This window comes from Kogia breviceps, chromosome 8 (assembly GCF_026419965.1).
Source record: "Kogia breviceps isolate mKogBre1 chromosome 8, mKogBre1 haplotype 1, whole genome shotgun sequence".
Lineage (NCBI taxonomy): Eukaryota > Metazoa > Chordata > Mammalia > Artiodactyla > Physeteridae > Kogia > Kogia breviceps.
In genome coordinates, this window is record NC_081317.1 from 47,299,647 (window position 1) to 47,794,130 (window position 494,484).

At 41.2% G+C, this 494,484-nt stretch overlaps 5 protein-coding genes across 14 annotated transcripts; 2 read left to right on the plus strand and 3 right to left on the minus strand.

The window, feature by feature from the left end:
- Positions 1-27,819: 27,819 nt before the first annotated feature.
- On the plus strand, positions 27,820-52,105 carry C9orf72 (C9orf72-SMCR8 complex subunit). 3 transcript variants are annotated; one of them, XM_067041385.1, is made up of 12 exons: positions 27,828-27,901; positions 29,746-29,845; positions 32,785-33,272; positions 34,399-34,458; positions 38,156-38,251; positions 38,973-39,037; positions 41,182-41,254; positions 42,992-43,108; positions 46,004-46,239; positions 48,601-48,658; positions 50,080-50,189; positions 50,296-52,105. In XM_067041385.1, the coding sequence occupies exons 3-12, from the start codon at positions 32,829-32,831 to the stop codon at positions 50,480-50,482; spliced, it is 1,446 nt and encodes a 481-aa protein (XP_066897486.1). In that variant the 5' UTR covers positions 27,828-27,901; positions 29,746-29,845; positions 32,785-32,828; the 3' UTR covers positions 50,483-52,105. The 3 variants fall into 3 exon arrangements, with proteins under 3 accessions (XP_058927159.1, XP_066897486.1, XP_066897485.1); XM_067041384.1 differs by having other exon boundaries at positions 27,852-27,901; positions 29,746-29,947; XM_059071176.2 differs by lacking the exon at positions 29,746-29,845 and having other exon boundaries at positions 27,820-27,901.
- An 18,490-nt stretch (positions 52,106-70,595) lies between these two features.
- On the minus strand, positions 70,596-72,747 carry LOC136794740 (translation initiation factor IF-2). Its single transcript, XM_067041067.1, has 3 exons — positions 72,744-72,747; positions 71,849-72,184; positions 70,596-71,061 (listed from the first exon to the last, which is right to left on the minus strand). Exons 1-3 carry the CDS (start codon positions 72,745-72,747, stop codon positions 70,679-70,681), a joined length of 723 nt encoding a protein of 240 aa, XP_066897168.1. The 3' UTR covers positions 70,596-70,678.
- MOB3B (MOB kinase activator 3B) lies at positions 70,796-361,997 on the plus strand. Of its 7 annotated transcripts, XM_067041387.1 has the most exons (13): positions 70,865-71,081; positions 151,453-152,069; positions 249,137-249,339; positions 325,540-325,747; positions 326,220-326,338; positions 327,748-327,900; positions 336,234-336,330; positions 342,398-342,498; positions 345,546-345,653; positions 347,351-347,466; positions 350,580-350,718; positions 353,375-353,495; positions 355,083-355,691. In XM_067041387.1, exons 2-13 carry the CDS (start codon positions 151,652-151,654, stop codon positions 355,163-355,165), a joined length of 1,866 nt encoding a protein of 621 aa, XP_066897488.1. In that variant the 5' UTR covers positions 70,865-71,081; positions 151,453-151,651; the 3' UTR covers positions 355,166-355,691. The 7 variants fall into 7 exon arrangements, 6 of the variants coding, with proteins under 6 accessions (XP_058927165.1, XP_066897491.1, XP_066897488.1 ...); XM_067041390.1 differs by lacking the exons at positions 325,540-325,747; positions 326,220-326,338; positions 327,748-327,900 and adding exons at positions 338,875-338,937; positions 345,293-345,366 and having other exon boundaries at positions 70,826-71,081; positions 342,398-342,511; XM_067041388.1 differs by lacking the exon at positions 327,748-327,900.
- On the minus strand, positions 75,903-76,529 carry IFNK (interferon kappa). The gene has a single exon (XM_059071187.1). The coding sequence runs from the start codon at positions 76,527-76,529 to the stop codon at positions 75,903-75,905; it is 627 nt and encodes a 208-aa protein (XP_058927170.1).
- TEK (TEK receptor tyrosine kinase) lies at positions 357,438-462,248 on the minus strand. Of its 2 annotated transcripts, XM_059072961.2 has the most exons (23): positions 461,799-462,248; positions 418,902-419,213; positions 412,568-412,678; positions 411,314-411,466; positions 407,916-408,047; positions 407,300-407,440; positions 403,383-403,511; positions 399,919-400,070; positions 397,813-397,957; positions 392,714-392,875; positions 390,736-390,870; positions 386,694-386,981; positions 384,657-384,956; positions 376,426-376,580; positions 374,687-374,897; positions 371,990-372,100; positions 369,274-369,464; positions 368,609-368,722; positions 363,912-363,982; positions 362,929-362,969; positions 360,909-361,005; positions 359,314-359,413; positions 357,438-358,465 (listed from the first exon to the last, which is right to left on the minus strand). In XM_059072961.2, exons 1-23 carry the CDS (start codon positions 461,848-461,850, stop codon positions 358,391-358,393), a joined length of 3,378 nt encoding a protein of 1,125 aa, XP_058928944.1. In that variant the 5' UTR covers positions 461,851-462,248; the 3' UTR covers positions 357,438-358,390. The 2 variants fall into 2 exon arrangements, with proteins under 2 accessions (XP_058928944.1, XP_066897487.1); XM_067041386.1 differs by lacking the exons at positions 390,736-390,870; positions 392,714-392,875 and having other exon boundaries at positions 357,447-358,465; positions 461,799-462,037.
- Positions 462,249-494,484: the final 32,236 nt, after the last annotated feature.

The following is a 494,484-nucleotide window of genomic DNA, read 5'->3' on the forward strand; positions in this document are numbered from 1 at the left end:
GATCAAGTGGGGTTTATCCCAGGAATGCAAGGATTCTTCAATATAAGCAAATCAATCAACGTGATACACCATATCAACAAACTGAAGGAGAAAAACCATATGATCATCTCAAAAGATGCAGAGAGAGCTTTTGACAAAATTCAACACTCATTTATGATAAAAACCCTGAAGAAAGTAGGCATAGAGGGAACTTTCCTCAACATAATAAAGGCCATATATGACAAACCCACAGCTAGCATCGTTCTCAATTGTGAAAAACTGAAACCATTTCCACTAAGATCAGGAACAAGACAAGGTTGCCCACTCTCACCACTCTTATTCAACATAGTTTTGGAAGTTCTAGCCACAGCAATCAGAGAAGAAAAAGAAATAAAAGGAATCCAAATCGGAAAAGAAGAAGTAAAGCTGTCACTGTTTGCAGATGACATGATACTATACATAGAGAATACTAAGGATGCTACCAGAAAACTACTAGAGCTAATCAATGAATTTGGTAAAGTTGCAGGATACAAAATTAATGCACAGAAATCTCTGGTATTCTTATACACTGATGATGAAAAATCTGAGAGTGAACTTAAGAAAACACTCCCATTTACCATTGCAACAAAAAGAATAAAATATCTAGGAATAAACCTACCTAAGGAGGTACCTACCTACCTAAAGACTTGTATGCAGAAAACTATAAGACACTGATGAAAGAAATTAAAGATGATACAAATAGGTGGAGAAATATACCATGTTCTTGGATTGGAAGAATCAACATTGTGAAAATGACTCTACTACCCAAAGCAATCTACAGATTCAATGCTATCCCTATCAAATTACCACTGGCATTTTTTACAGAACTAGAACAAAAAATTTCACAATTTGTATGGAAACACCAAAGACCCCGAATAGCCAAAGCAATCTTGAGAATGAAAAATGGAGCTGGAGGAATCAGGCTCCCCGACTTCAGACTATACTACAAGGCTACAGTAATCAAGACAGTATGGTACTGGCACAAAAACAGAAATATAGATCAATGGAACAGGATAGAAAGCCCAGAGATAAACCCACACACACATATGGTCACCTTATCTTTGATAACGGAGGGAAGGATATACAGTGGAGAAAAGACAGCCTCTTCAATAAGTGGTGCTGGGAAAACTGGACAGCTACATGTAAAAGTATGAAATTAGAACACTCCCTAACACCACACACAAAAATAAACTCAAAAATGGGTTAAAGACCTAAATGTAAGGCCAGACACTATCAAACTCTTAGAGGAAAACATAGGCAGAACACTCTATGACATAAATCACAGCAAGATTCTTTTTGACCAATCTCCTAGAGAAATGGTAATAAAATCAAAAATAAACAAATGGGACCTAATGAAACTTAAAAGCTTTTGCACAGCAAAGGATACCATAAACAAGACCAAAAGACAACCTCAGAATGGGAGAAAATATTTGCAAATGAAGCAGCTGACAAAGGATTAATCTCCAAAATTTATAAGCAACTCATGCAGCTCAATAACAAAAAAACAAACAACCCAATCCAAAAATGGGCAGAAGAACTAAATAGACATTTCTCCAAAGAAGATATACAGATTGCTAACAAACACATGAAAGAATGCTCAACATCGTTAATCATTAGAGAAATGCAAATCAAAACTACAATGAGATATCATCTCACACCGGTCAGAATGGCCATCATCAAAAAATCTACAAACAATAAATGCTGGAGAGGGTGTGGAGAAAAGGGAACCCTCTTGCACTGCTGGTGGGAATGTGAATTGGTACAGCCACTATGGAGAACAGTATGGAGGTTCCTTAAAAAACTACAAATAGAACTACCATACGACCCAGCAATCCCACTACTGGGCATATACCCTGAGAAAAACATAATTCAAAAAGAGTCATGTACCAAAATGTTCATTGCAGCTCTATTTACGATAGCCAGGACATGGAAGCAACCTAAGTGTCCATCAACAGATGAATGGATAAAGAAGATGTGGCACATATATACAATGGAATATTACTCAGCCATAAAAAGAAACTAAATTGAGTTATTTGTAGTGAGGTGGATGGACCTAGAGTCTGTCATACAGAGTGACGTCAGAAAGAGAAAGACAAATACCGTATGCTAACACATATATATGGAATCTAGGGGAAAAAATGTCATGAAGAACCTAGGGGTAAGATGGGAATAAAGACACAGACCTACTAGAGAATGGACTTGAGGATATGGGGAGGGAGAAGGGTAAGCTGTGACAAAGTGAGAGAGTGGCATGGACATATATACACTACCAAACGTAAAATAGATAGCTAGTGGGAAGCAGCCGCATAGCACAGGGAGATCAGCTTGGTGATTTGTGACCACCTAGAGGGGTGGGATAGGGAGGGTGGGAGGGAGGGAGACACAAGAGGGAAGAGATATGTGAACATATGTATATGTATAACTGATTCACTTTGTTATAAAGCAAAAACTAACACACCATTGTAAAGCAATTATACTCCAATAAAGATGTTAAAATAAATAAATAAATAAAAATATATAAAATATATAGGAAAGTAAAGAGACTAAAACAACCAATTTAAACCCAGATTTAAAGCTCCACTCCCACGCTCTGCATTCCTTCCCCTCCATCTCCCAGTGGGTATGTGCCTCAGTCATGCATTATTCTTTTACTTTGTTTCTCTCTACCCCAAAACAATATGTCTTATCCTGACATATCTCAAAAGCATCTTGAGATGGGAAAAAAGCAAACTGTAAAAGAATGCTATTAATTTAAATTTTAAAGGTATACAATCTCACCGCAGCTTCAAGCATAAGGGACTGTGTCCACACTTATAGACTAGACTCTGCTAAAGCATGCTGTTCTCAGATTTAACTTGCGAAAACATTGGAAATAAGCTGCCTGCTTTTTGGTGAGCAGTGTCTTATACCTCATTCAAAGTCCTATATTTGTTCTCACTGGATGCCCCTCCCATTCAACCTGGCTAAGACCTCAGTCCCCCTCCTAATTCTGGCGTCACCTCCTGGCCTGAGCAACACAGTCATAGACACCTTATCACAGATTCACAGATTCAATACCTAGCCCCATGATGCTCCTGCTTGTCCGTTCACGGCGGCAACTGTCCCAATTCCTGACCTACCACAGCCTAACAGGTGCGCCCCAGAGACTTTGGGGATTAACAGATAATTTTGAAAATATGCAGTTTTATTTTAGGCTTATGCTAAAACATAGCTTTCTGCATCATGGAAATACATAAACAATTCAACTATGAAAGAAAGAATCAAAACACTGAAACTGAGACTTCCCTGGTGGCACAGTGGTTAAGAATCCGCCTGCCAGGGCTTCCCTGGTGGCTCAGTGGTTGAGAGTCCGCCTGCCGATGCAGGGGACACTGCTTTGTGCCCCGGTCCGGGAAGATCCCACTTGCCGCGGAGCAGCTGGGCCCACGAGCCATGGCTGCTGAGCCTGCGCGTCTGGAGCCTGTGCTCCACAACGGGAGAAGCCACAACAGTGAGAGGCGCGCGTACAGCCAAAAAAAAAAAAAAAAAAAAAACGAATCCGCCTGCCAATGCAGGGGACACAGGTCAGGCCCTAGTCCGAGAAGATCCCACATGCCACGGAGCAACTAAGCCTGTGAGCCATAACTACTGAGCCTGCATGCCACAACTACTGGAGCCTGCATGCCTAGAGCCCATACTCCACAACAAGAGAAGCCACTGCAATGAGAAGCCTGCGCACTGCAATGAAGAATATCTAGAGAAAGCCCACACAGCAGCAAAGGCCCAACGCAGCCAAAAATAAATACATTAATTTAAAAAATAAAATAAAACATACACAAATATAGAAGTTAAAAAAAGAGAGATAACTATCAATAGTGTAGAATAGAGTTAAATAAATACTGAAGGAAAATTACTTCTAGATCAGAAGAGAAAAAAGTCCCATTGCTGAACTCATCCAGAGAATAAGTAATGTTTTTGTTGTTGTTACTGGGTTCTAAATAAACCTTTGTCACTTTTGCATTTAAAATAATTGGTTAGGTAACAATGTTTAGATTAACTGCAAAATAGGACATTACAGCATACTATATTAAATGTACCATTTAATCATCTAGTTGATCAAATTCACTTGAAAAGTAACATTTTTCAGTAGTGCATCTTAAAAATGTAAAATGATAAGTAGAATGCTAATTGTCTTCTAAGCATGCACTCTGAAGTACCTGAGTAGCTCCCATCATTGTAGGACCCAGGTGCTCAAAGAAACAATATTCAGTAGTGATAATCAGGAGACGAGCCTACTTACCTTCCACCATCGTTATGGCCACATAGAAATAAGGTGTATGAATGCTTTTCCTGGAGAATAAGAATTATTTTGAATAAAGTGCTGTCACCTAAGTTAGTAATACCCCAAGCAAGTTTTATGGCTCTGTAAGGAAAGAATTAGCCTACTCATTTGGGAATTTAGTGGTGTTTGGAATGCAGAAAGTGACAATGAAGTTGGAGATGAGTTGGCTTTGGGGCTTTATAAATAATAATGAATCTTTTCCAACATGAAGTAATGAAAAAAAAATCTGTCCCTAGAGTATAAAATTACCTCATAACCCAATTTACATTTCTCCACTCTAAGCACATTTTCTGTGAGTTCCACTTAGAGAGTGAAAGCTGCTGTATGATAATTAATTTAACAAGCACTTGGCAGACTGAGCTGGCCCATATACAAGCTGCCCTAGACCAACTATGAATTTGAACTGCACTTTTTATGATTTTTTTTCACAATGACATTATTTAGGCCTTTAAAATCATACGGACTACAACTTTACTTTTGTTCTTTTTTTTTTAATTTGGATTTTTTTCTTGTAATTCTACTTGAATACACAAGCAGTTTGTAAAAACTGTTAAGAAATGTGGGAGATAATTGGATCTTGTTATAGCAAAACCAGAAGGGTATTAGGTATTTGCTATTCATCAAAGGGGTCACTTGTTTTTATTTTCTTTTTCCCCTGTGTTCAGAAAAGAAATGTGCATATCACCTGACTTATAATGTACAGTTCATTAGTGGAAAAAGTGCTTTAGAATTAGATCCTTATGCCATTTATCATACAGCATTTTCATTCTTAAAGCACTATTTGTAAAAGCAGGTGATAGTCAAGAGATGCAATGAGCAATGTTTGAGCACTATTTCTCTTTTATACCCCTGCACATGGAATATGGGCAAGCAAATAATGTCACTTTTGAGCAGGAAAATAAATTTGGAGAGAATTAATACTCTGATTTCATAGTAATAACTTATCTCTCATCTATCCATCTAGTTTATTGTTCTATACTAAATGATTTATGCATGTCTGTATGTTTATAATTTATATGAAAATTTGCAAAATCTTAATTATGGTAAAATAAAAGACACTGTAATTTCCCAGGCAAGCTACTAAAAAGATGAATATCTCTCTACATATTTTAAGATGAAAAACAATGACATGATAACTCATTCCTTTTTGTTTTTGAAAACAGACTTACTGCCTGTGACTCAGTTATTTGCTCTCACAAAGACTCCTAATTAACCTTCATAATAACTCATCAAATTCCATTACTTCTGTAAAGGCAATACTTTCTCATCTTTCATAATCAAATTTTAAACTGGTGATTAATGCCATGGGTACAATTACCAGTTAAAAATGACATGTCTGAATTTCTCATCCTTTTCACTTAGCAGTATATGAAATGTTTATCTAGAAATCTTGATGCAGGTGGCCTGTTTGTGTCACCTAAAAATGCAGTAACATTCAAGTTAAGCTCTTCCTTATTAAGATCACCTGATAATGTGCTATATTTGGAGCTTAGCAAAATTCTTCAAAGTCAAATCTATGCACTGATTAAAGGAATTTTCTTAATTTATTCTTGTTCCTGATGGGAATTTTCTTAGGTTAAATTGTATTCACCATTTACTGAGAATATAACATGAGCAAGGCATGTGCTTGGAGGCAAGGGGCAGACAAAGGTGAAACAGAGAAGCTCCCTGCCCTGAGGAAGCTTAGTCTAGTGAGGAGATAAACTTATGTTCACCTTATGTTGATCAAGCAGAAAGAGCCCACACCTAGTTGTTAGCACACAAAAGTGTTAGTTACAGATCTGCCCTAAACGAAAGGTATGACCTTGAGAAGGTCTCTTTTTGGCCCTCTCAATATCTTCATCTGTAAACTAGGAATTGGGAATAGATTTATTCAACAAATGCCAATTGAGTATCTACCATATGATCATAGTGGCCAACCTGAATGAGCAATTACCATGTGGCAGGTATCAGGGTAAACATTTTACAGAGATCATCTCCTTTAATCCTCAAAGCAATACCATATTCAAGAGGAAAAAACAGACATTCAAAGATGTTAAGTAGTTCTAACAGTTTTTTGATGGAGTCTTTAGGGTTTTCTACATATAATATATCATCTGCAAATAGTGATAGTTTTACTTCTTCCTTTCCAATTTGGATGCCTTTTATTTCTTTTTCTTGCCTAACTTCTCTGGCTAGGACTTCTGATACTATGTTGAGTAAAAGTGGTGAGGCATCCTTGTCTTGTTCCTGATCTTAGAGGAAATGCTTTCAGCTTTTTACCATTGAATATGATGTTGGCTGTGAGCTTGTCATATATGGTCTTTATTATGTTGAGGTATGTTCTCTTTATATCCACTTTGTTGAGAGTTTTTATCATAAATGGATATTGAATTTTGTCAAATGATTTTTCTGCATATATTGAGATTATCATATGATTTTTATCCATTTTACTAATGTGGTGTATCACATTGACTGATTTGAGTTGTTGAACCATCCATGCATCACTGAAATAAATCCCACTAGATCATGATATATGATCCTTTGAATGTATTGTTGAATTTGGTTTGCTAATATTTTTTTGAGGATTTTTGCATCTATGTTCATTGGTGATATTGGCCTTTCTTTTTGCAGCAACCCTGTCTAGGTTTGGTATCAGGGCAATGTTGGCCTTATGAAATGAGGTGGAAGAGTTCCCTCCTCTTCCATTTTTTGGGGAAGAGTTTGAAGAATTGGTATATTAATTCTTCTTTAAATGTTTGGCAAAATTCACCTGTGAAGCCATCTGGTCCTGGACTTTTGCTTGTTGGGAGGTTTTTGATTACTGATTCAATCGCCTTACTAGTAATCGATCTGTTCCAATTTTCTATTTCTTCATGATTCAGTCTTCTAGATTGTCCAGTTTGTTGGCATATAATTGTTCATAGCAATCTCTTATGACCTTTTGTATTTCTGTGATATCAGTTGTAACATCTCCTCTTTCATTTCTGATTTTATTTATTTGAGTCCTCTCTCTTTTATTCTTGGTGAGTCTAGCTAAAGATTTGTCAATTTTGTTTATCTTTTCAAAGAACCAGCTCCTAGTTTCATTAATCTTCTCTAGTGTCTCTTTAGTCTCTATTTCATTTATTTCTGCTCTAATATTTGTTATTTCCTTCCCTGCATTAACTTTGGGTTTCATTTGTTCTTCTTTTTCTAGTTCCTTGGGGTATCAAGTTAGGTTGTTTATTTGAGTCTCTTTTTTATTATGTATTTTTAGAATTTATTTATTTATTTATTTTTGGCTGCATTGGGTCTTCGTTGCTGCACATGGGCTTTCTCTAGTTGCGGTGAGTAAGGGCTACTCTTTGTTGCGGTGCATGGGCTTCTCACTGTGGTGGCCTCTCTTGTTGTGCAGCACGGTCTCTAGGCATGTGGGCTTCAGTAGTTGTGGCACGTGGGTTCAGTAGTTGTGGCTTGCAGGCTCTAGAGTGCAGGCTCAGTAGTTGTGGCACACGGGCTGAATTGCTCCATGGCATGTGGGATCTTCCCGGACCAGGGTTCGTATCTGTGCCCCCTGCATTGGCAGGCAGATTCTTTTTTTTTTTTGGGGGGGGGGGTGTTAGTTTACAACAATCTATTTATTTTTATTTTTTTAATTTAGTTTTTTATTGAAGTATGGTTGATTTACAATGTCATGCCCATCTCTGCTGTACAGCAAAGTGACTCAGTTATACACAGGTAGACATTCTTTTTCTTCATATTCTTTTCCATTACGGTTTCTCACAGGATATTGAATAGAGTTCCATGTGCTATACAGTAGGACTGTGTCATTTATCCATCCTATATATAATAGTTTACCGCTGCTAATCCCAAACTCCGAGTCCTCTCCTCCCCTACCTTCCACCCCCTTGGCAACTACAAGTCTGCTCTCTATGTCTGTGAGTCTGTTTCTGTTTTGTAGATAGGTTCATCTGTGCCATATTTTAAATTCCACATATAAATGATATCATATGATACTTGTCTTTGTCAGATTTACTTCACTTAGTATGATAATCTCTAGGTGCATCCATGTTGCTGCAAATGGCATTGCTTCATTCTTTTTTATGGCTGTGTAGTATTCCATTGTGTACATGTACCACAACTTCCTTACCCATTCATCTGTCGATGGACATTTAGGTTGTTTCCATGTCTTGGCTATTGTGAATAGTGCTGCAATGAACACAGGGGTGCATGTATCTTTTTAAATTAGAGTTTCGTCCGGGTATAGGCCCAGGAGTGGGATTGCTGGATCATATGGGAGTTCTATTTTTAGTTTTCTGAGGAACCTCCATACTGCTTTCCATAGTAGCTGCACCAACTTACATTCCCACCAACAGTGTAAGAGGGTTCCGGCAGGCAGATTCTTAACCACTGAGCCACCAGGTAAGCCCTATTTGAGTTTTTTCTTGTTTCTTGAGGGAGGCACTTATCACTATGAACTTCCCTTTTAGAACTGCTTTTGCTGCATCCCACAAATTTTGATGTATTTCTATCATTGTTTGTTTCAAGGTATTTTTTTACATTTCTCTTTTGATTTCTTCTTTGACCCATTGGTTTTTCAGCAGCATGTTATATAATCTCCATATACTTGTGGATTTTCCAGTTTTCTTTGTATAATTAATTTCTAGTTTCATACCATTGTGGGCAGAAAAGATTTTTGACATAATTTCAACCCTCTTAAATTTATTAAGCCTTTTTGTGGCCTAACATATGATATAGCCTGGAAAATGTTCTATGCACACTTGAAAAGAATGTGTATTCTGTTGCTTTTGAATGGAATGTCCTATATAGGTTTGTTCAAACATGTCATTTAAGACTGATGTTTCCGTATAGATTTTCTGCGTGAATGATCTATCTATTGATATAAATGGGATATTATAATCTCCTGCTATTATTGCATTGCTATCCATTTCTCCCTTTAAGTCTGTTAATATTTGCTTTAAATATTTAGGTGCTCCAATATTAGGTGCATAAAAATTTACAAATATTACATTCTCTTGTTGGATTGACCCCTTTATCATCAGGTAATGCCATCTTTGTCTCATTATTATTTATTATAACTAATAAATTCAATAAAGTTGCAGGATACAAAATTAATACACAAAATCTGCTGAATTTCTATACACCAGTTACAAACTATCATAAAGAGAAATAAAGAGGGCTTCCTTGGTGGTGCAATGGTTAAGAATCTGCCTGCTAATGCAAGGGACATGGGTTCAAGCCCTGGCCCGGGAAGATCCCACATACCGTGGAGCAACTAAGCCTGTGCACCACAACTACTGAGACTGAGCTCTAGAGCCCACGAGCCACATGCCACAACTACTGAAGCCTGCGCGCCTAGAGTACATGCTCCGCAACAAGAGAAGCCACGATGAGAAGCCCATGCACTGCAACGAAGAGTAGCCCCCGCTCACCGCAACTAGAGAAAGCCCACGCACAGCAACAAAGACCCAACACAGCCAAAAATAAATAAATTAATTTATTTTTTTAAAAAGAGAAATAGGAGACAGCTTAAAGATGGCGGAAGAGTAAGACGTGGAGATCTCCCTCCTCCTCACAGAGAATCAGAAATACATCTACACGTGGAACTTCTCCTATAGAACACCCACCGAACGCTGGCAGAAGATCTCAGACCTCCCAAAAGGCAAGAAACTCCCCACATACCTGGGTAGGGCAAAAGAAAAAAGAACAAACAGAACAACAGAAAAAAGGGCAAAAGAAAAAAGAACAGAGACAAAGAATAGGGATGGGACCTACACCAATGGGAGGGAGCCGTGAAGGAGGAAAGACTCTCACATACTAGAAGCCCCTTCGCGGGTGGAGACTGCGGGTGGCAGAGGGGGAAGCTCCAGAGCCGCGGAGGAGAGCGCAGCAACAGGGTGCGGAAGGCAAAGAGGAGAGATTCCCGCAGAGGATCGGTGCCGACCAGCACTCACCAGCCCGAGAGGCTTGTCTTCTCCCCTGCCGGAGCGGGTGGGGGCCGGGAGCTGAGGCTCGGGCTTCAGTCGGATCCCAGGGAAAGGTCTGGAGTTGGCAGAGTGAAAACAGCCTGAAGGTGTTAGTGGGCCACGGCTGACTGGGAGGGAGTCCGGTTGAAGTCTGGAGCTGCCGAAGAGGCAAGAGACCTTTTCTTCCCTCTTTGCTTCCTGGGCATGAGGAGAGGGGATTAAGCGCGCTGCTTAAAGGAGCCCCAGAAACGGGCGCGGAGCTGCCGAAGAGACAAGAGACTTTTTCTTGCCTCTTTGCTTCCTCGGGCGCGAGGAGAGGGGATTAAGAGCACCGCGTAAAGGAGCTCCAGAAACGGGAGCAAGCCGCAGCTGTCGGCACGGACAGTGGAGACGGGTGTGGGACGCTAGGGTTGCTGCTGCCACCACCAAGAGGCCTGTGTGTGAGCGTGGGTCACTCTCCACATTGGCCCTCCCAGGAGCCCGGGCAGCCCGCCACTGCCGGGGTCCCGGGATTCAGGGACAGCCTCCCCGGGAGAACGGGGAAGGCGCCGCACGCACGCCTTGGACCTCTGCGGCGTCACGTCGGCCTCTGCCGCCTTGGACTCACCCCGCACCCGTGCCACTCCCTCCCCCCAGCCTGAGTGAGCCGGAGCCCCCGAATCAACTGCTCCTTTAACCCCGTCCTGTCTGAGCGAAGGGCAGACGCCCTCGGACGACCTACACACAGAGGCGGGGCCATGTCCAAAGCTGAACCCCAGGAGCTGTGCGAACAAAGAGGAGAGGGAGAGGTCTCTCCCAGCAGCCTCAGAAGCGGTGGATTAAAACTCCACAATCAACTTGAAGTGCCCTGCAGCTGTGGAAAACCTGAATAGACAATGAATCATCCCAAGTTGAGGAGGTGGACTTTGGGAGCAAGATATACTATTATTTTCCCCTTTTTTGCTTTTTGGGAGTGTGTATGTGTGTGCTGCTGTGAGATTTTGTCTGTATGGCTTTGCTTTCACCATTTGTCCTAGGGTTAGACCAACCAGTTTTTCTGTTTTTTTTTAATAGAAATTTTTCTTCTTAATAATTATTTTTTATTTTAATAACTATACTTTATCCTACCTTATTGTCTTCTCCCTTTCTTTCTTCCTTTCTTCCTTCCTTTCTTCCCTCCTTCCCTCCTTTCTTCCTTCCTCCCTCCCTTCTTTCCTCCCTTCCTCTCTTCCTTCCTCCCTTTCTTCCTCTCCACCTTCCTTCCTTCCTTTCTTGCTTTCTTCCTTCCTTCATTTCTTCCTTCCTTTCTTCCTTCTTCCCTCCCTCCTTCCGTCCTTCCTGCTTTCCCTCCTTCCTTTTCTTTCCTTTCTATTTTTTCTCCCTTTTATTTTGAGCCGTGTGGATTAAAGCCTCTTGGCGCCCCAGCCAGGCACCAGGGCTGTGTCTCTGAGGCGGGAGAACCAACCTCAAGACACTAGTCCACAAGAGACCTCCTAGCTCCACGCAGTATCAAATGGCGAAAATCTCCCAGAGATCTCCATCTCAACACCAAGACCCAGCTTCACTCAAGGACCAGCAATGAACAGTGCTGGACACCCTATCCCCAACAAAGAGCAAGACAGGTCTACAGCCCCATCCATTAGCAGAGAGGCTTCCTAAAATCATAATAAGGCTACCAACATCCCCAAACACACCACCAGACATGGACCTGCCCACCAGAAAGACAAGATCCAGCCTCATCCACCAGATCAGAGGCACTAGTCCCCCCAACCAGGGAACCTACTTAACCCACTGAACCAACCTTAGCCACTGGGGACAGCCACCAAAAACAACGGGAACTACGAACCTGCAGCCTGCAAAAAGGAGACCCCAAACACAGTAAGATAAGCAAAATGAGAAGACAGAAAACCACACAGCAGATGAAGGAACAAGATAAAAACACACCAGACCTAACAAATGAAGAGGAAATAGGCAGTCTACCTGAAAAAGAATTCAGAATAATGATAGTAAAGATGATTCAAAATCTTGGAAATAGAATAGACAAATTGCAAGAAACAGTTAACAAGGACCTAGAAGAAATAAAGAGGAAGCAAGCAATGATGAGCAACACAATAAATGAAATGAAAAATACTCTAGATGGGATCAATAGCAGAATAACTGAGGCAGAAGGACGGATAAGTGACCTGGAAGATAAAATAGTGGAAATAACTACTGCAGAGCAGAATAAAGAAAAAAGAATGAAAAGGACTGAGGACAGTCTCAGAGACCTCTGGGACAACATTAAACGCACCAACATTCGAATTATAGGGGTCCCAGAAGAAGAAGAGAAAAAGAAAGGGACTGAGAAAATATTTGAAGAGATTATAGTTGAAAACTTCCCTAATATAGGAAAGGAAATAGTCAATCAACTCCAGGAAGCACAGAGAGTCCCATACAGGATAAACCCAAGGAGAAACACACCAAGACACATAATAATCAAACTGTCAAAAATTAAATACAAAGAAAACATATTAAAAGCAGCAAGGGAAAAACAACAAATAACACACAAGGGAATCCCCATAAGGTTAACATCTGATCTTTCAGCAGAAACTCTACAAGCCAGAAGGGAGTGGCAGGACATATTTAAACTGATGAAGGAAAAAAACCTAAAACCAAGATAACTCTACCCAGCAAGGATCTCATTCAGATTTGATGGAGAAATTAAAACCTTTACAGACAAGCAAAAGCTGAGAGAGTTCAGCACCACCAAACCAGCTTACAACAAATGCTAAAGGAACTTCCCTAGGCAAGAAACACAAGAGAAGGAAAAGACCTAGAAGAACAACCTGAAACAATTAAGTAAATGGTAATAGGAACGCACATATCGATAATTACCTTAAATGTAAATGGATTAAATGCTCTCACCAAAAGACACAGACTGGCTGAATGGATACAATTACAAGACCCATATATATGCTGGCTACAAGAGACCCACTTCAAACCTAGGGACACATACAGACTGAAAGTAAGGGGATGGAAAAAGATATTCCATGCAAATGGAAATCAGAAGAAAGCTGGAGTAGCAATTCTCATATCAGACAAAATAGACTTTAAAATAAAAACTATTACAAGACACAAAGAAGGACACTACATAATGATCAAAGGATCGATCCATGAAGAAGATATAACAATTGTAAATATTTATGCACCCAACATAGGAGCACCTCAATACATAAGGCAAATACTAAAAGCCTTAAAAGGGGAAATCGACAGTAACACGATTATAGTAGGGGACTTTAACACCCCCCTGTCACCAATGGACAGATCATCCAAAATGAAAATAAATAAGGAAACACAAGCTTTAAATGATACATTACAGAAGATGGACTTAATTGATATTTATAGGACATTTCATCCAAAAACAACAGAATACACATTTTTCTCAAGTGCTCATGGAACATTCTCCAGGATCGATCATATATTGGGTCACAAATCTAGCCTTGGCAAATTTAAGAAAATTGAAATCGTATCAAGTATCTTTTCCGACCACACGCTATGAGACTAGATATCAATTACAGGAAAAGATCTGTAAATATACAAACACATGGAGGCTAAACAATACACTACTTAATAATGAAGTGATCACTGAAGAAATCAAAAAATACTGAGAAACAAATGACAATGGAAACACGACGACCCAAAACCTATGGGATACAGCAAAAGCAGTTCTAAGAGGCAAGTTTATACCAATACAATCATAACTTAAGAAACAGGAAACATCTCGAATAAACAACCTACCTTTGCACTTAAAGCAATTAGAGAAAGAAGAACCAAAAAAAAAAACCAAATTTAGCAGAAGGAGAGAAATCATAAAGATCAGATCAGAAATAAATGAAAAAGAAATGAAGGAAACAATAGCAAAGATCAGTAAAAGTAAAAGCTGGTTCTTTGAGAAGATAAATAAAATTGATAAACCATTAGCCAGTCTCATCAAGAATAAAAGGGAGAAGACTCAAATCAATAGAATTAGAAATGAAAAAAGAGATGTAACAACTGACACTGCAGAAATACAAAAGATTATTAGAGGGCTTCCCTGGTGGCGCAGTGGTTGAGAATCCGCCTGCCGCTGCAGGGGACACGGGTTCGTGCCCCGGTCCGGGAGGATCCCACATGCCGCGGAGCAGCTGGGCCCGTGAGCCATGGCCGCTGAGCCTATGCGTCCGGAGCCTGTGCTTCGCAACGGGAGAGGCCACAACAGTGAGAGGCCCGCATATCACGAAAAAAAATTAAAAAAATTAAATTAAATTTAAAAAAAAGATTATTAGAGATTACTAGAAGCAACTGTATGCCAATAGAATGGACAACCTGGAAGAAATGGACAAATTCTTAGAAATGCACAACCTGCCGAGTCTGAACCACGAAGAAATAGAAAATATAAACAGACCAATCACAAGCACTGAAATTGAAACTGTGATTAAAAATCTTCCAACAAACAAAAGCCCAGGACCAGATGGCTTCACAGGCGAATTCTATCAAACATTTAGAGAAGAGCTAACACCTATCCTTCTCAAACTCTTCCAAAAGATAGCAGAGGGAGGAACACTCCCAAACTCATTCTATGAGGCCACCATCACCCTGATACCAAAACCAGACAAAGACGTCACAAAGAAAGAAAACTACAGGCCAATATCACTGATGAACATAGATGCAAAAATCCTCAACAAAATATTAGCAAACAGAATCCAACAGCACATTAAAAGGATCATACACCATGATCAAGTGGGGTTTATCCCAGGAATGCAAGGATTCTTCAATATACGCAAATCAATCAACGTGATACACCATATCAACAAACTGAAGGAGAAAAACCATATGATCATCTCAATAGATGCAGAGAGAGCTTTTGACAAAATTCAACACTCATTTATGATAAAAACCCTGAAGAAAGTAGGCATAGAGGGGACTTTCCTCAACATAATAAAGGCCATATATGACAAACCCACAGCTAGCATCGTTCTCAATGGTGAAAAACTGAAACCATTTCCACTAAGATCAGGAAAAAGACAAGGTTTCCCACTCTCACCACTCTTATTCAACATAGTTTTGGAAGTTCTAGCCACAGCAATCAGAGAAGAAAAAGAAATAAAAGGAATCCAAATAGGAAAAGAAGATGTAAAGCTGTCACTGTTTGCAGATGACATGATACTATACATAGAGAATACTAAGGATGCTACCAGAAAACTACTAGAGCTAATCAATGAATTTGGTAAAGTTGCAGGATACAAAATTAATGCACAGAAATCTCTGGTATTCTTATACACTGATGATGAAAAATCTGAGAGTGAACTTAAGAAAACACTCCCATTTACCATTGCAACAAAAAGAATAAAATATCTAGGAATAAACCTACCTAAGGAGGTACCTACCTACCTAAAGACTTGTATGCAGAAAACTATAAGACACTGATGAAAGAAATTAAAGATGATACAAATAGGTGAAGAACTATACCATGTTCTTGGATTGGAAGAATCAACATTGTGAAAATGACTCTACTACCCAAAGCAATCTACAGATTCAATACTATCCCTATCAAATTACCACTGGCATTTTTTACAGAACTAGAACAAAAAATTTCACAATTTGTATGGAAACACCAAAGACCCCGAATAGCCAAAGCAATCTTGAGAATGAAAAATGGAGCTGGAGGAATCAGGCTCCCCGACTTCAGACTATACTACAAGGCTACAGTAATCAAGACAGTATGGTACTGGCACAAAAACAGAAATATAGATCAATGGAACAGGATAGAAAGCCCAGAGATAAACCCACACACACATATGGTCACCCTATCTTTGATAAACGAGGGAAGGATATACAGTGGAGAAAAGACAGCCTCTTCAATAAGTGGTGCTGGGAAAACTGGACAGCTACATGTAAAAGTATGAAATTAGAACACTCCCTAACACCACACACAAAAATAAACTCAAAATGGGTTAAAGACCTAAATGTAAGGCCAGACACTTTCAAACTCTTAGAGGAAAACATAGGCAGAATACTCTATGACATAAATCACAGCAAGATCCTTTTTGACCCATCTCCTAGAGAAATTGAAATAAAATCAAAAATAAACAAATGGGACCTAATGAAACTTAAAATCTTTTGCACAGCAAAGGATACCATAAAGAAGACCAAAAGACAACCCTCAGAATGGGAGAAAATATTTGCAAATGAAGCAACTGACAAAGGATTAATATCCAAAATTTATATGCAACTCATGCAGCTCAATAACAAAAAACCAAACAACCCAATCCAAAAATGGGCAGAAGAACTAAATAGACATTTCTCCAAAGAAGATATACAGATTGCTAACAAACACATGAAAGAATGCTCAACATCATTAATCATTAGAGAAATGCAAATCAAAACTACAATGAGGGCTTCCCTGGTGGCGCAGTGGTTGAGAGTCCGCCTGCCGATGCAGGAGACACGGGTTCGTGCCCCGGTCCGGGAGGATCCCACATGCCGCGGAGCGACTGAGCCCGTGAGCCATGGCCGCTGGGCCTGCGCGTCTGGGGCCTGTGCTCCGCAGCGGGAGAGGCCGCAACAGTGTGAGGCCCACATACCGCAAAAAAAAAAAAAAAAAACTACAATGAGATATCATTTCACACTGGTCAGATTTGCCATCATCAAAAACTCTAGAAACAATAAATGCTGGAGAGGGTGTGGAGAAAAGGGAACCCTCTTGCACTGCTGGTGGGTATGTTAAATGATACAGCCACTATGGAGAACAGTATGGAGGTTCCTTAAAAATCTACAAATAGAACTACCATACGACCCAGCAATCCCACTACTGGGCATATACCCTGAGAAAAACATAATTCAAAAAGAGTCATGTACCAAAATGTTCATTGCAGCTCTATTTACGATAGCCAGGACATGGAAGCAACCTAAGTGTCCATCAACAGATGAATGGATAAAGAAGATGTGGCAAATATATACAATGGAATATTTCTCAGTCATAAAAAGAAATGGGGCTTCCCTGGTGGCGCAGTGGTTGAGAGTCCACCTGCCGATGCAGGGGACGCGGGTTCGTGCCCCGGTCCGGGAAGATCCCACGTGCCGTGGAGCAGCTGGGCCCGTGAGCCATGGCCTCTGAGCCTGCGCGTCCGGAGCCTGTGCTCCGCAACGGGAGAGGCCACAACAGCGAGAGGCCCGCCTACCGCAAAAAAAAAAAAAAAAAGGAAAACAAAAAAAAAAGAAATGAAACTGAGTTATTTATAATGAGCTGGATGGACCTGGAGTCTGTCATACAGAGTGAGGTAAGTCAGAAGGAGAAAAACAAATACCGTATGCTAACACATATATATGGACTCTAAGAAAAAAAAAATGTGATGAAGAGATTAGTGGTAGGACGGGAATAAAACAGACTTACTAGAGCATGGACTTGAGGATATGGGGAGGGGGAAGGGTAAGCTGTGACGAAGTGAGAGAGTGGGAGGGACATATATACACTATCAAATGTAAATTAGATAGCTAGTGGGAAGCTGCCGCATAGCACAGGGAGATCACCTCTGTGCTTTGTGACCACCTAGAGGGGTGGAATAGGGAGGGTGGGAGAAGGGTGATGCAAGAGGGAAGAGATATGGGAACATATGTATATGTATAACTGATTCACTTTGTTGTAAAGGAAAAACTAACACACTATTGTAAAACAGTTATATTCCAATAAAGATGTTAAAAATAAATAAATAAATAAAATAAAAAAATAAAATAAAATGTATGCTCCAAAAAAAAAAAAAAAAAAGAATAAACCTCGCAAGAGGGAAGAGATATGGGAACATATGTATATGTACAACTGATTCACTTTGTTGTAAAGCAGAAACTAACACATCATTGTAAAGCAATTATACACCAATAAAGATGTTAAAAAATTTTTTAAAAAAGAGAAATAAAGAAAACAATCCCATTTATAATTGCATTAAGAAGAATAAAATACCTAAGAATAAATTTAACCAAAGTGGTGAACAACTTGTATACTGAAAATTATAAGACATTAATGAAGGAAATTCAAGAAGACACAAATGGAAAGATATTTTGTGCTCATTAATTAGAAGAATCAATATTGTTAAAATGTCCACACTATCCAAAGCAAGCTACAGACTGAATGCAATCCTTATCAAAACTCTAATGGCTTTTTTCAAAGAAACAGAACAAATAATCCTAAAATTTGTATGGAACTACAAAAACCCCTGAATAGCCAAAGCAATCTGGATAAAGAAGAACAAAGCTGGAGGTATCATGCTCTCTGATTTCAGACTATTACAAAGCTATAGTAATTAAAACGGTATGATATTGACATAAAAACAGATACACACATCAATGGAACAGAATATAGAGACCAAAAATAAACCCACACATATATGGTCATTTAATTTACAACAAAGGAGCCAGGAATATACAATGGGGAAAGACAGTCTCTCCAATAAATGGTACTGGGAAACCTGGACAGCCACATGAAAAAGAAAGAAACTTGACCACTATCTTATACCATACACAAAAATTAACTCAAAATGGATTAAAGACTTGATCATAAGACCTGAAATCATAAAACTCCTACAAGGAAACACAAGTGGTAAGCTCCTTGACAAAGGTCTTGGCAATGATTTTTTGAATCGGACAGCAAAAGCAAAAGCAACAAAAGCAAAACTAAGTATGTGGAACTACATCATACTAACAAGCTTCTGCACAGCAAAGGAAATCATAAACAAAATGAAAAGGCAATCTAGTGAACAGAAGAAAATATTTGCAAATAATATATCTTATAAGGGGTTAAGATACATATAAATATGTGTATATATTCAAAATATATAAAGAACTCATACAACTCAATAGCAAAAAAATCAATCTGATTTTTAAAATGGTCAGAAGATCTGAATAGACATTTTTCCAAAGAAGACACACAAATGGCCAACAGGTAGATGAAAAAATGCTCAACGTCATTAATCATCAGGAAATGCAAATCAAAACTACAATGAGATATCACCTCACAGCTGTTTAGAATGGCTATTATCAAAAAGACAAGAAATAAGTGTTGACGGGGATATGGAGAAAAAGGCACCCTCCTGTGCTGTTGGTGGGAAAGTAAATTGATGCAGCCACTGAGGAAAACAGTATGGAGGTTCCTCAAAAAATCAAAAATAGAACTATCACATAATCCAATAATTCCACTTCTGGGTATTCATCCAAAGAAAATGAAAACACTATCTCAAAAGGACATCTGCACCCCCATGTTCACTGCAGTATTATTTACAATAGCCAAGATATGGAAACAACCTAAGTGTCCATCAATGGATGAATGGATAAAGAAATTGTGGATATATACAATGGAATATTATTTAGCCATAAAAAAGAGGCAATCTTGCCATTTGGAACAACATGGATGGAATTTGAGGGCCTTATACTAAATGAAATAAGATGAACAAATACTGTATTATCTCTCATATGTGGAATCTTGGAAAAAACAAACAAACAAGCTCATATAGATGCAAAGAAAAGATTATGTGGGTGCCAGAGGTGGTGAGCAGGGGAGAGTGGGAGAAATGGGCAAAGTGGGTCAAAGGATTAAATAAACCCAGTGCATTATTAAGAAACATAAGAAAATAGTGTACTATTGACTAGTAAATTGTGACCATCATCTGTAACAGATAAATAAATAAACATATTTGTGTGTGTTGCTGTATAAACTGAGGTCTGTAAAAAGAATAATGTCATTAACCTTGGTGTCCTATCATCAAGAAGTTCTAATTTTATACTTCAATCTACTCTCCTCCAAACGCAAAAAAAGTCACCATCACTTAAAATAGATGTACTTTAACAATGAAAATGTTTGCATCTTTGTCAAACTAAATATTATGTTGAGCTATTTCACACATTTCCATAGAGGGGGATAAAAAGAATGACATTAAATTTACTTCCTTCTTTGTGGTATAGTCAGTGCTTACATTAAGATTGGATGACATACCATTTCTTTTGCAGATAGACTGAAAAAGAAATGGTAATTTTTTTTTGAAAAGATTGTTGGAAAAACTTATACCGGTTGACAAATACATCATTTAGTAATTAATTTAATCAGATTTAGTAAATATAAAGGAAATTTTTCTTAAGTCTTTCTGGATCTCAAGAATTCTAATCATTTCAATGGCTCTTTGCTTTGTTTTGGTTTGCTGGTATTTACTAGCATTCTGATTTATATTTATTTGGAAGCAGTGCCCATTATCTCAAAATAACTCTGTCTCTATCTCCATCTCATTCTCTCTCCCCCTCTCTCTCTCTCTCTCTTTCTCTCTCTCTCTCTCTCTCTCTCTCACACACACACACACACACACACACACACACCTATACTCAGAAACAGTCTATTTTGCAGGAACATAAGTGGATTCCATCTTCCTCATTCTTCTTTGAAGGAGTAATGCTGTTATGAGTTGATCAAGATGGGAAGATGGCCTTAACGTTTCCATCAGCTTGACTAAACTTCAAACTGGCTTCTCTCTAACTCTAGGCCCCAATCTCCATTTTCTTAGAGTCTTTACATTAGAAAACTTGTCAATTCTTTATCTTCCCTTCTGAGATGTACATTTTTAAAAGCCTCTTGCAAGTTTTACAACACGGAATGTCATTCTGGGATCATACCTTTGAAATATATTCTTCAAGGAAGATAGCAGCCCCTCTCCCAGTCTCTGTAGGAGGGTAAGAGCCCACCTTCAGTAGGCGGGCAGCCTTGCCCCAGGTTGTAAAACTACCTCCTGTCATAAAGATAAGGGAATGATTGCTTTCCCTTTTGCCAATTAACAAATATAGGTAACCTAAGATTACCCTTCAGGTCTTAAAGACCTCAGCTCTTAAAAACTTTCCCAACTTTTTTTTTTCTACAAGTACCATGTCAGTTTGTGTTTTTAAAATATTTTATTTATTTATTTATTTGTTTGTTTATTTGGTTGGTTGGTTGGTTGCCCCAGGTCTTAGTTGTGGCAGGCGGGCTCCTTAGTTGCAGCTTGCCAGCTTCTTAGTGGTGGCACGTGTGCTCCTTGGTTGCAGCCCACAGGCTCCTTAGTTGCGGCACATGTGCTCCTTAGTTGTGGTTTGCCGGCTCCTTAGTTCCCAACTTTTGTTTCAGTGGAGTTTTCTGTCTCTCTTCCCTATTGCAGTAGCCTGCACAAAGTCCTCTTCACCGGTTTAACTTTGGTCAGTTTGATGTTTTCTGTGACAGAGTCAAATTCATGATGTCAGGAAACAATGCATTTTTGTGATGTGGGATGATATTGCAATCTCTTCTTCTAATTCTTAGTCTATAACCTATTTCTGAAACCCTTTTTCAAAAAACAAAAGCAAAAAAAGATGTTACATAACTCACCCAAGGTTACAAAGTGGTTGGGCCAGGATTCAAGCTTTGGTTGATTCAAGCCTAAAAGCTGATACCTTTAAACCCTACATTGTGTTGCTGTAACCATCTCCAAAAGTTTCTAACTTCAATATTATATGACCATTATTTGCCCTAAAAATGTAAAGTATAAATTCAAGGTGTTTAGTTTTTATATTAATAGTGGAAGTTAAGGGTGCACAAGACACATCTTTTCCTTCCTGAAGGAGGCAACATGTGGCTGCAATTAACAAGATTTCCTCACACAGAATTGGAAGGATAAGGGTATTCCAGGCTGAGAGAACTGAGTGGTTACAGAGCAGTGAACACTCGTGCATCAGAAAGCAATGAGGGGAAAGGGCAGTAAGAATGAAATCTTGAAAAGTCAGCTGGAAGCAGATTGGGGAGAGCCTTGAGAGCCAAACTAAGAACCCTGGACACTATAAAAAATATGGGCAGCTATTGAAAGTTAAAGAACATGAAAGTGAAATGATTAGTACCTTTTTGTTTGAGGCTTACTGCTTTGTTTTGTTGTTTCTAATTATCATTTACAACCAATAAGAACATTTAAAAAGGTTGCCAAAAACAAGATGAACATACAAAGCTACTGAACACTAGCAACAAATAATTTAAAATGTCATTTTTAGAAGAAACAATTTTCAATAGCAACACAGTTAAAACATAACTCGGAAAAATCTCACAAAAGATGTAAAGTGTCTTTTCTGAGAAAAGTATAAAACCTAATTAACGAATACAAGAGAAGTTGTAAGTAGAGAGATAGACCATGCTCATAACTGGAAAGACAAGAAACTGATCTATAAATTCTATGCAACAACAATAAAAAAAACCTCACATTATTTGTGTAAGTTTATAGGCCAATCGGTCCTCACATTCACAGAAGAAAAATGACCAAGTTGGTCCAGATGATTTTTTTTTTTTTTTTTTTTTTTTTTTTGTGGTACGCGGGCCTCTCACTGTTGTGGCCTCTCCCGTTGCCGAGCACAGGCTCCGGACGCGCAGGCTCAGCGGCCATGGCTCACGGGCCCAGACGCTCCGCGGCATGTGGGATCTTCCCGGACCGGGGCACGAACCCGTGTCCCCTGCATCGGCAGGTGGATTCTCAACCACTGCGCCACCAGGGAAGCCCGGTCCAGATGATTTTGAAGAAGAAAAAGAATAAATGTCAAAACTGCCCAGGTGTTAAAACATTTTAAAACTAAGTGACCTGACAGAGGCAGATATACAGAACAAACTAATGGTTACCAGTGGGGAGAGGGAAGCGGGGAGAGGCAAGATAGTGGTAGGGGATTATGGGGTACAAACTATTATGTATAAAATAAGCTATAAGAATGTATGGTACAACATGGGGAATACAGCCAATATTTTATAATAACTGTAAATGGAGTATAACCTGTAAAAATTGTGAATCACTCTATTGTACACCTGTAACTTATTAAAAAAAAAAACTTAGTGACCTGTGATTCTGGCTCAGAGACATTAGTTGTGGTTTTATATTTCTTTGTTGGGTTAAAGAAATAGTGTGGAGAAGGGAGATAGGAAAAATGACACAGATGACAAAAAAGAAATGGTCTCCATCACAGCTCCTCATCCACTTTAATTCAGAGTGACCCTGATCCTTAAATAGAACGACCCTGACTCTTAAATAAAGACAAAAGCTAGTTTCAAAAGAAGCACTTACACCACAGGAGCCTGGCCTAAGGATAATAACAGCTGGAGTGAAGTTTCAATCAGCCACCTGGCATTTGCCCATCATCTGATATGAGCTAAAAACAAAGGAGTTGGAACATGAAACTGTAAGCACACTGCCCTGGGTCTGAAATAGCCTGGGACAAAACTGAGAGGCAGAAGTCACACATGAAATAAGGAACCTACTTACAAAGCAACATCCTAGTAAGTACAATAAAGTACAGGTATAAACACAAAAAAATGCTGAGAGGTGCAAGCAGAGGGGTAACCATAGGCAGATGTGCTCCGGGGCATATTCTGAGGTGGGTCTGGGAAGCTTATGGCTAGTGAGGGAGTCACTGCCGTTGAAAGCGCTTTCGCTCATCTGCTCCTGGTCCACTGCAGCTCAGGCCTCCAGTAGGGCAGCACCAACACCATCACCGTGCACTGTTGATTCCACCCAAATTCCATAAACATATGATAAACTCATCAAGCTAAAACTTCATAATCTGTCTTCTATAATAAATTAGCTAATGAGCTTGTCTTAAGATTATAGAAAATGGTCAGCTTGTCTTCTTACTTCTTGTTGTCTTTCTTGTTGTGTGTTACATGTGGCTGCAGTGAACTAGGAATTTCTTCCCCTGGAGACTCTTTATCTGAGGCCTCACAACTGTTGCTTGCAGATCACCAGTATGGAAGGAACAGAGGTTAATACCTGGCCAAGAATGTGATTCCTCCCATTGAGAGGCTTACTGACTTGTTTATAGAATGGTGAGTCCCAGAAGGACCCAAAAAGAAATACATATTGGATCGTAATGATGTTCTCTTGCAGGGGCACTACCTACACTGAGCATTATTAGAACTGTAGAATGTTAGCTCCAATCATGGACCACCTACAGCTTTCTAAACCATTTATATCACACTAGCTCACTAACTTGATATATCCAGGAACCAAGATTCCAACTGGAAGTCCCTCAGTTGTGTGTTGGCTCATTCATATTCCAACCAAAAGGTAATATAAACTGCATATTGATAAGTCTGAAATGATTAAGGCAACCACATAAAATCTTATTACTTAAACGAAATTAAACTCACTGTGGTTTATTCAGCAATATTCCTCATCCATGTCCAAAGTTAGATTGTTCAAGTGCCAGTCACAGTTAAATCTAATTTGCTGTAATCTTGGTAAATAGGAGGTAATCAACAAGTCCTCAGCTCCAGCTCCGAAGCAACACATAACACATTTCTGAAATACATTAATAAAAAGAGGATGGTGAAAAGGCTTTCTGACCATAACTGACATTTGTGATGGAGCAAGAAGGTTCTCTGAGTTCTGACATTCTATTTATTGGAGTTATAAATACGTACATTGCTTACGTGGTTTGTAATTTGTTATTGCTTCTGTTACCCCTGCATAGTTACTGAGATTAGAGCCCCAATTTCTTGACTGTTTTAAATTCTTAGCTTGCTTGATCTCAGGTCAGCCTCACAAGAACCCTTCGGGAAATTATTCTGCTTGCCATTTTGCAGCTAAGGAAACTGAGGCACAGAGAAGTTAAGTATTGCCCAAAGTCTCATAACTAATCAAAGGCAGAGACAATACTTACAGCAACTCTGATGCCAGAGCCCAAGTTCTTAAACATGTGCTCCACGGCTCCCCTAGGGTAAAGCCTTTTTGTATAATTGCTCATTAATTTTATGTGGATTGGTGGCTAGCTCAAACATTTCTAAATAGGGTCTCAGGGATATCATCCTGGTTGGAAATGGGGAACTAGGGCTCTTGCTTGAAGATATATTTCAATAGCAAAACCTATTTTCACTTAAACAGTATAGTTATTTGGGGTGGTTTATTTAGACTGATTAACAGAATTTGGAGGGGTTAAGGGTTAAAGTCCTCCCAAGCCATCCTTTGGTGCTGCTAGTATGGATCACATTACTACATACTTAACATCTTTTTTTTTTTTTTGGTTTCCTGAAGAAGCAATGTGTGCTAGGATACCTGTCTTCCTATTTTACACCTTTGAGCATGAAAATACTATGAACCACAGTACAAAGTCACAACTACTTTTTCCCTCCGACTGGATTTTTCCTGCTCTGATCCATTGAAAGACATACAAGCTACTGCTACACAATGCCTAAACAATTGTTCAATTAGATGTGAGGGGGAAAATGCACATTCACTAACTACAAAGCATTATGCATACAGGTCCACTTTCAATAGGTATCTTATTCTCATGGTCATGCAGAATTTAGGCCTTGGTGTTTAATTCTCTCTTACGAAGCATAGTTGTTCTAGGGTTGATATTGCACAAAACCAGAATTGGAGACAAGGGAAATTTTGTCCCTAGGCAGAATTTTGAAGTAGGAAAAACTGTTCTTGGCACGGTATTCCTCTCTCAGGCACTTAATCTGAGTCCCAATCATACTCTGAACTGGAGATGTTGGTATTGTCCCCCACAGGTATTCTGAGAAAGGCTATCTGTCATCCACTCAGTACCAGCCTTGTGTCCTCAGGACTCAGTGCGCTCTGGAATTGCACAAAACTGGCCTGAATCAGCTAGCTAAGTGGCTTTGGGTAAATAATCTCTCTGAACCTTGGTCATATCCTCTGTAAAACAGGGATGATAATATCTATATCCTAAATGTGTTAGGAGGATTGAGCGTAATTTTTTATTAAATTTATTTTATTTATTTATTTTTGGCTGTGTTGGGTCTTCGTTGCTGTGCACGGGCTTTCTCTAGTTGTGGAGAGTGAGGGCTACTCTTTGTTGTGGTGCGTGGACTTCTCATTGCAGTGGCTTCTCTTGTTGCGGAGCACAGGCTCTAGGCAGGCGGGCTTCAGCAGTTGTAGCACGTGGGCTCAGTAGTTGTGGCTTGTGGGCTCTAGAGTGCAGGCTCACTAGTTGTGGCACATGGGCTTAGTTGCTCCGCGGCATGTGGGATCTTCCCGAACCCGGGATCAAACCCCATGTCTCCTGCGTTGGCAGGCGGATTCTTAACCACTGTACCACCAGGGAAGCCCCGAGTGTAATTCTTTAGGTAGGCTGAGAATACCAACAGAATACCAATACCAATACCAAAGGCACAGTAGGAACTAGATAAATGGTAGATTTTTTTGGTGTTTGATATAAGCATAAAGCATAGGTAAAGGGTCTATTTCTGCAAAGGGTATAGGTTTGAGGGAGTCATTTTGTGTATTTCTTCCTCTGAATGATAAAGATGTCCTACGCGATTTTTAAAGACGAAAAATGTTAAGTGCCACTCATCTGTAACGAATAACCTGAAAATACACACTTGTAGACCAAAAGGCTGACTTAACTGGAGATTAAAAAAAAAAAATCTTACAGCACGTCACAAAACAATAAAGTACATTTTCAAAGGTGAAAAAAAAAAAACCACCCAACTCATCCACATTGTGCAACTAGCTAATAGGATGTTTAAATACACGAAAATCATCCTTGAGAAAATGCTTACATGTATAGAAGACAAAATTGTTGTGACTATATATTGTGAGAAAGAAAATTACCTAACGAGGCTTGGGATGAAGTTATAGTGTACTGAATTGTGTCATTAAAAAAATTCCAAATCCATTCGTTCATCAAATATTTGTTGAGGGGCTTCCCTGGTGGTGCAGTGGTTGAGAATCTGTCTGCCAATGAAGCGGACACGGGTTCGAGCCCTGGTCTGGTAAGATCCCACATGCCGCGGAGCAACTGGGCCCGTGAGCCACAATTACTGAGCCTGCGCGTCTGGAGCCTGTGCTCCCCAACAAGAGGCCGCGATAGTGAAAGGGCCGCGCACCGCGATGAAGAGTGGACCCCCGCTTGCCACAACTAGAGAAAACCCTCGCACAGAAACGAAGACCCAACACAGACATTAATTAATTAATTAATTTTTTAAAAATTGTTGAGCGCCTGCTACCTGCCAAGCACAAGCAAAACCATTCACAACCACCAACTCTTCTTTGCTTTCTTGGGGCCCAGGAGTCTTTCCCGTTAAGAATGGAACTATCTTGGTTATCAGCTTACGCTAAATTTACCGAGCGCGCCATTGAGCAAAAGGACAGAGCAAGTACGCCCCGACCCCTGCCTTGCGCAGACCTCGTGCGTTTATGTGTAATCGCATCTCGAAAACACCAAGGTGTACCTACGGTGTCCCACGAGGAAACGGTAGAGCAGCAACAGCGACTTGTTCCGCCCGCGTAAAAGATGGCGCTTGACGCGTCAGCCATCCCTGCTGCCCGGTTTCTTCCTTAAGGGGGAGGGGCCTAGAGAGCAGGGGGTGTGTTTAGGAGGTGTGTGGCTTTGTTTTTCCCGCCCTTTCTCTCCTCCCCTAGCTCTCACAATATTCGCTAAGGGTGAATGAGGAAAGATCTGATAAAATTTACCAGAAAAAGAGCACAAGGCGGGAAACGGCCACGGCGTGAAGCGGGTTCGCAGACGCAAAGCGCGTGGGGGCGGGGCCAGGGCCGCGGGGGCGGGACTGCGGTTGCGGTCCTATGCCCGCGGCGGCGGCGGCGGCGGCGGCGGCGGAGACGCAGGCGGTGGCGAGTAGGTGAGTGAGAAGCCGGCGTGTAGGTGGCTGTTTGGGCTCCGGGTGCCGGGACTGCGCGGGGGCGGCGGCGGAGGCTCTCGCCAGGGCTCTGCTCGGCTGGTCCTCTCTTTTGCCGCTCTCTTCCCTGATCGAAAGCCAGCATCGGGAATTTCAGCCCGGCGACCAGTGGAGTTGCCTTCATCCGGGCTTTCTGGCAGTGGCGGCGCAGAGGCAGGGGGATAGGGATCGGTCCGCTTTTCCACCCACAGTCCCCGAGCTGGCTCCTTCTCGGGGTCCCGGCGTGACATTCAGAGGGACCCGTCGGACCCCCTGTGCCGCGGGCTCAAGGGAAAGGAGCCTCGGGCACCGAGAGGCCTGGCCCGGGGAAAACCAGAGGGCGGGCGGCGCGCGGCTGCTCAGTACCAAGTCGGGGTCCGAGAGGAGTTAAAGCGGTGTGGCGTGGGGTAATACTACTGGTCTACAGAAGTTGAAGTTTCTAAGGATTGCTGATGTCTTGTAAATTTGGGCAGCAATTCTAGACTGTCTTTTGCTCCCGTTCTGTGGTTCATGACCTGCTTCCTTCACTTCTCCGAGGATACACACTTACTTAAAGGAAGTGACCATTATGATTTGGGCATCACTTGATTGATGGTATCGGTTGCAAAAAGAAGTGCACTGATTACACGTCTGATGTAACCACTCAGGGTCTGACTGGCCCCGGTGAACTCCACCAGACTTCTGTATTCAGGAGACCGGGAGGTCATGCACTTGCCCGAGAGAGATCGCCCTTTCAGAAACAATGGAGATTGTTAGGCTCTAGTCTGGTTGTGGCCAGTGGATACATTTCAAACTGTTCTCATCTCTCTTGTGATGCAAAGCAAGGAGACACAATACGTCTGGCACTTTAATTTGTACAAAGAGATTGGAAAATACTGTTAGATACGATCTTAGACTTTGGAAAACTTTTAACATAAAGGGAACTTCACAGAAGCAAGAATACAATATATGGGAAATGTCAGAATACTTGAAGTATGATGGTGTTATGTGACCCAGACACTGTTGCCAGCACCTTGGCAGTCTAGGAAAGCCCTGAATCAGTTGGAAACTACCTCATGATGCCTGTTCTCTTTACACATATGAAACAAAAACAAGAGAAGTGATAGACCACATTGCAGATTGTGCACTATGCCAGGACTAACCTGCTCCAAGGAAACAGTTACGTAGGGGCTAAAGTGTTTTTTCCCCACCTTATACAATTGATAAAACAGTGTCCTTCTTTGGCCCTGTTAGCAGTTCAGAATTTACTTTCAGAGAGAGAAAACCAGAGGAGACTCCTATCTTTCAAGCCTGCCCTTGGGCTGTATTTTAATTAAGTAATTCTAAGGAGTAGTAGGTTAGCCTGCCTATTTGAGAAACTAGAGCTGTGAGAGATGGTCTGATAGTGATATGATGAACTTAACCTCTGAGTCTTGAAAAGTGTTGCAGACTATCTGGTGTTACAAGCAGATCACTGTCAATAGTTGGTCTGGGCAGCTCCTGTTTTGGAAGGTGGGCTGGTTTAGGATCCTGCTTCTCTTAGAGCTGGGAGAAAATAAACAGAAAACATGGTTACAAGAAGTGTGGGCCTTATTATGGTTGAATTCTGATTTGCAACAGCAGTGGACCAACCAACTTTCTAAATATCAATCAGAGAAGAGATGGCTGATTTTTAGCAAAGGTTTAAGAAAAAGCAAAACTTCAAAACTACCCCTGTTCTAACAGTTTTAACAGATGATAATTAATATAATCTTTACATCTGCATATGTTGGATGATTTTCAGGAAGTATATTGGGTACATCCTCACGAACCCTGTTTTTTGTTTACAGGAGTGTGGCAAGCCACTGTGTGACCCAATTTGAATCCTGGCTTCCCTCAAAGGCTCTACGGCTTTTGTTTGATAACTCTCTGGTGTAGCCAGCACTACATGTAAATAAGATATATAGATAAAAGACTCTTGGTTTTGAACTGATTTTTTTGAGCCATGTCTGTATGTATGGATTTTCTTTACCGAAGATGATGACTTTAAGTGTTAGTAGACTCATTTTACTACTCTCCTAACTGTACTCCTCTGTGTGACTTTTGGCAGGATTTAAAGCTAAACAATTCAACATACTCTTTGTCCCTTATTCTCTTTCTAATGATACTAGCAATGAGATTGAATGTAATTAGTGGTCTATAATAGTTGAGTTTTCACAATCAGGTAAAAAGTTGTCCCATAATCTAACCGTATTTGCTCCAGGGCTCAATTCCATTTAAGGAAGTGTTTTTATTTTCAACATAATGATGAAATGTTTTGAGTTGCAGTATTGCCTTTATGATTATTCACCTGTTTTATCCAAAAAGGAAGAACAAAAGAAGAATATGTTATCATATAACTGTATAGCTCTGTGTTTACTTAATTCGTCTCCTTGGCCTCCAGTTTGCTGTTGTTAATTATCATAGCATCATTACAGTTTCAATTCAGATTATATTCCTATATTCTGTCATTATAAACTGACTGTTTAAATTGTATCCATAACAGTGGATATTTTAAACAAACTATACAACTTATACCCAGTGTAGTCTCTTAAGTCTATTAAATTGATATAACACATTAAAAAAGTGAATATTTCCTAAATGAATTTCTAAAATAAAAAATACACAAGAACTGTTCTTGTGTTAAACCATTTCTGCACATATCTACTGTAAAGCATTTTGCCAAGCACTGTATAACTATTCTTGACATCGTGATAAAAGTGCTCTTACAGTACTCTAAAATTAGAGTAGTTTTTTGTTGGTTTTTTTTTTTTTTTTTTTTTTTTTTTGCTTTTCATCAATCTCTGAACTCTCCTGACAAGATGTAGATCAAATTCTTTATTTTAAGTAAAATGGTTTACTTTGACATGAATTTAGTTACAGATAAAATGTTAATTCCCAAAGCAATCATACAGGCAAAGATAGATATATCATAGTTCACCTATTATTAACTACTATCCTTTACCATTATATGATGAATAGATTCCACAGTTTTAGACTTGTTTAAATGAAATTGGTATTGAATATGCATAGGTATTCAATTTTAATATTAGGCAGGAATGATTCATTTTACATTAACATCACATTGAATGTACACTTTCAGAGTGATACAATGGGGTGGGTTAAGATATACTAGAGACCTGGATTCCAGCCTGGCTTGGTGACCATGGGCAGTTCCTCTTTGTTTTCTCAGTAGATTGAAAGGTTGACTGGGCCCATCCAATCATTTAGTTCTCTACATGTTTTAAATAACTAAAGCTTTTTTACCCGTTTAGTATAACTCTATTTGCAATGATAAAAGGCTAGGCTGCTTTCTTGAATAGCATATTAAATGTATTTATCTATCATTTTAAACACCAGTATTGGGCTTTAGCATCCTGTTACCCAAAGAGAATCTTTGAGTGCATTGAGGACTTTTTGCTTATTTTCTCTTATGGTTCTAGATTGTTGTATTCTTGCAAGCTTTTGCCTTTTTTTTTTCTTTTCTTAGCAGCTTTTAAGGTTTTCTACTGTTAGGTGTGGACTGCTATAACAGAGTACCACAAACTGGGTGATGTAAAAATGAGAAAAATGTATTCTCTCTCTGTTCTGAAAGCTAGAAGTCTGAAATAAGGTGTTCGCAGGGGCATGCTCTTCTAAAGCCTCCACGGAAGAATCGTTCTTTGCGTCTTCTTAGCTTCTGATAGTTACCAGCAATCCTTCACATTCCTTGGCTTGTTGCTGCATCACTCCAGTTTCTGCCTTCATCTTCGCATGGCCCTGTTTTCCCTGTCTGTGTGTCGCCAAATCTTTCTCTCCTTGTAAGGACACCAGCTATTGGATTAGTACCCCATCTTAACTTGATTACACCAATTTCCAAATAAGTTCACATTCACAGATACAGGGGGTTAGGACTTGAACATATTTTGTGGGGGACATAGTTCAGCCCACAAGAAGTGTTATGGTCTCTAGCTGAGCCCTCCCTTTCTCAATTTGTTTCCCTTTAGTTCCTATGGTTTAGGAACCAAATATTCAATCATATTAGAATTGCATATAGGCTGGATATTTAGAAACAGTGAGGATCTAGTCTATGAGCTTTAGTGTATAATATTTTATATTAATGTTCGGAGGCTTTTTTTAAGGCCATTATTATTTTGGATTTCTAAGTGTATGCCCTGAATATAAGTGGCATGTTACTATGTATGGTAGTACATTATCATCTTATCACAAACACTTAATATGCACCTGCCATGCTAGTTTAATGTCTCTTTCATGTAGGAGACATGCTTCCAAATCTTTTTGACTGAAGAGGAGAAAACCACATATACGTAAATTATTTGAGGGTTTTGGGTTGGGTTTTTTTGACCTTAGAATGCCCTTTATTTCTTTTTTTTTTTTTTTTTTTTTGTGGTATGCGGGCTTCACTGTTGTGGCCTCTCCCGTTGCGGGGCACAGGCTCCGGACGCACAGGCTCAGCGGCCATGGCTCACGGGCCCAGCCACTCCGCGGCACGTGGGATCTTCCCAGACCGAGGCACGAACCCGTGTCCCCTGCATCGGCAGGCGGATTCTCAACCACTGCGCCACCAGGGAAGCCCCTTTATTTCTTTTTTAAAATTGATTTACAATGTTGTGTTTCTGCTGTACAGCGAAGTGAACCAGTTATACATATACATATATCCACTCTTATTTAGATTCTTTTCCCATATAGGTCATTACAGAGTATTGAGTAGAGGTCCCTGTGCTATAGGTCCTTATTAGTTATCTATTTTATATATAGTAGTGTATATATGTCAGTCCCAAAATTTGCGTTTTTGATGGATGACTTAAAATTGTTGAACCTAATCACTGGTTTTGTATGTCATTGTTTAGATAACCTTGGAACTTTTGGATAATGTGACAGCTGGGATGCAGTGATGTCGACTCTTTGTCCACCACCTTCTCCAGCTGTTGCCAAGACAGAGATTGCTTTAAGTGGTGAATCCCCTTTATTAGCAGCAACCTTTGCTTACTGGGACAATATTCTTGGTCCTAGAGTAAGGCACATTTGGGCCCCAAAGACAGAACAGTTACTTCTAAGCGATGGAGAAATAACTTTTCTTGCCAACCATACCCTCAATGGAGAAATCCTTCGAAATGCAGAGAGTGGGGCGATAGACGTAAAGTTTTTTGTCTTGTCTGAAAAAGGAGTAATTATTGTGTCATTAATCTTCGATGGAAACTGGAATGGGGATAGGAGCACCTATGGACTATCAATTATACTTCCCCAGACGGAACTGAGTTTCTATCTCCCACTTCACAGAGTGTGTGTGGATAGATTAACACACATTATCCGGAAGGGAAGGATATGGATGCACAAGGTGAGTGGGTTTGGAAGCTTATTAAGCATGGCAACCTAGCCACTGAAAGTTTACCTTCTGATACATTTTTTTTAATCCAATTTTTAGAAATTATATACAATTAACTTCAAACAGGAGCTGTTATTTGTTTCTACCCTATTAGGTACAGATAGATCTAGGCTGATGTCTGTGGTCTTCTAACCCTGGAAAGTAGGAGATGATAGCTTCACATTGTAAATAGAAAGCCAAAGCTTAGAGAAATAAGGAAACAAGTTTTAGAGTCTGGATTTGTCTTGGGAGCCTTTGACTCTAAAAGCTTTTTGTTTCTGCACTGCATGACCCTGTCTTTCACTTACCACTGTGTGGGTGTAAGCAGTTCAGAACAATAGTTTTGTAAGCCTTTGCCCAAATAACCTTTGGTCCCTTTAATTTCTTTGCCAAGTTCTCAAATTTGTAAAATGAAGAAGTTGGACCAAATGGTTTTCAGGAGATATTCCTTTTAATTTTGTAGATTGAGCTAGAGGAAATCATTGTTGTCCCCTAATCTTATAGTGTAATATATAGTGATAATTATATTTCCATGTACTGTAATTTTGGCAGATGAGAAGAACAAATTTAATTCTCCTTTCTGCTTTGCGGTTTGATACTGACCTGGAAGTCCACTAAAGCCTTATTGATTTTATAAGGATTTTACCAAATAGTAAGGAAAAATAGTATCTTTTAAAAGAAGAGTTTTTTATTGTGTTTGCAGGCTTGCCTCCTTATTTCTCACATGCTTATGAAAATCATTTAAAATCGGGAAGCTATATAGTCACTAGATTCATCTGGATCTTATCTAATTTGAAAAGTACAAATCATTAGTTTCCTTTGTGAAACTATACAGATGTTACATTGACTCTTTCTGTCACATTATCTGTTGTTAACTGCAGACAAAAAGGGTGTTTTTATTTTATTTCGTATTGTCTATGAAAGCATGGATTTGTTGGGTTAATTCCCCCCCCATTTGTTTTGCCCTAAAGTGGAACATGTTTTTCCCATGAACTAAATTACCCAAGAATCTGTCTGCCATTTAACTGTATTGTGAAAACTAAACAAGTATCAAAATGTTGTGTTTTTTTTTTATTTTAATGAATTTTCTCTCGCTCAGGAAAGGCAAGAAAATGTCCAGAAGATCATCTTGGAAGGCACAGAGAGAATGGAAGATCAGGTAAGGTGCAGATTGCATATTACCAGACACTGCCAAACCCACTACATATGTCTGTATAAAGCTAAGGGCTGCTGCTGTTACAGCCTTGAAGACATACTAGTTTGACAGAGTGAGCCTGAGCACGAACAGAATCTTTATGGAGATAAATGGAATAAACTGGATGAAAACTTCCATATCTTAGACCTGAAGAGTTAAATAAGGGAAGGATAATAATAATTGAATCCACAAATTAATATTTTGCTTCCCTTTTTTTCTGTTTGCATGGGATAAGTTTTGGATAACTTGTTCATAGTAAAACTTTAAAATTCTATTAGAGTTTTATTTTTTTTTTAAGGTATTGCTTTTCAAACATTTCCACAGAAGTAGTTGTTACAGGAGAGTGAGTGCCCCTAAAGTATCTGGGGGTACAGACACAGCTCTAAGCATAATATTTCTTTGAAGTCTCGTGTTGTATCTTTAAAACTCATGCAATTTACATTTTATTCCGTGATATATCTTTTTGTTTTAATATTACAGTTTGCGGGTGATATTCCTCACCTTCTTACCACTCGGGCTTCCACTGGTATCAAGTCTGCAGGAAAACATGCTGTGTTTATCCCATGGTTTTGAACATCCTTAGGGAGCAGGCACCAGGGTTTGAGAAGCATGATTGCAAGGATATGGCTTCCCTTATGGAAATTAATTGCAAAACATTTCAGCCTAGGTCAAAGATGTTCAGAATGGGAATCCCGAAGGAGAAAGTGATCTTTGCTTTTACTCTCTTTGCTTCTGGCCACCCTCCTTGCTCCTCTGTTAAAACTCCAGTCTAAACAAGCCTTCTCCCTGGTTCTCTTTAGCTTGCCTGAGACAAATGATTTTTTTATTAATTTTTTTTTTTTTTTTTTTTTTTGCGGTACGCGGGCCTCTCACTGCTGTGGCCTCTCCCATTGCGGAGCACAGGCTCCAGACGCACAGGCTCAGCGGCCATGGCTCATGGGCCCAGCCACGGATGTGGGATCTTCCCGGACCGGGGCACGAACCTGTGTCTCCTGCATCAGCAGGCGGATTCTCAACCACTGCGCCACCAGGGAAGCCCCAATGATATTTTAAACAATAACTTTTTCTAAAAGTTTGTCAAAATACAGGAACATGAACAGGGGAAATACAAAACCCTATAAAATGATCTTCTTTACAAAATTGTTATGTTTATACTTTTGTAAATAACTTTTACAAAAGTCAGAAGGAGGTAATTATGGGGAAAGTTCTAAGACTTACAAGGAAATGTTTCACTTTACTCAGAGAAGCCCAGCCTTTGTTTGCTGGTCAGTAAGCAGCTGCCAAGGAATGGGATGACTTTCACCAATTTCTAGATGTAACTGCTAGTTAGAGAGTAACTGGTTGAGTTATCTCAAAATAAGGAAATTTAAGACTCAGTAAAATTCTACTTTTTCTGGGATTTTTTTTCAAACCAGAAACCTGTACTTATAAAGTTGACCACTATTAACATTTAGGTTTATTTCTCGTTTAAGGGCTTTTCTTGAAAATGTTATCCTATCCCTTCTATGTCAGGAGGAAAGTATACTTGGACAAACTGGAGGTTTTTAAAGGGGAAACATTCAAGTTAGAGAAGTCCAAGGAGGAAATAACTGGAAGCATTTTCTTTTAGAGCCTCTTCTGTGTTCAGCCGTCTAGGATTTGTCATTGTTGTTAAGCTTCAATGAGCATATCCATTTACTTATGATGATAAATGTCTGAGATGCTGTGTATGATATACTATATATGCCTAACCTAAGGGAAGGTATTTTCCCATAACTATCCTTTCTGAAAAGGAAGAGTCACCTGATAATCGAGTTCTTGCAAATCTCGTATCATGTGCTTGCAGTGACTTTATTTTGAACAATAAATACTGTTTGAGGATGATACCTAGTCTAAAACAACTTTAATCAGTACTAGTTTTAGATGCTTATAGCTGTCATCTGATAAAATCGTTTTACAAGGAAGCAAATTTAATGCAGCTTCAGTTATTAATCTTGAATTGCATGTGTTGATTGTTGTAATTGTAAGCAGACATTTAAAAAATTACTTTGAAAAGCAAAAACAATGAATGGTTTTATGTTTGTAAGCTACTACAGGATGGATTTTTTTTTTTTTTTTTTAATAATAAAACCTCCTGTGTGATGCAAGGGGGCCTATTAGGATGAAATATCCGGAGACAGCATCACATTTTTAAATTCTGAAGCAACTTATATGATAAGGGGCTCTGAAGACTAGGTTTGGTCACTCAAAAGAAGGATTGACTGTAAGGATGAGAGAGGTTCTAATTTGAATATGCATGTAAAGAGTTTGAATATAATCATTTCATAAAACGTGAATGAGGGGAGAAGCTTTATTGTCAGATCTTAAATAGTAGGTGATTTTAAAACATGCGTAGCTAAAAATTAATAGACATGACAATTTCATCTGCCTCTAAAAGTTTACATATTCAGGATGGGCAAAACATTTTAGGGGAGTGGTGGTGGCAGTGAATAAATGAGGGAGCACCCGTATTTGAGACACTTTATGTGTGTGGTGTTCTGTATTGAATTTTCAATTTCATTCTAGAAACTACATATTTTAAAATTACATCTTTTGAGATGTAATAAGTAGTAGCATTACCTTGAAAGAACACTGAAGGAAATTTGTCTGCTTTACTGATTCTTACAAATATATGTTATGACTTTGATTTGCATTTGGGTAGATTATACCTTATTATGAAGGTAGAGATTGAGGGGGTTTTTTAGATTTTTTTTTTTGATGTGGGCCAGTTTTAAAGTCTTTATTGAATTTGTTACAACACTGCTTCTGTTTTATGTTTTGGTTTTTTTGGCCACGAGGCATATGGGATCCTAGCTCCATGACCAGCGATCAAACCTACACCTACTGCATTGGAAGGTGAAGTCCCAACCACTGGACCACCAGGGAAGTCCTGAGATTGAGTATTGATTCACACTTTACTACTGAGTTATCTGCTGACGATTTCAAAGCCTTTTTATGCTTGGCTTTCCTCATTTTTCATATAAAATGCATCAGTGACCTTTGATTAACAAAAGTTCTTATATCTCAAATAAAATTTCAAAGGAGAACCTTTTTAAATTTGGTGTGGTGATTTAATTATTTTGTGTAAATGATAAACCAATGATTCTATTCTGACTAAAGACAATTATTCCTGGGACTTCCCTGGTGATTCAGTGGTTAAGACTCGGTGCTTCCACAACATTGTAAAACAACTGTAGTCCCCCCCCCCCCCAAAACAAACAAAACTGTATACTTTTAATGAGTAACATATTCTAGGCATACTATGGGATATGGGAAACTTTCCCATAATAAAGGTATTTAATTAACAACAACAAAAAAGTCTTCATGCTCCCAATGCAGGGGGTACGGGTTTGATCCCTGGTTGGGGAACTAAGATCCTGCATGCCGTATGGTGCAGCCAAAAAAAAGAGAAAAAAAGAAAATTATTCCTGTAAGAATGAAAAGGAGTTTTAAACAGCATGTAAATCCTTTAGAAATAGAAATATTTTGGAGTAGTAGACTTGTTCGGGGCTGTGTTTGAACAAGTTATCAAGTATTTCTATCAAAGGGTGTTATTCTTTGCTTTCAGTTTTTGATTTTTTTATTGCCCACTTTATCCTATATGGTGTGATTTTTCTTCACCTCGTTTTACTTTTTTATGCAGGGTCAGAGTATTATTCCAATGCTTACTGGAGAAGTAATTCCTGTAATGGAACTGCTTTCATCTATGAAATCCCACAGTGTCCCTGAAGAAATAGATGTAAGTTCTCACTTGTAATGTTAAACAGGATATTACTATATTGTATATTAGTAATATTCTAATTTTAGTAATATACATTTTTTTGTCATATATACTGTTCATATGAATTATTAGCCACTTTAACAAACACACTTAAAATCCTGAATTTTATGGCCAGAGGCTTTTTGATCAGTAATGGTAATATGATAAAATTAAATTTATTAAGTTACTTTCTCCACTTTTGTATCTCCTAAGTGGGAGAATTTCAGACCTTAGATAATCAATCAGTATTTAATGCAGTACTTTTTGTAACAAAGCAGTGTACAAATCACTGGCAGTTAATGGAAGTTCACTTACCTTCACTAATCTGATTTCCTTAATCATTCATTTGAGGACATTAGGAATTACACACTATGCATGAATAGAGAAACCTTTAGGAAACTATTTTTGTTGCTCCCTGACTTTATAATTAAGATGTGTCTCCTGATTGTGACGGCTCAGAAGAGGAAATTGTTCTTGTAAACGTTGTTATTACTTAAGCTGTCTGACCAGCTTTCACATCATTTGTTCTGTAGGTTTATAGTGATGCACAGATTGTTTATGGCAATTTGTGATGCTCAGAAATGAGGGCAGTGTGTTATATTGAGCCTAGACTTCAGAAAACTTGTGTATTAAAAGTGTTATTTCAGTGTTTTGTTACAGCCAGAATAATTTTTTTTTTTTTTTTTTTGGTGCATTTTAGATAGCTGATACAGTTCTCAATGATGATGATATTGGTGACAGTTGTCATGAAGGCTTTCTTCTCAAGTAAGAATTTTGTTTCTTTTTGTAAAAGCTGGATGAAGCAGATGCAAATCTTACGCTCACCTTTGACAAGATTGGGAAGGAAGAAAATAATAACAGAATGCCTACCTTCATATTCTAGGGTCAAAAATGCATATTTGAACTATTGCTTAGTTTTGTGTTACTTCTTTACTTATCACATGCCTATGATATATTTGATGTTACTCTATTTAATATATATATATATATATATATTTTTTTTTTTTTTTTTTTGCGGTACGCGGCCGTCTCACCATTGCTGCCTCTCCTGTTGCGGAGCACAAGCTCCGGACACGCAGGCTCAACGGCCATGTCTCATGGGCCCAGCTGCTCCACAGCATGTGGGATCTTCCTGCACCGGGGCACGAACCCACGGCCCCTGCATCAGCAGGCGGACTCTCAACCACTGCGCCACCAGGGAAGCCCTATTTAATATTTTAAAAAGCTGAATTTCCGTAGTTCCCAGATAAGAATTCCTGGACCGTTGTTTGGTTCAGGTTTCTTGTTTTTCTTCTCATTAAAGCTGAAACTAAGAATCCTTTCAAATTAAGTTGCATTGTGGATAGACTTATTTCGGCCTAGAAAAGAAAATTATTCATATTTGTACTGATCCTTGCCATTTTACAATATATTTTAGTGCTTAAAAGTGTGAGCTCTAAAACCAGACTTCCTGGCTTACTTCTGTGTAACCCTGGGCAAGCCACCTGAACTCTCTGTGACTCTATTACCTCATTTATAAAATGGGAATATTAGTAGTACCTACTTCATAGGATTGTTGTAAGCCTTGAGTGAGATAAATCTTATTAAGCATTTAAAACAGTGCATGGCACATATAAGCACATAATAATAGCTAATAGCTTATATTTTCTATTTATATTTCTTATAAGAAAATGATAATAACAATAATAATAGCCAGTATTTATTGAGTGCCTATGTGCTAAGTCCCTTAACTAAGTACTGCGTCTACGTGTATAATCTCATCTCCTACTTGAGTGTTTCTTTACAATTACAGATTATCACAAAATTTTATTTTAAAAAATAAGGAGTGGGACTTCCCTGGTGGCGCAGTGGTTGAGAGTCCGCCTGCCGATGCAGGGGACGCGGGTTCTTGCCCCGGTCCGCGAAGATCCCACATGCTGTGGAGCGGCTGGGCCCGTGAGCCATGGCCGCTGAGCCTGCGCGTCCGGCGCCTGTGCTCCGCAACGGGAGAGGCCACAACAGTGAGAGGCCCGCGTACCGCAAAAAAAAAAGAACATACATATCAGTGTTCTCCAGGGTTGATCATATGCTGGCCACAAAGTGAGCCTCAGTAAATTTAAGAAAATTGAAATTATATCAAGCATCCTTTCTGACCAAAATACTATGATATTAGAAAACAACTACAAGGAAAAAACTGTAAATAAAAACCCCACAAGCACATGGAGGCTAAACAATATGCTACTAAACAACCAATGGATCTGAAAAAATTGAAGAAATCAAGGAGTAAATTAAAAAATACTTAGAGACAAATGAAAATGAGAGCACAACAATCCAAAATCTATGGGGTGCAGCAAAAGCAGTTCTAAGAGGGAAGTGTATAGAAATACAATCTTACCTCAGGAAACAAGAAAAATCTCAAACAACCTAACTTTACACCTAAAGCATCTAGAGAAAGAAGAAAAAAAAAAAAGGAGTGAAAGGATAAAGTATTTGCTTTTATGTCTACAGTCTTCTCCTTTAGGTTGGAGTCTTAGAGGCGTGAGTTTGTTTCATCTCCAGGCCTTACACGGCTTGAATCAGGAGCTCTTTAGTCCAGATTCTGCTCAGTGTCAGCCATTCATGTTATTTTTAATCCCATTTGACTTTAACTTAACCACTTAACCTCTCAACACCTCAGTTTCTTTCTTCCACGATAAAATGGTAATATTTTACTAACTGCATTGTTTTAAGATTCAAATAGGATCTGTGAGAGGCAGGTGGTGGAAAATGCAAAGTACTATACAAATAAAAGATGACATTATAATCAGAGCTTTGGTGTTCATCATGTAAAGCTATTCAGTTACTTGAAGCTCACTTCTCTTTATTACTTTTGTTTTTAGTTTGTGAAATTGTTTTAGTCAGTGTTTTTAATCTTTTTTTTCAATTTATAGTGCCATCAGCTCCCACTTGCAGACGTGTGGCTGTTCTGTTGTAGTAGGTAGCAGTGCTGAGAAAGTAAATAAGGTAATTTATTTTATAATCCAGCAAACGCTCTGACTTTTTAAAACTGCTAACATATTATGGATTGTAATTTAAAGGTTAGATTGCCGTCAAGATGATCTAATAGTATAAGGAGGCAATATAATCTGACTAAATTACTGTGACACCCTGTGGCAAAAATGAGTTTAAACTGTTTGAATAGGAAGTCATTTATTAGTTTCATTGTGATAATTCATAAGTACTAGTCTCAGTACTGTATAAATGGTTTTGAGAATATTTTAAAATCAGATGTTTTTAAAAATATTTGTCTTCTATTTCCTAATGTTATCTTTAATAAATGTGAAGATAGCCATGTACTTTTGGTTCTGATTACAAAGAAATGGTATCTGATCATTCATCTTGATTTCACTATCTTGCTTTTCCCCCTAAATCTATTCCTTTTAGGGACCTATTGCTATTAAGTGATTGATGGAGGTTATATCTTATTCAGTAACATTTTTGACCATTTCTTTTAGTGCTATATGAGTTAATAAATAATTAATGAACAGTTACCTTTCCAAGCATTAGGTAATAAACTAAGGGATTTTGTACTTTTCTTCACTGATCATTAATTAGAGAGAAAAAAGTACACATATCTATCAATTTAAGCAAACCTAATTTTTCTAAGTTTCACACAGGAAATATATTAGGAATGATTATTTGCTTGACAAATATATGCATAATTTTTTTTCTGTAATATAATAAGCTACCCTGTATAATTACTTGACCCTTGATTTACCAAAATTATATTTCTGGTACAACCATTTATGACAGGTTAGCTTACCTCTGTTATTATATTGTATCCAGTGACTTATTATTATTTCTGTTACCCAAGGAAGGTGGCTTTCAATTTGTGTCCTCCAAAGCCTTCAGGTTCCACAGGGCCTTTCCAGTTGCTTCTTGGAGGGAGAAAGCCTCCATGGTCGGGGCTCTGCTTTTCAAACATTTTTCTCATCCCATATTCTCTTCTAGCTTAATAGCTTCTCTTTTATCTTTTCTCGTTTTAATTTAAGAAAAGGTTGCCATCACTAGTTTGAAAACCACTGCTTTAATATAAAAACTCTGAATATAGTCTGAATTCCAAGGTAGTTAGTTAGATGGCTTTTTATTTTTCCTAATAGAACTATGATCAAATCCTGTTAGAATGTTAGGTTTCTAATCCCCAACCAATGGCTTGCTTATTTTAAATTAAATTTGAAAGAATTAACACTTAGATATTCATTGTAATGGGATTTTACATGTAGAACTATTAACAGAAGCCATAATTCTACTTGATTTAACTGCATTTAGTTTTCTCATCCAAACTGTTTACTTGTTTGAAACACACTTGTTGCTGGGTGGAGATACAATCAATAATTATATTAGGTCATTATTTCATAATATAAGATTAGGAATAAGGGTTCCATGGTCAAGTAAGTTTGAGAAAGTCTGCATATTGTTTCAGTCACCTGGAGAGTCACAATATGTATTCAAATGCTAAAGGTTTTGAGATACCATACAGTAAATTTACTAACATTTCCCAAACTTACTTGACCACAGAATACCTATTTTAAGCAACAAGTGTGATATCCCATAGACTATTCCAGGTGACTATGGAATACTTATTTCTCAGAATAGATTTTATTGACAATAACAATTGAAATTTCTATTCAGATCTCTTTCATAAGCAAACCAGTGACCTTTTTACTTCATATTTTAATGCTAAAATATTTTCACTTACAGATAGTAAGAACATTATGCCTTTTTCTGACTCCAGCAGAGAGAAAATGTTCCAGATTATGTGAAGCAGAATCATCATTTAAATACGAGTCAGGGCTCTTTGTACAAGGCCTACTAAAGGTATAGTTTCCATTTATCACAGGTGAACCCAATTTTTTAAAAACATTTTTGAGAATCTTTATACATATATTTTGAACATTAGCATTTAATGTGTCTCATGTTTGTATGCCAAGGAGCCGACTTCCTTTACACAGGTCTGAACATGGAGTATATGTTGTATGAATTTATAGTTCGTATCAGTGAAACATCACAGAATAGCTTTCTTTGTGTTTCTTTCTGGTTTCCTGTAGCTGCCTGTCTGGCCTCAGGATTTTTTTTTTTTTTTTTAATATGTGCTTGAATCAGGTTCCATAACTAAATGGGAACATTTCTTTTTTTACTGAATGGATTTGAATTTTTGTGTTACCATTTTATGTTTAAAGTACCATATTCATTTATTGAAAAAATGTTAAGCTGCTTCCTATCTTGAAACAGTGTACAGGACTCGAGCAATTTCTGGATGTATGTATGTGTGTGTGTGTTTACACACACACATATATACAAAAGAAAAAAATATTTTATATTTTTCCTTTATTTACTTGAGTCTGCTTTTTAAGGAGCAAAACAGATAAATATAAATTAGCAATTATTTTCAATAATTTTAGGGAATTGTTTTTTACTTTAATGAATCTATTATTGATGTTTCAATTATAGTCAAAGGTGTGAAGAAGTAGATTTCCTAATGGCTATGTGAGTCTCTCAGAGTGAATGCTTTCTTGAGGATATAGGCATAGTAAAATGAAAGAAAAAAATACTAAAGATTGTTGCAAATAAAAATTATTTTCAGCTTTTACATTTTCAATAATGTGTGTGCTCTAAGCTGAGAATAATAGTGTTGTTTAAATACAGAAACTACTTAAGGGGAACTCATTTTTGATTTGAATTGTACAAATCTGAAAATTAGAACTTCTCCTATCAAAGGCATAATAAAGTACTTAGTACTTTTATTTCCTCAGCATCATCTCATTTATTGTATAATTTTATCCCTAAAAGGGACCTATACCAAATGCATAGTGGAAAACTTGAAGCTATAATTTAATGAAAAAATATTTAAGAGTTTTCCATGCAAGTTTAAATTGTATAGCTTTCCAGAGAATACTTTGACTTAATACAGTAGGTACTTGTTACATGGCAGCTGGCTACCCAACTGACTGTACCTGGAAAGAAGTACATTTTTTACTTACTGTAAAAATACATATTCATTGAGACTTAATAGAATATATGAATAATCAAGAAGAATATAAAAAGTCACTTGTAATCTCATAATCCAATGAATAACCCCTGTTAATATTTGGCATATATCATTCTGGTCTTTTTTTCTGTTAGTGTTTTTTTCATATCTTCCCCTCCCCCCCAAAAAAATTAGATTATACTCTGCATGTTGTTTTTTTGGTTTTGTTTTTTGCGGTACGTGGGCCTCTCACTGTTGTGGCCTCTCCTGTTGCGGAGCACAGGCTCCGGACGTGCAGGCTCAGCGGCCATGGCTCTCGGGCCCAGCTGCTCCGCGGCATGTGGGATCTTCCTGGACCGGGGCACAAACCCATGTCCCCTGCATCGGCAGGTGGCCTCTCAACCACTGCACCACCAGGGAAGCCCTACTCAGCATGTTTTAACTTCCTTCTTCACACTGTATTGTGAACATCTTTCAATATGAGCACATAAACATTGGCAACTTAATTTTTAGCAGCTAAACAATAAAACATTTTTATTTATTTATTTAATCATTTCTCTTTTTGGATACTTAGGTTGTTTCTGGCGTTTTACTGTCTAACCTAGTGCTGTAACACACACATCACTGGAATTTGGCACACAATCATGATTCATTTTCCAGGATAAATTTCTAGAGCTGGATTTGCTAAGTTAAAGCCAGTTTTTTTTTTTTAAATTAAAAGATAGTTAGTTATTCATACCTTTTGGCGTAAAAGACAGTAAATTTTCTTTTTCTGGAGTTTTATCTTGTTCCTTCTTCTGGTACATAGCCTTCTGCCTTTTCATCTTGTCTGTCTTTCTGTGAATGTGGTTTTTGTTCCACAGGCTGCAGGATTGTCGTTCTTGCTTCTGCTGTCTGCCCTCTGGTGGATGAGGCTATCTAAGAGCCTTGATGGGAGGGACTGGTGGTGGGTAGAGCTGACTGTTGCTATGGTGGGCAGAGCTCAGAAAAACTTTAATCCACTTGACTGTTGATAGGTGGGGCTGGGTTCCCTCCCTGTTGGTTGTTTGGCCTGAGGCAACCCAACACTGGAGCCTACCTGGGCTCTTTGGTGGGGCTAATGGCAGACTCTGGGAGGGATCACACTAAGGAGTACTTCCCATAACTTCTGCTGCCAGTGTCCTTGTTCCCCGGGTGAGCCACAGCCCCCACCCCCGCCTCTGCAGGAGACCCTCCAACACTAGCAGGTAGGTCTGGTTCAGTCTCCCCTGGGGTCACTGCTCCTTCCCCTGGGACCCGACGCGCACACTACTTTGTGTGTGCCCTCCAAGAGTGGGGTCTCTGTTTCCCCAAGTCCTGTCGAAATCCTGCAGTCAAATCCCACTAGCCTTCAAAGTCTGATTCTCTAGGAATTCCTCCTCCCATTGCCAGACCCCCAGGTTGGGAAGCCTGATGTGGGGCTCAGAACCTTCACTCCAGTGGGTGGACTTCTGCGGTATAAGTGTTCTCCAGTCTGTGAGTCACCCACCCAGCAGTTACGGGATTTGATTTTACTGTGATTGCGTCCCTCCTACTGTCTCATTGTGGCTTCTCCTTTGTCTTTGGATGTGGGGTATCTTTTTTGGTGAGTTCCAGTGTCTTCCTGTCGATGATTGTTCAGTAGTTAGTTGTGATTCCGGTGTTCTCGCAAGAGGGAGTGAGAGCATGTCCTTCTACTCCGCCATCTTGGTTCCTCTCTCAGTAAATTTTCTTTTCGTTTATAACAGGATTCAACTGGAAGCTTCGTGCTTCCCTTCCGGCAAGTCATGTACGCGCCCTATCCCACCACACACATAGATGTGGACGTCAACACCGTCAAGCAGATGCCACCCTGTCACGAACATATTTATAATCAGCGTAGATACATGAGATCAGAGCTGGCAGCATTCTGGAGAGCCACTTCAGAAGAAGACATGGCTCAGGATACCATCATCTACACGGACGAAAGCTTCACTCCTGATTTGTATGTTGTGCCTGCTTTTTGATATTGTCATTAAGCAATATTAGGAAACTGTATCTTTTATGAGTAGAAAGAAAACAAACAATTTGGTCTTTAAAAGGAAAGAAATATTACTAGGAGAATTATACTGGAAGAAGTATTTGTTTAATCAAGCATTTTTTGTTAAATGTCAGCTTTTCTTAATATAATTGTGTTTCCCATAAGATAGGTTAGATTAGTCCTTAACAATAAGTATTTAGTATTTATTTAACAAATGTATATTGAGCCCCTAGGCACAGTACTTGGTGCTAAGGTTAATAGTGGCCAACCAGACAGCCCCACCTCCTTACATTGCTTATAGACTAGTGTGTAAGAGTCATAAAAGGCTTATTAATTACTAACTAAACCTTATTAACTAAAGAGGTAATTCTAAGTCTGTTTTTCCTTGATATATAAATATAAAATATGGTAAAACTGTCAAAATATATTAATAGAGCATTCTTTTACTTTGCATTTTATATTGTGTTATTCATTTCTTACCATAAAGTCTGACCAGTAAATTAACAAGAAAAAAAGTAATGATAGTAACATGTTGAATGTGGACTCAACTAGAAAAAAAAAAGATGATAAATCTGAATTATAAAACACTTAAATGATGTTCTGAAATCAGGGAAAGAAATTGTAGTATACTATCATGGCTCTCTTTAATCAGTTTAAAATGCCTGGCACATAGAATGTGCTCAGTAAATGTTAACTAGTATAATCCAGGGTTGAGTGTATAAGGCAGCAGTAAAATTGGAGCAAGCAACCCTGTCCTGTGTCTTGAAGGAAAATTTTGAGCTGAGGCAACAGACATGTGAAGCACCAATAGTCAGACAGAAGGTGTTGCCCAAAAGCATAGCAAGGAAACACCATGTCCAAGGGATCCCCAGCCTCATGTGTCTCTAGGTGCAGAAAGATGGCTTCATTAGGACCCAGCTTTTCCCAGCTCTCTGGTGTTCTTATTGGGTCCTTTGAAAGATTTCGGGGAATTGGTTTAGAAAACAAATTGGTCAAAATAAGATTTCAGGTCCCTAAGGTTTTACATATAGGTAATTTTGGCACACTTGTCAAAATTAATCTGATCCTTCAAGCATTTTCTTCTTTCCTAAAGTGTTTGGGTTTTTTTTTTCTACTTTTTGGTGGGTTCCTGGAGAGCGCTTTTGGGGGAATTTTTTAACACTTTGCTTCACCTAATTCTCATATGACCAATACAGTCAATTTATGAAACAGATATATTCGGAACACTAGACTTAAATAGCTGAATTCTCTCTCCAAAGCCAGAGAAAGGTTGTTGTCAGTGCCCACACTGGCCACCAGTTGGACAGCCAGTAATTGTGAAATGTTGATTTTTTTTCCCCCTTCTGAGTTTCCTTCTTCTGTAGTAGGGAACACCCATCTGCTAAAACTAGGAAATTTTAGGTACTTTCCTATTACCTCTGTGCACACACCTCCTTCCCTGCTACTCCTGTCAGTTATATGATGATCCCTACTATTTTCATTCTTTCTTTTCAGTTAAAAATTGCTTACCTTAGTAAATGTTATATTACCCTCTGACTTGAGTATAGCCTAGCATCCCAGTAAATTCCTTAGGGAAGTAGAAGGCAAGGAAAGGGAAGGAAGAAGAGAAAAGATCAAAGGAGGTTGGGAAAGCGACAGTCTTTTTTAAGAACCTACTATGTCCTAGGTTGTGTGGTAGATAAACATTATCTCAAGTGTGAATTACAACTTAACTTCTTACTCTGCTCATTGCCAATGTAGCTAACATTTTCTTAGGTAGCTGATTCACATTACTTGCCAGATGATAGGCTTGTGATACAAACCCAGTGGTCAAGACGTTGCAGATAACCATCCTGTGTGTGTTCCTTAGTCCCATTTGATTGTTTCCCAGCATTCATCCTCTTACTTTTTTTTCTTCCTAAACTGCTTATTAGAAGTTATTAGTATGTGAAGTTAACCTTTTATTTTGTTTTGGGTTTTGGTGGTAGTGGTATGTGTTTATTCTTGTTGCTGTTCTATATTTTTGAGATGGTGGGAATTGGTAATTATATTTATTAATTGCCTAAGGCTCTCGGTATTTTTTTATAATGTGTATGATAGATACATACCTACCCTTCCTGGGACTGCTTATACTATTTAAGAGAATATAATTACTTTGTGGCCTGACAAACTCCAGTAATAGACAAATTTATTCTTGAGTTTAAATGAGTATGTATTTTATATTTTCAAACATATATATCTAATTCTTATAAATATGTTTATAATCCCACTTGTAAGAATTTAATTTATTGCCTGGTGTGAGAGGTTGTGGAAATCATTTCAACATTTGGCCTGTTTTTTTCATAGGAATATTTTTCAAGATGTCTTACACAGAGACACTCTAGTAAAAGCCTTCCTGGATCAGGTAAATGTTAAACCTGAGATTGTCAGAGTGAATGGTATGACATGTTTTCTTTTTCAATATATCCCACGCTGCCTATACTATATATATAATTTAGAATTAAGTCCTTTTGTAGAGTCTCTGATCTTTCTACAGTGTTAAAATTATTTTTCTTCTGAATTGTTAGAGGGGAGTAGCCTGTATATTAACAATTAAAGATGCAGCATCCCCCAGTTCAAATAATAAATGTTTTAATTCTAAGCACTAACTTATAACCCAAGGGTGTTTTCTTTTGGTAAGGGGGATATTGTACAAATGTTTATTTGCCTTAATTGAGCAAAAAATGTCTTTAAAACTTATTTACATGATAGCATCTTTATTGTCTCATTCCTTTGAAAAAAATCTAGATTTTGAAGAAAATTTTAGATTATATGGGTCTTATTTCTTAAGATAACAGAGATTTGTCATAATTATCTTTCGGGGGATCAGGCCAAGAAACAGTGTCATAGATGTAGCTTTGAAATAACATAATCGTTAGGTTGACTAGGAATTTTGGATCCAGGTCTTTGTGGTCTGTGACATATTGCAAATTTCAAGGATAATTCCAAGTCATGTAATTCCATGCTTCCCAAGCAGAAATAAAATCCTTCTACCACTACACATGTACCCCCACCCCCAAAAAACAGAAAAATATGAATATCTCAAAACCATAGTCTAGGACTTCCCTGGTGGCGCAGTGGTAGAGAATCCACCTGCCAACACAGGGGACACGGGTTCGAGCCCTGGTCCGGGAAGATCCCACATGCTGTGGAGCAACTAAGCCCGTGCACCACAACTACTGAGCCTGCTCTCTAGAGCCCCCATGTCACAACTAATGAGCCCGTGAGCCACAATTACTGAAGCCCGTACGCCTAGAGCCTGTGTTCCGCAACAAGGGAAACCACGTGATGAGAAGCCCGAGCACTGCAATGAAGAGTAGCCCCTGCTCACTGCAACTAGAGAAAGCCCGCGCGCAGCAACAAAGACCCAACACAGCCGAAAATAAATAAATAAATTTATTTATTTATTTAAAAAAAAAAACAAACCATAGTCTAAGCATGGCTCACCTCTCTGGTAGCTCCAATTTTATTTGAAGATGTGGGCAAAGTTAAGTACACAGCTAGAAGTAACTTATATCATGATTTTTAATAATAAATAAAATGAACACAGATATAGTCTAAGGCAGAAGGAAAAATTTGAGTCAATTCTTAAATATAAACAGAACTGTTAGATCACTCCCAGACCCATACCTCCACCTCCTCCTGTGTGTCAGGGCACATCTATGGAAGTGGTTAGCTGCTCTAATGTGAGTTATCTGCCAGGCACTGTCAGCGCTGAGACAGAAACATGCTGTGTATAAGTAGAACGGGGCAAATTATTTATAAAAACGCTTCATTATCCTTCAGGTCTTTCATTTGAAACCCGGTCTATCTCTCAGGAGTACTTTCCTTGCACAGTTTCTGCTCGTCCTTCACAGAAAAGCCTTGACACTAATAAAATATATAGAAGATGATACGTAAGTCAGACTCCTAAATGGAAGAAAAACCTTCATACGTTGCTTTTTTTCTGGTTCCCTTTGGACATTTTCTGTATTATAATTTCTTTTTTATTATTATTTGTAGGCAGAAGGGGAAAAAGCCCTTTAAATCGCTTCGGAACCTGAAGATAGACCTTGATTTAACAGCAGAGGGCGATCTTAACATAATAATGGCTCTAGCTGAGAAAATTAAACCAGGCCTCCATTCCTTTATCTTTGGAAGACCTTTCTATACTAGTGTCCAAGAACGAGATGTTCTGATGACTTTTTAAATGTGTAACTTGTTAATATTGCACCACGATCATAATTGCTGGTAAAGTAGCTCGGTGGTATTGGGAAACATGATTCCCTCGGGTTATGCCCTCGAGTCCTACTCAGCAATGGTAGTTACACTGCAGTTGTCGCAGAAAGCCTGTAAGGGGATGTTAGGTGCACTTACAATAAATACACCTTTTCCTAGATGTGCTCTCTTGGGAGACAGACGTATGTTTACAATTATAATAAATATTATTGCTATCTTTTAAAGATATAGGATATAAACTTGACCACAACTACTGTTTTTTGAAACTTATGATTCATGGTTTACAAGTATCCAAGTGAAATCTGAGTTAGCTTTCACAGATATAATACTAGTTGACTTTCCATCTCTTGGTGTTCCTTGGTATGTGGGATTACTGTAATACTTCTGCAATCAGCTAAAACTTAGAGCGTTTAAATCGTTTCAGTTCCACAAAAGGAAGTTAGCTTGAACATAGGTTAAGTTTTAGAAAGAAAATATTGATCATGCAGATGTTTTATTGAAATCAACTGTTCCATCCTACTTTGCAGACTTAGTCCTTGGGATTCAGTCTGTGTAGAAACGTCAGGTAGTATGTATAGTCCCAATTATGGTGAACCACAATCAGGGTGTTTTTCTGTTTGTTTGTTGAGCTCTGTCACAGAAAATGTAGAGAATTTGATTTTATGTTTCAGTAGTTATTGCCAACTTTTTCAGTTAATTTTCATTATTTTTGAGCCAAATTGAAATGTATACCTCCTGTGCCTTTTTTTTTTCTTGGAAAATGTAATCTCTTGGAAGAAGTTCAGATTTCACTAGTCACTCATATTTATCTTGTTTTCCTCTTGTATAGTCTTCCTCTGATTTAGCAATCATTATAACTCTGAGATTATTAAATGCAATAGAGAAATACTAACTAGTAAGATTTTTTTTCAGGAACAGGAATAGTATCTTCTTCCTTCAATATCTGCCCATGTTTTTGAAGTTGTTACCACGTCTCTTTGCCTGCACCATAAGAGGATGTTACTGACATGCTATTTTACTAGGTGCTACTTTGGCAGAACTAAGTGGTCAATCTCTTTTGTTTCCTTAATGTGTTTGGACCATTTTGCTAGCTATAAAATAACCAATTAACATAATTCTGTGCTAGAACAGTATTGACAAAATAGTATACACAAGCATAAAATATATTTTTATTTAAAACTGTGGAAGTAACATAAAAGGGAAAAAGTATTTATAAGAAAGGGATAAAAGTGATAGAGCCCCTCTGCCCTTGCCCACCAAATTTAACCAGAACCAACATAGGTCCTAATAGCCTTTCACATCACTAATAAGAAAGCTGTAGACATCTCAATTTTTAGACACATACTCAACTAGATTGACAGATGCTCTGGCTCAGTCATGAAAAAATGTACAGATTCCACCTTGTTGAACCCCGTATTCAGTGCTATTTACATGATAGATTATTTAAGTGCTAATTATTTTCTTTTGTTGATTTATTGTACCATTGTATGGGATGCAAGTTGTACAGTGAAATAAGTTATTAAAGCATGTGTGCACATTGTTATATATCTTGAATAAAATATTCAATTCAATTTTGAATAAAATATCTTTGAAATTTTGTGTCTTTCAGTTATTTGCTTGAAAAAGCAGTGCAATGATATTGAAAGACTGATTGGCTTCCTGCTCTGCTGACAGTCGTTGTATCTAAACAATTTTTTTTAATTTTCTCTTTTGAAAGAAAATATATTTAAAGGTTCTATGTGTTGCTGGAATCATATGTGGTTTGATTGTTTTGTTTTTTATTTTTTTGTCTGCTTAACTCCCAGGACTGCATTTTTATTTTTAAATTTCTATATTAATATATCAGATATAAGATAATGCTTGTGTAAATTTTTTTTAATTATTATAATAATATTGATACAACCTAAGTTGAAGTTATTCCTTCCAGGTCCCCAGTATAGGTGTCCAGTATGAAAGTGAAAGTGTAAGGAATCTAAACCCCTTAATATGGAAAACAAATAAGATTGACACTTTTACTCCATGAAAACAAAATTAATTCATAAATTTAATAGTTGAGTTGAAAGGTTTCTCTAGAAGAAGACTGATTGATTGCATTGCCAAGATTCTCAAAGAAGAAACCCAAACTTCATATAATGCTGGAAATTAAAAATGAGACCTCTATGGTCTATTTCTGTAATGCTACAGGTCAAAAAGGAAGACAGTGAATGTTACTCTTCTCTAATACTATTTTGGTTTTTACATGGAATTGTACAAATTGATATTTCTTGTGTGAATTGCAGGGTGCAGGTTAAAGTACCAAAAGCAGTTCACCACACCCACGTGACACACAGTATCCACTGGACTTTCTGAATCTATCATCGCAACAACACTATGAGGCAGGTATGCTTAATTCCATTTTACAAATGAGGAGACTAGAGCTTAAGGAAGTATAATACACAGCCTGTGGTTACTCAGTTGGTTAAGCTGGATTTCATCCCAAACAGTTATCAGAGTTGTCCTGTGGCACAGCTCCTGGGACAGTTCCTCCATGTAGCAGGTACTCAATGCTGTTGAATTGGAGGGAGGGGAAGGAGGCAAGTATTACATACAGGCTTACTAGCACTCTGCAGTGCCCAAGTATGATTCCCTGCTTTGCTACTTGGAGAAGTTACTTAACCTCTCTGAGGCTCATTTGTTAAATATTTGAAATGAGGACATGATGATAACCTCTTGATTGTTAAGAGGACCTAAATGAGGGCTTCCCTGGTGGTGCAGTGGTTGGGAATCCACTGCCAATGCAGGGGACACAGGTTTGAGCCCTAGTCTGGGAGGATCCCACGTGCCACAGAGCAACTAAGCCCATACACCACAACTACCGAGCCTGCGCTTTAGAGCCCGTGAGCCACAACTGCTGAGCCCGTATGCCACAACTACTGAAGCCCACGTGCCTAGAGCCTGTGCTCCGCAACAAGAGAAGCCACCACAGTGAGAAGCCTGTGCACTGCAACGAAGAGTAGCCCCCTCTCACTGCAACTTGAGAAAGCCCATGCACAGCAACGAAGACCCAACACACCCAAAAATAAATAAAAATAAATTTAAAAAAAAAAAAGAGGACTTAATGAGACTATGTAAGGTACTTGGCTCAGTACCTGATGAGTGTTTCATATGCTCTTTTACCTAGTCTGACAATCATTACCATTTAATCAGGGTGTTTAGAACATTTATATTTAATGTAATTATTGATATGGTTAGATTCAATCCATCATCTTGCTATTTGTTTTCTATTTGTACCATTTGTTCTTTGTTCTTTTTTTCTTTTCTACTTTATTTTAGATTGAGTATTTTTTTTCATGATTCCCTTTTATCGCTTTTGTTGGCTTATTAGTTGTAACTCTTTTATTTCAGTGATTGCTTTAGGGTTATAGTATATACATCTTTAACATACTCATCTACATTCAAGTGATATACCACATGACGTACAGTTTAAGAACCTTACAATGAAAAACTTCTATTTCTCTCTTCTTGCCTTTGTGCTGTTGGGGCCTCACATTCTACATCTACATATGCTATAAGCTTCACACTTACTATTTTTGCTTAAACAGTCAATTATCTTTTCAAGAGATTTAAAGATAAATATTCTAAATACACCAATTAAAAGGCAAAACTTGTCAGATTGGATAAAAAAAACAAGTTCCAACTATATGCTACCAACAAAAACCACATGTTGAAAATAAAGGACAGATTAAAAGTAAAAGGGTAGAAAAAGATACCATATTGACACCAATCAAAAGAAACAGGAGTTGGCTATATTAATAGCAGGCAAAATGGTACAGATGAACTGGTTTGCAAGGCAGAAATAGAGACACAGATGTAGAGAACAAATGTATGGACACCAAGGGGGGAAAGCAACAGGGGAGGGAGATGAATTGGGAGATTGGGAGATTGACATATATACACTAATATGTATAAAATAGATAACTAATATGAACCTGCTGTATAGCACAGGGAACTCCACTTCGCTGTACAGTAGAAACAACACTGTAAGACAACTATACCCCAATAAAAAAAAATTAAGAAAATCAGGCAAAGTAGATTTCAGAGCAATCCCTTTATCAGGGATAAAGATGATTTCATAATGCTAAAGGAGACAATTCAACACGAGGACACAAAAATCCTAAATGCTTGTTCACCTAATAACAGTTTCAAAATACTTGAAGTAAAAACTGATAAAACTGTAAGGAGAAATTGACAAATCCACAATTATAGTTGGAGATTTGAAAACCTCTTTCAATGTTTGATAAAATAAGACAGACTTTAGAGCTAGATTATGCATAGGCTCAATTTTAATGAAAGACTTAACAGGAAAAAAAAAAATCTTAGTAAGGATATAGAAGACTTGAACAAGACTCTCAACCAACTTGATGAAAATGACATTTATAGAACATAGCCATACCCAACAACAGTAGATTACACATTCTTTTCAAGAACACATGGAATGTGTACCAGGATAGACCACATTCTGAGCCATGAAACAAGTCTCCATAACATAAAAGGATTCAAGTCATGCAAAGTATGTTCTCTTGACCACAGTGGAAATAAATTAGAAATCAATAACAGATATCTGGGAAAACCTCAAATAGTTGGAAACTAAATAGCACTTTTAAAAGATTAGATAATTTCTAAATCATGTGTCTGGGGGATAAGAGGAAATGGATTGGAGAACAGAAAGGGATGTATCAGAATGTAGTGGAGTGATTTTTATGAAGACTGGAACTCATCCTGCCTTTGATGTCTCCCCTCTGCAACCCATTCTTCATATTGATAACAGCATGATCCTTCTAAAATTAAATCTGATGATCACTTCTGTTTATTGGCTGTACATCACTCACAAATTTAAGTCCAGAATCTTTGCAACAGTTTCTGTTCATCCCTCTAATCTCACTTTTCACTGTCTTAACTTCTAACTTCTTAGTACATTCTTTTGTTGCGTCTATTATACCATTTCTTTGCTTCTCTTTCTCTACCACTAGGCTAGACAACAAGATACATGTCTTCATTTTTGTATCTCAGTGTCTAGCATGGTATTGGGCACAGGGCGTGCTTCTAAAAAAGTTACTTCAATGAATATAATGAGTTTATTAAATATTATTTTCTTTGTCCTCTCCAAAAAAATTAGTTCTTGCAAAATAAGGAAATTGCTTTCTTTTTGTAATCAGAAGCTTGTTTCCCCCAGAGAGTCCATTAAAACTCAGCCTATGCACAACCCAGCTCTAAAATTTCAAAGATCTTAAGGCGGTGATTTTCAATCCCTTCAAAGTAGTAAGACCCTGTCATTTTCTGTTTCTGCATTTGTGTCTCACTATCTCATCTCTTGCTGAAATGTTCTTTTTAAATTCATAGCTTGATAAATTACTAAGCAGTTTTCATCAGACCCATTAGGACAGTTGTAAGTATCCATTTGTGGAACGTGGACATTCAAGAAATCTGATCCAGTATTTAGAAAATCATTCCTGAGCTCAGATTTGGCTCATACTGGCACCTTCTGGCATTTGCTTGTGGGTGGGGAATGTGGAATGCTTTGAAAGCTGAATGGATTTGTCAAGTTTTAAAACTCCCTTGTGGCTAAAGGAAAACAGCATTCATTGTTTAAAAACACCATTGTTTGTTTTTTCTGCTTTTCTGTTCTTTGGAACCTGAATCTGCAAAAACGTTCACACCCAGCATTTTACTTCATGTACCTCTTCTACTACATTTCTAGAGGACATAAGTGGCATGGAAACCTTTTTTTGTGATTACAGTGTTCAGAGCAAATTGAAAAACTCCGTTTTAATGCTCATACTGAATTTTATGGGAAAAGACACTAGCTGTCATTATAGGCAGAGAGTAGAGTTGATAGGAGCATGAGTCCTGGAACCAGACCTCAAGGCTCAAATCCCTGTTTTTCCACTTCTTGGCTGTGTGACCTTGGGCAAGGTATTGAATGTCTCTGTGCTACCTCAATATTCTCCTCTATTCCATAGAAATAAAAGAACCTACATCATAGGATTGTTTGAAAAAATAAGTGGGTTGATACATGCAGAATGCCTGAAAGGGTAACGGGCACAGAGCAAGTGAACAATAAAATCTAGTTGCAGCTGTTGTCAATGGTATCGGTGTCATTATCAGCATCATTAAGCAACTGAATATAAAGTTCCCATATCTGATCCTTAAACCACAACAATTCTTCAGCTGTGATTCTAGGTGATACCACCTTAGTAGCCAGATTATTTTATTTGTGTGAACCCATCACTGCCTGATCGCACAGAGCAGTGTCGCCCACGGAAAAGGTCATTATAGGCCATGAAAGGTACTATCCGGACGCTTCACCCCGTGTTTCAAATCTCTCCGCTCTCGTTCCACTGCCGTTATTTCTCATCCACATTAAATCAACAGCTCCCCACTTCTGATCTTTTCACCCATTAACCGCCCTCCTTTCCATGCCCTTCCCCCGCCCCAATCCGTTTTCTCCACAGAAGGCAAAGAGATCTTTCTAATATCATCTCCTCTTTGACCTCACTCGCTTGCTTTCATAAACCCTCCGTGACAAGCTTTGACACAATATAAGGCCTGCCATCCTGGGGTGAAGCACAAGGGCCTTTGGGATCTGACAGCAGCAAACCTCTCCACCTTTCTCTGTCACCACGCATCCCCTCACTCTGGGGCCCTGATGAAGTCTGCACTTCCCCATCCACCCACCTTACTCTCATCACTGCTCTCACTGCCTGGAATACTCACGCCCTTCACCTGGATGAACTTACTTGTCCATCAGAATTTACCTGTGGCTGGTGTCCTGTTCTTCCAGTCCCTTCCCTCAAGTCTGGATTTAGAGCCTCCAGACTTTAAGCTCCTTGAGGCAAGGACCATGTCTGTGCACTAGGTTACACCGAATTGCCTGGCACTTAATACGTTTATTAACTATATGTTGAATTAGTTACCCTCCGTTCAGGGCTCTTGTAGGTCTCTATGCCTATAGGCCTAGCATAACACTTAACTCATTATTATCACCATTATCATGGGTTTGTTTGTCTCCATTAGACTGTGAGCTTCACACACGAGGTTGGGTCCTTGTCTTATACATCACTGTGTCCCCAGCTTCCAGCATAGTGCCTGCCATGAAACAGGAACTCAGCCAGTTCTGAAAGAATGAATGGTATCCACGTACCATTAATCTCAGTTTTGAAGTTTCTCCAAATTCTGAAGCAATGGGATTTATGGACCCCTCTTGGCAGTTCTTGGGTGTTATCCCAATGATACCACTGACATTTTAAGCAAAAGGTTGTACATATGTATATTTTTCTGGGTGGTGGGGTCATAGCCTTCATCAGATTCTCAGAGGGGTTTCTGATTCCCCTCAAAGGTAGGAATCTGTGTCCTAAAGAGTTATATGTAAAAACCAGTTGTGAAATAAAATGTTTGCAAGGAATCAAAACTACAATGTGTGTACTACCTCACACCGGTCAGAATAGCCATCTTTTTCTTTTCTTCTTTTAATTTATTATTTAGGCTCTGCCGGGTCTTAGTTGCGGTATGCATGTGGGATCTAGTTCCCCGACCAGGGAATGAACCTAGGCCCCCTGCACTGGGAGCACAGAGTCTTACCCACTAGACCACCAGGGAAGTCCCCAGAATGGCCATCTTTAAAAAGTCTACAAATAACAAATTCTGGAAAGAGTGTGGAGGAAAATGGAACTCTCCTACACTGTTGGTGGGAATGTAAATTGGTGCAGCCACTATGGAAAAAGGTATGGAGGTTCCTCAAAAAACTAAAAATAGAGTTGCCATATGATCCAGCAATTCATCTCCTGGCCATATATCTGGACAATACTACAACTCAAAAAGATACATGCACCCATATGTTCATAGCAGCACTATTCACAATAGCCCCAAGACATGGAAACAACTTAACCATCCATCAAAAGATGAATGGATAAAGAAGATGTGGTGTATATATATATATATGTTAAGATATATGTTAACATATATACACACACACACACACACACACACACACACATGAATATTACTCAGCCATAAGTAAGAATGAAAATACCATTTGCAGCAACATGGACAGACCTAGAGGTTACCATATTAAGTGAAGTAAGTCAGAAAGAGACAAATACCATATGATATCACTTATATGTGGAATCTAAAATATGACACAAATGAACTGATCTATGAAAGAGAAACAGACTCACAGATACAGAGAACAGACTTGTGGTTGCCAAGGGGGAGGGATGGATTGGGAGTTTGGTGTTAGCAGATGCAAACTCTTATATACAGGATGGGTAAACAACGAGGTCCTACTGTATAGCACGGGGAACTATCTTCAATATCCTGTGATAAACCATAATGAAAAAATATGAAAAAGCATGTGCATATTTATATGTAACTGAATCACTTTGCTGTACAGCAGAAATTAACACAATATTGTACATCAACTATACTCGAATACATTTTTTTTAAAAAAAGGAAAGAAAGAAAGAAAAAGCATGCACACACAAAAGATGTTTCCAAGGTAGTCTGATGAATAAGCCCATGTGGCCAGAGGAGGTAGAGGGCTTGTGTCTCTATGCCCCACCGCCTCAAGCAGTCTGTACTGCTGCTGTACGGTGGTGGCTCCACCTGGCTGCAGCGGCTGTTTCTTTTTTTTTTTTTTTTTTTTTTTTTTTTTTTTTTTAGCGGCTGTTTCTTGCCACGTGGATATCCACCTGAAAGCCCCCTCCCACACACCTGTAGGAGCAGTTTGGGACTCATTTGCAGGACCTTCTCGGTTCTGGAAGCATCAGGGATTTCCCAGGTGCTGGCCCCGGGACCAGCACCACTCAGTGTTTCAACTCAGCATTCAGAGAGGAGAGGCTTTTCTGTTCAAAGCTGAGAACCTCCCTTGATCCACTTTGGCTAGACATTTTCTCAGGCTTCCATCAATAGACTCGGCATTTTTTTTCTGACCTAGACCCACACAAACAAGAGATTAGAGCTTCTCTAATAAGCTAAGGAAAAAGCACATTTTACAAATAACTTGAGCAAATGAATTCATTCTGGTTAAAACAACCCAGCTACATAACATAAACTAGGGTTTCGCAACAGCAGGTCCTAAAAACGTAAACAACCCCAGAGTCCATGTGAGCCAAGCCATTTGCTGAACAGAAAGAGTCCCTGGCCCAAATTCATCCAGAATAAAAAATACCTTATAAAAGTAGGAGTCGATGGCCATGATGTGAAAAAAAAAGCGGAGGGGGTGGGAGGGGTGGGAAAATGAGAAAGTCTCATGACTAGATACTCAAAATGCCAGCTTTCCAAACCAAAAGCTAGAGTGATGAGGGATTGCGGGGGCGGGGGGTGAGTACAGCCTGTGCCTCAGGCCCTTGCTTAGACCCTACCAGGACCCTGCCTTCCCTAGGGAAAGTCAGAGGCTACTCACTCCCATGAAGACAGAGGAAGACCCTGCAGGTTTTACCATGTGTTCTGTTGACAAGATAATGGCTCCACTGAAACTGTAATAACATACTGGCCAAAGAAGCCCATACTTTTTTTTTTTTTTTAGCCCATCCTTTTATAGTAACTTGATTCCTAGCCCGAGTTTTTCGAGCATTATAAGAATGTTCTTTCTCATGAGACCCATACTGTTCTAATGAACTTATGCAGAGTTTCATCTCTGTTCTAGAACAATATTTGCTATAAATAGTAAATACAGTGATCATCATTTTATATTTGAATAGCTCCCCTTCCAAAAAGAAAAAAAAAGTACTTTCTCATTTCTCAGTAGTAGTGAGGTCCTTTCTACGCTGGGAGCACTGTGCTAGAATCCACACATCTTAGAACAGACAGAACTTGGAGAAATTCAAAGAAAGGGCACAGGAATCATTTTTAAAGACTAGAAAATGCAATTTATGGAAAAGGGTTAAAGATCTTGCTATTATTTGCAGTAAAATTTAATACTATATTTCAGGTATACAAAGGATCATGGTCAAATAAGCCACATTTTTTGAGTAATGGCTACGTGCCAATTTCTCAGTGAACCCTCACAACGACCTTGGAGATAGAGTATGCCCAAGGTCCACCACAAGGACACTGAAACTTAGGTTAAATGATTGTCCAAATGTGATAGACATTTCTCACAAGTATTCTGCTTTTTTTTTTCCCTCTCTCTTTTTTCTCACCGAGGAGTTGGACAGTACTTTCCCCTTCCGTGGAACTCAGACATGACTACCCGAATGGCCAATGAAATTTGAGCCAGAGACGTGTGTCGATTTCAGATGGAAGGTAAGAAAACCGCTGTGAGCTTTGCCTTCTTTTCGCTCTGCCGCAGTGACCATTAACGTTCTGGAAAGTGGCTGCTCCACAGCCTCGGTCCTGCAGTAGGAGCCATGGGAGCAGAGTCCCCCACCCACTCCCATCCACCCAACATGAGCATGGCGCAAGAGCAAGACATTCACCTTACAGTTTTAATCCACTGACTTTGGAAGATTGTTTCTGCAGCAAAACCTGTTAGTCACCCAGCTGACTAGAACTTGACCTGCCTCTGTTGCCCACAACTTATTTTAACTAAAATGCTGTGCTACCTTCCAGGTAGAGAATGATGGTTGTGTCTTCTACCTGGTGTAAGGAGCAGGAAAAAAAGGTCATTATCTCCAGTGATGGGAATTGAGATTCCCCAGGGTGCAGTCAAGACTGACAGATAAAGAGAAGTGAGGATAATCAGGGGAACTTCTAGTGATGATTTACTCAGAAGAGAAAAACAGTTAATGTTTTGATGTATTGTCTCCCAGGCATGTTGAATGAACGCTTTGCCTAGATTTTCACAAAGAAAGCTCTACGTAAGGGAAATTTTTGTAATAGAATTTCTGGCTTGGAATTGTTTACTCTGCTTCACAGTCTCTCTCTGGTTTAGCCTATTTTCTTACAGACCTCACAATGATAACCTTGTCCCTTACTAATCAGCCCACAAGATGGTCTTCATTTCCAGTCTACCAGGAACCCAAGGATCTTGGTTGGATCTCCCCCAAATAAGAGCCTGAGACAAGGACTCGAGGACAGTCAGTTTATTTGGGAGGTGATTGCAAGAAGCAGGAGTGAGAGAACAGGCTGACTGAAAGAAGAAAGAGGAAAAGACAATATAAAGCTGACTCATACCTACCATCCAAGGTCATTGTGAGGATAAGAAGAGCTAATATAATTGAAAATGCCCAACACAGCTCCTAGCACATAATAGGCACTCAATAAATGTGAATCCGCTGCCCTCAATCTCCTGTGAAAGTTCTGGAGCTGTGCTAGACGCTGAGCCAAACCAACTCTAAGGTCCTTCCAACTCTTCACTTGTGCTTTCCTTTGGCTTTCTGGTGAGGACTCTACCCCCAATTTGAGTAGCAGTGAGGAACCACTTTAAGTGAAAACCTGATTTAGCATCTGCTGAGATAAACAGAAAAGAACGCAGGAAAGCCAAAAGCCAAGGAAAGGGAATGAAAGTGTAATTCAATTTTATAAAAAAGGAGATTTGTTCTTCTGGAACGTTGGGTGGAAATCTTGCTGAGTGACCTAGCTGTCATAAATCCTCTCTGGAACAAAGTAACAAAGGAAGGAAGGGGATAAGGGGGAGGGAAGAAGGAAAAAATAAATAAAAGAAAGAAGGAAGGAAATTATCCAGCAGGGACTCTGCTGAGGACTAGACCGTAAGACTCAGGGAACGTTTAAAATGAAACTTTCCTGAAAACCTTTCAGAGAGATGTGTTTCCTCAGAAGAGCATCATCAGGGCTGTTCAATGCCCAGGGCGAGTTTCTTTCATATAATTGGACATGAAACACTATCACATTTGAGGTTGGCTGGAGGCCATTCAGAAATTAAATCATTATTCAACCCAAGGGGCTTTCCAAATGATGATGTAGCTTCTTAGGAGGAAATTAATATTGAAGAGTGTATCATATCTAATTGGAATCTTGAGGAAATAGGGTCCTGAGTAGGTAAAACATCTGGGGGCTAACGTAGGGCAGAATGAGTGACGCCCTCACTTTTGTGTTTTGCCTTAATTATGATGTGAAAAGGAAAATCTTGTTTATTTTTTATGCCAGGAGGGCAGGGGTTGGTTGGGAAAGGCTCCTCCATGCACCTTCAGTTTGACAGTAGAAAGTTTGCTTCTTTCATTTCTTTGCACAGATATGCAAGGAGAGCTGAATAGTCACAAAGGGCTTCTTGGTTTGCCTTACAAGGCAGTTGGGAGTTAATGACTGACTTATCAGCCATGGTAATGGGTAGGCACTGAACACAAAGGTACTGTAGTGATTTCCCCCCTTCAAGAGAAAGTCTGTTTGAGACCCTTGCTATGTTCCTGTTTGGAAGAGGGAAGGCGGGGTGTGATCAAGTTTGAAGCATCCATGACACAGCAGCCTCTTCTCTATCTTCCTATACCCTTTTGTATGAATTACTGTGAGGGCGCAACTTCCCAAATCCACTGAGCACACAAAGGTCTGATTTTCTCACTTGAGAAAGGTACTCAAATCTTACTCTTAAATTGACTTTGGGGGTCCAGACTATGTGCGGTGTCTTCAGATAAGACCACATTAGATGCTGGTGCTCCTGGCAACTCTCCCTCCTTGGATCATATCTAAGCTGACCTGTTTAATGGTGATACAGTTCCTCTCAATTACTCAAAGTGCTGAGGCCAACCACAAGTGTACCACACCTGGCTTGTGTCAGACCACAGCAGAAACGTCAAGCTTATCTCCTGAGAAGAAGAGTCCCTCACTCAAGATTCAAATGATTTAAAAAACCCCAAACCCACAGTCTATTAGGAAGATCTAAAAGAGCATTGGGTCACTGTGAAAAGTACAAACAGATCTTAAAAACAGAAAGAGAGATCACAGTCTCCTTTCAATAAAATTGATCTTAAAACGACTTAGGAAAGAATACGCACTCTATTCGTATAGAATTGCAGGTAGTTGTCCATTTTGATTCCAAACTGCATCATTGTTTCAGCTGCACTGATATAACTCTGAACAGTATCATAGGTTCTTCCCAGTCCTCAAACTATGACCTTTCTATACCTCAGTCCCACTTCTATAAAATGGGATTGGTCTAATGTGGATTTCACAGAAAATGACTATAGACATCCAGTGTCATTATAAAGATAACATGTGTAACGTGAATTCTTGTCATGGTTTGAAATTGCTTGAAATATTGGGTTGGTCAAAAATACTCGTTTGGGTTTGTCCATAAGATATTACGGAAAAATCGGAATGAACTTTTTTGGCCAACCCAAGATATACATTGTTTGAATTACCATTATTTCAGTGCTTAGGAGGAGCCATGCACACTTATTTCCAGGACCCAAAGTTTATTAACATAAATGCTAGTATTACAGATCCCACCAAGTTTTGAGGCAATTCCTCCAACCTTGTGACTAGTCAGAATTTTGAAAACAAAATCAAAGTAGGTAAGCTGGAAGTGCTCCTTACTTTTGATTTGTTACGTAGACACTTAGCTTAGCAAACTGTCATTGCTTGGGATGAAAGGAAAGACTGAGAACATCTACTGTTGGTTAGTAAGCCGCCTGTAATAATTGCAGTTAGCGGCACAATGACACTGAGTAATCAGACTCAGCCAAAATGAATAGAATTTTCACAAAATTTTACCTCTCACCAGATCTAACTGGAGTAGCCCTTGAACTCTGAGTACTGCTCTCCAGAGCAACATGATTATGGGTCTAAGTTCATCAATGACTAGGCAAACATGTTTTCTCCATTTTTACTCTATTGCAATCTGACTGTTATGATGTTGCTATGGTGACACCTTACCGATATCCCTTTGCTGTTTCGGTACCCTCTCAGAGGAAGCTGTGACGAAGTGGTTTGGCAACAGAGTCTTTCTGGGACTTTGCTCACACGTGATTGAAGACCAGCAGGGCTTTCCTCTTACCAGGAACGTATAGAGTGGGAACTGAAAATGATGAAAAATAAGTTGCACTGACTTGAGCAACGAAAGTGAATGTTATTCACCCTGTATCAACCTAACCAGAAATATTCTCTTTTTGTTCCCAATTCCAGGAGATGTCATCCCAAGGGACAGTGAGTCTTTTGGATTCAGTGTGGAATATAACACATGCTGGGTGCTGGGATCTCTTACCCTCAAGGCGGAGGGGCTACATGAGGGTGGTGTGAGAACGACATGCTGGAAAGAAAAGAAGGTAGTGTTTTTGAGCACTTATCTGTCAGCACTTACAGTGACAGGCACTCTGCCAAGCACCTTACATGCAACCCTTCACTGAGTCCATACGATTACTTATATTACTTACCCCGTTTTACAAAATGAAGTAGCTGACTCAGAGAGATTAGACACAGCTAATATGGATCTTTCAGACTCTGAAGACTATTCTCTTAATTACGATGCACCTTGTCTCTCTATAATTCATCCTTCAGATGATCCTGGCTTCTCTCTTTTCCCAAGAAAAGCTTGGAAGTGAGATTCATGAGTGGTCCCATCCAAATTCCTCAGTTTTGTCCCATAGGAACCTGGAGAGGATTATCTGAAACAGCCGAAAAGCTGACAACGTCATCTGGGACAAATGCACCCTTGTGGCCTTTTCCACTTAGGTATCAGGACACATAGAACACTAATGGTCATGAGACACAGAATCAATGTCCCAATTTTACTAGTTGTGTAATCTTGGGTGAGTCACTTAATCCTTCCAACATTAGTTCCTTTATCTGTGAAATGGAAGTGGTGAAAGCCATATGGCCAGTTGCTCTCATTATCCATTTTTGCCCTCTTTTAGAACCTTTTGAGTCTGAGATATTTGAGGCTGTGCCCTGGACTAAGATTTATAGGTCTATGATTGTCCTTTTATAAGGCAGCAAACAGAGTTAACAGTCTAATTAAAACATTATCCTCAACAACAAGTTCATTTTTCTCTTCTACTTGTTACCTTTTGAGTTACAGCTTCAGACTTTACTTTGGAAGCTTCTTGAGGTAATTTGTATCCATTAAGAACTGTTAACAAAAATCATTAAATCCCTGTGCTCTCTAGCCTAGCTTTCGGGGTCCCAGCCCTTATCCTCTAACTGCATGAAAACTAGATGAATCTTGGTTTCCAGAGCACACCTAGCATTTTCTCCCTTCTTGTGTCCTTACTGCTGTGGTTCCCTCTCTCTGAAACAGCCTTTCCATCTGACTGAAGCAAGGTCCACCCTCTTAAGTGCAGCTCAAATGGCACGTCCTCCCTGAAGCTCCCTACCATCAGCTCCACCCAGAATAAATCGATCCCATCTCTATGCTCCACAAAATCGTGTTGGCTTGTTCTACATTACCCCCCCCCCATAGTCTTTCTTTAGCGCTATTGCAATTTGTGTTTCTCTTATCACTTTCACTAGATTGTAAGCATCTCAAGGGCAAGAGCCAAGGTTGCCAATTGCCATGTGATAGTGGCAAGAAAGTGTGAGGGTTACGGCCATGGGCTTCAATCACACTGCACAGTCTAAAACCTGCCTACATGATGTACTAGCTGCATGACCTTGGGCAAGTTAATTCAAACTTTTCTAGTCTATAATTTCCTCACCTGTACCTACTACATAGGGATCTTCTGAGTATTAAATGAGATATTCCATGTAAAGTGTTTAGCAAGTACCTGGCATATTGTAGGTGCTTAATAGATATATATATATTTTTTGCGGTACACGGGCCTCTCACTGTTGTGGCCTCTCCCGTTGCGGAGCACAGGGTCCGGACGCGCAGGCTCAGCGGCCATGGCTCACGGGCCCAGCCGCTCCGCGGCATGTGGGATCTTGCCAGACCAGAGCATGAACTCATGTCGCCTGCATGGGCAGGCGGACTCTCAACCACTGTGCCACCAGGGAAGCCCTGTAGGTGCTTAATAGATATTAAGTATTTGCAATGCCTACAGTGAGGTCTTTTCATTAATTATTTCAACATGTATTTATTGAGTGCTGTATTAGTCTGTTCAGGCTCTCGCAACAAAATACCATACCACTGAATGACTTAAACAATAGACGTTTACTTCTCACAGTCCTGTAGGCTGAGGAGTCAAAGATCACAGTGCCAGACAATTTGATTCCTGGTGAGGAATCTCTTCTTGTCTTGCAGTTGGCCCCTACTCACTGTTGTCCTCACATGGCAGAGAGACAGCAATCTCGGTCTTTTCTTTTTTCTTCACATAAGCCACTAATCTCTCTCTGAGGGCTCATCTAACACTAATTATCTCCCAAAGACCACATCTTCAAATACTATCACATTGAGGATTAGGCCTTCAACATATGAATTGGGCTGTAGGTGGGGGGAGAGAAGGGCACAGAGCGGGTGACAACAATTCAGTCCATAGCAAGTATCCATATATTTTCTATACTTTTATTGAGCTGGTCTAGGGATAGAGCAATAAACCAAACAGAATAAAAATCTTTGTCTCATGGAGTTTATTTTCTACTGGAAAGAGTAAGGCAGTGTGTAGAGGGAATAATTGCTGTCATAGATGTCCATGTCCTTATCTCTCTAACCTGTGAATACCTGACGCTACAAAGGGGAATTAGGTTGCAGGTGGAATTAACATTGCTAATTAGCTGACTTTAACATAAGAAGATAATCCTGGATTATCTGGATGGGTTCAGTGTCATTTCCCCATAGGTAGAAGAAAGGAAGCAGAAAGACAAGAGTGATACAATCTGAGAAGGATTTGACCTTCCCATGCTGGTTTGGAAGATGGAGAAGACCTATGAGCCAAGGAATGCGGGTGGCCTCTAGAAGCTAGTAAACAAGGAAACTGATTTCCCCTATAGATTTAAAAGAGGATTGCAGCCCTGCTGACACCTTGATTTTAGCCCAATGAGACCTAAGTTTGGACTTCTAAGTTCCAGAACTGTAAGATAAATTTGTATGATTTTAAGCCACCAAGTTTGTGGTAATTAGTTACAGCAGCCATAGAAAATGAAAATAGGCAGTGTATATATTGTATATCACATGGCAATAAATTCTATGGAGAAAATTGGAGTGGGGAATGTGGAGAGGGTGTGTTGGGGGTGGCGGTTGATTATAATTTTAAACAGAGCAGAAAGGGGGGCCCTCTGGTGACTTCTGACCAAGACCTGAAGGAAGTGAGGTAGTAAGCCGTGAAGTATCTGAGCAAAGAGTGTTCCTGGCAGAAGGCACAGCAGATATAAAGGTAGGAGCGCTTACCTGGCATGTGTGGGAATCAAAGAGGGCAGTGTGGATAGAGCGGAATTTGTGATGGGGCAGGTAATGGGAGACAAAGTCAGAGATAAAGGAGTGCTTCTTTGTGCCGCTTTTACTCTGAGTAAGAAAGGAAGGCCCAGGAGGATTTGGATTAGCAGAGTGACGAAATGCAACATACATTTTAAGGGAGTTACACTGGCGGCTGTATTGAGAATAAAACAAACACAGGGCAAGGAGGAAGCACGGGGACCAGGTAGGAAGCTATTGCAGTATTCCAGGCTGCAGGTATTTGTGGCTGGACCAGGATGGTAACTGTGGAGGTGGTGGACGGAGGTCTGCTTCTGGATATCTTTTTCTTTTAAAAAAGTATTTATTTATTTTTGGCTGTGCTGGGTCTTAGTTGCTGCGCGTGGCGAGCGCAGCAACTAAGAGTAGGGGCTACTCTAGTTGCGGCGAGTAGGGTCTACTCTTCGTTGCGGTGCGCAGGCTTCTCAATTGCGGTGGCTTCTCTTGTTGCAGAGCACGGGCTCTAGGCGCGTGGGCTTCAGTAGTTGTGGCTCGCGGGCTCTAGAGCGCAGGCTCGGTAGTTGTGGTGCACCTGCTTAGCTGCTCCGCTGCATGTGGCATCTTCCCGGACCAGGGCTTGAATACATGCCCCCTGCATTGGCAGGCGGATTCTTAATCACTGTGCCACCAGGGAAGCCCCTGGATATCTTTTGAAGATAACACCAATGAGTTTTTCTGATAGATTAGAGGTGGAATAGAAAAGGAGAAAAGTCAAAGAAGATTCCACGGGGCCTTAAGCAACTGAAAGGTTGGACTGGCCCTTCCCTGAGTTGGGGGAAGACAGCAGTGTGAGCAAGTCTGACAGAGAGGATCCATTCAGTGTGGGTGAACTTTTGATATCTGAATCCTCCCCCTCCCCCATCCTTTTCCTTCAGAGTACTTTTCCCAACAAGCAAAGACACATACATATAAGGGATAATAGCCAGTGGGAAACAATATCTACTTCAAATCATGATGGGGCCAGTTTGCTGTACAATACAGGGCTCTGATAAAAGCCAGATTGGAGAAGAGATGTAGCCCAAGATGCTATAGATTGAATGTTTGTGTCCCCCCAAACACAATTCGTGTGTTGAATTCTAACCCCCAAGGTGATGCTATTGGGAGGTGGGGCCTTTGGGAGGTGATCAGGTCACAAGGGCAGAGCCCTTATGAATGGGATTAGTGCCCTTATAAAAGAGGCCTGGGAAAGCTTCCTTGTCCCTTTCTGCCATGTGAAGACACAGAGGAAAGATGTCTATGAGGAAACGGCCCATCATCAAACGCTGAATCTGCCAGTGCCCTGATCTTGGACTTCCTAGCCTCCAGAACTGTGAGAAGTAATTTCCATTTATAAGCCACCCGGCCTATGGCATTTTGTTTCAGTAGCCTGAATAGACTAAGAAACAGGACCAAAGAAGGCTTGAGTTTAAAATGCTGGCCCTTCAGAGCAGATTCTGAAGGTTGAGCCATCTTCTTCCAGCCACCAGGTCACAAGCAGGGAAGCTAGATCAAGGGTGGGTGAGAGATAGGATGTGATTCATTATATTGATCCCACTCACTGGTGAACGTTATCGAGGAAATAACAAAGGCTACCAGGTTCACCATTTCTCCCCAGTGAAGGGGCCACTAAGGGGATGAAGTGGGATGAAAGTTCTCTTTTCCCTACAGGCAAGGCTGAAACCCAAAGAGAGAGGCAGAGACCCTTCCATTAATGCTTATTGATTAGAATCCAATGCCTTCTTTGCCCTGCACATGCCCTGCTCATCTGCGCACTGGAGGTTGAACCCTATTTTCGAGGAAAGAAGTTGGATCTCAATGTTCTTTAATTTCCGAGACAGGAAGCCTTATTTTTCCTCTCTTCTTGACAGAACAGAAAAGACCACGTAATGAGAATTCTTGGGTAGGCAACAGCCTCTTCCCAATTAGGAACAAGTAAGAGAGAAGGACTATTAAAGGTAAACTAGAGTAATTAAGAGACACTTCTACCCTAATTGTCATGGATGATGAAGAGCTGTCTGACTGCCAGGGAGCCCAGGAACAAAAGGAACGTGAAAGCAGTGAAGTTTGAGTTTGAGCAATTTGGAAACGAGATTGCATGACTCAACAATGAACAGAAACATTGCTTAGTGGCTGGGTTTTTGTATCTGACCATTTTTTCTTCTCTTGTTTGAGTTTTATATTCACAATATTCATTATCTTTGCATTGCCAAGTGACACAGAATTAAATCATTTAATCCAGGGTTGATATCATTAGACCATGACTATTTATTAAATATTTCTTATAATATCAGAATTGACTTGATATTGCAAAGGATGAGTGATTTTAGAGGGTCTCACTTGGTAGTTGTGGAAACAACTTTTGCAGGAGGGGTGTTTTCTCTGTGTATTCTAGTTTCTACTCAATATATTTCCATACTTCTTTAAAGTGTGTAGTAAGAACTGTAAAATGCAATACCTAGTCATTTGGTACTTCTCACTCAACGTGCACTAAGATGCTATCATACAGGGAATTAAAAGATGTGGAAGACTCATTATTTTCCTCAGGAAGCTTATATTTCATGACTCCTACTATGAACTAGGAATACTTTCTATGTTTACTTTACACTTTACTACCACACTGCAAGGTAGATACTACAAGGTAGAGGTCATAGACCAAGATCACACAAATAGAAAGTGTCAGGCTGTGGGTTGGGCTTCAAAGTCCATGCTCTTTCCATTACTCCCAGCTTGCTCTAGCAAATTTGCTAGAATCTCAAAGTATTTTCCAATGATTAATGCTCTCCTCAGTGGGCAGTCCACAGCATTTTTCAACAAGTCAGAAAATCCTGGAGAAGGTAAGCAATTTCCCCCTCTCTAGGTGCCTTGGATGTGGCCTGGTGAACCCAGAACGCACCCTCTCTGATCTGATATCTACTCCCCGCCCTGTCCACAGAGTCAATGTCTTTTCCGCAAGGCTGGGTAGGAGCCCTGCTCAGACGGTTCATTCCCCACCTCTTTCCGGAGGGAAGATGACCCAAAGGCGACCTGACGTCTCTTTCCGACGGAGCTGCCATTCCTCGGGCGGCCGCCAGGGGGTCCCCGCACGCGCCTCCGCATGGTAGCCGCGCGCCGGGTGCCGGTGGGGGCTGCTTTGGAGCGGCGGCGTCTGCAGCTGGAGTCCCGCGCTCGCTCGCCCGCGCGCTCGTTGAGACCGCGCGCGCTGGCCCGGGAGCCCCTCGCTGGATCCGCGAGCGTCGCCCCTCCTGCCCCGAGCTCATCCTCTTCCTCTCGCGCCGCCTGTAGCTGCCTCGGCGCGGGGAGCCGACAGGGCCCCGGGGCTGAAGGTAAAAACCCCACGGTGAGTGAGAGCTCGCTTCAAGCGAGGGGAGGTGGCGCAGCCCGCGGCCGCTCGCGCCGGGTCGCGCTCAGGAGGGTAGAGGTGCGGGGCGCACCTGGGGGCGGGTGCAACAGGAGGGCGGGAGGCGGCGGACCCCGTTTCCCCGCCCGCCCTTCGCTGGCTTCCGGGGCTGGAATTCGCGTCAGACCCCTGCCCGCGTCTTGGTTTTCTGGCCGGCTCCTCCCGCGCCCTTCCCGGGTGTGAACGAGAGTCCACCCCGGGCTCCGGGGCCTTGATTTTAAAAGATCTGTTCAAAATATCTATCTTCTTCTTCTGTCCCCGAATCCATCCCGGGTTGCAGATAACAACTGCAGGGTGCGTGCGGGGCAGTGGGTGGCGGGAAGACAAACTTTTACAAAAGTGCGCCTGGGCAGGGGACCACGTTTCGGGCGTCTTGGTATTGAAGGAGGAGGCTCGGCTCGGGGCTGCGAAGGGGGACTCCGCTCCATCGGCGAGGTCGTCCCGGGGACTGTGGATGCTTCTTGGAGGGAGAGGGTGTGAAAAGGACGTACAAATCCTGCCGAACCCCTGGGCCAACAACTGTCAAATATCTGGAATCCCAGCCCCTCCCTTTCCCTGTACTGAGGAAGAAGGTGGAAACCCTTCAACTTTCCTTTAATTGCCCCTCCCTGCCTTTGGACCCCTCTGGAAGGGTAAAGGGCCGACTCCCGGCGCCTGGCAAGTAAGTACCAGAGACCCCAAACTCCTCAAGATCCCCCTTCACCCACCTTCCTGACCCCTCCCAGACGTCCTCTCCGCAGGGACCACGCGACAGAGCCGATTGAGATCGTGGCGAATAGCCTTTTGTTTCTCCGCGTTTCCCCTATTGTTTGCCTTTCTCACATCTGGCGGTGCTCGGGAGACAAGGAAACCCCTCGGGTCCTCCTCTCCCGCCTCCACACCAGCCACCCGGCCAGCTCGCGCCTGGGAGCCCGCCTGGGGAAGGAGAGGAGCCTGACCCCAGCGGGGCCGCCCCACCCGGGCCTTGCGGTTAGAGGGCGGAGGGAAAGTTTTTCCTTCCCCGCCTCCTCGGGTGCCTGTGTCCCCGGGCGCATTTCTCAGGTCTTATCCCCAGCGCGCCGAAGAGCGCTGGTCGAGATGGGTGTCTCTTTCGGCAGAGAGTGGAAGCAAGGTTCCGCCCCAATCCGGGTGTCCTTTGGTGGGTTCCAGTGGATTCCGAACTCCGCCTAAAGGCGTGCGGCCGGCCCGCTGCCAGGCGGCGGGACGGGATCAGGACACGTCTGGTAGGCAGACAGCTTTAAGGCTCTGAGGTCTGCGAGTTTCCAAGGGTCGAAGGGCAGGCGAGTCGCCTTAAAGAGAATGGAGATATGCAAATAACCTAGGAAGCCTCGAGACTTTGTCGAGAAACAGAAGTGAAGTGGTTCCCTCCAGAGTGAACCTGGAGTTCTGTCTTCGCATAGGGCTTCAAGTGTAAAGTCCCGGTCCCCTCTCTGCATTTAGGAAAAGCGGACCCGGAGCACCCAGCGCAGACGCTGCCAGGGCCGAGTTCACGATACCCAGGCCTTGTGAATCGGTGTCTGGGGACAGAGCTCCCCTGTGAGTGCGCCTGTGAGATTATAGTGGCCCTGTTTCTCTGCCTTTCCTATCAAGTTGTTTGCTTACACATGGTGCTTATTCTTAATGACTGTGGATTATTAAAGAACTAGGACTTACCACCTGAAACTAATATAATATTGTAAATCAACTATACCTCGGGGGCGGGGTGGGGGTGGGGTGCGGGGGAAGAACTAGGGCCAAAGCACAGTAGCCACTCTGAGAGGGCAGGGCCCCCAGCTGGTGCCCCTAGAGTCCCTTAGACTGTGAGAGGAGACTGTCTGTACACCTGTTGGAATCTATACCTGCACATAGTCTTACATATACTGGTGTTGTCAGCTTTTTCTGTCTAACTGACACCCAATCAGTCCCCTTCCAAGGAGACTCAACTACACCCTTTTTAAATCCTCCACCATTTGATCCCTGCCCCAAGACAGGGGAGGGAAGAAGCTTCCATCTGAACACTCGTGACAGATGTGCCCACTCAAGCATTTTAAGTACAAACTGCACCCTGGCCTCTGCCCAGTTCCAGAAGTTTTCCCTTTACTGGACTTAGAACTTTTGAGCTTCCATTTAATAAAGAAGAACAAAGGAGACTAAGTCAAGAGAGTGGACACATAGAGCACTTTCTCCAGTGATTTCTGAATATTACCAGTGGGACCAACAAAAGAAAGAAAGCAAAATCTTTGAAGCCCCAGAAGGCACTTTACAAAGATTTCATTATGAAAATGATCCCCAAGGAAGGATTCCTTTGAAATTAGCAGCAGCAGCAGGAGAAAAACAAGAAGGACCTGAGTTGCTCAAGAAGTGTCTAAAGTCATTATTAGCAAAGTGAAAGGGCAGTGTCTGTCCCAGTCTACTCTAGTAAGGAAAACAGGGTAATTGCAGTGAAAGATAAGCTTGTACAGTTTCTTTAATTTTAGAATTAAAAGAAAACCCTCCCCAGCATTGTAGAAAAAAAACAGAAAATACAGACAGGTGAAAATTAAAACAGAGGAAGGAGGGATATTATAAACAAGGCTCCATTAAACAATCTTATCCAGGTATTTCCTTGGAATAAATTTCTGGAGATAGGATAGCCAGGTCTAAGGAGTTAACCTCTCCCCATCAATACACAGGAATTTTTTTCCCCTATACTCTATACCCCACTGATAGTTTATATTATCACTCTTCTTTATCTCTGCCAGACTGGTGGGAGGGGGGTATCTTATTGTCTTCTTTTGAATTTCTTTAATCATAAATGGGATTAAACATTTTTTCATATTGCCTGTTAGTATTTCTTCGTGATGGTGCCAGTTTGTGTCCTTACCTATTTTTCAGTGAGAGTGTTCTCCTTTTTCTGACTAGTGGTGCTCTTAATAAAAGCATCCTGTTCTGACTTCTGCCCCTGCCAGTACAATCAGACAATCTTTATTGACTTGAAGTGCTAATTCTCTTCCTTCTTGCATTGCAAACATTTAGCAAGACTGCAACCATAACTTGCTGAAGTAACTGACACGGTCCCAGTAGAGTTACAAGGGAGACCATGCAAAGGCATTATTAGAGAAAGTCCTGGAAAATATTAAGTGTATACCTTCTGCTCAGTAGCTTGCATGCCCTAACTCCTTTATAGCTTGTAATGCTTTTTTAAAATTTAGAACTACTGGGCTTCCCTGGTGGCACAGTTGTTGGGAGTCCGCCTGCTGATGCAGGGGACGTGGGTTCGTGCCCCGGTCCGGGAAGATCCCACATGCCATGGAGCGGCTGGGCCCGTGAGCCGTGGCCACTGAGCCTGCGTGTCCAGAGCCTGTGCTCCGCAACGGGAGAGGCATCAACAGTGAGACGCCCACGTACTGCAAAAAAAAAAAAAAAAATTTAGAACTACTACTGATGAGTTGTTTTTTTCTAAATGGATTATACTAACTCATTGTCTGATCCTTCCACTGATAACCAGTATACCATGATCCACAACTAGTTCTTGTGCTTTTAAACATTTCTTCTAACTTTTGGACTGAATTTGCCTCAATTTTATCATAAGACTTTTTCAGTTTGACTACATTGTTGGAGCCCTGTACTTGGATGAATCTTGAATCTAAACAATTTAGCAGTGTGCTGTTAAAGTAATAGCAGGAGAAGCCTTCCAAGAGCTGAACCGGGTACATTTCACCCTCTTTGATGCATTTGGGTAGCCACAATCTCTGTTAATTCTTGCTTGAAGGTAGATGGTTCTGAAATGGGGTAGAGGAGAGAGAGGAAGAGAAGATTCATTTCAGCTAGAAGGTGAATTAATACAGATGAAGAACCACACAAGAGAATTTAAGTAAATAATCTGGGTAATCTAGGTACAAAATAACTTTCAAAAAGATAAAGTCTATTAAAGTGTCATGTATTATTAAATTTATTTAACAAATAGAAAGTGGCTTTCTAATTGGGAAAATCCAATCTGAAATTCTTCCATAGTCTGACTGTAGGCATTTCATTTCAGGCACAAAACAAACAAACAAAAAACAATGAAAGGCAGATATTAAACTTTTCTGCAGCATTTTCCATGCCTTTAGATGTAAAAAAATCACACAGCATGCATTAAGAATGAACAATGCTCTCTGCATTAAATCATAGGCATCTAATTCAACCATCCAATATCACCATGGATCTTCACTCTCTTAAAATAGTAAAATACCAAGCCACAAACTTTGTATCATTTTAACCAAACCAAGTTGAGAAGCAAATGGGCCAGAAATTTCAATTTTTTTTTTTTTTTTACAGTAGGGAGACAGGAAGGGTTTTAACTCTATGGGAGCGTGTGCTGAACTTTCCTAGAATAAACAACCTTGGCAGCAAGAGGATTAAGTCCTTGAGGTGTTACATTTTGCAATATTCTCTGATCCGTGTCCTCTAGCCATTGTTTTGGTGGAGTTCAAAGGTGAGAGATAGAGCAAAGCAAGTATGAAAGAGCAAAAGGAAAGAGGAACAGAGAGTAGAAGGTGGAGGGGGAATCCTCCTTTAAAACTGTCTTCAGGATTTCCTAACAAGACTCTTGGTCACCCAGGAGGTGGTTGGCATCACTTTCTTTAGAGACGTGAATGTGGCTGCCATACTTCAGAAACAGTGAACATTACCTAAACCACCACCAATCCAACAGAGGGGAGCCTTGGCATAGCACAGTAATCCTTAAACAGAAGATGAAGGAGGAAGAGAAGGAAAAGGAGATTTTGGAGAGAAATGGAATTTGAATTCTAAGAATATACCTTATTTCCTCCTGAGTAGTGCTGTGAATTTATGAAAGAAGTAGAAGCATCTTCTGATTTCCACTCGGACGATCTCCCAGGCACAGTGACTGTATTTCTTATCTTTGAGGAACCTGTCTATCCTGTTGAAATACCTCCTCAGCTCTAGGTTGCTCAGCTGGGGGACCGGAGCTCCTGACTGTGTCCACTCATCCTCTGCCATCTCTCTCATGTCTTCGTTTTCCTCCTCCTCTTCTTCCAAGCATTGTTCCAGGTATTGCAGCTGTTGATCAAGTCCGATTTGGACTTGTCTCAGGTGTTTCTCTTCCCAAGTGGATTTGAAGGTGTCTTGAATGAAGATGTGGAAAGCCTGTCTGGACATTTCATAGAAGGCCTCCTTGATGTCCCTCGTCAGAGGCTGGGTGTGTGAGAGGATCTCTTGGGGCAACTCAAAAGCTTTGATTTCTCTTAGACACTCTATAGGAAATGACTTGCTCATCCTGCTCAGAAGGCTCAGATTGTGCCAGGTGACTCTCCTCAGGTGAACATTCAGCAAGTTACAGTCCAGAGAGAGGATGCCAGTGACGAACAGACCCATGAGACACACTGGCCACATACACTTTCTAATCACATCAGGATCGGCACTCATTTTTTTTCCTCGCCCCCTTAGCTGAAAAATCCACAAGACTCAAGGTTGATAGTGAGTGAGGTTTTAGGTCTTAAGTATTACTTTGTGTGCCTTTTATACACCTGGGTATCTTCCGTGGGGAGGAGTTTTCTCATTCGTCATTTTATGGTACTCAGGGTTTCGGCCCCTTTGCCTCTGAGGCTTTTTTGACTTTGGGTGACTACATTGACTTTGGAAATGCAATCTTGGTTTTTTTTGTTTTTTTTTTTTTCAGAGAAGTGAGCAAAGCATTACCATTGTGTTATCTTAGGTGCCTGGATGATCCATCCCAGTACTGTAGAATCATCAGAACAAGCCTGATGCAGACTGTTTCAGAAAGAACTGAAAACTGGGACTCTATACACTTGCTCACCTAACACTATTACAGAAGAGAGAGCAATCCTCCAAGGAATATTTTTACCTGACCCTGTAGCCAAACATCTCTCTTTGAGTTAATCGTAGACATTGACAAAATAACTATGATTATTTGATTGCAAGACCACTAGAACATAACATAGGTTAGGTTGTTTCCAATCTTGATAAATTAAGCTTTTTAAAAAATAATTCATTCATTCATTTTAATTTTTGGCCACGTTGGATCTTCGTTGCAGTGCCTGGGCTTCTCCTTGCGGTGGCTTCTCTTGTAGCGGAGCATGGGCTCTCGGTGCGCAAGCTTCAGTAGTTGTGGCACGTGGGCTCAGTAGTTGTGTCTCGTGGGCTCTAGAGCACAGGCTCAGTAGTTGTGGCTCACAGGCTTAGCTGCTCCGCAGCATGTGGGATCTTCCTCGACCAGGGCCCGAACCCCTGTCCCCTGCATTGGCAGGTGGATTCTTATCCCCTGCTCTACCAGGGAAGTCCTTAAATTAAGCTTCTATGTTTGGATATTTTCTCTTTTTATTTGATTTTTCTGAGCCTCAAAAGAGATGAAAAACAGAGTGGGTCGTTGAGCATGGCACTTATCACAGAACAGACTAGGCCAGCTTAGTTTTCTGTTGCCATTAGGAAATGTTGAAACTCTCCAGCTATCCTTTCCTTTAGTTAAACCTGAACCAGTGCTTAGCACCCCCTCATAGCATTTTGTATGATCTGATCTCTTTCTTAGAAGTCCTCCAGAGGGTTGTATATCAGGGAATATTTTTCTGCCTCATTAACTTCTCTCTTGTAGAATCATGAATTTTTTTTTAACTTTTAGATATGGTCTAGACAGTATTTTAAAACTTTAACTTAGCTGTCTTTCCTTCTTGTTTAGAGGTTCTGTATGCTGTAAAGATTTTTTTGTTTGTTCCTGTTTGTTTTTGAGGAGGTATATGAGTAGGTGATCACCCATTTTAGCCAAGCTAATTCCCACCTAGATCAGTATCACTGTGGTAATAATGGCTGTCCACCACTTATGGTTTTCACCCTATTTGACCAGATAACCTTCTTCTGGTTATGGTCAAAGAAAATTTATTTCTCCAGGAATGTGAAATGGGATGTCATTAAATAAGGCTAGCTTTAATTACCACCTTAAAAAAAGAAATGCATTAATTTTCAATAAAATCATTTTAGAATGGTAAGTAACCACCGTTCCATAAATATGGCAGACTTGGACTTCAAAATTGCTTAAGGGGCTTCCCTGGTGGCGCAGTGGTTGAGAATCCGCCTGCCGATGCAGGGGACACGGGTTCGTGCCCCGGTCCGGGAAGATCCCACATGCTGCGGAGCGGCTGGGCTCGTGAGCCATGGCCGCTGAGCCTGCACGTCCAGAGCCTGTGCTCCGCAACGGGAGAGGCCACAACAGTGAGAGGCCCGCGTACCGGGAAAAAAAAAAATTGCTTAAAATGTTTGTGTCTAAATTAACTGGCTACACCAAAGGCTAATTGTAGACAAGTGAGACTTCTTAAAATCCTGGCTTTTTGGACTGGTTTACTATGGGAAGAAAACCTACTACATAATGTTACTCTTTGTGCTCTCTCTGTATAAATTCTGATTTCACAGAGATATTTTGTGGGATGACTAACTTAGAAAAATAATTAGGAAAATGGACCCTTTTACACAGGAATATAAATAGACACAAACTTCCTGGAAAGCAAGGTGGTGCTATGTATCAAAAGCCTTAAAAATGTACATAATCTTTGACTCAGCAATTCTCCCTCTAGGAGTTTATCTCCAAGAAATAATGATGGATGTCTTTTAAGGACTTAGCTGTCAGGAAGTTCATCACAGCAAAAAACTGAAAACAATTTAAATGTTCAGCAGTACGTACTTGGTTAAGTAAACCATCCATAGAAGACGTCTGTGCAAGCGTTAAAAATTATGTTGTGGTAATATATTTGGTTACTTGGATGGATACACTTTGTAGCTTAAAAACAAGCTTACGTGGTAGTATATAGAGTCTGATTTGTTAAATATAAACATATGCATATATGTACAGAAGAAATCTAGTAGTATATATGCTACAAATATTGAGTCATTATCTCTGACTAGAAAAATTATGGGTGATTTTTAGTTTTGTATTTTTATTTACCTAGATTTTTAAAGTTTTCTATAGGCAGCAAGTATTTCTTATTTAATAAGGCAAACTCTTTTTCAAACAAAATATATTGTAAAAAAGATATTATACTGCAGATATACATCTGCAGTAGGATCAATACTACTTTATTTATGTAAACATTTCCGTTAAACATAAGTCAAACATTTCCGTTAAAAAGGAGATGAGAATTTTCTCTGAGATTCAGTTCTAATTCAGTTGATATGAATAATATAGACTATGTGGGAGTTCCGTGTAGTATTGTTACAACTTTGCATATAAAAATATAGATTTATGTATATATATATAATACATATATTTATTATTGCACATACATACACACACAGAATTTATAAAATGCAAATCTCTTCTGAGGGCCAGACCTTCTTACATACCTCACTTAACTTCTTATACCTAAAGCTTTTTGAATTGTCGCAGTCAGAACTGCTTGTTCCTCTTTGGGCTTCTACAGTGCTTTGTCCTCCTTAATTCTGGCTTTGTAAAGTAAATAATTGTGTAAGTGTTGATCTCCCAATTTTGTGTGCCCCCCACCTCTACCCACCCAGGGTGCTTAGAATAGTTCGTGTTTGAGACACTACAAATGTACTAACCAAGCTAAGAGATTGTTCAGTTGACTTTCTGTGCTAAGAGGTTCTGCCCGTGGGTGATGGAGGTGGCTGGAGATTTGGCCATTGTCAACCATCTTGAAGGTCCCTGTATTTTCTGCCATGTCCGGTTTGGCATCTTATCCTCCTCACCCCATATTCCCTCCCTCTATTGGCATTCCATATTGTATCCTCATTTCTTCAAAACTGTATTTTTAGCATCTACCTCATGCCAATCCCTGGGCTAGGTCTTGAAGAAGGAGAGATAAGGTATAGTCCATGACCTCAAGGAGTCTGCTGTTGAAGAAGTAGATATGTTCTGAGTGTCTTAGGTACAGGAGTAATTCATAGGTCCTCCCTATAGCGTGTACCTCATTCCTCATGTACAATATTCATGACAAAAAAGGGAAGATGATGGACATGGCTGTTGTCCCCTCTTCCACCATTAGCATTGCTTGATTTAGCAAACAACAATATGAAAGACTCATGCAATATTTAGAATGCACCTATACTAAAAATCATTAATTTTTTAATCTAAAATTCCAATGTAATGGGGCGTCCCGTATTTTATCTGGCAACCCTATCCACCATGCCAGCTCCCATTGACCTCTTAGAGCAAAACTCAGACATGAAGGCCTCTGCAGGAAACTTTTCCTCTGCTAGCCGTCCACCTTATGCAGAGGAGCATTCGATTGTGTTTCTCTGTGCTGGTTTTACCTGTGCACACATCCCTAACAACTGTGCACAGTCCGAAGAGGGTACCTGCCACACTGAGACAGAGTAGCACCCACACGTACTCTCTCACATAATTGTTGTGATCAGAAGCATTATTGCATGATCAGTATTGGTCATGCCTCTGTTCTGTAAAAGCCATGCCATCTGACTCTAACTCAAAATATAATTAGAAAGGTGAAAAGAATGGCAGTGTAAGGGATCGTTTTTATTCCAGAATTTGTCTGTCACACCTGCCCAGTCTGAAACTGTGGGCTATGTTTTCACATGCTAACATTGTTGCATGGTACCTGCTCTCATTTCTCTCGATCATTTCTCTGTGGTCAGACTTTCCTCAGGGGGAAAGCTGATTAGCAGGGGCTGCCCTGTTGTCAGTGGAACTGTGTGAATTTGACATGTGGATGGCATGGTTAACAGTAATGGGCAAGACACAACTTGTTTGACAAAATGGAGATGAGACATTTCAGTCTAGACAAGATAGCTGTGACTCAGCTCACAGGCATTTGGCATCGTATGGTTAAGATTGATAGCTGTCCGGGAAAAGGCAAGTTTTGAACCAGGGTGAGAGTAACATGTAGATCATCCATGTGACTCAGTGCATGAAAGTCAGTCATTCTGTTTGTGGCGTCGGAAGATGACTGAGCCCGGTAAGGAGCTCAGAGATGGGAAGCCTTGTGTCCATACCTGTCAGTGCTTTCCATATGGCGCGCAGACTGCGGTCTCCACAAAGTCATGTGCAGCTCTGTTAGCCCAGACCAACCCTGAAGCTCTAATAACTGTGTGTTTCACTTATTCCCACTAACTCCCATATTGGGGTCCCCTCTCCCCTGGTCCTCTAGTCCCTTTCTGGGTTGTTCTTCTCTTAATGACGTACCTGATACAGAAATGTATAGTGACTACACAAGTAACACGTGGATATGTGTCCATATAGATAAAATTTAAACATTTCAGATAAAGTGAAAGTTTTGTTTGCCAGCTCTACCTCCCGTCATGCCTTTCTCCTCCCCTGCGGTAACTACAGTTATCAGTTTGCTATGTCCTTACTTGATATCTGTCTCCCCACTAAACACTAAGATCCATGAGCGCATGTCTAACAACTGGCTTGTTCGCTGCTCGTTCTTCAATGCCCACAGGGCTCACAGAGATGCAGAGACACCTGGGCCACTTCCATGGGTGATACGTGGCATGGGAGTAGAGGGGCTTGTATGTATTTTTTAAAAATTGCCAAAACAGGATTATAAAAATTGTGATATGCTTTGAAGTTCAAGCCTGGAAATGTATTCCTGTGACTGTATATATGATATCATTTGGTTATCATTTTAAAAATCTATGTTAGAAACCCTTTGTGAATGTGAAGCCCAGTATAAATGGCTCATCAGACCTGGATCAGACAGGTCCAGGTGCCTTTCACAGCACCCTACACATAGTAGGTGCTCAATAATTATTTGTTGGATGATCAAGGGAAGATAATGAAGCCATGTCTCAGTGACAGGGAAGTTATTTGGTGGTTTAGTTCTTCTGGTGTAGAGGTACGGGAAGGACAAATTCAGGTGCTGGGGAGACTTGAGAAGTTCACAGAATGGTAGATGGCAGCTCAAGCATTTCTTCAGTGTCCCCTCCTACTTCCATTGCTTTTGTCTTTGGGATTCCCCGAGGCTGGTTAGGTCATGAGCACCATCGTACCTCTGGTGGTATCACATAGTTCTAGTTGTTTTTTTAAAAAATATTTATTTATTTATTTATTTAGACTGTGCTCCGTCTTAGTTGCGGCACGTGAGATCTTTGCTGCGGCATGTTTAGTTGCGGCATGCGGACTTCTTGGTTATGGCATGCGAGTGGGATATAGTTCTCCGACCAGGGATTGAACCTGTGCCCCCTGCACTGGGAGCGTGTCTTACCCACTGGACCTCCAAGGAAGTCCCAGTTCTGTGTTGTTTGGTTAACTCATACATCCTCCCCTCCAGATAAGAAGTGTGTCTTACTCAGTTTTGTATGCTTGGCACCTCTTACATAAAGTCATCGAATGTTTGTTGAATAAAGATGGCCATGTGATTTTTTTTATGGTTCTCAAATTTGGGTATTAACCTGTGCTGCAAAAACTGAGAGCTTCCAAAATCATCCCTTCCCCCGCTCCTCTGAATATTGCCACTTCTCTGTATTAATTGCTCCTGGTAACTGTCATTTTATATCACCCTTTTGAAGGCTCAGTGGACAGACTTACCCCTGGTTCGCTTTTATAGTCCAGCTTCAGATTATGCACATAGTAACTTCCTACACAGGAACAATTTTAACTTTTAGAAAATGACCCCAGATAAAAAGAGACTTAACGTGGTGGAAAAGGTATGTAAGTAAATAAACATGCACCATCAATAAAACCTACCCTCAGTTTGGGGTTTATCAGGACAGCTTCCACCTGAATCCTGTCCCACTGTTGTTTCTCTTGGTCCATTTGAACCTTAATGGGGCTTTCACTTCTGAGATGGTGGTAAGCATTTCAGATGAGAGAGGTCACCTACCAGAATAAGCCCCCCTTTTACCCACTAAGTAGATTTCTTCCCAGACCATATCTGAGTGTGCCTGTAGTCTGGAAAAACAACAAGAGTGGAGTGAGTGATGGACAGAGATGTCCTCTTGTCTTGGATAAATACTTTAAAAGGAATTGCCATGGCAGAGATGAGGACAATGGCTTCTTTTAATAACTATCAGTTTGAATGTGGTCATAAGGTTTCCTGACATTTATGAAGAACAAAGAAAGGTATTATTATGGAAAAATTTAAGTGGGCTTTTCTTTTTCTTTTTAAAATTTTTATTATTTATTTGGTTGCGCCGGGGCTTAGTTGAGGCAGGTGGGCTCCTTAGTTGCAGCTCACCAGCTCCTTAGCTGCAGCATGTGGGTTCCTTAGTTGCGGCATGCATGTGGGATCTAGTTCCCTGAACAGGGATCGGACCCAGGCCGTGCACTGGGAGTGCGGAGTCTTATCCACTGCTCCACCAGGGAAGTCCCTAGTGGGCTTCTCTTTGACTGACAGAAGATTCACATGCCCCAAATTTTAGGGTCTTTTTTTTTGGTCTGAGCAATTTCTGGGTTTGAGGATAGTGTCTGGAATAATCTACTAGAGCTCTGGGCAATGGGAGGGGCCTCTTTTCTTCCTGACAACACCCTTGCCCCTAGGTAGCCTGTGAAGTGCAGACTCTATATCATAGAATGTAGGGTTGGAAGGACACCGAGAGATAGACTCTTGAGGTCAGAGGGGTAAAGTGACTTGCCCAAGGTCAGAGTGATACCTGGGGGCAAAGTCAGGCTGAGACCCAGGTCCTCTGGCCTCAAGGCCATCACTGCAAGTCTTTCATCAGTAAGCAGAGAGCTCCCTTCGCTCTGCTTCCACCGAGAGATGCCCGCTGGCAGCCATAAGAAAGGGGATTCTGGAGGCTTTCTCTGCTTTGAAGTCAGACAAGGATGCTATAACTCAAGCTCTTTCTGGTACTTCACAAGGGCTTTTTGGCTCTGTGAGGGAGGCATTAGTTAGCAAAGGAGGAAACCCTGAGTTGTCTGACACCCCTAATATTTCTACAAAGTTACTTAGAATTCTACAAATAAAGACTGTTAGGCTTCCCAGATTCCTAGGTCAGTTTCGGACTAAAGTGGTTGCCCTAGAGAAACCTGGAATGGGTTTCCTGAGAGGTTTCCCCCATGTCTGAAATTTATTTCTGGACTCATTTACTTATTTTCTTTGTTTTCCATCATATCTCCAGTGCTTCGCACATAGCATATGCTTAATAAATATTTATTGAACAATTAAGTTTGTGTGTCACTATTTTATCTTATGAGTATACTGTATGAGATCGGTTCAATAACTCTACCTCTTGGTAGAACTGTGTAGTAACTTTGAGCAAGTCATTTAAACTTCCTGAACTTCATATGTAAATAGGGATAATAAGGGTACCTACCCCAAGGGTGGTTGTGGAGATGTAAATTGCTAATAACAGTGCCTGGTACATAGTAAGCGGTCAATATGAGAGTTAGCATCGTTATCATCATCATCATTATCATTATCTGTTGCCTAGAGTGTAAAGACAATGCTAAATTCCGGGAGTACAGGAGTAGAAAAGACATATATAGTCCCTGTCCTTGCAGAGATTCCTGGAGGCAGTGATATCTGAGCTGAGTCTTTTTTAAAACTTATTTTATTGAACTATAGTTGATTTACAATGTTGTGTTAATTTCTACTGTACAGCAAAGTGCTTCAGTTATACATGTATATATATATAGGCATTCTTTTTCATATTCTTTTCCATTATGGTTTATAATAGGATATTGAATATAGTTCCCTGTGCTATACAGTAGGACCTTGTTGTTCTGAGCTGAGTCTTGAAGGGCAAAAGCTGGTGGGAGTTTGAATTAGCATGGTGATATTTGGTATGGAGAAGAAGAGAATTATCTAGGAGGTAAGATTGGCAGGTCTCGGTGATTGATTTGGAGTGGGAGGGTGAGAAAGAGGAAATAGACCAAGGTGAAGCCCCATTTTTTAAGCTAGGTATACAGTGGTACCACCAACTAAGAGCTAGCATTTGGGAGAAAGAGCAGGCTTGGGGAAGAACAACTGGTGGGTTCTGTTATAGATGGGTTACTTTGAGTTGTCTATGGGATAGCCAAGTGGAGATGTCCATTTGGCAGTTGGATATATGGGTCTGGATGAGGGCTGGAGACTGATCCAGGTGGGAGAGAGAGATTTGAAAGTATCACTAGAAGCTGTGGGTGATAATTAAGACCATAAGAATCAATGGGTCTGTCTGTCTAAAGAGGACATGTAGAGTGCAAAAAGAAATGTGAGCCAATTTCAGAACCCTAAGAATAGCCTCCATTAATTAATTAATTAATTCATTAATTTATTAACATCTTTATTAGTAGCCTGCATTTAAAGTGTGGGCAGTGGAAGGAGAAACTGAAGAGGATGGTCACATAGGCATGAGGAGAATGAGGATGGAGTATTTTGACTCTTTATCTGCCTCTCTGCCTCAACACAGCTCTCTAAGACAGCCATTCTCAACTCAACTCTATTTGCCATCATTAATCTAGACCTAACCCCATTTTATAGATGAGATACTTGAAGCTCAGAGAGGGGAATTAATTCATTTAAGCCTAAAATCAAAGCCTCTCCCTCCCCCTTTCCCTCCTTTGTTCTTTTCTAGCATATGCCCCCATGGAACATGCCAGGTGTGTATCTGTAAGTTCTTGGCAGATGTCAATTGGATTGAAAGTTGGCTTGCTTATTTCACTTCTGCCATTTGGGGCTACAGGAGTTGGCGAATGTATTAGTTTCCTAGGACTGCTGTAGTAAATTTCCAGGAACAACGTGGCTTAGATTTCCCTGGCAGTCCAGTGGTTAAGACCCTGCACTTCCACTGCAAGGGGCACAGGTTGGATCCCTGGTTGGGGAGCTAAGATCCCACGTGCTGTGTGGCACGTGCTGTGTGGCGTGGCCAAAAAAAACCCCCAAACAAACAAACAAACAAAAACAGCAACTTGCCTTAAAACAACAGAAATTTATTCTCTAATAATTCTGGAGTCTAGAAGTCCAAGATCAAAGTGTCATCTGGGCCGGGTTCCCTCAAAACATTCTAGGGACAAATCTTTCCCTGCTTCTTCTAGCTTCTGGTATTGCTGGAAATCCTTGGTGTTCCATGTCTTGGAGAAGCATCACTCCAATCTCTGCCTCCATAGTCCCATGACATTCGCCATGTTTTTGTCTGTCCCTGTGTCTTCCAGACGTTGCCTTTAGGTATTCTTTGGTAACAGTCTGCATAGTTATTAATAATAATAAAGGAAACTATTTATGTAGCAGTTACTAAGTACCAACTCTTTATATAAATTATCTTTAATTCTCATAGCCACTACACAATGTAGGTGTTATTACCCTTATTTTAAAGAGGAGGAAATGGAAGCTTGGCAGTATTAGATGACTTGCTTGAGATCACATATCTAGAAATCCACAGAATTAGGTTTCAAACCCAGATCTGTCTGAGGCCACATTGTGTTTTTACAAGGTCTAGGGTTGTAAGAGTTTTGGTGTAAAATCCACTGACTGTATGTATTTCATTCCCATAAGGATTTGAAGCAGCTTATAAATATATACAATACAAGAGAATAAAAGTGGTTAAAGAAATTAGAGTTGAGAGGAAACAAGAGCAAGAAAACAAGATGAAGTCAGGGGTACAGTCTGAACATAAGCATGCTTCTCTAGTGTCATTATGGCAGAGAGTTGCAAATCTGTCCCTGGGCTTTGTAGAAGCAAAGGGGAAAGAAGACCTGTAAAAGTAACCACAGTATCCAAAAGATAAAACAAACTAGCAACAAAGCTAAATCCTCAGTAGAAGCAAAGCTTTTCTTGGTACTGAGTCCTGGGGGGAAGATGTCCTGCAGGCCTTCTAGAAGAGAGTGCTGTGGGACATCCTGGGCAAAGAGCCCAGCAACTTCCTTACAGGAGTGACCATCACCACCATCACCACCACATGTATTGCAGGGCTGAGTCTTGTAGCCTCCCTCCGTGAAGGCAGATGTCACATTGCCAGGGCACAGCTCTTGCAGGCTTTCTGCAGGGGCTTGTTGAGTTTTCTCATGTTGAGCTACAGAAGGAGTTCATTAGTTCTGGATTGGGACAGTGTTTCTTCATCAGGGCTCAAAGGGCGGAAAAGCGTAGTCACGCATGTTGGCATTCTCAGGGCATTCAGTGTGGAGAGACTGCCCTGACATTTCCAGAGTCCCTGCCCAGATCCAATCCTGCTTTTCCTATTATATGTACAGCAGAACTTTGGGGAAAACTATTTGCAGGCCTCCCTCTCCTCCATTTAGTCAGAACTGGGAAAACAACTATTTTGTCAGATTGAACCAGTGCCATAAACAAAAGTGAAGTGTGCGCTGGACTTCCACACGGTCGTGGGCTTGATTTGCTGTACTCCTCTAAGGGCGGTCGTCCTGGATATGGGAATCCAAGCAAGCAGCCTGTGGTTTTACTCTGCATTGCGGGGACTTTTTTCTCTCCTTGAAAGAGCCTCTTCGTAAGTTGGACAGCTTAAGATTCAAAGTGAAGACAGACTTGTGTCCCCAAATATTATATATAATTAAATGTTAAGACATCCTCTTGGGACTATTAATCTTGCAAACTCAAGCATTTTTTATTTAAGAAAGGAACTCACATATGGGTGGCCTTAGAGCTAAAACTTTATATTTCCAGAAGTGATGCAGTTAAGAGAGCAGAAATTGGCATTGCCTTACCCCATTGGGAGAGTGCAGTAACACTCATTGCCAAATGTGATAAAACAGTTTCTCATGAATGGTCCATGGGACAAAGAATGCTGTAATTATCTATTGCCTATAATTTCATCCATCCATCCATTCATTCACCCATCCATCTATTCATCTCTGAGGATGTGATACCTGAAACAAGATAGTAAAAAAGAAAAAGGGGTGAAGCGGTTCATGTCCTCATAGAGTGTCCAGATTTTCAGACAATACAGAATAAAATTTCAGGGTGTTATAAGTGTTACGAAGAAAATAAACAGGGCAGGAGGGTAACTAGGGAGGTGATGACTGACTTGAGACTTGAAGGGTGAGGAAAAATTAGCAATGTAAAGAGCTGGAGGGGAGAGCATTTCAGGCAATGAGAACAGGAGGTTCAAAAGCTCTCATGGGAAGGAGCTTGGGATATTCAAGGAACACAAAGGAGACTGGTTGTGTTGGAGTGAAGGGAGTGGGGAGGTTGGTCCTAGGATATGTTGGGATTGGGTAGGACATGGCAGGCTATGATGGAGTTCCAATTTTATTCTAAGACTAGTGAAGACACATGAAAGAATTTTAAGCAAGAGAGTGGTGTCATATGACTTGTGCTTTAAAGAGATTAGTTTGGGGCCTCCTTGTGGGGAGCAGTTTGGAGAAGGGGCAAGAATAGAAGCAGGGAACCCAGGTGGAGAGTGGATATTTTAGCAGGCTGGGTGAGAGGTGTGGTGGCCTAATGAAGGTAGAAGCAGTGGAGACGGAGAGAAAAGATGATTTGAGAGAAGCTGCTTATGATGTATTTGGGTCCAGGCTAACATCTGTGATCACCAAAGGCCATTTTCCAGAAACGCCATTATAAGGTCTTTACTGAAATAACACCGGTAGTTTTTTGTTAACCAGTAAGTAATCTCATTTGGCATTACATCTTTAATTGGATGGCCTTAAACTAGGGTAAGTCCCTTATACTTCAGACAACAAAATAAATAATTTACTTAATTAGACCTGGGTTGGGATTGAAGCTTGAATTTCGCAGGTTTAGCTTGAGGCTTAAGTTTCTGAGTGTCCCTTGATACACAAAACAAATACATATCCTTGTACGTTTTAACATTTTTAGATAAAGTTATGTGTTTCATGATTAATTTAAATCACAGATTACTATTATAGTCAAATCATAATGGAATATAATCAATATAATCATACAATTCTGAAGTTAAGAAAGAGATTCTAATCTGTTATTTACTAAATATAGGTGAAAGCCTGTAGCTAATAACTCCAATTCTCTCCAATTTGGTTTTTCTAAAAAGACTCAGAGATGTCTAATTGTCAGAAATGCCAGTCCATACTAATGCTCTGACACAGACTATACTCCTGTGAAACACAGGTGTTTGATAGGCTGGTTCAAGATGTTCTCATCACTAAAGTCAAGCAATGACAGATTTTTCTTGTGTCACAGAAACATTTTTTTAAAAAGATTTATTATTTATTTATTTTTGGCTGCATTGGGTCTTAGTTGTGGCAGGCAGGGTCTTCATTGCGGCACGCGGGATCTTCATTGCGGCATGAAGGATCTTTTGTTGTGGTGCTTGGGCTTCTCTCTAGTTGTGGCGTGCGGGTTTTCTCTTCTCTAGTTGAGGCACACAGGCTCCATGGCACGTGGGCTCTGTAGTTTGCCGCACGCTGGCTCTAGTTGAGGCGTGCAGGCTCAGTAGTTGTGGCGCAAGGGCTTAGTTGCCATGTGGCATGCGGGATCTTAGTTCCCTGACCAGGGATCGAATCTGTGTCCCCTGCATTGTAAGGAGGATTCTTTACCACTGGACCACCAGGGAAGTCCCTTTCAAGGTTTTCAACAACATTTTTCTTAAACTTTTGACACCTCTGATGGTTAACCTGGAGTAGAAGCTAGGCTACAATGTTATCTTAGTTCTAGATTATTTAGTTATTTTATGAGCTAGCATCCGATTTGGCACATAAGGATTAGATTCATTGTTTTACAAATAATTTATCAGTATTTCATAATTTTGCAAAAAATCCTAGGACTTCCAGATGCTCCAGAGACCAGTTACTGTAATAAACACATTCAAAAACATAGAACGGTTCAAACATGGTAGGAGTATTTCTCACTCATGTAAAGTTTGGAACAGAGATACTTGAGCTGTGGTTGGCTTTTTTCCAAGTAGTGATCAGGCACCAGACACCATCCATCTTGTGGATCTGCCGTCTTCCATGTGGCTTCTAAGGTTTCAGAGCTTATCTTCATCAAGCTGGAGCAAAATGGCAAGAGCTGAAGGGATATGCATGGGAGTGTTGTAGGGGTTAGGCTTGGAGAGGCATACATCACTTCCATTCACATCCCATTGGCAGGGACTTAGTCACAGCTAAGTGCAAGGGATACTGGGAAATTCAGTCTAGGCATGTGCCCAGGAAGAAGAGGGACTTCTTTGATGAACAGCTGGCCCGTCTCTGCCATGGTCCTGATCCATTTGGAGACAGTCTAGCAATCAGAATGTGTTGGTACTGGTATGAGTTGGCTTGGGGATTGGGCTGGCATGACGGGACACATTGCCGAGACGCAGTAAAGATTTTTTTAAAATCCATTTGAAGAGAATTGGAGCTGTCAGCCACAGGCAGCTTTCTAGTGAGGCTATTTATTTATTTTCTGAAGAGTAGAAGAAGAAGTACTGTTGAAATAGAAGATTTTCATTTTTTCCCCCTAAGGCTTATACAAAGAAGAAGAAAAATGATTAATTTGTGTCTTTACAAAAAGCATGGGGCTTCCCTGGTGGCGCAGTGGTTGAGAATCCGCCTGCCGATGCAGGGGACACGGGTTCGTGCCCCAGTCTGCGAAGATCCCACATGCCGCGGAGCGGCTGGACCCGTGAGCCATGGCCGCTGAGTCTGCGCGTCCGGAGCCTGTGCTCCGCAACGGGAGAGGCCACAACAGTGAGAGGTCCGCGTACCACCAAAAAAAAAAAAAAAAAAAAAAAAAAAAGCATGCTTTCCTTACAAGAAATCTATTTTGGTAGAAAGATACTGTCATTTGCTTTTTTTTTTTTAAAAAAAGCAGGGCTTCTGTGACAGTGGTTAAGAATCCACCTACCAATGCAGGGGATACGGGTTCAAGCCCTGGTCCAGGAAGATCCTACATGCCACGGAGCAACTAAGCCTGTGTGCCACAACTACCGAGCCTGCACACCTAGAGCCCGTGCTCTGCAACAAGAGAAGCCACTGCAATGAGAAGCCCATGCACCACAACGAAGAGTAGCCCCCGCTTGCCTCAACTAGAGAAAGCAGGCACGTGGCAACGAAGACCCAAAGCAGCCAAAAATAAAAAATAAAATTTTTAAAAAAGCACATGGAGCTTATTTCCCATGGGGGCCAACACGTAGAAGGCAATCCTTCAGTACTATCCACAGCTAACACTACACCGGGCATTAACCATTCATCAAGCATAGTATTACCGAGTTTGCTTACATTATTTCATTTTAACGCCAAAAGAATCCAGCAGGATCCCATTTTATAGTTTTGAGGAACCCAGGCTGCAAAAAGTTACATAATTGGCAAAGGCCACACAAAACTAAGGTCTGCCTGATTTTCTGTTAGACTGTATTTAAGTGAAAATAAGTGTCTTGAGTATATCATGTTTTTCTTTCTTCCCTTTTTTAAATAGAGAAGAAAATTTGTCATAGCCTTAACGTCTCAAAAGCTTCTTTGAGAAAAGACTTTTGCAAGGCTCCTGACAAAATAAGTCGAACACACTCAGGTCCCTTTTCCTGCCTGAGGAGTGGAAGACATTTTCCCTCTCCATGTGGTCAGTTTAGGTTCTGGTTGCTGTTCATGAGTCCCTGCAGCTTGACTGGATGTAGGAGACCGGGCAAGTATGATTCTGGGCTGTGGCTGGAATGCGCTTCTGGCTTCTGTGGCAGAGGGAGGGAAAAGCACTGCTGGCCCTGTGAGAAGGGGCGAGAGCTGGGGCCCGCCAGGGTCTCCGCAGAGAAGCAGACTATGAGCCGCATCCTGGGGCTGCACCAAGCAAGCTTGGCTCCTAGCTCAAATCAGCTAGAGGGATCCTGATGCAGAGCATCGGCCCAGAGCATCCTGCTGTTCGAAGAGGGGCTAGAGCAATTTCAACACAGCATCTTCAGGTGCAGAAAGTACTCAGATCTGTTTTCCCAAAGTTGGTTCCATGAAACACTAATTTCGCAAGAAGTTCTGTGAAAGAAGCTTTTTGTGGTTCAAGAAATCTAGGAAACTTTGTATGTTCAATGTAGACTCACAGTGTACATTAGCATATTAAAAGTCTCTACAGTCTTACAGCAAGACACCTGTTAAGCTTGTTTAACCCATGGTATAACAAACTTATTTGACCACGTACTTTAAAAAAAAAAAATCACATTTATTAATATCCTGAGGAGCCAGTGTTTAGGGGAAAGTACTTTGCGATCTAAATTGGGCATAAAAAGAAGATGATACTAGAAAACACATAAATCTAATGCCCAAATTCCAGTGGAACATTGTATCTGTGGAGGATTATAAGATTACTCTTTTATTAGGCAACATAGGCAGTGACAATGATCGCATCGTAACCCCAGTGGTTTGTTTGGTTTTAAACAGGAGTATGAAAAACTCATATCTTTTATTTATTTTTTATTTTTTTCTGTAGTACGCGGGCCTCTCACTGTTGTGGCCTCTCCCGTTGCGGAGCACAGGCTCCGGACGCGCAGGCTCAGCGGCCATGGCTCACGGGCCCAGCCGCTCAGCGGCATGTGGGATCTTCCCGGACCGGGGCACGAACCCGTGTCCCCTGCATCGGCAGGCGGACTCTCAACCACTTCGCCACCAGGGAAGCCCTAGGAGTATGAAAAACTCATATCTTTTATATTGTAAAATGCCTTTTGCCCCCCTTTTTTTTGTTTTCTTCTCCCTTTTCTTTTTCTATTACTACATAAACTTCTAGCTGTCATCAAGTAAGTCACTTGAAATTGTCATGTTTATTCTTTTCAGAAGACGTGTTAAAATCCCATTGAAGGGAGAATAAAGGTTTTAATAAAGTATATATTGTCACTAAAAGGTGTTTCATAAATTTATTGGGCTGATAATTTTATTTGATGTTTCTTTAAATTAGGGTAACTGGAAATATATCCTTGCTTCCTTCCTTCCTTCCTTCCTTCCTGCCTGTCTGTAGCAAATTTATACTGATATGTTGGCATTAGAACTACAAAACTCAGTATCTCTTAATGTGCGTGTATATGTATTTTTAATTAGATGAATAAATGTATCTTTTATGTGAATAATGAACATTAAGAAAACTAAAGGGCTTCCCTGGTGGTGCAGTGGTTGGGAATCTGCCTGCCAATGCAGGGGACACGGGTTCGAGCCCTGGTCCAGGTTGATCCCACATGTCATGGAGCAACTAAGCCCATGAGCCACAACTACTGAGCCTGTGCTCTAGAGCCTGCGAGCCACAACTACTGAGCCCACGTGTCACAACTACTGAAGCCTACGCACCTAGAGCCCATGCTCCACAACAAGAGAAGCCACTGCAATAAGAAGCCCGTGCACCACAATGAAGAGTAGCCCCCACTCACTGCAACCAGAGAAAAGCCTGCACGCAGCAAAGAAGACCCAACACAGCCAAAAATAAAATAAATAAAAATTAAAAAAAAAAGAAAACTAAAGACATTTGTATTAGTCACTCGACAGTTTTGATTGTGTAGACTTAGATTTTTTTTTAAATTTTTAAATTTTATTTAATTAATTTTTTTATACAGCAGTTCTTATTAGTTATCCATTTAATACATATTAGTGTATATATGTCAATCCCAATCTCCCAATTCATCCCACCACCACCACCGCCCCCGCCACTTTCCCCCCACTTGCTGTCCATATGTTTGTTCTGTGTAGATTTAGATTGTGTGACATGGTATACTGGAGAGATGCAGATAAGTAGCATATGTACCACCACTCTTGTCATGATGCCATGGCAGACATCACTAACAGATCACAGCACTCATTCTTGCTAAGTCCAGACCTGACTTTCTTCATGTAACAGAGAGGCAGGCACTACAGAGCAACTGGGACTGGAGCTGTTTGCTTTCCTTGGAGTGGTGGATGGGTTAGAGTTTTAGGAGACCTTGGTTCTGTTCTAATGAGTTGTTTGACCTTGAGAAACAGTCTTGGTGGGCCCCATTTTCAATTTCCTCATATATTTAGACCAGGTGGTTTACTATATGGGTTTTTAAAAGTTTTTAAAATATATGTGTATGTGTTTTTATTTATTTATTTATTTATTTTTTATGGCTGTGTTGGGTCTTTGTTGCTGTGCATTGGCTTTCTCTAGTTGTGGCGAGCAGGGGCTACTCTTCGTTGCGGTGCGCAGGCTTCTCATTGTGGTAGCTTCTCTTGTTGCGGAGCATGGGCTCTAGGCATGCGGGCTTCAGTAGTTGCAGCACGCCAGCTCAGTAGTTGTGGCTTGTGGACTCTAGTGCACAGACTCAGTAGTTGTGGTGCATGGGCTTAGTTGCTCCGCGGCATGTGGGATCTTCCCAGACCAGGGCTCGAAACTGTGTCCCCTGCATTGGCAGGTGGATTCTTAACCACTGCGCCATACTGTATGGTTTTAAGATTTATATTAGTATTATTCTTCTGCCTACAAAGAGCTATCCTGGTAGCAAATTCAATTTAAATTCAGCACAGTTTTCTGCCTGCTCATCTGAGATTCCATTTGATATCTTCTATGCATTTGTTAGGAGTATCTAATGCCTTATCTGTCTATTGTTTTCTGTATGTGTCAATAGTTTAATATATCTTTATTATTTATTAATTTTTAGAAAAATGGCCTTCAAGATGAAATAATAAAAGTTTTGATTTCCTGCACTTAGTGATGCAGGCCCCCTCTATGAGTTTACTTTTCTAGACGTGTCTAGGCCATATTCCCAGGGAACGTACCCCTTTAGTCTCCCCCACAGTCCTGCTAAGGCTTCTTGGTCAATCCCTACACTTGGATTCCTTAGCTTAATAGCTGAAAAGGCTCAGTTTTTTTACCTGTAAAAGAGGAACCATAACTTCTATTCCTAGATGCGATAATAAAAATGTAAAGTGCTTGGCATTTCAGTGTCTGAAATATGGAGAACACTCAGTAAATAATATCAGTAAATACAGACACCCAGTAGATAGTTGGGTGTGTTTGTTTGTCTACAGAGTAGCAATATTACATCATAGGACGGTGGTCAAGATGCAGTAGGATGACCCAGCACAGTGTGTACCATGCTGTAGGCGTGCAGTAAATGTCTCCTGTTATTATTATGGAAAATGTGATAGATGAGAGAAGGCATCTCAGGCACATGGAGGAGGCACATAGCCTGGTCTGGGCTGGGCGAGTTACTCAGTCCTCTTGGACAGAAGATTTGTTCAGGTGAGTAGCGGCTGAAAGGTAGATGCTGGTTGTAAAATGCGTGACATTTAAAGGAAGAGTCTCTTAATTAGATCTATTAAAGGAAGATTCCAGGATTCTGGGAGAAAATCAAATGGGTGATGGCCACGTTTCCTTCTGACTCTCCTTCTGTGGTTCCCCCAAAAGTTCCAGTGATTCCTGAGACAGACCGCAGTGACTCAGACAGCCCAGGCAGTAGAGCTCCAGAGCTACAGCCTGGAGCACACCAATAACAAGGCAATGACTGCGCTTTTGTCAGCTTTGATGATAACAACCCATCTGCCAAAAGGAGAAAACATTGTAATTTTCACGTGGCAATCTGCCCAAGTCTTTGATTTGACAGGTAACAGAGGGAAGCAAAGCTCATGCGTGTATTTGGTGACACGTTATTTCCTGGTCATTTTTCTTCCCTTCAGTTTTGAGAGCCAAGTCAAGGAGAGGGAAAAGAGAGGAAGGGAAAAAAACCCACAACAACTCAGCTCTCCAGGAAATGAGTCTTCAGGCAGAACTGAGACACCTGAAGAATGTGTCCCTTCACAAACTTTGTACATGTGAGTCAGTAGACAGGTCCTGGGTTTGCCAACAGGCACCTGAGGGCTGGTGCAAGGGAAGAGCCTTTCCCTTGCAGCTGGAGGGTTTCAGCTTTAGGTTCCTAAGAGAAGCTGGAGGGATGTGCAGACTCCCTGCAGAGCTGTTTCCCTGGCATTGACCTGGGCTGGAGGACAATCTAGTGCGTCATTCCCAAAGTGTTCGTGCAGTGCTATGTGAAAAGCAAATTGATTGGTCTTTTTTTTTACTGTCGTGCTTCTCAAGACCTTTGATAATGCCAGTGTGAATTGTGAGCATCCAAGGAGGGAGAATATAAATGCAGTACTTACCAAACTCCCTGGAAAGTGTCACCTTTTACTGAATTATAGGTATGGACAACGACATGCCTGAGTCTCAGAAACACTGTGCCCAGTCACAGCAGTGAGACACAAAGAAATACATACTATGTGAATCCATTTATATGAAATTCTGGAACAGGCAAAAGCAGTCTGTGTTTATAGAAAGTAGATCGGTGGTTGTCTGGGGCTTGGCATGGGATTAACAAAGGAATTTTTTTGGATGGTGGAAATGTTCTGTACCTTTTTTGTTGTTTGTTCTTCTACAACTTGTTTTTTTATTCAACATTGTGCTTTCTAACCCCTTTCCATATTGATGTGAGTGGATCTAGATCTTTATTTTAACTCTGGTTTAGAATTCCATTGTATGAGATGTACCGTAGTTTATTTATCCATTTCTCTATCCTTAAACATTTTTGTTGTTTCTAATTTTTCTTTAATATCAACAATACTCCAGTATTCATCTATGCACCTAGAAGTAGAATTGCCCATTCATATAATTCACCTTTTTTGTGTTTTAAAAAAATTTTATTTTTTATACTTATTTGAGGGAGTTATTTAAATTTCTTAAGACAGTCTGGTTTTCTTTTTTCTTAATTGATATTGTAGTATAGTTGCTTTACAATGTTGTGTTAGTTTCTGCTGTACAGCAATGTGAATCAGCTATGCATATACATATACATATATCCCCTCTTTTTTAGATTCCCTTCCCATATACATCACCACAGAGCACTGAGTAGAGTTCCCTGTGCTATACAGTAAGTTCTCATTAGTTATCTATTTTATATATAGTAGTGTATATATGTCAATTCCAATCTCCCAATCCATCCTACCCACCCCCCTTCTCCCCCTGGTAACCATAAGTTTGTTTTCTACATCTGTGACTATTTCTGCTTTGCAAATAAGTTCATCTGTACCATTTTTCTAGATTCCACATATAAGTGATATTATATGATATTTGTCTTTCTCTTTCTGACTTACTTCACTCTGTATGACAGTGTCTAGGTCCATCCATGTTGCTGCAAATGGCATTATTTCATCCCTTTTTACAGCTAAGTAATATTCCACTGTATATATGTACCACATCTTCTTTATCCATTCCTCTGTTGATGGACATTTTGGTTGCTTTCATGTCCTGGCTATTGTAAATAGTGCTGCAGTGAATATCAGGGTGCATGCATCCTTTCGAATTATGGTTTTCTCTGGATATATTCCCAGGAGTGGGATTGTTGGATCATATAGTAGCTCTGTTTTTAGTTTTTTAAGGAACCTCCATACTGTTCTCCATAGTGGCTCCACCAATTTACATTCCCACCAACAGTGTAGGAGGGTTCCCTTTTCTCCACACCTTCTCTAGCATTTATTATTTGTAGATTTTTTTGATAATGGCCATTCTGACCAGTGTGAAGTGATACCTCATTGTAGTTTTGATTTGCATTGCTCTAATAATTAGTGATGTTGAGCATCTTTTCATGTATTTTTTGGCCATCTGTATGTCTTCTTTGGAGAAATGTCTATCTAGATCTTCTGCCCATTTTTTGATTGGGTTGTTTGTTATTTTGATATTGAGCTGCATGAGCTGTTTGTATATTTTGGAGATTAGCCCTTGTTGGTTGCTTCTTTTAGAAATATTTTCTCCCATTCTGAGGGTTGTCTTTTTGTTTTGTTTATGGTTTTCTTTACTGTGCAAAAGTTTAATTAGGTCCCACTTGTTTATTTTTGTTTTTATTTTCATTACTCTAGGTGGTGGATCAAAAAAGATCTTGCTGTGATTTATATCAAAGAGTGTTCTGCCTATGTTTTCCTCAGAGAGTTTTATAGTGTCCAGCTTTACATTTAGGTCTTTAAAACATTTTGAGTTTATTTTTGTATATGGTGTTAGGGAGTGTTCTAATTTCATTCTTTTACATGAAGCTGTCCAGTTTTACCAGCACCACTTATTGAAGAGATTGTCTTTTCTCCATTGTATATTCTTGCCTCCTTTGTCATAGATTAGGTGGCCATAAATGCATGGGTTTATCTCTGGGTTTTCTATCCTGTTCCATTGAGCTATATTTCTGTTTTTGTGCCAGTACCATACTGTTTGGATTACTGTAGCTTTGTAGTATAGTCTGAAGTCAGGGAGCCCTGATTCCTCCAGCTCTATTCTTCTTTCTCAAGATTGTTTTGGCTATTTGGGGTATTTTGTGTTTCCATACAAATTATAAAATGAAATGTTCTATATCTTGATGTGGAATGACTACATGGTGTATATAATTGTCCAAATACCCTTAACTATGCATTCTGAATGAATATATTTTAAATTAATTATACCTCAGGAAAAAAAAAGGGGAACCTTTTGATGTAGAAGGTATCTAGGGACAAGTGGCTTGAGCAGGTCTTTGAGCAAAGCTGATTCAGGACCAAAATACCAGGTTAAATCATTTCTTTGTTCTTGCCCTCTCCCAGGGGGTCCAGCTCCAGACACAGATGTTTGCAGGCAGCTTTGCCTTTCCAGGAGCCAAATGGGGTTCACTGTTCATGAGAGTACCCATCATTTGGAAAAGCCTGATGGGGTGTGGTAGGCCACATAATGGCCCCCTGATGTCTTTCACATTCTAATCCCTAGAACTGGTGAATATGTTACCTTATGTGTCAGAAGGGACTTTGCATGTGTGGTTAAATGAAAGATATTGAGAAAGACCATTATCCTGGATTTATCAGGATGGGCCCAAGGTAGTTACAGGAGGCTTTATAAGAGGGATGCAGGTGGGTGAGAGTCTGAGGAGATTCAAGGACAGAATCAGAGGTCAGGGTGATGTGGGGCAGTGAGTCAGGGAATGTGGGCAGTCTCTAGAAACCGGAAAAGACAAGGAAATGGATTCTCCCCTGGAGCCTCCGGAGGGAACACAGCCTTGCCAACCATTTTAGATTTCTGACCTCCAAATTATAATATAATAAATGTGTGTTGTCTTAAGCAACTAGGTTTGTGGAAATTTTTTATAGCAACAATAGGAAGCTAATACTTGGGATTTGATATTGGTCCCACCCTTCCTGTGCTTGAAGGTGGATGGATTAACATACTGCATTACCCTTCTCAGACCTTCAGGACACTAACACTCAAGGGAGAGACCTGTAAGTAGCCACCATCTGGCCAGGGGGCCCCGCTTTCTTGCTGTCCTTCCTCCACCTCCCCAACCCCCTGAGGCCAAACATCACTCCCGCTCTTGCTTGTCCTGCTTAGATGTCCAGTGACCAATCACCGACAAGCTTTGGATGAAGTGATGTGATTGCTCACTGGTCATGATGTGTACCTGTTATTTACATTGTGATTTGTGAATGGAAAAGCAAGCAGCCCTCTCTGTCCTTAATGCAATTACTGCTATAAGATACTGTGGTAACTGAAATCTGAACTGGGTTATTGTGGGACTGGTATTATTTAACCAAACCATAGTCATGGAAATGCATGCATATCAGGACTATGCAAAAATGAGGACTGCATTTGTTGCGATTATGGCACAAATTCTGCAGTGTAGTTGTTACAGCTGGACTGGCGGGCAGCCTGGCCGTGCCTTCATTCATCCGCTGAATGTGGCTGATACAGGGTTAGGGCTGTCAGTAAACAACGTATGCATTTAAATTGCAGCAGACGCTAGTGAGGTACTTTTTGTACCTCATTTCTGATGACCACAGGTCAGTTCTCCAATAAACAGATTCTGAGACCTGCGATTTGCATGTAGGGGATTTATGGGGAACTGCTTATGACAACAACGCCTGGCAGAGAAGTGAGAACAGCAGAACTGGGCACAGGGAGAGGTTGACTGTGATGCACGGGGGCTCTGGAACTGGGATGCACTATGGCAGGGGGCCAGGCCTTCTGTCCCTCCATCAGCTAGGCACTGGATGTGCTCTGCTCAGACCCGAGCCAGCAACTCCCTCCAGCAAGGTGGCTCTAATTCCTGTGGAGGCTGAGAGCTGGCAGCCTCCAACACTCCCTGCAACTGTGGGAATAAATGCTCCCGCCCTAAAGGCATCTGGGCAGCACATTATAGGGTCCACTAAATGATTAGCCTACGATTCTGGTGCCACCAGACAGGCAAACTCTAGAGGGGTCTGATCACTATTGTTAGCAATGCTCAAGTCGGAATCTGGGGCAAAGTAATCAGGAAGAAGAGATCGAAGCATGGGAGAGCTCTCAGGCTGCTGAGCCAGGGTCGGGACTGCTAGAGGGAGCAGGCCGGGCCCCTTCTGAGCCAGGACCCCCCTTTTCCCAGAGTGAAGGGCAGCAGCCTGTTGGGCCCAGTTTGCCTCCACTTGCGTTTTCATTTCTGGTAACTTGCCAATTTGAGAGAAGTTGAAGTCTTGTTCTAGTCTTGTTTTGGCCTTTTAGGACACTTGGACTCTGAATTGGAGCAGATGGAGAAAATGACAAAAACATGAAATAAAAAGTTGCTAGGTCTGACATTTTGTGGTCAGTTTTCCCTCTAGTAAAATGTAGGTACCTTGTAAAGAAAAGTGAAATTTGGTCAACTCCCTGCTCCTCCCCTACCCTCCTTTTTCCTTTTGATTCTTAGGCGGCACACATACATCGGGTTCTCTCTCCAGTGTAGTCACCCCTAGCTGTTTATTTATAAACCATTAGATGCCTGGAGTCTGGTTCCCACTTCCCTGAATTGGGAAACAGTGGGGTCAGCACCTCTCATTCTCTTGAAATAACTGATCAGCTCACACTTAGGGGCTTGGAGACGCCCCACCCCCTCCAAAAAAAAAAAAAAAAAGGTCGTCAGATCTCTCAGGGAGATTGCTAAGAAATCAGCAGAGAGATGAACAGGATAATAGAGGACTTTGTCACAAAGGGCTGTCAGCATGTTTTATAGTTGCTGATCTCAATGCTTAGGCTTAAATGCTAGATTAAAAAAAGAAAAAGGGGGCTTCCCTGGTGGCGCAGTGGTTGAGAGTCCGCCTGCCGATGCAGGGGATACGGGTTCGTGCCCCGGTCCGGGAGGATCCCACATGCCGCGGAGCGGCTGGGCCCGTGGGCCATGGCCGTTGGGCCTGCGCGTCCGGAGCCTGTGCCCCGCAACGGGAGAGGCCACAACAGTGAGAGGCCCGCATACCACAAAAAAAAAAAAAAAAAAAAAAAAAAAAAAAAAAGAAAAAGGGACTTCCCTGGTGGTGCACTGGTTAAGAATCTGCCTGCCAATGCAGGGGACACGGGTTTGATTCCTGGTCTGGGAAGATTCCGCGTGCTGCGGAACAACTAACTCCGTGAGCCACAACTACTGAGCCTGTGCTCTAGAGCCCGCGCACCTAGAGCCCGTGCTCTGCAACAAAAGAAGCCACCACAATGAGAAGTCTGCACACCGTGTCAAAGAGTAGCCCCCACTCACCTCAACTAGAGAAAAGCCCAAGTGCAGCAACAAAGACCCAGTGCAGCCAAAAATAAAATAAATAAAATAAATTTTTAAAAAACCAACACCATTCACTTTTTAAAAAAGAGAGAAAAAAAAGAAAAAGATCTGTGCTTACTTCCTTGTGATGTTCTCCTTAAAAGACTGAAAATGTTCCTGACTGTAATAAGGATTTAGTTTTTGCATCCTGGTGGACTGAGGGTTTGGAGGCCACCTGACAAAGACTTTTCATCCAGAGAACCAAGTCTGACCCATCAGGAGCAGTGGCCTGGAGATGCTGAGTTAGGGAAGATTCTGAAAGAGCCTCTGTCTGATTGGCTGAAGGCTGCCCTGGCTGTGCACGGTGGTGGGGGTGGGGGTGGGGTTGTTTGGCCATCTCTGGACTACAGTTTCCACCAACAGCCCTCAGTTGGCTGAAGGGTGGTTTTTGTTTGTTTGTTTGTTTTTGTTTTTAGAAGATATTCAACAGCTACCTTTAATCCAGTGGGATGTACTGAGTTATTCAGAGGTGAAATGCTGACTGTAGCTTGGTAAGGTAAAGAGGTAATTACTTCAGGAAGAAAATGAAGGACAGTTAAATCTCCAAACAAGCATATTCTTGAATGGGTAAGAGACGGTGGAATTAGAATGTGTAAATATTCTTTGGTTTTGATATTGTATAGAAGACACAGACCAGTAACTTCACCAAGGTAGGTCTAGGTCCTATATGGCTAGACCTGCTGATATAAAGGTTGTTTTGGGTTTGAAGTGGAGACTTCTCTCATTACCTCATTTGACCTGATGGCAGGCAGTGAAGTATGAAAGAAGAGCTTACAACAAAATGCTTAGCAAATGATGATTGGAAACCAGAGATCTACTGACTTGGTAGGGGAGGGATGGTGTGTGTTTGGAAGAAACAAGAGAGCTGAACTGGTGGCAGAAGAGTAGAAGACAAACAGGGTTAGATTCCAGTCTTTGTCCTTTTGGTTGAGGGTGTGCATTTCCTGAAAGAGGCTTGGTTGCTAGAGGTAAAACTTGAACTGCAATTTTACAATTTCCTTTTGTCTAGCAGCATCTCTTTTTATAAAGCAAAAAATGAAAGGCTGCCCTAAAACAATCAATTCTCTGACACTTTCCCTTGCTGGAAGTACATTACTTTGCTCAATGTGGAGTCCTCATCTCATAAATAGTGCCCTTTTTAAAAAAAAAAATAAATTTATTTACTTATTTATTTTTGGCTGCATTGGGTCTTTGTTGCTACATGCGGGCTTTCTCTAGTTGCGGCGAGCAGGGGCTACTCTTTGTTGCAGTGCGCGGGCTTCTCATTGTGGTGGCTTCTCTTGTTGCGGAGCAGGGGCTCTAGGCGCATGAGTTTCAGTAGTTGTGGCATGTGGGCTCAGTAGTTGTGGCTCGCGGGCTCTATAGTGCAGGCTCAGTAGCTGTGGGGCAGGGGCTTAGTTGCTCCGCAGCATGTGGGATCTTCCCATACCAGGGCTTGAACCTGTGTCCCCTGCACTGGCAGGTGGATTCTTAACCACTGTGCCACCAGGGAAGTCCCAATAGTGCCTTTTTAATAAAAAGGTCCTATTACTGTAATTGGAGTTTTAAATGAGGACTCTTTCCATGTATTCAGTAAGACACCTGTTTGTGCTTTCTGTTATTTGGATTGCATAATAAGGCAGCTTTGCAAAGAACTTGGCATTCCTCGCAAGATACCTTATAGGTAAAAAGTCACAGTTTTGTTGCCAGTACAGAGAATTTGAGACACAGAAAGGAAGAAACTAAAGAAGGTGAACCAGACTCAGTTAAAGGGAATTGGCAACTCAGTTCTGGATGTCTGGTTTCTGGTATACTCCCTTTAATGGTGATTTTTCAATCATTGGAAGTTCTCCACAATCCTGAGGTCAAGTCAAGTATGCCACAGCATTTCAGAACAAGATGAAGTTAAGTTAGAAAACAGAAATCTAACATGAGACTGTCTTAAAAGCTTGATTTTCGATGAAAAATTCATCAACATTCAGTGATAGCTGTATGTTATGAATCACTTCAATGTCAAACTTAAGGGAAAAATTCTGTCCAATATAAGATGGTTCTGAAAGTTGCAAACAATATTTAGAAAAAAATGACGCCCCAATGTTGAGATTGTTCAGTATTAGAATACATGGTTTTCCTGTACTGACACCAACACACACACACAAAGCCAATCGTTTCCTGCTTTGACTTGTCCCCCAGAAGGTGGGATAGTGGCCCAGTATGACTCATTTCCCTCACAGACCGGACGTCGCCTTTCTAATGAGAAATGGCATGAGTGGAAAGCAAATTTGTAAATAATAACGTGTCTGTCCTAGGAAACTGAGAATGTTTATTAAATTGGACAGTGTTTGAGTTACTCATCTTAATATGCACTTTGGATTAGATGTGATTAATATTCCAGTTATTAAAGACAGATAAAAATGCCTTAACCTGACACATTTCCTTTCCATGTGTTTTAAGTAAGGACCTGAGTTTGTCTTGCCAAGACAATTAGAATAGTACTTGGTTGACGTTGACGACTTGCTTCATGAACCTAGAGGGTTAATAGGCTTGCTTTCTTACTCATCCCTTTAGAGAAGGTTTTTTTTTTTTTTTTTTAATTTTACTTTCTTTTAAAATTTATTTTATTTATTTATTTTTGTCTGCGTTGGGTCTTCTTTGCCGTGCACGGGCTTTCTCTAGTTGTGGCAAGCGGGGGCTACCCTTGGTTACGGTGCGCAGGCTTCTCATTTCAGTGGCTCCTCTTGTTGCGGAGCACGGGCTCTAGGTGCGTGGGCTTCAGTAGTTGTGGCACGTGAGCTCAGTAGTTGTGGCTCACGGGCTCTAGAGTGCAGACTCAGTAGTTGTGGCACATTGGCTTAATTGCTCCACAGCATGTGGGATCTTCCTGGACCAGGGCTCGAACCCGTGTCCCCTGCATTGGCAGGCGGACTCTTAACCACTGCGCCACCAGGGAAGCCCTAGGGAAGGTTCTTAATTGTTGAATTGTGAGGAGACAGAACTCCAGTCTCATCCCTTGGTTTCTATGCAATTTTCCTTTTTTCCTCCATTAAAAAAATTTTTTAAATACCCAAAAGAAATGTCATTAGTAGCTCCGAGGTGTAAAAATAAATACATTTGCTCTTGTAAGTTCTCAGGTAAAATATTTAAATTGTAAAACCTTAGTACGTTACTCCTATTTTAATAAAAGGAGAAAAAACACACACCAGAGGAATTTAGGAACTTGATTAGGCTAAGTTGGTCAGGCAGTTTAGAATTTAAGTTCATGATTTTTATTTTATTTTATTTTATTTTTTTGGCCGCACTGCGCAGCATGTGGGATCTTAGTTCCCGACCAGGGATCAAACCTGTGTCCCCTGCGTTGGAAGCACAGTCTTAACACTTGGACCACCAGCGAAGTTCCCTCATGATTCTTTTCTAGTCTGTTCATTGGATGGTCATTTATACATATACAGAGAAATTTAGTAATATGCACTTTAAAAATCCTATGTTAGGATTTTGTTCTTTGGAATCAGAAATTGCAAACTGGCAGTCCACAGGCCTATTTTAGTCCTCAGAGATGTTTTGTCTGTGCTTAGAAAGCATTGATTTTTCTTTTTAGTTGTCAACCTGTAAAAATACACAGATTTTCCATAAACATTTGAATTTCCAGTTACTCTTGGAAAATCAGAAGATCCAGCTATTCTAGGTCTTTATCCCCACATTAGCAACTGCTGCTGTTACTGAGTCCCTGACCCCTTTTAAGTGGCACATGAGCCCTGGCACTATTTGTCCTTTATCTACCTGACAGCTAAATGCATTTGAGTATGAGACCCTGCTCCTACAAATCACAGTTTTCTCTGTTGGCTTAGATGAGACAATTCTGGCATTGAAAATAAATAATTTAAGCATTATCAAGTGGTATTTGTATTCAAAGAGATTGGGTACCAGAATAAAAATTTAGGGTACTGCTGCCTTCAACAATTTTTAGTAAGAAAGGAATTCTCCTAACTTCCTACTTTCCCTTAAGTTTGTCCAAAGTTGCATTTGCAAATGGTTTCCCAAGACCGTGGCCTAACTAGCCCTCTCCTCCCCAACACACACATCACACACTTATCCCTACAACTCCTCTAATTAATGGTCTAGCACAGCTCGTAAGATTCCCGAAGCTAATTAAACAGGGCTCACCCTTGTACCTCCCAGTAGGTTGGGGAGTAGCTTGGCAAATGCTGTGATTGATATGAAGAGTAGCAGGGTATTCTTAAGCGCTTTTAGCACTGTTGTTGCTCTCTGAAGCACAAGCTTTCAACACTGTGGTCTTTTATCCTCTGTGCTTTTGGCGTGTGAGACCGCCACAAAGGCTACAAGCACCGCAGCGTACTTACCGGCTGAGAATCAAGGCTGGGAGGAGAGGGTGGGCAGCAGGGGAGTGACAGGAGGGGAGAGGAAGCTGGCAGCTGTCATCTGAATAGCATTTCCCTCCTCCCATTATCCTGTTGTCAGAAAGCTCCGTCCATTCATATTCATGGTTTCCACCCCTCTCCCGTTCTGCCAAGACCAGCTTCCTTTGCACATTTTATTTCCTTGACTGTCTTGGATTTACGAAGAATCCTTGAACTGCTTCAGAAAAAGGATGAACTGTTAGAAATTGGAGCGAGTTTTGGTAGAGAATCTACAGGGAGAAATTTATTTAAATATAAGAAGTGGTACATGTCTCTTTTTGAATTATGGTTTTCTCAGGGTATATGCCCAATAGTGGGATTGCTGGGTCGTATGGTAGTTCTATTTGTAGTTTTTTAAGGAACCTCCATACTGTTCTCCACAGTGGCTGTATCAATTCACATTCCCACCAACAGTGCAGGAGGCTTCCCTTTTCCCAACATCCTCTCCAGCATTTATTGTTTGTAGATTTTTTGATGATGGCCACTTCTGACTGGTGTGAGGTGATACCTCATTATAGTTTTGATTTGCATTTCTCTAATGATTAGTGTTGTTGAGCATCCTTTCATGTGTTTGTTGGCAATGTGGCACTATTTACAATCGCCAGGACATGGAAGCAACCTAAGTGTCCATCAGCAGATTAATGGATAAAGAAGATGTGGCACATATATACAATGGAATATTACTCAGCCATGAAAAGAAATGAAATTAAATTATTTGTAGTGAGGTGGATGGATCTAGAGTCTGTCATACAGAGTGAAGTAAGTCAGAAGGAGAAAAACAAATACCATATGCTAACACATATATATGGAATCTAAAAAAAAAAAAGTTCTGAAGAACCTAGGGGCAGGACAGGAATAAAGACACAGATGTAGAGAATGGACTTGAGGACATGGGGAGGGGGAAGGGTAAGCTGGGACAAAGTGAGAGAATGGCATGGACATATATACACTGTAAAATCGATAGCTGGTGGGAAGCAGCCACATAGCACAGGGAGATCAGCTCGGTGCTTTGTGACCACCTAGAGGGGTGGGATAGGGAGGGTGGGAGGCAGACACAAGAGGATGGGGATATGGGGATATATGTATATGTATAGCTGATTCACTTTGTTATAAAGCAGAAACTAACACACCATTGTAAAGCAATTATACTCCAATAAAGATGTTAAAAAAAAAATAAATATAAGAAGCGAATGCCAAATCTATATAGTACATTAACTTCTTTTCACTGACTTTTATTTATTTCCGTTTATTTCCTACTAATCTAGTGATTAATTTATTTCATATGTATGAAGGCTATAGTCATGCTGCTAAGAGAACAAAATGAGGAAAACATTTTATATTTTAATTACAAAAGTATTATACAATAATACATATTTAGTGTAAATGTTAAACTACAAAATTTCATGAAAATACAAAGAAATTTAAAATCACCCGACCTTACTGTTTAATTATTGTTAACTTTTGCATTTATTTCTTTTCAATCATATACATATGTATATTTTTTTAGGAAATTGAGATAATTCTAGATATGCTACTTCATTATCTACTTGTTTATGTGTAATACTAAATCATACATATTTTCATATCATATATTACATTAAAGCTTTCTAAAAGTCTTTATAGAATTACACTGCATGGATACCCTATTACTGATCTATTTTTGGAAAGATAGGTTTTTCCAAATTTGAGTGATAAACAGTGTTGTGATATAGACATTCATAAGCTTTCACATCCAAGCTCTCTGCACATCTATGAGTTTTTCTGTGCAAAAATACCCAAAAGTGACTTGTGAGTCAAAGGGTATAGCTGGGCTTATGGTGACTTCCAGAAAGGTTGTAGGAATTTAATCTCCCAATGGCATTTTATGGGAGCCCTAAATAGGGAGCTTTTCTAAGGATGTCTTATGGGGAGGCTGCTCTGAATATTCTTTGACAACTTTTACCTAGATATTTCTACCCCATGAAGAAGAATAACCACTTAGGTTTCTCAGCTTTCAGGAAAAGGAAAGTGGAATGCTGCCAACTATGAAAATGTTTGGAAAAAGTCTGGACCCTCTTAACCATCATGCTATTTAGCATTTGTTTTATATTGTGCATGGGAAACCAACTCTTCTGTAAGAAAACATAAATGTCTGCTGGGGAGCATGTATTTGCTTTCAGAACTCTTGGGACCAAGAAAATCAAATGCTTAATAACAACAGCATAATGAGGTCACAGGGGTGCTGAAAGCATTAATTAAAGAATGACTTAAAAGTTCTCCAGTAAGCTTAGGAAGAGTGTGTGCTGTAGGCTCCCCAGGAGAAAGATTCAGTTTAGAATAGGTGGATTCCTGTACTGACAAAAACTAGTACGTCTGACAACCTGGCATGAGTTGATTACATCAGAGCTCAATTTTAAAGATGCACATAATTACAGTTTTCCCTATTGTAAATGTAATGTACCGTATTTATAGAAATCCTATTATTCTATTGAGAAGATGAGTCACAGCTTACCACATCCAATTTTTTGAACATTTTGGCTGTAGAACTAAAATTTTAAACATATCTGGAGATGCTTAGAAGTAGATATTGTACCGACTGTACGTACACACACACACACACACACACTCACACACACACACACACACACACACACACACACACACACACACACACTCCCCATTTCCAACAAAAGAGCCATAAGAAGACAGGCCTGAGCTGACCAATTGAATTAGAACTTGAGGCTCTGATCAAAAAAACCCAAAATCAGTTATATAAATACATCAAATTTGGACAAGTGCTTCCTAGTGTTGTCTAATGAAACTTAAATTTTTAGTGGTCCTTCTGGTTTAATGAGGTTTCTAACTCCTAGCATGAAAACCAGATTTTGCTACAATAGTTTCCTTGGCAAACCTAATCTCCAGTTATCTGTGCGGTAAGATAAACCATGTAAAGACTACATGACGGGGCTTCCCTGGTGGCGCAGTGGTTGAGAGTCTGCTTGCCGATGCAGGGGACGCAGGTTCGTGCCCCGGTCCGGGAAGATCCCACATGCTGCAGAGCGGCTGGGCCCGTGAGCCATGGCCGCTGAGCCTGCGCGTCCGGAGCCTGTGCTCCGCAACAGGAGAGGCCACAACAGTAAGAGGCCCGCGTACCGCAAAAAAAGAGAAAAAAAAAAAAAAGACTACATGACTTGATTGTACAAGCTGATACTGATGTGAAGCCTCAGTTGGAAAACTTGTATTTTGTAATAAAAGCAATGCAGGTTTTTTGTTTGTTTTTAGTGATCCTTAATTACTTAGAAAACCTATAACCTAGAGTAGTAGAGGTATAAAGCTATTACATGCCTTAAAAGAGCATCTGGGGTCATTATAATATAATGTGTTACCAGCATGATGGTTTTGTAAGAGATGTTGTCCCATTGAGGTACTCGGAATTGTAGTTACAGTTCCCGGAGGACAGGAGGCTTCCCTTAGGGGAGTTCTGGCTTTTCTTTTCTACCATAAAGGGAACTCTCTAAACTTTATATTTCTAGGGTGAATGCACAGGATTAATCTTTCCTGGTGGTTCTTTTGCCTGACTATCCAACTAGATAAAGTACTTAATCCCAACAATATTAATTTGAAGTGAAGTTAGCCCAGCAGTTAAGAAGTATGATGTTCAGACTCATATAGACTTTTATATATTAACCAACAGCAATTTCCTTGAATTTCATTCATTCTCCACATTCATGGATCCATTCACTTATTGATGCATGCCTGGATTGAATATCTGAATTGAGTGCAGCAACACTTGAGGCCGTAAGGATGGGTGCTCTCGACCCATAGAGCAGACAGGAGAATTCCAATAATGTGCTCCGTGCTACAGTGGAAGTGTGCTCAATGTGTACAGGCACATGGATAGAGTAGCTAATACTGCCTCACAGTCTATCCCATCTCCCTCAGCTTAATTTATTTTAGTTTCGTTTATAACTGCTTTACCCTAGAGCCTTGCTACTCCAATTGTGATACCCAGACCAGCAGCATTCACAGCCCTAGCAGTTTGTTAGAAATGCAGCATCTCAGACCCATCCAGACCTATTGAATAGTACTGGGTTGGCCAAAAAGTTCATCTGGGTTTTTCCATAAGATGTTATGGAAACACATGACATCTTATGGAAATGTTCCATAACATCTTATGGAAAAACCCCGATGAACTTTTTGGCCAACCCAATATTTTGCGTTTTAACAAGATCTCCAGGATCCAAATTTTGTCACATGATTTAAACTCGTATGTGAATGGGGAAGGGGAACCATTCTTAAAAGTCTGAGCAGAGAGAGCCCACACTAGATCAGTGAGTGATGGAATAATTTAGTAATATAGCTCCCTTTCTTTTGTGTCTATGGCTTGCCAGTGTGACTGTTAAGTGACTTAAGTATACGATCTTACTTCTCTCTACAACCCACAAGGAAGGAATACTTATCCCTGTTTTGCACATTAGAAACAGAATCTCATGAGGTCAAGGGATGTGTCCAAGGCCACGCAGCAAGTAGTAACTGAGCGAGAATGCAAACCAAGGACTGCTTGGTTCCAAAGGCTTGCTCCTTCCCTGGCAGGACCCACACAGACTCCCCAGTACTGTAGACACCTCCCTGAAAGCTTGTGTTACACTTAGTTTTTTTAATCTGTCAGTTCAGTTTCATAATAGAAATTTGGTACCCTTAATCCAAACAGTCTAAAACTGGAGTTAATACTCTTCCACTCCAAATACAATTAATAATTACTCTAAACTTGCAGTTCCCAAATGCAGTTTGGGTCAGTGGTTGAACCCCACTGGTCTGCTTACTTACGGGGCTAGATAGTAGATGAACTATTGCTCTGAAAATCTTCTGGTGGGCTCCACCTTGGGGGTCATTTGGGTGGTATTTCGCTGGCAGATTACCTGTCAAATACCTGGGCCTTAAGAGACTATTTGTTTGCTATGGGATACATTTTACTCAGGGAATGCTTATTGAATCAACTTTTTAAAGACTTTAAAAAAAATCCATGGGCTCTATTTTTCTTTCTGGTTTTTTTTCTATTCATTTAAAAGAAAAGTATGACATTTTATGACCATTGTAACAAGTGTGAACATTAAGAGGATACAAGAAGAAAAGTTAATAATCTCTCCCCTAATTTTCTTTCCCACTTCCTTCCTCCCATTTCCTCCATGGACTGGCCTGAATTGTTCCACACCTTTCTCCTTCCTCATGCAAACATACACAAACAGATATGTGCACATGCAGAGTTTTCAGTTTTACAAAAAAATACTCTGCAATTTGCCTTTGACAGGTCATCGGCTTCCCTTCCTCCACTCTCAAATCTCATTTGCAAAGTTCTTTTTTCTTCGCTGCAAGGATTCTCAATTTGAGTCGGGGTGGTGAGGGGCAGGGAGATGAGAAGACTATATGCGGTTTAGGTATCTCAGACGGGAGTTTAAGGAGGTATGCCTATAAAAGTGATGATGTGAAATAAAAGGTACTTATAAAATATAAAAATGCTTATATTGATCTTTAAGGAATTACCTTTCTAATCTGGCATATAGAAAAAGAATGGTTGATCCTGATACATGTTTCTTCCCGCACTCTCCAAAACTAAGCAGGCTGACGGACAGTGACTATTTTTAGAAAGAAAATATGTCTTACTCTGACAAAATTATCGTGGGACCTAAAATGTCCTAAAAAGATGCTGCAGTTATTTTTCTGAGCCTGTTGCTGTGCTCTCTTGCACAACTTCATCATTTGAGAGGAAAACATTCTTTTCCTTAATAAACAGCATAAATACACTTCTATTTTCTGTTTTCCTAAGCTTCTGGTTTACTTGGAGTTGGTGCCAAATCTCTCAGCATAAAGGCATCCGTTTTATATTTTCACAGCAGTGACAGCCTCAAATGAACAGTTATAAATAATATATCGAATATATCTTCTTTTTATATGGACCACATATTAATTTTGTTCATACTATATAATGAGCTTATTCTTGTGATGAAATAATATAGGTAAAAGAGGATTTTAAAAGTGTAAAGTACAAGGAATATTTGTTGCAATTATTATCATTATTATTATCATCTTCCTCTGCCCAGGTATTCTTAATTTTCTAAATTTAAAAAAATGGCTATGTGATGTGCTATCTGGGGCTTCGATAAATAATCTTTTTGTTCTGGTTGTTGTCATTGTTGTTATAATCCTCCTCCTATTTCACTTTCTGTGCTTCCATCTGGCCTCCCCTTGAGCTTCCCATTGTGCCCACAGCGTCTGCTGGTATTTATTAAATATGATCATAGTTTCAGATGGCTACATTTCATTGGCAGTAAAGGCCTCGAGGTCCAGTGAAAAGACCCCTAGAAGGAGAGTCAAGAAACCAGGTTAGGTGGGCCTTGGAGCTATTCTACTATGAAACCTTAGGGCCATAATGTAATCTCCCTAAACCTCCTCTCCCACTCCTTTCTGCCATCCGGTAAGTCCACTAGCTTCTCCCCCAGCAGATCAAGTGCTTTCACACTGTGTCTTTGTATATATGCTTTTCCTTCTGCTCTGAATGCCCTTTCTTGTCTCCTACCAAACTCCTACTCATCTTTAAATGACCAAGTGCAAATCTCATCTCCTTTGGGAAGCTTTTCTTGAGTCCTCTTAAATACTCTTAGTTGCTTCTTCCTCTTTGAGCAAACTCATAATTCTGCCAACACACAAGATAATACTTTCAGTATGTCATTGTGACTGTGATTGTGCACGTGTGTGTATGTGTTTGTGTTTAAACCACCCTCACTAAGCCATGAGCATCTTCAGGGCAGGGATTGTGTGCCTCATTCATCCTATCTCCCCCAGGCCTAGAACTTCTCCTGACACATAGTAGGTCTTCTTTACCTGTTTATTCACTAAGACATGGGCCTCAGTTTCATCATCTGCAGTAGGGGGATTGGACCAGATGCTGTCAAAGCAATGCCATGGAATTCTATGTTGGTCAGAGATCTTAAATAAGAGGACCCAGGTCTTCAGAGGCCCAGCCAGGTGATACTTTTTATGTACAGCACAGAGGGAAAGTGTGTCAGTGGCATGAGTTTGGCTGCATTGCTGTTTCATAATGGTGAGCACAAGAGACACATTCCCTCTTTTGAGCTTTAGCTGTGCTGTTGGTCCTGATGTCTTGTTACATTACCGTAAAGAATTAATAGAGTAATCACTGGGAGGTTATTATTATAATAAATTTGTAAAATGTTATCTTATTCTTTGCCCCAATGTCTACAAGTTTTGAATAGCCTTTGCTTTGACTAATCCTGTGATAGCTCTTAATCTGGCTTGCTAGATTTGATTAACTAAAACGTGATCATTTTAAGAAATCAAAAAATGGTTGAAAGATTTTCACTAAGATTTTTATGTTTGTCAGAAAATGAACCGATTATTGGGCCCTTTGACACTGGGTTGGAAGTGACTAGGAAGGCTAATTCGTCCCATTTCTAGATCCATTCATTCATCCAGTCACTCATGCACTCTCCCACTCACCAACAAATATTTACGGACGATTCCTGGGTGCCAGGCATTACGCCATGTGTGAGGCATACAGAGGACAGTAGAATACAGTCCCTGTTGACGTGGAGCTCTCTCTCTGGTGGGAAAAGAGACTGCCAGGCAGTTGGTTTCCATTGTGATAAGAGTTATGATTTGGGAAGTACAGAATAAAGTTACCTAATTCAGATTTGGCGAGGCAGGGATAGCTTCCCAGAAGTGGGTCTATTTGAGAACTGAAGAGTGGGTGGGAGGGAGCCAAGGACAGGTGTCAGGGAGTGCCAAAGGAGAACAGTGCTCAAGGCAGACAGAGGATGCTGCATGCTCAAACGCCCAGGAATCAGAGAATGGTGCTCTGGGGGCACCTGAGAAGTATATTCTTTTTTTTTTTTTTTTTTTTTTTTGAGGTTGGCAAACATTTTCATTCCTTTTTCTTTTTAAGTTTTTTTTTAAAAAATAAATTTATTTATTTTGTTTATTTATTTTTGGCTGCTTTGGGTCTTCGTTGCTGCTCTTGTGAGCTTTCTCTAGTTGCAGCACACAGGCTTGGTAGTTGTGGTGCACTGGCTCTGTTGCTCCATGGCATGTGGGATCTTCCTGGACTAGGGATCGAACCTGTGTCCCCTGCATTTGCAGGCAGATTCTCAACCACTGCACCACCAGGGAATCCCGAGAAGTATATTCTGACTGGGATATTGAGTTCAAAGGAATGGATATGGTGGCATTGAGTTCAAGGAGGGGTGAGCAGGGTCCAGATCAGAAGAGGTCCTCTAGGCCATGGCGACATGCTTTGGAAGGCAATAGAGAGCCCTGGAGGACGCTGAGCATGGGGTCCTGATCAGATTTGGGCTTGAGAAAGAGCACTCTGGATACTCTGTGTGCAGGATGGCTCAGACCATTCCTAAATAATTTTTTAAAAATAGATCTTTACTGGAGTATAATTGCTTCACAATACTGTGTTAGTTTCTGTTGTACAACAATGTGAATCAGCCATATGCATACATATGTCCCCATGTCCCCTCCCTCTTGAGCTTCCCTCCCATTCTCCCTATCCCACACCTCTAGGTCATCGCAAAACACTGAGCTGATCTCCCTGTGCTATGCTGCTGCTTCCCACTAGCTATCTATTTTACATTTGGTAGTGTATATAGGTGGATGCTACTCTCTTTTTGCCCCAACTTCCCCCTCCCACTCCATGTCCTCAAGTCCATTTTCTATGTCTACATCTTTATTCCTGCCCTGCAACTAGGTTCATCAGTACCATTTCTTTTCTTTATTTTTTTAGATTCCATATATATGCCTTAGCATACGGTATTTGTTTTTCTCTTTCTGACTTACTTCACTCCGTATGACAGACTCTAGTTTGTTTGTTTTTATGGCTGAGTAATATTCCATTGTATATATGTGCCACATCTTCTTTATCCATTCATCTGTCGATGGACATTTAGGTTGCTTCCATGTCCTGGCTATTGTAAATAGTGCTGCAGTGAACATTGTGGTACATGTCTCTTTTTGAATTATGGTTTTCTGAGGGTATATGCCCAGTAGTGGGATTGCTGGATCATATGGTAGTTCTCTTTTTACTTTTTTAAGGAACCTCAATACTGTTCTCCATAGTGGTTGTATCAATTTACATTCTTACCAACAGTGCAGGAGGGTTCCTTCTTCACCACACCCTTTCCAGCATTTATTGTTTCTAGATTTTTTGATAATGGCCATTCTGACCCATGTGAGGTGATACCTCATTGTAATTTTGATTTGCATTTCTCTAATAATTAGTGATGTTGAGCATCTTCTCATGTGCCTATTGGCCATCTGTATGTCTTCCTTGGTGAAATGTCTATTTAGGTCTTCTGCCCATTTTTTAATTGGGTTGTTTGTTTTTTTGATATTGAGCTCCATAAAATAGACTTTAAAATAAAGCCTGTTACAAGAGATAAGTAGAGACACTACATAGTGATCAAAGGATCAATCCAAGAAGAAGATATAACAATTATAAATGTTTATCACCCAACATAGGAGCACCTCAATACATAAGGCAAATACTAACATCCATAAAAGGGGAAATTGACAGTAACACCACCATAGTAGGGGACTTTAACACCCCACTTTCACCAACGGGCAGATCATCCAGACAGAAAATTAATAAGGAAACACAGGCTTTAAATGACACAATAGACCAGATAGATTTAATTGATATTTATAGGACATTCCATCCAAAAACAGCAGATTACACTTTCTTCTCAAGTGCACATGGAACATCTCCAGGATAGAACACATCTTGGGTCACAAATCAAACCTCGGTAAATTTAAGAAAATTGAAATTGTATCAAGCATCTTTTCTGACCATAATGCTATGAGATTGGAAATCAATTACAGGAAAAAAACTGTGAAAAACACAAATACATGGAGGCTAAACAGTGTGCTACTAAATAACCAAGAGATCACTGAAGAAATCAAAGAAGTAAAAAAAATACATAGAAACAAATGACAATGAAAACAGGACAACCCAAAACCTATGGGACGCAGCAAAAGCAGTTCTAAGAGGGAAGTTTATAGCAATTCAATCTCACCTCAAGAAACGAGAAAAATTTCAAATAAACAATCTAACCCTACACTTAAAACAGCTAGAGAAAGAAGAACAAAGAAAACCCGAAGTCAGTAGAAGGAAAGAAGTCATAAAAATCAGAGCAGAAATAAATGAAATAGAAATGAAGAAAACAATAGCAAAGATCAATAAAACTAAAAGCTGGTTCTTTGAGAAGATAAACAAAATTGGTAAACACTTAGACTCATCAAGAAAAGATGGGAGAGGACGCAAATAAATAAAATTAGAAATGAAAAAGGAGAAATCACAACTGACTCTGCAGAAACACAAAGGATTATAAGAGACTGCTACAAACAACTATATGCCAATAAATGGACAACCACGAAGAAATGGACAAATTCTTGGAAAGGTACAATTTTCTAAGACTGAACCAGGAAGAATTATAAAATATAAACAGACCTATCAAGTAATGAAATTGAAACCATAATTAAAAATCTTCCAATAGACAAAAGTCCATGACCAGATGGCTTCACAGGCGAATTCTATCAAATATTTAGAGAATAGCTAACACCAATCCCTCTCAGACTCTTCCAAAAAATTGCAGAGGGAGAAACACTCCCAAATTCATTCTGTGAAGCCACCATCACCCTGATACCAAAACCTAAAAAAGATGTCACAAAAAAAGAAAATTATAGACCCGTATCACCAATGAACATAGATGCAAAAATCCTCAACAAAATATTAGCAAACAGAATCCAACAGCACATTAAAATGATCATACACCATGATCAAGTGGGATTTATACCAAGTATGCAAGGATTTTTCAATATATGCAAATCAGTCAATGTGATACACCACATTAATAAATTAAGGAGGGCTTCCCTGGTGGCGCAGTGGTTGAGAATCCGCCTGCGGATGCAGGAGACACGGGTTCGTGCCCTGGTCCGGGAAGATCCCACATGCCGCGGAGCAACTAAGCCCGTGAGCCATGGCCGCGGAGCCTGTGCGTCCGGAGCCTGTGCTCTGCAACGGGAGAGGCCACAACAGTGAGAGGCCCGCATACCGCAAAAAAAATAAATAAATAAAAAAAATAAATAAATTAAGGAATCAAAATCATGTGATCATCTCAATAGAGGCAGAAAAAGCTTTTGACAAAATTCAACACCCATTTATGATAAAAACGCTCCATTTGTTTATTTTCATTTTTATTTCCGTTACTCTAGGAGGTGGGTCAAAAAAGATCTTGCTGTGATTTATATCAAAGAGTGTTTTTCCTATATTTTCCTCTAAGATTTTTATAGTATCTGGTCTTACATTTAAGTCTTTAATCCATCTGGAGTTTATTTTTGTGTATGGTGTTAAGTAGTGTTCTAATTTCATTCGTCTACATATAGCTGTCCAGTTTTCCCAGCACCACTATTGAAGAGGCTGTCTTTTCTCCATTGTATGTTTTTGCCTCTTTTGTCATAAATTACATGACCATATGTGCATGAATTTATCTCCTGGCATTCTATCCTGTACCATCGATCTATATTTCTGTTTTTGTTCCAGTACCATACTGTCTTGATTACTGTAGCTTTGTGGTATAGTTTGAAGTCAGGGAGCCTGATTCCTCCAACTTTGTTTTTCTTTCTCAAGATTGCTTTGGCTATTCAGGTTCTTTTGTGTATCCATATGAATTGTAACATTTTTTGTTCTAATTCTGTGAAGAATGCCCTTGGTAGTTTGATAGGGATTGCATTGAATCTGTGGATCCTAAATAATTTTTGAAACAGATGTGTTCCTATTTCTGTCTTTTGTTCTCTATTACATTTCAGTGAATGTGTTTTCATAACTTTCTCTATCAATCTCATCTTCCAGGGCTTAACAGGAGGTGTGTAATTTGGGGAATGCCACTGTAAAATCCCCGTTTCTCATATTTTAATTATTTATGTCATGAAGTATTTTAAACAAACAGAAATATACAGAAAATAATATGGTATACACCTAAATGCACACGGCCTACATCTACAGACATAAACAGTTTGCTGCAAAAGCTTAGATCTCTCTTTTTATTAAAGAAATGAACTATTACAGATGCATCTAAAGCTGCACCCCCATTCTTTATTACTCCTCTCCAGAGTAGCAAGTCTTACACTTGGTAAGCATCTATCCCCTGCATTTTTTTTTTGTTTTTTACTTTTACTGTATATATGAATGAGTCCATAAACAATATAAAATCAAGTTTTATATATATTTTTTAATTTTCATGATTGTTTTGGAGATACATCTGTGTTGATACTATAGAGAATATAGTTTGTGTATTCTTTTACAGGTGGACATTACTCTTATGATATTGAGCCTTAATGCCTTCATGGACAAAGAGGAAATAGATTCTCATCTGGTGTGGTGTTGTTCCCTCTCCAGGGCCTGTTCCCAGCTAGGGAAATGTGTGCTTTTACCTGCAGCTCTGGCACCCTGCAAAGAACCCTCCAACTCCCACCCCACCCACACGTGCAGTTTGCATTTATCTGCTGATTAGGGAAATCCATGCCACCTCCAACGTAAGCAGTGTTCTGTACCAGCAGCATAGACTTTCTCTCCTCCCGTGGTGAGAGAAATGAGCTTAGTGTTTTTGGAAAATTTCGAGGCAAGAGTGGCTTGAGTTCAAGATGAGACCATTAACCTCCAGCACACTTGGTTTTGACGGAAGTCCATTTTACTGCTTTTAAAAAAGAGTGAGAGCCCAGGATTAGCAGCTGCTGAGTATAGGTCTAAGGTCCAACCGAAGCCTCTGCAGGGGCACCTGTTGCTTTCAGAACTGCCTGGGAGGGAGGAAATCCCCCCACACAAAAGGCTTCTGTTGGGTTTCTGTGTGTAGTGGAGAAAGCTTAAATGACAAGGGAAGAAAATCACAAGTGAAGGAGGAGGACAGACCAGGAGGAGTAAAAGGGAATACTGTTGACAAAAGGCTGTGCTAGGGCAAAAAGATACATGTGAGTATGAAACAGCAGAGAAAAACTGAAAAACAAGCCCAAGATGGCTGGAAAGAAAACCTGGTGGCAGCCTCTAAATTTTCCAACATGAAGATGGGAATCAAAATTATCTAAAATCCCCACCAGACGTTTGAAACATCATGGCTCGCCCCTTTAGTCTGTGCAAGTTACCAATCTTTCCAGAATAAGTAGGAATGATTTTGAGCCCCTGCCATAGGATGGCTACAACCCTAGGCCAGTCCTTCTCCTAACCCTGGCGCGCCGGCCCAGGCAGCCTTGAAATGTACATTCTGTAAGCTGGGCTTCCCCTGGTGTGCCCACCACGATGTCGTGCAGTTCTGTTGGGTATGCAAAAGAACGCCCTGTGTGATTAAGTCAGTGCCACTCAGTGGGTGTATTATGAACTCTCTGTAGATGTGACACCAATCTTGAATCCCTGTGTAAAAAATCATGTTTGCACGGTACCCTGATAACTGCTGGGCTGAATGTTGAGCCGAGTTAGGTGGGATGGTTAGATTTCTGAATCACCCTACTCTTTGCTGCTGTTACAACAGCTGCCACCCTGTCAGAGCTAAATTCAGAAAGATTTTTGTCTTTATTCTACCTGATGCTCTCCCTCCTCTCCTCCCATGTTTACAACATAATAGGAAACCAGTTGGTAAGGGACTTTGGGAAAGTCATTTGCAGACTTCCAGCCCCGGGGGCGATACAGAGCAGAGTAAAGGAGGGCAGTTGTGAGGCTGAAAGACAACAGATAAATAATCATCACCTGACTCAAGGGGAGCCAGTTTGCATATTAACAGACCTATGGACTGGTCTGGCTTGAAAATCTCTGTCCCATCAGAGACAGGTTGGCGCAATAGGTTATTTTCCTCAGAAATTTGATATTGGAAATGAAGATTATCAGACAGCAGTGAAAGCTGAAAGGATGCACCTAAAAGGCCATAAGCAAACCAAATTAGAGAAGACAGAAACCGTGATTTGGCAGAAACCGTGTTATAAGGCAGAGAAAAGATACACAGCATCGAGGTGAGAAAGATGTACATGGAGAACCTGTGGAAATAGGTTCCCCTCTAGAGAGGGGAGCTACTAGATCACCAGCATCTAGGTAGTTTACGACTTGTGGTCCCTCAGGCAGTGTGAACTTCCTGTTCACATGAGTTCTCCTTGCCCCTCAAGTCCCATGGGGGTGATGCGGATGTGGGCCCAGGTGGGTGCTGTGCACACAGGGGCCTGTTCCCCAGCTCAGCAGCACTGAACTTAGGAAACCCCCAATTTTATAGGGGGACCCACCCATCCTCCCCTCCAGAGACAGTGCCATTATCTTTATTACCCTGGCGTGTAGACAGATCTTCTCTGGGCTGGGGTTGTTTCCTGTCTTTTCTCTGCTGATCAGGAAACAAATGTGCCCTCTGATCTGGTGGGGGACACTGTCTCTAGCTTCCTAGGTTGTTTGCTAAGGGGAACATTACAGAAGAGATAGTCTGGGGATCAGACTTGCAGAAAAAACATGGAGAATTGTCTCCCTACACTGAGGACTCTCAAGCTGCCTTGGCTCTCATTCCAATTCAAACAGACCAAGTCCTGCGTTTTACTTATTGCTGTTATATTCTTAAAAGCACCACTCTCCTCTTCCACTAGCCCAGCTGGCTTTCTGGTCCTTTCCTTTAGAACTGCAGAACTGGCACAAAACTGGAAAACTAGGTTGTAGTCAGAATGTGGGACCTTGAATGCCAGGTGAAAGGTATTATCAAACATGAAACCCTGATGCTTGGATGCCATGGGACTAGCATCAATTATGCTTGATCCAGTTATGCTTCTTCATTTGGGATGTGACTGCCCATGATACAGGAAATTATTTCTCTTCCTTGTTTCCAGGATGCTTAGTGGCACATTGACTTGGAAACCAGAGTTCTGGGCCCAGCATCTAAACTAGCCCTTGCCCCACTGTACTTTCTTGTAACACTTGCTCTGTCATTCTTAGCACACAGTACAAGTTGTAATTATATATCGTGTGTGTGTGTGTGTTTAATGGCTTTTCCCTCACCAGATTATAAGCTCCATTAAGGTAAGAATTATGTTTGTTTTGTTCACCCCAGCAAACCCAGCCTGACATAGCAGGTGCTCAAGAAATACTGATTGGACAGATTAAATGTAGGTTTTGGACGCTTTTATTGTAAAGAGGCTTGAATAACAGCTCAGGGAGTTTGTACTTTTATGGTTAACAATAGTTAATAATATAGGGGCTTCCCTGGTGGCGCAGTGGTTGAGAGTCCGCCTGCCGATGCAGGGGACACGGGTTCGTGCCCCTGTCCGGGAGGATCCCACATGCCGCGGAGCGGCTGGGCCCATGAGCCATGGCCGCTGAGCCTGAGCGTCCGGAGCCTGTGCTCCGCAACGGGAGAGGCCACAACAGTGAGAGGCCCGCGTACTGCCAAAAAAAAAAAAAAAAAAAAGTTAATAATATAGAGTAAGTGATCTATAGGAGTATTGACTATGATCCTTATTGTTATTGACATGTTATCAACATGTGGACTGGATGCCAACGAGATATCCCGCTGAAACTGTCCACCTAGCAATGGAAAATGCCAGTCTAGAGCTTGGATGAGTGGTCTGTTCCAAAACAGCAGCAAGGCTGACTTTCCAGGGTGGTTCATGTGTTGTTAAAGACTGAGTCAAGTTTTCATGGACTGAGCTGTATGGTCACTGTCACTGTATGTCTGAGTCCCAGGCTAGCCCTTCCAAGGTGGGTACCTGGACCTGGCTGTGTGGATGTATTGATAAGTTTACTGGCTGGTCCCCTTGTGAGCCCAATACCTGGATATGAGGGCCTGCAGACAAAGCCCCAGGATGCATGGGATCCTGAGTTCTGAGAGAGCAAGAGAAGAAATGTATGGAGGGGGCACAGGAATTGATTTGTGCAGGCATTGAGCCCACAGGGCAGGTACAGGGTTCAGGAGGTGGGCAAGCCTGAAATGCAGCAGGAACAACCTCTGGACCAAACAAAAGGGAATCCTCCTGGGACTGCTGCAGGGGAGCCTTTAGTGTGGCCCTTTAAAGTGGATGGGTTAGAGTGACTTCGAAGGAGACTAACAGCAAATAGTTTCCAAGTTCTTTATGTTTTTTATTTAAAGTAAAAATAAGCTCACAATAATGGACTTTAGTCTACTCTGTTTTCTGCTTCCCACCCATCAGCTTTGCACAGGGAGAAACATGCACTTCCTATGGTTTCCTGCCCCACCCAGGTTTTTTGTTCCACTTTGGTTTTAATATTGGTCCATTCTAACTGGAAACATGAAGGCCACCTCCTCAGCCCGCACCTGGTAGGCAGCAGGCCTCCGTGGAAGCCCTGGGAGACCTTGTTGGATCAAGGGCTTCTGTGCTGTCTAGCCCCTCCCCCTTCTCTCTTCATTAGCTTGACTCTCTGAAGGTGAGCCCTTATGAAGGACGCCTGATCACTTTTTTTTTTTTTTTTTTTGCGGTATACGGGCATCTCACTGCTGTGGCCTCTTCAGCACAGGCTTCGGACGTGCACGCTCAGCGGCCATGGCTCACAGGCCCAGCCGCTCCGCGGCACGTGGGATCCCCCCGGACCAGGGCACGAACCCGTGTCTCCTGCATCGGCAGGCGGACTCTCAACCACTGCGCCACCAGGGAAGCCCACCTGATCACTTTTATTTCCAATCTGTCTTTAGCACCAGACAATCCTGACTGGTGGCGCTATTTCAGAAGAGCATCCGTCATGAAATGCAGGTAACATGTCTCATTGGAGCACTCCTGCCCTTCAAAGGCTTAGGGAGAACTTGGCCTGAACCCCAGTTCCTGGTGCTGTGAGTTCAACATGGCCCTTCACCCCAGCTCTGGCCCCCCTTTTCCTTCTCTGCCCCCCTCACCCCTGCTCTGGTCTCCCTTTTTCTTCTCTGCCCCTGCTGCTGAATCATGCAGCTTCCTCACTTTTACTCAGAATCCGACCTGAATTCTGAGCCTTATCCTTGATCCATTTCTGCAAGAAATCCAATGGAAATCAGCATTTTCCTGGGCTTGTAGTTTTATTAATGATTTCATGAGAGTTGGTGGGCAGAGGAGGGGCCCACCTCAGCCATGACCAGCCCTCTGCCATGCCTCCTGCACTGCTTCACGTCCCATCAGCCCTCTGCGTCCCCTCCAGCTGTGCACAGGACCAGGTCTTCATGGCCTTCTTTCTGAGGCCCTGGGTCCTATTCTGCCCACACACATGCTGAACATTTCAACGTTTGCCCACAGCCCACGTTAAATGTAGTTTCTGCTGCAAGAAATGAAAAGCATTCTTATAATTTGGCTTTTGAAACTGACTATAATTAACTCATTCAATTCATGATTGCTCTGATTTCTCAGGAGTTACGCATTCAGGTGTTTTTAAAAAGTGAGACAATGTGATTTACCATATAGAATAAAGTATCTTTGAATATTAGATTTAGAAATTAACAAGTAAGCATCATATATTTATAGACATTTACTTAAGCATTTGTTAATTTGTATGCTTTTCTCTTTGTATTCTCTTTTTTTAAAATTTAGGTCTTGGTGAATTTCTATCTATCTATTTATTTACTTTTGGCTGCGTTGGGTCTTCATTGCAGCGTGTGGGCTTTCTCTAGTTGCAGCGAGTGGGGGCTACTCTTCGTTGCAGTGCGCAGGCTCAGTAGTTGTGGTGCACGGGCTCAGTTGCTCTGTGGCATGTGGGATCTTCCCGGACCAGGGATAGAACCTGTGTCCCCTGCATTGGCAGGCGGATTCTTAACCACTGTTCCACGAGGGAAGTCCTGTATTCTCTTTTAAGCCTTAGAATATTTAGGTACAGTCCATAGAGATTAGACCATAGGCACTGTAGGTCTACTTTCCAGTTGGTGAGACAGCTTCAGCAGGGGGCCTGTCCACTGGTGAGAACCTCGAGGAAGAGTCCAGTCCCAACCATAGCGGCATCCCTTGCTGGGAGCAGCCCCATCAGGCCAATCCATTTACCCTCAGGCCTTCTGGAATTAAGATGAACACAATTGTCTTGTTACACATATTTTTGCAGAGCCCGACTAAGTTTAAAAATAACCATGAGATGTATTCCTCATACAGGGATGTCATCAGGCACCTTAAGCAACCTTTAGAGAATGCTTCACTTGGGAGTGGGTTTGGTCTGAAGTGTGGACGGGGAGACTACAGGAATCCTGGCAGGGGCAGCAGCCTGGATAGAGGTGTGGAGACAGGGGCTGCAATAAGCCAGGTCTGAAAGGCCTTGGAAGCCACGCTGAACATTTGGGACCTTACCTCACAGGCCATGGGGAAGAACTGACATCCTAGGAACTGGCTCAAATAACAGGCTCAGAGTCACATAAGGTGAACATCCTTGATCCTTCTTTTCCCTTCTCTGTTTCCTCCTCCATCCTTTCAGGTATCTTTTAACATCACTATTTTTATTAACAGGTAGATAAGCCCAGGTATCCAGTAAACCCCAGAGGAGACTTGGTGTAAGCAGAACTGATGGAATAAACATCCAGACATTATTTGGAGTTTTCAGTCACCACTGGTGCTCCGTGTACTTTATGTTTGGATTATTCAGTGTTTTTCCCATCCTTTAATGTTAGGTCTCTTCAGCCAAATGATAAGGTTGAACAGGGTGGAAATTACAGGGTGTGGATCACAGTGGGTGTTTAGTAGAAGCCATCACTTCCATTTGTGCTGCAAAGGCTTCCAGAGGTGGCTTTTTTTTTCTTTTGTTTTATGTCTTTGTTTCTTCATTTTATTTATTGTGCTTTTTCTTTGCCTGGTTGCTTTTTTCATTTTATTTCCTTTTCTGCCATTCACTGAATTAATAGGATATTCTTTTTTTTTTTTCAAGGATTTGCTTTGTTAAAAAAGTAATAGCCTATGTTTAAAAATCAGATTTCCCATAAAACTCAGAATTTCCAGCTTTGTTTGAAAGTTGACATACATAGCACTGGGCTGTATTCCCATATGGCAGCAATCCGTGAGAACAGCCTTCTTCAGACAGATATTCTCTCACCAGTTTACCCCAGGCCCCACTATACTCTGTTGTCTCCCCTGCCCTGAGGAAGTATCAGTTACCCTTTCATTTGAGCTGTCATTTTCCTGTACCTGCTGTTTACTCATTTATGTGACTTTGCCTTCCCCAGGAGTTGTTCAAATTTACCATGTTTTTAACTGGAAAATGTAATGGCCTTGCATTTGTCACCGTTACTGATATATTTTAATTCATGTCTTCCAGAGTCTTTTGTGCTTTCTATTTGTCCCCCAAGTTCTATGTTTCTTTTCTCTTTTCTTGTCTTCTTTTGGGTTGACTGAGTTTGTTGTCTCACTCCACTTTTTTTTTTCTGTACCACTCTGAAAATTATACCATCTGTTTTTTATCCTTTTAGTGGTTAACCTAGTAATTATAGCTTGTATCTTTTACTTACCAAAATCTAAAGTGATCAATATCTTTACTTTACTCTGAACAACACCTTTCCCAGTTCTGCCCCCTCGTATGCTAGTTGTTTTGTATATTTTAAGTCTATATATTTCTTTTCTTTTAAAAATCTCACAAGGTATTGCTTCTTTTATTCTTCTATAGAGTCAATGCTTGTTTCGATTTGCCTATATATTTACCACTTTCTGTCCTCTTAACTTTCTTATAGCTTGGGATCTTATATCTTGTATCTTCTTGTATCTGCTCAGTTCCTTCTTCTAGCTTCTTTTATATGTCTTTCATCTGTGATCAATTTCCTTGGCTTGAACTACAGTCTTTAAATATTGTTTAATGAGGATCTGCCCATGGCAAATTCTTTCTGATTTTATTTATCTGTACACATCTCATATGAGTGTTCTTTTTTTCCCTTTTCCTCCCCACTTTTACTTTGGAAGTTATACATTACATTTCTTCTTCCCCATCCCCACTCTCATTTCCCCTAAAATTATAATATGCATGCTTAGCTTTAAAAACTTTTATTCTTCAAAATTGCTATTCTTCTACCAAACAACACAAGGACCTTAAATACTTTAAAGGTAATCATACTTTAAGGTAATCATACTTCCATATTATTGCTATCTAATATTTTAGTTCCAAGTTGTTTATAACTTCTCCCCTCCATTAATCTTAACAAAATTTAAATAGTATAGGTGTTTAAAAATTGATTATTATTTTTATTATCTTCTTTGCTCATTGTTTATCTTACTTTGTTCTTAGTTTAATCTACTTTAAATTGAAATGTACTATTATTATTTAATATTTTCTTTCAGGGAGCCTCTGTGAATTGGATATTCTTTTCTTTGTATAGATATGTCTTTATTTCACCCCCATTTTTGAGCAGGAATTTAGTTATATAATATTAGTTTGGCATTTATTTTCATTTACCACTTTGAGTATGTTATTCCAGTATCTTCTTGCTTCTGTGTCATTGACGAAAACTCTTGTGCTAATCTAATTGCCACTATTAGGTTGGTAACCTCTTCTTCCATCTGGTTGCTTTCATGACTTTCTCTTTGGTTCTGAGGTGTGTGTGTGTGTGTGTGTGTGTGTGTTTCTTTTGAATCCTACCGGGGACTTGTGATAGTTCCAATGAACATCACAGGTATTACTTTAATTCTGTTAAATTATCAGCCATTATCTTTTTAATATTGCCTATCCTACTGCTTCCTCCTGGAACTCCAATTAAAAGGATATTTTATTTTCTCAAATAAAATACTCTCCATGTCTTATACTCCCCATGTCTTATTACCCCTCTTTCACATTTTTCTATTTCTTTTTTTTCTGTCTCGACTACATTATGAGTACTTTCCTCAGACCCATCTTCCATGATACTGGTTCTCTTTTTAGCTGTAACTAATATTCAACCTAGCACTGTATTTTTCATTTAAAAAATTCTATTTAGTTCTTTTTTTTTTTCCCAAAGCTGTCCTTTCTTTTTTCATAGAGGCTGGTTCTTTCATTATAGTTCCTTCCTAGTAAAAGTTCCTTCTTTTACTTTAAAAATACCTTTAAACATATTTAGTTTATAGTTCCATCAGATTATTCTATTACCATCAGTTCTTGAGGTGCTAATCATTCTGCTTGTTATGTATGTGGCCTCTCCCTCTGACTAGTTTGTTTCTTTGTCTGGTTTGTTCAGCAGGACTTGTTTATTCTGAAGGAATCTTATGAGTCCTGAGTTATGAAAACATTTCTACAGGGCAATTTGAGTTTGCTTCTGCAAAGGTTTCTCTGGTCCTGGGAACATTTTTATCGTAATTTATCAGCTCAGGATTCTTACACAATTTAAACAGTGTATATTTGAGTATCACACTTGTACATGGCACATGCCTGATGTTTTGTTTCTTCATGAGATACGTTTTTTTCACCTTGAGACTAGGGCAGAATACACACTTACTGGCCTCTTTCCTGAGTTACTAGGGAGTGGTGGTAATTTTTCTGGTCCTACTTTCATGTAGAGGCAGGTTTTCAAGAATTCTGACTGTATGCAGTTATGTCGGTTCCAGTCCCCTACCTTGCTTGGGCCCAGGCCACATTACCTGTCCTCACCTGAGCATTAAAATTCCAGCCCCAGGCCCCTATGCAGCTGTATCCAGATTCAGCCCCCCTCTGGGTGAGTGCAGCATTTGCTCTCATGCCTCCTGCTTTGGCTTTGGATTCTCTCTTCATTTATGGTCTGTGTTTTAAAAAAGTTATATTTTATAGGTCTGTGAAGTACATTCTCAAGATGGTCACACTAGGTTATATTTTATATATGTTTGGAACTGAAAGAAGATCTAGGTGATTTTTATATGATTTTTAAAATATATTAATTTATCACAAACTATTTTTGGCTACCTATTATGGGCCTGGCTTTGTTATGGGTGCTGGGGTACAACACTAAACAAAACAAGTCTTTGTGTGGTTTACATTCTCAAGGGGAAGACAAAACAAACAATAAATAAAAAGATACAGTAAAATCAGAGGGAGCTATGAAGAAAATAAAAGCAGGATAATGAGAGAGAAGGAGAGACTGGGTTGGGTGGAGTGTGCTATATTTAGGACAGCAAAGGAAGCCTCTTTGAGGAGATGACATTTGAGCAGAGGCTTACATGAAGTCGTAAAGAGTCATGCTGATATCTGGGGTGTCAGTATGGGTCCTCCAAGAAGTAGACACTAACGCAGGATTAGCCGTGCAAGAGATTTATTAAAGCAACCCCTATGAACAAGACCGGTGTCCAGTACAAAGTGCAAATGTGGGTCTCCTTTTTCAAAAAATAACTTATTAAGGATTTCAAGTCAGGTACAGAAAAGCATTCAGTCAAGTTCAGGGCTTTTTTGAGTGCTCTGTTCAGACTAGGAGGGAAAATGGGGAGAGACCTCGTGAGAACCTGGGAGCGCTGTCAGATTATGATGCAAGTCTGAGACCAGGTGAAGAGGAGAAGGGAGGACAGAAAGTTGAGGGGAAGCCTCCTAGAGTTCTATGCTGTTCTGAGGGAGTTTGGCAAGGCTAGGGGAGAGCCCTTGAGCCAAAGTCCCCTATTAGGTGAATTTTTCATCTCCCAGGAATAGGCTTGCCTTGGCAATCTTGCCCTGCCCAGTCACTGACCAGGAGTAGCTTGTGGACAGTATGACTTTATCACAAATGCAGAGATGGATTTCAGAGCACAGTAGCCATGACTCCTGGTCAGTTATGCTCCTCGTCAGTTGGATAGCTGTGAAGCATGTCCTCATGGCAACCACGCTGGGTAAAGAGCTTTCCAGGCAAAGGGAACAGCCGTTGCAAAGGCTCTTTGTTATGGGTTGAATTATATGCCCCCAAAACTCATATGTAGAAGGTCTAAGCCCCAGCACCTCAGAATGTGACCTACTTTGGAAATAAAGTTATTGCTGATATAGTTAGTTAAGATGAGGTCATACTGGACTAGGATGGGCCCCTACTTCATTAAGACTGGTGTCCTCATAAAGAGAGGAAATTTGGAGACATGCCCATGACAAGAACACCATGTGAAGGTGAAGGCAGAGATCGGAGTGATGATGTCTGCAAGCCATGGACTACCAAAGATTGCCAGCAAACCACAGAAGAAAGGGGAGAGGCATAGATGAGATCCTTCCCCAGGGCCTTCCAAAGGAGCATGACCCTGCCAATGTCTGGATTTCAGACTTCTAGCCTCCAAACCCATGAGACAATACATTTCTGTTATTTAAGCCATCCAGCTTGTGGTACTCTGTTATGGCAGCCCTAGCAAACTAATACAGCCCTGAAATGATAATGAACTTGGTGTGTTGTAGAAACATCAAGGATGCCAGTGTGGACACAGCAGATAAGTGAGAGGGAGACTTGTAGAGGAAGAAGAAATATCCAGGGCCCAGATCTGTAGATCATGACTTTGTGAACCAACATAGCAACTCTGGTTTTTATTTTGACTGTGTTAGGGAACTTTACAGGCTTCAGAGAGGTGAGTGGTCTAATGTCATTCATATTTTTTAAGTATCACTCTGGCTATTGTCTGGAAATAGACTGCAGAAGAGCAAGGGCAACGAGTCAGGTCCATTGCAGCTGCCCGAGAAAGAGAGGATGGTGGCTTGGATGGGAGAAGTCACTGTGGAGGTGGTGAGAAGTGTGGGAGGGGTGGAAATTTGAAGGTAAACTGTGTAATTTACTGATGGATTAGATGAGCAGTTAGAGGGAAAGAGAATAGTCAAGAATGATCTCTCCTTTCTTTTTTGCTTTTGTTTGTTTGCCTATAGCGACTAGATAACTACAGTTGTTATTTTCTGAGATGGGAACACTGCATGAGGAGCTTGTCTGGAGATTACAGGAATCAAACTCTAGATCTCTGCTATGTTTTAGAAGTCCCACGTTGTTTTGCAACTTGCTTTTTCCTTTTCGCGGACTTCTTTCCATTTCAATACAGATATATTGCCTCATTACATTTTGAGGGCTGCCCAGTATTTCTTGTATGGATGTTTCATTCTTGATTGAACTAGCTCCCTCAGAATGGACTTTTGGGTTGTTTCCCTTTTTTGTGTGTGATTGTAAACAATGATGCTTAAAAGTCATATTATTTATCTCTTGCCGCGTAACGACACCCCGTAACTTGGTGGCTTAAAAACAACTACGTATATTATCTCCCAGTATCTCTGGGTCAGGAGTCAGAGCACAGCTTAGCTGAGCTCTCCAGTTCAAGATCTCTCTCAAGGCTGTAAGCAAGGTGTAGGCTGGGGCTAGTCATCTCAAGGATACACTGAGGAACCATCTGCTTCTGAGCTGACTCAGTGGTTGTGGGGAGGATTCAGTTTCTGATGGAATGTTGGCCTGAGGGCCTTCATTCCTCACTGGCTATTGACTGGAAGCCACCCTCAGTTCCTTGCCATGTGGTCCTCTCCAAAGGAGAGCTCACAGCATGGCAGCTGACTTCATCAAGGTAAGCAGGCAGAAGAGAGTGGAAGAATTTGCAAGCAAGATGGAAGTCACAATCTTTTTTTTTTTTTAAATAAATTTTTTTTAAAAATTTATTTTTGGCTGTGTTGGGTCTTTGTTGCTGTGCACGGGCTTTCTCTAGTTGTGGCGAGCAGGGGCTACTCTTGGTTGCAGTGCGTGGGCTTCTCATTGCAGTGGCTTCTCTTGTTGTGGAGCATAGTCTCTAGGCACGTGGGCTTCAGTAGTTATGGTGCATGAGCTCAGTAGTTGTGGCTCGTGGGCTTAGTTGCTCCGCAGCATGTGGGATCTTCCCAGACCAGGGCTCGAACCCATGTCCCCTGTACTGGCAGGCGGACTCTTAACCACTGAGCCACCAGGGAAGCCCGGAAGTCACAGTCTTTTATAACCTAATTCCCCTTCCCTTTTGCTGTATTCTATTCACAAGAAGTAAGTCAGTAGGTCCCTCACTCAGGCAAAGAGGATTATTCAAGTGCCATGGATACCAGGAGGCTTACTTAGATCATTGAGGGCCATCTTAGAAGTCTGCCTACCTGCAACAGCCCCCATATTTGTCTTTCGAAAGATTGTTAAAGGTGGGTTTGCTGAATGAAGAAGTATGCATATTTTAAAATTCCAAGTATAGGGAGTTCCCTGGTGACTTAGTGGTTAGGATTCCAGGCTTCCACTGCCGTGGCCGGGGTCGATCCCTGGTCAGGTAATGAGATTCCTGCAAGCCGCATGGCGTGGCTAAAAAGAATAATAAAATAAAATAAAATTCCAAGTATAATACTATAAGATTTCTTTTCAAAAGTGTTACTCCAGATTTCAAAGTTCATTTTGATGGGACTATTTGCTATTGCCTGAGAGGGACAGGTTGTAAATCCTCAAAGAACCTTTGCCAGATTTTGTCAGGAGTCTCTCTTCCCTTCCTGTCTTCCTTTTTCTTGCCCCTCCAAAATTTCCCACAACAGGAAATAGCTGTGTGTCTTGTCACAGAAATGATAGGAAGGTTCTAACCAGCAGGTACATGCCATTCTCATCATCATGGCAACTAGTCTAGGGTATGCTGACCTGGGTATGCTGCCATTGAAAAACGTCATTGCCTTCACTTGTTTGCTGGCTTGAGTGAGGTTTTTTCAGCCAGCCTTGGTGAGAGAGATGAAAAAGTGATAGACAAGGGGAGGGTAGATGGGGCCAATGAGGACTACAGAAACTCCACTTGAATCATTTCTTCTAAATCCTCTGTCCTCAGGAGTTTCTGGTAGGCCATGGAATGATGAGGTATACATTTATTTCTTCATTACTCTGAGAGCACCTTTACTTAAAAGGACCCTCTTATATTTACTTGGATAGGTTGGAGGGAAAGCTGATATCAGGAGAATTGCTTTATCTCCTTCCCACATAATTTTAGGTGGCTTTATAAAATTAAGTACATTCTAAACTGAGACTATGATAAAGACCAAACAAAGGTGTTCCAAGTGTGCATGGCTGCCATCAGGGCGGGTGTCCCCGTGGAAAGCTTAGGCTCTCTTGGCAGCTTCCCAAATGCATGCGGAGGTGCCTTCCTCCTGTGAGCAAGGTGGGCTGGGGTGCAGAGTTGAGGGGAGTACCAGACCTCTGATGGTGTTAGAGAACATCTTGATGGGGCCATCATTGACCTTCCCTGTTTGTGGCTAGCCCCTTGGCTGGAGAAGGGACTGGAATTCCCCATGCTCCGGCCTGACTTTCCACTTTCAGGTCCCCACAAGCCATGAGGCTCTCTTTGGATGTAGAACAGTTTAGGGACCTAGCTCTCAGGGCAGCAACTTCATCTCTGCTTGTGCTGCCGACTTGGAAAGCTTCTCATACTGGACAAATTGAGAGTCAAGGCCCTGCCTCCTTCCTGTCTGGGCCCTCCAGTGAGCCCGGTGCTGCATGAGCAAAGCTTAACAAACTTGGAGTGATTCTGGGTACTGGGGCAACACTGCCCAGCCCCTCTGCCCTCCCCCCGGGCGCCTGCTTAGGATGTGATCACATTTCACAAGATCACTCCGCTAGATGAGAAAAACGTGTGGTTGACTTGGTACAGCGATCCCAGTCCTGTGGATTGCACTCCCTGCAGAAACGAGAACCCGAGTGGAGCGGCCTTTCAATCTGAAGTAAATCAGGGCTCCTTGGCCATCCTTGCCCTGCTCTGTCAGGTTTTGTCTTTTTCTAGAAACCCCGCTGGGTTCAGGCAAATTAGGGGAGAGGAAATTAAGCCCGGCTCATTGCATAATCACTCTCAATTTCTAGGGTCTGGGACCAGCCATCTTGTGATTTAAAATATAAATACTTGCAAACGGTTTCTATCTTGATCAGTTATGTAAAAATCTGCGTTTAAGATGTGCTGAAGTGGCTATCAGATGTGTTTCCTTTTTTAATGTGACAGTCTTCTTTTTGTGGAACTCTGTTTTTCAGTCTTTGACTATATTGAGACTTTTATATATATATATATTTAACATCTTTATTAGAGTATAATTGCTTTACAATGGTGTGTTAGTTTCTGCTTTATAACAAAGTGAATCAGCTATACATATACATATATCCCCATATCTCCTTCCTCTTGTGTCTCCCTCCCACCCTCCCTATCCCACCCCTCTAGGTGGTCACAGAGCGCCGAACTGACCTCCCTGTGCTATGCAGCCGCTTTCCACTAGCTATCTGTTTTACATTTGGTAGTGTATATATGTCAGTGTTACTCTCTCACTTCATCCCAGCTTACCCTTCCCCCTCCCAGTGTCCTCAAGTCCATTCTCTATGTTTGTGTCTTTATTCCTGTCCTGCCCCTAGGTTCATCAGAACCTTTTTTTTTTTTTTTTAGATTCCAGATATATGTGTTAGCATACGGTATTTGTTTTTCTCTTTCTGACTTAACTTCACTCTGTATGACAGACTCTAGGTCCACCCACCTCACTACAAATAACTCAATTTTGTTTCTTTTTATGGCTGAGTAATATTCCATTATATATATGTGCCACATCTTCTTTATCCATTCATCTGTGGATGGGCACTTAGGTTGCCTCCATGTCCTGGCTATTGTAAATAGAGCTACAATGAATATTGTGGTACATGTCTCTTTTTAAATTATGGTTTTCTCAGGGTATATGCCCAGTAGTGGGATTGCTGGGTTATATGGTAATTCTATTTTTAGTTTTTTGAGGAACCTCCATACTGTTCTCCATAGTACCTGTATCAATTTACATTCCTACCAACAGTGCAAGAGGGTTCCCTTTTCTGCACACCCTCTCCAGCATTTATTGTTTGTAGAGTTTTTGATGATGGCCATTCTGACTGGTGTGAGATGATATCTCATTGTAGTTTTGATTTGCATTTCTCTAATGATTAATGATGTTGAGCATTCTTTCATGTGGTTGTTGGCAATCTATATATCTTCTTTGGAGAAATGTCTATTTAGGTCTTCTGTCCATTTTTGGATTGGGTTGTTTGTTTTTTTGGTATTGAGCTGCATGAGCTGCTTGTAAATGTTGGAGGTTAATCCTTTGTCAGTTGCTTTATTTGCAAATATTTTCTCCCATTCTGAGGGTTATCTTTTCATCTTGTTTATGGTTTCCTTTGCTGTGCAAAAGCCTTTAAGTTTCATTAGGTCCCATTTGTTTATTTTTTAAATTATTATTATTATTTTTTGTGGTACGTGGGCCTCTCACTGTTGTGGCCTCTCCCGTTGTGGAGCACAGGCTCCGGACGTGCAGGCTCAGCAGCCATGGCTCACGGGCCCAGCCGCTCCGTGGCATGTGGGATCTTCCCAGACCGGGGCATGAACCCATGTCCCCTGCATCGGCAGGCGGACTGTCAACCACTGCGCCACCAGAGAAGCCCTCATTTGTTTATTTTTGTTTTTATTTCCATTTCTCTAGGAGAGAAAAGGATCTTGGGTCCAAAAGGATCTTGCTGTGATTTATGTCATAGGGTGTTCTGTCTATGTTTTCCTCTAAGAGTTTTATAGTGTCTGACTTTACATTTAGGTCTTTAATCCATTTTGAGTTTATTTTTGTGTATGGTGTTAGGGAGTGTTCTAATTTCATTGTTTTATATGTAGCTGTCCAGTTTTCCCAGCACCACTTATTGAAGAGGCTTCAAGACTTACCATATATTTTTTAATTGACTAAAATTGGTGGGAGAAATGTTTGTGGTTATGCTTATCAGGGTTTTTATAGATTGCTACATCACCTTCTTCCAAAAGGAATTTGAGTCATTTAGCCCTTATGTAAAATCAAAAACTGTTTAAACTCAGGGAGTTGCTTTTGGCTGTTTTTCTTTTTTTTTCCTTAAGTATAAAACGCAGTTTAAAGAAAATAAAATGCAGTCTAAGGCAGTAGTATCAAACACCTGTTTTGGTCTCTTGCTGGGTGGTAGGCGGGTGCTGTTTTTCTAGGAGTGGTGGCTGTGTTTCTGTTTTTCCTCTTCTTTCTTTGAACAAATAGAGGAAATCTCTAATGGAGGGTTTCTCAACGAGACATACTGGTGAATGTAGAATCTTAAATGAAAAAGGAGTCAGTGGATGTGGCTTCTTGGCCTCTGTGCTTGGATCAGAAGTAAAGCAAGTCCTCACCGCAGGCATTTGGCTCCAGGCCTTTGTTTTCCGCTGTTGGCCTGAGCAGCACACGTCTCTGAGCAAAAGTCCCCCATGCCTTTGGAGGTTTTTAAGGGCTTTTTTTTTTTTTTTTTAAACCTGTGCTTTCATTGTTTTTAAGAAGAGTGGTGTCACCCTCACTTGTCATTAAAGAATAGTGTGGGAAAAATAAATAAACCTACCCAAAAAATAAAACAGGAAGAACAAAAACCACTCCCCTAAGTGAATGAAAAAATTTATACCCGTCACCCTTTTGTGGAGCAACTGTTTCCATGCAAGTTGGTTTAGAAACTTCAAGAAGATTTTTTTCTTTTGATTTTTTTTGGGGTTGTCTTCTATTTTTATATTGTTGGCAAGTCTACACATTGTGGTTACATAAGAAAGTCAGAATTAAGATATTTGGTATTGAAACAGCACCCCTGGACTCAGGATGAGTTTTCCTGGTACTGCCCTGAGAGAGTTCGAATTCCTATCATAATAGGCATAAATGTCCCATCAACACAGGCTTTCTGGCCGCCTGGAGAAGCCTCCTAAACAGGGCTCCTGCCCTCCTGAAAGGCTCCTGTACCTAGTGACTGGAAGGAGGTGTCAGAGCATCAGATCTGAGGAGAAAGTTCCTGCTGTTCTTCGCTTCCAGAACTGGTCAAGGTGGGTCAGCCTTTTCAGTAGCCACTGCCATTACTGAGTGCCTACGGTGTGCTAGACCCACTGCAGACATCTTTTCACCTCCTGTCTTATTCCATTACCACCACGATCCTTTGAGGTGTAATCTAGTGTGTTTATAAGAGAAGGAAGGTGGAAAGCCTATGAAGTTTGCTCTCCAGAAGTGGGGACACATGTCTATAAGAATAAGGTCAAGAAAGCATTACGTTAATGATAAGAATTAAAAGCTAGTGCTTATTACAAACTTACCTTGTGCCTGGTGCTGGGTCAAATGCTTTCTTTGGATAATGTCGTTTAGCTCTCATAACAACACTAAGAGATAGATAATTTTATGAAACTAAAGTTTAGCAGTGTTATCTAATAAGCTCAAGAGCCCAAAGCTCTGAAAATGATAGCCCTGGGAGTCAAACCTAGCAGCCTGATCTCAGACTCACTTGACTTCACTACCAGTCTGTACCATACAGGGGCCCACAGACGCAGAACACAGGAGGTGGTGAATCTAACCAGGCTCGCCATCAGTGGTGTAGCTTGTGGACCAGTCAGGGGGAGAGCCGCACTCTCCATGCTCAGTGTGATTTCAGCTAGCCCTCCTTTCCCCTAAGGACTTTTTCTGTCATTCTTATTGCTGGACCTTCAGTGCTTCAGGTGACCACATTTCTATCCTACCCATTCTCCTCAATAAATGGCTGTTGACCCATGTGGACTCCATGGTAAGCCAGGCCTAGTGTGTGAAACTCCCCAGCTCAGGGAGTTCTCAAACACTGAAGTGTATCAGTCAGTATATGCCAAGTGAGGGGTGGGACCTGAGGGTCTGCATGTTAAACAAGCACCCAGGGTTATCTTGGTCTTCCTGTTCATTTCTGAGGGTGCCCAGGAGGCCCAGGGAGAACTGAATAGTCAGTGGACAGATGGTTCTGGGCACGTAGGGGTCGTATTTTCTTCTTCAGCAGTCACCCACCACTACCAGAGTCCCCAGGGCTCAAGAGGGGAAAAATGAAAGCGGAAAAAGAACAAATGGGAAGCAGTGCAGGGGAACAGTGGAGAAGGCCCTTCAAATCCATAAACATTGGTTGAGAATCAAGTGCTCAAAATGAGTGCAATAAAGGGGGAGGGGCAATATAGGGGGAGGGGAGTAAGAGGTACAAGCTATTAGGTATAAAATAAGCTATAAGGATATATTGTACCACATGGGGAATATAGCCAATATTTTATAATAACTATAAATGGAGTATAACCCTTAAAAATTGTGAATCACTATATTATACACCTGTAACTTATGTAATATTGTACAGCAACTGTACTTCAATAAAAAATAAATGCATAAATAAAGGGAAATAAATTCCCACAGCAAAAAAAAAAAGGATGAGCAGAAAGAAACAAAAGTCAGATCTGGGAAGGGTCAGGAGAGGAGGCAAAGGGGTGGGCTGAGCCTTCCCCGGCATGGCAGCTTGGGTTTGAAACTTGTCTTGATGAACCTGCAGGGGCTGCCAGATGGGTGGGTGGGCCCTCATGGTAGATGGGCGGGGAGGTGGGGGTGAGGTGTGAGAATAACAAATGGTCCAGACTATTTGGCGCAGAGGAACAGTTACACATTCAAAGCTTTGGGAGCAAAGGAGTAACAAGAGTCAGTTATAACAGCGTAGTCAGGAGAGGCTGCTTGGAAGGGTGACAGATGTCCGGGCCTTGCAGGCTGAAGACTGACCGCAGGTAGGCAAGCCTAGGAGAGGACTGGGGCAGAAATTTAGTCCCTGACAAGTGCGGTGGGCATTAGGGGTCAGGTGAGTCATCTGATTCATAGAGCCACACCTGAAGGTCCTTCAGGGCCTGTTGAGGGTGGGTTGACTAAGAGTGAGGGCCCTTTTCCCTGCTTCAACTGTAGGAGAGAGAATTCTCTATTTTTATATAATTGCATCCTGCATAAGACTTCATGTGGGGAAAATGTCTATGTTGCTAAAAAAAAAAAAAAAAGACTTAATAACTACCAGGGAAATTTTAAAAACTATATATATAATATATACATACACATGTATATATTATATATACACACATGTATATATACTATCTATACATAAAAACATATATACATGTGTGTGTATATATGTATATGTGTGTGTGTGTGTGTGTGTGTATATATATATGTATGGTTTGTGTTGAAGTGTTGAAAAAGATAGTTATTGTGAACTTGGGGGTAGTTTTGAAGGTCAGCTAGGTGTCAGGTCTACATAAACACTTAAGAGATTCCTGCCTTAGTGGAAAGAACACTGGCACCGAAGTTGAGGCTTTGTTTCAGTTCCAGTCTGTCCTAGGTGTGGGCCTCTCCTCACTTTTCTGGGCATTAGGTGTGTTTGTTTCTGTTTTTGTGTTTAATCCATTAAGAGGTTGAATTGAATTAAGTGATTTTCGAGGCCTCATCCCGCTATGAAACCTCCCAGCAGTGATCTCGCTCGCAGGCCTCCCCAGCATATGCATGGGGTGGGTGGCTTGAGGATCATGGCTTGAGGAGCGTGAGTTTAAGATATTGTGCAGGATTATCTAAGGAGACAGTTTCGGGGCCAGGATGCCTGCTGCCACGTCCCGCTGTGAAGGGCAGCAAAGGGTAGATGCAGCAGAGGCGGAAGCTTGAGGATGGTCACCAAAGTCACAGAAGTAGAGTTGGCACTAAAGGAGGTGATGTGATACGTTTTCTTCTTATATTAAAAAAAAAGGGCTTCCCTGGTGACGCAGTGGTTGAGAGTCCGCCTGCTGATGCAGGGAACACGGGTTCGTGCCCCGGTCCGGGAAGATCCCACATGCTGCCGAGCAGCTGGGCCCGTGAGCCATGGCCGCTGAGCCTGCGCGTCCGGAGCCTGTGCTCCGCAACGGGAGAGGCCACAACAGTGAGAGGCCTGCGTACCGCAAAAAAAAAAAAAAAAAAAAAAAAAAAAAAAAATTCCCCAAGCTGCTTGCCCTCCTCCTTTCCTTTGAGGTATATTTTTTAAACTTAGTTTTTAAACAAAGCACACAGGTAAAGGCCTTTGCAGCACCATGCGAAGATGGTTACAGAGATCTACAGTGAGTTTCGAAACATTCTTTTAAGGCTGGGCATCCTTCCAAAGGAGCTGACTTTTCGGTGGATGCTGGAAAATGAAAACGTGGCCACAGTTTAGATTGCCCTGGGGAACCGCACATCTAGTAGCTGCTATTGATCTTTGAATGAAGTATCTGTTTTCGGAAAAGGTTTCTCTTGTCGATCATCCTCTCATCACGATTCTGGGAGCGTGGCCGTCTCACCTGGAGAAGGAACTGTTGTATCTGTGCACCATTTGATTAGCAATAATTTAGACACACAGTTCAACCACACAACTTCCTGAGTTTCTGTTTGTGCCCTTGTGCTGCGATGAAGTCTAGGGTGGGATCCTAGCCCTCTCAGACCAATGGAGGGGCCAGATGTATGAGCACAGGGGTGCAGTGTAGTGTGAGGTTACCGTGTGAGTGTGAGAGAGAGGTGGGTACAAGATGCAGAAGTCACAGGACAGAGATGGTGAGCCATCCCTTTCTTCCTTCCTCTCTACCTCTTTCCCTTTACTATACCAGAGGTTGAAGTTAATCCAGAGAGAAGCTTGAGGCCATGAGGCTGGGCAAGGGAGAAGCCTTATCTGAGTGGAGGTGTTTAGATTCCCCATGGAGAAGGCTGGGCATATACTGTTCCTGGATGGTAGCCACCTTCTGACCTGGGGCTGTCACGCCCGGTACTCACTGACTGTTGTGGAATGTTTAGAAACACCTCACAGATGAGGTTCCTTTGTTAGCATTCTCACTGTCCGTGGCTGTGGCTGCACAGTATGTGGGAGAGATGCTCCCTGTGATGGCTGGTCTCTCTTGTCGGAGTCAACCCTTGAGGGGACTATGCATGCCTGGTGTGCGGACACAGACCTTCTGCAGATAAATAAGTTATGTCTTAAACAGGGCCGTCCTTGAATTGATGTCATAGTGCAGCTCTACTAAGAAACAGCTACGTTTGCATAGGCAAGCCTGTGGGCACAACATGACACTGGGATCTCCATAAGGGCCCCCGAAACAAATAATACCAGTCTACTCTAAATGGCTTCTGCAGAAATTGATTGAAGCAACAACAGATCAGCCTTACTGCTTATAGGACGTAGCTGTAGGTCTGTTAGTGAAATTTGTTTGCTTACACTGAAACCCTGGATTTTCCCATGCAGCACTGGAGACAAGGGGGCTTTGGGGAAGCAGCAAATAGCACACTCCCTGAGGGCAGGCATCTCTCAGGAGGGAAGGCTGAGCCAGCTGAGCATGTGCCCAGTTGATTCTTCTCAAATTCACCAGTTACACGAGTTAGTACCGCTACTTCCCCTGGGGTAACATTAGTATGACAGAGAAAGGCCAGTTGTATCCTTAGGGGAAATTCTTCCTGATAAAAACCAGAAATGGGGAAATGGATCTCTCCTTCAAACTATCCAAGATTTTGTACAGTTTTGAGGATCACATCTTATGGAGAAGATGTCAAAGAACAGCCCAGGTTATGCTTGGGACCCCTATTGATCATGAAGCCACTTGAAATCCAATACTATGAGAAATCTGGGTTAATAAATGTAACTTTTGAAATTTGTCTATCTTTACTCACACTGTCTCACTTATCCCCCAAACACGCTGTGCTATTGCGTTAGTACCCTCCTTTAACCAAAGAAGAAATTGAAGCACAAAGAGGGAGAGTTTAGCCCAGGAGAGTAACTCGTTAAGGGGCAGAGTCTGGACTCAAGCCCACGTCTTTCTGACTGTAAAGGTAGGGCTCTGTGCAGTCCTCCAGGTGGCCACATCGTTTACAATTACTTGTTTAATTCAGTTTTATTTCAAGCCTCTTTTTTAGTTGTGGATGTGTTCAAGAACGTAGAGAGGATAGCATCATTAATTATTTGTCTCAGTTTTATCGCAGCATTATCCTCCTGTCCATCTGTTTCCCCTCTCAAGTTGAAAAACTCTCAGGTAGATGTTTGTCTTTTCTCTCTTGAGAGTTTCTGGGGATGCAGCCTAAATCCTCCAGCCGGATCACTGTTTGATAACAGGAGTAATGTTCTAATCAGTTGAGAAAGTTATTCTGTTACCAACACACAGAGATCATAGCTGGGTTAAAACCAAACGTATTGTATTAAATGCAAAGCATTTAAAAATTTTAAATGAGGAACTCTTGTATTCCATTCAAAACAAGTGTTTGAGAGATTAATGGGAGGGCATGCAGCATGTAATTTGCCCTGGTAGATCAAAATTCATGAAATAATATTGCACTAGATTTTATTACATGCAGAAATACTGGAACTTCTTCACAATATTAAGCTAAGTGTGTTATAAGTATTAGGGAATCTTTTTTTAAATGTTTTGTTTGTTTTATTTTTGGCTGCATTGGGTCTTCGTAGCTGTGCGCGGGCTTGCTTCTAGTTGCGGCGAGCGGGCGCTACTCTTCATTGCAGTGCGCAGGCTTCTCATTGCAGTAGCTTTTCTTGTTGCAGAGCACGAGCTCTAGGTGCGTGGACTTCCATAGTTGTGGCTTGGACTCTCTAGAGCACAGGCTCAGTAGTTGTGGTGCATGGGCTTAGTTGCTCCGTGGCATGCGGGATCTTCCCGGACCAGGGCTGGAACCTGAGATCCCTGCACTGGCAGATTTTTAACCACTGTGCCACCAGGGAAGCGCAATATTGAGAAATCTTGACTCATTATCAAATCACTTAGATTAATATTATTTCCTTTTTCCTGAGAATTAGAAGTCCATCCAAATGAAGCAGGAAGGAAGCATTTGATTTCTTTCATCATATGCAGGGCTCCCATTTTGCCACCCCTTCCCCTTACTCATAAACACACATTTGCATCGAACTGAATCATTTTCCACTACTCATATCATTTCTTGGTGTTACGTCAAAAGTCACCATGTCAGTAACGATATAATGGTTTTCTATTGATGAAGTGCTTCCACGGGAGATATCTCTTAATTCTCACAGTAACCTTGAGAGGTAAGCACCAGGTGCTTACCTTTTTTTTAAAAAATTTATTTATTTACTTTTGGCTGTGTTGGGTCTTTGTTGCTGCGCGCCGGCTTTCTTTAGTTGCCACGAGTGGGGGGCTACTCTTTGTTGCGGTGCGCGGGCTTCTCATTGCGGTGGCTTCTCTCGTTGTGGAGAACGGGCGCTAGGCGTGCGGGCTTCAGTAGTTGCAGCATGTGGGCTCAGTGGTTGTGGCTTGAGGGCTCTAGTGCGCAGGATCAGTAGTTGTGGTGCACGGGCTTAGTTGCTCTGTGGCATGTGGGATCTTCCTAGACCAGGGCTCGAACTCGTTCTCTGTATTAACAGGCGAATTCTTAACCACTGCACCACCAGGGAAGCCCTTACCTTTATTTTTAAAGAAAACAAAACTGAGGCTCATAAAGGGTGTCTTGTCCAAAGATGTAGCCAGTCAGAGTCATTGCCAGGACCTGACTCCAGACCACAAAAGTTCAAGAAATATGTATCATTGGGCTGTGGCACATGACCGTGTACATAGGGCTACGTCTGTGTTTCTCCCATGCTCTTCCCTAACCCCCTTAGATGTGCCGTAGAAGTTCCTCTGGTCTTTTTTGTGAGCTACCTGTTTAGAGAGGCAGTCTAAATTAGGGTTGAGAGTTTGGGAGTCAGCTTGGCTACTTACTGTTTCTATGACCTGGGACAAGTTTTACTCTCACTGTATCTCAAGTTTCCCTGAGTATAAAATAGGGGCAATAATACCTAACTCATAATTTTCTATTTAAATAAATTGCAAAATAAATAAATGTTAGTTCTTGTTACTAGTATGTAATTCGGTTGAGTAGAATTTTAACCATTCTAACATTCTAATTGGCTGTTTGCTATCTCAAGAATCTGACTCTCTGTTAAAACTTGAGTCATAATATGATTCATAGGATGATGACGATGATAGCAGCAACCACGTTACTCAGTGCCTGCTGTGTTCCAAACATTTAACCAGTATGCCCTCTGGAATTGCTACAGCAACCCTGCAGATGCTATGTTCTTAGCTACTAGGCTATATTGCCTCCAAATTTTTGCCTGCAGTTGGTGTTAGTTTTACCCATCCCACCAAGCTTAAAGTAGTATTCTTTTGAAAATTAGAAATGTATTTTCCAATTTCCAGTCTTCTAGCGCATTTTGTGTTCTCTAACCCCCTTCAAAGATCTCTTGCAGTGGTTCCAGATGTCATACATAAATTTCCATAGTGCCAGGGATAAAAATTTTCCAGACCCTGAGACTCAAATTCACTTAGAGTGCCTAAAAGTGAATAAGTCTGTTGATAGTTATAGGAACCAACTTCCTTGAATTTGAATGTTTTTCCTTTAAAGCAAGACTTTTCCAAGAAAGAATTGGCATATCCTGTCTCAAAGAGAAAGAAGGAAATGGTAATTGACAATGATCTTTATCCCAGTATCTGATGGAGGTTCTGAGTGACCTCACACCAGCTGGTACACACCTTTGCTTTAAAAAGTAAAAATACATTTTTTATCTGCCTTATTTTTTTATTTCAGCAATTAAATTAGCTCTATCTGTAGTTACCTCCTCATCCTCCATTTCTCTACTGCCACCTGCCTAAGTATTATGGTCTCAAATCATAAAATTTTTTTATAACCACAAAAATATTCTCTAGCTAGGCGAAAGATTTGGAAATAATAGCAAGTGGTTACTAACTTGGAGAAATTTTTTTCTTTTAAAAATTATTAAAATAATTAGGATACCTTTCATGAATATTAAATGGGTCAACTGAGCATTTATTTTGCAATAATTTTGCTTTCACTATTTATTTTTAAAACTATGGTAAGATTGAATCAACCCTATGCAAGGTAGAACCAAAGATTTGCCGTCTCCCTCATTACTGGGAATCTAAGCCAGTCTCTACTGGGCTCAGAAAGGACTTTATTTAAGAGACCTTTATTCTCTTTAAGAAAATATATTTTTAAAAGTCTGTCTTTTCTTCAGCACAGTGTAGGTATATGGTAAATTTAACCACACCAAGTAAATCCCACCCTTTTCTTCTCTTTCTTTTTTTTTTTTTTTAAAAAAACTGTGAACTAAGCAAATAGATCTTTTTAAGAAATTTATTTATTTATTTATTTATTTTTGGCTGTGTTGGGTCTTCATTGCTGTGCACAGGCTTTCTCTAGTTGCAGCGAGCGGCGACTACTCTTTGTTGCAGTGCCCGGGCTTCTCATTGCGGTGGTTTCTCCTGTTGCAGAGCACGGGCTCTAGGCGCTCCGGCTTCAGTAGTTGTGGCTCGCAGGCTCAGTAGTTGTGGCTCGCAGACTCTAGAGAGCAGGCTGAGTAGTTGTGGCCCATGGGCTTAGTTGCTCCTCAGTATGTGGGATCTTCCTGGACCAGGGCTCGAGCCCATGTCCCCTGCATTGGCAGGCAAATTCTTAACCACTGTGCCGCCGGGGAAGTCCCTAAATCCCACCCTTTTCTATCCTTCCACTCTTTTTACTCTTTCTTACCACCAAGTGTCCTCTTCTGAATGGTGATGTTTCTGAGTCTGTGAAATGAAGAATCCTTGTGGGTCTCTGCTGTAAACACCTGTGCATTGATCAATCACTGCTGTTGCTGCCACTGCAGTATACCAGCTTGCATGCAATATTTTCATCTTTGGAATATTTACTCCTATTTTTTTTTTTTTTTTTGAACTTTTTGTTTTTTTTTTTTTTTTTTTTTTTTGCGGTACGCGGGCCTCTCACTGTTGTGGCCCCTCCCGTTGCGGAGCACAGGCTCCGGACGCGCAGGCTCAGCGGCCACGGCTCACGGGCCCAGCCGCTCCGCGGCACGTGGGATCCTCCCGGACCGGGGCACGAACCCGCGTCCCCTGCATCGGCAGGCGGACTCTCAACCACTGCGCCACCAGGGAAGCCCTACTCCTATTTTTAATGCTAGACTGTCCACACTGGTGACTAAAATATGCAAATGAAACAATGAGAATGCAACTTGAATGGATATTGAAGAGCTAGAAATTGATGGGGAGTGATGGTTATGCAACAGATTTCTGTAAGGCTGCACCTGTTTGTACTGATTTCATCTGTGTTCAGAAATAACCTGGGCATTTTAAAGCTCTGAAATCATACATGCCTTTGAAGATTAAAATGAGGCAGCACTGTCTCTCCCAACTAGTCTAAAATGCAACAGTACAGCAGCTCAAAGTTGAGGAAGTAGATTAGTTGGACCAAAAAAACGAAAAAGGCAAGATGGCTTCTCAGGCAGGAATCTCTCCAATTTTTGGATTGTTTTGTGAGCAAAGACAGTACCTAATGACTAGGCAGGAGTAAAACACTACATAAAGGTTGATAGAGTCACATTTTTAGGCACAATCCTTTTACTGGAGCCTGAGAAGGTTAGATGATGTTGAATTTATTCACACACACACACACACACACACACACACACACACACACTCCTCTAAAATAAAAAGCTAATCTATTTTATTCAATATTAGTAGTGTGAGAGGAGGGTTCCATGGACTATTCTAGCCATAAAGAGAAAAAAATAGTGGGAAGATAATAAATCAGGTGAGAGTTATTCTTTAATTCTGAAGAGCTGGAATTTTAGGTAACACATGGGAAAGAACAGCCCATTTGAGAGAGAAGTTGGACAGATGTCTTGACTTTTCAGGACAGCCCAGCAGTTGGTAATATCTGACCTCAGTGCGTAGGCAGTGAATTTACAATTTGAGGTAGAGTCCCCAAATAATGAAAGGGAGGAGGTCCAATTTGGTTTCACTTTTGTCGTTTCACTTTGATGCAAAGGGTTCTTCATTCACTGTCATTTATTCATTCATTCAGCAAACATTCAGTGAAGTCAGCTCTGTTCCAGGCACCATCCTAGCTCCTGGGCCCCAGCAATGAAGATGGCATGGACTCCCTCATGTGGGGTCCTTCTGGGGCCCCCATTTTCCTCATGGCCTTCCTGTAGTGAATTGCCCTGCCAGCTGGTCCTGCCAGGAGGAGTGCTTCATCCCACAGAGAAGACATTAAACCCCCTTTTCGCGACTAATATCTCTCTGGTCCCTCTATTTTCTGTCCTGCCTGCCCTTCTGTACCTCCAACATCTCTAGAGGTGGTCACAGCTAAAGAGGACGCATCTCTCAGGAGTAGATGGGAGAGCTGTTTCATTTCTTCCTTATCCTTGGTGAGGAGTCTTTGATTTTTCAACTAATAAGTCAGAAGACATCAGTAGGAAAAGAAAAATAAGAACTTTTCTTGCCAGTGTTGCTTAGTTACCTTGTCAACATTCCCTTGCAGCCCAGCTGAATGCTCTCTGCATATTTTTATAGTGCACATGTTTTATTGCTATAATTGATCTATTTAGCAGAAAATATGGAGAACACATGGAGCGCCTGTCAATTTTATGCTGTTTATTTGAATAAATTTATGCTGTTTATTTGAAATTTAAGAGAATTTTTCTCTTCACTGTCTTTTTCATTCCTAACCTGAATAATACCGTGAAGGAATCGCATCATGATCCATGTTGGGGCATTTAATTTTGTAGCTAAAAAAGCAAAAGCCAGGGCTTCCCTGGTGGCGCAGTGGTTGAGAATCCGCCTGCCGATGCAGGGGACACGGGTTCGTGCCCGGGTCCGGGAAGATCCCACGTGCCGCGGAGCGGCTGGGCCCGTGAGCCATGGCCGCTGAGCCTGCGCGTCCGGAGCCTGTGCTCCGCAAAGGGAGAGGCCACAACAGTGAGAGGCCCGTGTACCACAAAAAAAAGCAAAAGCCAATGAACTGACCTCAAAACTAGACAGCAAGTTGTGGCCTTTTCAAAGGCAGGGCCCAAGTTTTAATAAACTTTGTGTCCTTGGTGCCTAGCCCTTTAGTGAAGGTTTATTGGTTGAATGAGCAGTTAGCTTCAAGCATTTCTTAAGAACCAGCATTGTAGTGGGTGTTATTCATAACATAGAATTTGCTATAGTTTTTAGCCACGGGGCAAAGCTGGTGACTTGTTCTTTTCTTTCCGGAGACTGGACAGAGAGAGAATAACGACAGTGTCGTTGCTAGTCCCACATTTTATTTCGCCAAAGCAGCTTTTGTGCCTGAGGCTGCCATGGCAGTAGCAGCAGCCATAGTGCATCTGCATTTATGACAAGGTCCTCGCTGGGAGCCTCCTGGGTTCTGGGGCTGTGCTATCCAAATCAATCCAAATCAAGAGACCTGGTCATTGTCACTATCTGTCAAGGCAATTGTATTCAAAACACTGAGTCTCTCATTCTTTTTCTCACATACACACACGCACACTCAGCTGATAACTAGGTTTATGAAGCAAACTGTTGACAAAACAACAAAGGAAGTTTATTTAGTCATCCCCTTTCCTAGCCAGTAGGGCAGCCCATTAACCCAGTACTCCTCAAAGCATATACTTCTGAGATTTTGTTGAAATTCAGGCTCAGATTTACTACGGCTGGGGAGAGGCCTGAGAGTCTGCATTTCTAGCAAGCTCTCTTAGTTAGATCTGGCCTTGATACTTAAAGTGTCGTCCGTGGGCCAATAGATGTGGCATCACTTGGGAACTTGCTAGACCTGCAGACTCTTAGGCACCACCCCAGACCTACTGGACCAGAACTTGCATTTTAACAAGATCCCATGTTCACATTTGAGAAGCACTGCTCTAACCATGGAATAAGCCTACAGTGTCAATTATGGGCAAGGGTCCTGCCGGGGCTCTGGGTTGAAAGTAAGGTTAGATGGATTTCTTTTTTTAAACATCTTTATTGGAGTGTAATTGCTTTACAATGTTGTGTTAGTTTCTGCTGTATGACAAAGTGAATCAGCTATACGTATACATATATCCCCATATAGATGGATTTCTTGTTGCCTTTTTACTTCAAAACTCTTTTGGGTACCTGCCTCAGTAGAGCATCTGACACTCAGATAAAGACACGGACAGATGCCTCTTTGTTCAGTCATTCAGTGGTGTGATGAATTTGTTTTCACCCATCCTGGAGTGCCATTGTCTTTAAACGCAGGGGCCCACTGACCAACCTATCCCTACTCCAGAAAACTTTATTCCAGACAGAAAAGTTTGACCAGGAGAGACATGTCTGAGCATGTTAGAATGATGAACACATTTGGAACAGCATTAGGAGATGGGAGTTTCTGTTTCCTCGTCTGTAAAATGCAGGTAATAATACCACCTGTTCTAGCTTCCTTTATTGGCTTGTGAGGAGCTTTGACATCTACCTATGAAGGGGCTTTGAAAACATAATGATGTTTATGAGATTTTAAAGCAACTTTAGTGAGAAAAAAATCATATATATTTCAGTACTGGAGAGGTCTGGATTCAAAACGTAGCCTTACCATCTACTAATTTTGTGATTTCTGCAAAATTATTTCGTATGATTGCGCCTCAATTTCTTTTTATTTAAAATGGTCACAAAATCATCCATCATGCAAGGTTGTAGTGAGGATTAAAATGTTAATAATATATGTAAAAATCTGGTGCACAGTAGAGTTTAATAAATGGTAGCCAAGAGCAGCACATTAAGGGACTTGGTTGAGAAATAATCTTACAAAGATGACTTTTCCCTCAGGTAAGCCTGTTACGCTGGAGCAAAAAGGAAGAGTGACTTTAAAGCTGGTTAAAAGTTTGAATAAACACCCATCCATTTCAAGAGATTGATATCTGGAAGTTTGTGTTCCAAGTATCTCTGGAAGAAAAATTCCCAAACCTCAAACAAGGGTTTTTTAAAATTTAAATATGAGTGAGTACCAGCCACTGGCGGGTTTTGTGATTAGGAGGATTTGCTATGATTATCTGTCTCATTGACATGCTCTCAACAGAGTTGCCAGAGGGACTTGGTAGTGTCCACGAGAGCCTGGCACTGGTATGGAGGAAGGTGTCCACATTGGTGTCCGTGCACCCTGACACACCAGGCCCTGGGGAAACGGCAGAATTAGTGATAACGAGGGTCATGTAAGGTGATGAGATTGCTCTGAGGACCGTGGGAATTGATGGTACCCTCATTATCAGAATAAAAGAACAACAAGTCTTACTTACTGGAGACATGAGGGGGCGGCTGTTGGGTTGTTGCTGCTTTACTGTCAGGAATTAAACATTTGCAATACAGAGGGACTTGTCTATTTTAAGAGAAAATAAACGTCCTCGTCCTCCTTTCCCTATCTTCCCAACCTCTAGCTCATATTCTTATTTTGGAAATGCTCTTTGAAGGCCCTCGGCTTTCTTAAGTCTCTTTTCAGGCAGGCTAAGCCTTTGGGATGGTATTCTTTTAAAGAAGACATTGCCCCCTTTCTCTCCCTACAGTGTGCAGAGTTTGTGTGGTGATAACCTTCCCGGTGATCTTCTGAAGTACCGCGCGAATGTGATTTCACAGACAGCCAAAGGCTCGGTGTCACATGGTCCACTTTTCCACACGGATCTCTTTGAGAGGGTGTGTACACTCGAGGCCAGGTGAGGAGGGACAAGAACACCTCACTGATAATATGGCCTTGCAGTGAAAACCTAATAGGAAGAGGGTGGGGTTAAGAGGGAGGAAGTGAGCCGGCCAAGGCTGCAGGGAGTGGCCAGAAGAGGCATTCAGCTGTTCTGAGTGAAGTGCAGAGCCTGTGAGAGGCAATCGGAATGTCTTAGATGGTTTTTGTTTTTGTTTTGCCGGAATAACTTAAGGTTGAATGCATCACTGAGCCGTGTTTGAGTGTGGCATAGCAGAGGAGTGGATCAGTGGATCCTGCTTCAAGTCCATTTTAACTGATGCCATGGACTCTTCTGACTCTGGCCACAGCTGTTGGCTCATTTTTCTAGGGTATGACCCATGAATGGATCGGTGATCTCCTCTCTGTTTCCAGGCCACAGGACATCGTCTTCACTTCCAGCCAGTCGATACTTGTGGTCTTTGGGGGAATACGTGGATGGAAGCTCTAGGTAAAAGGGCTTCATGAACCAGCAGGAGGGACAGGTTGAAGAGTATCACTTTTTAGAATGTAAGGCTACGTGGAAAGAGCATTTGCTAGCAATCAAAAACTGAATTTCTGTCCTAGCCATGTCCCTGCTCACTATGGGACCTTGTTCAGCAAGTAATTTTATCTCTTGGAGACCTAGGGATAATGATATCTACTACAAATCTACTACACCTATTCTAAATCTGCTATAAATCACACCAGAATTTTAAAAGGGTCAAATGAGGTGATGGAGAAGAGAGCACTGAAGACTTCAAAGCTGCCCTGTCCAGTGTGGTAGCCATTAGCTACATGTGGCTTTTGGGATTATTAATTAATTAATTAAGTCAATCAATTATTTAATTAATTAGAATGAAATAAAATGAAAAATTCCGTTTCTCAGTCACACTAGCCACCTTTTAAGTGCTCAGTAGCCACATGTGGCTAGTGGGTACCATACTGGACAAAAAAGATACAGAACATTTGCGTTATCACAGAAAGTTTTATTGGATAGTGCCTCAAAGCACTATTTAGGATGTAAAGGATAGCATGTTGTAAGGGTGATAAATGCTGTCATAGTTAGGGGTTCTTAGAAAGAAACAACCCACTCAAGTTAGCTGGAGTAAAGTGAGATATTTGACTAATTCAAGAAAAATGTATGTGTCCCATGGGTTGGAAACACAACTAGGCTTCAAGAGGAAATGGAACCAGTTCCTAGAAGACTATCAAGAACAAAAGAAGCTACTCTCTCCCCACTGTCTCTCTTTCTTTTGTCTTCCTCTCCCTGTGGTCACCTGTGCCCTTGTGTCTCTGTTTCTCTGTCGGTGCATGGCTTCTTTCTTTCTCTCCTCTTCCTCCTTCACTTCTTCCTCCTCTTCTTCTCAACCCCTTTCCCTTTCCTCCCTCCCCTCTCTGCAGACCAGCTTTCTCAACTGTACTACACATGGTCCAGATAGGGCTCAAGCAGACCCAATTTTTAAAAAAATTTGTTTAAGTATCATTGATTTACAATGTTGTATTCGTTTCTGGTATACAGCAAAGTGATTCAGTTATGCATATATAATAGTTTGCATTTGTTAATCCCAAACTCCCAATCCCATTCCTTCTCCCCCTTGGCAACCACAAGTCTCCTGTCTATGTCAGTGAGTCTGTTTCTATTTTGTAAATAAGTTCATTTGTGTCATATTTTAGATTCCACATATAAGTGATATCATATGGTATTTGTCTTTCTCTGTTTGTCTTATTTGTCTTTACTTTAGTTGGTGCAATAAACTCCAGGTCCATCCATGTTGCTGCAGATGGCATTATTTCATTCTTTTTTATGGCTGAGTAGTATTCCATTGTATATGTATATATGTGTGTGTGTGTGTGTGTGTGTGTGTGTGTATGTATATATATATATATATATATATCTCACATTTTCTTTATCCATTCATCTGTTGATAGACATTTAGGTTGTTTCCATGTCTCCATGTCTTGGCTATTGCAAATAGCATCAAGTAGACCCAATTTTCATCACTTCTCAGGGATAATGCCTAACAAAGGCTGGATACTGATTCCAAATTCCTGGGGAAGCCCCCTGGGTGTGATAGCCACCCTTGCTGCAATCAGCTGTATCCAGGAGGATGGGGGTAGTGTCCTTATGCTTACTCAGTAGGGGCAAGTGGGGGTGGGGTGGGGCAGATGCTCTAAAAAGGAGCATATGGAGATGTGTCATTGACTAACATGCTCATCCTTAACACCTTGGAGCAGTCCATTGAAACTATGATCACACAGGGAAAAGTTCCAGAGATTTGATCAAGGCCATGAAGAAAAAGGGTGTGATACTTTTCCTCCTTTGGCTATTTGGTTATATGATTTGATGACCAATCCAGATTCTCAGGGGTTTGGCTTAACTTCCACGTTCTTATACCTAGATGGAAGCGGGCACAGCCAGAAGTGAGATGGAAGTCAGGTCTAAGCCTTTGTCATTTCTTAAAGGCAAACAGGACACTAATGAGACCCTTTTCTCTCCTGCCTTTAGGAAGAAACATGAGGTTCCCCTGGAAATCATTCAAGAGGAAGATGGAAGGGGCTGTCTAAAAAGAGATTGAAAGCTGCAGACCGCAAGACTGGGGCCAGAGGGCTGGCAGTGGAAAACCCTGCTGGGTTGTGATCTCTCATTGAAAAGTCCCAGTTGTCTGTTTGCTTCCTGCAGGAGGAAGGAAGAGAAGGAGAAGACCATGTCCATAGCCTTGAAGCAGGTGTTCAACAAAGACAAGACCTTCCGGCCGAAGAGGAAATTTGAACCTGGCACGCAGAGGTTCGAACTCCACAAACGGGCTCAGGCATCCCTCAACTCAGGCGTGGACCTGAGGGCAGCTGTGCAGCTGCCCAGCGGGGAGGACCAGAACGACTGGGTGGCGGTGCACGTGGTGGACTTCTTCAATCGGATCAACCTCATCTACGGTACCATCTGTGAGTTCTGCACTGAGCGGACCTGCCCTGTGATGTCAGGGGGCCCCAAATACGAGTATCGGTGGCAGGATGACCTCAAGTACAAGAAGCCGACTGCACTGCCAGCCCCCCAGTACATGAACCTTCTCATGGATTGGATTGAAGTCCAGATCAACAATGAGGACATATTTCCAACGTGTGTGGGTAAGTCCATGCCCAGCTTCCTGGTTATTTTGTCACTTCCCACCCAAGCTTGGAAAGTTTGCAGAGGCTTCTTCTGGGACTGCCTTTGAATGCTGGATAGCACCTATATCAGTGTTTCCCTAAATTCCATCGCTCACGTATCAGCAGTTTCTTTTTCCAGATCTAAGGACCTTAGTGAAAAAAAATCATTTGTAGACCACTTAGAATTATTTTGTAGACCTAAATAGTGAGAAACACTGGCTTGATGAAAAGTTGGATTTGATCTCATTGGCTTCCTTACAATTAGACTCCAAACCCACCCAGAGCTCCTGGTAAAATTTTTAATTTGGAGCTAATTAACTAGTTAGTTACAGTAACTCTGGTGCAATTATTGGTACTCGTCTCTCAGGGTAAGAAATCCCAGTGTGAGAATCCGTGGATTTGTTTGGGAATCAAGTCAACAGGCAGTTGGCATTTTGGAGAAATAAGATCCTGGCATTCTCTTCTTCCCTCTCCTGATCAAAGGTATTAATTTCAGTGTGTGCTATTAACTCTGGACCCTTGTGTAGCTGCTAGACCAACCTGGACACCTGAAATGCAAATGCTTTTGTTTGCTTTGTGCCCTGAGCCATAAAACTCTTCAAGGGGAGAGACCAGACCTTTCCTATCTCTTATATTTCTTTATGCTGCTGATCATTGAATCTGCATGCCTGGCAGGTTGAATTCAGAATTCAGTTTTTAGGGCCTTAGGTTCAATAAGGATGCGCATTCTCTTCTTTGCACTGCTGTACCTGTGATACCATGATGCCCTGGAACCTTTTAGGCACTCAGGAACTACTTGTGGAATGGTTGAAAAAATACTTATGCTGCTGGAAAATATTATTGAAAAGCTCTGAGATAGTTGGGGTATTAAAAAAAGAAATTTGAAACACATTGCTGAAATCACCTTTAGATGGGGCATGTGTGTCCCCATGTGGCATATGGAAAGTTGAAGTGGAGTGTATGGAAGTAATTATGTTTATACCAGAAAAAAAAAGTATATAAATTGATTAGGGCGGTATGTACATCTTGAAATATTCAGCACACAAACCAATCTGCTCAGAATCCTCCTGTTGCCTTGACTTGTCCAGTTTCCTCACATACTTTCTCTCTGCTGTCCCTTGTTAGGGCAGGAAGTGGGGTGTATGGCAGCACAGCCCCCCTTGGTTGGCTCACCAGCATAGGAGGAAGAAGGCAGGTTTCAGAAACTCCCCTGGCTGTATAATTGGCGCCTTGGAGGAGTAGCATCTTTTTGCACTTTCATTGACTGTCAGAGGCTTCTTTTGGAGCTGGGAGGAATTTGTCTTTTCCAAAAGCATTACAAGCAACTGCTCTGTGCAGAACATATGACAGCAGTAAAGGTAAATAAATGTGGGCAAGGATCCCTCCTTGCTGCCCTTCCCTTTCTGTTTCTTTGATGCTTTGAACTCTGGGTGCTTCTGTTCTCTCTGGCAGTTGTGGTTACCACATAGAGTTGCTGACCAGAAATAACATCACAGAGCCTGGTGTGTTACTTAAGAGTGAGGAAGCTTCTGGCTGTCTCCCTGGAAAATAGAACATCATAGGTGATTTTAGACTTTGCTTGGAGGAAATCACTGGATGCCGCCAGATCCCCCAGAGCAATTGACTTTGCTTTCTTTTTCTACATGGTTTCCTTAGCCATTCAGTGTGCTTGCGGAACACTCACCTGATCAGAATCCTCTATTTCAGCTCTTCCCAATCTGTGCCGCACAGTACAAAAGTGTTTTGGGAGCTCTTAATAGGTGCACTGTGAGTTTTTTTTTTCTCCCATGGAAAAATAAGTTTGGGAAATGCGGAGTGAAATTGATTTCTTTACTGCAGGACTTTAAATATACTAAGGTGCATTATACATCTCCAAGAAAATAATACGTCAGTAAGTAGTGTGTCCCAATTTGAACCTGGTACCTTTTTTTTTTTTTTTAATGGAACACTATTAGCATCTTTTCGGAAATGTTCATCTATATAGAGTTGTCAAACTTTTCTTTGTATCAGAATTACTTGGACCTTCTTCTCAAAATGCAGATTCCTTGGTCCTCCCCCTCAGCAATTAAATCAGAATCTCTTAGGTGAGGCCTAAGAATCTGTACTTTTGGTAAGCTCCTCCCACCCCTCTTGTTTATTGTAACCGCCCAGAATGCTTTTCATCCTCCCCAGGAACAGTTTGTTTCCTACCTCTCTGGTTTTATCCATGTCATTCTCTCCTTTGGAATCGCCTTCTAGTGAATTCTTATGCATCCTTTATACCATCTCAGACTTCCCTGGTGGTCCAGTGGTTAAGACTCCTCCGTGCTTCCAATGCAGGAGGCGCAAGTTCGATCCCTGGTTGGGGAACTAAGATCCCACATGCTGTGTGGCGTGACCAAAAAAAATTTTTTTTTTTTTAATGAACTTTATACCATCTCCTCTGTGAAGACTGTCATCTTTTAGAATATAAGCCCCTTTAAGTTATAGAATATGTCTTATGCATTTGAGTATCCCAGCACTAAGTCCAGTCCTGGTGCCTTATAAGTTGTTGGATGGATGGATGGATGATGGATGGATGGATGGAAAAATAATCTTTATAAAGTTCCAGCATGTGTATGGTGCTGGTGATCAAAGTGAAGTTAAACAAATGTCTCTGAATCTCTTTATCACCATTCCTGGGTATTTCCCATACACAGGGTTTAATTTTGTCTGTTTAACTTTTCCAAGGTTAAAATGTTAGGGGTCAGTAAAAACTACCACCATCCACCATCACCCTGAGGGTCTTCATTAGTATCCTGCTCACCTCTGCTATTTGTCCTCAGACAATACTGTTGCTGTTTTTGCAAGAACTTGTCTTTTAGGAGCCGCTTTCTCTATGAGAATTCATTTCCTCCTCTTCTTCCTCCCCCTGATTCCAGCCTACTTTCCTTCTTTTTGATCTTGGTGCTGCCATGAGTCATTATCATGGAAATGATCAAGATGTCTGTCAGGATAGAAAAAGAGGAATTCCCAGCCAACAGCAGACCCTGGGTGGATGAGAAATTTGGGAGTTCTGCTTAACATTAAGGCTTTGAATCCTGGGCATATTTCTGTCTTCTTGCCTGGGAATTGGGAGGGTTTGAAACTTCCCCTCCTCCCCACTGTGATCCGAGGAACTAGAACCGGAAAATACAGACAGATGTGAAGGCTTCACCCTTAGTTAGGTATTAAAGGATATAAACAGCTGTTGATCTCTACCATTGAAACATGGAGGAAAGAAAAGCTTTCATCTGTTTCTGGATTCTGGTTTAACTCAGATACCCGGGCTATTTCAGAAGTCGAGCCTTCTCAGTTGGGAGAATACCAAACAGATGTGGCTCCCTCGTGAACCAGAGTCTCCTCCAGTCTCCCTTGATCCTTCCCAGCTTCCTTTGTTAAAAAGCCAACAGATGTTCCTGCAAAAGCTCCCAAGACAGCAGTAACTTCAGAAGCAAGGGCCACCTCCTCTTTGATTGTATCTCTTTAGCCACTTTTGGAGGTAACGTTTGTAAAATAGAAAGCACAGCCACCCACTTTAAAAATTCCATTGCCTGTCTAATTACAATAATTTTTATGTTCTAGCCCCCAGTTTCCCTGTTTTTCTGTTATATAATAGGACTTAAATCTCAGATCTGACACTCAGAAAAAAAGGAGTGGAAAACTTAACACTCCTCCAACTCATGTTTTTAAAAAGTCTTTGAGCAGGAGGAATTTAAAAAATAATGACATGATCTCACCTACCTCTATGGTTTTAGAATAAATGGGTGTCAGGGAAGGGGAGAGCAAGGAAAGGAAGCAAAAGAAGGGAGAGAAGCCAGGAGGGAACTCACATGTATTGAGTTTGCCAAGTGCCAGGCACTATACTTGCTACTGTTAATCTTTCTTAATTCCTATAATAACTGAATGAATTAACTATGCCATTTTACCAGTTAGGAAGCTGACATTTAAACAAGCAAAGGGTTTCCCAAGGTTGTACAGCTAATCAGTCATTTAGAAGTCAGGGTTTGAGCTCAAGAGTGGCCAAAAATCTATGCCCTTGTCACCCACTACCATTTACAGCATGAATTGTTATTCTGCAAATTTCCTTCACATGGTGAAAGACTTCTCAATCATGGTTTTAGGAGGTTGTCTAGGGTGGGAAACAATTCAGAAAAGCTGATTTTTGGTATAAATTTTAAAGAAATGATTCTTTTCTTTGTTTCTGTTTGTCCCTATTTTATTATTTTTTAAAAAATAAGACTCTTTTTAAAAATAAATTTATTTATTTATTTTTGGCTGTGTTGGGTCTTCGTTGCTGTACGCAGGCTTTCTCTAGTTGCTGTGAGCGGGGGCTACTCTTCGTTGCGGTTCGCACGCTTCTCATTGCGGTGGCTTCTCTTGTTGCGGAGCACGGGCTCTAGGGGCGTGGGCTTCAGTAGTTGTGGCTCGCGGGCTCTAGAGTGCAGTCTCAGTAGTTGTGGAGAATGGGCTTAGTTGCTCTGCAGCATGTGGGATCTTCCTGGACCAGGGCTTGAACCCTTGTCCCCTGCACTGGCAGGCAGATTCTTTTTTTTTTCTTTTTTTTGTGGTACGCGTGCCTCTCACTGTTGTGGCCTCTCCCGTTGCGGAGCACAGGCTCCGGACACGCAGGCTCAGTGGCCATGGCTCACGGGCCTAGCTACTCCACGACATGTGGGATCTTCCCAGACCGGGGCACGAACCCGTGTCCCCTGCATCGGCAGCCGGACTCTCAACCACTGCGACACCAGGGAAGCCTGGCAGGCGGATTCTTAACCACTGCGCCACCAGGGAAACCCGGCAGGCGGATTCTTAACCACTGCGCCACCAGGGAAGCCCTGCCCCTATTTTTAAAAATCACCCCTGAAATGCCTGAGGTGTGTGTCCATGAGACTACAGCTGAGTTTCATCCTCTCTCAAAATATTGTGGCAGGAACACATAAGGCTATAAAAATGTCCATAGGGATGAGCTTTTCAGACATGGGATGTTGGGGAACTGAGTTTATAATTAGCCTTTAAATTTTGACTTTTTATTTTCTATTGTCTCCCTGCTGTTTTTTTTAATTTTTATATAAATCTATGTAACACTGGTAAGACAGCATGCATGTCAACAAAATATATTTACAGTGTGGTAGGACTAGCACTGGGCTTGTAGACAGAGACTGGCTCTGCTATTACAAGATGCTGTGTGACACTGGTAAACACGTAACCTCTGGGCTTGCGTTTCTCTGTGTAAAGATTCTGATCTCACAGGACTGTTGTAAAGATTAAATGAGGCAGTGGGAGTAAAAACACCCAGCCCAGAGCCATAAGCCCCTATAAGAGGTGCTAAAAAACAAATGTGTGTCAGCTGCCTCTCTCTCTGCATACGTTTCTACTTAACTGTCAACCAAAACTAAAACTCTTCGAGCCCGCTAGATGATTTCTGAATGGTATCCCCAGAAAAAAGCAAGACACATTGTAAGAGAATCAACATGGTTTTTAAAAAATCGTTGCTGAATTGCTCTATGATGGGGGTCATAAATACCTTCCAAGATTTGGGGAAATTTCAGTGTTTCTCTAGGAGCTAGACCAACTTCTGGTGTCAGGGATGAGCACTTAACTCTTTAGACAGAAAGCTACTAGGAAGGATCGTTTTGCTTGGTTTTCAGAAGACTGAGTACTGAATGTGCCCAAGTCCAGTGTCAGTCCGGCAAACCTCAGCAGAGACTGAGTTCAGGTTAGCTGGGGAAGAGGGGAGATAGCTTACTAGTCACAACTGGCACAAGCCATTCATTAAAATCAGTGCTGGGTGAGCTGCCCTGGATTTGACCTCTCAAGAGGATGGGGAAAGAGTTCTCAGTGCCCAGGAATGAAGCCTCCAAGATTGCCTTTTGAACTGGCAAGTTTTTCTAAGACTCTGGAAACATGTTTTGCCTTTGGGATCTGATAAACTGGCTCCCTAAGAATTTACTCATTGGGAAGCCATCATAATAAAGCTACAATTTTCTGAATACATACTACCCTCCACACTTTAGCTGCATCATACCGTTTAATCTGTAAAATAACCCTGTAAGGCGGGTTATTATGACGTCCATTTCGCAGATGAAAAAGCTGAAGTAACTTGCCCAGGGTCACACAGGCAGAGCTAGGGTTCAGACCCAAAGTAGCCCAACTCTACAGGCTGTGCTCTCAGCCACTCCAACATCTCGTGTCTGTGATGTTCTTAGCCCAGAATCAACATTACCCTTGATTTACCCCTACCTGTTGCATCACATGTTAAATCCTCTTTAGGAAATGTCCTACAATAAACCCAGCATTCACAGGGAAGGATGTGAAAACAGACAGGGAGGTGCATCCGATGCAAATTGTACTGGGTCCTTACTGATGGGAACTCTTAAAGTTCTGCTCGTGGTAAGAACTTGCCTTCTCTAGATTCTGATGCTACCCTAGTTTATTTAGTTGTCTATTCATGGAAACCATGCAGAAACAGCTGACTCCACTCTTCCTCACCCCCGCTGGCTGCCAGCGAATTGATGGTTTTGTGGAGGGACACAGTTCCCTACTTCCACCTTGTTAACCCAATACGGCAGTGACTTGGTGGCTGAGTTAATAAGAACAGTGGTAAATAACCACCCCACTCAACAAATCCCAAGAGATACCTCTGGAAAATGGGGAGGGCCACCAGTGTGCTAAGAAGCAGCAGGGAAACGGAGTGAAGAGGGGAACCCAGAGGGCCTAGAGACTGCCCTGTAAGTTAAGGCTAGTTACCTGCTGTCCCCACCTGCACTGAGGTCTCCATTACTCGTGCTGTGTAATTTTAATGAGCCATATCTCAAATGACAAGTCGTTACATCTCAGCATCAGCTGGGAAGGGAACTGGGCTATATGATACTCAGTGGAAAACAGAGATGAAAAATAAAGGCTGTAATGGGGGTTGGGGGGTATAGGCTGCTTTCTCTCGGCTGGTGCTTGTGGACATGGTGCCCTACCTTAGTCAACGAAGGCTGCCTTGTGGAGGTCAGTGCTGCATGGGTAGGCAAGCCAGCTCAGCACTAAGCCTTAGGGGATGTGGAAATGCATCCGGAAATGCAGTGGGATAGAGAAAAATGAGTTAACCAGAACTCTTGCCCTGAACAGGCATGGAGTTGGAAGGAACAGTTGCATAAGCCACTGGAAGTGAGGATGAGATCCCCGAGAGTACACTGGATTATCACTGACGTGCCAGCTGACTTTTAAAGAGCTCAAGTTTTCGTTTAACTGAGTAGGGTGTATCAGCAGGGCCCTAACACCAGAGGCCTTCTCTCTCTGCCATCCCCACCAGTCTCTGCCTCCCCTCTAGATAGAGAAGGTACCCTTAAGCAGTGCCATTTTGAAGAGTGGTTGAGTTTTTGTCCTGCCCTAGATCTCCATGTGTGGAGAGTGAGTCTCAAACTTTTCTTTTAAAAGACCTTTGTAGGTTTCAGGACATGTAGTATCTGTTAAGGCCTCTGCATCTAAGAACTTTTTGGTGTTTCATCTTAAAAAAAACTCATGCTAAATTCATATTCTAAATGATAATTCTATCCATGTTTTCCTTCATGTAATCATGTCTTTCTCTTAAGTCTTCTGGTGAAATGGACGCTGTGGGAAGATGAGCCAGTTTGGGAAGGTGGGGTGTTGGTAAAAAGGAACAAAAGCATTAGTCTCTGTTAGACCTGAGTTTGAATCCCAGTTATCAACTTTTAGTAGGAAATTTTCACTCTCTGGGCCTGTTTCCTCATCTGTAAAATGCATATAAAAGGATCTACTTCATAGGACTGTTGAGATAATTAAATAACATGCTACATTTAAAATACTTAGCACAGTGTTGAGACATAGACTAGGTATGCTTTCGATGTTATCCCCTCAATATCACATGGTATCAGTGTGATGAATTAGACTTGGCAGGTGAATTAAGGTAAGAAAGGAAAGAAGGTAGGATGAAAATCCATACTTCTTTCAAGTATTTTTGGCTGTGGAGTCGATCGACTTCACATCATCTTCTGCTATATCTTATGGAACCTTTAGAAGAAATAGTAAACATCCATGGGATATTTAGCTTGGCCTTGACGGCTGGAACCAGGTGGGTCCCCAATGGAACTTGAGAAGATGTTCACATGAATAGCATATGAGGCCTGCACAAAGCCAATCCCACCTTCTTGTTTCTGCTACAGGGTGCAGCACCCTGCATGATGTGCTGCATCAAGTAGACACATGGTGAAGTAATTACTACTATGTAAGTGTAAATTGATTGACTCATGCTGTATAGTTCATATTACAGAACAGAAAATTCCTGAAAATTGTGAGGCAGTTGAATTTTTGTCATTTGGCTGATATTTTCATTTCTCAGAGAGAATTTTAAAGAAAGCTTGGCAAAGAATCCTTTTAGTGTGTGAATACCTCCTTAGTGATATGTCTAATTGATCTTTAGAGCAGGCCTTTGGAAGTTAAAATGTTTGTCTTCATGGAGAGACAAACTGGAGTTGTGAGTTCTCTCTCAGGGAAAGGAAACATTCTTCAAATTAAGCAATAGGTTTTCAGTGTTTCTATATTGTCTGGCCCGGGATCCTAGGACTGGAGAGCAGTGATGAATTAAGGGAGAATCTCCAGCTGATAGTCAAGCTTTCAATCTGCTGTCACCCCTGGGATTCTGCCAGCAATAGCTGGCTCCTGCCTGGCTTCTGGGCCAGCTGAAGTGAGGGAGCCCTAATGCCTGGTGTGGCAGTACAATGGAACCTCAACATCTTAGGACCACCAAGAATTACTTGTGGGTGACTTCCTTCAACATTTCTTGGTTGCCTGGCCCAGCCAGGGAATCCTACCATGGCCTCCAGGAACAGAGGGAAGAAAGTTGCTGAACATTGGAGATTTACCTGTTTCAGCCTTCAGATAAACCATTCATATTTCACCATCCCAAAGTGTGTGTGGGGGGGAAGCCTACAGCTGAGGGCTTCTGTCTTTCTGTGTCTTTGAAGAGAAATGTGAGCAAATATGTTAATGATATGTACCAAATTCCCTGTGAGCAATAACTGTCATAGCACATGGATTGTGTTATGATGGCTTTATCTTGTTTTCTAAAAATAGTATACAGGTAAGGTTTCATCATCAGCCTGGGTTCAGATCTGTTCCTCTCATGGCTTTGGGACCTTGGGAAACCCTGACCCTCTCTGAGCCTGTCTCCTCCTGTGGAAAGTAGGGGTATTAATAATTATACCCAGTTTGCAAGGTTATGAGAATTAAGTGTCATAATGCACACAAGGCTCTTAGTGAGTTCCTGGTAAAGAATTAAGTGCTGAATACATTTGGGCTTTATTACTTTTCATGGTGATATAAAAAAGGGAAGACCACTGATTTATTGCAGGTGGTAATGCTTAATGACATAGGAGAATTTCTCCTGCAGTATTCCCTGTAAATTTATTTTCCAACTGGAATAAAAATTGAGAAAAGCTATTGATCATGTCATAATTACAGTAGTTATCTTGGAAAAAGAATAATCTCTCACATCCATTAGAATGCCAGTTAATAATCAAGACGAATACCTCACTGAAATCAATAGATTCCATATTTTATGTCAGGCAGTAATTCCAAAGTTTAAAGTACAGTAATAATAGTAACATTAGCTAACATTTATTACCTATTGTGGGCCCAACAACATGCGAGGTCCTTTATGTGTGTGTGGGGGTTTTTTTTTGTTTTTTTTTTTTGGCTGCACTGTGCAGCTTGAGGGATCTTAGTTCCCTGACCAGGGACTGAACCTGTGCCCCGGAAGTGAAAGCACAGATTCCTAACCACTGGACTTTGAGGGAATTCCCTGTGTGTATTTTATTTCTAGTCCTCAAGGCAGCCCCAGTCAACATTATCATTTTCCCTATTTTCAAATGAAGAAACTGAGGTATGTTTCTTTCCCCAAAGTGTGGGGAGAGCTGAAATGTCAAAGTGGGATGGTAAGGCACCAGTGTCATCACAAGAGCTGCAAGTTCCTCCTCCCTAGGATTGGACAGACCAAGGAAGGGGAGGGGATGACTAGCACCGGGGAGCTGGGGCTGTGCAGCAGGAGCTGGGAGCACGACCTGTTCAGCAGAACTGGAACCAAGGAGAAGATGCAGCACCGCTGGAGGCCAAGGAGGACCATGGGCGAAATGCCTGGGTGTCTGCTTCCCTCCTTTGGTCTCCTGCCGGGGTAAAGGGGCCTGGAAGGGCTTCTCTGGTGGCGCAGTGGTTGAGAGTCCGCCTGCCGATGCAGGGGACATGGGTTCATGCCCCGGTCCAGGAAGATCCCACATGCCACGGAGCGGCTGGGCCCGTGAGCCATGGCCGCTGAGCCTGCGTGTCCGGAGCCCGTGCTCTGCAATGGGAGAGGCCACAGCAGTGAGAGGCCTGAGTACTGCAAAAAAATAAATAAATAAATAAAAGGGGCCTGGGATGGATCTGAGAGCAAGTAAGTGAATGGCTGGCATATGGAGAAAACAGATGAATAACAAATAAATGTATGAAATAATTTTAGGTAGTGATGAGTTCTGTAAAGACAGCATTGGGAAAGGGAATTGGGACGCTATATGATTTAAGTAAGATAGATGTAGGATAGTGGCCTCAAATATTTTTGGTCCTTGAACTCCTTCATACTCTTAAAAATTATTGAAAATCCTAAAGATCTTTTGTTTTATGTGGGTTATAGCTATTAATTGTTATATTAGAAATTAAAACCAGGGAAGTTTAAAAATATTTATTTATTAATTCATTAAAAAATAAATGTACCACATATTAACATAAATAACATTTTAATGAGAAATAATTGTTTCCCAAAACAAACAAAAAAATGAGTAAGAAGAGTGGCATTGTTTTACTTCTTGCAAATCTCTTTATTTATTTATTTATTTTTAAAATTAATTAATTTTTCTTTTTTTTTTGGCTGCGTTGGGTCTTCGTTGCTGCGTGCGGGCTTTCTCTAGTTGCGGTGAGCGGGGACTGCTCTTCATTGCGGTGCATGAGCTTCTTGTCATGGTGGCTTCTCTTGTTGTGGAGCACAGGCTCTAGGCACGTGGGCTTCAGTAGTTGTGGCACGTGAGCTCAGTGGTTGTGGCATATGGGCTTAGTTGCTCTTCATCATGTGGGATCTTCCCAGACCAGGGCTCGAACCCGTGTCCCCTGCACTGGCATGCGGATTCTTTACCACTGCGCCACCAGGGAAGTCCCTGCAAATCTCTTTAATGTCTGAGTTCACAGAAAACAATTGGACTCTCTTATCTGCTTCTGCATTTCAATCTATGGTTCAAGTCCAGCTTTGCACAGATACGTAGTTGGGAAGGGGAGGACTTTGTGTACCTGTGAAAGGACCCCCAGGGATCCGTACAATCCTTTGAGAACCACTGTTGTAGATGAAGCAATGAGGAGGCCAGTCCTTTGCATCTAGTAGGCATTTGATGATTTTGGTTGAATGAACACAAATTAAGATTGCATTGAGGGTTTCACAGTGTCTCTTGTAATAAGTGGTATCATTGGTGACATTGTGATAGTATAAGACAGTTAGACAAGGTGGTTCTTAGGGCACATTGATCAGTAGGACACATGCTTTGTGGCATTTACCCAGCAGTACTGATGGCTTTTCACCTTAGTGTTCAGAGTCATGCAGGCGCCCAGTCACAGACTTCTGTAGGACCACCAAAAGAAAGATGGTAATTAGTCTCTGAAAAAAACACACCCTCTGATTTCCTTAACACTGTGTTCACACTAACCTAATGAGCTAGTTCAGACTAGACTAGATTTAACTGGTGGTCCTTGATGTGTACATAGGAAGTATTTTAAAATTTGAGTGGAATTGCTGTGATATAATTATTGTGCTATACAATACAAGGTGGTAGACTACCACGAGTTACCTTGAAAATTTTATGCAGTACTATTTAAGTTAAGGAGAGCTTGTTATCTGGGTGAGAGAGGTTATGAGTTTCTTTTCACCATCACCTGATACATATTCTTATAGAATGCTGACATTAGCCAAGATCTAAGTAATAATGTAAAATAGCTGTTATGAAAAAGAAAGCAAATGAATGATTTAGACAGAAGTTGCTCTTTTGGATTATCTGTGATCCTGCTCTTTCCATCAGCATGAATAATTGAATTCAGCATTAACTGAACTCCATGACAAGGGACACTGATGGAGATGACCACCCATCAGCTTTAGATGCACATGGCCACATTGCTTCAACCCCCAATGGACAGATATAATTACCCTCTGTGGACAGACTAGTTTTTGAATGGGGTTTATACAACATCTTAGACCAAATGAAATGTGTTTTTATTGCTGATTGTCAGAGGCAAATCTCATACCTGCCTTTCTGAGCAAATTATATCGTATCTTGCTTTGATATTATGCAGTTGTTGTAATAATGATGTCTACCATTTACTGAGTATCTATAATATGTTAGGTGCATTACAACCACTTTAGAAAGGTGTTTTTTTACCTCTTTTCCAAATGAGGAAACTGAGTCTCAGAGAGGCCCAGGTCATATAGCTTATGAAGACTTGTAGCAAGTCTTTCTGACTCCAGTGTGTTTTTTCCCTACACCAGGGACCTCTGAGATATCACATTCTAGGCATGTACATGCATGTCTTTGCATAAACACAAAGACAGAAATATATTCAAAGACTGAGTGAGAGAGGAGAAAAATGAAAGGATAAATTGGAAGAAGGAAATAGTTTGACTTCTGTATGACACCAATGTATGAGACCTTTGCAGAAGAAATCCTGCCTAAATGAAATAAGATATTTCAAGTCATGGCTTTGTTCCTTTCTCATTGTGCCTTAAATATGTGGATTTGACTCATGGTCTGCTGAAACTAGGGAGACTGCCACTGGGACGAACACTTCCATTAATAAGGTGAGACAGGGGCTTCCCTGGTGGTGCACTGGTTAAGAATCTGCCTGCCAATGCAGGGGACATGGGTTTGAGCCCTGGTCCGGGAAGATCCCACATGCCCTGGAGTAACTAAGCCCATGCGCCACAACTACTGAGCCCGTACACTAGAGCCCACAAGCCACAGCTACTGTGCCTGCATGCCACAACTACTGAAGCCCATGCGCCTAGGGCCTGTGCTTCACAACAAGAGAAGCCACCGCAATGAGAAGCCCGTGCACTGTAACGAAGAGTAGCCCCTGCTAGCCACAATTAGAGAAAGCCCATGTGTAGCCAAAAAAAAAATGAAATAAGGTGAGACAGATAAGATGGTTCAATAATTTTCATGTGTGTAGTGAGGACTGATTTTGTATGTGTGTGTGTGTGTCCAAGGTGAAAATCTCGCTGGTTAGGAAGAAAAGAAGGAAAAAGTAAAAGAATATGAGGGTATGCCTGGGCCATACCATATAGGTAGCATTATAGGGCTACCTATAATGCCCTATGGTTCCACATTGAGGAAATGAACAGAGCAATATAATTGTCTTCAACTTGTACCTTTTGACCCTTTTCACTGCCTTCCCTTTCCACTCCTTGGTCTGTTAACCCTATTTCTCTCCTGTAACACCACAAGACCTAGGTCATAAGGTTGCTGTCAGGACTTAATAATACATGGGGCTCGGCATGTCGAAAATGTTTGATAAATATCAGCTAACATGATTACTAACAATATTGTCAATACTGTATTTCTGCATAGTAGTTACTATGTTTTTCTCCCATATGAGAAGCTGTACATACCAGTAAGTGATTGAGGCTCCCAGAAATTAGGACCCTGGAGGCCCTGAGCCCTCGACAGGCAGGGTCAGAGGCAGGTTTCTGGACTTGCTGCAGGGGTGGACTTTTCAGCCATGGTTTCTCGGCCATCCCTCAGACAGTTGACACTTTGGGGCCCATGAAATTTTTTTAGCTGTAAAACATGTTGACTCTTAAAATAGTCATGGAATCTGGCTGCCCTTATCAGTCTGTGATGACTCACGGGGTTGACTGAGCTCAATGTTGTTTCAGGTGCCACAGGTGTACATTTCACCTCTTCCCCGCCGTGTTCCCCAGCAGCTGGCCTTTGAGGAAGGCCCATGGGGCACTGTCGGCTCACGAGAAATACGGCCAAATGTGAGGCTCAAGTTTTTCAGATAAAACAGTGTCACCTTTTCCAGGACAGTTTGAAAAGGGGATATTATCAAAGTGAACCTTTTAAATGACCCAATAAATAGATCCATAAGGATGAGTTTCTTGAAAAAGCTACGTTTCAGAACTAAGTTCGGGGTTATAATTCAATAACTATTTATTAAGCATCTGCCTATTCCAACTACTGTATTAAGGGGTGGGATACAAAGACTGGTCTGCCTGGTCCTTGTGCCTCCACACCCCTCAGAGGGCGCTGTTCCCACAGCTGGAGCATTTAACCCCGTCCACAGGCTCGGACCCACCAGAGGCTCTGACCTTCTTCGTAGGTTTTAGTGGCAAGATGGACTCTCCCAGTATTATTTATTGGGCCAACCCCATACCCCAAATTCCAAGACTGGGAAGTGGATTCTTGCCTAGGGCTCTACCTGGTATCCCAATCTTTGTAAACTGGTGTCCCACCTTGCCGCCCAGTTGTGCCATATTAGAGTCTTACTTCTGGTGTGCAGACCAGGAACGGGGTCCCCACTGTTTGATCCTAGCCCCTTCCACGCAGGCCATTTGCCAGCCCCTAATTCCTCTTCCAGTCGCCCTCTTGCCCCAGCACCCTGCCGTCTGCCAGGGCTCCCTGGGTTACCTCCTCCTGAGTTTGCCTCAAACACCTGCTTCGTCTCCGTGGGTCTATCAGTGGTCCTCAACCTCCTGCTGCTGAAGAGGGCCTCCTCCCACCAACTCAGCAGCAGAAGTTCTGCAGCTGCAACCTCCGGCTGGGAGGCTTTTAGCAGGGAGCAAGTGAGGGCTCCCAGACTCCAGCAGGAACAGGGCTTTGAATCACATTCCCTTCTAGGCGCTAATGCCCTGAACTTACTGCTTAGGTGTTTTCTAAGGTTAATGGTCTGCTCCTTTGCCCAAGCTGAAGCGGCGTCAAAAGGCTGAGGTGCTAAGAGTTGGTGCAGCGCCTTCCTTAAAAGAATTTTCAGTGCTCTTGGCTATGTATACGGTTACTGCTAACTGCTGTCTATGGATGTGGCTTCTAAAAGGTAAACTGACTTGCATCACAATGTCTTAATGGTGTTGCAACTAAATAAGAAAAGGAGAATGCATCTGGCATATCTTTCATCTTATCAAGAGGCCCCTATTCATCTGGTCCAGCAGGCCATCTCCTTAATTTAAGAAATAGCCCGTGACTTCTGTTCTTCCATAGCTTCTTGATGTGTTTTTATTTCCAGTAGGATTTAGCAAAGTCATTATCCCACGCTTTAAGAAGGCTCCAGACTAAAAATACCTCGATACATTTTTTATTAATGACATAAGAAAACAGAAGTCGTCTTTTTTCCTTGGAGAGAAGCAGTTTCAAATGTAAGACTGGCAGATGTGTCCCTAAGGATGACTCTCACTTCTGTTGCATAGATCACTGTTCATAAATAATGAGTGTGACAAATGTCAGATACATCGGTGAATTTCAGAAAGAAGGCTCTGGTGACAATGTACATACTTTGTAGCCCCTGAAGGGAGATGTTTATCAGAAATGAGCCTACTGGTTTTTTTTCTTTTTAAGTGTCCATCAAACAGATCATATTCATCAATGATTAGTAAATAAATAGATCTCATGTTAATAAATAAACAGACTTGATAAGAGTTATGACCCCTTAACTGCCTTAACTGGCTAATGTCCAGTAAAATGAGAGACTTGTCCCCTTGGTGGAGGTGAGGACTTGAAACTCACCAAAAAGGACTAAGGTCAACATATACCATTTTAATTATGTATTAACCCCAAATGAAGTCAGATTTTTTTTTTTTTTTTTGGTACACGGGCCTCTCACTGTTGTGGCCTCTCCTGCTGCGGAGCACAGGCTCCGGACGCGCAGGCTCAGCGGCCATGGCTCACGGGGCCAGCTGGTCCGCAGCATGTGGGATCTTCCCGGACCGGGGCACGAACCCGCGTCCCCTGCATCGGCAGGCGGACTCTCAACCACTGCGCCACCAGGGAAGCCCTGAAGTCAGATTTTTGAACAGCAAAACAATTTTATTTTTTCCTATAGTGGTCTTTGGTCTTCTAAGAGGTCTTAATGCCAAGAGGGCCCAAACTATTTGGCCTATTTTTCACATAGCAGAGGGTCATTTTCTTAAAAACCATAAATCAGATCATGTTTATTGTCTGCTTTAAAAACCCCGATATCTCCCCACTGAAATCACAAAAAAGTCCTAAATCATTGCCTTGCCCAGCTGCCCGCTTTGTGAGCAGGCTTCTGGCCCCCTCCTCTTACACCATTTACCCTGCCCACTGGACTCCAGCCATCCTAGCTTTTCTTAACATTATTTTCATTCTGAAATAATTTGTCTTATTCATTTGTTCATTTATGTTGGTTAACAGGAATAAGAGAGCCAATAATTCCGTACTAAAAATCAAATGATACAATGAAAACCATCATGATAAATCTGAAATATTACCTTTTTCTGTGGACATGATTGCTTGAATGAACTTGTCTAATTCAACATGTATTTGTTTACTATGTGCTCAGTAGTATCTTCAGTAAGCCAATCAGACAGTTGGCTAATGTTTACTGAATATTCACCTGACAGTGTGCTAGTGTGCTAAACACTGGAATATAGCGTCCAGCAAAACGAGCATGACCTTCTCCTCGAGGAACTAAAAATCACATAGTGGAGGGAAGTATTACAAAGGATGGAAGCTCCCTGAGTGCAGGAATCTCTCGCATTCGATGCTGCAGCCGCAGTGCCTACAACAGTGCCTGGCACAAGCTGGGACTCTGTGTAAGTTGATGAATGAACAAGTGAAATTAATCATTACAAGTGTGAAAGTTTGGCAGAGGGAAATGCAGTGTGCTCAATGTACGAAATACAAAGGCATGCAAATACTCTCAAACACACATTCAACATCCCTAACGGGGGGAGCTGTTAGAGGGAGGGGGCATTTAAGATGGGACTGGAAGGGTGAGTGGGACTCAGCAAGGTGGAGAGGGCAGGTAGGGAGGTGGTGTCGACAGAAAGAGAGAGCATCACGTGCAAAGGCTCTGAGGTGAGAAAAGCCTGGCATCTCTGAAGAACTGAAAGAAGGAAAATGTGAGGGCTGTCCAGTGAGTGAGGCAGGAGTGACACGTGATGAGTTCACATAGGTAGTGGGGCCTTGGAGACCATGCAAGAAATCATGGAGGCCCTGAGAAGAACTCTGGACTTCACTTTACTGATGTAGGAAGCCTCTGAAGTCAGCTGCATGACGTGGTAAGACTCAAAAGTTCAAAGTAGTGAACGAGGGAGGGGCAGAGGGATGTAGAGAAAGCGCCCAGAGCTCATTGCAGTGGTCCAGATAAGAGACCGTGAGAGCTTAAACGCAAGTGTGAGGTTATATGGATTTGAGAGGTTTAGGAGGGAGAATAGGTGATGGAAGATATGGAGGCAAAGCAGGCAACAGGAGCAATAGAGGGTAACTCCTAGGTTTCTGGCTTGAACAACTAAGTAGAGCCATTTTCTGAGTTGAGAATGTTGGACGAGGAGTTTGGAGGGGCTGGGAAGTTTGGCTGAGTTGATTCTGAGGTGCCTCTGAGACATCCAAGTAGGAATATGGACCGGGCAAGTTGGATGTACAGGTCTGGAACTTAGGAAAGAGGTGAAGCAGGTAAAGGGCACTGTAGCTGTAGGTGTGGCTGAGATCACTTAGGGCGGGGAGTCTAAAGTCTAAAGAGCAAAGGTCTAGGACAGTGCCCTGAGGGACATCACACTCAGTGGTGGGACATGTTGATAAAGGAGTTTGGGGAGAAGTCAGCGTTAGGAGGGAAATCCGGAGAGAGTGGTGTCACAGAAGCAGAGGGCAGAGTGCTGCAGAGAGTAGGGCGTTGAAAGGCTAAATGAGTCGAGCACTTCGTAGATCAACGTAGTGAGAGGCGCAGGCCACAGTCCAGGGGAGTCAGAAACACTTGTAAGGCAGCATTGTCCTCCCACAGACATTCTGATCTACGTCCGGGCTCACGGAGCCCAGCCAGCTCCCATGATTCCTAGTTCCCAAAGCAGAGAAGGTCGGTGTCCACAAAAATTTAATCAGTCGATCTAAGGAAGAAATAGAAAATTGTATTGGAGCCCAATTGGGGATTATAACCCAGGAACAGCTTCTCAGAAAGCCCTGAGAACTGTTCTGCCTCTTAGAGGTCAAAGCACAGTTAGCTATATAGGTTTTTGAGACAGAGGGCCGTCCATTAAATGACACAGATACTTTGCACAATCCAGATCTATGTATACAAAGAGAGTAGTGAGTCTTGGGTCATCGTGGCTCCTTACTAGATTATGAAAGGTTACCTCCTAAGGAGTTATCTTGGTGGTGCTAGGAGAATGTTGTTCTTTATGGCTGAGCAGGTATTTCTGCCAGTGGGGAGGTCTGGTCGATGCATACTGCAGATACACATGGCACAGTAGAGGGGAGAGAGGAGGCCAAAGGGCAGAGAAAAATGTTTATGTTTACATTTTCCTTGACTTGCCTTAGAATAGGAATTTTTATTTCATCATCCATCTACAGAAGGAGAAGGAGCAAGCAGACGGGAAGCTACCATGCATCTTCAGAGAGGGTGGATCAATCCTATGGGCCTTGGGCTTCCCTGGTGGCGTGGTGGTTAAGAATCCGCCTGCCAAAAAATAAAATAAAAAATAAAAAAAAAAGAAAATAAGAAAAAAAAAAAGAGAAAAAGAGAAAAAGAAAAGAATCCGCCTGCCAATGCAGGGGATACGGATTCGAGCCTGGGTCTGGGAAGATCCCACATGCCGCGGAGCAGCTATGACCATGCGCCACAACTACTGAGCCTGCTCTCTAGAGCCCGTGAGCCACAACTACTGAGCCCACGTGCTGCAACTACTGAAGCCCGCGCGCCTAGAGCCCATGCTCTGCAAAAAGAGAAGCCACCGCAATGAGAAGCTGGCGCACCTCAACGAAGAGTAGCTCCCGCTGCGTGCAACTAGAGGAGAGCCCGCGCGTGGCAACAAAGACCCAACGCAGCCAAAAGTAAATAAATAAATTTATTTAAAAAAAGAAAGGACACTATGGGCCTTGACTTGCCAGTTCCATTGCCGTTCCCTTGTGATGCTGGGTGACATTTCCTGCCCTTGTTTCCTTCCATCAAATTGCCTGCATTAGTTTATGCTCATTCAAGTGGTTTTCTTTTATGTTCAACAAAAAGAACCTTGGGAAGCTAAGATCTCTTTGACTCGCAGAGAAAAGACTGCTTGACCTCTGGAGGCTCCATTAAAGGTCACCTTTGGCAGTGATTCAGTAGCGTAGTAGGTTTACTGCTGTAGTACAGCCTGCAACTCCTAAACCATAAATTAAGAATCCCGTGCACCTTCAACATGCACAGAACGGCTTCATTCTCCCCTGTAAATCACAGGAATTCTAAAGCCCTTGACAATTCATAGTGCAACCTCCCTTAGTTGTTCTGCTTCCAGGAATTTTTTCAGACTTGATTAACTGGAAGGGTGGAGATGGGGCTTTGCAGGCTTTTTTTGGTATCCTTGGCTGTATGATGAAGTGAGAGGAATGATTCTCTTTTTTTAAGGCAGAAGGCATAAGGTTGGTTTTTCTGAGAGACTTTTCGCATCTCTGATTTCTGTGACAGTCAGTGAGCTTTGCACCCCCATTCCCACTGAACAGCTGACAGAGATTTCACCGCTATGTGTCCAGATGTGTGGCTGCCTCTCAGATTAAAATCATCTTGCCGCTCAAGACAGGTGACGGGCACAGCGATGGGATAGATGTGGGTGGAAAATGCATTTAGAGCTAGAAAAGAGGGGAGGGAGGGACTGGAACCATTTCTGATTTAAAATTTTGGAGAAGCCTGGTTGAAAAATCAGCAAATCTGATTTTTTTAAAACTTTATCTATTTTTTTATTGAAGTGTAGTTGATTTACAATGCTGTGTTAGTTTCAGGTGTACAGCAAAGTGATTCAGTTATACATATATATTTTTTTTCAGATTCTTTTCCCTTATAGGTTAATATAAAATATTCAGTGTAGTTCCCTGTGCTATACAGTAGGTCCTTATTGTTTATCTATTTTATGTATAGTAGTTTATGTATGTTAATCCCAAACCCTTTGGTAACCATCACTTTGTTTTCTATGTCTGTAGAGCAAATGTGACTTAGAAAAACAATTCTGAAAGGAATGGAAAGTGTTGATTTTTCTTAAAGGAAAGATAATATTCTCAGAGAAGAGAAAGGGATGTCCCTGGTCCTGTTCCCTGGCATAATTCTCTGTCTCCCAGATGAATTGAGCATTCGGTATAATGGGGAATTTTTTTTGCGTTTTGGGCACAGGTTGGAAACTAGCTTCCTTTTTCATCTTCCTCCCTCATCTCCTTGAAGCCTTAATTGGAGATACCCCCTTTTCCTGCACAAAAGAGTATAAAGTTGAGAGGGCGGAGGAAGGTTATCCTCCAGGGACAACAGTTAATGCATAGCTTAGAATTGAATCCCACCCTTATTTAGAAGTTGGGAACTCTGCATTTTTCTCAATGTTGTTAGGTAGAAATGGATAAAACTGGACAATTTCCAGGGTCCTCTCAAGTGCTGACATTAGATTATGGAAAAGGATTGCCAATGACAATGCCTGCTCTGAGGTCATGACAAGGGTCAGGGGTGTGCAACCCTGGCTGGGATTCAGTTCATTTCAAAAGAGGCATTGAATGCCTACCATGGGCCGGGCCCGGGTGAGGCATTGCAGGGCACAGACAGAACTGCCCCAAGTTCTCCCTGCCCTTGAACTTAACCACCTCAAAGTGAAAATTAAAAAGAAAAGCCTTACCAATACGACAACACTCTATAGAACTCTTCGGTGTACAGATTATTCTAGTACATCATGAGGCAACAATCCTGTTATGCAATTATTACTCCCTCTGCTTTATTAGGGGAAGAAATTCAGTTCACAGAAAGAAAGAAATCTTATAGAATTGCAAAAGAAGGAGAGCTCCTATCTGGCTGGTTGATCAAAGTAAGTTTTACAGAAATGACTGGGAGTAAAAGCTTGGTTCCACTGCTTTCTTCTGGGACCAGTTTTTATGAATAGACTGTCTTCCTCCCTTAATTAATTTCTCTTAGCTGTGCAAGTCCCAGCATTATTTTTCTGAAACTGGCAGCTGATTGCCTGATGTCTTTTGCTTTTGTGAAGCACGTTACCTAAAGGATGTTGGACTGTTCCTAATGTTACCTTTTCTTTCCAGTCTAGGGCTCATTTATAACAGTCCTAAAAAAATTGATTTAGCTCAGTTTTAAACTGCCCTGCCCTGTGATGCCCAAAGACTCAACTCATCTATTCTGTGTGTGTGACACATAAGCCTGATACCCTAGAGAATTTGGGGGAATTTTGTGCATGTTTTGGGTCTCTTGGTACATGGAACTGTGTTTCTCTCTCATGTTGATCGGTTGTGTACAGTTTTTAATGGGAAAAGCCTGACTTTACTGACCTTTTCTGAGCAAATAAATTGACTTCAGGCTGCTTGGTGTCATTTGGAAAAGAATGTTCTTTCTCTTCCTCTGGGGCTGCCTCAAGAGTTTTGCATTTCAAAATCACTACATTCCCAGCTTCACACCTCCCCCAGTCACCACCACCAATGTCACCACTTTAAAAACCGACTAGAAGGGGACCTGAGAGAAGAGGGCAGGGAGGAGAGGCCCAGGGGCTGTGTGGCCATCAGTCATTGGTGTTGCACTTTGGTGTGCAAGGAAGATTTACATCACTAGCCCTCTTGTTCTCCCCACATAGTAGTGAGCTCCTGTTGCCACTTGAGGTCAAGCTTTCCTTCCCAAGGGAAGTTTTGTCTTTCTAGAAAGTACTGTCCTCTTTACGGGGTTGGACTCTCTCTGAATTCTGTGAAGCCTGGGGAAGGAGCAGCCAGGAGGATTAATCTGTCCCCTTCCCTGTCTTCATGTTCTTTCTGGGATCTCTCTTCAAATATGAGGATTAAATCACTTATATCTCTAAGGAGATCAGGAGTTCAATTTCACAATAAAATAAAACCACAGATCTCTAGTTAAGTGAGGAAAATAATGTTGTTTGTTTAACTTTTGATTCTTTGGATGTGATTCCTGGCATTTGTTTGTTTATTTTCTCATTGTTGGGTGATCCAGCATCTCCTCCTTTGGGAATATAGAGAATGTCCTTTCTGGGGTGGAAAAATCATCTTAAAAAATGAAAATTTCTCTCTTTAACAACAACAACAAAAAAGTTGAATTTTCCCCTTATCCCAGAAGTCAGTTTTGCTAGCCATGCACAAAATCCTAGCCATTTTCAAGTGGAGGAACCTGTTGAAGAAATGGCTGCTGAATTAGCAGGGGCCAAATTCTTGGGGCCTAAGAGTCTCAGGTGAAATCTGATCTTTGACTGGGAATTTTTTTTTTTTTTCTGGCAGGCAGGACAGCAGCTTAAAAAACTGTGGGACAGAACCCATGTGGTTACTGTTCTGAAGTGGGGAGGCCTTCAGAAAGTTAACATTATCATGGCAGGAACCAGGAGTCATTGTGCCTATTTTCAGACAAAATACTTAAGAACAGCTACCAGAAAACCCCTCACTTAATAGGCAAAATCATTGGCCCAATGAGCTTTTGTATTTAGTGATGACCTCTTGTAGAAATTTTCCATCTCCTTTGAATTCCACCTTGGACCCACTTTGCTTTTGTCTTGGCTTCAAACTACAGAAAATATGGTGTGATATTATTGATACAGACACACCGTTTTCTTGGTTTCAAGCCTTTTTATATTTTTCAAATCAACCAACCAACCAACCAACAAAAGGCCTTGAACCTTAAATAAGATGAGTAAAATTGGATCTGCATTGGCTGCCATGGTGGGTGAAAGGCTCAGAGTCTCACCCCCACTCCTCCAAGATGAAGTAGCTTCTTTCACTCATGAAGTGGAACCTTAAATCTTCAAGAAACACAGTTTGCAATGCTCTGTAAACACTTGCCGCCTATAATTTCCCCTAGGGCCTGCTTTCCTTCTTGTTGTTTGGGAGTCAGGAAGGAGTCACAGACCAAGAGAGGCTGCTTGAGAAGGAAAGAAGAGGCCGGGGGGCTCAGATCCAGCCCTTCATGGTCTGTGGTCTCAGCACGTCCTCCAAGCTTCGCCATCTACCCTGAGAAGGTGTTCCTGGCTGAAGATGAGGATGGTGAGCGTACCTAGTCAGGGAGTAAGTAGGGATGTCTTCCTACATCCAGAAACGTTGATCAGGTAGGGTAGTTTAAGGAACAGCTCTGCAGAGCTCCTACAAGGGAAGTGGCACTCTTGGGGCCCCGCAGGGAATTCTGTTGCAGCAAAGGGGTTTTCGAGAGCTTTGTTGCCATCACTTCTAAGCTGCAAGCACTGATCTTGCTGGCTCAGCGGCTATCATAGATCTTCTAAGCCTCAACACACCCTGCTCCTGCCTGATAACCTGGTTTGACAGTAACCATTAGAAACCTCGTCCATGCTTTTTACCTGGAGATGGTGCTTCTTCCTCCAATGGTTACCTTATGACTCATGACCTTGAATAGGGACCTTGAAACTGGGTAACCTTCCACCAGCACCACTGGTGAGCTGGCTTAAGTTTGAATCCATGAAACAGACACCACATCCATCTGAGTACTACTTTTCCCAGAGTCCTAACTCTCCAGAGCCAGCCCTCTCCTGCCCTTAACAAACTGCCATGGCAAACTGAGAAAATGAATCATGTTCTGGCTCCCAAGAGTATTTTTTCTGTTTATTTTCATTGTTTTAAGATATATTGTTCTCTTAACTGTTTCCCATTCTGAATTGCTCCGAGTGAGCTTAGAATATTACAGAAGAGTTCTCCCTCCTTATTTGCCTCTCCCTCCTATGACTTCAGAGACCATGTTTCAGCTGATGTCTGCAGTGACCAGAATGACTGCTGGTCATTCTGCGTATACCACCTCCTCCCTTGGGGGTATTTTCAAAGATCTCACATCTCACTGAGGGCCTATGCAGTTCATTGGTGTGTTGACCTCTGTGTCGAGCTGGGCTTTCCAAGTGGTTCATTTTAGAACATTGTTCCGAAGTTGTAAACTCAACCAAGACCTGTTAGTTGAAGGGAGTGTAGCAGAGGTGTTCGTAGGGCTGGTAAGAAGCACTCAAGAGTGTTACTCTGGGCCTTTCCCTTTGTGCCTTGGCATCCATAGTGTGAACCTAAAGCCAGAGTGTCTCCTAACGGCTTATGGTGTCACCTACAGATTAAACCATTTTGAATTCCTTAAACTTCTGAAGTGTGTGTGAATCACCAACACAAACGTGAGTGTGAATGGAGTATCCATGGAATGTCATGTTTATTTTCCTTAATTTAATTATATCTGAGTACAGTCCCTGTTCTACCAGGTGGTGGGAAACCTAGCTGCAGACATTCTTGAGACTTTCTATCCTTCCTCAGAGCTTGGCAAAGCTTGCAGGATTCGACTCAGGGCCAAAGTCAGCCCAGCCAGTCCTTTATCTACCCTGCTATGCCCATTGTCCCAGCACACATGGTGCCCTTAAGTATGCTGCCTATGTGGCAATATTGGAGCACTGGAATCTTTGGCAGGGCCGGGAGCCCTGGAGCCTACGATCCAGTCATTTTAGACACATGCCCCGAAGCCATCACCTTTGACAGATTGCATCTCCCCTGGCAATAAGTCATATCGATAAATCATCTTGAAACACTTCCTTCTGTTCAGCCTTTGGGACTGTAGTGAATGGAAACTGAACATTTTTACTTTATCTTTTGCCTCTTCTACCCCTCATTTCCCCACACAGACCAAACCCATCTATTTTGGGCCAACTCCTATTCACCCTCTGAGTCTCAGCTGCAATATCACTGACCAAGTTAGAGGTATCCATGTGGGCACCCCCTCTGCCTGCCCATTCACTTTCCTGTTACCTTGTATTCCAAGTATGCTTTGCTTTGGGATCACGTGGGAAATTGTTAAAAATGCAGAGTCTCAGTCCCCATCCCATATCAGATTGCTAGAGCAGAATCTTCATTTTCACAGTATCTCCAGGTGGCTCCTGTGCACATCAAAGGGTGAGAGGCACAGACCTACTGGACCATGAGCTCCTTGATCCCAAGGTCACTGTTTTTCCATCACCATGTCTCCTTTCACAGTGCCTACTCTATGGCCCCCTCAATAAATAGCTGCTGAATGCATAGATAGCTCTTAAGAAGGATAGAGACCAAACATTCAGTTTGCAGTGGCTGCTATTAAAGGATGGATTTTACCTAAAGTGTGACATGGAGCTACTAAACTGGAGGTTGGGGTACGACTCTGTGGAGCCAGAAATGGTGGGCTGGGCTAAGGCTAGGTGGCCATGCCCACTGATGTAATAACCAACTTATTAGGCCCCATGGGGCCAGGTGAGCTAGGTTGGAAAGCCCACTGCAGAGCCTGACCCCCAGAGGGAGGGCAAAGACTGAACCAACGAAGCAGAAGAGTGGGTAGGGCAACCTCTGTGAATGTTCCTGAAAGGCATGACGGGAAATAAATTTGCACAGGTAGATTGAAATTCCAGTAGCATTCATTTCCCACCCAGTGTTGGAACACAGATTCCCAACTAGATCAAAGACAAGGCAAAAAATATGAACAGAATCTTTATTGTTCTCTGCATTCCTTTTATGCATTTGAACTTGAGGGTAGAGGGATAAGAGCCAACAAATGGATTAAATTCATCTCTCAAGTTAGTTAGAAAACCTGAGATTTTTATTAGCGACTTTTGTTTTGGCTGCGTTGGGTCTTCGTTGCTGCACACGGCCTTTCTCTAGTTGTGGCTAGTGAGGGCTACTCTTTGTTGTGTTATGCAGGCTTCTCATTGCGGTGGCTTCTCGTGGTGGAGCATGGGCTCCTGCCTTGTGAAGTGCAGGCTTCAATAGTTGCAGCACGTGGGCTCCGTAGTTGTGGCCTGAGGGCTCTAGAGCACAGGCTCGGTAGTTGCGGCGCAGGGGCTTAGTTGCTCTGCAGCATGTGGGATCTTCCCGGACGAGGGCTCAAACCCGTGTCCCCTGCATTGGCAGGCGGACTCTTAACCACTGCGCCACCAGGGAAGTCCCTATTAGCGACTTTTACACACCTAATTATGGAAGACATGACTCCTAGACTGACATTAAGGCACCATTTGAGGAGCTGGGGCAGAAAGGCAGCTGCCTGTGAAAAGGTCATGCTTGTCTGTGTAGACATCTCTCTTCAAATCAGTCACTCTGAGGGAATGTCTGACGTTAGCCACCTAGGAATTGTCTGGCAGGGGAGGTGTTCACTCTTACTGGCGTTTTTGTTTACCTAGGAGATAACCAGGTGCTCTTTTGTGATGCTGGTACATTGGTGCCTTATCAGTTACTGAAGTTTCTTCTTTTGTGGAACATGAATTCTGTGGATTGTACCAAAGAAGCTTAGCTTTGGATCTAGGAAAAAAAGAAGTAGCAATGTCTCTGGGCTGCATCAAGTGACCTTGAACTCCACCACTCCTTGCCCTACCCACTCTTCCAGACGGGCAAGAAGTCAAACCTTGGAGGCTTTCTGATCTCCTTGCCCTGGAATGCCCAGATGTGCTTGTAGGTGAGCATGTAGCACTCACCCTTCCCTTGCTTGTGGCAAACTTGGATGCTCCTCTGCTGAAATAGGCACCTAGGATAATCCAGTGTGTGCTTGCAAATTCTGTCTTGCCTACACAGGCATGGGATTCTGCAAGAAAAATCAAGTGTCCCTGCCCGTTCCCCTCCGCCTCTCTGAGCTTGTAATGAACTTGGAGAGCTTGTTTCCAAAGCACTCTTGGGGGAAGGGAGACTATTCTGATTGAAGCCAGGCCTCCCTTCTAGGTGTAGGAGGCTGCAGAAAAGGAAATAGTGCATGCTGGGAAATGAATCTTAGGGATCCTGGAGCAGCTCATTTTCCCCTTGAATTCTGAGTTGGGAGTGGAAAGTGTCATGTATTATTCTGAGATCGGAATTCAGCTGAGCCTGGATTTCTTTTGAAGAAGCAGCAGCTGTTGCCTAGACATGAACTAGAGGTCCGTGATGGGCAATAGCATTGGTGTTCTCAAGTCAGCTTCACAAACCCCCCAGGAGTGGAATTATGTGCCCAAATGAGAGATTCATTTCACAGCATCCTGGTCACCTGCCTGGATCTCTGTGCACAAGTGCTGCCAGTATATGTGGTATCTCAACCAATGAGGGTTTGAAAAATTATTTCTCCATGAGATTCCTCCCCACCTATGAACACACACACACACACACACACACACACACACACACACACACACACCCCTTCCTGTCCTGTTCATACCAAGCAAAAATGAAAACAAAAACAACAACAACAAAGCATATGACCCTTTCCTCCCTAAGTGATGCTTGTAACTGAGGAAACTGGATTTGAGTACCACTCAGTGTAGATGACTTTAGTTACACAACATTAAACACATGATGAGTGTGGGATCTGGTGTCCACACAGTCTAGGTTAGAATCCCAGTTCTACCACTTACATACAGGTAAGTTATTTAACCTTACTAAGTCACTGTGTCCTCACAGATCACATGGGGTAATAATAACACCTACCCCCTAAAATTTAATGAACGGATGAAGTGAGACTTTATATTTAAGGGCTTAACATGGTCCTTTGCTACGGTAAGCACTGAGTAAATATCAGACTTTTAGAAAATGTTCATAAAGAAACAGGTCAGCCTCTTCCTCCTGCTGGATGCATCAGTGCTCTGCTGTCTAATGGACAAGTCAGTTTCCCATCAGTCTTCCTTACTTATTCTGTGCCTTTTCTAGTCCCACATTTTGAGCTGCAGTTTGATGGATGAACAGATGGTAAGTTGTATGCTTGAAATCCATCAAGTTTGGGAATACCTTGTGGGGAGGATGCTGAGGAAAGAGAAATGAAGTGAGGAGAGGGCTGATGAAAAAGCCCACAGGCTTTCTGATAGACACACAGAACCCTGTCTTCCACTCCACCCTGACCAATTCCAGGTTTGTAAAGCCCACTGTATTGGACTTCGGGTTATAAATATGGGTCTACAACCCATTATCAGCCATTCTGGAATCCAGAAAAGGTCTGAAAAGCACAAATGATTTTATCTGGCATGAGGCTCCTTATATTCTTTCTTTATTTAACTTAGTATGAACATTCTTATGTTTCACTGTGAAGATATTAACGTGTTTGATTCCAAGATGCTGTCCCTGGGCCTGCCGGGGGTGTTATGTAACAGGCAGTATATGTACCATGTTACCATTCTAAATTCTGAAAAATTTTGACTTCTAGAACCAAATCTGTCCCCAGTGACTTTGAATAGGGATTTGATTTTTTTTTTTTTGTAACAAGAAACACTAATCTGAAGCAGTTTAAGCCAACAAACAATAAATTGGAAGTGGTGGGGGAGAACTTTATTTCAAGGCTGGTGAGCAGAACCTTGGGGCAGAAATGCAGCTGTAGTGAGAAGCGCAGCTGGAAGTAGGCCTGGGGAGCCTAGGAGACCCTCTCTAGAATTCTGGTTCTTATGGGCATGAACATGGATGGCTGCCATGGATATACCAGTTATAACCCTGGAGGCCCAATCTGTGGCAAGTGGTAGGAACTTAACCTGTACGTATCAATTCACAGATTGGCTTTCCAGTCTGATATATGCCTTGCTTTGTGGCCATCCCAGATTGCACGTTCTTACTAAGCCCATAATCAGAATTTGACTTTTGTAGGTTTCCATATGATGATCTTCCAAGACTCTGCTGTGCTCCCAGTCTTCTGAGCTGCAGTCCTGGGTCCCAAAGCAGTTTGTGACCAATCCCTGGTGGTTCCTTCTATGGGTTTGGCAATGGCAGAAATCACTCGGAGTTCATCTTCCTAGAGTTGTGGGGTTTGATTCACATAAGAATCTATGAGAAATGAAGCAGAATGGGAGAAAGATGGCAAAAAGCAATGTGAAAGAAGGACTCACTCAGGACTTAACATGTTCCTCAGCATTTTTTTTGGACCTTCAGTTTAAGCTCACCCCACATTAACTGTCTTTCCCTGGCCATCATGCCCGGGGACCTGGCTTTACATGGTCATGACTGTTTGGGATGAAGCCCTAAATCAGCCTAATCATTTTCCTTTAGTCTTAGCATCTTTGATAAGCCACAAAAATGTTTCTAAATGTTTTTTTCCCATTTTCCTTTTATTATCTAAGAGGCCATTCATACATAGACACAGGGAATGTCAAGAGGCTAAATCAATGTGGGTGATGATCAGCTGTCAGGAAGCTGGAGCTTTGAGACACATACACAGGCAGTGTCCACAGACATTCACCCTGTATCAGTGTAGTGATTAAAGCATACAGATTCTGGAACCAGTCTTCTAGATTTGTGTCCTAGTTCTACCACTTACTAGCTATAGGACATTAGGAAAGTTACTTAACCTCTCTGGGTCCTCACTTCTTCCCCTGTAAAGTGGCCATCCTGGCACCTACTTCATATATTTGTTGTAAGGATTAAATGAGTTAATATATACAGAAACACTTAGAAAGTAGGTGGCATGTAGTAAGTACTAGATTAATGTTTGATACTTTCCTTTTATAAGCACAGAGTCTGAGTTCGATTCTTATTCATTCGTTAAACAAATATTTATTGTGTGTATTTTGTGTCTACCCTGTGAAGGCCCTGTGTTTGAGCTGGTGAACAATTCATGTATCTTCTAGTTTCAGGGTGAAGACAGACATTAAACAAGATATTACACATGTGATGAGTATTATGACCCAAGCATTATGCTTTCTAAAAAGAAGAACAGAAATCAGTAATAATAAATCCAACTTTATTATCGTTTCTCTTTAAATGTTGCATACTAAGTACTTCATATATTCTCCAAAGATCAGGGCATAAGTAGAGGTGTGAGTGTCTTCAAGCAATAGTCAGATCAATTGTTGCCTGCTTGGAACACGAAGTGATTTAAATCTATGATAAACTAAAAAAAAAAAAGAAAAGAAAAAAAATTACTGTCCTTACTATCTTATGTGTGAGAGCCAAAGATATCTACAGGTGAAATTGTTGTATTTACTTGCAATCATAAAAATAACAACAGCCAGAAGATTTGTCATGCTTAGCAGTTCGTTCTTCACCCTTGATTCTCATCACTAAGACGGAAAGTCAGTAGAGCAGGATTTACACTCAGTTTACAGATGAGGAAACTGCCCAAAGCAGTAAGATGACTGACCCCAAGTCACAGGCAGTGTCAGTGCCTGACACGTGATTAGCTCCGGTAATATTTGTTGGACTGAATGGCATCCAGGCATTCTGACTCCCTATGTCGTCTCCCTGGTTCTATGCAGAACACAAGCAAGACCTCAACTCTGTAGTATTTTCAGATTTCATGCTTATTTAGTAGTATTAGGATTATTTATACTACTTCTTTGCAGATGGTAATTGCACAGCCCTGTTTTCTTGACCCTGTCAACACCCAGCAGCAGTTTACCTCCATCTTTTTTCTATCTAGAGATTCAAGACATAGAAAACTAATTTTCAAGGTATATCTTTAAAAATTTTATAAGTACATTTAATGATTTTTTTTTTTTTTTTTTTTTTTTTTTTTTTCAGTATGCGGGCCTCTCACTGTTGTGGCCTCTCCCGTTGCGGAGCACAGGCTCCGGACGCACAGGCCCAGCGGCCAGGGCTCACGGGCTCAGTCGCTCCGCGGCATGTGGGATCTTCCCGGACCAGGGCACGAACCCGTGTCTCCTGCATCGGCAGGCGGATTCTCAACCACTGCGCCACCAGGGAAGCCCCCATTTAATGATTTTTTAAAAAATCATGTACAGTGTTTCTTGACAAATTGTTTCTGTAACTGCAATTTATGGGCAAAGTAGAATTAGTGGTATACAAAGTAGAATTAGTGAAGTCCTCGGTTGAATCCTAGGACTTCAACCAGTCCTAGGATTATCTCTTCTAGATCCAATCTTTTCAAAGCTATTAATATTCATCAGAGGCTGATCTCACAAGGATTGTCATACAAAAAGCTTAAGAAGTGCATCACTCCCCTTGAATTTTTTGGCAAAATATAAAACTACATATTGCAAAAGCATGAAAACAAAAAGATAAAATCTGTCTTCAGCTGTCTTGATTAAATATGATGCCTTGGTTCGATTCCACCAATATCTTTAACTTCTCAGGGTGCCCAGTTTTAACCAAGGTCAGACTACATCAATAGAATTAGAGAAATGACACCAAGATAAGTGTGCAGCATATTTCACATTCACCAAATACCTCTGTTGTAAAAGTCTCTATAAGTAAGTAGTAGAGTTGGACTGAATTTAATTTATGTGTGAAATGGCGGGCACTTGATTTATTTTAATGCAGAAAAGATTAAATGAATGAACTCAGGAAATGTTGGGAAATGAAAGCTAAGTGTAAATCGCTCAGCCAGCCGTCTATTTGGAGAGCAGGCTCGGGTTTAGGTTTTTTAAGCTGAATTGAATATTCAGTCCCACCATTTTCCATTTGTAACTTACTGCCCTGAGGAGAGGTAGCATTCATTCACTGATTTATGCATTTATTCATTCAATCACTCAGCAGATATTGATTGAGCCCCTGTCAGGTTCCAGGCACTTTTTTGACTTTTACTGGGGATGTTACCGACCTGGGTTCTTGGACTCTTTAATCAATAGAAATTGATAAAAGGCCAAATGAAAAATTCAGGCAAGGCTTTATTGGGACTCATGCTGCAGCAGGAGGGAGTGAAAACAAGTAACAGGTTCCCTTGCTTGCTCCCTGAGCTGGTGCCTTAAATGGGGTCGGGAGGGGGCGCAGATCGATGGGTAAGACTGGAGGGATGGCTTAGCGGTCTGCTCACCCCCCTGGTGGTGCTGTGTGCAGGGATCGTGCGTGGTACCCGGCTTTTGCTCCTGGCACCTCAGAAGTGGCAGTTGGGCTTTGGCCTTTTTGTACCTTGTTCATAATTTGGCCCAACTGTGCATGCGTGCAGTTATTTCTATGCCCTTAGAGTTTCTTTGTATTCTGTTGCTCGAGGGGACATTTGTCCAGGTGCAAGCACTGCAGTAAAGGGTCCCATGAGATTTCCCTGGTGGTCCGGTGGTTAAGACTCCGTGCTTCCCAATGCAAGAGGCCTGGGTTCTATCCCCGGTCAGAAAACTAGATCTTGCATGTGACAACGAAGATCCCTCGTGCTGTAACTAAGACCTGGCGCAGCCGCATAAATAAATAAATAAATAAATAAATAAATAAATAAATAAATAAATAAATATTCAGAGAATAATAAAGACTAAGTTCTCACTCTCCTTGAGCTTATAGCTGAGTGGAAGAGAGAGGCACACTGTAATCACATTTATAATATGTCAGCTGGTGATCAATGCTGTGAAGAAAAGTAACTAGAGAGTGACAGAATGCTGCTTTATCATGGCAGAAGGGCCACTCCGAGAACGTGATATTGGAACGACCTCTGAATGGCATGAGAGACAGAGTCCTTGGACATTGGGGAAAGCACGCGGGGAAGAGCAAGTGCCCAGGCCCTGAGGTGGGACCATGCTTGGAAAGTTTAAGGAACAGCAAGAAGGTGTGGCTAGAGTGAGGAGTTGGGGAGCTTTGAAAGAAGTCAGATTATCTACGGCCTCAGTAAGGTTTTCAAATTTTATTCTAAGGGCGATGGGGAGTCAGTGAAGGGTTTTAAGCAGAGATGTGAAGTAATCTCCCTTGATTTTTTTTTTTTTTTTGTGGTATGCGGGCCTCTCACTGCCGTGGCCTCTCCCATTGCGGAGCGCAGGCTCCGGACACGCAGGCTCAGTGGCCATGGGTCACGGGCCCAGCCGCTCCGCGGCATGTGGGATCTTCCCGGATCGGGGCACAAACCCGTGTCCCCTGCATCGGCAGGCGGACGCTCAACCACTGCACCACCAGGGAGGCCCGCCCTTGAATTTTAAAAGAACGACTCCAGCTGCTGCGTGGGGAGCAAGCATGTTGTGAGCGGAGCGGCGGGTGTGAGCGAAAAGATTGGCGTGATTTCTGCTGCTCTCAGCTAGCTCTTTGACTGCAATCTCAACTCCTCACCTGTAAAACGGAGCTGAGAATGCCTCTAGTTCGTGCGAGGGGAAGATGGGTGAAAGGTTACCCCTCATGTATGGTAAAGGCCTCCCAGAAGAGACAAAACTATTATTGTCGTCAAGCTCTGGGTCAGTGATGTATGTTGTTGACCTTCCTGTTTTCTCTCCTCAAAGGGTCTGTGTAAGGATCACAGGAGATCATATATGCGAAGTGCCTGGCTGGAGCTCAGTACACATGGCTCCCTTCACCATCTCTTTAATAGTAAAGAGAGTCCAAAGTACTGGCTTCTTCCTTCTCACTGGGCACTCTGAGCAAGAGTTTAGAGGCTTAGAGGGTGTTTTGTAAATTCCCAGGGAAAAGAGCTATTGGGTCCTGGAGCCTGGGGTAGAAGGCTTTGAGCAGAGGAGATCACTGCAACCTAACTTTATCATTTCATTTCAAAGAGGGTCTCTCGGGCTTCCCTGGTGGCGCAGTGGTTGGGAGTCCGCCTGCCGATGCGGGAGACGCGGGTTCGTGCCCTGGTCCGGGAGGATCCCACGTGCCGCGGAGCGGCTGGGCCCGTGAGCCATGGCCGCTGGGCCTGCGCGTCCGGAGCCTGTGCTCCGCAGCGGGAGAGGCCACGGCAGTGAGAGGCCCGCATACCGCAAAAAAAAAAAAAAAAAAAAAAAAAGAGGGTCTCTCTCTCTCTCTCTCTCTCTCTCTCTCTCTCCCTCCCTCCCTCCCTCCAACCTCCACCCACCCCTCCTTCCCTGCTTCACTCCTTCATTTCCTGCTTTTGTGTTTCAAAAGTAATATGTCCTGGTACTAAGAATTTAACCAATACCAGTGTCTAAAGTTCCAGTAAAATTAAGTTTCTTTCTTTCTCTCCAACCCACCCCAATCCTGAACTCCAGATGTAACTAAAGATAACAATTTAGTGTATATCTTTCTTTAGTTTTCCCTTGCCTATTCAGTCATAAACACATTTACAAATTTATGGTGGTGCTTGTCTTTTGTTTTGTTTTGCAAAAATAAAGAAAACAAATACTCCATGGCTTCCACAGACCCCTCCAAATTATATTCAAAGTGTTTAAGAATGCATTTTCTAGGTAGAATATCTATAGCTTTATCAGATTGTCAAAGAAGTCTAGTAACCTACTGCAGCCCCAAATTTTCAGCATCAGTCATTTAAATTTCCTAAAATCCCCAAACATGGAGATTAGATCAAATGTTCTCTGAGGTCCCTCTCTTATTGCCGTTTCACCAAACTGGCTTGTATTCAAGTCCAAGAAAAGCTTTTTTCTCTGATAATGCCACTTCCTGTATTTCTCTTATTAACTGATTCTTAAGCATACCTAGAATAAGTCTTGAGGTCCTTCAGGATCATGAAGGGAAATCTTCATGCTTAATAGAAATCTTTGATTTTTTTTTCTGTGAGTACAGTTTAGTAAATTTAATTATTCAGAATCCAATAATATTTGTATATGCTACATAATAGTTTTATCTATCAGAATAGTGTATTAACACAAAATACATTTTTGTCATATAATTAGAGGATAAAAACATATTGCAAGTCCAAATATCAACCAAGTTTAAATATAGATAACTCAGTGGTGACAGCATATGAAAAGTAAATATGATCCTATATTTGCATCATGAATTAGATAAATAAAGAAGTGCATAGAATGGAGGATTAAAATCTATATGAGTGATAGAATCCACTCATCTTGCAATTTAGAACCAGATGTGATGAAATTTTTCTCAGCAAGGCAGCACTTCAGCAAAGCAGACACACATCTGTTTGGTTTTCTCCAGAGGATGCAGTGGTTTTCAGATCTAAAGCCAAATCCATTTGAATCAGCCAGGACCTTTTCCATCTGAAAGTGAAAAATGAGGCTCTTTCTTACACAGTTAGCTGATGGTGCTCTGCTGGCATGTTGGGTCAATTATTGCAAACTTTAGACTGACATAAAATGTATGTGCCCACCTCATTTATTTTTTCATGATCCCATCCAAAGGTGATCATATATAAATATATATTTATCAATGGGTTAGAACACCTTTCGAGTAAGAAGTCATAGGTAGGAAAATTCAGAGACTACAGAACCAAGTTCTAATTTTTAAAATTTTATTTTCTAATTTGCAATTACTTTAGACTTACAGATAAGTTGCAAAAATAGTACACAGTTTCCATATACCATTCACCCAGCTTCTCCTAATGTTGACATATTCATAACCTTAGAGCAATTTTCAAACCAAGGAAATTGACATTAATGAAGTCATAATTTTAAATAATTTTTATGAAAGCAAATGGTAAAATTTCACTTTTTGCCTAGGTTTGAGAAAAAACTGGTATTTTGTCTTTACAGATTGTACATACACATAAAGCAGTCTTATAAAAATTCCTTCATTCTAAAGGACTTAAAAACCATACTTAGAGCACTGTTCAGCCAAGCTCTCTTGCAGGGTTTTTTTTTTGGTTTTTTTCCTCTCATTTTGGTTAAGAATTTTGGAGATCTGAACAGCAATTCCTACAAACAGCTGCTTGGAAGGCCTACATGCATTTGACTTATTGAGGAGGAAAAAAACTTGTGACTAGGTCATCTCATGTTTATGTTGCTGATTTAGTAGTGAGGCAGCACTTTGAAAATCACACCATGTGTAACTGGTTCTTTATCACCAAATCCAAGGCCATAGGGAGTATAACCTCAGTAGCAGGAGCCAAGAAAAACTGCCCTTCATTCAAGACTGCCGTTTTAAACCTAATCCCCATGTTAGCTTTGCTGAGGCTAGAGGTGGGTCTTGCCTCATGTGGGGAATCTTCAGGGTCATCCTACTACTCAGTCCTAGATGAATGGAGGCCATGAGTGTTGGACTGGGCTCTCAGCAGCTGCAAACATCTGTAACAATGTGGTGTTAAGATGAATGAGCCCCACGGGTTCCCAGCTGCTTGCATCCACCGAGACCTTGTAGCTTTAGACAAATGTTTCTGCCCTGAACACTGGGAAATAAATGTACAGTTTCTCTGCCTGTTGCCAGGGATGATGGTTATTCCCAGTCATGCTCTGAGGTCCTCTGAAGCCATTAAATGGTACCTGTAGATGTTGGCCTCTGTTGACAAGCGTAAGCCAACATTTGATGCTTTGAAAAGCGAGGCCTTCCCTTGGGAAGCAGCAGTGAGAGAGATCATATGTATTTCTCCATCAGAACCCAGCCCAGATTTATAGAGCAAGGCAGGGTGCAGAGATGTCACAGCATACTTTGTGGCTCCCAAGCTACATGAAAGCTTGACTCTAGCCAAGACATATGTCAGTTTTAAAAATACATCTCAGGTTCCAGCATTGGCCTTCTGTTCATTGAGACACCTCAAAGAAACCAAAGCTCTTTGGAAGACTGTTCTAAAATAGCCTCAGCAAATTGCTAAAGTTTGGATTTATTAGGGGGCCCCCCCTCTCCTTCCTTTGCCAAACCTGCTTCTCCTGCAGGGTTCTCCAGCTCACAGTTCGGCCAAGATCTTCTCCCCAGTTGCTCAGAAACCTAGACAAATCCTTGATGCCTCCCTCTCCCTTGCCCCCACTTTGAATCTATCCTCCAGCCCTACTGCTTGTACCTTCCGATGTGTGTCGGGTTTCTTTCTCTCTCTTTATTGACATTTCTGTAATCATGTCTCAACCAGAATACTACAGTGCCCTCCAATTTTAAGTCTCCCAACTTCACTCTTGCCCCCTCTCTAATCCATTCTCTTCAAAATAGCCAAGAGTAAGTTTTTCTAAAACAAACCAAAGCCATGTACATAACTGGTTCTCTAGTGGGTATAACTCATGTTGTAACCCAAATGTGACTTTATTCTTTTTCACCTTTGAAAAAAATATATTCAGTATGGTGGTCTTCCCATTGTTCCTGGATAAAATTCTTACAGGCCATGGCTTCTCTAGTCTCTCTCAGGTGATAAGAATCTTACATCAGTTTAGATCACACACAAAAAAGTCCCAATTCAGTAATGAGAATGAGTCCACTCCAAGGTAATCATAACATTCAAAGATAAGACTCCTGCCCCTAGCTTTACCCCCACCTCTCTGCTGTGCTAAGATAGTTGCAATTGAGCTGTTTGCCTCAGGGGAGTGGATCAATAGGAATAAGGCAGGATTCCACTCCTGTTCCAGCATTTCCTTCTTCTCCCACTACTGACTGCTATTTGGGACCCTGCCAGAGTCAAAGCACAGGGAGGGAATAGGACACAGAAGATAGTATTGTTATCACTTAGTTAGAAGGCCAATAGGCTCTTGCTATTTGTCCCTACAAATGGATAAACCTAACTCTTCAGAGTGACCCTTTCATAGGAGAAACCATCTGAATGGATGGTCCATCTTGGTCCACTTATGGTTGTCGAAAGCAAAACACACAGTATAAGAGTTGTGAGTTTCAGTTGTATTCAGAGTCCTTGCTGAGGACTATAGTCCAGGAAACAGCCTTTCAGTAGCTTCTGAGAGAATTGCTCCGAAGAGGTAGGATGAGAAGCTAGTATATATACGATTTTTGGCCACAGAATACTTGGAGTCAAGCACGCATTTCAACAACAGATTACTGCTAGTCACAAGGAACAGATATCCCAATTAATGATTTTAGTCCTTTCTATGTATGGGAAGATGTGAGGATCTTGGTTCATTAAAATTCTTCCTGGGACTTCCCTGGTGGCACAGTGGTTAAGAATCTGCCTGCCCGAAAATCTCCCAGAGATCTCCATCTCAAGTCCAAGACCCAGCTCCACTCAATGACCAGGAAGCTACTGTGGTGGACACCCTATGCCAAACAACTAGCAAGACAGAAACACAACCCCACCCATTAGCAGAGAGGCTGCCTAAAATCATAATAAGGTCACAGAAACCCCAAAACACTCCACCAGATGTGGACCTGCCCACCAGAAAGGCAAGATCCAATCTCATCCACCAGAACACAGGCACTAGTCCCCTCCACCAGGAAGCCTACACAATCCACTGAATCAACCTTAACCACTAAGGGCAGACACCAAAAACAACAGGAACTATGAACCTGCAGCCTGCGAAAAGGAGACCCCTAACACAGTAAGTTAAGCAAACTGAGAAGACAGAGAAACACACAGCAGATGAAAGAGCAAGGTAAAAACTCACCAGACCTAACAAATGAAGAGGAAATAGGCAGTCTACCTGAAAAAGAATTCAGAGTAATGATAGTAAAGATGATCCAAAATCTTGGAAATAGAAAGAAGAAAATACAAGAACTGTTTAACAAGAACCGAGAAGAACTAAAGAGCAAACAAACAGTGTTGAACAGCATGCTAAATGAAATTTAAAATTCTCTAGAAGAGATCAATAGCAGAATAACTGAGGCAGAAAATGGATAAGTGACCAGGAAGATAAAATAGTGGAAATAACTATTACAGAGCAGAATAAAGAAAAAAGAATGAAAAGAATTGCGGACAGTCTCAGAGACCTCTGGGACAACATTAAATGCACCAACAATCGAATTATAGGTGTCCCAGAAGAAGAAGAGAAAAAGAAAGGGACTGAGAAAATACTTGAAGAGATTATAGTTGAAAACCTCTCTAATATGGGAAAGGAAATAGATAATCAAGTCCAGGAAGCACAGAGTCCCATACAGGATAAATCCAAGGAGAAATACTCCAAGACACATATTAATCAAACTATCAAAAATTAAATACAAAGAAAACATATTAAAAGCAGCAAGGGAAAAACAACAAATAATATACAAGGGAATCCCCATAAGGTTAACAGCTGATCTTTCAGCAGAAACTCTGCAAGTCAGAAGGGAGTAACAGGACATATTTAAAGTGATGAAAGGGAAAAACCTAAAACCAAGATTACTCTCTACCCAGCAAGGATCTCATTCAGATTTGATGGAGAAATTAAAACCTTTACAGACAAGCAAAAGCTAAGAGAATTCAGCACCACCAAACCAGCTTTACAGCAAATGCTAAAGGAACTTCTCTAGGCAAGAAACACAAGAGAAGTAAAAGACCTACAAGAACAAATGCAAAACAATTAAGAAAATGGGAATAGGAACATACATATCGATAATTAACTTAAATGTAAATGGATTAAATGCTCCCACCAAAAGACACAGACTGGCTGAATGGATACAAAAACAAGACCCTTATATATGCCGTCTACAAGAGGCCCACTTCAGACCTAGGGACACATACAAACTGAAAGTGAGTGGATGGAAAAAGATATTCCATGCAAATGGAAATCAGAAGAAAGCTGGAATAGCAATTCACATATCAGACAAAATAGACTTTAAAATAAAGACTATTACAGGAGACAAAGAAGGACACTACATAATGATCAAGGGATTGATCCAAGAAGAAAATATAACAATTGTAAATATTTATGCACCCAACATAGGAGCACCTCACTACATAAGGCAAATACTAACATCCATAAAAGGGGAAATCGACAGTAACACCACCATAGTAGGGGACTTTAACACCCCACTTTCACCAATGGACAGATCATCCAAACTGAAAATAAATAAGGAAACACAAGCTTTAAATGATACATTAAACAAGATGGACTTAATTGATATTTATAGTACATTCCAGCCCAAAATAACAATACACTTTCTTCTCAAGTGCTCATGGAACATTGTCCAGGATAGATCATATCTTGGGTCACAAATCAAGCCTTGGTAAATTCAAGAAAATTGAAATCATATCAAGTATCTTTTCTGACCAGAATGCTATGAGACTAGATATCAATTACAGGAAAAAGTCTGTAAAAAATACAAACACATGGAGGCTAAACAATACACTACTTAATAACCAAGAGATCACTGAAGAAATCAAAGAGGAAATCAGAAAATACCTAGAAACAAGTGACAGTGAAAACACAACAACCCAAAACCTATGGTATGCAGCAAAAACAGTTCTAAGAGGGAAGTTTATAGCAATACAATCATACCTTAAGAAACAAGAAACGTCTCAAATAAACAACTTAACCTTACACCTAAAGCAATTAGAGAAAGAAGAACAAAGAAACTCGAAAGTTAGCAGAAGGAAAGAAATCATAAAGATCAGATCAGAAATAAATGAAAAAGAAATTAAGGAGACGATAGCAGAGATCAATAAAACTAAAAGCTCGTTCTTTGAAAAGATAAACAAAATTGATAAACCATTCACCAGAATCATCAAGAAAAAGAGGGAGAAGACTCAAATCAATAAAATTAGAAATGAAAAGTAACCACTGACACTGCAGAAATACAAAGGATCATGAGAGATTACTGCAAGCAACTATATGCCAATAAAATGGACAACCTGGAAGAAATGGACAAATTCTTAGAAATGCAAAACCTTCTGAGACCGAACCAGGAAGAAACAAAATATAAACAGACTGATCACAAGCACTGAAATTGAAACTGTGATTAAAAGTCTTCTAAGAAACAAAAGCCCTGGACCAGATGGCTTCACAGGCGAATTCTATCAAACATTTAGAGAAGAGTTAACACCTATCCTTCTCAAACTCCTCCAAAATATAGCAGAGGGAAGAACACTTCCAAACTCATTCTACGAGGCCATCATCACCCTGATAACAAAAGCAGACAAAGATGTCACAAAGAAAGAAAACTACAGGCTGATTTCACTGACGAACATACATGCAAAAATCCTCAACAAAATACTAGCAAACAGAATCCAACAGCACAGTAAAAGGATCATACACCATGATCAAATGGGGTTTATCCCAGGAATGCAAGGATTCTTCAATATATGCAAATCAATCAATGTGATACACCATATTAACAAACTGAAGGAGAAAAACCATATGATCATCTCAATAGATGCAGAGAAAGCTTTTGACAAAATTCAACACCCATTTATGATAAAAACCCTCCAGCAAGTAGGCATAGAGGGAACTTACCTCAACATAATAAAGGCCATATATGACAAACCCACAGTAAACATCGTCCTCAATGGTGAAAACCTGAAACCATTTCCACTAAGATCAGGAACAAGACAAGGTTGCCCACTCTCACCACTATTATTCAGCATAGTTTTGGAAGTTTTAGCCACAGCAATCAGAGAAGAAAAAGAATTAAAAGGAATCCAAATCAGAAAAGAAGAAGTAAAGCTGTCACTGTTTGCAGATGACATGATACTATACATAGAGAACCCTAAAGATGCTACCAGAAAACTACTGGAGCTAATCAATGAATTTGGTAAAGTAGCAGGATACGAAATTAATGCACAGAAATCTCTTGCATTCATATGCACTAATGATGAAAAATCTGAGAGTGAAATTAAGACAACACTCCCATTTACCATTGCAGCAAAAAGAATAAAATACCTAGGAATAAACCTACTTAAGGAGACAAAAGACCCGTACGCAGAAAATTATGACACTGATGAAAGAAATTAAAGATGATACAAATAGATGGAGAGCTATACCATGTTCTTGGATTGGAAGAATCAACACTGTGAAAATGACTCTACTACCCAAAGCAATCTACAGATTCAATGCTATCCTTATCAAACTACTACTGGTATTTTTCACAGAGCTAGAACAAAAAATTGCACAATTTGTCTGGAAACACAAAAGACCCGGAATAGCCAAAACAATCTTGAGAAAGAAAAACAAGCTGGAGGAATCAGGCTCCCTGACTTCATACTCTACTACAAGGCTACAGTAATCAACACAGTATGGTACTGGCACTAAAACAGAAATATAGGTCAATGGAACAGGATAGAAAGCCCAGAGATAAACCCATGCACATATAGTCAATTTATCTTTGATAAAGGAGGCAAGTATATACAGTGGAGAAAAGACAGCCTCTTGGTGCTGGGAAAACTGGACAGCTACATGTAAAAGAATGAAATTAGAACACTCCCTAACACCATACACAAAAATAAACTCAAAATGGATTAAAGACCTAAATGTAACGCCAGACACTATCAAACTCTTAGAGAAAAACATAAACAGAACACTCTATGACATAAATCACAGCAAGATCCTTTTTGACCCACCTCCTAGAGAAATGGAAATAAAAATAAAAATAAACAAATGGGACCTAATGAAACTTAAAAGCTTTTGCACAGCAAAGGATACCATAAACAAGACCAAAAGACAACCCTCAGAATGGGAGAAAATATTTGCAAATGAAGCAACTGACAAAGGATTAATCTCCAAAATTTACAAGCAGCTCATGCAGCTCAATATGAAAAAAACAATCCAATCCAAAATGTGCAGAAGACCTAAATAGACATTTCTCCAAAGAAGATATACAGATTGCCAACAAACACATGAAAGGATGCTCAATATCATTATTCATTAGAGAAATGCAAATCAGAACTACACTGAGATATCATCTCACACCGGTCAGAATGGCCATCATCAAAAAATCTACAAACAATAAATGCTGGAGAGGGTGTGGAGAAAAGGTAACCCTCTAGCACTGTTGGTGGGAATGTAAATTGATACAGCCACTATGGAGAACAGTATGGAGGTTTCCTCAAAAAACTACAAATAGAACTACCATACGACCCAGCAATCCCACTACTGGGCATATAGCCTGAGAAAACCATAATTCAAAAAGAGTCATGTACCAAAATGTTCATTGCATCTCTATTTACGATAGCCAGGACATGGAAGCAACCTAAGTGTCCATGGACAGATGAATGGATAAAGAAGATGTGGCACATATATACAATGGAATATTACTCAACCATAATAAGAAACGAAATTGAGTTATTTGCAGTGAGGTGGGTGGACCTAGAGTCTGTCATACAGAGTGAAGTAAGTCAGAAAGAGAGGAACAAATACCATATGCTAACACATATATATATGGAATCTAAAAAAAATATATATGGTCTTAAAGAACCTAGGGGCAAGATGGTAATAAAGATGCAGACCTACTAGAGAATGGACTTGAGGACATGGGGAGGGGGAAGGGTAAGGTGGGAGAAAGTGAGAGAGTGGCATGGACATACATACACTACCAAATATAAAATAGATAGCTAGTGGGAAGCAGCCACATAGCACAGGGAGATCAGCTCAGAGGTCTAGGTGACCACCTAGAAGGGTGGGATAGGGTGGGAGGGAGGGAGACGCAAGAGGGAAGAGATATGGGGATATATGTATATGTATAGCTGATTCACTTTGTTATAAAGCAGAAACTAACACACCATTGTAAAGCAATTATACTCCAATAAAGATGTTAAATAAAAATTAAAAATAAACAATAAAAAAGAATCTGCCTGCCAGCAGGGAACACGGGTTCGAGCCCTGGACTGGGAAGATCCCACACGCCGTGGAACAACTAAGCTTGTGCACCACAACTACTGAGCCTGTGCTCTAGAGCCCTCGGGCCACAACTACTGAAGCCCGTGCCCCGCAACAAGAGAAGCCACCGCAGTGAGAATCCTGCATGCCACAACGAAGAGTAGCCCCTGCTCGCCGCAACTAGAGAAAGCCCCCGCATAGCAACAAAGACCCAACACAGCCAACAATAAATAAATAAAATAAATTTATTTAAAAAAAATTCTTCCTGAGATATACATGTACCTATCTAAGGGGTCTATTTTTCCAAAGCACAGAGTACCTCATCCTGAATTCTTTTTAGGGTGCACTGTCGGTTAGTGACTGCAGTGGCTAATGACTTAATGAACTGGGTTGTGAGCAACATTCTTTGTTGTACGTGGTTCAGTCAACTGTAGCCATAGAGGGGTGATTTCCCAAAAAGTAGGGCTGCCATAGAGTATATATACCAATGGGCTGTATGTGGGTCCTCTGAATCTAACTAAGGAATAGACAGCTGCAGGCTAATGACTTAGTGTCTGGCTGTAATAAGCTAAGGTAACCTTCTAGGGTTACTGGTTCTGTTTAAAGCAGCATTGTTGTAACCCTCACTTTTATCCTGAGGTGATGCTGCATTAGCCCTCAGGACCGATTGTCCTCATTTTCTTCCTGTGACAGAAATATAAACTTTGCCTTCCTTTTTGATTAAATGGCTGTAAATCCATAAGACTTGCTCTGGGGAAAGTGGAAGTTGGTACTTTAACTCAGAGGAAAGGAAAGAAGGAAAGGAAAGGAAACAGAGGAAAGGAAAAGAAAGAAGCCCTAAAAGCTGTCGAAACAAAAAGAAAATTGATTCCGGTGCTGAACGTTTCCTCATGGCACTGAAGTATAGAAAAAGAATACATGTCAAGAAGGAGTTGTTGTGTGGTGATAATGCTTTTGAATCTGGGAAGATGGGGGTTTCACCAGGAACCCGTCCCCTCACTTATTAGACGTTAACTAGGAGTTTTTAAGATGTTGCTTTGGAAAAGGTGAGGAAAGGAACCTGGCCAAGCAGCCTGTCTCTGCTCCCTGGGATTCTGAGTTACTAGACATGGATAAGGGCTCTGCTCCTCCTTGGTTTTATTTTATTGTTTTTATTTATTTTTAATCAAAAGGGAAGATTTCAAGGCAAAGCTGACTTTTTTTCATAACCTTTACTCCATAGTATCCTGCCACATACTATATGAGTTGTTTCATTTTACTTTGTTAGATTGCATAAAACACCACGAATAATAAATTACTTGGGGCTAACAGGCAGCCTTTTCCCCCCTTAATTATTAACACTTTATTTTTTAGAGCAGTTTTAGGCTCGCAGATAATATGGGCCATTCTGGTCTGACCCTTTCCCGCCTCACAATTTCTCGCATTGTTAATATCCGGATTAGTGTGCTACATTTGTTGCAACTGGTGAACTAAAATTGATTTGTTATTGTTAATTAAAGTCCATAGTTTACATTGGGGTTCACTATGTTATAGTTCTGTGGTTTTTGATAAATGCATAGTGCTGTGTATCTACCATTACAGTAGCAAACAGAATAGTTTCACTGCCCTGAAACTCCCCTGTACTCTGCCTTTTCATCCTTCTCCTTTACTTACTTACTGACATATTTGTCACACATCAAGTGTGAGCAAGGCCTCTCCTGTGGGTTCATTTAATACAACTGGCAAAGTTTCAAACTTTCAAAAGACTCTGCCAAATCCTGAGGGCAATCAGCAAGGAAGTATACACAGACATTTAAAAAATATAAAAATAAGGACTTCCCTGGTGGCACCGTGGTTAAGAATCTGCCTGCCAATGCAGGGGACATGGGTTCAATCCCTGGTCCGGGAAGATCCCACATGCCACGGAGCAACAAAGCCTGTGTGCCACAACTATTGAGCCCACGTGCCACAACTATCGAAGCCCACGTGCCTAGAACCCGTGCTCCACAACAAGAGAAGCCACCGCAATGAGAAGCCTGTGCCCCACAACGAAGAGTAGCCCCCCCACACAGCAACAAAGACCCAACACAGCCAAAAATAATAAATAAATAATATTTTTTTAAAGTCTAAAAATAGGTACAGTGTGTACTCTCATGATGACTGTCCCGCTCCTCCAGGCTCCCTTGCCCATTCAAGGCCTCACACTGGCTTCTGATCTCCACACTTTAATCCTAAAAGTTTAGTTCAAATCTGCAAGCACTTTGCTAGAAAAATTAGAGGGTGCTGATTTCACCACTTAAATGCTCCTTTCTAGAAATTTAGAACCTTCTTTGGGACCAAGATAGAGCTGGATTTCTCCACTGCAGTAGTATCCCTCCCTCCAAGACAGTAGGCTTTCTTTTAAAATGAAGCTATGGGCTTCCCTGGTGGCGCAGTGGTTGAGAATCCGCCTGCCGATGCAGGAGACACGGGTTCATGCCCCGGTCCGGGAAGATCCCACATGCCACGGAGCAACTAAGCCCGTGAGCCACGGCCGCTAGCCCTGCGCATCTGGAGCCTGTGCTCCGCAACGGGAGAAGCCACAACAGTGAGAGGCCCGCATACCGCAAAAATAAATAAATAAATAAAAATAATAAAATGAAGCTATTATTCTTTTTTTCCTGTTTACAAATTAGTGATGCTCACCTTAGAAAATTTGGAAGATTTGGAAACATCTGTGTGTTATTTCTAGATGTGCCTGGCCCAGAGACCAATCAGGCAACAATGGAGGTGCAAAGCTGGGGTCAGAGTGTTAACCCCTGAGTAGTCAGCTTGCCTGTACTTATTTCCAGAAAGATGCAAAATATGCGTTTATCACAAGAGCAAAGGTGCTCTTAAAAAAGAAAGAATTTCCAGAAATTCAAAAATCCTCTTTTCTAAGCAGTTGCCTAGCCAGGTGCCTCTAAAAACTCTTTTGAACTGGATGACTCGAATTTGCCAGTTTGCAGTATTCCCTTGCTATCATCTTCATCAAACTGTATTTATTACATTTGCCCTATACTGCCTGTACGTTTAGGGATAAATGGCCCCCACTGGATAAAGGATGAAGTGAGTGAGGCCTTGCGGGAAGCTGGCATCTTTTCTTTCCTACACGTCTTGGGGTAGGAATGTCTGTTGACTTTGAAATCAAATGACAAAATGAATAGGCATGTGCTCCAGACCCTGAGAACCCCCAATAATTGGCTGATGTCTTCTCGTTCTTAGGCTGATTTCTTTTATGATCAAAATTTTAGAAAAAATCTATTGATACTTCTTTTACTGTGGCAAAATACACATAACATAAAAATTACCATTTTCACTATTTTTAAGTGTACAAATCAGTGCATTCACTATGTCGTGCATTCACAGTGTGGTTCAACCATCACCACTATCCACTTCCAGAACTTTTTATCACCCCAAACATAAACTCTGTACCCATTAAACACATTAACTCCCCATTCCTCCCTCCCCTCAGACCCTGGTAATTTCTATTCTACTTTCTGTCTCTATGAATTGGCCAATTTTAGGTACCTCATATAAGTGGAATTATCTAATATTTGTTCCTTTGCATCTGGTATATTTCACTTAGCCTAATGTTTTCAAGCTTCTTCCATGTTGTAGCATGTATCAGAATTTCATTCCTTTTTTAGGCTGAATAATATTCCATTGCATGTCAATACCACATTTTGTTTATCCATTCATCTGTTGCTGGACATTTGGGTTATTTCCACCTTTGAGTTACTGCAAATAATGCTACTATGAACATTTGTATACAGGTATCTGGTGTGCAGGTGTCTGTCCAAGTACCTGTTTTCAATTCTTTGAGGTGTATACCTAGAAGTGGAATTGCTGGACCATGTGATAATTCTGTCTAACTTTTTGAGGGACTGCTAAACTCTTTTCCACAATGGCTGCACCATTTTACATTTCCACCAACAGTGCACAAGTGTTCCAATTTACCTACATCCTTGCCTACACGTTATTTTCCATTTTTTTGATAATAGCCATCCTAATGGGTGTGAAGTGTTATCTCATTGTAGTTATGATCAAACCTTTTAAAGCAACTCTTTCTGTGTGGTTGTGACCACCTCTGTACTAGTGTCAGTAACCCTAGCTTGACCCCAGCTCTGGGATCAAACAGCTTTGAGCTTAAACCCCAGCAGGAAATCAGCTCCATGAGGACTGGAATTTTAGGCTGTTTTGTTCCATAATATATCCCCGGTCCCTACAACGGTGACTGGCACATAATAAGAGCTTAATATTATCTGACGATTGGATGAATTCTACCTCCATCACTTACTAGCTATGTGACCTGACTGAAGTTAATAACCTAAGTCTCTGTTTCCTCAACCATAATATGGGAAGATCTGATAGTGCCCTCTGCCAGGGTTATGTGAGGATTAAATGCAGCAATGCCTAGATAGCACTTGCACACTGCCTGGCACATAGTAGGCACTCCATACATGGTAGTAAGATGCTTGTTATGACTGAGCAGGGGGCTTCATACATAGGCCAGTGCTGAGCACTGTCTGCAGCATGGTGATGAGTTTCAAGAGGCAGGTAGGGTGCCATGTCTTCAGGGATCTGGGCAGATTTGGTGCTAAGCCAAAGCTTTGTAGCAGGAAGGAAGGAGAAGTGCTGCAAAAATCCATTAAGCCCAGAGCTCCCCAGAGCAAACGCGCACCCCGGCAATGATGCTGGGGGGCCAGACAGAGGAAGAAGAACCGGGAGGCATCCTCTCAATGGGCCCATCCAGCAGGACCTTAAGCCAGAACAGGCACAGAGAGTTTACAGCAGGAGGAACACTCAGTGGAGATTCATGACCCGTGATTGACAGTGGGTCTTGTAGCTAGAGCTACCACATTCTTTCATGATGCATAATAACACATTGGGAAAATGCAGCTTCATGTAACCAAATGCTAATAGAATCCTAACATCCCAGGCCCAAGAGTAAGTAGACTGAAGGAGGGGAAAGCTGGGCATTTCCCCCCTTTGCTCAGGTGTTGATAGAAAAATGCATCTCCATCTGGGGGAAGAAATGTTGATTTCTGGGAATTCAGGCAGACTGAAGTCTACATCCTGTTTGTTCTGTTACATGTCTAGTGAATGGATGCTGGCTAGTGTCAAGCAGATTTCTCTTAGGAGGAGGAGAACTTTTGCTTTCCCCCTGGCGTGGTTTGTCTCTCTTATCAACTTGGAGCCTGCTGGGATGTTTCAGAAGTAGTGCATGCATTATTCCAGCGGCTGAGTCACCTCTGTATTGATCTGTACAGCTGTCATGGGGTAGAAGGTTAACAAGTCCTACTCTGTGCTTACCACATTCTTTCAGAGGCTCAGACTCAAGCCTGCTGTGTGAACCCTGACCAGAGATCACCTGGACGCCCTGGGGCACTGGTCAGCTGTTGGCATTCCAGGCACCATGCTCAATGCCCAGAAACAGCCTCTGGAGATGGGGAGGCCTGTGAGCACTCAGCGAGGGTACCAACTAGGGCTGGCAGGAGCACGGCTTGGGGCCCTGGAGCCAGAAGTAGGTATGACAGGTTGTCAAAGAATATAGAGCTTGCGTTTCAGGATCAGAGTCAAGAATGGGAGAAAAGACAAGGAAAGAAGTTGAGAGGAAACAATATTGGGAGCAAATAAGCATCCCCAGGGCCCCAGTGTCTTGCCAGAGATAGTCCCTGAGGCCTTTCTCCACATTCCTCTTGCCAAGTCAGTCCCCATTCTATGCATCTGAGCACTTCCGGTTTCATGCTCTGCTGGAGAGGTGAAAGTGACCAGTGCTCCTGGAGCTGAAGGAAGTCTGCCAGGGTGGGAGAGCAGCGAGCGGAGCGTAAGACTTCCTTGCCTTCCCCACCCCCAGCGCTTTTCCAAGCAGAGGGAAAGGCAGGGTGGAACACTGGCCCTCCTGCCCTCCCGGAGCTCAAGGCTCTCCAGGCCTGCAGGGCCCCGCGTTGGCCTGCATCCATGGACCACTGGAATTCCAGTGAGCTGGGAGCCCGAGTCACTCCACACCTCTCAGGGAGTTGTTTCCTCTTCCTCTGATGGACGACTCAGACCCTCTTTATCACCAAACAGAACCCATCATTATCATCCTGTGCTAACGCTTCTGTTAACAGTAGCTTGAGCTGAAAAGACCGGCTCCCGAATCGTGAGAAACAGCAACAATCCTTAACCTCATCTGGGCAGGGTTCCCTGATGTTCTGCTCTAGGTTTTCTTCTCATCTCAGATGTGAAATGCCAGGCACTTCTGTCTTCCTCAGACCTGCCAGATGACACAAAGTGCGGGCCAGGCAGTAAGCGTGTTGGAGAACCTTCGCGATAACTTTGGTGTATTTGTCTTTGTGGACCTTGGCTATTCTTTTCTTCTTGCCTTCTCCCCACGCTTGTGTATTTGTGGTTTCCTGAAGTTTAAATAATTGAAAGTGACTGATTTTCTTCCAAATGTAACTACATTCTGCCTTTCATATGTTGTTCCTCCTTTATTTGTTGTCAAAACCAGGAAGAACATTCCTCTCTTCTAAAAGTGACTTCATTCTAAAATCCAGAGATATAACCTGACATTTTAAACGTGGATGTATGGCTGGGTGAAGTCTTCTGTTTTCCCTGTAACTAGTTTTCTTTCTTCTTTTCTTCTCTCTTCTTTTCCTTTTCCTTTCCTTCCCTTTTTCCCTTTCCTTCTTTTTCTTTTCTTTTCCTTTTCCTCCCTCCCTTACTTCCTTCCTTTCTTCTCAATCAATCCAGGCTCTTTCTTGCTCTCCTTGTTGTCACTAGGGCCACATACCGGTTCTTTTCTTTTGTTTTTCTTCCTTGGACGTTTCTCCCTTCTAATCTGTTTTCCTCTAGAGAAGATTAAATGTTTGATGAGACGTACAGGGAATCAACTAAGCATGTTCTTCGGACAAAAAACTGCCTTAAGTAGCATGAGCCACACAGAGTGCCTGGGCGGAGGGGCTGGGGGTCTTCCCTCTGTCTACAAAGGCTTATTGCACAACTGCGAGCTGTTGGCTGTCCCTGGGCAGACTAAAGCCAGCAGGCTTCTGGAAGCTGCACATGACAGTCCTAAACTTTCCTGGCTTGTCAGGCTTCAGCTCAGCACTTTGCCTCTCTCACTGCCTGGAGGCCCAGGGGGCCAAGTGAATGCTGATGGTGTCTACACAGCACCAAAGAGCCTGCTGGAAAGGTGGAAAGGAAGGCAAGGCACTTGGTATTTTGTGACGGCCACGACCAGCACCCTGCTTCATAGCAGTTTTACTTGATTGATAGTCTTTTTGGACTTTCTATATTTAGGCTTGAAATTCATTTGCTTGTTTGCCCATTAATTCCTTTAATAAACATTTATTGTGTCCCTACTGTTTGCCAGGCAATGGGATAAAGAACTATATTGTCCCAGATAGAGGCAGTCTAGAAGAGGTATCTTCAGCATTGCCATCCTTAAAATCCTCATCAATATTCATTCATTAGAAAGATAGAGATGAAACACCTACTGTCTGGCAAGTGCTTATGTGGGAAGTGAGATGGGCAGAGTCTATGCTCTCAAAGAGCTCGTAGTTTAACATTGGAAACATACCATTACACAATAATTATGAAAAATGACAAGTCCTCTGAGAGAGGAAGCATATAATATCAGTTTGATCTACCAAAATGTCAACTTCATATGATTCACCATAATACTGTTTATTGATTATTCCCTATATACCAAGCATAGGAAGATGTACTTTGTAAATATCAACATTAATATTCAAAAGAACCCTACAAAGTAGGTTTTATTATATCCATTTAGTAGATTGGGATACTGACATAAAGAGGTTAGGTGATTTTCTCTTGGTCACAGGGAAGTGGCAGAATTCAGTCTGTCTGACTCTAGTTTTTGTGCTGTATTCTCTATGGTATAGAAATACTGTACATTGTGTGCCAGGCCATTGGAGGGGGGCGGTAGAGCATAATGCCCACCTGTTACGTGGAGAACAGATGGAATAAAGTTTAGCCCCCAGAATCATTGTGGTTGCCATGTTTCAAAATCTGCTATCAGATAGGAGATAGATTGCTAAATTCACCATGCATTTTTAACTTTTGGCTTACCAGTATGTTTTTCTTTTGCTTTCCTTGCTTTGATGTTCCTTTAATGGTTTTAATTCCTCATTATTGTACTAAGAGGATTTAACTTTGGGCACCTAACTGTGCTCTGTCTGGCACTGTGGATGCTAGTAGACAGCAGGCTGGCAGAGGTATCGAGGATGAGGGGTGAAACAGAAAGGTGTAGGGCAAGAGGGGGGCTGGGGATGTATACCTTTGTAGATGGCTATAATGCCTGTGACCCTTCTCAGATCATCCATCCCTGCTCACAGCCCCAGATGAGAGGGCATCTGCACATGTGACTCCCATCCCTCCTTGACACAGATGATTGGACCAGGATGGACACCTGACCTGAGCCAGGCCCACCAATAGGTTGGCCTGTGCCGTGTGACTTGTGTGCCACCCAAAAGGAGAGCCGGGCCAACTAGAGCCCCACTCTCACGACTTCATGCTGTTAAAAGGTAAACTGAGGTATACTAAAAAATCATAAGAGTTTATTTGACCAAAAATCGATTCCATGTCAGGGAGGGCAAAACTGAAAGTGGCTAAAAGCACTCCATCAACAGGAGACCCGGGAAAGAGGAGACAGAAGCAAAGCAAGGTAATTATTTGATTGGCTATAGCTTAAGTGATTGCCTTATTTGGGAAACCTCAGTGGCTGTTTGTGACTGGTTGTCCTTAGGTTTTGATTCCTTAACCCTGAGGCATTTCAGGATTAGGTTTTGGTTTGCTTATGTAGGCTACCGAGGCATTAACGCCACCTCAGTCTAATGGCCTCTTGTTTAATTAATTTTAATAGCCCTGAAGCTCAGAGGAAAGGTGTTAGAGCCCTTGAGTTGAAAACTCTTGCGGGGGGCCAGCCTAAGACTGCCGTTTGGGGCTCATGTGCATGTCAAATGAAGAAGGAGTCAAGTGTCACAGGGGACTAGAAAGAAAATGACTCCAGGGACTAGAGGGAGGCAGAGAAGTGAGGTCACATGGCCTGTGAGGTAAGAAGAGCACCCAGTCCCCACCCTTCAGTTCCCTGGCGCAGTTCCAACCCTGTGCTTTATCACCTGTTCTTGGGCTCCGTGTTATACCACAGTAAGTCCCTCATTTACTTAAGTAGCTTGAATAGGTTTCTGTTCCTTGTAATGGACAGATCAAAACACAAGTTCTCAAAGCAGGTAATTTGTATCACAGCTAAAGGGAACAGAGGAACTCCATGAAGTCCTATTTCTAGGCCTCAGATACATCTGCCCTCTCTACAGAAGGCTAAGCTAGATATTTCATGTTATTCTATCCTTAAAGAAACACTGAAGGAGGGAATAGGAAGCATACAAGAAGAGCTGCCCCCTTTAAGTAATTGACTTTCTACAGTTAATGTACCACTAGAACCATCATTATGCTCAAGCCCCTGGCCATCCCTTTCACCCACCATGACATGGACCTTCTCAGACTCAGGCTCCGTGCCAGATCCTGGGTAGATGAAGATAAGCAGCACAGCACCTGTTCCTGGGGTGTTCACTGTACCGTGGAGAGAACAGCAAACCAATACATCACCGTAAAATGTGGGAGTTACTATAGCAGAGACATGAAAGTGTTCCTCTGAAAAGGGAATGACTAATTTCACCTGTGGATTTTGGAGAAGGTTTCACCTCGGAGGTGATATTTGAGCTGAGTCTTGAAAGGTGAGTAACTATTTGCCCAGCATTTCAGGAAGAAAGGGGAGAGGGAGGCAGGCACTCCAGGCTGAGGGAACAGAATGTGCAAAGTCACGGCGTTAAAAACTGGTCTGTTGAGTTCATGGAACTAGAAGTCAGTACAGTTGGGTAAGTGACTGTTTTGGGTGAGCAGCAGTAATAAGATTAGGTTGGGGCCAGATTTTGAATATCTGTGTCTACAATTAACAATGTAATTGATAATTACTATAAGTATTATTCATTATTCTCTACCAGAGACAAAGTCAGTCATCTCTATGTATTATTCTCATTTAATTAAAAGCTAAGGAAACAGGAATTCCCTGGAGGTCCAGCAGTTAGGACTCTGCAATTCCACTGCAGGGGGCATGGGTTCGACCCCTGGAACCAAGATCCTACATGCCGTGTGGAGCGGCCAAAAACAAGAAAACAAAGCCAAGGAAACGTGTTGTGGACAACGTCCAACCAATGTGAAGTTTTTAAGGCTCATTTTTGGGGACGAGGACTCGAGGCAGTTTGCAGCAGAGGCTGGTGTGAGGGAAGATGGAGAGCAGGGAGGGCAGGCAGGAGGCAGCCGCAGTTGTCCAGGTGAGCCATAAGTACCTGATGCAGGGTGGTGGCTATGGAAGCCAGAGGAGCGGCTGAGCCTAAGCCATGCTTGGGAGCAAAATTATTTAAATGTGTGGAGAGAATGAAAAAGAACCTGGAGCTCGATTTGAAAGTTTTCCTCTTTAGAGGTGGAGTTAGTAGTGATAGCACTGATCAAGATAGATGATACAGGAGCAGGAATGGGCAGGAGGGCATGATTTCACCTAGGGGCATATTCAATTGCAGATCCTGATACAAGATCAAGGTGAAGATCTGCGGGCAGTCAGGTAAGGGAGTGAGGCTTGGAAAAGGGATTAGGATGGAATATACAGGTTTGAATTTCTATCACTCTGTCCTTCTGACTGGTAGAAGAGTTCAGAGAGCTGTACAAGACAGTTCTCAAGGTTTGTATTACTGGAAGGGTCTCCAGACCACATCAGTCATGGTACTGTCGACATATGCAGTATTCTCAAACAACCATCCGGTGACTTGCCTCCTTCAGCCAACTCCCTGGACCTCTAATCCTACTTTCCAGCACTTTCTACTCCTTAGTGGGAAGCCAGGTAGGGGTGAGCTGGAGAATGGGATACTCACTAATCCCAAACCCATAATGGTCTGAACGGCATTTCTGCCTGCCGTTTTGTGCCACGTGACCTCTTCCCTGTCCTGCCCTAGGATGGCATACATATGCCATATCTTTTTTTAAAAATTAATTTATTTAATTTTGGCTGCGTTCGATCTTCGTTGCAGTGTGCGGGCTTCTCACTGCAGTGGCCTCTCCCGCTGCGGAGCACGGGCCCCATCAGTTGTGGCACGTGGGCTCAGCAGCTGTGGCTCGCAGGCTCCAGAGCGCAGGCCCAGCAGCCGTGGTGCACGGGCTCAGTTGCTCCGCGGCATGTGGGATCCCCCCGGACCAGGTCTCGAACCCGTGTGTCTTGCATCGGCAGGCGGACTCTCAACCACTGCGCCACCAGGGAAGTCCCCCATCTCTTTTATGTCATAGCCTGGTATTAGTTTCAGGTGAGTTCTCCCTTCTTCCTCTGATTAATTCAGAGCCCTGCTGGGATTTGGGATCAAGCACCTGCCTCTTTTATGGGAGGGTGTTTTGAAAGCTCTGTAAATTAGCCTCTTGGGTTTATGAAAGAAAGCTGAAGAATAGAATGTTCACCCGTAATAATAGTACACCTCACGTGGGTTTGGCTTCTTTGGAATTTTCCAGACGTAACCAAGAATGAGTTCTTTGACCTCCACTTGAGAACCTAACATTTTAGGTATTTGAAATAGTCTGTTCCCCCGCTCCACAAGTTTAGACTGATCCCTAAGAAAGTGCCATTTGGCAGATAAAAAATAGTCGAATATCAGCAATTTCCATGCGGTTCAACCTACTGGCGTCAGGGATGGGGGGGGTGGCGAGGTGAAAATAAGAGGAATTTTATGTGCGATGTCTCTTTCCCTTAATTCAGATTGTACATGACTTTAAAAAGTCGGAGCATTTAGTGACACACAATTATTTATTTGTAGAAAGACTTGGCAGTGTTACACAGTGAGTATTTCTGCTTCAAAGATGTCTTCTGCTTCTCAGACATGTTGAGCCTCCCCAGTTCATCCAAATCCGTGGAGGGGGGCACATGTGCCCTTGCACCCGGCTCTTGTGGTCTCCATCGTGGCTTCCAAAATGGGACCATGTGGTGGCATTGGTTTGAGGTTCTTCATGAGTAGGGAATGAAAGACCTAGCTTTTGTTATGCACACCTATATACTAGATTCTGTGATAAATGCTTTATGTAACTATTTTCTTCCATTCTGAGCAACAGCCTTGAGAACTAGGAATTACTATCTTCGGTTTTTTGTGGGGTTTTTTGGCGGTACGCGGGCCTCTCACTGTTGTGGCCTCTCCCGTTGCGGAGCACAGGCTCCGGACCCGCAGGCTCAGCGGCCATGGCTCACGGGCCCAGCCGCTCCGCGGCATGTGGGATCCTCCCGGACCGGGGCACGAACCCGCGTCCCCTGCATCGGCAGGCGGACTCCCAACCACTGCGCCACCAGGGAAGCCCACTATCTTCGTTTTTATGAACAGGAAAACTGAGGCTCTCAGAGCTGAGATAGATAACTTGCCCCAGATTACCTAGGACTTGATTGCTGTTGTTAGTTCTTGCTCTGAACTATTAAATCCTCCAGTGCAAATTTTGCCTCCCCCAGGAAAGAAGGCAATAGATGAGGTGATGATCTCTCTGCCCATACTGGGAGGGAGGATGGGAAGGGAATACATTTCAGGATACACCTCATGTCCCTGTCTCACTGTATGACTTTGGATTCTATTTCTCAACAATGAATTGAAGATAACACATGAACTCCTCCCAGGAATGCTGTGTGATTGAATGTAAAATTGCTTTGCTTTGTACTCAGATAATCCAGAAGGGTAATCTTTTGAATAGGGAGGAGGTATGCCATCAAATTTATCTTTAGATCATCTGTCAACAAACGGGAGAGGTGGGCTTCCCTGGTGGCACAGTGGTTGAGAATCTGCCTGCCGATGCAGGGGACACGGGTTCGTGACCCGGTCCGGGAAGATCCCACATGCCGTGGAGCAGCTGGGCCCGTGAGCCATGGCCGCTGGGCCTGCGCGTCCGGAGCCTGTGCTCCGCAACGGGAGAGGCCACAACAGGGAGAGGCCCGCGTGCCGCAAAAAATAAAAACAAAGCGGGAGAGGTTAGTAAGAGATAGATGAATACCGTAAAGCAGGAGTTCTCAACTGGGAGTGATTCTGCACCCCAGGGGATAGTTAGCAATGTCTAGAGACATTTTTTGGTTGTCACATCTGGGAGGCTGCTCTGGCATTTAGTGAGTAGATTCTGCCAAATGGTCCACACAATGCACAGGACAGCCTCTCGCTACAGTTATCCAGCCCCAAATGTGAATGGTGCTGAGTTTGAGAAACTCTGGTATAAAGTACACTTGCTGGGAAAACATTTAAACTGCTCTAAAAGAACAAGTTAATTTCATGAAATATCAAGTATTTTGGAAGCCCTTACGTGCACATAAAGAATTACTGTAGGGCTTCCCTGGTGGCGCAGTGGTTGAGAGTCCGCCTGCCGATGCAGGGGACACGGGTTCGTGCCCAGGTCCGCGAAGATCCCACATGTCGTGGAGCGGCTGGGCCCGTGAGCCATGGCCGCTGGGCCTGCGCGTCCGGAGCCTGTGCTCCGCAACGGGGAGAGGCCACGGCGATGAGAGGCCCGCGTACCGCAAAAAAAAAAAAGAATTACTGTAAATTATAAATTACAAAATATCTGGTCATAAAAGCAATTCTCAGCAGGAGGCTTCTATTATTATTATTATTATTTTCTTCTGAGAGTTCTATAAACTTTTTAAAAAGTGTATTTTAACAAGAAAAGGTATGTCAAATTTTACACACATACTCATCATAGCAAGGAGAGGAGGTAATCACTCAGAATTAGTGAAAATTCAAAATATTGAAGCATTATTGGTTTATTCCCTTGTAATGTATTGCTTTACATAATAATCAGTGGAGACCCTATTGATTTTCATTTATTTGGTTATTGCTTTCTAATGCATATATTAGCTCTAAATGTGCTGTGGCTCAATGCAAGAAAAGCCTTGAATTAAATGAGATTGTTAAGATATCAATCTTTACCTTTTGGGGTGGAGGAGGCTGAGTAATCCTATAAGACTCATAATCATAGTGTCTCATCCTAGACCTGCCATGTGGGTTTTATTTTGGGGAGGATATGAAATTGGAGAGGTCAGGGACTATGTCTTGAACAGAGGAAAAGAAATCCATTTCTGAGCTAGAAAATGTAAAAGAAGATTACTCTCTCTTACTTGAAGATGTTTTTACTTCAGTTGTAGAGGTGGGGTTGGGTGAGATGTTATGGGAAGTGCTAGGGCAGATAATTGAAGTTTTTGGGGAGCCTCAGAGCCCAGCTGTGTATTCTTGAGAATCAGAGGAAATGAATGGCCCAGGCATTCTGCACATTTTTAGAGCCATTTGTAACTGATGCGTGTGGTTCTTCATTATAAATTTAGTAAGTTCATAATTAATGAACTTACTAAATAACAGAACTATGGAAATTCCAGCTACTGAATAAGCAGGCATGCGTACCAGGGTAGTTTAATAGAGAAATGGTAAGTGAGATTCTTTGTGTTTCCCTGTTGGCTATGGCTGTTTGTTCTACTGTGTTGATAAGATACTGGGACTCTGGCTTAAGTGGAAATGAGCACTGCGGTCAGTTGGTGATGTCTGCTTTGGAAGTGTGGTGGGAGCCTGGTGACATGTAAGCCATGTCTTTGACAGCCAGCCTGGTTTATGTGTTTAACAGTTAACCACAATCTCTCAAAGCCCTGAATTTAAAAGTTCTCTGAGTTAGGTCCTATAACAAAAAAAATTCAGAAAGCTGTATCTGCCCTATCTTTTGTCAATTACAATTGCCTTGTACAGACATTTAATTTTGTGGTTGAAGTCCAAGTGTACAGATCTAATTTCATTCATTTTTACACTAATTAATACACTAGATGCTATGATGGCCAACACTTCTGTCTAGAAAATATTTGCAACAGAACAGATTTTTAGATCATAGAAATTTAAAGACACATATCATTTCCATGTGCCTTCAGTGATCACACTTGGGGATAATGACATTTCTATAGTGTTATCCAACAAAAAATTTAGGGAACTATGCATGTGTTATGCAGAGCATTTCTAAAGCCTGTGTATATCCCTTCCCATTTCCTTCACTTGATCATTCAGGGAGTTTTAAGAGACTATGATTTTTCGTTCCTTGGGGATAAAAGAAAATTAAATATTTTTCATATATGAATTTAAAATAAAGAACTCTTTTATTGGTTCATTGCTTTGGGTCAATTATCCAATGCTTACTTTTGTGTGTGCAGAGAACCCTCAAATTTAAAACAGCTCACTGCACATAAAAGTTCACTATGTGTTGGCTGGCAGACAACTTGGAGTGATTCCGTTTTGGAGGATCCTGCATCTCCCTGTAGAAGAAATAATATCAGGCATTTTTCCTTAACACCCCTCTCCCTTCTTCCTGCATTCCTTTCTTCCCTAACTGCCATTTCTTTTGAACCATTCTTAAATGTCTTTATTATGAGACTGGTTTGTAGATGTTATTGTCCTGTGACAAAGGCCTTTTCTACTTCACAAAGAAAATTTATTTGGATTGGGTCCAAAATAGTATTTCCTTATAAGTTGCCCAATAAGATGACGACAGCACCTTACCAAGTATCAGGAGACTGCATTCTAATCTGTCCTCTCTCTGGCAGTTTGGCTTTGGACAAGTCATTAAAAGGCTCTCCTCCTTTTCTGCCACTATAAAATGAATAGAGCAGATGGCAGCTACTTCTCCTGGTGCATTACCATTTTAAGATGATAATAGTTAAGTCTTAGGGTGCTTAGGATGCCAACATTAACATCTTGTGCAGCAAAAAATCAGGTTTGCTTGAGGGTAACTGAATTTCATGGAGCCACTGTGCTAGTTAAGAGGAAGGCTGAACTTATTAGAAGAGGGGTGATGTCATCCTTATCACAGAATGGATTAAATGCTGCCATGTTCAGCACGGAAGGAGATTAAGTTTGTTGGTAAATGGTCAAGGAGACATATGGGAAACCATCCATGAAGTACAAAGGAAACCTGAGCAGAAAGGAAGGAACAACAAGATAGCTATCAGTTAGGGCCCTTTAGTTACAAGCCACAGAAACTGACTCTGATGAACCAGAGTAGGAAAAAGGATGTATTAGGAAACAGGTAATCTTAGTGCCAAATGATGATTCTGTGCATATGTCAATTGGGGTGGGTAGCCATGGGGTTGGGGGATCGCAGATTGACAGACTCACCAGAACCCTGGTAACTGAGGGGAGAGCAGTTCTCCCTGGGAGGAAAGCTATGAAAAGAGGAAGAGAGAAAGGAATGCTGCTTCTCAAAAATAATATAAGAAAGATACATACTTCTAGAATAAGTAAAAAAATAAAAGAATTGGACAGCCTCAACTAGCTGTCAACAATACAGCTGCTTGAATCAAGGGAAAATGTGATTTACTATTTTGGAAAAGAAAAAAAAAATAGGAAGACTCTACCAGGAAATGAAAGTGAACTAAATCAAACCAAATTAACTCCTGCTTGAGCCTAAGTCCCTCACCTCCCATGCCCACCTTGGTGCCACTAAGAGAAGCAGGAGAACCAGCCTAGAGTTAGGGAGCAGGTAGGGCAGAGCCAGAGTCAGCTCTGCTCAATTTGGCTACAGGGCCTGGAGTCCTGTTCCTGGTCTATCTTACCTGTCTTAGCAAATAAAAGAGAAGAAAGAAAACAGAGTAAGACAAATGGGAAGGATTAGCTCAGCCCTTTGGTATCTCCGGTTATTGACTAGTTCACTGAGCTGTTGTAATGTTTAGGAAATTGACTCCCGTTCACTCCCTATTGAAACCTGTCGTAAAATATTAAGGACAGCCACCTACCGAGAGCAGGCTGGCCGCCACTCCAAAGCAGGACAGAACCTGCCCCTCACTCTGGGGCGACTAGCAAATCAGCGGGCTTTTTGTGCTGAGCTTCTACAAGATGACATCCTGACTTACTGACTCCATGGATGACCTTTTTCCCCCAAACCAAGTTCAGATTTCAAGTCTGAAATTTCCTAAGCCAGGATAAAAATATTATTGTCTCTTCTGGGCCTGGCCCTGTTCATCAGCAGTAAATGGAATGCTTGATGATGGTTAATATTTCTAGACTAGGAGAACCACTGACTCTTGGTTATCCCAAATGTCAAAGCATGGCTCCCAAAACATAAAATGTGAAACTTTTAACATGACATGATTATTTCTCCTTTTAAATTTTTTTTAGTATTTTCATTTAAAAGTATGTTTACTTTTATAATAGAAAAAAAGCATTTATTAAGAAAAATGCCTGATATGCTAGGGTTAATCTAAAATCCATCGCTTTTCTGTCACTTACACCATTACTTATAAAGGAGTCTATTGTAGGTGCCGGAAATGTAAGTAAATGTGACTGTTAGCTGCCCCACGCACTGAATCTAAATGACCAAGAAAAGGAAAGCCCCCTCTTGCGAGATCAATCCTGGGATGTCATGCTTTCCTTCCTTGTCGTTATCCCCACCACCCTTTGCTGGCTTTGGAACCTTTTCATCAAGACACCTTCTGGGCAGAGTTTATTCAATGGCCGATGTAGCGTGGAGTTGTCGGCCTTTACGGTCCATTTGGGGCCACTTCTTTCGGTAGTTCTGTCTTTTGGAACTCTACGCCTGCGCCTCTGTTTTCTTTTCCTTTCAAAAGTCATTGAAGTCCAGAGTGTCGGCAGTGACCTTTGGAAATGTTTTTACAGCTTACAGAGACTTCCTGACATGTTTTATTAGCTCTTGGTGGTAGCTCATAAAGTGAGTCTTAGCAAAGCTGCATACCGTGACAGATTAGAGCCACTTCCACAAGGACCACGCACCAGTGTTGCCCTGGAGGGTGCTGGATGACAGGATATTTGGCTACTGCCCTCTGTCCAGTTCAGCAGGGCAGGAGTGATTACTTCTTGAAGAAAGAGAGGTCATCCCTTTAGGAAGTACAGTGACTAACTTATTCTGAGAGAGCCTCAAGTACAAAAGACCCCTGCACGGAAAACAGAGACATCATTGCTGTGGAGATTGAGGAACGAGCTATTCCCAAAAGCTTTTGTTAGAATGATAATACCAGATGTAGACAAGAGCACAGAAAAATGAGTGCACTGTTGTCGGAAATATAAATTGGTACACTCTGTTATAATTATAGCTGACATGTGTTAAATGCTCACTAATTACCTTAAAAAAAAAAAAAAAACAACCAAAAACCTTTTGCTTTCTGTATTCATGGAGGTAAACCATAAGCCAAAGCTGGCCAACTGCTTTTATTTATTTATTTATTTATTTATTTATTTATGTATTTATTTATTTCTGGCTGCGTTGGGTCTTCGTTGCTGTGCACGGGCTTTCTCTAGATGCAGTGAGTGGGTGCTACTCTTCATTGCGGTGCGCGGGCTTCTCATTTAGGTGGCTTCTCTTGTTGTGGAGCACGGGCTCTAGGCGCGTGGGCTTCTGTAGTTGTGGCATGCGGGCTCAGTAGTTGTGGCTTGTGGGCTCTAGAGCACAGGCTCAGTAGTTGTGGCACACGGGCTTAGTTGCTCTGCGGCATGTGGAATCTTTCCAGCCCAGGGCTCAAACCTGCGTCCCCTGCATTGGCAGGCGGATTCTTAACCACTGCGCCACCAGGGAAGCCCTGGCCAATTGCTTTTTAACAGGAAGGAAAGAAGAGAAAACAACCCTCCTTTCAGATTTATAAGTTTTAAACAAGATCTCTGTTCTCTGTTTTCTCCTGCTTGGAGGGGTGGTTTAGCAAACTGGTATGGAGTTTAAGCTCTGGATTTCCAGACATGGACTCCATTTCTTCCTCTGCCATTGACCAGCTAACTGGGTGATCATAGGCAGGAGACCACTTAAGACTTGGTCTCCTCACAGAGAAAGTAGGGATCATAATCATAGGGTTATCGTGAGGGATAAAATGTGATAGTGCAGGTCAAGTGTTTAGCACAATGCTTTGGTACAAAAGCACTCAAAAAGTGTTAGCTATGAAACTATTTTACTAAATTCTTTGGAGGGCTGTGTTTGAGCTGTTGGTGGAATAATATTTATCTGTGTGTGTCCCCCTGCCTGGGTCCATCATTTTGTACAGCCTCTTGGGACATGATTGACAATGGGACATCATGTATATAGGATACAGTGTGACTGGGGTCCTGGTGTCATGCAGCACATCAGCCCTCCTTCTCACCCTCCACTTGTCTCGCTCTCTCTCTCTCTCAGACATACACACACATACACACACACACACCTCTGCACACTTTACAAATAGACACATAGATTGTATTTGCTTTGGAGAAATAATTTACTTATAAATAGGCTTAACAAAAAGAAAGCAAAAAAAAACATTTCAAAGATGTTTGGCAGGGATTTACTTGCACCCCTTGCATTTTGTGACAAACCAAGCAGAGAACTGCAGTTTCAGATTGTTGGTAACAGTCAAGTAACAGAGCATCTGTCTAATGTGAAATTCCATCATAATCGAAAGCAAGAGAAGCTAAAAAAGAAAAAAGGGACATAAAAGCTGGGAACAATTAATGAAGCAGCCCTTTTTCCTCCTTTTTATCTCAAGCAAGTCTTTATCTCAAGTCTTTTTATCTCACATCCAACAAGATTCTTGGTATATTGCAAAGCCATAGGAAGAGAAAACCAAGGAAGGAGGGCAGCTTTGAGTCCCTTCCATCCCTTCCATGGGACAGCTGATTAATCCATGTTAGGTCAGTAATGGTCACAATGATGTTTATCCTTGTTTTATAGATTAACAAACAAAGACAAATTGGTCATGCACGTGATGCCCAGATCACACAGTTAGCAAGGGGCAGAGCTTAGAACTGATATTTGTCTTTATGAAACCCTGGTCTCTCCGCTACCTGAGAGCTTCCCAAATGTCAGTGCCAGAGTCAGTGTTCTTTGTGACAAAATGAGAATGACGAAAATAAGGACATCGTATCAAATGCCTCATACCTACTCCTAAATTTATTCTAGGTAAAGGACTGTCCTTTATTCTGAGATTACGTCTTTCCTGCTTATTTCTTTTTTGGTGTTAAAAACTCCTTTTCTTTTATGAAATTATAGAGTTGGTGGGGCTTTTCAAATTGCTCTTGTTGATAAAATAAAGGAGACAATTTATGTTGATTTCCCCTTGCCCAGTTTTTTAAATTTTGCTGGATTTTGACCCCCAGAAGTTTAGCTATGCCGTTTTGCTTCCCTTAAAGTAAAACATGCAAATATTTTAGATGCCCCTGTTTGCACCCTGTCATACTCCTCATAGGCTATGGGCCATTAGGCCATATGTGATTATGGCCTATATTTCTCATCAGGCTGTAATGATGCTCCCATTACGTGCTCCCAGATATGATAAAGGAATATTTCCTGTTTCTTTGTTCAGATTCCACCAGAAATGGTTTCTATTAAGAATTCTTTGGGAAACATTAAAATTGCGGATTCCAGAGCCCTGCCCCGAAAGATTGACTCAGTAGTGCTGGATAGGACCCAAATTTGAGTTTTAGCAGCCTTTGAGGGGATGCTGATTCTGCTTATCTGGGAATGATACTTTCAGGAACTCTCATATAAAGGCACTGGATCATATGAAATTATCTCTTCTCTGCACTGAGAATTCTTTGTTCTTTCCATAGAGACATGGCATCATGTCAAGCTCAATTTTTGTGAATTATATGAGATTTCTACATCCATTTCTGATTACAGTGTTGGAAAAGAACCACCTGATTTGCTTCAAGCACTTCCTTCCAAAATCAATTTAAGTAAAATTAATCTTAAAAAAAAAAGTCTCATTTCCTAAATTTGAAATCACTTTTATGCTTAACTAAACATATGATACGTCTAAGCTGAATCCTGGGCCCATCGGGGAAGTCTCCATCCTGTATGTGACATCAGTCAGTTACCATGGAACTAAAAGGCTGTGCTATAAATTCTACTTCTATGCAGGTTTCCCTTCAGTGCAAATCAGCTGAGAAACTCTCTCTCTCTCTCTTTCTTTTTTTTTTTGATCACACTCAGATAGGATATTTAGTATAAACTTACTTTTCTTAAAATACTTTAATAATTTATGGTTTCTAAACGTTTTCTTGCCATCCCATTTTTCATCTGAACAGCATACTTAACAATAACCTAGCTCATTACATGAAGGGATTACTGACCCAGGAGAGATGAATCAGATTAGCTGGGGCTCGAGTGTAGCTAAAAAATCCCTGCCTCCTTCCCCAGGAGAATTTATAAGCACTGCCCACCGCACTCCAGTATGCATGTGTACAAATAAACTTTCCAGAGAGCACATATCCTGTCAATAGTCAAAACAGATTATTGTTGAAGAACTGGCTGAGATGAGAGAGGATAGCAGCAGCAGCTCTGAATAGAACATGCTCAGCCAGACGTCTTCTTGTGATCTGAGCACATTTCACCAGAGCCCTTCTCTTCCCAGCTCAGACTTCTTCTAGGAAAAGAGTAAGTGTGAGTACAGGGTGCGTCTTTGCTTCCCTGCTTCTTTGTTTTCCACAGCTTTGACTCACTCATGCCTCAGAAGTCCCCCTGGACTCCCTTTGACACCTTTACCTTAACCTGGGTGCAGTGCTTGCCCTCAGTCCTGTATGGTATATCATGCCCTGTACCATCTATTATACTCATTGTAGGGAAAGGATTCAGCAATGAGTTCAGGTGTCACAATCAGACCGTCCTGTGTTTAAAGTCTCTCTTTACCACTTACTGTGGGAACTTGGGCACGTGACGTTATCTTAAACTCAGTTTTCTCATCTGTAAGTGGGAATAATAATTATTCTATATAGTGTTCATGTGACAAGATAGTGCTTGTGAAATGTTAGTGCAGTGTCTGGTACATAAATAATACTAGTAATTAAATTATTTTTAGTATTGTTTAGAGATTTGATATACTTGTCTCTTCCACTTCTATTGAAAGTAACAACTTTGATTTTTTTTTTTCTTAGTGGATGCTTAGGCTTAGAGTAAAGTGTCATAAAAAATTCTGAGGCCATATCCAGGTGTAAGAGGGAAAGACTCTGGAGACCAAATAGCCATGTCTGCCTCATTCAGATGGTGGAGTGAGGACAGATGCCACGTATTTTCTTTTCCTGTACTCTACTGGAAGGACCTTAAGGGTGATAATGCGTGAATTCAAGCCCTTAATGTATCGATCATCTACTATGTACCAAGCACTGTAGTATCCATTGTGTATACATTAACAAACAAAACAGACATGCCCTGTCCTCATGGTGGTTACAACTAGTGGAGGAGCCAAATAAAAACAAGTAAAGCAGGGACTTCCCTGGCGGTCCAATGGTAAGGACTCCACGCTTCCATTGCAGGGGACACAGGTTCAATCCCTGGTTGGGGAACTAAGATCCCACATGCCATGGGGTGCAGCCAAAAACAAAAAACAACCAAAAAACAAAAACAAGTAAACCAGAAAATAAAAATAGGAATCAGCTAGTGATAGGGAGTACTGGGAAGAAAACCATTAGATCCGAGCCACAGAGAATTAAAGGTGGAAACAGAAGTCTGCATTAGAAAGAGTGGTCAGAAGAAGTACCTGAGAAGGAGATATGAAAAGAGGGATGGGAAATGTGTTCCAGGCAGCAAGAGCAGGCTATGGAAGGACCTGAAGTAGAAAAGACCCTGGCACGGTCAAGGAATTGACAAGATGCCCATTTGACAGAGTGTAATCAGGAAGGAGGAAAGTGAACGAGATGAGGTGGGAGAGGTAGGCAGGAGCAGGATCACATAGAGCAGTGATTCTCAAACTCCAGCACGCATCCCAATCCCCCAGAGAGCTTGTTAAAACCCTGACTGCTGGGCCCCACCCCCAGAGGTTCTGATCCAGTTGGTCTGGGGTGGCACCTGGGAATGTGCATTTCCGAACAAGTTCCAGATGCCCATACTGCTGGTCTGGGGACCACTCTTTGAGAACCCCTCCTATAAGACTTTTTCAGGCCATGGTCAGGGGTTTGAATTTTATTTGAAGCATTAGTGGTAAGCTATCAAAGGATGTCAAGAGTCATAGCCCTTAATTATTATTTTTAAAATGATTACTCAGGCCATTGTATGGAGGATTAATTAGAAATTGTCAAGGATGAAAATAGGGAGACCATGTAGGGAGTTATTCACAGTGGTCAGGCAAGGGCGGTGGCAGTCAAGAGGCGAGGAAGCATTCAAGATCTGTATCAAGGAGGCAGCAGTGGGGTCTGCCTGAAGATTGAATGGATAGGTGAGGGAAAGAGAAGTGAAGGATGTTGTTTGAGTTTCTGTTTTGAGAGGCAGGGAAGGTGGTCAAGGCATTTACGACAATGGGGAAGATTGGGGCAGGAGTGTGGGGGGGAGGGAGAGAAAAGGAATTAATTGGACATGCTTCAGACATGTTAAATTTGAAGAAGAACCATCTCTGAAGGCTCAGAACCTAGTACGTGCAGACGCTTCAGTGCTTGAACGAATATTATTGAAGGCCACAGCCTCCTGGTCGGTGCTGAAATGAAAACTCTCTGGGTGCTTGGGAATGCAGCCCACTCCTCACTCTTCTCTCTCCGGGAACTGGGAGTGCTCGGTAATAAATTACTCCTGCACGACAGGAGCAGCATCCCCTGTAAATCATTTTAAAGTAGGTCAGGTGCCTTTGGAAACTAGATTTGCTCTTGGGTAGCTGGAGGTTAACGGTATATCCAACCAAAATGGAAGCTTCTGGGGGGGGGGCCGAGGTGCTTTTTTCGATCCAAGATCTACCAAATTTTAGGGTTTTTAAACTTTGGCACTATTGACATTCGGGTCGGATAACTTTTTGCTGGTGCTACGGGGTTGTCCTGAGCACTGTAGAGAGTTAAGCAGCATCTCTGGCCTCCCCCTCCCAATTGTGACAACCCAAAATACCTCCAGACATTGCCAGATGTCCCCCAGGGTGTAAAATCATCCCCAGTTGAGAAGCACTCCCCTAAGAAGACCCTCCTTCAGCATATTAACCACTTTGTGGTTCCTCTTGCCACCGGACAAACTGTATTCCTAATTGAATATGACTTTTTCTATCCCAGCCTCTCAGAGCTCCCTGTCTTTCCAAGTGACTTTCAATCAATCTGAAATGTTAATACAGGTCATTGGTTAAGGAGCTGCTGTAATGATCTTCCGGAGAGGACATCTCTGGCCTGAAAATGTTCCTGTACATGTTGCTGATGTAGGGAACTTTAGGGCAGCCTGTAGGAGGAAGGATGGGAGAATCTGATGGAAATTATGATAATGATAAATATAATGGTAATAGCAGCTGCTAACTTATATACAGAAATGTGCCCTACACACAGATCTATATATTTTTAAAATATTAACTCACTTAATCCTCACAGCAACACTGTGACTTTGGCAGTATTATTACCATCCCCATTTTATAGATGAGGAAACTGAGGTGTAAAGATTTAGGCAAGATCACACAGATAGTTAAGTAACAGCTGGGTTCAGACCCAAGAACTCTAACCCCCACCCAAGTCCATCCTCATAACTTTACAGTTTTTCCAAAGGAATGGGGAGCAGGGGGGATCTGATGGGAGAGAACACGGGGTCAGGTGGGTGTAAAATGATCTGCCTGCTAAGATGCATCACCTTTAATCTTTATTATTAATTATACTTCTAAATTTACAAAGTCTCTTTGGTAGAACATTCCCATAGTTAAAAGTATTTGAGAAATTATAATTTCCACCGATGATAAATATATCAAGTAAACAATCATTCATTTATTCATCCATTTACCCCCTTTCATTCTGTTTAAAGGATGCATCTAACTTCAATTTTCTTAGCAAACACACTTTTAAGACACAGATTTCATTAAGTCACAGGGATTCATTTTCACAGGCTTGTAACTTAATTTTTGGTACCCAGAAGTAACTCCTCCACTTTTTGCTGCTGTTTCCAAACTGCATGGCGAGGCCAACACAAACATCTCCGTCACTGTAGCAACTGCAGGCAGCTGTGAAATTGCAGGTGTGCTGACTTTTTGTGATGTAGTAGGGGTGAATGCTCACACTTTTTCCCAAAACTCCTCCAGGAGCACGTCAATAACAGAGGGAGATGCACTTAGATGAAGGATGTAACACGAGTCATGAGCTGATTCTTTCACTGCTGCCTTGGTCCCTGGAAAGATAAGCTCATGACATTTCCCTTCAAAACATGTTCTGAAATGCAGTTCCTGTAGCTAATAAAACATCAGTGAAACTCGGGCTGACTGGGCCTTCAGGGCCATCAAGAATGTGATGACAGTTCATACAGGGTTAACACCTGACCCCGTTTGTGCTACATTGATAGATTCTGAAATTCCTTGGGAAAGAACTTCCATCTGGTGAATTTCTCCAAGGAGAGAAGTTTCTTGCCTTTATGCATCTTATGATCAGAAAAAAAAAAAAAAAAATCTTCATGCTGTTCTTGAGAAGACAGAGAATTGCCATCAACACAGCAGTTGCTTTCAATCTGCTTTCGTTTTCATTTTGACAAGCCTTGCTTCCAGATCCTGTCCATCAAATGGGCTATGGCTGCGAAGGGACATTTCCTTGGGCTTTGTTGAGCTGTTCCTCTCAGATGTGTCAATAATAATAATGATAATAATACTAAAAATGTCCAAGATGTATCGGGTACTTAGCCACTGTTATCACTTTACATGGATAATCTAACACCTAGATCCCATGAGATGGGAACAATCCCTGCCCCCTGATTTACGGTTGAGAAAGTACAGGTTTAAAGAGAGAAGTCACCTGCCCCAGATCACAAGTGAGGCACTAGCAGGGCCAGGACTTGAACTTCACACACTTTGTTGGGCACCTAACGCCTGCTACGTGCTGTCTTCCGCCCATGACCATCACGTGCCTAAGGAAACGCAGCGGCAGGATGGACTGTCCTTGTACTTACTTCTTGTGCTTGTCTGTACGGCAGTTAGGTGTCTGGAGCTTGCAAGGTTGAAAACCTTACTAGGCCTGAGGCACCCTTCATCAAATGGTTGACACCAGGAAGCACCCAAACCTCAAGACGCCCTGGGGCTTATCCCAACAGCTGCCACAGCAGACTGTCTAGGGAAGCAAGTAGGTGCTTAAGGCCGTGCTGGGCCTGGCCAGCCAGCGCTTGAACTTGCTCCTAGCTCCCAGCAAACCATGAACCATAAGTGTGTTTCCTCTGACAGAAACCCCTTAGGGCAATCAAGATTGGCATCTGTCTTTGCATGCTTAATAAGAGTCGGATCCCGGACTGGTCCTGCAGGAAGGAACTTCACATATTCCCAAGGGCTTGTAAACATCAGGAAATGAAGTCTCCCAACAGCTCCCTGCAAAGAAACAGAGAGAACAGATCAAAGTAGAGCTACCTAATTTGGTGGGGAGAGGATGAATGAGGCAGAGGGGCGGGTGAGCCCGAGAGGACCCTGCTTTTTAGCATCTTACCACCCCACACCCCATTGCGGCCCCTCAGGCATCTTTGTAACACTTGCAGAATACAGTTTCAAAACGACATCAGTCCTGTCCTACCTTCTTTATCTTACTGTCACTGTCTCACGGTCCTTAACGCAGAGCCTGACACTCTGGAAGTGGTGAGTACATTTTTTATTGAGTTAACATGAACTGGGAAAAAAATAGTCACTGTCCTTCTGTATGTCCTAGTTTGCTTAAAAAAAAAGTTATGTGAGGAACTTCCCTGGCGGTCCAGTGGTTAAGACTCCACGCCTCCAATGCAGGGGCATGGGTTCGTTCCCTGGTCAGGGGACTAAGATCCCACGTGCCAAGTGGCATGGCCAAAAAATTTTTTTTTTAAAGTAAAAAATGTAATGTGAATGTAAGAATTCAGAGGAGTGTGATAAACCGCATGGAGGAAACTCAGCTAGAAAACACCTTCAGGGAAACATATTCTACAGACTCTCCCTTTTCTCCCTTCTCCTCCCCTTCATGTCCTGCTTCCTGCCCTGTGGCAGGTCTGTGCAGCAGAAATTAAACGGTCTTGGCTTGATGCTAATTTCTAGGGCAAGATGCCTATCTCCATCCCTTAGCGGTCCACAGATGCTCATCCTGCTTGCTCTTGACAGGGGCTGCCTGATCAACCTTCGTATCTTGTGAGACATCATCTGGCAGAGGGGCTGGAGTCTGGGGGCTGCTGGCTGAGAACCAGGCTCAGCTACCCTCCTTCACCAAAGCTCCCCTTCCTGGGCACAGGCTGTGCAGTGTGGCCAGAAGGACTCACCTCTGTTTCAGATGTTACTTCTGGGCAGAACTCTGGAGGGCTCTGCTAGGAGGAACTTGGCAGGCCTGGGGGAGGCTTCTGTCCCATGCTCAGCTGTGCCAGGGAAATGCTGGAGGGAGGTGTTGATGGAGAGAGCGTTGCTGTGGGGGAGTTCCAGTGCTAAAGCACGTTGGCTTCCACTGTTTTTTCCTATGGAAGAAGGCAGAACAATCGTTTTAATGAGGATGATTTTATTACCCAATGACCAGATTTTTTTTCATCAGTCCAGTGTGAGCAGCTGATTGCCAAGAAGAATGGACTGAGATCATCTGGGCTGTTGAACTCTGAAAGGACTGGATCACCCAGTTCCATTCCTGGAACTAACCCTGAATGCCAGCATGTCAGCTGCTTGTCCATGTCTTAGCTCAGGCAGGGGTGCACTCAAACCATTCATGTCAATTGATGGTAGCTTGTTTCTATGTTTACAGATTTTTTAAAAGTTTGCAAATGTAGGCGTAGTCCCTTTTCTACTCCTAACCAGCTCTGTGGTTTTGGCCAAGTCACTTATTTCTAACATTTAGTTTTACCTATAGACTTAAAAAATGAAAAGCAAAAGACATAATGTCTGGGATGGTGGCTTTTCCAGTGTGGTGTTTTGGAAATGTGAGTGTTCTTATTTTGGAGGCAAAGACTTGGGCTTCTGTCGGTGGCTCTGCCAGCCACTGGATGGGTTTCTGTTTTCTTACCTGGAAAGTGGGAATAATTATCCCCTGCTTGCAGGGAAGTCAAAATTCAGTTCAGCAATTTCAGTATTCCCCAAAGCTTCTATTATCTAGGAAAGGGTTCTGTGGCCAAGTAGGTTTAGGAAACCCTGCATTAAAAAGAGCAGGTTTCTTTAGTGTTGAATTTCTCAGAGCCTTTATGGTGCTTATATACACCGGAAAATTTCCTGGAAAGGGATAGAATACACAGCATTACCTTTAACTTTGGTGTCCTTTAAATCAGCGGTCCCCAACCTTTTTGGCACCAGGGACCGCTTTCGTGGAAGGCAGTCTTTCCACGGAGCCGCAGGGGTGACGGTGGAGGAATGGTTCACGCAGTAATGTGAGTGATGGGCAGCGATGGGGAGCAGCTGTAAATACAGATGAAGCTTTGCTCGCCCACCTGCCACTCACCCCCTGCTGTACGGCCCGGGTCCTAACAGGCCACGGACAGGTACCGGTCCTCGGCCCGGGGGTTGGGGACCCCTGCTTTTCGTTATTTTTTTAAGGAGCACCTAACCACATGAGGACAAACTTTAAGGAATGTTGGGCAATACATGTAAATTTAAGCTCAGGCCAGCATAAGGTAACAAATATGGGTAATCATAACTATTTACTAGATGCCCACCATGTTTTGGGTAGAGTACAGTATAAATATTGGATTGGCCGAAAAGTTCCATTACGGAAAAACCCGAACGAACTTTTTGACCAACCCAGTGACAAATCAAGAATGCAGTCTGCCAGCACCTGAGCAAGAGAGGTATCTAGGTACCTATTTCCCAGATACTCTTGAAAGGTACCAGCTTACTAGGTTTACAGAGGTGCTCTGTCCTGATTAAAAAGGAAAATAATCTGCTTCCACAGTTAGGGGGTCCTTCTACACCCACACCACATATAAATGACCTGCTTGCCTTTCTGGACTTGACTCTGGAGCTTCCACGGCCCGTTGTGTCCACCCCTTTGACAGGCTGTCTCGCTTCTCTCACAAAACCTTCATCAATCACTGTTGTTTGTCTAAGTGACTTGGAATCGTTGGAGCCCGAGTTTGAATTCGCAAAACTCCATTTACTGCCCCTGTGACCCTAGATACATTATTTGTGTTCCAGTTTGTCCAACTGTAAAATTTGGACTCCGCCTACCTCATGAAGATCAAAATGAGATGGAGAGATGAAACAAGAAAGCTTACCCGCCAGGCTCTGTAGTGAGAGTGCCAGCATATATGAATTTGTTTCATCCTCATGAAGTCCTGTGGAAGAGGTTCTTTTATTACCTCTGAAGCACCGAGAGGTCACATAACTCGTCCAGGTGACCATGTGCTGGGATGTGAATGCGGGCAGGCTGGGTCCCAGATCCACACTCTTACTGCTTCACCTTCCCACCTTTCCTGTAAAGCAGGGGTCCCCGACCCAGGCCACGGACTGATACCAGTCCCACAGCCTGTTAGGAACCAGCCTCACAGCAGGAGGTGAGTGGCAGGCAAGTGAGCAAAGCTTCATCTGTATTTACAGCCGCTCCCCTTCACTCGCGTTACCGCCTGAGCTCCGCCTCCTGTCAGATCAGCGGCGGCATTAGATTCTCATAGGAGCGCAAACCCTACCGTGAACCGTGCACGCGAGGGATCTAGTTTACGCGCTCCTTATGAGAATCGAATGCCTGATGATCTGAGGTGGAGCTGAGGAGTGATGCTAGCGCTGGGGAGCGGCTGCAAATACAGATTATCATCAGCAGAGAGGTTTGACTGCACAGACACCATAATAAATCAGTTGCTTGCAGACTCATATCAAAACCCCTTCAGTGAGCGGCAAGTGAAAACAAGCCCAGGGCTCCCACTGATTCTGCATCATGGTGAGTTGTATAATTATTTTATTATATATTACAGTGTAATAATAAGACATAAAGTGCACCATACATGTGATGCCCATGAATCTTCCCGAAACCAACCCTCCCCTCCCCCACCCCACCCCCCTTCCGTGGAAAAATTGTCTTCCACGAAACTGGTCCCTGGTACCAGAAAGGTTGAGGATTGCTGCTGTAAAGGACCCGAATGGTTCCTGGCACGTGGTAGGTGAAATCGATGGACGTTTTCTTCTCCCTCCACATCTGTTCCATCTGCTCAACTGTTCTCTTATCATCTTATTCATCAATGTGTTCTCTCCTCCCCCAGTACCTACCTTAATAAAGTTTTACTTGTTTAATTGTATGTTTAACACATAAAGACCACACAGCACCAAGTCCTAGAAGTCTATGATATTGTTTGGGGGCTTTGAATAGGATTGGGGGGCGATAGGGTCACTGGTCACGTCAGGTCTCTGGAGAACTGCAGGAAGCACCCTTCTTTCTGCCAGTTCTGCTCTGTAGTGAGTAACATTATAAATGGTCCCTTCATGTCTCATGGCACACTGGAGAACCACAGATCACTACAAGCTCTCACGTGTCAGGTTTTTATCACGTCCTGGGAGGGCAAGGTCCAGGGAATTCTCAGTCTTGTCTTTTCTCTGCCCAGGTAGGAACCAAGGAGCTATGTGTGTGAATCAGCTTGAAGGAACTCATAACGGGCCTTGATTTATTAGGCGGTTGTCTCACCCGAAGCCACAGGAGTGAGGGTGGGGATTTGGGGGATGGTTGGCCTTGATCTTCTGAACAATACACACGCTTTCCAGCTTCTGGGTGCAAAGAGTGAATCAGGCCCCTGGGAATAGCTAGAAACATTTGAATCTGTGCCATGTGTTATGGGGAGCCTGGGACTTCAGGCAGAGAAGCCCACATAGAAAGAGAATTGATTTGATACCTTAAGCAATGGGTATCCATCCACACAGCTGGGTAACTTTGAGCCCCTTAATTCGGGGGCTTATTTTATTATTCATCACATTTTAAGGCAGCCCAGGCATTGACCTGGTGAGAACATTTATAGTGCCAGACACTATGCCAAACTGTCTCATTGTCCAATTGACCTATGCAAAAGCTGAGGTTCAGAAAGATGAAATCGTGTGCTCAAGGCCACAGAGCTGGAATGAGGGTCATCAGAATTATGAACTCAGAGCTTTCTGACTCCAAGGCTTCAGACTAGACAACATCCACTCTTATCAGGTTATGCCCAACCCTCACCCATTTCACGTGACCTTCTCATGGGCTTGGAACATTCGGGGGCCATAGCTGAAATTTTGGAAAACGTCTTTAATTCCATCACAAATCAGCCAGTGCCCTGAGGGGCCCGGCCTGGGGTATGTTGCTTGAAGTGACTGTTCCACCCAGGCCCCAGCTTTCTGCATCTGGCTTGGTTTTCATAGGCACTTGGCAGAATTCCAGGGACTTTGAGGGTCCCGTGTGATGCCAGGATGTGCAGAAAATGAGGCATCTTCCTAGTCACTTGGCAGGGACAGACTTGTACCCCCAGGACTCCAGGGAAGAGGTGTCCACCCTTTAGCAGTCCTCAGATCAGCATGGGCTGGGGAGACAGCTGTCTATTTCAGTGGGAAGTAGAGTCTCAGAATGATAGAATGTTAGGTCTGGAACGGACCTTAAAAGTCACCCAATTTTGTCAAGTGAAATCCTACATAGAACTTGAACATCGACGTGGATGGATAGGTGGGAGAAGAGATCCCTTATTCCTTCCGCTAGCTCGGCAGCACCTCAGCGCCTGCGGTGAAGAGTTTGAGACACACTGATCTCCGCCACACCTCGTGGATGTCAGCTGAGGAGCCTGAAACCTACCGAGGTTCATCAGGCCTCTCCAAAGGTCACCCCGATTGATCAGGAGCCTGGTGAGAGGTTGTGACCTGGTTTCCCAGGTGATTTCTGGGTCTAAAAAGGTGACCTTGGCTCTGCCTCTTCCCAGCCCCAGGTTAAATTGAACTTCCTTAGGCAGAGGGGAAAGTCTCAGACGTCTCTGACTGGTTGACTCCGTTCAAGCTCTTGCAACTCTTTCCAGTGAGTTTTAACCTTTCTCACAAAGCGTTAGGAACTTTGAGAGAGAGGATCATTAAAAAGCAAGAATAGCTTAAGGACCTCAGGCTGGAAGCAAGAACAAGGGTAATTAACCATGCTTCGGGGAGGGGAGCGGCAGTAAGAAGACCACCTCTGTTCCTCCCAAAGTTTTGCCCAGAGTCAACTTTAATGAGAGGGTTAGTTTAATAGGGCATGTAACCTGGAAAGTCCCCTGTGAGTTCAGCACTCAGAGTATAGACATCACATCTCCTTTTTTTGCCCTTGACTCTCCTAAGACTGAGATGACCCTGAGGGAGGAGGAAATAGAACATATTTGGTTGAGAAAGTCTCTGCACTAAAGTTGCACTCCTGGTGCTAAAGCTGGCCTCCAGGCCATGTGGTGGGTGAGGATTTGGCCAGGGTACAGCAGGTGACCCAGCTTTTCCCAGAAAGGCTTGGGCAGGCTCTGTTGAATTAGCACATCAGGAGTTTCACTAGGGTTAATGTTTTAACCGTGTCAATATACTTCATGTCATTGTGTTTGAGCATTCCAGTACCCAATAAAACCATTTTTAAGGAGCACGTTTTGTTTTTGAGTTGAAGGAATAGCAGTAAGAATTACTGGGGTGCACTCCTGCTGTGTTGAAAAGTTTAAATTTTAAAAGTCGAATACAACACCCAAAACCAAAGAAATGCCTATAATTTATACCTTGAGAGTTTTGCAACACTTTCAGTTGTTATAGTCATTTCATAGTCGAGATGTCTATTTCACTCTCTTGGTCATTTCTGTGCTGTGGAATTTTTTGTGATTTGGGAGATTAGCTGCCGGTGGGTTTTATTCAGAACCTGCCTTGGACTGGATGGCTTTGGATCAGGTCACATTTGGTGCCTTCTCCTCCTCTGATTAAGAGGAGAAGATCTAGAGCCAACCTGCCTGAACTCACAGCCCAGCTCCTCCACCCCCTTGTGGTGTGACCTTGGGCAGGAAACTTAATCTTCCTGATCTGTGAAATGGGCATGACTGTGGTGCCTGCCTCGTGGGGTAGTTGTGAGTACTTAATGAAGTAATGCACCAGCCCTGGACCAGAGTAAACACTCAACACTCAGCTAGTATAGTTGTCGCTGTTAACAACAGCACTGACACCCCACAGCCGGCCCTCTCTTAGACCACGGTCACTATGGTCATAGCATCTCAGAGTTGAAGGAGACCCCAATAATCCAAAAACTACATTCGAATCCCCAAAGGTCCTTTTAAAAATTACCTATAACTGAGCTGCACCTGAGATCCAGGGAACTAGGAGGGGGACTGGGAATCTGGCCTATTAACAAACACAGGTGATTGTCATATGCAACCAGTAGTGGAAACCACCTCCTCTTACCTGGATCCCCTCTCTAACAACACTAGCAAGTGGCCTCTACTTGAACATCTCCCTGAGTGGGGAACTCACCACCACCCCAGGCAATGAATCCCACTTTTGGACACCTCTGGTAATACAACAGTGTGTCTTCCCGTTGACCTTAAGAAGGAAGGGAAGAAGAAAGGGACTGCCTTCAGCCATACAAAGAAACAGAATAGAGTAGTGGAAAGAGAACAGACTTTGAAGTCAGAAAGAAATGGGCTTGAATTCCTCTCCCGCATTTGTTAGCTTTGTGGCCCTGGGTGAGTGGCTTGCTGTTTTCTTCTCCCATTCATTTTCCAAATGACAGCCTTTCAGTGTTTGAACCTGATCTTTCCAGTTTTCTTCTGGCCTCCCGACATGATAAGACCTCAGTTTCCCCTATCACTTTATGACCAGGCTCCGTCCCTGCCCGATCATATAATCCCCAGAGATGCACATGGTTCCCCAGGTGTGGTTCTGGGTCAGAGAGTGAATCAGGACTGGCAGGGGCTGGAAGAGTGGATCAGAAAACCAGAGAGTGAGCCAGCAGGGTGAGAGGGGAAGAGACTCTGGCATACCAGATCCCCAGCCCTCATCCCCCTAGTCATTCACCTAAGCTGACCTGTGGTTCTGATGCTCCTGGAACTAAACCCTGGCAGTGTCCCTTTGGAGGTGGGACTGGGGATGGATGTTATCATCCTAGCCACATCCTTGAGGGTAGTGTGTGAGGAACTGGATGGGGTCAAGGCCACCTCTTCCTCCTGTTCAGTTTTCCAGAGGCTGCGACCAGAGCTTGCTGGGGGGCAGGTGAGCAGGAATCTAGGCTGTGTACCCTTTACCCACGTCCTGATGGTGAGTCCATTCCCATGACCTCAGCCCCACCCCAGCTCAGATCCAAACAATGCCTGGTTCGTTCCCAACCGGGCACGTGGTTTTCAGCCTACAAGCAAGGACTCTTCTACCCACTGTGTGGGTCAGAAAGAGAAAAGCAAAGGTTCTTAGATCTGAGTTCTGAAAATCCTTCGTACTGTATGTGTTCAGAACATTTAACCTCTCTCTCTCTTTTTTTAAAAAAATTTATTTATTTTATTTATTTTTGGCTGCATTGGGTCTTCGTTGCTGTGTGCGGGCTTTCTCTAGTTGCAGTGAGTGGGGGCTACTCTTCGTTGTGGTGCCTGGGCTTCTCATTGCGGTGGCTTCTCTTGTTGTGGAGCACGGGCTCTAGGTGCTCAGGCTTCAGTAGTTGCAGCATGCGGTCTCAGTAGTTGTGGCTCACGGGCTCTAGAGCACAGGTTCAGTAGTTGTGGCTCACAGGCTTAGTTGCTCCGTGACATGTGGGATCTTCCCGGACCAGGGCTCGAACCTGTGTCCCCTGCATTGGCAGGTGGATTCTTAACCACTGTGCCACTGGAGAAGTCCAACATTTAACTTCTCTTGAGCTTCAGTTCCTCATCTGTAAAATTGAGATACAAATAATACCTACATCACAGGATTGGAGAAAGGACTAGATGACATGTGCATACAAACACTTAGTATATACTAAGTGATTAATATGTGTCGGCTTCTTGGGAGGAGGAGGTACAACTGAATGATTGATTTTTCACCCTACCACTGCTTATGAGAGCGGACCAAAGGCTGTGGCTGCCCATGCATCCACCTCTCCAATCCCCGTGAAGGACCTAGGGTTCAAACGAAAACGTGGCCATCAGCATGTCTGTCAAGTTGGCCAAGGAAAATCTAAATAGTACGTCAGGGGAGTTTAAATTTTACAGAGGAAATGTGAAAGTCTTGGAGAACATTTCTTCCTTTCTTAAACTTTTATAGGGCACAGTTCAGTGTTGCCTTTCACTTCCGTTAGGTTTCAATTTAGCCGTGAAGGTGTGGTCCAACCAGCTGCATGACCATCACCTGGAAACTTATTAGAAGCACGAAACCTCAGACTCCACTCCAAACATGCTGAAACTCTGGGGTGCAGCCCAGCAATCTGTGTTTTAACAAGCCCTTCCGATGCTTTTATGGCTCCCGTTTGAAAACATTGCTTAGGTGTTGGCAGGGTCCCCTTCCTATGCCCCTCCTCCCACCCTGGCAGTTTTCAGGTCCACAAGCCCATGTCTCTAGTCATATGTTTTCAGCACTTCCACAGTTTGAAGACATCTCCTGGGAGAATGATTTATTGTCTCATCTTGGGAGACTCATCTGTTCACACCAACAGCTGGTGTAATCTAAATCCAAGTCTGTACTAGAGAAAAGTCGGGGAATAAACATCTGTTTTGGATGGTCAACCTCCAGATCATTTGGCTTCCTCTACCTCCAAAGCTGCCTTCCTGACCTCCTGAAAACTATCATGGTCTTTCTGATGGGTAATGATCATAGCAAATATTTATCAAGCTCTACCTATGTTGGAAAACACCTTTTTTTTCCCCCCTGATTTAATCCTCACAACAACCTAATGAAGTAAGTACTGTTAATATTACCCTCATGGCCTGCATGGTGAAACTGAGCCTCTGAGAGGCTAATTCACTTGCCCCAAATCACATAGCTAGCAAGTGGCAGGCAAGAGACTTAGACTCCAGTCTGAAACCAGATTCTGTGAATCTTCAGCGAGCCTCTCTGTTTTGTTACGCAGGCTGTGCATCCTTGAGCCAGGAATATGCACAAAGGAATATTCTAGGCTAGTGTTCTTTAAACATCGGCATGGATCAGGATTACCTGGATGGCATCTTAAAACACAGATGGCTGGGCCCTACTCCCAAAGATTCAGATTTAGTGTCTCTAACTTGGGGTCTGGGAATGTGCATTTCTAACAAGTTCCCAGTTACTGCTGGTGCTGCCGGTCCAGGGACCACAATTTAAGAATCATAATCTAAGCCACTGTTTCTCAAGTAGGGCTGAACATGAGAATCATCTGGAAATTTTCAGATTGAATTGCTCTAGTGGGAAATAACAGCCCTTCTTCTTCTTTTTTTTAAATATGCTCCCCAGATAATTCTAATGTGCAGGAAGGGTTGAGAACCACTGCTGTACTCAAAGGAAGACTGCTAATTGCTGTTTACAGCTTTAGTTCTTAAGTCCTATGTCAGTGCTTCTCCAACGAAGGCATTCACACTGCCAAGGAAGTCAGTGCAGTGCCAGGGAATACCAACACTGCAGGATAAATAGAGCCCATTAATTTTATTTCAAGCTTTGGGAACATGTTCATATTCTGGAAGCAAACAAATTTCGTGTGGACTAAAGTACAAACAAAATGTGCATGAACGATTAATATAAACTATGGGGTTAAACCCACTTTTCAGAATCTATGCAAGGAAAATTGTCAGAGACCAACTGCCAAAGATAGGTTCAAGGAAAGTCATTCAAGCATTATTTTGCCTTGATAATTGTTAAATCTGTATCATGGCTATATGATAATTCATTGTGCAAAAATATGTAATACTCATGATATTATGTTAAGTGCAAAGAGGAGGATACAAACAATGTATAATTTGATTCTAATCTTACTTTTTAAAAACTATATAGTATATATATGCAAAGAGACAAGAATGGAAGGTTACATACCAAATATTACCAGTGGTTATTTCTTGGGATTATGGGTGATAATGGTATCTTTACTTGACAGCATTTTCTAAATTTTCTTAAACATTACTCATATGATTAGAGCAGAAGAAATGTGGCAGTCACCTACTTTTATAAATTTATGTTCCCAAATACCTGTCTGAAACACAAACCAGAGGTTTATAAGTTAGGAGTTTTTTTTCAGAGAACTTGAAAACATATAAGAATTGCTAATTACAGTCCCAAAGAGTGCTAATGCCTTTGGGGCCAGGACATGTGAGAACCTTCCTAGGAATCGGGGAGAGGTGCCCTTGGACAAGGGGACACTTGCTCTGTGAGGTTGTCATGGGGATGGGCAGCGGTGGTCGGGTTGTGGGGGCTTCTAGGATCCTCTTAGGATGCATGGGGTGGAGCTTTTGTTCTCTCCTCCAATGACAGCTGGCTGACAGTGTTTCCGTGTGACATCACTAAGGCATCACAGTAGGTAGTAAATGTAGAATAGACCAAATGCGCCATGCCAAGGGGGTTTAGCGGTGTCCATGTATTGTGTAAATATGCAGGCAGTAAGAAAGTCAAGCCTATATAACTTGAGGACCACCTAGGAAGGTTACCAAAGAAAAGATGTAGGGTTGCAAAACACCAAACGCGTTTGCTTCCATCACCACCAGGAGTCTATCTATCCATGTGCCCAGTGGGGTTGCCTTCAGAAAAAAAGCAAATGATACCTTCTGCACATTTGTGTCAAATGGAGCACTTTAGAAAGAGGACAATCCCACTGCAGGGCTCAGAGGGGCCTGGAAGGAAGATGGAATCTGAAAGTATTACGTACTCAGGCACGGTGTTCCTAGGGTAATGGTTTTCTAGTATAGCCAATAGATATTTTCTATGCAACCAAGCCTCACCTGGCCTCACAAAACAAAACAATACAAAAAAGTGTATTAACTACCTGCTTCCACACAGAGAAACACAATGTGTTATTTAAAGGGTCTTGGCTGGCAAAGTAAATGAATGGGGCTGCCCAGGTAAGTACAGCATCTCCAGTTTATAGGGAGCAGACATCACTTAGTTATTGCCGTGTGGGAATTTCAGTCCACTAGTGCCAGGTCTTTTGAGTTTTTCCAAGAGAAGCCAGACTTCTTAATATTTGTATCGTAGTTCCCAATTTCTAAATGTTGGCAGCATTTCAAAAATACTATGTAGTCCAAAGAAAACATGCCTTCTGGCTGAGGTTGGCCTGCAGCCGACAGTTTCTCACCTCTGCTTCAGAATCTCAAGTCCAAGAGAGGCAATTGCTTTAGTCACCTGCATCCTCTTCCCATCCACCTCTACCAAATTCCAAAAGACAGATGTCCTGAACTCTCAGACTTTTCTTCTCAAAAGTCATGTTTTATTAAGGAACTTGAAATTGGCTAACGGCCTTACAGTAATTTATTTCAGTTGAGGATTTGTAAAACTAACTATTCAGAGGTACGTTCTTGAAGGTGAGGTTAATTTTTAAAATAATTTTAAAGGGATTATGAAGGTAGAGGGTGTATTAGTTGTATTATTTGAGGGTGTGTTATATGCTTTGCCGTGGGATGGATCTGGGTTGAGATTCCAGCTCCATCACCTAGTACCGGTGTCACTTGGGCACAGGTGATTCCCATTTTCTCATCTGCAAAGTGGGGGAAACAACTCCTGAGTTTGTCGGCTCGTTTGATCGGTAATGAATGATATTAACATATGTTAATATCTGGTGCCATTAGGTGCTCAGGAAATTAAGTTTCTCTCAGGAGCCAATGTAATTGAAACTTTTAACTGCAAATGTTATAAAATAACCTCATGAAGCTTTTCCACATTTTTATGATTTAAAAAATTCACTTTCTTCAGAAGTCCCATTATAGTAAATAGTGTTGCAGTTGAAACAGGAGAAAAGGAGAAATTAGAGAGAGTGAGGGGAAGAACCTCAAGGTTGTCGGATCAGTGCCAGGGTTCACTTACATTATAAGGGGACCTTATAATTTATCAGTCTAATTTAGCTCTTCTGATTATTGCTGAATTTCTAATATCTAGCACATCCCCAAATATATGTGTTTGTTAATTTTTAAAATTAGTTAATGGACAAATAAAGAGTGTGTGCTGGGAGTTTTATCTGGCAAGGATAACTACTAGCTGAATAGCTCTGTTTGGACTATACTGTGTATCAGAAACGGTTGGCTTCCCAGACATGGAACCTGTATGGTCACACAGGACCTGCCCTCAGAAGAGCCCCATGCTTGGTTTAATATTTGCTGTCACCATCTTGAAATTCTTTATAATTTTTGAAAAAGGGCCTCCGCAAATTATGTAGCCAGTTCTAATCAGAGTGTCATCAGGAAACATAGAATTGTCAGTGCATAAACCAAAGGGTACAAACTCATGGCCCCTGGACCCTATTGAATATTTTTGGCCCACAGAATGTTTTTTTTCAAAATATAAATAAACTTTTTATTTAGAAGAGTTTTATATTTGCAGAAAAATTGCAAAGATAAGACAGAGAGTTCCACATATAACTCATCCAGTTTCCCATGTTGGGAACATCTTATGTTACATTTATAAGACATTTGTCACAAATGAGGAACTCACATCAGTACATTTTCATTAACTAAACTCCACACAGTATTCAGATTTTAGAAGTTTTTCCCTAATGCCCTTTTCCTGTTCCTGGATTCCATCCAAGGTACCACATTACATTTAGTTGTCAGGTCTCCTTACACACTTCTGAACTGACGTTTTCTCAGACTTTACTTGTTTTTGATAACTTCAGCAATTTAAAGGAGTGCTGGTAAATGTTTTGTAGAATGTCCCTGAATTGGGGTTTGTCTAATATTTTTCTCATGGTTCCATTGGGGTTATGGGTTTTGGGTCAGAAGTCCACAGAGCCGAAGTGACATTTTCCTCACATCATATCAAAGGTATATGCCAAGAACATGACTAATGAGTGATGGCATTGACCTTAGTTACCTGGCCAACGTTGTGTCTGCCAGGTTTCTCCATTTTAAAGTTACTCTTCCCACATCCCTTTCCAAACTGCACTCTTTGGAAGCAAGTCACCTGGCATACCCCACAGTCAAGGCTACGGAAAGGAGTTCCACCTTCTTCAGGGGAAAGTAACTAAGTAAATTATTTGGAATTCTGCTGCAATTTGTCTGTTCCCCACTTATTTATTCAATCATTTATTTCTATCTGTCTAGATTCATGGGTATTTATTTTATACTTTCGGTTATAATCTAATACTACTCCATTTATTTTCTTGCTCAAATTCCAGCTTCCTCCTTGCAGGAGCTCTTTCAGGTTGCCTCCAGGGTCCCTTGGACACACCTCCATTGTTGTGTTTTTATCGAGGACTTTCTGGCGCTACAAAGTGTTCTATTTCCTGCCCCAGCCCTAGAATCAGCTATTTCTCCAAGGAGCCCTGATTCCCCTTTTTGAAGAATGGTATTAGACACTAAGATCTGGATGTTGCAGGTGCTCATTGCTACCAAGGTATTTTTTAATTTAAAAAATTTTAAAATTTAGAAAAATTTTAATGTAAATTTAAAATGTAGGGCTTCCCTGGTGACGCAGTGGTTGAGAGTCTGCCTGCCGATGAAGGGGACGCAGGTTCGTGCCCCGGTCCGGGAAGATCCCACATGCCGCGGAGCGGCTGGGCCCGTGAGCCATGGCCGCTGGGCCTGTGCATCCGTAGCCTGTGCTCCGCAACGGGAGAGGCCACAACAATGAGAGGCCTGCGTACCAAAAAAAAAAAAAAAAAAAGTAATGTAAATCTTTTAACGTAAAATTTAAAAATTAAGCTGTCATAGAGAGTTAACTTTTCCAGGCTGAGTTAACTAAGTAAACATAAATTACATTAAAAATAAAATGTTTTTAAAATTTTTTTATGTTTTTAAACTACCAACATTTAACTATGAAGAAATTCATTAGAATCTAGACTTCCAATTCTCTTGAAAGACCAGAAGTTCTGGCAATCCTGGACCCATATTCCTGCTCAACACAGTTGGCTAAGGCTGAGACAATTTTTCTTCGCTGCATAAAGCACTCTCCAAGTTGTCACAGTCTGTACCATTCCCTCTTGAATTACAACCAGCCTACTTGACGCTTTTATGTCCCTTTCTGACCCTTGAAGGCATTTGAATAAGTGATTTCTGGTTAAGACCATATTCAAGTAAGTCCTTTACAGATATACAGTTTAGTCCATGAATTTAGCTCTACTTTGACCCAGTGATCAGATTTTAAAGCTAAATTTCTGGTTTCATCCCTAATCCACTAACGTACCTTCATTGGGTCTTACATGCAAATGCAGTGACTCACCGATTTTTCTCAGTTCCTGCCAGAACCCTTCCAGCTCAGATGCAAAGAGTCATCTGCATCTACTTGCATCCCCTTCAGCCTTATGCAGGGTGGGTCTTTGCATGCAGAGTCTGCTCTGAACTTCTTTGTCAAGTTTTCCTTTCTTAGACCCTTTCTGTCTGGAGAAGATCCCCCAACAGTTACACCCCTGCCTCAGATCAATTTCTTCCTGTTCCCTTTTGGCTCTGCAAAGAACCCCTCAAGCTGGGATGCATTCATTGTTCTTTCTGGATCCCCGTTTCTCAAAAGGATGGATTACTTTTGCTGTATTTTCCCTCTCCCCTGCCTTCCCCAATCATGTATCCCAGGATTATTTGTTTCTCAATCAATCCTGGCTTATTTCAAACTTTAGTAACTCTGGAAAATGACCTGATAGTTTTCTATTTATATGAAAATAGGTGCTTCGATATAAATATAAAATACAATTTGATGAGGTGTTCTTTCCCAGTATGGGTGAAAAGTTAATAGAAGGATGCATCTGAGATCTGCTAGGTGTGAAGAGTTAAATGGGTATAATTTTCACTGCAGCCTTATGGCCTTGGACTTGACAAGGTTAAACGTGGGCCAATAGCAGTTCCCTGGGGGATCTTTCCATAGCACAATGGTTTTCAGACTGTGACTCAAAGGCCACTGCCTGGGGGCAGGAGAAGAAGGGGAACCCAAGCAGGCGAAGCTCTTCACCATCCCCACATTATATGGTCATTTGTTCACTTATTCACTCCACAAATACTTACTGAGAACCCCCGTATTCTGGTACACGTCCGATGCCAGGGATATAACTGTGAACAGGAAGTGACATTCCTCGACACTTCAAAATTTTTATTCTAATGGAGACCAAAAAAAAAAAAAAAAAAGACAATGACAAAACAATGGTAAGTGTGATCATGGGAGAAGTACAGGGTATTATGCTACACCTAACTAGACTAGGGGTGAGGTGGGCAAGGAGGACAACCCAGAGGAAGTGATAACTTAGTTGAGGCTCGAATAACAAATGGGAGTTAGCCACACAAAAAGGGGAAGCTGAAGAAGAGAGTTTCCAGCTACCAGCTCTATAATATGCGGCAACACCCAGAAGTGAGCTAAATGGATCTTAGCTCCGGAGGGCTGGGGTATTATATGCAAGTTGGGAGGATCCAGAGGTAATAATGGAGATATGCACGCATGTGAAACCAGAAAGGGTCTTGCCTGCTGTGTTAAATAGCTCTGATTTTACCTCAAAGCAGTAGGAAGCTGCTTTAGAGTTTTGCACAGAAAGAAGACATCCTGGTTAGAGCTGCATTTCAGGAAGATCCTCCATCTGCCTGGTAGATATTGAAGAAATCCAAGAGTAAAGAAAGGAAGCTCCACTAAGGGGGAGCCACAGCCAACCAGGCAGGAGGTGATGGTGGCTTGAGCTAGGGAGTGGCAGTGGGGCTGGAGAGAAGTTTATAGATTAGAAACTATTCGGACAAGACTTGGTATTTTGTGTGTGTGTGTGTGTGTGTGTGTGTGTGTGTGTGTGTGTGTGTGTGTGTGTGTATTTTTTCCGTGTATTTTTCTGCATTGAAAAAAAATTTAACTATAGTTGATTTACAATATTGTGTTAGTTTCAAGTGTACAGCTTCAGATTCTTTTCCATTATAGGTTATTAGAAGATATTGAATATAGTTCCCTGTGCTATATTCAATATAAATAAATAAATCCTTGTTGTAAATCCTTGTTGTTTGTCTATTATGTATATAGTGGTGTGTATCTGTTAATCCCATACTCCTAATTTATCCCTCCCCTGCTTTCCCCTTTAGTAACCATAAGTTTATTTCCTATGTCTGAGTCTATTTCTATTTTGTAAGTAAGTTGATTTGTATTATTTTTTAGATTCCACATATAAGTGATATCATATGATATTTGTCTTTGTCTGACTTACTTCACTTAGGATGATAATCTCTAGGTCCATCCATGTTGCTGCAAATGGCATTATTTCATTCTTTTTTTTTTTTTTGCCGTACGCGGGCCTCTCACTGTTGTGGCCTCTCCCGTTGTGGAACACAGGCTCTGCACGCGCAGGCTCAGCGGCCATGGCTCACGGGCCCAGCCGCTCCGCGGCATGTGGGATCTTCCCGGACCGGGGCATAAACCCGCGTCCCCAGCATTGGCAGGCGGACTCTCAACCACTGCGCCACCAGGGAAGCCCTATTTCATTCTTTTTTATGGCTGAGTACTAGTCCATTGTGTATATGTATACATATATACATATACACCACATCTCAGGCAAGACTGTGTTTTCATTGCCCTGCACATAATGGAAGAAAGATTCTGCTGGTGAATAAAGAAAAGTTTTATTTGTGAAAATACAACAGATCATCCACGACCAGGAGGCTGAGTCATTTTCAAATTCTGACTGGGGCTCATGATCAAAGTGCTGGTGCTTCTGTCTGACTTTCCAGTTCTAATGAGGTTCATTAACACCATGTTCTCAGCTCACTCTGTCTCAAATGGGCCATTTGATTTTCAGCAAACTCGGCAGGTCTGAACTAGCTAGAGTTCATCTTTAATGGCTTTTCTTGCCAATCCATAGTGAATGAATGCCTTTCTCAGGTCTTCTTGGGTCTCTCTTGATGTACTTCCACCTCCACGCCAGGACAGAGCGAGGGAAGGCAGCCAGCCAACCTGGAGATGGGGATGCGGAAGTAAGTCAGTAAGTCCAACCACACTCAAAAAGTGGAACAGGGAAGTACTACATAAATTATTTGGAATTCTTCTGTTAGGAAGGTTTATCTCTTCTCCCCTATTTACTTTTCTATTCAATCATTTATGTATATAACTATAAATGTATATTTTATATTTCATATTATAATCCTATATTATGAACAACAAAAAAAAGGAGGAGCATCCAGCAGCAGAGAAGTGGTGCTGGGTACAGGGAGGGGCAGGTGACAGGGAGGCTCCTTTGGCTGGCTGAAACAGCACTTCCTCTGCCTCGCAAATGGCACGCCAGAGAGAATTAACAGTCTGTTTAGAACGTATCATCACTTGCTATTGTGTTTTCCCTTCTTTTGGTCCAACCATTGTGATAATGGGTCCGAGGGTAACTCGGGGTTGGGGAGAGGGGCAGCTGGGACTGGGGAAGAGAGTAGTAGCCAGTTTATTTCTAACCATTTGCAGCTGTCAGCTTGTTTGGGGACTTTTTTTTTTTTTCAGGCAGAGGAACAAAGTCTTGCTACACAGGATTGTTTTCCTTGGCATGGTGTACAGACACTTTCTTGAGGAATGCACTGAGATAACACAAAACATCTGCTTAGAAGAATCGGTCCTCCAAAGCTGAATTTTCATCAGCAAGCATATGAGGCTTCTTTAGATAAATATCTATATACGTTTTGCAGGAGGCAGGAGAATGTGGATGGAATGGGCAAGAGAATAAACTACTAGGAGAGGATTTTTAAGAAACAGGTCTATGTTGTTAAGGTTTCTTTTCTTTCTTTCTTTTTTCTTCATTGTGATCCAGTTGTGTTTTGTTTTGCAAGTATTTTGGAAATGGTATGTTCTCAGCCACGCTGCCGGAGGAGGCCTGTTTTCTTTTCCCACGTGTGTGGGATGTTGTTTTTATTCATGAGCTATTGAGAATGAGTGGTTTTTATGACTTGTAGAGGGATTTTCACATGCACACTCCTGGTACTGGCCTCCAAAGACCAAAAGGACAGCACAAATGCTCTCAGACAGGAGTGACAGCATGAAGGAGTGAGATGGGCATCTCTGGTTGTTGTTACTGACATGCCATTGGGGTCCCCAAGGGATTGGATTAGCCAGGGCATTAGGCTTCATCTCGTGTCACGGGGAAGCTCCTCGACAGCTCAAACGGTGTTCCCATGTATCACCTTGGGTCCAAATCTGCTTTCCAGGAAGAGTTCGTCCTTTAGAGAAAAGGCAACTCTATGTGTGCCGTTTCATTTGCCCTCCCCCACCCTGGACTCTGATGAGGAAGAGTCACCTTTTAGAGCAGTAATGACATCAGCGGCCTTTTGCCGAATGCCTCTGAAAGCCTCTTGGCCCTGGGCTCTGTGTTTAATCCTCCCCATCTCACCAAATACCAGGTATAATTATCCTCATTCCTCAGATAAGGAAACCGAGCCTTTTAGAAGGTAGCAAACTCACTCCTGGGCAAGTATCAGGGAAGTTCCACAGCTGGAATCTGAAACCAGTGATTGACACCAGAACCAGACGCTTAACCAGTGTCCACGAATGACACATGCCTTTGGGGAAGTAAGAGCCAATATGCCCTTTTCCACCTTCGTCTTTTAACAAATTTGGCTTCTCCAATTCTGCCCATTGGATTGGCAAGAGATGAAACGAGCCGTAAGAGTCCCATCCAGTTTCCTGGCAGAGTGGAAAGAGCATAGGCTCTGGAATCAGACAGACTCGAATTCAGACCCCTTTTCATCACAAACCAGCTCTAAACCCTGGGCCAGTCAGTCCCTGCAGCTTTCTGAGCTTTGATTTTGGTGTACCTCCACTCTGGGCACTAAGCATCCTTCTGGGAGGAGCATGGCTGCACTCACTGCCCTCAGGGGGCGTACAGTCTGGAGGGGGTGGCAGACCTGAGCAATTGCACACATCAGTGTGCAATTGCCGTCTGGGATCTGTGCTCAGGAGAGTTACAGGAGCAGATGGCACATGCCAGGCAACCTGAGTCTGGGGAAGATGGGAGGCTTTCAGCTGAGCTCTACAGAAGGAAGAGGCATTAGCTAGGTGAACGACAGGCTGGAATGTCTGCCAGATGCTTGTGGAACCTGGGATGTTCTGGGGCCAGTTCTCTGGTGTCCCTGTAGACAGCCTTTGAGCCCGTACTCTCCAGAGCTCCACAACCCAGGTTCAACCCAGTGCCGTCAGAGACCAGGTTCTCAGCCCTTAAGTGTCTGGCTTTCTCTCCAGAAGAAAAGAGAGAAAAAACCATGAAAACAAGAATGGGTAGCAGCTAGCTTGGAAACTGCCGCCTGGGTCTTGTTTGACTTTGGGACCTCCATCTCCCATCTGTGGCCCTGTCATAGCATCTCTGCATTCTCTGAGGGACTCTCTCCTTTTGCAGCTTCCATAACAGGATAAAAGAAAAAAACACAAGCCATTTAGACAACTTCTTGTTTTTTTTTTCCAGAGGTGCCTGAAAAGGAAGGATTGAATGGGGCATTTGGGGGTTAAGTGAAAGGGAGGGGAGGGGAGGGGATGAGGAAGAAAGAAAATGAATTGAAGCTCAGAAATTACTGGAATTTTTATTCAGTTCTGTTTGGGAGAAAGGATAGTTACTGAGTCAGAGATGAAAGGCAAATCCACATGGGGCCCCAGAGAAATTATTATATTCCATGCTCAATTTAGCTCTCATACTCAATGTGGCTTGGAGATCAGAAAGTTTTTGATTAAACACATTCGTAAACTCAGCAGGGCTCTGTCAGATGCTGGTTCCCGGCTGAGTACCAGGTCCTCACCAGCAGCAGAAACAGAGCCGTGAAGTTGCCTGGTCGGGCCTTCAAGAGGGGCTCCAAGCCCCACAGGCTCACTGCACCCTCCACCTTCACCCCATCTCTCTGGCTGGCCTCCTCCTTGGCACGATCACTTAGCAAACTCTAGTCTTGCTTTGAGTCTAATTGTTGAGCAAATTCCTGCTGGAACCACATGCGAATGATTGGTTTGGGATTCTGACCTCTGCCCAGGCATCTTGCCTGGGCTCATTCTGGAATCTGAGTTCAGCCTGGTCCCGTTTTAGGCTCACTGATCCCATTTTCAGAGATCAAGCCACACAGCCTGCCCTGAGCCATCCAGATCTATCCTTGAGCACCTAGATGTCTATCACCTCTTTGTGAAGCTCATCTGAACCTGTCTTCTCATTTCGAGCTAGCTTCTTGGAGTCTGAAATTTCCCAGCTTGAATCTGAGAGTCAGGGGCTGTGGTTCAGGGTAGGGTAGAGGAAGGGGAGGCTCTGAGATCAATTGTGCTTGCAAATCATGTAGAGACCTTCTGTTCACAAGTTGTTTTCTATAGGGATTTCCCTGGCCGTCCAGTAGTTAAGTAAGACTCCGCGCTTCCATGGAGGGGGCACGGGTTTGATCCCTAGTCTGGCAAGTTCTGCATGTTGCATGGCATGGCCAAAAAAAAAAAAAGCCTCTCTAACCTATTCCAAAGGTTGTTTTCTGTATGATCAATACATATCTGTCTGAGATTATTGTCAGAAGGTTTGTCTGGGTTATTATAAGACTAGTCAAAGTTTAACTCCAAATACTTCAGATATGCAATCTATTTCAGTTATGACTGCTGGTTAATATTGTCTGGCATTAACTTTCTAATTGAGTACAGTGACTGAAAATTAACTATCACCCCCCCGAAAAACTATATTGAAAGGTAAAAATGGGAGGGTTTTTGTGTGTGTGGTACGCGGGCCTCTCACTGTTGTGGCCTCTCCCGTTGCGGAGCACAGGCTCTGGACACGCAGGCTCAGCGGCCATGGCTCACGGGCCTAGCCGCTCCGCGGCACGCGGGATCCTCCCGGACCGGGGCATGAACCCGCGTCCCCTGCATTGGCAGGCGGACTCTCAACCACTGCGCCACCAGGGAAACCCTAAAATGGGAGTTTTTAATGATAAAGAAAGGAGTTTCAGATTCTTTCTTCCCACCCCCTAGGCTAGATGAAAATGTTCTTCACCTCAGAGCTCTGCTCCATAGAAGAGCATTGTGTAGCCTTGTATGCCAGGACCATATCAAGACTCTGGCAAAAAGCTATCATTTCTGCTGTAGGCTTTTTTCCTCCCCCAAATAGGCGATGATCGATTCACATCTTAACTAAATAAGATCACTGCTCTCTTATGATTCAACTTTGAATGATGAGTGTTCCCTACGTAGCCCTGTGCCAGGTGCTTTTAAAGATAGAATCAAAGTATAAAACAGTCCCTTTGTGCAGGGAACTTACAGTAATACAAGACATAAATATGAGAAATTTGTAGAAAATAATGCAAAGCCAAATATCATCCAGGGCTTAATTGAGTACCTACCACTCTAAATTCTTTGCAAGTTCAGGATTGATGGATTAATACCAAGACTGCCCTCCTGAAAATAAATATGCAGGAGGAATTTAATCCCAAAGTATGTTACAAAGAACATTTGGTCCATGAGATACTAAAACTAATAGTGCATGAGAGTGCTTCCTATCTGCAAAGTATTAGCAAAGCCTTTTACGTGTGTGTATTTAATCCTCACAACAACCCCCTGAGCTACAGATAACATAAATATCCCTATTTCTTTCCAGTTGGGGAAACTGCAGCTTAGAGATACTAAGCTGTTTGCATATGGTTACCTTGTTAATAGGTAGTAGAGCCAGAAATGAAACCTGGGAAGTCTGATTACACTCTTTTAAAGCAATAGCTATTACAGGAAAAAGGAGGTTCCAGAGTTAAATAGGACTTTTGGCTACAGGAATTCTCAGATCCTTTACTATGCTTAGGTATATTGCAAACATTTATAAAAGCAGCATTTTGATAAGTATACTTGACCTCGTGATCCTCTTTTTATAGCCAAGGATCTCCCAGAATTAGTCATTTTTAACACAGACCTTGGGAAGTACAAAAGTGGAGGGTCCCCAGTGTCTTATGTATTCAAAGAAGCAGAAGGGACAAAAGGACGGGGTTGGATACAGTCCTGAGCTGGGTCATTGGTGCCCCTTGGAACACAGGCTACCCTCTGCCTGGAGCCTTTCACGTTCTCCTTAGGTTCAGGCTGCCATGATAACAAGTCCAGTGTCCATTTGAGATGGCTCATTAGCCTTTCATTCTTCCTACTGTTAGCCTGTATTTATTGAAAACAAACAAACGTTTTTTTGAGCTTCTTCTGCAAGCCAGGTACTGAACTCAGTGGAGGTCAAAAAATGGTCATCTTAACAGTGAGGTTCGCTGTGCCATGGAGCTGTAACTGCAGGACGCCAAAGAAAGGGCCTGAGTTGTCAGAGCCAAATCTCTACTCTACATCCTTTTATCTGTGGGGACAGGCAAACACTTTAGCTGAACTAAGCCACAGTTACAGTAAAAAAAAAAAAAAAAAAAATACTGAAATAATAGTATCACTGCTCAGGATTTCACTGGGTATAAATGACATCACACATACACATATCAGGCCTCTCTCAGGGTTCATTTTTCTGTGGCTATTTAATGGAGATTAGATACTTCTTACCGGCACCATGAAGACAAGAAACCCTCAGATAATTTAATTTTCATGAACTGGTCCCTTTGGAGCCTGTTGGGGAAAGGAGGAGATCAGCACTGAGTCTTACCCTGTCTTGCTGCTGTGAGGCCAGTTACACAGGATGAGAGTTCCAGGGTCCACCAAAGTGGTGGACATCCAGAGGGGTGATCTCTTCCATTTCCCACCTTCTGACGGTTTATTTAAAGTTTTCACACACACACACACACACAAATCTGAACACTTGGAAGGCAGAAGAGAAAGGGAGAAAAGGGTTAAGATAGTATACAAACTGTAGAATTGGACCCTGAACCATCAATAATATTGAATGAATTTCCCAAATGCCATATAGCTTTCTTATTCTTAACCCCACACTTTATGAGCTGGGATTTTATCTCTGGCTTAGCAGAGAACCCATCAGGGTTCTTAGGCTCCCTACGAATGCAGCCTAGGACTTCTCAGCTTCCCAAGTTGGCCTGGGGGTGACTATGGTGCATGCTGAGCATGTCTTTACTTGAACCATTTGCAGTGTTCACTTTTGAAGAATGAATTACATGTAAGGAAGGGGATGGTGGAAGAGTCAGGGCCAACTTAGCAGACAGAGCCAAGAGATTTGAGGCTGGGGTCCTACTTACCCAAGGAGTTCAAGTGGGAAATAACAAAAGTAGGACTGCATCTCAAAGTTCCCACCACGTGCCAGGCACATTACAGATACTATTATAAGAACCCTAGAAAGTAAATGTTTTTCTCCATTTTGTAACGAAGTAGAGTGATGAAGTCACTTGCCTATACAGCTAGTAAGTTACAGGGCTAGGATTTTAATCTTGGTCTTCCAGACTTTAAAACCAGCTCTTCTCTATACTGTGAAGATCATTCCCAGCCATAGCCCAAATGCAAGAGGCAAGAGCAAACCAAGTTCGGGCTTCCCTGGTGGCGCAGAGGTTGGGAGTCCGCCTGCTGATGCGGGGGACATGGGTTCATGCCCCAGTCCGGGAAGATCCCACATGCCGCAGAGCGGCTGGGCCCGTGAGCCATGGCCGCTGAGCCTGCGCGTCCGGAGCCTGTGCTCCGCAACGGGAGAGGCCACAACAGTGAGAGGTCCACGTACCACAACAACAACAAAAAAGAGCAAACCAAGTTCAAGGCCAAAGGCAAGTCCAGAGACCAGGTGTGGAATGGAGGGCAGAGCCAAGAGCTCAAAGCTGATCAGACGTTGGGACTTGGGGGGTGTGGGGGGATGCAGACTGGGGACACTCTAGAGGGACCCAACAAGTGCCATGAACATCCTTGGTGTGTCCAAGATCTTGCCTTACCTTCAGTCAGTGTGTGGGGTGTGGGCACCGGCTTTAAAGGTCAAGGAGACGAACTGGCACAGCTGAAACCCCCCATCCCTGTGTCCCCTAGCAGCTGGTGACGTGAAAGGTGAGCGCCCCTGGGGGGATTCAGGCCACCCAGGAAGGAAGGGCTTGGGAGCTGGAAGTATGTGCAGAGTCCCAGAGCAACATCTCCAGATTTCAGGGTAGTGGGTACTCATGGGCTTTGGAGTTAGACAATCCTGGGTCCAAACCCCTCCACTATTTGCCAGCTGCGTAACCCGGGTAAGCTACTTAATTTTCTGAGTCTGTTTCCTCATTTATGAGATGGAAACAATAATAGTACCTAGACTTGTTACGTGCTCCATAAATGTTGGCTTTTACTCTTAGTCCCATGTCCGTGGTCTAAGGCACCAGCAGAGAAAACACATCTCTCCTTGGGGCCTCAGAGTATTAGCTGACCTCTTAGTACCTCGGATCTGTGGCTCCCAAGGGTGTGGACTTTTTTTACCCTTCTCTCCTCACCCCTTTCCTTTTTAAAAATTGTATTTCTGTGCCACCAAAGAGTAATATTTAGATGCCTCGTTGCATTTAGCAATTAAGCTGTGCTTTTATCCTTGGCAGAGAGAGTCACACTCCAAACATAACCAGATCTGTTAGATTTTAGAATCAGGCTGACTTGGTCCAAATCCCAGCCCTGCCACTGTTTACCTAAGTGGCCTGGAGCACGTTAATCTGTGCTTGGTGTTAATTCATCTGTGATACAGGACTAGTAAAACCTGTATCACAGACAGGTTGCGAAAGTAACACATGTCAACCTCTGCTGTCGTGTCCGTGTGGTTCCAGGACTCCCCTTCTGATGGGAACATAATCAACACTTGAACATGGAGAATGGGGGAATTCCATCACCTCTGGATCTCAGGCTACTTTGAAGCCTCTAGACCTTCTCCCAGCCTGGCAGCAGTGGTTTTCACTGGCCCCCCCTTCAGCAGAGAAAACCACCTATCCGCTCTGGGTGGGGGAGCTGCCCTCCACCTTTGGCCAGCTTTACATCACCCCACCCCCAAACCCCAGCATCTGTTGCCCAGACAGTCAGCTGCCAAGCTGTGCCCGAGTCTCTCCCTGGGTTCATTTGATATGTTGCCACTTTGTTTTGGAAGAAAAGCCAATATCAGTGCCGGACCCTGGGGAGGCAGATTCCTGCCTCTGCCAGCTGCCAGCTGTGTTCCATCGCTCATCCTGCCCTCGGTGTCCCAGGTGATCCCGTTACAGAGTGTCTCTCAGCAGACAGCTGCCACTGGGACCCTGTGGAGGCATGGACAGCAAAACTCCAGGCTTGCTGGGGACCAGGGACATGCCCTGAGCGCAAGCTCTGCAATTCTGCTGAAAGGCTGGTGGTCATGTCTGCCTTTTCCTGATAAGGGTAATTACTTGCCTTATAACAACAGCTAGATGCTCCAGATCTACAAAGCAGAGAGCAGGGCGGGGAGGTGTCATTCCCTTTAGCAAGTGCTTACTCTGTCCTGGAGGCTTTGGGAGGGTTTTAGTCATGCTGACACTCCTGGCCATGCAAAGAAGGCCTTGTTTTGACTCTTCCTTAACTGACAAAAAAACAAAAGTCACAGGGGTGACACTTCTAATCCTCAGGACGATTGGCAATTTCACGTGCATCCTACATATGGAGAAACTGAAGCTCAGAGAGGTTAAATAACTTGTCTGTGGTCCTATGGCTGGAAAAGGAGTGGAATAGGAATTCAAAGGCTATTTAACTTTGTAATCCATGACGTCACTACTTAAGAACAGTGTAAATACCAAGAGTTTAAGCAGTGTCTGAGAGGCGGCGGAAAGGAAGTGGGCTTGGGATTCTGCTATTTGTTGCTCTGACCAAGCTGGGAGTAGTGGTCATCAGACAGGAAATCTGGGTGATTCCTCTGCCCCCTCACCCAGTCTGTGTTATGAAAAACAACCCCTAACTCTTACCTTCCCTCAAGGAGATGAGGTGACAATAAGTATAATGCGAAGCTTCCATGAAGTTTTGTTGCATTTGCCCACCTCAGAAACAGTGTATCTCAGAAAAAGTTTGGATCAGAATTTGCAAACTGGTAGTCTGCAGGCCAAGTTATCCTTGGAAGATGTTTTGTTTTGACCTGAGGTATTTTTTCTTTTCTTTCTTTCTTTTTTTTTTTGGTGGCACGCGGGCCTCTCACTGTTGTGGCCTCTCCCGTTGCGGAGCACAGGCTCTGGACGCGCAGGCTCAGCGGCCATGGCTCACGGGCCCAGCCGCTCCGCGGCATGTGAGATCTTCCCGGACCTGGGCACGAACCCGTGTCCCCTGCATCGGCAGGTGGACTCTCAACCACTGCGCCACCAGGGAAGCCCTTCTTCTTTTTTAAATGTCAGGTTAATTGCTATCATTTTAAAAATAGAACTCCAGATAGTTCATATAGAACCCCAGATTTCTGAATCATCTTGCAAAACCAGATCTCGCAGCCCTGGGCCTCTGTCACCATCTGGCCACCACTGACTGAGTTGTGCAGCGGCTGCTTCCTTTGATGAGGAAGGGCTTTCTAATTTGCTGCAGTCCTCACTGCTCCCTATTACTCTGTGACAAGGAGTGCCAGTCTCCCTGGATCATTGCCCTCCTTCCACCAGTTTTCTTATATTAGAGATAAGAGGAAAAGGAACTTTCTTGGGCTCTAAAAAGTGAGAAAAGTAAAAAAGCAAGAAGGGAGAGTGCCTGTTTCTATCTAAAAATAAATATTTCTGTGCGTTTATCTGCACCAAAAAAGATATAACCAAAGAAATAAACCTGGCCCTCCTTGTTCATATTTTTGGTCTTTTCGTGGTTGTTGGTGTTTGAATTTAACACCATTTTAGCCACTTTTTTGGACAATGTCCAATGCAGCTGCCCACACAGAGCCAGGCGTCTGCAGGTTGGCCCAGAAGCCCGGGTCCAGGACTGTTCTCCAGCCTCACTCATGTGCTCGGGGCCTGCCAGAGCTTCCCCATCATGGTTTTGTTCACTTTTTCCCTTTCTCCCTTTCTCTAGGTGTTCCCTTCCCAAAGAATTTCCTGCAGATCTGCAAGAAGATCCTGTGTCGCCTCTTCCGGGTCTTCGTCCACGTCTACATCCACCACTTCGACCGGGTCATTGTGATGGGCGCAGAGGCCCACGTCAACACCTGCTACAAACATTTCTATTACTTCGTCACTGAGATGAACCTCATAGACCGCAAGGAGCTGGAGCCCTTGGTAAGTGTCATTGTGCGGTGGTGGCACCAAGGTCACCCCAGGAGCTCAGCCACTTGTCACAGAACACTGCCTCGCCCGTGCAAACCGATGGCCAGCTCCTAATCAGAGGATTGCAGAATTGGGCAGGAGTTAGAGGTCAGCTAAAGGGCAGGAGATGCCAAGATGTGCGCGGCCATCAAACAGAGGTCTTACATTTCTCCCTGGGATTGTCATGGTTTGGGCCAGAGGAAGTAGCTTTAATTCTCAGCTCCAAAACCAGTCACCTATTCACTTAACCCCTTAAATGGGCATCTTTGAGCTCTATGTCATCTCTTACACTGTTTTCCAAAGAAGGTAAGAAACATTTCTTCAGTCAGTGAATAGATATTCAGCACCTACTGGGTGGCACCTGCTAGATACACAAAGTCAAGTTAAACTATTTTTGAGTAGCTTTTACTCCAGAGATATAGAGAGAGGTGAGCCCAAGATGAGAATACAGTATCATGGGGACTTTGCTTTTCATATTGAATCTCCTGCAATGCAGTTTTAATGGAATATATGAGAATCCAGAACACTTGGTTAAAAAATCTTTACTATTATTGTTTAAGTGAGTGGGCAGTCCTTTCATTTTCTTTATAGTCTGTCTTTACAGTAGGACTCAAACTGTGCTTTGGAAGCCAAGGGCCCCTAAAAACCCTACATCTTTTGTGACATATATCATACTATGGTACCCTCATCACAGCTACCCCTAGCAACTCTATCTAGTACCGTCTTATCCAGTATAATCAGTGCTTTATTGTAAAATCATGCTTTTTTCCTAAAACAGTTAAAAGTGGCAGTTTTGCTAAATATAACTGACAGAGCAACTTAATTTCATCCAACTCCATTTGAACAATGGCCTGAGCACAGGGGCCAGACCTGTCTTTTGCTAGCCTGTCTTCCTTTCTCTTGATGTACATGTTTTTAAAATATAGGTTTTCTAAATTATTTATGTATGGTGAGGCCAACAGATCAAGAGATGACTGCCAAAGCAGCTCTACTCCAATAAAAACTAATTAAAAAAAAAAAAAGAGAGAGATGACTGCCATTGAAAAGACAGTTTGTTTTACTCACAGATCCCAAGAGAAGGGGGTATACCACGGCATGAGGACCACCTGGGAAAGGATGCAGACTGGTCAGGGAAAATACGGGCAGGAGCCTTTCTTGTGGTTTGCCTGGGAAGGAATGGGCGAGGCAGGGTAAGAAGGCTAAACACGGACTAATGTGAGTAATTCCAGCAGGTTCTGGGGCAGGGGGGCTGCCCCTAGCTGGTCACCTGCTGGTATGGTGATTAGGCCAAAGGGATTTTAGCCCTAAGAGGCCATAGTGGAGGTGGTTGGGAAAGTGGGCTCTGGATTGGTTGGTTTGTGTTGATTGGTGAGTAAACAGCTCGAGGATGAGTTGTCTACTATCTCTAGAAATTGGTTAGCCCTGGAAAGGGCAATCCCTCCCTTTTCAGCAAGGCCCCAGATATTCAAGAATCAAAACACAAAAACCAAAAGACATGTTTAATACAGTAGAGTGCCTGTATCTGGCAAAGAAGATGTTGGGGAATTTTATATATCACCTTTAGAGTTTCTCAACTTGAAATCTATAATTACACTTTGAGAATACACGGCAAAAAAAACCATTTTTTCTGTGTGTCACTCAAGAGTTGTGGAACAAAGCAAGACTCACTGGGTACAAGTGAGATATATCATTGGCTAAAGCATTTATTTTCTTCATTTTCTTTCACAACCACTTTCTAGAAAGCTCTTGGCAAGAACTAAGGTGTCTCTGAATTCAGTTGGACGAATAGTGAGGAAAGAAACTAAAACATAATCATGGTGAGGTTTTGCTCATTTGTCTTGTATAAAGTCTGTTGTGGGTAAACAGAAAAGGTTGTGCAAACAGCAAAAGGAAGTTAAAGGCCTGAAATGAGTTGATAAAGCTAATTTCAGAAAACGTTAAGGACAGAGTGGATAGGGGCAGGTGAATGAAGAGCGTGGAGCAAGTACTCTGATCTCCGGGAGAACATGGGTCTTCTTCTGGGGAGTCTGGTTCAGTTGCTTTCAGATGACATGTTCAGGTAGAGGGGAAACACCTTCCCTAAAGGTCCACTGGAAGGAAGAGGCTCTCCCCAGCACTCAAGTTTGGGTTTCTCTGAGTTAAAGGAGCAGAAACATGTGATGGAGAGAGCTGAATGTTAATTTCTTCTCTACGTACAGAAGCATGAAGGCCATTGTAGAACAAAGCCGAGTGTAAGTTAACAAGTAGATAAAGCCTTCCTTTGCCATCAGAGCACTCTGAGTTACAGCGGACCCTTGAACAACATGGGTTTGAACTGCACAGGTCCACTTATACGCTATATAGTGCATTACTGCACCATCCAAGTTTGGTTGAATCTGTGGATGCAGACCCAGAGATAAGGAGGAAACTCAGTCATGGAGGGCCCAACTATAAATTATACTCGGATTGTCAATGGCATGGAGGGTTGGGGCCCCTTACCCCCACGTTGTTCAAGGGTCAACTGTACTTTCTACAACTGAAGAAGGGCCCCAGGGATTCTAACACCTAGCAGTGCCAGGAACTGACTTGAAGTCTGAGTCACAGAAAGGGCTGGAACAACCCAGTTATTCTATCAATAGATAAGAGCCTATTTCGGGCGATGGGGAACAAACTATGATTGGATTAACCAGGAATTATTAACAGTATGTGTGAGCAAGAAGGGATATCATTTTTTTCCCCAGAAGCTTATAGTTCTTTAAATTTTGCTTGAAACAGCCTACCTTTATGTTTTGTTAATTTTAATTGCAGGGAGATTAATTTCAATGCTTGTACATATTAATAACAAGTGCTTTTAATGCTTAACTGTCTGAAATTGTGTATTCATTTTACACAAATCAAAACCTATAAAGTAACAGAAAAAGATATTGAGAATGTTTCTGAAGACAGTCATTATCTTAGCACAGTTCAATGTCCACTAAGAATATTGCACTTGTGGATTGTTATTACTGAAACAAGCACTTTCAATATTGAAAGTGCTGGAATACCTAACTTCCAAGTCTACTATTACAATGCTGTAGTATTAAAATCAGTCATATTACATCAAATCAATACATATGTATTTGATTTGCATATATCAAGTACCCTATATATGCAAGGCAAGTTGCTCAGATGTTCCAATTATATAAGAAAGATAAGCTTTTGAGAATTGACAAATGCAGTCTAAAAAAACATAAAATAATGACTGTCACTCATCTTTGGTCCTTGAAGGATGATGAAGAAGTCAGGCATTTGGCTTCCTGTTCTAGTACCTTCTTTAGAATCTAATGCAACTAGGGGCCAGAAGGGCAGCACTTGTCAGGCCAGTTTCCTTTTGAACATCAGCAGCTCCAGAGTCGCCACACCTCCAGTGAGACATTCCCGATGTCATGCCTCGGGATTCCACAGTGTAGGATGCAGAAGCCCCCACCTCATGTTTCCCTCCGCCATGTCCCCACCACGCACAGCCATGCTCCTCAGCCGGCCCTGTTACTTTTGTCTGATGTTGGCTGAGTGCCCAACACACTGGTTGTGTTGAGGGTACAGCACCCCACCAGGGTAGGAGATTCAGTCTCAGACAGTGCTTAATGCAAGGCTCAGACTCTCTGGGTTCAAACCCTGGACCCTTCATTCACTAACTCGCAATTTCGAGCAATGTTTTTCAAAGCCTCATTTTACTCATTTGTAGAATAGGTATAATAATAGAATTGTAAAAACTAAATGGGTTAGTCACACGATAGGTGCTTAAGAAATGTTGGCTGTTAAATGAGATAACGAATGTACAGTGGCTATCATATAGTAAGCAGAGGTACCCTAATTCGCCCTTCCCCAGCTCCCATGGCCTTTTGCCATCTTGGGGATCCCCTAGGTAGCCTTGTAGCAGATATAGTTCATTGTATTTGTATTAGTGTCTCCCACAGGATTGTCAACTCTTTGAGGGCTGGGAGTAAACGGGACATACGCTTGTATTGCCTATGTTGCCAAGTACCTAATAAATGCTTAGTGTGTTTTTGAATCCAGAAGAGTACTTTGAGGATGCTCCCCTTTCAAAGGGATTACACACTAGTCATTCCTTCTTTGGTGCCACCCTCATCTCAGAACATGCCTGCAGACCCCCACTATCCACAGCTGGAAGTAAAGCTTCATGCTATCAGATTAGCAGTAGAGATTAAAAGCAAAATAAGATGCAGAGCAGTAAAGGGGTGCACCCTCAGCCTCAGGCCTGACAGAGAAAGCTGGGACCCCAGCTCCGTCAGTTCCCTGATCCATAGTCCAACTATATCACCTAGGAGGATGTCGAACGCTCTCACACTGTCTGTGTGTCCTGGTGGGCCTGGTGTACAGTGACCAAGCCTCCCAGATTTAGCACAAAAGAATCCCATGTCTTGGGAAAACTCCGTCCCTGGCAAACGGGGACACTTGGTCACTCTATCAGGCCTCTGAGGGGGAATACAGCTTGGAATTCTGAAGCTGGGAAGAGGTCACCCTGGCAGCCCAGTGAGGAAGGCCAGCACATCCATCTGTCCACAGGGTTTGCCTCATGGCTCTCATTGGGACCTGCTGGTCAGCAGCAGCCTGGGAACCCAGAGAAATACATGATTTCATTTGGTCTCCAACAGCGAGGGGGAGGCTGGAGCATTGACAGACACAGACGTGACAAATGATCTATTTTTCATATAAATGCAACAGCTGAAGATGACTTGAACTCGAGCAAGTTCACAGTTGGAGAAAATGAGCCCAAATGATAATTAGCAAATGGATCAGGCCCTGATTGAATAAGCAGGCTGCTGTTGGTCCTGGGCAGCCTGGGAGTCAGCTGACAGAATGGAGCTAATCAGGATTATCATTAGCAAGCACAGAGAGCAGCAGTATTTTGTTAGCCTTTCACTAAAAACAAAAGCAGATTCAGAGGGCTGTTAGCAATACAGGAGCTGGCGAATTAAGAGCAGATGAGGGAGGAGGAGGAGGAGAGAGGTTGGTGGGGGTGGGGGGAGGAAAGACAGGAGAGTCCTTGTTCACCCTAAGGCACCTGCTGACCCCTGGGTGACCTTGGTCCAGCAGTTTCACCTTCTCTCTCCCGGGATCCATTTCTTTATTTCTAACAATGAAAGTGATTATACCATCACCTAGCTTGTAGAGGTGCTGCCATAAAACCAAATGTTAGCACAGGACTGTTCGGTTACCTTATAGCAGGGCACTTGGGCCATAGGAGCTTTCTAATTAAGTCAGTGTTTCTCATTAGGGGTCCACAAACTCGCAGCATCAGAATGTCCTGGAAGTAGTATTTTTATATGTGCGTACCTGGGCCTCACCCTGGATACACCAAATCAGAATTATTGAGGTTAGTGCCTAGTACCAAGCACCCTCGGTCTGCATCTCAAACTTCAGTGTTCATATGAATCACTTTGGCATCTCGCCAAACTGCAGATTCTGATTCAGTACCCCTGATGGCAGCGCAGTTCATTTTGCTCCCAGGTGATGTCAATGTTGCTGGTTCCCAGACCAGTCTCTGAGGGGCACGACTATAGATGACAGTTACTCTCAAATTCGAAAATTACTATTGTTAGCACATCATCCCTTCTTCTTCTCTAGGATGGGGGGTCAGCTCAGTGAGGTGGGAAAGTAAAGCAAAGAAGAAAAATCTAAGGATTAGCACCAGCCAAGAGTATTCCTCAAAATGTCAGTCCCGAGTAATAATCAGTGAAAACAGTTGTTCTTTTCCTGATCAAATGAGTTTTCGAAATGCTACATCATCTCCACCCCTGAAGACTCACGATGGACAATCATAGATCAAAGGCCTTGCGAAGTCATCCAGTGAAGAAACTGGTTCGGTTTTGTGTAGCGCCCCCTGCCCCCCATTTAGCTGCATTTGGCTGCTGAAATCTTTTTTCTTTCGTCATCACTCATTGACATCTTATGGAGATTGTGATCTGTGGAACAAAGCGGGGACAACACTGTTCAGCTCTGTGATGTGTTTCTGGATTTTGAGTTTTCCCTCCGTGCCTCCACCCTGGCCCCAGCCGTACACTCACCACTGCTGCATGGGGTGAGGAAGAAAGAAGCCTTGGAGAGGGAGATGGGAAGGAAGTGAGACTCCTCGCATGGGAGGGCTTCACAGAAAGAAAAGTAACTCAGCCTCATTCATCTTCACTCCTCAACCCTCCCACTTCCCTGTATGACACCCCATCACTGAGTTTTTACCATGTGGCTGGCATGCACACATTTTCACGAAATAAACGATAGCTCCGTTTCTTGAGTTCCAAGTGTTCCCTTACATTCTCCATGTAAATTGTTTCCTCTGTTCCCCACGCTTATTACCTTTACTTCAAACAGGTGTGGTGGGCAGTTTCTCAACCTCCCTCGTTATTCTCGTTACTGCCATCTTATCATGACCAAGCTTCCCCTCCTCCCCCAGTCTGTAGGCAGTGCCTGCTGGGTAATGATTGAGGTTTATGCACCAAATGATCTTAGGCTTCAGCACCAAAACCACTGCTTCAAAAACGGGTACTTTAGGGCCAGATGGAAGAACAACAGTTTGCAGACCAAAGACTTGGAAAGCCTTGTCTCATAAAGACCCAGCACAGCCCATCTAAGCCCAGGCATATGATGACCTTGCATTCCCGTATGAGGCGGCCAGGTCATGCCCACGCTTCCCTTGGGGACGCTTGGGTGAGTGCAGTAGCCAGGATTGGCCAGATCAGGTCAGGACTGTGAAAAGAAGCAGAGCCTGTCACATGAGCCAGAGCTGCTCCCCCAAATAGCCAGCAATGAAGAGCCATTGTAGGGCTTTTGAAAGGATCTTTTCTTTTGAAACACCATCTGTGCAAAGGCCTCTGGGCTGCTTCTTGTCAGGCGGGTTCTTTCACTTTCAGCCAAATGGTTCCAACATGGACACAGGCACTGAAGAAGAAAGAGCTTCAGCCTGTGAGTCTGAAGCCTGGCAGTTTGGCCTTTACAAGGATGCTTCCACTATTATGTTACCACATTCGTTGTCTGATGCTGAGCAAGGCATTTAATATCTCTGGACCTCAGTCTTCCATATATGAATGAGATCATATCAAGAGTCCCCCCAGCTTGACTTACTGAGACTATGATCTTTGACATGGTGTGTCAACAGCCTTATTGTCTTTGGTCCAAGGTGACTTTCCTTTTTGCTTAGTGAGGCCTTCATGAATTAAAGCCCACCACGCCAGCCGAGTGGGTATACCTGGCACAGAGGGTTGCTGGAGTTGAGTTTGCATTCGTGGGACTTTGTCAAGTTAGGTGGTGTGTGTGTGTGTGTGTGTGTGTGTGTGTGTGTGTGTGTGTGTGTGTGTGTGTGTGTGTGTGTCTCCAGCATGGCATCAGCTGTGGGTGGTTGTTCAGGGCAACTGAAACACCCAGAGCTGAATAGGAGAGCCTGCCAGAGACCATTTTAGGAGCTTTGGCAGACATATTTTAAAGTGTCAATTTGAAAAATAGCAAAGGAATGTGGGATTATTTTCAATGAACTGCATTGTGCTGCGTTAGCAGGAATGGAGCAAAATCAGCTGCATGTCTTTGTGAGTTCTACTTATTCATCTTTTGCTGATGTCCAGCGAGCTTTTGCTTCTGGTTTGTACGATGGGAGATGGTTGGTTTTTGGTTTTTGGTTTTTGGTTTTGGGTTTTGTTTTGTTTTTTAACTGGGTCAGGGGTGAGATGTGGTCTGCTTTATTTCAGGGCCTAAAATACAATCAATTAGAGTTGAATACGATGCCCATGGGAAAATCACAACACATAATATTAAGTAATAAAAACAAGATTCAAAACCATATTGGAAAATCACTCTAATCATATGTCTGTCTACTAGTATGTCTACTAGAATCATCTAATCATAGATGAGAAAGGAAATATGGCAAAAAGAGTAAAGAGTAGTTCCCTCTTGGGTGATACTTTTGTATATGTGTCTACTTGGGCTTTTCAAGTTTTCTGTAACAAACATGCATCATTTTATAATAATCAGAAAAATCAAACCTTATGCTTTAAAAGGACTTACCAACAAGGACCAAAGCTAAACATGACAAGTGGCCTGTGTGCCCAGGACCAAGGGTTTTGAGTGAGCTCTTCCCTGTCTCTGGCCATGCCCTCTCCTCCTCCTTCTCAGAGCTGTGGTGACAGAGATGCTTAGAGGAGCAAGGTGGTCTGCAGGTGACAGAGATGCTCCAAGGAACAGGCTAGCGTTGATGCATCCCTTTTGTGAATGTAGTTGGAGGCAGATGTGCACAATCACATGGGCTAAACAATTAAGCTTTCGCTGGATATGGGGTGATCGCTCCTGGAGTGGGGAGTTCAGCATCTTTGTAAACACTGAGGTGATGTTATCTTTATAATAGGTACACGTTCTTCATTTTGAAGCCTCTGTTTTAAGTGGGCAGATCTAAAGCACATGACGAAGTCTGTGGATCACTCACACGGAACGCATCCAGCCCTTCAGGGACAGGCTTTGTCTGGGCACCTCACTGCAGAGGGTACCATGATCTTGACTGACGGTTTTGGTTGGCATTTCTCCCATCTAGATTCCTTTACCTAACTAGATCTGAAGAGATTCTTGTTTTTTTCTAACTTCAAGTTTCAAAAGAGAATAGGAAGGACTTATTGAAAAGAGATTAACCCATACCATAGAATGGTCTATATACAGTGGTTTTTGTTTTTTGTTTCTTTTTTAAATATTTATTTATTTATTTATTTTTGACTGCGTTTGGTCTTCGTTGCTGCGCGCAGGCTTTCTCTACTTGCAGCGAGCAGGGGCTACTCTTCGTTGCAGTGCCCTGGATTCTCATTGTGGTGGCTTCTCTTGTTGCGGAGCGCAGGCTGTAGGCACGCAAGCTTCAGTAGTTGTGGCACGTGGGCTCAGTAGTTGTGGCTCACAGGCTGTAGAGCTCAGGGTCAGTAGCTATGGCACACGGGCTTAGTTGCTCCGCGGCATGTGGGATCTTCCGGACCACGGTTTGAACCCGTGTCCCCTGCATTGGCAGGCGGATTCTTAACCACTGAGCCACCAGGGAAGCCCTATATATAATTTATTAAACTTAAGCGTAAGTGTATGTACAATAACTACAAATAATTTTTGGCTGAAACTATGGTGTGGATCTAGAGTTAATTCCAATCCCTTCTTACTAAGGCACTAGCAAAACTAAAGACCGGAAGTGACTAAGGAAAATGTTTCTGTCCTGGTCTCAGTCAGGTTCTTGTTTTATCATTTTTCTTCTCAGAGAGGACCATTGACGTTTCCTATCCCCAGGGACCCATGCTTCATCCTCGTTTACACCACCTGTATCTCTCGATTGGTCATTCCTTTGTATGGGGGTTGATGTCCTAATCACAACGAATTCTCAGTGTTTAGCTGCTTGGTTTAAATTTTTAAAGTACACGATCTTAAAATATTAGTATATTTCAAAAACTCTTATTATTTCTGTTCCAATTTGCTATTACATGCCGCCAATTCATACATGTCAGATTATCTTCTAGTTCGGCAGGTACCCAATACAGCAGCCTGAGAATACCTAGATTTGCCAGCCACACTCTGCCTTCTTTCTTTACCTTTGCTGAGTGGGAATGGTTTGTAGACTGCTTCTGATTTTGATTGGAAGTGAGACATTTCTAGACCATTCAATAAATATTTATTATCTGCTGACCATGTGCTAGAAATCAGGGTCCCTACTTTTCACGGAATTCATTGGAAGTCTTCCTCTTACCCTGTCATTATTTCAGCATCCTCCAAAGTATTTTTCCCGGAATCTACTAGTTCTAGGGGATGTCAAAGGTATTACGTGAAAAAGGGGTTCCATGGTCAAATGACTAGGGGAAACAGTGAGTTAATACAGCTATTCCAGTTTCTTTAGTACCCTGTCATGCATCCGAATCCCCCAAGCAAGATATAGAACACACAGATATATTTGATCAGGGAGTTCTTTCTTTCCAGAGCATTTTGTGGGTCTAAGGCTTTGAAATACCCTTTGGGAAATACTGACTAAACAGTCTTAAACAATCTATGTTCCGTATTATAAAGGCAGCCCTCTTCTAGCTACTGAGGCTCTGTTAATAAGCATTTATTGAAAACCTATATGTCAGACATGTGCTGAGCGCCAGTGTAAGATAAATCTCCATTCTTCAAGAAGCTCATGGTTTTAAAGAACCCGTGAAACCACATTGATTAGAGCTGCACTGTCCAATACAGTAGTCACTGGTCACCTGTGGCTATTTACATTTAAATTAATTAAAATTAAATAAGAACTAAAATTAGTTTCTTAATCTTACTAGTCACATTTCAAATGCTCAAAAGCCACGTATGTCTAGTGGGTATTGTATTGGATAGTGAGCCTCTCCATCATCATGGAGTGTTCTGTCGGACACCACTGACTAAGAGGTTCCAGCCTCAAGTGTTACCTCCTACAACACTCTGTTAATACCCTGTCCCACCAATGGCTGCCAGATGTGTTCAGAATTGTCCTCCTGCTGCCTCCACGAGGCATTGCCATTTAGCTCTTTAAGCATCGATTATGGTCTGCTTCTCTTTGCTAGACCACTTCTCTCCCAGTTTACAGATAAAGAACAGATAAAACTCAAAACTGTATGTTCAGTGTTTCTCCCTAGGTCTCATGTCAGAATCTCCATCTCAGGGGCTGCTCAGCGCCTCAGGAATGCTCGTAAATTACAAATCAATTACAAATTGTAATTACACTTTACTGTGTCTGCATTTTTGGAAATTGCTGCAGAATGTCAGTCACAGCAGGAATTAATTTATCTTCGTGAGCATTTGAATAAACGTGTGAACAGTCAGTATGGCTTGATGCCCATATATAAGCCTGCCAAATTTTGTCTGCTATGTGTGGTCTAGACTAGTTCAAATTTCCCGGCAGACAAGAGTAGATTCTTTGTCAAATGAGTATTAGCTTGGGATTTGAATGCAGGAAGGTTTTACTTACTGAAATATAACAGTATATCTTCTCTCACCACTCACCAGTCTTACCACAATAAAAGCATGAGGATAAGGTTATAGGCAGTCCTTATCCTAAGGACTTGTGTAGTCACTGTGTGGGCTTCAGGACACCTCTTACCATGAGATAAGTTTGTGCATAAAGGTTAGCTATCCAAGCCACCAACAAGGCTAGTTAGGCCATAATGTCATACTAGAACACGGTACCAATCAGTATGAGTTTCATGAGGTTAGTGCTGATAGATTCGTACTGTGTTGTGAATCTGAGTAGAACTGGACCACTAATTTAGAATAAATGCATACAGGTAGATCTGGATGAGGGAGATGCAGATGACTTCAAAAGGGAGCTTCCTCGAGTTCCCTGAAAGAGCCATGTCCCTTCACCTCCAGGCTATAAGTACATGCCAGTCCCTCGGCCTCCACACCTCCTAAGTCCTGCTCGTCCTGCAAACCTCCTCTCCCTCAGAGATGATGTCCCTTCACTATTCACCACGTTAGGTCCCTGCCGGCTGCTCCCAGAGCTCCCTGGCCCCAAAGAGGGCAACCACGATGGAAGCTACAGAATCTCTAAGGCTTAGTGTCAGAAGTGACAAACCACCCTTCCACCACTTGCCATATCAGAAGTGAGTCACTAAGTCCAGCCTACACTGAAAGGGGAAGAAAATTAAGTTTTCTCTCTCTTGAAAAGAGGAATATCTAAGAATTTGTGGGACTTCCCTGGTGGCACAGTGGTTAAGAATCTGCCTGCCAATGCAAGGAACATGGGTTCCAGCCCTGGTCCAGGAAGATCCCACATGCCGCGGAGCAACTAAGCCTGTGCGCCACAACTACTGAGCCTGCGCTCTAGAGCCCGCGAGCCACAACTACTGAGCCTGCGCACCTAGAGTGCATGCTCTGCAACACAAGAAGCCACCGCAATGAGAAGTCCATGCACCGCAAAAAAGAGTATCCCCTGCTTGGCACAACTAGAGAAAGCTTGTGTGCAGCAACGAAGACCCAATGCAGCCAAGAAATAAATAAATAAATTTATTTATGTATTTAAAAAAGAAAAGTTGTGGGCATACTACTATGTATAAAATAGATTACCAATGAGAACCTACTGTACAGCACAGGGAACTCTACTCAATGCTCTATGGTGACCTAAATGGGAAGGAAATCTAAAAAACAGGGAATATATGAATATATATATATATATGTATATATATATATATATATATATACATATATATATATATAGCTGATTCACTTTGCTGTGCAGCAGAAACTAACACAACAGTGTAAAGCAACTATACTCCAATAAAAATTTTTTTTAAATGGACATATTTTTAAACCACCACAGAGACCAACATTTTTTTAAACTGGTGATGTTTGTCTTTGACCCTGAGTTTATTTCCCTTTCTTCTCTTATTTCCCGCATCCTGCAACTCAGGTCTGCCACCTCCCTGACATGCTCCTTCCTCCAGAAATCACCTGCCTAGGTGAAAATTCCCCTTACCTCAGTGTGATCACTTCCTCCTCGCCTTCCTGTCCAAGCTCCTTGAAGAAGGCGATCTAGCCAATGATCTTTACTTTCATTTATCTTTGGCTGCATTGGGTCTTCGTTGCTGCTGGCGGGCTTCCTCTAGTTGCGGCGAGTGGGGGCTACTCTTTGTTGCGGTGCACAGGCTTCTCATTACAGTGGCTTCTCTTGTTGCGGAGCACGGGCTCTAGGTGCGTGGGCTTCAGTAGTTGTGGCATGCGGGCTCAGTAGTTGTGGCTTGCGGGCTTTAGAGCACAGGCTCAGTAGTTGTGGCACACAGGCTTAGTTGCTCCGCGGCATGTGGGATCTTCCCGGACCAGGGGTTGAATCCGTGTCCCTGGCATCGGCAGGCGGATTCTTAACCACTGCGCCACCAGGGAAGCCCATAGTCTTTACTTTCTCACTTCCCTTTCAATTTTTTCCGGAAACCTGCTCTTTCTCCGGAAGTAGTACCTGGAAGCCCTATGCACTTATTTCTGAAACAGAGAAGAAACAATGAACAATATAATTCACTAATAATTCATGTTATGGATGAATCTTAAAAACATTGTGCTGAGCAAAAGAAACCAGGCATAAAGTACATACTGTTTGATGCCATTTATATCAAATTCTAGAACAGTCTAAACTAATCCAGTGTTAGAAAGCAGATCAGTGGTTGCCTGGGCCAAGGGTGGGGTTGGGGGATTGACCGCAAAGGAGTAAAGAGGGAATTTTCTCGGAGGTGATAGAAATATTACGTACCTTAATTGAGGTGGTACCTGGAAGCATATATCCATCAAAACTCATCAAACTGTGCATTTAAATAAAGCATTTTATTAAAAACCAAATATACCTTGATAAACTTTAAAGTATGCTTGGTAAATGCATCCCCAACATATTTTAAAAGCAACTTCAGTATTTGCGAGAGCAATGTTTTGACAGGTCTTTGCTGAAAACTTTTGTCTTCCGGCTGCCTGGGTAGTTAAAGAGACAAACCGAAGGGAAAAGTAGCAACTTATCTCTAAGGGCCAATTAGAATATCGGCAATTTTCAGTTGGTTGTAATAACAGAAGTGATTCATATCACAGAGACAGGAGGCTCTCCCTGCCCCCTGGCAATCAGTTGTGAATGATTAGAAACCACTCTGCTCTACAACCCTGGGGCGGGGTGGGGGGAAGGTGGATTTCAGAAAGCACCTCAATTCTCAGGCCCCACCTCAGACCTATTAAATCACAATCTCCAAGGGTAGGGCCCAAGCAAAGTAAAGCTCTCCCGATGGCTCTCTGTGACACTGTGAGTGAGCCCCAGTGAGATGGAGTACGGTGCTTCTCAAAAAATTTTTTTTTTGCCCAAGAACATCTGGGAAGCTCGTGGAGGATGTAAATGCATGGATTCTACTACTGGAAATTCTGTTTGAGTAATTCTTCTTAGGGGTCATGAATTTGCATTTTTAATAAGCTTCCAGGTAGTTCTGATGCAAGTGGTCCAGGCATCACACTTTGAAACTAACATTATCTGTTCCCCTGGGCAGAATTGGAGTTCAACGATGCCTTGGCTGAAAAGTGGCTCCTTCATCTTGGGTTTTTTAGATGGCGTCTAGCCCTACTACTTTTGTTTACTTAAGTCAGGCTTACTTATCCACACCCCCATTCCTTCCCGCAGAATCAACCCCACACCCAGTACCCTGTCTAAACCATAATGGCATTTTTGTCACCCCGTACTGGCAGCTATCATCACCATACCCTAGAAGCCTATCCCTCCAGACTTCACCTCTTCAGCCTGGCACCTCACCTGTGTTAGAGCCCCCATCACACAAGCCTCAGTACTACTAGGGTCCTGTGCTCCAGGTACATGGCTACGTGCTGGGGATACAGTCACAGGTCAGTCTTGGTCTTTGACATAAATCTTCTTATCTAGGTAGAGATATGTTGTTGTTGTTTTTTTGTTTTTTTGGGGGGGTATGTGAGCCTCTCACTGTTGTGGCCTCTCCCGTTACGGAGCACAGGCTCCGGACGCACAGACTCAGCGGCCACGGCTCACGGGCCCAGCCGCTCCGCGGCATGTGGGATCTTCCCAGACCGGGCCACGAACCTGTGTTCCCTGCATCAGCAGGCAGACTCTCAACCACTGCGCCACCAGGGAAGCCCTAGGTAGAGATATGAATGGTCTTAATTTTCCACTGGTCAAATGAGAGGGCTTAGCCAAGGTCCGTGGTCCTTAGCAACAGGTTCTGAGGACATGCTGGGTGAAGCCAGAGCCCAGTTCTGGGGCCTCACCTCCTCTTCAGCCAAAGCTGCCACACTGCTCTCATTAATGGCTTCGGCGTAAGACTGCATTCGAAGAAATGGTTTCTGCTGCTAAAATAAGTTGTAAATCCACTGGATTAGGGAAGGCTTAGCTTTCCTTCCAGTTCTGGCACATTGTGGATCCAGAATGACATAGATTGTCACTGCCTTTCCCTTTACTTCATTTATTTCTAATAGTACAATTATTTTAAAACAGAGATTTATGGTAGTGATTTATATCTATGTCTTATGAAAGTATTTCAGCATAGAAGAATGCTGTAAATGGTCTGTAATAACTATATACTTTAAAAATTTGGTCTGTTCAGCTTCTGAAGGTATAATAATAGGGAAATATTTTGGGTAAAGCTATGATCCAGGTGCTATAGGAGATATGTTTATATATTACCTCATTTAATCTGCACACAGTCCTATGAGATAAATACTGTTTTTATCTCCACTCAAGAGAGAAGGAACATCAGGCAAGGAGGTGAAGCAATTTGTCCAATGTCACAGAGGTCTGGGGAGGCAGGGGTTGAACACATGCTGTCTGACTTCGAATCCCAGACACAGCCTCTGCTGAGGAAATCCATTCGAGGTGGATTTTTGCTTAAGGAGGACTCACTAACTCAGATGGGTTCTGATGATCTGCAGCAGCTGGATGATTCCCAAGCTTCTGTCCATCTTGCAACAGCATCCAGCTGTGAGACCAACGTCAGGATACCTCAGTTCTCTGAGCCCGAAGAACGCACTTTGCTGAATGACTCAAATGAGATGACAGTGCATGAAGAGCTGGTGCTGTGTGTTGGCACAGCTCAAAAGACACCACCCTTGCCTCAGGAAGTTTAATATCTCTAGATAACCCAAACCCAAAGCCTTCAGAGGCCAGACAGGTAGCAAAGATGAGTTAACAAGCAGATAGTGAGAAAAAGCAAGTTGTGGGAGGAGCCGCCATGCAATGCCAGCTAATGGTTTCCCTGGAGGGTACAGGGTGTGTGGAAGGTAAAAAGCCAGTGTTTCCAAATCAAAAGAACCTGGTGAACTCGCCAGGATTTTATTTATTTATTTATTTATTTATTTATTTATTTATTTATTTCTGGCTGCGTTGGGTCTTCGCGTTGCTGCGCGTGGGCTTTCTCTAGTTGAGGCGAGCGGGGGCTACTCTTCATTGAGGTGCGCAGGCTTCTCAATGCGGTGGCTTCTCTTGTTGCGGAGCACGGGCTCTAAGCACGCGGGCTTCAGTAGTTGTGACTCACGGGCTCAGTAGTTGTGGCTCGCGGGCTCTAGAGTGCAGGCTCAGTAGTTGCTGCACGTGGGCTTAGTTGCTCCGTGGCATGTGGGATCTTCCCGTACCAGGGCTCCAACCCGTGTCCCCCGCACTGGCAGGCAGATTCTTAACCATTGCGCCATCAGGGAAGTCCCTCGCCAGGATTTTAAACGGTGGCAACTGATTCAGACAGTTATTTTATTTCTTTTTATATCTACAGACCTAACAAGCTCTTTCTAGGAGTGCCATTTGCCTAGGCGCCATCGTTTTGCGTTCCTGCCTTATATAGATTCTGCAGTGGGCAGGAGGGGTCTGGCCCATTACAACCTGGCCACACATCGGCAATATCTGCACTTACAGAGTTATTTTTATGTTTTTTTTTTTTTTTTTTTTTGCGGTACGCGGGCCTCTGACTGCCGTGGCCTCTCCCGTTGAGGAGCACAGGCTCCGGACGCGCAGGCTCAGCGGCCACGGCTCACGGGCCCAGCCGCTCCGCGACACGTGGGATCTTCCCGGACGGGGGCACGAACCCGCGTCCCCCGCATCGGCAGGCGGACTCTCAACCACTGCGCCACCAGGGAAGCCCTAGAGTTATTTTTAGAGTTTTCCCTTATCTTCAAAGCCCAGCACTTCCAAACATAGGAAGTGAAACATCAGTGTGTGCGTGTGTGTGCATGCGTGTGTGTGTGTGTGTGTGTGTGTGTGTGTGTGTGTGTGTGTGTGTGTTGAGGGGTGTACAGGGTTTGTCTGAAGCAGATGAGACAGTGGGCATTTGACTGAGTTGGTGTCAGTGTCACACCATGCTGCTCCGAGCTCCATCACCATGGCTGGTCTGCAGCAACTGCACTGCAGCAGGCACCAAGGACACAGAGCACATCTGTCCCTTTGTCGCTGGCTTCACTTGACGTGACCAGTGTCATCTCCAGTTGGCATTTAGCTCATTGACTCCATCGCTGCCAGGCCCTGGCCATAAGCAGCAATTGTTATTGTATGTGCTTACTCCAAACAGTAGAGCCTTCAGAAACTCTGCCATACACCACCTCAGCTCGGGGAACTGGCAGAAAGTCCCACAGTACTCACAGCACACAGTCAAAGGATTTTATCTTATTAATCTTTGAAAAACATTGGCAAATGCACAGGAGTCAAATACAAAGTTTGCCCACATCTAACATAGGCTGGTTTTAGTTTTATGACCTACTGATTGAAGAGGAAGACTTTTTTATAAAGGTTGGCACTCCTGCTCAGATCTCAATTCCATTTTTAGGATAAGGTTTCTGTTGTGGTTTGCTGTTTTTTTGGAGCTCACTCTCTCCCTGGCGGATACAGCAGCCTTTGTATATACCCGACAGGGGAATCTTAATAGGTGTTCACTGGGTGTGGTTTCTTTCTTTTGGTGTCACTGGTGAAAGATGTTAGAGCTCTAAGAGGTTCCCAGACATAGTTACTCCTTATTTTGATTTCTGTTTCTGGTGCAAGGGTGCTTGGTATTTTGCATTAATAGATTGAGATTATTCTACATAGAAGGACTCTTGAAAACATTTTTATTTCCAATATTGATAGCAATAACAGGGAATATAATTAATTGGACATAAATGGGTTTTTTAGTTTATTTTTTATTGAAGTATAGTTGATTTTCAATGTTGTGTTAGTTTCTGGTGTACAGCAAAGTGATTCAGTTTTATATATATATAAAATATATGTATATTATATATATTGATATATTCTTTTTCATTATGGTTTATTACAGGATATTAAATATAGTTCCCTGTACTATACAGTAGGACCTTGTTGTTTATCTATTTTATATATAGTGGTTTGCATCTGCTAATCCCAAACTCCTAATTTATACCCCTTCCCCCCTTTCCCCTTGGGTAACCATAAATTTGTTTTCTATATCTGTGTGTCTGTTTCTGTTTCGTAAATAAGTTCATTTGTGTCATATTTTAGGCCCCACATATAAGTGATATCATATGGTATTTGTCTTTCTCTGTCCGGCTTACTTCACATAGTATAATAATCTCTAGGTCCATCCATGTTGCTGCAAATGGCATTATTTCATTCTTTTTTATGGCTGAGTAATATTCCTCTGTGTGTGTGTGTGTGTGTGTGTGTGTGTGTGTGTGTACCACATCTTCTTTATTCAGTGATCTGTTGATGAACACTTAGGTTGCTTCCACATCTTGGCTATCATAAGTAGTGCTGTTATTAATACTGGGGTGCATGTATCCTTTCAAATTGTAGTTTTCTCCACATATATGCCCAAGAGTTGGGTTGCTGGATATGGCAACTCTATTTTTAGTTTTTTGAGAAACCGTCATACTGTTTTCCATAGTGGCTGCACCAATTTATATTCCTACCAACAGTGTAGGAGGGTTCCCTTTTCTCCACACCCTCTGCAACACTTGTTATTTGTGGACTTTTTAATGATGGCCAATCTGACTGGTGTGAAGTGGCACCTCATTGTAGTTTTGCTTTGCATTTCTCTAATAACTAATGATGTTGAGCATCTTTTGACATGAATGTTTTCTGGAAGGCACACACACACATGCATAAGTGTGCAATCACACACACAAACACACACTAATGCTCATTTTTTCCTGAAAAAGCTTCAAATCTTTCAAAACCCCTTCCCTGGGGATTTTTTATTTTCCATTTTCTTAATGGAATTGTCTATAAAAATCTTCCTTGAAGCTTTTGAAACTGTTTTTTTTTCTAAAACTGATATCTGTGGGGTCCTTTTTGTTGTTGTTTGGTTGGTTTTACTTTAAATTATGGTAAAATACACATAATATAAAGTTTACCGTCGTAACTGTCTTCGAGTGTATAGTTCATAGTCATTAAGTAACCCACTTTGTTGCACGACCCTCACCACGGTCCATCTCCAGAAATCTTAATCTTGATAGGTATGGTTTTTAATTTTTGTTTTATTTTGTTTTCACGTATAAGCCAGGTCTTTTTTTTTTTTTTTTTTTTTTTTTTTTTTTTTGCGGTATGCGGGCCCCTCACTGTTGTGGCCTCTCCCGTTGCGGAGCACAGGCTCCGGGCGCACAGGCTCAGCGGCCATGGCTCACGGGCCCAGCTGCTCCGCGGCATGTGGGATCCTCACGGACCAGGGCACGAACCCGTGTCCCCTGCATCGGCAGGCGGACTCCCAACCACTGCGCCACCAGGGAAGCCCTAAGCCAGGTCTTTAGGATGTGCAGTAGAGGCCAGAAAGGGGAACAAAAAGTATGCAAAGGAAGAAGATATCTGCTTTCATTTCTTCTCAGCTGACGCAGTGCTACTACCTACCACCTTTCAATACATTGGGCGACTTCCTCTTCTACTGAGAGCAAAACACATTGTGAGAACAATAGCACATCATGACCTCTGTTGCTAAAATGTCTAAATTTGCAGCTTCATAATCATATATCAAGACCAAGTGAGGAAGGAGCCCCTAACAAGTAAAAATTACTTTATTCCTATAAAGCACATTCCCTTTATGTAAAATTCATGTTGTTTTCATGGTTCATTAATTGGGAATCTGAGAATAAGAAAAAAGCCCTTTTCCTCCTCTCGTATGCTGAAAACCATCGAAATTTAGTTATCAGGGAGGCAGGCACGTGCAGAGTTTACTCTTATTTACTCTTATTTCACATGTGTTTTCTTTTTTAAAAAATTTTTATTGGAGTATAACTGATTTACAATGTTGTGTTACTTTCTACTGTACAGCAAAGTGAATCAGTTATGCATATACATATATACACTCTTTTTTAGATTCTTTTCCCATATAGGTCATTATGGAGTATTGAGAAGAGTTCCCTGTGTTATACGGTAGGTCCTTATTAGTTATCTATTTTATATATAGTCTTACTGATGTAGCATGGCTGCTGTCCGAGGATAGGAGAGATATTGGACTATTTATGGCCAGATCTATTTTGGAAAGGCAGCTGAAGGACCGTTTATAACCACATGGGCTTTAAAACGATAGAGTCCCACTGCTTGAGGTACCCATGGGATGCAGACCAGTGCTAGCAAACTTTTGCTGAAAAGATCCAGATATTGAGTGTTTTGGCTTGTGGACCACATCTACTCAGCTCTGCCATTGACATGGGAAAGCAGCCCTAGACAACACATAAACAGAGGGTGTCACTGGGTTCCAACTTCACCTTTATTGATGGGGATTGAAATTTAAATGTCATGGAATGTTCATGCGTCAGGAAGTATTACTCTTCTTTTGATTTTTTTTTCAACTGTTTAAAAGTGTAAAAGTCATTCTTAGCTTATGGACCATACATAACAGGTGTGGATTGGATTGGGGCCAAGGACTGTAATTTCCAGGTCCCTGAAGTAGAGGAAAAACAGGATTCCAAGGCCCGTGGACAAGATGCCAATGACAGATACTGGTTGAAGTTCTTGCTCTGCCAGGTATTAACCATGTAACCCTCACACATCACTAACCTCTCCAAGTTTCAGTTTCTCCATAGGGGAAGTACAATGACCACCCCATAGAGATGAAAGTTACAAAGTGGGGCACAAAATGGTGATCAGGCCCTTAAAGGTCTGGAGAGGCTACATTTCTCTCTTTGGGAGCTTGAGAACATGTTTCAGTTGGTGGTAGTCAAACTCCTAGCAATAGGTCTTATTTTATTAAAATGAAAATTAAGTTTGTTTCATGTTTATTTACCCCATCAACATAATACTCTGTTTCTACCAAAAGAATGAGATTGCTAAGAAACTACAAATTTCCTAAATTACAGGCTGACTGAGGAAGAAAAATCTCCGTATGTTTTCATCAGACACACAGTAGAGGTCTTATTAAGTGATGGCAAGCTCTGTCCTGTGGTGAATTCAGCCAGGCTGACCCTCTTCTATGGAATCCTTTGTTTTCCCCAGGGGAGGTAAATTCTTCCTCCAGGGACTTATGCCCTTGAACTTCAGGTTACACCCGAAATAACAAATGATGCTTCGTCAGGGTGTTTCGAATGTCATCGAAAGCTGGACCCATTAAGCTTCTCTCAGGATAGCTAAAAGTCTCGGCCTGCAGCCTAACCTAGACTGGGAATGCTTTCCCAGCCTGTGCTCTTCCCTCCCCACCCCTCCCCCCCATGAAAAGGCCAAGTGACAGAGCAAATGGGGGAGAGTTCCTTACCTGCCTTCCCACAAACAGTCCTCAAGAAGCCAGGCAACCCGAGAGGAGGGCACTGGGCCATGCTGAAATCTGTTCCATCCCTCCAAGGGCGTGCGTGCACTGAGTTACCCATGCCTCATCCCAAAACAAGGGGCTTAAGGAGCATCTACCAGAAACCAGTCCAGCTGTGCTGACAAATGCAGGGTATGGGAGGCAGGGAGTCAGACGCCTTATGGCTGTGTGGACCCCAAGCCAGGCTGTGGAGCAGGTGGGTAGGCAGAGATGGAAAGGAGGAGGGAGAAGCAACGGACCAGCAGAGAGGGCCAGTACTGTGCCTTGTTGGGTTATGGGTAGCATCGCTTTGAGCAGAAATCAGGCTGGATCCATGCACTGTCATTGTCAAAGTGCTACCTAACACTGCACCAGCGAGAGACATGGTTGGTAGATCTGCAGAGAAATCAGGGTATTAAAAAGCATGGAGTGGCAGATCGGGGGCTGGCAGCAGTCTGCTGAGTAGTTCTTGAGAAATGCAGTGATGACGAAATGTTTTCAATTCATTCTCTTGCTTTCATGATACGCCATGAGGCAGCCCGCCGTGCGTCCGTATCCCATCTCCCGTGGTTAAAGGAGAGAACTTCAAAAATGTGCAGCTCTGCCCTTGTAAGAACAAGTGTAAATCAAGAGACTGAATGTGTTTACATAATGTGACTTATTTTTAATGTTTGCAGGATTTGGGAAAAGAAGAGCAGTTTGATTCTTGCATGAGTATGAATAAATATTCTCTGTGGGTGGCAGGTTTTGTGTTTATCCATACATGTGTATACATGTACTTGGGGGCGTGCATATATGTACACACACACACACACACGCACCCCCACGTGGGGACCGCCCTCTGTGGCAGTGATGTGGGCTGCTGTTTAGGAAGAGAATTAATCAAATAAATATTTTTCTTTCCTGTGTAGGGTGGTCTGGCCCGCCATGTTTCTATTTTTATTTCTTTTGGCTTATTTGCCACCCACATTCGTAAGAGAATGCAGAAAGAACATTTTTAATTTCTGTGTGATGGTTGGATCACGTGTATACTTAAATTTGGGAGAATTTTTTTAAATGTTTGTAGTCTGGCTGCCCTGCCTGCCTTAAAGGACTTCAGACTTGGGGATGCCAGCAAGGAAAGTCAGCAGCCCTGGCTGTTGGCCTCCCATGGATGGCTCCAACGGTCATGGCCCCGTCTGGTCCACACTGCCCTCCCCCATCCCGGTGGCCAGGGCTGGCTTTGTATGGCTGCCAACTCAAAGACTCAGCTGAAAGCACATGCAGATATGAGTGAAGATCTGTTCAGAGCAATGCCTTGGGTTATAGTAGACTGGTTAGGAAGACAGGTTTTCAAGTTTCAACCTTGGCTACCCTAATGAACTATGTGACTTTGACCAGCGTACTTAACCCCAGTTCTGTCGTCTGTAAAATGAGGTGTACCACTCACCCCATAAGACTGCTGTAAGGACCGAATGAAGTCACGAGTATAAGGCATTGAGCACAGTTTGGCATATAGAAAGAAGGGCCGGAAGTGTAGCTACTGCTCTGTTAGCAGCACAATACACTTTTGTTGATTCATTAAGGCTGGGATACTTATGCTCCATCGTGCTCACTGCATCTTTTGTGACCTGGCACTGCTTCATTTATTCATTCATCAAGTTATTAATACGTATAAAGCCTTGTTCCAAAAATCATTTAAGGTGGCTGGTGTCAGTCTCCCCCTGGAATTCTTTCTCCGTCTAACAGACACAACGACATTAAGAAAAAAAGTTTTAAAAAACTGTTCAGGCCAGGTGCGCGATTCTCGCCCAAGGCACCTGCTCTTTACTCCGTGGTCTGTCTGTTCTTTGGAACAGGAAGCTTCGGGGCCCAGAAGCCTGGTCCACAGCATGACGGAGAGCAGCATCCTCCTCAGGGCTTCGAGGCCCTGAGGGCGGAAGGAAGTGCTCTGCACCCAGGGGGCGGGACCACAGAGACTCCTGGGCAGCTCACGAGTGAAGACGCTCAGCGATCCCGATCTCTGGAACCAGCTCTGAACGGTCCAGTTCACCCAAGGAGATTGAACTGGGCTCGCGTTTTGGGGGAGTGTATTGGGTGGCCCTGCTGTAGGCGAAGGCCGAATCATCCTCACTGGTTCTGCCCTGCACTGTGGGCGGAACCGAGGGCTCCTCACAAAGTCCTGCCCTGGGAGGCCCCACCCATGGAATTACCTGCTCTCCCCCCGCCCACCTGCAATTGTCAAGGCACTTGGGAAAAGGTCAATGTCATAGGTGCAGCTTTGTGGATTCTAGAAAGCGAGAGGAGAAACACTGCAGCAGGGGAGAGCTGGCCTCCTCTGGGTGGGTGAGATGCATGGCCCCCCTGCGCCCGAGGGTGTGGCAGGAGCTGCCGCCCTGTTTCTACCTTCTGAAGACTAGCTGTCCCACAGGGACTGGGCAGGAGAGTGGCTGGGCATGTTTTGTACTTGCTTGTTTGCTTTTCTTTTCTCCTCCTCTCTCTTGTTCCAGGGATTTCCCTGCAGCAAACAGCCTGATATTTTACTGGGCTCCCCCTTGAAGTGAAATACTGCCCTTCAGAGCTAAGGGACACGCTGTCTGAGGGAGAACTAACTGCCAGGCTACGTTTTTAGCACCCAGCCCTGGGGCCCTCCGGGATCGTCTTTCTCTCTTTCCTTTTCCCCTGAGGCCTGCTCCCTTTCTCTGAGTGCCCTGTCTCCCATCCGGAGACACTTACACAGGGCATGAAAGGATGAACAGGTATGTTCTGGGCAGGCTAAGGAAACGGGGCTCTTGTGCAGAAACAAACAGAAGCAAGGTGTTTGCAAGGCTGGAGGAGGGCAGGTCCCAGAGTCCTGCAGTCACTTAACTTGCTGAGACTTTTTCTGGTAGGAGATGGAGGGAAGTGGAAACGAGTTTTGTGCGGTTTTGGATCTTCAGCAGCAGCTTTCCAGCCTGCGCTGCTGATGATACCAGCAGAGATTAGAGAGCGTAGGCCTTTGGCCTTGTCTACACGTTGGAATCACAAGGCAGCGTGGTATCATGGGAAATTCTGAGTCCTCCAAACTGGATGATTCGAAGACAACAACTGATTTGGATCCTTGTAATCAAACACCTTGCACAACACCACTTCCTCCCCAAAGCCACCCATGCCGCTTCCTCGAGTCCTTCTGATCACAGTGTCACGATGCTAGAAGAGTCCTCGTTGAACCCTTGTCCCTCCCTGCACTCAGGAATCACCCCACGTTGCCCCATGCGGCTCAGCTGACCATCATAGCGTCCTTGCTGATGCCAGCTCGCCGTTCTTTTGGTTCTCATCCTCCTGGCTCCTCCAGGAAAACTGCCGTTTCCAAAGGGACTTGCTTTGCTACCCGTGGGTTAGATCCCGAGATGAGGAAATAGCAAAATATCTGCTTGACCTCTGGTTTAGAAAGATGGCCACAGGGGAATGGGTATTGTCAGGAGCTGAGGACCCCAGCTCAGGGTCTCGTGGGTTAGGGGTAGTTGGGATACTATGGGCACAAATGGTCAAGGGTCTCGAAAGATGCTGGAGTTGGGAGAAAGGTGTTTTGGGAAGAAAGGAGCAAAGGAAAGCATATATAGGGGCATTGCTCTGGGCTAAACAGTAGAGAAGGAGAGTTGGGGAGTGACGGCCAAGTGGTTGAGGAGTCCACACCAATGCTAGACGCTAGAGTTGGGACTTAGTTTGAAAGCTGTAGAGAGCCATTTAGGTTTTAGGTTTACGTGGAGGAGAGCCAGTAATGCAAGAGGGATTTTCCTGAAGCACACTGAGGTGACTCTTAAGAAATCCTTGTGTACACAAGTTGCCTCTCTGAAATCAACATGGAGTGCAGAGTCCACCTGTCAGGAGTCCTGGCACTGACATTTATCAGTGGTCCCACCTTCGGCAAGTCACTTCCTCCCTCACAGCTGGGTCTTCACATCTCTGGAATGAAGGTGTTGGACTAGATCACATCCAGATGTCCTCCCAGCTTGAACAGTAGTCTGTGATCCTGTGATTTTGTCACTCCTTTTTGGAGCTCCTTTTATAATTCCTACTGTTAACTTATTCATATGGTTATGCTAGCATGATGACTGACACCTAGCAGAGATCACATTTCTTTCTTTATTCCATGTGAAAATTCGATTACTGGAATGTGTGATGGTATGGTGTAGTAAGCTAAGTCAGCTGGTTTCTTTGGAGTCTTGGTCGGGTCAGAAATTATTTGCGTGACCTGCAATAAATCATTTTACTTCTCTGGACAGTTTATTCCCTCCGTGGCCAGTTCCCAAATGGCTACACTGAGAGATAAGAGTAAGATTTGACTCATAGAATTCATACAAGTTTGTTCCATGTATATTAAAACAAACAAACAAAACTTTCAAATGCTAGCAAAGATCTCTATTTTAATTTTAAATGTTTTCGATCAGAAGTGTGTGAGTATCTTAGACAGAAGATATGCTGATTTCATCCACCACCACCATTCCCCACAAAGACCAGGCAAAATCATTTTAACTTTAGTTTCAAAACCAACTATGATTTCAATGTGAAGATTTGGTCTACTTCTCTTTTTGTTTTTTAAATGACTGAAGCTTATTTTTTAGGAAAAATTACACATATATTAAAAATATCTAAAAAGCTAGAGAATATGTAAAAGGCAAATATCAGAAATAGAAAACATATATTATTCCATTCACCCAGAGGTAAACTTATCATGCTGGACTCATACTTTATATTTTTTCCTAATATAATTGGATCAAACCATACATACTGTTTTGTGACTTGACCAAAATATCCCTCATCATATGTATTACTATATAACAAAGTTTTAAGGGTCTGTTCAGATTCAGGCAAGATGAAATGGTGAGTTCCAGTGCTGGCAGAAAGCAGTGTGATGCAGGTGTGTGCAAAGTGATGGGGGAACCCAGGAAGGGATCTAATTAACCCTTTCTGATCTTGAAGGATATCAAAGTTTGCCAGGCATACAAGGGCTAGTATGATGACTGACACCTAGCAGACATCACATTTCTTTCTTTATTCCATGTGAAAATTCGATTAAGCATTTGCCAGATAGAAGAAACAGCCGATGAGAAGCTACTAGAAACGTTACAGACCAGGGCTGTTGGAGAACGGGGAGGAGTCTAGTTTGCCTGATGGGTGTGGGGAGTGGGCTGGGCTTCAACAGGAGGTGAGCAGGGTGGGTGGATCCAGTTAAGAACAGCTTTGTTTTCCAGGCTGCAGAGTGTGGACTCTGTTCTGCTGAGAGTCGGGAATCTGGGACTTTGCAGAATCAAGTTCTGACTTATATTAAAGCAATGGTACCGTCTGAGTGCAACCAAAACCTGACTTTACTTAAGAATGGATTTTTTTTTTTAAGAATGGATTTTTAAAAATCTGGGTGCTTGAAAAGTCTTCATGTACAAGCCAAATACAGCCTTTAGGAACATTTCTCAGAAAATTCACACTACCTCTGCAGAAACCTCTTAATCACCTGTTGGAGTTCTTTAGTGGACTTAATAAATGGTGGGTTCAGATGACTCCTGCAATGGCAAATTCATCCCTAGAGAGCAAACTGCATAGGAATTGTTTAAGCCACTCTCCCCGATAGGAAGGAACGTGTTTGGCCCTGCTGGATGCCTGCAGGAGGGCTCTGATGAAGAGGAAAGCCATGGAGCCCAATATTGTCTGTGGTTTTTTTTTTTTTCTTTTTGGTTTGGTGTTTTTTTTTTTTCCTCAGAACCAGTTGTTTTTTAGCCAGCCCATTGGCGCCACCCAGTGGGAAATCCCTAGAATACAGCTGTGAAGACTTGTAGGCTTTTGCAGGGCGGATCCAACTGAGACGTCCTTCCTCAAGATTCAGATCTATTTCAACCATTCATTCCCTGTAAGAATGTTTAAGGGGCCTCATCGTAAACAGTTTTTCTCCTGCATTTGAGGCTGCACGCTGTGGTGAGGAAAGCACTGGTCCTGGCTTTTCACAGATTAACTCAGTGGCTTTGCTTAATTAAGTCCCATATCCTCTCTCAAACTTTTCCCTCTTCTGCTTTCCTTAAAAAAAAAAAAAAGTCTTCCATATTTCTAGTGTCTATAGTCTTTTAGTGGCATAATTGTTTTAGTATTTACCGATTGCACTTGTAACTCAAAATGGCATCAGTCTGGATAAAGAAATATCTCTTTGGCATTTTGAAAATTCAGGAATGATTGCAATTAATTGTTAATTAATATAAGTCAGTATCACTCAAATGCATATTCATAAGAATGTCTCAGAGGCTTTAAACCATGGTCATGTGGTGTAGTGGAAAGAGCTGGCCTTTGCATCCAGATAGACCTGAGTTTAAGTCTCTACTTCTGCCACTTTCTGTGTGACTTTGATAAGCTATTCTCTGTCTCTGTGCCTGTTTCCTCATCAGACCAATGGGGATGGCAAAGCTTACTTCACAGGATCAGGGTAAGGGTTGCATGAAGTGATATCTGTAGAGCCGTGAGGGACACCGAGACTAAACAACAGCAAACCTTTGTTTGATGGAAGCAACAGTGACCATTTAAGCTCGGCAGCTTACTGTTCACCATACCTGTTCACCTTGAGCACATCACTTCTGCTCTAAGGCCTGGATTCCTCTTCTGTCAAAGTTTTACAGAGGCAATGATATTAATATAACCACCCAAAACACCTGCAACTCATAGGGGGCTTAGCAAATGCTAGTTCCTTTCTTTCTGTAATCCTGACCCATTGCAAATAATTATGAGAATTAGTTAGAAAGGCAAAGTTGTCTTCATCCCATGATCTCTCCTTCACTCTCTTTTTTTTTTCTTTTTTTTCTTCTTCTTTTTTTTCCAGTACGTGGGCCTCTCACTGTTGTGGCCTCTCCCATTGCGGAGCACAGGCTCCGGACGCGCAGGCTCAGTGGCCATGGCTCACGGGCCCAGCTGCTCCGCGGCATGTAGGATCTTCCCGGACCGGGGCACGAACCCGTGTCCCCTGCATCGGCAGGTGGACTCTCAACCACTGCGCCACCAGGGAAGCCCTCCTTCACTCTCTTGCTCTCACTCTTTCAAACACACCCGTCCACCCCCCCACACACACAAACACACTTTGTATTCCCACCTAATTCCCACCTAACTTTTCCCATCTCTGTCACAAAAAGTTAACCAAAAACACCAGAACCTTTGGATGCTTAACAGAGGAACAGCAAATTCCTTTTCAGGTTCTCATCATGTATTTCCATCCCCCCACACCAGGTGCCTGGGTCCTTATTCAAATAGTTGTGTGCTTACCTGCCTCCCCACCCCTGCGTCCCCATCCAGCCACAGCAGCATCAGATTCCTGGAGGACTCCACCTCGACTGTGCTCCCCTCCAGCCACAGCCCCTATTCTCCAGTCCGCCTACTCCCACCGTCACCTGTCAGACCCCTCCTCCTCTAGGTTGTGGAGTCCATCTCAGTGGGTACGTTATCAGAGAAGTCCTCTCGAGACTCTGCCTTCCCAGCACAAAGTGGCTGCTGCCATGTTTGTGCTTCTGGAGAGATCAGGAAAAGGGAATGAATGCATACTCTGTCCATGAATACTTTTTAACCTTCCTACTCACCTCAAGTAGGCATCACTGGTCTGTTTCACAGATGAGGACACTGGGAGCCCATTCATTGCTGGGTTACACAAACATTTTATCCACCATCACTTGCCGGGCACTGGGGACACAGCACAGACCGCAGACACAGCCCTTTTCTCCGTGGGTCTTGCAGGATCTTAGAAGGGATGAATCCAGGAGGCAGGAATGAAACAGAAAGACTATCCTGGTTGTGAAGAAGGGCACTATGAAAGAGCAGAAGAGGAGGTGATGCCCTTTCCTGGAGGTTCGGAAGGGTATCCCTAGAAAGGGGCCACTTAGCTAAGACCCAAAGGCTCAGGGAGGTCACACAGGGTGGTAGTGAGGGCAGAGTGGGATGGGTGGATTGGGTTCTACCATGCCTCATCTCCTCCTCTAAATATTAACATTTATGTCATTGTATTTTATATCATTTTCTCCCTGATAGACTGTAGCTCCTTGAGAACAGTGACCTCATCTCCCAGGCACCTGGTCCATAGCACAAGTACTGAGCATAAGTAAATGGTCACTTAATTTGTCAACATATGTATCTCTACATAATTTGCCTTGCTTAATATTATAAGGGTGCAAAAGTACCTAGATTCTGTTCTGTATATTTGGTTATTTTTTTAACCAGCACATTGGTATGGTTTTCTAATAGAGTCTCTGAGCAGCTGGCATGCCTATTTGCAAGCTCCTCTTACTCGGATGTTTCCTATTTGATGGGGGGTGCTGGAGGGTCAGCTGGGGTCAGCGTGCAAGAGAGGTATCAGCTGGCGTCAGTTCTGCAGCAGGTGGACCTCAGAAGCAGCTCATGCACCTAACTAAAATATATGAAACGTGTCCTCCTAAATGCCACAAGGCACAAGTCTCCTTCCCAGCCTGCGATCCAGGACATTCTTGGGGAAGAAAGAGGAGCTGCTGCCCTGTGCCAGGCACTGTGCTAGTGAGGGTTTCTTCAGTGAGAGTTTCTTCTTCCTGACACCTTGGAGCTCACAAGTAGAGCTAACCCACATGCCCGTTGCTCATGTGTGCGTGCGCGCACACACACACACACACACATACACAGGTGTACAAACTGGCTCCTTGCACGCAGGCCTCCAGGTGGGCACAGGTGGAGGGCGTGGCTGATCCACAGTGGGAGGGGCGGGAGTGCCTGAAGGCCTCCCAGGCAGATCAGAGTCATCTTGCTGGAGATGGGAAAATGAATGGCAATTAGCCAAGTAAAGAGAGCAGGGTGTGGTAGGAGCAGGCCACGGGCAAGGGTCTCGCCTGTGCAGAGACCCAGAGAAGGAGAACAGATGGCACATTTGGGATCTATAAATGCCCACAAGAGCATTTATAGAAAGGCCAGCTGGTTGTGGTTGACTGTCAGACACATTGGGAGAGTCTTCATTTCTATTAAAAAATGTCCTTCCTCCCACTTTTCTTGACTTGAACCTATCCTTCATTTTTCCATCTTTGATTGAAACTTAGGTAAAGAGAAATGGTGCTCTACTCTAAGAAAAACAGCCGTCTAAATCCGATTATCGTATCAATCAGTAAGTGATACTTGACTCCTGATGGGGAGACAGCTGGGAGTGGTGGAGACTGGGGCAAACTGGAGAGTGTATTCTGCATCTGAAGAAGACAGCAATTCTCAACTCAGCTGCCCAGTGGCTCCAGATCTTGCAATTTTTCCAAAACACAGAGCAACCTGGATTTTTGGCAAGTTAGCTGAGGTTTTTAAACATTGCTTTGTTTTTTAAAAAAGAAAAAAAAAAAGCCTGCAGCCAGTGGAACACACCTGTATGCTGAGCCTTATTCCTGGGCCATGCTTGCAACCTCTTGTTTAAAGGCTCCAGAGGTTGCCAGGGTATTTTCAGAATCCTTCAACAAGTCATTGCTCTGCTTATAGTTACTCCTAACCATCCTTCTCCCCCTGCTTTCCAGAAAGAGATGACGAGCAGGATGTGTCACTAACGCCCCATCTTACCCTACGGAAGAAAGAGGAAAAGCTGTTTCCTCTTGGAGTCCCGGGCCGGCAGGAGGGAGACCTCCCTGGCTGAAAAGGCGTACCTACTTCCAGGAGCAGGCAAGCTGGAGACCAGCAGTGACTCCTGAGAGATGTTCCCCGCTCACTTCGTGTGCTCTTAACCCTCTGAGTGCTGCTAGCCGTGACCTGTGGACCTGGCCAGGAGAGAAGGACGGCCCCTCACCCATCCTGGAGGAAAGGAAGCCTCTGCACTTACATGTGTGTCACAGTTCTGCCTGAGACCTGCCACCTAAGCTTTACTGGAATTCAGGTTTTGAGACTGAGATACTTACTTGTACTTTTCCACTTACCTGTCTCGTCAGCCGGCTGCCTTTTCTGTAACATGTTTTCTAAGTACCCAGTGAATTTTGGAACTCTGGATGCACAGCCAGTTTTTGTCTAACAAGCCTTCCTGTGCGGTCCCTGCAGGCTCTGGCCCTGATGCCGTGGTCTTGGCGGGGAGGTCTGAGGCCCGTCCCACAGCATCAGTGCAATTTCCCCCATAAGCAGTTTTACCAGGGACCACTCCACGGGGCGGCTTGTCTTGCCCCAGATGGGGTCTGCACACTGTCATTGCAGGGAAGAGACTGGTCTCTAGCCTAAGGCTAACTAGTTACCAGTTCACCCTCAACAGAATGTGTTTTTTATATAACCACACCATTCCTTGTCTCTTCCGTTCAAGATATTTTTTTTCCCCTGTTTCCCCGAAGAGAGAAATAAAAGGAAGTTATAAATGACCAAGAATGATCAGCAGATGCCCTGAGCCAAATTAGTGCAGTGTTTGTTCATTATTAAAGGGTGTGGTGGCTGTCTTCACACAATACTGAAATTTCAGTGAAAAAAAAAAAACCCAACAAAAGTACAATGCGTAATTTGGTGCCTGTAGCTCAAATGCCCCGCCCATTGATTCGTAATCTTCCCAGCCGGCCCTCTGAGCTTCTAGATCCAGCCGATGTCTTCTTCCTCTTCCTCCGCGCTCTCCCTTCCTCTGCCCTCTGATATTATGGCACAAAGTTAATTTCTACCCGGAAGATGCTTGTGCCACAGTTGCCAAGGTAACAGTGGAGCTGGAGCCAACTTCCTTCTCCCATCCTTCCCTGTGTTTCTATCCCAGTAGACAGAATCATTCTGTGCTACATCCTGCCTTTTGAAAGCTAAGTGACTTTTAGCTGAAGCAATGTTGCCTTCTCTGATTCATTCGCAAAACCGTGGTGGTCCTGAGAGCCTATGACTAGGGGGGTGATGATACTTCCAGTGAGCATTTGAATTCGACAAAATAGCAGTTGGTGGAGGGATGTAGATAAGAATGTATTAGGGCATTTCAATGTAATACTGATTAAAGAATAACTCAACAGCTCTGATTTTGTTTCATTGCATGTAATGTGTTAAAGCCATTTGGAGCTGCTGTGAGAGCCTAGAAAGGCATGAAGTCTTTCTTGGTCCAAACTGAGAAAGGGTCAACTGTCTGGGCACCGTGGAATTCTGTGTTGACCTAACCCGGCAAACCACCATTGCTCTGTATCTCGTCAAAGTTGTCTCATGGAATCCAAGTGCTGCTACCTCTCTCCATATTGTTGTGCTCTGATCAACCAGAAACACACCTTTTCTGTTTTTTGTTTGTTTGTTTGTTTCCTAAGTAACTGTGAGAGGACAAGATAGGCAAAGATTTTTCTCGGCATCATTTTTGGCTGAAAGGATACCTGACTGTCCTAAGGACCCGGAGATCAGACAAATGAGCCCGTCTTCCCGACCTATGCACGATGCAGTTAGTGCCACATGGGAGTGTTGAGCGGTGAGACAGAGAAATGACAGCATGGAGCCCAGGCCCCGAGAGGAACTCTGAAGCTCTGCACAATGGAAAACACAGGAGTTTTGCATTAAAAAGTTGACTAAGTTCCTATATTTCAATAATGCCTGATCAGGTACGATGCTGGACTCTGAAGACTTCTGTGATGAAGTCTTTTGAAGGTTATTTTCTGTTAACTGTTCGTGCATATGCAATTTCCACTCAATTAAAAAAAAAAAATCCAGGGCTTCCCTGGTGGCGCAGTGGTTGAGAGTCCACCTGCCGATTCAGGGGACACGGGTTCGTGCCCCGGTCTGGGAAGATCCCACACGCCGCGGAGCGGCTGGGCCCGTGAGCCATGGCCACTGAGCCTGCGAGTCCGGGCTCCTCAACGGGAGAGGCCAAAACAGTGAGAGGTCCGCGTAACCGCAAAAAAAAAAAAAAAAAAAAAAAAAAAAAAAAATCCAGATTTGTTTTAAACTTCTTGGAACAATTTCCTCCTGGTTATGTTTCTCGCTGCACTCATCAGCACTTCTAGGGTAAGTGCTGGCAAACCACTCTTACGTTTTAATTACAGACTGTTCCTATTCCTGCAGAACTTTGTTTGGCAAATTCTGAAGAAAATCATTACAGACGATCTTTTATCTCTTTGGCCTGACTACATCCTAAGTACCTCTCCTGGCAAGTGGAGATCTGAGCTCCTGGCAGCCCTTCAGGCATCTCCTACTCTCTGGGTCTGAGATTGACATCTTGCTTCTTCCTCCTAACCTGGCTCGCTCTCTCTCGTTTCCCACTATTTTTTTTTTTTTTTAGTTGAGTAGTTCATGTATCCATGATTTTCTTTTTTTATTGAGAAATGTCAAAGTGGAAATTTCAAGAAGGAAAAATTACAATGACGTCTATATACCCTTAGTTGTCATTCTCTTTAGTTAATGGATTAGAGTCCTTTTATGTATGTGTGAGGTGTGTGTGTGTGTGTGTGTGTGTGTGTGTGTGTGCACGCGCGCATGTGTATGTGGGTCTTTCTGACATTACTGACGTTAGTAAAGAGTTCTGGCTGGTTTGTTTGTAGAATGTTCCACAATCTGGAATTTTTTTCTGATTGTTTCCTCATTATTAGATTCAGGTTAAACATTTTTTAGCAAGAATACTATGTAAGTGATGTTGTTTCTTTCCTTTTGCATCATATCAGGAAACATATAATGTCTAGTTGTCTCTTTTTATGATAAATATTAAGCTTGATCAGTGGGTAGAGGTGGTATCTGCCTGATCCATTCATTATAAAGTTCCATAATTCATGATAAAGATCTGAAATTCCGTATGCATACATTTTATAGAGTGTGAGACTGTACACATGTGCTTTCCTTTCCTAATTTTCACAAAGAGGTCCAGGATCTCCAAAAGATTACAGCCATTGCAGTTAGATGATATAGCAGTGACAGTGAATTCATCTTTTCCCATTTAACAAAAAGAAGAGGACACAAAATGTTTCCCTCTGCAGGTAAATCTTGAGTATGCTGACTAATGAGAATTTGTGTAGTCCCTGAAGCCAGAGTTAAAATATATATAACTTTTTTTTCTCCCATCCTCAGTGACCTCCCATTTAGACCGATGGTTTATTTTAGAGAGCATGCATTTTCATTGATGGTGATTGCCCAAGGGTGCAAAAATTGATTTGGGTGGGGAGGAAATCTTATATATTACATTGGGTCATGGCCTGACCATAGTACATATACAGATATGAAGTATATATGTAGTATTAAATTTCCATAGGGATAGGGAGATGATTAGGAATAAAATGTCTAAAAAGGCTCTTTAGGAGGATGATAATTTTAAAAAATTGAAAAATACCTATCTGGAGTCAGTTTCTACTTCTGAGATTTCTCATTTTCTCTTCCTGGGGTGTTTGCTCATTTCTGAGGGCCAGGATGAATGGAAGCAACTTCGAGAGATTTCTTAAGCGATTCCTTCTACCCTCCCAAACCACGTCAGTAATACTCCAGGTGAAAAACCAATTCTCCTCTCAATGATCTTCAGGCACAGAAATTCTGCAGCATCCTCTGGTATAACCCACAGACCAGATTCCATCTGAAATCCTTCCATTCAACTTGAGCTAAACTATTATCTTTGCGTTTCAGCTCACCTTTTCTAGTATCCCACATTAAGATCCAAAGACTGTAAAAGTAAAAACATACTAAGTGAGAGCTTTATTCGCATGTCCGCTAAATATTTGAAGACTGTTACCCGTTGTCTTTCAGCCTTCCTCCATTTATCATCTCCCAATGGCGGAATTCTCTTGGAAGTCTTGTTGCCCCACTGCTAACATTTCTATACTTCAGTCTGAAACCTTCCCAAAGCTCTCCATGTCACTGTGCATTATGGATGTAACTAGCAGTGAACATTAAGAAATTACTGCATGATTTCTCCAAACTATGTTGAGTCTTTGCTAACTCTTGACTTGATTTTATACACTTATAAATTTCCTTTTCTATTGTATTTGCCCACACTAAATCCTTATCTATATTCTGTTCTGCTGTTTTGCTTTATCTTCTTGAGCTTCCTTCCTTCCTACCTTTAGCATTTCCTGTAAGATCAAACTGAGTTATTTTGTTTTAATCCCCTCTTTAATTGGTAAAGCATTAGGGGACGTGGATAGAATTTCTCTTATCTTTTTGTGGTGATTATGTCATTCTGGTCATTAATGGAAGCACATGACTTCCTAGGGTCTCTAACCTTACACCGCTTCCACACCCTATGGGTATCACACTGTGAGAAAAAGAAATATCATAGGAAAAGTACAGCCGCCAAGGAATGTGTACAAAGGCAAAATCACTAAAAGGAGTCTGATGTGTCACTTGGTTAATACTGTTGTCCTTTGTGCTTTGATCATTTTAGTTCTTAATTAAATAGGTGATTCTCTCCTAGAATTAGCGAAACAAAGCATGTTTTGGAACTAATGTGTTTTTTTTCCCTGCTTTTAAAAATATATCAAGAAAAAAACTTATAAGAGGTTGTTTCCCTCTGGGCAGTTATTAATTCTTGGTAAGCAGTTTTCAATGAATAAATAAGGATTTTTGTAACTTTTAGAGGGAAGAGTCCATTTCTAATCTGACAGTTAAGCTGTTTTACTAGCTTTTAATGTTCTAATTTCAGAGTTTTTCAGTATCTTTTCTAATTGCATCAGAAAAAAGATTTAGCATATTTTTAGTTCCATTTGTGATTAAATTAAGGGTTTGGTTATAAGAACAGACTAACAATGAAAAACAATTAAAATGCAAGATGAAACTAAAGGATATTTATGAAATCAGTTTTATGTGAGCTTAGGAATTCAAATGTTACAAATAAAAGACACATAACCATCTTCTATTTTGTCTTTTTGATGTGTTTGTTTCTTTAACAAGTATATTCTTCATCCTGCAATGATCCTGGAACAAATAAATGAAAAGTTAACTCTACAAAAAACTAATTCAAAATTTATTTTAGAACACATGCACATATTTGTATTTTAGCAGAAGTTGCTTTATTCTATTACAAACTTTCCCGGGAGGGTGTCATGCATATTGTGTAGCTTCTCAACAGATTAATGTTGTACATCATTTTTCTTGCAGTGGGATTCAGTATTAAGTTTGGTAACAGTCTGGCATATAAAGGTAATAAGTCTAGATTATAGAAAAAGCTCATCAACCAGAGTAAACAAACCTGAGGTTTAATCTCAGGTTTGCCACTACCTTATTTGTATGACCTTAGGTAGTATATTTAATTGTTCTGTGCCTCAGATTTCTGAACTGCAGCTGGGGTCCTAGATTTGTTCCTATGTAGCTTATAATTATTTTGGGACACTGATGTAAGAATAAAATATTAACATATTTGGAAAAGCAGAAATATGTAAATTCTATATACTTATATATTATTGATATTAGTACATTTACAGTCACTATGTAATAATTGTAAATGACTCCAAAAGTAGCCCCGGTTCCTAATAGCAGCAGTAGAATACTATGTCTGACAAAAGCTGTTTGTGACAAGGTGATTTCTAGACACAGGGCGGTGAGGAACGAGACTTCTGGAACTCAGTCACACATATAAGTGCTTCTCTGTTTCTCAGTTCCACTGTCTGAAATGTATACCAAGAAGTGACAAAGAGGCAGGCTATGGACTGAATTTGTCCTGCAGGCATGTTTTGTTGGACCTATGTAGATTGTAGTTGTTGTCGTTGTTTAACTAGTACCAACATTTAAAAATCGGAAAATTTGACACATGAAAATTGGAATTTCTGACTTCTCTTACAAAAATCAGAAGATCTGGCCACACGAGGCTTTTGTTCTCAGGAACTGGCTGAGAAGTGGCTGACCCATTTTGATGGAGTTGGCTCTCTAATGTACCACTGTCCTCACCACTCCCTGTTGCTGCACAGACACGTGGCTGGTTGTCAGTTACCACTGTCCTCTTACACTGGGATGCTTCACTCATGTACATTTCTTGCCACTCCCCTAAGGCATTTCAGGTCACAGCCCCTGCTTTACCATGTCTAGAGAGGCCCCTGAGGAAACCACTATTTTAATTTTCAAATGTATCCCCATACACATTGAATACCTGGTGTATTATTATATACTCCCTAGTAACCTACATTGTATTAATGATAATAAATGGAAAACTGTCTTAGAAGACAATGAATTCAAACCAGATGCCTTCAGTCCTTCCACCCAACAACAGCAAAAATTGATACTCCCATAAGAAGCTTGCTTCCCGTGGAAGCTAAGCCAATCATTAAATCTATGCAATCTTTCAATATCCTAAATTCTTAAATTTCAACTTTGCTTCCAAGCAGACTTCATTGCTACATTGACCAAAATGATAAAGAACTGTCATTGGGAAGCAATCGTAGTGTCATTTATAACAATTACATATTTTATCTGATTTTTCTATTTCATTGTGAAGTAGATTTTAACAGAACACGTTATTTTAACAGAAACTTCTTGTTTTAATGCAACATTCATCATCTAACTGAGTTTTAATGAAGACAAAAAAACACACAAAAATTCCCAGTACTTAATAAATTAAAACCCAAATGGGGACATCCAATTCAATCTAATTAAACTTTGATTGAGCTTATAAATATTACTGCATACTAGATTAAGTTGAATAACTGCTCCAGAGGAAATCATATCATATAACTGAGATGTGACCTCACCTATAACCAAATCAGCAAAGGATAAGAGTGTAAGCATTTTCAAGAAATATATAGAACATAGAGGCACAAAGGTATCAACAGAATCCTATGTTTATTAACCCAGAAACAATATTTTGGATAACTGTTTCTCCATAACTGTGCATATAATGTCTCTACAATGATGTATTTAGTATTGCTAAAAACTACATGCTGACATCCATCCATAAGAGGCAGCAGCATTTAGAAAAATCAGACATTGTGACTTGTTTATTTATCTAAAGGTTAATTATTTCACTTAGGGCAAAGATGCTGAGGTCTTTAGGACAGGATGAAGTTTGGTGGGAGAAGTTAACACTGGCTGGACATGAGGAACTGGGCTGCCCACCCCTGCCCGGTCTGTGGATGAGAATATAGTCCCTTCTTTGCTCAAAACCTCGGATTAAAAGCCTCAATTCCCCTCTCTCCCTCCACTCCTTGCTGGCGTCACACATGCTGGTCACATTCACACTTACAGCCTCTGCACTGGCCATTCCCCTGCCTGGATGCTGTGCCCCCAAATACCCTCATGTTTAATTCCTTCTCCCCTCCAGTCTTTGTTTGAATGTCACCTTCTCACTGGGGCCTCTGCTGGTCACACCTGCCCACCAAGACTCACAGTCCCCCTTTCTCCGGTCAAAGTTTCTTTTTCTCACAGCATCTATGTTGTGTAATTTATTTACTAGGTTTATTGTGTATTGTCTGTCTCCCCAAACTAGAATATAAAGTCCATGTCATCAGGGATCTCTATTTTGTTGATTGATGTATACCTAGCACCTAGAAGAGAGTATCTGGCACATAGTAGATGCTCAATAGACCTTTGATGAATGAGTGAATGAATGAATGAATGAATTCACATGGCAGAGAAGTGCCTAATTAAGATCTGCTATCAGAGAGATTAATTAACAGCAATGTATAATAATGATAATATTAGATGCTACTAACACCAAAAGCATACATTTGAGTGCATACTCTTAACACACGCTAAGCGTTTTACTTGGATAATCTCATTTAATGGTCATGATGACCCCATGAGGTGGGTTATCTATGTTTATCCCTATTTTAAAGTCAGAGTTACCTAAGTAATTTTCCTGAGGTCACAAGCAAGAAAGTGATGTCACACAGGGGTGCTCCAGGGTCCACACTCTGCACTAAAGGAGTCACCCCCACCACCACCATGAGGCATCGGGCTCTTCTCACATTGTCTTCCTCTCTATAGATACCGGGGCCATGTCATATAGCAGTTCAGCCTTCAGTTTCTTTGCTGGCCATTTGTTACTGTGATTGCAGCAGTGCTTCTGTGACCAGTCCAGCTGTGGTCAGAAAACATTTCTATTCACAAGATGTTCATTCACAAATACAGAGTGGAGCCTTAGTCAGAGATTAGGTGGGACAGCAGATCTAATGGGGACACCAAGAAGGTCAGAATAACTGGTCCACAGAGTGTTGAGTGGTGTGAGGCCAAGAGCAGAGGCCACGATGAGGTCCCTGAGTGGGCAGGGGACACAAGTCCAGGAGGAATCACCCAGGTTGGGAACAGGGTGTTTCTATGATCAACTGAAATGGTACATAAGAAACTTCAAGGTCTTGCTCCCTGCTGTGAAATGGGAAGAATAAAAGCATGCATTTCACTCATCCTTAGAGGAAAACAAAAAGACTTTTAAGAGTTAATAAACAGGACTTCCCTGGTGGCGCAGTGGTTGGGAATTCGCCTGCTAGTGCAGGGGATGCCGGTTCGAGCCCTGGTCCAGGAAGATCCCACGTGCCACAGGGCAACTGGGCCGGTGCGCCACAACTACTGAAGTCCGCGCGCCTAGAGCCCGTGCTCCGCAACAAGAGAAGCCACCACAATGAGAAGCCCGCGCACTGCACTGAAGAGTAGCCCCTGCTCGCCGCAACTAGAGAAAGGCTGCACGCAGCAACAAAGACCCAACACAGCCATAAATAAATAAATATTAAAAAAGAATTAATCAACAGAAACACCCAAAACAGAAGATTAGCTTTGACAATAAGAAATTTGAGAAACTATCACAGTTAATTTTTGCTTATTTCCCTTCTCTATGAAAAAAATTAATGCATTAATTCTTCAGCCATAATGTAAAATCTGTGGTTACATGAACTATTAGAAATATACAGGCGAGAGACTAGAGCCACGAGCGTCTGAGGAATTTATTTATGCATGTATTCCATGGGCTAATTTAGAAATGAGTAGGAAACACACTGAATTTGAAAAGCAGCCTCCATTCCATCCACCTGACTTATGCAGCTTCCTTTGAGGTCACCAGGAGTCGTGCAGAGCATAAATGTTTACAAGTTCCTGGTTCCACCGGGAGATCTTTAATATGTCAGGACATAATGCTGGCCTATGTTTTAAGGCTGGATGAAATTAGTATGCTGCAATGAGATGAATGACTTTTACCTTCCAGTTCCTAGGGCTCCGTGGATATTATCTGTGAAATGATTCAACCTCCAAACATAGAGGCAGCATTTGTCAAAAGAGGAGTAGTGAGAGTATTTTTTTAATAGTAAATCATTAGATTCAGCAACTATTGAACCAAGGAAGTTAAAGAAAATTCATTCAAATGGTGAACCCCATTTCACACTCCCAGAAAGAATTTTTAACACATTCCCAACCTTAGCATGGGCTTCCTGAGGTTGTGCAGATAACACCAGGTGTAGCTTTGGTATTAAGTACTAACAGGGCATTATCTAGACATTGAATTCAGTAAAACCCTGTGAGCATATGGATTTGAAATAAAAGAAATAAACAATTGCAAGTCCAGAAAGTTCCTAAGAGCTGTAAGCTGTAAGTCATTGCCATGTTAGCATTCAGGAAAAAAGATTGTGCTGCCCTTGGGCTCATGGCATTGCGTTGAAGTTTGCGTTCTCTCTCCTAAGTGACTGAAAAAGGACTTCTGTGCGACTCGAATAGAGAAACATGAAAGGAAGGTACCCAAGCCCCTCACCCGCTGCTAAGAGGAAGAGAAAATAAACGAGGGAATTTTTACATGCACATTCTCTGGTGCTCATAGATTCCTGTTACCATGTGGGAAAGGACTAGAAACAGAACACATGGGCGTGCTGAGTGCTTTCAAGGGAGTTAGGAGGACATTTCTGGGGGAAGAAGGGTTAGGAATTAATTTACTGAGAATCTACTTTGTGCCAAGCACTGTGTTTGGTACTTGACATATCTCCTCCCATCCCCTTCTCACAACTGTTCCCTGAGGGAAGTATTGGTGACAACACCCATCCGTAATCTGTTGCAGATGTGGTGACCAAGTGCAGTGGCTGGGGAGTTGGGATGAGCTCACCCAGGGACAGGCCTTGCTCTCATCCAGTGCTAGGCATCGTGCCAAGCATTTTACTCTGATTATCTGAATTAATCCTCACTCCCGTCCTTGGGGTAGATACTATTGTTATTATTCCCATTTTACAGATGAGGAAACTGAGGTTGAGGAGCAAGAATCTTTTTCAAGGTCATGCAGCTGGTTAGTGGTGGAGCTGGGATTGGAACCCAGGCAGTCTGTCTCCAGAGCCCCTGCTCTTCATCACTGGGTTACATCGCTCCAACACACACACTTCAGCTATTACAAAGTCATTCCTCCTTTTACCTTGTTCACTTGCTACCCCGGTGACAAAGCTTCTTTCACCATGAGGGTCAGAAAACTAGTCGCCCCTGAAAAGTCCAAAGGAATCTGGGGAAGCAGCGATGAGGAAGTTACACAGGTGAGATGAATGCCCCCTGCACAGAACAGAAAGGGTGAATCTGATGAAAATGCCCCTGAAAGTTAAGATCGTCAAACTGATGGGTCAAAGGGAGGAAACAAGTGGGCTTAATGCCCAAGCGGCTGACGATGCTCAGCCAGCTGCTGCCTGGGGAAGAAAACCTGGCTTCGGAAGCCCAGTCTCTGCCAGCTTCAGAAGAGCAGCCAGGGGTACAATCGCCCCTCTGATTCAGAGGGGTTCACACCTTCCAATTGTCCCCCAAACAGTTTCCTTTCTGATCAGACTTAGTGTTGGAGGGAAGACTAGTACATACCAAGGAACAGGCAAGACTGGAAAATAGGGAAATTCAGCCCAAGTCATCAGGCGAGTACCTCCCTGCTAGTGCTGAGCTCTCTCAAGGGCTCTTCGTTAACATAGTAACGGACTCACAGATGCTGTCATTTTGCAGATTTCACTGGGGCAGGAGAATGGAAGCCTCAGCTCCTTCACTTTGGGCTGGGTGCCCTCATCTGTTTTTGCTTTTTCCCATCCCTGGGTTCAGAAGCCCTTAGAGAAGAAATAATTTTCCCCATTTATGTGCAGTTCTTCAGCATCCATCCTTGTACCAATCATGTCTGATAACTACTAAGATGTGATTTGCCTTGAGGCTTGCTGGGGGAGATCTATGGACATGAAGGAGACATTTGATAACTACTAGAGTTCAAATACAGCCTATCCGTGAATACAGAGTGGAGAAAGAAGCTATTTCCAAAGGAAAGCTTGCCAAAACAGACTTTGTAATCTGGCTAGCAGAAAAGGAAAGTTTTTATTCAGAAAAACTGGAAAACAGACTGTTTCCTTTCCTCTACCACTCTTAGATTGAAGAGTGGTAGATTGAAGGGGAGATTTATTTCAATGAGATTATGGAAAGACAAAATCACAGATAAGATTCAGCAACTTAGGGGAAAGATTTGACCAAACTCTTATTAGAAAATTAGGGACTTCCCTGGCTGTCCAGTAGTTGAGAATCCGTGCTTCCACTGCAAGGGGGCGCGGGTTTGATCACTGGTCAGGGAACTAAGATCTCACGTGCCGCGCAGCAGAGCCTAAATTAATTAATTAATTAATTAATTAAGTTAAAAAAAGAAAATTAGCCTCAGAGTCACAGAGGCCCCTCTTCCTCCTCTGGCACGGCCTCTGCCTGTCCCTAGGCTCCCCTTCCTTGTGCCAAACTCTAAAAAAGCCACGAGACTCTCTCCTTGCCTCCAAATCCCCTCCCCGTTTCCACTCTTCACAAACTGAAGCCACGCTGCTCTTTCTAAATCCCAGACCTGTGCCCCTTCCCCCCACTCCTCAGTGCTCTTTCCTGGCCACCCACAGCCACCAGCAGGAACCAGACTCTTTGGCGAGGCCCGGAGGCAGGCTTCTCACAGGTTAGAAAGAATGGCCAACAGCCCTTGCACTCATCCTCCGTTTTTTGGATTTCATGGCCTAGAAAGTTTAAAATGCAACAGAGTGATTTAGGGATGCTCTCCTCACCATCTCTCCTCACCCGTATTTCATAGAAGAAGGGACATTTCAACACCAAAAGAGGAGAAAGAGTAGATCTCGGAATAAAAGCTCATCCTTCAGGGCTTCCCTGGTGGCGCAGTGGTTGAGAGTCCGCCTGCCGATGCAGGGGACACGGGTTCGTGCCCTGGTCTGGGAAGATCCCTCATGCTGCGGAGCAGCTAGGCCCGTGAGCCATGGCCGCTGGGCCTGCGCATCTGGAGCTTGTGCTCCGCAACGGGAGGGGCCACAACAGTGAGAGGCCCACATACCGTGAAAAATAAAAATAAAGTGATGAAAGGGAAGAACCTACAACTAAGATTACTCTACCCGGCAAGGGTCTCATTCAGATTTGATGGAAAAATAAAAAGCTTTACAGATAAGCAAAAGCTAAGAGAATTCAGCACCACCAAACCAGCTCTACAACAAATGCTAAAGGAACTTCTCTAAGTGGGAAACACAAGAGAAGAAAAGGACCTACAAAAACCCAAAGCAATTAAGAAAATGGTAATAGGAACATACATACTGATAATTACCTTAAATGTGAATGGATTAAATGCTCCAACCAAAAGACACAGGCTCACTGAATGGATACAAAAACAAGACCCATATATTTGCTGTCTACATGAGACCCACTTCAGACCTAGGGACACATACAGACTGAAAGTGAGGAGATGGAAAAAGATATTCCATGAAAATGGAAATCAAAAGAAAGTTGAAGTAGCAATACTCATAGCAGATAAAATAGACTTTAAAATAAAGAATGTTACAAGAGACAAGGAAGGACTCTACATAATGATCAAGGAATCAATCCAAGAAGAAGATATAACAATCATAAATATATACGCACCCAACATAGGAGCACCTCAATACATAAGGCAAATACTAACATCCATAAAAGGGGAAATCGACAGTAACACCACCATAGTAGGGGACTTTAACACCCCACTTTCACCAACGGGCAGATCATCCAGACAGAAAATTAATAAGGAAACACAAGCTTTAAATGATACAAGAGACCAGTTAGATTTAATTGATATTTATAGGACATTCTGTCTGAAAACAGCAGATTACACTTCTTCTCAAGTGCACATGGAACATTCTCCAGGATAGATCACATCTTGGGTCACAAATCAAACCTTGGTAAATTTAAGAAAATTGAAATTGTATCAAGCATCTTTTCTGACCCCAATGCTATGAGATTGGAAATCAATTACAGGAAAAAAAATGTAAAAAGCACAAATACATGGAGGCTAAACAGTGCACTACTAAATAACCAAGAGATCACTGAAGAAATTAAAGAAGAAGTAAAAAAACAAACAAACATAGAAACAAATGACAATGAAAGCATGATGACCCAAAATCTATGGGACGCAGCAAAAGCAGTTCTAAGAGGGAAGTTTATAGCAATACAATCCTACCTCAAGAAACAAGAAAAATCTCAAATAAACAACCTAACCTTAAATCTAAAGAAACTAGAGAAAGAGGAAGAACAACAACAACAAAAACCCAAAGTTAGTAGAAGGAAAGAAATCATAAAGATCAGAGCAGAAATAAATGAAATAGAAACAAAGAAAGCAATAGCAAAGATCAATAAAACTAAAAGCTGGTTCTTTGAGAAGATAAACATAAATGGTAAACCTTTAGCCAGATTCATCAAGAAAAAGAGGGAGAGGACTCAAATCAATAAAATTAGAAATGAAAAACGAGAAGTTACAATGGACACCGCAGAAATACAAAGCATCATAAGAGACTACTACAAGCAATTCTATGCCAATAAAATGGACAACCTGGAAGAAATGGCCAAATTCTTAGAAAGGTGTAACCTTCTGAGACTGAACCAGGAAGAAATAGAAAATATGAACAGACCAGTCACAAGGAATGAAATTGAAACTGTGATTAAAAATCTTCCAAGAAACAAAAGCTCAGGGACAGATGGCTTCACAGGTGAATTCTATCAAACATTTAGAGAAGAGCTAACACCCATCCTTCTCAAACTCTTCCAAAAAATTGCAGAGGAACACTCCTAAACTCATTCTATGAGGCCACCATCACCCTGATACCCAAACCAGGCAAAGATACTACAAAAAAAGAAAGTTACAGAACAATATCACTGATGAATATAGGTGCAAAAATCCTCAGCAAAATACTGGCAAACAGAATCCAACAATACATTAAAAGGATCATACACTGTGATCAAGTGGGATTTATCCCAGGGATGCAAGGATCCTTCAATATACACCAATCAATCAATGTGATACACCATATTAACAAGTTGAAGAATAAAAACCATATGATCATCTCAATAGATGCAGAAAAAGATTTTGACAAAATTCAACACCCATCTATGATAAAAACTCTCTAGAAAGTGGGCAATAGAGCGAACCTACCTCAACATAATAAAGGCCATATATGACAAATCCACAGCCAACATCATTCTCAATGCTGAAAAACTGAAAGCATTTCCTCTAAGATCAGGAGCAATACAAGGATGTCCACTCTAGCTACTATTTTTCAACCTAGTTCTGGAAGTCCTAGCCATGGCAATCAGAGAAGAAAAATAAAAAAAAGGAATCCAAATTGGAAAAGAAGAAGTAAAACTGTCACTATTTGCAAATGACATGATACTATACATAGAGAATCCTAAATATGCCACCATAAAACTACTAGAGCTAATCAGTGAATTTGGTAAAGTTGCAGGATACAAAATTAATGCACAGAAATCTCTTGCATTCCTATACACTAACAATGAAAGATCAGAAAGAGAAATTAAGTAAACAATCCCATTCACCACTGCAACAAAAAGAATAAAATGCCTAGGAATAAACCTACCTATGGAGGTAAAAGACCTGTACTCAGAAAACTATATGACACTGATGAAAATCAAAGATGACACAAACAGATGGAGAGATATACCATGTTCTTGGATGGGAAGAATCAATATTGTCAAAATGACTATACTACCCAAAGCAATCTCCAAATTCAATGCAATCTTGATCAAATTACCAATGGCAATTTTACAGAACTAGAACAAAAAGTCTTAAAATTTGTATGGTGACACAAAAGACCCCGAATAGCCAAAACAATCTTGAGAAAGAAAAGTGGAGCTGGAGGAATCAGGCTCCCTGACTTCAGACTATACTACAAAGCTACAGTAAACAAGACAGTATGGTACTGGCACAAAAACAGAAATTAGATCAATGGAACAGGATAGAAACCCCAGAAATAAACCCACATACATATGGTCACCTTATCTTTGATAAAGGAGGCAAGGATATACAATGGAGAAAAGACAGTCTCTTCAATAAGTGATGCTGGGAAAACTGGACAGCTACATGTAAAAGAATGAAATTAGAACACTCCCTAACACCATACACAAAAATAAACTCAAAATAGATTAAAGACCTTAATGTAAGACCAGACACTACAAAACTCTTAGAGGAAAATATAGGAAGAACACTCTTTGACATAAATCACAACAAGATCTTTTTTGACCCACCTCCTCAAGTAATGGAAATAAAAACAAAAATAAGCAAATGGGACCTAATGAAACTTAAAAGCTTTTGCACAGCAAAGGAAACTATAAACAAGACAAAAAGACAACCCTCAGAATGGGAGAAATTATTTTCAAACGAATCAATGGACAAAAGCTTATCTGGAGCCAGCCAAGCAAACAGAAGGAAAAGAGCCCTCCAAGCAAAAGGGCCAGATGGAATAATACCCTCGGGAAGGAACAGGTTCTTTGAAGCACTGAAGGAACACTAGGGTGCCTGGGGCCCCAGGAGGGAGGTGGTGGGTGGCACAGACACAGCCGGAGAGGTAAGCAGGGACCAGATCACACAGAAAATGAACCTGTCTGATTCCAACACCAAGAATAGGGGTCCACTCTCTGAGAAATAGTTTCTTATTTCTCTCAACACCATGGGTCGTATAATTGACAAGATTCTTTTTTGTATTATCTCTTTCTATGAAGGATAGACCCAACTCTATGCCAACCTTGAACATGGTCATGGGACTTTACAGTTGCCTTTTAAAGCTGATTCCTGCTTAACTGAGTCCCTGAACTTGCTTTTCTGTCTCCCCCACCCCATATTTTATTTTTATGTTATTTTCCATGCCTCTTATAAACTTCCTAAAATCCTTTCTGGGATAAGATGCACTAAAGTTCACATAAAATAAGTGTAAATATCATGGTAGCTTGTTCATTGAGTCAGGCTTGGTCACTGCTCAAATTCTCATTGCATTTGAAGGTGAACTTCACATTCTCATGTTTGCGGAGGGCAAATCATTTAACTTCAGTGTATGTTTAGAGGCCTCCAAATTTTCCTTCATTCTGGTGTCTTTATTTATTTATTTTTGGCTGTGTTGGGTCTTCGTTGAGGTGCGCGGGCTTCTCATTGTGGTGGTTTCTCTTGTTGTGGAGCACGGGCTCTAGACACACGACTTCCATAGTTGTGGCTCACGGGCTTCGGTAGTTGTGGCTCATGGGCTCTAGAGATCAGGCTCAGTAGTTGTGGCACATGGGCTTAGTTGCTCCGTGGCATGTGGGATCTTCCTGGACAAGGGCTCGAACCCGTGTTCCCCGCATTGGCAGGCGGGTTCTCAACCACTGCGCCACTAGGGAAACCCTATTCTGGTGTCTTTAATCTTTTTACTGTGTAAATTTCCCTTTAGAAGATGTGAACATGGATCGTCACTTCAAGTTGAATGAGAAGATATAAGATCGGAGCGAAAGGAATTAGAGCAGGATTTGGGGCAAGGGTGACCATTGAGAAGAAAGAAAATGACAACAGTGTTCAGAAGTTCTGAATGTTTCTGAGTCAACTAAATTTGAAAGTAGCTACATTGTCACTTCCCCCTTCATCTTCCTGAAAATTCCTACCCCAAAGCCTTAGGTAGGTCACTCACAGTAGGATATGTGCTAACGTGGGGTGGAGGGAGCCATGTGGCCCAGAATGGGGTGTCAGAGCTCAAGCAGGATGAGAAGGGCATCTGAGTAGGAGGAGGGATGCTCGGTATGGAATATTGGAACAGAATCAGGATCAGAAGGGAATCCATGCAGGGGTGAAGTGGGAGAGGGGTAGCCTGGCATGGTGTATTGGAGCCCAGGTGAAATGAGGCGGGCATCTATGTAGGAGAGCTGCCTACCATGAGGTGGCAGAGGCCAGTGGGGTGAGGAGGTCATCTCTCTGGGAGAGCAGCCTGGCAGAGTGTGTCAGAGCCTGAGTAGGTTGTGAAGGGCATCTAGGCAGCAGGAGGGAGGTAGCAGCAATGGAAGGTTGATTCTATACCACGGGGAGGAGGGAGAAGTTAATCAAACGAATAAATATACTCCATTAAGTATAATGGAAGCCAGGTTTCTCACCATCAAAGAAGGGGGTTATAAATATGTAAACAGATGTTCGTCTGAAATTAAAGGTAACTGTTTGAACCCATGTTTTTGTTATAGATAGATACAGAAATAAATATAGATGTAAATATATGTATGTATATATATGCATATATTATATACACATATACATTTGTACATATACTGTATTCCTGTGTCTGTCAACTGAGAGGACCTGACCACAGTGGTGTTCTGACTCAATGAACACATCTAGTGTCCAGATCTTGGCATGTGGATACTATTGTCCCCTGAAAGGAACCAGGAATTCTTAGAGATGACAGTTGTTTCCACAGCTGGGGCTGGAAAAATCCATGATGAGTGTGGAACAGTGAGTATCAAGATCCTGGAAATGTTCATATGCTTTAAGGTAGAAATTCCTCATTTAGGAAACTATCTAAATGAAATCATTATAAATGCTGAAAAAATTTTAGCCATAAGTATGCTTATTACTTTACTGTGTGTAATAAGGAAAATTGGAAACAACCTAAACAACAATAAGGTAAATGATCCAAAAAAGTAATAAATATTCACTGAATTGGATGTTATACAGATATTAAAATTAAGTGTGTCAGAGTGCTTATATTATAACGTTAAATTGTAAATACAACATCTAGATTCAGTATGAGTACAACTTCTCACCGAGATCTGGCTCTTCCCTGGAGCCTTCTAGAAGCCCTTCTCCTATATCTCATGTACCCCAGTGTATATCAGTGCCTTGAGGTGTGGTTGGCATTCTTTCTCTCCAATATCTTGACTTTTGTGCTCTCAAAAACCACCTATCCTCCCAGGTTTATGCCATTTAACAATACCACTCTCTACCACCCTACCCACCACCATCAACTTGTGTCATTCTCTACACCAGCCTCATTCACGGAAGACCAAGGTACCACTTTCCCACAGTTCCTCTCATTTCCAAGTCTTACACATCCTAGGGAGCTTCCTTGGCCCCAGACAACACATCATGGTCTCTCATTTTACTTAATGTACAGCCCAATGCCAATGTTCTTCTTCCCTTCTAATCTAATTTAGCAATCTGAAGCCAGGCCCTTTGGACCTCGTTATTACACAGCACTGTTCAGCTTTGAAGGGTTAAACTTCCAGACCCCACAGTAAATCAGTTTTTCCACTCTTTACTTAGCAGCCTCAATGTTCTTGTCTCTCTGTCCTAACGCATCCACCCTGTTATCCTGAATCTTTGGATAGCTATTAATTAGCAACCTCCTTAAGACTTAGGTTAAGTGGCAGTTTTTAAATAGCAACCTAATTAAACAACTTCAACCTGGCCAGATTCCATGCAGTCTCCCCTTGCCTCTTCTATTAAGTTGTGAATGAAAGATCTGGTTTTAAACCCAACATTTTAATATCAACATATATTTCTCTTTTACTACATGACAGATTTGGTTTTAAATCCAACATTTTAATATCAACAGATATTTCTCTTTTACTACATGAGTCACCATGTTAGTAAAATACCCTTACTTCAATATTTCTATTTATCTAGAAGCTAAAAAAAGCTTTACCTTAATAAAAAAATATATAAATAAAAAGGATCTGGACCTGGGGAAAAAAAGCTCAGATACTCAAAATGATACACAAAAGTACACATTGATAATCAAGGTTCTCACTTAACCCAGAGGGCACTATAAATTCTTGACAGTCCCACAAAGAGAGAAAAGAGATTACATTCTGTTCAAAAGAACTTTCTTATATTTTATTGAAAGATTTTAGTTCTTTAAAAATTAACAATCCTGAATGAAATGGTAACTTCTGTTTAGTTTGAGAGAGTCTGTTAAAGAGAACCTCAGTTCCCTAACCATTCCGACGAAGCAGAGTTCATTGTTCTTGGTTTTACAAAATTACAATGATATAACCAATCATTTATTTTATTTTATGTCGTGTGTAAACTTACTATTTAGATTTAAGGAAAGTAATATTCAAATTAATATTTTAAGCAAGGTTTGAGGCTTACGTTCATGGATTGCAACAACTAATGTACACTTTGTGGAACAATCTGCGTTTAATGGAGTCTCTCGAAGATTAGGGTGACTCAACTGACAGTCTTTAAAATACGTTTGGGGTCATTTTACAGCATGGTCTCATTTCTTAATGTTTGTGCATCTTCTACTACATCACTTTTTCTACTTATATTTACTTTCCTACTAGGGTACTGGTGTGTTATGCCTCTTAAAAAGCTGTGTATATGAAAATCTCACCAGCGCTAATCCTTTTAGGCATGAAAAAAATTATCTGTATAGAAAGTAAATAAATTCTTTATGAATTTTATGAAGTAAATAAGTTCTTTATGAAGTAAATAAATTCAGGAAATAAATTCAACCCAGTAAATGCCTCGAATATCTACTTGGTATGATATCTAATTTACTTATTTTCCAGATAAGGAAGTTCAGGGTTAGAGAGATGATTTGCTCATGAGCACATAGGTGGTAAGTGATGGAGCTAAGACCCAAATATATTCCTTCTTACTCCTGGCCCAGTGCTCTTGTTGGAGAAGACACTGAAACGGAAGGGGCTTATAATCCAGACGTGGTCAAGAAACAAGAAATAAAATAAAATCATAGATTAGAAAGTATAGACATCCTTGGCATTAGCAATGGATCCTTCTTAAGGCATTCTTCAAAGACATAAAATATAGTTTAATATATAGAAAGTAAATATACACTTTTTTTAAAGATAAGTTGTTATTCTATTGAGTAATAGAATATTTACATTCATGGAAATGATAACTACAGTCTAAACTGATGGTATACAGTGAGGACACATTCAATTTTACTTTCCATAATCTCTTCCCAAGAACCCACAGAGTTTATCTAGTGTTTGTTTGCTAGGGCTGCCATAATGAAGTACCACCAACTGAGTGGCTTAAACAACAGAAATTTGCTCACTCACAGTTCTGCAGTCTAGACCTCTGAAACCAAGGTGTTAGTAGGGTTGGTTCCTTCTGAGGGCTGTAAGGGAGAATCTGTCCTGTGCCTCTCTTCTAGCTTTTGGTAGTTTCTTGGCAGTCTTCAGGGTTCCTTGATTTTTGCTGCACCATCCCCATCTCTGCCTTCACCTTCACATGGCATTCTCCCTGTGTGTGTGTGTGTGTGTGTGTGTGTGTGTGTGTGTGTGTGTGTGTGTGTGTCTGTCTGTCTGTCTGTCTGACCGTCTGTCTATGTTCAACTTTCCCCTTTTTATAAGAATAGCAGTCATGTTGTATTAGGGGCCCACCCTACTTTAGTATGACTTCATCTTAACTAATTACATCTTCAGTGACCCCATCTCAAACAGGGTCACGTTCTGAGGTACTGGAGGACTTCAACCTATGAACTTGGGCGGGGGGGACACACAGTTCAACCCATAACACTAGTGATATACTCTAGAAAGAGCACTGGTCATGGGACAAAGGAAAATTAGAATCAATTTTTAAACAAACTTAGTTTCATAAAATCGAATGTTTTAAAAAAAAATCTACCAATTCACTCTACCAGTTCCATTACATGTAGAGAGGGTTTGTTACATCTGAAAATAAGCATAACTATTCTAGGAATATAAGAGGATTCTGCAGAGAGAACAACTGGTAATTCCACTGGCTGCCACCTCCTCCCCAACCCTGGAACTTCTGTCTTCTGCTAAGTTTCATCATGACTGAGCTCCATCAGCCAAAGCTGTGCAGTGGTTCAGGGCAACCAGGGATATGCTTGCTCCAAGTACCTCCCCTTTTCTATGTTGCACCCCGTTAGGGAGATGCCAAAGTAAAGGGCTCCAGAAGCCTGCTAGCTCTTTACTCACATCTCTTCTCCACTTCCCAGCACCCACAGAAGAATGGGCTGGAGGGCCTAAAAGACAGACAGTACTACACACTGGACCACCTCCCTTTGGTTGACTGAGGCTGCGATCCTAACCATCTTTTCCTTTAGGATAAATCCTCTCTGCTTCCTCTCACCCTCTTAAGCAATTAGACTCCTGCCGAGTTTACTCTTTAGTACCTCAGGTATGCCCAGTCAGTGCCACACTGGCTGGACTTCATTTGTGAACCTTCATTTTACTGAAAAAACATTCAAGTCTTTTGAAACTTGTGTGCTTTTTCTCCTGATGCTTGTGTCATTTTAATTATGAATATTGTCTAGAGCTGAGAGACTCCATCAATAATAATTACAATTGAGGGAGGGGATGTTAGGTGATCCTTTAATATGAAGAGCAATATTGGTGATATTGTCCATTTGATTTCTTACCTTTATTGCTTATTATATAAGTTATTATATGAAAAATGTATGGATAATATTATCCAGGCCTAAGTCCTCTTCTGACTGTTAGATAATTTTCTCAATCTGTATCATGTGAGGTAAAAGATGGGTTTCACTGATAAAATGTTTTTAGCAAAACAAATGTTTTATATTCTATAAAGAATATAGGTCTTAAACACCCCCAAGAGGATGTTTCAAAAAACTTTCCCCTAAAGAATTACAGTTAAGATAGCCCATGAACCAGAATTTACAGGGCATTTGGATTGAATTTTGCTATCTGATTAGTTTTGTAGGAGATATTTTGTGGTTAGCCAAAAGAACATACGGTATTGTAAATGCTTTGAAAACCAAAAAGGTCTGTTCTCATCTTTCTATCAGCAATATTAATTGTTCTTTAAAATCTAGGAACCAAAAATTTACATTACCTCATGAAAACATACCTCTTAATTTTCAAAGAAAATCTTATAGTGGTTTATTTAAAAAAAAAAAAAAACACCTAAAAACTATTGTAGGACCAAAGATAAAGACATCAGACTGAGTCACAAAGCTTTTGGAAATTCCTCCCCAGCATTCTGATCTCCATTTGGCAGTGACATCATAATGTCCCTCCTAGTTATAGGACCTGCTGGGCAACAGAAAGGAAACTCTGAGACACAGTAGATCACTGGATAAATCACATCATTTTCCCAATGAATTTTATATTGTTTATTCTTTTATGTGGGGTTTTTCACCCAGAGATTAGTGGTACGGGTCCCACCGATGAAGGTGAGCATTTAAAACTTGCATCAAAATAGCAGATAAGAAACATGATCCATTATCCTAGAAAATTGCTCCGTAGCAATTTTTTTTAAAACTATTGAAGTATAGTTGATTTACAATGTGGTGTTAATTTCTGCTGTACAGCAAAGTGACTCAGTTATACACATATATATTCTTTTTCATATTCTTTTCCATTATGGTTTATCATAGGATATTGAATATAGTTCCCTGTGCTATACAGTAGGACCTTGTTGTTTATCCATCCTATATACAATAGTTTGCATCTGCTAATCCCAAACTCCCAATCCTTCCCTCCCCACCCCCTTGACAACCACAGTCTGTTCTCTATGTCTGTGAGTCTGTTTCTGTTTCATAGATATGTTCATTAGTGGCATATTTTAGATTCCACATGTAAGTGATATCATATGGTACTTGTCTTTCTTTGTCTGACTTACTTCAGTTAGTATGATAATCTCTAGGTCCATCCATGTTGCTGCAAATGGCATTATTTTATGCTTTTTTATGGCTGAGTAATATTCTATTGTATATATATACCACATCTTCTTTATCTATTCATATGTCAGTGGACATTTAGGTTGTTTCCATGTCTTGGCTATTGTAAATAGTGCTGCTGTGAACATAGGGGTGCATTCATCTTTTTGAATTATAGTTTTGTCTGGGTATATGCCCAGGAGTGGGATTGCTGGATCATATGGCAACTCTATTTTTAGTTTTTTGAGGAACCTCCATACTGTTCTCCATAGTGGTTTCACCAATTTACATTCCCACCAACAGTGTAGGAGGGTTCCCTTTTCTCCACACCCTCTCCAACAATCTGTGGCAATTTCCTGTAATGATATAAAGTTTATTGTTGGAAATATGGTATAACTTAGATTTTAAATCTCTGACTCAAATCCTTTGTGAAAAAATGCAGTTAGAAAAAGAAAGTAGTCAAAGAAATCAACGTATTTCTGATCTCTGGTCATACTTTTTTTTTTTTCGGTACACGGGCCTCTCACTGTTGTGGCCTCTCCCTTTGTGGAGCGCAGGCTCCGGACGCGCAGGCTCAGCGGCCGCGGCTCACGGGCCCAGACGCTCCGCGGCACGTGGGATCTTCCCGGACCGGGGCACGAACCCGTGTCCCCTGCATCGGCAGGCGGATTCTCAACCACTACGCCACCAGGGAAGCCCTGGTCATACTTTTTTTCAGGGCCTGAGATGACGCCCTTACCTGAGCAGCCTGTGGCTGAACAACCATATTAAGTGGAAACAGAAAATAAGGAGAATACTCCTGCTAATGAGAAAACTGGCAATTATTATAAAGATATAAAACAATGTAAGCTTTTCAAGTTAAAAGCAATACATATACAAAAGCTGATTAGACTGGTTTGATTTATTTTAACTCTAAAACTCCTATAATCATTTTATTTCCTACTTAAAATTTAACTTACCTTATAGACGTTTCAGCATATGAGATGAAATCCTTATTTCCTACAACTTTTTTCATGAGGTGTTATGAAGTTTAATAAGATCCTCTTGGTAATTGTCTATAATTAACATAGGGTTTATCATTAGCAATATGGTTATTTATTCACATTAGAAACAACTGACCTAACTTTATGGTGAGTTAACCAAAATTTATCTGGAGGTGTGTGTCAGCTTTCTAGGGCTTCTTGAAACAAAGCACCACAAACTGGGGCTCAAAGCAAAAGAAATTTATTCTCTCACAGTTATCACAGAAGCCAGAAATGCAAAATCAAAGTTTTGGCCATGCCAGCCTCTCTCCAAAGCCTCTAGGAGACTATCATCCCTTGCACCTTCCAGCTTCTGGTAGCCCCAGGAGTTCCTTGGCTTGTAGCAGCAGAACTCCAATCGCTGCATCTGTCTTCACAAGTTCTTTCTGTGTTTCCATGTCCAAATTTCCCTCTTCTCAATAAGGACACCGTTTTGGATGAGGAGCCCACCTACTCGCATGTGTCTTAACTAATTAAATCTTCAATGACTTAACTTCCAAATTAGGTCACATTCTGAGGTACTGAAGGTTAAGACTTTAACATAGCTTTTTGAGGCAAACAAAATTCAACCCATAACAAGATGACTTTGAGATGTTTAGAAGGTCCACTGAACTTCAATTTATTCACCATTCATCGTATGGCCTTTCTTTCCATGTCCTTACAAGGTCCACCATTCTAAAATGTGAAAAATTCATAAGAAACTCTTGTTAAAAATTAAATATAATTGAGATTAAATCTAATTATCCTGGAATCTTTAATAATATTAATAAAAGAAAAAATAGAAATACAATTAATATATACACATATACATAACACTCAAGTACTTTGAGAACTATAATATGTAAGTTATATTTCTGTATGTTCTTTGATGAATCAGTGTCCTCTTTTGTAGGTTAAAAAATTCCCTGATGGGGTTTCCCTGGTGGTGCAGTGGTTGAGAATCTGCCTGCCGATGCAGGGGACACGGGTTCATGCCCCGGTCCAGGAAGATCCCACATGCTGCAGAGCGGCTGGGCCTGTGAGCCACGGCCACTGAGCCTGTGCGTCCGGAGCCTGTGGTCTGCAATGGGAGAGGCCACAACAGTGAGAGGCCCACGTACCACCAAAAAAAAAAAAAAAAATCCCTGATGCTGAGAGAGGTCAATTGCCAGGTTTCATAGCTACGAAGAAGCAGAGTCAGGAGTGGTGTCCAGTCTGTTCACCACAGGCTGCCTCTACTGTATTCAAAATGATGCAGTTATTTCCTTTTCAGGATGTACCTCTATTTTAAATGACCACAGGGTAAATAAATCAAGAGCCTGATGATTACTTTGATTAAAGAAAAAAAATCTTTCTTACACACACACACATATATATAAAACATAAATGGGATTATATTAAAGGATTGTATTATGACTTGCTTTTTTCATGTAATAACTCCAGAGCTCTTTTCACATCTACCTCATTATTTTTAATGGATATATGCTATTCCATAAAATGATATGTTCTATAATTTATCCACTATCTTATTAAAGAATTAGATTATGTGCAGTTTTTTCCCTTGTACATTCTTCTCATGTACACTTGGGTGTATCTCTCTTTGGATAGATACCTAATACTGGAATTTTTGAATCAAGGATAAATCTTTAAAAATATTGATAGATACCACAAATTGTACTCTGAAACTTATCTACCAATTTACATCCCCCAAGAATGCACCACAATATCACATCACATACAATGAATATTGTTAATCATATATTGTGAATAAGTGAGAATTTTTCATTACTGTTTTTTTTTGTTTTTGCGGTCCGCGGGCCTCTCACTGTTGTGGCCTCTCCCATTGTGGAGCACAGGCTCCGGACACGCAGGCTCAGTGGCCATGGCTCACGGGCTTAGCCGCTCCACGGCATGTGGGATCCTCCCAGACTGGGGCACGAACCCAAGTCCCCTGAATCGGCAGGTGGACTCTCAACCACTGTGCCACCAGGGAAGCCCTCGTTACTGTTTTAATTTGCACTCTGATTACTTGTGAAGCTGAGAATTTTTCTCTGTATTTATTGGGCATTTTTATTTCTACTTTTGTGATTTACCTGTTCATATCCTTGGCCCATTTTTCTATTAGGTTGTATTTTCATTTGTTTGTAGGGGCTCTTTTTATATTTAGTATATTAATCTTTTCTCTACAGTAAAAGTAACAAGTATTTTCTCCCAAGTTGTTGCTTATCTTTAAACTTATTTAGGTATCTTAATCACAGAGAAAATTTAAAATTTTATGAGATCAATTCTTGATTAATTTCTTCTTCATTTTGTGTCTTATTTAGGTAGGCCTTATCCAATCCAAGATATTAAATTATTTTCCAATTTTTGGATAATTTTATATTTTTGTTAAAATTCTTAGGTCTTAAATCCAATTATTTTTGTATATGGCATAAAATATGCATAAAACTTTACATTTTTCAAGGAGGATTGCCAGTTGTTTAACAGTAGTTCCCTACTGATATGAAACTCACATTTAATATAATCTAAATTCCATTTGAAATTGGTCAGTTGCTACATTTTTATTGTTTCTTTGATCTGTCTTTCCCTACAAAAATACCACAGCATTTTAATTTTTATACTTTCATAACTCATAACATGAATATTGAGCTGTGATTTCCTTTTATTTCTCCATAGATCTAGCCCAGAAATTCTTCAAAATTAATGGCAGTGTGTGTGTGTGTGTGTGTGTGTGTGTGTGTGTGTGTGTGTGTGTTTTGGGGAAATGAATATATATATTTATATACTAAACACACATATACATTCACGTGTGTAAAATTTTCTGTCATTTTTTGAGATTTTGGAAAGAGGAGACATGCATATGAATGTTCAGTCTGGCATCTTGATCCAATTTACTTTGACTCTGGTTAGGTGGGTATGTCCATTAGTTTTGAATTACAACCAGTAATTCTGACAACTCTTAAGAGCAGGATTCTTTATGTGCATATGTAAATGTGAATGTATTGGGGAGATCTTGTTTGTTATTGAAGTATGTGCTTTTTAAGCTGAACTATTGCAGTCTAACAGAAGGTTCAAGGGCAAGTGAATGCTTCTTACTTGGCTAAAATTTGACAATGTTAATATAAACAGTGATAATATTACACATCTACAAATCCTTTGGCACCTATTATGCACCTATATATGTTTTTTTTGTAATTTCCTTAATAATTTCTTTTCAGAAAGAGTCAGTTAGCATAAGGATACTAGTTTGGAATTTTTCCCCATGAATTTTATTTTTGACCCTTGCCCCAATTGTTATTTTGTAGCTGATGAATGTCTCAAATACTTTATTATTCTTTTCTTGGAATTAGTTAGTGCATATGTTTTAAGAAAAAAAAATCTGGTTGGGAAAAATGTAAAAGGAACAAGAAGTGACTTAGCTAGCTGCTGAAAAATTTTGATCTTATGTTTTTAGATGTGTTTACAACACAAAATCCAAATGGCACACAGTCTGAAATATCTGTGAGAGCAACAACTGGCCTGAATTTTTCTCTAAGAAACTGGAAGTACCGAAAGACACCATTGCAAATATGAAGAACCCTTAAAGCAAGATTTCAAAATAGCACTACAGATTATTGGGTAGGAAAAGGTCTTAGTGGAGCTAATGTCATCAGGGAGTCTTAGTTCCTAAAATAGGGAGACTCTACCATAGCCATTGCACTGATAAATTCAGAAGGCAAGGACGTTCTTATATTTCTTAGCCTCATATTTTTGGTTGTGTGGAAAGAAAAATGAAATAACTAAATTTAGGACTCTAGAAAATTGTTTTTTCTTAAACCCACATTTTTACTTCTTTCTGATTTGCACTTTCAGCTTCAAATGTTATTTCTTTTTTGCATCTTTCCACCAAGTGTAACTATTGATAGATAAAACTGTTGCCAGCATGTGACTCTGGAGGCCATTAAAAGTCTCTAAAGTACGTATACCACATCTTTCACCTTGAAGTGTCAATAGCTCATATCTATGAAAAGCAAGAAGACAAGGAAAGGGGGATGAAAATAAATAAGGCAAGATAGCATATTTCTGGCTATGACAATATTCAATATTGGGAAAAGCGAGACTCAGCAAGGCCTAATTATTAATAAAGCTACTTGACAATAATGAAATATTTTGAGCAATTCTGAAATTTGGGGCACAAATGGATAGGGACATTTCAAGGGCATACATTAATTAGACAAACCTCTCATGGGAATTTTGCTTGCACACAGCAGACAACATCTTGAGCTTTTTGGGATAAGACACACAGAGCCAATTCTTAAACAGACCAGGTACCTCAAATTCCCTTAGGAAATGGATTATTGAAGACCACAGGACCCATGGAAGAGATTCCAAAACCCTAACTTCTCTTCCTACAATTCAGGTCCCCAAAGGATTGTCAAAGTTGTATTGAGATAAGAAATTTTTGCCATTTTAAAAGGGGCCCTAACAGAGGGAGACATGTTGACATGGCGGGGACGTTCTGGAGGAGCAAGCTCCCCAAGGAGATGGAAATCTCCAGAAAAATTTTGACTAACAATTCTTTTAGTCTCTAAAACAATGAGAGCAAGGCAGTAGTGAGACAATCCAGACATTTTTCTCCAAAATCAAGTCTGAGGGTGGCATAGCAGAGTTAAAGGATTGCTTACCAATTGTTCCAGCCCTGCCTGGAGCTGTGTCAACTCTGGTAATGGATTCTTTTTTCCATCCTTCCTTGCCAACAAGATACCTGTGCTGTTTGTAGGCTCAGTAGAAATCTTCCTAGAAGTGGGGTTGCCTGTACTTCATATGGAACTTTATTGACTCCTGTATGAAGCAATTTAACTGAAATTACCAACTTCGTGGAGAGAACAATGGTCCTTCAGTCACAATTGTTCCCAAATACACTCTTGCTGACATACCTCCAGATGGACACATTGTAGACTGAGATATATACTAAATCAGGCCTGAAAATCCTTGATTTGTAGCCCCAAATCTTTAGGGCCAAAACTCTGTTTTGAGTAGTTAACATGCATGTGTTTCCAGTTTGCAAGGACACTGATGTTACAACTCTTTCATGTCACCACCCTGACCAGCAACCAACTTGTCCTGAAGTGACAGTATCACTTCAAGGCCTGTTCAGGGAGCCATGTGAAGCCAACGTCCCTCATCCAATAGATCTTCTGTACTGTCAAAGGAAGCCTGTGGCCCCACGCTTCCAGTTTTTCCTCACTCTTTCAAATTATAGGCATATTAATCCCACCTCAGGCAACCCATTATCACACAAACATCATTCTTCAAAGCCTCCTTTAAGGTATCTCAGGAAAATGTCAACATCTTTCTCTTTGTTTTTTTTTTTTTTGTTTTGATATTTTTTTGTCTCCTTTTCTTCTATTTTTTTAGCTTAAAAAATGCCTAATCACAAATGTTGAGTCAATATTTTTATATGCTGATAATCCATCATGCCTTTTCGTAGATAAACTCGTCAGTGAAACGAGGACATTATCACCTCCTGAAACAGTCAGCAATGAAGAAGAAAGTAAAGAACCTATTGAAAAAACTATTCACAGTATTAAAGTTACAACACTGTAGTCAGACCTGGAGCATATCATTATATGACTTAAAAATATAACTTTCATTAATCTGAGTATTTTGTAAAGTAATAACATGCTTAAAGAATTTGTACTACTACAATTTAAAGTCACTCTAAAATCTTTTAAATGGTAAAAAAAATCTAAGACTCAATTTTCAGATTTACTTGACAAGTGATAGGAAGTGAGTTCTTTTTAAAATACAACTTTATTTTAGTAAAATGTATTACATTTATATTTATATTAAATATATATTTATCTAAAATATCATGTGTATAAATATATATTTATATAAATATATTTAATACATTTTAATATAATTTTAAAATAATGATGTAACAATCACATGCTTGAGAAATAAACTTGCTTCTGCTTAGACTCAATAGTTTGTGTTTCCTAAGATTATTAATGGGGGAAGGTTCAGAGTGAGAGTTTACAAAATCAAAATTATCATTTTACTTTTTCTGACAAGAATATTGTTCCTTATAAAATACTTGTGAAAATATAACAACCCAGGATGGCTCTCCTCTAAGGTCTTGAAAGAGGAGTGGTCTAATTGAAGGCAGTGGCCTGTTACTACATGAAACCCTATGTTCTCCAGTTCATGCAATCCAAGTATGTTTCTCATATGATTACTCTAATATTATTCACTTTCTTGATATATTTAAATATAGAAATCTTATCATCCTGGTTGGCCCCTTCTTAAATACCTTCAGTAATTTTCTACTAGGTTTGGGGTCATATTCTAAGTTCTTAACCAGGCATTCAAGTCTGAAATGATCTGACCATTGAAGAACTTGCCAGTCTCATCTCTGGTAACATTCCTCACCCACATTCTCCACTCCAGGCTACCTGAAGCTCTCAGAGCTTACCGAACCTGCTTATGACACCTGGGTTTGCTCACAGTGGAATGACCTCTCTCTTACATAGTTTGTCTGGCAAACAATCTCTAGTCCACTGAGCCTATACAGGAGCCACTTTGAGAGGCTCCCTCTCAAAGTGTTTCTGGCTTTTGGATGTTGAATTAGATCCCTCTGTGCATACCACCTGTGCATTGCTATGAAAGCCCTCATTACCCTGCAACATAATTAACAGTGATTCTTGTCTGCCTCCCAAATTGAGAATGTGTTCCTTGAGCATAAGACCTTGACCATTTCTGTAACTTTAATGCCAACCACAGGGTCTGGCACATGATAGGAACTCAAGGTATAACTTTTAGATGACTAAAGTAACAAACAAATGAATGTTCTATCAAAAATTTACTGAAGCCTAATTACCTTATTTTGTTATCATGTTCTATTTTGCTTTTTAAACAGAACCAACCAAGACTCCAAATGAGCCTGCATTTTGGACAATGTTAGCTAAAGGTAAACTCATAGTATTTAGGTAGCTGGGAAAATGTTTTGGTCTTTTAAAGTCTTCTGTAAGAAAGCCAAGATCAATGTAAATTGTTCTAATACTAAGAATTAATAAGTCAACATTTTGCTGCCATCATCACATGCAAATGCAAAACAAACCCAGAAAGCTGATCAGTGTCACACATTTTCTGATCCTCTCCCCCAAACTCTTATTTTCCTACAAATGTTGCAATCTAGTCATTTAATTTATGATTAAAAATGTTAAATAAGTCTCTTGCTCAATATAATCCCTCTTTGTATTTGGAGCAGTATGTACATGGAGAGGCATGAATGGATGCAAAGTATATATCAAAATATAGGCATGCATAAAGGTAATATATAAATCATAAATGTACAATCATGCATGTATAAATATAACATGCATAACATTTGTATGTATGCAAGTATAAATGTAACATGCATATCATCTATATATGCATACATGTATAAATATAATTCACGTATCACACACATATATGCATGTGTTATAAATGTAAAATACATACCATATTCAATGGATCCTAACTTGCAGATTCTGTATTTGTGAATTTACCTGTATCTAAAATTTATTTGGAACCCTCCACTTGCAGAACTTTCACAGTCATTTGTGGACACACACAGAGTAGCAAAAAAAAATTTAATTGCCTGATGCTCTTGTTCCCAGCTGGAGTAGAACAAAGGACTTCTTTTATCAGCTCTCATGCTTTAAGCAAGTTTCTTTTTTGCTGGTCTATTTAGTGCTAGATGTTTCGCATTTTTGTGCTTTCTGTTGGCGATTTTGCTATTTTAAATGCCCCCCAGGTATAGTAGTACAATGCTGTTTAATGTTCCTAAACACAAGAAGGCTGTGATGTACCTTAGGAGAAAAATGTGTGTATTATATAAGCTTCATGTAGGTGTGAGTTACAGTGCTGTTGATTGTGAGCTCAATGTTAATGAATCAGCAGTATATACTAAATAAAGTGTCTCTAAACAGAAACACACACACAAAACAAGGTTAGATATTGATTGGTTGATGAAAATGTAGTGACCAGAGGCTCACAGGAACCTAACCCTGTATTTTTCCCTTAGGAACAATGATGGTTCAGTATTCACTAATTCAGTGCTCACATAGCTTAACTACCATGACTACCATGAACAATGAGAATAAGCTGTATACACACACACATATACACACACACAATAATTTTAGTAAGTGAATTTTGTTTACCATAACACCAATTTATTGTTTTAACAGCTATAAATGTAACCGCCAATGAGGACAACCAACAAGATCAGTTTTTTCACCCAATTCCAAGTAAGAACAAAATACTTCAATTAAAGGGAAACACAAATACTTTCACACATTTTAGTGTCTACACGGTGATACTGTTTTCCTCAGTAAGGTATAGAATATGTAAGAAGGTAGCATGGTGGCTGACATCATACCAGAGAGGACATTTACAGTTTTAGGAAAGTTATGGTTCCTAAACAGTGTTCTTCAATGACCACATTGCAGATGACTATTTCCATCTTCCTGTTTTCTAACTTATATTCCTGAAACAGTAAACCAAATGGAGGAGTAGGCAAGTGAACAATATTTAGGATGCAGTTGTTTTAAATTGACAGACTTTTTTGAGCAGTTTTAGGCTTATAGAAAAATTGAGTAGAAAGTACAGAGTTCTCATATATTCCTCCTGCTCAGTTTCCTGTTATTAATATCTTCCATTGGTGTGGTGCATTTTTTTTTACAACTTATGAGCCAATATTGATACATTGCTATTAACTAAACTTCATAGTTTACATTAGAGTCCACTCTTTGTGTTGTACAATTCTACAGGATTTTGACAAATGCATAGTGTCTTGTGTCCACCATTACAATCATACCGAGTAGCTTCATTGACCTAAGAATCCCCTATGATCTACCTAGCCATCCCTCCCTTCCCCAACCCTTGGCAACTACTGATCTTTTCACTGTCTCTATAGTTTTGCCTTTTCCAGAAGCTCAAATCATTGGAAACATACAGTATGTATCCTTTTCAGATTGGCTTTTTTGCTTAGTAATATGCATTTAAGATTCCTCCATGTCTTTTTGTGCCTTGATGGTTCACTTCTTTTCATCACTGAATAATATTCCATTGTATAGATGTACCAGTTTATTTATCCATTCACCTATTGAAGGACATCTTGACTGTTTCCAAATTTTCGCAATAATGAATAAAGCTGCTAGAAACATTCACGTGTAGGTTTTTGTGTAGTCATAAGTTTTCAACTCATTCGGGTAAATACTAAGGATAGTGATTGCTGAATCATGTGGTAAGACTATGTTTAGATTTATAAGAAACTACCAAACTGTCTTCCAAAGTGGCTGTACCACATTGTATTCCCACCAGCAAGGAATGAAAGAATTCCTGCTACTGAATGTAGTTTTCATTAATGGATTAATTTTATTTATATGAGTAAAAGGACTCCTGACTTGATGGAAAATTTCATAACGAGGCAATATATTAATTTCCCCCAAACCTCTTTCCTACAAAAAGACATTGAAAAAGAAATAGCATCTGATAATACATCTAAGCCCTGTCACCTCAATTCTGTACTGGATTATTTGACAAGTACAGCCACTTTCCTTTCAGTGCATCAAGAAAACAGAGTCAGTCTTCTTTGTTTAGAAAAGTGATATACAGTAATGACAAATGCTTTAGAAATATTTTGTCTTTTCAAGTAATTAAAATGAGCATCACTGATTTTCTATTACATATTGAGCACATACTACACTATACATACATTATTATGTCAGCCCTCACAGCAACTCCATGAAAGTTGGTATTATCTCCATTTTACAGATGAGGAAACTGAGGCTTAGAGAAAAAAAAAAAAGCTGTCCAAACTTGTAATTAGGTTTTCTATAATTTCCAGTGGTTAGGAATTTCAAACCCTTCTCTAGTTTTGACCACCACCTTGATAAACAAAATGTACTATAAGCACACCTATTTACAAACACCTTTTTAAGGAGTAGCAAAGCAATTCAGTAGCACAGTCCATTTAAACATAATTTGTTTATTCCCCAAATAATCTGCCTCAAAGTCAAGATCTCAGTCATTGACAACTGTACACATTTCACTCCCCTTGGCCTAGAATTGCACTTGGACAATTACAAGTTTTTTAAATATCAGAGAGTTAGACATGGGAGCTTGTCATTGATTATTACCAAAATATCATTACCTAGAAAATCATGAAATCCCTTGGAACTTTTGGGTGGGAGGAGGTTGGGGGAAAGGGGAGAAATAGCAACATGGTTATTTAAAGTCACCATTAAATGCCTATTAAGTCAAATATATATTCAGGAAGATATAAAATTTGGCAGTAAAGATATATTTTCATTACTTCAGTAAAAAGACTTTTGATGTTTCTGGATCCAGACATGATTTTTATTATATAATGTATTTTAGAAAGTTAACTAAATTTCCATTTCTTTAACATCAAGTACTCTAGATTGGATCAGAGTAATAAAATGGCAAATTCAGTTCTTTTTTAAAAAATAAATTTATTTTATTTATTTTTGGCTGTGTTGGGTCTTCGTTGTTGCATGTGGGCTTTCTCTAGTTGCAGTGAGTGGGGGCTACTCTTCATTGTGGTGCGTGGGCTTCTCATTGCGGTGGCTTCTGTTGTGGAGCACGGACGGGCTCTAGGCACATGGGCTTCAGTAGCTGTGGCATGTGGGCTCAGTAGTTGTGGCTCGCGGACTCTAGAGCTCAGGCTCAGTAGTTGTGGTGCACGGGTTTAGTTGCTCCATGGCATGTGGGATCTTCCGGGACCAGGGCTCGAACCCATGTCCCCTGCATTGGCAGGCAGATTCTTAACCACTGCACCACCAGGGAAGCCCGCAAATTCAGTTCTTAAGCCTTGTGGAGAAAGCATTGTAGTACATCGTCCTTTTAGCTTAAAAGAAAGTCAATGCATGTCCCAACAGTAGAATTGCATCTTTCTCTCTTGAAGGACTAATCCCTTGTGTGTAATTTCATCACATTTTTAATAGTTATCTCTTCAGAGTCTTGATTGTTTTTTTAATTATTATTCAGGGAGGAAGTCTGATACATATTTTAACATCTGGTAACCTGGGTTTGATACCAAATTTTGCCACTTACTAACTATGTACCAAGGGCAAATCCATAAACTTCTGTGATCCTGGAAAATAGAGCAAAGGACAGCTCCCCCAAGATTGCTGTCAAGGGGAAAGGTAAAAAAAGTTAAGAGTACTTGGCCATAGGGAGTGGCCTATAGCCTTCTCCTTTGCATTGCATGAGGTTAGCAGGGAGAACTCAGTGAAGGCTCCGGGTGGTGAAGGCTTCTCTTCAGTTGCTTTGCGATCCTTATTCCTCCAGGAAAACGTGCTGAACAGAGTTACTCTTTCCCACTGCATTTTCTTTCTTTCCTCTCAGACTCTGATGTGAATGCTACAGATAAAGACAACCTGGCAGAACTACAGGAAGCCAAATTAAAGTTAATGCTGGGCATCTCGTTGATGACCCTCTTCCTTTTTGTCATCCTCTTGGCAATCTGTGGTGCCGTGCTGTACAAAATGACGACAACGAAGTAAGTCTACAGACCTCTGGAGTCTTTAAGACACATGAGAGGAAACACCCACCCTCCTCTCTTTAGTAGAGTGCTAGGCAAATGTGACTCCCAAGTTTATAAGGTATTCATTTTGGCTCCATTTCCCCTATTTGGAAAGGAGCATGGGGCTGTCTCTCAGGGAATATCCCACTTGGACTTTTCCCCAATATTTTAAATAGTCATCTAGAGATAGAAACAACCCTAGTCAATTGGAAAGCATATAGAGAATCTAGAAATGCATTCTTTTTTAATAGCCTTGAAACAAAAGGGTATGAACTCTGTCCTAAATAGCACATCTGTGTAAGGTCTAACATTTTTCATTCATTTATATAGTGTTATAATAAATAGCTAATACATTGGACAGAATTCATATATCACTTTAAGATGCTTTTCTAAGCCAAGCTGCAAATGTACACAATTAAAAACAATTTTTGATGTATGTTTTTCTTTTCAGATATGAAAAAATTTGTCAGAGTGGTGTATACTCTGTTAACCCAGAGCTGGCAACTCTTTCTTACTTTCATCCATCAGAAGGCGTATCAGACACATCTTTTTCTAAGATTGCTGAGAGTAGCACATTTTGGGGCACCACTTCTTCAAAATTAAGGAAATCAGACACAAGGTCAAAATCTAGGACAACGGACATGGTTTCCACAGGCTCAGATGAGACAGGCATGAATGATGAGTAGACTTAATTCAGACTGATGAACGGAGAGAGGAACCCACTGATGAATAGACAACTTTAATTTTTTGGTCATAAAAAATATCTTGGTGACACTCATGTTATGATTTGGAAACTCTGCTAAGACCTTCAAATTTTCTGGTGTTTTAAAAGGAGGGCATATTCAATAAAAAATCTCTCAGCTATAAAAACTATTTAATGGAAAAAAACAGAAGGAAATAACTTAAGGTGTGGAAAACTTCATCAAGTAAAAATGATCCTGGAAAGTGACTTAAGGAAAATATTCATTCTAGGCTGGTTCTTTTAAAAATGAGAACATTTAGATTTTTACCTTACTTGGGGGCATTTTGAGGACTTTCAGGGTAATCACTACTAACTACTCCCCTCCCCACCACCAAAGCCAAAAAACCACACCTGTTCATGTTTTATTGGCAAAACAGGTGTGCTGTATCAAGAGACAAAAAACTAGCACTAGAGACTCCTAGCATTCTTCAATTGTTTCCAAGTCATCGGGGTCCTCTCATAGGACAGTAAGATTTAGAACCTTCTAAAGTATCTATAACCATTTGAGATAACATTGTTTTTCAGAAAAAAAGGAAGGAAGGAGGGATCCCAGCATGTCATTTCCTAGAGGGGGATCCATGGGTCCTGAATCTTTTAGAGCTGGAGGTCCCTTCCTTCTCTCTTCCCCCAAGCACCCAGGCTCAGTATGTGCTATTGGAAGAAAAGCAAACATCTCGAAGACTAATTGAAGTTATCAGTGACTTATGAACCTATCTATCCTAGGAGTATTTCAGTTTACAAAGAACAACAATGGAATAGGGAACTGTTTCCCTTTTAGGAATCAGTTTCAGCTGGAAGGATTTTAGGGCCACGTACCAGGTCCTTGGTGGATATGTGTTGATGATGGGAAGGAGAAACTTGTCCTCCTAAATTCTCACCTATTTTATGCTATAGGCACTTTAGTACATTACAGCACACTGAATTCTACTACCCTATGAAAGGCAAGTTTATTTTACAGATCAAGAAAGGAGAACTAGGGTAAGTCAGATACCTTGCCTAAGATCACCTGCTAAAGAGAGGCAAAGTTTAGATGTGCTTCACAGCTGAGGTTCTCTCCATGATCCATGAAGGTTAATAGCCAAACTTATTATAAGTCAAAAGATGTTGTTTAGGAGCAAGGTAGGCATCCACAAGGTAGGAGATTCCTTAATCCAAGGGCCCTTTCAGCTCTTGGGAAATTGTTTTCCCTACCTGTAGGTTAGGTCTTTATGAACCTTCTTCCCCATGGAGGACAGACACACACTACACCCACCTGACGCGGCCCTACCATCTGTTCTCTGGGTCCTTCCCTCCCTCGTTATTTTCTCCCCTGACGCCAGCCCCAACCTCCCCATTGGCTGGGAAAGCTACGAAGCTCCGCCTTCGAGTAGCAACGGACTATATAAGGCGGTACCCTGGCTGGAGGAGTAGTAGTGGGGTGTGTGTGTTGAGCTTTGCCTGCTTTTGCTAACAGTGCACACAATTTTCGGAGGCAGAGGAGGTGGCCTTGAGCAGTAGCCCATGCTGCCCTCCACGGGTTACTTTTGCCATTTTTCATGCCCTTTTGACAGCCCCGGGGGTCGGTGCCAGCGTTTGTGCTGCCAGTTCAGGCACCAGGAAATGCGGTGGGAACTGAGTGAGGCAGCTTGTTGCAGCAGCTTGGAGGTGCTCGGAGGGCAGCGGAGCCATGTTGAATCCATGGGTGAGAAAAGACTTGTGGGGTGGGCTTGGGGAGGGGTTGGCTACCAACCATTCCCACCTTTTTACTCCACCCACCCTTGGAAGGGACCACGAATTTTCTTGATTGGAAAGAGGTGTAAGGGTTGCTTTTGTCTCCAGTACTAACGTACTGTACCTTGAGAAAGTTACTCAATATGGCTTTACTATGCCTAAAATGGCCAAAAGAGATGTTAACTATATATAGTTTTTAAATTGGTTTCTCATCCTCAGTTGGCGTAACTTGCAGATACCACTGTAGGTAGCATTGTAAAGTGTAGTCATGGTATTGGGGGCGGGGCATGAAGAATGTCAGGTAGTCCTCACTGAAGTTCACTTTCTTCTACCCCCTCCCCTAGTCTGGAAGTGAGGAGAGGGTCATACAGCCCAGGCTGGTGTGTACGTGTGTTGGGAGGGGGAGTGTCTTTTCATTTGTCCCTAGCTGACCCTCCATGCCATTACTAAACCTGGATTTCCTAAACAGGTTGTCTGCACCTCTGATTGTGTTTGTTTCCTCTTAAAGGACAAAATAAAACCAGTTCCTTTTTAACTTGTTTCCCCGTATTCCGAAACACCCTTGCATTTCCTTTCTCTGATGCCCATAATCTGTCTCTTCCCCAGTCCTCAAAAAGGGCTGTTTACTCCCACCTACCTACTTAAGGGCAATTGCTATAGAGTGGCTATTATGGGCAAGAGGAAAACATGCACTTGCCTTCGAATGAGGAACCAAGTTGTTAAGAGTTCCCAAGAGTAAATCTTCCCAGCATCGCACACCCAGATTCAGGAGCCTTAAGGGATAATCCTTAGTCCCTCTTACTTCGCCCCTCCCACGTCAGGTGTGTTCGACATATACCGAGCAGTGAAGGTGCTATGCAAGATCCTGTTTGAGGACGTTCTTCGAGAGCTTTTGGGTGGTCACAGTTCCTGAAACCGTGGAGGGGGGCGTCCCAGGGACATTCGGGAAGATGGTTGGCTTAGGCTGGTCTTCCGCAGAGAATCTCCGCCCCAGTAACAGAGAGCTCAGCTTCCAGGCCCGGCTCTACGTGGGTGGCCACCCCGCCCCCAAGGCTTGGGAGTGGGAGAGCGGGGCGGGGCCAAAGTCACGTGGCCAGGGAGGCAGGGCGTGGAGCGTGCTGTGGACCTGCGTGTGCGGACCGGTGATGCCAGCTCCTGGGAACGCAGGATTCTAGAAAGGCATGCGCAGTAAGATGCATGTGCGTGGTCTTGTGTGGTTTTATCCTCGCTTCCTGTCACCCATCCCCGGTATGGAATTACTCTAAGGAGCTTCCTGTGCTCTGGGGAAAGGTGATGGGTGGGGTGGGACCCCGGTTGTGGCGAAGAGGATTTACAAATCAGAAGGAGCTGTTTCCAATCACCTGTAGCCTGAGCAAAGGTTATAAGTGTGCCTCAGACTTCAAAATTTGCCCTCCAAATCTAGCTTCTGATGGAGCAAAAAAATTTTAAACTTCTGACATGGAGGGAAAGTACAGTTTTTTGTTTCTTTTGTTTTTTCAATACCATCCCAACGCACTGCTTAAATAGACTTTCCTGAATCATGGCAACCAGATAAAACCCAGCTTATGCCAAAATGCAGTTCTAGCTGGTTACCCAGAGTTTACTCCCCTTTCCAAGTTTATTTAAAAAGAAATTAGATCCATTTGTTTATGTTTGGAACCTATGATAGTTCTCATTCTTGTGCCTGCTCTTCTCCTTTTTCCTTCTCCATCAAAATGTCCTACACCTTTGTTACACACGTTGTTTTGTATTTCAATAGAGTTGATTTCTTAATAGAAAACAAATGATAAATTGAAAAGCTAGTGAGCCAGGAGAAAGCTCATTGTGTAAAGAGGAAGCACATGTGTGTTATCAAAACATGTAGGTTATCTAAAATAAATTCAGAGTTTTAACGAGTATAATTTGGATGACATCTCATATCTGAAGTTTCTTGTTTGGGAGAAGAGAGAAGTATGTAAATTATCCCATAATTGCCATAGGAAAGTGTATCTTGGAAAGAGGGACGAGGTGGGGCTTTCCTTAGTAAAAAGGAAGGAGCTGCCAGGTATTGTGAAGAGCCAAGACTAGCAGCCTGATCTCTTGTCGCTGTCCTGGGTTTCCTCAGGAGTGTGGATCCAACTGGTCTGGAATTTTTTTTTTGATTTTTTTTTAAGTTTTTTTTAATGGTTGGTTGGTTATGGAAGGGTGTGTTTTGCTTAATTTGGTGTTTGAGGCATTCTGTACAATATCAGGGTCCTTAGTGAGAATGTTAGGAACCACTAAATTAAGAAAAAACTAATGTTTTAAAAAAACTTTCTTGTGACAGAGGAGATGTATTGGTGTGTGAGACTATGTACAGTTCTGTGTAAGAGGCATTCGACTATTTGAACTATTACCAAATTGTCACTGCTTGGTAAATAATAAGTTGAATAGAGTATACCCAAACCGTGTCATGTTTGACACAGTTTAATATGTATACACGTGGCCTATCCCACAGATGTATAGTTACTCTAGTAATAAGACACGAATGTACTTTAATCAGTCATGGGAATGAGCTAGACATTTGAAAGACTTAATCAGTGAGAGCCATTGACATTCTCATTCCAGGAACTGACGACCTGTTAGTCAACAATTCCCTTCATTTAAGGCTGGGTTTGGAAAAATTAATGTCCTTGTGATAGGAAACTCATTGTCCAGGATATACTGGAGTCCACATTTTCATCTTAAGTGATGTTTAAAGATAAACTCATCTTCCATTAACAACACTAGGCACAACTATGGAAGAACTGGAAAGAATCAACAAAGAAATCGAGTCAGTCAAGGCTGAGGTTGCAGAAAAGCGGAAGAGGCTCTCCAGGTTTACTTTAGCGCTTGAAGAGTTACCGCAAAGCCCCATGGCCTCCTTGAGTGACACAAATGTGAGACAAGGTTTTCCTGAAAATAGCCTGGTCCCAAAAGAACAGTGGAATGAACTGTCAAAGAGCAAAGAGAGTCAGCCTAGAAGGTACGTGGTGGACCACAGATGTCCAGCAACTGACCTTGAATATGATCCCTTGCTCAATTATTCTGCAGGGCTGCTTGGGGCATCTAAAGCAAAGCAGGGTGAGACTGACAGGCAGCACTTCTGGAAAAAATCTGTGGGTGGAAATTGCCACAAGTCCCTGGAGAGCCAAAGACCTTATGTTTCACCAATACGAATTAAAATAAATCTTCAAGATTCTGATGAAGATGACCTTGTAATGGATGTACCTCCAATCATTCCCACGTCTAAGAAATCTAAACAATTTAGAGGCTTTAAATATCAGAATATGGATGAAAAGATACAAGTATTGCCCCTGGAGGAGAGAAATCTTCAGATCAGTGGTATAGAAGAGGAAAAGATAGATGAAACCCAACTAACCACACAAACAGATGATGACAGTAACAAGTTAGAACCACCAAAATCACACATGAAAACCTCACCAGATACTAAAACTAACATAAACTTGTGTGGTGTTAAAAACCACATTTCTAAGGTGGAAAGCTTCGATGGTGAGGAAAAGCATGTCTGTATTTCAGGAGAAAGTATAACTTGTGCACCTCTCAGTGACAAAGAAATACAGAAGGAAAGTCATAATGAAAGTTATCCAAAGAGCAGAAGACATGTAAAAACAATTGATGATACTCAAAAAGAAGAAACTGAATGGCGATATTCACCAAGCCAACTCCAGTTCTCTTATTCAGACGATCATGTGAAAGACAAAGTTCTGAGAGTACAAGACGACAGTCAAGACTTCACTACTTTTGAAGACAACAGATTAGTTGAATTTGATTTTGATAAGGAATGTACTGAAGATGACACTCCCTCTGATTCTGATAACAATGTGAAGGAATGTCTTCGAATTTTCAATAAGTTCACACGAAGCAAAGCTCATAAGGGAGAGACTGCTAAGCAGGTTGGTCCTTTTTAAAAAATCCTTTTCCTAAATCTAAAGGGGTTTCGCTTAAATATATATTGTCTATATTCTAAACTCTATAGAATATATATAACCTCTATTATATATATTTCTAATATTTATGATTAATAATGTATTAAAATAAGGCAAGGGCTTCCCTGGTGGCGCAGTGGTTGAGAGTCCACCTGCTGATGCAGGGGACGCGGGTTCGTGCCCCGGTCCGGGAAGATCCCACATAACGCGGAGCGGCTGGGCCCATGAGCCATGGCCGCTGAGCCTGCGCGCGTCTGGAGCCTGTGCTCCGCAACGGGAGAGGCCACAGCGGTGAGAGGCCCGCGTACCGCACAAAAAAAAAAAAAAAAAAAAAAAAGGCAAAACCTTGGTAACTGGCCAGCCATCATGTCTTGCAGACTTGACATTTTCCAGAGACCCTGGTATTATGTACAGTAACTTATAGTTGATTTTCCAAATTAGCGGTATCTTTTATAGGAATCTATGCATGTCAGAGTATCCAAATTAAATTATTTTTTCTGAATTATTTTTTAATAATTTGCCTACTATTTTGTAGCTTGGATTCCTGTGGCTCTTCAGGAAACATAACTTTGCTTTTACTACACTGAAATTGGATAAGTCTTATCTTTTTCCCATTAGCCTTCAGGAAAGCAAATGGAATTAGCTACACAATATTACCAAAACATTTCTGGACCGAAAAGGAGAATTGCACACACTGCCCAGTTTGATGTGAGTCATTTTGTTTCTCTTTCTCACCCACTTCCCGCTGTCCCTGTCTCTCTCAGCAGTTTATGAAATACCTACCATGTCATTTCAAGCTTTAAGTATATTCCAGTACTTGTTATCCTATTATCCACTAGGGGGCACAGGTGGGCAGTCAGTAAATTCATTGCCTACTTGTAAGCATTTTCTGAAACCTTCATTTTTCTCCCCCGTTATCTAACGTTTCCGTTAAATGAAGGTATGTTGTTTTTGTATAACCTTTTAACTATAAATTAATATGGTCAATCCTTATTATTTTCAGATTCTGTATTTGCAAATTTGCCTCTTCAGTAAAATTAATTTGTAACTTTAAAATCAAGACTCATGCTTTTGTGATACTCTGTACACAGGCACAGTGGCCAAAAAAAAAAAAAAAAAAAAAATGAATGGAATCGCCTGACATGCATTTTCCCAACTAAGGTTGAACAAGGCAACACTGCCTTCTTGTTCAGCTGTCATACTGTTAACCAAGGTCCTTACCTGAGTCTGTCTGGTGCCATGTTTTCTGCATTTTTGTGTGTTTTGTTGGTGATTTTGTTATTTAAAATAGTCCCCAAGTATAGTGCTGTCTAGTGTTCCTTGGCGCAGGAAGGCTGTGCTGTGCCTTACAGAGAAAATGTGTGTTAAACAACTTTGTTCAGGAACGAGTTATTAGTGCTGCTGACCACAAATTTAGTGTTGTTGAATCAGCAGTATATACTAAATGAAGTATCTTTAAACAGAAACACGCATATAACAAGGTTATGTATTCATTGGTTGATGGAACTGCTGTGACCAGATACTCACCTGCACCTAGGAGCAATGGTTCATTATTTGCTAATTCATTGTTTGTGGGACTCTATAGAACTTAACTAGCATGGGTAAGGGGAATTGACTGTAGTTTTTCAAAGCGGTTTGAACCTCTTGTAAATTTATATTATAAATGCTGAAGTTCTTTTATGGCATGTAAAGAAACTGTACAAACACTGCAGCAAGTATTATTCCTTTAACACTTTTGTGTTAAAAAGTGCTATTTAGGGCTTCCCTGGTGGCGCAGTGGTTGAGAGTCCGCCTGCCGATGCAGGGGACGCGGGTTCGTGCCCCGGTCAGGTTAGATCCCACATGCCGCGGAGCAGCTGGGCCCGTGAGCCATGGCCGCTGAGCCTGCGCGTCCGGAGCCTGTGCTCCGCAGCGGGAGAGGCCACGACAGTGAGAGGCCTGTGTACCGCCAGAAAAAAAAAGAAAAAAAGGGCTATTTAACACAAACTTTATTTCTCTGCTCCAGTCTCTGTATTTTTGTGTGTGTGTGTGGTATGCGGGCTTCTCGCTGTTGTGGCCTCTGCCGTTGCGGAGCACAGGCTCCGGACGCGCAGGCTCAGCGGCCATGGCTCACGGGCCCAGCCGCTCCGTGGCATGTGGGATCCTCGCAGACCGGGGCACGAACCCGCATCCCCTAGCATCGGCAGGCGGACTCTCAACCACTGAGCCACCAGGGAAGCCCCTCTCTGTATTATTTTTACTTGGTACATACTGACAGCAGAATCTTCTGCAAGGCATAAAAAGACTTTATGCTTCCAAGTCGCAAATAAGACCCTGAATTCCAGTTCTTAACAGAATAGTTGAACGTCTTTGAGCAAATTATTTAATTTCTCTGTTTCATTTTCCATATCCGTGAAATGGAGATAGTGAATACCTGCGCATCCCGGGGTCAGATATTATAGGTATTTACTAAACTAGTTTCTCTCCCCTTCTCTCTTATGAAAAAAGTTTTTATGAGGCTAACCTTGTTTCTCTTTAATTGCAAGTGATGTGGTGGTTAGTTTTCACATTACTGTGCTGTATAACTTCTGCCCAAATTCTTATATTTAAATGATTGTCGGTTTCATCAGCAATTAAAAAAAAAATACATTCTCACAAATAGAAGTAACTGGACAAAAGAAGATAAAGATTTTTATGATTTTAAAAATATGTTACCATATTGCCTTCTAGAAGGGTTGTGACAATTTACAGTCCTACACAGTGTTCCAGGGTTCCCTTCCCACAAACCTTACAAAAAAATGGGTATTATCATTTTTTAAACCTGTAAGTCTGAGTGAAATTTTTATTTCCTTATTTTATATTACATTTCTTTGGTTACTAGTGAAGCTGAACATTTTTTCATATGTTCCCTTCTTTCTCATAATGAACGTTGCTGTGGAGAAGTCTCAGGCTAGCCTGCTATTTCTCCCTGTATGGGTCACCTGATACGTCTGCCAGGTTACCTAATGGATTCTTTTCTTAACTTTGAATTTCAATAACTTCAGTAGGATATGTCTTATTACCACTTCTACCTGCATACAAAGTGTCATTTTCTTATAAGATTTAATTTTCTCTCATTTCAAGAAAAATGTCTTAAATTATATGCTTAAATTGTTCAGTTTTATTTCAGTTTATTTCTGGGAATATTCCAATTATGTGTGTATTGGACTACATGTAGTATTGTGAATGTAGTCAATTCCAAAGAGCTTTTGTGCAAAAGGAAAGTGAAATTATCCATCTTATCCATTTTTTAAATCAGGATTTTTTTGTTTTATGTTGATGCTCTATAGGTTCCAACCAGTAAAGAGATCACTAGCCCATCCAGGGGACCAGTCCCACCATTAATTAGTGACACTGGAATCCTTCAGGCCCAGCAACAGACAGTGCAGATAATGGCTGCCATTAAGGGTGGGCAGGCTTTTGTTGCTACCACTTCAGAACAGAAAAAAAATACATTTGCATGTCCAGCCTCTCAGACCCAAAGGAAAGCCTCAGGAGGTATGAGAAAATCTTCTTTTTTAAAAGTCAGTTATTTAATAAATGGGGTTTTACCTTATTTTAAAAATGTTTCTTATGAAGTCTATATATTCCCAATTATAGTTAAGTCAATCACCTAGAGCTTTACATGAAATAATACGATTAGCATGATAGCTAAATCATTTATATTGTTTATCTCTATATGCTAGGCAATAAATGGTAGTATTTTGCATGCATTCTTACATGGAGCAAGTTGCTTTATAAATTATTTAAATTTGTTCTAGGTTATACTGGAGTTGGTTATTGGGACGCTTTTGTGTTTGCATTTTGTTTTCTTCAAGAAAAAAATATATGTGTATATATATATAGATCAAGCCTATAAATGAAGCATTGTGAAATTTTGAGTTGATGATTGAAATAAACTCATCATCTGAGACTAATGACATTAAAATTTACCTTTTCCTTTTTCTCTCATTCATTTTAAACTTCTTAGAAAATTCATGTACATCAGACAGCCTTCATGTGGATGTAGTTCTCTCAAAGGAAAATCCAACTGCAAAGCCAAACAGATCACACATTCCTGTGAAAAGTATTGCTTCTTTTCCTGTAAAGGTACTATAAACTAAGTCTGAAGATAAGAATTTTATTTCTAATTACCATCATATCCTACCCATACATAGAGCCCCTTGGAGAGTGGGTATATTCTTCTCTCTGAAAACCCCTAATTCAGATAAATGCCAAACCTATTGAAGAGAAATTTCAACCTTTTTTGGTTACCCTTAGATATAGTTATTTTCATATTATCATGAGATGTGTGCTTGTGTGTCACTTTTGGTTAATTTGGTTTTCCTATCCTTAGAAACATTGGGCATTTTTTCAGACCTAAAATATCTGTAGCTATGATTAATTTAAGCTGCCTCAGAGTTTTTCAGAGAAAAGTTTTACATTGGAATATGTCTTTCAAGCCACATCCAGTGAGGGGTGTTTAAGTGTATATATGTGAGAGAGACGGAGACAGAGAGACAGACCTTTAGAAAATAATGCCCACTAGTAATATGATAGTACAACCTTTCCTCTTTAGTCAATTTTCCCCTACTTGTGGCAAGGATTTTTTTTTTCTTTTTACCAAATATTCTTTAGCAGAAAACTACTGGTCAGTTTTAAGGCTTTGTCCCTCCTTAAAAGTGAGGTAGATTAACTCATCCTAGAATTCTTAGTCTTTTTAAGTCCGTCAAAAGGAATGCTCACCTTGTTTCTAGCTGGGATCGTTTTAATATTGAATATGCAAAGATTGTCATACATTTAAGTCCAAACATTTTTCTTAATGAAAAGGTAACTGAAAGGCATTGGGACATATATTTGTTTTAAGAATAGTAAACTGGGACTTCCCTGGTGGTGCAGTGGTTAAGAATCCACCTGCCAATGCAGGGGACACGGGTTCGAGCCCTAGTCCAGGACGATCCCACATGCTGCGGAGCAACTAGACCTGTGCGCCACAACTACTGAGCCCGCGTGCTAAGAGCCCGTGCTCTACAACAAGAGAAGCCACTGCAATCAGAAGCCCACGCACCACAACAAAGAGTAGCCCCCACTCACCGCAACTAGAGGAAGCCCTTGCGCAGCAATGAAGACCCAATGCAGCCCAAAATAAATAAATAAATAAATAAAATTTTTTTAAAAAGAATAGTAAACTACACACCTTCCTATATGCTGATCAGAGGACCAAACCATGGTTCTAAGAATCTGGATGTGGAAACAGCAAAGGGATTAGATGAGTAATCAGATCAGCCTTAATAATGGTAGACATACAGGCAGCTGTCTCACTTCTCCCTTTTGTGAGTGTAGATAATTTATGCCTTGCATTTATTCTACTTCTGATGAATTTAAAACTTGAAATTATTTTTAAATTTAATTTTGGATATAAAACTTACCTAAGATAGTTCTACTTTCATACACATAGTAGGAATGTTAGACAGAACACACATGTATTCTTTTCTCTAATCAATTTTGTATTTAACAAGATGTTGAAACTTAAAGTGGCTCATCGGAAGAGGGCTGTAGAAGCGTCAGAATCCTCATCCAAAGTACCTGATGAAGTAAGACAACGCTATGTCAACCTCTTTTTTGAGAAGTATTTGAGAGTTTATAAAACAGAGGATGAGGCTTTTAACAAGGTCAGTACTAAATAATGTAATTTATCTGAAAACACACATACACACACACACACACACTCTTAGTAACTATTACTTTGAGTAAAGAACTCATGGGGCACAACTAGCAAACAATTTTATTCAGTTTCTCTCCACTACTTTTTTGAAGCCAGGCTTTGGACCTAGTTTCTTCCTCCCTCTTGAATAACTTTTCTGGTCTTGGTAATTTCTAAAAAGTACTCTGGTTATTATTTTTTTTAGATAATTAAATCAAACTCTTTATGTTGGAGATTCATCAATTTTTAAAAAAAATTAATTTGTCATTTATTTTTGGTTGCATTGGATCTTTGTTGCTGTGCACAGGCTTTCTCTAGTTGCAGCGAGCGGGGGCTACTCTTTGTTGCGGTGCGTGGACTTCTCATTGTGGTGGCTTCTCTTGTGGAGCACGGGCTCTAGGTGCACAGGCTTCAGTAGTTGTGGCACATGGGCTCAGTAGTTGTGGCTCGTGGACTCTAGAGCACAGGCTCAGTAGTTGTGGCGCACAGGCTTAGTTGCTCTGCAGCATGTGGGATCTTCCCAGCCCAGGGATTGAACCCATGTCCCGTGCATTGGCAGGTGGATTCTTAACCACTGTGCCACCAGGGAAGCCCCTGGTTACTTTTAGTGGTAAAACTGTCTTAGTCAGTCCTGCGATTTCATATCAAAGCAAGTAGTTTATTAATCTGAGTTGTGTCTCCCCCTTTATGTACTGTCTCATGAGCCACAGTCCCCACCACTCCTTATTAGACAAACCTGCTACACTCATTTATAAGCCATGCCTGGTTTCTTGGCAGCACCTGTATTTGCAATTCCTACTTAAAACCTTTTTCCCAAATTGAAACCTTTCAAATCAGTGGCAATAGCTGTAGCTCTCACCCATGCATATTTTCAAAATCCAATGTGGAGTGGTGAGGATGGTGGCTTACTAGATAGAATAAGTTCCATCTAAAGGTGGGCAGATACCTCTCGGCTCCGTTTGATTATTGCAGTTTGGAAATTCAAGTTCAAAATGTACAGATTTCTAATCTTCCAATAATTTTAATCTTAAAATCTCTACTTAAAACACTGTTAGACAAACACATGTCTGAGCACTAGATCTGGGCTTTGTGCTGCCCTTCCTCTGATTGAGGTGAATTCAGATGGCTCTGGAGGTTATTTTAAAAGGCCATGGGTGGATGAAACAAGAGGCAGATTTCAGATCAACATGAAAAAGACCTTTGTAACTGATAGGCTGTTTATAAAACAGATTCACAAAGCAGTGAGCTTCCAGTTGCTAAAAGTGTTTGGGATATAAACTAAATTGTCATCACAACCAGAGATTCATGCATTAGGAGTGACGAAGGATCAATTTAAGAATTCTTTTTATTAACAGCTTTGAGATATGATTCACATACCCTACAATTCATCCATTTAACATATATAGTTCAATAACTTTAGTATATTCAGAGGGTTTTGCGATCACTGCCACAATTAATTTAAATACATTTCCATTGCCCCCAAAAGACACCCTTTACCCTTCATTTGCCATTCCCCAACTCCTCCATATCTCCCAGCCCTAGGAAACTACTAATTTACTCTCTATTGCTATTGATTTGCCTATTCTAGACATTTCATGAAAATGGAATCATATAATATGTGGTTCTTTTGTGACTGGCGTAATGTTTTCCCTTAGCATAATGTTGTCAAGGGTCATCACGTTATAGCATGTGTCATTGCTGAGTAATATTCTGTTTTATGGATATACACATTTTATTTCTCCATTCGTTAGTTGATGGACATTTGGATTATTTCCATTTGGGGCTATTATGAATAACAAACATTTGTACAGAATGTTTATTTGTATTTGTGTACAAGTTTTTGTGTGGATAAATAGTTACATTACCCTTAAGCATATTTCTAGGAGTAAATTTACTAGGTTATATGCTAGTTCTACATTTAGCTTTTTGTGGAACTAACAAACTGTTTTCCAAAGTGACTATACCACTACATTCCCACCAACAACATACAGGGGTTCTAGTTTCTCCACATCCTTGTCAACACTTGTTATTGTCTGTCTTCTTTCTAGCCATCCTAGTGGGTATGAAGTGGTAGCTCATTTGTAGTTTTGATTTGCATTTCTCTGCCAACTAACGATGTTGAACATACTTACATGTACCCGTTGGCCATTTGTATATCTTCTTGAAGAAATGTCTGTTCAAATCCTTTGCCCATATTTTGGGTTATTTGTCTTCTTACTGTTGAGTTATAAGAGTTGTTTATGTATTCTGGATACAAGTCTCTTAGATAAAACACTGGCAAATATTTTTTCTTTTCTGTGGGTTGTCTTCTCACTTGATGGTATCAGTTGCAGCACAAAGTTCTTCACTGTGATGTATTCCAATTTATTTTTCTCCTGTTGCTTGTGCTTTTGGTATCATATGTAAGAAAACTAGGTCACAAAGAGTTATTTCTTTGTTTTTCCTAAGAGATTGAAAGTTTTAGTTTTTACAGTTAGGTGTATGATGTGTTTTGAGTTGAGTTTTGCATAATGTGTGAGGTAGGGGGTCCAACTTCATTCTTTTGAATGTGGATATCCAGTTATACCACCCTTTGTTGAAAAAACTATTTTTCCTTATTTAATTTTTGTGTCACTTTTGTCAGAAATCAGTTGTAAATATAAGAGTAACTGACCATAAATTCTGAGCTCTGATTCTCTTGCTTTGATCTCTATTTCTGTCTTCATGCCAGTACTACACAGTCTTAATTACTGTAGCTTTGTAGTAAGTATTGAAATTAGAAGTGTGAGTTCTTAAAATTTGTTGTTCTTTTTCAAGAACGTTTTGGTCCCTGGCATATCCATATAACTTTTATGATTGGCTTGTATTTTCTGCAAAAATATCGAGTTAGGATTTTGATAGAGATTGTTCTGAATCAGTAGATCAATTTGTGGAGTATTACCATTTAACAATATTAAGTCTTGTGAGCCAGGAACATGGGATGTCTTTACATTTATTTAGATCTTTAAATCCTTTCAACAGTTTTTGTAGTTTTTCAGAGTACAAGTCTTGAACTGCTTTTGTTAAACTTATTCCTAGGTATTTTAATCTTTTTAATGTTATTGTAAATGGAATTGTTTTTATAATTTTATTTTCAAATTATTCATTACAAGTGTGTAAAAATACAATTGATTTCTGATCTTGTATCTTGCAACTTTGCTGTACTTGTTTATTAGTTCTAATCATTTTTATTGAGCTCCTTGGAAGTTTCTTTATAAAAGATTATATCTTCTATAAATAGAGTTTTTTTTTTCCTTTCCAGTGTGGGTACTTTTATTTCATTTTCTTGCCTAATTTCTCTAGGCATAAACTCCAGTATGATACTGAATAGCAGCGATAAAAGGGGCCATGCATATCTCTTTCCTCATTCTAGGAGAAAAACTTTCAGTCTTTCTTCATTAAGTACAATAGTAACTGGGTTTGTTGTACGTGTCCCTTCTGTTTCATCTAAATTTTCTAATTTACTGGCATATAGTTGTTCATAGTATTCCTTTATACTTTTTATTTCTGCAAGTTCTATAATGGTGTCTTCTTTCATTATTGATTTTATTATTTATTTATTTATTTATGGCTGCATTGGGTCTTCGTTGCTGTGTGTGGGCTTTCTCTAGTTGCAGTGAGCAGGGGCTACTTTTCGTTGTGGTGCACAGGCTTCTCATTGTGGTGACATCTCTTGTTGCAGAACACCGGCTCTAGGGCATGCGGGCTTCAGTAGTTGTGGCACATGGGCTTAGTTGCTCTGCGGCATGTTTGATCTTCCCAGAGCAGGGCTCGAACCCATGTCTCCTGCATTGGCGGATGGATTCTTAACCACTGCGCCACCAGGAAAGCCCTCAATTATTTTAATAATTCGAGCCTTCTCTCTTTTTTCTTGGTCAATCTAGCTAAAGTTTTATCTATTTGGTTGATCTTTTCAAAGAATGAACTTTTAGTTTTTATGATTATCTCATTTTTAATTCTTTATTTTACTTATTTCCACTCTAATCTTTATTATTTGATTCCTTTTGCATTTTGGGGGTTTAGTTTCCCATTAAAATTCTAGCTGCTTAAGGTGGAAGGCAAATTTACTGATTTGAGATCTTTTTAATATAGCCATTTATAATATTAATTTTACACTAAGCACTATTTTAGGTGCATCCTCTATGTTTCATTATGTTGTGTTTCCATTTTCATTCATCTCAAAGAACTTTTAAGTTTCCCTTTTACTTTTTTATACATCTTTATTGGAGTATAATTGCTTCACAATGTTGTATCACTTTCTGCCGTACAACAAAGTGAATCAGCTATATGCACACATATATTCCCATATCCCCCTCCCACCCACCCTCCCTATCCCACCCCTCTAGGTGGTCACAAAGCACGGAGGTGATCTCCCTGTGCTATGCAGCAGCTTCCAACCAGCCATCCATTTTACATTTCATAGTGTATTTATGTCAGTGATACTCTCTCACTACATCCCAGCCTTCCATTCCCCCACTGCTCTGGTATAAGATGCATATTTGTTTATAGTCATTATGTCTTTCTCATAGATTAACACTCTTATCATTATAAAATGTCTCTCTTTGTCTCTAGTGACAACTTCTGTTTTAAAGATTATACCGTCTGACGTTAGTGCAGCCACTCCAACTATCTTTAATTAGTGCTTACGAAGTATCTCTTTTTTCTTCCTTTTGCTTTCAACCTATTTGGTCTTTGAATTTAGTGTGTGTCTTGTAGACGGCATACAGTTGACCCATATTTTCCCCCATTCTTCCAAATGTAATTGAGTGTTTAATCCATTTACATTTAATGTAGTGACTCATAACTAATAAAGTAGGATTTATTGATACATCATCCATTTTGCAATGTGATTTTTATGTCTTGTGTCTTTTTATTTCCTCTACAATTATTGCTTTGTTTTGGGTTAAATATTTTCTAGTATACCATTTAAATGCCCATGTCATTTCTTTGACTTTATCTTTTGAATTATTTTCTTAATGTTTATAGTAAGGATTACAATTACCATCTTAATTTGTGACAATCTGATTCAAACTAAAACTAACTTAATTTCAATAGTATTCAAAAATTTGCTCCAGTATATTTCTTTCTACCCCTCCTTTATACCATTGCTGTCATACAAATTACATTGTTATATATTATAAAACCTGTAATTCAATTTTATAATTCTTTATGTTATTGTCTCTTAAAATAGATGAAGAAGAAATAGATTACAAATACATATTTATTTTCTTATATATTTTCCTGTGAAGTTACATTTACCGGTGTTCTTTATTTCTTCATGTGGATTCAAATTACCATCTAGTATCCTTCTCAGACTGAAGGAATCCCTTTAGTAGTTCTTGCAGGATAGATCTGCTAATGACAAATTCCCTCAGAGTTTATCTGGGAATGTCTTCATTTCTCCTCCATTGTAAGGAAGAGTTTAGTTGAGTATAGAATTCTTGGTTAACAGTCTTTTTCTTTCAACACTTTGAGATGTAATTCCACTGTTTCCATGGTTTCTGATGATAAATCAGCTTTTAACCTTATTAAAGATCCTTTGTACATAATGTCATTTTTCTCTTACTATTGATATTTTCAAGATTTTCTTTTTGTCTTTGACTTTCATCAGTTTGACTGTGACATGTCTAAGTGTGGCTCTCTGTGAATAAGTTCTACTTGGAGTTTGTTGAGCTTCATGGATGTATGGGTTAGTATTTTACATAATATTTGGGAAGTTTTTGGCAATTATTTCTTCAATATTTTTTCTGCTCCTTTCTCTTTCTCCTTTTCCTGTGGAACTCACATTATGTGAATGTAGGTATGTGTGATGCTGTCCCACAGGCGTCTGAGGCTTTGTTCATTTTATCTTGTTCTTTTTTTCTTCTCCTGAAGCTGAATAATCTCTATTGATCTATCTTTAGGTTCACTGATTATTTCTTCTGCTAGCTCATATCTGTGGTTGAGCCCCTACGGTGAATTGTTCATGTAATTTTTGTACTTTTTCACGCCAGAACTTCAATTTTTTTTTCTATTTTTATTTCTCTTTATTGGTACTATCTATTTGATGAAACATCATTTTCACACCTTCCTTTAATTCTCTAGACAGCATTCCATTAATTTTTTAAACATATTTACAATAGCTGATTTAAAGTCTGTGTCTACTAAGTCCCAAATCTGGGCTTTCTCAGGAGCATTTTCTCTTGGCTGCTTTTTTTCTTCCTGTTAGTGGCATACTTTCCTGTTTCTTTACATGTCTCATGACTTTTTGTAGAAAACTCTACAGTTACATAATGTATCATAATAACTCTAGGGTCAGATAGGTATTTATTTTGTTGCTAGGTTTTTGTAATTGTTTTTCTTGTTGCTACTTACTTGCTTACTGACTTTTCTGAACTAATTCTGTAAATTCTATATTGCTTCCAGTGTATGGACACTTAAGTCCTCTGGTGGCATTTTTTTTTAAGTTCTTTTATTATTTATTTTAGGAGTCATCCTGTGTCAGTACAATTTAGTGGTCAGCCAATGACTGGTTAGAAAAGTTTCTTAAATGCCTTGTCTTATATGTCTTCCACCCTTTTTATCCCTTCCCGTGAGAGGATCTATGTGAGAAGGCATGCCTTCAAACTTGTTGCAGTTTATAAGACAGCCTTAGCTTTTACTTCCTGTTTGTGCAGGGTTTCAAGGTCAGCCACTAGTGAGTTATTGGGAGCTTCTCTTTTCCCAGGTCTTTCTTGGGTCACCTTTTATACCCTAAGAATATGTCTGAGCTTTTCAAAGTTTCAAAATCTAGTTCTCCAAGATTTCCTTTTAAATTCCTAGTCAGGTTCTTGTTTACCCACCTGAAATCATAGCCTTAGGTAGCTGCCATATTGCCACCCATTCACTATTGTTTTGATAGTACTCTGGGGATAGGTTTGTTTTTTTTTTCCCTCCCATGAGGTGAACTCTGAGTCCAATCAAATACCCGTGGCACTCTGGGAATAGAGATTTTTCCAGGAAGCTGCTTGTTTGGGCAAAATACTGACTGTGCTCTGGGGATGATGCCTTTAATGTAGCTCTAAAAGAGTTCTGTCCTTTCTGTTGGCTATCAGGCTGCCAATTTTTTGCAGCTATGGTGCCACTAAGCTGGGGAGAAAGGCAGGTGGGAATAGCCTCAAGCTAAAATGTTAGAGAACCAAGGTTCAGTAGTTTCTCTTAGGCAACTTTCAGTTTTTTTCTGTGGCTTTGGTTAATTTTCTGAGTTTTGAAATGGTTGGTTTTAGTTGTTTTGCCAGTATTTGTATTGTTTTTGTGGGACAGTTTGTGAAGGTTCTTGTCCTACCATTCCGGAAGTCTGTCTCCTCTAGGATTCTGTATAAGTTAAAGAATAATGGCAAAGCAAAGAAACAAAAAAAGGAGCCTCTTAAAGAAAAATGTTACCCTTTTTCTTCCAGCTTTGTTTTTTTCTGTATCCCTGTCTTGTCTTCTGTACTGTCTTCCAGCCTCCCTATGGCGTTCTGTCTGTGATGGTTTAGTGTAGTGAGGAGAGTCTTGGCTTTGGAACTTGGGCACACCTGGATTCCATTTCTAGCTCTGCAACAGTAAGCAAGATACTGACTTTCCTTCAGTCTCAGTTTCCTCATATAAATTGGTGATCCTCATAGAATCATAATAAAGATTAAATGAGAAAACATTTAATGAGCTTATTCCAGACCTGTACATACTAGGTGCACAATAAATTATTAATATGATATATAATTATTCTTTATTTGGTTCTCTCATTTCATCCCTTTTTACTGACCTATCTTAATGAGTTTTGGTGTAAAAATAGTAATTAATGGGTTTAGGAAAGTAACTTATAGAAGAAAGATAATGAAAAGAGAATCAAGTCTTTCCTTTGCTGTGTGATCTTAAGCAAATTGTTTAGCCACTTTAAGCCTTAGCGTCCTCACCTTTTAAATGAGAATACTAGTATGTGCCTCTGATATGTTAGGGGCTTGCTTTGAGAATCAAATGAGTTCATGACACTGTAGGCTTTGTACCATGCACTGTCTGCAAACGTACAGTGGTCTCTATTTTGTGAAGATAAGTGTCTGGTTCTTGGATTAGATTCATGGGATTAAGTTTGCTTTTTTTTTTCTTCTCAAAAAACACAAACATAGAATGTAAAATAAGTTGCTTATTATTTGTGGCACCATTTCCCCCCATCTTTTGAGTTAGATAAGTATTTTGCCATATTTATCCATTATGTAGCAAATGACATTTATTGTTCATAGACTTTGGATTTAATATTTTCATTTAATTATTCACTTTGTGATTTAGGCTAAAATAGAAGAAAAGGCCATTTATGAATGCTGTAGCAGTCGAAATATGTATGTGAACATAGCAAGAAATACTCTGAAGAAACTGAGAGACCAAGGTAATGTCTTTTCAATTAAGTGATAAGATGAGAAGTTGTGATTAACACCTGACACTGAATGTGTTTTCTTCGTTAGCAGGGTTGTTTTTAGATATTCAATGAAATGTATGTTTTAAATATTCTGTTGAGTCCAACGTGCAGCTGGCATTTTTTTGTTGAAAGTAACAAGTTAGACTTGAACTTAGACGTAAATATAACCTTACTGAAAGAGGTTATCACTGATATATTTAAATTTGATTTCTGGTTATAAAAATAATTCACCTCCATGTGGAATAGTATCAGTACTTCTCAACTTTTTAAAAATCAGTATTGTCCCCCTAATAAACCTATTTTTTCTACCTCCTTCACCTCCAGTAAAATGAAGTACTGAGGGATAATATTTTATCAGTTAAATTGGGTTTTGTAGAGCCACATACTATTGTAATATCTAAGATTTTTTTCATTCCTCAAGAGCCAATTTTACTCTTCTGTAGGCAGTACCACCCCAGTTGAGAATACGTGTCATGAGTTCAAATAATACAGAAAGATGTTTATCTTTAAAAAAACAGTCAAAGAAAACTGTCTTCCAGATCTCTTATATAGACCCTCCTTTACATGACTACAGAGATGTATATAATATTCATGAATACAATCATTTTATATACAGTGTGTCTAACTTTTTTTACTCAGTAAGGTATCATAGAAGTCTTTGGTCAGTTAACCTGGAATCCATGTTCATATCTAGATCTGTATCATACTTTTTAAAGACTGCCTGAAGCTCTATTGTATAGAACCTATACTATAAATATTCCATTATATGGAATCTATAATATAGATGAACTAAACGCCTTTGGGTATTTAGATTGCTTACATTTTTTTGAGTATAAATTCTGTGATAAATATGTGTGAACATGTTAACACATTAACATTTACTTAAACCCGAGCATATGTATCTTTAGCATAAATTCCTGTACACAGAGAAGCTAGCAGAAATTATCTGCATGTTTAAAATTGGTAAATATATATATATATTTTTAAAATTTTATTTATTTATTTATTTTTGGCTGCGTTGGGTTTTCATTGCTGCGTGAGAGCTTTTCTCTAGTTGTGGCAAGCAGGGTCTACTCTTCGTTGCAGTGCATGGCCTTCTTATCACGGTGGCTTCTCTTGTTGCACAGCACAGGCCCTAGGTGCATGGGCTTCTGTAGTTGTGGCACGCGGGCTCAGTAGTTGTGGCTCATGGGCTCTAGAGCACAGGCTCAGTAGTTGTGGTGCACAGGCTTAGTTGCTCCGTGGCATGTGGGATCTTCCTGGACCAAGGGTCGAACCCATGTCCCCTGCATCGGCAGGCAGATTCTTAACCACTGCGCCACCAGGGAAGCCCTGGTAAATATTGTTAACTACTCCAGAAAGGGTTTGTCCATTTACATTGCCCACTAATGGTGGAGTATGTGGTTTTCCTCACACCCTGCCAAGCTTTCTTATTTATCCTATTTCAGAGTGTGAAGGTATATTAAAAAAGAAAGTTATTTTAATATCTTTTATTACTATGAAGTTGAAGATGTTTATTTCTCTCTCTTTTTAAATTTGCTCTTTGTATCCTTCTGCCTCCCCTTTATACATTGTCCTATTCATTTGGGACAGCCTTTTACATATTCTCTTTTTTTTTTGTGGTATGCGGGCCTCTCACTTCTGTGACCTCTCTCGTTGTGGAGCACAGGCTCCGGACACGCAGGCTCAGCAGCCATGGCTCACAGGCCCAGCCGCTCCGCGGCATGTGGAATCTTCCTGGACCGGGGCACGAACCCGTGTCCCCTGCATCGGCAGGAGGACTTTCAACCACCAGGGAAGCCCTACATATTCTCTTTTAATATACTGCAGATATTTTCTTCAGTTTGTCACTTGTGCATCAGCCTTATTTATACTTTTTTAAAAAATAATATAGAGGTTATTTTCAAAGTGTAATCAATCTCTTTTTGATTGGTTTCTGGGTTTTGTGTCATGCTTTGAGAGTCTGTTCCATTCTCAAGAATATAAAAACTGTTCATCTGTGATTCCTTTATGGCATTTTTTAAATGTACAGCACTTTAAGTAGACTTAAATACATGTATTAAAATATATGAGATCTCTTAGATTGGTATTTTCATGGCATTCTAGCTCCCCCCCCTTTTCTCATATTAAATATAGCACATAGAAATAGAACATGCAGGTGTAAGTACGTATTTTAAATATTCCCAATGAAAATAGAAATGGTTTGCAAGCTGTTACAGTTGTGCTAAATGATGGTATAAAACTCAGTGACTCAAATTTAGACACACTCTATCCAGTAGTCAAAATGTATTAGTTTTAGCAAATGTGAAATCCTGATCTTTTTAGTAGTTGAGTAGATGTAACTTTTTCCCAGTTTGGAATTGGTTATGAAGATGTTTGCCCTCACAGGTTGGGTGGATGTTTTAAAATAAAAAGAAATATTTTATTATACTGTAGACCTTTTTATGTTCTGTATGTTTTTATGAAGTAGATAAAAATAGTTCATCTCAGGAGAAAAGTTCTTATATGTTTTAGATGTGTCTGGAAGCAGTAACAACAATAAGACAACTGGATTGAAAAAGAATGAAATGAAAAACGGTAAGCTTACTGTGATAATGATAGGCCCTTGCAGTTGTGACCTTAAAGGGGAAGTAAATTTGGTAGACTGCAGCTGTTAAACTGTTGTGTTTGTGAAGGATCAGCTGCATACTTTGCACATGGGCTGTCCTTTTTAAAAACTTGTATAAATTGGAGATGAAAAAATGGACTTTGATTTAAGTAATATTTGGATAGAATTCTCAACTTTTTTTTTCTTTTGGTAGTTAACGTATGTCTAGTCAGCAAGAGTAGTGCAGCTCAAATTTTCAAACTCTACCTGCGTTGGAATTACCTGCAAATCTTGTTAAAAATGCAGATTCTGATTCAGTAGGTCTGGGTACAGCCTCAAAGTCTGAATTGTTATAACAAGGAAGAAGGTAGAGAAAAGAATTTGGTTGTATTTTGAATAAAACCAGAGAGTTGTGCTTCTCTTTAAAAAAAAGCCTCATGTAAGAATTGAAACAACGTAGATGCTTTTAGAATCTCTTAGTACTTCTCATAACAAAGAGTTTTTCATTTTACAAAAGAGTTTGCTAAAGCATGTCTAGTAAATTCTGCTGAAGTTTTTAATAATAAATTAGAGAAACTTTCTCAAGGGCTCATTAGAGTGAGGGGATCTGGGACTGGGTTACTGGTGTTGGGAAGAGATCCTTGAGCTATTTTGCCTTTGTGAGAGTCATCAGTTCCCATTGTCTCCTGCTTGTACGCTTTTGTACTTTTCTTATCTGAGTGAGTATTAAGAACCGTCATGCAAGATTTCGAACCAGAAGACCGGGGTTTGTGTATCAGCTGTGCTGTGTGACTTTGGTCATATGTCCTTACTTTTCTGAGCCTCATCTAACTCATCTGTAAAAATGAAGTCAGTTCGGGGCTTCCCTGGTGGCGCAGTGGTTGAGAGTCCGCCTGCCGATGCAGGGGACGCGGGTTCATGCCGCGGAGCCGCTGGGCCCGTGAGCCATGGCCGCTGAGCCTGCGCGTCCGGAGCCTGTGCTCCGCAACGGGAGAGGCCACAGCAGTGAGAGGCCCGCGTACCGCAAAGAAAAAAAAAAAAAAAGTCAGTTCACTTGCCATTCTGGCTTAATGTAAAGTTTAAACCAACATGCTTAGAACAGTTTTCGGCCTGCTTAATATGCACCAGCTATTACTGATATAATTTTAACTTTCCCATCTCTCACCCAAAGCTTAGGACATCATGTGGTCCAGGGAACAATATTGATTTGTTGTGGCTGTTATTGAAGGCCACGAAGACTTGGATTCTTTTAGACTGCTGTCTTACTTAATGTTAATCAGAATCCTAGCATTTCATTTCCAAAAGGGTTAGTAGACTCTAACCTTACCACTACTTAAAAAGGAAAAAAGGCAATTTAAACTTTATTGACAGCTTTTCTTTTTCTCTTAGTGCTCACAGGAATTATCCTCTACACACATCTTTTTTTTTTTTTGGCGATACATGGGCCTCTCACTGCTGTGGCCTCTCCCGCCGCAGAGCACAGGCTCCGGACGCGCAGTCTCCGCGGCCATGGCCCACGGGCCCAGCCACTCTGCAGCATGTGGGATCCTCCCGGACCGGGGCACGAACTCGTGTCCCCTGCATCGGCAGGCGGACTCTCAACCACTGCGCCACCAGGGAAGCCCCAACACACATCTTAAAGACTACCTTCTAACTGAAGAACAGTTCCGTGAAAATAACTACCCCCAGCCCAACCCTGACAAACCAGGAAATATTCTTTTAAACCCAGGCATGACAAAAACTCTTGTAAATGATCGTAAGTATATGGGTCCAAAAATTATCCTTTCTACACGCTAAGACTGGAGCCCTAAAAGTCCCAGTGTTCTGGGACTTCCCTGGTGGTCCAGTGGCTAAGACTCTGTGTTCCCAATGCAGGGGGCCCAGGTTTGATCCCTGGTCAGGGAACTAGAGCCCATATGCCTCAGCTAAGTCCCATGCTGCAACTGAAGATCCTGCATGTGACAATGAAGATCCCACATACCACAACTAAGACCCAGTGCAGCCAAATATATAAATATGAAAAATAAATAAAAATAAAAGTCTCAGTGTTCTGACATTTTCTAATGGAAACAAGATTTGTGGCCAGCCATGGCCACAAATGGTGGCCAGCATCATTAGGTTACAGGTAAAAGCATTGTTGCATTTCATTTTCTTTCCCTTTCCATTTCATTTTATTCCCAGTATCTAAGTGCTTTATTTATGTAATCAGTTTTATTAAACCTTCTTAGCAGCCATTTCAGGTAAGTACTGTTACCACCTCCATTTATACAAATGAAGAAACTAAGGTTCAGAGAGGTCAAATAATTTATCAAAGGTCACTCAGAAAATAAGTGGTAGAGCCAGGATTTGAACACCAAGGAGTCTGACTCTGGAGCTTCTGCTTTTACCCCTAGACATATGTAGGCAGTGCTGTGTTCTGTATACTTCATACCCTTTCACTAGGAATTCTTATAAAAAGACTTACAATTAGTCTTATTATTTTGCATTTTCTCCAAATACTGGGCAGAGTTAGTTAATATATTTATCCCACTCCCTCTCCCCCCAGAAAAGAGATAGCAAGAGAATATTTAACATTAACACAACTGTCAAATGTTAGGTCCATCAGAGTTTGAAATGCAGTTATAGAAATATTTTTCATTGGCTAGAAGATATTTAGCTTCATCTCTTGCATCTTTAGAACTTCTCTCTTAGGATTATTTTCGCCATTTGCTCTACCTTTCTTTAAATCCTCTCATTGGAAGGCACTACACTTAACGCTTAAGAACCGGGTCTCTGAAGGAGAAAGGCAAATCTGGGTCGGGGTGCTGGGTAAGTCATGAGTCACTCTCCCAGTGTCGGCTTCCCCACTCTGAATAATGATGATGGTAGCTGCCCCATCAGTGGCTATGAGAATCCGTTAAAATAGTGCATCTGAAGTGCTTGGTGCAGTGCCTGCTGCCTCATCTCATAACAGACACCCAAATAAAAGAGTTGCTGTCATCATCATCATCAGAGCCAGTTTGAGGGTCATTAATAAAAACAAGTATTCATAAACGGGTCTTGAGAAAAGCCCAGATACACTCTCAGTGACAATAAACAGATCACTCTGTGTCTAGACGCAAGACATGGGTCCTAGTTCAGGAGTTCCTATGCACTAGAGTAGATGACAGATCAAGTTGGGGACAGTCAACTTGTGGTGCTAAAACCACAATTACCTGGCGTTGGGCTGACTCTGGAAGCAGGTGGGAGAATGCCTGTTTGAGCAGTGGCAGCCCTGCTGCAGGAAGCAGCTCACCTGCACGTACTCCTTTGCATAATTCTGTTCCTTTTCCTGTTACTTCGAGATCACACTGAGTCTGTGCTCACGACAGGATCAGGAATGCAAAGGCAAGTCCCTGCATTCAGGTCCTCATCCCGCCCCCCCCCCCCCGCATCTATTCATGAATAACTCTACTTCATGTTCTGTTTTAGCTTCTAGGAAGATGTGCTGTCGATGTGGGAAGATCTATGGCGTGACTCCTGCAGGCAAACACAGCAGCAAAGAGGAGTGTCACTACCACTTTGGCCGACTGGTGAGTCATAAAGGCAAGTATCTGGTCGTTCCATTTCATTTATTGATGAGACGGTGCCAAAGCGGTGGGGAGAAAAGTGGAATAAAGTATTCAGTTCCATGTGTATTTTTTAAATACAGTCCAGTAAAGAGAAACTGTATTGATTCAAAAGTTTCCGTTACAAACACTTCCGCACGACCATTACTTTTAACTTTGGAGCTCGCTGGCTCAAGAAGTATGGCTGTGATGATTCTTCCGCCTTTTTAAGACCCCAGGTTAATCAGCTACCTCCTGACTTCACCTGCTTTTCAGAGGCCAGCCTTAGAATAATTGCTGACGGCTTCAGTTCCTTGGCCCCTGCCCTGCACTGAGTGAGGATTAACATGTGCTTCCTCACCCCCAGCCCAGCCCCCATTTCTTCTCCAGCACAGCAAATTCCATATAGTCCACTCAGATGGTTTTTTTCCCTACTCACACCAAAAAACCTGGGTGCAGTCATCAGCCTCCCCTCGGTGCACCCTCCCCCGCCATTCAAGGCCTTTGTTTTGTTTTTCCCTTTTTTCTTTTTTTCTGCCTATGCCAGCACCCTTAGTTCCCCCACCAGGGATTGAATCCGGGGATTGAATCCGGGCCACGGCATTGAGGCCACCGAGTCCTAACCACTGGACCGCCACGGAACTCCCTGGCGCGCCCTTTCATCTCAGCAGTGTCCACATCCCATTTGTTCTTTTGCCTCCAAAGTGTCTCTTCTCCACCTCTGCTGCCCCCCACCAGGGCCACAAGACCCTCATCTCCTTCCCAAGCTACTGCAGCATCCTCCCGGTCTTACACTCCCCCGCCCCAAGCTACTTCTCACCCAACAACCCCCAGAATAATTTTTAAATCACAGTTCTGTTTACATCACTCCCCTGCTTTAATGAAAATTCTTCAATCACTTTGTCAACCCTGCTGAATTTGGCCTCCGCCCCCTATCTTGTACCCTTTCCACAGTTTCCTTCCTATCACACTGGCCAACTTTCTGGGGCCTTCTAACCTGCTGGCTCCTCTCGTTTTCACACGGCTGGTTCCTTCTCATCCTTTAGGTCTCTGCTTAAATGTGACCTACTCAAGGTTCTTTCGCAACCCCGTGATCTAAAATAGGTCCTCCCTCTTCTATCACAACCTCTGAGGGCCTTTGACTGTCACTGCCTTTGACAGCACCCAACTGCATTCTGTAATGATTTAGTGATTTATCCGCCATCTTCAAAAGACTGCAAGCTCTTGGAGGGACCGTTCATCTTTTTTCCTCCCGAATGTCTCCCCGGCACTTATCATGGTAACTAACGCTTACAGGCTGTCAATATCTGTTTGGATAGATGGGTGAACAGATGAATTATTTATGTAGATATGGAAATGAATGTGAAAGCTATTATAATAAATGCTATGAAGAAAATAAAGCAGGGCAGACGAAGTAGAGAGGAACAGTGGATGTGATTGAATTATAAAATAAATATAAGAATAATGGATCAATAGTAAAGTAAATCAGACAAGTTTGACTTAAGTGTTTAGGGCTTAATTTTAGTGGGTGGGGAGACTGTAAATTCCAAAAGGGAAGAAAAATAGGAAGACACTGAAGGAGAATAAAAGTAGCAGATTAACTACTACTGTGTGGAATAAGTAGACAACACAGCATAATGAACAGAATGGGACTTTGGAGCCGGCGGACCTGAGATTTGGGGCTGTTTCACCACTTACTTTCTCTGAGACCTTGAGCAGGTTTCTGAAGCTCTCCGAGCTTTTGTTTCCACATTCATAGAATGAGCTTTGTGTGGTAGTTTAGTGAGCTGATGTGTCCAATTCCTGGCTTATAACAGATGCTCTGTTAATACTGGTTCTCAGCCTCCCTTTCTCATCACAGGAGAAGGTTAAATAAAGCCGTGAGATGTCAAGATCGGATGAGTAATATAAGGTTGGTTAAGCAGGAGTCTTCAGTGTCAGCCTGAGAAATCTGCATTTGATCAGCAATGTACAAGTGAAGCATTTGAGGAAAGTAATGTAATGAAAAATGTGCTTGAGGAAGATTAACCACATTTTATAGGAAAACTGGTACAAAACCTACTCTAGGCAGAGGGGTTTTTAGGGAACAGTTGGGAGAACATTACTTTGGGCCAGAGGGAAGAAGGGCTTGGGGTAGGTAAGGGTACAGGTGAGATGGAAGATGTGAGAGAGAAAAGAGAGATGAAGGCTTAGGCTTGTTGCTGCGAAAATGTGCAAAGTGTCTGGCCAAGGAAGTGGAAGAAGAGGGTGTCGGGATTTCAGAGGTCCAGCCAAGGTTGGAGACAACATCTTTGTTACGGTCTCAGTCTACGTAACTGGGAGATGTTGCTCGGGTCAGATGCAGGAAGGGAGAGGGTGGTAGCTGGAGCCCATCATCCAGGGGCTTCAGCAAAGAGGGAAGGTCAGGGAGTAGAATATTTTGAAAGGATGGTTGAGGTAGAGTTAAAGCAGGATAAAGAAGTGACATCAGGAGAGGAGCTGAGGGGCCCGGCCACGTTATGGGGAAGCAAAGGGAGGAAGGGGAGAAAGGCATTCAAGACACTGGTAATTATAATTCACCTTCAAAGTGCAGCCTCTGAGAACTCAGCTTCTAGGAGTCAGTGTTTTCTGTTTGTTACATAATAGCTAGAAAAGCAACCATGCAGAGTTTTAGACTTTACATCAGATCGCTTGCATGGTGCAGTCTTAAAGATCCTTGTGGGTGAGACGCTCTGGGAGTTAGCCACTCAGCCTTGTCAAGCTTGCTTGTTGTGATTTTTACTTTTCGTGTGGTTTGCAGTTCTTGGTGGCTCAGAAAGGCGGTACAGCTGTTGTGAAGGTGTCCTTGGATCCCCCGGGTGTCAGGTCACCAAGGTAGGGCTTGTTCCCCAGAACGCTCCTTGTTTCAGAACCAGAGTTGCTGCCTCCTGTGCAGACCTTGAGGAGCCATAAGCATTTGGTACAATCCACTAATTTTCAGTTGATGAAATTTTTATGAGCTTAGTTGCTCTTGCCAAAACATACAGTAACTGATTTGGCAGTGTTTGTTTCAGCTTCACGTCCATGACCAAAAAGAAAACCTAGAAGGCTTTGTGAAGACTTTTGTCAAGTTCCCACCCCACAGCGGGAATCACGGCGTATACGCTGTGCATTGTGAGATGGTATGTTGGTGGTATGTTTTGCCTTACTTATGCATGTGTAAGGAACGTTCCCAGGCTCTCTCTCTCAGTCCCACACAGCGCTGCGATATTGTTCACACATCTTCAGATGAAGCAGCTGAAGCTGAAAAGAGTTAAGTGACTTGGTGGGATACCTGCACTCGGTGATGGAGCCAGGAGTTGGTCCATGATCCTCTTTCTGTTACTTATTTTTCTTTATATATAATCACTGCTTGTCCTACTCGTTACATTGCTGAAATTACATGGGTGGAAAATGTTATGAATACTACTGTTATCCCCCAAATCAGCATAAAAGCTTTAATTTTTAAAAAACTATTGTTTTTATAGAGACAGTAAAATATTTATAGGGAGTTATCTTCTTTCATATGAGAATCAATACCAAACAGTAGGGGAAAAACAGAACTTGGAATCATGAGACCTCAGAAGCTCCACTGCTTAATCAGGCAAGTCTCCCGGATGCTCCAGTCTGTAAATTATGAGGTTAATAATAACCCAACAGTGATGGTGAGATTCAGATACACTAATATATGGCAAAGTGCTTTGTATGTGTCAAACGTCATGTGAACAGTCATCTTTAACAAAACATTAAATTTTTGTTCCCTGTGGCATTGGAAAGCAGATTTGAGGAGTTAAATTTTAATAAATATAGAAGGGAAGTGTTCAGTTTTTAAGCTTAGATTTTTAATTGCAGACAACAAAAGCTGCTTCTGGTTTAGAAATCAAATATCATTACCATGTTGTCCTCTACTCTGCCATGTTATATAAGCGTAATATGGATTTTTTTTCATTCAACAAGGTTTATGACTGCATTGTCCAATATGGTATCCACTAGCAAACAAACATGTCAGCATAGAGAACAGAGTAGCAGTTACCAGAGGGGAAGCGGGGGAGGGCAAAATGGGTAAAGGGGGTCAACTGTACGGTGATGAATGAAAACAAAATTTTTGGTGATGCAGCGTGCTGTAGTGTTTATAGAAGTCAAAATGTAATGTACACATGAAACTTATATAATGTTATAAAACAATGTTACCTCAATAAAGAATTAATTTAAATTAAAAATTTAGTTCCTCAGTCATACTAGCCATATTTCAAATACTCAATCCCCACTTGTGGCTGGTGGCTACCATATTGGACAGGACAGAAATAGAACATTTCATCTTCACAGAAGGTTCTTTTGGATAGCACTGACCTCTAATGAAAATAATTGTAAAGCCTAAGCCAACAAAATGAAATTATTTTTATTAGCAGAAATATTACCAATATTAAGGAAAAAATTAAAGCTTGGAACGTCTTTTATATGACCGTCAGATCCGCTCACTGGCTTTTGTTAGCAAAACTGAATGATAGGGTTAGATTGTATGTTCCAGTTAGAAATATTCCTTTAAGATATCTGAGATGGGGCTTCCCTGGTGGTGCAGTGGTTGAGAGTCCGCCTGCTGATGCAGGGGACACGGGTTCGTGCCCCGGTCCGGGAAGATCCCACATGCCGCGGAGTGGCTGGGCCCGTGAGCCATGGCCGCTGAGCCTGCGCGTCCGGAGCCTGCCCTCCGCAACGGGAGAGGCCACAGCAGTGAGAGGCCCGCGTACCGCAAAAAAACAACAACAAAAAAAGATATCTGAGATGTTAAAATAATGTTTGCCCAATACGATGTTTAAATTTAATATTTCCGTCTTTATAGTGCTATACAGCCGAAGGTTTGGAACTTACTCAAGTGACAGTGGTTGATCCCAGCCTCCAGGTGGTCTATCATACCTTTGTGAAACCAGATGAAGAAGTCATTGACCCTAACACTAGGTATGCATTATACACAGGGGTCTGTGTCTGAAATTATAGAACATTCAACATGTACTTTGAGTTTTAGCCTAGGTACTTTTATTGGATTCAACTTTAGAGCATGAGTTAACACTGTTTGCTTTTTTTTTTTTTTTTTTAACATCTTTATTTGAGTATAACTGTTTTACAATAATGTATTAGTTTCTCCTTTACAACAAAGTGAATCAGTTATACATATACATATGTTCCCACAACTCTTCCCTCTTGTGTCACCCTCCCTCCCACCCTCCCTAACCCACCCCTCTAGGTGGTCAAAAAGCACAGAGGTGAACTCCCTGTGCTATGCGGCAGCTTCCCACTAGCTATCTAATTTACATTTGGTAGTGTGTATATGTCCCTGCCACTCTCTCACATCGTCACAGCTTACCCTTCCCCCTCCCCATGTCCTCAAGTCCATGCTCTAGTAGGTCTGTGTTTTATTCCCATCCTACTACTAATCTCTTCATGACATTTTTTTTTTTACATTCCATATATATGCGTTAGCATACGGTATTTGTTTTTATCCTTCTGATTTACTTCACTCTGTATGACAGATTCCAGGTCTATCCACCTCATTACAAATAACTCAGTTTCATTTCTTTTTATGGCTGAGTAATATTCCATTGTATATATGTGCCACATCTTCTTTATCCATTCATCTGTTGATGGACACTTAGGTTGTTTCCATGTCCTGGCTATCATAAATAGAGCTGCAATAAACATTTTGGTACATGACTCTTTTTGAATTATGGTTTTCTCAGGGTATATGCCCAGTAGTGGGATTGCCGGGTCATATGGTAGTTCTATTTGTAGTTTTTTAAGGAGGGTGTGGAGAAAAGGGAACACTCTTGCACTGTTGGTGGGAATGTAAAATGATACAGCCACTATGGAGAACACTGTTTGCTTTTAATTAATTTGTTTATTCAAAACTATTCATGTTCTGTTGAGTACCTTGCTAAAATTATGCAGACACTGTATTAGGCCCTGGGTAACAACCCTAAATGAGAGATACGGCCTCAGCACTCATGGTGTTTACATGTTGGAGTGGTAGGTAGGAGGCTAGAGAGACAGACAAAAATATTGAACAAGTTATTTTATTCATTCAATCATTAATCAGTTTCTTCTGAAAATACCATACTATTCGCATTACATGAAAATTTCTATAATCCTGTAGACATGTCGCTGAGTATACATAGCTTTGATATGGCATACAGAACACTGGTTCAGTGCAAATTCTATTTTATTATTATTATTAAAGTAGGACACGCTTCTGATCCAAATTCAATGCTAACTTGAGATAGTATGATATAGCTGTGCCTTTAATTTTTAAAAACCTCATAGAAAACACCCAATAATATCATTGATTAATTGAACTGGATTTCCTAAAGGCATATAAGCCATATGACATGACATATTTATATATTTATTTAAATATATCTATTTAAATATAAAATAGAAGACATTGATCTTATTCTACAATGAATATTTAGAAGTGTTAATTACTGGTGTGATTGTATTTATTCAATTTTCTTTAAATAACAAATTCTCCAATGGTACTTAAATATGACATGTGTGTGTATACATGCACACATATATACATACATTTGTATATGTATATATGAACAAATGTGACTTGATACACATACACACATGTTTATTATATGCACTATATACTATAGTATGTAGTTTATAGTATTATAGTACATATAGTATACATAATATATATTATATATGTGTATGTCCATAATTTTAGAGCACAGTAAGGCAAAGTGGTCAAGTGAATTAAAAGTTGTTGTGATAAATTTTGAGAATAATTTTAAAGAATTCTGCTAACAAGCATTTTTTAACCTAAATTTCCTCATGGTTCATAAAAATGGTTGTATACATAAAAACTCAGTAAAAGTTGCCGTTATCAGAAAATGCATTTTGTTACTAATCTCTCTCCTGACCTCATTTGATTTTTTTTCCTACTCATTTTGGCCATATCCTAATAGCCCCATCTATTTTATATTTTACTCTTTTTTTTACTTTATTGAGCTATAATTGACAAATAAAATTGTACTATATTTAAAGTTTTTGTACTCTTATTGCTTCTTGTTCTTGCATGGGTTTAGCGGAATCTTTTCTAACTCCTTTTTGGAACAAGTCAGAAAATGCTTTGCTAATTACTGATACTCATAGCTGCAAAATGAGAACTGAAGGTCTTGCTTTAAAAATAAAAACTTGAATCTTAAAAGAAAAAGTCAAAAGGATTCAATACATTGCATTCTTTTAAAACGGCTTTAAAATGAACCCAAGTACTCCATCCATGATAATGTCCTCTTAATTCAAATATTTCATTATGCATCACATTACTTAACTAAGCCAGGTGATGGAACCAGGTGTATCTTTTGTTTCTTACAGGAGACAATAATATCAACATACAGCTTATGTTGAAAATACCTTTGCAGTATTTTTATATCTTTTCTCCTAATTTGCAGTAAAGCACAGCAGTAGCCACGTTTCTGAACACTTTTTAGTATGTGCTTCATGAAAACCACTAGGATAGTCAGTTTTCTGCATGTATTTTCACTGTTTGCATGTATTTTCAGTGGGTCCTTATAAGCCATTAAAATCGGTAATTGACCCTACTTTACAGACTGAAAGCAGAAGGCTAAGTAAGTTGTTGAAAATCAAATATAATAAGTAAATGGCAGAGTCATAGCGTAGCTCAAACTCAGGTTGTCTAGACTCTGCTTAGGGCTTCATCTGCTTTTCCGTGCTTCTCACGTTTCATCTTTAGCTTTGCCTTAATGGGAGACAGACTACTTAACTGTAAGTGACAAAACTCAGACTATACAAAGATGAGAGTTCACGAAGGAACTTTGTGAACTTGTAGTAATGTCTCCCCCTGCCTTACATGATTGATCCAAATTATAAATTTTACTAGGTTATATCAATATAACCTAGTAAAGGGATAGGTGGCAGTCATACAATAAGATCTTTGTTCTGTTCATCAAATGTTTGTCACATTGAATCAGTAATGTGTTCTAACTATAACTGATGAAATCTACTTAGTTGTACTCTTACATGCACTGTGTGTCTTATTGGGATAGGATTTCTGGTGTGGTTGAAGATGACTTGAAGGACACGAAAACCTCAATCCGTGATGTGCAAGCCACCTTGTTGAACCTGTTTAGTGCTGACGCTGTACTAATTGGACATAGCTTTGAACGTAATCTCTATGCACTTAAGGTAAAGAGTTAGAGGCTCATATTCTTATAAAACTCTATGTGCTAATGTGGTAGTCATTATCATTGTGTTATCACTGATGCTTGATTTGCCCTTTTAGACAAAACAAGATAAGAATCACTGTGCTGATGACATTGTCCAACTCTTGTAAACCAGAAGCAGTATAAGATGCCCAAGTCATTTGGCTAAACAAGATCAGAAAGAAAGTCCATTATCAATTGTGATGAAACCAAAATCGTTGTTTTGACATGGTCTTAGATCATTGTCTTTAATATTCAAGTGGGTAAAACTACGTTTATCTAATAGGTTATTATAGTCACGTCCTGGAAGATACTTTTTCATATTAAGTCAGGTAGACTTATAAAGCCTACCTACCTATAAGGTAGGCTCAAAATCAAATGGCATGTTCATTTTTCTTGGCATGATAGACTTGAACATCTCCCCCTTAATACTCCAGGTTAAAATGGTCTGTTCTTTGCTCCATGTTCTAGAACAGGTGTCAGCACACTATGGTCCATGTTAGCCACCTGTTTTTGCAAATATTTTTATTGGAACAGAGCCACCATACCCACTCATTGATGTATTTTCTATCGCTGCTTTCATACTACAGTGGCATTGTTGAGTAGTTATAACAGAAGTGGTATGGCCTGCAAGCCTAAACTATTTATAACTCGGAAGAGAGAATTTGGTGGCCACCCCCGATCTAGAACAGTGCTCTGCAACAGAACTCTCCGTTCTACATGTTCACTAACCAATACGGTAGACACTAGCCACGTGTGGCTAGTGAGCACTTAAAATGTGTCTAATGTGACTGAGAAAACGACTTTTTCATTTTGTTTACTTAATTTCAATAGTTACATGTGGCTGGTGGCTACCACATTGCACAGCGCAACTCTAGAACTTTGGGGACCTTGACTATTTGTTTCAGCCACCCCTAGGACTTACCTTCATGCCGAGAAGGGCTGGTTCTTTTTTAGTGTGAGAATGTAAGTAAGGCCATTTAATTTTCCTAAGTGAGTATCCACCTCTTTCCCTGCAAAGCTGGTACCATAGTATAGATAGTTGTTTCACACAGCACTCTTATCTCTGCATGTGACAGATGAGACTGGAATGTGCTTCCACCAGACCCCACCCAAGTGTGAGCAAAGAGAGTTGGGGACGTAAGCTTTCTGTAAGAAAGTTCTTCACAGGGATGTCCTTCTGTCACCTCAGCGACAGCTTGTCTCAGACTCAGTTTCTCACCATGACTTTCTTGTCTCTCATTTTCCAGGAACCGTTCTATTTCACCTGTCTCCCAGACCAGAAAATTTGAAACCACTGTGTTGTTTTTATTCCTTGTAAACAGCCTGTTTCTTTCACCCAGATTACTTGTAGATTTCTCTATTTTTCTCTATTTCCCCCACCACCTTCTCATGTGCTCAGTATTCTGCAGCCAGGAACCAGTGTCTAAGAGGTGGCTGACACATTAAAAGTGAGAATTTAAAGCGTTTATAGATGGGGCGTAGTAGGTGCTAAACATTAAACTTCCAACCCCTTTCTTCTTTTTTTAAAATAAATTTATTTTTTATTCATTTATTTAATTTTTGGCTGTATTGGGTCTTCGTTGCTGTGCACGGGCTTTCTCTAGTCGATGAGAGCGGGGGCTACACTTAATTGCGGTGTGTGGCCTTCTCATTGCGGTGACTTCTCCCATTGCGGAGCACGGGCTCTAGGTGCGCGGCTTCAGTAGTTGTGGCATGTGGGCTCAGTAGTTGTGGCTCGCGGGCTCCAGAGCACAGGCTCAGCAGTTGTGGCGCACAGGCCCCGTTGCTCGGCGGCATGTGGGATCCTCCCAGACCAGGGCTCAAACCCGTGTCCTCTGCATCGGCAAGCAGACTTCCAACCAGTGCGCCACCAGGGAAGCCTAAACCCCTCTCTTCTTGATCAGTCTTTAAATTACTCTTGTCCTGAGGCTAATCTTCAACGCTTTTTCAAAGTACAGCTCTTCTAACAAGGAATCCAAACTGGTACCTGGCAGTCTAGGCTCTCAGTTATCTGACCCCTCTCTTGTTGTATCACTATTTCCTACTTCATTAAATCTCAGGAAAAATTTATTCACCTTCTTCCATGTGTAAGCAGAGGGGACTTGGACCTAGATGGGACTAATCCTTGTCCACGCTCCCTCCCCAGGGACAGACAAACCACTGAAATGGGACTTGCACTAGAGTGAGGTGTGCCTGCACCTCCGCTGAGTCATAAGGTGGGAGGAGCCTGGCTCACCCTTTACCGCCCCCCACCCCGCCAGTAATTATTGGAACCGCTGTGAGCTCATGCTGCCCCCTGGTGGTGCTCTCTTGGTAGGAACGTGGACTTGGAAGTCAGGCTGCTGAGACTGGATTTCCTTCTACCCTGCTGACTCAGCTTAGGCAACTTTCTTAACCTCTCGAAGCCTCAGTTTCCTTGGCTGTAAAAAGGGACAATAAAATACCTACCTTGCTAGGTTACTCTGCAGTTTGTAGTGAGATAATCCAAGTAAAGTGCCTAGTGGCTGGCCTGTTGTAACTGCTCATGTTACTTGCTTTTGTAGCATAGTTACTGCTGCTACAGTTACTGTTGCTGCCATCAGTTTCCTTATTCTTTGGGAAGAACGTCTAAAGAGTTTTCCTCTTTCATTTGACAGTTAATTCATACTTTAGTTGTGGACACGACGGTTATGTTTCCTCATCGGCTAGGCTTGCCTCACAAAAGATCCCTTAAAAGTATGGTGGCCGACTACCTGTGGAGAATCATTCAGGATGATGGTAAGAGCCTGCTTGTTCGTGATAAATATCGGGATCCTAAGTCTGACTTGAGTAAATCATGAGGTTCATGGTAAAGGTCTACTGTTTGAAATGCTGCCCTGTGGGTTCTCTTCTTGGGTAGAGAATCCGAAAGCTTCTGCTTAAGTAAAAAGTGTTCCATGCTCACTGCCTGGTATAGTCCTAGATGTTCCACAGGCATCAAAACAGCAGTTAAACTGAGACTGGTGACCACATCATGGTTCAGCAAGTTGCCTGACCTTGGAATTCATGCATAAAACTTTTGTTGGTGTAGAGATCTAATTCCATTCTAAATTATGCTCCTTTCATATGTGATTTTCGTTAAGCCTAAAGAGATTCTAAAATTGACTGGGTCCAAGTTATCTCACCCAGGGTAAATAGTGTGCGTTGCGTAAGAAGTATAGTGCAAATTCAATAGATTCATGCGTGCACTTGCTCTGTAGTGGATTGGTACAGAGTTTTTGCTCTCAGAACTTTTTTTCCTTTTGGTTTTTCTGATGAAAAATACCCAACATTAAACAAATTAATCTAATACAACAAGTACAGCCACCAGCTATCCTGTTAGTGGCATTGTGATACGCGCGAGATATGTGTCTGGCTTGCAATGGAGGTTAGTTACTCTGTACATTTCATGCATACCCATATAGGCCCCACTTTTGCACAAGAGGGCAAAGAAAGTTAATTTTGAGTATGTTAAAATTATGTTATAATGCTGTATGTTTCTACACATGCTTCGCTGATCATGTCATTTACTGTACAAAATACAGATTTTACTTTATGGTCTTTACTCTTTCATTCTCTATTAGACACTAACCAATACCATCTTGCAGAGAATCTTTAATTTACATTATCTGCTTTGTTAAAAATATTCATATCTCAAATTCCCAGAAAATGCTCTTATAAATATTGTAATGTGTTCTGAAAACAATCTGGAACCATGGACACAAAAATATTTCACCTAACAACAAAAAATACCCTATGTAAAACAAAATCTTCTAAAAGTTATATAATACCACAGTTCTCTCAGAATAACACAAATAAACAATAATATACCATTTTAGAAGTGTGGTCCATATGATTTTTCTCATTTAATCTCGGACGTCATATATTATTTTCACCAGAACTGTAGGCTTGATATTTTGGGTAGATTTCATCTACTTTTTAAAACCATGTCATTTTGTATCTAAGGTCACTCTTTGTCTATAGAGAGGTGCACTTTTTCTAGCATCTCTCTCATTCAGTGGTACCTGTCACTTTGTTGTTGTATCTCCCTGGAAACGGGGTTCATGGAGAAGGTACTGATGTGCTATCCAGTCATAGCAATGTAGTGACCACATGACTGAGGACAGGCTACACAGAAAAAGGGAGATGCTTGTTCATCTGGATTTATGTAAAACATTTCTAAAGCAACCAGTAGGGATTGTTCTAGGTATGAAATAATGAAATATTGATAAGTGGCCAGTGGTAATTTTGTTTCAAACTCAAGACTTCATTTTGAGACCATCCATGGGTAACATCACAGAGTTGTCTATGTCTAATGTGCTATTTTATATTCTATACTATTTGGAGGTCACAATTCAAGCGAAAATGCAACCGCCTGCATGGAACTGGTACTCTGGAAGGTAAAAGATGACCTGAAAGGAAAGAAGTAACCACTTTGTTCAAGAATATCTTAAACCTCTGCATTGCTTCCGTGACTCCTTGGCCGCCACTGCTGGCAGTAGAGTTTGGTCTATAATAACATGAGGTTTGTCCACACTTTCAAAGAGAAGAGGAGAAGGAAAAGCACTGTTAAGGTCTATTTATTACATTTTAAAGGTTAAATTTCCACAGTGATTTCTAAAGTTGTGACTGGGGAAGAGCGGGGGAAGGAATTAGGTATTTTGGAATTTGACTCATCTTTGTAGGCAGTGTACAAATAACAGTGGAAGATGGTTTGAAGTTGAAGTAATGGGTCCAGGACTTTCACAAAGGTCGTTTCTCAGGTTACTTAAATTCCTTTTTCTCTCTAAATACTTAGAACCATTATACTGCTTGGAGATAGAAACATCTTTACCTACAAAATTGTAAGTTTTCTTTAGATCATCTAATAGAAGTGGAGATTTTCCTCACAAAATATATGGAAGTAAATGTAAACTTTTTAGTGTACTATTAACATAAAAGTTCTGGTCATTTGGCTATTGTGTAATGTGTTTTTACTCTAACTGGTGTATTCTTACTTGATTTTGATATCAACAACTCACTGATTTTTTTTTTTAAGGCAGTGTCCTATGGCTCTTCTAAACACACTGAAATCTAATCTATATACCCAGTACTGGAATTGTCTAATTCCTTTAAGGCGTTGGTTCTTTCCTTCTTAATTGCTTTTTGATAAGCTGGCCCAATGGAAACTGGCCCATGGAAATGACATGACTTTATTCAGTTTGACTACTGACCTTTGGGTAAGTATGAATCTTTAATATTAATGCTGTTAACATGCTACAAAACTACAAACGTTTCTCTGCCAAGGGTAGGGATGAGACCCAGAGCTGTCAGTCATATGGTCTCTGTGCCTGGAGTAAATTCACGTTGATGGTGATGATGTGCCCTCAGTAAGAACACCTCAGGTTTGCTGCTTTGGTACTTTGAATTTACAAGTAAATCTTAAGTGTCACTGAATTCCTTTTTCTTTTTTCTTTTTTTAAAAATTTATTTATTTTTGGCTGCATTGGGTCTTTGTTGTACTCGGGTTTTCTTTGGTTGCAGCGGGGGGTGGGGGCTACTCTTTGTTGTTTGCGATGTGTGGGCTTCTCATTGTGGTGGCTTCTCGTTGCAGAGCATGGGCTCTAGAGCGCAGGCTCAGTAGTTGTGGCGCATGGGCTTAGTTGCTCCGCGGCATGTGGGAACTTCCCAGACCAGGGCTTGAACCCGTGTCCCCTGCATTGGCAGGCGGGTTCTTATCCACTGTGCCACCAGGCAAGTCCAGTTCCTTTTTCTTGATACCATAAGTACTTCCTTCGTCATCTTATACTTGACATGAATTAAATTTGTAATGATGTAAATTTAAAGTATTTTAAATATATGTAATCAAGAAGGTCAGGCTATTATAGAAAAAGCAGCTGTTATTGTGTATTCCAAAGCCACAGGCAAAATTTGAAGACATTATCTACATTTTTCAGATCATCCTTGTTCTTGTTCAGTTCCATGTACATGCAAACCAAGAGTTATCAGGAGTATTTCCACAACATTTGGGTAAAAAGCAAAAAGGAACTATTTATATATATAATATATACATATATATATACACGTATATATATATATACACACACACACATATACATGTATATAAATAGTGTATATATATAGTGTATATATATATAAATAGTGTATATATAGTGTATATATATATAAATAGTGTGTGTATATATATATATGTATATATATATATATATATATATATATATATATATATATATTTGGACCTACTTTCAGTGCCTCTTCATTTGAGCCCCTACTTGATGAAATAGATGCTGCAACAGCAGTCTTGCTTTTGTTGTGTCTCCACTGCACATGCTGTTGTGGATGAAGAGCGTTTGGGGTGAATACAGCTTCCTGGTTGTCGTTTCTGATGCATAAAGTTGAGCAGATGGCAGGAATGTGGAACATTATGTGGTATGGTGAACTATTAACGTTGCAGCACAATTAAAAGGGATTCTAGTTCTAGGCCCTCAGTTCACATTGGAATACTACCAGAGGTGCAAGAAAACAGATTAGGCCATAGGATACTTCTGGAAGACATTTCTAATCTTGTGAGCTTGAGATACATCTGGTGGCATATATCCACCAACTGCTCTCTGCATATTACCAACAAGGTAGAGGATGATAATTTAAGGTGTTTTTCTCAAAAGTATAATACGTTTGGCAGTATCTATGAGACACATTCCTGGACAAAATGTGGGTAGGTAAGACATTTATTCACTTACTATATGATCTCAGTGTAGCACGTGCCCACAATATAAACGGTAAACTCACAAATGATCAAAACTAAAACTTTTTACAATGTGCAATACAGGTAGGGATGTTAATCTGATATGATGTCACAAGTCTCCCAAATATAACTAACTCCAAGCTTCCTATTTTAATTTCTTAATAAACACATCAATGGTATCAAAGAAACTAAAACTAAATCCTATTAATTTATCAAACTTATACTTCTCTCAAAGTTCTTTGGCTTCTAAGGAACGAGATTTAAATCTGTTTTTCAGTGTTAGCATGCTGGACTGACTTGTGGGCTCTGGAAACACCTGACAAAGTTGTCAAATTATGAAATGAAATTGAGGTGGTTTCTGCAGGTGAGGGGGAAAATTTAGAGATAGAAGAAGCTCTTTTATATCGCTTACGTACAGACTTAAATCCATGTTCTGTAAGAACTCATACATTTCCCCTACTTTTCTCACCTGTGCTATCAGGGTCAGGTTTACAATATTTTCTTCTACACAGCAAAACATAACATCCAATATATAGGTAAATATCAAAAATATCAAAAATATCTGGGACAATAATGAGTTATGCACTACAGTAATTGTACTCTCACACCTTCCTGTAAAGTCCATGTTTTTAGAAAAATATATTATTGCATATGAAACCACAAACAGGCATTCTGATTCCAGCACATTCTTACTCAAAACAGTATATACAGTCCTAATAGAGTCAGAGGGTACTATAGATTCACACACAGAGGTCTTACGGTGCATGTCCCAGACAGGCAGCAATCTATATACACGTCCATATTCTGTGTCACCTCTCTTGACAGAGGCTTGCTTGCTTGGTATCAAGGTCTCAAGGGTCTCTCATGCCGGTGAAGCGGAAACAGAATATACAGCTGAAGATGGTCTGTCCTAGGCTGCTTCTTCGGCAGAACAGTCGATTCCCGCGTAGGTAAACTTCTCATAAAGCGTGGTATTCACGTAGGTCTAGAAGAACAAGAGTGGTTCCGAGACACAAACCAGCTCAGTCCTCCCTCCGCCAGGGGCAGTTACAGTAATACCCCAGTTTCCTTTGCTTGTTTCAACTCGAATGCAGATACTTGGGGGGTATTTTTCTATCCTCATTCCCTCTGTTGTGTTTCACAACTTTCTTCCTGAAAAGCATCCCTTGACTTCTGCAAGTAAGATTGCTTCCTCACTTGTTTCAGTCTCCGGCTTCTCTTTCTCATGGTCTTTCACTGGTCCCTCCTGACATGCCCGACATCCTCTAAGGCCCCTTCCTCTGTCTGCTTCTCATCTCCTGCTGTGTGACCTCACCCACATCTTTGGTTGAATTACCAACTGGGTTTTGATGACGTTCGACATCTACTTCCCTAACCTAGATTTGTCTTTCGAACCTCAGATCTGTATAGTCAACTACTTTCTAGAAATTTTGATAGAATTCCTAACCCTCCCCATAGTAACCTGTAGACCATGCTCTGTTGTCTGCCTACTGTTTGTCCTTGGGCAAGTCACTTTTCACCCTTCTAAGTCTGTTTCTTCCTCTATAAAATTAAAGGGTCAGGCTGTTATGACTGATGAGATTTAAGATTCCTTCTAGGTCAAATAAGCCAGTTCTATATGTTGTTCTACTGTGTGTGACTGTATCTTACATAGGAATCTTATTTCCTCCAAAATTGTAACTTCCTCAAAGTTGGGTCCGCATCCTTTATGTCCCTATAGCACCTAGGGTCCTGCTCAGGAGAACCTGTTGACTTGTATCAACTTTTTATTAACCACAATGGACACATGAGGAACTCCACTTAAAGAACCCCTGCTTTGATCTCCATACTCACCTTTCGTTCTTCTAACATCCTGTTTAAGGACACCAGGATTTGGGCAAATGAGGGCCTTTCATAAGGCTTCTCCCGCCAGCATTGTCTCATGAGATCATACCTTTGAAAACAGTGAAAGGGTTAAGTCTACAACTGTGCTTCAGGCCTGGGCACAGCCAGGTGTAGGGTATGGCAAATGTAGCCACCCAACGCATGGTCATCATGCTTAGCCAGCAAAAGACAAAAGTACGGCACGGAGGAAGGTTCTGTTAGGCCTCCCATCTCCCCATCCACGTCCCCTTTCTTATCCCAGTAGATCTAGTGCCTGCTTTAGGTACCATTCCCACGGGATCTTGGTCTCAGCTATTCTGATTATCTGGAAAGAACTGAGTTACACGTCTAGGGCAGCATGTCCCTTGGAATACCACACCTCTCAAAGTGTCTGTTTTATTTTTTTTTAATGGCCCTGCGCTCAAATAAATTTGCAAAATGTCACCCATTGCATCTTCCTCTTAGGGATCGACCCAGGAAAATCTTGAGAAGTCATTCCATTAAAAACAAACAACCTTTTTAACCAGGTTTAACCTAGAAGCTTCCCAGACATAACTGATCACAGAACTCTTGTGTCATTTATTCACGTCTCACACTTTCCACATAGTTTAGGAAGTGCTGGTCTAAGTACTTTCTCAAATGTGGCCAGAACTACTTGTATTGTTAAAATGCAGATTCCTGGGACCCACCCTAGATGTACAGAATCATGTTTTCACATGCTGACCAAGTGACTCAGAGGACCTGTAGTGCACGGAGGGCTCTCAACCATCAGCCTGGCGTGTTAGAGATTCTATCAATAGAACAGTTTGTACTTTAACAGAACTTTCATAAGGGCTGAAAATATCACTCCTTATGGAATGAATCTCAAAAGGTGGAATTTTAGGGACTTTGTCCAATGATGGTTCAAGTACATCCAGGTTTTCCCAGGATGGTCTAGTTTTATACCTCTTGTACCATAACAATAATAGCACCCTGTTTCACTCGTAGAAGTGGCTTGGTTTGGATGATAAATTACTTGCTCAGCCTAGAGGCTTGCACTCTTCACATCATGCTAGTTAGGCAGCAACTACATTGGTTAGTTCTGAGAATGGCAACATCACTAAAGATAATCATTATTCCCCTGAGAAGAATACTTATTCCTAGAAAATAATCCTCATAGAAGTAAGATTTTATGAAGAAAAATCTGTCTTCCTTAATATAACATCTCTGAAATCTCTGTCCCCAAAGTTAGTCTCAAGGTTTCATACATTTATTCATGGATAATTTCATGAATTTATTTCAGATCTTTTCTGCCTTTGTTGCCCTTTCTCATTTCAACCTTAAGATTCAACCAAGAAACATCACCTTAAATTCCTCCTGGATTTCTATGCCTAGAAAGCTGTTATTCCCTGCCCATTGCATCACAGTCTTAGTTTCAAGAACCCACTCGTTTCTGACTATTTGGTGTATGTGTGTGTGTGTATGTACATATAGGTAAACATATGTGATGTATCAGATAGCTCCTTCATTAGAAAGGTACAGGGGGAAAGTTAGGATAAAATAGCCCCAGGTGAGGCCTGACTTACACCTCATCATCACAGTTTAGGGGCTTCTCCAATCTGTAGCCCTGGGGCAGCTTCTCGTAGAGTTCTGCACACGTCATCCCACAGTAAGGGGTGCCACCTGGAAGACAGGAAACGGTGCGCCCTAAGCCCCCTCGGATGCAGAAGGCAGCATCTCCTGCCCTGAGGCTATACAGCCAAGGGGCTGGGAGAAAGACGGGGTGTCTCAATGCTGAGCACCCGGTGTGGTCTTCCTCCGGAGCAAGGCTACCGCACATCACAGCTGGACTTCGGCTACAGACCGTGCTCCCGTGCGGCCGCTCCTTCGTGCAGAGATCCACCAGTCTCCTTCCTGCCGGTGCTATTCATCTTCCCCAAGTCTGTCTACACACAGCACGTCTGTTGTACCAATGACATGGATCTTTGTGCTAATTGGAAGTCTGCATTCATGTTATGTAATTCCTATTTTATCTATCAATGTTAATTAGAAAAGCAATACATGTTTATTGTGGAAAATACAAAAAATAATGCAGAAAAAAACTACATTTAAAAAATCCTTCTGTGTAGTCCTCCCAGTTTTGTTCATGTGTAATATTTATAAAACTGGGGTTATCAAGCAGCTCATGCAGCTCAATACCAAAAAACAAACAACCCAATCCAAAAATGGGCAGAAGACCTAAATAGACATTTCTCCAAAGAAGATATACAGATTGCCAACAACCACATGAAAGAATGCTCAACATCATTAATCATTAGAGAAATGCAAATCAAAACTATAAAGAGATATCATCTCACACCGGCCAGATTGGCCATCATCAAAAACTCCAGAAACAATAAATGCTGGAGAGGGTGTGGAGAAAAGGGAACCCTCTTGCACTGCTGGTGGGAATGTAAATTGATACAGCCACTATGGAGAACAGTATGGAGGTTCCTTAAAAAACTACAAATAGAACTACCATATGACCCAGCAATCCCACTACTGGGCATATACCCTGAGAAAACCATAATTCAAAAAGAGTCATGTACCAAAATGTTCATTGCAGCTCTACTTACGATAGCCAGGACATGGAAGCAACCTAAGTGTCCATCAACAGATGAATGGATAAAGAAGATGTGGCACATATATACAATGGAATATTACTCAGCCATAAAAAGAAATGAAACTGAGTTATTTGTAATGAGGTGGATAGACCTGGAGTCTGTCATACAGAGTGAAGTAAGTGAGAAGGAGAAAAACAAATACCGTATGCTAACACATATATATGGAATCTAAGAAAAAAAATGTCATGAAGAGATTAGTGGTAGGACGGGAATAAAACACAGATCTACTAGAGCATGGACTTGAGGATATGGGGAGGGGGAAGGGTAAGCTGTGACGATGTGAGAGAGTGGCAGGGACATATATACACTACCAAATGTAAATTAGATAGCTAGTGGGAAGCTGCCTCATAGCACAGGGAGTTCACCTCTGTGCTTTGTGACCACCTAGAGGGGTGGGATAGGGAGGGTGGGAGGGAGGGTGACACAAGAGGGAAGAGATATGGGAACATATGTATATGTATAACTGATTCACTTTGTTGTAAAGGAACAACTAACACACTATTGTAAAACAGTTATACTCCAATAAAGATGTTAAAAAAAAACTGGGATTATGGGATTTTTTTCTGTTTTTTGGCATGCACATTTTCACATGGTATTAAATGGCCTTAGAAAATGTGACTTTTCATAATATACTGTCTTCAAGTTGTAGAAGTAAACTTATGACAGCTCTGTGACATCTGTGCATAAGCAGAGACAACTCAGAATGAAGTTCTTGGCCACCAGGTTATTAGTATTAAATATGACATTAGACACAGGGCTTTCATAAAGAGAGCCATGGGAATAAACACACTCAAACATGGAAACCCGTAAGGTTCTTTTCCCAAGCGGCAGCTGTTGGCACCGAGTACACATGTTATCCATGAAAGTATACGGTAGAGGAGTCCGGGAGGCACCCACTCCCTTGGCCTAGAGCCTCACCTGGTAGGTGGACATGGATACTCACCTAAGCTAACAATCTCCCACAGTAACACGCCATAGGACCATCTGCAGAGGGACAAAAGAGAAACCAGTCGTCAGCACGCATGTTCCCCAATTTTCTGCCCAGGAAGCCAGGGCGACTGAGCCTAGGTCCGAAAAGGAAAAGTTCCACGTCTGTTTCCTAGGCTAGGGCCTTGCACACAGCATGCATTTATCTCCTCTTCGGCCAATGGAAGGATTATAACAGGGAAACGGTGTTAGCTCTGCCGGAGCTCCCCCTCGCTTTAGGCAGAGAATGCAAGGTGTAAAGCTGGAAAGCAGGAGATTCTAAGCCAGACAGACCTGTGTCAGACCCCATCTCTGCCACCTGATACTCGTGTGACCTAAGACAAGTGACTAGAATTCCTGAGGCCTCTTAGTGTATTCTTCCAAAAGTGGGGACACCAATTTCTTAAAGTTATGCAGAGATGATGTGAGATAACATATAAAGGCACACACTGAAGACACAGTAACACTCTGGGCCTCAGTTCTTCCTCCTGACAAGAGGGAACATGAGCAAGAGGGTCAGGCCTCAATCCGAACCCTTCCGTCCCCCGCCAGCCTGAGACTTGTCACGCAGGCTGCAAGCAGAGATGGTTCCCGCTGTGTCTGTCTGCTTTCCATCCCTGCCACCTCTGACCCCCAGCAGCTACTGTGGGCCACCTCCTCTGATCTAGGTCCTTGTAGTGGGGTCAGTCTGGGGAGTGGAGCCATGGGAAGGCTCCATGAGGAATTCACCAGTTGAGGTCACTCCTCGACATGCAGAAAGAAACCCAAAGCCTGCCACCAGGGAAAACTGTCCCCTCTGTGGCTTCCTTTAGTATGGGCTTTCCCGGGATTAGTGATTAGCTTTATTCCCCAGACGGATACGATATTCCTGCTTCTCTTTAAAACCTCTGTCAAATGGATATTTTTCTGGGACAAATAAATAAATAAATAAATCCCTCAGCAGTGAGAGGCTTTACTTACACATCACTGTTGGTTGTATACACGCTGTAATTTAGTGACTCGATCGCCATCCAGCGCACGGGGAGCCGTCCCTGGAGAGAACGAGGTGAGATGCCGCTTAGGCCAGACAGGGCCCCTTCCCAAGGCTCGTTGCTGGCCTGAAGCTGGGGCTCACCCAAGTCCACGGGAGGTCCCCAGACAGAAGGCGTGGCAGACTCAGGAACTGCTTTGCGCATGTCCCACCCACGAGTGTGCTTTTAAATTCAAAGACCTGCAAATTGTGTGAGTCCCACCTACCTCAAGGGGCCCCTACCACAGTTTCATATAAAGAAAAATAACGATGTGTGCACACGTGTGTGTGTGTGGATGTGTGTGTCCTTTCACTAGTCACTCAGTTATTCCCTCTGTGGCTGTCAGAGACACTCAGAGGTTTGAAAGGAGAGACAGGCCTAGGAAGTAAGCTGTAATGCAGGAAAGGCTAAAGTGATGGGAGGAGACCGCGTGTGCCTGGAGGGGATTGTGCAGGAGTTTCCAGAGGAGGGGACACATGAGTTCGGTTCTGTAAGATGTGTAGGCTGGGGGAGGAAAGAGTTTTTCAGGCCAAAGGGAAGAGTGTGCCTGTGACTCACAGAGGAGGTGATGACTTCTAGCCAGTGCCACGTGCATTGGGTTTGGAGATAGGATGAGAGACACTTGCCCACCCTTTGGGTGCCTGGCCCCGACTCCCTCCAGGTTTGACCCATTTCTTGGCTTATTGCGTCCAGGCTGAGGAAAATGAGATGTGGACTGGAAAATGTGAAGTTTGACTTCTGAGTTTTATTCCTAGTTTCCTCAAATTTGCTATGAATTTGGGTTCCTTTCCTCTCGACCCACCCCAGGAATACATGAACCCTACTGAGAGATGGATCCCTCCCTCCCAGAGATCTGTCCAAGCTCTAACAGTGGCATTTCAGCTTACATTAGCCAGTGGGTGGGGCAAAAGCAGGAGTATTTAGGGGATCTTTCTCAGCCCCCCTCAAAACCAGAGCAGGCATTCTCCCAGACTCCCCTTCCATGAGACCAGCCCTGACCTGGATCCCAAGGATCATTCCTGAATGTGAAATTCTCTCCCAGTTCTTTATTTACTGGCACTATTTTGAAGCTCTTTCTGACCATAAATCTTGTCCTGTACTTTAAGGTTTAAATATAAAAGTATCCTTTCTCAAAAAAGATCCATGGTTGCTAGGGGTGGGGTCGGGTTTGGGGTCTGAATAGGCAGAAAACAGGATTTTTAGGGCAGTGAAAATCTGTAAGATATCATAATGAAGGACATATGTCCTTATAAATTTCTCCAAACCCATAGAATGTACAACGCCGGGAGTGAGCTTCGACGTAAACTATAAACTTTGGGTGATTATGGCATGGCAGTGCAGGTCCATTGGCTGTAACAAAGGTACCATTGTGGCAGAGGATGCTGATGATGGGGGAGGGTATGCATGTGTTGGGTAGGGAGTATATGGGAAATCGCTGTACCTTCCTCTCCATTTTGTTGTGAACCTAAAACTGCTCTAAAAAAAATAGTCTTTTTTTAAAAAAGGATCCTGTCTCCCATCTACATCTTCAGTGTCCTCTTCAACATCCATGCCTCCCTTCTCTCTATGTCCACCCCACCTCATCTGTCACCTGTTTTTCTCTCTTCCCCTTCACAGCTATGGAATGGAAAGAGTTGTCTACACTTCCTGTTTGGTCTCTGCTCTCATTTGCTCCCAACCTGCTGACCTCTGACCTCGTACCTCCTAATAACTGATTTCCATGCGCACTTCTTCCCTTTTTTTAATGTGACTGCTTCTGGATCTGCCCACATGTATCTGTGCCTACTGCTGTCACCTTGGTGCAGGCCGTCACCGTCTCCTGCCTGATGACAACCACCTCTCCACGGATCTCCCAGCCTCTAGTTTCACCCCCTAATGGCCTGTTCTCCACACCACAATCACTCTAAATGGCAAGTGCAACCATGTGGTTCCTTTCCTTAAAGCTCTTTAATGTCCCTGTTGTCACAAGATCCCCAATGCTTAGGTGAGTCCCCAGATCCTTAGCTGGCATCCAAAGCTCTTCAGGACCTTATCCCCACTTGCATTTTAACTCCAACCTTGCATTTTATTTTTTACATATTGCCTTCCACAAGCGTACACTCTTTTCCATAGTTACAATCGCAGTGAACCTAACCATTTTGGAACTTTCCACTCCCTTGGAAAGTTCCACCCTTGCACTTTAACTCCCCCTCTTTTCTGCATCACACTCCAGCCATACCGAATTACTTAATGGCCAAAGGTTCCATGCTTTCCTTTGCCTCTCGATTTTTATATAGACCACATCCTCCAGGTCATCCACTCCGTTCGTACATCTGCAATATCTATTTGACGTTTACTGTAAAGCTTCAGTGTGCTTCCTCTGAGTTCCCATGGCACCTGCACTTTCCCCATCCTCAGCCTCATCCACTGTTACAATTGTTCATTATGTGCCTCTGAGCTCTTTGAAGGAGAACACTGTGTCTGACTTATATTATCCCCAAATCTAGCACAAGCATGAAACATTATAGTAATAAATAAATCCATGCTGACGGGATCGATATATTAATCAATGATAGTAAAACCCCAAATCACTTAAGTACGTTAGTTTGCAGCACTTCCAGTATTAGCATCGCCTGGGGGAATTAAAAAAAAAAAAACGGATGCAGGATGCCCTCCCCAGAATAACTGAATCAGAATATCTAAGCTGTAGGACTCAACATCTGTATTTTTTTTTAATTTCCCCAGATGACTCTAGGTGCAATAGGAATTGAAAATCTCTGACTTAAATAATAGGCCAGAGAAAGTGGCTCCTCTGCCCTCTGGTGGTGTCTTGCTATACTGCACCCTTCTTGCAGGGAGCTTGCTCCTCTCCAATCCCTTCTCTTTTCTTCCCCTACCCTTAGCCTGTCCTTTTCCTCCCCAGACCCCATGCTGCCACTGCACGCTTTGCCCTTCCACTGGGAGATAGACTTGAGCCCTACCAGTGCTCTTCCCCTCTAAGCACTCCTCCTAAGCTCCCCAAGATACAGAAATCCCTACCCTTGGTGACATGCCGAGCAAACCAACCTTAGCTTTGGGGGACTAAGGAAAGCGACCAAATAAGATGCGTGGATTACGGGGCTAAACTGTGTTAACCTCTCGTTCCCCTCATCTGGGGCAAACCCCCGCCCCACCCCCGCCAGGGTGAAGGAAGGAGAGGGATTCTGTGATGGAGATAAGAGAATTCTAAGGAGGATACTCCCAGGAGGAGTGGGGAGAGCCAGAGTAGATGGGTGAGCGGTGGTAGGTCCTGCTTCTTTAAGACCAGCCCAGCTCCTTCCCAGAGAAAAGTCTGCTTTGAGTGGGGCAAATCTGAAGAGTTTAGGGAAATAAAAAATATTGCCTGGAAACCAGCCCTCAGGGAGGCACCTCTGGCTTCCAAAAAGTGCTGATGTTAATAAGTATACAGGACCAGGGGCATGGTGGTCTCTAAGAACCAAAGGAGACTAACTTTGAAACCTCATCCAAAAAGGGAGTGGGAAGTTCCAAAGTGGTTAGGTTCACTGTGATTGTAACTATGGAAAAGAATGTATGCCTGTGGAAGGCAATAAGTAAAGAATAAAATAAATTAATCGTGTCCAGGTTGTGAACTGTGGACCATTTCCTCTTGAAAGCATTCTTGAGTATTATTTCTGTGTTATCTTGTCAGTAACTAAACTAAGTATGTTGAAGAGAAAGGAAACCTGAGCTTGGGGATAAACACAGAAGCCTGAGCCTCGCTAGGAGGCAATTTGGTACCCACAAAAGTAAAAGGACCCTCTATATGTTATCAGAACTGGAGTCATCCCAAGAAAGCTGAGCCCAGGCAATGCTGGGAGAGCCAGGCCAGTGGAGTGGACCTACCTAACGTGCAGACTACAGGGTGTGTCACCCCCAACGCCCTGCATTGCCCACCCGCTCAGGGAAAGCAGAGGGTGGTGGCATGTTGTCGGCACAGCACTAATGTCCAGGAATGTGGCATGTCCAGGGCTTTATGATTCTAGGGTGGACAAAAGTAGCAGAATGAGTCTAGCTTCTCTCTTCTAACACTGGTGAGGTTCTCCAAGGAGCTTGTATTTGAAGATAAAATATGAATGTTTAGGAGACTAGGTATCATTACGTGAAAGTGGATTTGATTGGGGCTTGAAGAGTGAGCAGAGAACTTTTGGCAAAGAGGGAAATCTTATATGAGCATTTAGAAGTTATGAGTTTCTCTCTAGAGCATCCTTGTGATTAGGAACCTCATTAGTTGATTTCCTGGATGTTTTAGAAGGTATATTAAGTGTCTTTTTCCCCCCTCCTAAGTTTGCTGTGCAAAAGGGGACTGTGGGAGCTCTCCAGAGGTTTCTGAGTGAGACCAGACCTCAGGGTCTGGGCTGGATGTAGACCCCAGTCCCTGCAGCACTAGGCTTGCATGTTCAATTACTTGGCCACATGTGACAGGGCCTTCTTCATTGGTAAATGTGGACCCTCCAATCATTTTAGGAATCAAAAATGAGAAAGGATGTTTGCTGGGCCAGGTCATTATCCAATGGGGAAAATGGTCAGAGGCCTCTGTCGTCACAGAAAGATGGTATTCTAAGAGAAACGACAGCAGGAGAGGGAGGGGTGCCCCAGAAAGGATCTCATCAGCGTCTGTTCTGAACTTACCATCGTCTTTTTCACGTATACTTCTTGACCTCGGGACAATCCAAAATCGGCTATTTTGGCTACATAGTTTTCACCAACTAAAATGTTCCTGGCAGCCAGGTCCCTGTGAATAAACTGAAATTAAAAAAAAAAAATCATGTATTTTCAGCATCGCATTTGCTTTTTCACTCCATTTTGTTTCTTGCCTAGGGGCAAGAGCTTTGGGAAACAGAAAGGTCAGTGTGAAAAAGGGGTTTTCGAAAGTCACCAGAATCCAGTTCCCTTAAAATTCCTCTCCTAACTGTTCAGTGAGCGGATTCTGCCGAATGACCCACATGTCTCTGGCGGAGCAACCTGGAAGAAAAACCAGGTCATGAAATCTTCCAGTTGCCATGAATGGCCTCTGCTACTGTGCATTATTTAGAGCCACACCAAGCTAAGATCGGTGAAGGCACCTCACCAAATATACATGATGAGAGTCACTAGATAAACATACTGTCAGTGTTGGGCATTAACTTCTATATAAAGAGATGGAATATTAGCAAAGATATGAAAGTTAGAAGATTGTAAGGAGGAATTAAGGAAGAGAGAGCGACCAAAAAAAAAAATGTACAAACTTATCTAAACTCTGATTCCAGAGAGAATTTCAGAGGAAAGATGTCCAAAGCAAGGTCCTCAGGACAAACCTGTTTTTGGCTCAAGTAGTCCATTCCCCGGGCCACATCTGCTGCAAAGTGGAGGAGCTGCTGGGAGGACAGCGTGGAGGCGGTGCTGTTAGCGATGGCGAACGCGGGGTCCGTCTCCAGCACGCGGCTCTTGCGCAGGAAGTCAAGGAGGTTGCCGTGGGGGGCATACTCGATGGCCAGGTACAGGTAGCCTGTGCGGGAAGGGAGAGACCACCACTTTATCAGTAACCCTAAGCTGCTGTGATATTTCTGAGATGTGCTATGACTCTCGGGAACCGCTTATAAACCTCTGTTCTATCGAAAAGTTACAAATCTAGTGGTACCAACCTCGGTAAGGCTGGGGCCAGGAGGAAGACAAGTGACATCATTCCTGCAATACTTAAAAGTGCTTGCTCTCAGGGTTCCCCTCCCCACCCCTACCAAACATAGAGGGCTTCCTGTCACCTACCCGGTGACACTAGTAGAATGAAATCAAAGCATTTGCTTCCAGATGATCTAAGACAGCTAGTCCACATCACCTTTCATTTTTTTATTCAATCAATATTGAATATCAAGAATCTAGGGCTTCCCTGGTGGCGCAGTGGTTGGGAGTCCGCCTGCCGATGCAGGGGACACGGGTTCGTGCCCCGGTCTGGGAAGATCCCACATGCTGCGGAGCGGCTGGGCCCGTGAGCCATGGCCGCTGAGCCTGCGCGTCCGGAGCTTGTGCTCCTCAAAGGGAGAGGCCAGAACAGTGAGAGGCCCGCATACCGCAAAAAAAAAAAAAAAAAAAGAATCTAATATTAGCCAGGCATGTTATTCCAGTATGAATCTAGCTTTTCCTGAGGTTATTTTTTTTTTTAATAAAAAAACAATGATTAGGGCTTCCCTGGTGGGGCAGTGGTTGAGAGTCCGCCTGCCGATGCAGGGGACGCGGGTTCGTGCCCCAGTCCGGGAGGATCCCACATGCCGCGGAGCGGCTGGGCCCGTGAGCCATGGCCGCTGGGCCTGCGCGTCCGGAGCCTGTGCTCCGCAACGGGAGAGGCCACGACAGTGAGAGGCCCGCATACCGAAAAAAAAAACAAACAATGATTAAATATCCATAGCAGAAGGACCCACACCAGGTAACTTTCTCTCCTGCATTCTGCTTCTCCCTAAAATCTGGAATAAGTCACCATATTGCTGAGTAGGTCACTAGTCAGCAGAGTCTAGCGTCAGGGATTGCATTTTTGCTTACAGAAACCAGAAAACTCAACCTTTTAGGAAAAAAATAAAACAAAATAGTTCCTAGAGGAAACTATGGTGCAGTGTCTTATTTTTATTCCAAATTGCTTTCTCCTTTTTCCTTTTTAATAAAATGTAAGCTGCTTTGATAAAAACATTGATCTTTGGAACCAATAAAAAGTAAAGTGGTTTTACTGTCTTATAAAGGTGAATTATTTGGTTTTTTTTATGTTGAATGAATTTAAACTTCAGAGATATTCTAAGAAAGTGAAATTCTCAAAAAACAAAAAAATCTAGCACTGAATCCTATTGTACTATAAGGAAAGATATACTTCAATTCTGGTGTGAATGTGCTTTCCCACTTCTTTACTGAATTATAAATTTTAAGAGCCAACCAATAATATGACGAGAGAGCAAAATTTTAAAAGATATATATTCTTCTGTTGTTGTCGGTTTCTTTTTTTTTTTTTAACTTTCATTTACTGCTGTCCCATGCTGATTACTGTTCTCAGGAAATAGCTCCAAAATAAATGTCATTACTTCATTATTTAACCTAAGAGACATGATCTGGCTTTCAGAATTACACCCTTATTGGATCACAGAATAATATATTGTTTGAAGTACCAGTATTTTTAGTTTAATAAATCGAGGAAAAGGAAGTAGTCTCTTTTCCATTGTTGGTATTTGTGATGCAAAGTCAACAAGAGGTTGTCAAGTTTGTAAATAATTACTGTGTGGAGCTTTTTTGTTGGAGCAAATTTTTCCATGAGAAATTAAGATTAAGCATAGATTTAGACCTACAAACCCAGGTAGCAAGCAGAGGTAAAGCCATGAAAGATTTCTTGTTACCTACTCATTCACAGCTAATTATACGCATTACAATAGGAAATACTCAATAAATACTTGAATTAATAATATAAATTGGATGTAAGAGTATGTGTGACAGAGGATAGTTGTAAAACTTCAGTGTTATTGTACAGGACATTGTTTTAGATAAAAACAAAGTATTGATAGTATTAGATATAAGCTTATTATTATTATTTTAACCTAAGCATCACCAGTGCTTTCACATTACAGTAGATTAATGGCATTCACAGATTTAACATTCAGAATATCAGTTCCTTGGGTTTGGAGGGAAAATGAAAAGGTAGGCAACTAACAAGAACCAATCTACTTCACTCTTCCTGGTGCTGAGGGCTGCCTCAATCCACTTAGTAGTAGCTGAGAAAACCTCTGGATTGGCAAAGGTGGAGGCATGTAGGAGCCGTGGCTATTTGGGGGCAGTAATAGCTGAACCACATCAGAGGCCAAAAGATTCAGCCTTGGGATTACCTTCAAAAAGATACTAAATCTCAGCACGACCTATTAATGGGACCAGACATTCAGACTGAAACTGCAACTTAAAAAAAAATAGATAACAATCTTAGATGACTGTCTTACCTAATTTCAATATGGAATGTGCCTGTTTTTTAAAAAAAAGTCTGGCAGGAAAGACAGGAAAAGAGCATCTTACCACGATGTTCACATGCTCCCAAGAGATTGATGATGTTTGGGTGGTGTCCAAGTTTACAAAGCACCTCCAGTTCCCCAGCGAAGTCCCTGTGGTCATCTTTGGACGCATATTCTGGGAAGAAAGTAAAGAGCAGTGATCCCTTTCTGTTACACCTCTTGAGAAACAAATGTCCCCCCTCTGCTCCCCAGAACCTTCAGGTACACTCAGCCACCATTAGGTCTGGAAAACTGTATAGAAATCAGAGATGACTATAATGCAGATGCTTCTTTATTGCTGGGGGCTGTCCTGTACAAAGTAGGATGTTTAGCTGCACCTCTGACCTGACCCACTAGATACCAGTAGCCCAACTGAAAATGTATCCAGAAATCACCAAATGTCCCCACTGGGGGCAAAATCACCCCTGCTTGAGAACCACTGCTCTGAAGTTTTCCTGCTGAAGCTCTCAAATACCCAGGGAAACGATTTGGTCGAGACGGAGCTGCATCCATTCTTAGACTCTGGCTCTCCCAGCTAACTCTACCGTCCAGAGACAAATATGCTCAGGGATAAACACAAAGTTGTAGTGAAGCATCACCAGTAGTGTGATGCTTGATTATAATAACTTGCTTGATTATAATAACTTTACTTTTTTCATAAACCAGTCCTACTGAAAAAACTCAAATCTCAGTGACATTTTCATAGAAGTTGCTTGGTGGTCAGGAAGCAGTTGCATTTCCTTCTGTTCCTTTCATTCCGTCTGTCCGCTAGCACTTTGATCAGAGGGAGAACCACCAGCCAGGCTGAAGAGAAAGCTCTTTGGCTGATGCACAACTGGCTGATCAGCCTGGAGTTGGTGACAGTCTGCTATTATGGCTTTTTGAATAAATAACATTGGGGGAGAGGGTGAGAAGGGAGCTGGTAGCCATGTGCGTGCCTGAACATGCTTGGAAATTAAGGGAATGTTTCATATGGGCTAAGGGTACCCACAAGGCTGACAAGTAGGCAATTCCAAGTCGAGGACCCTGTTTATACCACAGGGACCTGAGGGTCAATACCTTGGGAGCATTTAAAAAACAAAGCTCTGGGCTTCCCTGGTGGCGCAGTGGTTGAGAATCCGCCTGCCGATGCAGGGGACACGGGTTCATGCCCTGGTCGGGGAAGATCCCACATGCCGCGGAGCGGCTGGGCCCGTGAGCCATGGCCGCTGAGCCTGCGCGTCCGGAGCCTGTGCTCCGCAACGGGAGAGGCCACAACAGTGAGAGGCCCGCGTATCACAAAAGAAAAAAAAAAAAAAAAAAAAAAAAAAAAAGCTCTTTATAATAAGGTTGTCAGTAGCTGCCCTCTTTGCATGCATGACTTTTCCTGCAAAAATTGTCTGCCCTGGTGCCCTGTTCAGCTATTCTGCCTCTTCACATGGGCATGAGATAGACAATCAGCTCAGGTCAGATGCCAATAAAAACTGACGCTACAAAGTCCTACACCCTCTCTCCTCTCACTATTTTTACTGCTTCCTAAAGCTCCCTGTAACTAAAGTAGCAAAATGAAAAAGGGATTTCTGGATGCTAAGCAAGGTGTGTGTGTGTGGGGGGGGGGGGGTTGAAACATTACTGTCTCTAAGCATAAATAACACTGTTTATTTTGTTTTGTTCATTTTCTGACACAGTGTTTTCTAGCAATGTGGAAAACGGTGATGATTTAAAAAGATTCAGGGTTAATTGTCATCTTAGGCTTAATATTGCAGTCAAAAAGAAGGAAAACCCATCAGCAACCTCAGAGAGTCCTTACTATGGAGCTGCCCAATGAAACTAGTAATTACATTGCGGGCTCTAATACGCCACTTTTCAAGCCTTGTGTGCTGTAAAAGCAACAGTGCAGCTTCGCAATCAAGTCATTTCTAAACTGCCATTTCACCTGGAAGAGAAGACAGCTACTATTGCCAGGGAACAAGTCATTCTGCTTTCTCAGAAGATCTGATTAAATGGATAGGCCTCAAGCAGTCTTTTTTTTTTCTTCTTCCCCCAAGCAGTCTTGAACACACCTGGAAAAGATCTAGTTCCTGTGACCATACATCAAGAGTTTTCAAACTTGAGTGTACAGAAGAGCCACTGAACAAGCTTAAAAGCACAGATTTTTCATGCGCCATCCCAGAAATTAGAATACAGTAGAACCATGAGGGGGAGAAACCCAAGTAGATGCATTTCTAACAACATTTCTAGGAACGTTCATGCAGATAGTCCATGAAGATACTGGTTTGCCAAGTGTGGTCTCCCAAGCCTCAGAATCAGCATCACGTGGGAACTAATTAGAAATCCAAGTTCTCCGGCCCTGCACCGGACTTACTGTATCAGAAACTGTGGGGTGGAGCTGAAGAATCTGTTTTTTTAACAAGCCTTCCAGGTGATTCGGATGCATGCTCAATTTTGAGAACCACTGGATCAAGAAAAATAATGCTCCCCCAAAGTCAGCAGGGTATGACAGAGAATCTGTATTCTCACATCCCAAGGAATCAAGACAGTGGTATCTAAATAGCTTATGCCTTCATGTTTACATCCTGACCCTCAAAGGAAACATCACCTTCAGTTGAACATAACAGCTCTATCTGACACCACGCCAATTTTTTGTTTAAAGACCGTAAGACCTCAGAGGAAAGATTCAACAGGAAGTCAAGCTGTCCCCCCACCCTAGTAAAATGCTGACTCGAGCGGTCCAAGCACTGACCTTTCATTCTCTTGATGGCAGCGTCCATCCGTAACCCATCCTTCTTGATGCGAGCTTTCAGAACCTGGCCAAAATTACCCTCCCCGATCACATCTTGAAATTTGATGTCATTCCAGTCAAGCACTGGATAAATTGTAGGATCTGGGTTGTTTTTGGCCTTCCTGTTCAGGGCCAGAGTTCCTGAGTTGAATTGCACAGCTGGTTCTTCCCGCTAGAAAAATAATAAGTTTTGTGTCAGGATTTTTCATAATTTTAAGGTACATAATACCTCCTGATTTGTACCCACACCGGGTGAAAAAAGAAATCCTGTATCCAATTCTAGAATGAAAATGGAAATAGGGTTCATTGAACAGGCCCACTCTGATGAAGTGGCTGCCTGTAGAGCTGCATGGGCACGATCACAGGCCTCAGTGGCAAAGCACGCCACAATCAATTAGTTATGTCTACAGAGGTGAGGGAGGGGAGGATAACAGCATGTATGCCACTAAATAGCATATCCCTGGGTTAGTCACATTTGAGTTTCTACTCTGCTGTGGAATGAGCAGGTATTGAGTTCTGATCTGGAAAAGGACTCAGAGATCTATCTGGGTCAGTCACAGGACACACCTCTGTGAGAGCTTTGTTTCCTAGCGTCATCTTGGTCTATTCTTGGCTCTTACTCACTCTCTCCAACTTGTCCTAAAGCTCAGAATCTCTCAACCCACTCTGGCACAGACACTGGCCCTAAGATGACTGATGCTTAGAGAAAAACCCAACAGGGTGTCTCCTTTTCTCCTGAGTTTCAGTGGCTGCTGATTGTATCAGGACAAAGCATCAGTACCATGATGTGCTCTAGCACTCTTTACCCCCTTGCTGGTCCTTTCTCTACAGGGACAGCCTGAGTTGAGCCAGCTCTGGCAAGGAATTGGATTACAGAGCTTCCCTTGTTCTGTACTGAAGGGAATCTCAGGGATTCATGTAAAGGAAGGTATACCTCATTTGGAATATGTAATTGTACTCAATGTTTCATATACAGAATCAATAAAGTTGGGTACCGATTAATTTTACAGAGCTTGAAACCACAAACTAGAGAAATGTTCAGGCTGTAGTAGAGCAAAGGACTCAAATGGGGTGCCTATAGGTAAAGTATGACTTTCTAAACTTTTTACTGGTCAAAATTCCTAGATGAAAGAAAGAGGCCGTGCCAAGCACCATGAATTATGGCTGCAGACCAAAGGGTGCACAGGAATGGAGATACACACATGTATGTAATCCATACATACAGGAGGGATAATAGAATTGAACGAGATATTAGAAGTACAAAATGGAAACAGGGAAACGTGGAGAAAACTGGTCTAGTGCAAATCTTCATTACCTATCACTCTGAGGTCTGGTTACCCTTATGCCCTTCATTACCAAAAATGTTCAGTTCTTTATATTACAAGATTACCCTCGTTCGTGACTTACTACTAGTATGACTGTATTCTCTTTCTGATGGGGCAGTAGTCCTGCTTTAGGCTTGGTTTCCTGCATACTTATTAAGAGCAACCTTTTCACTTTTAGCATTGTTCTGATTTGGACAAGAAATTATATAGTCATGCTATTTATCTCCCATTTCATAATGGAAGACAAAGAAAAGATGAAACTTGCCTAAGGGACATATTTGCTTTACAGGTAAAATTTTTGACCCACATCTTTAAAATGAAGGTTCTGCATATATGTGGACTTGCACTTATTACTATTAGGAAGATGAGACATACTACGTTTTGGAAGGCTTGGGCCATTCTTCTTTGGACGTTTGCCCTCTTCAACTGCAACATGATCAGAAAGGCCAACAGCACTGTCAGGCAGGTCATTCCCGCTGAGCCAAGGATGGCGATCAGCAGCATCTTCCCGCCTCCGAGGTCTGCTGGGGCTGTGCCAGAGAACACAGGAGAAGGAGCAGGTTAGTCTAGGTAGAGAGAGTAGGCTAAGACCATCTGCAGGAGAAGTCACAGTGTAATGGGAGTGTAATGGGAAAGTAATGGCAGCCTGAGCCCTGCTAGGTGACCTTGGGCTACTCATTTATTTTCTGGAACCCAATGGAGATGAGTCTGACTCACAGGGCTGTTATAAGTTCAAAGAAATGTGCAAAATACCTTTTTAAATGTCAACATGCTAATCACTAATTGTTGTCCTTTGTTCAACTTTCACTTCCAAGTACAGGCCCAAGCAGATGAATATTATCGAGTAATAGTGAGAATGACTAACTAGATCTATGACTTTGGGTAAGTGACTAAACCTCCCTGCACAATTTAACCACCTAGAAAAGCTTTAAAGCTCTGCAACTCTAAAGAGCATAGTGTCTGTAAGATATTTTGCTTTGGCTTTTTTCTTGTTTTAAAGAGCTCATGGAGATTTTTCTTACTACGCACTCTGATCTGAAGTGCCGGATGCAAGGCCTCTGCATGAAGCACCCTGTGAACAACTGAAACTAGACGAAGCACAAAGGAAAAAAAAAAAAAAAGCTGCAAAACCTCTGAAAAAAAAAGCCTCTGCACCTCTAGCTATCGTGGAGGTTGGCTTCTTCAGTGGAGGCTCCTATTGCAGGGGGACCTTCAAGATGGTGGAGGAATAAGACATAGAGATCACCTTCCTCCCCACAAATACATCAAAAATACATCTACATGTGGAACAACTCCTACAGAACACCTACTGGACTCTGGCAGAAGACCTCAGACTTCCCAAAAGGCAAGAAAATCCTCCCCCATACCTGGCCACGTGGCTGACAGGGTCTTGGTGCTCTGGCCTGGTGTCAGGCTTGAGCCTCTGAGGTGGGAGAGCCGAGTTCAGGACATTGGACCACCAGAGACCACCTGGCCCCACATAATATCAATCGGCAAGAGCTCTCCCAGAGATCTCCATCTCAACACTAAGACCCAGCTCCACCCAACAGCCAGCAAGCTCCAGTGATGGATGCCCCATGACAAACAACTAGCAAGACAGGAACACAACATAGCCCATTAGCAGAGAGGCTGCCTAAAATCATACTAAGTTCACAGACACCACAAAACACACTGCTGGACGTGGCCCTGCCCAACAGAAAGACAAGATCCAGCCTCATCCACCAGAACACAGGCACCAGTCCCCTACACCAGGAAGCCTACACAAGCCACTGACCCAACCTCACCCACTGGGGGCAGACACCCCCAAAAATGGGAACTATGAACCTGCAGCCTGTGAAAAGGAGACCCCAAACACAGTAAGTTAAGCAAAATGAGAAGACAGAGAAATATGCAGCAGATGTAGGAGCAAGGTAAAAAACCCACCATACCAAACAAATAAGGAAATAAGGAGAGTAAATAAGCAGTCTACCTGAAAAAGAAGTCAGAGTAATGATAGTAAAGATGATCCAAAATCTTGGAAATAGAATGGATAAAATACAAGAAATGTTTAACAAGAACCTATAAGAACTAAAGGGCAAACAAACAATGCTGAACAACACAATAAATGAAATTAAAAATACTCTAGAAGGAATCAATAGAAGAATAACTGAGGCAGAAGAATGGATAAGTAACCTGGAAGATAAAATAGTGGAAATAACTACCATAGAGCAGAATAAAGAAAAAAGAATGAAAAAAATTGAGGACAGTCTCAGAGACCTCTGGGACAATATTAAATGCACTAACATTTGAAATATAGGGGTCCCAGAAGAAGAAGAGAAAAAGAAAGGGACTGAGAAAATACTTGAAGAGATTATAGTTGAAAACCTCTCTAACATGGGAAAGGAAATAAGGCCAGGAAGTGCAGAGAGTCCTATACAGGATAAATTCAAGGAGAAACACACCAAGACACATATTAATCAAACTATCAAAAATTAAATACAAAGAAAAATTATTAAAAGCAGCAAGGGAAAAGCAACAAATAACATACGAGGGAATCCCCATAAGATTAACAGCTGAACTTTCAGCAGAAACTCTGCAGGCCAGCAGGGAGTAGCAAGACATATTTAAGTGATGAAAGTGAAAAACCTACAACGAAGATTACTCTACCCAGCAAGGATCTCATTCAGATTTGACAGAGAAATTAAAACTTTAGAGACAAGCAAAAGCTAAGAGAATTCAGCACCAGCCAACCAGCTTTGCAGCAAATGCTAAAGGAACTTCTCTAGGCAGGAAATACAAGAGAAGGAAAGACCTACAAAAACAAACCCAAAACAATTAAGAAAATGGTAATAGGAACATACATATTGATAATTACCTTAAATGTAAATGGATTAAATGCTCCAACCAAAGGACATAGACTGGCTGAATGGATACAAAAACAAGACCCATATGTATGTTGTCTATAAGAGACCCACTTCAGACCTAGGGATACATACAGACTGAAAGTGAGGGGATGGAAAAAGATATTCCATGCAAATGGAAATCAAAAGAAAGCTGGAGTAGCAATACTCATATGAGACAAAATAGACTTTAAAATAAAGAATGCTACAAGAGACAAAGAAGGACACTACATAATGATCAAGGGATCAATCCAAGAAGAAGATATAACAATTGTAAATATTTATGCATCCAACATAGGAGCACCTCAATACATAAGGCAAATGCTAACAGCCATAAAAGGGGAAATGGACAGTCACACAATAATAGTAGGGGACTTTAACATCCCACTTTCACCAATGGACAGGTCATCCAAAATGAAAACAAATAAGGAAACACAAGCTTTAAATAACACATTAGACAAGATGGACTTAATTGATATTTATAAGAGATTCCATCTAAAACAAACAGAATACACTTTCTTTTCAAGGGCTCATGGAACATTCTCCAGGATAGGTCATATCTTGGGTCACAAATCGAGCCTTGGTAAATTTAAGAAAATTGAAATCGTATCAAGTATCTTTTCTGACCACAACGCTATGAGACTAGATATCAATTACAGGAAAAACACTGTAAAAAAATACAAACATATGGAGGCTAAACAATACACTTCTAAATAACCAAGACATCACTGAAGAAATTGAAGAGGAAATCAAAAAATACCTAGAAACAAATGCCAATGAAAACACGATCACCCAAAACCTACGGGATGCAGCAAAAGCAGTTCTAACAGGGAAGTTTATAGCAATACAATACTACCTGAAGAAACAAACAAAAAAAATCTCAAATAAACAACCAATCTTACAACTAAAGCAATGAGAGAAAGAAGAACAAAAAATCCTCAAAGTTAGCAGAGGGAAAGAAATCATTAAGATCAGATCAGAAATAAATGAAAAAGAAATGAAGGAGACGATAGCAGAGATCAATAAAACTAAAAGCTGGTTCTTTGAGAAGATAAACAAAATTAATAAACCATTAGCCAGACACATCAAGAAAAAAAGGGAGAAAACTAAAATCAACAGAGTTAGAAATTAAAAAGAAGTAACAACTGACACTGCAGAAATACAAAGGATCAAGAGAGATTACTGCAAGCAACTATGCGAATAAAATGGACAACCTGGAAGAAATGGAAAAATTCTTAGAAAAGCACAACCTTCTGAGACTGAACCAGGAAGAAATAGAAAATATAAACAGACCAATCACAAGCACTGAAATTGAACCTGTGATTAAAAATCTTCCAACAAACAAAAGCCCAGGACCAGATGGCTTCACAGGCTAATTCTATCAAACATTTAGAGAAGACCTAACACCTATCCTTCTCAAACTCTTCCAAAATATAGCAGAGGGAGGAACACTCTGAAACTCATTCTATGAGGCCACCATCACTCTGATACCAAAGCCAGACAAAGATGTCACACAAAAAAGAAAACTACAAGCCAATATCACTGATGAACATAGATGCAAAACTCTTCAACAAAATACTAGCAAAAAGAGTCCAACAGCACATTAAAAGGACTATACACCATGGTCAAGTGGGGTTTATCCCAGGAATGCAAGGATTCTTCAATATATGCAGATCAATCAATGTGATACACCATATTAACAAATTGAAGGAGAAAAACCATATGATCATAGGAATAGATGTAGAAAAAGCTTTTGACAAAATTCAACACCCATTTATGATAAAAATTCTCCATAAAGTAGGCATAGAGGGAACCTACCTCAACATAATAAAGGCCATATATGACAAACCCACAGCCAACATCGTCTGCAATGGTGAAAAATTGAAACCATTTCCACTAAGATCAGGAAAAAGACAAGGTTGCCCACTCTCACGACTATTATTCAACATTGTTTTGGAAGATTTAGTCACAGCAATCAGAGAAGAAAAAGAAATAAAAGAAATCCAATAAAAAAAATAAAAAATAAAAGAAATCCAAATCAGAAAAGAAGTAAAGCTGTCACTGTTTGCAGATGACGACATGATACTATACATAGAGAATCCTAAAGATGCTCCCAGAAAACTACTAGAGCTAATCAATGAATTTGGTAAAGTTGCAGGATACAAAATTAATGCACAGAAATCTCTTGCATTCCTATACACTAATGATGAAAAATCTGAAAGCGAAATTAAGGAAGCACTTCCATTTACCATTGCAACAAAAAGAATAAAATAACTAGGAATAAACCTACCTAAGAAGACAAAAGACCTGTATGCAGAAAACAATAAGACACTGATGAAAGAAATTCAAGATGATACAAACAGATGGAGAGATATACCATGTTCTTTCATTAGGAAGAATCAACATTGTGAAAATGACTCTACTACCCAAAGCAATCTACAGATTCAGTGCAATCCCTATCAAACTACCAATGGCATTTTTCAAAGAACTAGAACAAAAAATTTCACAATTTGTATGGAAACACAGAAGACCCCGAATAGCCAAAGCCATCTTGAGAAAGGAAAAAAGGAGCTGGAGCAATCAGGCTCCCTGACTTCAGACTATACTACAAAGCAGTAATCAAGACAGTATGGTACTGGCACAAAAACAGGAATATAGATCAATGGAACAGGATAGAAAGCGCAGAGATAAACCCACACACATATGGTCACCTTATCTTTGATAAGGAGGGAAGGATATAAAATGGAGAAAAGACACCCTCTTCAGTAAGTGACACTGGGAAAACTGGACAGGTACATGTAAAAGAATGAAATTAGAACACTTCCTAACACCATACACAAAAATAAACTCAAAATGGATTAAAGAACTAAATGTAAGGCCAGACACTATAAAACTTTTAGAGGAAAACATAGGTAGAACACTCTATGACATAAATCACAGCAAGATCCTTTTTGACCCCCCTCTTAGAGAAATGGAAATAAAAACAAAAATAAACAAATGGGACCTAATGAAACTTCAAACCTTTTGCACAGCAAAGGAAACCATAAACAAGACTAAAAGACAACCCTCAGAATGGGAGAAAATATTTGCAGATGAAGCAACTGACAAAGGATTCATCTCCAAAATATACAAGCAGCTCATGTAGCTCAATATCAAAAAAACAAACAACCCATTCCAAACATGGGCAGAAGACCTAAGGAGACATTTCTCCAAAGAAGATATACAGATTGCCAGTAAATACATGAAAGGATGCTCAACATCACTAATCATTAGAGAAATGCAAATCAAAACTGCAATGCGGTATCACCTCACACTGGTCAGAATAGCCATCATCAAAAAATCTAGAAACAATAAATGCTGGAGAGGGTGTGGTGAAAAGGGAACCCTCTTGCACTGTTGGTAGGCATGTAAATTGATACAGCCACTCTGGAGAACAGTATGGAGGTTCCTTAGAAAATGAAAAATAGAACTACATATGAACCGGCAATACCTCTACTGGGCATATACCCTGTGAAAACCATAATTCAAAAAGACATGTACCACAATGTTCACTAAAGCACTATTTACAATAGCCAGGACATGGAAGCAACCTAAGTGTCCATCAACAGATGAGTGGATAAAGAAGATGTGGCACATATACACAATGGAATATTACTCAGCCATAAAAACAAACAAACTAGAGTCTGTCATACAGAGTGAAGTAAGTCAGAAAGAGGAAAAACAAATACCATATGCTAACACATATATATGGAATCTAAAAAAAAATTGTTTTGATGAACCTAGGAGCAGGACAGTAATAATGATGCAGACGTAGAGAATGGACTTGAGGACATGGGGAGGGGGAACGGTAAGCTGGGGCGAAGTGAGAGAATAGCCTTGACATATATACACTACCAAATGTAAAATAGATAGCTGGTGGGAAGCAGCTGCATAGCACAGGGAGATCATCTTGGTGCTTTGTGACCACCTAGAGGGGTGGGATAGGGAGGGAGGGAGGGAGACGCAAGCGGGAGGAGATATGGGGAGATATATATATATATATATATACATATAGCTGATTCACTTTGTTTTACAGCAGAAACTAACACAACATTGTAAAGCAATTATACTACAATAAAGATGTTAAAAAAAAAAAAGAGCTGATGGAGAAAACCTGAAGATACCAAATGGGAAAGGAAAGAAGAGAGAGAGAGAACCATTAAATTTGGGGCTCAGGTCAAAATAAACTATTAAAGACTATGGTATAACCCCTCCACTTCTTTCCCTTATTTAAATTCAAATAAAGATAAATTCAATGTATTTTTATGAGAAACAGTATGTAGAGCATGATCCTATCTTTTAACAATTATTCTTTTGTGATTAGCTACCTTTCCTTCTATCTCCATTTTATACCTGCATAAAGAGATGTCTGAAATGGGATGATGAGGGTTTTATAGTTTTGTTACATCTTGTCTTTAAATTTTTCTCTTTGTATTTTATTTATAGCTTGGATTTAGGGCCTGTATATGTTTTACCAAAACACAAGTAACTAAAGAAAGTATACATTTATTAAGAGTGTCATGTGAAAACTATTGAATACAATTCTTTATAATTGGCAGACCCATCATTCCTTGCATATTTCAAACATGTTCCAAAGAATCAGCACTGAGAACAGGGCTTGCTTGATTTTATTTCTTAAGCCCTAGGTAGGTTTCAAGAGAACGAAGAAGATTTTAGTGCTATAACATTTTCTGTAAAAATACTCTGCTCTGAATTATAAATTTGCAGAAATCACCATTTCCCTCTAATGTCCCTCTAGCTACATTCTCTTGCACAAGCTGTACAGTGCAGAGGGCGAGGAAGTGCAATTTCAGACAGACCTCAGAGGGAAGGTTCTCCAGGAGCTGCAGTTCTTGCCACCCCCGGGGTCCTTGTTCACTAATTACATTCAACAGTTTTTATCAATTACAAACACTGGAGAGGATTAAGAGGTACAACCCTCCAGTTATGAAATAAATAAGCCACGGGGATATAATATACAGCATATGAAATGTAGTCAATAATATTGTAATCACTTTGTATGGAGACAGATGATTACTAGCCTTATTGGGGTGATCATTTTATAATATATGCAAATGTCAAATCACTATGTAGTGCTCTTGAAACTAACATAATATTGTACATTACATCAACTATATTTCAATTTCAAAAAATCTCAAACACTGGGCCTCGTGTGCTTGGCACTCTGAGCGATCTCTATCTCAAAGGGCTTATTCTCTCTGGAGTGGGGGTTAGCAGTGGACGTGGAGACATCATAACCTGGATCTGAAAAGTAAAAGAAAACTCGAACTAGCATGGTGTCATCCAAGCTAAAAGAGGGTTCATTCTGAGAAAGAGTGGAGTGTGATTCCTGGAGCGCCCACTGAAGCACCACGCAGGGCTGTCTCCACAAAGCTGGGTCCTCTGTCTTCCTTCTGCATGGAATAACATTCATATCCCTCAGAGCTTCAATTGCTGGATGGTGAGTGCTGATGGGCTAAGTTCACCTAAGTTTTCATGATAGATAACAGATCAACGGGTTATCCTTCCAAGGGGCATTTTCATTCCAAGGACCTCTTTAGAGATGGTGACACCTACCAGCCCATTATGTCACATGATGCATATATGGGGTAAATATCGTAAGACAGTGGGGCTTTTCTGATGCTCTCCAGAAATAATTCTATGTAAATACCTGTCCACTCTACCAACCTTGAGATTCAGAAAGAGTCATCAGTTCATGAGAAAAGGTTGGATTGCTTGACCCTATGTTGTTCTCTGCAAAGATGTCCACCTGGTAAGCTGTCTGGGGCTCTAGGCCCTTGAGCTGATACTGGGTGATGGTGGCATTCTTGATCTTCACATCAATGTGCTGGTCTTCATTCTTGCCCTGAACCTTGTAACGGATGATTATAGAAGAAATAGAATAGCCATCCAGGATTGTCCAAGAGATCACAGCTGAGGAGTCTGTGATGTTGGAAATCTTGATGTTTTCTGGTTGAGGAGGGAGAACTAGAAATTTAAAACAAACAAACAATATTTTACTTAAGATATATTACCATCTCTTTGATTATTATGCTTTTGAGAGAGAGTTAATGTCAGCTCATAAACCATGAATGGCTAGTAAGTGTTATCTCACAGGGTAAGTCCAATCAGTTGGTAGTGGACTCGACGCAGACTTGACAAGTGGCTGCAGACAGGAAAATGGCAACACACACACATCACATATTTGCCATCCTTAAACTAAATTAAGACCTCGGAAATTCTGTTACTCCACAAACTGCTATTACACTGTTTTTGATACTGGGGAAAACAGAAAAATGTTGAGAGCTGACATTTATATAGGCCCTTCCATTTAGTAACTCACTGACTCCTCATAACAATCTTACTGTAAATATTGAGGCTCAGAGAGATTAAGTGACTTGGCTGAGGTCACACAGCTTTTAAGAAATAGATTCAAATAGAAGAAATAAGATTCCTATTAGTCTGTAGTTAGCCACTGGTCCATAGGGCCTATCCATATTAAGCACTTGTTAGAAAATATGTTAAGCACTTAGCAGACGTATTCAAAAAGCAAGATGGAGAATATATATGCATATGCACACTTATGGATGTACTTAATGTATTAAAATTATACAACACTGAATGGAAAGATACATAATAAACTCATAATTTTGGTTGTCTCTGGGGAGAGGGGGAGAGAATTAGATTGGGGATGATGGTCAAAGAGGATTTTGATATATCTGTATTGTGGAATTACTTCCACAAAAAGGCTGAAAGCAAATATGACAAAATGTTAAGAGTTGTTAATTCTGTGTGGTAGAAATGTAGGTTTTTGTTGTATTATTCTCTGCATTGTCCTATAACTTCTAAATGTCAGAATTTTTTAAAGATGAAGAAGACACCCCTAAACACAGACAAAACCGTTGAGACTTCCACATGTTATTGATACAAGAAGAGAGTGCCTGGAAAAACAAGAGCCAGTTTACACACCTGTTACTGGGGAGGTGGCAACTCAGCTGCAGAAAAGAACCTCAGACTTTGGGATTTGACAAGAGACCACAGGATCCTAGCATAAGTGACGGTTGGTGTGACCCAGAAACACCTAGTCTTTCCAAGGACTCCAAAATGCACAGACAGTTCTAATGCAGTGAATCAAAATAGAACTCTCTGGTTCATGATGAAAAAGCTTTCAATTCTACAAAGAAACCCTAAAGTTCCAACTAATTTTTAATGACCAATAGGAGATTGAGAGGAGCCTGAACTGAAGAATATTTTGAAAGAAAAGTTGTTTTATTACTCTCAAATATATACTGTAATGCCAGGAATTGTCTGTCTTGAAGATTTCTCAAGCAGAGTTCTTTGGCTTTTAAGATTAGATGAATCATCATCTGTGTGCACATAGATACACAACAATCCTAAAAACTGTCATATAACAGATTCAACAAGCCCTAGAAAACCTTATTCGTGTTATTAATTTACTTAATAAGTAACTCTATAGAAAGGAAAGGTAAATTTTAGCACAGTCCTGCCTGAATTATCACAAATCCAAACACATGCAGCGTTCGTATATATTGCAGGTTGCTAAAATGATTTGATGTGTTGGTGGGGGGGCACTAATGACCCTCCATTCACAACTAACTACCTTTTATGGTTTCTAAGAAGCAGACTTGAAGTGATGGGAGCTAAGTGTAAACGGCAGCAGCCAACAGTCATTCAGGCAAGGCTGGGGCATCATGAGGTACTTACTGTCGCTAAGGGTCCAAGCGATGAGATCTTCGCTCCATTCCCCCTGGGCCTTGGTGTTGACTCTGGCTCGGACTATGTACTGCTCCCTGGGCTGTAAATTGTTAAGGAGCACTGAAGTCAAGTTGCCTGGCACTTTAATATTCTGCTGGTCACTATTCATTAGCACAGACCTCCTCTCAACTTCAACATAAAAGTCATCTTCTGAGCTTGGAAATATGGGTTGCCAGGTCAAATTTAGAGTGGTCTGACTTTTTGGTAGGAGACTGAGACCTCTTGGAGGAGGAAGACCTAGGAGAAACCAGAATAATCATTGTTTTTATATAGGGTGAAGGTAACAACAGCCCCAAAGAACAGCTTTATAGGAGAACCTTGGCTCCTAGAATAATATACAATTTCACAAGCTATCAAAGAAACACACGCTAAGCAGCCATGTAATACTTTTTCTTTTTCCTACCAGAATAGCAAAGCTTTAAAATATTCTAGTATGTAGCTTGAGTAATTGTAAGACAGGAATACAACCCCTTTGAAGGACAACTTGGGCGTATTTTTTAAGAGCTCTAGAAATGATCATATACTTTGGGGGCATAGTCTGACTAGCAAGGATTTATCCTGAAGAAACAACTCAAAGGAAGTGAAAAGCTAGGTGCATGAAGATGTCCATTACAACATTATTTATAATAACAAACAATCATAAGAAACCAAAATGCTCAAAATAGGAAAATGCTTTAATAAATTATGGTATAGCCATCCAAGGGATTAAAAGTTTATTGGAAAAAGTACAAAAGCCCCTCCAAAACTTATAACACATGAGAAAAAACTCAGCCTACCACTTGGTAAAAGTCATGTCTACAATTGGCGAAAAAGGAAGGAAACTGATAAAAATGGAAACACTGGATTTGCCAAGGTTCTGGGGTTGTAGGTTCAGTGTTTCTGTTCCCATTTTGAGTAATATATTTTAAAGCAATTTCAGGGTTACTTCCCCTTACCAAGGACAATTTCAGACATGACAACACTGTGATGGCCGGGCCAGGCCTCGCACTGCTCTGATCACGTCAAGGTTTGGCTCTGACCACACGCCGTGTGGCCATAATTACCCCCAAGAACCTGGGCTACCAGAGAGGTAACTGAATGGAAACAATATGGGTTTTGAAATTAAAGAGGCAGGAGCATGTCCCTTTAGTTTTGTGACCTTGGGAAAATTCATAACCTCTCTGAGTTCACAGGTAGCATGAAATGAAAATACTCATCTTCCAGACTCAGGAGGAGAAATGAGATAGTGAAGGTGAAAATGCTTGGAAGGTGTTAGGGGCTCTGTCCACATTTCCTCTCTCTCTTCCTTCCTTCCTTCATAAAATATATTGGGCCAATGGACGGTGGAGGAATCTGTAAATTTTCAGCTAATAATAGTATATTGATATTTTAAACTTCAGATATAAAGTATTTTCAAAACATAGAATAGTGATCCTCTACTCATGCATTCTTGTTGGGGACATTATTGCCCCTAAGGGGGCAAAAATTGGTTCTTGGGGCATGAGAAAATTTTAGATAATGACAATTGTTTATGAAGGGCCACAATATATAAACAGATCTGTGGTATTACAATTCACAGCAGAAGAGACATTAAGACAAAACAGAGATTTTGTCTTAAGGACAAAACTATCTAAGAAGCTCTTTAGAGGGTGATCATTTTAAAAATTACAATAAGGTAAAGAATCTGAAAAAGAATGAATATGTGTATAACTATCACTTTGCTGTACACCTGAAACTAACACAACATTGTATATCAACTATATTCCAATAAAATGAAAAAAAATTTTTTTAAATTAAAAAATAAAATAAAAAGGTTGAGAAACTTGGTTAGAGGTGAGAGGAAGGGTCTGTTTCCACCCAATGGGAGAGGGACTCTCCCTGGCCATTTCTGACCACCCTTAGATGAGGAACAACCAGCAATCAGGTCCTGCCACCTGCTGGGCATTGTGCTACAGGTCTTACTGGTCTTTTCTCCATAATCCTTTGCAAATTGAGAGAGGTGATGTCACCTCCTTTTGCTCTTCTCTAAAGTTTAAGTTCCAAAATCACCTCCTTTTGCTCTTCTCTAAAGTTTAAGTTCCAAAATAAGCCACCTGGAGTGGGTAGATAGGCTTACAATGACAGCAGACAGAGGGAGGACTGATGGTGTGCAGCAAACACGTAAACCTTCTAAGCCTGTGCCTGGTACAGAGGAGCAACCCCATAAATGGTCATTTCCTTCCCTTTGGAAGCATGACTTACCCTTCACCCCTCCCAACCTGCCCTCTCTCTCCCGTGTGTTCAGAGTATGTTCCCTCCCCTCCCCTCCTGGCCTTCCCAGCCTTTATCACTCAACCAACACACTTATAAATAGTGCAGCTGCCAAATGAATTTAAAAACAAACATCAGCAAAATTCAAATGCTGGGAAAAGATGAACCTTCAAGAATTCCCTTCCCGCCCACCCCTGAGAACTACTTTGAAATATATTCCAAGACATCTCTAAATACATCCTGGCTGGAACATATTCTGAGAGCTGAAGACAGCACAGTATGAGTCTGTGAAGTGTTTTCTGTTCTGTTCCATAAATACTTTCCATCTGAGTCAGATTATGACCTTTCCCTTTTGATTCATCAGCACCGCTCTAAGAGAGAATTAACGACCATTTGCCTTTTAGCAGCAACCTGATGACATATTAGGGGTCCCTTGGATCATAGTCACAGAGATTCCTTTCTCCTCTAAGTCATATGTAGTCTCCAGTGTTATTTTTGGTATTTACTACCTGGTGGGTTCCCAGGAAGCCATTCCTTACTTGTGCAATGCTTCTACAAACATCAGAGTAGCTACTGAGTTTCATTTGGTTCTTTAAGGATGCTGCTGGTCAGATGAACACTAGGTAGGGAGTATGGAGGGGAGAGTCTCTGTTAGGGATGCACAACGCCTGCAGAAGAGCCTGATGCTCTTCCTAGCTTCTCACTACATCATTCCATATCCTTCTGCTTTTAGTAAATGGACTAAAAATAGGAAAACTCATCAACTGGGATAAGGACATCTTGCCTTTGGACTCCCAGGTAAAAAATACCTGGATATTTTGTTTCTCCCAGGAGAAACAAAAAGATATCAAGTCTGAAGATCTAGTATGGCAATGTACTCGATGCATTACCATGGATAAGTTATTAACCACTCTGGGACTCTACTTTCTCCAGTTGCAGGGAGGGGGGGCTACCCTTCATTGCAGTGCATGGGCTTCTCATTGCAGTGGCTTCTCTTGTTGCAGAACACGGGCTCTAGGCGCACGGGCTTCAGTAGTTGTGGCACGTGGGCTCAGGAGATGTGGCACGTGGGCTCAGGAGTTGTGGCACACGGGCTTCAGTAGTTGTGGCTAGCAGGCTCAGTAGTTGTGGCGCATGGGCTTAGTTGCTCTGCGGCATGTGGGATCTTCCAGGACCAGGGCTCAAAGCTGTGTCCCCTGCATTGGCAGGTGGATTCTTAACCACTGCGCCATCAGGGAAGCCCAGAACTGCTGTTCTATAGGTAAAAGCCTTTCATTCTATTTGATGTTTTCACGATGTGCGTGAATGACTTCGAAAAACTAGAAATTACTTTTTAAAGTAAATAAACTGGGATTTCTGGAGTACTTATGCCGCAAGAGCCTGTCTTGGGCCCTTAAGATGGAAACAGGAAGCTGGTGGTAAAACTCGGGAGCCAAGACGGAGCACAGTTGCTGCTAAGTAAATCCCAACTCCTAAGGGAGGTCCCTGCCTTCCTGAAGGGTCATCTGCTTCCTTCTCTGTCCCAGTGGATTGCTGCAGACCCCCTCCCCCAGGGAGACAGACCAGGAGTGCAGCCCAAATAAAGGACCGTTTTGGCTCCAAGTTGCTAGCCTTCCTGTCACTTTCCCACCCATTTAAAAGCAAACCCCTTTCCACCACCATCCCACTCACCCACCACCACCCTTCCTGGTCTTCCTTCCTCTTTCCCCTTCCTCCCCCACCCACCCAGCTCCTGAATAAATGCCTGTTTGCTTCAACTGACCGATAGAAGCTGTTGTGAACCGCCTCACGGGTCCAGGATGCCCTTCCCCGCCCTCTCCACGCCGGACCAGCTGCACGCAGAGTTCGTATTCTGTCCGAGGTTCCAAATAGTTGAGGGTAACAATCTCATTTGTCACTGAGAAGAGGGAAAGTTCAGGAAACTTAAGTTGGCAATCTTTTACATTCTTTAAAGTGGAATGTTGTTATTGTGAGGTGAACTAATGTTTGGTTTTTAAAAATACAGTGTCTGAGTAGAACAGAGAGACAATCCCATCTTCAGGGCCTCCGTGTTCCTAATATAAGGAAAATAAGGCTTTTTCATGTAAGTATCTCTGTGCAACTTACACATTTGTGCTCTAGTGTGTTTGTCTTTTCATTTGTAGAGTAAAACCACGCAAATCTTCAACTATATGGAATACCAATCAGATTTAGGGGAAAAACTCAATTAGAATAATATAAAATAACTTCTGTTTTCAAGTACCTACAGTGATGGTAATCAAGCTATCAAGAGAAGAGACTCTTTGACGGTATGCTTACAATGACTAGACAGAGAACTTGTGATGGTCATGTCATAACAAATGAAGCGTTCTGAAGTACTTGAAAATTGATCCCATAAGCAAATGACATATGCTTCTTTTCTCCTTAGCTATTCTATTTTGCCACTCTGTTTCTCCGTGGATATTGCAAAGGTAGATTTTTGCCTTACCATATGATAAATTCCTACTCTGTAAGAAAAAGTATTGGACTGTGTTTAAGGGTTTTTAGAAGACCACTTTGTAGATGTCCACAAAGAGATGATGGATTATTAACCCATGTGTTTTTAAAAAGCTGCTTTTTAAAAAGACCTAAAAAATAAATAAATAAATAAATAAAAATAAAAAGACCTAGCCATCGACAACAGAAACAGCAATCCAGCAAATCAGCCTTCTGTTGCTGGGAATCTGAATTTTGACTGAATCTTCAAAAGAATGTGAAGAGCTCAGTAATGATACCAAGACACTATTCAATATACCCAAATCAGCTAGTATTATTAAGACAAAAACACTCTTTTTCTTCTCCTTTTTTGTAACTTTGATTATCGACATCTCATGGGCGCTTTTTAGGAAATCACAGGCATAGTGAGACTAAAGTATTGGTGGAGAGATGCACATTCCCTACAAGCATGACAGCGGCAGGTCTTGCTATAAGATGGTGCAATTAAAGCAGCTGGCTCAATAGATGATGCTCAGCTATCTTTTTTAAAAAAATGTGATTTTTACATCATCATGCAACAAACAAAACTGTCATTTGTGTTTCAAAATAAATTTAACTTACAAATAAATAAATTTAACTGTTTTCATGAACTTTTGACATTTTATTACATTTTGGGTTTTTTTTTTTTTTCCGAAAGGTAGGGGAGGGGCATGTACCTCTCTTTGCCCACATCCCCTCCTCTTCCTGCCACAACCCAAACTTTCTGGTCCAAATTCCTCTCAAAACCTATGTGAGTTAGAAGCCTGCAGGCAGGGCAAGACTCAAATACGAAAAAGAATAAATAACTTGATAGAGCAGCAACAATCACCCCTCAGATGTAAGCAAATTAAGTCTCTGCCTTTCCAGCAGGCCCTGGACTTTCCTGTTACCATATTCATGGCATAAACTTGTATCTTTCACCATGACCAAGCAAGATAGAGTCAAAAAGCGATTCGAGATCCAAAGAAGCCTGGAAAGGAAATATTGACGCAGATAGTAACTCCTGACACAGGCGAGTTCTGTGTCCCATTTTACGTCATGACTTCCGAAAAGATAGCCCCAGAACTCAGAGGACCACCCCCCGGCCCCCAACTCCTTCTTGAATACTCTGAAATGGAATCCACTGCTACAGCCCCTACCTTAGGGTAGAGGGTTGAGACTAGGAGAGAGGATTTCTATATTGGGGTAAAAATTTTTTTTCCCTGGTGCCCCATCTCCAGCTGGAGCCTTTTCTTTCCGAACCTTACCTTGAATATGCCGCCAAGCCTCATAATGATTAACAGGTTTGTAGAGAAGCTTTTTGGATTTGATTGGTCCATCCCCAAAGTAAGGCTCAGAGCTGATGTTGATGACAGCAAAGTTATGTCCGGTGTCAATCACGTTTGGGGCATTCAAGGGCTTTGGAAGAACTAAATAAAGTGTCAAGAATCAGATCAGTCCTTACATTTTGGGGTTTTACTGCTGTTCTGAGATGGGTGTAGAGGATGAGTGCCTTTACACTCCCAACAAAGCCCTCTTAGAGTTCTCTGCTCAGATTCCAGGCAGTTACCATCTCTGTGATCTCCTGGTTTGCTCTTGCCCCTCCAACTCACTATCCACAAGTGTTTTCTTAAAATACAAGCACTGCTCTGCTCAAGACCTTTCCATGGGTTCCCACTACGTTTCGAATAAAACCTAAAATTCATACCATGACCTGCCGGGGACGATAGAGCCCCTGCCTCCTCTTCAGCTTCCTTGTTCCTTCACCTAATACCCTCCAGTCCCAGAGACCTTTCAGTTCATTCAACTAACAATGCACCAGGCTCCTCTGTCTCCTGTTCTTTGTTGAGGCTGTTCTCCTGCAAGGAATGCTGTAGACCTCCCACGATTCTGCAGTTAACTCTTACTCATCATTCATCTCTCAGCTCTCATGTGACTTCCTCACGGGGGCTATCCCACAACCTTGGTTAGGCTCACATGTCATACCCTTCCACAGAACTTTTTCCTTCACTGCAATTTTCAGAATTTATTGTTCTTAGTGATTTGGTGTGATTATTGAATACCAGTCTTCCTAGTAGACCACCATACTAAATCTGTCTTTCTGTCTGTCTGTCTCTCTCTGCTTAGAACAACATGAATTTATTCTCTTACAGCTCTGGAGGTCAGAAGTCAGACATGGGTCGCACCGGGCTAAGATTAAGGTGTTAACAAGGGCTGTGTTCCTTTCTGGAGGTTCTAAGGGAGAATTTGTTTCCTTCTTTTCAGCTTGTAACAAACATCTGTGTGTTCCTTGACTCAGGGTCCCTTCCTCCATCTTCAAAGACAACAAAGTTATGTGTCTCTGACCCTTCTTCCATTGAGATATCTCTTTCTGACAGTCTTTCAAGACTCCTGTGATTAGAGTGGGTTCACCCAGATAATCCAGAATAATCTCCCTATCTCAAAGACCATGTATTCCCAACGGGACTGAAAGAGCACTCCCAACAGGGTGAAAATTGGTTCTTGGGGAAAGAAAAATTCTTGGATATTACAATGGTTTGTGGTCTTCCTAAGGGCCACAGACTATAAACAGATTTATAGTATGTGCACAATATTAAGCAAGTTCTGGTTTGAAAGGAAAGGACATCTTGTCAGGCTGTCAGTAACCCCATTTATTCAATTGTAGAAGTAGCCAAACTAACTCTGTACTTGCTTTGAATCTTACTGAACTCCCATGAATCAGAGGTCCACCAGAATCCTGTGCCCTGGGTCATCGAGAACACTTATGGGAATAGGGTGGCCAAGAAAGAAGACAGACAGTGAGTCTATCTCTTCTGCTTATGCGCACACTCCATTGTGTCACTGGACTTCACTTATGAAATTCAAAGATAAAATTTCAAGTTGAAGACAAGAGAACATTAAACCAAGTGCAGGGCCCTGTGTGCACAGGTCATAAGCCCATGAAGCCAGCCCCGCACATCACTCTTCCTGTATGAGAGGAGAGTTGCTGGGTCCAGTTCATGTGCAAGGGGAAGGGATTCACAAGGTCATGAATTCCACAAAGCAGGGGTCATTAAGGGACATGTTAGATACTTCCTACCTCATCCAATATCATTTTTCTCTTTTGACTTGTTCCTTTCTCCCTTGCACTCTATAAACAGTACCTGTATTTGGAGATAGGGTCTTTAAAGAAGAAATTAAGTTACAATGAGGTCTACAGTCATTCCTAATCCAATATGACTGTTGTCCTTATAAGAAGATTAAATTAGGACACATACACAGAAGGAAGACCATGAGAGGATACAGGGAGAAGACAGCTGTCTACAAGCCAAGGAGCAAGGCCTCAGAAGAAACTAACTTTGCCAACACCTTGATCTCAGATCAAGGTGAGATTACCTTGATCATCTAGCCTCCAGAACATCGAGAAAATTAATTTCTGTTGTTTGAGCCACTCAGTCTAGGGTACTTTGCTACAGCAGCCCTAGCAAACTATTACAGATGAATATAACACAATTTAATTATCCTTTCTAATGTTGATGGATATTTGGGCTATTAGGAATAAAACTCCTCAGAACATTACTGAAGATTATTTGTTTTTAACATATGCACTCATTTCTTTTGAGCATAAACCTAGGTGTAGAATTATCAGGTCACAGGGTAGGTGTATGCTTAGCTTTAATATATATTGCCAGTTTTCCAAAATGGTTGCTCCAGTATGTACTCTGGTAGTAAAGTCTAGTACAGTCAGCCTTCTGTATGCAGGTTCTGCATCTGCAGATTCAACCAAGAGCGGATCAACATTCAGGGGGAAAATTTTAAAAAACTCCAGAAAGTTCTAAAAAGCAAAACTTGAAATTTGCCATGTGCCAGCAACTATTTACAAAGTATTTACATTATAGTTACTATTTACATAGTATTTACATTGTATTAGGTGTTACAATAGTCCCCCTTATCTTCAGGTGATAAATTCAAAGACCCCAGTGGATGCCTGAAACTGCAGACAGTACCAAACCCTATACACACTATGCTTTTTCCTATACATACAAACCTATGGTAAAATTTAACTTATAAATTAGGCACAGTAAGGGAATATTCAAATTGCCAGCATCACATTATTAAGTTAAATGAAGGTTACTTGAACGTAAGCACTGTGATACCATGACAGAGGCTATGGTAACTTAGACATCTTCTAAGTGACTAACAGGTGGCATGCACGAGACAAAGGGAGGATTGACATCCCCAGCAGGATGGAGTGGAACAGTGTGAGATTTCATCATGCTACTCAGAACAGTACACAATTTAAAACATATGAATTGTTTATTTCTGGAATTTTCCATTTAATTTTTTGGGCTGCAGTTGACTGTGGGTAACTTAAACCGTGGAAAGTGAAACCACAGATAAGGGGGGAGACTATTGTTTAAGTAATCTAGAGATGATTCAAAGTATCCAGGAGGACATGCGTAGGTTGAACGCAAATACTATGCCGTTTTATATAAGGGACTTGAGCATCAATGGAGTTTGGTATCCAAGGAGGTCCTAGAACCAATCCCCTACAGATACTGAAGGGCAACTGTATCTCTGTACCTATTTTTTTTTAATACTGTGATTAAAGACACTGCTTAATTTACCTAATGGCTGTTTCCATTTTATATCTGTCAATATGACAGTGAAGAGGCATTAGTGACTTAGAACTAGAGAGGTTTCTGTGCACTGATGTTGCGTGCTGTGTCTTTTATTTAAAAAATAAAAATTAGAATCAGTAACTTCTGAATCTTGGCAACATGTTTTTTTTTTTTTTTTTTTTTTTTGCGGTACGCGGGCCTCTCACTGCTGTGGCCTCTCCTGTTGCGGAGCACAGGCTCCGGACGCAGAGGCTCAGCAGCCATGGCTCACGGGCCCAGCCGCTCCACTGCATGTGGGATCCTCCCGGACTGGGGCACGAACCCGTGTCCCCTACATCGGCAGGCCATGGTTTTTTACTTATTATTATTTATTTTCCATGGGCAGCAAACATTTCAAGAAGGTTAAAAATAACATAATTTGTCTTGTCTGTATATCATTTCCTTTCTTCCAAGAACACGTATGATGTAAGAAATTATTTTGATCGTGTTAGTGTTCTACTGAATAAAATAGATCCAGGATTTTCCAGTAATCCAAAAAAATATTAAAGATTCTGAGGTGTTTTATATGGGTTCTCAGGGCAGAGAATCCAACTCTATGAGGCTGTTTTTATGCTCCTACTGTTCTTGACCTTTTTTAAAAAAAAAAAAAAGTTCTGGGTGATTACATTCAGTTCATTTACAGAAATTACCTCTGGGATCACCCCCAAATTCCTAATCAGGTAGTGAAGTAGTTTACATACTAATCAGCTTCTGTTACCTAGCTTCCTTATCTGTAACACAAGAGTCTCAGAAAGCAAAATGATCTAGAAAAGACGATGCAGGGTTTGCAGTCAAGACCAGGTTCAAAACTAAGATTGGCTGTTTGCCAGATGTGTTACCTTAGACAAGTTACCTAAACCTTCTGAACCTTTTTCTTGAATGATAAAGTGGGGATAACAATACTACTGTACATTGTACTCATAAAAATTAAATAAGATGAATGAGCACTTAGCCTAGTGCCTTTCTAGAATATATACCACAGAGTTGTTAGATGTTTTCGTCTAAATGGATTAAAAAGTAACTTCCAAATATAAAATTCCTTGTTGTATCTCTGTACACCAACCAAGCTAACTTGGATTTACTTCCACTTTATTTCTTCCCTGCAAGCCTCAAAGGTACACACATCCACTTAGAATAACTCTGAATTTTGAAATACTAATTCATAGTAGGAAGAATATTCAGAACTCTGAATATGGGAGAAAATCATTCATGTTAATTGTATAGCATAGCCTGGGCTTCATATTAAGTGAATAGTCCTCAAAATGAAGATTCTCCAAATTATTCTCTACAGTGAATAGGAAGTCAGGACAATGATAAAGTTAAACTTTTTACAAAATAAAATCACTACCAGACACTTTATGCCAGACACAATTCCACTATTTAACAAATCTTCGCAATAACCCTGAGTGGTGGATAAACTAAGCTGTGTTTACAAATAAAGAAAGGCTCAGAGAGGTCAAATTCATTTGCTCAGGGCCACACCCAAGTTTACTAGCTGTTAGCAATGAAAATCAAACCCAGGGCTATGTAACTCCAAAGGTCATAAATTTAATCCCTCCTTTCCATTTTAATGCAGATAATTTTTTTTTTAAGGTTTACTATCCTGGAGAACATCCAAAAGGCATTTTAGTGGTCAGAGAGCATTTCTATTTAGAAGCAGCACCCAGTGATACATAAACACAGCACCATCAAGGTTACAAGCTCTTTCCCTGGAAAATGGACCTTACCTTTAACAGAAACATTGAAAGGCTTTTCCACCATTCCAGCCACCGTGTTCACACTGCAAACCCAGACTCCTGAGTCAGGGGGCAGGATCCGGTGGATTGTGAAGGTGGCCACTGAGAGATGACCCGTGTGGTTAAAGTCTTTTGGCTGGAAAGGTCAAAAAAAAAAAAAAAAAAGCTTCTAGATAGGTATAAACACAAAGGCTCTTAACACTGACCCCATCGCATTGTTAAATAAGGAGTTTTCTATGGGAGATTAAGAAGATCATTGCAATGCTTGTATAAGCATTGGCTTATTTCCAAAGCTATTGTAGTAGCCCTGAAAGTTTATGTTGGATTGATGCCCTCGCAGATCCTGCTGTTGTATTTGTGTGTTTGGGAGTGTGGGGCAAACACTTCCAAGCAAAGAGTCTAAGTCCTTCTCAACTGCTTCTGCTAACATTTGTTCCTTTCTGGTCCAATACAGAGATGGCTGGGTGAGAAGACAAAATGGCTTCCTAAAGTGTTTGAGGGGCTGCCGAGTATGGTATTATGGAAAAAGTCAGGGCTCCGAAGACACATGGACATGAGTTCACATCCCAGCTCTGCCACTTTTGACCAATTCCTTAGTTACTTAACTTCATGCAGCCAGTTTCCACTTCTGCAAAAAGGGGACAGGTAATGTAAAGTAAGATGTGTACAGTATGGTCAGCCCTCACTAGATGGTAGCTGTGACTTCCACTAACTCATGGATAAGCCAGCAAGATTTTGGAAGCTGTCAGTTGGCTTCTACTACCTAATGGATTGTTTGAGTGGAATCAGGGACATCTGATGTGCGAACATTCTACATATCCTGCCCCCAAGAGGTCATTTGGATCTGCCTTCTGGTCAAGTTGATTTTCAGTCATCTTTGAGAGGAAAATAAGATAACTATTTCAAAATCTTAGATAAGAAAATACATCAATTTCCTGAAGATCACTTGTGACACAGAGAAATTTGAAGTAGTTCCTGTCTCTGCTGCATTTGGGGTTGCTGGGACAGGGAAGGGAAACATATCGGAAAAGTAGCTTATTCCTTTCCAGCAAAGAAGAATGCTGTGGTAGCACCCTAACCAGTGGTGGACACCAACAGTGAGGACAAAGTGCAGAGGCAGAGACCCAAGGTATGTTTTCAGACCTAAGGGATTCTGTGGATCATAGTTTCTGGATTGGAGGTGTGGGATCAGAGTCAAATGGATTATGCTGAACTCTCCTCTGCTTTTTGTCAAAGCTAACAACACCCTAGCTTAGGAGGATTCAAGCCATGAATGGAATCCAGCCTTTAGCAGGGTGAGTGCTACACTGAAAATATCTAGCAGTATAAGGAGGTCAGATTAAGAATACAGCCACTATGTAGAATAGTATGGAGGTACCTTAGAAAACTAAAAATAGAGCTCCTGTATGATCCTGCAATCTTACTCCTAGGCATATATCAGGAGAAAACTACAGTTCGAAAAGATACAGGCACCCCAATGTTCATTGCAGCACTATTTACAGTAGCCAAGACATGGAAGCAACCTAAATGTCCATTGACAGATGAATGGATAAAGAAGATGTGGTATATTTATATAATGGAATATTACTCAGCTATAAAAAATGAAATAATGCCATTCGCAGCAACATGGATGGACCTAGAGATTATCATACTAAGTGAAGTAAATCGAGAAATACAAATATCATGCGATATCCCTTATATGTGGAATCTAAAATATGACACAAATGAACTTATGTATGAAGCAGAAACAGACTCACAGACATAGAAAACAAACTTACGGTTTAGAAAACAAACTTATGGTTACCAAAGGGAAAAGGGGGAAGGGGAGGGATAAATAAGGAGTTTGGGACTAGCAGATACAAACTACTATATATGAAATAGATAAACAACAAGGATTTACTGCATAACACAGGGAACTACATTCAATATCTTGTAATAACCTATAATGGAAAAGAATCTGAAAGAAATAAATATGTATAACTGAATTACTTTGCTGTACACCTGAAACTAACACAACATTGTAAGTCAACTACACTTCAGTTTTTTTAAAAGGCTATAATTTGTTCTACAAAAAAAAAGAAAAAGAATAACTCTTACATGGAGCACTGTCCCATCTGGCTTCACCAAGGTCATTTCTTCATTAGCAGGTAGCGGCCGGCCAGATGCTTTGCAGATGGGGTTAAATTTACCACTGTTTACTTCTATGTGATCTGGCAAATCCTCTATCTTTGGGGTCATCCTTGGCATGCCTGAATGAAGGAAAGAGCACTGTGAAATCTAATCTTTAACACAGCAGAAATAGAAATAATAAAAGTAGCTACCGTTTAGTAAGTCATGCACTGGGCAAGAACTTGGCAAATATTATATTGTTTTCTCATCTCATAATAAACTTGTGGGGTGGGTGCTATTGTGGTTCTCATGTTACAGATGAGGAGACTGAGGCTCTGAGTTCAGGTTCAAGCTCAGATCTTTATGACTCCAGAATTCATACTCTTTGGCCATAATGATGTACTTTCTCAGTGGACCTAGGAGATACAGTCTCAATATTGAAAAGATCATCAGCACCACATCTCTGCAGATCTTACTGTCCACTCCCTCTCTTGCTTTGTAAGGGAATTTGTTTTACAAAAACAAAAACTAGTTCTTCTTTCTCTCTGCAAACCCCCAATACTGCCGATCAACAATATGTCAAGTTTTGATATCTGAGAGATGTCTCATTAATCGGGAAGTCTGCAAGTGGCCGATGATTAATTATATTCACATTTACATCAAAGAAGTAAAGTGGAATAAAACTCCCCCAGATCAATTTCCCATCAATAGCCAAATAAAAAATATTGCTGCCAATATGGAAAGGAAAAAATGTCTCTGGTATCAACTAAGGTATCAGGAGCCCTTGCTTATTATCTGTAGAGTAGAGAATGAATAATCCCGAAATATAACAATTTTATTCTGAACTGTAAGGTCTTAAAGAATTTTGGAACATGTGTAACTAAATGTAAGACATGACTGAAAACAGTCCAACACTTAGTAAAGAATGTAGGAGACGGAGATGCACTTAAAGCAAATAAGGGAAACATTGGAAAAGTGGCTTAGTCCTTTCCAGCAAAAAAGAACTGCAGTCACCTACATGCTGTTCCATATCAGCGGTGGGTCAAGGTAAACACATCAGTATTGATATTTTATATTGATATCCTATTTCTCAGGCCTATAATGAAACAGGTAAAGTGTATGGAACAGGAAGAAAAAAGATCTAATAGCCACAAAGGTAATTCCTTGATATATCTGCAGACTTGGAGAGATTGTGATTAGAAAATTTGCCAGACGGTTCAGCCTACATAATTATCGCCATCGGAATTCTTCAAAGTGCTTTGACATTTTCAAACCTTTCCTTCATTGTCCCCTTGCAGTTTCTGCAGCTGGATGGGGGTAGAGGGACAGCTGGAGGGTGGAAGAGGGTGTGAGGGAAAGGGAGCTGCTCCCCAAAAGCCCAGAACCTGGTTCTAAGTTTGAGATTCTCACCCTTTTTGTAACATCAGCCTTAGAACAGAAAGGAGGAAGTGGTGCAGAAAATTCAAATCATTAAGCTTGTTCATTGCCCACTTTCAAACCATGTTCTGGCCCACAGCCTTTCCTTCCCTTCCTAGACCCTCCCAGATTCCCTCCCTGTAACAAAGTCCAAACGCTGGAGAACAGGAGAAAGTATAAAGCTGACAAGCTAAAGCCTTTGAGAAAACAGTTGGTATTTCCCCCCATATTTGTTCTGATTTTTGAAACTCACAGGCAGAAGACCATAAATGTCTTATTACTCTGAGTGTAGATTTCACTGGACATATGTTATTTATATTTGACTAAAAAAGTAATATATGTTTATTATTTTTAAATTTTGAAAATATGCTTCTTTGGATTTAAAAAAGTATGTTCTAGGGTAAGCATTAGCGAACTTTCTTGAAAGGACTAGATAATAAATATTTTCAGCTTTGCAAGCCATATGTTCTCTGTGGTAACTCCTCAACCCTGTTGTGTAAGAGCAACCTTACAAGATATATTGTAAACAAATGGGCATGGCTGTATTCCAATAAATTTTTTTTATGAGAACAGATAGACGGTGGGGCAATAAAAAGGAATGAGATACATACTGACATGTGCTACAATACAGATAAACCTTAAAAAAAGTATGGTAAGTGAGAAAAGCCAGCCACAAAAGACTATGTATTGTATGATGCCATTTATAGAATAGGAAATGTCAAGAATAAGTAAATCTGTATAGGCAGAGAGTAAATTAATGGTTGCCAGGCGCTGGGAGGAGGAAAGAATGGGAGTTACTGCTAATAGGTACACACTTTCTTTTGGTAAAATGAAAACGTTCTAGATTATGGTGATGGTTGCACAACTCTGTAAAAACATTCGATTTTACGTTTTAAAGGGATGAACTTCATGGTATAAAAATTATACCTCAATAAAACTGTTTAAAAAAAAAGTACACAAGGGACTTCCCTGGTGGCAAAGTGGTTAAGAAACTGCCTGCCAATTCAGGGGACATGGTTTCGAGCCCTGGTCTGGGAAGATCCCACGTGCTGTGGAGCAACTAAGCCCATGTGCCACAACTACTGAGCCTGAGCTCTAGAGCCCAGGAGCCACAACTACTGAGCCTGTGAGCCACAACTACTGAAGCCCACGTGCCTAGAGCCCATGCTCTGCAACGAGAGAAGCCACTGCAATGAGAAACCTGCACACCGCAACAAAGAGTAGCCCCCGCTCGCCACCTGTGTGCAGCAACAAAGACCCAACACAGGGCTTCCCTGGTTGGCGCAGTGGTTGAGAATCCGCCTGCCGATGCAGGAGACACGGGTTCGTGCCCTGGTCCGGGAAGATCCCACATGCCGCGGAGCGACTGAGCCCGTGAGCCATGGCCGCTGGGCCTGTGCGTCTGGAGCCTGTGCTCCGCAACGGGAGAGGCCACAACAGTGAGAGGCCCGCATACCGCAAAAAAAAAAAAAAAAAAAAAAAAAAGACCCAACACAGCCAAAAATAAATAAATAAAATAAATAAATTTATTTTAAAAAAAACCACAGTACACCAGATTTGGTCTGTGGGTCAGAGTTTGCTGACTTCTGCTCTATGGTAATTCTGAACTAGAATTATTTAAAACTTCATTTTGAGGATAATATTTTTCAATTTTTTCCTTTCATTATATCGTTCTTTTTTAAAAATATCTTTTATCCAAATCCCTTCCACATAATTCTTCCGCTGTTGTGGATATCCAGGGAAAAGGCTGGTGCTAGAGAAGACAGCAAAAGAGGTAGGCAGAGTTCTCAGCTGGCCAGTTATCACTTAATGTGCTACAAAGAACACATGGTTTATTCCTTAGTGGAAAGGCCAGTGTGAGAGTCCATAGAAAAGATTCAGAAAGCTGTCCTTTAGAACCTGGGATATATTCTTCCCTACTTCAGGATGGAAACAGAAGTTTAAGAATCTTGGGCTAGTGAGGCAAGAATTATGCCAGAAAAGCTTGGTTCAGACATGCTGAACCTGGCCCTGACTACAGTGTTACCTTGCTTTACCTTCTTTCTCACACTGGAGCCCTTGGTGTCCCGGAGAGCAGAGGCATCCTTGGAACCGATCACACATCTCCCCATTGGTGCAACTGCACCTAAGCTTACAGTCTGGTCCATAATAACCAGGCTGGCATGCTGTGAACAAAGACATCAAAAACCAGCGTTAAGAGAGGGAAGGAGGAAAACTCAGGCTATAGGTGGCTAGTTTTACTTTTTTTCTCCAAGCTACCAAGTAGTATTATTTACCTGAATTACCAAGAAGTTAAAGGGTTGAGGAAATCTGCTTCCAGGTGAGTTGAATAAGCTCCTACCAGGTCACCCTTCTCAAAATTAACAACTCTATTTTAAAAACAACTACCTGGGGCTTCCCTGGTGGCACAGTGGTTGAGAGTCCGCCTGCCGATGCAGGGGACATGGGTTCATGCCCCGGTCCAGGAGGATCCCACATGTCGCGGGGCGGCTGGGCCCGTGAGCCATGGCCGCTGAGCCTGCGCATCCGGAGCCTGTGCTCCGCAACGGGAGAGGCCACAACAAAGAGAGGCCCGCGTACCGCAAAAAAAAAACTACCTGGGCTTCCCTGGTGGCACAGTGGTTGAGAGTCCGCCTGCCGATGCAGGGGACACGGGTTCGTGCCCCGGTCCGGGAGGATCCCACATGCCGCGGAGCGGCTGGGCCCGTGACCCATGGCCGCTGAGCCTGCGCGTCCGGAGCCTGCGCTCCGCAATGGTAGAGGCCACAACAGTGAGAGGCCCGCGTACCACACACACACACAAAAAGAATGCACTTCTGGGGCTTCCCTGGTGGCGTAGTGGCTGAGAGTCCACCTGCCAATGCAGGGGACATGGGTTCGTGCCCCGGTCCGGGAAGATCCCACATGCCGCGGAGCGGCTGGGCCCGTGAGCCATGGCCGCTGAGCCTGCGCGTCCGGAGCCTGTGCTCCGCAACGGGAGAGGCCACAGCAGTGAGAGGCCCGTGTACCGCAAAAAAACCCCCCAAAAAACCACAAAAAAACAACTACCTGGGCTTCCCTGGTGGCGCAGTGGTTGAGAGTCCGCCTGCCGATGCAGCGGACACGGGTTCGTGCCCTGGTCCGGGAAAATTCCACATGCTGCGGAGCGGCTGGGCCCGTGACCCATGGCCGCTAAGCCTGCGCGTCCGGAGCCTGTGCTCCGCAGCAGGAGAGGCCACAACAGTGACAGGCCCGCGTACTGCAAAAAAAACACCAACCAACCAAACAAACAAAAAACTCCCTGAAAGCACTGAAGAGTGATGGGAGGAGAGACAGAGGGAACCACGCAGGTTCTGAGGGGAACTGAAATTTGGAAGATGGGAATGGTGTGCTCCCCGTTTTCCAGCTTTTAGTCTAATGGTTGGTACAGTTGACATTATGTGGGGAAGCTAGAACTCCAAAGAAAACCTGTAGTCTTACTGACAGAGGAATCATAGAGGACAGAGTCAAAGCAACTACAGCCTCTGAAAAGTGAGAGGGAAAATCTAGAAAGGAAGAGCCAGAGAGAGGAATTCCCAAATCTTTGGCTGACCCCAGAACCACACATGTTAAGTGCAGACTTGAAGCAACCCAGCTAAGGCTAAAAGGAATGAACTGAGTTTGAGTTGATGCCTGAGAGTCAGAGTTTGCAGTTTGAGTCATACTAAGCTGAATGCCTGATAGGACATAATGAAACAAAATCAACATTCTTCAGAGAAATAGAATATATTCCAAGTCTCCTCAGTGTAACATTCACAATGTCCAAAATACAATCAACATAAGAAGAAATGGAAAATTCTGACCCATTCTCAAGGGAAAAGAAAATCAACAGAGACCAACCTGGATGACCCAGATGTTGGAAAAAGCAACTACAATAACTATGCTCAGTGAAGTAAAGGAAAATATGCTCACAACAAATGAAACAATTAGAAATCTCAGCAGAGAAATATAAACTATAAAACTTAACCAAAAAGGCATTCTAGAACTGAAAAACATAATATTTGAAATAAAGATTTCACTGTATGGATGTAGCAACAGAATGGAGATGACAGAAGAGTCAATGAATTTAAAGCTAGATCAATAGGTATTCATTCTGAAGAATACAGATAGGGAAAAAGAAAAAAATGATTGGAGTCTCAGGGACCTAAGGGACAATATCAAAAGGTCTAACATACATGTAATTGTAGGTCCAAGGAAGGAGTCTAGGAGAACACTAAAATATCTCAATTCATAAAATCTTAGTGATTTCTTGAGCCAGATATGGGCTGGAATGTTAATAAAGGTACTCCTATAAATCTGGGTCTAGAGACATATTCACCATGAAGTTAATGAAGCTTATGTTCTAGATTCCTCACATGCATGTATTCCTTCTGGGCCCTAGCAAAGTTTTCATATATGCACATGTTTTTTAAAATTTGTGTATGATTTTTTTTTTTTTTTTCCGGTACGTAGGCCTCTCACTGTTGTGGCCTCTCCCATTGCAGAGCACAGGCTCCGGATGTGCAGGCTCAGTGGCCATGGCTCACGGGCCCAGCTGCTCCACAGCATATGGGATCTTCCCAGACCAGGGCACGAACCCATATCCCCTGCATCGGCAGGTGGACTCTCAACCACTGCGCCACCAGGGAAGCCCTATGTATGATTTTTTAATAGTCTTTAAGGCAGAACTGGATCTACCCCTACTTGGAGGCACCTTTTACTTTAAGGTGTACATATCTGAGACCATGTGGGATTCCTCTATGGCTAAGGCTCCCTCAGTGTTCCACAGGGGGCAGATATAGCATTTAGAGGGAACTGAGTGAGGTTTTGCAGGTAGCTGAAGCTTACTTTTGTGTAACTTTCCTCTTTGTCCTCTTACTCTAAGCCCGTATAGCTATACTGCCCAGTATGGTAGCTGCTAGCCATGGATGGCAATTGAGCTCTTAAAAATATTGCTAATCCAAATAGAGATTTCAAAGACTCAGTATGAAAAGAGGAATGTAAAACATCTCATTAATATTTTTTCTATTGATTACATGTTGCTATGGTAATATTTTTGATATATTGGGTTAACTGAAATATTATAATTATTTCACCTGTTTCTCTTACTTTTTTAATGTGGGTACTAGAATAATTTAAATTACATATGTGGTTTGTTTATATTTCTACTGAACTGCTCTGTCCTAGAGCTTTGTTATCAAGTGGCTGGAGACCCCATCACGGCTCCCAACAGTGCCAGATGTGGAAAAAGCTGATTTTGTGAGGCAAATACTGAAACACCATTGAGCTCTGCCTAATTCACCAGATTAGCATTCATTAGGGAAGGTCTAGCATATTTGGCCACAGGTTCATGTTAAGTTACTGTGCGATAGTTGATGTGAAAAGCTTATTGGAAAGTAGATGGGAAACACATACGTCTGAGCTTCACCAAATGGGAAAATATATATTAGAAAGGGTAGAAGGAATCTTCGAGTAGGTGAAGTTAGTATTGCTTGTGTAAGGTCCACGGAAGATAAGACCTTAACTTCCTCGATTTTCAAATCCCAAATCCTACCTGGATCTGACCTAAAAGCAATGATATTTATGATGCACTGAAGATAACAAATCTTCTATGGCTTTCCAACTCGAAGTGTGGTCTGAAAACCAAGAGCATCACCTCGGAGCTTGTTAGAAATGCAGACCCTCACGCCCCAGTCCAGACCTATGAAATCAGAATCTGTTTTAATAAGATCCCCAGGTGATGTATATGAGAAGCACTTTCTATGAGGTCCAGAGTCTTAACATGAAAGCATAATTAACTTTAGATGAAGATATCTTTGATTCAAAACCCTGTAATTCAGCAATAGACAGTTGAGTGGGCAGTCCAGGTATGTCCTACACGATGATTTCCAGCAAGCTGGATTCCTTGGTATACCTGCTAGAACCTTTCCTCTTTAGGGGTGTGACTGGTGCATACCTTCATTGCACTGCAGACCCTTCCAGCCTGTGGCACAGGAACACCCATAGGGGTCTGGGAGACAGAACACGTAGGACTTGCATCCCTCTTGTCCACTACACCTTTCTTTACAAGTTCTGCCAAACGTGTGCAGTTCACAAGCTGTGGATGAGAAAGAGATGATTCAGAGGCAAATATGCAGCCCTTTGAAATGCAGGGTTCTTCTTTTTAAGGGTCTCTCCTAGACCAGTGAACACGGAAAATAATCCAATGTAAGCTTTGGAATTGTCAGCGTAAACACACTCTTATGGCCCATTTTATAGATAATGAAACTGCCTCACAGTGAGGACGCTGAAGGCACAACCCCCAGTCGTGCAGTTTGCATACTGCACAAACCTAGAGAGTGGCGTTCACATCATAGATGTCGTAGATTTGTACACTTATTACAACTTTTCAGTGGTTGACAATAAAGAGCCTTTAAGAAAGGGCACCTTTTTTGAATTTACTCAAAGGTACCACATGGGCTCACAGAGGCCATTTAGCTTCCACTCCCAAATGGGTCCAGATCTAAAATTCTAGATCCAGCAACAATGGCTTTTTAAATCCACAGATTACTCATCAAGCACTCTTGACTTACCCTTCTCACATGTTCTCCCCATGAACCCAGGAGGGCAAATGCATTCTCCAGTATCTTCGTGGCAGATCCCATTGTTCATACAAGCAGTGCAGACACGGTTACATTCAGGTCCCCACTTCTGAGCTTCACATCCTTTTTTAAAGGAAAACAAGACTATGGTGAGTGGAGCAACTTCATTTGCCAAAGCTTTATTGAGCACCTGGTACATGTTAGTCATGTGAGTGGGCACTGGTGAACGAAGATAAATACAACACAATCTCTGCTCTCTAAAAGCTAAGAGTCCAATGTGTGAGACAGACATGTGATAGAAAATAATGATAACGACAAAGACAGAAGTACCTAATTCTGCCTTAGGGTTGGAATAGGGCATAAAGGAGGGCTTCTCAGAGGAGGTGGTATGTGTGTTGAATCTACAGGACCCACTAAGTGACAAAGAAGATAAGCCTGGAGAGCGTGTTCTGGGCAAAGGCTAGGTCAGGAGGAAAACACGGTATGTTTGGAGAGCTGCAGTTACGGTTAGAGATAAGAGCAGTGGTTTTCAAAGCGTGACCCCTGACGAGTAGCATCACTATTACCTGAGAATCTGTTAGAAACGCAAATCCCAGACTCCCATCAATGACCTAATGGATGAGAAAGTCTCTAGAGGTAGCCTAACAACCTATGCTTCACAAGTGTTTCAGAAGATTCTGAGGCATGCCAGAGTTTGGGAGCCTCCAGTGTAAAGAATGTGGAGAATAACCCAAATGAGAAAAGAATTTGAAAAAGAATAGATCCATGTGTATATATGTAACTGAATCACTTTGCTGTACACCTGAAAGTAACACAAAATTGTAAATAGTTCAATATAAAATAAAGATTAAAAAAAAAATAAAGAATGTGAGGACAGAAGACAGCTAAAAGGGGAAGCAGGAGCTAGTAGCCCCCAAATATTTTTCAGGTAGAAAACATATAAGAAATGAAGCAAGATACAAAACTGAAAGTACAAGAATGGTAAAATGCTTCTAGATTCATATTTCCTGGCTCTTTCTCTCCAGCACTTGGTGATTTCAGATCTTTATTTAGGATACCTTCTGATAAGGAAAGATCAGGGGGAGTGGGGTAGGGTGACCGTTTGCGGTCAGGAATTTAGTTTAATTTTTCTTCTGAAAGGAACTAATGTCTTTGTCCCTGAATATTAGTCTCACGGTGGTAAACTTGGACCTGTGCCTATAGCTTATAATATTTTTGGCAAGAACTACTAGTTATCAGTATTTTCTCTAAAATAATCAGGAAGACTGTCAACACGGACCCAGTCTTACAGGCAACCACTTAATAGATAAAGCTACAAAATGCCTCAAAGCTAATATTTACATGCCTTAATATACAAAGGGAAAAATACTTCTGCACAGTTAGTGATTTCTTGAGAGCCAGACCACAGATTATCTTCACATGATGAAAACGAATGATGGCAGACACTGCAGATGAAAGGGGTTCTCCTGTTACATTAAAGTATGTCTCTAACCCTGCACCGATCTGAAGACCTGTCCCAGCTTCACTCCTAATCCTGGGAAAGAGGAAGGGATTAAGCTCAAGGAAATACTTAAGGTGATCTCTTAGGGATGCAGAAGGCAGGAAAAGAGTTCCTTGATAAGCAACAAGTATGCAGTTAGGCTTCTGTTATTTTCTTCAAAAGTGTGGTGGTTTTGTATTTTAGGAAACCATAGATCCGTGGCATACAGAGAGAAATCTTATAAACTTAATGTTTTTGAGAAATCTTTTGCCATGGAGAGAATTTACACTGAAAAGAAATCCTACGCATATAACCAGTAAGATTTTTAATACACATCTTTAAGCACGGACTATTCCTAGGGTTCAAATCTACCTGGAGAGATACCTTACAGTTATGAGAAATGGACAAATGCCTTCAACTGTACCTCATTTCTTAGTAAACATCAAAGAGGTCAAATGGAAGGAAGTACTTTTAAATAGGATGGTTGTAGTCCAACTCAAACTTTCTTAGAATGATTTTAGATATTAGCAGTGCTTCTCAAACAGTTTTATTGAAATAAGAGCCAAAGAGAATAAATGTGCTTCTGGCCATCTGAAAAGGAGACAGCTTGGAGATCAAAATGTGTTTGAAGTCTTTTGCTTTATCTTAAAACTTCAGGGAAATTTAAAATTCTAATCTATGATAAATCATGTTTGTTTTGTCATTTTAAAAAAAGCTTTAAACCTTTTACCATATATCGACATTTCCTGTTTTTGATATTGCTGGAAAAACTGCCAATGTACCCCAGACTCTGAGTGCCCCTGGTACACGGTGCTATATCACACTGGAGAGACCATCTTAATGAAATGAATGCAAATTGTGTCCTTGCCATTCAAACTCTCTGAGAGTAGAGAGGAATGAAAGGGGATTTCACCTGCCCAAACTAGATGAACCACACTTTTCATATGTCAGTTGTCATATTGCAATATCTGTTTATCTATTTATGTATGTACCTGCTCTGCTTGGGAATTACCCAAGGGACAGTGATTCATCTTATTATCCTTGTATTCTCAACACCAACACAATGCCTGGCAGAGACTTATAATCAACACGGATTTGTTGCATGAATGAATGAATGCATAAATATAATGCAAAGTAAAATAAGTACTCTTCACAAGTTAGCGATGCTAATCATTAGAGGAATGACAGGGCATCCCTAGTACTTAGACCTGAAGGCCTGAACATTTAATATCATGAATACCTAACATAACCGGAGAAAATTCAGGGCAAATTTTTTGCTTTCTATAGATCAATTTTTTTGTAAAAACCACTGGTGACAGTTACTACCCACTTTGATAGTTATAATGGGGGAGAAGTTTTCACCAGTTCTAAGTCTTGCATTTTTCAAACCTGAAAACAGAAATCACATTTGAGAGTTAAAGGATCTGGAAAGTTGGGATTTACAGGAGACTTAATGTTTAACTAGATATTAGGCCAACCCAGAGGCCCAACTCATCTCCCTGTAGCAGACACCTTTTGGGGAGACTGTCCAGCTCACAGTGATTACCATTCTGTGTGTAGTATGTGGCTCCATCCTTGTCTATAGCTCATTGGTCTAGGCAAGTAGACACCTGACACATGCCAGGGCAATCTGATTGTTCATCCTGAGAGTTCAACATTTAGAAGTAAAAGAAACATCACTGAAGCTAAGTTAGGGTAATGGTAGCATCCTAAAGTCCGCCCTCCCTTCCCGGTGCTGAGCCCCAGATCTTCCCTGGAAGATCTTTTCTGGAATTTGCTTATCCGCTTCTCCATCAATTTTTTAATGTCTTCGGTATACTTTCAACTAATCCCTGGTTTTTGCTTAAGTAGCCAGAGTCAGTTTCTGCTACTTCCAACTAAAAATCCTAACAACCACACCATCACTTACTCCGGACTATTAGCCTGGTGAAGGCCGAGGTGAAGAGGTTTCCTCCTATGTACCTGGCCGAGTACACTCCAGCATCCTGGGGCTGAGCGTGAGGCAGATACACTTCTAAAATATCAGGTACTTCATGCCGGGGCACCGAATGGATGAAGGAACCTGTAAGGGGGAAAAGTGGAGAACAATGGGTCACACAAACACTCCCGTTTCCTTGTCTGCCCCCTCCACTTGATCAACTTCCCCTGGCCTGATATACAAAATGTGCTCTAGGGCTTCCCTGGTGGCGCAGTGGTTGAGAGTCCGCCTGCCGATGCAGGGGACGCGGGTTCGTGCCCCGGTCCGGGAAGATCCCACGTGCCGCGGAGCGGCTGGGCCCGTGAGCCATGGCCGCTGAGCCTGCGCGTCCGGAGCCTGTGCTCCGCAACGGGAGAGGCCACAACAGTGAGAGGCCTGCGTACCACAAAAAAAAAAGAAAAAAAAAATGTGCTCTAGCATATTAGATGGGGGGAGAAGAATGAAAAGGCTGAGCTATCGAATGCTCTCCCAAAAGTTGAGAAAAGTGTGGTGTTGGAGCAGATAGGTTAGCCTATAGGATCTACCACCAAACACATGAAGGTGAGGGTAGCCTAAATTTCTCATCTTCTGCAGGGAGAGGCAAACCGACAAAGCTGGGGAAAACGTCAGGTAAACTTGCCAACGAATCAATTAAGAGATAACTAGAATCACTACTCCAACCTGTAAGTCATTCATCCACAGAACTCAGAAGAGTCCCCATCAATATTTCAGCGGCATCAGGCAACTGCCACCAGGTGGTGCCAAACCGTAGTCAGACCCAGACAGATTTGGGTTGCGCACTTGGACCCCCAGAACCACTGCCAATTGGCTTTCCAGGCTCACTCTGGTCATTTCCTTAGCCTTGCCATCAGACAGCATCCCACGTTACATGGCAGAATTTGAGACCCCACGTATTACATCATGATGGGATTTTATTGTACGTTCATAGTTCATATTGTATATTTGTAAATGTACAATGTAGGTAGGTGCATTCATACATGTATAAAAATCTCCACTTTAATGTACTTAAGTAACCAAACATGTTACCTAAGACAACTTCTATCATAGAATCCGATTGGCTTGCATCATAGTAGCTTTACTTCAAACATCTGCCCCCAAGACTGCAATAAGATAATGACCCAGTGTGTTTTATGCTATCTGATGTCTCACACAACAGTGTGGGAATGACACAAAACACATACTCACCGTTTTTGTAAATCACTGCATCTTCTTCTTTAATCAATACCTTTTTGAAAGATATGTTCACATTATCTCCCCTGTCCACAGTCATAGTTAAAGTAGCTGGTAGGAAGGAAGCTTTTAAGAGAGAGAGAAAAAACAAATGAGAAAATGAGGTTATATATCTTTTCCAGGAACAAATGAACCTCGAGTCAGAAGATGAGGCCTATTACTTGGCAGGAGTCAGTTGGTTTTCATGAGAGCTTAGAGAGCTACCCTGTGAAGGCAGAAGATGCCTCTGAACCATGCTCAGAAGGACCTGAGCTTTAGGTGCATCTGCTTGTTTTCCTCAGTGCCTGCTGACCTGGGCACAGTGCCCTGGAAGACTCCCACACAGATACCATGGTGCAGATAGTGACATGGGGCGGACCCAGAGGGAGAGTGGTGGAGATCAAAGAGCGCCGTGAGCCCTGGAATTAGACAGTCCTGGGCTTAAGGCCACCCTCTGCCACTTACTGAACCTTTTTGACCCAGTTATTTCACCTCTGAACACCTCAGCTTCCTCATCTGTAATTTAGGAGTAAAAGTATTTACCTTAAACGGTTGTTAGGAATAGTAAATGATGTATGCCAAACCCCTGGGCGCTTAGAAGAGGTCAGGATCCTTCCCAAATATAAACAAAGGCCACGCTGCTGTGGTGACACGTGCAGTGTGGCCATGAGTGGCACGGAAGGCAGGCAGGGGACCTCAGGGGCCACTTTCCGGGGCTCCCTCTCACCTGAGGAGGTGCTTCATTTAGCAATCTAACCGAACAGCTCTTGCTCTCTGCGACATGCCCTTAGGCTCCTGTGAGAACTGTCTGACCATTTCAGGCTGTTGTTCCTTTCTCTGTGGTCTGTTTATATTTTCTGCTCCTTTGTGTGAAGATTGTTTAGCTGACCGTGGGACTTCTTGCTCAGCATTGTATTCTGAAAAGGAACTGAGATTCTCTACTCGGCTCAACTCCAGCGTGGCTTTACTTTTTCCCCATTCTGTGGTTTTTTTATTATTTCAGACTTTGCGCCTCTTAAGCTCCCTGTTTTGGGGGTCGGAACACAGCCACACCAGAGTTCCCCTGCCGCCCAGCTGGCCACCTCCCGCATTCATGGCTCTAGGTGGATCGTTCTCTGCTGAGGACTCACAAAGCACATCCACAAGCCAGCCTTGCACCTTGGGCTTCCTGATGACACAGGAGTCTGACTTGTACACAGTATGCATAGACTGATAATCATGTGACTCGACTGGATCATGAAAACAATAAGCCCCCATTGACCAGGCATCGTTCTAAGCACTTCACACATATTTAATAACTCTAGGAGATAGGTACTACAATTATCCTACTTTTACAAATGAGGAAATCAAGGTCCAGAGAGGTCAAGTAACCTGTTCAAGATTACACAGCAAGTTCACAGGACAGCCAGGATTTGAAGCAGGTAGCTCAGCTCCAGAGGCCTTCCATAGGTGATATAACACCTTCTTTTATAAATGAGATTGCTGAGGCCTAGGTTAGAAGATGACTTGCTTGAGATCATTTGGATTGATTAATTAACTCACAGACCTTAACTACGAACACAATTCACTTATTCCTTAAGCGGTGGAGAAGAAACTAGAAGGTAGTAAAAGTTATAAACAAAGATGCTTCTCATGGATGAAAAATAACTGAGTTAAATTTCAGTTGTCTCCTTTAATTTAATGATAAATAAAAACTGAGAGTAATAATGTCATTTTATGTCCGTTGTTATTTTGTATCATTTCATAACAGCCCTGTGAAGACCAGATATCCACAGTCTGTCAGCGTGGAGATGGAGTTAAGGGTGACCAAGTCTCTTCCCAAGGCCTCCTAACAGTAAGTGTGAAAGTTGAGGCACAAACTCGAGAGCTCCACACTTGTTCCAGACATCGGCCCTCCAGACCCATCTTACTCCAGGCCCGGCATCCTTACCTCTCACTTCCAACCATTCTGAACTGTACTCAGTCCCTCGAACAGATCACGTGATCACTCACGTCCAAGTCATGAACTTTCTCCCTTCTCTTCTCCTTCCTTTCCCCTGTGTCTCACAAAGTCCTACTCATTCATCGGTCTCCATTTAGATGTCACTTTCTCCAGGGGCCTTACACAATCCTGGAATCCAGGTTAAGTGCCGTCATACTGCCCTCCATATACCCTGCCCTTCCCCATTACTGCCCCACTCATACTAGGCTGAGCATTCCAGGAGGGTAGGCTGATGGCGGTTTTGAAAGGCAGCACAGGATCAGACCCAAGTTTACCTTCCCAGGTCCAACACGGGGAACCAGGTATATGAATGCTTCTAAGTTACAATAGTTATAAGACTTACCTATTACTATGAAATCATAATAGTCCTCATCAGATATGTATTTGTAATGATTAAATTACATAGCAATGTATAGAAAATTTCTAGGGAGATGTCAGGCACATAACAAGTATTGAGGAAATGTTAACTTCACTGTGTTTCCCATGTGTGGCACAAATAGAGGTTTAAGAATATTTGTGGAATGAAAGAATAGACGAATGAATCTGATTTCAAATTTTCCTATTTTGTTCATACATTTAACATGCTCATTTGAGTTATTTAGATACAAATGGCTCCTCTCGGTCAACTTCACAAATCATGTTTGGGAAATTGGATGTTCTTAAAGCAAAGCCATTTCTCAAATGAAAAGAGGAAGAAAAATAACCTAGGATTCTTCTGATGGGACACTCTGTAATAGATTCTTTGGATGTGAAAACGTTCCAAATTTCATTTATACCTCCCAACTCCCAAATGCAATGTGCAGGGAGGTTTGATAAAACTGCTTTTGACTTTTTTGGATGATGCCATTGATAAAAATCCCTTTGGCCATTTGGAGTATGTGAGCCAATTTAAGCTGTGTTTTGGCACATCTCAAATGGATTTTCCACTTCCTCCCCAGATGCACGAGTCAGCAGCAAGCAGGGATATAGTGATGTTTATCCTATCCTGCTGTGTCCCTAGGCAGGCACTCCTGAGTTCCCGTGATGTTTTACCAGGGAATTAAGAGCGTCATGAAGACATAGTGTTGGAGGGTTTCTTGACTCACCATAAAGGATATCACTTTCCTTACACCATATTTCAGCCATTGGATGGTCAACAAAAGAAAATCAGTTCAACGGCTTGAGATGATGTTGTTATTCAAATACAGGAGAGAAAGTATTTCCTATTTTTCTATTTTGTCTAAACCTCCACAATTATGTTAAAATATGATATTAACATTTTCCACAGTTGAGTAGCAAAATTAATAGTCCCACTAAATTACTGCTCATTCCAAGGCACTAAATAATGACAATTACTGAACATTTACTGTGAACCAGATAATGTTGGCGATTTCATTTGATTCTCAAATGTATGTGATAAAGTCTCTATCCCCATTTATTTTTTCAAATGAGCAAACTATGATTTCAGGTAAGTAATCTGCGCTGGGTTATACCAGCGGTTGCAGAGCTAGGCTCAAACCCATGTCTGACTAACCTCCACTCCCGTATATCTGTGCTCTAGGTTGCTTTCTGGGGTTTCAACTAGAGTTGTTGTACTTTATAAAACAAGGGCTCAGAATTGGGGTGGGTGGTTAAAGTAAGTGAGAGTGATATAGAGAGGGTAGTGCAATAAATACAGAGTCTAAAGCCAGACCACTTGGCATTAAATCCTATTCCTACCATTTACAAACTGCTATTGTTATTATTATGTAAATTGCTCTGCAATGTCTCACTTTACAGTGAGCTTTCAGGAACATATCTACTGTGTAAATCAAATCTTACACTCACGGGAGCTGGCTTCTTGTATACACCATCTTACTCTTATTTAAAACCTAAGACGCTTTTGAAGATATTATTATACCCATTTCACAGATGATGATAAATGAGACCAATAGAAGTTGAATAACTTGCCTAAGGCCATACCGCTGGTAAGTGGTAGAGAAAGAATTAAACTCAGGTGAAGTTGAGTCTAAAAGCCATCTTCTCTTCACTGTTCCTCACTATCCATGTCTGCCTTAGCCTCATTTAACTGAACTTAAACTATGCTTTACCTGTGCTGACCTGGACTCTCACTTTGGAGGGATCATTACGGTTGGTTTTTGACTCCCAATATTCTGTTTTAATTTGCTCTACGGATTCTTATTTATACATTTTCAGGACAGCCCAGAAAGGGCACTTCTCAGGTCAATCCTGTGAGACCATTGGGGCACAAATCTCAGATCATCTTCATTCAGAATGTGGGCATATCAGCAGAAGGACATAACTCTTGACACAAGTCAGATCCCAGATGACACATGTGAAAAATAACAGAGCCGACTTTTCAGCCATGATAGCTTTGGCACACCTCACATCCCTTTGTTCAACCTCTCTTCCCTCACCAGAGAGCTGCATTCCTGGGAATTTCTGTTGTGCACTTTTCCCACTCGCCTGATGTCATTTAAAGGTGAATGTTATAGTTTTGTTAAGAGAGCCTTTTCCCTCATTTGTGATGAATAATGATTTTATCACTTTGATCTTAAAATGAGCTTGCTGCCTTCAAATTTTAAAATTACGACCATTAGCAAATTCAAAGAAATATTTTCAGGTAGACCCCAGCTAGGGGCTGACTCTAACCCCTTGCTACTCAAAGTGTGGTCCTCAGCCCAGCAACATCTTATCCCCTGGAACCTTGTTAGAAATGCAGAATCTCAGGACTCTCCCCAAGGATCTACCGACTCAGACTCTGCATTTTAATAAGACCCTTAGGGTGATTTTATAAGCATTTTTAACCTTGAGAAGCAGTAATCTAAAAAACCTACAGATTCCTGTATAAAAAGCTGACAATCAGAAATGTGCAGAGGTGCATTATTTATCTGGATCAGTTTTACAATTAAAAATCAAACCCTAAAGAGCTCACAATGTCATTGTCTCATGAAATGACACATCCTCAGTCCACAGTCTCGTGTGGTTATGATGATGTTAATTTGGTAAGGACCCCTTCATTTTAGTTATAACTAACCCAGAGAAAGGGACTGAGGGTGAGGGGCCAGATAATTTCCATCAAAACAAGGAGAGGTCATTTCTGCTGGAATCTGTACCTTCTTCCCAGTAGATAGCATCAAGAGCACCAGAAGTCTACCTGCCTGTCCAAACTTGGGAGCCTTAGGGCAGAACAGAGTCATTAAATAATGTTTACAATGACATGTCCTCCAACTGCCATGAGTTTGGTGGACTGGCCTAAAGATACAGCTTAGGACCCACTTCTATTTTGGGAGAAAGGTTCCATCACATCACTGCTTTGTGAGGCATAGAAAGGAGTAATACTCTTCCTTTGCAGAAGGCTCTCAAGGTCCTCCTTCAAAAGTTCTGGTGTTCTGTGAGTTAGACCTGGGTACTCAACTTCTAAAATTAAATCATGTAGCCTGAAACAAAGGACCCCAATTCTTCATCGCTCCCTGTATCCATACTCTTGGCCATGTAATTGTGTAATACCCTCCCATTCTGACTTTAGGCTCAGCTGTTCGACTTGCTTTGGGCGATAAAAGTGAGGCAGAAGTGAGAGTATACAGTACTAAGCCTAGGTTTCAAGAAGCCTCGTGTGTTTCCATTTGCTCTCTTGCACCCCTGCTGTCTCCATGAGAACATATCTACATTAGCCTGCTAACGGATAACAGTCACGCGGAACAGAGCCAAGGTAGCCCAACCAAGACCAGCTTAATAAGCCAATATCCATACACATGAGAAAGCTGCCCAGTCAAGATCAGCCACCTTATCAACCCAGCTGACTTAGACTCACAGCTATGAATGCTTATCATCGTATGCCACCGTGGTTTTGGTTGTGTGTTACACAGCATTACTATGTCAACAGATAACCACTATACCAAGTAACTAATTAAATTGAGTTATTGAGAGATGTTTCCCTTAATTTTTTATTTCTACCATATTTTTCCTCTGAAAACATTAACTTCTGTTAAGAATACTCAGAGGGCAAGAAAACAAATAAGAAATCAAATGAAAAATCAATGAGAAAACTCCAAATAGCCCATAGTTTGGTGGTGGACACCTGTCTTCATTGCTGTGAATCATAACATGTTCATATCTCCATCAGGACCATGGAGCCCTTAGTAGAACATGTGATATATTTCATTTCATCTCATGAACTAGGCACAAGGTCTAGTGAAAGGATTGTATGTGAGGGAGTTTTACTAGATGATCTCTTATCTCTAATGCTCTCAGGCAGCTCATACCCAGCCTGAGTGAGCAGCTGCCTAGACAAGAGGCAGGTGTGTGTCTCAGTGGACCTCACCTGCCCACAACCAAGGGACATGTTACCTTGTTGGCACATCTTCATGGTCCGTATCCTTATTGCCTCTCCTCGAACTCGCCCTTCACAGAAATAAGCACCATTGATTTTACTAGCCTTTTCTCTCTTCCAAACAACTTTTTTAGCCCATTCTCTGGTTGCATCTTGAGTAACTTCCAGTGGATCCTGGTGCTGGTTCATTAAGGCTTCAAAGTCCCTTCCTATGATGATGGGCTCATGGGGGCGCCATCCAGAGGCGATGCAGGTGAGGGATGTCTCAGCGTCAGACACGAGAGGTAGGGAATTGATCAAGATCAGGTCCATGGCACCGTCCACTGTTGCTAAAAGGAAAAGAGGGAACATAATGTATGAGGAAGGTTATTAACATGGCCCCACAGGATAAGCTGGTGTTTACAAAGCCTTGTCTAAAAATAACTGTGTGAGCAGTCTTTCTAAAATGCTACTCTGACCATGTGCCTATCTCTCATTGGACAAAATCCAAAACTCTTTACCATGGCATCAAGACTCTTCATCACCTAGACCCTGCTAACCACTCCTGCCCCATTGAACGCCCTAGCTGTAATGGGCTATCAGTTATTCTCCATTCCCAAAACAATATGTGCACTAGGTGTCTTTACACACTACAGTGCCTGAGACATAGTTAAGTATTCTGTAAGTGTTTGCTGAATTGAGACAAATTCATGATAATGGCATTATTATCATTATCATGAACTGAATAAATAATTATCATTATTTATCATTAATTATTGATCAACTAATGATAATGTGGTTCTACCCCAATAATATTCTAAAGAAATATGTCAGTGGCATACACCATATGCTAACTTTATAGACTCTCATCATTATCAAAGTATTGCCTGATTCCACATAAAATTCCTCAAGGTAAGGGAGGGACTGAGTGAAGTCTACATTTCCATCTGACCCTCATCTTTGAAATGAGCCTAATAAGACCTGTCTTGCAGAATTCTTGTAAAGATTAAATGAGAAAAACTACATAACCTGCCAAGCACTGTGTCTGCAATATACAGGGTACTCAATGACCATTATTTCATTTCTCTTTATTCTGTTTTCTGAACACCTAGCCCCAAACCTCAAATCTTCCCAAATGTAAAATCAAAATCTTACTTGACTTTTAAGATTTATTTCCTAAGTTATAAAGCACATTTACAAAAAGAAAACCCTCTCATTTCACTTTCTCTCTCTCCCTCTCCCTCTTTCCCTTTCTCTTCTTATTTCCAAAGTTTCTAAGATAAGCAAATGGAATCTGTGCCTATTCTCTCCTCTTAGTGAATGTGGAAATACCAGGGATGGAGGTTGTTTTCTGGCTCCAGTGATGGTTGCTTCTCAAGTCTACGTAAAATGATCAGGAGACTAGAAAGGTCAAGCACAGCTGGTGAGGAGGGCTACTGGAGTCTCAGGGACCTTTAGGTAGATGTAAAGTGATTCAGGTAGGTTCCATGTTATCTCATTTAATATTCATCAGATTCTCTCCTGGGAGTATGCGCCATTATCTCATTTTTAAATATAAAGAAATTAGGGCTCAAAAGATTGAGTAGCTTATTCTATCTTCCACAGCTATTGAAGTCAGAGCTGGAATTCAAATTCTTACTGGTCTTTCAGTTCCTTATCTATACCATGCCCTTTCCTACCTCAAAACCTTTGGGCATGTTGATCCCTGTGCCTGGAATTCTCTTTTCTACTCTTTGCATGGCTAATTTCTCTCATCCTTTGGGGTCTTAGCTTAAATGCCTATCTCATGGAGGTCTTCTTTACCTATCTTATCTACAATATCTACACACTCTCATCCCACCACCCTCAATTCAGCCTCCTATTTGTTTCCTTCATAAAGATTACCACAGTCTGTGATTATTTTATTTGATCTCTCTCCTCCTAGATGATACATTCCATTAAGATGAGAACTGAAACTGTTTTATTTGCATTGATTTACATAGGAATATTCTACCTATTCTCAGCATATAGAGGACTTAATAAATATTTGTTGGCTAGATGGATGGATGGACGGACAGATGGACAAATTTTATACCAGATCTAATTCAATTTCACCAATTCACTTTGCTCCCACTTGTTGAAAAATGAGGTTAAAAATGAAAGTTCTCTTCTATTTACAATAGCCAAGACATGGAAACCACCTAAATGTCCATTGACAGATGAATGGATAAAGATGTGAGATATATATATATATATATATATATATATATATATATATATATATACACACACACACACACACCCCATGGAATATTGCTCAGCCATAAAAAAATGAAATAATGCCGTTTGCAGCAACATGGATAGACCTAGAGATTATCATATTAAGTGAAGTACGTGAGAAAGAGACAAATACCATATGATATCACTTATATGTGGAATCTGAAATATGACCCAAATGAACCAGTCTACGAAACAGAAACAGACTTGTGGTTGCCAAGGGGGAGGGGCGGTGGGGAAGGGAAGGATTGGGAGTCTGGGATTAGCAGATGCAAACTATTATATACAGGATGGATAAACAACAGGGTCCTACTGTATAGCACAGGGAACTATATTCAATATCCTGTGATAAACCATAATGGAAAAGAATATGAAAAAGAATGTATACATGTATAACTGAATCACTTCGCTGTACAGCAGAAATTAACACAACATTGTAAATCAACTATACTTCAATAAAATTTTTTTTAAAAATGAAAGTGCTCTTCTGAGTCTAAACTGACCCCTTTGCCTGTATTTAAAAGACTGTTTTGATAATTACTGAGTTTATGAGGGGGGGAAAGCAAATGTTAGGCTTTTACAAAATTCTATAGAAAGGTGATCAGTGGTTGCTGAGGATTTGGAGCTGACTGGTATTCATTTACCAGACCTACTTATGCCAAACACTGTGCCTGCCATGAAGTCCTCATACAATTTGTGTTTGATGGCATTTGCCAATGTTTGATGTATACAGTGATGTTTTGAGGATAATCCTATTAGGAGCTACATTTTAATCTGATTCAATAGGAAGAATTTCAAAGTCAAGTCTTAATGTACGTAGGAGTTGGTGTTGCAATATTTTTCTTGTAATATTAACTCAGTACGCTGAGGGAAGAAATCTTGAGTAGAGTGGGTTCCCAAGCCTGACCCTCAAGCATCTATCTTGCTTCTAGCCTCATTGGTTTAACTTTAGGATTTCAAGAGAGGAAACAGAGGTTAGGATAAGAAAAGCATCATAAGAGAGAATGAGCGAGGAAACCTAGCAGTGGAATTACAGCCTCCAAAAATAACACCAGAGCAGTTACCCGTACACACACACACACACACACACACACACACACACACACACACACACACATCCAGCCCTGCCTCTGAGTAAGCACCACCTCATCTCCCACACTCACTCCTTCCAGGCATGTTCCCAGAGAGAGTCATCAAGAGGAAGGAAACACTGTAATTCTTTCAGCTCCAGTGGGATCCACCCCCATTTCTAGGGCCAGCTGAGTGATTTGCCAAAACCAAGGGCTCCGCTCTGAACTCACCGAACTGGCCGTGGTTTATTTAATGACTTTAGGAAATAATAGAAAAAGCAGTTGATTTGAAAAGACAACCACACTGCATCTGTAAATTATTTCTAGGTATGGGTCTAGTTTCTTTTTCCTTTTGTTCCTCCCAGCTCTCTCCCTTTACTTTCAGGGACAGAAAGGGAAACTGTATACTCTGAGAGTCTGGATTTGACTACACTTTGCTACCCTTATTCAGCATGTCAGTTTCAGGAAGCACTCTTCCACCCATGAGTTCTCTGTCCTTTGTACTGCCACTTACAATAAAATATCAGAAGAATTTTGTACATGAGTTTTAGATACAGGAAGAAATACCACATTCCTGGAATGAATTTTAAAAATCATCTGTTTAGCTTTCCTAAAACAAGAATCAGTATTTTTTCTTGTTTGCATATGCCCCAGGGAATTTCTGGAAGGTGATACAGGAAGCTAAGAACAAGGGTGACCCATTAGGGGAGAATGAGGTCATTGGGGGGACAATGACAGGAGGAACACTTGTCACTGTATACGTAATGTATACAATGCTTTTGAACCATTGGAACATTATCTACACATAAAAATTAAATGTAAAAAAGTAAATGTTAACTTCTCTTCCCTTAAAAAGGTGCATTTGTAAGGGAATCTAGAACCAGAGAAATATATATGTCTCTCATCATTTATTCTTACACTCATTCCAAATCTTTTTGGATCACATCCATATAATGCATTTTCTTTTTCTCTCAACTTTGGACTAGTAATAGAAAATGTGACATCACTCCATAATGCTGAAAAAAAAATTGGTTAAAATAAAATAAAAGAAAAGGGAGGAGGAGAGTGGCCAAACTTCACCTTTCAAAAAGAAGAGAAGGGGCTTCCCTGGTGGCGCAGTGGTTGAGAGTCCGCCTGCCAATGCAGGGAACGCGGGTTTGTGCACCGGTCCGGGAGGATCCCACATGCCATGGAGCGGCTGGGCCCGTGAGCCATGGCCGCTGGGCCTGCACGTCCGGAACCTGTGCTCCGCAGCAGGAGAGGCCACAGCAGTGAGAGGCCCGTGTGCCACAAAAAAAAAAGAAGAGAGAAGCAGAGGCCCTACTGCCACAGGTACAACTGTAGCTTGTGGCTTCTCGAAAGGGTTCTGCTACTGGCACAATGAAAGGTGTAACTGCTACTGCGTTACTGATGCTACCCAGGAATCTGCTATTGGTGACATTTTCCTGAGAATAAATGCCAAGAGACACAGCCCACCTGGGCTTGCACAGCTATCTGTCCCCAAACCAACACCTTTTCTTCCACTACAAAACTATCCTCTCTAAGTCCTGCTGCAGACCGGTTTCGAGTTGTTTCACCACAACCACAGCCTGAAGAGCTTGGATCAAATTCATTAATTAGTTCAATTCACACTTCTAACATCAAGACTAAGAGTCTGCTGTAAGTAAGATGCATATGGAATTTCATACATCTTAACGTGTTTGGGGGATTGATTTTTCCTCAGCAAAGATCTCACAAACACTTTTCAATATTTGCATAAAAGTGTGTCTTGTTTGTAAGGAGATACTGGCCAATGTAGCATGGCATCCACTGGGTTAACAAATGACTGTTCATCACAGTTGAAGCATAACAATATCCTACAACACTGCTCTGCTCATTATGTTTTCTGTGTGCTGTACTGAACAGCACCTAACATTTTTCAGTAACATTTTCTCACTAAATCTCATTGTGGTGAACAAGAAGTGCTGCTTAAATCTTCTTTTTGCATATAGATTTTCTTTTTTTTTAATTTTAGTAATTTTTTTTCTTTTTTTCTGGCTTCATTTGGTCTTAGTTGCGGCACACAGGATCTTCACTGAGGCGCGCAGGCTTCTCTCTAGTTGTGGCGTGCAGGCTTCTCTTTAGTTGTGGTGTGTGGGTTTCCTCTCTCTCATTGAGGCGCGCCAGCTCAGCAGTTGCGGTGCGTGGACTTAGTTGCCCCGCAGCATGTGGGATCTTAGTTCCCTAACCAGGGATCGAACCCACATCCCCTGCACTGGAAGGTGAATTCTTTACCACTGGAGCACCAGGGAAGTCCCTGCATATAGATTTTCTTATACTCAGTATTGCTTCTGTAAAAATAAAATAACACCCCCTAAGGAAATGTAAAAATAAGAGAAATCCCCTAAGAATATAGAAAATGGACCAGGTATGGCTGACAGGGACCAAAAATAAAACGGAGCCAGGCAGTCACGACAGACCTGGGACTGAGTCACGTAATTCTTCCTTAGAAAAACCACGAAAAAACCCCTAGAAGGACTTCTGATTCTGCTAAGGTCCAACCTGGAAAAGCCCCTAATGAGAAGCTTGGATGACAGCCAATCATCTAAAACTTGTGGTCAGGCTGCAAGGGCCATCCAGTTCCCTTATGACTCCCCCAACCGTGGCTTCTGCAGCATGCCTGGTTTGCAAACCTTGAGAACAACAAAACTGTCCTTTTGCTTCAAGATAACCCTAATTCTTTCCTGGGATTGATTTGTAATTTAGGATGACACTTTGAATAATGACCCATCATCTAAGACATGGAAATATCTTTCTTTAAAAACAGTCTAGAAAGGACTGTGGACCTAAATCTACAACCATGTAATTAATAGAACCAAACTGAATTAGAAATGAGAGACACAGTCATGCTTTTCAAACTGTGTTTCAAGGAGTTGTTATTTCTCATTTTTTAAAAAAGGTATTCCAGAACTTTCTGAGAGTGGCGGGGGTGAAATTAACAGAGCGCATTCCAGATGTCCCCCCCCACACACACACTCTCACTGAGCAGCTCAACTTTCATCTGTTTGTTTTATATTTCGGCTCCACATAAATTTTCATTTGGGAGAAAGGAATTTGCTTAAATAAAACATATAAAACCTCAAAGGTCATCACTTTTAACAATTTTACTTTTACAGATGAAGAAAATGAAAGGTTAAATGAATAAATATCAATGAAAATACATGTCCCTGCCTCACAAGGTGCTGACTCCAATTAGTCTGCTGTGCCCCTCCATCCACATTCAAGTTCAGCACAGCTGCAAAGACAAGTTCTGATTAACACAGCTCCCCAATCTTTGAAGCACTTGCCAACTAAACGGAAAAAGCAGGTTAAATTACTGCAGAGTGTGGCTATTCCCTTGTGCTTTTTATTACCTCAGAATTGTGGTGTTGGGTGGAGTTTCACTAATATGTGTTTGGAATAAGGTATCACATCTTCGGAACGACCCTCTGTATGATTTCTTGGAAGTTTGGTATTGACTACGTTTCAGATTTTTCCAAAGCGTCCTTGGCTGTCTCACCTTCCTAACAGCAGAAGATATCTTAAGAGTTCTAAATATGTAAAATGGCAATGAGTACTACCTTGGCCAAAAGTACTTTTGAAATCAGGGGATTGGCTGAACTGGTAAGGTCTTGGCCAAAAGCATTTCTGAAATCAAGGCCCTGACAATGAGCAAAGAAGCAAAGACATCCCTAAAACAATCCAAGATTATTTGGTGGAACTGTTTGGATTTTAGTTAAGTTATTTTTTATGGTGTCCAGAAATGGAGAATTCTCTTCAGTTTTAAAAAAATAAAAACTCATTAAATTATCTATATGTCTACTCATCCATTAACAAATTTATTAAGCACCTCCCATGTGCTAAGGTACTGTATTTGACCCTGGAGACACAACAATGAATAAAACAGATCTGATCTCAACCCGTACGTAATTTACAGGCAAATGTGGAAGACAGGCATGGCAAACCCATCACATAAACAAATATAACACTGGAACCACGATAGGTACCATGAGAGAGAATTATTTATAAGGTACTACGGGATAGCATAACAGTGAACTTAATCAAACTTGGCTGGTGTGGAGAAATGGTTTATGAATCAGGTAAGGCTCCTTGAGGAAGCGACATTTGGCCTGAAGGAGAGTTGGAATTACCAGGACAAAGTGAAAGGGATGTGACAAGAGACTCAGGAAAGTTTTCCCCCAAAGGGTAACTACTGAGCAGGATTTTGGAGAATGAGTAAGTGTTTAATAGGACTCACCACTAGAATGTTCTCTCTTGGTTAATGTCAACATCCTAAAGTTGACACTAATTTCTTTTTATCGGATTCTAAGAACTACTGGCACCATTTCTATGCGTCAACTCTATGTTAAAGTATTTTTCGCGTCTCCTCTCCCTTCTTGTGTCCCCAGAAGAAATCCCGTTCCCAGGCATGTTTCCAATATTTTAATCTTTTGTTTGTTTGTTTGTTTGCTTCTAGGATACTTTTATGTATGTAATAAGTCTCTGAGCAATAACTTCATCCTCAAATTTCCTTCCGAGAAGATAGTGGGCAATTAACGAGAAGATACCAACATGCACAAGCCTGGAAATACCCAAAGGAAGTTGCTAACTATTTACATGCACAGTTGGGAGTTAGACAAGGACACCCTTGATATGACTAGGCTGGGTCTCTCTAACAACAAACTGCTCTCACTCAGGAGTTGCGCCAAGCCTGTTTGCCCCAAGGGCACGCCCATTTCCCATCCCCGCCTCCCTGACAAACAGGACCCTCATCCGCCTGCTGGAGGAGACGGCATCCCACCCACCCCCTCCGTGAACGCCAGAAATTTTCCATACAGGATAAATACTGCATGTTCTAGTTAGAACATCAGAATTGCCACCAGTCAGTTAGCAAGCAAGTTTTTATTTTATACAGGAGTAGACATAGCATCCACAGAGTGAGACTTCACTAAATGCCCAGTACATATGCACACTTATGTGTAAAACTCCATTTCTGTAAGGTGGGGCTGGAGGAGGCATGGCACCATCAAATCAAGGATTGTTTAAACTGGAAAAGACTTTAGATATTGCCTGGTGCAAGCCTCACACTTTATAAAGGGCAAACTGAGGCCCATGGAAAAGAGACTGGCCCGTGGTCACACAAAGGCTAATGGCAAAGCCAGCCCTCAAGTGTGAATTTCTCCCCAGGGCCTCTTCTGTCACGCCAGGGTAGCAGGGTAAATGGACAAATCTTTAATGTGAGGGAATTTGGAATGTTCATCATTTTGACAGGATGGTACCTGAAGAATCCTGGAGCTTGGCAGAAACTGGGCCAAGAGAGAAAAGACATTGAGGAGAGGCAGCCAAAAAGCTGGGAAGGGTACAGGACAGTGAGAGTGGAAATTACCAGAAATGAGGTTTGCCCACCTCATAAATCCCCCCAAGCCTTACAATGCTGCCTTATAAACTTTCCTATCATTTCACCCCGAGAGAGGGATGCTCTCTAACTGAATCGTATTGGTCCATTGCCAGCAAATGCATCTGGTGTGAGAGGAACCCATCTCTGGAGCCAGGCCACCTTCTCTTCCTGGGTTCTTCTGCTTCAATCGCCTGCCAAATTCCCTTCTCCCTTCTGCTGCCAAAAGATGTGCACAGACGCACATACTCACTCCCACAACCAAATATCGCTATCGTCCAAGACAGAATTCAACAAGCTCTTTAACTCCTACGTTCCCTGTTCTCCAGATCCCAATAAGGAAGGCAATTTGGGTTGATTTGCTTGCACAAAAAAAGAGAATAAGCATAAGAATTTAAGAATAGCTTAAAGCGACAATTCTGAGAACTATCAGAAGAGCAAACCAAAGAAGTGAGTCTGGGGACTTCCCTGGTGGGGCAGTGGTTGAGAGTCCGCCTGCCAATGCAGGGGACGCGGGTTCGTGCCCCGGTCCGGGAGGATCCCACATGCCGCGGAGCGGCTGGGCCCGTGAGCCATGGCCGCTGAGCCTGCGCGTCTGGAGCCTGTGCTCCGCAACGGGAGAGGCCACAGCAGTGAGAGGCCCGCGTACCGCCAAAAAAAAAAAAAAGAAGTGAGTCCGTAATGGGAGAAGCTCAGGACCATGATCATTTCTAAGAAGAGACTGACAAAGAGGGCTAGCGTTCTCAGCAGGCTTCAGATTATACCGTGTCGGGAAGAAAGCTAACATTGTTTATTATAGACTACGTAACAGGTACTATGAAAGGTGTTTTACAAACTTTGTGTGCTTGAATTCTTTGTGCATTTGAAGGAAGGGATTTATATTCCATTCTATAGGTTAAAAAAAAGAAACTCACAGATGTTCTGTAATATGCCCAGCGACAGACGAATAGAATTTGAACCCATGTCTCACTAAGTTCCATTACCAGTCACAATGCTTCACTCTAAACACCACAAGAGAATTCTATTTTGCCCTTTGTCCACTATTGTATCTCTAACAATTAGCACAGTGCCTGGCATATAACAGCTATTCAATAAGTGCTGATGAAGGAATAAATAAATAAATAAATAAGCAAGCAAGCAAGCCTGGCCTTCGATGAGTGAATTTATTCAATAAGCACTTACTTAATAAGTACTATGAGGTGGGCCCTATGCTGCCTTCTGTGGATGAAGAAAAGAATAAAATATGGTTTCTGCCTTCAAGAAGCTTACAGTCTGGTCATCCAAAGGCACGAATATACACAAATCCATAAAGGAAAACATTGACTGATTGCACTATAGAAAATGCCAAAATCTTTTATAAAATAAATAGCTAACTGCAGTAGATTGAAATATAATGGTCACAATAATTTACATTTCCTTCCATTGAGAAGTGAAATCTACTTCTTTACCCCTTGAATCTAGGCTTGGCCATGAGACTATCCTTGATCAATGAAACATTAGCAAATGTGACAAAAACAGAGGCTTTAAAAGTGCTTTTCCCCTGGGCCTCCTACTGCTCTATGGGACCCTGAGACTACCATGAGGAAAAGCCCAGACTAATCCACTGAAGGATGAGAGACCACAAGATACAGACATGAGCCATTCCAGCTGAGGCCCAATAGACCAACTGCCAGATATGAGCATAAACCATCCTAGACCATCCAGTCCCAGCTAAGCCAACAGCTGACTACAGAGATGAGCCAATCCAGTCTAGATCAAAGAACTTTCCAGCTGACCCACAGAATCTAAGATATAATAAATGTTTGTTGTTTCACCATTAAGTTTTCAGATGACTTGTTACTCAACAAAAATGAACTGATACAATAATTACCACATGAAATGATAATTAACTTGACTACAAATCCCAAAACACAAACTAAAAGGGCATCTCATTATTTGTCTATCAAATTAGCTAACGATAGAGAGGGTCATAGTATCTAGTGCTAGCTGATAAACAGGAAGGTCTACACCACTGGTGTAATTGATAAAAAGGCCAAATGGGAAAAATATTGTTATAGATAAAATTTAAAGAGTTAATATGTATAATACATAAGTAAATTCTATAAATTAATAAATCAGTAGTAATTCACAGAGGAAGATACACAAATAGGCAACTGTCATAAATTGGAAAAAATGGTCACGATATTTCCAATATTCCTTGGAAATGCATTTCTGGGACATGCTTGCAAATCTACAGTTGTAAAGTTACATAAAAGCTAACCTTGATTCATCACTTATTATATGTCAGGCACTTTTCCATGTGTGTAACATGTAATAACTTAATCCTCGTAGAACCTTATGGAATAGGCACTATGATTATCTTCATTTTACAGAAAAGGAGACTAAGACAAAAAGAGGTTAAATACTTGGTCATTGTCATACAAGTAATTAGTGGTAGAACTGAGATTCAAATTTAGGCAGACTGATTTCAAAATCCACTCTTTTAATGATTAAACTATACACATATTACACCAGTTCATATCAAAAATGTATCTTCTAATAATTCAGTGAAGAAAGTTTAGTCTTTTCAACAATAGTGTCAGAACAATGGACATCCATATGCCAAAAAAAAAAAACGAGCCCTAAACTAAAACCTCCCACCTTGTACAAAAATTAAATGAAAATGGATCATGTAAAATGTGAAAATATAAAACTTTTGGGATATGGGAGAAAAATCTTCATGATGTTGGAGTTAGGCAGGGAGTTGTTAGCTATGACAGCAAAAGTGTTATCTGTAAAGCAAAACAGTGATAAATTGGATTTTATCAAGATTTCAAACTTTGATCTATGAAAGACACTGTTAAAATCAAAATACAAACTACAGACTGGGAGAAAACATAGCTGACAAACAACTTACATCCAGAATATATCTTAAAACTCTCAAAACTTAACAGTAAGAAAACAAACAATTCAATTTTTTTAATGGGCAGAAGATTGGAGACACTTCACCAAAGAAGATATGTGGATGGCAAATAAGTACACAGAAAGATGGTCAGTATCATTATCCACTAGGAAAATGCTAATTAAAACCATGTGAGACACCACTGCACACCTATTAGAAAGGCTCAGAAAAACCCTGACAATACCAAGTGCTAGCTAGAATGTGTAGCAACTGTAACTCAATCACTGCTGGTGGTATGTAAAACGGATGGTCCAGTCACTGTGGAAAATGGTTTAATCTGTTTTTTATAAAGTTAAATATACATTTATCACATCACCTGGCAATCCCACTCCTATGTATTTACCCTACAGAAATGAAAATTTATGTTCATATAGTGAATGTTTATAGCAGCTTCATTTATTCATAATCACCCCAAACTGGAGAAACCCGAATGTTCTTCAATAGACAAATGCATAAATAGCCATTGTACATCCAGACAACGGAATACTACTCAGAAATAAAAAGGGGTAGACTATTAATACTTGCAACAATATGGCATTATGCTGAGTAAAAGAACCAATATAAAAAGGCTACATACTGTATGAATGCATTTATATAACATTCTGGAAAATGTAAGCTTATAAGGATGAAAAACAGATGAGCGGTTGCCAGGGATTAGGAGTAGGGGAGATTTGACTAAAAAGGGCAGCACAAAAAAGATTTTAGGGGCTGATGGAATTGTTCTCTATTCTAACGTGGTAGCAGTTGCATTGAAACTCATAAAGCTGTACACATAACATAACTGTATATTAATTTTTAAAATTATAGTAAAAAGGTATCCTCCATAATTATCAATAAAAATATGCAAAGATATGGCAAGAATATTCACTGCAGCCTACAGCCTCAACTGGAAACAACACAAAGTTCATGAAGGGGAGCACAGTTAAATAAATGATGGTTCATACATTTAATTGAATATTATGTCTGCATGGAATTATACCTTTGATATATTAAGTGAAGAAAAGATACAGAACAGTATGTTTGATCTCATTTTTGTCAAAATATTGAGAAAAGCCTCAAAGTCACACACCAATGGTGGTACTTCTGGCTAATGAAATTGCCAGGCTTAGGGATCAGGGGTGAGGTGAGGAGGAAGGCAGATGTTCACTTATTGTTTTACATATTTAGTATTGTCTATCTTTTGTAGATAAAGACTTTTTTGTAGATGAAGACTTTTATTTATTATAAAAACACATGCAACTAATCAATCTAATGGCAGTTTTTTGCTTAATTATTGACACATCTGTCTCCTTCCTTAGACAGTGAGCTCCCTGAAGAAAAGACCTCTATTTTGTTCATCTCTAGCTCCTAGCACAAAGCACTGTGTTTGACAAACTGTGCATATTTTTAATATATTTAAGTTGAATTTGAAGAATTCAACAGTAAATGAAAGTAGAACATCTTTTTTTTTTCTTTTTGGAATTTTAATTATAAGTCCAAGAATGCTCCTTTGACTAAATTTTGATATAAATTGTCTTGAAGAGATCTTTCTTTACTGTCTCTTTTTTAAAATTAATTTTTGTTGGAGTATAGTTGATTTATAATGTTGTGTTAGTTTCAGGTGTACAGCAAAGTGAATCAGTGATACATATACATATATCCACTCATTTTTGGATTCTTTTCCCATATTGGTCATTACAGAGTATTGAGTAGAGTTCCCTGTGCTATATAGTAGGTTCTTATTAATTATCTATTTTATATATAGTGAAAGTAGTACATCTTAAACCCAGGTGACAATTCTATGAATTGTTATTAGCCTGGCGCCATCAACAGGATAGTGGAGTAGTTAAGAGCTTTGGTCTTGACGTTCTGTCTCATTTTCCTCATCTGTAAAATGGGAGAATAACTTCTAAATCATTGACTTTTTAAAAATTTTATTTATTTAATTTATTTATTTTTGGCTGTGTTGGGTCTTCGTTGCTGCACACAGGCTTTCTCTAGTTGTGGCGAGTGGGGGCTACTCTTTGTTGTGGTACGCAGGCTTCTCACTGCAGTGGCTTCTCTTGTTGCAGAGCATGGGCTCTAGACATGTGAGCTTCAGTAGTTGTGGCACGCGGGTTCAGTAGTTGTGTCTTGCAGGCTCTAGATTAGTTGTGGCACACGGGCTTAGTTGCTCCGCGGCATATGGGATCTTCCCAGGCCAGAGATCAAACCCGTGTCCTCTGCATTGGCAGGCAGATTCTTAACCACTGCAGCACCAGGGAAGCCCTAAATCATTGACATTTGTTTAAATGACTATTTGTATTAGCATGACATGAAGCCAGTTTGATCAAGTGAATCTGTATGAAAATATGGTCTGTGTTAGCCCCAGAGGAAGGGTTTTTATTTTTTATTTTTTTAATTTTTAAGTCCTCTTGGAGCTAAGGCACCCACAGAAGGAAGAACCTCTAATGGCTTTGTGTCCTGCTGTGTGACCACCCTCCCACACACTTCAAACCCACATGAGCAGGAAACAGGCTGATCATGAGCTAAGGAATATTCCCTGTGTTTCCTTCTAAAATCCTTTGATTGCTGTCCCCTTTCTTACAGGACTGACCTTAACAGGAAACCAAATCTCTGCACATGCAAGTGATTCTGGAAAAGCAGTTTCACAACCAGCTTGGTGGTGTGGAGGGAGCCTTGGAGAGAGAGATGAGGGGGCTACTCACAGAAGGACACAAGCCGTCACTCCATGGGCCTCTGCCAGCTAACCCTCGGGAAGACCACTGACCTAGCCCAAAGGCCTCCCGCTGTGTCCCTGGACCAGAGAACCTTCCTTACATTTTCTTCCTCATCTTTAAACGTTAGAACTAGGGACTTCCCTGGTGGCACAGTGGTTACGAATCCACCTGCCAATGCAGGGGACATGGGTCCGAGCCCTGGTCCAGAAAGATGCCACGGAGCAACTAAGCCCATGCACCACAACTACTGAGCCTGCGCTCTAGAGCCCGCGAGCCGCAACTACTTAGCCCACGTGCCACTACTACTGAAGCCCGCACGCCTAGGGCCCGTGCTGTGCAACAAGAGAAGCCACTGCAATGAGAAGCCTGTGCACCGCAACGAAGAGTAGCCCCCGCTCACTGCAACTAGGGAAAAGCCCGCGCACAGCAACAAAGACCCGACGCAGCCAAAAATAAATTAAATAAATAAATTCATACATTTATTTACAAAATAAATAAAAGTGAGAACTATACTCCAATAAAATTTTTTTTTTAAGTGACCCTCTGCACAGTGTATAGTTCTTATACTTTGCTTCACTTTACTCTTAGAGCAGGACAGTAGCTCTGCATTCTGAAGCATCACCCCCACCTGACTAACCAATGGGGTCATGATCTTAACTCAATAGTGAAAGAGGGCTCAGGGACCGTCTAGCCTCATTTCATTTAGTTTAGGAATTCCTTTATTACAATTCTGGAATCTATTGTCCTCTGGGCATTACCTGAATTATTTCTGTGATTGGAAGTCTCCTATTTGGGAAGCAGCTTGTGAGGCCATATTCCCTCCCCTCCATCAAAAAAAAAAAAAAAATCTTGCATACTTCCAAACTACAGATACATTTGCCAGGTAGAATTCCAACTATAAAATTTATGTCAGTTTTTCCCCTACCGAACTGCAGGCCTGAATGTCTCAAGAGGTGCTAATCTATGTGTCTTTGTTAAGAGAGGTTTCTTGAGAAACCCTGAGTATCATAGTTAGTGTCATCTCCTTGGGACGCAGTGGCAATGACGTCATTCCAAACGTGATGGGAGCTCTTCTCAAGGAATCGTCCTTGGAATCTGCACAAGCCATACTCCTTATCTGCATTGCATGAGCCCTCCTCCAATGCTTCTTTTATTTCCCCCGTCAACTGGCGAACACTTGCTTAGCCTCCAAGTCTTGGCTTATTCTCTCACACAGCCTGGGGAGCCTCCCAGATGCCACAGGGCAGAGGCTGTTGTCTTACAGACTGCACAGATATCTAGTAAGCACGGCAGTGTGACAGGCCAGGATCCTACATACAGCAGCTGCCTGGGAGTTTATCACTAATGGCTTAGGAAAACAGCTCTTCCTTTATCTTCCCAAGTAGACATTCTAAGATCGACTGAGACTTTTCTGGCAGCAAGGAGACAGAGCCTGTCTGTGCAGTCACTTGAGGGAAAACAGTCCAAAAACATGAAAGCCAAGAGGGAATTTCATTACATGTTTGAGTCAGATACTCTTGGCATGGGCTGGGTCCATTTTCAAGTCAAAGTTAGTATAAAATGTAGACGTCATTGGGTAAGAGTCTTGCTTTCTAAGCCCAAGACATGCTCCGTTTCTTCTCTTCATTTCGACAAGGGGTGCCCTTCGCCAGCTGCTCTCCAACCTCCTCCACCCAGCTCTGGGGCCATGGAGGTCACCTGTAACCCACTGGGTTCAGCTACAAGGGGGATCCAGATGGAGACAGGAGGGTGGTAGGCGAGTGTGATCAGGGTGTTTATTCTCCCAGGTCTCCACCACTCCACTGAGCCATCTACAGAAGCCACAACTTGGTGGGGAGTCTTCTCATGCCACTGCTCTATCAGGGTTTGAGAACCACTCCTTTCCCTTGTACCTTCAGGTCTATATGCGTTTCAAGAATCGCTCATGTTTCAGTCGTTCCCTTTATGTAAATGAAATTTTGTGTTGACGTCTGAGAATTAACCAGATAAAACCATGCTTCCTGTGTCTCTGCAGGGAGACAGCAGCCCAGCTTGGTACCTGCTCTCCCCACCCTTGACACAGCTCCTCAGGCACCTCCCTAGACAGGCTATTTCTTTAAGAAGCACAGTTCGCAAATCACTGCTATCAAGTATTTGCTAGTTCTGCTTTTCAATAGTAGTTTGTCAGTTACACATAAATAATTCCTAAAATTATTAGTCATAATATAAGAGCTATAAATTATTAAGTACCTAACACCTTGTGGGTACTTTAAATACATTGTTGTACCTCATTTTCACAATAACAATATGAATTAGTCATTTATATCTCATATCACAGATGAGGAAACCAACTTAGACAAAATAAGCAACAGTGATGACTAAATGAGATCTTAAATGTAAAACATCCGGAACAGTGTTAGAACTCATGTCTTCCTTTTCCTTGATAGAGAGCTTGACACAGTAGGTTCTTCATATGCATGTACTGTTTGACTGAGTATACATTTGCCTTAGTACCTTGATCATCCCAGTAGAAAAGTGTACGCCTATGAATCTTAAATAGCAGTTTTCCTTTGGATCTAATTTCCCATTCATCTTCCTTGCCAAGACTGAGCAAGTGGCCATGGCCTTAGCCCAGAGATTATAGCTTGACCAGCACTATGGAAGACTCCATTTCCGTTTTCACAGTGATCTCACCAACTCCCAAGACTTCAGTTATCACCTGTTCCAAGTCTCGGTCTCTAGTTCCAAACTCTTCCCAGCTATAAAACATGTTATAAACAGGCCTCCTGCTCACCTAGGTAGGCGTCTCAACTGTGATATGTCTAGAATGAACTCGGCATCTTCCCCTCTCTTCACCTTTTCTCTCTCCTGATCTCTTAAGTCTCCACCTTTCTAACCACAGATGCTTGAAAACTCTGAGTTATTGTCAACAACCATCTCTCCCTCACTGTTTACAGTGATTGGATAATCACCATATTCTGCCCATTCTAGCTCAGTACTAATTCTCACATTCAACTCCTTTTCACACTCTCATTCTTTCTCACTTGAACTCCTGCAAAATTTTGGTGCCATTGTCTCTTTAGCCCCAAACGCTCTACAGGCTTTCCTTTCCTAGCCGTTGATGACATTGTTCCTTCTGCTGAGAATGACCTTCCCTACATATATTTATCTGTTCAGTTCCAATCTCTTCCAAGATTCAATTCAAATCTCAATGGTAATAGGAATTTATGTTCTATTATTTTGCACAGTTCAAAAAATAAAGTTCAAATTGGCAGACTGTTGTAACTGAAAATTCAAACCCACTACACCTGTTTTTTGTAGTGAAAAAAATTAAAGAAAATGAAGGAATTTAAGATACACCAAATGTGAGGTGATATTTAATTAACTACATCATGAAATGGAAATGTATATCTTAATAATGAAGTCTGGATCTCAGCTTTATAATGACATCTGACTAGCACCTTTGATGTAGCCTTTCTCAACTTTCCCCTAAAGACATGGGGGGAAAAAAAAGAGAGAGAGAATTGCAAATACCTACAGTGCTAACCAAAATAGTCAATCTACCTATTGTCAGCACCTAGTAACCACAAAGACCAATAGGATTAGATAGAGAAAATGAATTTTCATTGTTAAAATATTTTTAATGTCAGAAATTCCTCTTAAAATTAAAAATATATGCTGTAAAAAGTAACTTGGATCTTAAATTCCGGATTAAGGTGGCAAAGAATTTGAAGGGAAAAGGAAGGAGGAGAGAAAGTTAACATGTGCTAAGTTCCTCACTGATACACTGATGTTCAAAGTATGGTTTCACTAGTTACTGTTATAAACAGAGAAGTATAGGTTAAAGAGTGTTTTTGAAAAACATAAGGGTAAACCACTAATAAAATAAAAAACAGGATGCATACGTCAAAAATGACTAGAGAAGATAAATGTAAACAAAATGTAGACCAAGTAAGCAAACGACAGGAAAAAAATAAAAGGCTAAAAGGAAACAGCAGGAAAGTATAAAAAAAATCAAAGTACAAAACCAAATGTCAGACGTTAAGATTAAACATATTACCTGTGATTTAAAGATATTTAAAATCACCTATAGAATGACAAATACTCTCAGAAAAAAATGAAACCTTCCAAGATGATGCTTAAAACAAAACCTTGAAAACAAAGATATGGGGAAAGAACTTAGCAAGAAATGAAAAGAAAAAAAATGATGAAAGAGAAGAAAACAAAGGTAACAGTATTAGTTTCAGACAAGTGGATAGAAGGCATGGAATGGGATAAAACCTATTATATACACTGATAAAAAGTAAAGTCCATAATGAAAGCATAGTGGTTATGCATCATTGTGCTGTAGATCATATAGAATCAAATACAGAAAAAAACTGGTAAAAGCAAAAAGAATGTGAGGAAAGCACAATAGTTCTGTGCTTTATACCTCTCTCAAATTTTGACTAATGAAATTGACTAAAAATCAAACTACAATTTAGTAATAATTAGACATATGTGTAGTTATATATATATCTTTCAGATATATATAACTCTATACATTAAAGTACAGAATTTGCCTTTAATTCCCCCAATCACTCCTGCAGTACTTATCAAAATTGAGTATATCCAATGGAGCAACACATTTAATAGGAATGAGAGCTCTAAAGATCAGCGGCAAAGGTAAAAATTGTGTATACATGACACTACTCTTGACAATCCTTTAAATCGGTCATGAAGGATAATGTGGAAGTATATCTTCTATGCACAAATATAACAGCTAGGTTTTCCTCCAGCACTAGGACAGATCACTATTTCTTTGTATAAGAACCAAATAAATCAGTTGGCTGGTATTCAGGAACCAGGCAGAACAAAAAGTGTTTACCTTCAAACACGGGGGTCACAACTGCAGCATAAGAAGCCACCAAACAGAGACCAAGCTGTCTATGAAGTGAAAGGGCAACTGAAATCACATGCACTATTTTATATTTGTAGATTTTTTAGACCAAACAGGTATAGTTGAACCTGCTTAACTTAAGTTTGGCATGGCTCAGAGGTGATATTCAAAATATTTAGCAACCTGGGCCCATGAACACTGATCTGGGTAGTAGAAAATGTTCTGAAAGACCCTGATGGGCCAGACATTAACACTTTAGTTGCTGAATTGTGAAGTGGTCCAGAGGTCCTGAGGGAGTGACCTAGGCAGCCAAAGTAGCAGGTCAAGGGGAACTTAGGAGACCCAAGCAGCAGTTATTTACCAGATGGCACAGAATTATTTCACTCTTCTAACAGCTGGTACAGATGAACCAGTACAACACAGTGGAATATCAGCCCTGCTGTAACTCATGCTATCCTAGACACACACACACACACACACACACACACACACACACACACACCTCAGTGAAGTCCAACAAAGGGAAACTGTCTTTGCAATAATCCCAAATCACAACCAAACAATCCCACACAACACAAAATAAATGAAGTTTAACAACATATCATTGAACAACAACAACAAAAAAGAAAATCAACCTGCTAAAAATCATAAAGCAGTATTCTAAATAATCATTAATTCTCAAAAAAAAAAAAAACTAAAAAGCACATTATTTGTTAAGAACCCTACTTTCAAAACTGCTACAATGAGTCCAAAACTACTTTTGGAGACAAATTTATAGCTTTAAATACTTTTCTTGTTAATGAGTATTTTAAAAACCAAGAAATGTACTCAGGAAACATTTGTAAAAGAACTAACAAGACTTAAGAAAGTCAGGGAGAAAGAAAAAATAAAGCTAAATAAGAATATTAATAAACTTAAAAACAGAAAAATGAGAATTCCGAGAGCTGGTCCTTGGTGTGGGTAAAATTTACAACAGGAAGCCTCTGAAATCTATTTAGAAACTAAAACAGAGTAAAACAAGAAGTAAAATAGCTCTTGTGGAAAAGATGCTTTAAATCATAAGAAAATCTCATGTATAATTGTCAGCCAATAAATTTGAAAAAATATATATATAATGATTAGGAAATATAAATTCTTAAACTCAAAATTATGAAGCCTGAATTATCTCATCAAAAATTCACAGGGCCAGCTGGTTTTGCTGATGAGTTTATGAAATATTAAAAAAATTTTTAATAGAAAGCTACCAATTCTTTTAAGCTAGTAAAATCCTATTACCTAACATAAAATAAATAGCTGAGAAAAGAAAATTACTCCTTATCTCACTTGTGAAAAAGCAAAAAATCCCAAATAAAATATTAGCAAATCAGTTCAGCAGTTTATTAAATGAACCTTCTATAGCTACTATGGGTTTATCCTCAGAAGGCAAGAATGGTTTAGTGTATCACAACTGCCTTAGGATATCACTTATTACTTAACAGCCCAATGTGAAATGTATAGGACTTATATGAAAATGCCTATGAAATTTTACCAAAGATACAAAAGATTTAAAGACATGGAGAGATGTTCTGTATCCTTCAGTAGAAAAGCACAATCTTGGAGAGATGATAATTCTTCCTAAATTAATTTATAAATTTAACATAGACCCAATGAGTGACACAAAGGGAAAAAGAAGAAGAAAAGATAAAGGCCAAGCAGTATGATGGGCAGCTGAGGGACTTAAATAAATAGGCTATAGTGTGATATTCGTGGTGGAGTTGTTTGGATTGCCACAGTGCAAACCTCATCTTTTTCTCAACTCAGGAGTTAAGTGCGTTATACTCACAATGCCTTATCTGTCTGCATGCCTCTGTGTTTGTGATAGTGTCTGTCTGTACCTGTGTGTCTGTCTGCATGCAGAAAAAAATTGTTGCCATTTTTATTTTTAATTGAAGTAAAAGGTTGAGCTACATGTCGAGGCTGACACCAAGTTCAACAGAGACCACACGTGTAGAAGTGAGCAAGGGAGTGCCTGCGTTTACTTAAATCAAAACTGAAGCCAGAGCTCAGTGTAGGAGGTAACCATGGGAATGTAAGTGCACTGAGAATTCCAGGGGAAACCTGGAGGAGGGCATTTGAATTCCCCAGGGAGAGATATAAAATTCAATCTTATCTAGAAAATGTTAACGGTGGCTATCTCTGGATGGTGGTATATTGTATACACAAAGATAAACATTTAAAAAATTGAATTCTTTGAAAGGAAAGCAAGTGACTTGTGCTTTACACACTAAGCCTTGGATTTACAGTAGTGTCTTTCATCATACTGAGGTGTCAAAACTGCCTTCTGTGTGTCCATGTGCCCTGCACACAGTTCTATTTATCTCAGAACAGATCACATTGCAGTGGAGTGCCAGGAAGCTTAGCATGGCTGACCAGCAGAGAGATGCAGTGTGTGGTCAGAGGCTACGGAATCAATCACCTTGGGTGTGAACCCCAGATCTGCCACGTATTACCTGTATAATACAGGACCATACACATATTACGTAGCCTTCTGCACCTCAGGTTGGTCATCTGTAAAATGGAGGTGATGATACTTACCTCTAAGCACTTCACTGAGGATTAATAAATGTATAGCTCTACACACTATGAAAAAATCTTTTGTAAATTTTATGAATGATGTGTGTGGCAAATAGTGGAACAGTCAATAAACAGTGATGATAATGATGATGATTTATGATTCTCTAAAGTTGTGGGACTAATGAAGAGAAAATAGGGTTTGCTCCTCTGCAAAGTAGTCACAACTGTATCCTCCTGAGGTGTGATCCTGCCTGCAGAGCTCATCACAGGGCAAAGCTAACATTTTTAGTATTATTTTCATCTTATATCCAAAGGAAATGAGGTCCCGAGAGTGAGCTAATGAATACTACCCAGCACAATAATGGTGAAGTAGGACAAGCATCCTTTTTAAAATTTATTTCACATCCTTTTTTCCATGTAGTAACACACCAGAGAAGCAACACAAACATGCAAGAAGTGAGCTCAGTTAGCCTGACTGGTCTCTGGGTGCTGGGAACTACATTCCATCCAAGTCCTGGCATTCTGGGCTGCACTGCTAAAGCTTCCATCCTCTTAATTTGTTAGCTCTTCAAATGGACTTGACTTCTAGTAGAGGCCATAAAATTTTAATCTGTGGTTTTTTTAATGATGAAATCTGACTCCATCTAAAAATGGAATACATTTATAGTCTAAAGTCATCAGTGGGAAACAAGATTTACCATGTGTTCTACAAACTGAAGTCCAAAATCCCTGGATTCAGAGTTTTAAAATGTGACTAATCTGCTAAAGTCCTAGGTTTCAAATAGAATTTTTGATTCTCCTAATTTTGGCTCCTAGAGGAGTCAAAAATTGGATTAAACTGACTTTAGTTCTTAGACTGTAGAATGTACAATGTATTCAAAGGAAGCCAGAATGTTTGCTCTATTGTGTGTACTTGAAATTAAAACTTGATTGCTGAGGCTAGTGTGACTAATTTCAAAATTTTAACATTTGAGAGGGAGGAACACTCCAATGGTCAACTTAAAAAGAAATAACCACACATTCAATAGTCTTCCCCAAGCGTCTTCAGGTTTTTCTTTTCTTTTTTGGGGGGCCCTGCCACAAGGCTTGAGGGATCTTAGTACTCCCACCAGAGATCGAACCCAGACCCCCTGCAGCGGAAGCGCCCTAACCACTGGACCTCCAAGGCAATTCCCAAACTTCAGGTTTATAGGCAGTAAATCTCACAGAGTAAATGAGACGATGCTAACTCTCTAATTCAAGTATACATAATATTAATATCCATGCAATTACAGTTCATCTACCCAAAACTCTGCTCTCTCACAAACAAACTTCAACATAACACTGACAAAAATCAATGTTATAAAGTTCATGACTTAAGATGCATCCCTTTTACTCCTAGAAGAGTCTCAAACCTCCAGTCAACACCTTACCAGCCTTTATATAGGCATGATTATTCTGTTTCCAGTCTACAGCAAATAGAAGAAACAAACTAGCTTTCCACAGCTCATACTTCAGTTTCAAAAACTGTACTTTAAGCCACTATTGATTTAGCCGATAATTCCTCATACAGGATACCCGTCTATCACTCCCAGCTCAGGATACCCGTCTATCACTCCCAGCTCTGGGCTGTTTTGCCAGAGCAAATCCTACAACTTATGCTAGCAGTTCCCTAAAGCACTTTTGTTTAAGCAAAGACATACTTTGAATGAATGTTGTATCATAGAGAAGATAATATGTGAACTAAATAGAGTAGAGTTACTCTGGGTGAAGTTGGGGCAAAATAGAGGTGTAGGGCCCAGAGATGGACAGGCATAGTCCGCACCCTCACCAGCTATGGCAGCCACGTGGCACTTCCTTGGGACACCCAGAGCTCTATAACACAAGTGTGAAAGTCACTGCCCTACAGTCTAGTGGGAGATTTGTAGAAAATCAGACATACTCAGGTAATTAGTTTTGATATAAATACCAAAGAGCAGCAATCAGCTGAGAACACCGGCTCTCGGGTTTGGACATGTCACATGGCCACTAAAATTACAAAGGAAGCCATGGTGGAAGACTGTGGAGAGGAGTGGTGGGCTGCATCCCTCAGCTTACTCAATCTCAGTTGACTGTGGCTCCCAAGGTTGATAAGGAAGATGGTAACGGGAAAGCTAAAGACAGAGCCAGAAGTCACACCACGTTGAAAGATGCCCTTTGACTCCAGGCATTCTTGGACATTCCCAACTATTTCATGACCCTAAAAACAAGCCATAACTCTTTTCTCTATTAACAAATAATAGCTTTTCTTTACTAACAAAGAGTGTGTGTATGACACTCAAACCCCATTTCTGATACTTAAAACGCTCATCCCTCACACTTCCCTGAATCCTCACTCCTCAATCTCTCAGGGTTAAGTCAAGTAATGAGAAGAGGTCCAAGGATAAGAGGAAAGTATTTGTTTCAGACATTACTTGATTGCAATGTGGCAGCATCAGAAAACTTGGATTAGCTCTGTGACTTCACTTTCCATGGGGTCCCTTCTGGCTTATGGTCAATGATCCCAAGGTTGAGACCTTTATTTTTCTCTTTCAGTTCCCATGACAAAAGGGAGCTTGCACAACTGGGTTTATGTTTAAATACGATAATTAACAGATGTTAAAAACAAACAATCAAATCGGTCTCTCTGTCTCTCTCTGTGTATATATACAAACACACATATGTACATACATATATATATATATATATATATATATATATATATATACAGAGAGAGAGAGAGAGATGATATATATCTTATATCATTAAGAAGTGTGTCGAGTTAACTATAGTGGCTGGATTTTTTTAAATGTTTTTCTGTGTACCCCAATTTTTCTACATGAACATGAATTATTTTTGTGATCAGAAAAATATGCATCTTTAAGGAAGCTAAAGCAAATGCCATAATTTGGAATAGCTACCCAGAGTTTTAATCTGTATAGTAGTTTTTATTCCCAAACTTTAAAAATCAACTGAATACTGTGAAAGAAACATTTCTCATTGTATTTTCTGGCCTTATTTCAATAAGCCATCTGCATGTCCCAATAAAAATGTCCAAGGAAGAGATTGTTTCTGGAATCCATTTTCTGTAATAACTTGGCGTTAATTAACATCTTTACAGTCATGAACACTTTATGACTCAAAATAGATCGCAGTCCTGATAAATATGGGTCCTTTAATATTTATTTTTATCCTGTTAGGTGATAACAATTTAATAATAAAAATCAACAGAGTATTTCTAAAACCACAAAAATAATATATTTAATGGTCCTTTAGACCATTCAGAATATAAATTACTTTAAAATATATCTCCTTATTATGAAATCCTTCTTAAAACACCAGATCAAGCCTATCCAAACATAGTGAGAAAGGAGAAATGGTTAGAAAGGAACATTCTTACTCTTGTTAACATTTTGATATATATCCTTTCTTTTTTTCCCAGAACATATATAAAGAGAAATTGCAGAAACCAACATATATAATTTTTTGTATGGTAAAAACCAAGTATAATTTCTTATCTTGAATTTTTACTGAATCCTATGATAATATTTTAGATCTTATTACAACATTTTGCTTTACAGTGCCACATTTCTATCTAAAAAGGTACAATGTACGAGAGTGAACATTTAACCAACCCCAGCCATGTATTACTAAGTATTCTCTTTTGTTTTTTAAACTTTGCTAAGTTGATATACAAAAATAGTATCTTACTTTGATTTTATTTTAATTTAGAGGGTGAACTTTTTCACATGCTTATTAGCCATTTGCATTTCCTCCTTTGTAAATTATTTGTTCCTCTCTTTTTTATATTGATGTTTTGATATTTTTCTATCAATTCCAATAAGCTTCTTTTATGGAAATATTTTAATCTCTTATACACCATATTTGTTGCAAGTATTGTTCTTTTGTTCTTTGCCTTTTAATTTTGCTTATTGTTGGATTAACAGTTTACATATTTATGAAGCTATAGGTATTAATTTCCATTTTTGTGGTTTCTTCCATTGTTTTTAAACTTAAAAAGGCCTTTCCCATATGAAAAGTCAATAAATATTCACTTCCATCTTCTTCTTTTGATGGCTTGATTTTTTTTTACATTTACTCTTTAATCCATTTGGAATTTGGTATATGGTAACAGATGGGTTTTTTAAACAATTCTTTTTTTCCAAACAGAAAACTAATTTTCCCAGAGCTGTTATTCCTTTCCCCACTGATCTGTGTCCTTTATAGGATATTAAATTTTATATAGGACTTCCCTGGTGGCACAGTGGTTAAGAATCCACCTGCCAATGCAATAGATATGGGTTTGAGCCCTGGTCCAGGAAGATCCCACATGCCATGGAGCAACTAAGCCCGTGAGCCGCAACTACTGAGCCTGTGCTCTAGAGCCCGCGAGCCACAACTACTGAAGCTCGCATGCTAAGAGCCCCTGCTCCTCAACAAGAGAAGTCACCACAGTGAGAAGCCTGCACACCACAACCAAGAGTAGCCCCTGATGCCGCAACTAGAGAAAGCCTGCATGCAGCAACGAAGACCCAATGCAGCCAAAAATAAATAAATAAAAATAAATAAATTTATTTTAAAAAATTTATATAAACTCAGATTTGGTTCTGGCCTATCCAGTCTGTTGATTTGTGTGCTTATACCTTTGGACTGTACCCCACTGTTATTACACTATTATACTCTGCCTTAAGATCTAGTAGAGCTATTCCCAAGACATTATTCTCTTTTTTAACCCCAGAACTTTCTCAACTATTCCTCCTGTTCATTCTTCATGATAAAATTCATAATTATTTTGTTAAGTTTTGAAAACAATCTTTTTTTTAATGCTACCTTATATTTATTGTATGTATCATTTACAGGCATCTTCCCAAATAGTTCCATTTGGCCCTCAAACTCAGGGTAGACCAGTATATGCTAACCCCATTAAAAAAAAAAAATTTTATTGGAGTATAGTTAATTTAAAATGTTGTGTTAGTTTCTGCTGTACAGCAAAGTGAATCAGTTATACATATACATATATCCACTCTTTTGTAGGTTCTAGAAAACAATATCTTTTGATGAGAATTATTAGGAAGAAATGTTTAGAACTTAATGTGATGAACATTATAAAACCTTGCTGTGAAATATATAAGAAAAATACAGTAATTAACATTACATATCAGTTTTGTGGAAGAAAACATGACAAAAATGTATCTTTTCCCCCAAAGCATCAGATTAGCAGAAATCTATACATTTATTGAAGATCTACTGTGACTACAACCTGGACTAGGCTCTTTAAAAACTGCAGAAACCGTGAATCATACGTCCACAACAAGAAAATCCTTATTCTGTCAGGAATGACCGGCAGGGGCAGTGTTAGGGAGTGGTAACTCATCTGGGACCTTGTACTTCTTTATTGCTTGTGCCAAAATATAGAGGAAGTATTTTACTGGATGAATACTTGGATAATCCCCTTGGAGTAGGGAATGGAGGGTAGTAAAAACTCCTGAAAGCCAGGCTTGAGTAATAATACAGGGCCTCTGCTAAGATTCCAGAGGAGAAGGGGCCGGACAGCTAGCTGGCTGTTGTTTTGTAGTGGCGTATGCAGACGGCAGTGAAAGTGGAATTGCCTGGAAGAGTAGAGGCAGAGGCAGGCAGGGAGGAGAAAGGAGGAGGCTGGGAGCTGGAGAGGAATTTAGCCGGAGGACCAGAGAGTCATCTGCTCGTGAATTTATTATTCTGCACGCTAGACAACACAAATCATCTTCTCTTTTGACCCACCAAAAGCTCTTTGTTACTTGCTGATTGACAAAGTTGGATCTTTCAGGACCTTGTTTGGCGTCTCAGAGTGCTGAGTCTTGCTTCTAAATGGATGCAGGTGAGAAAAGGCTTGAGGCCATCCAGTCAAATCTGGGCTACACAGTACAGTGCTGGAGGGGCAGAAATCCTGCACCCATGAGCCCGTCTGGCTGAGCTGGCTGCACCCAGCCGCATGGTTCCATCCCGTCACACCTCCACCTCTACTGCCTGCTGTCAGAAACACCCTCCTGCGTTTGAAAGTCCGATTCCAGTCAGAGGACCCTGATTGCCCCAGACTGAATCTGTGCTTGCTTTCTCTCCTGTGCTTCCCCTGTACTTCCATGGAAATGTTATTGTAGTTTGAGCTGTTTAGGAATTTGTATCAACAGTGGATCCTCATCATTTGTTGATTCCATATCTGTGAATTTGCCTATAATTTATTTACAACCTCAAAATCCATACTCTTGGTGCCTTCCCAGTCACTTGAACACATGTGCAGAGCAGGGAAAACCCCGAGTCCTCAGATGCATCTGTTCCAGACTGAGGTGAAACAATGCATCGCTCTACTGGGCTCTCATACTGTAAACCAGTGTCCTTTGGATGGTATATTTGGTGCCACTTTTTCACATTTTTGTGCTTTTTTTGGCAAAAGAAACAAACGCAAAACTGAGTTATGTATTGATCAGGTGACAAAAATGTTGCAACTAGTAGAAATCTAACCCAGTTTTGGTGGTTTACAGAATACAACTACTACGAACAACAAGAATCTACTATATGTCTATCTGCAACTCACATCCCAACAGGAACCTCCGTAGCAACACGGACTTTATATTTGCTGACCTAGGGTTGGACAAAGAGTAGGAGCTCAAAAAATATTAAAGACTAGAATGGGTTAGGAAGAAATGTGATAGGTTGACATGGGATGGAATGGAACATAGTAACGTTTACACAGCATCTTGGAGACAGGATGCTCCTAGGAGCAATAGCTAGTGGCATAGGGATACAGAAGAAATAACGATAGCTAATATTCATTGAGCGTTTTTTATGAACCTGCACTTGGCTAAGCATTTGACCTACATGTATCATGTAATCCTCACAACTTTTTAGTGCGGTAACATTATTATCCCCCTTCCACAGGAAGGTGAAAATGACTTGCCTGAAGTCACATAGCTATCACATTGCTGAATGGGGCTTCAGTCCAGATTCATCTGCCCCCAGAGTCGCTGCTCATAACACCACCTGGTCAAGATGAAAGATGGGCTTGGTGAGGGTTCTAAACCATGAGTTCCATCAGATAGTGACCTCTAGGAGAGGAAGAGGGCCTCTAGCAGAAGTTAGCCTGAGTCACTGGCTCTCCCAGCCTTCCTGAGAAGACAGTGATGCAATTAACAGTGATTTTTTTTCCTCCAGCTGGCAAAAACACTGTTTTTTGTTTGATTCCAGAAGCAGCTGGCAGAATTCATGTATTACTCACGATGGAATTACACTCTGCTGATGGTTTATGTACTCTAGAGTCAGGCAGTGGTGAGGGCTGTGTCTATGACTGTTGTGAGATTACTACAGGCCTCTGAATATGGCTGAGCTTCTGCAGCTGTTGTGTGTTTCTGGCTCCAGTTCCACACCTCTTGGCAGATGGTTTGTGTGAAAAGGTCTGCTGACTCTGGGTGTGAGATACACAGGGTGAAGTGGTCTGGGAGAACCAAGCAGCACAAAACCAGCCCACGCTGCCTTTTAAGCACTTATAAGCAAAAGAAAGGAATTTATAGATGAGTGATTTGGAGGATCTTCAGAAGGTCACTCCTTTGAGCCCTTTTGCTAGTGGAGAATGGCTGATGCTGAGCCAGTTTATCAAGTCAACCCTAACCCTTCCATAGCTGCTCCGGTGGCAAACACCCCAAATATCTTCCATCACCCATGGATGGTGATGGGTGGATGGATAAAATTAGTAACAATCTTAATATTTACCTAGTGTTTAAGTTTAAGTATTGTTCTAAGTGGTTTACATGAACTAATTCATTTAATCCCCACCCCCATCCCCCCAGAAAAAATCCCGAGAGGTAACTGCTATTATGATGCTTATTTTACAGGTGAAGTTAACTTGCACCACAGCACAAAGCTAGTAGCGGCTGCAGTAGATCGAATTGTTGGCCCCAACTCTTCAGCCTTCCTTGTATCGAACCCTTGCTTTGGCCTCATCATGGGCAGAGTGTAGTTTCCGAACCTTGACTTTGGGAATGACAGTGTGTTGGTTCACAGCCTAGGCCTTAAGAAGACTCACTTGCTGTTTTGTTTCTAATGGTGATGTGTTTCTAACATCACCATTAGAACAACATCCCCTGGGCTGATCCAAGAAGGATGAGGTACATGTGAGCAGAGTCACCCAGACAACCCACACATGTGCAGCAAGAAGCAGAGCTGCACCAGCTGCTGCAATCTGAAGCAGAACCTCAGAGCTGTGCTCAACACAGACGAGGCAAGCCACGAATCACACAAAGACTTATGAGGGATAATAAATGTGGGTTGAGCCACTGGGTTTTGGGAGTAGTTTGTTACACAGCAATAGCTAACCAATTCAATGATAAAACTGGAATGCAGGCCCAGGCAGTCTGACCAAATGGTACATGCATTAAGCTCTAATTTATATTGCCTTCCACACTCTCCGTTAAAGTGAAGAGACAGCCTCTAATGAGCTGAGTGAGCTTGAGCAAAGTGCTGAACTTCCTGGGTCTCAGTGTCGGCATCTATAAAATGAGCAGGTTGAATCAAACCAGCATTTCTTAAGGTATCAAACATTAGCTCCATGTGATACTCAAAAAAATGGCGGGGGATTCAGGGATTCTCCTGGAATTAATATTATGCAAAGACAATTCAATAACACTGGACTAGATCATCTTTTGAGTCTTTGACCATTCTAATATTCCTCATTCCAGGTAACAGTGTGTGGCACCTCCATTACCAGGTATTTGTGAAATTAAAATAATTATCTAATTCAGGCAACTTGGGGACAACATCCATGGGAAGGAGAGAATGTCTGTGATGGAAGAGGTTTTTCTCTACTTCCTTCAAACCTCAGCATATTCTCCCAGCACCTTGAACCAACAATGGCAGAGAAGACCTCACCCCTTCTCCTACTAAATCACCCTAGAATCAGGCTTACAGAAAAGCACATGGAAACAGGAAGCTGCCGTGACATGGGACATCTCTCAGAAAGGAATCTATGCTTACTTACTCCACTTCCTCACCTCACCCTTACTCTTCAACCCAAGCCCTGCCCATACACTGAAAATGCCTTGCAATGATACCTAATTGCCAAATTCTCTAGTCTCTCTCCTTACGCTGGCTCCTGCCTCTGTAAATTTTTACGTAGTTGAAACTCCCTCCTCCTTTGGCTTATCTCTTTGAATGCCTTCAGTTTTCTATTCCTCCACCCGCATCACCCCTTGACAAAGGTGTTCCCAGAACCACCCTCTCTCCTCTTCTTGGGCAATGTCATTCGCTCACACAGCTTCATCCTATATCCTGACAACTCCCATAACCGACTCTGGCCCTGCCCACTCAGCCAACCTCAAATCAAGTTACCTTCTTCCCAGCCCACCTCCCTAGCTTTATTCCCTGTACCTTAGAGGGTAGCCACATAGAACCACTGCACAAACATTTCTTAAACTTTTTATTCCTCATTTTTCACGCTTTTTCCTCTGCCCAGAATACCTTTCCTCCTCACTTCCTCTCCTGCTTTTGCACAAAGCATAATTCTGCTCATCTTTCTCAAATGTCACCCTCTTAGTGAGACCCCTGTTCTCTTCCAGAATGACTCTCTCCAGCCTAGATGCTTCCAACATGCACTGTCTGCCTCTAACAGAGCAGAGCTTCTCACCCACCAGATTAAAAGCCACCTGAAGTCACAGGCCTCTCTTAACCATGCTTGTAACTCTAATGCCCAGCAGATTCCCAGAACATAGAAAGAGCTCAGTAAATGTTAGCTTGAATGAATGCATATAACTGACCTATCCATTCCTCTACTTTGGGCATGGCCTACTATTTTACTGGCTGACTACTGGGCCTTTTTTGAGGAACACTCAGTATGCCCAACATGTAAACTAGGTCTTGTCTGTAATTTATTAATAAATGTCCACTTTCCAGATTTCCTGGGAGGAGCAATATTAGAGTCCAAGACAGTCTTTTGAGACAGGTTGATCACCAAGAGACTCTCTTCCACTTAGTCCATGTCACTAGGATAGTATTAATTATGTGCCCAAATTACTTTTCTATTTTTTATTTGACCACACACACACACACACACACACACACACAAAACAGTTCTAAAAAGGATTGGCTCTCTCATTCAGTTAGAACGGTGTCTCTTAAACTGCACTGATGAATACGTCATTTTCATGATTCTTGCTGAGTCTACAGGAGACTTGTACAATTATTCTATTAACCATTCTCTTTAAATTAACTCATCTATTTTTTTCCTGAGCCTCAAATAATGCAAAAATACTCATTAAATTACATGATTCATGTGATACATACACATATACATCAATGTATACAAATAATTTTTATAATTAAAAATGTTCTAAGCACCACATTAAATCATCTTTCAGGCCAGTGGTAGTATATGTAGCACACTTAGGAAAGCACTAGGTCAGAACATTTAATCCAATGCAAAACTATTTATTAAAGCATTTCTCTTACTGATATGTCAAACACAGACCATAGCTTAGTGGGCAAACCATCCAGTAAACTGTAAATTGTAATTTAATATTCTAAGTACTATGGCAGAGACAAGCACAAGGGTGCCTGTATCCAACACCTCTTGGGCACCAATGCAAATCTTCCCCATTCCAGGTCTTGCTTCAGCTGCTTCTGCAGCCGCAGCTGAGCAGGCCTCCACAAGCTTTGAGCAGATGTAATATCAAAGTAGCTCACACAGAGTCCATGAGAGGATATCTCACTTCCTCCCTTGGGACTTTCTCTGGCACAACAGCATAGGACCCCAGCAGTAGCTTATCAGTTTCTTGCATCTATATGACCCTTGAATAAAGGGGAGGAGAGCAATGGGTGAATGCCCTTGAGTCTCATTTCATAAGGCTCCTCAAAAGGTCTGGAGCACCAGGCATTTGAGGCAGTGGCCAACGTGATAATACATGCTTGTGCACTTCCATTCCCTTAGTCCCTCACTCTTGCTCTCTGGGGCCACTTCCCAATAATCTACCTGCACATATGCCTTTGCCTCAGTCCACAGGTTTTTTGTTTGTTTGTTTGTTTTAGTGGAATTTAGGCTAAGGCAGGGACCTAATCCATGCAAGAAGGTTAGGGAAGACTTCTTAGAAGAAATGACACTTGATATAAATCTCAAAGCGTGAATAAGTCAGGTGAAGAAAAGAAAGTGAAGAGGATATTCTGGGCAGAAGGGACACTGTACACAAAGGCCTGGATGCTTGAAGGTGCAGTTTTAGAAACTGCAAAGATCCTGGAATGACTGGAATACACCCCCAGTGTAGCCTGAGGGACTAAGAATCACAAGAGCCTGGTGAGGTAGGCAAGACTGGCTCCTGAAAAGTTGCTGACCACAACCAACTACCACCGCCACCCTGCTCTTTGATTCTGGAGTGGTAGCAATGAATAGCAAAATAGGTGGGTATTTAAATCAACTCTGGAAGATTAGAAAGTGCTTTCCAGATTCAAGAGGTGCTGGACACAAAGAGGAATTGAGACTAAGAGGGGGAGGAATGAAAGGCAAGATGGTGGTGAAATATGGGCAGAGCTATGATCACACGCACATACACATGCACTCCAGGATGGGTCCAAAAATTCAATAATGGGCTTGGTCTGAAGTGAACCACATTGCACTGGGAATTGACAATGCCACAGAAAAATTTCAAGGACTAGGAATTAATAGGTTTGGAATAAATGAGGTGGGAACAATCTAGGGCAAAGCATCCTAGAGCCTCTGTTTAGTCAAGACTTGAGAAAACAGGAAATTGGGGGCTGGCAGAAGAAAAGTCGGGAGCACCATCCTGCCAGCTGGTAAGGCCATGGGAAGGAATTCCCTCACCTGCACTCCAGATTTTTAGCAAAAACCCAAGAACGCACAGCTCTAAGTTTTTCTCTCTTTGTCCCTGAGACAAGGCCAGGCTTAGGGTACCAATGCTGAATTATCCCAAGGGAAGCCAGGGAGCTCCATCTGGCATAGAATACGAGTTGCCTGCCCTCATGGATGGAGATGTGCTTTGAAAAGATTGGCATAAAGTGACATAAGATCCTCCAGCTTTGTTTAGAAGTAAACAATTTAAGAACATCTGATTTTTATTGAGTGCTCATCATGTACCCACACCATACTAAGTAATTTTAAGTAGCATATTTTAAAATCTTCCCCTAAAACTACACAAATAAGTACTGTTATCAGTCTCATTTTCTGGAAAGCAGCCTGAGGTGACCATGAAACACTAGTTGGAACACAGTGAGGTGTTTGAAAGAGCCCAGGATTTGGGTTCAGGTCATTCTCAGTTTATATTTTTTAAAAAAATTAATTTGTTAATTATTTTTGGCTGCGTTGGGTCTTTGTTGCTGTGCGTGGGCTTTCTCTAGTTGCACCGAGCGGGGGCAGTAGCCCCCCGTTGTGGTGCACAGCCTTCTCATTGCGGTGGCTTCTCTTGTTGTGAAGCATAGGCTCTAGGCACGCAGGCTTCAGTAGTTGTGGCTCGTTGGCTCTAGAGCGCAGGCTCAGCAGTTGTGTCACATGGGCTTAGTTGCTCCGCGGCATGTGTGATCTTCCCAGACCAGGGCTTGAACCCGTGTCTCCTGCATTGGCAGGTGGATTCTTAACCGCTGTGCCACCAGGGAAGCCCTCAGTTTAATTCTTGCCTCCATAATTCCTACTGAGATCGTGTGGTCACTCAGGACTATTCATTTTCAAGAGACAGAAAACAACTCAAAATAGCACAAGCAAATAAAGGCAACTGGCTCCCATATTGGAAGGGGCAGGGATGGGTCTCCGATCTAAAAACATTGGCTCCAGGGCTCAGATAATTTCAGAGTGCCTGTCTGGGTTCTGTTCTCTTTGTCTCTGTCATCATTCTTTCCTATCAAAGACTAGCTTCAAGTGCCAAGGGAAGCTGGCGGCTCCAGGTAAACAGTGTCCTCACTGAAGAAAGAGAACATCTTGCTCATAAATTCCCAGAGAAGAGTCTATCTGGCCCTACTGGGTCATGCACCCTCCATCTGAACCAACCGCTGTCTTCAAATGGACAGTACACTCTGATCAGTGATTGGCAGTCCCATCAATGGAGGGAAAGCATGGTGGCTTTTGAAAAATAGGAATGTTAGGCAGTCCCAAATAATGAATGTCCACAACATTTTAACCTTAGTCAAGTCTCAGCCTTTGTGAGCCTCCGTTTCACCATCTATTTTTAAAACAAAACAAAACAAATAATAATACCTATTGTGTGAGATTGTTGTGAGATATTAAAAAACACATTAGGACTTCCCTGGCAGTCCAGTGGTCAAGGCTCCATGCTTCCAATGCAGGGGGCACAGGTTCAATCCCTGGTTGGGGAACTAAGATCCTGCATGCTGCACGGTGTGGCCAAAAATAATAATAACAAAAATAAAAATAAAATAAAGAAGAAGAATTTTGAAAAATCATATTAAACACTTGGCACATAGCGACATTCGGCCCATGGTAGCCATTTTTGTTATTCCTGGTACTATTATTGTTTTGCAGTTGTTTTTGACACCGGGATCAGAATTCGAAGCCCATCCCAGATTCCCAGATGTCTAAAGCACTCCTGTCCCCAGGGTGGAGTCCCCTTTGGCTCTGGAGCCAGACGCCTTGCACAACCCAGGCCCTGTGTGCCAAGGTTAAGTTGGTTCACCATCTGACGGCCGCGGAGCAGCGAGTGCCTTCCCAGCCCCAGCAATGTCAATACTGCCTTCCTGACTCCGCCTATTGTATCTGGAGGAAAGTGGCCGAGCATTGTCTTCCAGCGCTCCCCCCAGGAAGCATGATATCACCCTCTAACAAAAGCGGGAAAGCTGACAGATCTGCTGAGATGGGTGTGACCACCACACACACCTCACTGGTCAAGCCCTGGGCAGGCAGAGCAAACAGCAGCCGCCCACATGCCCCTCAGCTGGCTGCCTAATGGGTTCCTTTTGGTCATCTTTAGGTTTTCTCCCTCTCTTTGTTACGCGCATGCGTACCATGTTAGACATGGCACCACTAGGCCGTGGGAACGCACTCCCTCTAATCAACAGATGTGTTGAAAAGAGTCAGGATTCTGCCCATCTGGCAGATCCATGTCTCCACACCTGCCCCTGCAGCCTTCGGAAAGAAACACAGGGAGAAGGATGGGACTGAAGGGACAAAAAGGAGGTGGTGGGGGAAGGATGTAGAGGAAAGCACACAAGGCTCAATCTAAAAAACATTCTGCACGTGTGATGTGAGTTGAGGAATAGTCTGGCTAGACCAGTGGGAATAGGGTTATCAGTTTAAAATTCCAGAAATAAGGGAGGCAACTTTAGACATTCTCTTTCTTGAAGGCTGGGAGTGATGCTAGCTGATCTTCTGACATCCTTCCAGCTCTGGCATGGTAATGCTGTCAGTGCAGCTGGCTCTCTGTAAAATAACACACCTGCAGTCTGGTGCCCCCATGCCAAGCCCAGAGGCTGTCACTCTGCTGTCCCCATCTTACTGTCCCCTTCTTTAAACTTTCTCCTTCTTTAGCTACCACAACACCAATTCTCTGAAATCCCACCGAAGGAATCTGATTGGGTTTGCCTCTCCTGGCAACTCCCTGACTGCTTCTTCATAGAACCCCTGGCTATCTGCTCTTTCTCTTCCTTTCACATAAGTCTTGGTATACAACCCATGTCTTCACTTACCATAAACAAAGATTTCTATGTTTCAATCCCTTGCCTGACCCTCTTCTTCTGAGTTTCAGACCCAGAGAGCCAAATTTTGCTAAATATCCACCTTTAACATGGAAATTCAAAATCAACATGTACAAAATAATTATTTGTTTCATGCCAGCCTGTCACCAAGCAGTTCCTTCTGCCATGTTTCCCAACACAGAGAATGGCAGCACCGTTACCCAAACCAGAAGCCGGGAGCAATGCTTACACACCCCACTTCCCACAACCTCCAATATATAACCAATTACCAGTGCCTACAGTTTCAACTCCTAAACACTTTCAAACCCCTTCTTCATCTAAGCCTCCCTGCCTGGAGTGTTGGGAAGCCAAATTGGTCCAGGCCTAAGTCTCTGCCATGTCAATACATGCTTCACACTATTATCAGAGTGAATTTTCCAAGACATAAATCAGATATGATGGAACAAACACCATACTAAATTTCCATGTGTACAGAAAGAGGTACAAATGACTTAAAATGGCCTATGTGGCCCTTCCTGATCTGAACCCAACCTTAATTCGCCATCTCCTCCCTACATTCCAGACTTACTCAACTTCCCTGAGCTTGCCCAGCTATTTCACACCACCTGCTCCCTCTGATGGGAAGTTCTTTCTTCTCTTTTCCTTTTTATCTACTTACTTTTAAAATCATTTGGCTATGAGTAACTCATAACTACACTAGCCATAATTTTTGGTAATATTCATTATTATTTAGTTCTTGCAAAGTGAGGAGGACCTATCCTACAGATTATTTTCAATACTAAATTTTATTCATACTAAATTTAGCAATAAATGAAGTTGACATTATATGTTTTTAGCCATTTATGTTTAATTTGGATTTTAAAGTTGCTTTTATTATTGAAGCCAATAAACATTTTTATAGCTCTTGAAAAGCTAGATTTTGATATACCCCTACTACATTATTATTATTATTTTTTTTTTTGCGGTACACAGGCCTCTCACTGTTGTGGTCTCTCCCATTGCGGAGCACAGGCTCTGGACGCACAGGCTCAGTGGCCATGGCTCACAGGCCCAGCTGCTCCGCGGCATGTGGGATCTTCCCGCACCGGGGCATGAACCCTTGTCCCCTGAATCGGCAGGCGGACTCTCAACCACTGCGCCACCAGGGAAGCCCCCTACTACATTATTTATCATAGCATCTTACAATTTATATGCCTATAGTCATCCTTCCTACTAAGATGTGAGTTTAGCAAGGGGAAAAAATAATTAATCCTTGTTTGCATTCCTGGTATCCAGTACAGTACTTGGTGCAAAGTAAGTTCTCAGTATGTCTTCATTGATTGAAAAGATAGTTAAGTTAGTGAATGAATGAATGAATGAAAGGTGGGCAATAACTCAATAAATGTCTATTGAATAAAACTGTGTATCTTTAAAGTAATATTCAACAATCATACAATACCTAATATTATGTAAAATCTCATTAAACCCACTTTCGTGAGTATATCTTTTATGTTTCACACCTAAGGGCAAAAAGGGATTTTCTTTTGACCCTATTTACATCAAATATTTAACATAAGCCAACCTTTTAAGATATGAGTGAATACTACTTGCAATATATATGAAATTGATTGTTATTGTTATCCTTTCAATGTTTAAAAGTCCTTTGTACAACAACAAACAATTTCCCACTTTTTTTCAGGTCTGCCATGGTATACCAAAAGTTTCTTACTATGGCATATTAAACTCCATGCACTATGGAGAATAAGAAGTAAATAATATCAGTTGTCAACAATGTTAGAGGCTAACTGGGCTAAATCTATGTGTCTAAAGCTCAAAGGCACAGCCTGTGTGGGAAGGGAACTCAGAATTAGGGGAAGAACACGAGGAAGAGTTGGCCTTGGCAAACTGAGTTGAATTTTGTTTGCAGAGTGAACATGGTGGATGTCATTTCCAAATGGATAGAACAGCATGAACAAGAGCCAAGGGGAAAGTATGCATAGATGGTGGAGATGGGCCTGGTTGAAGTAGAAGAGCCATGAGCACGGATAGGTGAGGGAAAGCACTGGAGAGTAGGCCAAGTGTTCTGGCTTGTCAAGTGGGGAGAGATCAGCACAAAATATGAGAAACTGGCTTATGTTGAAGTCTTTTAGGAGAATGCTTCTATGAGTAGTAAGTGACTCCCCTACACCTGGAAAAGATTAGACTTGTCTTGAATGAGCCCAATGTTCCTCATAGCAACACTTCTCTTTTGATTACACTAGCTTCACTTACTAAGAGAGTTCTTACTGGCTGAGTACTTTACATGCATTATCACACTTGATGCTTATAACAACTCTGGGAAAAAGTATTCTCAAATGTAAAAGATGAGAAAACTGTGCTTTAGAACAATCAAATAACTGGCCCATGGTCCTCCAATTTGAGCTTAATCCCAGGTGTGTAACTTCACAATCCATACTCTTAACTCCTTCTCCTGCCTTCTTGATGAGATCAACCTCACGCTCATAGAGCAGTGTCTTCAAAAGTGAGTCATCATAGCACAAATGCATGTGGTTTTTCTTCTCCTAAGGCATGTTAACTGAGTTACAATTCAGCATAAAGTGACCATATCTGGGTCCACATTCAGAAAACAAACTCAGTTTGATTTCAGTGGGCAAAGATCTTGGTGGCTCTTCTGAACCTTTATCTACCTGCTAAGTGGTCAGTAAGGAGCCACAGGTAGTGAAATGAAAAGGATTTTCTTTTCACATTCCTAAAGACTATCAATCACCCAACCCATGCCCAAACCCTCTCCAGTGTGGGAACTCACTCCCCAGGGGGATAGTGATACAGTTTTCAGAAGGTTTCCATTAACAAAGCCAAACTCTGTCTTTTGTGCAACTCCCTCCACCCCTGGATCCTAGACCTGACAAAATACAGCGTCAATCTATGGTGTCTGCTATGTGGAAACCCATGAAAATGCTGCTCCTTCATCTCTTCTCTCCTGACTAAATGTTCCCATATGACAAAATTTCTAAAGCACTTACCTTCCCATTTGCCTACTATGTTTGCTGTCAAATTTTTCAGTCTTCAGGGTTTTGTGTGTGTGTGTGTGTGTGTGTGTGTGTGTGTGTGTGTGTGTGTGTGATATGCGGGCCTCTCACTGTTGTGGCCTCTCCCGTTGCGAAGCACAGGCTCTGGACGCGCAGGCTCAGCGGCCATGGCTCACGAGCCCAGCCGCTCCACAGCATGTGGGATCTTCCCGGACCGGGGCACGAACCCGTGTCCCCTGCATCGGCAAGCGGATTCCCAACCACTGCACCACCAGGGAAGCCCTAGTCTTCAGTGTTTAATGGATGTTCTTTGAGCAGCAGATTGAAGTGATTACCACCTCTAATTCTGACCTTATATTTTTACTATGCAAACGGTTACAGCCTATGTATTACCTTTTTAGCAAGTAAAGCATGTATTGGCGCCTATAAATTGGCTCCTTGCATTTCATCAAATTTTGTGTATCACCAAAACTTGGATGTCATTCACTAGAACTCTCAGCAAGCCAAGTCTCTCTCACATTGAACATACATCATCTATTTATTGAATCCAAATGCATAACTTGACATTTATCTATTTTGACATTTATCTATTTATCTTTTGGGTTTGGTTCATCCTTCCAGCCTAGACAAATCTATTTGAATCCTGATTCTGTGCTCTTACCAATAAGCCATCTACAGGGAATAAGCTGGTGACACAATCACACACATATCTTTTTAGGAATAGAGTTCCAGGAGATGAATTGATAATGTCAGAAAAAACTGGACCCCCCCCATCTGAATCCCCCAGAGGATATAGCATAGTCTTCTGAGATGAACTTAGAAGAGTTCTTCCCTCCTGGAGAGATGTCTTAGAAGGACTAGACTCTTGAAGGAAGCTCTCCCAGGGTAAGGCTGAAAGGGAAATGCTGAGAGCTCCCAACAAAAACAATGTTTAGGAGGGAGCATCTGTCAAGAGAGCAAAACTCCTCCTTCTGAGAATAATTCCCAGGTGTGTCTCTGTTCCCAGCTTCTACGCCTCCACCCTTGATTACTCAGACTTGATAACTAGCCTTCTAAGACCAACCCTAATCAGGAGGTTCCATCTGGGACCACTTCCCTGACCTTATAACTGAATTTCCTCCACCACTCCAGACAAGATATTCACTATCTCTGAACCCAGGTTGTTACTTAAAATGTCAAATGAGACAGGAAAGAGGCATGAAGGCATGCTACTAGAGGCTTCCCATTGGATCAGTGTTGATCACAAAGGACATATTATGATAAAGCAGAAAGAGTGATTAGTTTTATTTTGTTTTTCTCTTTGGGAGAGCAGCCTGGTTTGGTGAGAATGGGAGAGTAGGGAAAACCTAGTATGTTTCTTAGAACTTGTTTCTAAGCTGGTATTGGCCATGATCTGCTATTGGGAGGGGAATCTACCAGAATCTAGGTGGATTTGAGGGAAGCCTTCTAAAAACTGCATACCTCCTCCAACCCTTTTATGGGTTAGCGTCTACCACCCAGAGTCACCTTCATTGAGGCAAATGTGATATTTTTTTCAGTTCTATTTGTTCAGAAAAAAGGAATGATGAACAACCCACTAGACTAGAGAGAAATCTGTAAGTCATGAACCCCTAGCTGCATTACTGTAGTCTACCAGTGGAGTTTGGTTTGAAGAATGGGATCCTATGCCTGTAGACATAATCATGCTGGTTTCTTGTTGTTGCAATTATCAGGCCTTCAGTATTCATATTCATGGAGGCTTAGATGGAAAATCTAAGTTAGGATTTAGCACGACATACCTACTCCAGAAACCAACCTTGCTGGTATTACCCTTCCTTTCAACAAGAGCAACAACGAAACCCCTTTCTTTGGGCTTCACCCTGCTTAAGTTGGTGCTGTGCTTTTGGTTTACACACAGAGTAGCTATTTTGCCACATAACTTTTTTGTTTGATTTTATGACATCTTTTCTAAGCCTATATTGCAAAGTGCCATAACATGGTCACTATGGGGAAAAAAGATGAATTAGAACAGAGTGTGTGTGTCTCTGTGTGTGTATATTATTTAAACTAAAGAGTATCTCAGAGCAGCTGTGGACCCCTGGCCTTTGCATGACTATAATCCCTGATATAGAAGCAGTTCCGGATTTCATGTTACTGATAAATGTCACACAGAAAAAAAGCAAACCGAAAATGGAATTATGATAACTATTTGGCTTAAAGATGCATATTGTCAGAGAAATCAACATTATTTCTACATGGATATAAAAATTTCTACATAAATACTGAAACTATCTCAGATAATCTTTCATTTTCAGCAGTTTACACATTCTTAGTCTTAAATGATTAAATCCTCAATATAATTGATCACTGGAAACAAACTGAAGAGCTATAAACAAACATGCAATTATGTTATCTTATTGGAGTAATTTTTTGAATATTTAATAATATAATATTGCAAACATATGAAAAACATAAAATAATTAGCAGATACGTATGTATACTTGGATCAAGTTCTACTAATATAATATAGCCCACACCATTAAGTTCAGTAAATTTTCCCAAATTCATTTCCTATATCAATTCTATTTTCATTACAATAATTCAAATGCTTTCAAACTGAAGGGGAGAGATTGATGGCCATTATAGTTGTTATTTGTATTTCGTGATTTGATACCACTTTCATAGGTATCCCATAGGGTGAGTGAACTATAAGCCACGCCGCCATCTAGAGAATCTGAACAACAGACAACTTAAATCTAAAAACATTCAAGCCAACCATTCCTTAAACCCACAATAGATTTTGTTACTCTCCTGTATCCAGTGATCTGGGTAATTGACTAAACTTTCATTTCATTGGGCCAATAAAGACTTTACAAATTACTATGTGCCAAATATTTTTTAAATAAAACAAAAATTATATAGTCCTAATCTCCCTGACCCCAACTATAAGATAAAAACCAAAAAGCCTAGCGTTTGACTGCTTTGATTAAAATAAGATACAAACATGAAATCTTTATAGAAAAGCATCTTTGTTCTTTTAAAAATGACAATCTGTACAATGCCTTAAGTGGGTCCGAATCATTCTCAGCATGAATTTGATTTTTTTTAATGACTGAAGATTTTCTTTGAAGCAGATAAAGCCAGGTTTCTTCTTTTTCTATAGAGTAAGGAAACAATCTAGAACGAGGAACAGTAAAATAACGCACTATGGTAAGCGTGTCTCTTCAAATAAAGTGACCTAATCAGTCCTCACAGAGTCTGTGGTAACACAGCGGGCAATAATCCAGAAGAGAAACTCTAGAAAAATCAGTTCATGCCACAAGGACTTTCCATGTCAATCCTTACATATATTAAACGGAGACTCATGGAGAAACAGTCCCTGTGCCACAGCTGCCCCTTGTTAACCAGCACTAAGCATTGGCGAGACAGCCCAGAATCATTAACTCTGTTAAAAATACTTTTTTAAAGATAATAAAGCCAAACCTTACCAGAAAGGAGCAAGCTGACTCCACAGAGAACTAAGCCGGCTAAAGAATCCATGCTTCCCCAAATCTCTCCATCCAGTTTCCACAGATGTGCATGAGGTCCCAAGGATCCTTTCAAACGCCCAGAAGTTTGTGACTTTCCATTCTCATGTCCTACTAGGTCTTGTTTACAAGTCAGAGGCAAGAAGGAACAGCACAGAAGCGGGCTGTAACAGTCTCATTTCTGTCTGAGCACAGGGAGTTTTAAGTTCCTTTTTCCTGTTTCCTTTGTAGATTAGGATGGGAAAAGCTGTATCTTAAAGGCATTTGGTATCAGCAAGGCTGGGGGCACTGTAAGCTCTATCCATCTTGCAATTCATCAAAACACTTATCAATTGCAGTTGCTTCTGCTGCTGCTTTTGCTGCTGTTGGAGGGATAGAGGAATTTTAGTTGGAAGTGTGGGTCCTGGTCAGCACTTTCAGAAACAATAGGGGTATCCTCTCCTAGGCGGGAAACTGAGAATAACAAGCCCTCCACCTATGTATGGTATGCGCTGATGACTGGCCCTTCTCAGCCCTCTAACAGCTCTCCCGGGTCTACTTGGGAGCCCTGACAGAAGGGGCTTTTGGGTGTGGGGAGCAGTTTTGGCTTTTGTTTTCTTGTTTTAACCCACATGGTTTGAATTGGAAAGAGAAGTTTTTGTGATGAGAGAACACAACCCCTAAAACAATTAATTTAGGTAATTAACAGTGAGGTCAATGCTCACTGTGGCCACAGAGACCAGAGTCCAAAATTGTTAGCCTGTTTTCTTACACACAGATGGCTTATCTTTTGGCCAAGAGCCCAAAAGATATCCATGCTACTGGCCATCACGTTAATTTTTTATTAACAATTCATCTGAAGATGATCTAATTTCTTAAAGAATTGGCAGAGAAGGGTTTTAGTAATACTAAGAGGGATTTCGTGGTTACTGGCCAACTTACTTTCAGACGAAAATTGTATCCAAAATTTTAAAAATAACCTGTGTAAAAACCAAATACTATAAGTGATTAGATTGCAATAAAAATATTATCCATAAGAGCAGAGAGAGTACATAGGCCAAAAGGAAAATAACCATTGGGGTAACCATGCCTACAATGAGATCAGAGACCCTAAATCTATCCAGATGACAATTTCACCAAAATACGAATTCTGACTTTAGCATAGAGAGCCGATACCTCAGTCATCACCTCGCCTTCATGCCGGAGGAAAGAGTTGTCTGATCCTTTTTCCTACTCACCACAGGAAAAGGCAGATGCTGCTAGTCTTGCCTGATTTCTGTCCCAGGTTTTATCATATCAGCAATGATCTCAAGCACCAATTGATGTTTCCAGGCAGCTGGGGTAGAAAAGCTCAGGCTTTTTCATGCAGACCTGGCTTCAAATACTGGCTCAGCCATTTGTGGTCTGAGACAAGTTACTGAAACTGTGAGTCTCAGTTTCAACAGCTAGAAAATGACAATAATCTCTCCATCAAGGGGATTTTTGAGAGGATTAAATGAGGTTTAAAAATCCGTAAAAACCTCTGGCACTGTGTCTAATTCATAGAAGGCTTTCATTAATTGTGTTAACGTATTCACTTGCTTTCGTCTTTCCATTCTGTCTCTGATTTCAGTCCTAAAAGCTTCCTCCAGAATGCCATTCTCTATTCCTATGAGATGGCTTCAAGTTTGGCATCGTAAAGAACCAGACTGGAGTCAGGGATTCTGGGTTCTAGTTCTAGTTCTGCCATGATCTGCCTGTGGGGCTTTGGACCATTCACTTCCCATCTCTAGGCCACGGTTTCCTCAACTGTAAAGTGAAGGATTTAGACTGGATATGACTAATTTCCCTTCTGATTGTAACACCTCATAGCCTAAATGACTAAACTGTCCGACTCTCAGCATCTCCAGGTTGATTCCTAGGACTTTTCATCTGGGCAGTTCAAAGAAGATGCTAGCTTTGTATCTCCCTCACTGGGAAAGCCTGCGGGGGTCACCAAAGTGCTCTACTTAAGCACATTGTATCTGGGACTTTGTGAGGTCCACCGGCCCCAGGCCATGTGGAGCAGCAGTGGAAGGAAGCCCTTGGAAACAAACCAACCCCAGGGCACCTGCCTTCCCAGGCACAGCTTCCCCTGTTTGTGCTTGATGGGCAAACAAGGAAGCCGTCATCGCTCTCGCTCCCTCCTGTTTGCTGGTTCTTGTGGGCTGAATGTGTTGCTCCCTTGCGTCCTTTCCTATGCTGCCTGCCTCTGTTATCCACAAAAGCAGTCCAGCTTCATCCTTCTGCATCATCCAGAATGATCTCCTCTTACCCAGAACTGTGAGTCAGGTTCTTCCTCCCTCCATTATCCAGGTTGAGGGACTCAGTTTCACTCCTCTCTCTGTAATCCAGGAATATTGCTCAGTTTATTTCTTCATTATCCCAAAGATCTGTGTAGCTTAACTTCATCTTCCAGGATCCAGAAATACTATTCCATGTAATCCTTTTCACTGTTATCCAGAATATTGACGCCATATAATAAGTACTGCTGGATTTCCTGAGCCTATGATTATACAGCTAGTCAAAAGGCTAAGCAACTTTCCTGTGGGAGGTCTGAATCTCTGGCATGTAAGTTCCAGGTGTAAAGTGAAGATAACTTGTGGACAAAAGTGTCCAGACATGCTCTGCTCCAGCTTTCTGCCCTATGGATCTTAGAATATGGAGAACCTACTGAGGAACAACAATATGAGCTTCACTACCAAGTGCAAGGCCAATAGGTCAGCAGAGCTGATTGGCAACAGGTTGGGAAGTTGCACAAATGGATGGCATGCCAGGATTTCCAAGGGAAGGGAGAGGCCATTTCCATGTCTGGACAGGACTTTCCCCAATACATAATGTATTAAGGAAATACCACACACTTGGACATGGCCACAACCCTCTCTTCAAAGCTGGCTGTGGCCATCATCAGGGCATCTTCATCCCCTGAAGAGCCTTGTTGGGGACCAGCTGGATCAGCTCTCTACCCTCAGCAGCTCCATCCACCCAGAAATATTGAAAGGCTCTTCCCATTCTTGCCTGATTAACACCTAGTTATCTTCTGGGTCTCAGTTTCAGAAAGGTCTTCCCTGACCTATTCAATCCAAATCAGGTCTTTCCTGTTATTCCATCCCAACACCCTGTCCTTTTTTTTCACAGTACTAATCACGGTTGATAATCACATATTTGTGTCTTCATCTTTTTAATGTCTCTTTCCCCCCAGCTGACTGATATCTTCATGAGGCAGGAAACATATCTAATTTATTCACCACTGAATTCCCAGATCTGACCCCAGTGCCTGGAAGGTCATCGTATGTCTTGAATAGATACTTAATGAATTAAGAAATGAATGAACAGACTCCCATCGTCACTTATATACTCGTACCTTGAAAAGGCTTTGGAGTCAGGCAAACCTAGATTACATGTTATAGCTGTAATTTACTCTCTGTATGACCAGAGCAATTTAATTCACATTTCTGAACCTCAGAGTCGCCATCTTTAAAATGGAAGACACTAATGCCTAATTCATGAGATAATATATACATAGTATCTGGCACAAGTACATATTTAATAAAGGCTTTCTATGGGTTTCTTCCCCATCTACAACCACTACACTACCCCCTGGATTGTTATATAGAGCTATTTGCAGTGAGGAAACAAGGTCCCACACAGGCTAAGTAACTTGCTCGGCTGGGGGTAGCAGAGGGACTATGAGAATCCTGGTCTCTTGGCCTCCAATTTTTGCACAGTTGGCTCTTTATTTCATAGTTCATCTTTAGACCACAGTGTGCAAAAAAGTAGATAAAGAGAAATGTAGCAAATATCACAAACACCAACAGGGTATGCCCAGACCTTAGGAAAGTATTTGCAATGAAACTTTGACAGATTATGGAAAAGTTTGATGACACTGATAAATGCAGACATGTATCATTGTGCTTCCAAAATAGTGGTAATAATATCAGGATCTGTGGGCAACCCACTGCCATGCTCCAGGGAAGTGAAAGGGGCTTCCTTGTTAGTCAAGCTTACTCAGCTCACTTTAATTTGATTTTTCCAGACACACTTATAGCAGCACAAAAAAGCAAACCAAACCAATACACAAGCAAACAAAATATGCAGAGAAACAGGGCACTTGGCTGATATTTCATTTTCTAGTCTCTGCCTTTTGTACTTAATATGTGAAAAAAAAATCTATAGAAAACATTGAAAGTCTTTGAGATGGATTAATCAAAATAGCAATGGACAAATTAAAAATGTGAAGAGGTGTGGAAAATAACTTATACAATGTTCCCATAAGCTGGTATCTCATGTCTAGAGGTCACTATCACAAATATGTAGCAAGTCTTAGATGCATACCCTTTGGCCCAGAAAATCCACTTTTATGATATAACCCAAGCCCCAATAAAAGATGTGCCCAACACTTATGTATGAGGGCATTACAGAAGTATTGTTGATAATAATCAAAACCTGGAAACAATCTAAATAGCCAACAAAAATGGATTATTAATATAAATCATGGTACACAGTGAAATCCCAGACAAATGTCAAAATGTTGTGATGGAAGCATACTGACATGGAAAGTTGTAAGGATGTTTATGCTGTATTATTGATTGGGAAAAACAACAGTTTGGACAGCACGAAATTTATACACATGCATACATTCTCTCTCTCTCTATATATATATATATGTATATTTATATATTATATACTTACATATATGTATAAAATATACAACAAAATGTTAAAAGTTACTATTTCTGGGTTATTGAAAAACTGATCATTTTTATTTTCTTTATGATTTCTATAATTTCAACATTATAGAAATGAATGTATATGTACAAATGAAGATGATTACGGGGAAATCCTTGAGACAGTGGACCCAGGGCAGTAGGATGTACCTTAAAACACCCACTGGCAAATACAAAACAGAATGCAGGTGAACCACAGCCTCCAGGAGGTGAGCAAACAGGGTGGGGTGTTGACCTCTGGCAGTGCAGCACTGGAGTTCTGCCTTTTGCAGGGCTGTGGGCACTGAAGCTCCAGAGTCATCACATCTGTCTTCTTAAGGACTTTCGTGAACATTTTTCGTGAAACCACTGCACCTAACAGTGGCTAGAAGAAAAGGAAGGGTCATCAACAATTAAGTCCTGGTCTTCAGCCAGAACACCACAGTTAAAGTGGCAACACCCACTCTGGTCTGGAGCGGAGTTGATGGCCATGGAAAATACCTGACCCTCTCTGAACCCCATTTACTCTAAACCTTTTTTTTTTTTAGCATCGAAGTGGCAAGCACTGTACTAATTGTTGTAGGAAGAGACACATAGAGAAGATGTGGTCTCTGCTCTTGAAGCTCACAATTATACAATCCCAGCCATAGTGATAATGCATCAAAACAGGAAAAGTTAAATAACAAAATCAGACACTGTGTGGTTAAATACCAAAGGGTGGTACTGGCAGTAAAAGTTGTAGTAGTCTTTGCTTTGGGATCCTTTAGGCCATGAGGCACCAATTCTCATGGCTTTTTTTTCTTTTTTTTTCTTCTCCTGATATTTCCTTGGCACATATGGCATCTTTCCAGATAGACTATAAGCCCCTTAGGCAGGGGGCTCAGGTCTTTTAAATTTGTTTAGGTTTGTTTTATGGCCCAGAATATGGTGTATTTGGTGAGTGTTCCATGTGCACTTGAAAAGAATATGTATTCTACTCTTGGTGGTTGGATTATTGCAAAAATTACAGTTAGGTCCAGTTGGTTCATAGAGTTGTTTAGGTCCTCTATATCCCTACTGATTTCTTTTCTACCTGTTATGTCAGTTTCTGAAAGCAGAATGTTAAAGGTTCCAACTATAATGATGGATTTGAACTTATCCTTTAAATTCCATCAATTTTTCTTCACGTATTTTAAAGGTTATTTGTTAGGTTCATTCATATTTAGGATTGTATGTGCCTTTGTAAACTGACTCACTTATCTTTATTTAATTAATATCTATCTCTATCTCTGATAATATTGTTCTGAAGTCTACTTTGATATTGTGGTAATTTTTGAAATTTATCAGAGTAGACTTATTCTCTGTTCTTCACAGTTACGTAATTATTCATAGCTCTGCCCTAAAAGGGCCATACAGAAGAAGGAAATATTGAGCTAGGTACTGAAAGCTAAGGTGTTTACCAGGTAAACCATGACAATGGCATTGAGGAGGGTAGGACAGGCATTTCTGACAAATGGACCAGTAGTCTGAGCCAAAACATGAAGGTATAAAATACTATACCATGTTAGGGGAAATGTAATGTTGAGCAAGGCTGAAATAAGGCTGAGAAAGGGCTTAGCCTGAGACAAGGTGCATTAAACAAACTGGCTCCAGGTTTGATATACCCCCTACTAAGGTCTATAACAAAAGGAAATAGAAGGTTTTAAATCACGGAGTGCTATGACTAAATTTTCATTTTAGGACGATCACTCTGAGAGCAATAGACATGCTACATTTGCAGAGATTAAAGCCAGGAAAACTCATGATAGATGACTATTGCAGTGTGGTATTTAAAGATCATAAGTCTGAATTAAGGCTATAATCGCATCAGAAGTAGAAAGAATGACAAGTGTTAAAGTGACAGAAATATTAATTTTAATGACTGTTTGGGGTTGACCCAGAGGGAGGAGACTAGCATAAGTCCAAGGTTGCTGTTTTGTATAACAATATGAACCTGGTAGTACTCACTGTGAAAGGGCCACAGGACATGAAGCTCTTTTGTGGGGAAATACAAAAAATTCAATATAGAATTCTATTATAGATACATGGGCTTGGATTGGGTATGGGATAGCCAAGTCCAGATAGATGCTAGGTTTGCGGTGGATACATTGGTATGAAACTCATGAGAGAAATCTGAGCATTGCCCTGGGGATTAATGAGCTCACCCAGATGGCATGCAGAGCAGCCCAGACCATCAGAAGTAGATGGAGAAAGGAGATGAGCAGAGGAGTGTAAGAGGCAGGGCTCTGAGAGGCAGGAATAGAGTTTTTGCAATGATTCTAGCAAAGTATTGTCGATCTGCCTTACAATTCCTTGTTTCCCTTCTAGGCTAAGAGTTCTTCAGAGGCAAGGACCATGTCTTAGTCATCTTTGTATCTCCAGTATTTAGCACAGTGCTTCACTCACAGATACTTAATGAAGTTTTGGTAAATGAATACAGAAGGGCCCATGTTTCAGAGAACAGTCTGACCATTCAAGACAAAACCAGTGCAAATGTCCTTAGAGGGTTGGTGGTAAAGTCGTTACCAAATTGTCTCTGATTCAATCCAGATACACATCATAGAAACCAATATTTAAGGAGTTGGTAGAAAAGCAGGAAGTAGGGGGCTTTAGAATCACCAACCTAGGACTCAACACAGACCCCACACACTAGCTGTTTCACCTCGGGCTAACTCAGTTCTCTGAAGTTTAGTTTCCTCATCTGCTAAACGGGGGAAGGTAGGGGAGGGGCCTCTCTTTGGAAATAACATTTGTGTAAAGCATCGAGCATTAATGCCTGAAAGTGATGATAGGTATCATCATCATCATCATCAGATATAACCCACACTTTTTACAGGTTTAAAAACATCAACAACCACATGTGATAACTGTAGAAAAAGCTGAACTGGTCTCTCCTGGGAAATAAATCTACCATGCTTCTTTGTAGAAAACTGTCTGCCCATCTTTCTCTTATACTAGACTTTGGGCTCCCTGAGAACAGGAATCATGTCATATGTATCTCCAGCAGCTATTTTTACAAAGGTTTATAGAGTTGAAACGTGAAATACAGAGCCTTTAAACTCTATTCAGGAGACATTCCACTTTGGAAAAATTTATTTTGATACCTTTATTTGAAAACCAAATAAAGGTAGTTTAACTAGTTCCTACATAAGCAGAAGTTTGTTCAATTCAGTGCCATTAGCACTGATGGGTTAAATGTCCAGGAAAAGGTCTCTGAAAAGTCTGTTTTTTGCATATAAGATTTATAATGTCCGCATATATGTGTCCATAGATGAAACTGAAGTTACCCACACCAGGCCAGTCAGGAATACAGGCATGTCACTGTAAAATAACTAAATGGTAATTCCTTGACTTCTAAAACTGCCTGCAAAACTGCTAGACACTCAGGCCCAAATCTCTCCTTTGCTTCCTTGGGGATAAAGTAGTGGGGTCATGAGGCACTCTCTTATGCCTGGCATTGACCCATGGAAGGCCCCTGCCCTTTGTGACTCATGACTACTCATCGGCTCTGTATTGTGGACTCTTGGCGTGGCCTGCCATACCCTGCAGGAGCCATCCTGCCAACCTCTCCAGTTTTATAGGAGCCGCCCTCCCCTTGCCCTCTGCACTTGGGCACAATGGTCTCCTCACTGTTCCTGGAACATTTTAAACTCAGCCCCATAAGCCATTCCCCCCTTGGGGCCTTTATAATAAGTTTTGCCTTTGTCTTGAAGCTCTTTCTCTTAATCACTTCAGTGAAATGGGAAAGAGATGGAGAAAGAGAACAAAATTAACCTTAGGTTGTATATCATCTCTTCAGTCACACCCACTCACTGAGAAAGCAATCATAGTCCTTCTTGTCAGATACAGAAACAAACAAACAAAAATTGTAATGAGGAATTTAACAAAACAACTCAAAATAGAAACTAATTTTTTTTTTTTTAAGTAAGGGGGTCTTTTTTTTCCCTGCATTTGGCAAAATACACTTTAAGTCAGGGACATAAGAGTCTGTCTGTGCTATAAATTTCCTGACACCAGAAAGCCCATATTTGAAATGACTTCTGAAACTGGCATTCCAGCATCACATTAAGTTAATAATATTAATTGATAATTGTTTATTCTTTAACCTGGCTTAAAGGACAGAAAATCCAAAGCAGGAAAAAATCCTGTTTAACCAAAAACTTATTTAATCATGTATATATGTTTAATTTAAAATGTAGATACATATTAATAATACCTACAGACCCATGCACAATTCATGCTATGGCAGATTTAACCAACCTAAACTGTCTATAAGTCGAATACACAAGGTTCTCCCAAGTACAGCACAGCATATTGTTAAGAGGACAAGGCTCAAGATCAGAAAAACAAGTAGAAAGGACTAAGCCCGCCATTTCCTAGTATGTTACACTAGATATTTAAGCCTCTGCTTCCTTATCTGTAACAGCAGTTTGAAAGTACTCCCCTTATGAGGTTGTTATAAAGATTGTATGAGATAATGTATATACAATGCTTAGCACAGTGCCTGGGATACAGTATGTACAAAATAAATATTACTATTAATATTCGTAAAGCTTTAAAAAGGAAGTTAATAGCCATCATTTATATGAAGCTTGAAATAATGTATCTCAGTGATTAATTTAAAAGAGAAACAATTAATGTAAGTAATTGTGCATATAATTTTTAAATGATCACAAGAGAAAAGAACCATCATAAATAATTCAAGTATACTTCTGTTTTCATTTATTCCCAAACGTAATGTCTTACTCAAGTGTGGCTTATGCCTTGATTGTCTCTTTTAGAAACAAGAAATGTTTGTTAAACCTCATTCTCCTCAAAACATCAAACAAAAAACTTCAATAGGCAAATAGAATTGAAAATGAATTTCCAGTTTAGAGATGGTGGACTAATCATATGCAGAACTACTCCTCCCTCTCAAAATCATTAAAAGAAAGTAAATGAATTCTTCAAGGATATAAAGCCAACCAGCCAAAGAAAATCGGAGAGAAGGCAGAAACCACAAAATTTCAGAAGGTGGAAAACTGTTGAGCCGGAGCTACCTGATATAACAAGCACAGAAATGCTACTTCTTAGTGATTGGTGGAGGGGAAAGCAATATACACTGCAGAACCTCTAAAAGATGGTAAGTTAGTGACTACTTATACCTCTGGAAGTGGTGATAAGGTGGAATTAAGGACTAGTTGAATGTATATTTAAAAGCCAGTTAGACAAAATGAGATCCCACTTCACACACACTAGAGTGGCTATAATGGAAAAGTCAGATAATAACAAGTATGGTATAGGATGTGGAGAATCAGAACACTTGTACATTGCTGGTGATTATGTAAATGGTGCAGCCACTTTGGAAAACAGGCAGACAGTTCTTTAAAGGGTTAACTGCAGAGTTACCATGTGACCCAGCAATTCTACTCCTAGGTATATACCCAAGAGAAATAAAAACATGTCCATATAAAAACCTGTATATGATTATTCATAGCAGCATTATCTATAATAGCCAAAAAGTAGAAACAACCCTAAACCATGAACTGACAAATGAATATGATATATCCATAAAATGGAATATTTTGGCAAAAAAAAATGAAGTACTGATACATGCTACAACATGCATAGACCTTGAAAACATTATTCTGAATAAAAGAATCGAGTCACAAAACACCACATATTGTATTAATCCATTTATATGAAATGTCCAGACTAGGCAGATCCATAGAAGAATAAAGTAGATTAGTGGTTGTCTAGGTCTGGTGTAGTGGGGGCAGTGGAGGATGAGAGTAATGGTGGGGCAGGTGACTGCTAAGGACTCAGGCTTGTTTACGAGGTGATGAAAACATTCTAAAATTGATGTGGTGCAATGGAATATTACTCAGCCATGAAAATGAAATAATGCCATTTGCAGCAACATGGATGAACCTAGAGATTATCATACTAAGTGAAGTCAGAAAGATAAAGACAAATACCATATGATATCACTTATATGTGGCATCTAGAATACGACACAAATGAATTTATTTATGAAAGACTCACAGACATAGAAAACAAACTTATGGTTACCAAAGGGGAAAGGGGTGGGGGAGGGATAAAGTAGGAGTTTGGAATTAGCAGATACAAACTATTATATATAAAATAGATAAACAAGGTCCTACTGTATAGTATAGGGAACTATATTCAATGTCCCGTAGTAAACCATAATGGAAAAGAATATGAAAAAAAATATATATGTAACTGAATCAGTTTGCTGTACACCAGAAATACAACATTGTAAATCAGCTATACTTCAAATAAATAAATAAATGAAATGAAATTGATGTGGTGATGGTTGCACAACTCTGCGAATATAATAAAGACCATTGAATCATACACTTTAAATGTGTGAATTGTACAGTACATAGATATCTTGATAAAGCTGTTCCAAAAAACCCCCCAAAAACCCACACAACAGTTAGATCCTTGATGCATTTCTTCTTGCTCTCCACACAGTGGAGTAAACATACCTTTTCCACCACATAGAAGACTGGGGCAGGGGTGTCAAAGAGGTCTTTTTCTCTGGAGGAGGTATAAAAGAGAGGTTCTCTGGACCATACAGTTGTAGACAGCAGGTAGGATTAAGCTAAAGTTCTGAACTGAATTTAGACCTTGGACTTTCTTCGCCCATTGTCTCACAGAAGGCTGGCAAAAGTTTATTCTCCACACAGAAGTTCAGCAGATCTCTGGGAAATCTGACAAGCCCTAGTGAATAAGTCTGAAGATGTTGATATTTCTCCAACGGATATATCAGTAGGGCACCTCCAACAAAACCATTCCGCTAGTTTTGCTGCAGAGAGGTGCAACACACTGAACTCACGCTCAGAGCTTCCAGTCAGTTTTCTGATGTCCCACTCTTAAACAGCCAGCCAGGACAAACAGATATTTGCAGAAAGCCTCTAATGTAAAAGTACAGGCCTACAGAAAGGCCTGAAGAAAAGCAACTTGGCAGAAACAGAGACTACTAAGAAAGAAGGAAATGGCAAAAATTTTTTAAAGGATTATATGAATATCAGAAATATATATGGATAAAGAAGATGTGTTTTATATATATATATATATATATATGTATGTATGTATGTAGGAATACTACTCAGCCATAAAAAAGAGAGAAATTTTGTCACTTGCAGCAACATGGGTGGACTTGGCAGGTATTATGCTAAGTGAAATAAGTCAGACAGACAAAGGCAAATACTGAACAATGTCACTTATATGTAGAATCTAAAAAATACAACAAACTAGTGAATACAACAAAAAAGCAGATTCACAGATATGTAGAACAAACTAGTGGTTACCAATGGGGAGAAGGGGCAGGGGGGGCAATATAGGAGTAGGGCATTAAGAGATACGAACTACTATGTATAAAATAAGCTATATGGATATATTGTACAACATGGAGAATATAACCAATATTTTACAATAACTATAAATGGAGTATAATCTTTAAAAATTGTGAATCACTATACTGTACACCTGTAACATTATATTGTACATCAACTATATTTCAATAAAAAAGAAATATATGAAAAGATACTGCATGCATGAAGCAAGAGCAGGATGTTATTTTTTAAACATCAGATACATCCATACAGTGGAATACTATTAAGTGATAAAAAGGAGGAGCTCTCAAGACACATAAAGATATGGATGAATCTTAAATGCATAATTACTAAATTAAAAAAGCCAGTCTTAAAAGGCTATATACTATATGATTCCAATCATATGACATTCTGGAAAGGGCAAAACTACAGAGATAGTTAAAAGATTAGTGGTTTCCGGGGGTTTGGAGAGAGTGATGAATATGTGTAGCACAGGGGATTTTTAGGGCAGTGAAACTATTCCATATGATATAGTAATGGTAGATATATGACATTGTGCATTTGTCAAACCCATACAACTTTACTGAACCAAGAGTGAACCTTACTGCATGCAAATTTTTAAAAATTGTTTAGAAGGCCAGGGGATCTCAGAATGTATACAGAATGTAACAAAAGAATCGAACTGTATTACAATTGTATGAAATAACCTCACATAAGGAAGTGGGGAAAAAGGAGTCTCTTTACTATTTTTGTCCCAGTATTCCAGACATTTGATCATGGAATTCTATTAATGTCTAAAGTTAGAACACTTTTTCAAGTGACATCTCCAAGTAGATTCCAAAATACTCTAATAAAAATGACAGGGGTAGTTACAATATGTTTCCTTTGACAAAGAAAGAAACTTGCTTTCTTCATAGGGTATCCTTAATTTTTTTTTTTTTTTTTTTTCCAGTACGCGGGCCTCTCACTGTTGTGGCCTCTCCCGTTGCGGAGCACAGGCTCCAGATGCACAGGCTCAGCGGCCATGGCTCACGGGCCCAGCTGCTCCGTGGCATGTGGAATCCTCCCAGACCGGGGAATGAACATGTGTCCCCTGCATCGGCAGGCAGACTCTCAACCACTGCGCCACCAGGGAAGCCCTATCCTTAATTTTTGAGAACAAGTTAAGAAGTCCATTTCTAAAAATTTTTCAGAAAATAGCTGTTGACAAAAAAGAAAGAAAAAAGACATTTAAACCATAACACAGGCCCGGCCCTTATATGTTATCCAGTTTTCCACAACCTTAAGAAATAGGAATTCCCATTCCCATTTTACAAAGAAACATTACATAAAGTCCTAGATCTCAGAGTATGTAGTAGACTTTCAATGAGTTTACAGGAAGTAAATAAGAGAATGAATAATTTAAGCACAAGTCATGCATGGAAAACAAATAGTTTATTATACATTGCTAAGGATGGAAATACATAATGAATTTAAATATTGTTATTATAGAAATTTCAATTATTGTTTAATTTTCACTGAAATATTCAGATACGGTTTCAGTGAGAGGATGAGACTTGAGTTGGGCTTTGAAGTGTGGCTAGAAAATAGATAAAGGACATGGGGAGGAGGACATTTCAGGTGGAGGCAGCTAGAGGCAGTCAGGAACATGGTTGTGGAGAGAGTCAAGTGGATTGACTCTCAAGTGGATTGAAGCACTTTCCTGGGAGCCTTTCAACTCTAATTTTTTTTAAAAAAAAAACTACAATATATACAAGCTATGCAATCTATGTCTACTAATTTTATGGCTCTCTTAAAGCTAATATTTAACTTTCTTCAATATGTCAGCAAACATGGAAACATTATCAGATAAATCATTAAATCAAAAAGTGTAAAAACAGGGTGCTTCCCTGGTGGCTCAGTGGTTGACAGTCTGCCCGCCGATGCACGGGACACGGCTTCGTGTCCCGGTCTGGGAAGATCCCACATGTCGCGGAGCAGCTGGGCCCGTGAGCCATGGCCGCTGAGCCTGCGCGTCCGGAGCCTGTGCTCCGCAACGGGAGAGGCCACAACAGTGAGAGGCCCGCGTACAGCAGAAAAAAAAAAAAAAAAAGGGTAAAAACAAGGAGACTGATGCAGATAAGTTGCTAAAATTTTCCAGACAACACACATGGTAAGTGGCAGAGTTGGGGTATGAACAGACGTTTCTGGTTTCTGAGTTCTATATTCTTTTGACCTACATGGCTTGATTCCTCATTTACAAATGAACTGAAGTCTGGAGAGGTTATATTACATAAAATTTATTAGAGTTAATTCAGTGAGGTTTTCCTGTTCTGATTTCTCTAAAAATACAGATAGAATAACAGACTACAAAATACAAATAGAACACAGTTAATAGGCTCTGTCATACAGAAAAGGCATCAAAAGCAGAGGAGCAGGTTAGGAAGATAATTTGATTGATTTGTGTTGAATCTGAGTTGTTATTAGATAAGCTTTGGATGTCTAGGCACCCTTCTTAAAAAATCCCCCAAATTATGGGAGGAACCACTTGGAGTTTTGTCAGATCTTGTACAACTGTTTGTATATATGTTTATGCTAATCCCAAAGATTCTTTTTCTCCTCCAGTTATGCAACCAAGTTGTGAATCATCCCTTTGACAGTTAGGTATTAGGTGTGTGCATTTCCTTGGCTTGATAGTTTAAACTACCCTCTAATCATTATCCTCTTTGAAGATTTAGACTTAAAAGAAGAGATATGGTACTTCTTAGCCACTCCCACTCTGTGAGATATGCCTGGTTGTACCTTCACCCCTTTCTCTTCAGTTCAGTGGAAACCTGATGAAGACCAGGCCTAGAGCTTATCCAAACCTAGAGCTGATGATGAAAGACAATCCCAAAGGTACTGCAAAAGAATATTATATATCCTGCCCCTTTTTGCAGGAACAGAGTAAGAATCTCTCGCCTTTTTCATGAACATATCACCCACTTAATATGAGTTAATGTTATTTAAAAACTGTAAAATCGACTGTTTAGTCCTTTAAAAAGTTGACAAATTTCTCAGTAAAATATATATAAATATTTTCCAGAATGTTCTTAAGTACAACAATAATGCAAGAAGCAAGAAAATGAAAGTGATAAGAAATTAAGGTAGTATTCTCATTACCTAAGTTTCTCAATGTGTTGAGAAAGCAAGCTAAGAATACTTCAATAAAATTATGTTGAAAACTATATTTTCATGTTTAATGAAACATATTTGTAGGAGTGTGATTTATTCTTGAAATAATTTAAATTTTATATCTACTTTGTTTCAAATTTCATCTTCATTCTATCTTTTGTCATTAGCTCACTTGACCATGAATTAATCAGGCTCTTTTCCTGCTGATATGTAGGAAAGAGGTTTTACAGTTTTAAGTTTTTACCATTTTGACCAGTTTCCTTTTTAGCCAATTTTCATCTTTCTATCATCTTTTTAAAGTAAATGTGCAAATTAAGTATATAAATATTTCTTACTTATTATATATCTACTATGCACAGAACTCACATTTCCTCATGGAAATTACTAAAGGAGAAATTTTCAAAATGCTAACTAGCGTCTATTAGTGTTCTTCCCATTAACAGGAACAGTTTGATAAATTTATCAAGATGTTTTTCATTCTAATAAGTAAGTGATGATATTTTATTCTACTCCCTACAAAGATGCACTATAAATTTAGTGAACTGAGCAGTTAACTTGGAACTTCCTAAAGGACTTGATAGCATCATCTAAACTTTCACAAGATAGACTATCTTCTTACCAGAGGAAATTAGTGAAAAATGTTTAAGTGTTATATTTCAGCATTCGGTACACCAGAAAACATTTAGCCAAAAGAATACGAAGCCACTGAACTTGCAAGAAAAAGTGTGTAACAGCCATACGACCGTGTATTACCAGGATGCTCAGACATCCTGTTTTAGGACAGCACACTTATGGAGGGGAAAGTCACCTATTGATGAAAGTAAACTTGGAAGGATTTCTATTTCAGTATCCTTTCTTCTTCAAGTCTCCTGCTCTCTGCCCCCATCCCCTACCCAACTCTACTTCCCAATTACAGTAATTAAAAAAGGAGGACATAGCCCAATGGAATGCTTCTTTTGTTTGAAACTTCCTTACCAGAAGTTTATTGTTCTTTTTTTAAAAAAAGATGTCACATTTATTGCTACAAAACTACTATGTACAAGTGCCATTTTCTGTAAAAGTGACACAAAATGTTTTTACATTTCTTACTGTTGGTAGAAAAGATATGTCAATGTCTATTAAAGTTAAAAATAAACATGTCCTCCAACCTAGCAAACCTTCTCCTGGGAATCTGTCCCAAAGAAATAAACACATCAGTAGATAAAGACATATAAATATGTTCATTGTAGCATAATTTGTAGTGCCAGATATGGAAACAAAATGAATGCTCAGCAGTTGGGAGATTGCTGAATACATAATGTTATATCTAAATCATAGAATATTGTGTTGCCATTAAAATATGAATTCACATTATACCCAAGTGAATTGTTCCTCTGGGTATTGCTGGGTGAGAAAAGCAACATGCTTGAGAATATGGTCTCATTTTTTAAATTAATAATCAAAAAACCCTGTATTTGCATAGGTATATAAGTATATTATGAATAGGTTTGCACAGAATTGTATAAATCAAGAGAAAAAAATGGATGGATACATATTAGGCTATTAACACAGGCTACTGTGGGAATGGGGTGTAAAGAGGCTCAAGAGGGGGGAGAGAGATATTTTAACAAAAACTTAATTATGAAAACATGTATATGATCACATTTATGCATTATCTAAAATGTTATGTATATTTATATAAATGTATCAGTAAAGTAATAAACTAAAAAATAAAAAGCTTAGTCAGTATTGCTTGAAATTTGCACAAATCTATAATAATTCATCAATGAAAACTAGAAGACAGGAAATAAATCATCTAAGGCAATTTGTTCTTACAGTGAAAAAGTATTCCTTAGTACATTATAACCAGACTGTAGTCTTAAAATGCCATTAAAAGTTAAAATCTCTGTATTTCCATTATTTAACATCTGGGAATATATAATAACTTCCATTTAATAATATAAACTGTTACTATTTATTGAGCACTTTGGTGTCAGGCACTGTGCAGATGCTTTACTGTATCAGTTCATTTCAACTATATGCTATAAAGAAGACATTGTTTTCCTTATTTTGCAGTTGCTAAAACTGAGAATTAGAGAAGGTAGGTGGTCCTGGGTTACCCTAACAAGTGGCAGACCCAGGATTAAAACCCGGATTTGACTACCTCCAGAACCCATGCTCTTAACCACTATTCTATATGTGTTCCCCATTGTTCTGAAACCAGATTTCCTCTGTATTGTAACCCTTTCTTCTCCTGGAAAGGCTGTTGTAGTGATATCCCAAACTTCTTAGCTGATGTAAGTCTGATTGTAGGGCTTCTATGATATGCAGTATATCTGGAAAGAAGGAAACCCCATCAAGAAAAATGCTACGATGAATGCTGCTTATCTAGTTTTGTTCACTATGCAACACTTTTTTTTTTTTTACTATCTAACACTGAGCATAAGTTTCTTAATTCAGAATTTTATGATAATGACAACAATCATCCATTTATCAAAAAATATCTGTTGAGAACCTACCATATACAAAGCATTATATACCAATATATATACTACAAACTGTACAGAATTATGGTAAGGTCATCGTTTCATTTTGTTAATAAAAACCTAAGTGTGCACTAGCATTGTTCAAGGCACTGGTGGGTACCACAGTAAAAAAGACAAAGTCCTGTCTGTTATGAAGCTCAAATTCTAGTTGGGTTGGAGTAGGGTAGTGGGGGGGTGGGGGGAATTAATCAAACACTGAAGAACATACCATGAAGAGATAAAAACATACGTGCCGGGAAGAGAATTAAACAGGATGATGTAAATAGAGTGTTGCCGGGTGGGAGGAGGGGGGGGGTGTCTTCGACTGGGTGATCAGAAAAGGCTTCCCCAAGATCATGAAGAACAGATTTGTGGGTCAAGGCAAAATGTTTAGCAGTGGGAGGTCACTGGAGGTTTTAAGCAGGGGAAGACTGTGACCTAATCTGTGTTTTAAAAATATTACTTTAGGGGCTTCCCTGGTGGCGCAGTGGTTAAGAGTCTGCCTGCCAATGCAGGGGACACAGGTTTGAGCCCTGGTCTGGGGAGATCCCACATGCCATGGAGCAACTAAGCCCGTGCGCCGCAACTACTGAGTCTGTGCACCACAACTACTGAGCCTGCGAGCCACAACTACTGAACCCGTGTGCCACAACTACTGAAGCCCATGCGCTTAGAGCCTGTGCTCCGCAACAAGAGAAGCCACCGCAGTGAGAAGCCGGCACACCACAAAGAAGAGGAGCCCCCGCTCACCATAACTAGAGAAAGCCCACACGCAGCAAGGAAGACCCAACACAGCCAAAAATAAAAAATAAATGAAATAATTTTAAAAAATTACTTTAACTAAAAATTTTGAAATACAAATAACATCTTATATAAAGTGAAAAGATAAGGCATAGACTGAGGGATGATATTTGGGAGATATATATCAATATATAGATATAGATATAACTAAACTATATATGGTGTAAATAATTAGGATCCAAAACAGTAATAAGCAATAGATATGAACAGATAATTCACAGAAGAAGAAAAATTAATGTCCAAGAGTCACAGGAAAAGATACTTCACCTCACTAGTCATCATGGAAATCCCATTAAAACAACAATTTGGAAAAATTTAAAGTTTGAAAATACCAAGTTCAGGAATTGATTGATGGGACTGTAAATCAGCACAACTACTTTGGAAAGAGTTAACTGAAAATGTGCATGCAAACCCTATGATCTAGCAGTTCTACACCCAAGTAACAAAAGTTGTATGCATGAGCACAAAAAGTCACATACCAGGATGTTCACTGGAGCACTGTAATATAGAAAAATATAAAGCAGCCTAAACATCAATCAGTAGCAAAACTGAATAGTAGGTTGTATTTTATTCATACAGTGGAATATAATACACAGCAATTAAAATGAATAAACAAGATTTGTAAGAATAAACATGGATAGCTTTCAACAAAGTAATGTTCAGTCGAAAAAAAGAAGGTGCAGAATGATAGCTTTTATATAGATGTTTTAAGCATACAAAACAATTCTATATTTTGTTTATAAACATATATTGAGTAAAGGTATAAAAACAGCCTTGAGGGATAGACACCAAATTTAAGGTGGTGATTAGGCCTGGGCTATGGGGCTGAAGAAAGAAACAAAGACGACATCACCATACATGTAATACCTATTTTTATCATATTTGTAATGTCATGCATATGTAAAGACAAAATATTAATAACTTACTAATTCCAGGTGGTGAGTACACTAGCATTTGTTGTAAAATTCTTTGTATTTATCATGTTTTAAATTTTTTTCAATAAAATCAAAAGTATTATCATGGCTGCTCTTAAAGAATGGATTGTAGAGAGGCAAGGGACCTTAACTTTGCTTAGACCTTAACTGAACAAAGTTAAGGTCTAACTAAAACATGATGGTGGCTTGAATTGGGATTATAATAAAAGAAATGAAAATAGACTAAACAGGTGATATTTTGGAGATAAAGTTTTAGAAGCTGCTGTTAAATTGAATATAAAGTTTAAGGGAAAGAAAGGAATGAAGGCTGCCTCTTTAAAAATAATCATTTATTTATTTGGTTGTGCTGGGTCTTAGGTGCGGCATGTGGGATCTAGTTTCCTGACCAGGGCTTGAACCCGGGCCCCCTGCATTGGGAGCGTGGAGTCTTAACCACTGGACCACCATGGAAGTCCCTGAAGGATGTCTCTTAATTTTAAATCTGTTTTTGCATGTAGACTTACTTCCTACTTGGAATTTAATTTTGTTGGGCAAAAACATAGATAGTATGAAACTACTTGTGCAATTCCATTAAATATCACTTATAGTCACTTGAGATAGTTACTGGTTAATTATTTCAGGCATAAAGGTAAGAAAAGTATACTTCCACATTTTGTTGGGAGGTGCTCTACTCCCAAGTAATGCAAAGGCAGCACATTAACAGAACTTGGTTGGTACGTGCCATATGTCTAGCTAACTGTGCTTTTTGATTCCCTTGAGCTCAACCTTCCCTTCATTTGGACCAGAATTTCTCCCAAGTTGCCCATGGCAGTAAGTAGATCTTCTTCAGCTCTCTAGTTACCTGTGTTGTAGTGGCAGTACCAAAGAGTAGCTTAGGGGAAGCTTTTGAATTCCACCCCCAATATATATCACTATTCCCCAAATAAACAGTGTGCTTGCTAGTCAAATACAGCTTTAAGACAAGTCTCCTAGCCATACTCTCAATGAAATTACAATCCTTAAGGCCCTCTCATACAGACATTCTGGAGCCAATGTGAGACTAAACAGTCCTGGGTTATTCTGGGATGTTGGTCAGAACATGGCATTTAGGCTAGAGATGGGTCCTAGGGACAGAAGCTGTGATATTCACTTATGCCTTTAATCACTTTAGAAATTGATTATCCCATAAAGTTTGAGAAAGTTGATACGAAATAGATGAGATGTCTTGAAGAACCCCTGGAGGTTTTACTTGAATGTCTCAGGAAAAACATATTTTATGGTAGTAAAGGATTCATGAACTTCGCAGTTGGGTTTACAAAGAGACACTTTAATTTTCCAGTATCAGCCAGTATTGACATTTACCAGGAAAAGTTATCATCACATGAACTTGCATTGTTTGTTTATTCCTCCATTAGGATGTAAGTTCCATCTGGGCAGAAATTTTGTTAGTCTTGTTCACTTCTTTATTCAATAAGCATTAGTTGAATGAATTTGATAAATGAAAACAGGCAGCCTTACTTGCTGGTATGGTTGGCTTTATATATACACAGATGTTTTGCTTTCCTTATATGATGGACTTCACACCATTAGAAGTTCCTGTTATTGGCAATGAAATTATGACAAATAAGTATGAGGATGGAAACTATAATTGGTGAAAAAGTAATTGCAGAGGGTTGTGGCATATGTTGCATAAATCACGGCTGTAGTGAATTACCACAAGCTTAATGGCCTACAGCAGCACAAAGTTATTATCTTATAGTTCTGGAAGTCAGAAGTCTGAGAAGTCTTAGGTTTAAATCCTGCTAAAGGCCCTGCGGAGATTGTTTCCTTTCTTTTCCCAGCTTCCAGAGGCTGCCTGCATTTCTTGGCTCATAGATCCTTCCTCCACCTTCAAAGTACATCATTCCAACATTTGCTTCGAACCCTCATGTTTTATTTCTCTGGCTTTGACCTTCTTGCCTCCCTTTTAAAGGGAGGTTTGTGATTTCACTGGGTCCACCCAGATAATCCAGAATAATCTTCCCATCTCAATCTTTAATCACACTTGCAATGTCTCTTTTGCCATGTAAGGTAACATATTCACAGGTTCTGGGGATTAGGATATCAAAATCTTAATTCTGTGTACCACAGCTACTTAGAAATCTTACTTGCATTGAAGTTTTTACTCTTTGCTCATTCACTATGTTGTTGCTTCTGTGTAAAGAACTGAAAAATTTTGAAAAGTTTAGAGGCACACAGCAGAGTTTTTCCCTGAATAAACAAAATTGGAAATTTATTTCCATCTCAACCAAGAAGACCTGATTATTTTTCATAATAGATGGGAGCAGGGGGAACACTACTTCTTTTATCAATTATTTCAATAGATTGTAATATGAGTTATAAACAATGATTTTCAAACAGTAAGACTAATCCTCACCTCACCCCCATTCCTCACCGTCCAAATGTACTGAAGTCTGCTTTTCAGTTAAATTCAGATGTGTGTTGAGCTTCAAAGCAGCAAACTTGGTAGGGCAGGCTCCTAGCTGAAGGATGTTGCCTTTAAACATTTTTATAGCTTTTTTTTTTTTTTGGAATTGTCTTTAAAGACAGTTCACCAGACACACAGGAAAATGTGGCTCGTTATTTTAAGGTCACAAGGTACTTCGCCTACTCTGTCTTCTTCCCTTCCCCATTGTTTTAATCCACTTGCCTTCATCCTCAGTCTTTCCTCTGCTGATACTAGTGCCAGAAATCTGTGAGGTTGAGAGGAAGGCCTGGGGAGACAGAGTGTAGCTGGGAAGGGGGTAGGGAGAGCTTCATGCAGAGCTCAAGAGTAGCGGACTGCAATGTAAGTTTATTTGTGTAACCCAGCCTGTTTCACACACTATTAAATAACAATATTTGATAATTTGCTAAGTGTCAAAAAAATCATGTTGTTAAAATAAATCCCTATTGAGAACTGTCTATAACTTCACCTAAACTTTCTTTTTGTTCCCAATGTAAATATTATTTTAAATAAAAGGTATACTTAGTCAAACAGACTTTAAGATATACTATTTTTTGATGGGGAAGTTGGGGCATTGGAGAAGAAACTAGAAGAAGTTTCCCCTGTACTGATTTGTTTTTCCAAAGAAGGTCTCAGTTTAGAGGCTTTCTTAGAATAGCTCTGTAATTCAAAGCTTTTCAACTCTGGCAATTAAAGTTTACTATTTAGGTACATGGATAAATGAAGAAAATATTATTGATATTGGCATCATATAAAATATTTATACCATAGAATATAGGTTGCAAAGTGTTTCTGAATACTGGAGTTATTAAATGTAAGTACAGTTCACAAACCCTCTGCTCTTTTCAATTACTAAAGTTACAGAATATCTGGCCTGTCAGATTCTTTCAGAGGTTCCATTCAGAAGAAAATAATTAAATATATCTAACTACTACATATATTTTTTTCTTCATTTGACCAATTAAGGTTACTTTTCAATGAAATATGTAAGAGTAATTTAAGAGTAATCAAAGGAAATGCAAAAAGTCTGACTTTAGATTATAATCTGACATAGGAAAGTTTTCTTTTTTCCTTATGGGACAGTCTTCCTCTATTTAACAAAACTGCCATTTGGCTTCCTCCTATGGTTCATCCCCTTGCTATAATCAGAATAAAAAGTTCTAAATTCTAAATCTATGCTGTCCAGTTTGTAGCCACCATCCACATGCTGCTATTGAGCACTTGAAAGGTGGCCAGTCTGAATTGAGATTGGCTGTAAGTGTAAAATACACATCGAATCTTAAAGACTTAGAATGAAAAACAATATATAAAGTATCTCAATAATTTTAAATTTATTAGATGTTGAAATAATATTTTGGATATATAAAGTTAATGAAATATATTAAAACAAATTTCACCTGTTTCTTTTTTAATGGAGGTATTTGAAAATTAAAAATTTACATATTTGGCTCACATTTGTAGCTCATGTTATATTTCTATCAGACAGCACTGTTCTAAATTATCAGGGCAGTATTTCCTCATACAGGGTCAAAGATCGAAGAGCTTCATTCCTAAGCAGACATGTTTGAATGAGTTACAGTATATTTATGCATTAAAATATCTTTAATTCAAAACATTTTTAAAGCACTATCTATTTAATCACTAGCTCTCTCTGGCTTAAGAGTAGATAGATATGTCCCCCATTTTCCAAGTGCATCTCCACAGAGCTTAAAATGACTGACAATTGTACCAGCTGTACAGGTGCTCTAAGTCTGTACCAGACTCAGTTATCCCTTCACTCTTACTTTTTTGGGGGTATACATTCTTAAAGAAGCAATGGTCATTTTATTTACAAAAATTCTGCCTAGAAATAAACAAATCATTGACCCTAGAAAAAAGGTTAGCAAATGGGAGCCTAAATGATGAGACTCAACAGATGTTCCCTCAACCACAGTAAAAGAGAAGACAGAATCAATTGCTGAGATGTCAAAAGTATGTTAACAGAAAAGCTATCAAAATTCTTACAAATTCCAAAGATCCACAAAAAAGAACTCTTTCTGGGCTTCCCTGGTGGCGCAGTGGTTGAGAATCCGCCTGCCGATGCAGGAGACACGGGTTCGAGCCCTGGTCCGGGAAGATCCCACATGCTGCGGAGCGGCTGGGCCCGTGAGCCATGGCCGCTGAGCCTGCGCGTCCGGAGCCTGTGCTCCGCAACGGGAGAGGCCACAACAGTGAGAGGCCCGCATACCGCAAAAAAAAAAAAAAAAAAAAAAAAAAAGAACTCTTTCTGAATTACATTTACAGAAGGGCAAGTTTTGTACTTGTTTGTTTTATTCCCAAGTGATGTAACCATCTATCTATCTACCTATCTATCTATCCATCCACCCATCCATCCATCATCAAAATATCCCAAGAGGAACAGAAACCTGGCCTGTTTTTGAATAAGCTTCAAAAAGCTGTCCTTGGATTACAATAGTGGTGCTAGGGAGAAAGAACATAATTTTTGACATTTCTACTTCTCAACAGAAATCCAAGAGAATGTTCAAAGGGCTCTTGAGTAACAAGAGTTGTCCCACAACTACTATGCCCCCTCATTTAAAACAAAATAATAATGAATAATTTTATTGAGTCACTTCCACATTAACCAAAGACTTTTAGTCTAGATTTATATACGGTTCCCTTTTATTAGTGTTCTTTTTTTTAAAGTGAGATATAATTAATATATCATAAAATCCATTTAAAGTGTACAATTATGATTTTAAAAAATATTCAGAGTTGTGCAAACATCCCTTCAATCAATTTTACAACATTTTCATCAGCCGCAAATAAACACTGTACCTTTAGTTATCACCCCCTCAACTCTCTCCCATCCCATCCCTAGGCAACCAATAATCTACTTTCTGTCTGTATGGATTTGTCTATTCTGAATATTTCACATAAATAGAATCATAAAATATGTAGCCTTTTTGAATGGTTTCTTTCACTCAGCATGTTTTCAAGGTTTATCCATATTTTTGCATATATTAGTACTATTTTTTTTTAAAGCTTACTAAGTGCCAGGCCATTTTATTTATTTATTTATTTTAATTTATTTTATTTATGGCTGCATTGGGTCTTCATCGCTGTGTGCGGGCTTTCTCTAGTTGCAGTGAGTAGCCACTCTTCGTTGCAGTGTGCGGGCTTCTCATTGTGGTGGCTTCTCTTGTTGCAGAGCACGGGCTCTAGGTGCATGGGCTTCAGTAGTTGTGGCACGCGGGCTCAGCAGTTGTGGCTCAGGGGCTCTAGAGCTCAGGCTCAGTAGTTGTGGCACATGGGCTTAGTTGCTCCGTGGCACGTGGGATCTTCCTGGACCAGTGATCGAACCCATGTCCCCTGCATTGGCAGGCGGATTCTTAACCACTGTGCTACCAGGGAAGCCCCTACACTTCTTTTTATGGCTGAATAATGTTCCATTGTATATATTCATACATCACATTTTATTTATCCATTCATCAGTTGATGGATATTTGGGTTGTATCCACTTTTAGACTATTATGAATAATGCTGCTAAGAACATTAGTACACAAGTTTTTGTGTGAATATATGTTTTCAACTCTCCCGGGTACATATACCTAGGAGTGAAACTGTTCGGTCACATGGTAACTCTATGTTTACCATTTTAAGACACTTTCAAATTGCTTTCCAAAGCGACTCTCATGCCTTCTCAATTTGGCTTAGTGTGACTAATTCAATTCAATAAGCATTCACTGTGAGCTTATGTGCCAAGTGGTCTACTTGGCAGAGAGGATACAGGTGACTAAGACATAATCCCTGTCTGCAGAGAGCTTACAGCCTGGTGAAAGACCTCATAGTTTAGTAGAAATGAGTGAGAAGTTCCTCCTACCACCTGGTGCCTACCTTAAAGAGAGAAGAAAATACTTGTGGCCCAATAGTACCAGATGAGGACAAGATGCTCAAATGACTGCAATACTTTACAATAACAGTAGCATTCAGGGAATGTTTAATAATGGGGTTTTTGTTGTTTTCATTGCTGCTACTGTGGCTTTTTTCACCTTTAGATGAAGCCACAACTGAACTCATTAGTTGTACTAAAATTTATCTACATCTAGTGACACTTTAGAAGTCTATGGGAAATAAGTAGTCATGATCCAATTTTCATTATATAGTTATCTTAATCACAAAATCATTATCAAAGTATGAAATCAGACTGACACATAGGACTCTTTAAGATAATTCCAATAGCCAAGAAGAAAGAATTCAATTGGGCAAGCTAAAATTCTCTAAGCCTCTTGTAGAAGCAGAAGAGATGCCTGGAGAAAAGAATGAAGAGTAGACAAAAAGGTAGAAGAATTAAGTGAAAATGATGTCACAAAATGCAAAGGAAGACAAAGTTTCAAGAAGGTAGTGGTCACTAATTTTAAACCCTACACAGAAGTTTTACTGCAATAAAACCTAAGAGTCCACTAACTTTAGTAATTAAGATAGCAAGCCCACTACTGGGCATATAACCTGAGAAAACCATAATTCAAAGAGTCATGTACCACAATGTTCATTGCAGCACTACTTATAATAGCCAGGACGTGGAAGCAACCTAAGTGTCCATCGACAGATGAATGTATAAAGAAGATGTGGCACATATATACAATGGAATATTACTCAGCCATAAAGAGAAACGAAATTGAGTTATCTGCACATATATACAATGGAATATTACTCAGCCATAAAGAGAAACGAAATTGAGTTATTTGTAGTGAGGTAGATGGACCTAGAGTCTGTCATACAGAGTGAAGTAAGTCAGAAAGAAAAAAACAAATACCGTATGCTAACACATATATATGGAATCTTAAAAAAAAATGGTTCTGAAGAACTTAGGGGCAGGACAGGAATAAACATGCAGATGTAGAGAATGGACTTGAGGACATGGGGAGGGGGAAGGGTAAGCTGGGACGAAGTGAGAGAGTGGCATGGACATATATACACCACCAAATGTAAAATAGATAGCTAGTGGGAAGCAGCTGCATAGCACAGGGAGATCAGCTCAGTGCTTTGTGTCCACCTAGAGGGGTGGGATAGGGAGGGTGGGAGGGAGACACAAGAGGGAAGAGATATGGGGATATATGTATACATATAGCTGATTCACTTTGTTATACAGCAAAACAGAACATTGTAAAGCAATTATACTCCAATAAAGACGTTAAAAAAAAAGATAGCATTGGTTACGTTAACAAAAGCAATTTCAGTGGAGTAGAGGAAGTAGTGTTTGGAAAAAAGCTTGGGGTATGAAGTAAACTAGTCTTTTAAGAACTTCACATGTGAAAATAATGGGAGGAAGATGAATGTGTTTCTGCATTGAAAGGATGAAATCAATGGAGGAAAGGCTAAAGCCATAGGAGGAAGGGGATGAAAGACAGAAAATAAAGGAAGATTCATAAGGAATCTGGACTGGATATGATGAGCACCAGTGTAGGAACTAGTCTTGAATAGAGAGGGGACTTCTAGAAAGACTTAGAAACTATGCTTCTAAGACATGCTTCTGAGAAGGGACAATTATGCTTCTGAGAGGGAAGAATGGGTACTGATGCAGATGGTTGCATGCAGGTAATGATACAAGTGAAAGGAATATAGTAACTACTACTTTATTTATATAGTATTTTATACACTAACATACTTTCACACATATTAGATGCATGTGAGTCTCATAATAACCCTGGAAATAGGCTCAGGGATACTGAATGAGTTGCCCAAAGTCCTTCAGCTAGTGAGCTGCATGGGTGCTTCTTCAAACTCAAAGTCCCATGCCTTTTCCATTATGCTGCATTCCTCAATAATTAATGTACAAGCAGAAGCGAAAGGTGGTGAAGAAAAGATTCACAGGAAGTGTATGACTAGCTTGGGTTATATGAAGGGGGATTATTTCTTCTAGTAAGTGAGGAAAATCTTTGCAGACAGCTGCTTCAATGAGGAAAGTTAAAGAAATGACTAATTATACTTATATGGTGGATGCTTTTAGCACCATGGATGAAACAGGGATAAAGTCAGATGACAGGACAAAGGGTCTGACCTGTGTGGCAGTCAAAATTCCAGCGATTTTTCCTTACTGAGGTGCCATGTGTTAGTGCTAAATCTCCTCTCCAGTCTTTATTTGGAAATGTCCTTTCTGTTCACATTTCTGAGGCTGTGACCACATAATGTCAAAGCATTAGCTTGGTATGGAATTTCAGACAATCAATCCAATATACTCTTTAAAAAATTCTTTTCATCAGGTCATACCTTAATACTTACTGAGAAGATAATTAAGAGATATGGCTTGTTGAGGTTATTGTTTAGGGAGCGGGATGGCAGTGCACAGTGAGGTCATGAAATTTCTTAGGAATCAAAAGTCTGATAAATCAGAGTATGTGATAAGGAAAACCTGTCATGGAACTCTAATCTGTGCTCAATAAAAAGATACTGGATCACAGAAACTTGGAATGTTTATTTTATGGAGGCCTTTTATCATTTTTTTGGCTAACGTGAGGGCACCTTAGACATAATACAGTGGTGAGTGGTTTTGTAAGAAGCTTGCTTATCTATTACCTGACACTTCTTTCAAGTAGCTGTTTCTTAGGGTCTCTTATAGATACCTCTTATGGTCTAACTGGCTACCTCAAGTGTGTTACTTGAGGAAACAAGGCAACTGGACTTTTACAGCTTCACCAGCCCCTCTTCTCTGACTTTGATATTTCTGGCAGAAAAAGGAACTGAGCCAAGGAACATCTTCAAGGCTAGAGGCCCCCAGGAAGGTAGGGCCAATTGGTAGTAAATGTCCATTTGGCCTTCTGATAACCACCATGAGCAAGGACAGAGCTTATGTGGCTTATAAAGGCAAGAGCTCTAGTACACTGCAGGGATTTAGGCTTCATCCATCCATCTACTGTTTGGCACTTTTGTTATTTCCTCCCAAGGGATGCTTGCTTTTCTCTGTAGGCTACATGGGAAGTTAGAGAGGCTGGAAAAGCAATTTTCTCTTCTTCTTAACCATTTCCCCTCATCCTGAGACACAAGGTCCCTGCTTTGTCCTTGGCTGGGGCAGGGATGGAGTGGTAATGGTTGGTTTCTAAGGCGGCCCTCCCTCACTCCAGTAAACAGAGGGAAAGTTCATTTTAACAAGAAGCTGTTTAACGATTGAGAGAGGCTTTTAAAAATGAACTATGGTTTCCTTTGATTAAAAAAAAAAAACTCAGGTTGAGCTTATGGACTGTATCAAATATTTTCACCTTCAGCGTTGGTGGTATAGTGATGAGCGTAGCTGCCTTCCAAATATTTTCACCATCATGTCAGTCGAGACTTCCTCTAATAGGGTGAGTTTATCTGTTGAAAGTGACAACGCAGAAATAATATTTCAGTTTGGCTAGTAGCAATTCTTTCTTGACTCTATGCCAAATACAATTCTAATCAATTAAGTTTGCTTTCTTCCATGGTATTACTATGTTGTTATCATGGTAAGAATACTGTTTTACAAGAAGATTTTGAAATAAAACAAGTTAATTTTGAAAATCTCATTTTAGTTTTTATATTTTTCTTGTGAAGTGCTCATCTAGTGTGTCTAAGCCTCTTTTAGGTAGGAGACCACTCAAATCCTTCTTCTGACTCATGCTTCCTCCAAACTCTCTTCTATACTAGACTCTCCAGTGGGTGTTATTTTCCCTCCCATGACAGAGCTTCTCCTTATGTGTAATCACTCTGACCTCGAGGAGGATAAAGTGACCAGGCAGAACAGACTTGTTTACTGACTAGGTTATTTATACACAGGTTATTCCTATGCCCCTTAAGGTTATACAGTCAGGTTTCAGAGCAGCAATTCATTACAATATGTTATGAGAGAAGATATTGAGGCAGCAAAGTATAATCTATTATCTTCTAAATATAAGCAGTAAGCATTAAGCTTTTGTTATTACAAAGTTATAATGAATATTTTAATAGAGTTTTAAAAATCATATTTTGTTTTTTCTGGTATGAAAACACATTTTGCATTGTGCTTTCTTGATTAAAACACAAGATTTCTAGTTGTAGTAATGGAGGCAGTTTGGTTTACTTAAAAAAACTAAAACAAATGAGGTAGTGCAACGTCAACCTGGAAAATGCAAGTGGTGGTGAGAGTGCAGGAAAACAAGCACTCTTGCACACTGCTAAGCATACCACCTTTCTGAGAGTCTTTTGTGTCAAAAGCCTTGGACCTTGCATACTCTTTGACTCAATCCTATGAGTTAAGCACCACTACTTAATTTTATAGATGAAGAAACTGAAATTCAGAGACCAAGTAACTTCCCAAGGTCATATGACAAGTTAGTAGTGGAGCTGTGATTCAACCTCAGATACCTTAGTCAAAGCTTACACTTAACCCCACCCCTTAAACTTCATTCAATAACATGGCGTTTTCAGAAAGTATTCCTATAATAAAATAGTATGCAGCAATTTAACATGTTGTTGTACAGGAATATATAATGACACAAACAAATGTTTGCAAAACTATAAATAGCAAAAGTAAGTTTAAGAACAGTATGATATTAATTTTATTAAAAATACATAAGTATATAATGAAAAATAGATAAGTGTGACAAGACATAGATGCACATCTAGAGACTAGTATGACCAGAAGTAATTTATTTTCTTCATTTTGTTTATCTGTCTTTCCTAACTTTTCTACCTTTGTATTAAAACCGGTCTTTTTAAAGATGTTTAATCTCAGTTCTCAAACTATGAATCTGCAATTTAAAGACACAACCTGCTTTTATTTAAAAAGGTACTCTCTAGTAGTCCATCTTGATTTCTTCTTACTTCAAGCCTAAACATTCTAATTTATTAAGGTTGTTTATGCTGGAATCATATAGCTAGAGGAAAGAACAACAGAGAAATTGGGAAGGGGGACAGCAAGAACCCCTGGAGCTTCTATTATCTTCTATCTTCTTTCATCTCTAGGGTGAACAGCACTACTCCATGCTCTAATCCTCTTACCCTGCCTGAATTCTACACATTAACACAAAACCAGAATATGGTCCAAATCAGGGACTCCCATTAGTGAAAAAGAGTATAAAGAATTCATGTTTATTTACTGATAAAGATAAGGATGGGAAAAACAAAGACTTGCTAACTTTCCCATGTTGATGTTCATTAGTAAGACTATTCAGCATGTTTGTTCAGTCTGCAGCTTCTTTCCACATGACTTACAAGGTGTTATTTTAACAGGAATGCAACTCACTGAGCAATGTGACTGACTGAGGAAGAGCCGGTTCATGCAGATAGTAGCCTCCAGGTCTATCCTAGCAGAGAGAATATTCTTGTCGGATTTGTTGAAAAGCTCTGAGAGGAAGGAAGAGACATTAGTCAAGAATTTCCCTCAGATAACACGTTTTAGTTTAAAGAAATCCTGCTCAGTTATGTTCCCCAAATATCATATATGAGTAATTTAGAATGGAAGTTGAGAACCTTGCTTTTTTCAAGAAATTTTCAAATTTTTTTTTCTGCCAAACTTCACACTGTTATAATGCAAATGCATATATTTAATGAATAGGCAATTTTCCTACTTCCTTTCTGGGTTAAGACTGGTTCAGTTCTAGTTCAATGACTACAGAGTTGTCTTAACTATCAAATGTCCTTTCTACAAGTTAAAGTACTAACTGTTTATATGACTTTATTTGAATTTTTATTGCATGTCTAAGTATTATATGTATATCACAGATAATTTTGAGAACATATCAGAAAGTCCAATGAAGATTAAAAGATCCACAATCCTACTACTCAGAAAAAAAGACCCTAATATTAATAGTATATACTCTTCTTGAACTTATTGCACATTAGCACATTAAGGGTTCTGAGCAGTCAAGAAGAAAACAATTTACCTTTGTTTCAAATAATGTTTCCCAAATTCCTTTGACTACGAATCCTTTGGTGGTATAACACCTATTAAAAATCTGAGGAGCTCAGGATCTGAAGAGCACACTTTATGGATGCCACCTAAATGAATTTATCACTGTGCAAGATCTTCAGCCATACTAGTAATTCAGAATTAATCAAACTCAACAATGTTCACCCCTCTACCTAAACTCACACAGAACTAAAGTTGAATAATTTAATGATAAATATTTACTTCAAGAAAGCAACATGCATGGGTATTTTTATCGTATATAAATTGTATCTCAATAAAGCCTTTTAAAAAAGAAACGAATGTGCCTGTGTTTCATGAATACCGAGAAGAAGAATAACTTGATGAACATGAGATCAGAGCGAAGGAAGGATAGTTTTAAGGAATATTTTATGTCGGCCAAGGTGACTCATTCCTGCCCCAAAGAGAGTATACATCTTTAGTTACCATAATGTCTCCCAGGTTCCTATAACACAATTCTACTTCTTCCACCTTTTCCTTTCAAATGTTCTAGCAATGCTTATAAATTAATCTACTTAAGTCCTCCTATAGTACTAAAGAGTGAATGTATACTCCAGGGTGGAAATGAATAGCAGTAGCCATAGTCCAAAAGAGCCAGCCATAAGTACAACATTTCTTTTAAATTTCATGTTTTTCCTAGCAAATATTTACATGTGAGAAAGTATTTTAAAAATGCAAAGATTAAAAGCCTTAATTCAAAATCTTTAGGAATAACTGATATATAAAAAATGTTATATATTTACATGTGACTTTATATGTCTTAAAACACATCAAATATACCCTATTTGAGAAGTAAAGCTCAAAACTAAATATCTCCCTTCTAGTCTT

Coding starts and splice junctions, on each gene's coding strand:
- IFNK (XM_059071187.1), bottom strand. CDS start 76,529: ATGAGTGCCGATCCTGATGTGATTAGAAAGTGTATGTGGCCAGTGTGT.
- C9orf72 (XM_059071176.2), top strand. CDS start 32,829: ATGTCGACTCTTTGTCCACCACCTTCTCCAGCTGTTGCCAAGACAGAG. Junction 33,273..34,398: donor GAAGGATATGGATGCACAAG/GTGAGTGGGTTT, acceptor TCTCTCGCTCAG/GAAAGGCAAGAAAATGTCCA. Junction 39,038..41,181: donor CATGAAGGCTTTCTTCTCAA/GTAAGAATTTTG, acceptor TTCAATTTATAG/TGCCATCAGCTCCCACTTGC.
- TEK (XM_059072961.2), bottom strand. CDS start 461,850: ATGGATTCTTTAGCCGGCTTAGTTCTCTGTGGAGTCAGCTTGCTCCTT. Junction 400,071..403,382: donor GCTCCAGTGTGAGAAAGAAG/GTAAAGCAAGGT, acceptor TCCTTCATTCAG/GCATGCCAAGGATGACCCCA. Junction 384,957..386,693: donor CGCTTGGACCCTTAGCGACA/GTAAGTACCTCA, acceptor TTAAATTTCTAG/TTCTCCCTCCTCAACCAGAA.
- LOC136794740 (XM_067041067.1), bottom strand. Junction 71,062..71,848: donor GTCTGGGAGGGGTCAGGAAG/GTGGGTGAAGGG, acceptor TTTTACCTTCAG/CCCCGGGGCCCTGTCGGCTC.
- MOB3B (XM_067041387.1), top strand. CDS start 151,652: ATGTCCATAGCCTTGAAGCAGGTGTTCAACAAAGACAAGACCTTCCGG. Junction 152,070..249,136: donor CATATTTCCAACGTGTGTGG/GTAAGTCCATGC, acceptor CCCTTTCTCTAG/GTGTTCCCTTCCCAAAGAAT. Junction 353,496..355,082: donor GAGAATCATTCAGGATGATG/GTAAGAGCCTGC, acceptor TACTATTTGGAG/GTCACAATTCAAGCGAAAAT.